General features: G+C 38.3%; 3 protein-coding genes across 18 annotated transcripts; 2 read left to right on the plus strand and 1 right to left on the minus strand.

Annotated features, from left to right (window-relative positions):
- Positions 1-12,283: 12,283 nt before the first annotated feature.
- On the plus strand, positions 12,284-265,896 carry RGS7 (regulator of G protein signaling 7; the record flags this gene model as incomplete). 13 transcript variants are annotated; one of them, XM_082305536.1, is made up of 17 exons in its annotated part: positions 12,299-12,376; positions 121,265-121,361; positions 158,387-158,437; positions 180,201-180,307; positions 192,642-192,693; positions 205,585-205,649; positions 207,446-207,522; positions 207,665-207,746; positions 221,455-221,529; positions 222,648-222,746; positions 223,491-223,552; positions 225,087-225,197; positions 225,684-225,809; positions 233,630-233,816; positions 237,108-237,197; positions 238,456-238,509; positions 248,468-248,518. In XM_082305536.1, the coding sequence occupies 17 exons, from the start codon at positions 12,299-12,301 to the stop codon at positions 248,516-248,518; spliced, it is 1,464 nt and encodes a 487-aa protein (XP_082161662.1). The 13 variants fall into 13 exon arrangements, with proteins under 13 accessions (XP_082161661.1, XP_082161662.1, XP_082161657.1 ...); XM_082305531.1 differs by lacking the exon at positions 248,468-248,518 and adding an exon at positions 239,319-239,393; XM_082305535.1 differs by lacking the exons at positions 238,456-238,509; positions 248,468-248,518 and adding an exon at positions 265,735-265,896 and having other exon boundaries at positions 12,284-12,376.
- A 21,510-nt stretch (positions 265,897-287,406) lies between these two features.
- On the plus strand, positions 287,407-325,388 carry GREM2 (gremlin 2, DAN family BMP antagonist; the record flags this gene model as incomplete). 4 transcript variants are annotated; one of them, XM_082306730.1, is made up of 2 exons in its annotated part: positions 287,407-287,429; positions 324,881-325,388. In XM_082306730.1, exon 2 carries the CDS (start codon positions 324,882-324,884, stop codon positions 325,386-325,388), a length of 507 nt encoding a protein of 168 aa, XP_082162856.1. In that variant the 5' UTR covers positions 287,407-287,429; position 324,881. The 4 variants fall into 4 exon arrangements, with proteins under 4 accessions (XP_082162856.1, XP_082162853.1, XP_082162855.1 ...); XM_082306727.1 differs by lacking the exon at positions 287,407-287,429 and adding an exon at positions 288,061-288,145; XM_082306729.1 differs by lacking the exon at positions 287,407-287,429 and adding an exon at positions 290,023-290,048.
- A 7,702-nt stretch (positions 325,389-333,090) lies between these two features.
- On the minus strand, positions 333,091-492,300 carry FMN2 (formin 2; the record flags this gene model as incomplete). Its single annotated transcript, XM_082306194.1, has 19 exons — positions 333,091-333,117; positions 334,515-334,596; positions 349,632-349,781; positions 365,910-365,961; positions 380,159-380,251; positions 391,392-391,512; positions 391,696-391,755; positions 393,645-393,791; positions 394,787-394,916; positions 395,064-395,155; positions 402,426-402,487; positions 424,046-424,133; positions 436,599-436,743; positions 437,786-439,539; positions 442,783-442,815; positions 454,307-454,368; positions 460,569-460,716; positions 472,233-472,399; positions 490,356-492,300. The coding sequence occupies 19 exons, from the start codon at positions 492,298-492,300 to the stop codon at positions 333,091-333,093; spliced, it is 5,358 nt and encodes a 1,785-aa protein (XP_082162320.1).
- Between the last annotated feature and the right edge of the window lie 49,805 nt (positions 492,301-542,105).

Consider the following 542,105-nt stretch of genomic DNA (forward strand, 5'->3'; position numbering starts at 1 on the left):
TTCCAAGTAATCTAATTTAATTTACATAAGTGAAATAGTAAACCAGTACAGTTAAAACAGATAATAACTACAAAACACAAAGCATTTGTGACTAGAGCAATATTAACCTGCATGAGAGTAATGTAAATATGTTTCTTTTAATTAAACACAATTTTAAAAATTTAAAGATCTGAAAAAAAATTAAACATGCATGTGCCACTTGTGATGCCCTAGAAAGCTCCTTTTTCCGTTCCCTTTTTTGCTGCTTCACATGTTTAATGGTAATGTTTTAGATATTGTTCCAAGAAAATTTGCGCAAAGACTTTATCAACATTAAGTGAAGCTAGTCGGACTTTACCATGTGCTCAGGTTCTCTTGTTGATAGGGGTGCTTTATCGGATTCGGACATCAGTGTTACATTTGTTTAAGTGATTATTTCTTTATTTTTAAAGGGAAGAGATATCACCTTTTAAATGGCCTATTGGCACTTTTGAAGATCATACCTGATTTCTTGCCTCTTAATTATGGTACTATTTTTTTCTGGAGATGGTTTTTGTAAGGCTGGTTTAGAGATATTTTAGAGCTACTTGACTTCCACTATGAAGATAAATTAATAATGTCTTTTTGGCAAGAGAGCTGGGCGAAGAAGGATCTTGGAATATTGCAGAAAAGATAGTATGTTGAAATAACAAAACTCCTCACTTCCTTGTGCTGATGGATGAAGCTATGACTATTTGATATCAGTAAATACTGTGACAGCATTTTCACTTTTAGGATGTAGGACAGTGGTGGTCTGAGGAGGAAGGAAGGGCCTGTGAGGTGGGCTTCTGTTAGTTTACTAAGTTTTTGCTGCCAGCTGTATCTCATTCTCTGAGATGTAGGACTGACTGACTCTTAGGATTTTTATCCTGGAATGAATACTGCAGCCTAAATTTTGCTGCTTTGACATGTGGAATCATTGCCCTAAAGCAGTCTCCTCTTGGCACCCACAGACTGCACTACTGAGTGGCAATTCTTTGCTTTTCTGCAGAGTGCAGGAAGGCGGAATCAGCATGGTGTACGAGGAGGACAAAGCACGACTTCTGTCCTGTTCATTTCCCTTCGAATTGCTGGCATGGAGAGGTTATCCAGGTAGCTTTGCCCAAGTGCTGGGTAGTGGAATGGAGAGGCCACGGTGAAGAGGACTACTGTGGATGCAGCACTAGTATCCTGTGATGACAGCATTATTACCTGGTAACGTTTAGACTTGAAATATTTTCATGTTACTGTTAACTTGCCCATCATCAGTTCAAGCTTGTGACTTTATCCTCTTCCTACTCTAATTAATGAATGCTGGCCAGGTGCCGGCACACAAATTATTGGGATATTGTGTGTACCCTCAGGGCTGAGGTTGGGAAGGATTGGAAGCTGTATTGTGACTGGCAAATCAATGTAGGCATTTATAACGTTAGCAACAATATACTGGAACATGCTTCACCAAACTAACGTGACATTTAGTTGGCTAAAAATGTGGTTAGGCAGCGATGTGTACCTACAATTCCATATCTGCAATTTGCTTCCTGGGTGTAAGTCTCATGCCTGATGAATCTTGCTGTGAAAGTCATTGTTACTTTGCAAGATGTTATCAGTCTAGATTGCAGGGTTGGTTCCATATTTCAAGGTCCTTCCTCTTAACATGTTTGCAAAGTTTGGTGATGTTTTAGGAGAATGAAAAATACTTCCACTTATGAATACTGAAATGGTAATATGGCCATAGAAATCATCTACAAACAACTCAGAAATGAAACATGAAGTTGACTGAGAAGACCTGTGGCCGAATCTGTGGGCCTAACCATTGTTCACTTCTGAACATCTGCTGCATGCCAAAGGAAGTGTCTTGATTGCTGCTTTTTCACTAGGGGAGCTTTTGGTCTAAGGTGAACTAACTGAGCTAAAGCCAGCTTTCACTTCTGTTTATTCTCCCACTATCAAATTGTTTGAAACAATCTGGGCTGATATGATACCACTGTGATGAATATGTGCTAGATATAACTGTATTATAATGACATAAAATTATCTATTGCATATATTACATAGCCACAGTCACGAATGTAGAACAAGTCGTACCATGAGGCCAAACACACAAGTTAGATAACCTTTGCATTAGCATCCTGTAGCACTATCAGATGAGCGAATGTGGCATAGGAGAGAGAGAGTGTGAAAGAAACTATGAACATCACTATGAGTTCATGACTGGAAATTTCAGTTCCCTCTGCCACATAAAAGCCATTTACTTAGATTTTTGCAGTCCCTGTTGTGGCTTTTTGTGCCTTTAGAGAAATCCCTGAAAACTATTGTGGCTTACGCTAATAAACTAGTTTTTCATATTTTGCAACCAGGCTTGTTCCTTACTAGCTAAACTTATTCCTAGATACCAAATATTCTCCCTGTCTGAAACTTGCTCAGAACTTGTTCCCTCATTATTTGTACTCAGGAAGTAGATGGTACCAATTAATTTTGAAGACTGGTTGTCCTTGCCCAGTAAGAGTGGACTCTTCTTGCTCTGCACCTGTAATGCTCTTTGCTTGTTTGTCTAGTCCCCAAGTATTTTGGTGCCCTGTGACTCCCTGAACCTTACCTTCATTCTCTTTTCTTTGTTGAGATGAAAAGCCAAGTGCATTCTTCTTTTCTGTAGTGCTCAGTTTCAGTATAGTCTTCTTTTCTATAGTGCTTCTTTTCTATAGTGCTTCTTTTCTATAGTGCTTTCTTGTATATCCTTGAATTTAGTTTTCCTTTCCTTAATTTTATCCTAATAATCTAACCAATTTGCAGAGAAAAATGGGATAAATCCTTGCTTTCTGAATTATCCTCCTTGCTCCCTCTCTCTCTCATCCTAGTCCATCCTCTTCCTTCACCATTGGCAGCTGCACAAGTTTCATTTGGCATACAGTCATTGAGATTGTGGAGTCTGATTTCAGTCTGCTTCCTTATTAAATAAGCAGTACTGTCCTCCATCACTGTGGAGAATTTTTCAGTCTGGATGTATTCGTGCTACCTTCCTGCCTTGACTGTCATGACCTCTTTATTCAGTTGTCTCCATCTCTCTCTCTTCTGTTATCCAAAGGCCTGTGACTAAATATCTTTCTCTCCTCCCATACAAGATAAGTCTTTATATTCTGTGAATCTCATGTTGGATGCCTGATTCCCTTGAATAAAATTTTAGTTCCCTATCTAGGCATACAAAGGCTCTGCTTTCTTTAGCCCCAGTTTATTTTACTGCTCCTTCTGTCTGCATTCTCCTGTAAAAAATAAGGTTTAAACCATTGCTATATTGGGGGAAAACAGTTTTTTCATGCTAAGCATTTTATCTGTCAGATATACCTTCTCAGGCTTCACTGTCTGCTTCTAGTACAGAAGTAAAAGCTAGTGACAAAGCCAACTGCATATATACTTGTCTTTAGCAGTTCTTTACATCAACTAGAGATGATACTGTGCACAGTAACAAAGATCAGACATTTTGGAAAGAGAGTTCACAAAATTAGATTCCTTTTCCTACATGTCTTATTTTAATTTCCTTCTCCTTGTTTTACCTCACTGCCTGGCTGTTTCAGGCTATGAGCTCTAGGTCAGGGTTACTTAGTTTTCCTTGCTTGCAAAATGGCTTGATATTATACTATAGTTTAAGTAAAGAAGTGTATTTTACTCACTGACTCCCAAATACTGCAAGCTGAGGAAAGTTTTACGATATCAAAGTTTTTGTAAGACTTTTCTTGACCGTCTAAACTGTTCTGGCTGACTGCTTTGAACATCTAGATTCATTGTTGTTCAAACTCTTCTTCCTAACTTCTTGTTATGATTTTCGAGACACTACAGCCAAGTTTTTTTTTTTCATAAATATAATCTGCTTTCTTAGCCAATTGTTTTGAACTATATATCTGCACTTGGGAGGTTTAAGGAAGTTTCCTTTAATATTTGAGAAATGGTATAAAAGTTAAATGTCTGCTAACAATCGTGTAGTCTGAAGGGAAAACCTTTGTGATAAGGGGTGAGTTCTGGGAAGGACTTGAGTATATACTGTGGTTTGAAAAAAACCCACACCCTTAGTTTGTGGTTCTGTTATTTTTTTTTTTTTTTTTTAATGGAAATCTTTAGCCATCATAGACACCTGCTTATTTGCATTTTGTAATTTTTAGTCCCTTGAGTTTCTGGAGAATTTGATTTAAAAAAAAGCCCTCCTTTCAGTCTGAATGCTGTGTAGTATTTTAAAAGAATGAAAACTCCATTTATTTCTGTGAGGGAATAACTATATTTATTGTGTGTACTTGGGTATAAATGGATGTAGATTGGTTCAGTTTGTGATGCACAATCAGTGAATTGGTTCTGGCTGATTTAAACCTTTAGAAAAACAAAGCAACCTTGGGGGGAAAAAAGCTGTTTGATTAGATTATCTGTGTATGTGAGGCAGGGAATTCGTGAATGATAGAGGGAACTTCAAAAAGAAAGGTGAGGGAAGGAAAGAAAAATGCCTGTTAAACTGCTGATCTCTCTTTTTCTCCAATGCATTCAGCTCAGTGAATTAATGATATTAAGTCACATCAACCCTCATTGCTGGAAGGACTGAGAAAAATGGGAAATTTCAGTAGTATCTTGCATAGCCAAGTTTGGCACTTGCAGGCTACCTATGATGGCGTGGTGCTACTGTTTGAAGCTATTCCTGACTTGATAGCTACCACAGTTTTTATTATTTTTGTGGTACATGTAAACTTTACTTGCAGTTAAAAAGGTATGTTGAAGAAAATTTTTTTAATATGAGAAAACACCTGTGACAACTGACAAAAACCTACAAAATTCAGCATGTACTCTGTATTTTTAGCATTTACCTATTTGTCAGAAGCTTCTAGAAATTCTGTCTTTGTGTAAACAGGAGGAGATCATATACACTAAGGGACAATTTTTACTTTTCAAAATTTCTCAGTTTTTCCCTAATCTCTCCTTATGAACTTAAACGCATCTGCCACTTCCCCCAAAACCATTTCAACAGCTTGCAAGAGCCGCCATCTGCTAACCGTGACCATGTCCTATGTCTCACTCTCTGCTTTCTACCATCTCTTCTGAGCCTCTTGCTTTTTCCTTGTTTTCTTCTGCTGTGTTATATTTATTTATCAGCGCAATTATTTGCCACACAGATTATTCCTCCAGCTAGTTCTCAGTGTCTCCTGTTAATTCTGTTATGATGTCTTTCAACAACTAATCTGTTCTGGTCTGTAACCATGGCATTCTCACACATGGTGCACTATTTCCCCTCCCTTTATAGGGCTTCTGAGTCCTCCTTTCTCTAGTCCTTTCATGCCAAAGGATTCTAAATCAGTGACTTATTCCTAATTAATCCTTAATAAGTGGCTTATTCTATTTTGATCTGAGCAAATGCAGTCATATGAATCAGGCCTGAGAGGTTTTCTTGAGGAATAAAGGGGAAGGGCCAGTTACTTGGTTTGTTGGAGTTGTGTGTTGTTTTAGCCACAAAAAAAAACCCAAAATGCTATGGGTCTTTTTCTTTTTTTTTTTTTTTTTTTTTTTTTTACCTGGAACTACTGTCAGGTCGAATTAAGCTAATAGCTTGGGCTAAAAGAATTGTAGCTAAATTTACAAAACCACAGTCACTGTGTTTTCTTTCCCTACTTCATATAAAGTTGCTCAGTAGCTGGACACTCCTATGTGAGGTACACATCAGAAGATGTGGATATTAACGTATAAATCTCTCATCTTTGCCTCTCAGGAGAGTGTCTTAAATACCAAGTAATAAGAGATGCTGAGAGCAATACACAATTATTTTAAATATTTTATCTGAAGCAGAGACCAAGTGTCCCATTCCCCAAACTCTAGGTTTGTTTTGTGTCTATAATGTTTTTACACAAAATGGAAAAGCCTCCCCAAGAGCTCTTTTGGGAGTTGGGAGACCAGGATTCAGAACCTTGCTTGAGTCAAGGATGTTGGTATGATAAGATCTAAATTTGACTCAAAACCTCAACTTTTTTTCTGGCGATTAGTTCTATTCCTACATGCTGGGTTGATTTCTCTAGCTGGTAACTTAGATGTAAGACCAGGAGTAATTCATCTTGAGTCTTCCAGGCAGTTTTTAAGGAATACAGTGTAATACGTCTCATTTCTGTAAATGCTCTCACTTTGTGAGGAAATGAGGGTGTATAGCTCGTTGTGGTAGTTCTTTCTGTGGAAAGAAAATGAATGTTGGTCCATACTAGTGTGTAGCAGATAGCTAATGTAACCTCCTTCTCTTTGACTGAGAAAGACTGCCCTCTTTTGGATATAATTAGAACTGGCTTAATTGTCAAGACTGACGTACAAGTACTTGAGGTTGTTCTGCTTTGTCTGTAGAAGCTGTTGAATTTCCATGGATAACTGCGGTGGGGCACCATAGTGATATCAGATTCTATGTAGCCGTGAATTTTCTATGACAGTAATAATCGACATTTTCAGTAGGGTATGAAATTAGTTGCCTTAAAGTTTTAAATATATGCAAATTGTACTGTGTGATTTGTTTGGGGCATCTCTCTCTCTCTCTCTCTCTTATGGAAATGTGGGCTTTCCTTATTTCTAATAATTTTCCATTCCTGTGAAATTATGTCTGTCCATGACTAGCTTTTTTGTTATTGTTCTATCAGTTCAGAGTGTTTCTTGTTAAATCTAGGTTGCTTTTCAGTTATCTTCTTCTTTTCTGCTTTGAGTCCTCTTTTTGTTGTTTTTTAACTCTTGCCCTAACCAACAGAGTACAAATAGCTTTGATCTTCAGCATCATAAATTGACAAACGTAATTAAAGTTTCAATGGGGTTGGCAGGTAGGTGACAAATCAAATGCCTAGGGCTTAAAAAAAGTGCCCTGAAGGAAGCAGTGGAGTCTTTAAGTCAGTCCTGGCTTCAGTTCTAGCAAATACATACTGTAACCTGTAATCATCTGAATGACATTTGAAGACCTACATTAAATGGATTGATTGTAATTCACTCCTGAAGGAGCAGGTGTTCAGATCTCATCAGAAAGGCCAAGGAATGGGCCTGGAATCACGAGCTACCAATTCAGAGCCTGGCACTGAAACGCTTGTGGTTCTGTAGGGTCACGAATGTATCAGTTCAATTAAAGTAGACAGACCGTCTCTGCGCTTAACCAGGCTAGCGGAAAAAAATCTGGGTTTTATACTCTAAGGTAGCACAGTCTTAATTCATGTTGGTGTTTAGAGCCTAGTTAACCAGAATGTTTGTGTTATTTTAGTGAATTTGAATGTGATTGTTTATAATGCTGTAATGTTTTAAAGATTTGGTCATGGAACAAGATCATGCTGTGCTAAGAGTTTGCACAGCATGTCTTTACTCCAAGGAACATTCAGTCTAGGCATAAGACAAGAGAGAAATTGATGGATATAGGCAGCATACTGACATAATGCTACAGCATCGGTCAGCAGGACAGACAACAAAATTCCTGATCTCTTTCACATCCAGATAGACTGTCATATACACCCTGACATATTATTTTGACTTAAAAATGCCTGTGTGTTATGTGTACCATGCATATATGATGTTATTGGAATACTTGAGTTGTATTGACAATGCAAACCAAACACAGAAAATGTAGTCACCACCTTGCTACATCATGTGGACTTTACTGCCTCGTTAGATAAAGCTGCCCCTTGGCAGCCTTTCCCATAATCTTTGTTTTATTAATGGGTAGTTTCGCCTTGCATTTTGAAACAGGCCATTCCTCTTCTGGCAGACTATGCTTTCTGGGGATGCTAATGCTGGTTGTGTATGAGATAAGTGATGACTCTCAACATGGGAAAGATGTGTAAGTAATTTATGAATTAAAGCCTTTTATAGGCTATTGAACAAACACATCCAACTGCATTAGAATGAGATTATCCACTTAGATATCTTTAAAGGAAATTCTTTTCTTTTTACTTGCATTTATGGAAGTAGTCCCACCCAGGGTCTCTTTCACTGCAAAATGGTGACAAAAAGGAAATTCTGTTGAGTTGTTGGTTGTTTAACTCTTTCAGGGTTTAGAGCTTCTATTTCATTTTGATAGTGGACATGCTGGTGAAGTGGAAAAATTTTTGGTGTGCTTAAGTGTAGCAAGTCTGTAGATATAAGACACTTCACTGGGATGTTTGAGTTATTCCTCTGGTTCTGAGGACAAGATTAAGGACTGCGTGTGAAATATAGTTCCTTTTGACGTTACTGGACAAACACCTATTGACTTCAGTAGGTCCAAGTCATCGCTCTGTCTGCCTGCTTGCTTCGGAACTTCATTTATGATAATGAAATTTGGTTATTTTCGAAGAAAATACATAAACCTCGCCTAATTAGTATAACATTTTGTATTTTACTTTATTTGTGAAATTAATCAGAATGGTTAAAGAAAAATTAAAGCAAATGCAAGACTGGAGGCAGCATAGCCAAAATCTAACTCAGTTGGAGATACTTCTGCCTTTAGTTTTGAAGAGATTCTCAGAAAATAAAAGCTTGGAAATGTTGCTGCCTAAATTAGTCAGCTTTGTTGGGGAGTTTTTCAAAGACACATAATCCCTGCCAAAATCCATTTGCTGAATAGCTTATAGTAAATAGGTAGATTGGAGTCATCTTGTAAACAACTTCATGCATGTAGTCCAAGAACTGCTGTACAAAAGAGTTTAATTTTCTCTGTTTGGTGTTTTTTTTTTTTTTTTTTTTTCTTCACTTGGATTAGTAACAAGATGAGGCAGAGTAAGAAAACAAATATATCACTTTATTGGAAACTTGCTAATGTTCGATTTTTATGCCCTTTAACACAATTACTATGTTAAGTGTTGGCTGGCAGAACAAATGCAAATAATGTGTATATTATCAATATTTTTAATGATTTTCCTCCTATCCCTCTTTTAGGGTAAAATTGCATTTAAAGCGTATTTTGTGCAGTTCCCATTTTTACTCTCAAAAGGAAATTTAAACACCAGTCTGATAAATAAGATTATGAGTTTATTTTGATGCCATACCACCACAAGGGTGTCACTTGTGTCCTTAACAGATCTTGAGAGGCATTTTGCTTGACTTCCAGTGCACCTGTCCGTCTTACATAGTCGAATCTGTGAGATCTGAGTGCTGCAGTGCTGCTCATTTGGGACATCTGTGTGAAAGCTAGGCAAATTATAGACTGACATCTTTATTGCTGGTACCCATTTCTCAACAGTGGACTGGACTGAATCACAGGGTCTGTTGGAAGATTAATATTTTGATTCGGATTTCATTGCTTAGCCTCATCAAGATGCTGTTGTACATCAAGTGGATTTTAATGGGAAACAAGTCTTTTCTCAGTTCTCTGTTTATTCTTTAGTTTCATAATTTTCTCTGCCCACTATTTTCACCACTGATACTTCTTCACTTTCCTCTTGTGCTGTTGAATTCTTTCACTTGTGTTGATCTCTCTTCCATCTCAAAACTCCAGATTTCTCTCGTCCGTGCCATTTTTTCCACATTGTCTTTTCCTTGTGACATACTTAATTATTCTCCTCTATAAAAGTTGAGACATACGGTGCCTGTCTGCTACAGAGCTCCTTTCCTTTGCTGCCAGTATATCTCATTGAACTGAGTTGTTGATTCTTATTCTCTCTTGTGTCATCTTGCCTTTTACTACTCTCTCTGAAGAACATTCCTATTCCTAAATTGCAGATCATCTTTCTTTACTCTGGTGTTCGTTTTATGACCATTATCAAGCTTACGTCTTCCTTTCCTCCGCTCTCCAAGAAGTCCAGATCAGCCCTGTCTTTTCTCCTTTATTTTGTTGTGGCCACTGTGACTCCCTGTTGTTGCCTTAGCTAATTTCTCACATTCTCTGTTAAAGGATCTGAAGGCCTCAGCAAAGTTCGGAAGAGCAGTTAAAAGTAGTTGCGGTAGTTGATAATGGCAAAATTCTAGCAGGATAGTGTTGATTGGAGTCTCTTTAAGATGTGAGAAAGGTAGAAAAAGTAAGAGTGGAGATGACACAGTATGTATGGAAACCTCTGTGCCTCAATTGCATGATTTACCAGTGCACACTCCACGAGGTGCAGTGCATGGTAGATGACGACTTCATTGGCAAGATCATCCTTGTAATAAGAGTTACTGTTTCCAGAAAAGACACTTTCAACTGGGAATATCCCAAAGCTTAACCACTTAAGTATCTTGTGTTCTTGTGGATGTTGAATTCTGAGCATTTCAACCCTTTTGGAAAATCAAAGCGTTCTTGTCCATATGTGGTAAGGAAGTAAGACTTACAGACTTGATCTTTTTCTTTTATCATGGCCAATGCTAGGCCTTCACAAATTAGGCAGTTGCCTGAGACATAGCAAAACAGTCCTGAGGCCGTCCTGGGGTGTCCTGAGGGCTCCTTCCTATCTGGCTGGAACGGGCTCGCTCCCTGCTCTCTCCGTTCCGCTGCGCGGAGAGGTCTGCAGTGCCGACACAGCACAAGCTCTCCCTAGCTCTCACTGAAAAAATACACATGAAGTGTCCAGCATGAGGCAGAGGAACAGGCAGATTCCCTGTTGCTGTCGGTGAAGGAGTAAGAAGGTGACACACTTTCCCCACCAGCGTCTTTCGCCACCAACGCCCCCCCCTTCCTTCCCTATCCCCTTAGCCCACATTCCCTTCCTGCCCAGCCCTCCAGTGCTGCCTAATCTCATTTACAGGGGCTGCTGCCAGATCTGCTGGCAGCTGCAGTTTCTTGGCCGCTGTTTTCGGTGAGCGAGCCGCGAGCGCCGGGGAGGAGGAGGAGAGGAGGAGGAGGCGGAGGAGGAGGCGGAGGGCTGCCGTGTGGCGGAGCGGCGGCAGCAGCGGCAGCAGCAGCAGCAGCGGCACCTTTGACGTGCCCGTCCCCCACGTGACGGCCGCTCCACTGCGGGGAGGGCGCTGCGCTGAGCGGAGCTGCCGCCGCTCCGGCAGAGCAGGGGGAGCCGCAGCCTCGGCGGCGGCGGCGGCGGCGGCACCAGCGGCAGCGGCAGCGCCTCCGCCCGCAGTGCGTGTGCGCGCCTGTGTGATGAGCGATCGCCGCGTCCCTCCGCCCGCTGCCGGCTGACACCGACCGCGCGGGGCGCGCCAGGAGCGGCAGGAGGAGGCGAGGAGCCGCGGCCACCGCGCAGTGACCTTGGCCCAGGAGGTAAAGGAGCCGCGGGGGGCGCCGCGCTCCGCGCCCCGCCGCGGTGCCGCCTCCGGGGGAGGCCGGGGCGCCGCCGCCAGCCGCCCCGGGCGGTGCCGGTGCCGCTGTCCGCGGTGCTGAAGCGGCGGGCGCCGCGCCGGGCTCCGCTCCCCGCCGGGCTCCGCTCCGCGCCCGGCGAGCCGCCGCTCCCGGCCATTTGCCGCCGAGCGGCGCGCAGGCAGGGGCGGGCGCTGCGGGGGCAGGGCCGGGGGAGCCGGCGCTGGGGCGAGGTGCGGCGGAGCCCGGACGCGGGCGGTCCGGGGGGCAGGGGAGGGCTTCGGAGGTGAGCGCGGGCAGTAGGGCTCAGCCCTCCGGGCTCTCCGCAGCCGCCGGTGTGGTCTGTAGATGGAGCGCCTTCTTACACCTGCGTGCAAAGCCGGAGCTACGGCATGATCTGAGCTCTCGCTTAGTGCGGCTCCCGTGTGACCGGGGGGAGGGCGGGGAGGAGACGGGGCTGGCGGCGGAGCCGGTGTTTTGCAGTGAAGTACGGTAAAAGTAGGTGAAAGCAAGCGGAAAGGTTTTCTGGCTTGTTTCTTCCGTTCCGCCCCCCCCCGTCACCTGCCTCCCCTGGCCTGTGTGCAGGAGCACACACGTGCCGGTGAATTAGAGAGAAGTTTAAAGCGCCTGGCTTGCTTTTCGTGCGTTTGCGGGTTGTGAAAGTTGCTGTGGCCCGAGCCGTGAGGAGAGGGCACCGCTGCATACGCAGCCGTGGGCCCAGCCACTCTTCCCAAAAGTGTGGTCGGGAAGGTGCGGAGTATCCCTTGGTGAAGCCTGTGCAGGGGAGGGAGGAGCGCTTTGTGAGGAGGCGTCTGCACGATATGGTGGTTAGTGGTATGTCAGGGAGCTATTCGGAGTGACAATTCATTAACGTCTAAATTAGATTAACATATTACATTCATTATTTACAGGCAAAAGAGAGTAATGACAGTAAATGGTGAATTAGCAGCTTTGCTCCAATGTAAATGTCTGTTGGAGTAAGAGCATACGCTGATTCTGATAACGTGTTGGTAGAAAGTCAGGTCCATTAATCATCGGGGAAGGAAGGAGACCTGAGGCCATGTCTTACTGAAGCCACTTTTACCTTTTACAGTGCAACGTTTGGAAAGCGGATCAAATTTGTGGGACATGGCACAAGGAAATAATTATGGGCAAAGCAGCAACGGGGTGGCTGATGAATCCCCAAACATGCTGGTGTACAGAAAGGTAAGCCTTTGTGTTTTTTCAAAAGCTGGGGAAGGGACTTGAGGAAATGGAGAAGTCCTGGAATCTTTTGCCTAGCAAGTGAGGCCATTATTTTTGCTGTTTCTCTCCAGTTTCATGAATAGATGCTGCTGCTGTGCTTTGCGTTGAGTGGAGCAGTCTGATTTCAGAACATGATCACCTGCCACTAATTTGGAATGTTTTGTGTCTGTTGACGTTTGTGCTGCCTAATGCACTTTAAATAGCATGTGCAAAGTAGGTCTATATCCTAGGTACAACTAGGACTCCTGTTTTGAGAAATGACTGGATCTGTTGTTTTAAATGGTAAAATACACACGCGTGTCAAGTTTGCATCATGTTCAGAAACAGTTGGTTTTCAGTTTGAAATACTTGATGTATTTCATTCACTTTCTGCATTGATACATATGATATGTGATGGTGGTGATGTGCCAGAGATGGGGACAGGTTTTGAGTTCAAGTGTTCACTTGTAAAATCTATTTGTAAAATGAATGAATATATTTTAAAGCTAAGTATTAACTGCATAATACAATATTTTGTATTTCTGTCTCTGGGCAGAGATTTTCAGAGTGCAGGGAAGTCAGAACTATTAGCTTATTTCACATGAGGGGAAAAACTGATTAAAGATATTACTTGTCTGCAATTGCCACAACTTAAAAAAACCCAAACACATACACTCCAGGGATTCTCTCTGGGAGGGATTTCTAATGTAGTTATTTTAATAGCATCAATATACAAATTTCCAGACATTGAACTCCAGTATTATTTATTTATTTATTTATTTAACCACTGTGTTTTCATTTAAGTGACAGTAAATGCTTGGGGATATTGAGATGCGTTTATACATTTATTTTTTTTTAATAAAGCTTTAATTGCATTTATCAAAAAAGAATAACAAAATAAATTCTAATAATAATGGAGAAAAATAACTTTAGTGTCACAAACTGAAATACGTAATTATGCAACTACTTGTTTATTCCTAGAACACCATGCTTTCTAGCTTCTTTGTGGTTGTTTTTATCAGGTGGAAAAAACAATCAATATTTTTACTTTGTTAGAGGCATTGACTTTTCTTTTTGCAAGTTAACTGTGACAGAAAGCATCTGATACGTACTCAGTTTAGTTTTTGAGGTGAACTGAGGTATTATCAGTAACTGTGGTAAGTGCTCTTTTCCTAGAAATTAAAAAATAGTCTCAAATTGAAGTCTGATGCACGCTTTTTTCTCTTCCTGTTTTCAAATATGTTGCTGATTTCAGTTAGTTGGTCATATTTGCTATTTTGAAAAATTAGGCTCTTCTTACATAAGTGAATGAATTTATGAGCTTAATTTTAGTTAACCATCTATGTAAGAATGCACATCTAGAAAAATATGGAGTTACTTTGCGATTAACATCACAAGTGTGTTTCAAAATGTAATTGTATGCATGAATTTATATGTGAAAATATGCTGCATATATTAAAAGCAATATACCAAAGCTTATGTGGTTCTTTATAGGTTTTTGATCTTTCTGAACGGAATCTTTCCACGTTTGTCATGTACTTCCATGCTGAGAAAGAAGTATTTTCTCAGCTTATTTAGTACACAGAGGGGGAACACAGAGGAACCGTTTCTCTTCTCCCGTGGTGACTTTGTCTGAGGAACTGGTCAAACTTGTGACCCATTATGTTTAGTGTGACCTCATGCCAAAATTTAACATTGCCCCTGAGCAGCCTCCAGACTGAAATGGAACTGCCGAGGCAAGTGACAAGAATCCTGGTGATGCAGGGGAAATTTGGAAATGGGGAGCAGGGATAGGACACAAAACCTCAGGTGTATGCTCAGCAAATCAAAACATCAAACACCTTTTCAGTTCTCTGTAAATCAGTAGCAAAGGGATGATATCAGTTTGTGTCTTCTGGTGTAGAAGTGGTCCTTCCCTTCTTGTCGTTAAAGTGCAAGTGGTGCACCGAGTATTAGACTTCCGAAGAATGTCGACCTTCTACAGCATTACCTGTCATATATATTTCTGTACATGTCAGCTTGTTTTTGTAGCATGGTGAATCAAAAAATCATTTAAGATTGTGCACACTGGTGTTAGAGTACAGAGAGAAAACTAGTCCTTCCTTTGCAGTATTCAAGGAATAGGCAACAAAATAATAGATAACATTTTTAAAAGTCACCTGCCTTTTTCTGCAGTATGATACTGCTGTAATCAAACGTGTTATAAATTCTGTGTCTAGAACATAAGAGGAGGATAGTTAGGTGGAAATCATTTCACTTCAGCATATATCATCTCTGAATACAATTCTTTAATAGCAACAACTAAATCACAGGATTCCTTCTAATACATTTGAAAACACAATACTTCTCTGTCTGTCATTGTGTTGGAAATGAAAGCACTGTGCAGAGTGAACAAAAAAGAACTAGATCTGCCAGCTTCATGAAGGACTCTTTTTTTTTTTTTTTTTTTTTTTTTTTTTTTTTTTTGGCCAACTGGAAAAGTATTAATAGTTGTTAGAAAAAAATGTAAATGTGCTATTGGCTGACTTCAGGAGGAAACTGATTTGAAAGTCTTATATTTTGAATAATGTTGCTGAAATCCACAAATGCGGAAAAGCTTTCTTCCAGTAGTTCATACAACATCCACACATGGAATAGCACACATTTTGTGATATGTGTACCTGCAAGGAATAGATGGGACATCTCTTACTACTTGTATTAACGAAGAACTAAAATTTGGCCACGCTGAGTGAAGACCGTTACTTTGGCTATAAAACACAATTTTGTAATTTGGTAATTCTGCTAGTCAGTCTAACTTTCAGATGCAATCTGAACTGAGTATGTTCTAAAGTACGTACAGTTACAGCCCTGGCTTTCCTGGATCCTGATTCTGTCAGGAGCATTTTAGAGAAAATTGTGTACAGAATGAAGTTCTGGTGTTTACAAATTCAGTAATTAAGGCCTGAATTGTTATAGAATCATTATTGCACTTTAAGTAAATTGCAAACTCTTGATGAAAAAAGGCTGGTTTTCTACTTTTTAAAAATGTGTTTGGTTTGTGATGAGTTACTTATTTGAAGAGTTGAAGAAAGAAGGATTATCAAATTGTAATCTAGAGTAATATAGTGTCAATAGCCTGTTAATCTCGTAGTAGATTGTATATTCATAGACAAAGAAGGGTTTCATTGCATTTTACTTTCAGATATTAAATATTTTTTTAAATCAGAATAGCATAATTAAATATTCAATGCATACATAACTTAGAATTACTTATTTGAATCTGTGATGGAAAAGACAGCAGCACAGATAAATAGTTCCTTATATCATTTTTACACTGCCTTTTAAGATGCTTGTGTCAGTGTTTTTATGCCTTGGGGAATACTTTTTATTTTAATAGAATGTCTGCTGCATTATTCTTTTTGGCTATCAGCCTAATTATAAAGTAATGACATGTGACACATCGTTGGTACTGACATACCTTAGAAAAAGTCCTGAATTTTTCTGCTAGTAGCCTGAGGCAAACATGAAAGATGTAAACCCCCTGCTTTTACTTCCTCTCCAACAGAGCCCATTCCAGTTAGCAATTAGAAGAGATAAGACACTAGAATCCGTAGTATTTTAACATCACAAGTTGCTCATACAGAAATCTCGGATTTCAGCAACGCTAACTTGCTGCTGCAAGCTAGGTCTTAAAGAAGAAACTTGAGATGTAATACAAGGCCCATATTGTGCAGCTTTTCTAAGTAAGTTTCAAAGCCTGACTTGTGGGTTTTTTTGGGTTTTTTTTGTTGTTTTTTTTTTTTTTAATCTCATGCATGACACAAATAATTAAAAGGTAAGAGTTGTCTTTGAGGAACTTCCGTTTTAGAGCTACTGCTGGTCCTGCTAAACCTTTGTTCATCTTTCTGGTCTGTGCTTTGCTTATTTTTTTAGTCAAGCATATCCTGCAAGGACTAGGAGTTCTGATTTGTAAGTTTAATGGTAATTGTATTGCTGTCTGAACTAGCTTCATTGGAGGGATGGTAGCTTTATTTTGTAGCAATAAGATTAGTCTTTTCTGAATAGTAATATTCTTCTGACTGAGACTTTGATTCTCTGCCTTCCTCACTGCCCCGAGCGTTAAAATAGCTTTTGTCAAAGCTGATTAGCATTACTAATAGTTGGGGCTTTCAGTGCTGTAATGAAGAGAGTGCGGTGTTTGTTCTGTTCTTGTGACAATTGTTGAAGGTCACATATGCCAGTACTCGTGTATAGCAAGGGCTGAATTTGTAATCTCAAGCTACTTCTTAGTTTACCGTGATCCGATACCCTTCATAGAAGCTATGCCTCCGAAGCGTGGTACTTGGCAAATGTTGTTGTAAAGGAGCAATAGCCATGCAGTGACAATGTTTGAGGAAACAGTGAACACCGTCTTCTAATAACCATTCTCCTCCCCTCCGCTTGTACCAGAGATGACTTCCAGTGTAGTGTGCGGATAATACTGTGTTCTCGTGTGGCTTTTATCGACTGCCCCCTTAAAAAAGATTGTTGGAAGAAAGTGGTATCACAGATAACTGTATTCCTTAGAGCCTGTGAGACTGAGGAAGGACATGGCAGGTGGGATTTTTCTAAGTGCTGTCACTCACTTCGATAAGGGAAGAATTAGTCTGATACTGTGCATTTCTGAATATGCCATCACAACCTATGGAGGCATTTTGCTCCCAGTGTAAACTACTGAGTTTCTTACTACATTGCAGATGCCAGAGTTCTCTAAGGTACTAGAGATTAAGTGGTGGGTTGGTGTTTTTTTGTTTTTAATTAAATTACAATATACCTCTACATTATGCAGTTTCTTCTTCCGAGAAGAAGAGTGGTAATGGTGCAAGTCTTAGATGCTGGTCTTGGTTTTATTCCAACACTCGTTATTCTAGAATTGATGGAGAAAGGTCCACATTTGTGAACCTCAGGATTTCCAGCTGTGGGAAGAAGAATTTACCTCCCTATCCGGTATGAATGTTATGAGGATGTTATCATAGTTCCGGAGTAGTTGGTTGATAGTGAAGTAAGCTATTACACAGGTAATATTTAGAAGGCAGGAACTTAATACTGAAGGACAGAATAGTTGCTAGATGCTGTGGAGTGCCTTTCATGTGGTGAGACTGCATGTTTCCCTGTACACTCTCACCCTCATGTTTTGTATCTACCCCCTGTGCAGTGATTCACTTTGATGCTGTATCCTCTCCTGGAATGGTTATTGTTCGTACTAGGTATAACATGTATGCTTTGGCATCATTTGTGATACGAGCAGTATAAAGGATTTGATTGTCTTCACAACTATACAGAACCACTGAAAATGCCAAGGAAACCTGATTAAAAATATGGCTATCTGAGTCTGCAGGTGGCTAGATCTGTGAGAGGGGCATCTGCCCTGTATGTCTGCTTTGGTGATTCCTGCTGGTATTTTCCACCTTTTCTGTTCTCCTCTTCCTTCCACTAGGTGTAGAAATGTATCAAGCGATATTGCAGTGAGAGGTTTACTGCTGCATACTCTTCTGAGCTTGACGTGCTCGGATCACTGGCATTACTGTCAAATGCAAAAACCCCCCAGAATTCTGTGCCACCATGTTACTTCCTTTCTCCATCCCACATGTGCCGTCTGAAAACTGTATGTGCCTGCTTTGATTGTGCATTGTCATTTTCAATTTCTCTGCTGCTTTCCTTTGAAGCAGTCTACATTTGTAGCTATGGAAACAATGATGCTATTGATAGTGACGTGCAATACGGAGTCAGAAATTGTTTGTTTTGGAGTTTTGAGTTTTGTTTTCTTTTACTTGAGACTTACAACATTCTTTGTGGACTGCAGGAATTTTTATAGTAACCTCTGTCATATGCTAACATTTGATAGATTCCCACCAAAGCTGATATGAACTATAATGAGGCCACATTAAAATACTTGCATATAAATACAACTTGTTGAAATGTGGCTATTTTCCCAATTCAGGAATCACAAACTAATTGAAGCATAGATGTAATTTTTAGTATAGGAAGCACTACACCGGCTTCTTCAAATCAGTCTGTAAAAGTTGCTAAAAGAGAAGAAATTGGGCTTATGAAGTCCATTTACAAGTCTAAATCCCGGGTCAAGCCTAGAAAGAACAGAATAAAGTCAGCAGCAGAATATATTTAATTGTTTTTTACATGCTATAAAACTTCTCAGATAAAGTGTTGGGGAAAGGTGAAGACTGTAGATATGTAATAATATAAAGTGTGAACAATAGCTGGTTTTCAACTATATCTCTAAAAAAATAAAGCTTTTGCAAAAGAGATGCATGTAATTATTCTCTGTGTTACAGGTGGTAAAGTGAGGCATGACAGTGACATGTCAGAGCAGTGGAAAAGCTAAAAATCTTTTTTTGGGTAAAATAGAGCAAACTATTTTCTACAGAAGAGGGAGCCATTAGCACTGAGCTTGCAAAATACTACCTGGAATGGCTTCCATTATTCCTTTTTTCTTTTTCTTTTTTTTCTTTTTTTTATGGAAGCAGATTGCAGTAGTAGGGGAAAGAAGCTGGAAATGTAGGAGGATACCTTTTGTCGACTTTGATCAAGGCAAGAAAAGTCTGAATTTTAATAGTGGTAACATGAACCTTACAAAAATGAGTAAGGGAAGAAAACTTTGAGGGTGGGATTAGGAGGAGGAGGAGGAGACTGACCACTTTAGAAAAATATTTTCAAATGAAACTTCGAGATGACGATGCAGTCAAGAAAATGTACACGTACAATTTTCCATGGTGAAGAGATCAGCTGAGAATTTTGATTTTTGTTCTTGATTGCCACCAGCTGTAAAAAAAAAAAAAAAGTTGGAGATAAAAAGGTTGAGCTAGTTATTAAAGTATGCGTTGGTTGTAAGAGTAACTGGAAAAGACTAAAAATGGGAATGAGGTTGTCTGGGAAGCCTCAGGGGATGTTAGTCCTTGGAGCTGAACTGTCTGAGAAGCTGAGTTGGGAACTGTAGCTTCATCTGGAGAGTGAGAACTGCCTGGGGTTAGTGCAGGAGAGCAGGCTGGCCAAGAAATGGAGCTGTACGAGCAGGTGTAGGAGCATCTCATAAAGCCATTGTAACTGTGAGTGAAGCTTTTACTAGGTATTGTACAAACTTCTTAACTGACAGGGATGGGAGCTTGGCATTTGGACTATTTTAGCCTCCTAAAATTTGGAGCGTGTTTTGTGCTCATGTGTGTATATCTATGTTCGAAAACTTCCTTTGTCAAATGCTGCTATGGATCTCAATTTGTTTATAATGCTCTGTGTATCGCTGAGAAGACAGCTTTATGGGCTGAGTTTCAGAGAAGCTGCTTTGTCTGTGAAGGTGATCAGGGCATCAAAACCCAGAGACATCACTCCTGCTTTTTCTTACTGTTGTTACCTGCTATTCCTTCAAATATACTTCTGGCTAAAAGTTGATGATTGGGTGATGACCCATTGATCATTGCTGATGAATAGGAACTGGAGAGATGACACCATAATGTATATTTTATTCATATTTTTCCAATGAAGATGCCTGGTTTTCAAGATTTTTATAATTGTGCTATTTTGTACTCAATTGAAGACATCTTTGATAGACATTAAATGAAACTTCAAGTGTATGAGATCCACAGTGTCATTCAAATGAGAAATCCTTTTGGGGAAGTCTCTAAGAATTTATCATGTTGTATTCATATCAAAGATGTGCTGGTTTAATTCTGAAAAACCTTAAGCAAGAGATGAATAGACCACAAGGACCATCCAGATAGAAATTTATCCATCACAGTGAAACCATCATTCTCCTGGTATTCGTGTACTGGTTTTACCAAAACCGAGTAAAATGGGAATTTTGAAACTTTTTGTATTAATTCTGCTGCATCGCTTCTTCTGGAGTTGTGTGTTTGCTTTCTTCTTCCTTTGACCTCTGCTGAATCCTGTTTGACTAACCTAGTGTGAAGTTCTAGGGAGGAAGGGTTGTGCCACAGAGGAAGAGACGGCAAATGCAGAGGATCTCTTCACAACGCAGTTCAGATGTACAAGGGTTATCTAGCTGGAAGTGAAAATTGCTCTCCATAACACCAAAGGATTTTTTTTTTTCTTTCTGTTCCAGTTATTCTTGATGACGTAGCTAGTTGTATAATGGGAACGTACATGTATGTACATGCATATGCACTTAAAGTATTTCAGTAGTCTAATCTAACAAACGGATTGGCAGTTAAAAAAATCCTCTCAGCAGTGCAGAGCCCTGCGGCCGTGGGACAAGCGGTGGCAGTGGGGTGGGTCTGCTTTCGTGACAGAGTCTGCGGGGTCAGGGCTCTTACTGGCATGTCGCTTGTGTGGCCGTTATGCTTTTGTGACCGTTCCTCATTGTTGATTAAATAGCAATCCACAGTAAAAAAAGAAAATATACATACAGGCCCCATGGAATTTATTTTGGAAGGAGTATTATGCTAGCCAGGCCCAATTTTATTGTAAACTGATTATTGATTCGTAACTGATCATAATTGGATAAACATGAACAAAACGTTGTATTAGAGGGCATTTAAATATATAATAGTTTTTGACAATATCTCATGTATATGATGTTACACTATTGTACTTTGTCTTCCATGTTGTAAAAATGAATTGCACTGACATACTTCAAATAGCTGTTATTTAAAAGCACCCTAAATTCTGGTGGAAAACCACAGTTTTTCTGATCTACTTTTATATCAGGATGAATAAGCAATTTACTGAATGCCTTTTGAAAGAAAGACATATTAGTGCTTCTTAACACCTGCACTTCTCTGAACTACAGACTGTAAGAGGTATTAATCTTCTGTGAGCTAGATCCTGCCCTCAGATGTAAATTCATGGCATCTCTTGGTATCAGCAGGAGCCACGCAATTGCATTTGATATAGAATCAATACCAACAAGAAGAATGAGAAAGCTTAATAATAAACTCTCAAAATTACACAAACTTGAGGCAGGTATTTTAGGATAAGAATTCTCTTTATGTTGCACGCTTTTGTCTGTACGGAGGAGAAAATGTAGAACGTTTCATGGCTGTACCACAAAATCCCTGATGTTGGCAGGTTTAGTGCTGCAGGCATATAAGTGTGATCTGAAGAATAAGTTCAAAATTGTAAAACAGGGTGGCTTCTTAGCAAATGGAAAACTTAAGTGTATGAATAATGCTATCGTACAGGGCTTTACTAAGATTTCTGCATGGCTTGAGTAGTTTATTTTAGCTGTGTCATCTGTAACATAGGTGGTCTGCAGTATAATTAAAGTCATCTTAGTGAAATTCTGTGAAGATCGACTGTTTACTTTGTGCAGAGTACCTTAAATTTGTCAAAGTACTACATCAGATGGTAAAGTACTACGGTCATAGGAATGCAGTTTTAGACAATTAGAAGACTATGAACAACAAGAGTGCTACCCAGCTGCTCACAGCATTACTAGCTTTCAAATGTCTCAGTTTTTTTAAGAGTTACTAAGCAACGATAAATCTCATTCAAGTCACTAGGAGCTAAAGGGTTTTAGTACCTTTTCATAAATCATGTCTATTACTCTGTGGAATCATCACACTACCTGAATGAAATATTTAGATTCTAGCTCCTGTGGTCTGGAGGGAACACCAGTGTCCATCAGAGTAGAAGAGCCATACTAATGCCCGGTAAAGTTAATGCATTGGTTTGGTTTCCAAGAGAGAGGAGAAATACCTTTGGCTTGTTTAAAACAGGGATAAATGATATAGTGCTTTATCTGTGCTCATATCTTAAAAACCTGTAGTACAACAATAGTAGCTCTGCTATAGGAAAATATTTTCAAAGTTTAAACAACTGTTCTGTTCTACAGACAGTTGTGGCCTGAAGCACTTAAGTTCATTTATAGTGGAAAAAAAAATACTTCTGATCTTGCTTTCTCTTTACCATCAACTTCACTTCTATAGCATTACTTTTGGATGTTGAAGTTCGTGTACAGCTGTTTACTAAACACACTGTCCTGTTCTATATATTGAAGCAGTGTTTGCATCTTGTTTTGAGGTACATTCAGAAGAAAAGTGTGCGGACATATTCTATTTATATAGTCGTGTTTTGTATTTATCTGCGTTGATGCATCTGTAGCTGTCACGCCATTAACCTTTTAACAGAAACTTTGGTACATAGTTAGTTGGGCAGGCCACAGCCAATGCTATTGCCTCTGGGATTCTTTCGGTTTACGTTTTTTTTTTTTCTGTCTAGAAATGGAGGGCTAACTTAGATTCCAGGACACTGGACTTGACAATCCTTTCTAGCTCCGTATTCCAATGTTTAGGAGCTCTCACTTTAAACTACGGAAAATAAGACATGTTGTACAGGTATAAATGTGTAACTGTGGATTGCTTCTGAAGGTTTTACCTTTCCTTCTAACTCACTGATGTCTGTTATCTAAATGAAGAGAAACACGGATGCTAGATGTCAGTTTGTGTTGTCTGGAAGGGTGTTAGCCCAGGACTTTGACTTGCCATCCTTTTTTCTTTTTTAATAATGTATTGAAGAGCTACACTACTCGCTTCTCCTTCAGACAGGAGTTCTGCCCTTCGTGTCCTGTGAAATAGTTTCTTTAGGTAGATCATTTTATGAGGCTTATTCTTGGTCACTCTTGGCAATATTAAAGGACATGGAGTAGGTTCAAGGACATAACGCTGCATGTGAGGCACTGAAAGAAAAATAATTAGCATCACATCATTCTGTCACTCGCAAGATGTTTGTCTTCACCTGAGCCGTACCACCAATTGCTCTGTCTGGCGAATACGGCAAGATAAGCAGGGCTGAACGAGACCACCAGGATGGTGCAGGTGCTTCTGGAAACGGTGCTGGAGATTCACCAGGTGGTGCTCTTCCCCCTGGGTAGTGAACAAACATCCCACAGGGATGCTGAGAGGGACTCTCTTGAGGAAGGAATGAATGCTGGTCAGTGTCTTCCATGCGAGGTGTTGATGTTGGTGTCCTGGTCAAATTGTTGATCAAGTCTTTTGATGGTGGTTTCAATTCGCTGAGGCTCGTTCTGCAGTTTTCAGGGTGGGAAGCCTCTGCTGTCACCATGTGCTCATCAGCCAGCCGAAACACTGCCGTTTGTTGCCTGCACTCGTGTTACACAAAGGAGGCTGCTGGGCTTAGTGTTCTGTTGGCAAACTGAAAAGATAATTTCTGTGCATAAAATTTACAATCTAAGTATAAAACGAGGTGGTGAAGTGATTTGGGGAGACTAGTCAGAACAGGCTGAGACTAGGTAATTTCCATTTTTTCCCTCGCTGCATGGCATGGTCTTTGCATCACCTTCAGAATAGTATTTGAGGATCACTGAAATGGAATTGAAGCTTGCTACAAATTCACAGTCGTTCACATGATTTGGTCCAAATGTCAGTGTTTTTGTTCTTTGTTACCTTGACAGGTCTTAGCAAAAGGAAATATGTTTCTGTATGTTCTCACCTTTGTCCCTTATGCCAGCTTTTTGACCTTTTCATATAATCCATATAGACATGGTAAATGGATTTTAGTCCGCAGTTGGCATGAATATATTAGCATCAATTTAAGTTTTAGCCATATTGTTGGTTACATTTAAATATTTTATCCTATATATATATATAAATAAATATATAAATATATAAATATTTATTTTTGCAAGCCATCTTGAATAGTACTTAGAAGATGGACTACCTACATGTTATGTATTAGCCAGTTAGACTTCGGAGTGTTACTAGAAACATTCAGTGTGCTGTGTTATTGCATTGTTAGCTATCCTTGGAATGGGTACTTTCTTGAGGCATGTAGTAGATGCAGTTCAGGGGGAAAATGCCTCTCTCTCTCTTTTTTTTTTTTTAAAGCTAAGCTAAGTTCTTTCCTATTTATCTTGTAGAAGTAGAGGTGAAATTTTACTTTATTTATGTGGCCCTAAGTGCAGAGTAACTGCTGTTATCACTCAGGTTATTAAGGTTAATTCCTTGAAAAGCAGTACAACATGGTTCCTGTGTCGGTGAAATGCTACAGAAGTTCTTACACGGTGGTGTCCTGGTGGTAGTGTGCTAGAGGTGTGAATTCCAGATTTCTTCCACTGAAGTAGGCTATATTGTAGAATAAATTAGATGAAACATTATGTTTTGGTTATATTTTCCATTTTCCCTTCAAAGCAAGTAAATGTAGTGATGACTTTTGAATGAATTGCCCTTCTACAAGCTAAATAAGTTTTCATAATTGACATATCAATTGTAACATTAACTATTAATGCAGTGAATGACTTCTGACAAGTGAGAATAAATGAGATAATAGTCATTAGCCAGCATAACACCTTTTTCCTGAAGAAAGAGATGTATGGTGTTTTGAGGTTATAATCTGCATTAGAACACAGTGGAAAAGCAGTGGCAGATAGCATGTTCTACTGAAATGCAACAGTAGCCATACTTTTTGCTGATGCTAGGATGATTTGTGATGAGTGGTCTGTTACATCACTCTTCTAATTTGTCAGATCTCAGCTGATTGCCTCCCTTTAAGACTGAATGTGATCAGGCAGAGGGAGAGTCTGAGCGTGAGAGAAGGAAGGTTAAGTCTAGGTTGCCCTGCTGAATGGTTTTGAGTAAATCATTCCATGTCAAGCAAGCTGAAAGGCATACAGGCACTTTGTGCTTAACTCCTTAGGATGCAGATAGGTAAGATTTAGGTATTATTTTAAATAATACATGAAACAATATTTATCTTAAAAGTAAACCCCTCCTTACTTCTCTGAGTAGGAAGATTGGAACCGCAGAAACTCGTCATTTGTGCAGTGGTGTAAAAACCGTAAATTCCTCATGGCTGGAGAATTCTTGTAATATTTGTGTAACATTACCAGAATGTGATTTGCTTGAGAGCAAGGAGAGTATCTGAAATCAAGTATTGGATTTAGAAAATTGGGCAGTGGGAACATGGATATGAATCATTGTTCTGCTGTCCTGTTTGACAAAATGGTAGTAATTTTGTGCCTCTGTTTCCCATTTGTAATTTGGAGATAATTCAGCTGGATTATGCAGAGAGATTGAGGATAAGATTAATTATATTTTTGAACAGTGTATAGTATAGTGATGGCAGTATTGCAATAATGAATATTGCCTTATTGTTCTGATACACCTTTTTTCCAGTTGTTTTTCACAATTCCACTGTGATTCATGACAGATCTAACCTTTGACTTTCTGACAAACAGATTTTGTATCCCTTTTGAGTGAGGTTTCATCAGCCTGGAGAACTTTGTCTGACTCCCAGCGGAGTGTTAAGTGGAGATACAGTGGCTAAATCTCCACGTGGTGTGCTGATAGTATACTTTCTAGAGTCATTGCCTCTGTTTCTTTACCTGCTTCAAATTCTTCAGCGAGTGATGACAGAGGGAAAGGAGATGTGCATGACCTACAGTACAGGCCCATCTGTGAAGACCAGATGGCATCTGTAACAATTTTTCCAATGATTTGGTTATTTTCCCTTCCATTTCCTGTAAATTGTCTAGGGGAAACTCATGTGCTGAAACAAGCAAGGATAATGGAAGCGCTGACCTTTATTGACGGAACGGCATTTTGTGCTTTCTAACCACAGCAGCCTAATCTCACTTCTGTAACGCCTATAAATGCTCTGTTTGAAATAATATGTAATTCTATGGAATCCAAACATGGGGTTTTTTTGTGCCACTAAAAGAACAGAGGATATCTGTAACTAAAGTGGTGTGTGGGAGCCATGTTTGTGAGATTTTGCCTTCCAGCAATTTAAAACTAGTCAGAACACTGAATAAGTATTGTGGCAAGTGTAACTAAAGGGAATTAAGCCACACTATAGTTTCCCCAAGCTTTAATTTTTGAAACAGATACAGTAATTGTTCCTCTCAGCAATATATGCTAACATTCACTATGCTGGAGCAGAAAGTGCAGTCTTTCAATCTGCATTCAAATGGATAGCATGAGTTTAATAGGAATAGTGATGATTTGAATGAACCTGTGCAGCTTCATACACAGTATTCTTGTGAAAGATGAGTAGACCTGCAAAACAACTGGCTGATCTGGTTCTTTTGCTTGGCAGCCATGTGTGTGGCCTTTTTTTTTTTTTTTTTTTTTTTTTTCTCTCGCTAGGGCTGATACTATTGGCATCCGTGCCATCACCAGCAGGATGCAATTCCCCAAACTGTGTGTGTGCCTGTGTACCTGTGTTTGCAGCTGATATTCTAGCTATGACTAAGTTTTCCCACCCAGCTTAAATAGTTCCTTGCTTTATCAGTGTGGTTCTCTCTTTTATTGTTACTTCTTATATCCATACATAGAAGTGTTTTGCCTTTGAGCAAAGGAAGAGAATCATGTAAAGGAAAAGACTATGTTATTAAAAGTGCATGTTCTCTGTAGAACTGCATCAGCAGGTTTGGGCATTTAATAACCATTATTACTTAGCTAGGTCATTTTTTCAGGTAATATTTTGTTGAAGAGATTCAAGTATATTCAAATTTCTGACAAGTGTTACTTCTGAACTAGCAACTCCCTTGTGTCCCCTCTTAAAACTGTACAGCATTTCTTTTTGGAAGTCTCTCTTCATTTACCTCTTCTACTAACAGAACTGTGTGCTCTGGAATGATTAGCTTTGCTAATGATATAAAATATTTTCCTCACTTTGGATTAGTGTCCAGTTTCTTTTCCACTTCTTGTAAACTTTTATCAAGTAACATTAGAAGCACCTTAGTATGTCACTTCTAAAATCCATGATACTAAACCAATTTATTTGTCAAAAACATATTTACCTCTCAGAAGCTGTGAGTTGTTTTGATTATAAATGGCAACTCTGGAGTTGCAGCACTAGAATCAGTATCACTTTAAATGGTTTTGTTAGAACGTTTCTGTCTGCTAATGAGGTTGACTCATGGTCCTAGACAGTGCGTGATTTTAAGTCTGAGGCTATGTTGGGTTTTGTGCGGTTTCTGGCTGTGTCCAAGAGAGGCATATGACAAATTACACTTTGAGACTGACCAAGCTTTTCCTTCTGCAATCACAAAAACTTTTTATGAGCCATCATACATTTATTTTTGCATCTTTAGTTCAATTTTCACTGCTTCAGTTCAGTATGGAAATCTAATAACAACCTTTTATTAGCCTAATTTTATTGCATTGACGTTTTTGCCAAGTTCCTTGAGCAAGGAACCAAAGTAAACACCCCGTGCGGTTTATGTGGACTAAAGAAATGCACCTTATATGCACAGCCAAGATTTTTTTCTTCATCTAATTAAAGTATTAGCAATCTAGTCAGACTTGTTATTTGTCCAGCTAGAATACTCCACACAGATAGACACTCACATCTGTATTCCTAATTATCCAGTTATTGCTAATTCCAAATATAAGGATAGTTAAAACTGATATACACAAGCTGTTTATTATCTCTTTCTTCTCTGGTGTTAGGCTTAACTTTTCTAGGCTCCGTAGGGTCCTAGGGTCAATAGTGCTGAGTTATCTTCTACAAGGATGGAGGAGGATTACATCTGCATCCTGATAGAAAGAGTATGATGTTGATATTGAGGACTTCTTCCTCGTTGCTCTTGGATCTGCTTGTCGTTATTGTTTTGTGTTTGCTAACACAGTCATCTGGCTTGCTCTTTCTTCATTGCTCCCCAAGTTCCATTTTATATCCGAGTTTTACTATATATGGTATGTTTTACCCAGCTCCCAAGGTTGTATTCCTTTACCAGGAATTTGACAATATATGATTTGTATTTTTAGCCCTGGAGCCCAGGTATCATCCCGTGCCAGTATGTCAAAAGTGTCTACTATCATCTGCTGCTGGAACTTTTGGGGGCTTCTGTTACAGACCTCTATCTTTCTTCAACAGCTTTCAAGCTTCTTTAACATAAGTAGTATTTTATTAGCACATCCTTGTCATCCCCTTATATTGGGGTCATTGAATTGTTCACTGTACAAAAACGATGATGGGAAAATCTGCATATCTACAGATACATATAATGTTTTGGTAATTACTTGCTATTAATTTTGCGGGTATGTTACCAAAATTACCTTGTAATAGTTTTCACAGTAAAAGACAAATTAGTCTGGTTGTAGTTATGAAGGACTTTAAATAAAGCTTTTGATTTTTGCCTTTTCTCTCCCTAAAATGAGAGAGCCACAAGATTTGTCTTACAATCTTACATAGTCTGCAATCTGTGGACCGCAGCATACCAGTAAAACAGAGGTAAATGTAACAGGTCAAATATGCTGAAGAAATTCTGTCCGTGGCCAGTATCCAAAAATAGTCACTTGTACAGACTGAGACTGTTGGTGAATGTAATCTAAGAGGCCCCATTAAAAACTATGACCTTTAGCAAAGAAGTGATTATTACCCCTGTCTTCCACTCAAGTCTTATAACTGATGCCTGACTTTGCAGCAGTTTGAACTTTGCAATCATCTTAAATGAATGCAGGTGAGAGACCTTATTAAATAAAAAGCAGAAGCAGAATGATTTTGGACACAATTTGAACATCCTCTTGGATTAATGACGTCTACAGTATTAATCGGAGACCCTGAAAATCACAGTTGTTGATGCCCAGAATAAATGAAGCATCTCAGCTGACACTGTTGATGCTCTTGAATTGTGATATACATGAAAGGCAGTTTATTTGCACATAACTTTTCTTGTGTTTCCAAGTGCAGTCTGTCATCACTGACTTTTTTTAAAAAAAGACTAAGAATTCCAATTCCATTGTGAGAGTGCAAAAATATATATTTTTTTTTTATATATTAATCAAGCAATATTGCTGTGATAGCTACAACTCAGTAAATCAGCTACCAATTGCAAGTGATATTTATAGAAGCTCTGTTGGAACCAAATACCATCTTAACCACTGCAACCAATGACTTCTGTTTGTTACTTTTAAGCAATAGAAATCGAAATTCTAAACAGAAAAGCTCTCTCATTTTAATAATAATCTACAAGGGCTTTTTCCAGTTTTGGCTATCCGTATTTTTTCATATCTTGAAGCGCTCAGCAGACTTTGTAGTTCAGATGAATACAGTCTTTGATTGACTGTGCTTCGCTAAGAAGGCAAGAGAAAATGCTTTTTATCTCTCAGCCTGACAAATTGATTTTTTTCTACAGAGTACTCTTGGATCTTCCAGCTTAAAAGTGGTGTGGTAATGTCCCAGATCTATTTCTGTTCACTGTTCCTCAAATGGAATTTGCTGTTTCTGAATTTTGTCTTTTTTGGAGTCTTTTTGAAAGAAAGGAGACTTTTTTTAATACATGCAAAGGTAAGAATGTTTGATACATTATTTCATTACTAACTGCAACCATACTTTCTCAAAGGAGGTGTGTTTTATTTCGCTTTTGAAGTACTTTGAGTTCCAGTTTTAAAATTGAGTTGCACTGTTACACGAAGTTTTGAGATGGTTTCTATTACTTTAGTACATTTTTTAATGTTTTTATTTAGGAGGAGATATGTGGGTGATTGAAAACTAAGCTGTACATCCTTGATTTTGCTTTGAAATACATGCTCAAATGTGGTTTTCATCAGTGCAGGTGTCCTCAAAAAATGCCATTATTTTTGCAAGCACTAATCTGGTGGATGAATCGATGGATTTCCATGTGCAGGCTAGAGCATGTCAAACAGCATGAAAAAAACTTTAATTGGCAATATTATCATATTATTTTATTATGTGAAATTATCTTGCTGGAGAAGAACATGTTTAGGGAAATAAATTACCAAAAGAGCTTTGGCTTTTGTTACGCAGATTTGAGGGATCGAATATATGAACTGGTTGTTATTCTTATTTGCAGTGCTATAAAGATCTTGACGGTTGTTCTGTTTGGGAGGCTCTTAAGTTCCAAATAATATTCTTTCTCATATGACTCTGTATAACCATTTGCAATCGCCATTTCAATCCTTGGTCATCATAAGCCTTGAAATGTAAATATTACCTGTAGGTACTTGTCGGAACAAGCATTGCTGTAACTCTGTCAGTGACTGATCACTGTAAGTACACAGGCCAAGGTATACTTGAAAGAGATCTACTATTCAAGAGTATCCCAGTTGCAAAATAAAATCAAAAGCTTTATATTTAAATAATGGCAGCTCAAAAGCACAAGATCCTGATACAGTGGTCAAGTCTTAAAACTGGTAGAAAATGTTTTGGCACTATACGTATAGGGAGTATTCTGAACTACAGTTAGTAAAAAATAAAAAAACATTTTTCTGACTGCATAGCCATGACTATCTGAAGGTTGACAAATATGAATAACATTGTATAGGTCAAAGTAAGTTAGATGATCTTTAAAGGTCCCATCCAACCTAAACTATTCTAGTATTCTATAAAGTCATGTAAAGGTGTGGGGTTTTTTTGTTTTGGTTTGGGTTTTTTTTGTTTTTTTCTTTTTTTAACAAGGCTGGGTCTCTAAGTCTTAGCAGGAGACAGACTTTTAGTGTTGCAGATCATTTCTGATGCCAAAATGGTAAGGCAGATCCATTCATTAGTAGGACTACGTGACTATGTATTTTTAGAACCTTCCTGTAATTCAGTGAAGGCAAACTGTATGTAATTTGTCTTTGATACAACAGCTAGCAGATGCAATTACCATGCTGCTGAGTTGACTTTTAGTGTGATCTGGTTTTAACCTCCTCTTGCACTGCAGAATGTTAGGCTTAGGAGCAAAATGCACAGGGCAATGTTTTCTAGATGAAGAATGCAGGCCTTAAGCTGGTGGGTACAACAGCTAAGGCTGTGGATTTGGAGATTCATTAGTTTCCTTCTGAAGTAATTTCAGCACTCAAGGAGGTGGTGAAATTGAGTGCATCAGAGGCAGAATTTTTTGGTTTGGTCTAAGAAAATACAAAGCTGTTCATGACTTGTAGTTTTTTGGGGTTTCTGGAGGAGGGGGGTTGTTTGTTTGTTTGTTTCCTCCTGGAGGGTCCATCATGTAACTGCCTAACTATAATAAAATCTCTTTCTATTTTTTCCAGCTATTAATTGTCTGTGTTTTGTTAAACTAGACGATGTAAATTTTACTCTGAATCGGTATTTTCAAATTGACTTTTTAAAGGAATTTTAATAAAATTGTGCTTTGTTTATTGGCTATAAAACCAATTTTGTTGATAGTGTTTTTCATTAATGCTGCTTTGCATATGGCAGCATTTGTCGTTTGATGACTTTCTTGGAGGTGTACTCATTGACATTAAATTAGTGGTTGATACCATTCTAATTTGTGAGTATACTGATCTTAGGCTGTGTTGTATTTATGTTTAACTACCTGCTTTACCACCGGTAAGTGTCTATTGGCTTGCCTGCTTACCTGCACATTACTCTATTGATCTCTCATCTTATCTTGCATCTTGTACTCTTGTATTTGAGTCAATTTATTCCAAGGACATAGAGTGGTTTTCAAGTCACTTAAACACACAGCAGGAAGATTATCCAGATGATAGTTTTATCATCGATTTTTATAAAAGTCTGTGAAGTACATGATTAAAATCTAGCTGCAGATAAAGACATGCATTTGAAGAGATGAGCTTTATATTTAGAGGAACAATAAACAGGTTTTATCCTCTGTTTCTGAAAACATCTCTGGGTAGCTTTTTGGGTTTTTAGGTTTTTTGGTTTTTGTTTTTTCAAGCAGCAAATGATTATGAGAATTCTTTTTGGGTACTCTTTTGGGGATATGGGGGAATGGCTAAGTTTTCTAGGTTTGTGGGTTCTTACTATGTAGTCTATTTTGTGGCATGTCAAAAAGAGGTCAAAACCCAGGCCCTTCTGAAATTAGAAGTTTCTCTTTATAGTGCTTTACCTTTACATTCAAATTTCAGAGGGCTTATGTGGAAGCTACCCTCAGCCTTTGATTTACTGTATAGTAGTTCTCATGTACTTTGTGTTGTCCAACTCCATCTGTAGCATTCTCTCACTCATACCATTGTTTCTTCAGAAGTTTGTTTTTCTGTTTCACGGTAACTTGTCCAACTGATTTACACTCTGTTCAGTCATCCAGCCATTATTTGACATGACAAAGCTGAATGATTTCCTCAAAAGCAGCTGAAAATTAATGGAAACGGAGAGCTTTTGATATCTATGTGAAGCAGGGGGTACATTGCTGGGGGACTGATGGTATCATTTTGCAAACTTGGAAATAGTCCTTCAGCAAAACTGTCTGCATTGCACCAGGAGGCAAGAGAAGGATAAAATGCTTTTTAATTAGATGATTTAATTTGCAGGCCCAGAGATAACTTACAACTCCGATTTTTGTGATGCTACTTGAAAAGTTTTGTTAGTAAAAGCTACTGGGAAGTTTCTGGGAAGTGACTACATTTTTGTCTTCTAATGACCTTCCTGTGAAATGTAAGGCATGTAAGACCTCTGGTGTCTTGGGGCGTCTTGTCATCCAAAGCATAATACTTTTGTTGTTGCCTTACCCTTCTTCCCTGTGCTTCATTTTCCTGCTTCTTTTCATCTTGCTCCGTCTTGCCATATTCCAAATAGATAACCTCTGTTCAGTAAAGAAGCCATATTTCTGAATTTCTCAGTATGTGAGTGGGGTTCTTCTAAATCAACAGGTAAATAATAATGTACTCTAAAACTCTTGGAAATAGCTTTTTGTCAGGAGTGTGTGCTCTCCTTGCGTGCATATGCAGAACTGGGAAACAGATCACCTTCTTAAAATGTGAAAGTGGCTGCAGCCACAAAGTGACTTGATAGGAATGCTGTGAGATGATATGATGTAGAGATGGCTGATTGCAACCCTATCAGTTGAAATGTGCTATTTGACATCAGTACACTAATACACGGGTGGAAGATGTTAAAAATTTCCATAGTCCTCTCCACCTGTTTCCTTTTGTTGTTGAAACCTGTTTGGAGACATATTTTGAAGAGGAGAAACAAAAGGAGACACACAACAAATAAGGAAAATATTACACTGGAAGCATCCTCTTCTCTTGAAATGAAAGCCCAGATTTATATTTAAAATACCAAAATGACTGTTTGTGTAGAAAAAGCCAATGTGACTTTTTCAGTACAGCTTTATGAAATAGAAGACCTACCCTTTCTGGATAAAGGAAAGGGCTTTGGCTTGCAGTAGTGTTCACGTTGGTCCTCCATGATATCATCTTTCTAATAGGTTGAGAATTACTCTTACTGATGTTCACTGGGATGTTCAGTGACATGATTCTGAAAAGTGATAAAACAACTGGATGAACAAGAAAAGCTTCACTGAATATCTTAGTCTTGCTTAATGGGTCTTAAGAGTTCCAAAACATTTTATTTAGTGCATTTCAGCACTTCTGCTTGTGATCATAGGATCATGAAAATATTGTTTGGAAAAAAAAAAAAAAAAAACCAACAAAAAAAAAACCACCCAAACCCAAAACCTCTGGAGAACATCTAGTCCAGTCTCCAGCTCAAGATGACTGTTGCCAACACTAAATCAGGCCAGCTGCATTTGTCACTGGTTCTTCCACGTTTGTGAGCAGCAAGGGAGAATCACAGAGGAGTTAAGAATTGTAGAAATAGAAAAGCAAGAGAAGTCGGTGTGAACAGATTTGTATGAGGTTTCTTTGTTGAAATGTTTGGGTTAATAACATTGACTTTTGTTTAAAATCTGAGATCTTTTTACTATGAGGAGTTTTAGAATTGCTTTCCTTCACAACATTTCAACTTCTAGATGCTTCAGCAGATGACGTATGTTTATTCAATCAGTGTGTTGGAATTCTATTTGGAGGCAAATGCAATATGTTAACCTGCAATGAATGAAATGAAATTTATCAGTTTAATTCAGATAGAACAATCTGTGTGTTAATACTGATTTTTATAAAACCTAATTTTAGTTATTATTGAAGAGTTTATGCGTGTATGTGTGTCTCCACATGATTGTGAATTATGTTAGTTGCAAATATGGACTGCTCTTAGTACAACTTTAATTACTCTTTCTTTCCCTGCTTAACTTTGCTTAAAGTAATCTGAAACCGGTTCTGTCTAACAGCTTCCTTTTTCTGGTTATTCATGAGAGTGGATGAAGTGACTGGTTAAGCATCTATGCCTTGCAAATCTGGTGTTCTAACAAATGGGTGTAATGGTCTTGTCTGCTTAGCGAAGTGAGATGCTCCAGCCAGTCTAAGTTCATTTTGAGCCAACAAAGCTATGTCCACATAAACTAGTGGAAGATTAATAGCAGCTTCTTTTACTAACTCTTTCCTCACCAGTTGTCCTGGGTGACACAAGAAAAAGTCTTTCAGAATTCCACAATAATTGGTTGTCCACTGTCATAACAAAAGACCGCTAGTATAGAACTTCCTCTTTTGTAAAAAATTAAGCTGTTGTCAAGAAATTCAGAGTAGCAGACCTCCTACACTCTCTCCCCAAATATACATTATATCCAAAACAGGCTAAGATGATAGGAAGAACTGTGGCCAGTTACTTTCTTAAAGAAAGAACCTATTCTGTAAATAACTCTTCTGAAACTCATAATCTATCTTCTCTTAGGGAAGGCAAACATTAATTTGTTGTCTATTTGATTAGTTATTATTCTCTTGCAGAATGTGTCATGGTTGTCTTTGGCTTGTGGAGCCTGTTTACATCTGCTCCAGCTGGTGGAACACATCCTGTGGAATACACCTTAAAGAGTGCTGCAGCACTGCAGGCGGATTATCCATGTCATTTATCTTTTGGCACATTCCCTACTTTGCACTAAAATGCTGACAAATCTTGGTTGGCTTCCTCCCCTGATGTTTTATATTGGTGACAGGATCTTTGGGAAAATTAATGCCAACTATTCCATAGGCTGAGAAACTTTCTGCTATATTCCCTGTTTTGTACAAAGAAGTATGAGGCTGCTGTGCTCTCACAGTGCTTCTGATGAGTTAGCTTCCAGCATTGCTGTTGAGAGCCATCTGTGGAAGTCAGGCGTAAGGTGTGCCAGTCACTTCTTAATCTTTGCTGTACTTAAGGAGGCTGTGTGGATGTGATGTTAAAGCACTTCACTTGGCAACACCGCCTGTGCTTTCCCTTTAGCCAATAATGGGACTGTGCCTTGCAAAACACCCCATAATAGACACTTTTTAAGTCCAAGCTTTGTATGTGGTGAAATTTTTACTATTCGAGTTCTCCCATCACCATAGTACTTTCACTTTGGAGGTACTGTTGGTGGTGAACTCTCTTATTAGCTGGTAAGATAGAAACTAACGTTCGGAATGAATATAGATATGCCATGGAGCATTGAATTAAAAAAAAGCCAGATTGTATAAACAACTCTGAAATTTAATCTCTTGGCCAAGTCATATGCAGTATACTAAATACTTATTAAGGATAAGCTGTTTCTACTTTTAGAACAAACATTAAATGGCAGATGCCCACAATTCTAATACCAGATGCCAGTGATGGAAAGGATTTGTGACCTAAATACTCCTGGACAATTTCTTCCCTAAATGCACATTCACAGTGGCACATGATTTAAGTGAGCTAGGTAACTGGAGTGGTCTTTGTTACCTCTGCTCCTGTTAGGGTAGATACATTGGCAAGGTGCCGTTAATACCATTCTGTTTAACTAGAATATGCCTTGCTCTTCTGAGAGGAAAAAAAAATATAGTAAGTATGGAGTTACTCCGTTTAGTGAAATCAGTCAAAACACTCTGACTTCAGTCTAGAAGCCTGTAAACCAATACTTTAACTAGAATCTGAAAGTACTAAAGAAAAGTATATTGCTCACCTTCCCCAAAGGGGGAACTCTTGGGTATTTTGGGTTCCTTCCTATTGTACAGTGAAAGGGGTCATGCCAGTGCTCATGTATGTAGAAAGATTAGATTCTTTAGGGGAGAGAAGGGTTTGTGAAGACAGTGGATGCAGGAGGTTTGTTTTTTCCTTTCCAAGCCAACTAGAAGTCCTAAGCTTGCTGCAGAATTAATTAGAGGAGGTTCTTTTGTACTGTCTTATGCATAAGGTTAGCTTAGACTGCCATAATGGTCTCTTGGAGCTTTGTATTAAAACAGTCAGAAATATACTCTCCTGTGAAATTCTATGACCTAAGTTATCCAAGGTAGAGAAGGTTCCTTTTGTTTCAGAATGACTTGTCAGCTTTGCCAGTACAACATCCTATTTTTTCTTCTTTTTTAAATATATGTATATATTAAGTTAAACACAGAGTAAGCAATGGCCTTGCTGTACAGTTAATGTCTGTCTGTGTATATTTTGAGGCTAAAATCGGTCCTTAAATCTAAATGTGTCTACTGTTGTCTCTCTCTCTTCCTCTCCCCCCCCCCCCCCCAATCGCTTTTTGATTTGATGTTTCTGTTGCCTCCTTTCAAGTGTTTTCATCTTTTCTGTGTTTGCTTTCTCCTTTCCCATCAATTCTGTTTGTCCCGTCCATACTGGCAGGCCATTCACTAATGATGTGTGGTAATGCTTTATTGGAAATGTTCCAATTTTGCAGATGGATTAACCTAGAAACATGAAACTGTGATGCTTTGGTTCAGGTTTGTTTACAGTGCCTTTCAACAGATAAAGTGGAAGTTTGACCTGTAATTATAATAAACCTTATCCCCTAATTCTAGTTATTTGCCAGAAGCTCATATGGAAAATTAGCAGTGATAGAGGGGGGACATTACTGATAATGAATGTTGAATCAGAGTTATAATGGAAGTTCTAACCAGATACAGAATTTTTTTAAAGAATATGAACTGTAGAAGAAAATCATAATAAATCACTAGCCCACTAGCCTTCTTGATGTTATCACTAAACATGTTCTGTACTCTTAAATTATGTGATATTTGAATTTTTGTGTCACATCTAGAGACTAGGAATGTAATGTAGATGAAACTGTAGTTGGTGGAACTTGAGAAGAAACTTCTGCCTTTATTTCTTGACAGCAAAACTAAATTACTTTCTAAAGACTTGTGAATACAGAAAAGGTACACAAACATGGCTGAAGCAAATGAATTTGAAACATCTGTTTATTTGTAGAAAGTGTTTCCTTCTTTTTGCCTTTCTCTGCATATTCCAAGCAAAACAATGCTAGTATGCCAAAGACAGCTTACCTGCTGTAGTGGAAAAAAGAAAATACTGGAAAATGTCAGTGTAAAGTAACAACAAAACATAGAATCATAGAATCGTTAAGGTTGGAAAAGACCCTTAAGATCATCGAGTCCATGGTGTTCTCATCTAGTAACAAGTTAAATGCGCTCCCTTCTCTTTGTGGCTTCTAATGGTACAAACGGGGAAAAAATACTTTAAAGCTGTAGTAAGCTGTAAAAATGGACACAGCCTGTATTGCAGTCTGTGGTCAATCAAATAATTCTGCTACTAAAACTGTAAACTAACTTCTGTGTCTCTTCATATGTGAAGAAAGAAATTCCCCTTCATCTTTGATACTAGTACATAACAGCAAATTTTGACAGCATTACTTGGAGAATATTCTTTTGAACAGGAGTACAATTAATTGACGGGACAATAAGGTTGTTTTTTTCTTTTAGGTGCGGGCAGGCGTTTATAGGAAAGCGTGTTAGAACGACAGGAGAAGTTAACTTTAACTGCTCCCAAACACATGTTTTGGGAAGGTCAGTGTCCATTGGCAATGACTCTTGTAGAGACAGTGAATCTCTGGAAAGTTTGAACCAAGATGGAAAACAAGTGTTGGAGGTATCCATTTCCTCTCTGAGATGATCACCAGTGCCAGAAATTTCCAGTATGTTTACTTTGAGTTTTAGTGAAGTAATGTCTAATAATATATCCTGAAAAACATTGCAGTGTAGCTTTTAGTTAAAATACCATTTAGAAAAAGGTCTGCATGAGAGCTGTGTCATTCAGGCACAGATAGGGACAGAGTTATAGGAAACTAGCCTGCATGATATTACACGTGAACAGCACATGTCTGTGAGGCAGAGAGTCCTTATTACACATTATGATATTCATCTTGTGTATCAGCTGCCCACCCTAGTCCCAGAATACTCTAATATACAGTAATACCTCTTTATTATGAACTGATTTTTCACAAGTTGAGGGCATAACATTTATAGAAAGATGGATCAGCAACCAGAAGTAGAGGTGTATAATGCATGCATCCTTTCAGAGCATGATTTAAGATTTTGTGTGCAGTCCTTCAGTGTATGACAGAACTGATAGAAATAGTTCATACTGATTTATAGCTGTTTAAGTGGTACTCTGCAGTATTTCAAATAGTAGAATTTTGTCTTGAAAGATAGTTTTGGCTTACACAGTATTTTTAAGAATGAGTTTAGATGGTTCATTACTTGTACCAGCTTGTGAAAGTGGTATAGGTGGAAAGATGAGAAATATGACTAGCTCACTCATTTCATTTCCAGCTAACCCAGGAGAGTATTGTCAAGACTATCCTAGACAATAGGGTATTTTTGAATAGTATTGGTTTACACTAGTGCTACAGCAGGTGAGCAAACACTGATATGGCTGGTTTTGGAGTCATAAGTACATACACAAATATTACTTTTTAAAATATATATAAAAGGCTGAGTGATGTAATAGTAGATTTGAGAAGAACACTTATGTTGCTATTATTGCAAACAATCATGCCTTGAAAGAAATGAAGAATATCTTTGGCAGAGTACATGGTGATAAGCAGGCAAATGAGTCTCTACTGACATGCACAGATGTAGATGTAGCTTCCATAACCACATGTAGGAACCCGTTCTGTTACTCTTTTGTCTATGTGAAGTACAGGTGATGGAATAAAAGCAATGAAGTCATGCGTATGGAAATTCAGCTCATACCAGTGTAGCAAATAAGGAAGAATTTAGAATTATGGCATGCTGTAAGTGACATTGCTTGTGAGAAACCGTTAAAATTTCTTGATGTTCGCTGTTAAGTATTTGTACTTATAATAACACATTTCTCTGATCCTTCCTATAATTCTCTTTTCCGGTAAGAATGAAGCTATATTTTACATTGGGGGAGGGGGGAAGCAAGCCTCTATGCTGGAAGCTTACTGTGGAATCCAGACAGATTTTAGTCAGATCCTTCTGATGGGATTTGATTCCAACCTGTACAGCCTCCTTGAGCTCAGTGGGGCTTGCAGATAGTGAAAAAGTGCTCACTTCACACAGAAGTTTTTCTCTTAAGAAAAAAACCAAAAAGTTTTCCTCTCTTCTCCAGTGATGATCACAATACTTAGCTTGGTCTCCACTTGAAGTATAAATGTTTTGTCTTTGAAGATGATAAAGGTAGAAATCTTTGTGTGTCTGCTCTGCATTCAGTGTCAAGTCACATGGATTTGTACATCATACGGATACTATTTTTTTATATAAATATGATGTAGTTTGGCCTTTTTGTTTCCTATCGTGTTCTTGATTTGACTCTGATATTCATATTTTCTTTAGAAATGTATTCTGTTTTATTCTCCTGCTGTTAGTTAACAAACTAGGAAGCTTGTTAATGAATTAAGTAATTCTCCCCTCTTTCCCCCCTTTGGAGGCTAGTGTCTGTGCAATCATGTAAGCTTCTTGAAAGGAATGTATGAATGAATGAGAATCTTAACAGCTGGCAACTTCTTGACCTAAATGATAAAGGACCCAATGAAGAGAAGTGCTCTGCTGGACCTCATACTCACAAACAAGGAGGGCCTCATTGAGAATGTGAAGGTCCATGGCAGCCTTGGGGACAGGTAACGTTGGAGCAACACACAGACACTGTTTGAACAGGCAGACACAGAGTTAGGAAAGCCAAATCCCAACTGGAATTGCATCTGGCAAGGGATGCCAAAGGCAACAAGAAGGGCTTCTGTAAGTACATAGGTAGTAAAAGGAAGACTAGTGAAACTGTGGGCCCGCTGCTGAATGGGGCAAGGGACCTGGTGACAGAAGACATAGAAAAGGCTGAGGTACTAAATTCCTTCTTTGCCTCAGTCTTTACTAGCAAAACTGGCCTTCAGGAATTCTAGGCCCCAGAGACTGCAGGGAATATCTGGAGCAAGAAAAACATACCCTTGGTGAAAGAGGATCAAGTCTCAGCAAATGGGACGTACATAAGTCCATGGGCCCTGATGGGATGCACCTACAAGTGCTGAGGGAGCTGGCTGATGTCATTGTGAGGCCACTCAATTGTCTTTGAATGATTGCAGTGATTGGGAGAGGTGCCCAAGAACTGCAGGAAAGCGAATGTCAGTGCTATCTTCACAAAGGACAAGAAGCACCCAGGGGACTAAAGGCAAGTCAACCTCCCCTTGAACTCTGGGAAAGTGATAGAACAACTAATACTGGAAAGCATTTCCAGGCACATGAAAGGCAAGAAGGTCATCAGGAGTAGTCAGCATGGATTCACCAAGGGGAAGACATGCTTGATCAACTTGATAAACTTCTATAATGAAATGACTGGCTTCCTAGACTGGGGGAGAGCAGTGGATATTGTCTACCTTGACTTCAGTAAGGCTTTTGACACTGTCTCCCATAAGATCCTTGTAGAGAAGCTGATGAAGTATGAGCTGGATGAGAAGACAGTGAGGTGGATTGAATACTGACTGAATGGCTGGGACCTGAGGGTGGTGATCAGTGGTACAAAGTCTAGTTGGAGGCCAGTAACTAGTGGTGTGCCCCAGGGATTGTTACAGAGTCCGATCCTGTTTAACAGCTTCATTAATGATCTGAATGATGGGACAGAGTGCACCCTCAGCAAGTTTGTTGATGACACAAAACTGGGAGGAGTGGCTGATACACCAGAAGGTCATGCTGCCATCCAGAGGGACCTTGACAGGCTGGAGAAATGAGCTGACAGGAACCTCATGAAGTTGTAGCTGTGAAGTTGTTCATGGGTGTTGGTGAATTTTATAACATACAAAATACAATAAAAGCACCAAAGTACTATCCAAAGGTAAGTATTGATTTATACAGATTCCTATGTACTGGTAAATAGATGGGAAACATACAAACTCATTTGTCAGTTAAAAGTCATAGACCTTATATCTCTTCTTCCACTTCCCATCCTCCTGCCAACTCTGCTTTCTTTCATGAGACTGAATATGATGTGCTATTCACTTTAAATTATTTCCTAAATAACTCTGTTGCTATGGAAGCAACTGCTGCTGCTGCTGGAATTTACATGCAAAGCACTCCAGTGAAGAGATTTACAGAAAAGTCATTGAAAATCGTCAAGTTTGTCAGCATTTTTATAGCCCACCCACAAAGCAGTTCATTATGCATCTCTCTGCTAGAAACCAGAAGATCTGTTATGACTGGCACAGCTAGCAATGTAATAGAGGAGAAAGAGAGGCCCAGGCTATCTAGTATAGCATCCTGCCTAATTTGTTTAACCCTTGCAGGATTTAATTTGCTACTGTATAGGAACAAGACCTCAGTTTGGTGTTTCTCACCATCAGATGATTAAGTGCAATATCATTTTGTGATTTTGCTTACAGAATAAAGCTGAGCTCTTTAGGAAAACAGCTTTTTTTTTTTTTTTTTAAATATGAAGACTATACTAATATACTAATTTTAAAAATATTCTAACATTGCTTTTGAAAGTACTGTAGGACTTCTAACCTTGTACCCTGAGACCTAGCTAAGGAGAAGCCCAAGCATTGCCGCATTCACTTGACTTCCAGGAGTGGTTTTGTATATAGGCCGAAGGGAGTATGACTAGCTGAAAGGGTTGGGTACCTTTTCCTCTTCCTTCTGAAACTTTGTGGTGAGATCATAATTTTTTCCTGAGTAATATTAGTGAATGTTGTAATTTTGACTCTAAGAGAAGTAAACTTGTACAAACAACAGCCATTGAAAATTCATGATGAAATGAAATGATGGATTTGAAGAACTACCATACAAATTAAAAGGTTTGTGTGGTGCCTAACAATTATTTGCCTTTTCTTTGACATTCTTCACTTCACTTTTTGGGTCTTCAATCAGTAATTGATTTAACCTTGCAGCGTATCTGAAGTGGGCATCTTTCTTTGTACCGATATGAAGCAATACATATGTCATATGGTGTATATGGCAGGTACATACATTGAAATAGTTTTTTGGTATCTACACCAGAACAGGGAAGAAAGCTGAGCTATTTTAGTCCGTTCCCTGTAACCAGAAGCTTTTCCCATCCTCCCCTCATACTGAGGCAGCATTGTTCATTCTGATTGCGTTACTCGGATAGGACAGCTTGCTGATCAGTGAGTAATTCTCTGTTCCTATAGTTCCTACAGAAACTCCATCTATAAGGATGGAGTCCAGAAGTTTAGAAGCCATGCAGCACTGGTCAAGAAGTGCCCATAGTGTGATGCTGCTTGAGCTATGGAGAAAATCGGTTTCACTCAGCAGCTGATTAAGGGTATCCATCTATCTTCTCTGCAAGGAGCTTCAATGCCTGTGATGCCCTGGCCAAAGCAAGTGTTAATGTTTTCCATTGCACTAAAACATAAGTTACCACCAGATACTTCATTTTCCCTGGTTTAAGTGGTTTATAGGCTCTTTTTGTATGGATGTACAAAATAAAAATAAAGGTCATATTCTTCAGCGAGGAAATAAACATTCCTTTATTTCTTGCTGTGATATGACTAGAGCAAATAAATGTAGATCATATCTATCCATTTTATTTATCCCTTAATCGGTCCTTTCTTTGACCAAAGGAAAATTTTAGCTATTCCACAAGCCTTGGAATAAAAAAAAACTTTAAAAGCCAACTGACTTTCTCTTGAATTTTAATTATAGGTATTACATTCGAATGATCTGAAATTCAATTTTTACTTAAATCTGAAACCCAAAGTAAATATGACAAATATCTCCTGGTTTTGTTGGACTCAGGAAAAAAAAAAAAAAATCACATAATCCAAATAGCTTTGGGAAATTGAAGATTGAAGATGCACACTGAGATTGGCACCTAGGGTTGGTATTGTCCTGAGCAGAATTATGGTGAAATCTGAGATGTCCCTCCTGACTAGCCACTCGGGAATCTTCTGATAGTGTTTTTTCCATACCTTTTGTCCTGGTGTCTGCCCACGCCTCTGTATGTATTTTTTTTTTAAAGCCTAATAAGGGTGGGGTTTTTTTAATTTTGTAAATGAATGTTTACATTGCTTCTGAGGTTTCTATTATTTCTTTTTTCTTTTTCTTTTTTCTCTGTGGGGGCAGTAGGGAAGTAGGGAAAAAGGAAGGATCTCAAAGCTGAAGCCATTTTGCCAGTGACAGCAGACCAGTTGGGCTAGAACCCCAACCAGGGTTGAAGCGGGAGCCATCCTACAAGTTAGTTTACCTTAATATTAAGGAAGCTTCTAGTGCAACATGTCAGGTTTTACACTGTGACAAAAAAAATCTCAGATCTTAAAAGTTTCTGAAAACTTGTGAATTACTGATCCTTTTGGCTGTTTGTATTCAGAGCTTGACTTTCTCTGCTTGGCAAGGAGCCTAAAAACATGGTGTGGTAATATTTAGGGTCATTCTTCACCCTTCTTTCCCTCAAAGTACCACTGTTAAAGATACTGTCTACCCCTTTTATTTTTCTTTCAGTTCAGCCAATTCTAAAGTTTGAGTCCCATATACAGTAATAATAACAAACCCCCCACTTTTCATAGGTTTTTGGTTTTGCTTCTAGTACGTGTTCTATGTACTTTTGACAAAGATTTCAAAGCCTGTTCTACTTGCTGTTCAGATTAAAAGATTTTTTAGCCATGCTGAAATGGGCTCCAAAATAAAAATTCTACTATAGGAAATAGCTGTGCTACTGGTGAAATAGTGTCCTATTTTCAGGTGTTATGCGTGGCAGGCCTTTGGACAACTTGATAATGGTATAGCACATGCTTTTTACTGTTCCTGCAGGGAACCAAAGAGATGCAGGCTTAACATTGCTGCCTTGAGTGTGGGAAGCTCTATGGAACTGGGAGTTGGCCATTGTCTCATAAAAACGTTTTGTTTTTACATGTCCAGGTTGGAAATGCAGGGGTGTGCCTCTGAAGCTAGGCTGTCAATCCAGATTGACTTCAGAGGAGACTATGCTTTTCTCCACTGCTGATAGAAGCAAGCAATGTGGGAGAGATGTTACAATTCTTAGTTAATTAAAAAAAAAAAAAAGAAGATTACAAAATAGGCTTGAAAACTAACTAGAAAACTTTGACCAGGTGCATAGATTTAGCATTTTAAATACCTTTACATGGCAAGACATGCTTTTATTAAGAAGTATTTTAATATATATGCATTCTTTAATGATTTTTAAAACTGATTTTAGAAAGAAAATAATCCTAAAAGTCATGCATGCTTTACAATAATTATGTAAAAGAGACCATTGCAGCATTTTAGACTGTAAAAAGTCCAGTGCTGCTGGTATATAGTTATGACAAAAAATATGTTTCTGGGAAGGATATATTCATTTGGGCAGGGCACAACTAGCATCCTTTTTATGTTATCAAATCATCTTGCAAATTTCAGTGAACTCTAAAGTTTCCTGCTGTACCTCACTGAAAATATAATCAAGATGATGATAGTAATTGTTGGAGAAATTTGTAGCTTACTAAGAATAATTTTTTCATTTGTAGTTTACATAGTTCAAGCCATATGAATTGGAGTCATATATAGTTCAGTTCAAGTCACTGAATGCTAATGAAATATGTTCTTTATTGAAATAAGCTTGCATTTTGTGTGTTGAAAATTAGAACACTTCATACATTCAAAATGGCAACTTGCATCAGCATTCTCATAAAACCTATTTAGCTGAATTTGGCCGACTTCAAAGGCAGCCGTTTCTGTCGATCTTTGAGAATTATGTATCCTTGAATGCTGTAAGGCAGAGCAGCTTTATGAGACAGAAGATTGGAACGAAGCCGCAGCACACCAGAGCAAATAGGCTAAATACTAAATATTTTACCGAATAATCTCGGTGCTGTTCAGCCTTCTTGTCCTTAGACAAGTATTTCTTCTTCCTCTGTAATCCATTAGGTTAATGGACATAGATGGCTTCTGTTTGTTTAGGGTTTCGGACACATGGTGTCCTTCTCATCATTAATCAGTTTAGAGTAAGCTTGCAGTGTACAAACCTCCCAGTGCCCAAAAATTTTACGCTACACTTCTGCAGTCATTATAAGTCTGGGTAACAATGTACGGCCAATTTGTCCTGAGGTTACATACAACAGCCTACATAGGAAGTAACTGATTAAAAAGAAAGATGTCTGACCTTGTCCAGAGCATGCAACATTGTGAAACTCCACATAAAAACAGATTTTTTTTTAACAGCTTTCAATGTCTGTGAAGCGTTTTTACCCACTAAGAACAGACACTAGGAAAAAAGGTGACTTGCAATTTCCGTAACATTTCACAAAATGCCAAAAAAACCCCATTTTCTTGGAAGAGATGGAAAAAGGAAAGGAAAAGGATGAGACTTTCTTAAATGGAGATTTAAGAAATCTTAAATTTCTGCCATGGAGGTAGAAATGAGTTTCTTTTCTGAAATACAAATTTCCATGCTTATCATGTAATGGTATGTTGAGGGCAAGAAAAATGGCAAACTGTTCAGAATATGATGATTATATCAGAAAAAGCTAAAGATAAGAAGTGATCCATTCCAGAAAAATATTACTTTTTATCCTAAAAGCAGAGAGAAGCTGTGATTAAACTCTTGCCTAAGCTATAGATGACCCAGTTAAAGCTTTGTTCATAACAGAAACTGTAACTCTAATCAAGCCTGACTATAAAATCTAATTATGTTTCAATGTGTATTTAAGATTGAGAATGTATTTGTGCTTAGCTGGGGGCAACAAGTTGCAACTTCCTATGTACAATTGTATTTGTGCTTGAGAATGAACATAATCATGTAGTTATGTTTGCTTTATATTTTAATTGATTACAAAATTCTTGTGTAAGTCTTCATGTATTTTACCGTGTCATAAATGGTTTTTAACATCTTCCTCTATGCACACAACTGATTTTTCTAAAGAAATGCAATCTGTAGTTTCCTGCAGCTTATTTTGGCTTTGCAGACAGGGATTTCTTATTACAGGAAAATAAATAGGAGCAAAATGAACTTTCAGAGTAAAGTGCATGAACATTGCCTTGGAGTAAAATTAGTAATGGAAAGGAAATGACTGTCACCCTGAAAAATGAAAACTATATCACTTAGGTCATTAGACTCTTAGGCCATGGTCTTGGTCGTTCCCCACTGACATTGTTAGCTTCATGGAGCAGTCTCACATATTCCTTGTATTTGCCTTCCATGGAAAGAAATGTTATGTGTCAGGTTAGAAGTAATGGGCATAACAACCATCTACTTATTGGAGATAAATGTATGAAATGGTTAAATTTCCGAATCAACCAGAAAGCTCAATCAAGTGGAGCCTCAAAACAATACACAGAAAATACTATACTCCTTCCTTTTCCATACTCCTTGTCCCCGGGGGTGTATTTTGTTTAGTGAAAATTTTGTGTATCAATGAAAGAGTCAAAGATTAAAGAAGATGAGACAGCTGGAGATAGAGGAGTTGATGCAGAAGAATAAGAGAGTGTTCTAGCTGAAGAAGTGAGCGACAAAACGGTCTTTTGTGTGTGTCTTCTTGCATTCAGAAGAATTGAATTCATTAATTCATTTTAAGCAGGACTCTAACCGTGATTTGTAGGTCTAATAATTTTCTGACCTCAAGCAATTTTTCATTGTCTCCAGTAAGCTTGAAGAGTCTTAACTTGAACTAGCTGATCAGGTGAGATGGGAGAATTAGCACACTTGTCTTTGCAAGTAAGTGCTAATTCTGGTGTAAGCATATTTCCCTCGATTTCTTTGTGTAAAAACTAGGTCATTTGGCTGGGTTTTTTTTGGTGAGGGGGAACCCTGCTATAAATGACGCTGTGCTTCTTGCATGTTCTCCAAATGACAGATATGACTGGAAAAGGAATGGGTGACTAGGGTTCTCAGTGTGTGATGGCTACTGCAAGTGTCCCTGTTGTGTATTGTGATTGGCAAAATGAAGAGGATCCTTAACTCTGTCCTGAATCATGGAAGGGTTTAAATTGTCCTGTAATACGTCTGCTGATTTGAGGAGAATAATAGGTGGCTGACATCGGCTGTTTTCCTCATCTGTAGTTATCTGAACCAAGAATCTGACCTAAATTATGCCACTGTTATCACATGGTTCAGACTTGCTTTGTTGCAGAGTGGAGAAGAGAGTTGTACTAATCATGGGGACATTCTTTAAATTAGTTGCTACGTTTATAAAAGTACTTACTTTCATCTGTGATCATGGGTAAAAAAAATGAAATATCTCCAAAGCAGTAGAGAAGAAACTAAAATTTATTTGATGTCTGTGGCCCTAGTGACTTTCCAGTGTAAATTGGATGTGCTCTTTTATTCTGACATTCTTTGTTCTAATTGAATAATGTTAAAATTGTATGAAATGCAATATCTGAAAAATCTGGAGATTTTATTGTGAGGTTGTATTAGGTTTTCAAGGATTTTTATTTTGCTTGTTGTAGCTGATTGTCAGTAGCATGACTTCCACTCTTTAGGTAAGTACCTGTGGTTAGATAAGCACAATAAGGCAATTGTTATTAACACCGCCAGCAGCAGCTCCCTCCCATAACTGGCAGAAATAACAGAATTACATTTATACAAGAATATTTGCTGGAGACAACTCACTCAAGTGACAGCTCAGAGCAGTCCACCAACCAGTAAAGATCAAACAATCTGGAAGATGCTCTCCACCTCCTAAAACTTATCAACCTCACCCCAAAGGAGGAGCAGCATAACTCTGCCTTTGGGAACACCTGAGCATGAAGGACCTCCAGGGACACCTGGGACCAAGCTTGCTCAGTTGGATCCAACATGCTTAATACCCTACTCCTCCTGACTGTTGATAACTGCTGCTCTTGTCAGCAAGGAAAGGGGAAGTAGAGGGTTAAACTTCTACAATTTTGTATGGCTTTTTATATTAGTAATAACTCACAGAGGCAATAAACATCCAAACTCTTTCACAAAGATTCATTATTGCATAGTAGCTGGTGCACAGGCTTCATTGATCCCAACTGGAACCACGACATATGGCCTATAGTCTGTCTTTTCCCTATTCTCCTCCCTCCTTGTTCCCCTTGTCCTAATATATAATATGCAAATATATAGGAAGTAGTTTAATATTCTCATCTCTGTCTTCCACAACTATAGTAGGTAGTTATTAATTGCAAAATGACAGACATAGTAGAGCTCCAACAACCCTTGCTCCAACAGCTAGAAAATTACAAGGTGTCAGTGTGGTGCTGTCTGGATAATTACATTGATATTGTAACTTAATTTTCATACTTTCAGTGAGTTTGCAGTTTGGGCTTTCCAAGGATGCCTAAAAGTCAAGCATCAGAGTTAAGGTATTGAGATTTGCCGCTCTTATTACAGCATTTAACATTGTGTATAGTAGCATTTCAAATTTTTTTTAAGCTTTACTTTTTTTTTTTTTCCTGCCAAAAAAAAAAAACCCTCAGTAATGTGATAAACAAAAGGGGCTTGCTGAATAAGCATTCATTATTTCTGTCCTTATTTGTCCTTCATATGAATATAGAGATACAGGCAGGAATGAGGTTTAAGAATTCATGTCCTTCTTCAAATACAAAATTTTCTAGTGTCTGTGCAGTTTCAAGGTTTGATGGTCCTGAAACAGATCTATGACAGAAACAGGTCCAATCTGCAGAGTGTAAATGTGAACAGAACAGAACCCCTGTCCAGCTCAGGGGCAGACATTCTGGTTTGAATTCCTAAGGATTCAGCTGCAGTTATGAACAGGAGCGCCCAATACAGCCAATTGGATTTCAGGATAAAATGGCCTGTGTAACTGGCCAAATTGCAGACCTCTACTCTAAAATGTTATAGGAATTATTTTAATATGGACAGAATATTTTTTTTCTTTACTTTTGATTCTTGAAATTCTTGCTTTTTCTGAAATATTAAAAAAAAATCTTTAGCACATGTCAGGCATTTGGTCCTTTTAGTTCATTGGTTTATTCTGTATCATTTTATGAACAACTAGAAAAAGCTTCTTGTTATGGGAAATATTCTGAATCTGAATCTGAATTCTCTCAGTGCCAGGAGGCACACAAGGCGCGAACATCGTTCTTCCACTTCGATCGGTCCGCGGCTGCGTGCTCTGGAGTCAAGGGCCACAGCGCAGTCTTCCATCGGTTTACCCCTCAGGACACGACCGATCCAGCTCCATCTCCTCCTCCTCACTTCGTTACTGATTTTCTCCATCCCTGCCATTTCTGATGCTCGTCGTTTCTGCAACTTTTTTTTTTTTTTTTTTTTTTTCCGGGAGGAGGTAGTTGGCCTCCTGCCCAACCCCCATGACTTGGAGGGCCAGTGGTTTTTCTGTCAGGGTGGCCTTCCCTTAGGCTGCGTTAGTTCGCGGCACCTTCTTCAATTTTATCCGGTGCACCCTCCAGAGAGGGATCCCCTATCCACCACCCAGGGGACGCGCCTTCTAGCCGTGCAGCCCCAGCCGAAGGTATGGGAAATATTGGTCAGTCTTAATAAGCGGTGCTCTCACCCCATCCTCTGACAGGCAGATTTTATTGTTGAACACTGTCCACCGCTGGACAGAGTGGAAATATTATCTTTCCATTTCACTAAATACATTTCCATCTCTTGTGAACCATCAAAGCTGTGGAGATTCCTTTTGTCCCCACTGTGATTCCACCACAAATTAATTTTGTCGTAATAGCCTTGGCAGACTTGATAAGCAGTGCTCTCACCCCTCTGCTCTGTTAGGCAAGTTTTACTGTAGGACACAGGCAGATAACAAGTTAAAAGAACAGAAATTGTGCCCTGAGGCCCTTTTTTTTTTTTTTTTTTGGTATCTTAATTCATTTTTTTTCTAATTTACTGATAAGTGGATATTGCTTTACAAATGTAGAGTTGTTCTGTATATCTCCAGAGCTGTGTTGTTTCCGCCTCAACACAGCTCTGGAGACAAACACTCTAGGTATACCATGATGCTCTTTTGATTGCTTCCTCCAGTCCTTCTCTCCTCCCCGTCTCCTCTTTGCAGACAGTCAACATTATTCTCCCTTATGTGGCAGAATCCTTTAAATTCCCAATATAAATGGGACAACGCCTGATAACAAGGATGCAAATCACTGGGAATTCACTGTGGCTTTCACTTTTGTTGTTAATTAGGTGAAGCTTTTCAGAACATTTGGACCTGCTTCAGGCTTCTTCTAGTACCGTTTCTAGACTTTCATCATAACAACATCTGAAGTCAGATTGCTATTTTTGGTTTTCAACATATTCTGCTAATAGTTAAGCTTCTTTATTTGGTTACCCTGTGGTTACCAAATCTTTGAAAATGCTCCTAACCTGAATCTCACCATCACTCCACCCCAGAGTTGTGTACTTGGCTTTGACACACCTTCTATGATCGAACCTTGTAATCTCTTAGAAGCAGCATTTCTGTCATAATATGTAGTGAATGGTGTAGCCCTGAAGCTGCTCTCTATTTCTCAAGGGAAAGTAAAGTTCTGTCTCTTGTCAAAGATACGAAAGTTGTTTGTCCCTAATTTGATACTACAGCAAATTCATTTTGTCATAAAAACCTATGAACTCAGGTTAGTGTTCAAGAAGTCAAAGCCTAGAGCCCCTTAGAGGTTCACCTTAGTTCATTAGATGCTGTAGAATCTTACTCTGCAGAGTGCAGAATCAGATAACTCTGGACTTCCAGAAAAATCAGTAGAACTAGTTCAGGGACTAATCTGGCTCTAAACTTCCAAGATCCATAATGTGAACTTCATATTGTGTCTAGCCCATTTGTAACTTCTGTCTAGATTTTCTGATATCTACAGGTTGTCTACTTACAGCAATTGTTAACAAAATCCTTTTTAAAGGAAGGGATCATGACTATGTAGTTGAAGAGACTTCTAGTCTTTATACTTGTTGAAGGCATTAGGAACTCTATTTGACTAAATCCTATGTTCTTTATGTTAATTATTTTTTTCAGTGGAAGTCTCCTTCAGTTTTGAGATGGCTTGCATGCATAAGGTATGCAAAATTTGTCCCTAAATCCCTAGAATGCTTAGGAGAACACAAACTGCCATTTCTGTCTTCCCACAGTTGTTCTTGTTGGCATGAGATCCAGAGACTGAGATTTTTTGCTTTAGATTTATCCTCTATACCAAGAGCCAAGTAAATAGAGAGGTATGAATGTTCCTGTTAATGCAGAGCTGAATTTAAAGCATATGTTCTGCTTTCTGGATTTTTTTTTTTTTTTTTAAATTCCTTTTAGGAACTACTTTGCTTTTTGCCATCACTGAGTTATTTGAGCAAACATGGTGTACATCTACCTTGAAAGCCTTGAAGAATAACGGCCTGATAATTTTAAACTGTAACTCAAGATCAGGTTTATGTTTGTTTGAAGATTAAATTCAAAGTGATTTGCAATGAGTACAAACGTCCAGTTCCTGCCAATTTTGCCTCAGTTCTCCAATCATTTTTAACACCAACTCCAATATGATTTAGAGTCAAAGTTATATTTGTTCTGCAATCATACTAAGATTGCATTGGGTATGTAAGGCTCTTCTGAATTTGGCCAAGACTGCTAAGCGGCTGCTGGCACCAATTTGTGAGGGATTATGGCATGTTTTTTATAGTTGTTGTGAAAATTTTGAATTGCAGTTGGGAAACAAGAAGCTTTTTTAAAATGATACATATCTGAAAAAATATACATTGTGAGAACATGCTGTGTTGAATACTGAGAACTAAGTTTTATGTATTCCGTGGAATACAGTAAGTTCTGCAGCTGGAATTTTTTTCATTGATTTCAGACTAAAATGTGACATTGAGTTCTGTACTGAAAGCTTTGAATATGAAAATGAATACTGATGTCATGTCCTTCTTGGTGATAAAGTTTTCCAAAGCAAATCTTCATAATGGTTTAGAGTTAGAAATAACTGAGGCTTATTCTATGCAAGAAGATGTAGGAGACAGATTGATTTGTCTGAAAAGCATATTTGATTAACCACGAGATAGCTAATGGTGATGCTGAAATGAAACTGCAGAATTCATAATTCGGAGCTCTTATGTCAGGCTTTCTGCAAATTCAGGCAAACGTGACTTCAACAGCTTAATTGCAGTTTATGTTTTTAGGGTTTTATTTCCTACCAAAAAGCTACACTAGAATCGTATTTTTTTTTTTTTTTTTTTATGCTACAGAATCTTGATTTTCCACAGAGATTGTGTGGCAAACTCTGCAGCTGCAGAATTTAAAAACATACAGGCTTTAGTATAGTTTGTTATTCAGTTCTGGTAGTTTACTAATTACACCTATACTCTTTTATAAAGTTTGGAACAGATTCTTCAGGAAAGTATGCATGTTTCTCTTAGCGTGTCTTGGTAGATAACAAATCATCTTTTTTCCCCCTCTGTAGTTTTTATACTATTTTTTTCAGCTGTCCTGTCCTTACCTACAGGTGTAACCATGGAAGTCTAGTTGCACAGGATGAATTCTGCCTCTCTTTATGCCCTGCCTCTCAATGTTTGTAACTGTATTTCATTAGGTCAGCTAAGTGAAGGCTGCGTACACCATGACAGATAATCAGGTGTCGTAACACAATTTTAGCATAACTTTACGTGTGTCAAATTGTTCTTATGCCTTTGATTATATGACGTGGCATATCTTCAATAACAGATCAATGCCTGTAAGCAGGGAGGACTCTTTGAAAGAGGTGAGTCTATTCATCAGAATGGTTTGTTCCATGATTTGTCTTCAAGCACCCTGAGCCAAAAACACCATATTCTTTCCACTGGGACTTGAAATGAGTGCTGTGCATGTAGGTGCTGGTCAGTCAGAGTAAACAGAAACATGAATTCAAGTTTGATAATGGAACTGGCCTTGAAGACCTGTGAAGTATGCTCAGTTTTAATTGAGACATAGTAAGGACTGGCAGCTTCTGCTCCCAAATATCACTGCCAGGTGTGGCTGTCTGTAAAGAGACAGCTAGAATTGAGTCGTAAAAATGGGATTTTTTTTTTTAAAGTTTTATCTTTAACAACACTGTGAACTTACAAGTAGAAGAATTATTGGGTGAAATTGTCCCTGAAATAGTGATAGAATCAGGCATTTTACTTCAGGCTTAGTGCTCTCCATGCAACACTATGCTGACTAACAGATAACATGTTTCCTGGAAAATGTTACTTGGCCTAGATGCTAGTGTTACGCATTATTTAGAGGGAGAAGGATTTGCTATGTCACTTTAGGGGGTTTAGCTGAGCAGAGAGGTTTGCATCACCATGAGTATTTGGCTTTGGTTTGAACCCATTTTTAATTTTTACTGATGATGGGATTAGACATAATGATCCGAGTCATCTTTGGGCCCTCTCCCACTTCTCAGAAGGTAACTGCATAGTAGGTAACTAGCTCAGATGAGCTCATGAAACAGTTCTTCCCGCACCACCAAACACATTCCAGCACTTCATAATAAACTGCATATGCTGCCAGATGGTAAAAATGCAAAGCTTCTTCAAATGTATAGTTTAAAATGTATGCTGTCTCCTTTCTCCCTTATTTTTCTCCTCCCTTCAGGTTCTTGCTCACTTCTTTCCCACACCTTCCCCCATACTTTTGTGACTTCAGTCTCCAGCACCGATTCTTCTTTTCCCACCCCTTCACCCAGCTGCTTCCATTGCTCCTCCAGCTCTTTAATTCCATTCTCTGCTGCTTTCTTTGGCTTTTTGCCACTCTCCTAATTTTAAAGCTGTAAATTCTTTCCTACATTTTTAATCTGACATTGGAACCCTTCTTCCAATTTGTCTTTATAAGCTTCTTCATGAAAAGTCAGTTTAGAGAGAAACTAGGGGGGTGCAGTTAACACTTGGCACCTTCCTCAGTTTTGTACGTGTCCAGCGGCACTTAAATCATAACAGAAATTAATCAGTTTTTGCTTTCTGCTTATGTAAGATGATGTAACACATTTATTGCTAAAAATCAAAACAGTTCTGTACCTTAATATGGATAGCAGATGTGGTTTTTAGAAAAAGATTTGAAAGGCTAAAAGACCACTCCCTTAAATGTACCTTTAACAGATCATTTGCTCTGCCTTGGTCTATTGGTACTTCCTTACCAACTAAAAGCAGTTCTAGTGGTGGGTGGTAGGGTCGATTCCAAATTCCAAGAGACCTGAAATGCATTTGCTTTGTTTTGAATGAACTTCTTAAGCTTTGATTTTCCCTGATCGTATTTTTGCAAAATAAAGCACCTCGCTCAGATCTTCAGTTTTCCCATCTCCCCACCATAAATCCTCTGTTTTTATTCATTTGATGCAGTGCATGCAAACTTTTGCCAGTCTAATGTACTCATCTCAGTCATCAGATTTGCAGATCTCCAGGCATTCTGGGGAATGTGAGTTATCCTTTAAGAAAGGAGTATTTGGAAACACAGGGGGAAAACCATTCAATTCAATAGGGAACATATCACATCCCTTTTTTTTTTAAGGGATGATTGGGCTGCAGTGAGGAATAAAATGCCTTGAAGATGATCTCTCTCCATGTTCTAGTGTTCTGTCATGCAGCCACTGTCTTTTGTGAATATTTGTTTTCAATTTCATAGACTGGCTTATATCCATTTGTTCAGTGATCTTTTACCAGTTTAGAGCATAACTTTCTTCCTCTATACTGCCATCTTCTCAGCCTCATAAATGAAGACCTAAATGTAGCTCGACTGACAGAGGCTCAGTCTCATGGAGGGAAGCACACGACAAGGGGTGCGAGCAGGAATCCTTCTGTATCTTCTCATCTCAAGATGATGGTGAATTCGGGCCTCTGCCATAGAAAGGAGTAGATACTGTAACTGAAATCTAAAGTAGCTTTAAATGCATCACTGGCCTTTGGAGTTGGATGGGTGTGTTTTGAGAATCGTTTTTCTATGGAAATTTTTAATCATCAAATATAAATTATGACAGGAAACATTGTTTCATTTCAGCTCACTCAAATAGTTGAAAATTGTTGAATAATCCAGCACGACACCTAAAAGTTACTTTGAAGTGATTTAATTTGGCTTTGACCTTTAACGATGATCTAGGTCAACCCAAAATATTTTAGGCTTTTTCCAAAATGCTTTTAGATTTCTGCATAACAGAAATGTGAAGTGGTTTTCCTCCCATTTTAGGACTGAAAAATACATTTAAAATCTTGTCTCTTTCTTCACGAGACAGGAAAAGTTTTGATCTAGCTCTAGCAGTAACTGTCTGGTTTTCTGTTTAATCTTATTGCCTGTGTAAGAGCTGGGATTTGTATGTAAACTTGAACAGGAGCTGGGGTCTTTTAGTGTGAATGAAAAGGGCTAGGTACCTGATCCTGCTTGTTTCTATCTTTATGTCTGTTGTCCCATCTCCCTCGGCCAAACGAAGGCTATGTGAAGCCTTGATTCAAACGAGATGTTCTTTTGAGCACATTGTATGTTCCAGAATTATACATTTAGGACTACTGTATTTTTGCCTGAGGAAACCTAGACAGACATGCAGATGGATCTGTTGTAGAGTACACTGTAAAAACAGTTTCTTTTGGGGATCCACCCACTATATATGCTCGGTGAATCCAGCATCTGGACTGCACTCAGTGGCCAGAATTATCCCGGATTTGCTAGAATGCTACAGATCAGGGCCAGGACTCTTCTCGGATTACTATAGGCATGCAGTTGATCTAGTCTCCTCAGAGTATCTTTACGGTCAGTGAGGATAAACAGATACTTTGTGGGATTTGATTTTTTTCCAGCCAAATGTAGATGTTCTCTTCAGAATAGGGAAATCACACCCTAGAGAAGACTGTTGGGCTAAAAAGAGAGCTCAGAAGGATTAGCTCGCAGGCAGATGTCTGCATTGCCTGATGAAGTCTATTCAGATGTCAGAAAATCCCAGATAAGTGTATTTCTTCAAGCAACCCTCATAAGAGGGGGCCGAAAGCTTCCTAGTCTTCACCCCCACTGCCTTTCCCAGGTCCAGCCTAAATCCTGTTTTGCCCTGTTGCTGTAGCTGAACTTGTTGGAGGCAAGGGACTGTGCAATAGGAGCCTGACATGAGGAGCCAGAGAATAAATCCGTTATCAGACTGAAGTGTTTTTCATATGAGATGTATTTCAAGGCTTTGAGAATCTGTAACTTCCTGAGCAAGTCTTTCGCACAGAGTCTGTTTACAGAATGAAATAAACCACATCCCTCAGTCTTTAGTTACATGGTATCAGAAATACAGAAAACATTGGGGAAAAGAAAAAAAAAAAGGCGTGAACAAAGCCACTGGAGCACCCCAGTCTAGATGGCAGCCTTGCAAAGGAGGGAAGGAAGTGCTGTCTCAGTTTTCTAGAGGTGTTTTTAAAGAAAGTTAAATTTTTCACAGTGATAGTCCTGAAAGTGTTAATGGGCTGCTAAAACAGCTTAAGGCTGACGATGAGAAGGACAGATTATTCTTCCTTTGACAGCTGAAAACATTGTCCTTCTTTTTGCAGACCTGTGGAATAATAATAAAACTAAATAACCTGATAAGAATATAGACTGAAGAATTTTAAGCTGGCATGGACTTTGTAAAGAGGAGTGGGTAATTTCACTCTTGATGAAAATCCCATTTTCCAACTGAATTTTAGCCCAGAGGTTGAAGAGTGAATTGTATCTAATAAAATGCAAACCAGATCCAGAATGGAGCTTTTTATGTCCTATCAGATGCTGTGAACTTTTATAAAGTGCATCGCTGTTGTTGTCGGCAGTATAGTCTTTGTGGTCATAACCTAACAGGATCTGCAATGCCACCTTTCCTGCTTTTGAGGAATGCCACAATACCCTGCTTCACAAGCTCTGTCATTTAAAGATACGTGGAACTGCACAGATGGTGAAAATAATCTCTACTGATAGTTTTGAGAAATGAAATGTAAATGAGCACAGTTTGTCCAAGCTTTGGCAAGGCTGGGGTTGGAACAGCAGTCTGCAACATAGAGAAAAGGTCTGTGAGGTCAGTGAAACTCAGGTAAGATGTGAACCGCAACATCATGTATAAAAAAAAGACCGTTTTCAGGGTAGGTTTATACCTGAAATGCCCTGTGCACTGTTTGTGCACGCTACCTCACTGCTTTCTATGCCAGTTCACAGGGAAAAACACTGCATTCTCTGCCTGGTTGTTACAAAGATAACCTAAACTGTAGCATTGGTTAAATCCTGAACAACCAAATGTAAAGCACCAAATTTTAATTTGTGCATAGTGACGTTCTAAAGGCTTTAAACCGTGCTCTGTTAACTTTAAGAAACGCAATTTACGCCAGTTTCCTTTTGAATGGAGAGGATTTTTTTATGCACAGATCAATGAACCTTATGCAAGAGCTGAGGCTTTTTCTGATACTGGTACACATATACGAACCATACAAAACCGCACGCTATGCAGTTCTTACAGTTTCTCAAATAAATGTTCCCCTTTGTGTTTCTTCATATCTCGTGCTTTAACTGAGGAACAGTTTGCCAGAAGGGTCAGTTTAATATTGCTACCTAAGAAAAATTTTAAAAGGTTTGTGTTTTCGAGGGTCCATCTCAACTTTTGTTACAGGTAGCTTATAGCCGGCAAAGAAAAGCTGTGTAGTTTGTTTCCTTCAGTTTCTGACTGGTTGCACAGAGATGTGTGAGAAATGAAGGTTGCCTGGGTTTGTATCTAGGAGATGATACTAACTGTGTAGTAGTAGTCTACCATATCCTTATTTTCTCATGAGGAATTGTGTTTTGCCAAGTGAAATTTTATTTTGATTTGTGCATTAGTTTTCCTTCTTCAGAGAAGGTAACTTAAAAAAGGCAGCTTTTCTAGCAAAAGGGTCATTATCAATATATCTGCTTAAAAACCTGTATTAAAGGTGTATTTTTATGGAAGTAGAAATATGGCTGGCATATTCATTATGCATTGCAGTATCAAAGCATTTTCCTAACTAAAAAGTATCAGAGCAGCCTGCAGAGTCATAAAATTGCTTTGTCACTTGTGGAAGGTGAGCTGACACTGAGCCATGCCTCAAGTTCTTATTAGCCATCCTGTCTCCTGCTGGCGTAGCGCCTAACTACATCATGCCACTTACTTTTTTATGTGGGCTGTGTCTCATAAACAGAATTCAGACATGTGTAGAAGAGTGCATTTTTCAGCTTTTCAATCCATTTTCTTATGAAATGAAAAAAAATATGTTAAATGTTTGCCTTGTTCGAGGATGCCAAGGGAAGACTCTTGCCTCTGTTGACTCCCTGTCAGTGACATTTCTGTCAGCCCTCATTAACTTAAGATTGTTAGCATAAGCTGCACAGCTAGGCATCGAGCTTTTATAAAAGCTGGTAGAATTTCATACATGAAGAACAGAATTCTTTTGCCCTTGTTTCTAAGAAATTTTTAATATCCTTGGGGATTTTCCATAATATGGAATAAAGAGGAAACTAAATCTCAAATGGAGTTTGTTTTGTAGGTGAAACTTGTCAGGGAAGCAAAGCTGCTTTGGGCAGTTTGTTTTGTGAGATTGTAAAGCAAGGTATGAGAACTGCTTGACAAGTTGGTCTTTTTTTTTAAGGGTTTCAAGGTACACGAGTCTCTTGTTTGATTATGGAGAAGTGAAATCTAAAATGCTACTGAGGGAAACTTGGTTATACTCTGACAACTGCAGATAATGGGCAGCCTGCCTGCTCATGCTGTACTTTATTTCTGACTTGTCATTGTTGTATGGGATGACATGGTGTCATTGGCAGAGTGGCCTTGGGGGCTCTGGGGCACGTCCTGGTGACTGGAAAAATAAAAGTATCCATTTTTTTAATTCAAAATACGCTTCGTGCTATGAAGGATCAGAAACAGAAAATATTCTTTCTGAGATTCTGAATGCCTGTAGCCCATTCTTTCTCAAGAATGCCACGTATATTGTGGAAGAAAATCTAAAGGAGGTAGAGGAGAAGAAAGAAATACATTATTAACTCACGTGCATTCTACATGACCTGACAGGAACAGCCATCTTCAGTACTTTAAACCACAATCTTACTCTTTTGGCACGTGGCAAAAGAATTTACTTTTGAATGACTAGATGAAGTCAAATTCTGCCTGCTGATAACTTGTTTGTAATGAAATTTGTGGTGTCATATTCATCCTTCATCGTCCTTTGAGCTTGCCTACAGTAAAAAATTGTACCACTTTGTTTATACTTGTTGTATTGGTTTTCTAAAGCTAAATAGCAACATTATCATGGGAGGACAGTTGAGACATTTTTGTAGAGCAGTCATATTTAACTAACATTCCAGGTAGTAATGCTACCACTTTTTTATAACTAATAGGTTTAGTCTAAACACTGTTTTTCTTACTATTGTAACAGTAGGAAGCCTCAAGATTCTTAAACTGCAAGTAAAACCTGAACATGTCTTCTGCTATTTACTTGAAACAGCTAGGCCATATTGCAGTGCTGTCTTGACAGTCATCTATTCTTCTAACAGTATTTATTTATTTATAATAGCATTTATTTTCCTTCTGTGGCATTAAACATAGACTGTCAAATCACTGAGTGTGAGTAAATCCTTGCAGTTCTTTTATGCATGAATTTTGTCCTGCTAGTTGCTTTTAGGGTTGTTACTACATGGATACTATCTGGAGAAGGACTTGGACTGTCTGGAAAGGTTTATTTTCTAGGGTAGGCAGTACTGGTCCCATGGGAGCACCCCCTGGGGGGTCCTTGCAGGAGTGGACGTGGAGTGCAGCTGAAACTTGATTCCACGAGACAAAATGCTTCTCTCAGCCAGGGATGATAAAAGCTTTGAGTGACTCAAGATCTCCACACAGGGTAGTAGGGGTCAATGGGAGCAGATCTGTGAAATGAAATGGCTGGTGCGGTCCACATCACACATGTTTTAGGGGCATTATTTCAGCCTACCTCTTGTCTGGTCCCATGGTGCCATTAACAGTGAGCAGCATATTTTCTGGTTTACCTTAATGTGAAAAGAATCCAGCTGATGTCCCCTGAGACCGCTCCATAATGTGAACCAAAGCACAGTTAAGTGGAAAACTTGCCTTGGAAGTGGATTCGTCATCTGAACTGACATGCTAATGTAGATGAGTTCCCAGGGAAGCTGGTCATCCTATTTGGAAATGCCACCAAGTAGCACTTCGCTCCAGATATCTAAGTCCTGGGCATGGTTCATATCACATGGAGCAGGCTCTCTACAGCTATTGATTCATTGGAGACATTGAAGGTCAGATTCTTGGCATCCTAATGTACTGTTCCAGTTTTGCTCCTACAAATTTTCAGCTAACAAATAATACTAAGTTGTATTTTGTAGCTGAATGTAATTTATTTTCAGATTTTATGGAACATTATTATATTTATGCTAGTAATGGTATTTTATTCTTCCAAAGAAGAGAAATCTTTTTCAAGTCTATAGCCTGCTTGAGCACAGTACTTGGAATTACTGAAGTATGAATAACCTCCAGATGTGAAGCTATACCCTTTAAAACCATACGTAATAAGAAGCTTTCTGCAAAAAAGAAGGTTTTCCTTTTGGGGAATGTTGAGATTCTAAGCATATCTGTTAAGGAAACTTTATCTGGCATCACTTCGAAAAAGAATAAAAAACTATGAATAACTCTAAATGGATTTAGTAAATTATTAAATTAACAATTGCAAAAGGTTCTTCGTTCAATGTATTCTTGTAACTTTTTATGATGAGTGCTGTTACTGGATAGGAAGATTCTGTGTGCATTTGATTTTCTGTTGTCTTTGTATTTTTTTGGTATTTCCTTTTTGTTACCCCACTGTAAGGTATCTTTGTGCAGTTGCAACTGTGAATTGTCTTGGCAAAGACAATTTTCATCCTGATATAAGAAAGAAGTTTTTTACAGTGAGAACAATCATTCACTGGAACAACCTCCCCAGGGACGTGGTGGAGTCCTCATCACTGGAGGTTTTCAAGATGCAGCTGGACAGAGCCTTAATCTCATTAAGGCTCCCTTTCCCACAGAAGGTTGGACCGGATGATCTTTCGAGGTCCCTTCTGACCTGGGCTGTTCTATGATTCTATGGTTCTAAAATTTACTGTCAGTCTATCTTGTTTTTGATTTAATGGAAGCTGTGTCTGTTTGTGTCTTATCTATAGTTGCTTGAGTAACAGTTTACTCAAGTTCTAAATTTTCCATCAGATTTAAATATTAGGAACCGATGCATATACAACTTATGTAGGCTTAGACAGTTTTGTACTTACAAAATGCTCATTCATTGAGCAATGGGAATATTTTTCTCAATTGTAGAGCTTAATCTCTCTGCTTCCACTGAGTAGTAGCTGTGTCCTTCCCTTGCTCCCCCATACAGCTTCATCACTCAGGATGGCTCTCTGAGCTCTGTCTCTCTGCAAGGTGAAACTTTCAAAGAGCTGTTGGTGGCTATTAACGGATTAGATGGAAAATGCTGCTCTGGGAGGCCATAATGTGTGGTGGGTTTTGACTGTCCTTTTTGGGGTTGTTTTCTGTAATAGTTTCATCTGTCTTTCAGATATATCATATTTGAAGAAAATAAGAAAGGCAAAAAGTGTTCTGTTTTGAGGGAGGTTTGGTGGAGAATAGATGTAATTTGTCTTAACTCTACATGTTAACTTCTTCCAGGTATTAATCTGCCTTCATGGGAGGTCTCTCTCAGATATCTAAAAATGCTTCTGCTACTTAGAACTGGTTTGTGCTGTTTTAAATCACGCTGAGGTAATTAGGATATAAAAGGTTGTCCCACTGTCAGCTAGACTAGGCAGTAAGAAAACAGTGTTTACTTACCATTTTTTTCTGGCAGGATAATGCATTTTTCCAGAAAGAAATGGAATTTGAGAATGAGAAAGGGCTCAAACAGGGCTACAGAAGCATTTCAGGGCTCTGTCTTCACTACAAAACCGGCATGACTTATTTTAGGAAAGCCTGGAAGCATCTTATAGATGATGTTCAAAAGGTATATTTAGTATGTGTTCTTTTCCTTGAACACACACTGATCTTAATGTGCAACTGCTCAATTCATTGTAACTATTTCGGATACTGTGGCTGCCTTTTGGGGGAAAATGGAAAGACAGTGGCTCCTTTTGCTTCTTTCTTCCTATATGTGAATGATTATCTGATCTACTGAAAGGTTAGAAAACATAGCACAAGATCTTTTCAGAAATTAAATCTCACTGCAAGTATAAGGTAAACCTGATTGGGTTTCTGAGTTTCTGCCCTGAAATGAGATGGAGGCTGATCGAAAGGACTGTCAAACCAGCAGTGAATGCATAGAGTGGACATCTAAAAAGATAATACTGTTTTCAGCACAAATCCAAAACATAGCCACATACGAGCTTCTGTGAAGAAAATTAACTTTATCTCAGCCAAAACCAGCACAGTGGGCTATGATCTTAAATAGCTAATACTATTTTTAATTACTTTCTAGCCAGAGGTGATTCTTTTCTCTTTCCCAGAAACACTGAAATGTAATGTTTCTAAATTGTGGCATTCCCCCTGTGTGCTACAGTTGCTCAGTGACATTATCAAGACAGCAGCCAAGAGTTCCTGAGGTTTTGAGTCACAGCTCTGCAACAGGGTGCCAAAATCCTTACTAGACTTCCCTAGCATGCCTGATTGCAAGCTGAGGCTCCTAGGACTTCTAGACTGCCAGCTCTGTGACAGAAATTCTGGCATAACTTTCTTTCCAGTATCTGGCAAACCTAGGGTGCTGGTGTCCTCCATTCGACACACCTGGCACACTTTTCCACAACCCACAATGTCAGTTTTGAATATCCCATGGCATGAACAGTCTGCTTGGCATCTACGCCCTACCTCTACAGACTTCTTTATTTCACCTGCAACCTTTTGTGTTTGGTGAGAATTTTGCAGAGCCCAGAATGTGTTGGAGGAAGTCTTCTGGCAGGAGAAGACTCACTTCTATGTCCTCATTCTTCTGCAGGAGACAAGAGGTTTTAGAAAGTACTCTTTTAAATTAATGTTTTTTTTCAGGATGCCAGATGCCTTTTGAATTTCACCATTAAAGCATAAAACGCTATGCCTGGAATTGTACAAGAACTTTTTCACAAAAAATATCCTAAAAAATTGGAACTGAGATGTAGATTTCCAGAAACAAAACCAGAATAAAGGACTCGTGAATATCAATTTCATGCCTGACTACCTTTTGTCTTTTGAAAAACTCCCCCTAATAAAACAATAGTATCTGATTAATATATATGTTATTAAAATATCAAATGCTAGGAAGCGAATTCATACACCTGAAGAAATTCAGAAATCTGAATAAAAAAGTTTTAGCAGAAATAAATGGGCAGTTCTAGGAAAAAAATGTTAAGAGTTTCTATTTTTGATTCACTTACATCACTCTGACAATACTTGTTCTTACATATCTAATATGATTATTATGTCTTACAAAGCAGCTACAGTTTTCATGATGTGCCAACAGGTTTTCTGAAAGCACTCACTGTTAGCTTAAGACTGCTAATAAAGATTTTTAGCATCACGAACACGGACCTTGAAGCAATAGCATTGTGTATTATGGCAGTTCCACTAGCAGGAAAGTAAAAAACTGGCTTTCATAATGACGAATCAATGAAACATGGTAGTTCAGGTAACGGAGACATTTGGATTTCATTTTTCAGTCAAGCTCATATTATTATGGAGCAGAATGTCTTGGATCTAGCATCCATCCTAGAAATTTTTCTATCCATGCACACTAGCAGTCAAAATGCATATGCTCGTCTGTATATATTTGTGGATGGAGAAGAGCTAGCAAAGGAAGTCTTCAAAGCAATGTCTGCCTTCCCTGTTTTGCTCTGGTTATACAAAAGGCCAAAATAATATTATGAGATCATCTGAGAATCTTAAACATGGAAATATGGGTTCCTGTTAGCTAACGTTTGTTGTTTATTTTCCTGTGCTCCCTTGTTGGGCTCAGGAGGGTTCTGTTTTGTAGAGGAAAATCTAAGAACCCCAGTTCCTAGGTGTTTGGTATAAGCAGCATATTTAGATTCTGTGTATTTCTAATGAAATAATGCAAGTGTGAGTTTGTGCATTTCTGTAGCTCAGTGGACCTCATTACTGTTATTTTTACTTGATTAAATAAAACATTGAGTTCTCCATAAGTTCCGCTTTTACCTAATGTTTCAGTGGGGTTTCTTGCATCTCAAGGCAGTCAGGTAATTTATGCTGGTGATGTCAAGAGCCAGACAATAACAATAACATACAGCAGGTGAATTTGATTCACGCAGTTTATTGAATTGCTAATTTGAAATGTTTAATTGTATCTGACTGCTATACTGCATCGAAATATGGAACAGGAGGAGTCTTTCAGTATGTTTGGAGAGAACCTACGGCCTTGAGAACAAACTACTTGGAACAGATGGTGCTCACCCAGGGGTGCTACAGGAACGCAAGGGGGAAATAGTTGTATTACTATGGGTGATGTGTAACTTTTCATTTAAATTTTTCTTGGCACCTAGGATTAAAGGATGGCAAATACGATGACAGTTTTTAGAAATGACTTGATGTGAAATCTAAAGAACTGCAAGCCTGTAAGTCTCTGTGCTGCATAAAGCAGTAGAAATTACTTTAGATTCGACTTTGTGAACAAGTGGATAAATATGATATGGGTATGGTAGATATACTTGGGAATACTCAGCATGGCTTTTGTGAAAGGAAGTCTTGCATAACAGTCCTTTTGGAGCTCTCTGAAGGACTTGGCACACCTCCTTGATGAGGGTGACCTGAATGAGGTGCTGTACTTGGACGTCCCAACGTCTATTGACAAAATCTCTCACCAGAGGCTTTTATGAAAACAAGGCAGCGAAGACCTAAGAGGAAACGTCTTTCCTTTGACAAGTAATTAGTGCAAAGACAAAAACTGAGGTTAGTAGTAAATTATTTGGTTCCTGATGGAGGGAAGGAGAGAAGCCTTACAGGGGTTTGGTCGGGGTTCTGAGCTATTCAGTATATTTTTAAGTGACCTGGAAAAGGGGATAGTGTAATGACACAGAAGGTTTACTGATAACCGCAAGTTATTATGGGGAAACAGGGCTATGGCCAGCTGTGAAGAATGGCAGAGGTACCACTGTCTGAATGGGCAACAAAATGGCAGGTGAAATTCTAGTAGATAAATATTAGGATTTTTTTCTTCCTTTACTTTGTATATTAAATGATGGCTTCTGAGTTGGTCCTTGCCAGGCAATAACGAGTTACTGTGTAACAAGGACAAATATCAGTCTGTCATTACAGATATAGTCATGAAAACATCAACTTAATGTTCAATAGCAGTCAAAAAAGGAAATAAAATGCTGAGAGTCATTAGGAAGAGAATGGAGAGCAAGGCAGAACATCAGTGCAGTGTTGCAGAAATCCATGGCTTGTCAGCAATCTGAATACTGTGCGTGTTTCTGCCCTTCTCAAAAACGATGAGGAAGAAATGGAGAAGATTCAAAAAGAGTAATGATAGCAACAGAACAGCTTTCTGATCAGAAAGGTGTTGCTTATGTGTTCCGTAAGATGAAACCACAATATTTCACCCAGTGTTTACTCTCTTACAGATAGGAATTTAAACTACTACTTCCAAAGTATGCCTAATTTGGTAGAAATTCCAATATGGATCCATTTAATGTTAAAATATTTTCCAATCCGTTTTTCAAGATGCAGCTGAATCAGAGCTTAATGACATCAGTTGGCCAGGTTCCCGTGAACTGCAGTGGACCTGGAATCAGGCATCCCAGAGCAAATGAGAGCCTGCTGTTAGAATTTGGTGAACATAATTGCATTGGAGCAGGACCGGAGCTGTATTTTATCAACCTTTTTCTGTACATATTCCACATACAGTTTGTGAAACATGATGTTCGGTGATGGAGTATGTCATTTTGGCTGGGCTAGGGTTTGGGTTCTTACATAACAAAGCAGCAAAAAATAAGCAGTGGGCAGTTTTGCTAAACGTCCATTGAATGCTCTCTCCCCTAAAAATAATTCTTTATGCCTGCATCATGTTTCATAAGGAACAAAAAAAAAAAAAAGCCTTTCTAAAAACTTTCACCACTCTTTAGGTTGCTTTTATTATTACCGATGTCTGGATGAGATACTGTGCACAAGAGAATGCAATGGTGAAATACGTAATAGTAAGATTGAGAAAATTTTTGCTAGTTCTTTATTTAAGAAAACATGCAGCATCTTGAAATGCAGAAGAGAGATCTATTAAACAACATTATATTGCATTAAACTGGTGTTAGCTGCAATAAATGCTTTTGCAAATCTCACCTACTCTGCAGGTTGTCATTTGCAAATAGGGTAGTTTTTCCATTTTTCTATTATTTGCAATTTAAACTTGTATTTCAATCACTGGCAGGAGAGGTTATTTTTAATAAGTATAAGCAGATGCCTTCTCTTGCTCTTGGCAACTTTAATGTGAGGAAAAAAAAAAAAAGATGATTTACTAATTAATGTTTTTGCCTGCTGAGGCTCCTTACCTTAAGTAAGCCCTGTTTGTCACAGTTGTGTGGCAAGCTTTTTGTCCTGAGGCCTAATTGGCAGGCTAGATGGACTGTGACATTCAAAAAATATGGACTAGAATTCAAGAAAATAGAATGCAGCCAGAATTTTAGACACTTCTGTGCATTTAATATGAGGTACTCTCAGTGGTTTTTCCTACTGTTTACAGCTTCTTCTGGATATTTTCTATTACAACGAATTCTGCAACTTTTTTTCTTTCTTTTTGAACTCCCCCCCCCCCGAGTAAGTATCTGATTTAAAAACAACACGTTTCTTTTGGAAATTACTCCAGATTTTTTGAGATGGTGGTGTAATGATGGAAAATCAGTTGTGGCTTCAATGTACTTGTCCTTGAAGATATGTTGTCCATTTTGAGTGGTTTTTTTTTTCCTCTTTCTTTAGTTTACTAAGATGTTTTATCATTAACTGATACAGGACTATATCAGTTTAAGAAATGCCCATTATTTTACATGGTCTTCAGAGGAACTTCTTGAGGAAACTTTACTGGGATAGTTAGATTCCACAGATCATCATGTGTTCCTGTCTAGTTTTGAGACGGTGATTTGAAGCTGACTTTATTCTTAGTCCATGTAACTGAAAGTTAGACGTGACTGGTATTATAAATAGTCTCATCCCACCGAATCCATTGTGACTACTGATGCCATTTGAAAGAATTGAAGCTTATTTGATATTTACTTAAAATTGTGCATTCCTTTTGCTCTATCCAGACTTGTCCTGGCACTCTCTCCTTCCCTCCTCCTTCACAGGTTTTATATCTTTACTGTCTCCCATGTACACTGTTTAGAATTAAAACTCATGGTTGCTTGGATTGCGACAGTGCCTGTAAACCTCAGTCAGGATCTGCACCGTTGTCCTGTGCATGACAGAAGTTTTTTCTTTTGGGTTTTTTCTTTTGGGAATCCTCTGAAGGGTGCATCCTGGAGGTTGCTTACACCAGGAGCTGTAGGTTGGACAAACATTTGACAGTTTTCCTATATACTGTAATCCTGTTATGTTTTGTGGTAGCACATTAGTGACCAAGGAAATATGACCCCAGAATACTTTGGTTTGGTTTTAAAGGTGATATTGAGATCAAGTTTAATTCTCGGTACAATAAATTTGAGTTTGGAAAAGAATTAATTTGGTGTTCTTTGTCCTGTTTAAAAAAAACAAACCAACCTGTTGTGCTAAGCATCAGCAAGCCAGGAATGAAGAAGTGATAGTTTGCTCAGTTGGGGCATGAACATTTAATCACTTATGCTGTCTCCGAATTTTGGACCTGCTCTTTTCAGAATACTTCTAGTGAATGCAGTGAAACAAATCCTCATTGACAGCATGATTGCAAGTTGATGCAGCGATTGGCATAAAACTTGCTAGGAAAAGTATAGCCATGCTTCCTGTTCGCATTTTCGGAGTCTGTCGGCATGTTTTGTTGAAGTATAATCAATCCTTTTTATACACAGATGCTAGTGCATTCAGTATTTGTAGTAATTAGAGAGCAAGTCTTTCAATTTACCTCATCAGTGTCAAATAAAATTGAGTACCTATGGAGTTTTTAACATTATATCTGTAAAGCCTGCAATTGATGTTTTTTTTAGCAAATATATGGGGTTTACTGTTTCTAAAAATTTAGTAATTTGATCCTTGCTTAGAGTCAGTTATGAATAGTTATCCGGAATGACAAATTAAAATAATATAAAACATGAATAGACCTGCCTCAGTTGAAACTGCTTGTTTGGGTTTTTTTAAATAAAATATTTACATAACATTTAAAGCATAGGTGAGATGTTGACAAGAAGGGCAAAATTTGGTGCTTAGTAAAGTGATGGTTTTTCAGTTATTAATAAATGAAATGCTGGTATAGTTAATGTGTGCAAAATTTTATTCGTGGAACTGTTATTTAACTGGCTATTATGCCTTGTTGCTTTGCAAACCAGCATCATTAACACAAGACTGCCTTATTTAGCAGGGATAACATATGTTAATCTGTATCTATGATTTCTTGAAAGAACAGGTGCATGACAGCAATAGCTTACATTAGACAGCAGTAAATTAGAAGTGGACTGAATTTGAGAAGCTTCCTTAAATTTATCTCTCCTCAAAATAGTGTTTTAAAACATTATATGAGATCCTGGCATATCTCAAATGCCTGTGTGCTTCAGCATCTGAAATACTGGTGGTTCAACAAAGCTTTTGGTCACCGTCTTTGTCTTTAATGCCCTGTGCTATGCTTACATGTCTACAAGTTCTGCATGTAGCTTTGTTTCTTAATTTCTTTTGGGCTTTACGCTACAGCATTGTCTGTAACAGAGAATGCAACTGAGGCTGCTAGAGATTTGTGGACATGTTTTTTTTAAATTTTCTTGCCTATTTAAGGTGGGCTGTTTTCCAGGATTTTGCCGTCCTTTATCATATTTTAATTTTCACGTATTTTCTTCAACCAGTTTTCAGTCTGTTCTTGCAGCACCTCAATGGAAAGATTTTGAGATATATTTTGTGAACTAATGTCACTGACTTCCAGGTTGACGTAGATGACAGATTTGTGTGCATTAACAGTAAATGAATATATTGCATATGTAATGTTTGAATTCTCCACATATTCATGGTTTTTTGTGGCATTCCTACTTACATTAATTGGGAAATATGAAAGTGTATTTATCCAAGGTGCCAAGTTCTTCTCAGACAATATTAAATTCCAAGTGTGTACATTAAAACAAAATCAACTTCATGTTTTTCTCATCTGTGGACTTCGGATTGTACACATTTTAAAATGTAATGGAACAGCAAAATCCACCATGGTCCATGGAAACACCTGTTGGCAGCTTCAGTGGCTTTTTGATCATCAAGGCTCTTGAATACTGTGTGTGAGGTATGTGGATTCCAACATGACAAACAGAAGTTGTACATCTGGCCTGTGACTGTGATGCATTTTGCTTTATCATCTTGAATGTCCATAGAAAGCATGGAGTCCAAAAAGCTGAATAGACATGGTCTTTGAGGCTTGATGTAAGTGTGTATTTAAACAGGAGTTTAACCTAGTTGGAGACAATGGGACTATTGGTAGGATTAAGAATGAATGTGTTAAAATTAATTTAAAAAACATTTAGGAATATGTCTATACACTTTACTGGATTAATGCCAAAAAGCTTTGGTTTAGGGATAAAAAAAAAAAATATCTCTGTTTTATGTGTTCTTTACTAACTACTAAAATTAGAAAGGCTTGGATTGTGGAACGTATTTTATCCATACGTTTAATTACAATTTTTAATTGATTGAAAGAAGGAGTAATATATTAGTTTATCTGTATTTGTGTTCTTGGTAGGAAACGTTTGACACTGATCCCTTCCTTCTGTTTTATCCCCTTCCTCTTTAACCCACAGTGTGTTCCCTTACGGTACGGAAGAAATGTCTTTTATTAAATTCTTCATTAACTGCTGAAGTTTAACAGGGCTGTCTTGGGTGAATTGAAGTTCGTTTCCCTCAGACACCTCCATTTTTGGGGGGAAGTTATGAAACTGAGAAAGGCTTGTACTGATCCAGAACAGGGTACGGACGAAGAAAATCCTCTGTGCAATTTTATGGGAAGACTTTATAGAAGAATGGGAAGATTATATGTCTTAAAAAATTATTCAAAAGACTGATATAGCAAACTCTTATATTCTCTCAGAGATTATCTTGAATGCTTCCGTACAGTTTCAGTATGTTCTAAATGGAGGTTATATTTAGTACTTTAGCATTTTCAGTGTCATTTAGAACATTAATAAATTTGGAAACTGTACCAGTTGCTTCCCAGAAATTGCAAAATTACTCTTTCAGTTGAGGGTTCCAAGTATATAATGTTCTGAGACTAAATATCAGTATTTACTGATAATAAACCTTGTTAAGAGGCAGCTTCAGTGGGCAAATGAGAGGAATAGTGACATGATAGTGCTAGAGCTAAATGACTTCATGAAAATAAGTTTTCAAGAACACCTTGGCACAGTTTGAAAATTTGGATTCATTCAAATAATAAAATAGTTAAATTACCGACCAGAGATGGTATCAGACTACTTTTTCTTCTGGATTATTATGCCACAGGCAGATGGCATCTGATGACTACAGTGGTAAGAGTGACTGCTTTTTTGTTTGAGACAGTTTCTTCAGAAACAATGCAGAATTTTATTTAGATTGTTTGTTTCACCTTGTTGCCAGATCTGAAATGACATGAATGGCGATTGGAATGACTTTTTGTTTTTAAACCTTTTTCTTCTGCATTCTGTGTTTACATGTGTTGAGGGTGTTTTTCCATTTGAAAAGTGTAGCACTTTGCTTTTGTCATCATTGGATACAGTGTGATTGATTTTAGGTTTTTGGTTGTTTGGTTTTTTTTTTTTTTTTGGTGTATTGGAGTTTTAATTCTGATCTTTGAAGAGCTTGCTCTGAGTTTCAAATCATCTGCAAATGCTGTGTATCTATGTTTTTTCCATCATCCTTTGAATACTGAAAATAACACTTGCTAATATAATAGAGTCCTCTGCAGGAGGATCCCAGGCAGACTTCCAGCTTGGCAAGGAATAACCCTTCCTTGCACGTTAAGCACAGTTACGTATCTTTCCTTCAGTAATTTCATCCTGATTTCCCTACTCATTTTTGAGATACTGTGGTGTCATAGAAGTGGAAACCAAAAGGGACTTCAGGAGATCTAGTCCCTCCCAAAAGTGTGGAAGCAAGATCAAATATAATCCCAGACCAACCCTGATAGATTTTGATGCTAAAACCTTCCTCTCAGAGAGGCTTTGCAGACTCTCTTGACACTCTTGTTCCAACACTTAACTGTTCTTTCCTAGCCCTTCTTATTTTTGTGCCTAGTTCATTCCTAAACTGTTACTCTCTGAAAATCAAAGCACAGTTGCATGAGCAGCGTCAAAAACTTTCTTAAGCCTGGTATCTACTATTTCCCCCTTCTTTATTAAGAGTCACCTCGTATAAAAGGAGATGAGGGAACATGGATTGTTGGCAGGGAGGAGGCGGAGGGAGGGTGTTCTCACAAACCCCATACTGAACATCACGTTATCTTGTATGTACCTCTAAAGTTGTTTAACATCACCCAATATTTTCCTGAGAGACAAAATCTGACTGTCTAGCCTGTAAGTCTGTCTATATGTTGCTCTCTCTGACTTTAAAGGAAAGTATTATGTTTGCATTTCACAAACCCTTTGGGATTTCATCGGTCTTCCTTGAAGTACCAAAGACATTGCTTTAGCTGACTCTTAAAATACTCTAGATGAATTAATCAGTCCTGCTGACTGAAATATATTTAACCTCTATAAATATATTTAGCTTCCTCATTCTGACCTGTGTTTCTGCAGACAACGGTTGTTACGTCCTTCATCAGGTGGAAGTAGTACACAGAGTTAAACAAAGGTCAGGTGCAAACTTGGAGCAGTGAAGTGCTTGGCCCTTGACCTGCAGCACACAAGCGACTGGTTAAGCTGATGTTCTTCACCCAAACTGGATATTTGTGAGATGTAACAGAATGTCTCAAAATCTTGTACTTACACATGATGGATTTAGATTCAGTAATTTGTTTTGACTGTCTCTGGAATTGTTTAACTCCCTGTGAAATATAGCAGTTATGTTTCACTGAAGTAAGACAAAATATATAGGGCAAATTTTAATCCCAATTGGTTGTGATGATATTTCTGTCTTCTAAGTATCCCTATACCATTATGAGGCCATAGTACCAGTACTCTAAAGCTCAAAATAAAGTAGTTGTAAGCCTGCCTACTCAATTTTTGTCCTGAACGCTGCTGCCACTTCAGTCCTAGAATCAGATGTTTTTTATGAAGCAATCGGCAATGAAATAGTTAATAAAGAATTGCTATTTGTTTATCTAAGTACATTGTGACACCCAGAAGATGGGGGAAAAGCATTTCACACTCCTCAGGATGTGGAGTTGTGTTTGGAGACAAAGCCTAAACCAATTTAAAGTCATACATGTAGGTTAATGAGTGTAATTCTTGAGTTTACAGTTACTCTTTCTGGATGTTCATTTTGTGACTATATGGATAGCAACATCTGTTCATGTTTTTGATAACATAGATTCTGTAGTTATTAAGACATCTAACCCTGAAACACGTCCTAAGACTGAGACTTGCAGGTGATGCCAACTCTGACATTCTGCCCGTTCATATGTTATCTATTATATGGTCTAAATTGTTATACCTTGAGATAAATCCATGGTTGGTCTAAAACATGAATATCCTCTGCAGTTTTCTTCCCTTATCTCAGAAAGGTTATATTTAGAGCTAAAAAAGGTTCAGAGATAGATGGCAAGTATGCTTAAATGTATGGAATTAATTACTTGCTATCAGCCCATTGTTAAATTCTGCCAAAGCTGTTTTCCACTTCTTCGTCATGATGAGAATTTGTGCTCATAAATTACAAAATAGCAGAGCTCATTGGTTATAGCAGGGACAGATCAAATGCTAGCATTTTGTTTCCATTGTTCAGACTGTGCTGTCAAAGTGTATGATATTAGAGGCAGTAATCTTGCCCCTGGGATAAGTCTTGACTTTCTCTTGGCTCCAGATAAGAAATAGTAGCTTTTTCATTTCCTTGTGCTGTTTAGTGTGGAAACAAAATTAACTATAAAGATAGTGTTAAAACTCTGATTTCTAGAATGCTAGTGTTAAAATAAAAATCCACTGTACCCATCTGCCTAGAATGCATCTCTTGCTTGCTTTAGAATGAGAAAGAAATTCAGAATAAGCTCTCATCTATTCCAATGCTTTCGGTTGGAAACTCACTTTACTTTCATTTACTGATTGGAATACTATGACCTGAAGCTATTAGGATTTTTCTCCTTTCTATTTAAAAAAAAAAAAAAAAAAAAACAAAACAAAAACAAACAACCAAACCCAAACGAAACCAAAATGAAAAACCAAAACAAAAGTAACCAGTTCTTACAGATTAGATGCAGGAAGTTTTTATTCATTGCTTTGCTTGAAGAACTTTACTCTTAATCTCTGTTGACTTGTAGAGAAGTACTTGCACATTTTCTTTAGTAATGTAAAACTGTAGTATATCATAGATGCATATTTTATTTTAAAATTCCATAAGTGGCAGCAGAATGAAAAATACAGTTTTTATGGGAAAGAAATAGCAGTGGAAATAACGATTTTATAGACATGATTTGAAGTAATGTGTATTTTCATGCAGGAAATACAAAGATTCAGCAGCAGTGACATGGTTCATAAGGCATTATGTAGGAGGAAAATCATGCTCTTAGAACTAAGAAAAGTGTGAAAATGCCTTGGGCTATGTTTATACTGGGGAAAATGCCACATGTAAAAATTGCAGTAGTAACCATGTTTGATCATGTGTTAAAATTGTTCTCTACTTCACGCATTACTTCAAAAATACAGTTGATTCATCTAGGGCTGCATCCATACTAAACTACTGTTTGAATGCCAACCTTTACTCAGGCTTGGAGAGTTTTGGGGGTTGTGAAGCAAGGCCCTAACATAGGCTGAAGAACAGGCCCATGAGAACATGGGCAGGGTGAGCATACCAGCTGTGGCCTTGTCCCTGCCACGTGTTCCATCTGGCCCTATGCCATCTATAGCCAACCCCTGGCTTGTCTTCTCAAGGTATAGCGTACTTGTATAGTATGTCTGTGTCTGCCTAGACGGTTCAGTCTGCTGTATTATTCCAAGGAGACCTTCAGTGTGTTCTGAGTCCATCGGCAAGTCTTTCCAGCTTGAATAAAACTGCTGTTCTAGACTTGAGCTTGTCACTGGTACAGTGACTCAGTCCTCATGATCAGAGTCTCAACACTCCTCATCATAGTGCATGGATATAACAAATAATTAATATTTGATCCTTAACAAGAATGTCTCCTTAACACATGCTTGCAGAATAGTCTAGAAGTGGTGTAAATAAGCATGCTAGTCCTTCAAACTAAGTTTCAGGTATCAAGTCTTCTAACTTTGTTTTGGTAGATCTTTCCAATCTTTCAATTTCTGACTTTCCATTTATTAATAACTTATTCCTCTAAAGAGGAGACTCTACAAAAGGAAAAGTCATTGACTTTCCAAACTTTCTTTCCATTGTTAGGTTTGCAAAGCCACCAATGAGCAGGAGGTTGTCATTCATTCTCATTGCAATTAAATGTAAATGCACATAGGGTGACTAGGAAAACCAAGGATTTTGCATTCTCCTGAACTTGCTGAAAAGCCTGCTAGTCATCTATCTTTATATTACCAGTGGTCTCTAAGGCCTTAAAGCATGTAACAGGAAATAAAAAGTAAAATGTATTTTAAGTGATTTGGTAAAAAAGTTCTAAACCAGTTATTTGATGTGATTGCAGATGTTGGAATGTGGTAGCTGTGGAAACGTTTTCCTCATGTCTTAGTGGAAGCAGTGTTCTTTTGCTGGGCTTAGTATGACTGCCTGTGTTAACTGTTAAAATTTGCGAGTACTGAAGAACTGCTTGCCGTGTAGGTGTGTCTAATGTGCTAGAGGCCGTGTACTGTGACTGTAGGTTCAGAATACTTAAAAATGGAAGCCAGGTGGTGAGAATTGCATGTCAGGTCCCTGAGGATACAGCCTGCAAATCTTACATCCCTACCTAAGATTTTTTTTTTAAGGATTAACTAAAACCTGGAAATAAAACTTCGTTGGGTCACAAATCATGTGGCAGGGAGAGGAATGTTCAAAATATTTAGCAAATTCTAGGCTGGAATTCATTTTCAAACTGGTGTTTGTACAATGAGCAAGTAAATACTTTATGGAAATTCATCAATAGAAAAGATAATTAAAATAGATAATGCAGCGGACTTTAAGAATTACCTCCATCTTCCTGATTGTAATGAGGAAAACAAAAATAAACTGTTCAGGATAGATTTAGAAAGTGTGCGAACTACTTTGGTAGAGTTTGTATTAATAGAGCCACATACATTGTCTGATATGTAAAGCTGCTTTAGAAGTAAGTGCTGTAGAAGAGTTGACCATTGATAAATTGAACTCACTTGTTCTTTAGGCAATTTAATAATGTCCCCTGTTGAATATAAGGAATTTATCTAATAACATAATCTTAAAAGATTATGTTTGAAAGGAAATATAATTTGCACACAAATACTCAACTTTCCTAACAGATGTTTAGTGGAGGAAAAAGATGTTAGCTATGTGTACAGAATAATTTGTACAATACTAATTGGAGGCTTGATTTTGCCAAAGAGACAAAAGGATGATCAGAAAATGCAGAGAAAGTTGGATCTGAGGGACAGCTGTGCTCACATGTTGTAAGAATCTTCACAGATGTGGATTTATGAAACCCAGTTTTATGGCAGCAAACCAAAGATGCTATGACTCATACAAATTGAAATCTGCTTTACTTATTCATCACTTTAACAGTTTTTTTGACATGTGCATTAGTTAACAAAGACATGGACTATATCTGGTTGCAGTGAGTTACTGCATCTTTTCCTGAAAAAATGCTGCCTATTTTGCCATAGAAATGCAATATTAGTGTGGGTTACTTAAATAAATTTTTTAAATCTGTACAATATAAGAAAGGTCTTTACAAGTAGTTACTTTTCATAATGTGTTACAAATATTTTTTCAATATCAAGCACCAGTTTGGAAAATACAATATTAGTATATACTCACACTTTCCATCTGAATATTCAGATGATCCATGATTATATAACTGGTGCATGCTACAGTCGACTTGTTCAAAAAACTCCCATAAATTTCATTATGGTTTATATATGTGTTTATTCATGCTTGCAATTACATCAAAAAGTACTTTACAATCATAGAATCATAGCAAGTTGGAAAAGACCCTTAAGATCATCAAGTCCAGCCGTTAATCTAACGCTACCAAGTCCACCACTATACCATGTCCCTAAGTGCCGCGTCTACATGTCTTTTAAATACCTCCAGGGATAGGGACTCAACCACTTCCCTGGGCAGCCTGGTTTTTTATATATATATAAAAATATATATATATATATAAATGCATATATATAAAATATATAAATATATATAATATATATATTAAAAAATATATATATATATATATATATATATAAATATATATATATAAAATGCTATATGAAAGCAAGAGTTCCTTTTACCTGAAATGATTTAGACTCTCTGGACTTCGACTTAAATTTAGGTGTTTTAATCTTAGCTTCTTTTTTCTGTTCATTTGGGTAGTCAATTCTGTAGGAAAGCTAGACATGCTATTCCCATTGGGAGTCAACAAAAGTACTTAAAATTTTGGTGCGAAAACAATTGAGCACAGAAAGAACACATCCCGTGAAATTTGAATGGCATGCAATATTGAATCAGCTATTGATATCCACAGAGACTGTGATATTAAATGAGCCTTTTTTACTAATCTTATGAACAGTATTATCTCAATAAAACTGAACTGTTTTTATTTGGCACTGGTTGAGTTCCAATAAGCATGTTAGTTGCTTTTCTGGTTCTTGACTTTTCGAATAGTAACTTTTTAATGCTTTGACTGTATTGTTTTGTGCAGAATTATTTGTGTATACCTATGTGTATAATTTACTGCCACATCTCAATCCTGTTTTATTCAGGCCGCTTGTAAGGATTACATTAAGGTTTTAGCTCTCAGAATAAGAGCTATAATTCATGTGTATATTCTCAATGACGTCAGTGGTTAAGATACTTACAAAGAGAAGCAAGCCAAGAATGTAAATCTTTCTTTTATAGTAATACATTCTTTTAATGTCCTCAAATAATTCCTTAATAGAGCCTAAAAATATATAGTCTGTATTTTAATGATGAGCAAGAAGAAGTAAGGTGAAGTCTTGTTTATTGTGACAGATTAAGGTTAGGATGAGTTCTTAGGAAATGCTTTTCATCAAATGTATGTTTAGTTGAGCTCATATTCTTAAGATTTAGGACAGAAGTATGCATATAAAATATGGGATGATAATACCATCAGAGCCATTCAGAAACGGTACACGGTTTCCAAACAGTTTGGAATAGATTGATTCCCTCCCTCCCCGCCCCAAGCTTTGAAGTCTCTTTCACTTGCTTCCTTTAAAAACAATTTTAAAAGCCTGAATCATAGTCTATGCGAATGGTGGAATTCTCTGAAAAATGGAATTTGAGTTTCTTTATTTCTCTACAGTAGATTCCTTCTATTTCAGCTTGTGGCAGGTTCACAGGGGCATAGACATTTTTTGAATGCTCAAGAGAATTCCTTCACTAGTGCTAGGAAAAATTAATGGCATCTCAGCCATTGCTTCTGAACTTAAAAGCTTAGAGATATAAATGGAAGAGGTACCATTTCAGTTCCCAAGAGCAATTTAGTATGAGAGTATAGATCATTCACTTTAATGCCGGGGATACTCTCAGGTTATAACCTCTTCTGGAGGTGACCGCACGCAGCCAGCAGTTGTCCCAGTGAGAGTTCACCTTTTTGTACCCATTCACATGGCTCCCACGCAGGCCCCTGCTGTGCAGCCGCCTGCCAGGTTTGTTGCTGTTCCTCTTGTCAGCAGCAAGCTGCTTGCCAGCCGCCTTTCTCCAGCCAGCTCTCGTTCTGCTCCCTTTACTGCCTGCTCTCTCCTTAATATGGCTTCTGACTTCATGCTAATCAGTTTCTTTCAATGGGCAGTGGTGGTCCTCAGCTGTCTCGTGGCAGAAGATTGATGCAGCACTTCGTAATAAGTTTCATTAAAAAAAAAAAAGTTATATCCGCATATTGCTGCATACAAGCATTTGTTAGAGGCCTGCACCAGACATTTTAAATATAGCTGAGCTTCACAATTGGATTGTGCATCGAGTTCCTTAGTCTTGGAATGTATTCCATTAAAGTCTGCAATCCAAATATCTTCAAACTCTAATACAGTTAGGGTTTGCATTTGATTGTGGTGCCAATAAATTCTGAAAAAACAGCTCCTATCTCATTTACATGTACTTGTATTTTAGGCAAAAGCTAAACAGTATGAGTTGCTTCTATTTTTAAAATTATTACAGTGTTCAAGATTTAATATATTACCATCCTGGCATTTTGACTAAAAGATACATACTTTAAGAATAGTATTTATTTTATTGGCTTCTCTTTGTAGAATTTTTTCCTACTAATTTTGAACTCAGACTTTTCCGATCTTCCCCTTGCCCATGCAAAAGGAACAATTCTGTTTGGTTTGTTCTTATCAGCTGTAAGGGACTGAACCTGTGTGATTTCCTAGCAGTACATATGTTTATTAATACATTCTGTTCCAACTTGGGAGCCAGAGAAAAAAACTGTAGGAACTGCCATCCTCCAGCCTTATACAACAGTGTCATCTCCATATATTAATCTTATTGACGAGAAAATTTTCTTCAATGTCTGGAGGTTCATGAGTACTGAGTGGCCAGCCCAGGGAATGAATAATAGCTAAGCTATGCCTTTTTCTCAAATGAATCTCTTCCTTTAGCTGCTGATTCTCCTAAAGTTTGCAGGAATTTAATGTTTAGGAACTTTACCATTAGGTAGAACAGGCTGAAATTGGCCCCGGGATCTAGAAACTACTAAGGCTGGATAAAAGGGCACAAAACTGTCAAATACAAGCTATTAACTTCATAAACTTGGTGCCTTTTGGAAGCCGGCTCCCACTTCTCTCCCTTGCTGTGAAAGCTGATAGACAGTAGCAGTCTGAAGCCGTTCCTCCACTCTTTCCCTCGGCCTCTGAAATGGCACTGCTGTTCTCTGCTATCAGTGAAGTCTCTAATGGTTTCCCACGGGCCGAAGTGCAGAACTGGGACATACCTTGGGCTCTAAAGCTAGCATTCGCGTCAAAAATTAAGCTGCGTTCTCGGTAATAATTGCTGTTATTTAGCTCCCATGACTAATCCTTCTTCCTTTATATGATCTTCCTTTCTTCATCGTTGTCTGTCTGCGGAGCTATAGGCCACCATTCTTGATCCCCTTCTTCAGTGATAAAGTCACAGAATAATTTTATTTGCGATACGACTTTAGCTACAATTACTATGCCAAATTGATAATCTGTTTTTCTGTTTCAAACTAAATCTTCTTCTGTCCAAACTAAATCTGTCTAACCTACATGTTCAGCTGCAAGCTTAACTAGCAAACAGATTTGTCTCCTAAACCTTTTTTTTTTTTTTCTTAGCTGCTGGAGACCTCAGGCTGACAAACACAAACACCTTCAGTTCAGAATATGAATGAATCTGGCCATGTCTTCTTGTACAATATTTCTTTTGTTTTTTTCCTCTACAGCCATTCTCTTGGGTACTATCTCAAAACTGCTATGGTTCTGTAATTCTGTCTCACCTAGGCAGTTCAGTTTGAAGTATGCGCTGAGTTTTTCTAAACAGAATGTGTTCATCATTTCGTAGTCTTTACTCCAAATACATCTTGAAAACTAGATTATCTAATGATTAATATTTCTACAAGAAGAAATGCTAATTGAGAAAGAATGTCATATCACAGGCTTTCTTGAGTAGCAGATTTAATCATTTAGCTAGAAACAGTAAGTATCACTCAAAGTATTTGGAAAAGTATTAATCTCCATGTCATGCAAGTTGGCATGGGTATATGTCCAATTATTTTCCTTTTGCTGTGACTGCTGTTGAAGCAGAAATGAAAGGCCTGGACAAGAACAGGAAGAGGTGCGTATCCACCATGGTGGATACTACGTTCTCAAAAACGCTAAGTACAGCAGATGTGCAGCTGTTGACAAGCAATAAATGTATTTTCCAAGTCAATAGCTATCATTAGACATAGAGATAACATTAAAGGTTCAGGTAAGTGTAATGAAAACATACAGGTGATTGAGTGCAACTATTGTTTGTTCCCCACAATGCCACAATGTAATTCCTGACAGTGGCTCTTTGTAGACAGGTTCCACTCCTGAAATTGTATTTAATTAAGGTAGCGTGAAGCATCTCATTCTAGAAAGAACATTGAACTTCAACAGAAAGAAAAAGAAAGAAAAGAAAGTTTATTTCTTGTCAAGAAACTGAAGAGTTCTGTAAGCACTGCAGTTCTCAGTCCTCTTACTGACAGAGAAAAAGTGAACGGCTGTATTTATTTTTAAAGCACAGTGCTACAGTACTGTAGCAGAGTTCTGTCTTTTCATTAATCACTTTTTTTTTGAAAGTCAACAAGCAGAATATTGGCAGAGCTTCACATCAAGATCTGGACTACAAAGTTGCTAGAGATGTTTGAACACCAGTTCAATTAAGCCTAAAGCAACCGACTGGCTTACTGTCTCCTTTTTTTAGGAATAAATTAGGTGTGAAAAGACAACATTGCTGTGTTTATATAAAACTGGCTTTTGTTCTTGTGCAATACTTTCATGTTCTCGGTAGCATATAAACCTCCTGGAGTTCTATTTCCCCTAATCAACTGGCAGAAATAGTTAATAATTTTTGTCATTACAGCACTAATGAAAATGGTTTCAAGAAGTTGGTGTAGAAGTTTCTTCCTTCTGCAAGTGTTGAAGGCGTTTAAGTTTGCTGAAATCCTGTACAAAGATCTGCATCATAGTAGTTACTAGTTACTGCTGGTTTTGCTTGTGGGATGTACCCTGCAAATTTATATAAGCTCTGTGTCTCATAGGAAGTGAAATTTAAGGTCTTAAAATTTTTCTGAGGATACAGCATCAGTGTGCTTTTCATAGTCAATCAATGCTTTTTTCCCTTCAGGCTTCAAGGGATTGAAAAGAAAATTTGTGTAATCACCGAAGCAACAAAGAGTTGCAGAGTTTCAAACAAACTGCAAGAAAGGAGAGCAGGAGTCTTCATTAAATAAGTAGAAAAAAAGAAACAACAGATAAATTAGCAGCATTTTGTACGCACTAAATTTTCTTAATCAGCTGGATTTCTTTTCTGTGAAGTATTTGCAGAACTGGGAGGTAAATGAATGAGTGCATCTATTTTTTCCTCCCTGTGCTTTCTTGAAGTAAATTCCAGCTTGCCTGCCTCAAGGAGTACTTCCTAACTGACATTTTACAAACTTTCTACTTGATGTCATTTTACTCTAGTTAAGTTCCTGTGGTAACATTCCTAGAGTCTTCAAGTGGAACAGCAGCAAGATTGAGCTGTCATTGAGATGGCTAAAGATATTCAGGCCATTCAACAACAGGGAAATAGCAGCATACAAAAATGTTAGTGGCATGATTTGATTTCTTTGATTTTTTTTTTTTTTTTTTTTGATGATTTGATTACCTTTATTACATAGAACCAGTGCCTTGGTTCTGGACAGGTTCTAGGCATTGGATGTGGACAGAAGAGAAAGTAAATACCAGCTATGTCAACATTTAATATCGTTTTGAAGTTTGAAGTGAGTTCAGAAAAAAAGTCTTCTTTTTATGATAAACTGCTGTGCAACAAGTAAAAAATATTTGTCTAAGTAAAAGTGTGATATTTTTTTTTTCAGTGCACCAGCTCCTACAGGCATGAAACCAAAACTATCATCTCCTGTGCATTAACATCTGTTTAATGTTTTGTTGCTTAGTGTTCATCAGTAAACATATTTTTCAGTCTACTGTGTATTTTTAGAATGTTTACCGTTGTTTAATTAGGTTTTTCTTTCATCAATGAAAAAGGTAAAAATGTAAATAATGTGTTGTACTTATGCCACAGCACATATTTCTCCCTCTAATTAAAAGCAACTCTTATTTAAACCAAGCAAAACTATTTGCTGGTTATAAAAAGTCTTAGAATTTTCTACAGGAATGTAACATTTTTAACTGTAAGTTCATGATGCTCTGGTAAATAATAACACAAACACTTGCAGGAATAACATAAGGATTTAGGCTATTAGTTTTAGACAACACCGCAGAATTTGCATTGCTGCTACTTGCAGGTGCCCTAAACTTACTGAGTAGACCACTGAGGTTTTGTAGTTCTCTGAGCTGTTGGCATTCAATTGCAATTTAATTGACCCTGTTTTGAGCAGGGCGTTGGACTGGATGATCTCCAGAGCTCCCTTCCAATCTCAGTGATGCTGATTCTGTGTCATCACCTAAGCGAGCAACAACCAAGTGAAGGTATTTGAAGGACACTCTAGAAATTTACTGGAAGTCAAGTAGGAGTTGGCATAGGAAGAATCTGTTTCCACGCTTCTTTGCAAATCTCTTCAGAGGAGGAGGAAAGGTGATTTGCAGTGCTTTAGTTTATTGGTACACCATACCTGAGGTGAACTCTTAGACTGTTTGGTTTTTTATTATTGAAACTATTCTTAAAAAATGGTCTTCTGCCACTTCAAAAGAGACCTCACCCACCCAAAGAAAAATGAAGTAGACATGAGCTGGACACTGAGCCAGGTCTAAGCCAAAAGCTCTGTGATTGACGTGTTGCTACATCATAGGATCTGAGGTAATACAAGCTGGCTGCAGAGTTGCTTCTGTCTGCTAAAACAAAGTCCTAAAATGACAGAAAGTTCCATAAAATGACAGATGTCTTCCTGCCCTTATATCTTGCCTATGGAATATACCTCAGTTAGCATAACAGGAGTAACATCATTATATTTTGGACCTATCTTCTTTGCCTTAAGTCCAACCTTGTGTTTCATAGTCATCACACTATATCTAACCTGATTCAGACTGACAGCTCATGGAGCAGAAATCTTACCTCTGAAAAGTGCTGGCTACGTAAGTAAAAATCTTACTAAAGTTAATAGGTGCTTTCTGTGAATTAGGTCCAGAGTATTGTGTTAATCACAGATATTACTTAAGACTTTCTCTTTCAATTGGTAGTTTGCTTTGCTACCTACATGTTATTTCACAAAATTCTTGGTTAATCCTTGGGAAACTAGTATTATGCAAGTGTTGCAGGTTTTTAGAAATACTTTCTAGTGAAAGCTTATAAATAAAAGAATGGAAATCTTCACACTTTAAAGTATAAAGGAAAATCTTATGAATATATAACTGGCAAGAAATAGCACATAGTTACTTTCTCCAAGGGAAGCAGAAAAAAGGTGTCTGGCCTCAAGATGATGGACTGTTAAGTTGCCTGCTCCTGTTTGATCAGAATATTGCGTATGAGTTTATTCAGAATATTAACTTTCACATTCTTTGCTGACGTGTTAAATGTGTGCAGCTGTTTGGGCATTTTGTGCATTTTTTTTCTTTCAAAAACACCTAACTTCAGTTCTTGGAGTTACCCAGCATGTGCTTTTGACCACAGTTAATTAACTAGTACTTTCAAAAGAAGAGTATATTGCCTTTGCTTTTAAAACTGTTCATGTAACTTTAATTCCTGTTATTTTTACTACTATCATTTTTCTTAAAATGACCATGGGTACTAGCATCTGAAAACTTCATTGCATTCTTTTGTGGTGTGACAAAAGAAAAAGCCACAAAGAGCTGGGGAGGGAATAGTATTTCCTTTCTTTCTAAGTAAAATGATCAGATGCAATTAGAGATCTATGTACGTTTTTTTCCCCGATTTAAACTTACTGTTTGTTTATGTTACTGAACTGCTACTGAGGAGAAAAAGGCAGGTGATTCAGAGAATTTCTTTTCAGGCCATTAAGATTCTCTCACATCAGTATTTTCTAAGCCACCCCCTCATTTGTTGTTACTTTTCCTTCGTTGTCTTGTTGCCTAGAACAGCTCATAAGTAAAGGCAAAACTGTAGCAGAGAGAACTTTTTAATGAGACTGAACAATAGATGTGTTACCTGAATCGTCTGTCATTTCTGTCCTGCTGTAATTATTTTTCTAATTTGCATCACTTCCATTAGGAGGCTGCACCTGTTAAAATTCACGAGCCACTCGGTAGTGCATAGCAAGTTTATGAGGTGTTCCATGTTGTGCATTTGAAACACCTTCTTCAGGATATCCTATTCCTCGTTATCCTGTGCTGTTTATTCCTATGCCTCATATCCCCTGCAAGACATACCAGATACCTCTCCTGTTTCAAAACGTTCTTGAATGTAAAGTTTTCCTGGCTTATTTTTGAGTTTTGCATTTGTTTGTTTAATAGAGGGGAGGATTCAGCTGTGATCTCTGTTTGGGTATTGCTATGTAATCAGCCAGCTCCAGCTTCCTAGCTGCACTGTGCTAGGGCAGGTGTTTGCGGAACGCTCCGGCAATCCGTTGTCTTCACCCCATAAAGGTGATCTGCAAAGAGGAGTGCAGAGAACATGCTTTGTTTTTTTATGAGGAGAAGAGACAGAACTTGGCTAGGGGTGGTTATTCTCATTGCTCACAAGAAAGAGTATAATGTAAGAAATAGGTTGTGAACTTCTCTGTCAGTGGGCTGTGGAGTCAACAGCAGCTTGGACTGCTCTGAGGCAGTGCTTTTGTAGTGTTTAGCTCACCAAATCCTCTTCACATGGGAGCTGCTTGTCCTTTGTGGGACATAGAATCTAGGGTCCCAAGCCTCTTTTTCTTTCTTCAAGAGTAACCACACAATTTGTTCCCAATTTATACATGAGATTAACTTAAATTCAAATATCAATTCCTGTCAGCAACACTCACTTTGTTGATAAGGGCTAATGATACCTCACTTCAGTAAAGGAGCCCCAAACCATAGTATGAGTCTCTGACAAAGGGAAAACATCACAAGAGAATGTTGGGGGCTCTAGTTTATATGTCATGAGTACATTTCTAAGCCTTGTTTATTCCTCTTGCATCATTCCTGTGTGTAAACAGAAGGAATCCATATTTCATTCTCCTTGTAGAAACAAAAGGGAGGCGAAAGGGAAAAGGTCAGCGGAAACAAATCTTATTTTCAGGGTAATGGTAAATGAACAAAACATACCCAAATCATCTATTTTATGGTGATCTTAAGAAGATCATAGTGAATTTTAAAATGCGTTGTCATGTTTTTCAATAACTCCAGAAGAATACTGTCTGAAAGTATAAACCATTTTGTCCACTTATAACAGCTGGGTTTTTTTTCAGCTATAAGCAGTTCTACATAATTATGTGAAGAAAGCTTCAGCCTTTGTATCCTGATTTCTTGATACCTGTGCACTAACGACAATGATAATTTTAACAGGCAGAATGTATTAGCAGTTTGTCGTTTCATGCAACACACCTTGTTGTGGTAGCTGTCCTGGATTTCAGCTGGAAAACAACACCCAAAATTCTCTCAGACATGCCGACATCTCAAAGTACAAATAGTAAGCTGCGCATGGTTATATATAACGTTCCATATCAACTTAATTTCATTGTGCTGATTAAACATTACATTTGCGTTGCTATTATAGAATCACAGTAGTCTCCAAGCCTGAGCTCACAAGCATCTTAAAGGATTTTGCAATGAAACAACTGTACCCTGTGAATGTCTTTGTATCACACTGAACTATAATACTTTGTAATTACCCACTCTATACAAATTACAAGTTTTTATGGCTTTATAGCCCCATCAGACCATACATTCTTTTGTATGTCAAAGGTACGTCATTACATGTGCCATCATACTTTTACTGCTTTAGTACCAATTAATATAACACTTAATTAGGTAGGTCTCCAAGGAGCCCGATTCGTTTCTATTTTTCTGTTTACAATGGCAAACAGGCAACTGCCCTCAGTCTTTAAGGAAGGCCATGCCCATTAGCAGCTGCCTGTGCATCTCCCGTCTCATGCCATTTCTGCTTTGGCAGAAGTGTGCAGGTAAGTGTTAGGTTAAGTGCTTTGGATGCACTTCTAGCTGCGGCAGCACAAGTCACCTGTTTCTCCACGGGCAGAATATCTAAAAGCTGTTACGCACAGAGAGAGCTCTTGCCATGTATCTGTACTCCGAACAGATCTGCTTTAAGCAGGTCAGCTACAAAGTTTCTCACCACCTCCTCCCTGTCTGTGTAGTGGGAGAAGAGGAAGTTTGCCTTCTACTCCACCGCTTCCACTGCCTAATCTGAAGTGACTGTTACACTAAATAATGACCGGTAGCCCGTGGAAGCTGGCAGTGTGGCTTTTCTGATGTTTGTAAGAGAGCAACCTTACTGACAGCAGTCGTTTGTTCTTTGGTGATGGGAGATGCTGCATCCACGCAGAGTTATTTATATTTTGTGTAATTTTTTTGAGCTTTCATTTGGGTTTTCTTTGAACAAATGACCACAAATAAAATTTTCTAGTAAATGACTAAGAGCTAGATAGCCTGATATGTTTAAGCATTTCAACTGAAATGATAAAGGTAATGAAATCAAGCTGAATTTTTTTCCCCTAATGCATTTTGTATTTCATAATTTATAGTAGATATGAAAAATTCGGCCATTAGCTTCATATCCAAAAGCTTCAAGAAACTTTTTGCAGGTGTTGAAACTTGCTAGATTTGTGTGCAAGACTGGATAGACTTAATTACTTTTTCTGCAGCCCTTTGTCTTCTCTAGGACATACAGAAGACTGTATTACCACATCTAGGAGTATTGCAGATTTTCTTTAATAATAACAGGAAAAAAAGAAGCAGCAGAAATTTATTTATCCTTAGGTTTATTTATGTGAACTATAATTTGTAAAAGTAGAGTTGCACCATAGCTTTTCCCATCAAAATGTTTTCCGTTCTAATAATACACTGTTATTTCATTTTGATTTATGAAATCTCTCCATTTACGCTTGTGTTGTCCAAACTTCTAAAAAGTTGACGATGCCTTTTGAATTTAAAAGTCTGTTTTGACTCTGTTTTGAAGAGCTCTCTGAAATTCATTATTTAAAAAGCGGTGTTTAACCCGAACTCCTAGATGTCCAGAGAGTGTTGGACAAAAACTCAGTACTGCCAAAAGCAGTAGAGCTGTAGGCTGCAAAAAACCTATGGAGTTGTCAGCTATGCCTCACTGTTTTCAGAGAGGCGTTCATCTTTTGAGGCAAGGGAAAAATAGTACAATGTCATGTTACTGTCTGAAAGGGCGAGCATGAGGGCAACCAGGCAGTGCTGTGCTGGCAACCGTAATTTTGGCTTTTTCTGTTTGTTTAATGATTGAATGACAGTTTACGTTATTATTGTTTACCAGTTTTTTAATATTTATGCAATGGTAATATATACAATTGCATGATACAATAATCATAAGTAGATGAAAACATAATAATAATAATAATTGCCTTGTTTGTGAAAGAAATCACAGCCCTATTATAATTTTGCACTATTCAATTTGTCTTTATACTTAGCATAGCCTAAGAGATTTTTAGATGTTAATTATTTGTATTTTAGATGTCCCTTCATCTTTTTGAAACGTGAACATGGTGTTTTTGAATCCTCAAACTGACATTAGAATTCTTCCAAAGAAATTGAAAAACAAATTGGACAATTTATAATCTTATATGTAAATATTGGTGTCTTTCAGATGGCAACATAATCTGGAAGAAATTAGATGTCATTTATTTGTTTGAAATGTGTTTTGGTAAGTGACATTTAATAATAATTCACAAAGAGAACAGTTGCTGAAGAATGATTTTTTTTACATAATAGGGATGAACATTATTGGAATATTAAGATGAGAAAATCAAGTTCTCAGTAGAATTTAAAAAGGAACTTCCAACATGGCCTTTTCAATTTCTATCGCTTTTGTGTCTGCCTAGCGATAAGGTCTGCAGTGTTTCATGCATAGTTTCTCGTTAATGGACCATGCAGAGTACATGTGTTAAGCTTAAGGTATACCTACACATAAGATAATAAGAAAAACACACTATCTGCTACTTTGTAGTGCTGAAAAACTGTAACATAACTGTGGCAGGAAAGCATTGCTCGTTGCTGGTGTTCTCAGTCATGCATTTTGAGATTTTTAAGAGGTGACAAGCATAAACTATTTACAGGTTTAACTTTTGTGAATAATACCACCATTCCAAACTTTGGCAGAACACCCTGCTTAATACTGCATCATCTGCTTGCACAGTACACACTTACACGGTCAACACATATGTGCAAGATGCTGTAAAACTCAGTGGGGAAACATTATAAATATCAAAAGCATGTGTATACTGAATTAGATAGGAATCCTTGAGATAACCCATTTAAAGGAACTAAACCATGACAAAGGCTTTCCTTCCTCAACTACATCATCTTCAGCACAAAATCTGCCACTAATCCTTTTTGTTATAAGCACAACAATTGCTGTATTCTAGTGAAGCAGTGGCTGGGTGCATTTGTTACACACCAGCCCTTGAATCTGTGATGATTTTCATAGACAAATCAAACAGTGATTAAATCACTGTTAACACACCCCCTCCCCCCAGACTACTGATATAAATGCAAACTTATTATGTCTTTTAAATATTTCATTTTGCATTCTCTTAAGATAATCTTGTATCAAAAACGTGATGATATTCTCAATTAGCTTAATTGGTGTGGGTTCAAGAAACTGTAGAGGCAAAACAATAGAAAATAGTATAAATATCTGAAGATTTGTCACAATACTCAGAATACTCATCTTTGCTTTGTCACTGAGATGATGGAATTAGTATGCAAATCACATTAAATCAAAATGCCTTCATGTGTGTTTTTCAAAAGTCAAAGTGAGATTTCTGATTCAGTTAAATATCAGAGCTGCTTTCTTGTCTAGATCAGGTCCTGCTCTGCTCTGGCCTCTGACCAAACACTGGCTCAGTCTGGCTTTATAGAAAGTCACTCTTGGGGAACCATTTGACCATAAAAAAGAAAGCAAATCAGACAACTGGAGGAGGAGGAGGAGGGTTTTTCAAATATGGTGCTGTGCTGCTGAGGCCTGTCTTTGGAGAGAAATACTTTGTGTGGATGTGAATGGTTTTCTAGACTGTTCCGACATGCAAGGGAAAGAAAGAAGGAGGGAGACAGGGCTGGATATCAGGGCTGGTCTGTTGTGAATCCCTCCTTCGAGTTTTGGTATGAGCCCTTGTTTTTATCCTGTGTCACCAACAAATCTGTGAGATGAACAAAGTAACCATTTATCACTGAAAGTGGCACAATTAGAAACATAAGTAGTTTTGCACGTGAGGTGTCCTTCATCCTCTTAAAGACAGTACTTTTTCTTCTCCTTTGACAGTTTTAGATGGATTAGCAATAACATCATAACATTAATTATGTCATTTCAAGGCCACTGAAGTGCCCCCAAACTGGTACTGTTTTCCTTTTAATGGAGCCCAGCTTTTTTTCTTTAAGGCAGTGTAAACACCCAGCAATATTCACCAGCTCTGGCTGGGGTCCTCTGTGGGCTGCTGGGGAGGCCCTGCCCTGGCGCCTGAGGCACCTCCTCCCGCCTTCTCCTCAGCTGGCCTGGGCATTCACAGGGCTGTTCCTCGCTCCTTCTTTCCTCATGCCTCTTTGCTCTTCTGGCATTTTCTGCCCTTTCCGAAATACCCTTTCCCTGAGGTGCCCACCTGTGGCTGCGGGGCCCAGCCGTGCCCTGCGGGGGGTGGCTTGGAGCCGGCTGGATCCAGCTGTGTCCAGCACCGGGCAGCCCCAGCCTCTCCTCACAGAGGCCGCCCTGCAGCTCCCCCACTGGCACCTGCGCACAGACACCTGAAGCAGAGGTCTTCTTACAGCAACTAAAACATTATATAGCTTATGTTGTATTCTGTGATTCTTCTAAAAAAAACAGCACTGAAAAAGGAGTCAGCCATTTCAGTCGTGGCAACAAATGACAGGCTGGGAACAACAGTGTTACCAGCCGAAGGTGAGGTCCCCGTACTCTCTGCTTTGGCTGCATTCCCTGCACCTGATGAGGTTTCCCTCAGGCTTTGCATCGCGCGTGTTTTAGCTGAGTGATACTGAAACACAGAAATGTTTTGAAGTTAAAACAGAGGCAGGGTGAGGAGAGCATGGGCACCGCTGCTGCAAGCTCAAGGAGGCCATCTCTCGGTGAAGGCGTGGGTCTCGGTGAGGGCTGCTTCAGGCTGTTGGCCATGGCCGGTGGGTAGTGCTGGGCTTTGAAATGTCGTCCTCGGCCTTGGCTGAGTTTAGCCTGGGCATCTACCGTGGTCAGCAGTTTTTAACACATGCATGGCTACAGTGCCAGGTAATTGTTTCTTGAGCTTGAGACAGCTTTGTAAAAGGTGAATTGATTTTTCTAACAAAATGCCACTTCTTTTTAAAATTTGTACCCCGCTGGTTACATGACCTCGGAAAGCCTTGAAGAAAGAGATTTTCATACCTACTGTTTTTGCTCTCTCTTATTTGATGGATTGACGACTCATTTATCTGTCAGCCAAACTACATCATCTTTATCTTTAAAAAAAAAAAAAATTCCGTATGAAGTGCCACGTCTGGTTATGGCAGTTACCAAGAAGCTGGTAACACCTTAGAACAATAAATGGTAGAAATATTTCCAAGTTGTAATATTAAAGCAAAGGCCATTTTCAGTTATAATTTACTGAAGTGGTAGTTATAATTTACTGAAGTGGTAGTTATAATTTACTGAAGTGGTGTACATCGTAATTTCATAAAACTTAAGATTAGACCCAAGTAGAAAGCTGTGGCCCAGTTTGAAATGGACGGGCAGCAGGACTGAGGCCTTGGCTTGAAGGGCTTCTGGTAGTGAGATAAAGACCAGGAGGGCTTGAGAAATTAGAAGATGAACATTTCCATGTGACTGGTTCTTATACATACAGCACTGGTTTTAGTTCAAGAATTACCTCTGGGTCTGGAAGAGCTGAATAAAGGTTGAGGAGAGACAAGAGATTTTGTTAAACGTAAGTCTCAGCAGGAAGTCACTTGCTCACCCATTCTCTTGTCAAAGATTTAAAAAAAAAAAAGGCATAGAGTTTCTACTGCTTAACAGTAAGTGCAAAGGCATTATGAATTATTCCCTTTGAATCAGCGTTCACCAAAACCTTGAAAAGGTTGAAAAGCACTTGTGTGCTGCAATAGCTGTGTCATTTCTTTATGCTGTCAGTATTGGTGCCTATAACTGGAGTTTCACACTCCTCCTCTCCTTCAGAACTATTAATGGCTTATCATTTCTTTTTATAATTCTTTTCTTTTGGATCTTAAATTTAGCATGCTTGCTTTCAAATAATATGTGGCTACTGTTTGCATATGGTAGGGCAATTTATGCCTTTTTTGAAAACGAGTCAGGAAAATTTTATTTTATTATTAAAATAGCTTTGCTTTGAAGCACTATTATAGCTTGGTAATTTATGCTAAAACCCTGAAATTTTTCACAAAGCTAGAGTGATTGTGAATCCTCTTTTAGAGACCCAGTGAAAAGAGATCACTGTTTATTAAAAATATTCTGAAAGCTTTCCTAACTTTCTGTAATTAGATTTGTAGAAACAGACATGCAATCTTTTAAGGATTCTGCCTTTGCCCTTGTATTTATATACACCTTGGGAAGTTTGAAAGGGAGTGCCTTGTCTTTCTACTAGTTAGTCACAGAAAAGACTTCAGATATGTGATTTTAATGCAGCAAGAATTTGTACCACATTGATAGCTTAGCAAAGAACTAAACATACTGATATTCCTGTTGCCTTTCTTCTCAGTGTTTAAAAATGTAGGAAATTCTGTGCATGGTGATAGACTACAGTAATATTAAGTATATAAGAGGAAAATCTCAAAAGTCAAGGCATTGCTAAGTTGCCCCTGCAGTATGAATAGAAACATCATTACAGGGCCTGTGGTTATGAGCTCATGTACAGTTTTTCTCACAGCAACCTGGCTCGTTCAAAATGTAGTAAATGAAGACTAAATTCAAGGTCTTGCGTACACAGATTTAGGTTTTAATCAGGATGTATAATGTGGCTCCGAAAAGAAATACATTCATATGCCGACTTTAAAACAGGTACTGGTTTTTACTTTAATACTGAAGTAAAGCAATTGTCTTTTCTTGGATTTTGGATATACTGTATTCTTTGATAGAAGCTAAGCAGTCTCTTCCTGTTTCAGTTCTTATGGGTAAACTGGGTTTAAAAGGATTGCCATATTTCAGTTATATTGTTACAATTAGTATTATAATGAATATTATAAAATACCTTAGTTATTTTTTGATGCTGTATGTAACCATGCATACACAACATATATAACCAAACCCTGGATATGGCAAATAAACTATGTCCGTATAAATCTGAATGTGTATGTAAATGAGAACAGTTAATTTTCAAATGTAATTGTAAGAATAGATGGATGACACAGTATTGCCACTGGATTACACTGGAAGTCTCTTTATCACATTGTCTCTACGACTAAACTCCTATTTATTTCAGTCTTGTTTGTGTAGAAAATGCTCGCTACCATGTAAACATAGTGGCTATGGGAATTCCAAGAAGCAGTTGTATTAGTAAGTTTCTCTTTTCATAGCCATAGCAAGGTGTTCTCTATTACCATCTGTTCTTTTGAGAGCTAGACATTGAAAGATTTATCATACATCAAATTACAAATGACACCATGCTTAGGATTTTCTTTAGTAGATTATGAAAGGACTGATAACTAGATATAGCCCTCTCTCACTGAATCTGCTTTTACTTTTGGGATTTTTCCTGGGGGTAGTAAATTGAAGATTAAAGCTGATAGTCTTATGATAGAAGAAAAATGTGTTCTGGGTGTTTTAGGTGAGTTAGAGAAATAGAGTCAATGAAAAGCCATTAAAATACAGAATTACAAACAAATGAAAGTGAAATAATACTTCTAGTCTTATTTAGAATCATAGAATCATAGAATCATTAAGGTTGGAAAAGACCCTTAAGATCATCGAGTCCAACCGTTAACCTATCGCTGCCAAGTCCACCACTAAACCATGTCCTCGAGCACCACATCTATCCGTCTTTTAAATACCTCCAGGGATGGAGACTCAACCACTTCCCTGGGCAGCCTGTTCCAATGCCTGACTACCCTTTCGGTGAAGAAGTTTTTCCTAATATCCAACCTAAACTTCCCCTGGCGCAGCTTGAGGCCATTTCCTCTTGTCCTATCGCTTGTTACTAGGGAGAAGAGACCGACCCGCACCTCGCTACAGCCTCCTTTCAGGTAGTTGTAGAGAGCAATAAGGTCTCCCCTCAGCCTCCTCTTCTCCAGGCTAAACAACCCCAGCTCCCTCAGCCGCTTCTCGTAAGACTTGTGCTCTAAAGAGAACAATGGATCCTCCAAAAGAGTAAAGTAAAGAGAACTGATGGATCCTCCTGTTACCATCAAATAACTAGCTCGGATAGAACCAATACTTTATATGGATTAGATGCTAGCACTCTGTACAATGTCTATCTATTGAGGACGCAATGTTGAATAGGAATGCAAGTTTTTGCCCCACGCGTTTTTCATGACCATCATCAGTGACTGAGCTTTCTGCCCCTGCATTAACCCGTGCATCATCAAGGTGATAGATTCGGTGCAGATAAGGATGTGAAAATCACCAGCAGTATAGAAAGGGTGGCATGAGAAGAAAGTATCTGGTTTTGAAAACCTTCTAAATAGATAAAATAATAAAAGAGTAGAAATTATCTCCATCAGTGGTAGCTCTACTATGTAGCTGTCTGATTCTTATACACTGAAGGTTTCCACCTCTTAGTTTATCTACCTGCCAAATGAGCTTCCAGTTGGTGATTTTTCATGGTTTGGAAATCTTGGAATAAAATCAGAAGTGAAATACCATTTTTCCGTCGATATCAATGGTACCTATGATGCTTACACCCACAACATTGACAACCTTATTATTCTTGTAAAGCTCTGGAGTACCTGGAGTCACCTTGTGAGACAGTGGGAGGAAGGCAGGGCGTCCTGGGTCCGTCTCTATCTGGCAGTGGAAGAGGTAGCATTCAGGTTCCTTAAAATTTGGATGGTGTCTCTTTGGAAAAATCATTAAAGAGAATTTGCAATAGTCAGGTTTTCAGTATGCAGAATTACTCACAGAGCTCATTGTTCTGCTACAGTATTTCACTTCGGTTCTGGAGACACTGTGTTGCTGCAAAAAAGTTGCAAATGACCATTGGCACATTAAGTGATTGTAGCTGGTTGAAGTTCAGAATTCCCTAATGCAATTTTACCATTACAAACCAAAATTAAACTTGAAATAAAATATTCTTCTCTCCCATTTCTCTAATTCTGAATTAAATTTAGGGAAACATATATTGTGAGTTTGTAAAGTATGTAAATTATTTAGTACTTAATATTTATATTGGGATCTAGTGATTTACTTTAAATACAGTAGCATTCAAAATTTAAAAAATCAAAATTAAAATTGAAGTTTAAAAAACCAAAAAGAAATACTTTTTCAATGGAAGGAACAGGATATGGGAAATTATTAATAAAAGCAGGTTCTCAGCTCTCGATAAGAGTTAAAATTTTCATTGAGATCCAGATTTATGAAAACTCATTGTCTGGTAGCTGCATTCTGATCTTAAGGATGGGTTTCTTTGAGATGGTGCATCATGATGCATATTTATCTTACACTAGAAAAATATTAAATTGTAAAATTTATTGAATGTCTTTGTGAGTCTGACTTTAAAATATCATATGCACTTACTGGTTTAGTCCTTTCATATGATCATATTAAGAGAGATGATCCTTCTGTAACTGAGCACAAACTGTCTGAAGATATTTTGAATATATATTTGCAGTTTTTGTGGAACGTACCAAATGAATGTTTTTTTTGTCCAGCTGTACCAACTTGCCATTTCCTCTCCCTCTCCTTTCTGCTCCTCTTTCTTTTAAAGCTAGTCTCTTTAATAATTTTGATAGAAGAAGCTGGTGGCATGGTTCAGTTGTGGAAGAAGTGAGTGGCAACAATGTCTTCAAGCATTTATAAAGAGGCCTGAATTAACACAAAGAAAATGGAAAACTTCTAGCTTGAGGCCTGAACTGAGATGATCGTTTCCTGAGTGGACTCATCACCACTACTAGTTTAATGTATTCCCTATCCCCACAATTTGTCCTCCCTGGTGTGCCATCACAATTCTCTCTGAGACTGTGCTGAAGTCTGATTTCACAATCAGCATGGCCTGCCCACACCTCTCAGGTACTGTTTCTCACAGTTCTTTGTATTTAGGAGAGAGCGAGCCCTACATTAATTTAAAAAAAAAAAAAAAAAAAATCACTAAAAGTTTTTATGCTATTTTAATCAGGCAATTTTTGTCCCTCTCATTCTGAAGCAGCACACCCTGCACTATGAGGACTCCACAGTCTTCATTAGCTGGCTCAACATCTGTCAATACAATTTTTTTTTTCAGAAACTTAAAAGAAACTGCAGAAATCAATCTACATAACTCAACTACAAAATCATAAATAATTGAGCTGGAATAGAGCTCGACCATCTGTCTACTGGTAGATTACTGAATCCCAAGATGCTGCTTCAAAGATATTTATGTGTCATTTACAAACAAGTTATTGTACTTGATTTGAGGACAGCAGTTATAGTCTGTACCTGAGCAATCAATGACACGGGGGATACTTCCCGTGTGGGAGCCTGGCAATGTCATGACCTGAATTCTGAATGGCAGAGCTGAGTTGTGCTTGCTGTTACTTCGGCTCAAAAGCACTGGGATCTTAGCTGGGTTCAAGGATGTACACCAGCAGCTAGAAGGCAGATAGGGTAATGAGGGATTGAAAGGAGAGTAGCTTATATCTGAGATGGAAAAGCAGAGAGGGACAGAGAGAAAAAATTTGCTGAAGTTGGTGCTCAGACAGATAGTGGCAGTAGACTTTTGAATAGGCACTATTGAGAAGACTAGATATTAATGGTATTAGGGTTGAATTGTGTTGAGCAAGACAAGAAATCCTGCACATATCTGATAAACCATAGCTGTGCAATATAAAATCAAAAATTTGCAAAAATTGCTGGATACTATGTTAGGAATTGATCATCTCATTTAACTTCCTAACTGAGCAATCATTCCTGTATTCCTATCACTCATGCTTGGTTCACTTACACTTAATTGATTAAAATAGTTGTTTATGAACCCAAATGAAATTCAAAAAGAAATTTCCATACCATTAGGTGAGAAGCTCTCTTGCCACATTTCCAAGTACAAAAGAATTTATGAATTTTATAACCCCTTAAATGCCCCGGGAATAATTCCTTATTATGACTGAAATAAAAATTAATTCCATGATTACATGTGCTGCAGTATAAGCAAACCATTTCTTAGTGGGTTTTATTTTATTCTTTGCAGTGTTATTTAACAATGTCAGTTGGTCATATAGCTTACTTAATGTGCTGAAGGCTGAGCCTCAAAATAAGAGGTGTAAGCTTTTTAGCTGATAACCTACAAGCATAATATATGCCTAAAAAGCAATTATTGCAATATATGCAGAAAAAAACAAAAGTCAAATTTCAAGATTCAAAGCCAGGACAAATGGTAGAAGACTTGAGCAGCAGTTACTCAAGGACGTACAGAGGAGAGTTTCACTGTCTTGCAGCTCTAAACAACAGTAAAGGAAGTCTCAGAGAGTGGACAGAAAGTAATAAAGTACAAATAATGTTGGTGGAGTTCACAGAAAGCTTCCTTGCGTAGTTTTCAGGCGAACTATTCAAGGGCATAGTTTCGTCCCTCAAATACTGTTTTACAAATAGAGTTTTAACATGGAACATCAGATAAGAGTTGATATAAACAAACAAACAAAAAATCAATTGAGAAATAGGCAAATGAAAAATAAGCAAAGGAGAATACCATCAAGTTCTGGGATCAGCTTCAAGAGGAACAGAAATATAAAGCAGACTAAATATTTCAAATTAGGCTTTGACATATATGTAATAATGCTCAATTGTCAACTAGAAAATAATTTTCCTTTAATGAGAAAATCCTTCATATGCCATTTATTTCACATGTTCTGTTGTAATGACCTGGTCTTCAGCTTGGTATGGAATGGCTTGAATGGGAATGGAATGATGGCCATGGGCAGGTGAACTTCTTATTACACTATCAGCATCTTATTTGCATTACAGTTGAAATGATCTTCATAAGTCATGAAAAGTGGTTGTAAGGGCTTAATCACAGCAACGCTGCAACCAGAATTCACAAATAAATAAATGTATTGTAGTTTTGTAACTTTGCCCACAAGTCCATGATCCTACTCATGATTAAACTACTGAGCACTTGATGGGCTGGGGCTCTTCGTTCCTGAAAATTGGGTGGCAGCTAGAATCAATTCCAACTGGAGTCCTTTTTTTATGTGACATTTGTGTGTATGTCTTGGGAGAAGGATTATTAAATTAATAAAATTTCTTTTGGCACTCAAGCTATTGAGGCTGATGTTGAAGATACCTCTTGTGCAGTTAGGAGTGGAAGAATGATGAAAAAAGTAAATAGCAGAGAAGATTCCTAAATTTTGTTTTATTTTGTGTCTTTTAAGTTATGGCAGAACTTTTTAGAATTTAAATTGATTATCTCAGTCTTTGCGGTCCTTGTGCCCTAGGCCCACCAATTACAGATTGCTTCAACATATGGTGTAAGATAATGGACACAAGTATTGACACCACAAGACAGGAAAGATGATTGACTTGATTATAGTCTATCCTTGTGAAGCGTGGATTAAATTTATTGCTTTTTTGTATTTATTTCATGACCTTTACCAAGGTCATGAAATAGCATGATATTCATTATATCACAGATATATTGTCCTTTGTAGGTGAATATACACAGATATATTGTCCTTTGTAGGTGAATGTGAGTTGGGCCCACACTGCCTGGAGTCTGCACACAGAGCACAGACCTAATCATGTGCTGAAAAAGCTGTGAGTCTGGCTGTGCCAGGTTGTTGCCTTCATGCTCATGTGGCTACCTGGCTTCTCGTTAGTGCAGAGCACAGACAGGGCCTGCTTGTATTTGCATGTGTAAGTTTGTGTAGGTACATTTTCTCTCTTCAGTGGCCTATATATAAAATCAATTTATCATTTCTCCATAAAAGGTTACTGTGAGGAAAGAGAAAGTCCACGTTATGAGGTGATCAGGTATTCTTATGTTGGCCCTGCAAATATATGAGAGACAGCATGAAAATCAAATAATATTGCTAAAGTGTATCTTGGACCCAAGAACTGTAGTGGAGAGATAGTGTCTTTACTGATAGATTATGCTGCTTCTCAGAATGCTGTCCCTTTCATATGTTGTGCCCTCACTTTTTCAGCCTTAAACTTGAAATTAAATTTATGTGAACTTTGAATCAAAGAGGCTGAGGGGAAGGGAATTTTTTTCTTTTCTTGGGGAAACTATTTTTCTCAGGAGAAAGCCCAAACTGATCAGTTATAGGTGAGGACAAAATCAGCAGTGAAAAATAAATGCATCAGTGCACTGATGAAACCCATTGTATAGCTAAGGCATCAATGAGTGAAATAAAATAGCAGCCTGAACAGATCTTTTCAGACATCATCCAGCTGGTTTTTATCATTCAATCAAATTGCCCTTTTATACTACTCCCTTTTTTTTTTTTTTTTTCCACAATTTCATCATTATACTTGAATTTTGAGACTACATAGATATGTTTCCATAGTTTATGTCTGGCTTCATATTGGCTTTGGTTTCTTGCTGGTTATTTGGGCTGAAAAAATAAAATAATATTTCCACCAGAAAGACCTTCTATTTTAGTCAAAACATTTTAAAATACTCATTAGATGAGTATTTTTAAAAAGTCTGTGCAGTGTCCAAAAAAACTACATACCTTATGTTTGTATATGAAGTATTTTCTTGCTGATTACACTAACAGAATAATCTGAATAAATTTTCCATTCCATGCATGCAAATATAATCAAAATCATTCATTAGTTGCTGAAAAGCTTTCACCTGTTAGTTGCTTGAAAGCCTTCATTTTGTCAGTAGAGAAACCAAGTAGTTAAGTGCTAAGCACCTTTATCATCTCAGGGAGATCATGAAAGATGAAGGCACTCATCGTTTTGCAGGATTTGGAGCCCACCTTTCATAAAAGCTTTTTTCCAGAACATACTAACTTCTATTCAGGCATTGTTAATCCCTTAGCTCTCATTTTATTGCTGTTCCTTGATGTGTACAGATATTTCATTCAGAAGTACCTGCTAGCAAGAAAGGGTATTGTATGTGATGCTTGAAAGTAAGAGTGTCATTCAGCTTCCTGAACCACCAGAAAAGGTTGAATGGCAGAGCTGGTTTGTATAGAATACCTTTCTACTTCCCTATAAAATATAATAAATAAGGCAGCTGCAGTTTCTCTGTTGTCTTTGGGACTGAGTTACTTTGTCATTTTGTGAAAACAAAAGAAAAGTGAGCTAAAAATTGGAGCAGTAAAATAGAAATTTTACATGTATCATTGAATCCTAGGCTATTTATGTATGTTCATGCTGGTGCGTGAGATAACCATGGGATTACTATTAAGTAGTAGCCTTATCAAATGCCTGGTGAAATCACAGAACATTTGAGGCAGGAAGAGACCTCTGGAGATCATCTAGTTCAACCACACTGCTCAAAGAGTTAACTAGGTTGCTCAGGATTGTGCCCGGTCAGGTTTTGAATATCGCCAAGGTTAAAGACTTTACAAGCAGCCTGAGCAACCTGTTCCAGTGCTCAATCATCCTTATATTAAAAAAAGTATTTTCTTTTTTTCTGCGATTCCTTTCTGGTAAAGACTGAGGCAAAGAAAGCATTGAGTACCTTGGGTTCTTGCCACCAAGTCCCTTGCCCCATCAGCAGCAGGCTCACATTTTTCCTTGTCTTCCTTTTGCTTCTGATACGCCTGTAGAAACCCTTGTTGCCCTTCACGTTCCTTACCAGATTCACTCCAGCTGGGCTTTCTAACCCTGTCCATCTGTGCATGTTCTTGTGTGCCCTGACTCTGCTTCCACCTCTTGTTTGCTTCCTTTTTACACTTGAATTTTGTCAGGAGATCCCTGTTCACCCATGAACACCACCAGCTTTCGGTCACTGCTGCCAAGGCTGCCCCCAACCAATTTTTTCTTGAGAGGATGTGAAGTTCAACAGGGCACCTGCCCTTGTCAGCTTGTCAGTCACCTCTGTCAGGAAGTTGCCATCAATGCACTCCAGAAACCAGGATTGTTTGTGCCCTGCTGTGTTGCACTTCCAGCAGATACCAGGGTGGTTAAAGCCCCCATGAGGGCTGTGAATGTGAGGCTTCTTCCAGTTGTCTGAAGAAGGCATCATCTGCTTCCTGATTGCACGGTCTGTAGCAGACACACCATAACATCACCCACATTGGTCTGCCCGCTAATCCTGACCCGTATGTTCTCCACTGGCTCCACATCCATCTAGGGCAGAGCTCCACACACTCCCACTGTTCTCTCACATAAGAGGCAAGACCTCCTCCTCCCCTTCCAGCCTGTCCTTCCCAAAGAGCCCATATCTACCCATTGCAGTTCTCCTGCTGTGTGAGCTATCCCATCAGGTCTCCAACATCCCACTAAGTTGTGGCCCTGCAACTGCAAGCAGGTCTCTGATTCCTCCTGCTTGTTCCTCTTGCTGCATGCGTTGTCGTACAGGCACTTCAGAGACGCACCCAGCCATGCTGATTTCCCAGGAGAGGTAAGAGAGGTTTCCCCACAATCCTGTCCCGTAGGCACATCCTTATGTGTGTGTGCTCGAAGTGGGCTCCTTTCAGTCCTGTGCTGTTGATTACGAGGACTCTTGTGTCTAATAAACCTGCCACACCTTTTGCTTGCCAACCACCACTTCCTCGCTTGGTCCACCACCTCCTCACTTGATTATTGCTCATCCTTTCCCTCCCCTGTTGGTCTTAGTTTAAAGCAAAGCTGCTTTTTCCCCATTTTGTCATAAATAACTTAAAATAATTGTATTGCTAAGTCTGGAAAAAATATGAACAGTGGATTTGCAACTAAAATGAATTCTGTCTGTCTTCTGTATAGTCACAAGAGGGAATGCTACTGTTGATTTTAATTTACCTTCTAGCAGTTAAATTTAAAAATCTAGAGAAGTTGAATGTTTTAAGTGCTGTTAGATTTGTAGTCAATGTAACGAAACTACTGTGAATGTTTTGAGCCTCTAAGCCTTGCTATATGTCTGAAGTTCTGCAGTAAGCTTCACGTTAAGCACCTATTAGTTATACTAATTTGATTTTTAGTTCTGGAGTCAGGGATTTGACAGCTCCTGAGATGACAGTAGGTGAGCTTTAGTGAGGTTGAGAGTGAATTATTGCTTTATGTGTGTGCTTGGAAAGGGTGCAAGAGAAACCACAGCAAGAGCAGTTTGCTGCTGCTTCAGAGTGGGAGCCCTTGGGGTACTGTGCCGTCCCAGTTGCCTACATGCGAACTGCAGAGGGACTGAGGCAGAAGCATCCTGGTGCTGAACCCTCAGTCAGGTTTCAGGGCAAGGCCAGAGAGTTAGCCTTGTGTTAACGGATTTAAAAAATGTGACTACAAGTGGGCCCTTGTCTAGATGTATCATGCTACATGAAGAATCTCACATTCTCCTGTGGTGAATTCAGGGAAACAATATGTATTTTTGGAGGTATATTGAATACCTCAGGAAATGGAACAGAAACTCCGACTTCAGTTTTAAACTTAAACTGAAACTTAAAATTGAAGGGGAAATTCACATTGTAACTGCTCAGCAGTGGTAACTGGTGAACAAGGAATGATGTGGCATGGAGGGCAAGGTGGCCCAACTGCAGAACAGGTTAAACTGGCTGGAAGCAGGGATACCAGGGGAAGAAGGACTCCCCGTGAGGGAGTGAAGTTTCCCTTGCTGTTGAGATAAGAAATGCAGCATTCATTGTCTGCAGGAAAATACTGCGTGATATGCTGCAGGAAATACTGAGTGAGCAGAAGGCCCTCTCTCTCTGGGTTTTTTTTTGAGACCTACTGTCACTCTACTATTACACAGTGTGGAATTGTGAGGACCCCAGTTCATTAGATTTGGGTTTATTGGAAGTTAGTTGTAGTACCCTGAACAAAATAGAAACTTTGAGGTGGAAAAATTATATCAAACTGCAGACAAATAATAGGAAAAGATGGAAAGGTTTTTTTTAACTACAGAGATTCCATTTTTCAATATAATTACATTTCAAAATGTTACATTAAAAGTATGCATTCAGGAAATATAATCTAAAAATGAGAAGAATAATAGTTTTAATGTAAGAAGAAATTACATAAATCATATAACTTTAAATGCACTTAATTTTTATTTTAATGTCAATAATGCACATGAAATCTTCAAAATTATTTTTAAAGTAATATGGTACTTAATGAAAATGACAGAATTCTTGAGAAATGTCAGTGTTTTTCAGAATTTCTTCTATGATCTGATCAGCTTTTAAGGAAAAATAAATTCAAGGAAGGTCTGTAGCTTTTTTCAAATGTGATTTCTAACATTATATTCTCATTTCCATATCTGTTCCCTTCTATTCACAGTTCATCTGCAAAAGTTAACTATTCTTCTGTCTGCTTCAGTGATCTCCATGTCCTTTTTAAGTTTGCCTGCATCCCCACTTAGGCATATTTATCTTCCATGTATTTACTGAACCTACTTAGGCTATTTCACTATTGCTTTTTTTTCCCCCCACTCCTGCTACATGAAAGTGCCTGCCTATATGTATCACAACTGTTCAGTAAAGCAGAAAATCTCACTGCTGTTAAATACTGAATATTAATTTCTCTTGCCAGTTGAAGTATTTACCTGATTGTACCTACAAAACATGATGGCTTTTTGAGGCGGGGATTCCTTTCTTTATGCATTATATCACTGATGATGTTCACTTTTGTATTGACTAGAATTGAACTTGTTAGCGTTGTATTAGCTAGCATTTAACAGTATTGCTCTGCTTTACCAGTATCAAGCATAACTTGCTGTGGATATGAGTGGGGTGTTTTGGTACAGTAATCTTCAGGGTTATTGGTTTGAGGGCAACAATATTCAGTAGTAAGAAACTATGGGAATTATCACATGTTCTTCTATCTGTTGGCACCTGGTTTAACTTTTAAATTTCTGTGGCTCTGAGGGCTGTCAAAGGAAACGCAATGTGCTGCTCTTAAGCTCTTGATTAGCAATTACAGTTCTATGATCTGGTTTGGAATATTTAGTCATTTGTGGTGGGTTGACCTTGGCTGGATGCCAGGTGCCAGGTGCCACCAAGCCGCTCTATCGCTCCCCTCCTCAGGAGGACAGTGCGGGGGAGAAAGTGAGATGGAAAAAACCCCTCATAGGTCAAGATAAAGGTAATTTAATAAAAGCAAAAGCCACATGCAGAAGCAAAAGTTAAACAAAGACTTATTCTCTACTTCCCATCAGCAGGAGGTGTCCAGCCACTTCCCAGGAAGCAGGGCTTCAGTATGCATAGTGATTGCTCTGGAAGACAAACGTTGTAAATAACGAATGCCCCCACTTCTTTCTCTTAGCTTTTATTGCTGAGCGGATGTCATATGGTATGGAATATCCCTTTGGTCAGTTTGGGCCAGCTGTTCTGGCTATGTCCCCTCCCAAGATCTTGCCCACCCCCAACCTGCTGGTGAGGGAGGGAAATACTGGAGAGACAGCCTGGATGCTGTGCCAGCACTGCTCAGCAGTAGCCAAAGCACTGGTGTGTTATCAACACCTTTCTAGCTACCAATGCAAAGCACAGCACTATGAGGGCTGCTCTGGGGAAAATTAACTCCATCTCAGCCAGACCCAATACATCATTAGAATGACCTGGTCCCTAGAATAAAGTCTAGACTCTGAGAGTAAAACCTGTCATTCTTGCTAGTTCCTTGGTAGTAGTAAGTCATTTTGCTGTGTATGCTGTTGAACAAATTCTGATTCACACTTTCCAGTTGGTTGTTACAACTCTTTCAGGCACTTTAGAGTACACAGAGGGGATGCTCTGACAGGATAGTAAGCCTAACTGACATAACAAAGAAAGGAAATAAAGCAAACCGTCACTGCCTCCCTTTTGGGACAAGCTGCAAATTGATCTATTTATTTCTAATGAGCCTTCTGTGTCTGGGCATTTCTTGCATGTATTTTGTTTGGAAATTACAGTTAAATGTGCAAGTGATTACTGCATGAATTCGTAAATATAACTTAGAATCTAGAATGTTAAGCAGATGGTTTCATAAGAAGTCCAAAAACAATATTTCAACATCCCCAAGCAAGCCCTTTTGCATCAGATTTTATAAGATTTTTTTTATAATACAGAATAAAAATCACACTTAGATGCATCTGTGTGTTCATATGTGTGTGTGTATATATGTATCTGTACTGTATGAAAATACTGGGATAAAGATCTATTCTGCAAAAGTAGGGCTGCAATTTGGTTCCATGAGGAAAGGTTGCACAAAATTGATGGTATGTAGAGAGCAGAATTCAGCATGAACTGTTCTGGATGGAAAATTTCAAATATGCTATCTGTGCACAAGACCTATTCCTACTGGTCCAAAAAGCAGAGTGTTTCGTGAATCCTGGTGATACATTCATTAGGATCATCAAGACAAGTCCACAGCTACTTGGGTATGGAGAATGGACTACTGCTTTGGAATGAATGTCAGAGTTGAAGTACTGTAGGTATGTATGATGTGAAAAATGATGCTACTGTTTCTATAAAATAAGTTAAGCAAAACTATTGATATAACATACTTGACCAGCTTTAAAATAATTAAAAACCAGCATGTAGTTCCAAACCTACCCACCACCCCTTATGTACGATTTAGTGCTAAGCAGGAGTGGTAAACAGTAGTAAAGCATTCTTTTGGGCAGAGACTGGGCAGTTGTACAGGAAGGGTTAAAAGCAAACTTTCCATGAAAGGGAAATAATTTACAGTTCATTGCAATTGGCCTGAAAGGTAGTTTATCAAATGCTACTTGTTGAAGAGGTAAATTTGATTTGAGAAATGGACCTTTAGTTACATTGTACCAAATTCAGTGAATTGAGTAAGAAATAAAAAGTAGATATGTCTCAGATTAATTCAATTTGGCTAATATTGCTAATAATTTCGGAACAGTCACCCAAGAATGCCCTAAAGATTGATGAGTGCAGAAAGACAAATAAGCAGCCTGTATGCTCTTTTTAATAAAATTTAAACACGTATCTTTTACTTCACTTTCAGTGATGTTTTAGAACTAATTTCTAAAGCCATGCCAAGGTTTAAGTTCGCTTCTGCAAGTTTAGAAATGCTACCAAGGGCAAAAGCAACTCAAAATGGAACCTGATGTCATTCTGGAGCAAAAGACTCTTCAATTCAGTTTGCATTAGGCTGGACTCAGGAGGTATACAGTAGGTATTAATATGTTCAAGACAGTTTTCTTGAACCAAGTGGATCATGGATGTCCTGATATCAGGACTACCTATGCAGGATAACTAGCATTCAGAGGTTATTCCAGTTAATGTTTTTTATTACTTTTACTCATTTATACTGGGTTAGAGGTCACTGCTGTCCTCAGTCTAATCTCAGCAGATTTACTCTGAATTTCCAGAGTCTCCAGCCTCCTTGGTCAGCATGTTTTTATATTGACTCTGAACTTGCAACAGTAGTTCTTACGAAAACAGATACATAAAATATTTGAGATAATAATAGAAGCACCATGGTCAGTATATGGTGGAAACTACTTCAGGGCAAGAAATGATTGAAAAGTAATGCCTGTGTTTGTCAGAATTTGTAATTTTTTGTCATAATAATCAGATGTGGGGTTTTGACAAAGAGGTCCTTGGTATTAGAAGACTTCCCTAGGTACCACTTTTAGAACTCATGTCCAAAGGGGAATTTTTTACCTTTAAATAAAGATTTATTTTAAAACAGGTTTCAAGAATACAGTGCTGTTACCTGACCTATCTAGTGTGGATGTGGAATTTGGGGAGGTGTTGCCAAATGTTACGAGACAGTGAATATTTTTGTAACTGCAGTTTTCAGTATTAGACCTCAAAGATTCTATCTAATTATCTTTAAGTAGGATTATGTACCAAGAAATAAATTCTGATAAGAATGTATATGATAACCATAAACTAAAATGCAAATCTACACAGAATGGGATTGCAGTTTTAAGTTTCCAAAGAGATAAAAACATAATGAAGACAGATCTTTCCCTTGTCCTCCTCACTATTTCCTCCTCCCTTTCTGCTTTGTCTAACACGTAAAAGCCATTTAAAGCAATTTCAGTGTATGAGTTCATCCTCATGTTTTTATTGAGACACGATGTAGTGCAACAAGATGTGATAAGGAACAAAGAGGCATACAGTAAACAAATATGTCTCTAAACATGCTCCTTGAGGTGGGTTGACCCTAGCTGGACGCCAGGTGCCCACCAAAGCCGCTCTATCACTCCCCTCCTCAGCTGGACAAGGGAGAGAAAATATAATGAAAAGCTCATGGGTTGAGATAGGGGCAGCGAGAGATCATTCAGCAATTACCGTCATGGGCAAAACAGACTCAACTTGGGGAAATTAGTTCAATTTATTATCAATCAAATCAGAGTAAGGTAATGAGAAAATAAAAACTAAATTTTAAAACACTTTCCCCCCACGCCTCCCTCCTTCCTGGGCTTAACTTTACTCCCAATTTCTCTACCTCCTCACCCCGGGCGGCGCAGGGGGACGGGGAATGGGGGTTGCAGTCAGTTCGTCACACGTTGTCTCTGCCGCTCCTTCCTCCGCATGGGGAGGACTCCTCACACTCTTCCCCTGCTCCAGCATGGGGTCCCTCCCACGGGACACAGTCCTCCATGAACTCCTCCAACGTGAGTCCTTCCCATGGGCTGCAGTTCTTCACAGACTGCTCCAGCGTGGGTCCCTTCCATGGGGTGCAGTCCTTCAGGAACAGACTGCTCCAGCGTGCATCCCCCGCGGGGTCACAACTCCTGCCAGCAAACCTGCTCCAGCGTAGGCTCCTCTCTCCACAGGTCCTGCCAGGAGCCTGCTCCAGCACGGGCTTCCCATGGGGTCACAGCCTCCTTCGGGCATCTACCTGCTCTGGTGTGGGGTCCTCCATGGGCTGCAGGTGGATATCTGCTCCACCGCTAACCTCCATGGGCTGCAGGGGGAGAGCCTGCCTCACCATGGTCTTCACCAGGGGCTGCGAGGGAATCTCTGCTCTGGCACCTGAGCACTTCCTCCCCCTCCTTCTTCACTGACCTTGGTGTCTGCAGGGTTGGTCCTCTCACATATTCTCACTCCCCTCTCTAGCTGCAGTTGCACAGGTTTTTTTTCCGCCTTCTTAAATATGTTATCCCAGAGGCATGACCACTGTTGCTGATGGGCCCAGCCTTGGCCAGCAGTGGGTCTGTCTTGGAGCCGGCTGGCATTGACTCTGTCAGACATAGGGAGAGCTTCTAGCAGCTTCTCACAGAAGCCACCCCTGTAGCCCCCCTGCTATCAAAACCTTGGCACACAAACCCAATACGTTTCACCCCTCGCCTCTGTGAAGCACATATTTAAGAGTTATCATTAAAATCCACATTCGTCACACAATCTTCACAAACTTCACTCACATCAACAAAAAAAAAAATTCCCCACACCAAAATCAAAATAACATCAATAAACCTAATACACTCCTTCAGAATAATGAACTTCTCAGTCACGTGTAATATATTAAATGCATTCAAGACATCTAACATCCTAGATGTTAAGTTAGTTGTCAGGGAGGACCATACAGAAATGATTCAGTGATGTGGATTTGTAGGTGGCACGCAGCCTCTTAATTTCTGAAACTTTATAAATAGTTCAGCTTTTGATAGGAAAAGAGGAGATATGCTGTGACAGTCATGAGTTAGTTAATATTTAGAAGCCCAGTGCCTAGAAATACTAGGATTTATTCCCAAAATGTCAAAGGAAATGCCTTCACTGACTACAGTAGGCTTTGATTCATGCCTCTGAGAGGAGATAAGGTGGAAAAAAAATGTCATGACTTTGCAGCTTTCTGGAACTGAAAGAAACTCCTGTCTGTTGAAAATCTGAATGCTTTAATTTTATCTAGCATTACAATGCTCCAACACATCAAAAGAATTTAGAAAGTCATTTAGCTAATGGTGGTTTCCTTAGTTATGTCTCAGATTTGTCAGCCACAGGAGGGTACAGAGACTTGCCAAAGGTCAGTCAGTGGCAAGGTGGAGAAGAAAACCAAGGATTCCCAAGTCCTAGTCAAGTGATTCATCTGCTAAATGCAACTTGCTCGGTTTTTCCCAAATGCCAGACGAATCTTATCACTGTTGATGTGTTTAGGTATTTTACTTTTCTCCTACCTTGTTTGAAACAGTTCATCAGAACAGAATTAAGGTTTACTATATTTTTACACATCATCTGCAGCTCCTTCATTTTGCCTGGGTAAAGACTAGTTGTGTAATGTATTTACTCTTCTCAGCCAAAAATAAGAATCTGTTTTGTTTGGGTTTTTTTTTTGGTTTTTGTTTTTTGTTTTTTTTTTTTTTCTTGGAAGGGGTAGGTGCTTGCAGACTACCTCTATTTATTATATTTTAATTTATTAATGTAGATCTCTCTTGCAGGGTAATCCCTCTGTATAGGGACATATGTTTTTTTCAGTAAGTATCCCATTTCTTCCAGCAATTATTCATCTCTAATATATTTGGAGTATGCGATGAGTCCTTCTAAATGCTTCCTAGCACAGATATAGGACTATCTAAAGTAGTGCTTTGGTTGTTACTTTCCATCCTTTAAACTGGTAAAACAGATAAACTGGTGATGGAAAAAATGTCTTCCAAAAGAGCTGGGATTTTTTGAGTGAGAAATGACTTTATTACAATCAAGCTTCTTTGTTCTGAGTATAACTTTCTATGAAACTTGTGATCTAAGGTTTCTAAGACCCACATTCAAGCTATCAGTTTGATCCAACTGGATCTAGTAGAGAGATTCTGACTCTTCCAACATTTCAAATTAACCAAGTACAGATCAGTTGAGAGATTTGAGATTTGAGATTGAGTTGAGATGTCTTGTCCAACCCTATGGCTGATAGAAAGGTGTGTATGGCATACAGAATTCCATTGTGCATTGTGTCATATATTCTGCTCACCATAATTAATACCGAGAATGAGTCTGTCCTTCTGGCAAAATAAAATTTGGCAGAAAAATACTGTTTCTCACTTAATTCTTTCATGCGGTGTTTTGCCTAAATTTTTCCAGAGTAAAAAATAATTGCACAAATGAATTGGCAGGCTTTAATCCTGATTTTTTTTTTTTTATTTTTATTTTTAACTCACTCAAATCCATTTTCAGTTTTTGGTTCTAAACTACAGTGTGTCTGATTTTAATATTATTCTTAGCTCATTGAATGGAATTAGATGCTCTAATGGAGTTTGACAGACTGGCGCTACTGCAGTTTATCAGAGATTCCTTTTAAGAAAGCTCCTGGGAAAGCCTGCTTTGATAAAAGACTATGGCTAACTTAGCTTTCATTTTTAAACCAGGAGCTTTCATTTCTGGTTTGTCTATTCATTGTGTAGAGTCAAAAACCATTATCAAAATTCTGACTGACTCTCTTCTTCCAAATAACTGCTAAAAGAAGCAATGGGCTACGTTCTGTTAATCAAGTTACTTTTGCTATGATGTTAGTAATTTTTTAGGATAATGACAGAATTTTGTGAATACCATAAAAACATTTACTCTGTCTTAGGAAAACAGGATTTTAAATTCATCTTAGAATCAGGATGATATAGCTAGAATCCTATATTGGAAGAATTCTGGAAATGTTGAGAAATTATGAATCAAATGGTGGCAATTTTGACATTCTTTCATTCAAAATACCTTTCATTGTTTTAATTACTCTTTTATTTAATTATACTCTTCAGGAATAGATGACAGAAATACTTTTTTTCAAATGAAGAAATTTGTTTGACCTGAAATATTTGTTTTCATAATTTTATTTCATAGCAAATACTCACGTTTTGGTTTTTTTCCCATTCAAATTAAAATAAATTTCAAAACTGTAAAATCCATTGCAAAAAAAGCTTTTACCTTCCACATAGGTTCCCCCCAAAAAAAGGCATGTAGAACTTCTTTTTTAATACTCCTTGCTGAATAAGAACACCTATGGCCTGTTTTTCTTAAATTTTGTCATGTTCTGATGAGAAGCTTGACTAATTTGTATAGTTAATGAGAAATGAAAAAATGTTGCTTGATGTGGAGAAGTACCTCATTTTGTCACTGAAGGGCAGGCTAATATTTGCATGCTTTTCTTGTCTTACATAAACCTGTATTTTGCACTACGGTTCCCGAATTGCTACCAGCAAGAGCTATATTAGGTAGGTTTGCTTTTTAGCATGAAAATTGCTAGTGTGTCAGTGATGTTCTCAAAAGCAATAAAAAGATGGAACTTCTGGAACTTCTACTGGCTCAAAGGAGATGATGGTAAGATTTTTAATGAGGAGGGAAAACATACTGGTGTTATTGGAATGCTGGTAGCTATATTTTTATGGAAAATGGTTTAAATGCTCTGTTTCATTTATTTCAGTACTCTTCTTGATATGGTTTTTTTTGCATATAGAATGTACCATGATTTTATTTTCTGTGGACTTTACACATTCTTTTCTGTATTGTTCACTTGGCAGATCAGTACTTCAGTAATTCATTTGTTTTCCTTTCTTTTACGTTGTTCTTAAAGTGAAAATGGGTGAATTAGACATGCTTTAAGAACCGACACAGCCAGAATATCCACGACTGTCTAGTTTCTGTCTATTCAGATTAGGTAAAATAAAATATTTGTTTTCAAATAAGTTGTGTAACAGAGGGTGAACAGACTACTGTGAAACCAATCCATCTGTCATATAATGCTACATTACGGTATTATGTCAGCAGCCCATTTTTTTAAAAATGCCAAATATAATTGATACTGAAAGCTTACCATACTGTAATACAATTATTAAGAACAACTTTTTTACAAGAGCGTAATTTAAAAGTTACTGGTAAAAATCTGTTTTGATGGTAGCAGTTATATTTCTGTATTTAATGGAGTTTAATGCCTCAGAGCAATTTAAAGGACCAAGAGAGCTAGAAATTTAGTTTTTATACAGTATCTCAGTTCCCGAGATGCTGAAATATTAGCAGAAGACCAGCTTGCCTCCTTCAGTCTTCCCCCACCACGGGGCAGAAAGCAATGCAGAAATCACCGAACTACTTAGGCTTTATCTTCTCCATATGTTGCTGAAACACTGGAACAGGTTGCCCAGAGAGGTGGTAGGTGCCCCATCCCTGGAAACATTCAAGGTCAGCTTGGACGGAGCTCTGAGCTGCGATGTGGCTTTGTAACATTCGGGATCATCTGACATGTGAGGAAAAGAGATTCCAACCAGACAAATTTAGATTTAAAACCATTAGTAACAGATGGTGCAAGAAAGCTGTACCAATTTAGAAAACATCTGTTTTTGTGGACTTTAGAATTAAATGACAATATTTTGGAGTAAATGTAAGTATTCTCCTGAGGAATGTCACTTTTTTTAGGTAGATGAATATATCATGACTCTGCTATATCCTATAGCTAATATTTTCTTGAGTGTTTTTCCTGAAGGCAAAATGCGCCATTAGCTGCCTTTCACCTCTGTATCCGAGTTAGCTACGTATAAGCTAAATTAGTCCTTGTTTTGCATCTCCTACAAAAATGTGTGCTTGTGTTTTCTTCTTTAAAATCTTAGCCTGTATACTGACCAGGGTACCAGAATCTGTTCTGGTTTTTTTCTGTTGAATTTTGACATTTTCTTTTGTTCCTCCTTGGAAAAAAAATCTAAACCTTTTGAACATTTTTTGTAATATTGTTTTGAAAAGTCCATTTGGGATCTCAGAGGTCAGGTTTCCAGTTGAGCTTGTCTGTTTCTGAAATATACAGCAGACCCCATTTTTAATGTCAAGACCATCATACCACAAACGATCAGTACAACTCTGGAAACATCTTGGCTTTGAAAGACCATATTTTAAAAATATGTATTTTGACTAAGAAACATTATTTCTATCTCTGGTAGCACAGTTTAGAAACTCAAGTCATGGCCTGACAAATTAATAAATATTATTTATGGTTTCAGCTGCTTTAAAAAATTATATTTTATTCTGAATGAAGAATTCTTACAGAAATCTCTATTAATATAAATACTCTTTCACCAAGACCTCCTTCATCAAGCTGTGTTTCCTGCTTAAGTACCCATAGTGATGCTTCCTTTTCCTCTGTCATTCTAACCAATGTTTCACACCTGTGCTGGAAATAATGATTTTACTGAAAGCAGAGATACAATTTCCAAAATTATCACTGACTTCAGTGGTTTTGAAATTTCACCATCTGGATGTGTTTTTTAACTGCTTTGGATAAGCTTTCCCTGGTTTGATTGTGCAACACTACTGTTCAAGGTTTGAGAAACTTGTGTTTCTAATTAATTGTAATTAATAATTTCTAAGTTCCAAGAAAAACAGATAAATAAACTGAAATGCTTTTCTTTATCTATCTGGAATTTAAACATGAAGACCATTCATTTAAAGAGGTAACTTTTGCATGAGTGCATAGATTTTTATATTTTCCATGTCTGATTGTGACATTTCCTGAATATAGAAAATGCTTCTTGGCTTGGGAAGGCCAGAGTAAAAATAAATGATGAAATATTAATAGTATGAAACAATTTTTAAAGAATATTTGAATTATTTTTCAAGTGGTTAATTTAAAAAATACAACCTTTGTCCTTACTTAATAAGTTTTTTTGTTGTTTGAAATTGCATTTTCATGAAGGCCAGGGAGCTGGAATTGCCACCTACCCGATTTTTCATATAGTTAGCATAGCGTTTTCTATAACCTTTTCTTGATTCCAAAGCTGAATCAGTACGATATATTCCCCCAAAGTTATATGTTTTTTCTGTAATACCAGTGGAGTAGGTTTTAGAAACTACTTCAGTCTGCTGTTCACTGTCCAACCATATAGCATTAATATATGTGCAGTGAACTGCATGTATACCCTATATATTTAGATGTAGAACTCTTAAGTGAGATAAAAATTAATCTAATTGAAAAAAATGGAAGTAATAGCCCATGCTGTATTATGGGTTTGTTGACATAGTTCTGACATGCTGAATTCTTCAAAAAATATGCTGACAGAAGCAAACTTGTACTATTTTTGTGAATTAGAATAAAGAAGCGCTTTTTTGGTGAAATGCTGTATTAATTAAATGTTTTCTGTTCAGCTTTTCCAAAGAAGGCACAGTAAGAAATAAATCAGGTGAAACTGTAGAGTCCTGGTGGAAATGGAAGCTTACTGGGAGATCTCCAGTTTACCCAGTGTATGAGGCAGAGAAAAAAGTCATATTATGTGACGTTGGTACAACAAACCACTAGCTCAACATTAGCAGTCCCTGGGAGAAAAGGGAATAACTTATTGGCATAAATCCCTATCTACAAAATGTACTATATGGTATCTTCAAGATTTTCCATTCAATATTGTACAGTTTTATGTGATGGGGATTAACATTTATCCATTCTTTATCTAGGGATCACTGACAATTTTATCTTCCAAACAGGCCACATGATTACAGGTTAATCATAGGAGTTCCAAGTATGCTTTTAAGTTATCCTTCCTCCAAAAAGTATTAAAAAGAGGTCAACTAAATTCTGTTTCAGCAAACCATTTTTTTTTTCAGCATTTTTAATTCTCAAACTGTATTTCTTCCTCAGGTACTCTCTCTTCCAAATAAAATGTAACTTCATAGAAAATTCTTTGCTAAGCAGTAATCAATATCTGAGCTGCCAATACCTTAACTGATTTTGCATATTCTATGTGATTTCAGTAAACTTTACATGAAGCTTTTGCTTTTTTCGCCTTTGAGAGAACATATCTAAGAAGGGATTTGTCTTCATCAACTTTATTATTAGGTAGTTCAGCACTACTGAAAGGTGGATACTGCTTGTTTTATAGCAGCCTAGCTGTGTCTATGTAAGTGCATGTTCATCCACTGTCCCTAGGACTCCCTGCTTCTCCAGGTATTGATATCCAGAATTTGGTATAACTGCTCAAAATGGGCAAGGCACAGGAATAAAAAGCAAGAGAACTACTTGCAGGATTTGTAATAAACTACAAGCACTTTTTAAATGAAATGCTGATTTTGTTGATTAAGCATTTTGGATGCATAAGTAACACAAGAACATGCTTAGAATTATCATTCCAAAAGCACAGTTCTAAATCAGCAAAGTGTGCAGCGTCTATCACATTCATGCAAGTTCAGTGGTGAACAGGCAGTGTTGATGGCAGGGACATGCCCAGTGGGACTGTTCATCTAATTAGAAAAAACTCAGGTCTCAATAATAATTGCACGGAACTGGCATCTATAATCTAAATTATTCTTAACAAATGACAAAAGCCCTGCACTCATTTAATGTAAGCACAGGCTGCTAGTATATATAGTACCACCCTTGTTTTACAACCAACTTGGAACATTACCTATTTGCTGTATATGGCACAGTACAGACAAAGAGGGCAAATAAATTTGAATCTTAATTAGAAATTCACAATTTGATAATTACAAATGCAGACATAAAAGTGATGACAATGCTTCAATACAGAGTTTTGTGCTACATGCAAAGCCAGAACATCTTTGGCTCTCCCCAAGTATTCTCTTTGAGGACAGAGTATGAACTATTTGCTCACACTATTAACTTCATACTGCAGAAGGAAAGCGACATGAGGCAGAAGTGTCAGTGTCATAGGTATATGTAGTAAATTAGGCTCCTCAAACTATCTATCTCCTTTGCATCCATTTAATATGATTGGCAACTTTTGTGTTGATTTGTCATTTGATTTTATGGTGTCAAATGATTACTTCAGCAAATAGAGGTTCTGAAAAGCATGAGACCAGTCATTCTTGTATTCTTTTCATTGAGTAAGTTATTCTCTAATTTAATGTTCATCAGAGAGTACTTAGGGCAGTTCCTTGTATTGGTAGACCGGAGAAGCAATATTGCTGACTTAGAGGAACTCCTGGCTGACTGTTTTTTTTCAGCAAGCTCAGATAGTTCATGCATCACTGTCATTAACAGTTTGGTTAATCTTGCATGTTTTAAGCCATCTTTCAGCATTGTATTTTAGTCAAAAATCTAAATGTACTTTTCTGGACTTGTGAATGTTTTAAACTTTGTTTTCATCCCAAGTAGGAATGAAGAGTTGAAATAACCCAGTTCTGTATTAAATGGAAGATGCTAAAATCTTTGACACAGAGATGTCAAACCATCTCATTTCTACACACTTGATTTAGAAAAAGAGTTGTCAGCACTCCTGACCTGAGATGATTTGTTTAGTTTGGTGAGCAACACTGAAATATTTTATCTGGCAATCAGCATGCCTGTATCTGTGCCTGTCAGTGCAGCCTCCCGGGGTTTGTAGTTCTTATATTTTGTGCTCTTTTCTTCTCTGTGATGCAGCTTGACTAGCTGAACGAAGCCCTCTGGTTCACTGAGTTGGGCAGCTCTCAGGTGGCACTGTGATGATTCAATTAAAGAAGGATATTGCAGTAATTGTTGGCATGTGTAGTCCAGGCAAAGAGCAGCTCACATGGGAAGACAGAGAGTCTGAAGCTCCTAAAGTGTAACTCTAATGGGGTAGTTTAGCCATTCATGTAAATACACAGATTTTTTGCCTCAATGAACCACAGCAAAATACTTTACATTTTCTGCATCCTGCAATTGCAGGCTTTTTAGCTGATGGAGGTCTCAACAGAAAATTTGTAATATAATTGGCAGTGTGTGAGACAGAGCGTATGTAGTACAATGGAGTTCCAAGAGAGGAGTACTGTTGAAAGCAAGAGCAGTTACAGGTAATTCATTATCAGTATAATGCTAACAAGATAAGAAAATATCTATCTATTCTGTATAGTTAGCATGTGTTGGAAAACAGAAAAAATAGCCATTACCTTGTAAGTAACCTTGCAGCTTTCTCCTACCCTTCTGGTTTTGTTCAGCCCGTGTTGCGTCATGTATGTCTCTGCGTGGGGGGCTGGCTAAGGAAAGCTTCCGGCAACCTGCTGGCCAGCTGCACTGATGACCTCGGGCTCTGTAACGTGTTTAAGTAGGGAGGCGAAAAAAATGTCTAGGGAAACTTGTTGCGTAGTGTAAGAAATTATTACATATTGTAACTTGTTGTACTTTGTTAACAAGTTTGGATGAGGTTTGTAGTTAGTTCCACTGGGTTATTCCACCTCTGCATTTGGGTAAAATGAAGAAGAAAGATTTTAGCAACATTACCAAAGCTGTAGTGTGGGTGGACCCCAGTACACTCAACATAAGAGCAATCCCCTGTTCTGAGGTACGATAACTGAGTACAAAATTATGCTTAGTTTCATTCTCGTATTCCTGGGTATACTTTTAATTCCCTGGCACTGAAATTTGTTTTAGTAACAAAAATCAAGTTGAGATATCTGTAAATGTATAAGTAGGTCAAGGCTTCAAGCTCTTACCATGTATCTCTTGAACTTTAGTTCGTTCCAGACCATTGCTTTCTTTTTCTTGTCTTGGAATCCTTGTATGTAGTGACCATCTTTATGTGGAGTTGATTTAGGCTTGCTTTTAAGGGGAGAAAAAACTCTTGTCCTGCACTGACAAACTTTTTGAGCTTTTGATTTTTGTTGTTGTTAAATTAATTAAAAGACCCCACTTCTTAAGAAGAAGTGATGCTGAATTATGGTGCAAGGGCATAATTTTTGAAAAATTTGTGGGTGATTAACAATGAAATTCATATTTAGATTTAGAAATTTAAGGAACCATAAATATTGTGCTCCTAGGAGTGTATTCACTTGACCTAGCTGTAAGTAGCTAAAGGATACTAGTCCTGGTTTGTTGTCAAGACTTGCCCTGTCAATAATGGAGAAAGACAGGTACCTTTGGGTGGTGACTGATGATTAAAGATAGAAGAGGTGAATCGTACCCCATATGGCAGAAAACTCTTATGATCATATCAAAGGAGAAGAGAAGCCTAATAAGTATAGTCCTTCAATGGACTTTTAGTAATGCAGACGACTGAGAACGAACACCTTCACTTCCCATTTGATAACTTGTAATCTCTCTTCCCCATGGCCAGATACTACTGACTCTGCGGGCTTGTAGGTGTTCTATGGGTTCTGTCCCTGGGCTAGGTCATGCATGTCTCCATGCCTAGCTCCCGGTGCACTTGGAGCAGAGTCAGTGGTCGTTATTAGGCAATGGCTCCTGTATCCTGCAGCCTTTCTATTCCAGGATATCGCTATCATCTTCTTTCTTTTTGCTTCATATAAGATGCATTGTCACTGTTGTCATAGAGTTAGTCTTTGAAATAGATTTCACAGAGTCCTTACCTGTCAAAATGAAGACTGCAAATTATCTTCACAAGGAGATGAGTGAAGTTTTAAATATTATTATTATAAGTTTGGTCTAAGTTGCCTATGCATCAGAAGGTTAGTGAGTTTTTGTAAGGGTTAGAATTGCCTTACTGGTAAACAAATGGCACATTTTTTGAAGTATACATTTATTTAAAAATGCTCCTGAAGAATCCTTGCTGCACTGTGAACTTCATTCTAGCTACACTTTCCATTTTAATTGTGTATAATGATGACTGAAAAGCTGAAAGATGTGCTTGTACAACTTCCTTTTCTCAAGCACATTGAGCTTCATTTGCAGAGTAATCAGGAGGCAGTTGTTGTTTGTGGATTTGTTTTCTTTGAGTTCTTTGAGAAGGCTTAGGGCTGAAAAAGATCCCATTGCATGATCAGAGCCAGTCAGGTTTAGCCAGCGAAGCACATAAGAAAAGAACTGTGAAAGCCTAATTCTGAGGTGAAGTGAATGAGCTTATATATCATTTTTGAGCATCGGGTCAGGTGACTCAGAAGCAAACAACGATACATCAGGAAGGAAAATTATTATATCAGGCAGCAGCTTGTGTTTCCCAGATTAGAATTATTGAGCAAAATCAGATGAACATTTTCTTTCATCATTCTAATTAAACTATTCTGCCCTTTTCATTGTCTTAGGTCATTGTTGATAAATGACAGAGAAGTGCCTTGAGTGCTGCTTCCCAAATATACTTAAATGTTTTTCAGTGGAAGAGATTATACATTTGCTGAATTTAAAGCAGCTAAAACAGAAATAGGGACCACATATATTGAAAGTTAAACTGTGCACCTGCATATGTTGGATTAGATGGTTTTGAATATTTAATTGAAGCTTTTTTTTTTTTTTATTTTGCCCTTCATTTTCTTGAGTTCTTATGTTTAAGATTTGAGATGACCACAAAATACACGTGAACTTTTAGATTTCTGCGCAAAAAGGGACAAGACAAATAAGAATTTTGTAGTCTAACAGATAACATACAGAATCCCAGGTCAACTGTAACTAGTTAGGAGCGTGCTGTTGTGTTGTATCTTGTTTCAGAACATTCCCACTCACTTATGCAGTAATCTTTGTACGCTGAATTAACCAGGCAGTTCACAATGATGCTGTCTGGAGTGTGAGTTGACTTTTGCACAGAGGGTGTTCGCTCCTGACACGGAAAATAATTTCAGTTAGACGTGCAGGGGAAGGTGTAATTTTGTGGTGCAGATATCCTAGAGCTCACTTTGCTAATCAAAACCAGAGAACTTCCCCAGAGCTACAGTCCCTATCAGAGTTAGGCTTTATACAGTTTAGATTAAATCTTGTCCATGAAGCAAGTTTAGGAAAGCATATGTGGATGTCAGTTAACAATTTATTCTGTATACCCTCAAAACACTGATTACTGACAGCACTAGGAATGTGAGGCATTCAACGTTTGCACTCTTGTGTGTTCCTGAGAAAGAGGTAACTGCATATCACTACCTGTAATATTATGTTCAAGGATTGTGTCCTACATTTGTAGTAATCCTTATTATAATGCAAGTATACCTTTATCATGTTGCCTTATGTATGAATTGTCTTCTAAACTTTGTCCCAGTGTAACATACATTATTATTCACTCTGCAGTTCTAGCAATATTCTTATAAGCTTATGCTGCATGTATGGAATTTATCATCAAATTTACTTCTGTTATTTTCTATAGAAGACCATGCACCTACAGCTATAATTTATTTTATTGTTTAAAGCAAAGATATTCACTTGAATTTGAGTGATTTCTTCATTTAAGGGCTCAATAAGACTGAATTTAGAAGGGGTTGAAACAAGCCTTCACTTATTATATGGATAATAAATGTAGAGACAGATTCCATTTCATAGACAACAGTTTGTCTGCTTGAGAATTTCTTCAGAACATTATTAATAGCCTTTTCTATTTAAATAATTAAATTCCATGTCAGATGAAAGTCATTATAATGAACATTGGTTCTTTTCTTCTGTTACATTTATACATTCCTTAATTCTGAGCAATAGACCCTGTCTTCCACATCTTGCTAACAGTATCTACTTCTTGTGTGTACTTTCTGTTTTGGACTATGCCACTGAATTTGTGTTCCTTGGGTTGTTAATGTATGATCCATAAGTACATGGAGCATGTGAACCTCCAGACACTCTCTATGTAAACAGGTTTTTCATGAACAGTCAAACTAATTGATTTTATTTTCATTTTTGGTATGGATTTTTGGTTTTTTCCTGTGTACAGCACTGGTGACCCCAGCTCCATTCCCCTTTCCTGGCTCTATACAACTCCCCCATTGGGCCAATTAATGCACAGCTGCAGCTAATGCTGATTTGCTGTTTGCTGATTTGGGTCATCTGACTTCAGTGGAAAAAAGGTGTATAACAGAATTTTGTCTCTTTTCTCAACACAACCCGGCCACAAACTTTTAATGAATTCTTTGGGAGCCCATTGGGGGGACAGAGGTGAGATAGAAATTTTTTTTTTTTTAAGATTTGACCAATACATTAATATAAAATGCTCCATCACACAGTTTTTCATATGGAGTATGTTGGTGTTTTAAGGAAAAAGGAAGGATAGTTGTAATTCATTTTACCACAATATCATTGAATATTTTCAGAAGAAGTTAGATATTCAAAGAAAGAAAGAAAGATGGAAGTTTTCTAATGTGTAAACTTCAGTTATGAAATGTGCAAGAATAAAAACTGGTATTGTCAGCCAATGACTCTATCTAAATATTCTTTGTGTTTTCCAGTAAAAGAGCTTGCTGTTCATAGTCCACATGAAAGTGAGCCTTTGGGTTGGGCATAATTTATAAAATGTACAGTCCAAATTAGCCTAAAAAATGGAGTTGGAAAAAATGGGCTAATGTAAAAATAAAAAAAAAATACAGCAAAGTGATTTTAAACATTTTTATAGCCACTCCATTACCTACAAAATATCTTACATTTCTTGCTCTGCTGTCTCCAGGGATGCAAAATTGCATGATGTTGTATTTTTTTCCTCTTCTCAAAAGAAAAGGAATTTTTGCTTTGAACTTAAAAGCTCTATTTTTGTTTTGAATAGCCTTTATGAGAACTGTATCTGTCCCCTAGAAGGCTCTGAGTCTATTTTGCCTTTATATGTGGTACAATACCAGTAGTATAATCAAAACACGAAGCTCTATATCCAGCAATGGCTTTTAACTACTTCTTTTAACTCCTTTTAACTAAATCTCTTTGTTCTTCATTGGTATTTCTTTCTCAAGAGATTTTGATCACATACTTTTTTTTTTAATGTTGTCCACAAATAAATTACTTGCAGTTTTTTAACCTGTTCAATAAAAATATAGAATATAAATTATAAGTTAAAAAAGAAATAACAATAGTGGACCTGTCATTCTGAGAGACTGATCTAGGATTTCTTGGAGAATTTATTTTAGGAAATAATTCTGGATTTCTTTCTTTTTGTTTCTTTCTTTTACTTTTTTTTCTCTGTGTTCAGATGGAAGACGTCATAGCCCGCATGCAAGATGAGAAAAATGGGATTCCTATTCGTACAGTCAAAAGTTTTCTTTCCAAGATCCCCAGTGTCTTTTCTGGTAAGAGTCAAAGTGAATTTCATACTGTTTAAAGTTTCCACTCTACTGTATGTAAGGGGATGCTGAAATGGAAAACACTTTTAACTGAGTGCTATGGGGAATTCACAGTCATCTGGTCTGGAGGAGACAATGACTATCCTTTGAATACTTTAATTATAGAAATTTTTGATGTGTCTCTTACATTGGAGTGGGCTTACACAGACATGTTTTTGTCATGTAAATTAAATGAAAGGAATGCTTAATTTACTACAAAAAGTCGATTATATGAAGATGGCAATATTTTTATTGCAGAGTTTCTGCATTTCAGATCTGTTTTTTAGCCTGTTTTCATGGCAAGTATGAGTTTAGCGTATAGGCCAGTACGTAAAGATAAGAACTACCATAGCAGCAGCACAAAAGGAAAATCATCACTGCACTCTGCAACTGATACTGAATTGTGGCTGTAGACATTTATTACAACAGTTATGATCTGCTTTTGTAGCTGGCTGTCTGTGTGCAAGAAGCTAAGACTGAGATGTCTGTGGTGATTTGCAAAACAGCTGTAAACTTTATAGCTAATCCAAGTCAGTATTGCCATATGCACAAAAATCGGTCCATTTATTAATTAACTAGTATAATATATGTATTCATTTATTGACATACTTTTATATCAATTTATGCATATGTATATGTGGATATGTATCTTTCTGTGCTACCAATGAGTTTGGAGTTCCTTCGAAATAGATACCATTGTTGAACCTACTTTTTCCATACTCTGGTAACAGTTGCAATTTTCGTAATGCAAAAGGTAATCCTTACATAGAAAGTATTTATAGGAGTTTGTACTGTCCAGAACAGCAAGAAGAATTCTATACGTTAATTTTCAACCTTTGGAATGTTTTAGCTAGTGAATAATTCTGGCACAAAGAAAGAAAGAGTCTTAAGAGTGAACAAAATGTCTTCATGATTTTAGAAACTACTTGCACAAAAACTAGCCTCTGGAGAATGGACCTTTATTTCCCATAAGTTAGTACAGCATGGCATCCTATTAAATGATCCATATTGTTATTCTCTGCCTTACCTTGTGTGCTATGCCTTTCAAATTAGACAGACTATGGTTATTTGTATAGCAGGAGACGTTATTTACCAAAATGGTTTTTTTTTTTTACTGGAATAGATATCATACTTTTTAAGGTTGTGTTAGAATATATGTACAGTAGTACATAGCAGTCACTGATACAACTACTTTTGTATTGAGGCATTAACTTTATCAACTGCAGGGGGAAAGAAAACGTATAGGAGAGTTCATTTTTTTCACCTTTGCAGTTTTTCTCCCTCAAATACCAGGGCAGTAATTTTTGCTAGACATGACTAAAAAACCACCAGAACAATACAACTGTCATTTTAATTCAATTAATCTACTTTCCTGTCAGTTCTCTATCCTGGATGGAATCTGAACTCTTCCAACTTTCCTGTTGAGAGTAACAGGTTTCCTTTAATGTGCTAGGAGTTTGTGTGTATGCAGCAAATGAATCTCAGCTTGAATTCAAAACTATTGATTGTTGGGAAATATGGGAGTATTGTTATCTAAAGATCATGATGATAATCATGAAAATGTATATAATAACAGCTTATACTACTGTTATTACCCACAAAAGCATCCGTATGGAAATGATCAAATCAAGAGCAGATGCTCTCCAGTTAAAAAATACATGTAATGTCTATATGCTCTCATATGTATCTCTGTACGTCCATGCATAAAAGCATGTATTATACCCAGGCATCTGTCCAGGATTATGTCCATAAAAATTGGAACTTTGCAATTGTTTGTTTGTGGGGAGATGCAAAATGGGTACGTCTACCACAGTTAAGTCATGTTCTTGCAAGCACTTAGAAAAGACCTGTAAGAGTCCTTTAAACAACTTCTAAAAATTAAGGATGTCCATAAATTGTCTGTAGGAATAGGGTCTTATGGGCTAGCATTTTAATTATGTTGTTATAAAAGCAAGAGAGGTATTTTTATTTTTGTTTACTTTTATTTCATAGTATTGCTTCTAAAAACAGCAAGTGAAAAACTAGTTGAAAGAACAGTCACTTTTTAATGCAGAATTACTGACCATATCTATTTAAGGATGACTACATTGGCAAAATCGGCCTGGGGAATGGTATCTGAATTTAACCTTTTAATAGAATGTTGTGATTATAATAAATAGAATGATGTGATTATATTACCTCATTTACTGAGTCATTCCTTAAATGTTTTTACAAGTAAAATATCCACAGAGAAACATTTAAAATACAGATAATTCTCTACAGGCCGTACACATTGTTGTGCTTCAGAAAAACACAAAGAAAATAATGCTAAGTTAAAGATTATTTCACCTTGTGAAATTTTTAAAAAATTATGAATTATATTGCTTTATATTTCATTTATTCATAGAGAGCGAATAAGTTGCTTGATGTTGATACTTCTACATTCGTTTTTGTGACCAAGCTTCTTGAATTCAAACACACCAATTTTGTTTGATTTCTTTCTTGAAATCTTTCAAAAGTAAATAATTTAGTTGTCTTTACCTGATTAAAATATGCTTAAAATGAGTTTGCAAGCTATTTGATGAAAAAGAATACAAACCCATAGATGTGTGCTAACTACTATTCATATTTGTATTCACATTTAGGAGTGTATCAGATTGACTTTATGCAGCGAATTTATCTATGGTGTAAATTCACTAGAGATGGTGAATTGCAGACTAATTTGGATAACAGTATTCCAGTCACCCGCAAAAAGGAGGTGAAATGGATTGTGGAAAGAAGAGGGGAAAAAAAAAAAACCAAAAACCAAAAAACAAAACAAAACAAAACAAAAAAACAAAACCAACAGTCCTTGACTGAGGTCCAGTATATTATATATGCCAAGATAAAAATCCCTGAAAACAAGGGGGTAAAAACAAAGCCGTTAACACCTGTTCTGATTCTATACCTCATTCCTTAGTGCCAAGAGATTTTTCCTAGCTGCTTAGCATTAGTGATGCTAATGATACTCATTTGAGTTCCTTCAGTAAAGAACTCTATATGAAATTATACCTCTTTTTATGCAAATAACTATGGTGAACAACTTAGTATATTACAAAGTCTTTAACAGAAATGATGGGGCTTATTATACATAGAAATAAACAGTTATTGGAGAGGGAAAAATGCTTCCTTGTCTAATTCCAAATGGGATTCAGCATAAAAGAATCAGTGGAAGTACAGCATTGGGAGCTGACTACTCTGACTTGTGCTGCCTGCAGACCTGCAACCTCTTGTGCTCAGCAGTGAACATCTGTGGTGTATTTTAGTATGTCGTGACAAGCAAGAATAAATATCAAACACCCCAGAATTATTCTATACTGTAGCTTGTTGGTTCTGATGAGCTAATGGATTCATTGCACTCAAAGCTTATCTTACACCAAGATCTGCATCATTCACTGTTGCAGAACAGACATTTACAGTCTCCATCCCCAGCTTTTTTTTTTTTTTTTTTTATTTCAGTCAAATAACTACTACGCGTGGCTTTTTCAGCATAATTCTATACTGACTCATCCTGACACTAGCTCACTGCCTTCTGGGGCCGTTGTAGCAGTATACTGTATGCCTGTTATGATTTCAGCCAAAAATATTTTTTGTGAAAGACCCTAGCCTTTACAGTGTCTCACTGAATTACCTCATCCAGCTAGTGCTTGTGAGGGTAAGTGCAATTAGGTCTTTGAACAGAGAGAACATACAGTGTGGTGTAGCAGATGGTCTTTGTAGTGATGGTTCACCTCAAGCTGAGTCACCCACTATCTTACTTGCAAGTAGGCTCAGACTGGATGCAACAAATAGATGAATTTGCATGGATAGCTTTACGGAAAACAGACTAATATACCTATGTACCCTGGTACACTAATGGCTGAAACCAGATTTGCTAGATTATAGTTTAGATCCTACACTGGTCACTGTTAATGGAAATTCTGCTGGAAATTTTAGTATTGCTTTAGTCTTGACTGCTTAAGCGTATAAGCAACACTATGGTGTAAACCATCATTGCTCAAGTAATAGCTTCCTGTCTTTCAGAATGGAATAATCTATTTTCATTATGAACAACATAGTCTGCTTATGCCTTTTCGCATTATAATCTTGAGTGTGAAAATCACACCAGAGGTTGTGTTTTAAAAGTTGCATTGTTCTAAAAGTGTATCCTCTAGCAGAGCCTGAACTGTCCCTGAGCTGAACTGATTATGTGTCAGTTGACTGGAAGTTTCTTGAAGGAGGGATTGAGTCAGTTTTCTCAGTACCTTTAAGTGTAGTTACACATCTGGGCATCTAAAGCTGGGCTTGAAGATGACACTGAAGCAGTTTCCTATGTGGTTCTTGGGAAATTTGACTGTTTAATGTCAACATTTTAGTTATCCCTGTCTGTGGATCTAAGTCACTTTCCGTGTTTAGTGCTGATGACCACAGTCATGGGCACTCAGTTTTCAGAAGGCACATGTTTAAAACAGTGGCTGATGGTTAACTAGACTGCAGTAATGCAGGACCCCCTGCATGCCTGCAGCGTAGTCATAATAATGTGATTCATCAGCTATATATTGTGGCTTTGATTTGAAAGTGTAAAGGCTCCTAGGAAAAAAATAGGCAGAAGACTTTTCTCTTTCTATGTGATTATGCATTTTCATGAACAAAGAAGGGCTTGCTGTTGTCTCCATGGTTTTAAAATGTTTTGGAGGAGTGAAGAAGATAGTTTATATAGACGTCTTGCCAGTCAACAATAATAATTGCATGAAGGTTGTCATGTGCATTCTTTACTAACACTGATTAGAGCATTAGGAATAAAAAGAAGACAATTTGCCTGGAACATGGTTCACCATTAGGCCTGGAAATGGATAAAAAAACTTGCCTGAAATGATGAATGTAGGGAATCTGACATATGAATCATAGGGATTAGAAGGAGCTCTAAAATATCATTTTTATTTTTACTAAGGAGACACAGCAAGTAAATGCCAAAGTTTTGCTGTTCACTTTCAAGTAGAAAGAAGCATTTAGAGTTTACAGATAAAGCACTGCAATAGTTGAGTGTTTGCTTTGAGGGTCTTTGTGGGGTGGGTGGGTGGGTTGGTCAGTATTAGTACTGAACGCTTCGTAAGCTAATCATAATGTGGATATTTCATTAAGACAGATGTAGTGATATAGTAGTGTCCTATGGTCATTACAGAATATCAGTGTGATGCTTTATAGGACTTTAAAGTGTATAATACTTGGTGATGAATAAAATCTGTGAAGAATGTGCCAATTGAGTGGTGTGTAAGCGTGAATGAGGGACACTGTTTAGCGTTTCTATTGAAGGAGTGGGGAGAACTATGAGAAATGTAAGTTCAATTAAAGAATGCACGCAGAGACAGAATAAAAAGGAAAAGCGTGTTTATACTAGTTGTTACTGCCTGTTTCTGATGCATGGCTCAATACTTTTGGAAAGTAGTCACAGCTTGAACCAACAAAAATAGGCAAAGGAGATCAGTAGAAAGGTAGTTTTTTAACATCATCTGAGTTAAAGAGAAAGTGAAAAGATTAATTTACCTTTCCCAGGAAAACATAATCCATGTGAAGTCTTTAGTTTTTTCTCATTCCTAGATATGAAGCTGATATTGTGCCTTTTCCATATAGACATTGCATTTTCACATTTTTTAGAAAGATTATTGCCATCATATGCTGTTTTTACTCAGCATTTTTCCTGATCTCAGAAAATGCTTATTTTTATTATTATTATTACCTGGGAAATTGTTAAGATAATGAGATGCTGCACTTTGATTAGCAAATGTATTCATATAATCATTAATTACCAGTCTTTATTTAAGCACTAGTAGTAGTATGCTTGGTAAAAATAGAGAATTTTTGTGTTTAAACATAAAAAAATCCTGCTGAAAAGCAGACTGGCAGACTCGGTAGCCTGGTCAGATGTAGTGAGAGACCCCAGAGGAAAGAAGTGTCATAGCAGTATGTAGCTCATCTCACCCACAAATCACAGGTGGGTGAGCCCAAGGAATGAGTCACAGGAGCTACCTGCAACAACAGGATTGCTTGTTATATAGAGGCAGGCAGCAAAAAATAAAGAGCGATACAGTGGGAATTGGATGACTCAGGGGACTAATAACAAGAGAGAGAGTGTTTCATCTGTCATTAGTTTTGATCTTTCCCAGCTGAGTAATGAGTTGTTAGCATCTGATGACTTTTCGGTGCTGCATGTGAAATGAGTTGATAGGTTTATCCACTTCAGCACTGGAGATTACCTACCTGAAATACAAGATAAAAGAGAAAGCTCTACTACTTGGATTGATGGAAAAAAACGCAAAAGCATAGCAACTCAATCATCTGGTACCTTTGAAGCAAAGTAATGTTGCATTATAGGGAAATACAAGGATTTTGGAATTTCCATTTTTTGTATCTTTACCAGAATAAATTAGCCGTGTGGGAGACGCTAAGATTCCCATCTTCCAAGCCCCTAATTGTATGGACCTTTTTTTTCCCCCTTCAGTGTCTCCAGTGCTGGGTTGATGACAGGTTCCTACTTTCTTGTTCTCTACATTCCTTCATCCCCCTTTTCTTGCATTCTCCTACGGGTATTATTTAATAGTAGAATCATTGCTGGTTTCTTTATGCCAAATCTTGTTATTTGCAAACAGAGCCTTCAGTGTTAAAAGTGCAAGCTCGCTGCCTTGATAAGCTTCCAGTCTTAGTAAAATGCTTTGATGAAAAGATCTCTGTCAGTACATGAAGGACAGAAGCTGGCTCATTCACTCTCCTGTGCTGGTGCAGCAGGGCAAATATGAGCAGGAACTTGACATCTTTCCAGTTTCACTTTTCAAAGCAGAACTTATGAGAATAAAAAGTTAATAATCCTCTATCCCCAACTGAATAGTTGGTTTGAAGTTAAAACACCAATCTCTCTTGTGTGTTGTTTCCATTCATCATTTTGTCAGTGACTGATTTGCATGCAAATGTTCATGGTCTTTTGGGAGCGGATATTTTTAAGGAGAAGGTTGGTTCTCTTATTTATTGATATCATGTTCATGATTTTTAGAGTCATGAGTAGAAGAGATTGACTAAGTGGCACCATAGGATTGGGCATACAGTCATTGCAAAGTAGTGAGATAATTAACTGATTAATGAGTGGTGCTTGGTATGCTTTACCATTTCAGTAAACCAAAGGGGATATTTGAGTGCTGTCTGCGTACCGTCACCTCCTGTTTCTGTTTGTTTGCCTTGTCTGTCTTGGCCGCATCACTGGGCTTGTAGCTAAGGCCAGAGAAGGGTGCTCTTAAACTGCTTAAAACTTGACAGAACTTTGTATCTTATGGAAAATCAGCTTAGTGACAGTGTTGCAGTTGTGAAGCTCAGAATGACTGAGTGACAAGCTGTGGTGGGCTGGGATCAAATAAGAGCTGAATGCTCTTATTCACTTGAAACGAAAAGTGAATGAAAGAAATGAAGAACTGTTTCCAATAACTTTAATGCTTCAAGATGATTATGCTCTTCATTTTAATTTTAAGGCATGTGCTAATATCAGACCTTTAATAAATCACTGTCAGAATTAAAAGCTTTTCAAAATCTGAAAGTATTTTCATTGGTTATTTTAAACAAAACAACAAATTCTTATTTAAAATTCATTGCTTCCTCCTAACCAAACAACAACAAAAAATTGTATTCATATGTTTACCTTTCAATTCAGTGGTGATTGCCATTGGGAGCATTAGTAAAAAGAAGAAAATACAGTGAGGAAAGTCTGAGGCAATTTTGCAAATTTGTTCTAGGAAACTGAAATATACTGAAAACCCATTGAATAGTCTTTTAAAGTAATCTGTGTGCAAAACAATCACCATAAATATCACTTCCCTTAAAATCAGTAGATATGGAAAGCTTATTTTCACAGACATTTGCAAAAGAAATAGGTCTAGAAGTCATGCATTGATGGGCAAAAAATCTTAATAATTGTTCCCTTGTTGTGAGATGGGAGATTGCTGGAAACATTGATCTTATTTGTGGTTCGTCCACATCAAGTGCACAGTTTGAATTAGATGATCCCCTGTTTCCCAAATGCTGTGTAAGGCCTTACAGCTCAGCATGTTTCCAGAGAAATAGCCCTGGGGCTTGTTGGTCATAGATACAAATTTGTTCCTAACGTCTCCTACGATGTTGTTTTGTCATGAAAATACTTCCCTCCCTTTTCTACACCTTCTTCTTACTAGCCTCCTGATCTGTAAGATTTTGCCAGTGTTTTTAGTGGAATGGGGTTGCACCTTTGAAGTGTTAGTACTTTTAAGAGGAGTATGGGAAAACCTACGGCCTTCACTATGGCCAAAAATTTACCTAGTTTGCCACCCTTGATGCCCAGTCTCTGGTCACTGGACGTGTAACATATATGGAAAATGTGGGGTGAATAGGGAGCCCTGAATCAGCCTCACATCAATCTGAAATTAGCAGGAATTCTGCAATCTGTCACAGCTTCATTTTAGGTAGTTTGCCATTTTTTTTTTCTGACATAACACCAGTTAATAATTGTGTTTTGTTATCCTGTTTTTATATCAGCAACAATGAGTAGTACTTACAGAAAACAGAGAAAATAACCCCCTCCAGCGCACATACACAAACATACAATAGCGTGCATATTTATGCCATATATATTTTCCCATGGAGGCAGTGCATAATATATCTGAAGTCTGTTATGTGCATAATCAAAGCCTTGTAGGAAGACAAGACTAGAATATGTCTAAGGAAGAGCAACTGTACAGAAATATCTTTGGGGGTTCTATGAAAATGGTTTTCCTTCTTGGCTATCTCTTGGAAATCTCTTAGAAAGGAGTACTGTTGATGTTGCGTAGCAAAGATTAGAACTAGTGGAATAAAGATCAGTGAGAATCTTTGAGGCACCTGTATTTCAAGTAATTGTTTTAATTAGGAAGCAGAGGAAAGTATACTACTTGACTCCATCAGTTTATGAGGTACCTCTATGACAACAAAGCTGTTTTTTTTAAATCACATAGGAATTTTTTCACAGAGCAATTTGAAGTACACAGAAGAGAAGAAAGAGGTGCTACTGTGTTTGCTGTCACTAATTTCTGAGACAGGAGGGAAATTTGCTGTTCACCTTAAGAATGAGGAGAAGAAGTGTATAGCTGAAGATAAATGAAGTGCCAGCATGAAGTCCTTGTTGAGTGTTAGTAGTGGTCTTACCACAATGTGAAATCTGTTTCATGATATGCTTGATACATAGTCTCTGGAAACTATCCCAGAAATACAAAGAACATCCACTTAAAGACAAAAGGAAAACAAACCCAATCTGGTTCCTCTAAGGTCAGGACCCTTGACTCCGAAAAGTATCCATTGTCTTGCCAAAAATCAAAACTTTGCAATAGCACCTAGGATTTGTAAGTGTGATTTTGGATGAATGTAATGTAATCCTAAAGCTGAGAATATATGTTAGTAGGTTTGGGTCTTGAATATGGTCAATTAGAATGGAACAGAATACACAGAGAATATCTGTGTACAAGGCTGTCGTTAGGCAAATACTGTAATTGGTTTATAAATAGAGACAATAGATATTACTACAACTGCATTGTGGAGTATGCATTGAAAAATATCCAACTTTTGAATTTATGTAGCATTGTACACTGTTGTCTGGTGGCATGTTTTTGGTTGACTGGTGATTATTTATTATATGCATATAGGAAGAAATGTAGGCATATAATAAGTATTACTGGTACAGATGCAAATAATATATTATTTAGAGGTATCCTGCTAGGTGTAATACAGTGTAAACATATGAATTTACTTTTCTTTTTACGATGATACAAATGTATCTGGGATAGTAGTCCCCTATTCCTCTTAAATAACGTTTAATATTGACTCATTTTGCGCCTTTTCAAGGAATGCAATTTCTTTCTGCTTCAGTTTTGCCATTTTAGTACATGAAATTGTATCTTATTGTCCTTAAATCTACCACTTTAAAGTGATTTGAAACATTTAAATGAACTGCATGCAAAGAGAAAGTGGTGCTGTATTTGCAGATTTCAATCTGCCATTTTTACAGCCAGATAAATATAGTTGGCAAGTAGTTAAAATAATCAAACTAATTAAAATCATTCCCTGGAGAATATGCCCCTTAAGCAAGCAATCAAGTTAGCAGGGTTTGCAAGATGACTTGTGATTTAGCTCCCAATTCTGTTGGTTCCAGCTATGAGGAAAAAGACTTCGTCATTGCAGTTGCATCAGAAGTCTGCAGACTTGTCTTTGCAAAAGGACAGCAAGGAATAAATTCTAGTAATTGTAATTGTGTGTCTTTCTGTTGCTGCTGAAGTTGTCCACAGACTAGTTTTGCACGGTGCTATTATCAAACAGTATATGTATACTTTATAATAACAAATGTCACTATAACATCAGGATGTTCCATGTTAGTGGGATGTCGTTTGATGACCCCCACCTCACTGTGAGTAAGCTGCACTCAGTCTAGTTTTGTTTTACTAGGAGCTAGCGTGCGTCTGGATTGTCTGGAACTTTTTTCCTGAGTAGTTGCCTGGTATGGGCCTATCTGAGTGTTTGTTTCAGCTTGGACAAGTTTATTGAAGTGATTGATCATGACACAGACTGAGCAGCTCATTATCTGTGTAGTGTATCTGCATGCATGAAATTTCTATTTGTCAAGGATGTGCTGGGTATTTGTGATGGTAAGAGAAGCATGGCAAGATCTGAGTTTTCATTTCTTAGTTGTTACTACATGTTGGGAGCTAGCTATCTGAAAAACAACAAAAAAGTTATTAAGGATTCTTGCTTTTTCTAGAGCTGGCAAGACATCCCATGCCACAAGAATTTGAAATACTAAAAACATTTTCCTTCTGACTTCAGACAAAAAGCTAAATTCTCAGCCTTCCATGAACCAAAACTGTCAGGTTTTAATTAAAAAAAAAAAAAAAAAAAAAAAAAAAAAAAAAAAAGTAATATTCCAGTGCAGAATGAAAAATGGGAAGTTTCTTTTTGGAAAACATTGAAAATGGGACAGACTTTTAAAAAATTGTAGCTGCAACAAACAGGTATTCGAAAAAGCCCACCTCTCTGACAGTGAAAAAGTCCTGAAGAAGTTCTAATATTATTTCCTGCCAGCTGTGTTTCTGACAAAAAGTAAGATACATTAAATTAGAGAGTCACCCACACAGGAAGGTAGTTCCGTGCAGCTTACTGTGATTAGCAACCTATCACTATGCAAATAAATGGACCATAGATACTAATTCATTTTCACAAATTATCAAAATAATTTCAAATGGAATAATAGGATCAAGAACAATTTGTTAACAGGAAATAAGAGCGCTCAAATGTGTGATGAGTGTTACTTACACTGCCACATGCATTTGGCAGTGCCTGTTGTAGGATGCTCCTGAGCTTCACAATAAAGGTCAGAAATTGAGTTTATTGTTTAAAAATCTGCTTTCTAGTCTTTGCAGTTGGAGAGTGAGCGTTGATGTTACAAAACAAGTATGTAAGCTGGCAGGAGTTACTCTGTTTTCCATGATCCCAGCCCCATAGACTCAGCAGTCCCCAAGGCCAGAGGATGTTGGCAGCTTTGGAGGCACAAAGCCCAGTGTTCCTGCCGTGCACCTTGCCATTTTGCTTCCCACACAGCATCCGTCTCTCTTTGCTATAGGGATGGAAGATCTCAGTGGGGATGCTCTTGGTTTACTTGTTTTCACTGTTAGGGAAGATCACTGGAGTACATGCTGCTTTCCTGTGCTGCTCCACAGAGCAAAGGTGTAGACCACAGTAGGAAATGTGCAGAGCTGTTGCAGCAGGTGCTGGGAAGTCAGAAGGTGCAGGCTGGTGAGTTTGGTGCCTGAGGAACAGAGCAGAAACCCAAGACTCTTCAGGAAGCCAGGTAGATGGCACAAAGAAATTACTTACAAGGTCCTCCCTTATTGGCAGGAAGGAGGACATAGACATTGCCAAGACTTGGGTAGTGGAGTCAAACTATTTGGAAAACATGGAGAATATAAAAAAAAAGAAAAGAAAAAAGAAAAGAGGAAAAGAAAATTAGTATTAACCTCCCCTCCCCATACACACATTTTGTAGGATAATATTTTTTTATTACAAGGCCTGGCAGTGCTTGAGTGTAGGAGCGGGCAAGTGGGATTGATGGGTATTTGATGAGTGTTTCACTGTTAGAATAATGTAATGTTTATGAAGGGTTTGAGTTGTCGCTGAGAATTTGGTTCCATTGTATCATATGGAAAACACCAGACACGGGGTATTTGCAGCAGACAATTCAACCACCTCAGCCCTTCCTGAAATATTTACCTTTTGAAGGATTTTGACAAAGTGCTTCGAAAATAAAAAAGCTGTTCTTAAATAGTATGTATTTTTTTACAGACCTACAGAAGAGTCTGTAACCTTTTGTACTACAACAGCTATGTAAGTAGTTTAGATATACAACCACTGGAAAGGTATATGCATCTCAGGTATTCAATATACCCATTTGGATCTCAATTTAGCCATCAATACATGCAAATATTCCTTTTATGCATTAAGTTGTCACAAATTGCACGAGAGTAATTCATTTAAAACTACTGCACAGCTTTCTAACTTGGGTTCTGAATATGTAACAGGCTTGTGGAAAGTATTGAGAAGGTGGTCAACGGCTAGGTTGTATTCTTCTTTCTCTTCAGAGCCAAATACCAAATTAGTATGTGCATGTGGGGGTCTCATGGATATCAGCACCCCATGTGCTTGTCTGATGCCAGAATTTTTGCCCTTTAAGCTTTTATAATCAACTGTGAGATAGCTAAAATGTGCAAATGCTTTATAGACCTCTGTAGACTCTTTACCTTTTAGTCAAGACTATCTTATTGTAAGGTTTGAACTTACTTATGGAAGGAAAGGCTTGACAGTCTTAAAAAAAATAAATATATAGTAAAATGCCCAGTTGTTGCCTGAACTACTTTGTTTCTAGAACAGGGAATATTTTATGAATAGAGAAAAGGCACTGGGCCAAACCTGCCTGTTAATGATTTGTTTACATAAATTCCACCTTCTGCTTTTCTTCCCACCCTTTTATCCTCCCCTGATTTTTCTACTTGCTTTCATCAGTAATCATTTCAAGTTTAATTCTCCTTGCTTCCATACTCTTCAGAGAAAAAAACTTCTATGTTTGTTCTCTATTCACTTGTTTTCTGAGTAGTAGTATTTTTGTGTTCCTACTATCTGAATTCTAGATGTGGGTGTTTTTAAACAATTTTATCCAGTCCTTTCATACTTATAAAGGCATCTATTCAATAGAAGAAGTCAGAATTCTTTCTTAATGAAAGGTGGAGGTGGAGTGACTCATCTCTTTTGTTTTTGTGCTTGGGGTCAAATATGGTTTACAGAAATACTTAGGCCTTGCATGTTACCTACATCTTTTCAGACTGTTGATATATCATCTAAAAAATTTCTCATGAGTTCTAAAATGACAAGCCACAAAGACATAGTTACAATAGTCAGCATTTGCAGATGGACCCCTGCTGCTCTGCTTGTGCTATGGGTTGGTTGCTCTGGACTGGAAGTAGATAGAAAATACGGCTGTGTTACAAAGAACATCATGTTGTTCAAGCAGGATTTAGGAGGCTAATCTTGATTTTGTGTCATGCTTACATGGAAGCTTCTGGCAGGTGTGGCGTCCCCAAACTCTGGAGCATTTAAAGGCCAGTAATTGAGTCTATTGCTCCAGAAAATGCGTGGAAAATTGGTCATAGTAGCAATTCACTCTTCTAGGGCAGTTGCTGAAAGTAAATAGGAGAATGCGGCTTGTCTCACTTTTTTTCTCTAGGTCTTAAAAATACATTTCTTCATGTTTAAAAAGGAAAACAAACAAAAACAAAACAAGTGGCGTGTCCATCTTTCTCTGTGTTTTGGTCATAGCTGTTTTCTCCTTTGGGCAGCCATGCAAAGGGCAGGGAGCACAGCTTCAGCAAGCAGTGGTATGCTGTTGAAGTACTGAGCAGGTACCATTCAGCAGTGGTTGTCCTGAGCTCTGTCAGACCAGCACGAAGGTAATGTATGCATGAGTTGGATGGTCTAATATGTTTAATTTCATGTGATATAGCTGAGATTTAGGACACTGCTTATAAATTACCTCTGCAATGGGGTAAATGAGTTCTGTAAATTAGTCTCAGCAAAACTCTTCTCCTTTTATTCTGAGAGATGATGTGCCATGTTTCATCCAACCAGTCATCTGATTGGTTTTGGATTTAGTCTGATATAACTACACTTTTTTGATGATGCTTCAGCCTGTTATTTCTAATCATTAATGATGGAATGTAGAACAGAAGTAGAATTTAAAAAAGCATCTGAAGAACTTTATATAGAGACAGCTATATTAAAATGGAATTGTATATTAGGCAGAAGAAAACATTATAGGGCAGTTGATGAGCTATGAAACACGCTATTGTAGCAGGCTAGATGTATACCCTTTTCAGAGAAATACTAAAACTGAGAATAACGTGAGCAGCAAATACCTTTTGAAAATGTATTTTAGTAGAGCCAAGGATAGAGTAATAAATTTAAGCTAGCATGCTAACTGAAAAGTCCCAACTGAGAAAGAGAGGACCACCTACATTTTAGGAAAGGGAAAGCGACTTGTGAGCTCTCAGTTCCAGGGAAGACCTGCCACAGACTCCTGAAGAGGAAGTGAGTTGGGAAGATGGAAGGCAGAATTAAAGCTTTTTAACGAGAGAATGAAAAGCATTACCAGGCACTACTAATTTAAAGGCTCCAAACTGCTTGAAGATACTTGCTTTTTGATCAAAGGCATTGCATGTTTTTGGAAACAGTATCTGTTTGGATTATTTGGGAACAGTGTTTACTCATTTAGGGATCAGAAAATAGGAAAAGCCTTCCTCAAAGAACATAAATTATTTAATGTGGAATGAGTGATGACTTCATGTGGAAGAAGCAGAATTTTGTAGGGAAACTGTGTTTTAACTTCTCAGTGACGTGAGTTTTGAAGGGCTTCAATGTTCTAAATTAGGCCATTTGAATTATGGCTATCCAGAACAAGGTGTGTGTCTAGACATTGTCTTCATTTTCTGTGGTACTTACTAGATCGTAAGATCGTTCTGTGATACTTACTGGATCGTAAGAATGACATAACTCCTTTAATTGCTTTGGAAAAGAATCCAACACACGCATACTGTTATCCATTTACACTCGTACTTGTGTTTTAAACTGTAATATTCTAATTAATTTCAGCTGAAAAGAAAAGCCACTGCTTGACAGCTGAAAAATTTAAAAATGGAAATTTCCTTCCAATTTTATTTTTTTAAAGTAGAACAGAAAGCGAAATAAATACCAAAGTGAGAGAGTGAAATAGCAATTTAGTCCTATATGTAATACATCTATTTTAAATCAAATCATAATTGTTCTTCTGAGAAGTGGCCCCCCGTTTAAGGGGTTTGTGTAAAATATTCTTGGATCCTTTGTTATAAAAGATGAGATAAAATCTATAATTCATTGTTTGTGGAATGTTCTTCTGGCACACCGCTAGAGTCTGGCTATTCAGTCTGCACCATCAAACTTAGACATCAATATTTGCTGAGTCTCTGTGCTCAGTTTATTACTAGTCAAGCCAAGATAGAAACTGTCTGTACTATCTGAACTCAAAAATAGACTCCTGATGTACAGGTAGATGTAGTGAGAGATATAGAAGGCTAGGAATAAGGGGAGTAAATAAAATATAATTTCATGAATGATAATTTATGATCTTCTGTACAAGACACCAGGTATAGATAATGATTTGTTTTAAAAATTGAAATGTCATTTGCGGTTTAGCAAGGGAATCACTGAATTTAAGTGCTGTTTTTTATAATGAGCTATCCAAACAGGGCATTTAATTTCAAAAAAAATGGCAAACAGAAAGAAAAAGGGAGACTGTACAGATCACAAGCAAGAGTTCTTAAGTTTTGCATTAGCTACAGCAAGCATATATACAGGTAGAATATGTAGCAAAAAGAAAAATGGAATATATTAGTTGTAATATTTGCAGTAGATGTCCTCAGTCAGCTGAAACTCTTCTCAAATCAACAGATTTGTCAAATAAAAAGGAGATTATAGCCCTGTGTCTCAGATCTAATAAAGATTTGGATCAGTATTGGAAACCTTGTTGGAACTATCTTTTCTATTATTTTGGGAAGGAAAAAGTTCTTCTTGCTGACATAATTTAAAAAATAAAATATGTTTTTCATCTGTGATTAGTATTGACTTGGAAAGAAAGAAGCAGAAACAGAGAAATCCTAAATAACAAATTTTGCCTTAAAAGTACTTTTTTTTCACTGGGCATTACTATTTCCAATACTCGATTTTTCTCCTGTGAAATGAACACTGCAATTACAGCACTAATACAAGGAACAGATTAATTTGAAAGATTTGTATACACAAAAAAACACTTAAATACCTTTTACAGGAAGAAAAACTTTAGTAAAATCCATACAGATTGAACTAGGTCTTTCTTTACTCAGAATCTAACTAAATCACTGCACTAAATATATACCTCAGCACTGATATATGAAGTATGTGTCTCAGCAGCTATTAAAAACAAATCTAGTTTTTATGATTATGGGTAAACAGTCTGAAACTATTAATTGACTACAAATGAGACAGCACCCAGCAAGGTCAGAGAAAACCGAGAAAAAAGCCACCCACCCCTGTCATCGGGTCAGGCCCTGTGCTGCTGCTGTGCCCGAGGAGATGGGAGTCCTGCGCCTTCTCCTGCTGCTGCCAGGAGCTGGGGGCCCGCAAGCGGGTGCTTAGTGGAGCTGCCACCTACTGAGGTGCAGAGTTTGGGATCCCCAAACTACTCTCATCCAGCACTGCACTGTGTGCCCTCGTATCAAAGACAGACTCCCTCTGTGGCTGTGTTAGAGGCTTTGTTAATTGTGTCTGGGATCTAACAAAATGTGTGTGCACCCACTAGGATCTGGGGCTTTGCCTTGGGTTTCCAAAGATGTTTTCCCTTTAGCTGCAAGGTTCTTCTCTACGGTTTCCAGTTGAAGGTGTTTATTAACAGTGTCAAGCCTAGCATTGAAGGGCACAAATTGTCCTTTAATGACCGTACGTAACTGCAAAATAAGCCTTTTTTTTGCAAAGCAGTTTCTGTATAATATAGCAGACTGAGTGTATTTAGCACTTTGAAAAATGGAAAGCATGTGGTAGGAATTAAAGTACAAGGAAAGAGTGATCAGTATTATATATATGCTATATTTTTCTCATGACCTTTGTATCTGACGGATACTTAGGGTAATATATGGTTATAGCACAACAAAAAGACAGAAAGCCTGAAGTTAAGCTCTTTTCATTGCTCAAGTGTTCAGTTTATATTCCCCCTCACCCGCTTAAGTAACACCACAAAAAGAAAAACCCGGCAAACGAGTACAATGACAATAACTTTTGCACAAAGTCGAATGAAAATTTTATGGATTAGGACAGTATTTGACATCAGCATGCTTAAAAATGAGTACAGAAAATGAGGACTAGTGGGTGCAAACTAGGCAGTTCTATTTCATCAACACAGGCTCTGTTTTAAATCAAAATAAGTCAAACACCGCTACTCAAAATGCTACCTTAAGAAAACAAACCCAGAAATGTACATTTTAAAAAGAGTGATACAATTATGCAGTAAGACACAAGAAAACGTGTTAGTGTGAGATAATATATAGCTCAAGGGCATTGTTACCTAGGAAGCGTGCTATCTTGCAATACCAAAACCTTTGGAGAATCTTATTGTGGTTAATAAAATGGCAACCTGCATAGAGAAAAGAATAAAGAATTAGCTACAAAAGGCAGCTACAAGCAGTCCTTAGCTGAAGCATTTGAGGCAGTACCTATTAACAGTAAAGTACTAAATTTATAAGAAGAAAATGAGTTATGGGAAAGCAGAACTTCAAATGAGTGCTATATAATATGAATATATATTCATTTGCAACACCTGTTAACTATAGAAGTAAACAATATTTAAGAAAAATGTCTTTTAAGTTGCTCTAGCAGATAACAGCAGTCAGAAAAAAAAAGTTGTCATATATATAGGCTGCAATGACAAATATCATTGCTTCTTGCTTTGTGGCACAAATGGGCAAATTTACTTGCAAATGCTTTCAAGCTACTATTTAAAAGTAAGACAGCCTAACAAGCATCTTAAAATTTCTTTCCTTTAAGAAAGACCTAGGATAAAATGTGATGGATTAAAACCAAATAGAATGCTAAGATTAATAAAAAATGCACCAACCCCAAACCCCATTTATCTTATGCCCAGCCACCAATGCAAATGATATGAAGAATTTTCATATGAAATAGAATCAAGAGCAAGCCTGACATGCTTAGAAGCCCTGCCTGAATTCAGCATGTTAAACACTGACCTTTGTCTGTGTGTTTCCTGTATCTTGCATGGCTTTTATAAATAAATAGACTGAGGCTGATTCATTATTAAAGAAGTACTTGCGATAGCCAGTTCAGCACTCTAACAATCAATCAGTTATTAAGAATAAATCTTGCCCATTTGAAGTGACATGAAAATTTGCCTGTTGTTCTTTAATTGCATTTATTTAATATTTTGAATATAGTACTCTGCTTGTAAATGCACCAAAAAAAAAAAAAAAAAAAGAAGAAAAAGAAAAGCATCTTCAGTCTTTCTAGTGTTGTCTAAGGCATATTAGCATAACCTAGGGCTCATAAGTGGGGCTTGGAATTAAGTGTCTTGGATTTTCATTATTAACTTGGCCATTCTCTCTTTGTAGCAGCAGGCTCTCCGGTGGGCCTCTCCAGTCACCACTCCCATAGCTATAAAGAGAACCATGTCTTCATCAGGGTAGTACTAGGGGAGTTAATGTTGCTGAAGTTCTTTCACACACTATTGTACAAATTGTAAATCAAATAAATTATTTTCTGTAATTCCTTGCTGGGCACTTCGTAAGTTTTATATCTTTAGGAGATAACACTCACTTTAAATGGTGTATCTTCTGGGACAAACTGAGTATCATTGCCTGTTTCCCTTGCTGAAAAGCTTTTTTGATCAGTGATCATTCTTCTGACAAATCATATCACTTGTGCCAAATATAGGTAATGAGGCCTGGAGTAGTTGACCACATCAGTCAAAACCAAGACAACAGCAGGTCCTTCAAATAGCACATCCTTCAATAGCCTGTTGTCCTACTTGTTTGTACATACCCACTTTTCTTTCTTTTTTTCCTTGTTTTCAGCACAGTCACCTAACTGGCATCTAAGACACTCCCTGTCCAATGCCGCAGAGTCCCGTCCCCTCTCGGCTTCCCTGTGCACAGGGCGGAGGGAGCACAGCTGCTACATCGTGCTGCTTTTTGTGTACGTGACTTCAGTTACAAGTACTTGTCTAGATTTCCTTGTGAAGGCATCAATTGAACTTCAAACAAAGGGGGTCGTTTTGATGAAAGGAGGGAATATCATCATATTTCTAATACCTCCAGTAAAGTAAACGTGTTTCATGTCAAAGTAGCCTGAATGCTGCTGCTTTATCATAGAATCATAGAATGCTTTGGGATGGAAGAGACCTTTAAAGGTCATCTAGTCCATCCCCCCTGCAATTGGCAGGGACATCTACAACTAGATCAGGTTGCTCAGAGCCCTATCCAGCCTGTCCTTGAATGTTTCCAAGGATGGGGCACCTACCACCTCTCTGGGCAACCTGTTCCAATGTTTCACTACCCTCATTGTAAAAAATTTCTTCCTTAGAGATGGTGAGAGTTGTGATGATGTCCGTTTTCGAGCATGGTTGCTTCAGTCCGCATAGCACAGGAAGCTGCTTGAGAAACATTCAGGACATCTTCCTGAACAATATGAAGAGTTGGAGCCTTGTTTTTGTGTATCTATTTTGGCTGTCAGGGGTAGCAAAGGTGCAATCGAGGATAAAAATGTACAGTACTGTACAGTGAAGTTCTTTTTACGTTTGAAGTAAGATACATCTAGATGATTATGGTTTCAGTACAATTTTGCATGCATACTGATCTTAGAAAGAATAAAGAAATAGACTTTAAGTTTCTTAAGAAGTTTGAATTGCAATTTGTTTGCTGTAAGTCTCAGCATGTGTCATAGTTGAGAAGAATTTGAGACATATTTCAGTATTTTGGTCAACCACTTCCTGAAACCATGTTGATTCAAAACATTTGATACATTTTTAGTGACCATAGTGGGGTTACTTTGGATTTTCCCATTGCAACTAAGACAGAGAATGGTTTTATAATAATCCCTTTGATTTCACAGTCAATAAATAGAAATTACCCTTAAGCATAGCACCAGAATGAAAAATATACCTGAAATTAAAACTTAAAAGGACATGAGTCAAAACTGCCAAAATACTAAGTTTAATCTTACACTTATTTTCAAAGAGAATATCTTTTAGAAACTAAATTCTAGAGAGTTCCCAAATGTTTTCATCCCCACTGTATATAACTCACTGTCTGGAAACCGATATAGTAGTTACAGGAGTTGTGACTTCACAAATACATTTTCCAAATGGTATTTGCTATATAAAATTGCAAAAAGTGTTAGCTTTTCAAGGCTCATCCGTTTTCTTTACTACATGGTAGGAGGAGAGATGACTCATCATCAATAGAGAGGCATGATAGAAGCTAAGCAGAGCTAACACTGCTGTGGTTGTAGTGTTTATATTGCACGACAAGAATATCTTTGAATTTAGTTTAGGTTAAAATGGAAGCAGCGTGTTATTAAAGATATACAGTGGAATAAAAATTTTGATTCTTTTTGATAATCATTGACAAGGTAACACCTTAAGAGAAAAAGGCGGATGAGATTGCCCTTTATTCCTGTTTTGTTTTGTCTCTTGTGTCTAAAGCTATCAATTGACTTTAGCTGAGTGCTCAGTGTAGCAGATCCTACGGCACTGTCCTCTGGTCTTGTCAAAGAGATGAGACCGTCATAGCATAATGAAGCACATCCATCTTAGTTCTGTTCAAGCCTTCTACATCTGCTTAATTTAGAAGAATTGTCCAGTAAGAGCCTTTCTGATGTTTTACGTGGCAAATTAGTTTTCTGCTGGGAAATGTTTTCACAGCCCCACTGCTTCATGAGAATTTTTTGACGTTGTCGTTATCTGGAAGTACTGAAATACTGCATTTTGGTTTTATTGTTTTATTGTTATACTTCTGTTAGTAGCTGTCTTATGAGTCAGAAAGATGAAGATGAAAGATTCTGTTTCTTTTATACTAAAAAAAAGGCTTTGCCCCTGTTGAATTAAACATTTTGATAGCATTAAAGGAAAATATTTTGGAATTTTTCAGTTTATGCAAAGGTTTGATGTTTGGTGTTGAGATTCCACTTCACAGCAAAATGAAGTTTGAGAGCCTCAGAATTTGCTGCAGAGTAGAAACCCCGGTGTCTCGCGAGTTCTGTTGTGATTTGTGAAGCATGCTTTTGAGGATGCGCTTTTGGCTGGGGAAGCTCAGAGAATAACAGAGAAGTCAGGGGCTATATTGAGCAACCACAGAATATGATCAATGCAGAGAACCTTCATTATCCAGTTAAATTGCCACATCAGAAATGCTGATTGTAGGGCCCTTAACAGAGGGACTCACTGTTCCAACGTGTTTGAATTGCAATTAGTATAAGATGCTTCCATACTAAAATTACTGAATGATCTCTGCACGCCAAACTGCAGAGTAGCTTCTACCTCTGCCAGATCTTCTGCTGTCCCTGAAACGCTTGGCTTGGTGATCATCATCTTTACCAAGATTAGAGTTTGGGCAGCACTAAAGGATTTCATGTAGGTATTTGCTTTATACGTAGCAAGAGTTACTTGTGGGTGCTTCACCTTAAGAATCTGTGCTCAGAACTGTAATTTTCCTCTATTTTCTCAGTGCACACGTGTTCTTGTTTGGTAAAAAAGTTGTCTGTCTTTGTTAGCTCACTTGCTAAAAAGAAGAAAACACTAACTAGCAAATACATGTCTCATAAAGCAAGCTAAATGGTGATTTTAAACATGCAATAAGGAAAAATTACTGAAATTTAAAGGTGTATTGACAATGGTGGAATCTTGTTGCTTTCTTTCCTTGAGTGACAGTCGTTTCTAGAAGCATAACTTGGGAGGGGAGCCTCATTACTATTACTAAGAAACATGAAAATCAAAGTTTTAAAATTGAATCTGTAGATCTTTTTTAATATACTCACCTATAATTAATAAACATGTTTTATAAAAAAAATCAGTAGCATATAGATATATTCCAACAGCAATTACTTAAAACCATGGAATGTCTGTGTTCCAGAAATAGTGATGGTCAAAGACGTACTCTTTGCAAAGTCAATAAAAGATGAGAGCTAGTGAATTTGAGATGAACAAAGTCTTCTGACTCCTCCTGGCTGTTTTGAATTGCAGCTTTGTTTGCTGCATGACAAATTGACTGGTCATCTCTCGTTTGAGCAGCATATTTTACTAGCTGTTAATGTGGCTAGCAAAAAAGATCCTGCTCCCCTGAGATACTGCTTTCCTGTGAGTGTATAGAAGAAATGCTGGACCTTAAACAACCATATTTCCCGGTGCCATACAGTGAGGGAAACCACGCCGTGTAAGCAGGGTCAGGCAGGCTAAGGGTGGACCTGCTGCTAGATGCTGGCGAGCTCTCAAGAGGCACAAAGCAGATGAGTGGAGGCATTTGCTATTCCAATAACTTTACAAAGGAGGATTCATACCATTGCAAATTGTTGCTGCGAATGCCATGCCATCCACAGCAGTGTGCTCCACTGAGCCTGTGGAAGGGATAAACAATGCCAGTTTGGCAGCAGTAAAGGCAGCAGCATGGCAGGTATGAGGAAACAAAGGAGGTTATGTGTAAGCAGGAGCTTGTATTCCCATCCATTGGACACGATTTGTTGAAAACAGTGCTATGGCAGGCATTTGTTTGTCTGTTGGTATTTGACCAATATCATTTGGTCATATATCATTTCTATGCAGGGTCAAATAGAATTAGGATAACAGAAAGGAGGACTAAAACAGCCTAGTGTATACTTAGTTTCTAAGTATAAACCTGCCTCATGCAAAATGAAGCAGAAATTGGAAGGGAATAATCTACCTAAGTCTTCCCTTCTAAGTGACCTATATCCATCCTCTTCTGCATCAAGAAAAACTCTTACTAGTTGTATTACCACTACTCCCTTTCCCCTGTATTTTGGAGAGGAGAGTGGCTTCGTTCCCACGCTATCAAGCTGTGGGAAGTAATCTGCCTACTGCCATCATCAGGCCGTTTGCTAGGCCAGGCACAAGTACCCTTTGCCACTCTCCATCAATTTCTTATCTGTCAATAGGGTACCAGGAGAATTATATTAATTGCTGTTGCCAGATTGAACAGGGTATAATTATTTCACGGAATTTTTTTTTTTTTTTTTTTAATTTGGGGGTTTTGTTGTCTTTTATTTCCTGTTGCAGTAGAGGCCTGCTAGCTTTATTTTTTTAATCTATTGATTAGTTCATTTTAGCTCTTTTCAGGATGTAAGAAGATTCATCAAGAACATGTTTTTCCCACACCTCTGCTTGCTCCCTCCTTCCCTCCCAACCTTGGGACCATATTGCCTTTAGACAGCACAACTCCCTAGCTGGCTGACAAATCTTTATTCTCTCCAGGGCCCCAACACAGGAGTTGTGTCTGCTTTCACCTTCCACTGGTAAACAGCAGTCCTGGTACTGGATACCTATTTGCTTTATATTTCTTTACTGTTCCTGCCTTTATTTTCCTAAGAGAGTGTATACCATCCGTTCCTGAGCCTGCAATCGATGGTTAAGGAAGAAATGGTGGCCATGAACAATTTTACATAAAATATGTACAGGTCTTAAAATATGACATGGAGACGCCAAAATACAAATAAATTATTGTGTATAGAGGCTGGGAAGAAGAGCGGCAGAACTGGTTTGGATGGGTACGTGAATGGTTGTGTATATATGTTCCCTTACTGAGGGTTTTTATACTTCTTGTTACTATGAGGGTTTTTATACTTCTTGCTACTATTTATTCTTACTCTGACAATGTAAACAGCAAAGACGCAACAGGTGCTAAAAGTAGTATTCATGTCACTGCATACTCCTAGGCAACAGGATGAACTTCATTTTTCTCTGCATCTTGTGAAAAAGGAAAAAAATAATGAGCTACAGCCTCATCCTCACAAAGAGCTTCTGTACTCACGGGTCTTAAGTTATAAAAGACCCATCCTATGTTCACAGTAAGACACCATCTGTTGTCAGCTGTTTCATCGAAATGAAATAAAACATTGAAATGTACATGGGCTGGTTTTGGCTGGGATAGAGTTAATTTTCTTCATAGTAGGTATGTTTTGGATTTGTGCTGAAAACAGTGTTGATGATACAGGGATGTTTCTGTTATTGCTGAGCAGTGCTTACACAGAGTCAAGGCCTCTTCTGCTTCTCACACCGCTCCACCAGCGAGGAGGCTGGGGGTGCACAAGAAGCTGGGAGGGGACGCAGCCAGGACAGCTGACCCCAGCTGGCCAAAGGGCTATTCCATACCATATGACGTCATGCTCAGCATATACAGCTGGGGGAAGAAGAAGGAAGGGGGAATGTTCGGAGCGATGGCGTTTGTCTTCCCAAGTAACCATTATATGTGATGGTGCCCTGCTTTCCTGGAGATGGCTGAAGACCTGCCTGCCGGTGGGAAGTAGTGAATGAATTCCTTGTTTTGCTTTGCTTGTGTGCGCGGCTTTTGCTTTACCTGTTAAAGTGTCTTTAGCTCAACCCACGAGTTTTCTCACTTTTACCATTCCGATTGTCTCCCCCATTCCACTGAGGTGAGTGAGCAAGCAGCTGTGTGGGGCTTGGTTGCCAGCTGGGGTTAAACCATGACAGTACAGTAAAATAACACGAAGAATAGAATCCAGACTCCAGGACATGTAGTTTTATTTATTACACTAATTACTAATTACACAGGTTGATCTTTTCAAAATGCTTCTCTGTTCTCTGGCCCCCAAAATCCATAGCACAGTATGGGGAACTATTATCTTTACTATAGAGATAAATACAAGCACTGTGACCTACCAAAGGTCGCATCATGGGCTAATGGTCCAGCATTGTTCAGAATAATGTCTTTTTTGTTATTCTTCTATCTGATAATAGATGGCTGAAAATTACTCTCTCCTGCTTTCTCACATAAACTTCCAAGTGCTTCCTGTGAGCCAGAGGATTAATGTATCAAATGATAGCTCTGGACATAATGAATGTGAGGGTAGGGGTGGGAGAAAATAGGATGTTTTTCCAGAGGTTGTAACTTTGTCCAGGCTCCAAGAGACATTCCTAAAATGGAGATATCAGTGATGGCTCTATGGTCATTGCTAGAAGCTGATACTAATGGAAAGCAAAATACTTTGTTTCTAAGATGCATTTGATTAATATGGTACCAAGTTATTTGTAAAGCAGAAAGGCTGCTTTTGAATTCCTGTAAAAATGTCATAGACAAAAAGCCAATACTAACTACAGGGCTGCAACTAATATCTCACAAATGCTCATGTGAATGTCCCTGGGGAAACAGCAGCAAAGGAATGAACTTGGTAAACTAAAAGGTAGAGGGATTTATTTTCTCTAAGTTTTACTTCTTGGTTTGCTAAGTTTACTGTGGTGGGAGCCAATTATTGGTGGCAGCCAATAATTTATACGATGGCTGGCATATATACTCACATATAAGAGCGTAAACTGTACTGCAATTTTCAATTTTCGATAGAAATACAGTACTTATTATGGACGGTATGATTAAGTTTATTTTAAACACAAGAGCTGTTGATTGCATATTAAAATGGTAGTTCACATCTATTTAAATTTTTGATAAATCTCCATTGATGGATAAATTGTGTTAGAGAATTTCAGTTGTCAGCACAACTTACACTTCAATGACTCTTTGGGAATTATCCTCAAGAGGTAATAGATTTTGCCTTTATTGTGACAAAGTGCTTGAGGTGCATATGTAAAGAACTACCGTGTGAAGAATCGTGAGATTTTTAGTTCTTTGAGAACAGACCCAGTCATATCTGCTTCAGACAGCCGTGCAGCACAATTATTGACATTTAGAATAAATTAATTCATAATCTCTGAAAAGTGATGAAAGACTGCAAATGAAAAATAAGCTGAATTTGGTGGAAGTATTGAGTTGGAGCAAAGATCAGTTTTATTTCTAACACAGTTCATTCCATGCTGTATGATGCAAGTGATTTTTATTACGCCAAGCAATTGAGCATAATCGTCTTGAAACAATCCCATATTTTGGTGAAAGCTGAATGGGATTAGATTTTCAGTCAGACTAATGCTGCAAAGTATAGGTACTTACAATTTGAATAACTTCATTTCTTTTCCTTTTTGAAAATGTAGCCCTGCAGCAGATCTTTGAAGTGTAAACTCTGAGACATAGCAGTATTAAAATAATCATGGATCTGGAGGAAATAGCACAAAAACATGCAGCACAGCTTAATCAAAAATAGAAATTCATTTGAACTTTCTGTGGTCTATTGAATATTAAAATATTTTGTATTTCAAATAGGAAAAAAGAAGCCTTGAGTGAAGTTCTGATCATAGTCAATGACATTTCTGGTGTAACACTTGAATGTTAGGATTAAGGATGAAAGTTTCTGCTCAGCTTCAGCAAACTTTCTTGTACCTTATATTTTGTATTTGTTGCTATTAGCTGAAAAATAGCTGGTCTGTGCTGGAGGCTGTGGAACAGTGGGACATATGTGTTAAGAAATGAAAGTGCTAAAAAACCCAGTTGACTACTTTGGCCAAGCAAAGTATTTTTATTCTGCAATTCCTTGGCATTTTGTAATGAAATTCATGTTTCAGGGCTTTCTGTTATAGCCTGTGCCCCCACGCTGGGTGGTATCTCTGCAGATAAATATTTTGTGCAACTGCCATGTTGTAGAATTTCTTTTATTGAGATGAGGTTTCCCATTGGAGATGTTTCTGTAGCTGTGAGAATGGCTGGTTAACGAGCAAATTCTTGGGGAACTTCTGGGTTCTTTATAGCCAATCCTGCCACTTTTAGCAGGAGTTTCTGCTGACCATCACATTATGCTGTTGTACTTAACATCACTATATCTTTCTGAGGGATGTGTTTTAGTCAAAATAACTAAATTAAATAGCTTGGGTTATTCAGGAAATCTGTGATGATCAAAAGGGTTTTTTTGGACATCAGTTTTCAGAGTCTTAAGCGTAGAGAACAGTAAGAGCATGAGTCACTGAAAGACTGTTTTGAAATAGCAACGGTGGAAAAACCCATTTTCAAACCAGCTGTATAAATTAACTTTTATTGTGTAGGAACACTTTGTGAGGAAGGAAGCACATTGACATTGTTGCTGGGCAAACATCAAAACTGTAAGTCACTGTGTCTCCACTGACTTTCTTCCTGGAGTCAAAATCACAAGTCAAATCATATATCATTTATATATTTATTCCTGTTACCGCTGAGTTAGGACTTCAGGATTTTCCCCTGTGAAAATCCCCCGTGAATGTGAGGTGCCTAGCGAAAATTACATTGCTGCTTCACTTCCTTCCATTGCCATCTGTGCGTGGGTGTCTTTGGGGGGCAGTATGGCAAGAATTAGAAGAACCATTTCAGAAGGAAAATATCATATTTCTTAGAGATATCGAAGTGGAAATACAAAAAAAAATACAGAATAACTTAAAGCAATAACACAGTGAAGACTTTCACAAAGCCTTTTTGTTGAACTTGGAGGCTGTTTGTTTTTACATGTTATTTTCAAACTGCTGATGTAAAAAAATGAGAAAGTAAAACTGTTTATTGTGGCAGAGATAATCTCAGGCAGCTTTTACTGTGTTGCAAAGATTATCAAAGTGCAACTTGCAGACACTTACTGATATGTGTATGAGAGAAAGAACACATTTGACTAATCGTGATATGCAATTTTGTAAAAACTAAGAGGGCAGAAGCTGCAGTATGTGATGACAATGCTACTGAAAGTTAATAAGGTTGCTTTGGATAGTGCCGCTGCTACTTTGACAAATATTTTTTTCTAGCTTAACTTTCTTTTCAAGACATTGTAGTTGTGAAATCTACAGAAACACCGTAAGTAGTATCTCCAGCTAGATAAAATGTGTATTTTTATGTTCTTAAAAAAATCCAAAATTAAAGAATCTTTTTTTATATTTTAAGCAGGTATAAAGTAAAGTAATTGAGATTTATGCAAATCATAAAATTAGATGACTTTACAATTTATGCATGGAGACCTACTATAGTTAAGAACGGGTATAAAATTATTTACAGTGGTTGCTCCTATCTACAAACACTGCATGGAATAATGTTTTCTGTTCCCCTCTGGCTCCACCCTGACACCATTTCTGCTTGGCAGCCCTTTAGCTCTGGGGTCTCACCTGTCCATGTTCCCCTGGAATACTTAGCATATGGTCTCAGTATAGTCCTAGCACAAGCTTATTATTTTTACTTGTCCAGAGGAAGAAAGCCATTCAAATGACCTAGGAAATGCCTTCATTTTGAAATTTCATCCACTGCTGAATTACTGAAGAAAGCTCCATTTCAGTAATTATATACAAATACATAAAATAAAGGAAAAAAACCCCTGTGCCTTGGTGGGTGATGCTTTCCCTTGAAGAGCCCTCCATCATGAAACTAACAATAAGTTGTTGTTCTGTTAATCTGAAACTTGCTTGCTCATTAAGAAAGAAGACTTAGGATGTGATCAGTGAAATTTTGTGCTGTTTCCTCAGTGGTGAACTCCAAAAAAATTGTGCTTATCAATCTACCTGTTTTCTATATCAAGTTTTCAGCAAGATACAGTGAAACACCTAGTAGACTTAAAAAGAAAGCCAGATGAACTATTTACGGTAAGTAGCAAATTTGACCCTCAAAAATGTGTTGTCAGTTTTCCTGAAGTAATCTTGGATGAATTTTCAAAGTGAGAGTTCAAGATAGTTAGGCAACAGTGATGTTATTTTTGCCCTTTTATATGTTATTTCAGGAACTGGAGGACACACTTGGGATAGGAGTCACATATCCATGTCCTTCTTGGCTTTTCTTGAGGGAGGCTGCTCTCACGTTCTTACACTGTTGTGTGCTGCACCAGGATGCACTTGCCAATGCTGTTCTACTTTCCATAAACCAGCCTTCACTGCAGTAGAGAGGGGACTCCAGGTGCTCAACTCCCCCACATGGCTGTCCTACAGGGTAGCAAATAATTTATTTTCTCTGTTAGATCCAAAACTATTAACACAAAAACGTTACAGCACCAGCAAAAGGAATTAACAGGGGCCCCGACCAGAAGGCCTAAGGACTGAGGTGGAGACACTCAGGTTCAAATGCCTGAAACTGCTTGTGTCTGAGCAGAAATTTGGACTAAGTTGCCTCATGCTTTAGAGAATATAATCAGCAGGCAGTAGAGACTGTTCTCGTCCACATGGAGTTTCTCATTCTTTGTATAAAGAAGTTACACCACCACTGAGAGAGACAGAAAAAATTGTTCTTTAGGCTGGTGGCTAGGCACTCACTCACAAGCTGGGCCATCGATATTGCAGAACAGCTTCATTGAGTATTGATTTACACAGTACACACTAGTGTTGCAAAGAGCATGGACGCAGTTATGCTTGGTGTTCAGAGGGTTCCTGCTCTCCACTTGGAGGTGGATCCAAAACTATTTGGAGGATGGGATTTAGCTTGAGAGTTCCCAAAGGTAATGAGGGAAGAACATGACAAGCTGCTGATTTCTTGGCTATTTCTCTCTTAATAGTACCCAAATGTGTTTGAATGTGTTTGAAGGGTGAAGAAAGGAATTGATTGAGAGGAGAACAAGGATCACTCATAATAATGAGGAAAACTGAAAGTCACTTAGCTTCTAATCTTCTTTTACCATTTTTTAAGATTTCTGATGGACAGGAAATCAAGTAGGTCTCACTGATAATCTTCTTGGGCTCCTTGCTCATCTCAGACTTTAGAAGTTTTGCTTGCAGTATACATACAGTATTAAAAATGAAGGTTTTGTTTTGTTTTTTTTTCTATTTGGAGATGAAGTTTTCTCATAAATGAAATTTCTTCAGGGCGACCTCACGATGTTCAGAATTCTACTTACATTTCCTTTTTTTCCCCACAAATACTTTCTACATAGAATAAGTTGTAAGATTTTGTTGTCAAGGTAATGTACAAAATAGTCCTTTCTTTATCCGTGTAACCTGAACTATTTCATTATAGTCAAACAAGATCACATGGCTTTACACCATTTTGAAGAAAAGCATAAAAAATCCTTTACAATAGAAAGGCTGTGCTGGGTTTTCATACCACTTAGTTTTTCTGAACAGCATCACTCTTGTCTTGCAAATGTTTAGCATGAACCAATGTTCGTCAGCAAGATGCTGAACTCTAGTGGTTGTTAGAACAGCCTTGGGATTACAGGGGTCCCATCTGTGGTTACTGGTATATTGCCAATTATGCACAGCTCGTGTCATCTGTAAAACAGTCACTTGTGGCTGTTGAAGGGATCTAAGTAGAGGATATCTTTTGAGAAGCTTTAGAGATAAATGTTGCTGGAATGAAGCAGCAGTTCCTTCTGCTGGAAAAGACGGGCCTGCGTGGATTGGCACAGATACACAGACATTGTTAGTTACTCTTTTAGTCTTTGTGCACCAGATTTCTGTTCTGAAGCTTGGTTATAAGACAGGGTGTGACTGCAGAATTAACATTACTGGAATTTGTTCGTCAGTACTGTTGAGTGATTTCATGTAGGTATGGAAGTGGAAGAGATTTTTCACATCCTGTATTAGCTCTTTTACAATATGAAAGTAGATGAATTTTCCTCTCTGAAGCAGAGATTCAGTAATTTAACAATATCAACCAACACGTTGTTCTTCACAGGGATATGCTAGCCAGAAGTACAGATCCTTTCTGCACTTCTAGGCTTGAGTATTTTTGAGGATTGCTTATAGCATAGAATGAAAGGGTCCAACTCAAAAGCAGCTGAATGATTCATTTGAGGGCTTTATTTCTGCAAATTCCTGTGTCCATCTTCACTTGAAAAAAAAAAAAAAGTACATTGCAGCTTCTATTGTTTTAAAGCTAGAAAACTGTAATTACTTTTGTGCTTGAGTAGTTTCATTAAACTATGTCATATTCTCTGTACAGTTAGTATTATTCAGATGAGATTTTTAAATGCACAATTGGGTACAAGCTTCCTTGAGGTGTAAGGGCATTCAAACACGTGTGGTCCACCTCCAGTTATAATAAGTCAACAGAGTAAGTTTATGCATTTGTTTTCATCAATAATTTTGAGATGCAAATTTCCTTAATCAAACTGCACTTTGATCAATGATGTCTTTCTTTTAAAAGTCAACCCATTTAAATAGTAAAGGTCAGTAGGTTAAATATGTAAATGCAATCAGCAATGTATTCAGATTATCACAGTTTCAGCTCTGTTGCCACTTATGGTAAATGATTATACCAGATTAGGTCTATAATTTTATTTTAAATTAATCCAGAAGAATAGAGAAAAGAAAGAGAAAACTGTTAAATAAAAATACAAGGTGGAAAGCATTTAAATTAGTATGAAATATATCCAAATTTAGTTACACAGCTTCTTTGTGTCATTTCCCTTATCTTCCCTTTTTACCATCTAAACATTTGTTACCAGCTTACTTCTGAAACTGAGAACTGGGGAATCAAAGCACCTCTGAATATATTTTCTGTTAGACTGCAGTCCAATGCAGTTTAGTACTGACTAGAGCCATAATTTATGGGGAAATAACTCCTTGTTCCTTCAAGCACTACTGCAACCCCAGCCTCAGAGAGGAGTCCCCACACCCTTCTATTTTTCACCTTTCTATGCACAGCACTCTCAAGTGATGCAAACCTTCTCTTTGCTCAGCTAAAATAGACATAGGGAAAACATAAGCTGAATAATCCAGTATGGATCCAAATATGTTTTTCCATTAAGTATACAAAAAGCTAATATAGCCATTGCTTTTCTTTCCTCTGCCCTTCTGCCCTGAAATATGTAGAATTCATACAGGAACTATGCTTCTCAGAGAAGGAAAAGAAATTGTAGAATATCTGTGCTAATATAAGAGTGACAACACATGCTATGGTTTGTGACCATGAAAATTTCAGGGAGAATGTAGATCATCTTGTCCCCTTCACCAGTGAAAGCCCTTTCTTGCAGAGTCCAGCTCTTTGTTAGAGAGCAGTTTTTGTAAGAAAACAGCTAGAGCTGAGAATCTGATAGGCCATCGACCTTTACAATCTCCCTGCTCATCTGATCCAGTTTCTGTGTTTCCAATATCTGAATCAGTGATGAGAAATGAAATTGCACATTATATTTTTTCAGACATGTATGACCAAGGATTTTGAAGTGTGTATCAGTGACTAAACTTAATTTCCTGATGTATCACCATGAAGTAGTGTGACAAAGCAGTGGTGTTGAAGACGGAAGTCAAAATGACACAATTCCCTCCTCTCCCAATGAAAAAAAATGGAATAATGGAAATGCAGTGCTCTTTCCATACTAATTTAGTAACAGTCTTGTTGTCTTAAATTTAGAGACTGGTGCTTTCTAGAGTAATATTTATTAAGTTTTCCCTTCTGTGAGTTGCCCTGCATAAAATTCTCCAGGTTCTCAAGACTGGGTGATGGTGAAGCGCTGAAGGTGACCCAGCCAACCAAGGGGCTCCCTCAAGGGAGCTCCTGGATGATCTGCTGCCGCCTTTCAGCAAACAAGCATCCACTCAACAGGCCCAGCTTCCCCGCTTTCACAGAGCAGGACAAACATTGCGATGGTTATGGTGCTCTTCAGAGTTCAGATGGCAAAAGTCTTAATGAAGATAAAGTGTTTGCCGGATTGTCAACAGCAAAACCCTCTCTCTTGGTATCAGTAATGCAGGGGAGCTTCCTGTGTCCCTGTCTCTCTTCATCATCTGTAAATACTCTGAGGTCTACAAGGAAAAAAAGAATAGATTTTAGTTACTGAACCAGGATATTCGCAGTAAAAGGGTATTTTTTTTGCAAGGTTGAACCTGTCTCCTTATGAAATAAGAAACCATTGAGTTAAGTTTCTCAGTGGTCTCATGGTTTATGATTCCGATTAATAAAATATACCTTCTTGCAACTTGAATCTTCTTCAGCTAAATGTGTTTTTGAATTTTTAAAAAGATAGAGCATTTTGAATTTTGATTTCTTTTGCAGAACTACTATCATATCTTTTTGTTGTCAGATCAAGGCTTTCATGGCTCATTGCATCTATGCATAGCAAAGAATGGATCTATAATTCCTATGAAATTTTCTATAGTTCAGAATAACACCTTTTTGAAATGCACTCTGTAAAGACTTGTTTGAAATAAGGATTTTGTTCTTGAAAACTAACCTTAGCGTTGCCCTGGCCTTTATGACTTTGACTTGGAAATTAGCACTGCAGAGTTCAGAGAGCACACTTTCCTGAAAAATATTTTCTTAAGATGCTGTAACGGCCTCAGCAACTGCTGTTTTTGGACGATTTCATGTAAAATTAATCACTTGTGGAGTTTTCAGCAAGTATATTTTACAAAGAAAACGCTTGAGTCTTTTTTGTTTGTATATGAATGTAGACATATTTTTGCCTCTTTCTTTAAAGAAGTTGAGTGTCTCTCATATTTTTGGACTTGAGTAAGATCTTGTGAATTTTATTGCTGTTATCTGGATAGGTGCTAGCATTTAAGGAATCTCACTGTTGACTCCCAGACTCTGAGTCTTAAAAAAAAAACCCAACTTTTTTGAATGTTTTCTGCTTGTGCTAGCTTTAGTTTATTATTACAAATGATCACTTTGCCTTGTCCAGTTTTATTTGCTATAGAAATCGGCATGACAATTGAGCATTCTTCTGGGATTTCAAAATTCAGTTGGCAATTTAACTTTTCTTCTGCATCTTACAGATCTAATAGGCAGCTTGCCTTTTATTTGCCTTCTGGAAGTGAGGCAGGGAGACTTGGAGAACTTAGCTTGAGAATCTACTTTGAAAATGTTATTACTGGGACTTTTGTTATTATGCATTACCAGTGATTGACACATTAAACGGTGTACAAAAACTGAGTATTTTTCTGACACAGCAAACATTTTCTGGTTTAGATTGCTGATGTTTTCCTTTTCAGGAGAGTGTAATATCAAGGTAGTGGCTTCCATAAGATTTGTGTCATCTGGCTAGCTTGTCTTTTTGATAGATTCCTGGCGATAAAACAGATTCGGGTTTTAAGGTTAAAGATGTTTTATAAGTATTAGTTCTTGTTTACAAATAATGAAGTCTATAATCTTTTTCATCCTAATTCTTGGATCATAATTCCTGTAGATGTGAAGTGTGGTGTGTGAAAAATGACATGAATTTACTGGTCACCAGATTTTCAAAGCTAGGACTCAAAGGAAATATTGTTTTCCTGTAAAGCATTCACCTGTTTTGCTGCCTTGTTCTTTTCCTGAGACAAGATATTATAGTAATGGTTTTGCTTTTAGAAACATATTTGCATAAGTAATAAACCTTAGAAAAGGGCACAGGAATGACTGAATGAAATAATTTTGTTTATTAGACACTAAAAGTAGCAGCTAAAAAAACCACAAATCAGCTATACAAGGCAATGCCTTTATTATTCTTTTTAGGACTAGAGTTGGCCACAAGATCTCCCAAAGGAATATGAACTGATAAATTTCTCATTTGTGATATGACAAATTTTTTGCAACTTTGTTTTACTTGAATGGCTTTCACACTAGAAGAAGAGTGTTCATGTTAATATTTATTCGTCTGGGCTTTTGTCATTGAAGTCATGCAGCTGAAATCACCAGAGTGTTCGAATGTGACAGCTGGCTTAAACTGCTGTTCAGGCTTTCGGGTACCAGGGGAATGGCTTCAGTGTAAAATGCGAATAGAGCAGTAATGATGTTTCAGAATCAGGTGATGCAATTGTCAAGAAATCCCATTTCACACTATTATTTATAATAAGCCAGAAGACAGTGTAACATATGGAGGTGAAATTTCTGATGTGTGGACCACGTATGCAAATGTGATGCCAGGAGCTGAGGACTGAGGAATATGGTGTGTCACTGTAGGAAAGTTTTCAAAAGAGGTAAAGAGGAAAGAGGTCTTTGAAGGTGAGATAAAAAGAATAGAATTTTTTTCCCCGTATGTACCTGAGAGATTTGAAGGAAGCCAAAGTTAAGAATCAGTCTTCAAAAATGTCCTGTTGTTTTTCTAATTATTTTTTGTCTCTGACCTTTGAGGATTTAGGAAAATATTTAGGGCTGGCCAGCTTCTCTAGTCATCTGACATAAAAATATAGCTAGGCTTGCAACTGTGTCGCTGAAGTCTATGAAGTTTTATCTTATACTAAGCTAAAATTCTTCCTTCAGTGTCAGCCTCATTAACATCCAACAGCATGCATAGGTAAATTGTCTTATTTAAGGAATAGTTCTGTGTAAATGCTATGAGAAATGGTGCCACTGGAGTTTAATATCTATCAAAATTTAGACATGTAACAGTAATGAAAACCTCTGCTCTGGACACAGTTGTAAAATCTCCACGGTTCATTGCTATGTAATCAATTTAGTAATGCATACACACATGAAAAGTTATGATATAATCAACTAGGCTTTGTAAAATACATGATAAAGTTATTCACTAAGTGTAATAAAATAAAAGCTACAAAATTATACTCTTTAAAATTAAGAAAGTAAGGAGAACTAAATTTTCTTTCTTCTCCAAAATGCTTTTTTTAAAATATCATATTCATTGCCTTAAGAAGACCAAAGGAAATTAGGCACTATGGGAAGTACAGGAAGAAATCTGAATCTAGGGAGGGACAGGGGAAATATCCTCCACATTCTAATGTTACGTATTATTGTCCATTCATGAGATTTTATTGTTTTGATTTGTTCTATATTTGTGTAGGTTGTGTAGATTTTTATTATCTTTTTAAATTTAAGGTTTATAAAAGACTTATGTTGTTATGTCTTCTGAGAAACGGATGAGCAACTTAAATATTGGTTCTATAAGGAACTATTATGTGACATGTCTCTCTGTGATATTGCTTGTCTGAACTGGAGGCATGATGCAACCATCATGAAACATGGAGAACATGCAAATAACCCCCCCTCAGTGTTTCAATATATTTTCCCCTTAAGCCAATTTGGTTATTTAAAATTGCTTAAATCATGAATGTGTTTGTCTTTTTGTCTGCAGAACTGCTTCATAATTCATTTTGTAAGTCATGCTCACAGTGGGTGAAGTCCAACTGTAGCTTTCAGTCTGAAAAACAAGACTAACTTTGGCTTGTGACTTGGCACATAGAGTGCAAAGTGTGGTAGGAAGTGGATGGCCAAGGGGAGCGGAGGGGGTTAGGAATCAGGAGCTGGGGTTGGAAGGATACTCAGTGCGAAAGACAGCAGGGAGTCTGGTATCAAAGTTGTTAGGAGGCGAGCAATAACATGGGACCTTAAAATAAGGACAGGAAATTAAACAGAAAGAAATGGATAGGCAGTAAATGAAGGGATACAGAAGAAGAGAGACCGGAGTGTTAAGGAAAGAGCTTTAGCACCAGGGGAAGAATGAATTCTGTCAAGAGCTTAGCCACGAGGTGGAGTTTGAAACATTGGTGGTACATGTTTAGGTAACTGAATATACTTTTACTGGTAGCCAGCAGAAAGGGTTGAAAGTCACTGCAGCAGAAGTGATAGTTGAAAATAATAAAATCAGAAGGCACTTTTTAATGCATTTCTGTTACGTTTATGAGTCTTGGCCTAAAGGAAGAATTGAGTGGTATGTTTCTTTGCTAAAAGAAAAATAATAATAAAAAAAAGAAACTAAAAAAATAAAATAGAATGGTAGTTTTTTTCTAGACAAAACCGAGCAAAAAATATAGATCTCTTTTACATGGTAGAACAATATCAATTGGCCTAGGGAACTGAAGAATAGGAAGAGAAAACTTACTAATCTAAAAATGCCTGTTGTTTTGTTCCTAGGTTCAGATATTGTTCAATGGTTAACGAAGAACTTATCTATAGAAGATCCAGGTAATTTCTCTTTTTTTCATGTCTGAAAATTCTGGTTTGTCTTTTTAAATGGTTGGACCTGACTTTGTCTTCTGTTGCATTGGGGGTGGCCAGGCAGCATTTGACCACTATAATAATTTCGATAGCAAAACAGAGAGCATCAAGCCTTAGAAACCTTTGCTAAGAATCTGAGGATTTTGGTTATTCATTTTATTGGAGCAGGTACCAGGAAACAAGATGATGGCCAAGAATGAAAATGATAGCTGCTTTAATTAGTAGAAAATGAGTTTAAGTTCCACTCCATGAGGAATTTAGTGTCATGCTAAATAGTTCATTAAACGTGTGCTGTTTTCTTAACAGAATTTTTCAATATCTGAAAAATAAATAGAATTAATAAAATACCCTCTTGTACTGTTACCAAATGCTGCATTTCTATTCTTAAGTTTGGTCACTCTTACGGCATCCTAAATGGAAAGTGAACTGTAAATAAAAGTTTACAGTGGTAAATAAACCACATTTTTTTGCATAAAAGTGTTGAGGAAGAACAGTTCATTGCTTGATCAGCGGGGTTGGAATGTGGAAGTAAAGCTTTGGTTCCAAGCTTTGCCACAGGTTTCTTGTGCAGCCAGCAGCAAATGCAGTTTGGTGCGTATCTGATATTTATTTCCCTGATTTACAGGAATCTTGTTACATGATCTGAAATTTCCCAGAAAGGAATGATTTCTAGTAGAAAATGCTGAATGGCAGAAATAGAATATTCTGTGGAAGTTCCTATTATCTTTTGGTTAGGGGAAAGATAATCTTCCTTCTTTAAAGCATGATCAAAAATATTATTTTTCCTCTCTCTGTTTCAGACTTTGGGAATGGAATTTATGTTTTATTTTTTTTTTATTTAAAAAGTGTGTTTTTCCTGTCATATTAGAAATGAAAGTATGATCATTGTGGAATTTCAGCAAAAAGTAAAATCAGTGTTTAAAATTGTGACTTGAATAATGAGGAACTATTATAAATACATAATTCAATTTGGAAGTAGCCAGTTCACAATTCATCAATATGTTACATGAAAGAGATCACTAATTGCTTCCAGTTTGATGTAACTTTACAGTGCCATGTATTTGCTTCCTGAAGATAAAGTGGAGGTTGCAAGAGACCTATGTGTGATATTGTATTTCTCAGGTGTCAGCTACAAAACACTCATCTATCTATATTTATCAGAGTTTGAAAGATTGCCATTCTATGTTTATTTTATATGGAAGCTTAATGTTTATTTGTCAAACCAGAACTGCAATACTGGGATAGGCTGTCATTCAGATTATCTGGTTGTTGTGAAATTTGGAATAGAAGAAACCTTAAACTAAACTGGGGTTTATCCTCTCAGATTGCATGGGTGGAAAAAACTATCTGCAATGACAAAAATGTCTTATGCATGTCAGTCCTAGTCCAAAGTCAGCTATCTGGAGCTGGCTGGATGCAAATCTTCAGAAAGCCAGTCGCCCTAAATGCTGCCTTTGGGTAGTGCTCAGAATTGCCAGATAGCAGCGAACCTGACAGATGGTGAGCTATTCACATGACAAAACTTCTGAAAATATTCTGTTTTGTAAGATCTTTTAAGTGTGTGATTTTTTGTTCCAGTTCTAGACAAGACAATCTAGAATTTCCTGTGGAAAATCCCTACATTCCTGTGAACTGTTGTCACTATAATTTGGATTTCCAGTGTCTTCTGTCCACTTTTCACTAGTGTGTCAGGGTTTTACTATGGCTGTCTTTTAAAACTCCCCCGTAGGGTCCTGTTACAAAGCTCTTGTGAAGCTATGCAGTTTTGTGATACAGAAATAAATAATGCCTGTCTTTGCACTGAAAGTTATCATCTCTGTCTAATGCTGATATCAGCAACATACCTGTAAAAGCAACATAAACTAGACCTTAGTTCACATATTTTAAGAGTATATTCTACTCTGTCCAGAAAAAATTAAGGACTATTTGCACACCTCATCTACCAGTGCTGTGAACTACTTGTGTGAGCAAGGCATGCAAATTGTTATTTAAGGGGTAGGTAGACAGATTCACAGAATCATAGAACAGCCCAGGTTAGAAGGGACTTCAAAAGATCATCTGGCCCATCCTTTCATGGGAAAGGGAGTCTAGATGCGATTATCTAACACTCTGTCCAGTTGCATCTTGAACACCTCTAGTGATGGGGACTCTACCACATCTCTGGGGAGATTGTTCCAGTGATGGATTGTTCTCACTGTAAAAAATTTCTTTCTTATCAAGATGAAACCTCTCCCTGTGCCCCTTGTCCTCTCCATGTGGCTCCTTGTGAAGAGAGCCTCATCCCCTTTGTAGCCACCCTTTAAGTACTGGAAAACTCTGATGAAGTCCCCCCTGAGCCTTCTGTTCTCCAGGGTGACCACACCTAACTCCTTCAGTCAACTTGTTCTTTAGTGAAACAAAGAACTAGTAAGAAGGAAGTGGCACTACCGTACATTAAAAAAAATAAAAAGTCACATTCTGTATTGCAGTTTTTTTCCTCTGTTTTGCATAGGGAGTACAACTCCAATACCATTTATGTGGGAATGAAGAAGGCTGCTTTATGGATAGTGGGAGAACAAAAGGCAGGAGAAGGTCTGGCAGCAACATGTGCTTTCACTGTATTAATAAGTGTAAAACTATTATCTGGAAACAGCAATTTCAAGTAAAAAATAGTTACAAGTATAAATTGCCAGTCAAAAAAACCCTGCACATTTTTCATAAATGGAAAATAATTTTCTGTGGAAGATTTGAAAGATTTTGGCTTGCTGCAGTAAATCTCCATCAAGAAAATAAACTGGAGATGATGGGTGGATTCTGCTAAATTATACCAGATTTGAAGTTATTTCAGTAGAGCAGAGTAGAACTTGTGCCCAGAATAACTGTGCGCAATGTACAGTTGCTGTTATATTGTTTGCTTTTCAATATGTATTTAAAAAATGTTTGTGTTTCAGCCTACAACTCATCTGTAAAATTTTAAGGAACAGAAATTATCTAAGTTATTTTTAATGTGGAAGTTTAATTCAGTCATAAAAATAAGCCTGATCTCAACCCGAAAAGAATCAATTAACTGAGTTTACAGAATTGTAAGTGCTTGTGGTTTGGCACTTAGACATGTGTTTGTTGAATTGACCATTACAGGGTAAGTGCTGACTCTTCACTGATGGTGCCAATTACTCTTAATGCGGAAAATCTACTTTGTTTTTCTACATTGTGTTTTTCTTTTTAAAAGTGATAATTAGTGCTGTGAAATGTACCAGACTGACCACACTAGAGAGTGAAGTCCTTTTAATCCTTAGGGAAAAAAAATAGAACAAAAAGGGTAGATGAGCTGATTTAAAGGTGTCAGCTGAAATTGCCACGGGACTAATTCTGTACTTGGTTCTTGCACTGATGCCCTTTGGGCAGACACTTGATTTCTCTATTCCCTAGCATTCCAACATGCTAGTGGTAAATCATGCTGTTGTCTCTTTAAGGAGAGAAACCAGTGTCAGTTTTCAAGTATTTTCATGATAAAATGTGTGTTATTCACAAACACGCGTTTCATCCTTAAGTCAGCCCATGAAGAATTTCTATCTAGGTTGCTCAGAAAGACCCTTTAAGAGTCGATAATATGCTTAGCCATTATCCCCTTGTTCCTTTACAGTACCTTTACTCCTGAGTGTTGCTTATTTAATTTACTCATACCTGCAAAGCCAATTGAATTTGGCTGAAGGCACTTCATTATTGGATGGTTACTCTAGCAAAGCCGCAGTACTGCAGCCAGCTCCAGAATGCGCAGCCTTTGCATTCAGATTACCTTAGTCCCGCTCATTCTGGCAGTCTGCTGCAGGAGTTTGCTACTGCTTTTGGGCATCAAGAAGTACACTAAAGTCAAATATATATGACTAAATCAAACTTTGTAAGTTACAAAACAAGACTGTACCTTGAAATAGACACCCTCCTGTGATTTTTCAACTTCAGTTCTTGCCGTTAATAGTCTTTTCACTTAACTGATGTAGCTAATTTGTAACTAGATGCCCACCAGCAACCATGTAAACTGTGGTCACTGATCCAGTGCATTAAAAAGGGAGGACTCAGTAGCACAACATCCATTTGTGTTTCTTCCACCTTTCGCTCCTTTGCTTTGTAGTAAAATCTCTCTCCAGCAGCTGCTGTATTAATAATGACCTTGATAATACACAGTACTTGCTCTAAAGAGTTAGAGGAAGAATATTAGGGTTTTTATTTGAGTTTATGAAAGTGTACTTGAAAAATTGGTCAGCTCTAAGTTATTTCTGCCCCCTTCCCCATGCATATGCAGTAAGGTAGCAGCAAAGAGCAGGAGCCAGACAAGATGTTCTAAACGATTGCCATTGGGGAGACAGCACCAGACAGCTGCAGGGAAAGGGGAGGTTCTTCCAGAGTTTGCTAATGGAGGAAAGAGCCTCTTATGAAATGGAAGAAGGAAGGGAATGGCAAGGTCATGCTTATGTTTGCAGTCTTTGCATTAATCAAAACTTGTGGAAATACAGCAAGAGTAGAATGCATCCCATTTATCAGCTTAACTAAAAAAAAAAAAAGCTCATAAAAGTAATTTACATTGCCTGCACACATACCATAACCCTCATATTAGGAACCCAGGAATGCCAAGACACTCACTTTTTTCATATGTTTAACAGAAACTTGAGCACATTTTGTTCGATGAGGCAAACCTCATGAACCTTCCTCAAGTCTAGTGTAAATAACTTTAAGTTTCTTCTACTGGGTGAATTTGATCTGAGCTTGCCAGGTCCTGTAACATTTAAATGGAATAATGACTTTAATTTCAGATGAACAGAAAGACAGTAAAACTCAAATCCTGCTTGGGAATAGAAAATGTCAAAATTTACACTCACTGCTCTAGTACCAATGGTATTAATGCTGTGATACTCAACCAAAATGAAAATGTATGGGTCAGTTTTCCTTTAGTTATGTGTAGCATGGGTGGCACTTACCTTTGTAGGGCAATCAGTGGCCTTCTAGCTGCTGCTGCTGCTGTTTCAGAACTGCAATGGTAAATGTTCATATGCAGAGGTTATTTTATTTGCCCAAAGCCTTTAGATAGATTTTGGAAATGGTGAACAGATGTGTATTGCCTGTAATTCAATTGTGACAGGATAAATCAGATTTAACGGATTTTGTGTTTTTCCACTGAAGCTTTTTCCGGTTTGGTATAATCTGTTACCTTGTGTAGACTGCATGTGTTAGGAGTGTCTCCCAAGGGCACAGAGAGCAGCAGGGCCAGCCTGGAGTGAGCTTTCATTCTACATATGTGCCGGTACTGTTTGAGCAGCCTCATTTCCATGTAGTCACTCTTGAAGATGATTAACATGTTCCTAGGTTGGCCAGTTTATTTTCTTGCTTGCAGATAGGTGGTAGGCTACATCAGTGCTCATTTCCAATTTCCTTTCAAGAAGCAGTCATTTCTTCTGATATGTTTAGTAGTGTGGCAGCTGGTTAAAAATGAACAGTTTTTTACACTTGCAGGGAAGAAACGGAGTTTGTGACTGGTAGAGATGCAAAGAGTTCATGGTATCAGCGACAAATCACTTCCTTTACATAGGCAGATAGGTCAAACTGTCACAACCTGTTTCATCATACTAAGCATGTCTAAATAAAATTTCTCCTCCCTGGTTGCCTTAAGGTGGCATTATTTTACAAGATACTATATAAAATAGTTATGTTTTTTTCATCCTAGTAATTAATACACCGTACTTGTACATAGCAGGATTTATGTATAATACAGCATCATAAACTCTGAAAATCCCTTTAGAAACCACTTAATAAACAGTGAAAGATATTATCTTAAGATGTTTATCAATATAATAGGTTATATTAGCCAGGTACAAAATAGGTCTAGTCTAAATACCTAATCCTATTTATGATTAAAATAATTTTACAAACTTTTGAATTACTATAAAGTATTAATGAATTGTATCTGTTTAATTTATAAATGAATATCCATATTGGAGTAATGGGTAAAGATCACAAGTATGGAATTTGCCACCTTCTAGCATAATTTGCTGTACAACGGTAAGAATAAAATGATATTACTGCTATTGGTATGACAAAATGTATGTGTTTTGTAATATTGTTTCTGTGACCAACCTGTTTGCTATTGTCAATAGCATACTAATTCAAAATAGATCTGTTTTGGTTCTAATTAGGCTTTGAGCAACCTGATCTAGTGGAAGGTATGCCTGCCCATGGCAGCAGGGTTGGAACTAGATGATCTTTAAGGTCCCTTCCAACCCAAACCATTCTATGATTCTATGATTCAGCTATAACTTGTGTGTCATACACATTTCCTGTGTAAAACAGAACTCTATTGATGTTTGCTTACTTTTGGTTAAAGACAAACCTTCAACTGAGTTTTTAATTTTCATTTTTCTTAATACTAGCCCTGATTCCATGGTGATGTCTTCAAAGCTATTTATTTTTAATAAGAAATAATTCGTGCCTTTAATATTAAAGTCTCCAAATTCTACTCAGAATTATTTTCAGTGGTAAGTGTAATACCTTCACATGACATCCACTTGTTCCTCCTTTGTTTTAATCATTAAAGGTGAAATTCCAACCCCACAGAAGGCTGGAGGTTTTCACATTAACTCCAAAAGAAACAAGATTTAACTAGATGCCATTTAAAATAGGATTAGGTGTAACACGGCCTTTAAGCTATATCTCAGGCTAAAATTCAAAAAACTAGTTTAAAAAAAGTGTCTGATACCCAGTTAGATTTTAAAAATTGAAACAAACCAACAATCAGCATTTTCTTTAGAATTCAGTAGGCAGTATGGGCTTTATTTCACTGAGGTCTTTGAAAGTCTTATTGAGTGAAGAGTAAGAAAGAAGTACTGAATAGAATACAAAATACTGATTAGAAAAATAAGTCTGAAGAAGCCTACTCAGATAAAAAGTTAATGCTAAAACTGTTACCAGATCCAGATAATAGAAGCTGAAAAATCGGTAAGCATTAATTTCAAGTAATTTCGTTGGAAAGAGTTTCAGATGCTCTGTTGCACCAACTGAAGGAATGTATTTCATGCTTTCTGTCAGAACAAATTAGGCTATAAGAAATCTACATTACAAAATTGAAATCTTTACCCATGAATTTACCTCGAGGTATACTGCCTCATCATAAAGCTGTATATAAGATGAGCTATTCAAAAGTGATACTGGCTTCTCCCCAATGGTTTATAAAGTCTGGAAAGCTTTATAATCAGTTTTTAGAATCAAATCCCAAACTGGGCAATTTTTGTTCCTTAGTTTTCACTGAAAATTCTCCACATTGTTCTTCTAAGGAACTGGTGTTCCTAAATTGGGTATCTCCTTTCAGGTGTTGTACCAATCTCTTTTCCTTGATGACATTGCTCAGAATATGGAACAAATATCTCAGCATAAGGCAAATATATGTAAGGCCAATATTAACTTCCTACTGATGCATCAGATTTTCAAAATAACTGGCTTTGGATACCAAATCCTGCTGACTCAAAAATGTTATCTGTTCCTCGTCTAGTCTGCCTGCATTGTAACTCTCCACACTAGTAGCTGCCACTTTTGATTATTCAGCATGGTCAGAGACTATTATGCTACTGTCTTTGTTAATAACAATAAAACATATACTTATTGACTTAGCGAAGGACAAAACTTGAACTGAAGAACTGTAGAGAAGGTATGCTCTTTTAGGGAAAACTGATAACTTTTAGAAATAAAGCTAATTAATTAATTGCATGAATTAAATTATAATGACCTTCCTAATAAAATATTTGATCTCATTTTTACTAAAGTTACTAGGAATTTTTGTGCTTTTCTTACTGTTTGACAGCCTCCTTCTGAACCTTTGGGATTGTACCAAGTTTTGGAGGTTTAAGAGGAAGAACATTTACTAATTCCCAATTCGTACTGGCATAATTAATTAAAAGCAGCTGAATAATTGTCTAGAGACTTCATTAGCTTTATGCTTCCTTGTTTCCCAGAGAACAGCGTTATATAGTAATGGAAAGTGCAAGTAGGTGGAAGTGAGATTTTAAATCTGGACAACTTAATTGAATAAAAGTAGTTGAAATCCTATTTCATCTTACCAACAGCTGCTGCAGCTATTTATAGTCAATTAAACAAAAATGTTTTGATATTTATATGTTGTATGTAGCATTTGATGGCTGGGAGGTTAATGTAAGGCCTTCTCTTGATTTTGTTACTAATTGTCCTTAAGAGGGTTTCCAGTTTTCCCACAGCAAGAGTAGGGAAATACTGCTGTCCACACAGGAGCATAGTGACGGTTCAAGATTAATTGAACTGCTGGGTGCTCTAGTTTACTATGCAAAGGACATTGCTTGCCATTTCATCTTGGACAGATTAATATTTCCTAGGTGCTCTCTCATTTTTCAATATTCCCTTCCATCTTTTTCTTCCTTTTTACCTCTCCTCTCCACTCCTCTCCTCTCCTCTCTATCTCCATGGTTCCTTCCCCAGTTTTACTGCACAGAATATCCTCTGGTTCTCATTTGCTTATGGCTGCTGGTTGGATCTAATTCACGTTCTTCTCCATTCAGATGTCCTCCCTCTAATGTTTCTCCTTTCTTCTGATTTTACCGGTTGCATTCAGTCACCTACTCAAATTTCACAAATCTTCAGGATTTTCACTGTGTGGCAGGGTGAGTAACAAGAGCCGTGTTTACTGTGGTTTTGTAGCTGCAAGACCTCATTTGGCTTTGGAACACTTGAATCCACAAAGTATAAAATATCTAGTGACAATAGAATCTAATTTTTATAGATGCTAAAAAATTACTGTTCTTGCTAAAGTTGAAGCTCAAATTAATTAAAAAAAAAAAAAAATCCAAACTATACAAAGACTTTATTCACCTCAGTTAGGCATGCAGAGATTATAACAAGTAATTTACACTGGCTTTTGAAAGTTTCCTTCTTAATTACTGTCTACTTTAAGGTAATACCTTAGATAAACTGGAAAACTTAAGCTTTCAATAGCTTTTAAGCTTATTAGAAAGGTTATGAAGAACTATAAATGTGGAATATTTGCATCTTGAAATTGTGTAATTATTTACATCTTCAAAGATAATCACTAGCATGAAATAAACAAAGCAAAAATATAATAAGCAACTGCTATATCATAGTAACTATGGGATAAATAAAGTTTAAATGTTTTGGTTAAGGTCTTTCAGAGCAATAATACATGGTTGATTCCTTCTTTATAACATAAGTGAAAACTGTTATTTCTTGAGGTAGCTTCATATATTTGTCACCTAACTTGAGCATATTTTCAAGTAGGCTGGTTTGAGAAAGTTAGGGATGGGAATTTACAGTTCTACAGCTAAACCTGACATGAATTTTAGTAATAGTGACCACCACTATAACTGCATAATAAAATTAAATGTACAGGCAACTACCTGTAGAGTTTCAACTGTAAATTCCCAGGGTTTTAAAGTTCATGTTAATGAACTTTTGCAAATAGATGCTCTGATCTATCTGAAGCGGATGAAAACTTATGCCTACAAGAAATGGATCAGAAGTAACTTAACTATCCACACTAACTTTTACCATAGTAATGACAGCTGACTGAGAATAAATTAGAAGTGAAAAGGTGTATTTAAGTTTCTGCATGGTACCTTTAAAAGGTCTTCTGACATGCCAAAATTATGTCCAGGAAGAGCAATTAACCAATAAATATATTGCAATTTCAAATTTAATATTAAAAGAGACTCTGCACACCGAGGGCATTTAAGCATAATAGTTGTTAATTTTTTTTATTTATTTTATTTTTAATTAGCAAGCCAAAAATCTTCTGTACAGCAAGAAAAAAGATAGGTAGCAATGCAAATTGGTTCTTATCTAATGCATACTCCAAAATACTAGAAATTAAGTGCATTTTGTACAGCAACATCAGTAAGAACATAAGACAGACAGAGCTGCAGTCAGACCATCTGGAGAAAGGTGGTGTAGTGGTCCCTTGCTTTGCTTGTCCAGCTCCTGATGGTCTGAACCTTAGGGAATCCCCTGACCTGCAAGTGTTTCCAGTTTCTTGTTTAATAGTTCCTGAATGACCTTTCTTCCATTGCTTTTACAACAGCCTATGACAATATGTAACACAGGTTGATCAAGTATTATAGATGTATTTTTTTGTTTTGAAGGGTCTGCCTGATAATCACATTGGTTGACTCCAAGTTCTTGGGTTCTGAAAAGTAGCAAATTATTATTCCTTATTCATTCACCTTCTTTTGGTTAGTTGTGATTTTATAGACTGCTGTAATGGCTGTCCTCCATGGTCTGCTTTCTGATTTGTGATATCTCTTGTTGTATGGAAGCCTTGATAGATCTCTTACAATCCTTATCCTCCTTCTTCCTGTGTTGTTTTTAATATATATCTATAGTTTGAGATTAAATGACCAGAACTCTGGTCGGAATTTATGATGTGGCTGTGCTATGCTGTATACTATCAATGTCTTCTGGTTTGTTTTCTATTTCTTTCCTAATAATTCATTATGTTCTGTTTGAGATTTGAGCGGACATTTTCACAGAATCATATATAGTGACTCTAGTTTTTCTTGAGATGCAGCAGCTAACTTGCAGCCAATTACTGGTCATGTGAACTTGGGGAGGGAGGGTTCATATTTGAAATGTTTAGCATTTATCAAAATTCAGTTCCATCTGCTGTTGTATTGTCTAGTGAATCAGTACCTTGAAGTTCTTCTACATCTCCTCACAACTCACTTTTTACTTACCTCAGTAATGATATACTTTCAACAAATTTTGTTGTATCATCAGTCACACCCTTCCGTAGATAATTTAGGATGATACTGAACAATTCAGGATCTACTAAACACAGCTACAGTGATTATCCCCCTTCAGTGTCATAAGTGATCTGCTGTGCCTGTCCCGTCTTTCTACCTAGTGCTTTTTCCATGACTTTCTATCCCAGATCCGCTTAATTCCTTTAGAAAACATTTGGGGGAATGATGCCAAGAGCGCCCTGGAAATCCAAGATAATATGTTAACCAGATATTCATTACCTTATATGTTCACTAATTCCACATAGGAACACTCACAATGTGAGACATTGCATCCACCAACAAAAGTAGTGCTGAGTCTTCCTTTTCTGTCGCATTTATATTTATTTTCATTCATTCTACCCTTTATTATAGTTCCTATCATGTTGTCTGTATGGGCGTCTGTTGTGTTCATCTTTTTTTCCCAGATTTCCCCTGGATGTCCTTCTAAAAACTTGAGGACACATTTTCCAGCTTTTTTTCCTTTAGTACTGAGGATGACTTCAATGATAAAGTGCACACTTTGGCTAACAGTTCAGCAATTTAATATTTGACTTGCCTTAAAACACACAGTGGCCATTATGTTGAACCAGCTAGATGCTTTTGTACATTTTATCAATTTATTTTAAAGCCTTTGATAGTTCTTGCTGCTGCTGTTGTCATCAGTGCTATCTCTTCCTTCTACATTTAGATTCTGCCATTAGAGATGAAATAGGTCATTCACTGAGACCTTCTCTTTTTGTGGGGGAAATAAAAAAAAGCCCCTGTGAAAGGGTTTTCATTGAGCTATTTTTGCTAGTTAGTATCTGTCAGTATTTCTGTATTTTTAATAGCAGAGTTTATCTGGCTGAACTGACAGTTCTCTACAATTATCTGTGTAAATCCTGTGCAACAAGGAGAAGTGAGCACTGGGAGGGGGGTTATGACAATAGAAACGTGATGGCATAAAATGGAGTTTTGCAACATCTGGGAAGTTTACTCTCTCAATCCTTCATTTTGATGTGGACAGTGAAATACATTTTACTTGCCAGTCAAAGAAATGAGTTATAAATAATGGATGAAGAGAACTCTCTAAAAGTGATCCTGTTTGTAATAGCTGCCTTGTTTTTTTATATATATGCATCCCAGATAACTGTATCTGGTCACATGGGGAATCACATTGCTATGTTATTCTCTGGAAAGCTGCCTCCACACTCTTTGTTGTTACCTTGCCTGAGCTTTGATGGTATTTTTCCCTGATGTATGCTTCAATGACACCAATTTACTTATAAAGCTTTTAACTCCTGCTGGACTTCAAAAGCACAGCATTCTTCCCATTGAAAGAAATACATTATTTGCAGTGGTTTATGCTCTCAGTTTGCTGAAGGTATGAAAATTGTTATAAAGAGGATTGTATCCTTCTTTACTGTATTGAGTGCAGTGAAAGAGGCAGTTATTTTTCTAGCTGCTGCTGCTGCATGTTCTTTGTATTATCTGTACTGCCTGGTCATAAGTGGGTGTTCTGTGATTATGATAGCAATGCATGACAATGATACAAAATTAATGGTTGATGTAGTAGCAATTGATATCAAAACAGACTTAGAGACTAAAAAAGTGTCATGATTCATCGTAACCAGCAGTAATCATAGCAAGAGTTTAGTGCTACCTATTGCTTACCCTCATCCAACTTCAGAAACTCCACATTAGATGACATCCCTCTGATTCAACAATATTATCCTCTGTAGTTCCTTCAGGAACAAGTATTTTGTGCACTGAAAAAGCCTGTGCCTGCTCTTGCTATTTCCCAGCCACAGATCCAAGTGGTGCATCAACCACACCAGTTGTTCTTATGCCCTGGATCTGCCAAGCCTTAAACACGGGTGTCCTCTTTGAAACCCCACCGCAGATGTACGCCTGGCTGTGGCAGCGCCTATTGATCATATGCTTGCAGTGTGCTGTTGCAACGGCTCCTGTGCCGGCGATGTCCAAACACAGCTGGCTGGGAGGGGAGTTGCCAGGTGGCAAGCTGTGCCTTGCCTTGAGTGTGACAAAGAAAGGGAGAAGCAGTGACGCTGTACTGTGGCCAGGCCAGCACGCTGTCATACAGGGCACCACGTCTGAGGAAACCGTGATATGAAATACATTTCCTGGCTGGCACTCGCTTGCACAAATTCTTGGGTGTCATGTGCCACGGAGAATGTATCGCATACTTCCCCACCGAACATTTGCAGCCAAACAATTTGATCACACATCTGCAGACCCAGCCACTGGAGGAGAAAAAAAGTAGGAAGATCTGGTTTGCTAGCAGCGACTGGCAAGCAGTCTACAAGAAAACCTGAAATAATAGCATAATAATTCTACTACTGAGTAGTAGTAGTCTGTGTCCAATATTTTGGGTCTTCTACAGATGCTTGAAATCGTGGAACAAGATTTCATCTGAGAGAATTTTTAAAAGTATGGTATTTGCAGTAATTTTTTTTTTTTTTTGTAAATATTTTTTATCTTGTCTTCAGCAGATTTGCTCAAAAGGGTGCATATATGACTTTATATATTAGCACAGAGTTTCATACTGCAGGGGGGAATGAGTGAAGTGTTAGGAAATATCTTATGAAGACAAGTTCAGACTGTCATTAGGGAAAACAAGACACACAGGTTTTGATTTTCTGTATTTTGCCCTGAAGAAGCATGGGAATCAAAGCTCAAACTAAAAAGTTGCTATTTCAGAGGAAGTGCCAGTGGGAAAAACAGGAAACCCATACTTCAGAGGAGTCTGGATTTCATCCTTCTGTCATTTCAATTTAAAGAGACAAGAGATATCAGTAATAGAATAGCAGAAAGTCTGTGATTTCTGCAAAATTGAAAATAGAAAAATTCAAGAGTAGTGATGGTGAAATGAGAAGAAATGTTTTATAAATGCTGACTTGGGTTGGTGGGTACAGAGCTAAATTCCACCGTTAGAAGGCCTGATTGCTGTGTGATTTTGGTAGGTATCTTTAAAAAATTGAGTAGATGACAGGGAAACTAAGGGCAATTTTAAACACATTCAGGCCACTTTTCATCACTGTGTGCTGAATGAACTGGTTATCTAGTGACCAAATTGTGCCGTGTTTTGTTTTCCCTGGTAGTTAAGTCTACTCGATGCTTGCAGCTTGGATGGATTTCTTCCACCCTGTGTAGCTGCATGTTTCCAGTATGCCAAACAAACACCCCAAACAAATATTTCAGAGGTGACGTTATAGCAATGCTTAATGCCAGCACCTCACTCCTCATTTGTCTGCCTCATGAGACCTCAAGTTGCAACTCCTCTATCTTTTTTTTTTTTTCTTTTCTGTCAACATGAAAGCTATGGTGCTCACCTCAAGTCATTACATTTTGAGGTCTCAGGGCTCTGCCCTTCAAGATACAATTTTATTAAGAGAATAAAAGCCAAGCTTTATTAGGAGGTAGCAACAGTTAATGTGTGAATCAGCTGTAATCCAGTGGGAAACAATCACATAAAAAATTTAACAGACAATACTTAAAAAGTTGTTGAGAAGAGGGTTTGTTTATTGCTAGCAGTGAGATGCAACTTCTCTTTCAAGGACTAACTTCTTTTTTTCTCCCATTTGATATCTCCTTTCTTTCTTCCCTTTTTTTTTTTTTTTTTTCCTTCTGTGAGCGAAGAAATGTCTTCTGTTTTGTTGTATTTTTTTTTTTTTTTCTTTCAAGAAACTGTAAGTCATCTTCCCCTTTCATTCAGTCTTTCATGGTGGCATGACTTCTGTTGATCTTGTCTGGATAAAATCTTTCCAGGGTTATGTCAGACATTTAGGTCAGTCCCAATTCACCCACATCCTGTGAGCACATGAGGCAAGACTGGTAGTGTGTCCCCGGTTTGCTGGATGTTTTTGTGAACAAAGTAGTCGATGTTTCAGGTATGCATCATTCTCTCTAGACTTGGCATATGTGTATAAGTGACACCCTGTGTTATAGATCAGCTCAGACAGCAAGGGTGGATGTTGCCATTCCTTGGGCAGATGAGGATTCGTGGCACATCTCTGATAGGTTTTCCTCCTTACCTGCTGAGTGATGTTCCTACCCATGCTTCTGGCCTGCCGATGGCATCAGCAGCCACTGTCTAGCACACAGCACAAGCAAAATCCTACCTGTTTAGGTAAGCTGCTGTGGTGACAGATAGCTTGGGTTTGTGATGGGTATCTTGGAATCAACATGAATCTCATTTTAACTGTGTTTGGGTAAATAGTGCCTCTTCCTTCACCGACTCTTTTGCTCTCCCTGAAATGACTCTCACTGAGTGCTGCTCCATTTGCAAATTCGATCCTTCAGATGGGACAAAAGAGAGAGGTTTATAGTGACGTGGGTGTTCAAGAACTTTTCTAGCTGTTTTATTTTCCCCTCTTTAAATGCCACAGTCAGGCCCAGAGAGTGGATCTCTCCTACGCTTTGTGTGAGCATGAGAACCAGGTTGTGTTTTATTCCTTTAACTTAAAGTTAATCCTTTGCAGCTTGCGTTCACACTGGCAATGAAATGACAGCAGGAGCGAGGTGAGAGTAAGTGATAATGTCTTGGCATTCGACACTTAAGATGAATGTGTGCTTGTGAAGTTCTGACTCATTAATTCTTTTTCCAGGCAGCCGTGTGGCTTAGCAATGCACTTCAGTACTGTGATGGATTTTAGATTAGACAAATAACCCAGAATAACAAACACTTCATTGTTTGATGGAAAGGGAGGTTTTCATTTGTTTGATATTTTTGTATCAAAAAGCATATGAAAAACTTGCAAGTTTGGGTTTTTCACTGTCACTTACATCATATAGCAATCTTAAGGACACAAAATGCCCCAAGCCACATTCCTTGTAGGAGATCTTTCTCCAGGACTGAGCCGCACAAAAGAACATAAAACAGACTCTGAAAAATGCTGTTTTAAAATGGAGCAGAATTGGGAAACACCCTGTTTTCCTTTCCTCTCTCCCTCAGAGATTACTGCAAGCCACTTCAGATGTTGTGAGACTGTAACTATAATGGTATGACACTATAAAGTGTTTTATGGACTGCAGAGTAAACAAATGTAGAGACCACATCACCTGAAGCCCTGAGGTGAATAAGAAAAGTGGAATCCACACTAATCACTGAAAACATATCCTTTAAGGGCTTTCAAAGCACAGAAACATGTTTATTCCAAAGAAAAACAAGGAACATCCATCCTTTTTAACATCCACAGGAGGGGATTATTACAAGAAACAACTTGTTCTACTGATATTACCATACCATGCAATTGAAGATGAATGAACTATCATTAATCCATACAATAGTTATTACAGTAAGGAGAAAACTGCACTATGTTTAAAAAGAAAATAAAATGAAAACTCAACAACCAGGATATATGTTTCATTCTTTAGATTTCATCAGGTTTGCATTGTCCCAAAGCGTTGAAAATGTCTGACTCTCTTGTTTAACAAAGTATATTAAAAGTGACTAGCATTTCATCCATCAAGATCACTCTCCTTGTAATGGCACAGCAGATGGCTGGGCAATATTACTTCTCACAATAAATGATTGCTAATCAATCTATGTACATGTGTTGTTCACTTCACCCACTCAGCTAAATAAAGTTCAACAGCAGAGTGAACCATGGAATTTTAAGCTTTTTCTGAGCTCTTAGCCCAGCAATAGCATACACATTAAGAATCAAAACTACACCCACAGCAACATTTTGAATTTATATAAAATATTTCATATCCTGTTGAAATGCAACAGGCTTATAAAGATGTATTTCTATCTTCACCTGAGGTGTTTCTTTTGCATTAGCTGTTATAGCTTGCAACACTGTCCTTTTTTAACTATGAAAAATTAAAACAGTGGTTTGGGTAAATTTTTTTCTTGAATATGCTGTTCCACTTTTCAGCAGTATCGCTGCTAGGAAGTATACCTGGAACCTTCGTTCAGATAACTGATGTCTCCGAAACAAGCAGTCAACAACAGAGGAAGCTGATGTCTACTCTGTTCTACCAGTTGCACCTCCATGAGCTTTGTCTCCCTCAGATTTTTTGCATGATGTGTCTGGCTGTAGTTTTTATTCATTGTATAGCAGATGACTGTGATTTGAATTATGCCTTCTCAGTGAGGCTATCTGGGCATAACTGAGAATGTAGTTTACATTGCATATTCTTACACACTGGCTGAAGATTGGGAAATAATAGTTGTGCAGATACCACATTTCTGTGTGCAACTGTGTACAGTTGCCATCTAGAAGGCCAGTATTTTCTTGCTTTTAGTCTATGTTTCTCCAATTTTTTGAATTTGTATTCTGCATACATATAAACATTACTCTTTCTACCTGGGAACCTTTATATTTAAAAGTATTTTTTCAGGCTTCTTTTTTCTTCTTAACTAATGCACTTCATAGAAGTTTTTGTTGTTCCTAATCTCCATCTACCATTCTTCCAGATGAAACATGCTTCTTTAAGTGAAAATCCCCTAACTTCACATGCAGGAATAGCTGAGGAATGCAGAAGCTGTCTGAATTGAACTTCTAGGCATTTAGGCATGTAGGACTACTCTGCTGCTGGCTACATTTTCCTTTTCAAGCTCATGGTTTTGTTGCATAAATCCTACTGTTCTACTTCGTTGGCTTCTTACAGTATTTATTTTTCAGTCTGATTTTAGCAAATTGAGATGTATATCAGTGTTGCCTTTGTTGTGTCTGTAATACACTGGACAGCTTCTTGCTTGGAGATTAGAAACCTCCTGAGAGCTGAGTTTTCTTTCTGCGCAGAAGTTCTACTGCTGCTGTGCAGAGAGCAGCAGCATTAGTCCTCCACCAGTCTGGTGTCAGGCAGGGTTACAATTTTGTGGACACTATTCACCAGTTACAATTTTGTGGATGTTGTTCACCTGTTTGAGCCGTATTTGATTTATAGGTTATTCAGTCTCTGTGCAAAGATTATTGATCATGCTTCAGTTATGCAGTTGCCCCATTGGCAGATGATACCAGCGGAGAAGATTTTAGACTTTCAAGTGAATGTCTTCATTCTTATACCATGCGTGGGTTTTTTCCTTTTTTTTTTTTTTTTTTCTTTTAATAAAGCAGATAAGGTATATTTGTGCATTTATATTTATGCAATGCTGGAATAAGTTGCTGGATTCATAGCCATAAAATATGAAAATTAATTGTCTATTAGCTGAAGGAAAAAAGAAGAGATGTGACAAGTTTATATATCCTTATTAACTCTTAATAGCTAAAGGGACAGAGAGATAACTTAACATTGAGTTAGTGTAGATTCATCCTAGCTGAATGAGATTGCCTGAGGTGAGAGTAAAACTGCCTTAGTCTCCATACATAACTGAAGAAAAGATATAGGCTCCTATTGGGAATGATTGAGATCTTAAATAACCTTAATTGGCTTCTGGAGAAGGCCGGGTCATTCTTTCAATTTTTTGCGTAGAGAACTAGCAGTGACTGTATACTTGCTTATATGACTCAGTGGCCAGTGAGCGAAATATAAGCTCTTACTCCTACTGTAACTAACTTTGCCAGGATTATAGCCTGCTCTGGCAGGAGCTTTCAAATAATTTCTTCTCCAATGGTCTCCATCCCTTTTTTCTGCTCCTTGTTCCACGTCTGCTTGACCAACCTAGGGTCAGAGTTGTAATATAATTCAGGTTGAGAGGGACCTCAGGAGGGCTTTGGTCCAACCCCTTGCTCAAAGCAGGGTCAACTGTAAGGTCAAATATGTTGCCCAAGACTTTATCCATTCAGGTCTTGAAACCCTCTGAGGATGCAGACTGCACAGCCTCTCTGGGCAGCCTCTTCTGCTGCTTGGCTGAAGTTAGAACCGTCCCTGGTTTAGTTTATTACCATTGTCTCTTTTTTTTTTTTTTTTTTCTTTCTTTTCTTTTTTTTCAATTGCCATGCAACTCCATAAATGTCTTGCCTCCCTCATTTGTTAATCTCCTTTTAGGCATTGGAAGCATGCTGCTAGGCTACCCCAAAACCTTCTCTTTTTCAGTCCGAGCAAGCCCAGCTCCCCCAGCCTCTCCTTACGGGGCGCATTCTCCAGCCCCAACCATCTTGGTGACCCTCCACTGGACTCACTCAAGTTTGTTGATGTCTTTCTTGTATTGGAGTGGACATATTATTCCCAACTGGACATAGTAGTTCAGATGTGGTCTAAAGATTGCTGGGTAAAGGGGAATAATGTGAGCTCCTTGTGCTCTTGAAAAATAGGACAATTCAGAATCCAGGAAGAACATGAAACAAATCTGGAGCCTATTTAGCTTCTGTAAAATCTGAAGAGAATGCGCTCTTGTCTGCGTCAGAGCTCTCTGGCAAGCCCTGTCACCCTTATCTAAGAAATCCTTTCTCTAAAAAATGTCAGCACATTTATTCCTTTGTTTTTCTCTCATTCCACGAAGATACATAATACCTGCAAAAATAAAGTTTTTTGAATTGGAAATAAGTTGCAGTGTGAAGAACAAAGAAAAGCTTAATAAAATTAAAAGGTAGACGAAGTGAACCAAGATGAAAAGAACCTCAGCAACTGACTCACTACAGAAAGTGTTGACTCAAAATTTTTGATCCAAGGGATAATAGAATTTAGTGGCTTGAAATAAATGAATAACAACAATATATGGACTTACATTAATTAGGATAAAGTTCAGATGGGGATTTGCAGACATCTCAAACACAAGGAGCGAAACAACTATGTTTCTTCTGTTAGGAGATTTCTTGTAGGCTTGCAACTGCGAGAAGGCTTGTTAACAGGGTTGTGGCATTTTATAGCAGGCCAGAGAGCTCACTGCCGGAGAGGGTGTGTTGGATTTTCTTAGATAATGGCTCTGCTGGAGGGGCAGGAACCAGTCTGCTAAACACAGAGATCACAAGGATTATTGGGTATCATATAAACCCTGGTATAGTTATGTGTTCTCAGTTAAGTACTGTCCAAATCCCCTTTCTTGCTCCTTTCACATGCGTGCTGGCTTTGGGTTAGCTTAAAAATGTCCCACTCCACCTCCTGTATCTCCTGTACCAATGAATGTGTCCAGGTGAGCAAAAGGGTGAAAGAGGGAATTTTCTGGGATGCTGATGAAGTACAGGTAAATTAATAAGCCTGAGTTTCCTTCTCATATCCAAAATAATAATGGGTGAAGCATAAGTGATTCCCTCTTTCTGTGTTTGTTAGCAAGAACGCAGGTATCAGGACTTGCATTTCTTTCTGCATGTTGACGCTGGTCAGATGCCGCAGTGATGTTTTAAAGAGGCAGGACAAGACAGATTCGTGCTGCAACATTTATGCCTGCCATTGCTGAAAGCTAAATTACAGGCAATAGGAACAAATTAGCTCTTTTTAGAGGATGAATGTGAATCTGTGTATGTTGTGGTGGTGTAACATGTTTTCCATAGTGCAAATATTCATCCTTACTTATTCTGCATACTTTCCGGATTCATGCTGAATTCATATTTTAGATCGAAGATCCCTCATTTTTTAGGCAGATCATGTTGTTTCTGTCTTTCTTCTCTTTGTTTTTTTCTTCCTCCCCTTTCTCACCTTCCCCTTACTTCCTAGGTGTCCAATATGGCCTTTTTATTGATCTTTTTCCTTTGCTCATCCCTGATGTTGTCCTGCAGCAGTGTTGTCCACTCTGGAACCAGCTCCTGTAACTGATGGCTTTGTCATATAACTCAGAAACCCTTGTGCTCCTTTCCAGGGCTCGTCTTTTAAAATTAGGATGCTTCAGTGCTTGTGGACTGATATTAGCAGGTTATGCTAGGAAATTTTTAATGTTACAGCATAAATTGCTGTACAGCTATTTTAGGGATATGTACTGGAGTTGTTACAAGGTTGGTAAAGAAATATGGTAAAGAGATAGTGGGACTTAAATGCTGCAACAGGAGCATGACTCTAACTAATGCTGTTCTCTTCCTACAACATTGTGTTCTTGTCAGCCAAATAATGACAATACTGAGTAAGAGACTTCAGGGACTGATACTGGGCAGCGATTCACTGAAAATACAAGAGCACATATAAACCTGACTGTTACATATTAAGGTTTTGTTCATTAGAGTGAATTGAATTCATCCTGTGTGTGTCCAGTTCTGGACTCCTCACTGTGAGAGAGACATGCACACACTGAAGAGAGTCCAACAAAGGGCCACAAAGATGATTAAGGGCCTGGAGTATCTATCCTATGAGAAAAAGATGCTGTTCAGTCTGGAGAAGAGAAATCTCAGGTGGAAGCTCATCTATGTGTATAAACATCTGGTGGGAGGGTGTAAAGAAGACAGAGCTAGGCTCTTTTCAGTGGTGCCCAGTGACAGGTCACAGGTTGCCCAGAGAGGTTGTGGAGTCTCCCTCCTTGGCGATATTCAAAAGCAATCTGGACATGGTCCTGGGCAACTGGCTCTAGGTGTCCTTGCTTGAGCATGGAGATTGGATCAGATGACCTCCAGAGGTCCCTTCCAACCTCAACCATTCTGTGATTCTGTGATCCTTTGTTATTTTCTCAGTAATGAGAAACTTTTAAGGAAATCTCTATCCTTTACTGTAGTTCTGATAAAGCTAGTGAGGAAGATATCATGCAATTGGAATCAACTATTTTAACATCATGTAATCTGAAACTGTTCTGAAGAGGAAAAGCAGGCTGCACCATCAGAGTAAAAATGATAGCTGTTTTCAGCTTCAAAACAAGTGAGCGAACATTGCAGTAGCTATCTGCTAATGCTGATGTAAGAAGTGGAACAGCAGCTAGAAATGGGACATCTAATAGCCATTTGTTAAGGAAAGTAAAGGAGTTTTTTTGGTTGCATCATTATATTACATAGAAAAAGGCAGCACTTTCATGATGGCAGGACCTTGACTGAGAGTCAAGTGGTTATCTGCAGGAGATAAGGTGAATCTGAACAAGAAAACTAAACTGCTGAAAAGAAGTTATTTAATTTTTTAAATTTATCTTTCTTTTATTCCTCAAACAGTGGAAGCTCTACATTTGGGAACACTGATGGCAGCACATGGCTATTTCTTTCCAATCTCAGACCATGTTCTAACACTAAAGGATGATGGCACCTTTTATCGATTCCAGGTAAGTGTTTTCAATATGTTCTTGACTTGCACAAATGGAGGCTCATATTAAAGGCCTTGCACAAAGGTTCATAGCAAATTTTAACCATACTTTGTCTCTTATGTAACCTAGTAAATGGTGACAATTCCCCTTAAAGTAAAAAATGGTAGAAGGTTTTTATTTAGAAATTAAGTCAGCAAAGTATTGAGATGATAGTGACCATTTTGATCCCTCGAAAAAGTGTGATAATGCTAAGTGTGGAAGTATCTCTCATGAAATAAATTAATCTAGTATTTTGGAAACGTAGTAAAGGAAATGAAATTATCTTCTTGACTCTTATTCCTAACATAGTCTTAATTTGGAGAGGGAGAAGTATTTTACTTATTAAGCCTATAGCTGAAATCTGATAAAAAATGGTGGTATATATTCACATATTCTTTCTTATGTGAGGACCTCCTTATTGGTAACAGAGTAGTATTGAAGTAGTGTGTATTCTTCAAACAAGTGCAGACACATTTCTACATTGATCTGTCAGTCTCATTGCGTATAACAAACATGCAGATGCTTCAGAACAAGATGGAAGGATGTACATGTATGTATATGCATATCTATACCTACAGGTATATTATCCAGATACCTACATAGTTGTGTTTTATTATATTAGATTTCAAACTAAGGGCTTGGGGAGCTGGAGTGTTGCTTTTCTAATAATTAGTAATAGGCTAAAGGTCTGCAGAGCAGTACCGCCTATGACTTGAAGCAAATATGGTTGCACAGTATCTGATTATGTATTCTAGAGAAGGAATCAACTTTGCTTGCCATGTGCCACCTTTGACAATGGTGGTTGTGTTCTGTATTGCTCTTCCTATTAGGTGGTCTTCTTGGTAGGTATCACCAACAGCTGCTCCAAGATCTTCCCTAGGTATTTGTTGCTTTGAAATTATATGATGATGATCACTATGAAACTGATGATATGAATACCATAGTTTGGTAATCCTGCTCCCTTAGTTCTAACTGTGTTAAATACTTACAGAAAAATAATAACTGGTAGAACAAAATGTATTGTCTTCAAGATATTTAAGTCTAAGCTTTGTCTTAAATGCTGTTTAAATAAGAAGCCATCAAGAATAAAATAAAATTGAGATTGTGGTCTTTAAAATGCAGAAGAAAACTGTGATACATTGGAGACCAATCATAGTCTCAAACATTGTATTAGATTAATTTCTGTACAATACTTTCACCAATATTTTGGCTTGAGTTTGATAGAGCCACATAAGGGAAGGGAAGAGAAATAGTATTCATAATATTTATTCATAATATTCATAATATTTGGTCTAAACCAAAATCTTAGAGTGAACATAATTAAATATGTACAGCACAGTCTGGCATGAAAGAGAATTATTATTGCATACATGCATACAATATTATCATATTTTCATATGTAGATCCTGTGGGTCATACAGTGCTTCAGCAGGACAGTAAGTTACATGGGTACATGGGTAATATAAAGAGCAGTCACTCCAAGTATCCTCCCTCAGATCCACAGTTACCTTTGATACTGGAGAGAGAATTTGAAGGAAAAGGTTTCTTTCTCATGGTGCTTCATCCTCCTCAGTGTTCACTATAAAGAAGAGAGCGATGGCACATGGGTGCAGGGACTTACTGCTGAGGGAAAGGCACTGATGTGGTTATGAGATAAGTGAAAAGTGGAAAGAAATCATGGAGTGGTTGAGGCCTCAGTTCTTGGCTTGTCTCTGCATAAGCAGCAGCCAGAAGGACAAAATATCTGAGGACTTCATTTTGCAGAGAATAGGACTTATTTATAGCAGTGCTGGTCATTGAATTCTGCACAGCTGCTGGCCTGCTTCTATCTCAAACATGGGAAATGAGCACCTCTGCTAGCATGATAATTTGACTGAAGGGAAGTATAGATTAGAATTAGCTGCACTGTGAACAACTGAGAGTAATGCAGGTACGCTGCCATGTGCTTTCCTCAGAGAGGTCTACAGCCTACATGTTTGGACATGAAGCTTCAGTGAGGGTTAGACTGTAAAATTATATCAGTGGATTTACATAAGTTAAGGATTTGGCACCTATTTGACATATGCATATGAAATAAGATAATTTCCTCAAGTGTTACGCAGAATATATCTGCAGTATTTTGGTTGCTTGCTGCTCTGTGGTACCTTTTGCATTGCTATTCCTATGCTAACAATGTTAAAACAATGTAATTTTAGCTGTTAATGTATAGCATGAGAAAAAATTCATAGTGGTGTCATACTGGTAACTGGAGTTGTAAGAGCAAAAGTTATGTCATTACAATTCCATATTCCCCACCAAAATAAGGCTAATATAAAATCTGTTACTGAAGCTGTTAAATTGGAAGATGAAGACAACATACTCAATGGGGAGGAAAGTTTGACTGCAAATGTGTGAATTTTGCACTAGAATAGTTGTTCAGGTGCTTTGGAACTAGGACCCCCTGAGTATTGGACAGGATTCACAAATTTCTGGGTATTTTAATAGAAAGAGAAAACCGTGCACCTGCCAGCACTGAAAAGTTCAGAAGCCATCCCTGCAGAGAAGTCTCTGTCTGCAATACAAAGACCTGACCTACAAAAAACAGTTTAGCTACAATAATGTTCTCTATGCACTTAATTTTTTGTTTTCCAAAGGGTGACGCATTCCCTCCTGACAGTAAAATTACTTTCAGTTTGTTTTAAACAACCTTCTGTTGTATAGAAATAGCTAAAAACAGTGGAGATTGTGCTTCATTTGTGCAAATGCCCTTTTACAGGCAAAATTATACTTTTCCAGTTATTACTCTTGGCATCAGGAGGGCTGTAAAATCGTAGCTATATCTGCTTTTTTAAATAATGTGGCCTTAGAAATTAAAAAAAAAAAAAAATCATTCTGGATCATTTCTTGACCTACTCAGGTGTAATTAGGTTAGTTTCTGTGATAACAATTTAATTCAAAGGGGATGGATCTAAATATTAATTGCCTTACTCAAAGAGGAATTTTCCTATTAGTCTCAACAAGACAAAGCAGAAAATTCAGGGATAGTGATACTTTGTGAACCATCCTGAACAGCTGCATTGCCTTTTCCTGGTAATTTAAGCCTGGGACCAAAGAAGGAGCTGAATACCTGCTAACCGCCCTCTTCTACCTGAGACCAAATAGGTATGAGGGACCCAAATAAGAAAAGCAAGGTGCACCTTAGAAAGCAGATCTTCCTGGGGCCAGGGATTACTCACTGAGACGTTTCATCTGTGTCCACATAAGCGATAATATGTCCGTCCTGGTGAGCAACACATGACTAGCCCTCTCAACTGTTAAACTTCTATAATAGTCTTCCAGGGAAAGATACGTTGATTTCTTCTACAAGTTGCACATGCATAATAAGTGTCTCAATGTTCATAGTGAAAAATAATATTTCTTAATAGCTTTTGTCTTTAAACAAACTCCTATGATATTTGAGGCTAGTGATAAACACACTCCCATTTTTTGATGAGATTAATTTGTGATTTAACATAAATTAATTTTCAGAGATGAAGTTTAGGTTCTGCTGTTGTTCTGTAACTTTTAAGATGGAAGGCATAAATAGCTGAGAAGTGTGAAAATGAGAACAGTTTCTTAGGAAAGCGTGATTCTGGTGAAGATAGCAGCAAAACTCATGGATTTTGGCAAGATGAAGATTTCACCTGTGATGTCTTCTCCTGTTCTACCAGTGGGAACACTTTCTTGACAAATGCATCTAACCTCTCTGGCCTTGTTTTCCCATGCCTAAATTGGGGATAAAAATATATAGCAATCACTGTAAGGATCTTGGAATATCTTTGCTGCAAAATGGTGTAAAGCGTGAAATGTTGTGGATCCTTGCGTCTCAGGTGGAATTACGTTGCTTCCCACATCTCTTTGAGACAGCCCTGCTCAGCTAGCTACCTCTTGGCTCAGTCCTGGGCCAGCCTCTGGCCATTCTGAATACTGAGGCTGTGGCTGAATATCACAGCTCTTCAGCTGCTCTCCACAGCCTCACTGGATCATCTACTGTGCCTTGAGGGAAGGATTTTATTGGAAGCCAGATTTTAGAAATAAAAAAAAGCAGGTTATGTTATCCAGCATTTGGCAGATTTTCTTTGGCAATTGCAGGTACAAGGACTAATTCATTGTCTCTTCAGCTCAGGCTCAGCATATACAGGTTCTGCTTAGGTTTCAAAGAGAGAAAAATAATTTCAAATCCATGTGTGTTTCTGCCCTATCAGCGCCCTTTTTTCTTTTTTAACTCCCTACTGAGACACACTTTCTCCCACACTGCTTTCCGTGCTCATCCCCTTTCCAGGTTAGGAAACAGGAGTCACAGAGCCAAAATCTTTATTGTTTCCAGTTTCCTCAACCTCTTCTTTAATAATCCTGAGCTAACCGTGGAGCAGTACTGGCTGGCATCCTTCCGCTATGGGCTTGACAGTGCTAGACCAGTGATCTTACCCTTTTCCTTTACCAGGAGGTCATTTGAGTCAACTGCAGTGAATGTAAAACTGAATGCCTGTGAATTCTGCCATCCATCATGCAAGGCATTTGAGATTGTGTACAACTATTTTTTAGCAAAGTCTTGATTTCTGCTGTTTATAAAGACTCCCTGGTGCCTGTGAGAAGAATAGCAGTAATATGCAAAGGAAGGTTTATGAGTTATTTGAATATTCCTCCCCCATCCCCGTAATTGGTTTTTAAAAGATTTCATGGAGTGGAGCAGCTTCAGAAACAACAATTCTTTTCTTATTATTATCAACAAGGGGTAGCTGAAAGATGTTTAATGATTTCCCTCCTCAGTAATACAGTTTAATGCATAGAATTAATCATGTTTTATAAAAGCTGATAGGCAACACTGATTTTTACAAGTGGCTGTTTCATTATCTCAGATATTATTATTGATTAATTTTATGGTAGGGCCAAAGCAGATCTATTTGATTTATCACAGGATTGCTCATGATGCATAGCAGCCACTGTTGCCAATTTCTTTAGTGCGGAATATGTGCTATATTACAGGATTTCGTTTCATATGGCTTTATTAACAGGAGGATTATGGATTTCTGTGGTTACGTTTACCTAATGATATTAGTCCAGAATGCAAGCGAACCAGTATGCATTTGTGTGTGCAAAACCAGTTTTCCATCAATGGCATGAAGATCCTTGTAACAGCCTGTTTTGTTCTGAACGCTTAAATGGCTCTACGATCGCATGTGCAGTGCTAGCTAAGCCTTGTTTCTCCAGCTGCTGACTTGTACTGGCTGCTTATTCAAATTACAGATACAATTAAACAAAGTGCCTTAAAAGCATACTGATAAAAACTGGCAGCATTATTTCTGCCTGGGCTGACAAACAGTACTTGACTTTCCCCAAACCGTTCTACCACCCACCTTCCTTCCGGCTATAAGTGGGATGTCATGGCAAACTGACAAATGTTCCCTGTTTAATACTTGTTCATGACAAACTGCTTCACATTTCCTTCTGAAGAAAAGTAAAATTCTTAAGTATGATAATTCCTTCAGGTTTTCTACATTTCACAAAAAACCCCTTGGTATTTCATAATCTTTGCTTTGAAAATGGTAGTGTCGAGGTACAACATGTTATACCATGTCCATAACTCTCCTGGGGAAAATCTTCACTTATGTAGGGTTTCTAGAACATGAAACAAGACACATAGATTGTATAAAGTTTGTGCTATAGGAATATGTGATATTGCAAGGGATGTTATAATTCTTCTACAGCGTACTCGGGATATGTGAGTTGTAACAAATAGTTAAACCAAGCTTTGCTTGCATAGTCCAGGTACAGAGAAGGTCATTTATGTGGGCAGAGCCTCCTTGCATTACTGTGGGAGTTTTTTAATAGAGCAGATGAGAGCAGGCAGCTTTCTCCTTTGCACACATCTCCTATTCTCATTCCTGACCTTATTCCATGAGACCAGGGATCATCTTATCGGGCTCTTCTTACTTCCTAATCTTTCCTTGTTGAACAAGACAAATCTTCCCCCAGTCTTCATGGATTACCCCTGTAGCAAATTCTTCTAAGGGATTATTAAATATCTGGACTGTGAAATTGTGTGGAGACTTTTGAAACAGAAGTGGAAGGATGTAAACTCAGCACATCTGTGACGTGTTATGTGATTAAACTATTTGAGGTCTGTAACATCTAAGGGACAAAGTAAACTGCAGACTCCATTTGTAGGAAAATCTGGTTTTTGGAGTCAAAGGTTCCAGGGATTTCTGTCCGAGACCTTGTGCAAGCTTGATGTTACATGCCCTGATTGCAGAGGTTGGGACAATAAATCTCTGCGCAGGTGGCACTGGGGCTGAGGAGGACTGCAGCCGGCGGCGGTGGGGGTGCACTCAGAGCATGTCCCTGAAGAACGGGGACAGGCAAGGGGCTGTCTGGTGCACTCAAGGGCCAGCCTGAATGGGGGGTCTTGATACACGTTTCCCCAAAATCTTAATGTATCATTCTAATAAATGAATTGTACTATCGTGGGAGCCTTGTGATGAGGTTTCTCCCTGGGTCTTTTCTCAGCCAGGAGAGACTTACTTGAGATTTACTTTTATTGCTACAATTTGTCAAGGGATATTCCAGTTTATCCAGTGTGCATGACACATGGTGAGGTAGATTAAGACCAGAACTTTATGGCTGATAATACCAATTAGGCAAGAAATGTGGAATACACCTTTAGGAAAACATCAGTCATTTTAGCTACACACAAGTTTGCTGTTGATGGATTTTTTTTCATACAATCACAGCATTGCAAAACTCCTTTAATCAAAAACTGATTTTTTTATCATGTTTCATTTTCGGTGTCTAGGTTTTTTTTAAAGATTTTTCTTGATTTTTTGGACTTTCTTTCTGTTTAAGTCTTAATCCTGTCCCTTACCACTATTTTTTGTGCGTTGTTTTAGGAGAATTTTCCTTGTCTCTGCACCCACCAATGCCATTCCCTGCTTTGAAAATGAATAATAGTTATCTACTCATTGAATACAACTTTATCAGCAGCTGTAGCTGCTTTTGAGCACATATCTTATGGTGATACCATAATTCTTTACTTGCTAGTAAGAAAGTAATGTAAGACTTTGCCTTGGTCAAAATACATAGCATCTACTGTTTATTTCTCCTCTAGTAGGGGCTTTACACTGTCAGTGACCCAATATGTTTTTGAAAAATCCCAATTTTAGTAACCTTTAGCTTTTAAGGACTCAGAAATGGATAGTATATTACAATTCTTCAATCTGGACACTAGATCTAGAAAGATTAGAATACAGGAAGTTTCAGCTCTTCCCCTTTTCTGAGAAAGGTAGATCTTCCACTTGCTGTAGTCTTCTGAGGCTTCTCTGCCTTATGAGATTTTTTTATTTTTTTTTTTTAAATAACTGCCCATGTTTCAAAGGTTACTTGAATGAATATTTTTTCCGTGTATAACTTGCCCTTCAGGTAACTTGCACCACTTTAAACATCATGCAGATAATCCAATGCTTTTGATAACTCTTGCCAGTTAGATACTAGATACTACAGAGAGTTAGAGGAGAAAGAGAAGTACCAGAGGAAAAAAAATCATCATAATATTTGCACATGCATATAACTCTCAGTGCTGGGGAACCAGGAGTCATTCTTTAGTTTGGTGAGGCTTTTTTGTTTTCTACAAATAAACACAGTTTACCCACATGAAAATACAGTAATTCCTTAAGTGTTCTGTGCTGAATTTCATCAGGCCTCTAGCCTGAACTATCTGACCTCATATAAATATTTCTCTTCCTGTTTTTTTTTTCTGTACTTTGCCCTGTAGTCTTATCTTCATTTCAAAATTAATTTCGGGCATGTTTGCAAAGCTGATTGTGGGCAGACTTCAACTTTGTTCCCACTGGGAGCCAGCTGGCTGGAGGCCAGCTCCAGCCACGTTGCAGTGCTTGAGCTGGTGAGCTGTAGTTCTTGGCAGGTCCCGTTAAATGCATTTGAGCACCGTGCAGGCAGGGTCACGGCTTGCAGTTCAGAGGCAGCTTGTGCCTGCCCAGTTCAGAGCATCAGCAAGGAGAGCTCACGCCTGCGCATCATTCCCTGGGCAGAAAGACCTTTATCTGACCACAGTTTCCCTCCTTCTGGAGACTCCAACAAGGAAGGCATTTAATAATCTTCTGTACTTCTCTGTACATTTCTTCTCTGTTAATTTGAACCCTTTTCTCATATCATAATGTTCGCCTCTTGCTGGGGTTTCTTTTTGGCTTACCCCTATCTACAAGAAGGGCTCAAGGAAGGATCCGGGTAATTATAGGGCAACAGTCTTACTTCAATCCCCGGGAAAGTCATGGAACGGATCCTCCTGGGGGCCATCACGAGTCAAATGAAGCATGTGATTGGGAAAAGCCAACACAGCTTCACAAAAGGCAGATTGTGCCTGACAAATCTGGTGGCCTTCTATGATAAAGTGACCTGCTCGGTTGACATGGGGCGAGCGGTTGACGTTGTCTACTTGGACTTCTCCAAGGCCTTTGATACAGTTCCTCACGGCCTCCTCCTGGAGAAACTGATACGTTATGGCCTGGACAAGTGGTCTGTGCAGTGGGTGAGGAATTGGCTGATGGGCCGCACCCAAAGGGTGGTGGTAAATGGCTCTTTTTCAAACTGGCAACCCATCACAATTGAGGTCCCCCAGGGATCGATATTGGGCCCAACGCTATTCAGTATCTTCATAAGTGATCTGGAGAATGGGATCAAGTGTAGCCTGATGAAGTTTGCTGATGACACCAAATTGAGTGGGGAAGTAGACACTCTGGAAGGGAGAGCCACCCTGAAGGAAGATCTGGATAGGCTGGAAGAGTGGGCTAACAAGAACCTTATGAAGTTTAGCAAAGACAAGCGTCAGGTCTTGCACCTGGGAAAACATAATCCAGGAGTGCAGCTCAGACTGGGATCCACCTGGCTGGAGAGCAGCTCTGCGGAAAGGGACCTGGGGGTCCTGGTGGCCAGGAAGCTCAACATGAGTGAACAGTGTGCTGCTGCGGCCAAGGAGGCCAACAGGATGCTGGGTTGCATCAAAAGGGGCATCACCAGCAGAGATAAAGAAGTCATTGTCCCACTCTACTCAGCGCTTGTCAGGCCACACCTGGAATACTGTGTTCAGTTCTGGTCCCCATTATACAAAAAAGATGCGGACAGGCTGGAGGGGGCCCAGAGAAGGGCCACCAAGATGATCAAGGGTCTGGGAAGCCTGCTGTATGAGGATAGGCTGAGAGAGCTGGGCTTGTTCAGCCTTGAGAAAAGGAGGCTTAGAGGTGATCTCATCACCATGTACCAGTACTTAAGGGGGAGCTACAAAGAAGATGGAGACTCCCTTTTTACAAGGAGTCCCATGGTGAGGACAAGGGGTAACGGGTTACTCCCAGGGAGATTCAGATTGGACACGAGAGGGAAATTTTTCACAATGAGAACAGTCAATCATTGGAATAATCTCCCCAGGGAAGTGGTTGACTCTGCTACGCTGAACACGTTTAAGACTCAGCTGGACATGGTGCTGGGCCATCTCGTCTAGATTGTGCTAGAAAGGTTGGACCAGATGATCCTCGAGGTCCCTTCCAACCTGGTGTTCTATGATTCTATGATTACCTTATAACACATTATTGAAACCTTTTATTATGACTTATCATGTGCTTTGCTAATTAAAACTCATGTTCTGTTTTAACTTTTCTGTTTTTATCTCCAGAGGCATGGTGGTGCAGGGAGGCTTAGACTCGTCCTTAGTAGCATATGCATTAATTTGTGCTTTTTCCATGATTTTTTTTTTCTTGTTTAGTTGATTGGAGATTGCCAGTGCAGTTACACTGGCGTGTCACTACACTTTCCCTCTGAAGGTCCTAGGACGTTTAGTACGGTCTCTTTCAATAACTGCCATCTCCCTTGAATCTCTTTGTCCCTCTGTTTATTTTCCTGAGAGACGTTCTCTGCCTGTTCTCTGAGCCTGCTGGCCCTCCTGCTGCTGTGCTCGTTTTTGCAGAATATCAGTCTCATCCTGCAGTTGCTTTCACTCCAAGCACTACACACCTACAAAGCCTTGATCGAGTATTCTCTACTGGAACAAAATCTGCTTTATCTGTTCCCTCAAAAGTTTCATTCAGCTTTGGAAAGTAAAAAGTGTGCTCAGTGCATTTTCATATTTCTCAGCATTGGCCTGAACTGATTCCCTCTGTTAGAAGCAGGTCCTGCCATCGGGACGCACCTTTTCGTCCTTCAGAAAAGCCTTGGCAACCTCTGCCTCCTAGTGAGCTAAGCTGACATTTCACAACATTGAAGACCCTGCCTCCTTTCCCATATTCAGTTTAGTGCCCGCACTCCCTCCACCACCGATGTGCAAGTCCCAATAAAAGTTTAATGTGTTATTTTAACTAATTACTGAAAACAGTAATATCAGATTTATCCTTGATTGATATAATCTCTCTGAGAGCCTCTTAGAACTATTTCTTGGAGTACTCTTGCTGGCCAGGAGTAGCTTTTCATTTATGTCTGAAACAACAGAGTCCTCCCCTTACATCATAAACATATAGTCGTGAATATATAGTATTTCCTCATAGCCTGATGTGAAATGAATGCCAAAAGCAATTTTGGGATTTGCTCAAAACCTCATGGGAGTGGCTTAAAATCAGAAGACGGAATTTATTTTTTAAATCTCGGCTGGGGTTGGGAGTATGTGTAATTTGTCAAGAGAAATCCTAAGCATGTATGAGGAGTTTTAATATGGAATTTACAGTAAGTATACCCACAATTGGGAGAATCTCTGTCTCTTGACGTCTGAAAGGGCTCTTCCCCTGCACCTTTCTCCAGCCATCCTCCACCATAACTGCTACTCCCCCCTACATAAAATCTGAGCCCCAGCCAGCTTCAGCTCAGGAGCTGCCTGAGCGGATATGGTTTCTATGTATTTAGTAACCCTCACTGCATCCTTCTTCCAGAAGCTCAGCTTGTCCCTGTAAACAGAGGTTAAAGTTACTGTTAGCAGGAAAATTATGTAGTTGTGCTTTTCTTCTTGGGCCTCTCCCGAGATACACTTCATGCCATAAGGAAGGACTGTTCTCCCTCCCCGGGTGAACTGTATATTTAAATGATGATGACTTTATGCTTTATATGATTGACATTGTCAAATTACGTTTATAGCTTCTTCCTTCTCTAGGATTTGCTGAGTGCTGCCATTCATTGTTTAAGGGTTCCTCTTCTTTCCATTTGTGCTTATACCGGTCACTTTGATTTCAGTGGCACTGAGAAGGAATAGTTGATAGGAGAATGACTTATTGCTGCTCCATTACAGAGCACAAAACAGCTTACAAGAAACACACAAAGCCTTTGAAGTTAGCTTGTGATAGTTTCGTTTTTACCATTTAACTCATTGCTGTTGCTTGATAAATAGCAAGTCCTAATCGCTCCTATTAAAATCGATGGGTCATTGTTTCAACAGAGATTTTTCACAATATATATTTAACCTGACAGTAGGTGTGAATGTGTCACCCTTCAGCCCTGTTGGTTTCCATATTAAATGTATGAGTGTATGTGTATATATATACACAAATGTGTTATGTACGAAATACTATAATCCTTGACATTTTAACAAAAAGTTACCATTTTAAAAATTAAGTTACTTGTATGAAAAATGGCTATATGGTCTTATATTCTTCATTTGGTAGAAGTGAATTATTTTAACAATTCGTTTAGCACAGTTTTAATAAGCATAGTATTGAACTAGTTATTGATACTTTAATTGGCTTTCCATTAAAAAAATAACATTTTAAATCACAATTGGTAAACAATTAGAAAAAAAAATAGACTTCAACAAATGAAAAGAACTTTGATAACTTTGTGAAAACAGGTTGTGTTTAGTGGCATTTTTAAACAAGTAACTCCTAGGAAAGAGTACTGAATATTAATATACACTAATGAAAACTCTCCAAAATCAAGAATTGAATGTACCCCAAAATGTCTTCTGTCTTTTCACCCTTTAAAACTGATTCTTCAGGACATGTGAGAGGTATGTTGCTAGGGAAGATGAAAAAGACAACCTCACTACCTAACCTGGTGGGTTTTGTTCCCTTAATTTTAAGAATAAAAAGAACACTTTGTTCTTCTTTTTCAATGCCATTCTGTCACTAGTGCAATAAACAAGCATACAAAAGTAATTTTCTGTTTTGATGCCTATTTCAAAATTCTCAAGTTAACAATATAATAGATCTACTAAAAATGCAAATTGACTCTGAAAACTCTGAAATCAGTCCAAGAACTGTATAATGCTTGCATTGTCTAACTTGTGTTCCCTACTTTTTTGTTTTGTCTACAGACACCTTATTTTTGGCCATCAAATTGTTGGGAGCCGGAAAACACAGACTATGGTCAGTGTAGAAATCTTTCTTATTTCTGTTGGGAATTATGTATTATATGAATGAACACATCATTGCAGTCTGTCTTGTTTAATCATCCCACTGTTAAAAACATAATTATATGTCATGTGATTCCTGTGCAAGAATTGCTGATATTGAAACGAGTGTTTTGTTACCTTTTTCAAAGTTTGTTAAAAGTTTATTAAAGTCAGATTTGGAGTTGAGCTGAGGAAAAAAAAAAGCCTCAAAACTCATCAAAACCTACCTTGCCATATACAGCTGTTTGCTCCAGGGAGTGCAATTATTTGCAGTGACAAAGTCTCAGTGAAGTAGAGGACACTTTACTGATGGTTGTGCAATAGTTATTCTCAGATTCAGACCCAAAGATGTGCCTAGTTTAGATCTCTTATTTTTGATATACACATTGTGGAAAATTATTTATTATGGAAACTAATATTGTTCTAATATGAACTATATTAGAAAATAACTTGTTTATTTGCCTGTTCTTTGGGTTTTTATTAATAAATTACACATTGTAATTACTGATGTGTGCTTAGATAGGAAAATCTGAAGATAATAGGTAGTAAAGTATTACAAAAAAACTCATAAAAAATTATAACCAAAATGAAGTGCCTCTGTACACCAAATAGTGACCTAATTTTTAAAGAATATGGATTATCTTTGTGCAGTCTCCTGTTCCTTCTAATCCAGACTGCAAGTACACAGCTCATCTGAAGACCAGGTCACTTATTTAGGTAACTAAGAATGTACATGAGAGCTCACCTTTCCAAAAACTCAAACTTTGAACGTCTCTATTTACAGCTTTTTGGAAATTTAGATGCATGTTCACTTGTAATATGTTCAGTCTCAGCCCTTGGGAGCTGAAGACCTCAGGGATGGATGGTTCCAATAGACGCTTCCTTCCTTTCTGCAGCAGACACAGTTTAATTTCAAATACATTGCTAAATAAAACAATTTCAGGCTGAGACTCTCAGCAGAGCTCAGTGCCTTCAAGGTAGAGTTTGAAAGTGGTGACAGTTTCCTCATCTATAGAAGGAGAAAAATGTTCATCTTTCTTTAAAATACTGAGATTTGGAGATGTCCAGCAAATAGTTATTGAAAGCTACAAAAGAGGAGTAATTCATACCACATCTGGGTGATTAGCCACTCCATATGAGGAAATCAGTTGCTGAAGGAGAAATGCTTGATTTACCACTTATTACAATGTTTTTTCCTTTCCTTGAAAGTGCTATTTGCTTTTCTCAGAGGGGCACTTCAGTATAGTCTCCTAATACGTTAAAGATCAGAAAGTAATTTACTATGGTTTTAACAGACATTGAGTTGTTCAGTTATAATGTGTTTTACATTACCAGGGGGATTTTAATAAATAAATATATGCTTAACAGGTCTGAACTTGAGATCAGGCTGAGAAAGTTTCTATTAATATCCTTTAATCTAAATTAGGAGACACTAACTTTCTAGTCACAGCTGATCACTGGATTGGGCAATGAATTGCATACCTTAGTAAATAGAAATCTTATCTAATCTGTTCAGGTTTTGCATGCCAGAAATACAGAATTAAACTTGGGATCACTTTCTTCATCATGTAGGGAGGTGCCTTTGTTGAACAGTAAACATACTCATTTGTGCGCTTTTGAGATTTAAATATAGGACCAGTAAAACATGTTCCAGTTGGTGAATTTAAGCTCTTCTGTTGCAGAGGGGTGAAGGAAGGGAAGTCCCCAACCCTGCTAACTCATTGCTCCTTCTGAGTCATGAGCCAAAGGTGCAAGCGTCTAAGAAACCCACCGGCAGCTCCTCCATGCAACAGTGTCAGAGCATTGCACTAGGTCTACCCAAGGTGGCCGTGTGTCGCCAGAATTGGCTAATGTAGAGCATTCGCAGGAAAATAAATTTTTAAGACAACTTTTCAATAGTGTTCTTATTAGGTAAGCATCTTCCCAGTCCCAGAACTTAGCATTTGCCTTGTGGCCTGAAGATTTTTTTCCGATACCTTTCTATGAATATAAAGAGAGGGCAGATAAGACGAGAACTGAATACAGCTGCCTGCAAAAAGGATCACATAACTGTTGTAAGCAGTGGTCATTAGAGGAATACAGAAAAATGGGACAGATAATGTTCAAGAATCTAAAATAAATCTAAAGTAGAATTGAAACAATTTGAGGATATTAAAGGGTAAATTCCACCTCAAATACACTCCAAAGAGGTTCTGCAGATTTTCACAGTAATTCTGTTACTTCCTAGAAAATATAAATAGAATTTATGTTATTACAGATATGCGAATGCACTTCATACTTGTCATGTAGTATGGTGCTGTGCAGTGCTTCCATTTTCATGGACTTGTCCTGAACAAGCTTGAAACTGCACCTCCTAAAACTAATGACTGTGGCAGGCATTAGGAGTCTCTCAAGGCCAGCAAGAAGTAGGCTTTCTCTGTAATCTTCCTTTATCAAAGTAATTAACAAAGCAAACCACTTCCTTTGGCATTGACCTAATTTTACAAGTCTTTGAAAACAGACTACAATTTTATTTTAATTCAAAAAGTACTCCCAACCATTTACCATTACTCACCCATAGCTGGGCTACTGTCCAGAATGTAGCATACTGTCAGGCAAATAATTAATCTTAAACTAGAAATTAAATGAGATTGAGATACTGCATGTGTTAGTTTATTACCAGAGCTAACTCAGAAACAAATAATCCTTACATCTTTGTATAATATGTTAATATCTTCTCTAAAATATAATTTCTTGTTCCACATGAGTGTGTAATATCAAATATTTTCATTGAAAAAGATTTATCTGAAGAAAATGTGAAGAAAAAAGACATGAAAACAGAATCTCCGAAATTGACCCGTTCTCATAATAAAGCTATAGTGCAGTGCTATGTCTTGGTGGCAAAAAGAGGGCTTGGATTAATTTATTGTATGTCAAAGTGAAATCGTGTAGCCTTTGGTTTTGATTGTAACCATCAAAATATTGACCAGCTGATCATTCTGAGGTTACTAAGAAACTGTTAATTTTCACAAAGTGCTGAAAATCTCCCTGCCTTTTCCTTGAAAATCATGCTATAAGAGATCTCAAAAAAGATGCCTCAAATAGCAAATAATTTTTAAACAGGCAGGTTCTTAGGTTCCATCTGTTGAAGATACCCATTTAATGCCATATGTCTTGGAGTCCACCCATGCGGGACATGTTGTTCTGTGTAGAATCCCATTGGTTTCAGTGAGATTTTATTAATGAAAAGAAGTATGCTGCATAATAATAATAATTTTAAGGCCATTGTAGTTCAAATCACTTTGCATTTCCTGTGAGTTAAGTCATGTTCTTGAATTATGATTTGGTTTTGTTACAAATAGAATTGGATCTCAGTTCAGAAAAGTGGCTCTGGAAATGAAAGCAGCTAATGGCGGAACACACGACCTACCTGTAATCATCTTCTCTTTTCTTACAGATGTAATTTGTAACTGACAGAATTTTTTTCTGGCAGATTAAAAACAATTCATGTCATTAAGAATTAATTAAATATGGAGACTTGTTAAGTCCATTGCATCTCAGAAAGGGGAAATATAATGCCACATATGAAATTGTTATTCCATATGCATTTGGCCTCAGTTGTCATGGGACCCATCAGGTTCTCTTGGAGGTTTAGTGACTCACAGCTGTTGCAAATTTGAGGAATTAATTTCCTTACTGTTCTCTTTTTTGAATGAGATAAATAAGAAATATGAAAGGTTAGGGAAAAATTCCATTCACAACAAAACAGCAATTATTTTTGTGTTTGAAAAGCTCAAGCCTAAGCCTAAGCAAACAAATGAATGTAGTTGTGACAATGTAAGAAGCTTATAAGAATTTCAGATGTGTAAGATACAAAGAAGAATTAGTAACTTTTACTCATTTTCTCTAGTGCACTTTTGTTGATGGTTAGACTCAAAAGTGTCTGTGACACACAGACCTTTTCGTACAGTTAACTGCATATTAAAAAAAGAAGTATGTTCAAAGGAGAGACAATAAAATTTGAAAGTGCCACAGTCACTTATAGTGTTGAGGTTTGGACTAATACTAGAAGATGATAGTCAACTGCATCTATATAGTTGCAAGAGGATGCTGTTTCAGCCTTGTAATTTTATGTGTGTGCATTTCTCCCAAAGGAGTTAAAAATGGAGGAGGATTGCAGAATCTCGGTAGGTTATGGAGAACACGGTAAATAACTGATAATGCAACATGAGTTTAAGAGCACATGACCATGTGAGCTGTAAATGATGCTAATTATCTATATATTCGAGAGTATTCTTCTATATATTCAAAGCAAGTTCTTAAATTCTGCTGCTGTGAAGAAGGACAAGTTTTGAAAATTTACATATTTTCAGTAGCCTTCCAGGTAAAGTCATGTGCAATGCCTGTAAAGGCAATCTTCTAGGAAATTAGAGCATTTACAGGAAGAAAAAAAAAAAGTGTTAATTACTCCCTTTAAAAGTGTAAGCTCCCTGTCTGGATAAGTGTTGCCTGTAAACTTCTGTGGCAGTTCTACAGATATTCATGACTCTGTTATCCCATCTGAGATACAGTAAAATAAGGAAGCCATCTACTTTTGCTGTGTGCAAGTTGTTGTCTCATAGCTGTTGTTCCCTAGCATTTTTATGAAAGCAAAAGTCTGTCCTTTTTAAATTTTTTTGATAATCAGCTAACAAGTCAGTCCGTACAAAGCTTCCTTCCTAATGATACCTTCTTATCGCTTAAGAGTAAACTGACAGAGACCTCTCTGTGTTCAGCCTCTGATGCTCTGCTCTGAACATGGGCCACTGCACCTGGCTCATCTGCCTCTCCTCTGCCAAACTTGCAGTCATGCTAAAGAGCACATAGTGCACAAAAAGTAATTGCAATCATATATAATGTTTTTCACATATTGAAGATTTTCATATAATTTTCTCTCTAGAGTTTGTTGCCCCCTTATTTTATGTGCCGAGCTTCACATCCCTGTATGAAAATTTGATCAATTCAGGAATTTTCTCTCTCATTCATCTTGCTGCACCCTTTTCCATGGAGTGACTGGCTAGAAGGAGAACTGTACAGAGGATGCATTCAGAGGATGCGTTATATGCTTTCTTTCCCCAAATGCTCAGGCAGGATTCCCTTGGCAACAGCTTATTAATAAGCAATTTGTGTTTGAGAAATAATAAGACCTATTGCTTACCTGAACTCTGCTGGAAAACTGCATGTGCTCAGCATCTCTGGAAATCAATCCATAAATATGAGTCAGTAGCTTGGGGCTAAACTGCCAGCAGAGTAGCATTTTCTTCAATATAAATTGTCAGATACAAATAAAAACTTATTTGTTAAAATTTATGCCATGAGAATGAGGAGAAATTAACCAATATAGTGTAAATAGATTCTGGAGAGCTCTGCATTTCTATAATCTTGAATCTTGATGCCCAGTTCCCATTTTTTCAACAGCTAGTGTCAACCAGAGTATGTCAGCAATGACTCCTACAAGCAATCCTCTTAGGTCCTTAACAGAGATCCCTCCTTTAAGGACCTGTCTCAAAGTACCTCAAAATTTGCTGGATTCCTAGGTGTAGTAAGAAACAGACTTTTTCCACCAGACTCAAGTAATAAACTCAATTGTTGATAAGACTGGGTTGTGGCTCCTTGAGTGACTTTGCTTTGAGAAACTACATATACAGAATGTATTGACTAAGATCTTGGTGGCAGTACTAAGTGAGGAGTACAGTCTATCAAGGAGAATAGTCCCTCAGGAAAATGTTGCTGGGGCCAGTGCTTGGTATGCATAAAATTTAATCTAGGCAGAACCGAATCAAGTGAGCTTTAGAAAAGAGACTTGAATTAGCAGAAAGATGGAAGAGGTGACTTACAAGATTTTTTCCACCCTGAGTTCGTATCCCATTATATTTCTCTGCAGAGCTACATAATTCACTCATTAGGAGCTATCTCTGTCATATAAATGATGAAAAGAAAGTCTCACTTCAACAAGCATGTCCTGAATTTTGTTCTGATCCTTGCTAATTCTGACATTGACAAACCACTGCAGCAAGGGCTCTGTAAGCAGGAGGCATTTCCTGAAAATGCTTTCCAGTCAGCTCACCACTTCAGAGTTTTGTACTTACCTGAATTTTTCTTTCCATGAATGTCTAACTTATTTCCATAATATGTGGAACATGGAAAACGCATTTGGCCAATGCATTTGTATGCATGTGTATGAAAAGGTAACTGACCCAAATACATGTTTTCTGCAGCATTATTTTAAAAACATTACTTTAAAACCATTGATAATCTGCATCTAGGTCCCCTATAAATGGAGATAAAACTTCTTACAAGAATAAGTTCTGAGATTTATAAACATAACTCATAATTTTCACAATTGCTTTCAAATTGCCATGTTGAGTAAATGAAATAGGTTTGTCTGTTTCATTATCAATGTGGAAATTAGACCTTTCAGGCCATGAAGGGAGAAATGACAACAAATGGTTTTCTCTGTAGTCATGTACTGTCTTGCCACTAATAGCCCTTTGCCAGGTAGGCACTGAGTAATTGCCCTCTTTGTCAAGTAATGGCCACCATCTGATGCCATCCCTGTAGCTGATTTTTGCAGTTTAGAAGAAAATACTCCATCTTCTTACATGCCCTAAGTGGTTTCTATGCAAAGTCAGTGTATTTGAATTTGTTGCACCTCCTCTTAGAAGCTTTTTAGCCAGTGCATTTGAGTCCTCCTTAAGTCTGAGAACCTTAAGAGGAGGTAGAAAGCTTTGGTTTTGGTGCTGTTGTGGTTTAACCCCAGCTGGCAACTAAGCACCACCACACAGCTGCTCACTCACTCCCCATGCAGCAGGATGGGGGAGAGAATCAGAAGAGTAAAAGTGAGAAAACTCGTGGGTTGAGCTAAAGACAGCTTAATAGGTAAAGCAAAAGCCACGCACGCAAGCAAAGCAAAACAAGGAATTCATTCACTACTTCCCACCGGCAGGCAGGTGTTCAGCCATCTCCAGGAAAGCAGGGCTCCATCACATATAATGGTTCCTTGGGAAGACAAACGCCATCGCTCCGAACGTCCCCTCTTCCTTCTTCTTCCCCCAGCTGTATATGCTGAGCATGACATCATATGGTATGGCATAGCCCTTTGGTCAGCTGGGGTCAGCTGTCCCAGCTGTGTCCCCTCCCAACGTCTTGTGCACCCCCAGCCTCCTCGCTGGTGGGGTGGTGTGAGAAGCAGAAGAGGCTTTGACTCTGTGTAAGCACTGCTCAGCAATAATGAAAACATCCCTGTATTATCAACACTGTTTTCAGCACAAATCCAAAACACAGCCCCATACCAGCTCCTGTGAAGAAAATTAACTCTGTCCCAGCCAAAACCAGCACAGGTGCCAATGCAGGGTGTTAAATTCTTGAATGAAAATTGAAAGCGTTATGATAACATCAAGAAGTATGAAATAATTCAATGGATGTAATTTTTAATTAGATTTGACAACAGAGTATTCTTTATCTGATCCCATAGTTTATGTAGCTTGGGTGACCTCTCTTCCCTACCTCTTTTTGTCACCCTGCAGGACTTTCCCAGGCCAACATCATCTGGGGACTTCTGTGTGTTGAAGATGAATTTGCCTTTTTCTAATTCTTGACCTCTCTGGTAGTTTGAATTTGGTTTCTTTCTTGCCCTTGGTTTATGTAAGAAAGTCCTCTACCCATCTAAATCTATAATCAAATTGCATTCCTTAAATGTTTCAGAAATAGTCTGATCAAAGAGTAAAAAAGTAGAGAAAGGGAAGAGTGTTTCAGAAGTTATGTTTTTGACCATTTGGCAATTTAGTGCACAGAAGCTATCATGGTCTTCCTTCTAACTTAATGTTATCAGCATTTACTAAAGAATGTAGTTCTTTTGTAGATGCATGAGGCTGATTGGTGACCCATCTGTCCACCTAAAAGTTGTCATCTTTTTTTTAAGACTAAGTGAAACTCAATAGCTGTTGCAAAGAGCAAAAATTATTTTTTTATTGAGCTATTATAATTTATTGAGCTAATATAATTGTTTTTTTAATTGATGTTTAAATATGATAGTTGATTTCATTTTCTCCATCCTGCAGTCATGTTCTGTCCTGATTGTCCCATAATTCTCCATCTGATGCAGGCTCTCACTTATGGAGGGGGAACTTCTGTCTGCCCACAGGGCACTTTGAAACCCTTAGACCTTGCAGTACTTTCTATTTTCTTTGCTCTTTAAATACTGACTAGGCATGTACACACTGACTCTGCAACCAGAATTTTGACTCACAGAGAGTATAAATTTAATCTGGCCTCAGTGGAGATAATGAGTGTTCACTGAAAGTTACGCCCACCATCTGGGGCTGAATCAAGCTGTAACACCACTGGCGCTGGGACAATTATGTAAGGAGTTTAAGTTTGTGTACGTGGTGGTGGATGTGTAGGTGGCATTATCCGTGGTCTTCAGAGGCCCAGTTGTACTTCCATTGAATTTAGCTGAGGCTTTTTCTCTGCTGTGGTGAGAGGCAAGATTTAGCCCCTGTTTAGCTAAATACCCCAGATAAACTTTTGGGTGAAAGCTCTGGGGTTTTTCTGTAAGTGTGTGTAATATAATGTGTACTCAGTCCAGTTTCTTGATTCTAGAATGAAACCTGTCATTATCACTGTGATCTTATTTAAAGAAAAAGACCTATAGAGGTTTCCTAGGAGCTTTCAAGTAGAAGTGAACAGTCAAGAATAGGAAACAAAGGTAGCTAACCATGAAAATGGGTTATTTTGGGTGTAACAGTTTAAAAACTTGCAAGAAGGAAAAGCTAGACACCCTCTTCATGCAACTCTCGCTAGAACACTTTGCAATCTCGCTTTAAGCTCTCACATTGCCCATGTTTTCTGAATGCCCGAACAGAATTTTCAAGAGCGAGTAGTCTGTATTTACTGCACAGCTACCAAAGCGTGTTTTAGTACTGGTTTGTGGTTCAAATGCCCGTTCATAAACATCACTGACCATCTTTCATTATGAAATATTGCATATTAATATTGCCTTTAAAATTATTGGCAAATCTGTTTTCTCATGATAATCAGTCACTTCTAAAGCACAAGCTGTAGCACCTAATACATAATTCACTTTAGTGGAGGCAATTATGTTGATTGCAAAATCCATCAGAATACACTGGCTCTAAAAATAAGTGTGTGTGGCATTCCGTATTTAGCAAATTGAGGTTATTAATCAGACCCTGTTCCTTGCATATCATTCATCCATATGTTGAGCATTTTTCAGCACCCTTGTCAGGGAGCGGCAAGAGCGGGCAGCTCTGCAAGGCAAGGTGAGCAAGAACTGAGGGTGGCAACAGTGCAGGCAGGAGTAGTGGGCTCACCGACAAAGTCTCAAGTGACCAGGAAGGTCCAAGGCCAAGCCAGGCAGCCAGGGCAGCGTTGGTAAGTTACAGGGCTGGTTAGAGGCGTATCTACAATGTAGCTGAAGCCGGGGCCAGGGGAAGTAGCTGGGCTTAAGCACAGCTCCTGGGTGCAGGGAGCCTCAGTGGAGACCCTGGATGGGCTGCTCAGGGCAATTACAGCTCCTTGGTGTACTGAAGGCCCTGACCAGGACCTTTGTGGGGCAGATAAATAGAGAACTATATAGAGAAATAGAGGAGCGTTTAGTTGGAGATGCTTCCTGCAGATTGTACTTCTGCATGGAGCTGTAAAAACACTGACAACTCATACAAACCATGGGATTAGAAAAGCAGACACTGTCATTCTCTGAAATGCTGAGGGCTCATGACTCTACTTTGAGAGAGGAAGTGACTGACATCCTCCCCAGATGCTCAAGGTCAGGCTACTGGACACATACAGTTACTTCACACATGTCTCGATGCAGAAAAGGAGCAGTACCTGCGAAAGGTGGGAGTATCCATATTTCAGATCTTATTGCTCTAATAAAGTCAGAAGAACAAACCCTCATTTCTCTGTGTCTTCAAATGTTCTGTCTGAAAATGAGAGTAATTTTCACATTCTTCTTGCTTTCCAATATGCTAGTGAATTTTGTTACATGCAAGCCAAAGAATATGATAACGAGAGTGTGAATTGGTGAACTCAAATTCCTGAGCTGCTGCCAGCTTCTCGTGTGACTACACGTAGCTCTTAAACAGATCCTCAAACACACACTTCTCTGATAAGGATGTAATTGTTAGCGTGTAGCAATGGCAGTAAATTGAGTCAAAGAGTAGGAATGTCCCTCAGGTCTATTTTCTTCTACACTAGTGGATATGTCATCTTTCCTAAATAACTAAATCTTCCTTGGGCATATTCTGCCTTGTCCACACTGGCACATAGAAACATTTCTGATGTAAAGAATCCAAGCCACAAGTATTATAACCTTCAGGCTTCTGAAGGGGAGGGGATCTGGATATTCCAGAGAAAAAAGGTCTGAGGGATGAACATGATTTTTTGAGTCTTGGCTAAGATATGCTCATAATGAAAAACAGGTGTTCTTATATGGACTCTTTGCTCTGGAGTTGCAGCAAAAAGGGTCATTAAAAGAACCCTGCAGGGAAAATACTGCAGCACAGGCACACAGCGAAGACGAGTTTTCTTAGACACAGTATTAGATTAATAGTGTGGCAAGCTAATTCCTCTCTCCTGCTCCCGGTGACTTGATGGTTGTTTTGCCAGGGTTGAGAACTCTGGGATCTGAAGATGCTGACAGGAAGACAGACAGTCAGCCACCTCTGCAGCAACGAGTTTTGTTGGAGGTAGCAGGAGATGCTAATCCCAAAATATACCCATAATGGGACTCAAGGAAGTGCTAAGCTGACTAAAGGTGCCTATACAGGGACCATGAGAATGTGGTTTACAAGGGCTTAATCAAGAGCAGAGAACAGGGATTTTGTTTTGTTTCTGTTCAGATGGTATTAGACGGGTTGGACTAGACAAAATTTGACCCCTGGAATTCTCAGAACTGTCTACACATTTCTATTAAATATGTATTTTATTACTAATATTTTCAAGGGGTTTCAGGATTTTTCTTCTTGTTCAATGAAATAACCGATTTTGAAGGAAAAGCGAGGAAAATGCTTCACTGTAAAAGGAGTTAAATGACAAAGACCATCTCCCTCCCCAGTATTCTCTTACCACTGTACTGATTGTGGATGCAACGTAGGTACAAAGGTTCATCCAGAATTCATCCCCTCATCTTTTTGTGACATTTCAGCATGCATGCCAATGCATTAGTGTAAGTGTATACTAATATTAAAATGCATGGAAACTGAGGCTATAGAAACTGTTTGTCTGCTATACTTGGTGTGTGACGTGGATTTGTATCTGTATTTGTAGATTTTGTAGACACAGAAATTGCTTTGGAACCAGAGGGGATATGGCAGTTCAGGGGATATGGGAGAGCAGGGAACAGAGGAAGAGACCATGGCTTCTTATGGAAGTGGAAAGTGAAAAAGTATGAAAGAAAATAGACCAGATAACACACACAAAATGAGAGGGGTAAAAAGACAAAAACTGCATTAAAATATAACTTCATTTTACATCAAGTAACACCTGTAACTGCAACTGGAGTTATTAGAAGTGCTTGTCATCAGTTCCACTGAAATAGCATCCACTGGAGTGGGTTTGCATACATTTGCAGGTGAATTGTCAGAAATAAATGCTTCCATGGAGTTGTAAAATATAACTGGTTTGACTACCTTAAAAATCAAAGCTATATTTAAGATGAGCACTTCCTTCTTTCTAGTGATTGCAGGAGTTAGGTTCCTATGTGAAGTTATTCCTCTTTGCTCCTGTAGTGGAGAAGCTGGCAGTCAGGAAGCAGGAACATTCCTAACCACAAACAGTAAATATGGGCTATTTTTGCTGATTGTAGAGACCACAGATAAGTTAAGGTTTTCTTACCTACACTGATCAAAAGATTCCTCCAACTCACACATGAGAAGGTGCTCTGAAGTAATGAAGTGGGTAAACATTGCACAATAAGGAGTTGTGCTGCACTTGTCTTACTGGTGGGGGAAGCTGCACAATATTCAGAGTTGATGTGAAGTATTTGTTGCTAAATAAAGTCTATTGGAAATGTACTTCATTCAATGTTAATGGAGTGCATAAAAAATTCCGGAGCAAGCAACGTGATGCAAACCACTGTGCTGTTTATGTAGTGTTAAGTTTCATTTTCATCCCTGCGTCCTTTCAGTATTTAGCTGTCAGTATTCCATTTTATTAGTTACGATTCTGCTCTGTCTGAATGAGGTGGAGGCAGAAGAGCTCTGATGAAGGATTTTGGATCTAGAAAATAAATGAAAGAATATTTTTTTCTCAATATATCTAATATGTGATACACTTTCTTCATTTTTTGGTCTCATTATTTTCTGTTTTAAATATTGGTTATAGCAGACTAATCTGTATGAGACTTGAATTTTATCTGGAATTAATTTTTAGCTAAAATCTTCCTAGGTTGAAATTTTGTGATTTCTAAATATAAAGTAAATAAAACCATGTATACACGTTCTTGAAAACCTATTTGACTAATATAGCAGCAGCTCCTGATAAAACTCTTACGCATTACGAGTTATACACACACAATTTTTGCCATTTTTTCTTTAATGTGCTAGTTCCCTGGCTATTAAACAACCTCACCCAAGTATCTCATGCATTTTTTATACGATGTCTGTTGCATAAAGCAGGTTTTATAATTATTTAATGAATGTGTATCTGACCCATCATTTTAGTTACAATACTGGTAGCATTGATCGTGTATTTAAAGCTTTTTAGAATAGAGGGAGAAATCAAACCAAAAAATACTAGCAGTAGAATAGAGTTGAAGCCTCTAGATTTCTGGTCTGCTGTGTTTATGAGATAGTAGCAAATTCTGTGTTATTTTATTCTGTTCCAGCCGTTTACCTCTGCAAGCGGACGATGCAAAACAAAGCAAGGCTAGAGCTAGCAGACTATGAAGCTGTAAGTACCTGGGGAAAAGTAAATTTCTCTGCTGGGCCTAATGAGCATGTGAAATAATGTTAAGCATGAGAACTGTAGGCATTATGTGTAAAAATTTATTAGTTATCCACTTTTGCCAGCATGTGGGTCTGACAGTGCTCAGTAGTCATAAATGCTGTTTGAGAGACTGTAGTGAAGGCTAGATGGGCAAAAGTTGAGATTCTGATCCATCTCTAATCTTACTCTGCTCAGATCACCATGGCAGGATCAGAAATAACTGTTCACAAATCCTAGATACACCACAAGTGTTTGAAAGGAATTGTACTCTACACTGTGTAACATTTGAATAAAGGATCTCTGGCAACATTTTCAAAAGCACTTGGTAGCTGTAGAAATATAAATCTCTTTCTTTAAAGTGATTCTGGTGCTTGAGCCCTTGTCCCATCAGTTAGATGAGAGGCAAAGAGGGTCAGACTAGAGGCACTTCCCACTCCCTGAAAGTTGTGCTGTGCCCCAGGCAAGGTAAGATAATTGGGGCCAGGAAGAGCCAGACAAAGAGGGAGTTTGATTAGCTGATGAGGATGACACTCAGGAGAGAGATGTCTTGAATTCCATCCCTATCCCTCCAAAAGCTGATAAATTTTTCATGAAAATGTCAACGTAAAATTCATGAACAGCCCTGGCTCTGCACTGAAAGCTGTCCAGCTGTGCTCCTGTGACATGATAGCAGGATAGTCAGCCAGGCCTCTCAACATGCCAAAAACTCCAGCCGCAGCACCACGCTGACACACTTTATTGCTTCTTCTGGCACAAGCTTGCTATTCAGTGTACTGCACTGTGGGGTATGCATAATTTTATACTTACATGCCTTAGAAAATCCACCTCCAGTATACAATCCATGAGAGCCTTTACTGGTATTGACAAGATCTCTAGAAAGTCTCCTCTTCACTCTCTGAAGTCTTTATTTTCAGTAAGTATGTTATAGAGATACATTTGCAATGCATAGAAATACAGTTAAAGCAACACTTCTTGTTTTGTTCTTTTATAAGAACCTCAGCCTTCTCCATGTTAACAGACTGCATACTGCTGCCATTTAAGCTGGGGGAAGACTGGAAGAGCTCTGTTACAGACAGTGAAGCTGTTCCAGCATTAATGGAGGAAACAATTTTGCTAAGATTTTGCAAACCTTCTTCCTGTTATTATTAGTAGGCTGTAGGATACATGCATTTCCTCTACAGTAGTGAAGAACTATAGTCTGCATTTTTTTAAAATGAGGACAGCTGTGGAGTCTTGGAAGATTCCTATACTACCAAAATATTGATAGCTTCTTCTTATTATATTTTAAATAAATGGATAGGCAGCCCACATTGTTCAATGCAAACCATTTGTACACATGACTGATGGGAATTGTCATGTGGATCATCCAGTATGGAAAGTACTGCTGTTATCTTTCAGTATTAGGTACTTTCAAAACGACTGTTTCTCTGTATTATTACAAAATTATTCAGCCAGCACCCAGTACATAAAAATACTTCAGATATCCCATGTTCTGCTGAAGGTTGCATCCACCCTTGTCATCAGAGTTTCAAAACTAAAATAGTCAGGACATTCAAAAGTAGATAGACCTAGTATTCCATCCCATTTAGTGTCAAGCAAAGATTGTATATTGGATAAGTAAGGTACATTTACACTGGCACAGATATCATGATTTGTATTACATCTTGCGGGGGCAAGGGGAGGAGGGAAAGATAAGCTAAAAGCTGTTAAAGAGTAAATAACTTACAACCTAACCCACTAAAATTGTGATGTATTTTCAGGAGAGTTTGGCCAGGCTACAGCGAGCATTTGCTCGGAAATGGGAGTTTATTTTTATGCAAGCTGAAGCACAAGCAAAGTAAGTTCCTTTGAAGACGAGGAGTTTTGGTGTTGCATGCTTTTTGAAGGGAGAAGGGGTGGGAAAAGTGATTGGACACTTCTTATGTTTAAAATTACCGTCATTAACATGGTTTCTTTTAAATATCCTATAACATTGACAGAGTTGACAAGAAAAGAGACAAAATAGAGAGGAAGATTCTTGACAGCCAGGAGCGAGCATTCTGGGACGTGCACCGGCCGGTGGTGAGTGCCAGTGGGGCCACCCTGCCTGTGAGCAGGGCCAGTGATAAATATCAGCCTCTGTGGAGCATTGGGGTAGCCTGGGAGAAAGTAAAAGGGCTGTAGGGCTGGGGATTGGCGCCCGCCTCCCTTTTTTGCAGGATCTATGGTTTATATCATTCTACTATTGAAGACTGCAGATGTGTGTACACTCAGTTTGGGGTTTTTGGTTAATAGATTTGTTATGTTTGATTTCTTGAATCAGAAGGTACCTGTCTTTGACTATTACTATCTCAAAGGTTTCCTGAGGTATGAGTCACACAACCAAAATTATCAGCATAGCTAAAAATACTTTTAAATAAATCTGACTTTTTTTTTAATCTCTGCTTTTTTCTTGCTAAGCCTTTCAACTTCACTCTGGTCATATTTCCAAGCTATTTTTAATGTACATAAAGGTTAGGTATTGTTGGCCTTAAGCTGTGGGAGTCATACACTGTCTAAACAAGATTTTTTGTTCTTTGAATTCCTTGTCAAAGTCCTTCTGAAACAAAATAAAAAAAAAAAAAAAAAGAAAAGGTCTTAAGTAATAAACTACCTTTGAGAGCTCAAACTTTGAGAAAGAATGTCAAATGTCACAAGATTTCCAATTAAACTGTGAGAACTCAATAATCACACTTTTTTTGCTTTACTACAAAATTATATCTATTTACCTTACCTGGAGTTAAGCCTTCGTTTTCTGTGTACAGGGTTTGGTATCATTACCAATGAAACCAAATATGGACTATATCTTCCACTGTGACACTGGGAAAAGATACTTAACTAAAGCTAATTGTTCTGGGGAAGTAAAGTTAGGTGATGATACCTGTAGAAGAGGTGAATACAGTGAGAAAGTTTTGAATAAAAACCAATACATTTAGACATGGTCAGCTTGCATTTGTGACTGTGGAATTGAAAAAGCGGTAGAAGAAATGGATTTTTTGGTAGGATTTAGAACGTCAGGTAGAGAAAATCATTTGAAATGAAAGATTCAAACCACAGGCATTACATGCAAAAAGACTGGAACATTATTGTCTAGTCACTGGCATAAAATAAGGAAGGAGGACAGAAAACAGTCTGCCATCTGATGTTGATGGGAGATATGTATAGAATAGACACAAAAGTTTCTATGGACCTGAGAACTTTGAAGGTGCAGACAGCTTTTATATTAGCTGCAGAAATGGATCTAAGGGTTTTGAATCTGGGAATGAGTTGCTATTTCCAGGTTTGGAAGAGAAGATGAATTGTTGAAGTTTCAAGTTAAGATATAGGCAGACAATAAGGAGAGAATTAGAGGGACCAGGACAAGAGGAAATATAATCTGATTAAGAGCTTTGGCTGAACTGTGGATAAATCTGCCTGGTGCAGCAGATGTTTTTAATCTGGCTGTAGACATACCTAGGAAATATCAGAGGCAAAAGACTGGCTTACAGTCAGCAATGTAGGCTCCTGACTTTAGGAGATATAAATAGAAGAATGGAGAGGTTCATACATTGGCTAAGTAGCTCCCCTCACTAGTTAGTGAAATACTCATTTTGAGAACATTGTTATGAATTTACTGACACAGTAAAAGCCAGAAGCTTCTATTAAAAAGAATAAAAAACAAGAGGAACAGACTGAAAAGAGGAAGGTGATGCTAGAGCTAATTACAATCTCTAATGGCTTTTCAAACCTCCCAAAAGCTCCCCAAAAACTCACAGAAATGTTGCTGCAACTCTGGAGAGCTAATTTTAGAAAACTAGGTAATGTTTGGATAAGAATCTGGGGTTAATCCTTGGTTTTATTTACAGTTTTTCATCTTTTGATAAAAATTCAGAGGCTAGGGGCAGTGACAATATTGTTCAAAATCCACCTCGTTTGGTTTTTTTTTTTTACTGAAAATGAATTTTGAGAACTAAATATTTCATTATTTGCTTTTTTTGTTTAGGTGGGTAAATAAATATTTTCCAGAGTTTTTTCGCAGATGTCCTGGTCCGCAGTTGCTTTGTTTCTACCTACCTGGCTACAGTGCTGGTACAGAACCTTTACATATAGAATACAATCTATGAATACTAAATCTGCATTTTATTTCAAAAAAGAGATACTTTAAGGCAATGAACGGGATAGAAGAGGGAAGCAAGCCATCAGTCGAAAAGGACAGTGCACCAGTGCACAACAGGAATGGGAGACAAAAAAAGAACAACTATATGACACTGAAGCCAGGAGAGTGTAGCTGCAGGAAAAGAGCATTATTTGGGTGTCAGAAATGTCACTGTGACTGATAAATTTAAAATAAAGGACATGAACAAAAGTTTGATGTGTAAAGAGCATTTGCCTCAAAGGCACCTCTGTTTCACAGGTCCCAAGTCAAAGTCAATCCTGCAGGTGGTTACAGAGGCCCTAGAAGATTTATGCTATAATCTGAGAGACAGACAAATGCTTGAAAGTCATCACAGCTGTTACTTTTGATCAGCTGGCTGGCTAGTGCCCACAACTTTTTCCTAGGTTATCAGGCAGATGATGCTTGGAGATGAACCCGAGAAAGTGGATTTGGAGAGGAATTTTTTCAAATAGTCACCTGTTCTTCAATTTTCTTTCGAGAGACAGTTAAGAGAACAGTTTTGATGTTTCACTGATCAGTTTCCACTCCAATATTTACTTAATTGCAGTTTCACTATGTATTTAAATTTTATTTTGGTGTATTTTAGTGTAATGTGGAGTGTAATCTCGGTCATTTCTGTAAATTCCAGTTGCTGCTTTATGTAGAAAGATTTTTGCTTGCAGCTAGAAAGAGCATGACTGAGCTTCAACTGTAGGTACTGCAGCCTTGCAGAGACATTCCTGAACAACTTGTAATCTTACCAGTTCAGATACCAATCACAGTAAAACCATGGAAATGTGTCAGGGAGAGCTGTATAAACTCCCTTGAGATCCTGAGCAGCAGAGCTAGGGTGAAGTCCGTGCCATTATTTCTAAGGTATAGCCAGTACCTAACATAGGTCTGAGATTAATATTATTCACATATAGTGACACGTTTCTCTTATTGATGACAGAGTAAACATATCTTAAAGCCTGCCTTTTCTTTCCACCTGCCTAGAAAGTGTATCATTTCATAATTTTGAAACCTCTATCGATAACAGACTATGGAACTGCGCTGGTTATGGAATTGGTTAGGAGGATTAGGGAGTTAGTCAAAAAGCAGTAACAAATCAAGCTAAATTGGGGAAGTCAGTTCCTTCCGGGCAAAAGAAATTAAGAAGCTGCTCTTGTTTGAAGAGAAATGTCATGCTCCTGATTAAAGTCTTCATAAAAGAACTCATAGATTTCCTGAATTATTATCTCGGTTTAAAACCCATAATCTTACACTTGTTAAAAAGGGACAAACAGGTACTAAACCAGTAAATCCCCTGAAACATCCTCAAACCCGCATCAAATACAGTAGGAGCAGAGTAGCTACAGCTTGCTGTAAAATTAACTCTTTTAGGTAGTGAACAAGGACAGCTGATGTCTTGACGCTACAAACAATTCACTGAGTTTCACATTAGTGTAATTTAAATGAAATGCATAATAAAGGCCTGTTGGGTACTTGTTGAGATTCAGATTAATTCAGAAGATAATGGGGGAAGTATCCTTTTCTCCTGAAAGTCATCTGTATACCCCTGAACTATAAGAAGTTGAAAAAACTTTTTATTTTCTCCAATGCCTCTGACCTTTGTCATCAGTCAGAATGTTGGTTGTATTGCAGTCATATTTAGCAGGTTTGTGTGCAGTTGTTTTTAAAAGGAAGATGGGAAATATGCAACAGCTTTCTAAGATGTGCTAGAAAACTACGCTGGTGTGTGTCCCTCTCCAAAGTCTAAACTCTGGAGATGGTTTAGTTATACTGTGATTTAATAAAGCATGAGCATGAGTCAAGGTGTGATCCAGTTCCTCCATCCTGCCATTTGGTTAAACACAATCGCAGGACTTCTGTTCCCATTGCTACCACTGGTTTGCTGAACGATGGTGATAGTTTTGCTTCTCTGTGAAAAAACTGAATAGAAAATATTGATAAGGGTTAGACTCAATGGTCTTAAAGGTCTTTTCCAACCTAAATGATTCTATGATTGTATGAAAAACAAAACCAATATTTGTGTGATTTAATACAGTAAGACAAAGTATCCAGGGTGGGTATGTCTGGTAAGAGCAGCAGCAATGTTAAGGGCAAGTGTGGGTTTAAGATAATTCACTGATGATGTAAAATTCAGAAATATGTATGATTTCTGTATTTGCGGGTTTCATGCCATTGTTTCCTAGTAGCAAACTAGGAAAACAGTAATCTCTAAATTTTTTTAAATGTTGTCACATGTCCCACACCTTTTGCTTCTCTCTCTATTTTTTTGTGAGATTCTAACTCCATTAATCTCATTTTATCTGTTTATATTTTAAAATTGTGTTTTATGTGGTCTGAATATGACCCTCAGCATCTGAGCCAGCAGGTAATATTACTGGGTGTCTAGGGTTATGCGGCGGATACTTGAGGTTATTTGTTCTGGGTTTTCTTTTCTTTCACTGCTTTTGTTTTTAATGACTTTTCCATCCTGTCCTTCAAGATCAGCCTCAAAGACTCGGCAAAGACTGAATTTAACTTGGCTAAGATGGCGCAATCCTTCATTTCACACTTTGCATGCTACAAATCCTAGACTTTTCTGGGCCTGTCACTTGTTTAGCCAGAGAACACTTCTGTCTGCTTTATCATAGTATTTTCAGAAAGTTTTTCAACATCTCCAGGAAATGAATGTGAATCTTGCCATCCAACTTCTCTAGTGATGTATCCGCACACAATTTTCATGTCTTCTTTTGCACCTGTTTCACCGTATATCCTTACAAGGGAGTTACCTCTCCAGCAGACAGGGAATGCAGCCAAAGCAGCAATTGCCAGTCTCAGATAATTGCACTTCTGGTAATGAAACAAAGCCTTATACAATGTTTTATTTCAGAAAATGGTTATAAAGTTTATGATCCATACTTGCATCTGTTTGAGGCAGATGTTTATAAACTTTATAGCTAGCCTGCTAACTAAGACGTTTATGGAAGAATTTGTACTCACATTATTTGGCATTGTTATTTTGTCTGATACTTGAGTAAGGGTGGGAGAGATGGGGAAAAAGAAGCCAGCTTTCTTGCAACAGTGCAACAAACTGAAAGTGCTCAAGTTAAAACTGACTATTATGAAGAGGTCAGAAATTGTGAAATAGTTAACTGATGAGATGGTGGAAGGACACAGAAAAATGAGATGATGTTATGGTTTTTACTAAGACCTAGTTCTGGTAGCAACTAGGAAAATAAACTGAAATAGTAAGGATAAGGAATTCTTTGAATAAGTGCAATGTTTATACATTGATTTTTGTTTCTGTGTGAATTAATTTTGCTACTTTAATCCAAAGCATTCTGTCAAGGATCTTCTTGTACGTCAAAAGGCAGATAATCAATTTCTAAATGTAACCTATATTCGCTCTCAACATTTTCGGAGACGTGTGGTCAGACTTTCCTGTTGTCGCTTCTTTTCAAGTGAATAACCTAAATTCTTCTGTATGAAATCGATAAAACAGCAGTTTCCTGCTTTTTGGGGTGAAAAAAATTGAGAAAGCAATAATGACTGTGAGTATTTAGCACAAGGGCAACAAACCAGATAAATTTAACAGGTTTCCTTATGCCACAGAGTTGCAAATACTGGAATCTTCACATACACAAAAGTCACATTAATACAGCCTTAATTAAAATGAATACTAAATTAAGAGTCATTAGAAATTAAATTAACTTTCAAAAAGAATAAACCATATAACTTCGATGCAGTAGTATATTCCTTAGTACAGCTTCTAGTTTAGTTTCACATGACTTGTCTCAAAAATTAGATTTCAACATCCTTTTCATATGCATTTTGCATATTATCTGTTTCTCTAACATACAGACCACTAAAAGAAATTTTTTTAAAAACAATATGATACAATCCTCTTCTCTTAAGGTAAAAGCCCAGCGTTGCACTAGATCTGTCCTTAAACAAGCAAGTATGTGAGAACATGAGAATCCCTGTCAAGTTTAAGATGCTCTGTCTCCTATGGAATAATTTAATGATTTAATTTACTAGTATTGTATTTCTTTAAAATCTCACTGTATCTCTTTTTCTTCTGTTTCAAGCAGGTCCTTGGTTTGCACAGCCACTGGAATTCCTTATGTGTCTGATACTACTCAGGGAAAAGATCTGAACTCTAGTTTGCGAAGGCAAATAGGTATAGACAGGAAACTGGTACAGAATAGGTTCCTTTTTTTGGAAAGATGATCCTAAGTTCCATGCTAAGTGAGACTTCCCATCTCTTAGTTTGAAAACCATCTGAGTTTTACCATGCTGCAAACATAATTAAAGCTTGATCAAATTAATTGGTCAAATGTCTTTCCTTTGTCTGATGGTCTTTGAACCTCATTTGTCTTGTCCAAACAAGAAAAACAACTCATGATTAAACTTTTATCCGTTAATAGCATCCTTGCCACGTTTTGATTAAGTCCACTGCAGAGCAACAGTGGAACTACTGCTATTTTGAGAACAGTCAGTGATCTTCAAATAAATCCTTGAACCAAGCATGTATTGGTATTACTAATTGGTCCAAATGGCAAGTTTTCTGTCCTTCACTTGGGGCTGTCCGTAGTGGGTTTAACTTTATGCTTAAATGCTTATGCCTTTCTCTGCAGTTTATCAAGAATTCATTATTTCTGCATCAATATATTTCTAGTGGATGATGCAACCAGGTTTATTGCTCATTCATTTAAATTTAATAAATAAGTCTGGAACTTAATATTATTTATCTCTGTTCTTTAATGAGTCAAAATGAAATTAGCTAATGAGGACTTGTATTGAGCATTTAAGTTCATTCTATGCTGCCTGCATAAGTCTCTACTAAAACCTTCAATAGAAGAGAACACTTAATCCTAACAAAGCTTTTCTTAATTCTTACAAATTAAGACAATCCCTTCCTTTGAAGGAAGCAGTTCAATAAGATTTGACATTGAACATTCTGTGGCCTGAAATATCAGTTCAATGAATGAATAATAAAAAATGAAAAGCTATATTTACTTAATTAAAAGCCAACAGGTTGTACATCATTATCAGCTGAAATAGACAGGTTTTAGCAGTTAAGCTGTGTATGATTAATTTGTTTCCATAATACCACTTGACTGTAGATCACTGTAGTCAGGGATATTTGCAGCATATGTATCACATGTTTTAGAAATAGATTCATATTAAGGAATATAACCAAATTTAAGGCTATTCTATTCGAGTCCAGTTCCAAGTTGTATTCGCTTATTTCAGTGTCACACTGAATCCATACGTTGTAATTATTTACCCTACCTTGCGTTCCATAAGGATAGTACTTAGTAGCATAACACATCTGTTTTAAGATACATAATGAAGAGGCTGAAGAAACTGGGGAGAATATCTAATGCTTTCGTAGCACAGGCAGGTTTTAATAATTTTTCCCTGATAATCTGCCAGATTACTGAGGCATCTGGGAATCAAATCTGAAACATGCTGCTACAGAATTTATACTTGAGAACAATCTTGGGATTTGCTTCCTAATTATTAAATATGATTTATAGGTGTTAATTGGAAGGTATAGCTGTACTTCCAAGATCAGCTAATTTCTAACTGAAGAGAGAGTCCATAGGAAAAACTAGAAAAATTGTGAGCTAATTTTAGAGAAGTTTGGTCTGGAGTTGTAGGGAGGTGAAAACTTGATAGAAACTGTATACAAAGTCATCATCAAACTTACATACTTATTACAATTTGTATATGAACTTACCATGGCCATAACAGACTGTAATCCAAATATTTGTCTTGCTGTGTTTACTTCTTACTAGAACTATAATGCAAGTGGGACCTCCATAAAAGCACTGTAACTTAATGGCAGGCATCAAAAGTCCAGTCACAGTGCTTGTGTGTCAGTCACACACCAGTTTTAGCCATTACTGACAACTTACTCAATATAGGATTTTAATGTCTCCTCTGATGCTAGAGTTTGTATGAGAAAAAATAAGCTTTCCCACAAAACCAGAGACAAACTGGGTATTCCTCCAGCTAATAACTCCTTTGTTTTTTTTCAGCTAAGTATCACTGGAATTCTTTTCTTTGCCTCATTTCCTTTTTATAATCTTTCATGCCCTTGTTCTCCCCTTGATTTTTAACTACACACAGTTCAGCTAGCTACACAGATAAACTGGAATATAAAAACTCCAAATAAAAATGAACTCAGGTATTCTACTTATAATTCACTGTCTAATTAGCTTCCTTTCCCTACTTTAGAAGTGAGTGATATGAATAGTGACTGTTGAGGGTTAGAAGACTCCTTTCCTAGAAAAATGACAGAAATAGCAACAATGACAGAAATAGCAGAATAGATTGTTGGAGAAGGCAACACTACCATTTGACACTCAAGAAATTTCAGATTTTAAGCTTACTATATTTGTGATAGTCTGCTATTACAAATAATGTAAAAGGCAGCTTTCAATCTCTGCCTTGCCTTCATGTTTGTGTGTCTGACTTTATCTGTTCCAAACGGAAGTGAAGATGTGCCATGTTTGTATCCATGTCCATGATTTAAATTTATAGTGTTTAAATTTTGAAAGCCTGGAGATCTTGAAATTTAGTATTTTGCAATTAAACTTAACAACTTAGCCCATGCTTGCAAAACAAATAAAAAGATCTATTTCATAGTGTATCGACACTGAAATGCAATGAAATTGTGTAAGGGATGTGAATCAATCTGCCTAAATATTTACTGCTTTAATGCACCATGAATTTATGGGTGTGCATATTGAAATGAGGTAATTATTTTAAATAGCACCTATGCGTTTTTAGCTAAAGAGGCTGTGAAATTACATTTCTGCTGTTGTGGGGAGGGAAAGGCAGAGTGATGAATTTCACACTACCATGAATACTTGATTGGAGTGTTCTGTAAGGTGGATTATTTGAATTTCAGTCCCTGCAGTTTGTGAAGGTCATAGGCTGTACTACAGAAATGTAGGCTGAGAGGGACCTCTGGAGGTCGTCTAGTCCAACCTTCTGCTCAAAGCTGTGCTAACTTCTAAGTTGAATAAGATTGTCCAGGCCCTTGGTTAAACAAGCTTTGAAAATCACCAAGGATGGAGATTTCACAGCCTCTCTTAAGTAACTTCTTCCTTTTATTATGAAGAATATTTCTTTATAGCTAACTGGAATTCTTTTACTGTAATTTCTGACTATTGCCTCCTGTCTTTTCACGGTGCACCTCTGCAACAGGTCTAGCTCTGCAAGCCCCCTTTAGGCAGCAGAAGACAACAGTTAGCTCTCCCCTTTTGCAAGCAGAAAAAAGTCGGTTCTTCCACTGAACTTTTACATTTTGAATATATTTCTCGTGTTGTTTATGGGGCCCAAAACTAGTCTTGGTGTTCCAGATGTATCCTCATGATGCTGAGTAGAAAGAAAATCTGCTTCCTTTGCCTGCTGGCTATGCTATTGCTAATGTGGCTGGGTATGTGGTTTGTCTGCATTGCTGCAAGGACATGCTGCTGACTCATGTTCAGCTTCTCCCTCAGATCATTTTCTACAGAGCAGCAATACAGACAGACAGTTCCCAGCCTATTGCAATGCATGAGCTTATTCCCTCCCACATACATTGGTGTATTTGCCTCAGATACAAGAAAACTTCTGGTTATTCTGGCTTAAATAGATTCACAGTTATATTGCCATATTCTTTAAGAAAGAAAAAAAGATCAAAACTTAAACTGATGTCATTATAAACATTAATTTAATTTCTGTTGAGGATTTCACACCTATTAGAATTACAAGTATATCATTGCAAAGAGATTTTTACACAAAAAGGTGTTGATAGCAATTGATTTTGGCTATGTGAGCAGGCCATAAAAAGGGCCCTTCAAGTGTGCAACTTTGTACAGCAAACAGACTATAAATATTAGGTATTCTGCACTATTTGAATGGAAATGTACCACGGCTAAAGCATCCCATTTGATGTAAACAACAAGTTCTTCCAAAGAGTTGCTACAGGTGTCAAAAAAATTAATTCACTGTTAGCACTATTACAAGGGCTTAATTAATTAATTCACTGTTGCCACAGTTATCAGGGAAAGATTATGAATATCAAGTGGATTTTTTTTAACTAAACATACTCTCAGGTCGTTGTTGTTTTCAAATGTTGGCTGTAGCCAGATCCAAGCATGTAAGTTCTTGGACCTGGAGTTCTTGGACCTCCTCTCCTTGCAGAGGAGGCTTCCTCCTTCCACTGTGTTTCTTGGCAGCATCCTATTATGCAGCCTCCTAGACAGCATCAATAGAAAGTTTTGCTGCTTGGAATTCATACTAATGTGATTATCCAATAATTGAAGCAGGGATTAAAAAATCTTCTATATGTGGGTTTTTATATTATTTATCTGCACCCATTTATCTCAGCAGTGAATTAATCGTGACTGGACTGACATGTCCTTTGCTGTAAATTAATACAATTGCATTTGTACTTTGAGAAAAGGGCATGCTAACGGATGAAAAGAAACTAAGTTTCCTTTGAATATATGACAGTTTTTCAGCCAGCTATTTGAAAACAGATGAGGGCCAAATTCTACCCTGGTTATGATCTTGCTGTATGATAATTTCAACAAGGTCACAAGACTTCCCTCACTGTGTGTGGAGGGGGAACCGTTTTCATATAGAATATTAGTCCTGAAAGAAACAAGCGTTCTATTTACACATATAGAAAAGGTTTCAAGTCTTCCAGGAAATCTGTTTGAAAACTATTTACAGTATTAGTATGCAAATTATATACTACACACTAAATGGGAATCTTGCAGCAGAGCACTCTGACAGGCATCTCACTATTTGAACTATGGTAGTCCAGTTAAAAAAGCAACACAAAAAGAAAATACAGCTGGATGTAATTGTATTCAAACACATACTTATTATGTTAGTGGGGGCATACAAATAAAATGAAATGTTGTCCAGCAAAGGTTTTCCCACAAAGACTTTGAGTTATTTTAGCAAAATGTTCAAATAATGCAAGCTTTTATGTTTGTTTTAATTGAATAGATGTTTGATATTTATTCCTAAAAATTGACAGATGAAGTGTGGCAGCACTGGAGAAGCAATCCCATCTCATATCAAGTATCATTTTAATAAATATTCTTCAGTTGAGAAGAAAACATGAATTGTGGCCCCAATTACATTAGGTACTTCCAGTGATATAATTTAAATCAAATTATGAGAACGGTATTGTATAGTGGTCGTGATACATGTCTTCAACACCTGTTGTTACCCCAGGTTGTCAGAGTAGTGATACGCCCTTTAGCTGCCTTCCCTTTTGCACTGAAGCTCCCTGATGCTTCCCAGCCTGTACCTTCCTGCTGCTGCTCTCCTGTCGGCTTCCCTTCGGCCACACCTTGGTCCGGTTTCTGCCCTCACAGCCTCTCATGAGTACCCCTGCTGAAGTACGCCACAGCAGCTTTACTTCAGCGCAAGAGGTTTTAAACAGCCAGGTGTCTGTAAGAATCCACTAGATGCTATAGAAGGTCAGGACTGGGTTGGGTCTCTTTCCAACCAGCAAAAGCTTCGCCCTTGTTTCATTCCTAAAAATCACCCAGAATTTCTCGTCGTGTCCCTTGCATCAACCTGCACAGCTCTGGCATATAAGTTACCTGGGCAAGGTGCTAGATCTGTTCATACCGATTTACTGCTGGTAGACTTGAAATCTTTGAAAATGAGAGGCTTCGGATGAGGTTTATGCCCTTTCTTTTTTTTTGCTTTTTTTTTTCCCTCTCCATTTTTAAGACATGCTTTTAACAAACCATAACTGAAAACTAAACAAATAACAGTTTGTGCCTTATGTAAGTGTGCCTGCTATTCAAATGGTTGCATTCAAGGGCTGTAGATATTATTAAAAGCCCATGTCTTCACTGCCAACTACTGCCATAATCCTAAAGTAGATGCATCAGGTTTTTTTTAACTTCATATCTCAGTATACTGCCCTGTGAAATTGCTTTCTGCCTTTAAATTGACCATCATGCAGAATTTTGTATTTTTCAACCTGTCATTGTCTTTGAGAATTACAAGTTATTCTGAGTTAAAAAACTACCATTTTTGTTCACAAGCACAAAGTGTACCTTCCCAAATCTAGCTCAATAGGCATGTCAGATGCAGTCTTGAGAATGCTAAGTGCCTGTTTTTATTCTTAGTGATGAGGAACTGTTTATACTGCAAATGTAATATGATCAAACACACATTAATGGATTACTTTAAAATAAAAACTTATTAATTTAAAAATCATACTGGATTAAATAATCAGTCTGTTAGTTAAAATATTTTCCAGAGGCAAAATACCATTGGCCTGTTTAATTAAATGTATTTGTTTCTTGGCTCTGCCTATATAAGAAACGTTTAAAATTTTTGTCTGTGAAGATTTACAGCCACATCAAGCATTTTGCATTACTATAAGAAGACAAAGCTTGTATCATTGGTGTGATAATAAGTCCAGTTTGGTTGTCTGGCAAGTAAATTCTGCATCTAGCTACTTCCAATAAAAAAACCCAACCTACTTTTCACTAAAAATCTGCTCCTGCTAGAGAGAAGATTTTGTACTTCCCACTCTTGGTGCCAAATGTAATCCCTCTAAAATCGATAGGTAAAACTCACCTGAGAGCATAACACTTACTGTTAGTTGTTTCCAGCAATGGGTAAAGAACAGGTTTCTGCAGAGAGCTCATACTTAAAGGCAAGTGTCAAACAAAGACGAATTAGGAGAAACTAGAGGACTTGTGTCTTTTGGGAAGCAACAGAGTTGTGAGAATGAATCTTTGAAGGCCAAATCAGATGTGTTGAGTCATGCTGTTTAGACTGCCAGTCTTCTGCTGAAGCCTGGGGGTTTTTTGTTGGTGTTTTTTTTTTCTTTTCTTTTCTTTTCTGAAGAAACAAGTCCCATTGTGGCATATTTTTTTAATCTTTTTTAAAAAAAGATTATCTTTTAAAAAGTGACCCAAACCCAGATGCTCCTGAAGGGAGCCTGGGGTTCACAGCTGAGGTGGCTATTGCACAATTCTATTTATTTTGTCTCATTAGGTCAACGATGCTTCTTAGAGGTATAGCTAGAATGCACATTGTATGGCTTCCTTGGCAAAACCAAAGTAGAAACATGTAATTTGTTTCTGTCATCTTGATAATTTATTTTATTTCAAATTCATGATGTCATGAGCTCTAAGCATGTGGTCTTCACTGTCTCACTCCAAAATTCCCAAGTACTCCCAATAGCAATTTAATTTGAATTAGTACCTGTCTGTGCTGCAAGTGTGTCTTATAATATGCATTTGGATATTTTCTGTTCCTCTGCACATTGCTTTTAGTAATTTCAGCATAAAGATATAAAGTAAAACTTGTCCTAAAAAACATCATAGGGTCCAGCAAACAAAGCTGAATAGCAAAAGAATCTCTCTTACAATAAACCAGACAAAATGGTACTTGAGATGCTTTCTTAGACTCTGTTATTTAGGTTTTAGGGACTGTTGCAGAAGGACATCAAGTTATTATATGCCTCTATTTATTTATTTTCTTAGCCTTACAAACTGAAGAGGAGTATCTCAATGAAAATAGTATGAAGAAGTTCCTTCGCAGATTTTATCGTTGTGCTTTACTTTCTTTTTCTTTTAATAGCCTGGATGTGTAAACACTACTGAAGTGGATATAAAAAAATCTTCAAGAATGAGAAACCCACATAAAACAAGAAAGGTAAGTACTGTTATTATATCAAAAGCAGGAGTTGGATGTAATTTATAGCATGAACTTCCATAGTTTCCTAAAAAAATTTTTTCTTACAGCTGCAAAGAACAAATATTTGAACGTACGTTATTATTTCATAAGCTCTTAAATGAATTAGTATTAACGAATTTGCTAATGCTAAGTAAATGCTATCACGTAAGAAAGGCTTTGGAGAAATACACAGAGAATATGAAAATAAAATTCATTTTTGTGTGCTTTATTCGTGTTGTTTACCAGATTGAATAAAGCATGTTAAAATGTTTCTTTTAATTAAGTAATTAAGGAAAAATAAATTAAAAATGCAGTGTAAACTATAACAGCAGTTATTCTTGTGCTGGCCTTAATGAAAAGGGTGTCTCTAGTTTATAATTATGCCCCAAATGAATCGCCAGAAATTGTGGAGGAAATTAGCTTCATCTAAATTAGGATCCAGACATGAACAGTGTAAATTCCCTAGGGATGTATAGATGGATTGGAACAACACTTTCTTTCAAATCCTTTGTATCATAATAATGTATATTGACTCCAATTTTAAAGTACTCCCTTTGAGGTATAGTTTTATATCAACCTGTGGAAAAACATGTTTTAGAAAGGAAAGTGGATTTAGAGGAAGTTTTAGCTTAGCTTATTTATGGTAGTGAAAGGTCCAGATTAGCGTAACTTACCAAGCAGTAATTGCAAATTTGGGAGTCATCCAAATAATCCATTGTGATAGTCTACCTTTCAGGATACTCTTTCTTCTTTTCCTACCAGTCGTCTCCACTTACTGTAATAGCTGCCTTTCAGTGTCATCCCCCATGTTTACTATACTACCCCCATGTTTGCTATATTACTAATATAGAGACATAATAAAAATAGATCCTGTGTTCTGGCATTATGAAATTGTGGGGTTTGGGGAGTCTTTATTTTACACCATGATATATAAGCACAATTTTATCTGAGTGCATGGCTTATTTGCAGTTACTTCAGAATAAGATGATCTTGGCTAACTTCTTGAGCACACTGTACTAAAACATCACAGTTACTATGGGTATGTGTAGAAAGCATTGTCTGAAAGCAACTATCATTGTTCCGTATTTTTTGCGTAGTCTGTCTATGGCTTACAAAACGACATTCGAAGTCACAGCCCTACCCACACACCAGTACCAGAGACTAAGCCACCCACAGAGGATGAACTACACCAAGAGGTTTGAAAAATAACTACAAACATGTACTTTTAAATGAACTTTTTAGGAAAGTAGGTATTAAACCAAAAATTATCGTAAATTATCAAAAATTATCGTATTGTTTGTTCAGAACAGATCTAGCAAACGTTTAGTAAACCTTTTCCTTGTTTCAGGGTCTATGTAGGTATGTAACTTGTATTAAAACTCATGAGACAAAACCTGACATTTTTTGTATCTTGCATTAAACAGTTAAAGGCAGTTAGCAGCAGGCCAGTTAGTGGGTTCTTTGCATACGTAAGCCCATTAGCTCCTTCAGCAATAGACAGCTCGCTCTTCCTTTCAACACTGATTCGAGGTTTGGGGGTATACTTACCTCTCCGTATATGCACACATGGGTTCACACATTTATCTACTGTTCATGCTTCATTAATCTTTCCTGAGGTGTTAGAATGGGGAGAAGGTAAATGTCTGAAGAATTAGTAGTTCTCTTCAAAAATCTAAAAAAAAGGCTAATTGGATTTTTCTTGATGAATCTTTAGGGAAAATGTTACACTGGGTCCTTTTTTGTCTCTGTATGATCTTTTGTCTTTGATGGAAAATTCCATTTATTTTAGAACTACACTGGTGAAATATTGTTTTAACTCAGATATATTTCTCTTCTGTGCCCTAGGATAAATTAAGGTTAAATTACAGCCCTAATAAAAAGTTATGGAAATAGAGTCAAGCAATGAGTTACTCATAACACTTTGCCTTCCTTTCTTGCAGATTAAGCACTGGCAAATGCAATTAGACAGACATAGATTAAAAATGTCAAAAGTTGCAGAGAGGTAAGTATATTGTCACATCTTCTGTTTTTTTCAATTAGACTGATAACTATTGGGAAAATGTCAGTATGAAATAGTTTCAAAGAAAGAGAGACAAGAGAGCTCACGTGTCAGAAATAAGTGATGAGAGTTTACTTGAAGTGGGAGGTATGAAGTTCTTTTATTGATAAAACATGGCCCAGGTATTCCATGATACATTTCTGGTAAACCCAAGAGTCACTGAAAGAGCCTCTGACCAAGTGGTCACAAGTTTCACCTTCCATTGGTAGGGAGGCTAAATGGAAATAGGTCTGGGGTTACTGTTTTGATATTTCAAAAGGGCAATCACTGACAAAGCAAGGGAACTGCTGGCAGAGCTGGCTGGGTGAGGAGCTCGGTGCTTGAACAAAGTGAGTCTGAGCTTACTTCAGGTCAGAGGATGTTACACTAGCAGGAATCTTTCTCCAAATAAGACCAAAATTTGTCAGGAAGGGGCTAGAAAGCAAATAAAATAAAAAGCCCCTCAGAAAGATTAACTACAGCTTAGGTAGAGAAGAGGTAGAGAAAAGGAATGGTTTATCTTACACATCAAATGCAGGGATAGTGAAAATTGCAGAAAACTGAGCTGCGTAAGACTTAGTAAAGGAAATTAAGCCAAATACAAATGGTTCTTCGTCTTCTCGTATATGTTGTGCATGGGTGTCTACTTATATATGTGTATGTATGCGTACACGTGCAAACATATATAAATATATATTTATAAAGAGAACAGGTTAAGAATTTGTGTTTGCTGAACAGAAAAATGGAATACAGACTAAATGTAATATAAATAGGAATGAAAAGAAAGAATATTTGCCCTCACTTATCAATACTTTTTCAATAATTATGAAGCAAAAGGAAACATGGGAAGCGGGAATAAGGGCATGGGAGATGTAAATTACCAGAATACAAGCAATTTTTTTAGTGTGTTCAGCTGGGTCAGACCAATTCATGAAAGCTGAAGAATTTGGGAAAAAAATTGGGGTTTTTTTTGGAAAGCAATAAACTTGGGAGTAGTGCCATTTGATTAGGAAATAATAAAAATATTAACTGTATTTAAAAGAGGAAAAAAGGACTCCCAGCAGCTGCAGGGCCAATAAATACGACCTGAATAGCATGCAGTGTTATAAAACAGATTTTAAAGGAACTGATAATTAAAACCGTAGGGGTATAAAACATGTTCCTTTATGAAACCAAATGTGCATGGAAGAGGTTGCTTGATTTAATTTATGAGTGCCTAAAGGAGCCCTAGGAGGAGCTATGTGGAAGTGTTAGGGAAGTTTGCTGTTTATTTTATTTCAGCTCTTGATAAGACCTGAGCCACCTCTCCTTCTTCAGGGGTCCACTTTTAAAAGGCTTGAGCAAACCTATTTTAGCCTGAGCTTGTAGCTGACTTCTGCATGTGTGCACACCTCGTTGCCATGGTTCAGTTGATGCAAGGTAACTTGTTAACTGGGGTAACCTGATCAGATTTCCTCACCTCCTGACATGACAATGTTCGATGCTTTTATTTTCCTAGTCTATTAGCTTATACAGAGCAGTATTTGGAATATGATCCTTTTCTTGTGCCCCCTGATCCCTCAAACCCTTGGATATCAGACGACACCACTTTCTGGGAACTGGAAGCAAGGTATATAATTTTATTTCTTCTTTTGGGGTAAGGGGGTATAACATTATATGTAAGATTATATAGAAGATTTCAGACAGAGGTATTGCAGGAAGATACTGAGGCAGAAGGGCAATGCAGTATCCTCTTGGTCTTTCCAGCTTTACAGTTTCATAAGATGGGAAGAGCTATGGATTATTAAATCTGCGTAAAAAGTTACAGTAACCAGTTTCCAGGGCTCCAGTGTGAGGAAAAAAGGCACCTTTTAAAATCTGGTGACATTTGCTAGTTGGAAGTCCTTATTCTTCTATGTAAATGCATGCGTATTACCTTCATCCTGTGTAAGTACTAACAGCCTGGTTGCTCATCTCTGAACGTTGCACAGATATGAGCAATCTGGAACATGAGACATCTGTGGTTGAACTTTAGGACTTAGTCTAAATTATGAACACAGAGTATTAGAATACTGACTATTGCTGATTGTAAGTTCTGTTGTTTTTACTTCTGTAGCAAAGAGCCAGGACAGCAGAGGGTGAAACGATGGGGATTTGGCATGGATGAAGCTTTGAAAGACCCTGTGGGAAGAGAGCAGTTTCTCAAATTCCTGGAGTCAGAATTCAGTTCAGAAAATTTAAGGTAAATGAGAGGGACTTTATTTTTTGATAGCTTGTAAGATACATTGGTTTGGTGTTTTTTTTTTTTTGTCTGATACCTTTCTTTTCATTTTTTGACCCGTTCAAAAATTTTCCTGTGTCTTACCTTTCAGAATCCATTCATGCAAATTGCTGCCTGCTCCCATATTCAGGCTGCGGGAAAGACTGATATAGTTAGCAGAGACTCACATGAAGCATATTTTCCCATTCATGTCCAACTTTTGGTCAAACTACCCGTGTAAGAGCTTTTCTCTCAGCTCATTAAACAGGTTTAAAACATCAACCCATTCAAAGCCCGTTCAGTATCTTTTATTAAGTCCAGTATTATGAGAACAGTAAAATTAAAAAAAAAAAAAAGCATTTCTTAAAAAATAAATAAAGGATTTAAAAGTAAAATTCACAGACTTTCACTGTTGGTCAGGTTTCTGGGGATCATTGGTCTTTTGAAAATTTCCACCAAGATTCTAGTACTTGTGGATCTGACACAACAGAGGTAGTGTGACAGCTAGCTCTCAAATTCCTTGCTAACTGCAAAATGGGATGATCCTGCTAGTGTATGAAGCTTAAATATTTTTTTTAAAAGTATATATACAGAATTACTTTTAAGTGAGGGAGAACAATTATTTGACGTTAAAAAATGATAGTCCATCCATTGGCTAATAGCATGTTTTGTTGTCACTATTCTAAGGAAGTCATATTTCGGTAAGAATTATTTCAGAGGGATTAATAACAGCCTTTCTATAGCTAAGTCAGACTGCACATAGTCCAAAAGCATGTGCAACATATTTTTCTCTTTATTCCACCTTCTTGTCAGATGTCATCTGCAGCACTTCCCATTCACCAATAGCATGAGGAGTACAAAATGCTATTTGCACACATTCTAAAACTCAGAAAAATCCTAAACTACTTTTTTTTCTATGCCAGTTCTCACTCCGAAGTGGTGCAGCATAGCCATTCATACTAGAGTTACATTTATGTAGCATCTGACGAGGCATTTAGCATTTTGTGGTGTTGGAGTGGCATTTAGCATTTTGTGGTTGTGAGTAATTACACAGACCTCCTTGTTTTTAATTTAAGTTTGTCAGCAGAATAATTGGAGATGGACTTCTCTAAGTTGTTGACCATGTTCATATTCAAACATTGAATTTTTCATCACAAATGTATATTAGATACTCTAGACCTTATGATATTTTCGAACCAGTTTGTTTGCCTTTACCCCCATGGAAATGTGGCCTGACCTGTATGTGTATGTTGATAACTCCATTAGTGACAGATACAGATTTTTTTAATTAAAAAAATCCAAGTGGTAAAATGAAATTTTCAAAATCAGAATAATACCAAGAAAAGGAAAGGTAATTTTTTTATTTAAAGAGCATCCTGGTAATTTCTTATGCAGAGCAGCTGTTCAAACATGAACCTATCCAGCCCAGTGTGTGCTGCAGTTTCTGTGCATTTCTGTGATTAATTTATCTCTCTGCCAACTAGACTGCCACCCGCATAATCCCTAGCTCTTCCTTCTAATCCTATTTACAGCACTAACCACAGGCAAACTGCAAGTGACTGATCCAGAAAAATGCCTAGCGAAATTTGTTCAGAGCTGATTCCTTGACATGCCAGCTACTCTTCTGTCTCTCTCTCTAGCTTCTTATATTGGTATTATAAAATATAGTATCTGAGCAACGGTGAATATGAGCTTAAAGGCTGTCCCTGGGAAGGATCAGGCAGGGGATCAAACTTGCACTGAAAAGGTGCTTTCTGTGATGATTAACTGAAGGAAAACTGTCTCACAAGCTCAGAATTATGTTTATGAATTCTCAAAATGGGGGGAAATCAATCCACCATTAGGCTCACACAGTAAAGTCAGGTGAGAAAGCATGAATTTGTAAAGCTTGTTGTGTATGGGAGTCAAAATGTTATAGATCTCAGTAACAGAAATTAAAAGTTTGATCGTTTCAAGCATTACTGCTGAATAAACCTTAAATATAAAAGACCACCAATTTTTTTGCTCACCTGTAAACCCCACTGTGGCAATTTGGTTGTTTGGGGTGTTTTTTTTTTGATTTGACAGCCACCGTGAGAAAAAGATTTATTTCCATCCACATCTTCCCATTGCAACAAAGTGAACTCGAGTCAGCAGCTGGCTCTCGTCCTTTAACAAATCTAATAATGATAAAATTTGCGACCAGTACCGTCAAACCTACAGTGGGATAGACAGGTGGGACCCTGGATTCAAGCTACCAAGTGCAGTACGTGGGATGCAGCAGGGGACTGCAGACACTACGGAGAGATTCAGTATTGGTTGATTAGAAGTCTTATACCACGCTTTGGTGAAAGAAATGCCAAAAATGTGAAATAACTCTACCAGATACACCATTTCTATTCAAGTGTCATTATCTTATGTAGCTAAAAGTCCCAGTGTTAATGTTTCATTAACTTGGACTGAGAGTGTCTAAGCTGGTTGAGAATCTCATTCTTAGGGGATATAGATTCTGTTTTAAGAAAGAGAACAGGGATGAAGAAACTTGAGCCATGAGTTAAAACTAAGAACTGTGCAATTATTAGGAATGCAACCTTCTCACTCTGTATCTCTGTGCTTTTTTTCTTTGCCTGCAAATTGGGATTAATAGTATTTCACTCTCTAAAGGGGTGTTGTAAAGCATAGCAAAGGAATAAAACTGTCTAAGCAGTTCTGTCAGTGCGGTAGCTTCGTTACAGTGTGACTGCAGTTTGCTAACACCCAGGCTGGATTCTGCATTCACCTAATGCAGGCTATGACTTGTAATCTCTTGTTACCATGCAGATTTTTTGGAGGGATCACTTTGCATGCTGCTCACTACACAGAACAAATAGCTAAAGAAACATATGATTTGGATAATAGATTTATAAAATTCCCACTGCCTATTACAAAAATGGTGACCATTGTTTAAAATTCACAAGACTTAAGTTTGAGCATGATCCAATACTACTGAGCTTGGTCACAAGGCTGTCCAAGCGCTGAAAAAGGACTTTTCAAAGAGAGTGAGATAGTGAAATGAATCTTACTGCAATGTGGCACCTGGAGACCTAATTTCTTTCATACCTGTAGAAAATCCCCATTCCTCTCCATATCCTTCCTTTGTCTGTAGTGCTGCAGAATTCTTTGGAAAGTTAATAATCATATTAACTACATTTGCTCCCATGTGGTTGTTTTGTAGGAATCGCAGCCTGTAAAGATCTAAATGGTTTCAGGCCTGCCAATCTCAAAGCCTGTCCAAGCCATTATGCAGTATTGTAGTGGGTATGATCTCCAAGGCAGTGCTAAGACTGCAAAAGCCTCCTAGGTTAGTGAAGGGAGAGTGGTGCCAGGACATCTTCCATGATGCACAAGAGGAAAAGCCACTGGACCCCTTGCCCCTTCCTTTGATCCTCATTTATTAGCTTCCATAATGTGTGAATAAATAGGGAAAAGGGGCTTTGAGTTCTGGTTGTCCACAAAAAGAAGAGAGGGATTGAGGAGTTTGCTAGATTTAGATGTTTTCTCTCGATAAATTTTCTCTGACCATCCCCCTGCAAGCTGAGATTTTGTGAGGTGTTTATTTTGGACTCATCCATTTAAGTTGTTGTAGAAATGTTCTGTACTGGAGATAGAGGCTTCAATTATGTCCTGTAGAAAAAATAAATAAAACCCCACATATACACTGCTAAAAATTTGCAGTGTTGCCTACAAACTGTTTCAGTCAAAGTGCTTAATTTTATGTCTAACTTACTTCAGTGGTTCTGTTATTCTTTTAATAACACCATGACAGGGCTTTTACTAGAGAAGAGGGAGAAAGGTGCAAGAGATTAAGTTTTCTTTTTAATCCAGCCTGTTTCACTTTTTTGCTCTTTATTACTGATCACCACTCTTGATGACTTTAAATGCAAGACATTTCTGTGGAGGAGTTCTGCATGTTACAAAGTATGAAGATTGATGAACTGTCCTTGATGTCTGTCCTGCAAGTGTGAACAGAAGTGTTGGTAATGACACTCTCCCACGCAGTATGAGCACTGGTAATGTTTATCCTTCACACTGTTGATTATGAGACCCTGTTTTAGATGCTAATAACTTGACCAAAATTTAGTCCTGAAGGCTGAAATCGCCTGTGCTTTATTTCTCACTCAGACTCAAGCTGACTCCAGGTCCCAGCAATGTTGCCATTTCTGCAGATTAGGTGAGAAGGAACTAGTTGCAAGATTTAATGGTTTTCTCTGTCATTTTCTTGAAGACCTTCATCACTACTATGTCTTGAAACTTGAAGTTGTACTTGACAAGAAGGTGGACTCTAGGAATCGGAGAGTAGTCTTTCCTGACCCTAGAAAAATATTAGCTTGTTTTCTCCCTGGAGTTTGTTAAGGGTTTTCTTTGCTTTTTCTGAAAATGCCGAAAGGTCTGTCGTCTGGCCTGTTGTGTCACTTGCACTGGGTGCAAAGCCCACATAATTCCCACTTCATTGTCTCCCCACTCTGCCTAAACCTCACACATTTTGTGGAGAATCACTGCAGCCTTTCTCTTTACTGTGTGTTCCTACGTGCTAAGTTTAACTGATTAGCTTGATCTGGGATCTGCTGATGGCTGCATCTGACATTTAGGTCAGTTAATGGGACAGAAGCCATGTTACAGCTGTGCTACTTATCTGGCAAGGCCACCCTTACTTTGAAAGTAATCCAGCTGGAGGACATAATCCCCAGATGTCTTGCAACATGTGTCTTACCACGTCCTGTGGCTGGATGTATGACTGTCATATGCTATACACTCTCACTCAGCTAGACATCTGACGTGTGACCCAGCATGTGGCAGCCCAAATGCTGGGACAGAAGACAGCAGCGAGGTTTACACCCAGCTACTCAGGTCTCTGTTCAAACGGTACTGAGCATCTTCTAGAGAGGACCTCCACAGCAAAAGCAAACCTTCACTGACAGGAGATACAGAGTTTCGTCTGAGGGCAGAGAGACTGAGCTCTAGTTCCTTCCATGGAGTAGCACCAAGTTTGTGTATATCATTGTCCAGAAAATGCAGTTAGGTTCCCCCTCTCCCCTCTCCTGCCCTTGCACATATTTACTGTTGCACACTGTGTGCTGTTTGCTACAGGAGTCTCCCCTTGCTCTGATCACAGCTCATGAGGCAGAGAGCCGTAAAAGGGGACAGGGAGCTCTTTTGAGGCCCTGTGCTGAGGTCTTGCAGACTCCATTTCAACTTCATCTGTGCTGTTGGTTGCCATGGGATATTTGGAAAAGTTATTTTTGAAAATGCAAGAGGTGGCAGTCTTATTTTTGGCATTTCCTAACTTTGCATATTTGACTTTAACTCTCTGTGGGAGGAGGGCAGGCATTTTTTCTTGAAAGATCAGTAAGTGGATTAAAATGTTAAAATGTGTGTTGGCTCTGAAGTAAGCACCCTAGACATAACACACCACAGAAATCAGCATTTTCTTCCCACTTTTACAGAGGTTTCTATATTTAGAACCTCACATTTTCAATAGAGTTTTTGAATGCTAATGTTAGAAGGATAAAATAAAATTAATCTATCAAAGAAATGGTGTTCAGCCTGTAAGGATGTGTCTATACAACCTGCCTATTCTATGCTGGAAGCTGAATGTTTCCTCAAAGAAGTTAAATTTATGTCCCATCTATTTCCCCGTAATTGAGTATAACCTACTATATGGAAACAGTTTACTTGCAAAAGAAAACAGCATCCTAAGGCATGTTTGTTGTGACTTCCAGAAGTATTGGCAGTGATATAATGGAACAAACAAGAATGTGACAGCTTTGAGCTAGATCCTCAGGATGTCTGCAGGGTGATAGAAAATGTGTGTTTACAAATAACATCCTTCCCTTTCATTTTTCTATTCCTTACCTGACTTCCATGCACATGAGTAATCAGTCAGTCCCAGAAGATGCATTTGAAGGGGTTAGCACTGCAGGATATACACTTTTAAATGCAAATATCTAAAGCAGCTTAACGAAACCAAAGTAGGTTGCCCAGATTTGACAGAGTGAACTGAATTAGAGTTTGTGAGCTGTGCAGTTTTTAAACTTGAGTTATGAGGCCTCTTTTCTTACTGCATTGCCATCAGATTCTCAGGATACGTTCCCCAGACTCTGTGCATATCTATGTTCAATTCACATTGCAGTTCACAGAGATAAGTGATACTACCCAGAATTTTTGAAACTGAAGTTCTTCTGTTGGCACAGATTCCCTTTGTGAGAAACCACTGTACAGTATTACATTATTAATATATTTGCAAAAGTGGGACAATATTACTTCTCTGTCTCTTGGAGAATCTTAAGGGATCAACAGACAGAAAGATTGTGCATAGGTACAATGGAAATTGAAGGGTGTCGAAATACCTGAACTAGTCATCTCAGTAGAGTGAAGCTGACCATAATGGCTTGTGAGCAATGAGCATAAGCTCCTTCCATCTGTGCTACAAAGAAGTTTCAAAACAGGACTATGAAGGACTAATTGCTTCCTGGAAGATAAATCATCTCAAGTGAAGAATGTCTTGTAGGAGAAATACTGTAAGGTTTTCTTCGCTATGCTTTACTATCCTCTCTTTAAGAGTTGTTGCAATAACTATAGTAGAATTTGGATTGAGGGTGGTATCATTTTGCTTTCTTGGAGGGTCTGAGTACAGTTCTGTTGTTCCTCTTCCCTATCCCATCCCTGTTTAACTAAGCTAAGAGAGCTCAGTTTGATCTCACAGTGTAAGCAGGGTAGAACCACATTTTAAAGGTGCACCCAAATTATTTGTCAGCCTTGTAAAATCCAACTTATTCCACAGTTAACTCACTTCAAAGTTCAGCTTATATCTTTCATAGGATCAGCTGTGTCAAAACAACAATGAAAAGCTGCGATGGTATATATTGCATATTTAACAAAGCCAAACTTTAGCTAAGCTCTCGGGGTGAGGGGAGGGGGGAACTAAGTAGTCTGCACCATGTCTAAGCATGGGTTCCTAGTTGAATTTAGAATTATTTTGTGCCATGAGAGAGTCTGAACACCCATAGAAGAAATGATAAAATAATCATAATAGCAAATGAAAAGTGATTATCAAAGCTTATAGCTAGCCAGCTGTGATCACAAAGTGCTCAAGACGATCCTGCTCCAGACTGAATACGAAGGACACAAGGAACTGGCCTGCACTGCATGCGGCTGCCTGATGTTGGTTTGCTCAGCAGCAGAAAAGAAGAGATAATGGGTAGTTCCATTCAGCATTTTAATAAAAATATGCATAGAAATACAATGCTGAAGAAAGAAATTAAATTATAGCGAGCAAAACAAATGCTTTTCCAGTTTATACATGATTTGTGGAGTAATAGTAACAAAACTATAGTTACACAGTTTATAGTTTAGCAGAACTTAGATTCATGTAGATAGCAAGAACATAAGTTCTTATTAGCTTTTGAAGGAATGCCAAAAAGCAATAGGTTTATAAGCAATATAAGCCCCTGTGGTTCAGGTTAAATGAAATCTCAGTTGAATTCCAGTTAAATTGAAACGTTCCCGTAAGCAAGTTACCCATACATAAGTAATGAAGGATTTCCCACCTGTCTCATGAAGAGGCTTGTAATAATTTGTAATAATTGCTTCTTAAGGAGGATTGATTGCCTGAGACAGTATACCAGAATGCTGATCCCAACACAAAATCACAGATTTTTCTCATTTTAGCATGTTTTAGATGAAAACTTCAGTTACTTCATTTTTTTTTAATAGCCAAGAAAAGTGTGAGCGCTTCATTAATGATTATACTGAACTGGAAGTCAAGATGCTATATTGTGCCATAGGTTCTGGTTAGCAGTAGAAGACCTGAAGAAGAGGCCTATCCGTGAAGTTCCTGCTCGCGTCCAAGAAATCTGGCAAGAATTTCTTGCTCCAGGTGCACCCAGCGCTATCAACCTAGATTCAAAAAGTTACGACAAAACCACGCAGAATGTAAAGGACCCTGGAAGATACACGTTTGAAGATGCTCAGGTCAGTCTGCAATCTTGTTAAGGGACATTTGAAATAGAATATTGGCTAGTGAAATCTATATACAAAAATAAATTATATTTGGGAATTAAATGGTAATGCTCTAAAATGCCATTTTGGCAATGCAAATGGGTAACATTCTTTCGTAAGGCCTATGAATTACTAAAGCTCTTCATGAAACTTCTGTGCCTCGTTTAGAGTCTTCAAATCAGCTTCAAATAGGGCAAAGCATATAATGCAGTGAAAATTATATTTTCATCTTCCTGTTTCCTTAATTTTCTTATGCAGTTACATTAAGAGAAAAGCTTGCCACACACACATTGATTTCTAGTTCTCAAGATCTGTCTCTGAAAGACTCAATGTCTGTTCTCTCAGTGCATGTCCAAAAGTGTTGTTATCATTTATAGGAGTCATAGGTTCCCATCATGAAAAGAATATGACCCATGTGAGAAATAACATTTTGTAACAGCTTGTGCAGAAGTATCATATTTCACGGATGTTGTATATTCTATACCTTATTAAACCATTGTTTACAGGACATTGGGCAAAGATCCTAAAGATCTGCTCTTCAATAATCAGTATTACAGCAGTGAAGAACAGTCTGTAAATGTCTTATTTGGCTTTTGGGAGTCTGATTTGGTCACAATTTGAATACCATCATCAAAAGATACTTTTGACCAGAGCTAGATTTGTGCAAATACTTATATTTTTGAGATTGAAGTAAAAGTTAAAAAAACAAAACAGTAAAATACAAATCTCAGTTTTCCTCAGAAGAAAAAAGAAGTGCTTCTGTATTGAATGCAACACTTCATGTGACTTATAACTTAATATTTCATCTTTGCAGACTTCTGAGAAAAGCAATAGAAAATAATGGGATTCATAGTAAAAGTAGTAGAACCAGTACCATCCTCCCTTTTTCATCAGCAGCCCAGTGATGAAAATTTAATTATTAATGCAAAGTGAAATGGTGTCAAAAGGAGAGATTGAGATCATATCCCTGCAGAATTTCCTAGAGCTTGATTATTAGGTCATCATCTTGGGAGTCAGGAGATGCTGCTGCAAGTCCCACAAAGGAGAGAAGGGAATTTAATTGGGGCTTTCTACTTTTTGGGAAAGTGCCTCTGCCCTAAATAGGAGGGGAATAATTCTACTACCTTTTCATTTTGCTGTTATGACAATAGCAACCTATGATGCAACAATAAAGTTTTTGTTAGACACTATATCATACCCACTGTTTTGAAGTACTCTGCATTAAGCCAAACAAACAGTTTTTGCTTGCATCTGCTGACACGGTTTAGGAATGCAGCCTATAGCAAAGACATAAGTTACACAAATAAACAATCTAGCAAGATTAAAGGTTTTAAAAAACTATGTATGTGCAGTTGAGTCAGTGAAGGACGATGAAACTCCTTGCCAGTATCCAATTTTTTTTTTAAATAGGTGTAAAACTCCAACACCATTTTACTTCCAGATCTCTCTCATATTTTTTTCCCCCTTCATTTATGAAAGATGTGAAGTATTCAGTCTTTATGCAGGCAGGACTTTTCCTCCTGTCAGACCTCTGCTTATTCGATCCAGTTCAGCATACAACTTGAACCTGGAAGCCTCCGTTTCTCTGGGAAAAGGGGGCAGACTGTACCTCCCGTGTTCTGGCTTGAAGCTTTAGGACCCTCACAGCTTGCCTCACCTGAAGTGGCAAGGTTTTGTCAGGAGTAGGGTTCTGCCTCTGCAACAGGTTCTTTATGGCCTGCCAGTTGGGAAAGAGACCACTTATAAGTCATTCTGACAGTCAGTGGGTCATTTAATTGTGGTTAAAAATGTTTTGAAAAGCATTTTTGGTCTTGAAAGATGGCACCACTGAACTCCATGTCAAATGAGAGTGATACATAAGTAAAAATAGATCAATTGTGCTAAATAACATCCAGCCTCAATTCCTGACTAATGTGTACATTAACAATACTAATACAGCCTAATTTATTCTTGCTTTTACAGGGTTGGTTTTTGCACAGAAATAATATTTTAATGCCCATCACCATTGATATGTACAACAGGAGCACAGGCCTTTCTGCTCACTGCTGGCTGCATTGGCTGCTTTCATAGAAACTGAGTGGAATAAAAACTCCCCAAATGAAAGAGCCTAGGTTCTGAATATACAACAGAATTTCTCTGCTTAGTGCAAGAAATACAATGAAAGGCACTTAGAATCATTTCTAGAGTTTCTAATACAACAAAAATTAAAAATGAGATTTAATTTTACCTTGCCATAATTTTCAAGCAAGGTGGTTTGTTGTTTTTTTTTCTATTCACTAATTTTATGCAGTATCAAACTGAGAAACAGTATTTACTTTACCGTTTATTTGCTGTTTCCTGATTGCTCTGCTACAAGTTTCCTATAGTAAAAGGTAGGGTTTGAGTAAAAAATAAAACAAAAATAGCTAACACAATTCAGGGGATTTTTTAAAAGTATTTTTGAGAGTATTTCCTATTCCAATTGCTTTTTCTACAAATCTGTTTCCTAACATTATAACTAGAACTAGAATTATAAGGTGTCCTACATCATAGATTTTTAGTTTTTTGTATTTTACAGAGATGAGAATGCTCCAAAAAGAAAAGCTCTATAAACTGCCTGTGTCATTTGTTTTCTGGATAAGGGTTTCCAAATTTTCATGTGCCTCTGGAGAATAAATATCTTGGAAATTAGATTAGCCTGGAACTGTTTTTTCAATTTGCATATGTATTTTCCTTTTTATATTGTCAGCTGGATAGCAGACCAAACATCTGTCAAAGGATGTTTTCAAGAGTAGCCAGGGGATATCCTCCCTAACTTAAGCACTTATTGTGGTGCTGAATTAGAAACCTAGTACCTTTTCCCAGCCTATGAAGTCAGAAAAACATCTCCAGAAACTAATTCAGAAAATCTGATGAGGAAGGATCCACAGCCCCTGATTTAGTCACTTAGCTAAACTGACTAATGTAACGGAGGTTTGAAACTGGGCCTTAAGCTAGGACTCAGTTGTAAATTGTTAGAAAAATAATTCCATAGTGGAAATAGGGACTATAAATTAAAGAAAGGTGTGTTGTGTTCTTTATACATAACAAATAGATGGGATTTCTGCTTTAAGAATAGAGAGCAATTCACAGCCTTAGCTTCAGAACTGCAACCTACTATCCCATAAGACTTCCTATTCAAAATAGGAAGCTGGTATGCATTCCATAACGAAAACATATATGACTGCCTCCCGTTTTATGTATGTCATCTTTTATGGGAGTAACAGCTCCTTCTTTCCCTTTCAGGAGCACATTTACAAACTGATGAAAAGTGATTCTTATCCTCGTTTTATACGATCCAGTGCCTACCAGGAGCTGCTACAGGCCAAGAAAAAGGTATTGGTCCATCTTGCCTTTGTCTTGCCACTGTGCAAAGCAGTGGTTATGTTTGCAACAATACTCAGTCTTCTCTCCCCTGTGCCAGTGCAACTGGATATCTGGTAGGTGACCAGCTTGGCGTGTTTGGAGGGTCACATACACACAGGAGTTCAATATACATATATGTGTATATATCCTGCATGCGGGCATGTTTCAATAAGTTAATCTAGCAAAACTTATTTTTATTTTTACATCCCATATTGTACTGTTTTCTCTGTTATGAAGCACCTTAAATTGCAAAGTGCTTTACAAATACATTAAAAAATAAAATAAAATCCCAGAAGAATAGTCTTTCATGTTTGCAAGTTTGCTTATGTAATAATTGTTGTTCTCTTTATTCCACCTATAAAAGCTACAGAATGTGTTTAGAAACAATCTTATTCATATGAATAACTTCTAATTTCAACTATAAATATAGGGGCTTCCTAATTGTTTCTTTCCCTATTATTACATGAATAGTTTTGAGTAGGCTAGGAATCTGGCTTGAAAGATTGATCATGTCACACTTCGGCAAACAGAGGCTCATGTCTTGGTATGTAATATATGCTTAGAAAAGTCCAGATATGGAATGAGTTCTGAATAGACACAGCCCAGAGTATGTGGAGCAGCTTGTGCAATGCAGATTTCTATAATGATAAATAATTTTATTAGTGGGCTCTAAATAGTAATCTCCTAGAATCAGCTGGGAGCCCTGTGCCTTGCAAAATCAGGGCCCTGATCGTTACTGGAACAAGGTAGTTATTAACACTGTAGCATTCTATTGTTTATAATGACAACCTAAAATTATATGAAAGTACTGTGTGATTTTGTTTTTTGTTCAAACATTGATTTCTGAAGATCCAATATAGAGAGAGATGTTGAAAATACCAGAAAGCTACAACTGTCCGTGTGAAGTCCTTAAGTTTGTGAATGTCAGTTCATTAACACAAGATGTGCACTTCATTATTTCTTTTTATTTTCAGTTTTTCTTTTAAATCAAACCAGTTTGATCCCCATGAAAAATTATTTTTGTTGAATACTATATCTGCTTTGCCCATCCCCTGTTTTGCGGAGTCCCATTACAGCTTCATACCTGTGTTTGCTTCCTGATTTATACAAGCTTTGTTTTGCAGTCCATTGTTTCATCGATCCTTCTTTTCGACTCCATTTTTTCTTGCTTTTCTTTTTCCCCCTCCTTTTTCTTTTTGTTTCTTTTTTTTTTTATTTTAAATTTAAGTTGGAAAACACTCTGGATCGTCGAACATCTTTTGAGAAATTCACACGCAATGTGGTAAGTTTGTTGCCTCGGAAGACTAGTAAACCTGATGGGACATCCTTCTCCCCTCCCCCTCACTGATCCCTGCTTTCCCTTTTTGCTTTTCTAACCTGACAGTTAAAGTGTATTCATCACAGTTTGTGAATTTTCCTAGGAATGACAGCTTTATAATGTGCTTTCATTACAACCCCTCCTTCCTAGTCCCTTTCCTACTGACCTCAATAGTCACACATGGAGGAATGGACCTTTGGGAGCCATGGTTTTTGCATTAGGAAGCATGAAATTATTCACTCCTTTTTTTTTTTTTTTTTTTAAATTGTAGAAAAGAATCTGTGAAAACCTGCTTGATGTTGTTCCTTTTTCTGGTGCCTCCCAAAATACAAAGTCTAACACAGTTTGAATTCATTGGATTTCCTTCCTGTCTCCTTTTTATTTTACTAAAAAAGAGTTTGTCCCATTTTTTTTTAATTTGGCACAGGGAAAAATAAACAGTAATAATTTCCCCATCTTCCTTAATGTCTAGCACAGCTTCTTCAGGACCAAAGAATTAATGCTGATGATGCACAAGGGTTTGATTGGGATTTCATTTTGATAATGGACTACAAGAACTGATTTTTTTAAAATATATAATTTTCAAAAGCTATTTCGTGAAGGTAAAAAAAATGAAGGCTGGTAAATTTGCTGTGGGCATTCTCTTGCCACCTGTCAAAAGATCCACTGATTTCCTGATATGTGGGATTCTTTTTACTTATCCAGTTTCTTTGGATTTTTTTTTAACATTATGAAAGTTCAAACTAAAGCATTCAACGCATTTATTTTTGTAGGGCAGAAACATCCCTATTTTCCCATGCCATAAAAACTGTACACCAACACTGAGGGCGAGCACTAACCTGTTATGAAAAGAGGTAGAAAGATCTTGGATTATACTCAAGTTTGTCTGCATTGTCTGTTGAATTGTGCAGGTGACGCTGCTGTGTGTGCGTGTGTGTCCGTGGCTTTTTCTGTGACCTGGTTAGTGGAGCTGTGTGCGTTGAAATGAAAAATATGAGAGCTTTCAGCAAAGATCATGGTTTTTGTTTTTTAGTTTCTAGGGAAGGTGAAGCAGTTCTCAGAAACTGCCTCCCGTAAAATGAGGCTCAAGAGTATTTGCTCAAGTATTTTATATATATATATATATACATACTTTCTAGTAATTAAAAAAAGAAACAAACGCAGTGAAAGAACAAAGTTTTGTGAGGCTGCGAGAATATCTCACATGTTAAAACAAAACTGTAATTCTTTAACTGCTTTCTTATAGGTAAAGTCTTCCTGTAATATGCTTTGAATCCACTGTAATCAGGAAGAAATTTGGATTCAATGGGACAAAGTCAGTAAAGGACACTAAAAAGTAAATAAACAGCCACAAAGGAAACTATCCCAATGTTTGAAACAAAAACCCCTATATTTTGCATGGTGGTGTTGCCATAGCATGTTGCAGTGTGATTTGTGTGTTGTCTAAGCAGGTTGATCTATAAAACAACATTGTACATGATAACATTATACATGATAATTCCATGGTAATTCCATAGGAAGTTCCATATTAATAAAAGAGCCTATGTTAATAAAAAAGAGTGTAGAGAGCAGGTAATACATCTGGGACCTCTGAGAGCCAGGCTTTTCCCCTGTCACAGTGCCTGGCAAGCTGCAATAGCTACGTTTATTCATGGGAGTTTAAACAGCCCACAGATCAGGAATTGGTTGTGCTAAAGAGTATGTTAAACGGGTGGCTATAAGGAGAGAAATAGCAAGCTGCAGACAGATGTGAGGAGAATACAGCACAAAAAGGGAAAAAGTAAAGACAGACTGGGAGGCACTAAGATGACTCTCCGATAATCCCTCTCAGCATTACTGATAAACCAGCAGTTCTGTGCACAAACACTGGAGCATTACGCCCTGCAGGCGTGCCCGATTTTCATTGTGCTGATCTCAGGGCAGAAGTACCAGAATAGCAGGATGCCAGAGATGCAAGGCAGGCCCAGTAAACCAGCTGTGAGCTAGAAATGGGAATGAGGATTTCTGGATGTGAAGCGTTAGTACTTCTTCAGCAGAAGAGGGCGATACTTTTTTCATGGAGCAAGCTATAAAATAAAAACTGTGGTTTTGCTTTTCCTCAAACTACTGCCTGTGAATCCGGGTGGAGTCTGTCAAGTCGGATCAGGTATGACAGTAAAACATGTCACTGCTAGATCTATATTCTTTATTAGATCGGCAGCTCTGAGGTTTGCAAATTAATCCAGAATGTCAGGATGCTCAGGTGCAAACCTTTTCTCCAAGATGACTGAATTAACATCACCCACTGCACCAGGACCCCTTGCCACCAGGCATCCTTGTTCTTCCATTCTTGTTCTTGGTTATGATAAGTCTATAATATGTAATTATCTACCTTGGTACAGTGGTTCCAACCAGCAGGGATGAGGGAAACATTTCTCAGAATATCCTATGGTGTACTGATTAACTTGTTCAACTGTGAAGTGAGGTGGTATAGATCTGTTCTTCTGATTAATACAGAAAATAGGTGTGAAACAGGTCTTCTACAACCTGGATAAATGCTGTCATCTCTGAATGATTTAGTAAGATGAAAATTACAGTTTCTCTTCTCCTCTGATGGTTTAGAAAATTTAGACTAATTTTCACTGGTTTTTTTTCTCACTTATATCAAAGTAAGTTTGTATTGAACTAAATTAGACCTCATTTTTTTCCATTTGAAGTGTTTAAAAAACCCCAGTATCCTTGGTTGTGTCTAGGGACTGAACCTGAGAAGATGACCTTGTAATTCTTAACCTGATTTGTTAAGACAGAGACTATAAGAGGCTCCTGATCCGTGATGATTGAAAGTGGGTTATATTTGCTACAGAAAGCATTTGTTAAAGCAGAAGGTTTAGAAACTTTGTAAGGGAAATCCCTCTGTACTATTCCTTGAATTAAGCGGAAATAACCTAATGTAATGAGTTGTTATTCTAGTCTGATGGGGAAAAAATAAAAGTGGAGCTATATACACAAAAAAACCCTAGGCTCAGCTCTGCATTTCTTTAACATTGGAGAGTTTTCTTTCCAGAAAACTTTCAGTAAGTTGGTGCACTCTATGGAAGCCCTAAAGTGTCACCTTAAAAACACTGGCTATTTAGCTTGCTCTGTGGATTTTATAGTGCAAAATTGCTAATGCCTTTGGCAGTCCGCAACAGACAATATGAATAGTGTTCGAAACAGGTCTGCATTCACATACAATATAGATAAAGTAAGAGCAAACTGGCATTTGCTATATGTAATATTTATTACTGACATTTTATAGTTTGCCTCTGAGTAGTAAGCACAGCTATTCTTGGTTTCCCTCACTTATTCACAGTCCCAGGTATTGTGTGAAAATGCAGTGCACATACACTTCAGCACTACCGGAGTGATGCCACTGGGTAAGTGCATTGCCTTGAAATAACACTGGCAACCACAAGTGTCACAGCTCTGACTCAGAGGCATGGGGAGTGGTGGTGACAGTGTGCTTTGTGCTCCCCCCTGGCCAGCTCAGCCGCTCAGGCGTCTCTTTGGGAATAATGAAGGTCTAGTCACCTGCAGCTTCCCAAGGAGGTGAGTAGGGAAGCTAAAGGCGTAAGTCAGGGAGCAGGAAAATCTCATTGCTCGCCACAGTAGCAGAGAGGGGGAAATCAGCTGTTTCTGAGGCATTTAAAAATTGAAATTATTTTGAGGAATTTACATGGGGAAAAAAAATCCATATTAAAAAAAAAAAATCAGGAAACTTCCTCTACCTCAAGTGCTAACATCTATATTGCAGAGAAAAAAACCAGGTGAATATGCACTGATAATGTTGATGGGAACAAAGAGGTCCTTTAAGGATGACTTTTGCCTTTAATTTCTCATGTGCATGTGGTATTTGTGACAGTGGCAGGCTGGTAGTCTGAGCGAGACACCTCCGTGAGCGCTAGCCTGGTGCTTAGCTGTGATCACCAGTCTGGAAGCCTGAAACGAAGGGATCTCATTTACAGCGGAGTGGGTTAATTTCATTTCCACCCCATGCAAATTTTCCTGTCTCATCAGGAACCAAGTTAGCAGGGCAAGAAGGTGCAGTCTCCCTCCTCAGAGCTGTCTGGGGGGAGACACTCCATCATCACTTGTTGGTGTCACGGTTTCAGGCGCCACTGTCAGTGTTAGAGTTTTATCTATTGCTGCCCAATTGCAGAGAAGGCAAAAAAAATGTGCTTGTTGCAAATCTATGATGTTTTATGGAAATACAGGCAGAACAAAACAGACCAAACTCAGTTCATATACTAAACCAGAGAGCCATCAGATGATAATTATCTTCACTCATAACCTCATAAACTAGACACCATTTAATAACTCTGAGTTTAAAACCATTATCTCTTACATTACCCATGACCTTTCCAGCTGTCTTCTCCCACTTAGCTGGAAGAACTTGCTTACCAGTGGACTTTGATATTTTCCCCCTCCAAACTAGTAACATTAGACCATTTCACGCATGAGATGAGAAATGTAAAGGCCGTTGAACACAGCACATTTTCACAGTGGCTCAGTCCAATGTCACTTAACATGACATAGCAAATTACTGTCTAGAGATGGAAATTAAAACTCTTAAAAATAGCTTCTTCAGTTCTTATAAGTGAGGGACAGCCATTCTAGATGCTTAAACCAGTGTAAGGTCTTGCCATGTTAAAATCCGTCCCTTTTTTGATAATATATCAATTTAATTTTTTAATCAAGAAATTTTTCTATGTGAACAGGCAAAACTTGTTACATACAGAATAGCTCTACTGTGCCAGACCAGAAGTACATCAAGCCCTGAAATCCCACCAAGGGCTATATTTTTCTTGAACATAGCATTATGAATGAGCTTCAGTGCAGTATCAGCTGTGGGATCTCAAGTTCAATGCACAGTCATGGAAGAAATCCTGATTATAATTTTGAAATTTACTTGCAGGTTATTCCTAAAACTTAAAACAGAAAAACAGCTAGTCAGAAAAAATCACAAAACTTCTTGTTTGACAAATACAAAAAAATAATAAAAATATAAAGTAGTTGTAGAAATGAGGGCTTTTTCCTTTGCAGGAAAGAGATGGCTTATTGATGTTTGACTAAAAAGAACTGACGAAATAATTAAAATCTTTAGTTTGGACTAGTAATTAGTCCAAAAATCTAGTTTTAGGTTTTTAAGGAATGATGCCCAGGCTAATGAGGAAAAAAGAGCATCTGTAGGACACACCAGTGAGGACTGGCCTCCTTGTGCTGTTCTGCAGTGACTGGAGCCAAGCTGCTGTGCCCTGTGCTGGAGGAGAAGAGCTGAGGAGTAGCACTTGCACAGACAGATTCATCTAAGTGAGGAGCCAGCACATACCCTTCAGGTATTAGGCCAGTGTCTGCCATTTCCCAGCTGACAAACATTTACCTGAGTCTTACGCTGTTTGCAGGAATGAGAACTGCAGAGAAGTATGGAAACCTGAGGGGTCAGGCCTAGGACAAACATACTAAAAATATTTGTCTAGTGCATTGGTGCCTTGGAAAATCTTATGTGTTACACCACACTTCAGATGGTTATTCAAGTTCAAACTACCCCATCTGGCAAGAGTTTGTAGGTTAATCACAAATGAGAGCAGCTCATCAGTAAATGTAAACATTAGTGTGAAAGGAGAAGGAAATTGGGAGTGTCATCCGATTTGGAATGAGCCAAAATAGGAATGCAGTCGCTCAGCCGCTGCCTCCTGTCTATGGACCGCTCCAGGAAATGGCATGGCCGTAATGAGAAATGAACAGAGGACTGCAAATCCCTGCGATAGGCAGAAGGATTTTCCTGCACATGCAACCACTTAGCGCTGCAGCTGTGCTGACACCTCGTGCCCCAAATTCAGTAAATGCTAACCTCCTCCCCTTCCTCACATGTCTGAACAAGAAATACACCTGCACGGGTGGCTGAGAGCAGCATCCCGTGCTGCTGTGGAAATCGAAGCAGAATCCTGACCCCCTGAGTGGTGCTAAAGCAATTCCCCTGTGCTAGAGGAGGAAGGGCTGCCTAATCTTGGAAAGGGACTTACTGTTTCTGCTCCTGTGCCTCTGCAGATGTGCTTCTGTCAGGGGCTGTTTATATACTGGCTCTGTGTGTGTGGTGCACTGCAGTGTCACTTGGGAGCTTTCCCTGCCAGTGCCGGCCGAGCTGCCGGCGTGCTGCAGGTGTGTTGCACATGAGCAGATGGGGAATGGTGAGAGCAAGGAGGGTCGATTCTCGCTCTGCATCTCATTTTGCTCACAGCAGGGTTCACGCGGTTTCTCTGTTACCCGGTCAGGTGTGCGGAATTCTCTTTTCTAGTTCTACCAGTATCGGTCCTGGGGAGTAGCATCTGCGCTGGCAATAAAGAAACATAAAAAGGGAGCCATTGAGGTTGCTTAGCAGAAAGGAAGAGAATTCATCTTCTAAAAGGAAAAGACTTAATCTTCCTCTACCATACATTTCAGCTCCGGCCCCTATATAGACTTCATATTGATTTATTATACGCCACATATGTACTGAGGTTGTTGCTGACTTGTTTGCTGGATTATTTGAGTTGCGAGTGTCATGCTGCATAAATAGGTCAGTCAGCACATTTGTATTTAGCAGCTCATAAATCTGCACATGGTTTTGTAATTTTCCCTCTAAATTCTCTAAAAGTACAGTTGGAAGGACAACTGTATGTTAAACAGTTAATACACTACAATAGGGACATAAACACTGAGGCCAATTGATTTCGTATTCTTAGATGTACTTGCTCACTCCAGCTGCTGTGCTGCCTCCTCATACTCTGACTCCCTTGTCAGGGTATGTATGTGTGGCAGTTTCATTTTGGCTTCTGTGTTATTAGTAAAATTGTTAAATAGTTTCAATTCATATGTCCAAGGTGCACCAATACAGCCAAAAATCCTAATCCTGTTTAGAATTTGGCCATATCCTTCTAAATGTTGATGACAATAATATATTGAAAATATTAAGGGTCTCCTTTTCATTCTTCAGACAAACATCTACTACTGACTTTTTTTCCAATTATTTGTTAATCTCATTAGCACAGGAAACATTTTCCTATGTGTGATGACTCATATGCTACACCTCTCAAAACTGGCCTGTTAGATGTAGTTTGCCAAGTCAAAATTTGGCTTGTGGAAATGCTATTAACATTGTATCTGAAAGAAAAATCTGGGCTCAGCTCTTAAATTATGACCCACAAGGGATGATCCTTGCATCAATTTGTAAATTGAGTAACTCTGGAAATCTCCTAGAAGTGATAATTGCGAAACCCTACTGTACAGAGCTAAAGTAAAAGTATACTCTGGAACAGAGTTTGAAAGAAATATTCTGTAAACTGGAAAATAACGAATCCCTGCATATCTGATGAAGAAGGTGGGATAATTCTGTATTTGGGGCTGCTATGGATTCTGTGTATTAAAAGCTTATTTTCCCAATCAGAGAACTAAGTATGATTCAGAATAAACACGGAAGAAGATCTCTTAAGGAGGGTGTATCTTCTAAGTTGTCACTTTTCCAACTATAAAGTAAATTAGAACTACTAATACCTGGAAAAAGAGCATACATTATTGTTGTTCAGAGGGAGACTTTGTATCTTTAAGAAGTGTAATATTCTCTGAGGTGCGGGGGGAGGTGGAGGAGAGGACCATCCAGAGACATCCTGATCACTGTAGAGCTTGGGAGAAAAAGTATCCAAAGACCAGCAATGCCCAGGGAGCAAGTGATGTAGAAGACAGAAAAAATTTGTCATGACAGCTCACTGTGCCTACAGGAGAAAATTCAAGTAACGTATAGAATCAGATTATACAAGTCAGATCAACTAACTAACAACTAGTTTTTTGACTGCTTTTAGATCAAAACTTCCTAGTTTATATGATATCACAATTCATTCCTGAGATGCTAGAATTTGGTTGTGGTTCATCTATGTAAATTCCAGATAATTTACAACTCCTAAATAATAAATTGTTGCAGATAAGAATAAAAAATTATTTCACAGATCTTATCGCACAACAAGAGCTTGCACGGCTTTCCAGCATGGTATTGAGCAAATTGTTTTAATAACTAATAGAGAGCTCCAGTTCAGTACTAAAGGGAACTCATACATATTTACAGAAAGTAGCCAGGCCAGTAGACCTGTAAAATTAAGCACAAATAACTTCATCAAAGGCAAAGATAAGTGTGTGCTCAATATTATCGTAGATTATGTCCAAGGCTGACAATCATGAATCGCCTAATAAAACACTTAATTTTGAACATGCTGTTTTAAATTGTATTCCAGTGCCACACAGCTGTTGAGACTTCTTGACTATTTAAAAAGAAAAGATGTCTTACTATAACAGCTTACCCGTTATATTAGAGGAAAACATAATTTAAGGCTTAACAAGTCTTAGGAAGCTGTGAATTTAATGTAGGTAGAAAGTGACAGAGTTAAAGCTAGACACAGGGAAGAGAGCGTGCCAGGAAGGACACTTTCCGTCTTTCAAAGAAGCGAGTCTTAATACTGTCAGGTGATATGGTGAGCCTGATGGATGAGCAGTCTAACCCAACACTGCAGATCACGAGTTCCCTCCAAAATTACATTGTAGGGGAAATATTCATCCTAATTTGTTCAACTTGCATTTCAGAGCACAAAGAGTGAAATAGTTATTCTTCCTTTTGTGAAGGCCCACTCTGATCTATTGCATTTGAGCAAATGCGTGAAACCAACTTGCAGATCCCTGTGAGCATAAATTTAATTGATAGTGACAATAGATATTAAATTGTGTAATTCCTCTGAGTTATAGTACAGCAGGTGACTTAACAACTCACTGATACGGCAGAATAAGCTCATTTACCATTTACTGCAGAAAATGTAGCATCTCTCCATAGTTACAGTATTTCTTACTGTAGTCTCCTTGAAATCAGTGTTTTTTGAGTAGCGCACTTAAAATGAACAATACAATAAATGTAAGTATTAAATATCTAACTGGAGAGTTAGAGCCACTTTCTATCCAATGCTTTATGATATATTTGTGTTACCTTATCAGGGTATGCCTGTCGTATTTTGAGGAGCGATGTAAGGTTGCTGTGCCAGCTCTGCCTCTGTTGGATCAGAGCTGCAGTAGGATGGCCCTAGGAGAGCTAACTCCTTTTATGTGGCCTTAGTAGAGCTAATTCCTGTGTTGTGGTTTCATGGCTTTTGTCTGACTCAGATTAAGCTCAAATCTGCCTGAAATATACCATGGTGACATACCCTACACCATCCTCTTCACGCTGTTGACCTAACTCTTGTGGGACAGTCGTTATACCTTATTAAAAGAACTTGCTAAAAACCTGAAACTACATCCTTGCAATGGGAGGAACGATGAGGAAAATAACAATGTGGAAATCCAAACACCCTCAAAGCAGTGTTATGCAGTTACATGTAATATACCTGACCAATGTTCCTAATAAAGAGTAAATACGGTCTCAGCAAACCGATAGCTGCGTTCATGAAAAAGCTGCTTTCCTGCCTGTATGCAACCTGCCTCTTACTTTCTTACCTTAACTTTCATGTAGCTTTTTGTCTTCTGTGACAGAGCTACCACAGTTTGCACATTCATCTTTGCAGCGCAAGGCACTCTCACTTGCAGTAGCCTTCTTCAAGTTCTGGGTATGAACAACAGCAAAAACCTCAGCATTAGTTTCTCATCAGCCAAAACCAATGTCATGCAAAAATGGCCTTTACATTTGCTGGCTTATTCTGTGAAACAATCTGGCTGGCTGGCAGTGCAGGTGTTTAAGCGTAAGGGCTTCCTGTGGTTTAAGATTTGACAGACTCCAGTTGGTACCCCTAGTTATTTGACAGTGATGTGGCAACACTAAGTGGTTGCTGATGAACAGGTTTGCAGTGATCATGCCTCTGTTTTCTGTTTTTGTTTTTTGTTTTTATCTTTTCCTCAGGGGAAATCGCTCACATCAAAGAGGTTAACCAGTCTAGTGCAGTCCTACTAAAAGGATCACCTTGTAGCATGGAAGCAGACTCAAATCATTATACATACTTTGTAGCTCACTGATTGCCTGACTCAGAGGACAGTAGAACAAGATGTTGCATGAGCAAGGACCTGACTTGTTTTCTTTTGTGTATACTAAGGCATTACAGACTCCGAGGGACTCTCTAGCCTTTCGATGCCTCCATTTCGAAAACTGTCTGCTCACTTCCTCCTTCATATCAAGCTGGATCTGTGTCTTTTTATTTTCTGCAAGCTCAAGTACAGTGAAAAAAAAGCTTCTGCTAGGCACAGTTTATTAAAAAAAATACGTCAATCAAAAACTGGAAGAAATGTAAAAAATGCATATATTAATAAATATACATATGGCATCACATTTATTGCACAATAAATTAGCACAGAAGGTTTCATTTCACTGATGTATTCACATTGAGAAAGAAAGCCTGTGTCTTTGTCTGTTGTCTGTATATTCTCTGTTAATGTTTCTTGCATTTATTTTTATACCATATTTAAAAAAGAACACCTTTTACTCCAGATGTATTAAAGTTGATCCTTTCTCTGTAAATTTGTGTATGTTTATATTGTTGTTTTATCTTTCATTAAAAGATGCAGAATCTCTTTCCTTTGGGAAGTTTGAGATTTTAATATTGAATCTGAAGATTAGTCAAGAGCAAAATCATCAACAGAAGTTACACACCTTGTGCTTTCTAAAAAGTGACATGCAATGGCATTTTCTTTCTCTCAGTGACACCTAATCAAACACACTTTATTGATAATCATTTACTTTTTATTTTGTTTTTATCAAGCTAGCAGCAGAGAGACCTTTCCAGCTTGCTCATCATCACATAAGCAAACCTTTTTTTAAGCTAGACCTGTTCTGTAATAGTGCAGCCTGCACAGCGATTCAGTTGCTACCCAAGACCAGATCGACCGAACTGCCTTTCCTTAGGGACAGACATGAACGAAGCTGGCTGAGAACACAAGTGTATACTTGCTAAATAGGAAGGACAGTGTTTCTTTCTCTTTGCTGTCGCTTGTGAAGCAATGCAACGTTTTAAGCTGAAAAGGTAGTGGTTTGGGAGTGCGAAGTATACTGTTTGTAGAGCAGACCTTGGGTAGTGATGCAGGAGGCTGGCATTTTAATTCAAGGGCTCTATTCAGGTGTGCTGTTGTATGTCTGCTGCTGAGATTGCTCACACAGAGACCTATTGACAGGTTTATGAGAGCATGTAGATGTTGCCCATGAGACAGCAGATATGGAGCTTCTGAAGCTAAACTGAGCTGGAACCAGAAATCTCAACTTGGCCTAAGAAACAGCACTTTTGACTGCTAGAGATGACGTAAGGACAGTAGGCAGAACCTCTGAGTAGGAAAGCGATGATGGGAACTAAGTCAAACGACAAAATGCTGATACCTCCACGGCATCGTAGGGTGCATAGGACGAACAAGTCTTTTTAGCAATGCACAGGATAGACTCGGGACAGCCAACTCTAGTACAATCTGTCATACTGACTTTGGTTTGATAGTGAGAAACAGGAATCTTGTTTCAAAGGGACTATCAAACCTAAAAATGCACACGCTCCCCCCCCCCCCAAAGCGGGACAGTCATAGACATAATCAGACAATAAATTTGAATATATTAATGCTAGAGTCATCTCATTTAACATCGGCTACCTCCCTGAGTTGTTGCCGCCAGGGCTCCTGCACAGAGCAGCTGTGGGCAGAAGGGAGCTGAGCTGCCTTCTGCTGGGAGCGCTTGCTTCTCCACTGGCTCTGTCAGTAGCCTGGTGCAGCCGTAGCCCTGGCTGCGGCATCTCTACAGAGGTAGTCTGAATGAACCCAGGACAAAAGGCATTATCAATCACCATGGATGGCTGTTCCCCAGGTTTTGCTCAGTTGGGGTTTCTGGAGGTTCAGGATTTTTGTTTGTTCTTTGTTTTCCTATGCCACTGTGTTTCTGGTTTCTAGCTAGGATGATAATCACTGCTTTAAAGTGTCTCAGGTTTTGTTAGCACAATTCTACTAAGCTTTTATCAGAAAACACTGGAAATGCCCCATGAGAGCTTGATTTTATCAAGAGCTCCATCTAGGTCAACCCAAAATATTCACAGTCTAGGGAGGCCAGATGAATTTTAATAAATAGCCGCATTGAACCCCAGATCTTCAACTCTTGAGATTTAATTTTCCTTTACCACAGAAATGCGAGCTCTGAGGCCTGAACTTGGGGCCAGGCAATCCACAGAAATTTGAGCTCTGTTTCACTTCTCAGTGCCAAATAGAGATATTTATTTCCAAACTCCTGCTGCCACCAATTGCATCAGCTGGTATATTGCCCGCTTTGCCTTAGGAGTTAACTAATTAGATACCAGTGTCTGCTTTGAAGAATCACTTCCTTCAAATAACTAATGTTTCAAATTTATGCATGAGGTATTTCATGCAACTTTACCCTAAGAAATATTTTTTTTTTCCAAATCACTTTGCAACACCAACTGGCCAGTGAAAAGATGTGGAGCATTTGTGTTCCTGAACCCATTTTGTATGTGTTCTAGTTCTTTCCTTTCAATAAATATGAAGTCTCTATTGAATGGCTGTCTTTCCCCGTATTTGCACAGGATTTAACACAATGTCTGTAAAGTAAAAATATGTATTACTAATAAGCATTTCAAAGTAGTCAGGGAGCTGTATTAACGTTTCATTTGAGCTTAGTTTCAAGTGATGCAACTCCACTGTTACATGAGTGAATTTGGCCCGAACAAAATCTGTCCTACAACCAGCTGATTTTTAAAGGGTTTGTCTGCAATCTTTTGATACTTCACCTGATCACTGTCATCTGCCAGTGATACAATACTGGGACTGGAAATTCCAAGTAGGCACAAACTTCCTTTTACTTCCTCATAGAGAAAAGCTAAATGCTTGTTTCCAAATTTATATGAAGATCCACTTCCAAGAATTAAGATTAACTCAGATTAAGGCATGTTTGTACAACCACCAAACAGCTGAAGTATGACTTTGGTTACACAATGATATACCCGTTAGGAATTTCAGTGAGGCCATGAGCCTGCTGAGGAAAAAAGGACCGAGAGAGAAACCCAGTCTGAAGAGACCACATTTCTTGTCTCCTGGGGAAAAGCCATCAATCAGTGCCTCCTGGCTCTGCCCAGGAAGCTGAGAACACCCTCTGTTGGGGAAAATTAATTGTAATACACATTAAAATAACCACTTGGAGCTGGGAACTTCCATCTGAGAGCTGGGGTTCATGAGACAGTCTCTTTTCTCATGCATCCTTGTGCATAAAACAGCTCTTAAGCCTACAGGGGCAAGAAGTGTTTGCTGGTGCTGCTGCACCCTTGCTTTTGTGCCCCCAGACCAGCCTGGGAAGAAACATGGCCAGTGGGAGAGACGGGAGCTTCCCTGGCACCTACCTGAGAACAGCAAAATATTCACCCATTCTTCTGCGAGGCGCAATTAAAAACTGTCCTTCAACCTTACAAAACCAAAGAGGGAGGAAAAAGGCCTTAAGCCAAAGCAGGCAACTAAAGTGAGGGAAGGCTGTTTTCTTTAAGGAACAGGAATGAGGAGTTGGGAATGACCAGTGATTTATTTGTGGCTCTTCCAATTATTTATCTTTATGCCAAGTGATTAACAGCTGTTTGAATTTAGATTTTTAAATTACCATATTTTTAATGTCCCTTCTAGCTAGAGACGTTGTGCATAGAAGTAACACTGGATTTATTAACTTAGGTGCATGAAACACAGGAATTTTACTAAAAGAAAATTAATAGCTATAGGGACCTATATAAAATAATTTTTTAATCCCAAGATGTTCAAGAGAAATTATCAACAATTTCTTTGAACATATTCTGTGTCCACAATTCATTTAAGCAAGTTGCTAAGTGGTTGTGAATAATATCAATCTGCCTTTTGATCTGACTGTGCTGAACAGATTAATGCTTTTGTCCCCTGTGAGTTGAAGACAGGCTGAAGTCCCAATATCAGAGAGGCGGAGGGGAAGAGGACCATCCCGCTGAGGCCAGGCTCCCCCTCCTCGTGCTGTTCTGGACTGTGGAGTCCTCAAGTGACATGTGTACAAATAAATGGGTTTTGTTTGTACAGACATTGGCTTGAGGGCTGCAGAGTCTCTCCAGACAGTCATTATCTCTGCCACTATGAAGTTTTTTTCCTAATATCTAAACTAAATCTTCTTTGCTTCAATTTATTCCTTTATTTTTTGACCAGGCTGCTACAATCATTATAACAAAATGTTCCCTGCCTTTTTTCTCAAATACGTAAATAGCCATTGCAACGTTACAGCCTCCGTTGGTTTTCTTACTGGTGTTTTCTGAAGTGTTGAGTGACTTCATTGCCCTCCTCCGGGCTTGGGGGTGTTACAGCTTTCTTGGAGGACAGTGCCCAGAGCAGACTGCAGGGCTCCCACCCAGGTTTTACAGGAGGAGGGCAGAGGATTACTGTTGTACTTCTGTCTGTACACACAACTATGGGGCTTGCCCTTTTTGCAGTAGATGGCCACTACTGAATTGCGCCAGCTCATGTGGCACGGTGATGCCCAGATCCTCTGCAGTAAAACGTAGACGGTTGGTCCTCTTTGTGTGTGGCTGACTCTTCTTGGGTCAGTGAGGCATCTTCAGTTGTCAGTTGAGTAGCATCCTCGTTTTTCAGACCATCTTTCTCTTTTCCCAAGGTCACTTCTCTTTTTTGATTCTAACCTGTGAAATACTTGTAGTCCTTTTACCTGCGGGTATCTTTATGTGTGGGTGAGAGTGAGGAATCTGCCCGCCTGGTTCTTTAACACAAACGCATGAATGAGAGTGAGTACCACCATCACTATTTGCCATAAGGGATCTGTGTGTGTAAACTGTTAAGAGAAATTGCCGTGACAATAAACTCTGAGAACCTGCTCAAATGCTAGATGATAGTCCTTATTTACAAGTGTGGACATGGACAGTAAATATCAAACAATATTAAGACACGATTGTAAATGTTACCTTGTTAGTGGCATTTGCACAATTTTTATTGTACTTTTTCTTTGCTCCCAAAATATATTCTGCTGCATTCACCTTCATTGGCTTTTTTTGATTTGACTAGATTTTGAAATCTCTCATTAGATTCATCACAGATGTCAGCTTTCAAAGGAGATGATACTATTTACCACCCTTCCTCTTAACCTTGCGGCTGCTTCTTCCATATGTATATCACATGAAGGAGGTATTCATATAACTTTTCTATCCACCTTTTTATTCCTTTCCCCCTTTCCTTTTTAAAAGATGTGTGACAATGGCATATTTAATGTAACTTACTTTTCTACCTTTTTGCTGAGAGGAATGTATAACCTGAAATCTATGACCTTTTTTGAGTTCATCTCTTCTGATGCACTGTTCTTTATACGACTCGTCTTTTCTTTTAGACTCTCTTTCTTCTCTCCCCCCTCCCCCTCAGTAATGTCTTTTTTAAGATTCTCCATCTTTTATGGTTCTTTTCCTTTGTTCCTCTGATCCTTGCTCCATTGATGCCTTGCGCATGTTCCTACAGTGCCCACTAATGCTCTTTACACTACCTCCCCTCTTTTATCTTTCTCGGAATTGAAAGAAATTACAAAAAAAAAAAAAAAAAAAAAAAGAGGAAGCATTAAAGCAAAGGCAGGCCAGCGCTAGGGCCGGGGCTGATGCAGGTGCAGAACGTGCCTCTGACTGTGGCCTGAGCTCAGGGGACCGTCCTGCCCCCAGGTGCCTGCCTTTCCCCTTCCCCGCCCTGCTCCCACCAGCTCTCCACTCCTCCTCCAGCTACTGCTGCCCCAAACTCCCCTCTCTTTGAGATGTGGCTGGGGATTCAGACATAACCGCATAAAGGCATCTTTAAACTCCTAAGGTACTTCCCCAAGCTCCTCTGTGCATCAGCCCCTCTCTTCATAAAATCTTTACTTTGACTGGCAGTGGGGTAAAGGTATCCATTCAAAAGCTAGTCTGGCATGCCATGCTATGGCCACAGGCCACAGGGTGGCTCTTAGTAATGCCACCATCTTTGTTAAACTGTTCTCCAAATCTTTCCATAAAGTCAGGCTCCCGCACCTCATCAGGACCCCCCTGACTTGTCTGGATGTCTGTGCAGGAGCATGTACCTGCCAAAACAGAAATGGAGACCTAGAGCATCTGACCTTTCCTTTCTTCTTCCCTCCCAAATAAACTTAGCCCCAGTGCGAACGCTAATGTTGGTAAACAGCATATAAATGCCATATGTGACCAGGGTAGGCTTACAGGGGGCAGGCAGACCACTGCTGGGGATGGCGAGAGGTGGCTGAGGAGCCGCCAGCAGAGCTCCAGGCTGATGGAGGAGGAGCCTGGGGTGATGTCCTGGGGAGGAGGGTGCCTGTGCACGGTGCCATTACACGGCGGGGACATCTCTCCTCGCCTGGCAGGGAGGTGTCGCTGGGGGCCTCAGGAGGTGGGAGGGAGGTGAGTTATCCATTAGCTTAGGTGCATTGAACGGAGACGGGCCAAAGGAAGGCTGGGTGTGTGACTCCCCTGGTGCCCGCGGCTGGGGGACGGGAGGGGGCAGGTACTCGCGTCATTCACTCCAGGCATCGCAATTCAAAATAAATGGGGAGCTGGAGTTTATTTCATGGTAACAGCGAGGTGAGGGGGTCCACAGAGTGATGCAGAGCATTTTGGTCTCTTATGAAAGAAAGTGTCTGTGGGAGGCAGGAAGGTTAAAGCCCAAGGCTAGGAAATATTTGTAAGTCCTGGTCCATACTGGCCTGGGAGGTGGCTCCAGTGAAGCCAATGAAGAGGCCTGTGGAAGCTCATGTTGTACCTAAATCCCAGATAAAGATTTTTGGGGAGGGAGCATAAATGTGGAATTTCATCAATGGATAGACTTTATTTAAAATGTTCTGGTATTTTAAAAGGAGACATTAGCAGCAAAGGAAACTGCTGAAGATACAGTGCAGACAATTAAATAGATAATGCTCAATTAATGAGGGAATTGGTTTCCAGAAGGTCGGTTTTAGGGAACAGTTAAGTTTGTAATTCCTAAGTCAGTTTGGGTTGCTCCATTTCTCCTTCCTCCACCTCACCTGAAGTACTTCTGGGTCCCTGACTAGCAAGGCCTTGCCTAATCTCTCTTCTCTTGCGTTCCTTCTCAGTCATTTTCCTCATCCTTTTCTGTCACTGTTGGAAACCCCAGGCATGAGGGAGTAACTGCAGCTGCTCTCTCACTGGTGCATTTGTGTGCAGGGAGGGATTTTCTCTTCTATCTTTATTTTCTTCCTGTAATGAGAACACTTGAAATGTCAGACTTTCATTTTGTTCCAAAAGGCTTCTTCCCAGTGCAATTCCTGTCGTATAGACCCATATCATGTACTTTTTCTGTATACTTGTGTATTATCGACATTCAGACATTTTATTGGGAAAAAAATAACAAAACCCAAACCCAAAGAAACCCCGTGGAAGATCTGAATTTTAGCTATTTCTTCTGCTGTTGGTCAGAGCTGAGTGGAACAACAGACAAATTGACCTCTCCTCTCTGCTCGAACCCCATTGCTGTGTTAAAACTGCACTTTGGGATTCCCGTCTGCAAGGAGCGCTGAGCATCTGCTGACCTTTCAGTGCCTCTGTTGGCATCTCCAACTGTTTCTTCCTGCCCGAAACTCCCAGTGTACTTCTGCTGACATCAGGGATGTGAAACCTGTAAGACTGACTTTAAAGTGTAGTTACCCTTTGCTCAGCAGGTACAGTTGTGCTTGTGAGCTGGATGACAGTTGTGGTACCTTTTGGGTACAGTAGGGTGGGGTTGGGGTTTTTTTTTGAAAGATGGTTTGGACTCCTCCTGCCCCAGACCACACCATGTGCTGGGAATGCACCTTTGTCTCTAGAAAACTTTTGAAGGCACCTTCTTTCCACCAACAGCATGGACTAGGGAGAGTAGCTTTGATCACTTTGCGTCTTTTAATGAGAAAGAAAAAAACAAGGGTTTGGAGGCCAGAAGACCTCGAGGAATCAAAGAGAGAGAAAGAGAGGGGAAGGAGTGATAAAAATAAAAAAAAAGCATAAAAATAACGCCTGGGATAGCGACATCAGGGCCCACCACCCAGCTCGCATTACGGCTATCACTTAGTTTCTGTATCCTGAGAGCACTCACGGATGGCTGCCGACCTCCTACCCTGTGTGTTTAATGCTGTGACCAGCGAAGCATCAGAAGAGGAGCGAGAGACCGCAGGACACACGTGTGTTTGGTGGCACTGCCTGACCTGGGCGTCAGCACTGGGAAATAAAAGGCTGAACATTGGAAAGACAGGAGGACTTTGATCTATGTACCCTTCAAACCATGTAGAGCCTGCTGCTTTTGTTTTTCATCTATATAAAGATTTTGAATGTGCGGCCCGGATTGCATTGTGTAAAAAAAAAAAAAAGAAGAAAGACGAGAAAGAAGAAAAAGCCTTTCCATGCCCAACGTGGTGAAGAAGTCTAATGTTGCCAGTAGAAGCCGCATCCTTTTCCAGTTCCTGAAAGCTCCTGCACCAGGATGGAGCTCATTACTCCTCATTACTGAAGCCTCGTGGTCTTGTGCGTGCAGCAGCAGCGGCAGCTGCCTACTTCTTGCTCTGCCAGAGAAAAGCTGTCTGCAGCGGTCAGCATCCGTCCTTCATGTCATGCAGAAATGGCTGCTTCTAACAGCTCTCTCTCCTGGATGCTCCTACTTTCTGTTTTATTGGTACTGACACGGCAGCACCAGCACGGCCAGTGTATCAGCACTGATCTAGTACAATGCTGCCAAAATTTTAATTTTGCTGAGGAAAAATGTGTAATCTGAATGGTACTACTTACTTTGACTTGTGTAATGCTGAATATGAAAAATATTAATTACAGAAATTTATTGGATGGGACATTTTTGGTATTCGTTATAGCCCATTATTTGAGAAATCTAAATAGAGCATAAAATCAGGAACAAAGTAAAGAAGTCAAAACAATTTTCTTTATCATAGTAAAGCAAACTAGTTTGCTGTTATCAAAAGTTCGCGCTTTTTTTTCCCCTCTCCCCCTCCCCAATAGTTCTGAAGTGATCATATGCCTCTTCTTTCTATTTGATTCCTCCCCCCCGGCTGAGTCTTGCTGATTTAGGCGCTGAGAACCGATATTCACGGGAAACAAATAAACCCGATTTTATATCCCTCCTCTAAACCCTGAGCTACGGGGATGTTAAAAGCCGCCGGGCAGCAACTGCAAGTTTTGCTTCCAACATTAGCAACCAAAAAAGTCTGCCGGATGCCTGTAGTAGAGAGGCCCCGTAGCAGCCCGCTCCCGGCTGCGGGTCCGGTTGCGGGAGCGGGGCGCGGCGGCCCGCGGCGCGCGCGGCGCGGCAGGAGTGACACCTCGTGGGGGCGCGCGGCAACCGCGGGCGGGGGTGGGGGGCGGGGGGGTCCCCCCCGTCCTCCCCCTCCCCCCTCGCGGCTCCCGTTGCTGGGGAAAGAGCGGGCTCCCAAAGATGAGAAAATGCGAAAATGGGGGGTGAGGTGAGCAGGGGCGCGGGAGCTGGGAACGAAGGGCGCGTGGCGCGGAGGGGTCGATCTGTGTGCGGGGGCTGGTGTCGAACTGCGTCGCCTCATTAAAAGTTGGCGAGACCAGCGTGTATTTTACTGGTCAGCAGCTAAAACGGAGGCACAGCACAACTGACGGTAGTTGCTATTAAAAAAAAACAAACCCAAAACAAAAAACCCCACCTTTCTTCCTATCCCTGTAAAACGAACATGGAATATTTTTGTCAGGTTACCCCAGAGGAGAGCGTCTCTGTTCAGCCGGTTCCTGGGAACCAATGTCGCTGCACTACGAGGAATTCCTTCTCAGTTGTTGGGATTGTACTAAGATACATTTGGCTTGTCTCAAATTGACTTCAGTAGCTATGGGTGCTGGTTTAAATAACAAAAAATCAGAGCGCTGTGCTGCTGAAGATAAAAGTAGCCCTGAACGGAGAAGAAACAACAGCAGCCATGGGGCAAAGGCAGTACATCAAGGTCTGATTTGACTCTGGAGGCAGGCAGAGGCTGAGGACTGGTGGAAGAAGCAGTTACACAGATTTGACTGCGAGTGCCTGGGGAGGCCTGGGCACCTCCCTGGGAAGAAACCCCGGTGGAGAGCCCCCCTCCAGCAGCCTGCCCACCAGGAAGGTGGGCTTTGAAGTCCCGGTTGTTCCCCTGGGTGCATCCAGGGCAATGGGATTTCGGTCCTATGATCTGTAAGCAAACAGGCTGGCCAGAAGGAAAACTGCTCCCCTCTAGTTCTGGTTTTAGGGGGAACCTCTTGGCGAAGGCTAAAATATCACCAGTTAACCACTGCCAAACTGCAACAGTACAGTCTTTACAGCTCTCCACACTTGCTATCTGTATCTTGGTGAAAACAACAAACCAAATCTAAAAACTGTGCTTGTATGTCACGGGCTTCCACCTGCATAGTTAAATTACATTTTGTGGGTGCTGCAAATACATGGGTTTCATTTGCATTGATTTTGGGCTGCCTTTCCCCTCTTCTCCAGAGCCCCTAGTCCATGTGATGGGATTGCTGAGAAACTCTGACTCCGTATTTCAACCTGTTCCATCTCTTTTTTTTTTGCATATCCCATTCCAGCTTTACCAGAGAACCTCTGCTCTGTCTAAGGACAACAGGCAAACCAGGGCTGTGCACCCTAATGACCTCAGATGCTGAACCATTTTGGGGAGGTTTTTCTATGGAGAATCATGTATGTAGGGAGCTACTCATCAGCTTTGAAACTCAAAGGATGAAAGAAATGGGTTTTCTCTGTTAGTAAGAGATAGGCAACTTTCAGAACATAATGTTTAATTAAAAATATATTAAGGATTTGTATGTAATATTTTTTTGTCTGGAATGGATGTTATGGAAAGCAATCATCCCAGCTTTAGAGGATGGAGAGAAAGTTTGTCTTTGCTTGGATATATAGCACTCCTCTTTGGGATGGTGTCATTTGATAATTCCTGCCACATGTTCTTATGAGTAGGATGTTTTTGTTTCCTTACTGTGTCTCCCCCCAAGTCCTGCTGGGTAATATTTCAGATGGTCACAGTCAAAAAAAGCATGTGACAACTTCCAGATGTTCAAATAATCAAAGCGATCTGCAGATCTAAGGGAGCACACCAACAAACAAATGAAGGATAACTTGAAGGGCTGCAGTCTAGGTGGGGGGTCACGTTCAGAGGTGGCGTAGCAGGCTGAAGGATAGTCTTTTAATATCTGGAGAAGTCACTGATGTCTACATCATTTGCTAAAAATGAGACAGTCTGATGATGTGGCTGGGCAGGCAGTAGAAAGTGAAAACATGGGGTCTGGTCGTGGTTTTCCCGCAGCTTGGAGCAGCACTGGCTTCCCAGGGGAGCGAGGAGGGCTGTCACGGTGTGGCGTAGCTCTGAGCTGAGCTGAGCTGGCTGCTGGGCTCCAGCTCGTGTGATGCAGCTGGGGCTAAGAAACATGACCATGCCCTGCTGCCATCCACACCACCACCGCACCGGGGGGCTGCGTCCTTGCTGAGCTGGCAGTGCCCAAGGCAGTGCTGCATTCAGCTGAGAGAGGGGAGGACACCTCTCAGAGCAGTCAAACGCCTGCTTCTGGCTTGCTCGTAGCTGGCTTGCATAGGCACCTGTTTAGGCATTAGTAACTAGTTCAAAGGTGGGGTTTGGGAGCCCTTTATCAAAACCCTTCATCATCCCAGGTGATTTTTGTTGGTCCATCCTCCCAAATTTATAGAAACAGACAAGACAATTGAAAATGTACAGTGGGACACTGTATTCCTCTTTAGGAATGTAAAAACGTTTATCATCAAGAAAAAAAAAAAGCAATCTGATATTTGTAGAGGTGAATGGGCACGGTTGTGCGGTGCAGCATGTATGGCGCGGCAAGCAGGAACAGTAGGATGGAGGCTTCACGTCGCTTACTGCTGTGGCACAGGCTGGGTGATCCTGTCTCTGGTCACAGGAGGGACAGTGTTCCCACCCCACAGCATCCTACAGCAAGTCTGCTGGTGCCTTTTCGTACGCTGGCATTTCATGTGGCAGTGCCTCTGCTGCTGGCGGCACGTTCTTCGACACAGATGCGCTCTGCATCTGCCTGCTGTGTGTTGCACTGGCACAGCTCTGCTGGAAAACTGTTTTACAAAGCCTTTCATGTGGAGCAGTGATGGGGAGGAGCAGGCATTATTATTATTATTATTATTATTATTATTATTATTATTATTATTATTATTATTTTCTACTACTACTGCTATTGCTACTACTAATTTGTGTGGAAACATCGCTGGCTCAAAACCTGGCTCAGCTGCTGATGGAGAAAGGAAGATCTGCTCACATCGAGGGAGCTGCTGGCATTCTGAACGTTACTTTGACTCCCACAGGCTGATGCTTTTGAAGTGTAACTTTTTGGGAGATTGCTACTGACTATTCTTTCCCCTTGGTAGTAAGGCTTTATGGGATTTTTCATGCAATCCTGTATGGGTCTTTTACCACTTCGGCGGTTGCATGCTAGCAAATTCAGTTCCACACTAGGAAAAGGAACAACTTTGTGACAGTTTGTCCCTCATCAAAGGTGGCTTTTGTCAGTCGGGCTCTCCATATTACATTCCCCAAGAATTTGGAGAACTTCTGGCAAGATTATTCCTTGGTTTTGTTCAAAGAATCCCTTTGCATGTCCATAGAGGGGGAAAGAGCAATACAAGGCTCACCTGGAAAATCAGACCATGATGCCCGTGTGCATGGAGGGGCTTGAGCCTGAGAAGGGCATTGGCAGCAGTGTGGGGGCCTTGGAGGAGGCACACCACGACACGGGCGAACACCCAGGAGCGAGGAGGGTGTTGCATCTCACGAGGACACTGGTTCCTGAATGTGCTGCAGGAAAGTGGTGGCAATGAAACATTAGATCTGGGCCATATAACAGATATTTATTGTGATGAGTCATCTTTGTCCTGATTCACGTCTGTAAGGCTGGGATAACAAGGTCGTCTTATGTGGTAAACCCTGAAAAGGTTTGGAGGCCTGCGTTCTGCTAGCTGGAGCATCAACAGCATGTGTTTCTATCATTTATAATGTGGTTGTCAAGACTGCAAGCTCTTTGCTGACGTCCACAGGGAAAGTTATAATAACCTATGTATGGTAAATTAAAAATGGAAACTATTCACTGCACTGGAAGCTGAAAGGGTAGATCATCAGTGGGGAGACATGATAAGGAAAATAAAGCTACTGCATTACAAACCAGAAAACTGTGGGAGAAAAACCCCAGTGGCCTCTGTCTACTATCTACCCATCAATTGGTCATCCACCCATCTCTCTACTAGCTATGTATTTGGATGTTTTTATTTAAAAACCAGGCAAGGGAGCAGTGCGGGGAGGTCTGGTTGGGGCAAGAGGAAAGCGGCTAGAGGACCTTTTCCCTGGCTGGTAAATCCATGCCTGGTCTCCCTTCAAGACTTTGTAGTTTAGAAAGAATTGCAGTTTGTTTTTCAAAAGATGTGTCAGCCTGTTATGGATTAAGAAGACAATATGCCTTCCACATTTGCTCTCCTTGCAAAGACTGATTTTTGGAGGATTTGCTAGTCACTTCATTTCATTTCTTAACATGTTTGGATTTCTTTGTGGTTAAACTTAGACTCTGTCCTTCCTGAATCCTATAAGGCTTGCTGTGCGGTGTTTGTCCTTTCATGGTCATTACTGATACATACCCGCTGCGCCCATTGTGCTCTACTAAAATCATTTTGTCAGGGTAAAAATTACAAATTAAAATATCCTCTCAGAGGGAGGAGCCCAAATATAATTTTGTAACAAAAATTCCCCGATCATTTCCAAACTGAACGTAATTGAAAATGAAAGATAAATCTTTCCCTTTACAACTACCCAGATGTGATCTTCCCAAAGCTTCAGACATGAATAATCCCTCCAAATTTTCCAACTATTTTAGTATCCCAGCCATACTGAACCCAGCCTGTGGCTCTAGCACCCATTCAGGAAACTCTGCAGGTAAGGCCAATGCCTGACATCTCTGTCCATTAAAATCAATGGTCACACATCTTTTACTTTACTTTCTCAGTTTTTGTTCCCTTCCATTGCTTGTTTGCAGCTGGACCTCCATTTTTCCCTTTTTAATGGGAACTTGGGAAGTTTCCACTACTTTCTTGTCTCTGCCTCTTCTTTAGAGTCTCTAGTCTCTTTCCCATATTTTAATAGCCATCGTTCTCTTCTGTTGACTGCAGATCTTGGCCAAATCCTGATAAAGTCAACAGAAAGGTTTTCCCTGGAATTTTAGATGCGTTTCTGTTGTGTTTTTTCTTTCCTCTCCTTATTCTTCTTGCTGCCTGGCTGGCTGATTTAAACAAATATTTTCAGAACAACTTGTCCTCAGTTGACTAAACTGGTAAATAACGGATAAATATAGTTTTGATTGGGAACAGCTTTCTGGCTAAGGATGGAGTACAGCACTAAAGAAGAATTTTTCTCACCTTGAGTCATGGGATCTCGATGGTTAAATTAAAACCATTTACTTAACCTGCCTGTACAACACACAAACACCAGAAATGTCCTTTAGCTGTACTGATATTTTGTGCTGCCTACACTACATTAGCTACAACACCTGGGTAATAATTCTATTTTGTGAAACAGAAATAGCCTGTGTTTCTTTCTTTCTTTGTATCAAAAGCAGCACAAATTTAATTTATAAATTTAAGCAAGGGCTCGGCCTTATTTTTCCCCGTCATTCTCTTTTTTTCACCATCTGGAAAGGAGATGTTGTTCTGTCATAAGCTTCAACATGTAACAATTGTATTATAAATTCCTTGGTGTCCTAAGGCTGGCTACCTACCTCTGTAACTCAGTCCTGCTGTGACAGTACTGTCTTCTTATCAAAAGGTACTTCACCGAGCCTACAAAAGGGATGTTGCTGTGTTTGTTAGGATGAAACTTTGCATATTGCCTATGAAGCATAGAGAGGACTTTTATAAATATTTTTCTATGTGCTCATTCACACGGAGGGGCTAGAAATACAAGTATTACAGTCTTCTTGATATACGTAGTAAAAATAAAAACCCAACTCGCAACAGTAATATGAATATAAGTCATTGTATTTTGAATTTTTATTGTTATAAATTATAGCAATAGTTCACACAACCCAGCTATTATCTCAGATTGTCTCTCTGCAGAATCACAAAAACAATCTGAGTCATCCTGACTTGATTCATGTTCAGTTCCTGTTTGGGAAGGCTTCCCTCGCCATCAGGCTGCTGGTAACGTTTTTTTTCTGTGAAAGCTCAGATTCTGTACAACAGTCCCACAGTCTACGGTGGGTTCTGCAGCATGAATCATGGAAAATATGCATCCCTGCTTATTTGTAGCTGGTTATTTTTGCAGAAGTCCATGTGGAAGAAGAGCTATGAGATTTTTTTCTATGTGATACATGTGTCTTTTTGGCACTCTGACGGGAACTGTTTAATAGAGACTTATCGAACATATCAAAAGATGCTCAGCATTTGAAAGAGGGAAAAGAGGTGGAGTTGACACGTAGAGGAGAGATTGGGTATGAACCAGTTTCAGAAAAAAAGAGAATGAATTTGCCTTTATGAATAATGGAAGGCACCAGAGAGTTGTTTCCCTGTTTCTCCCAGGGTCCTCTTCATGGTCTGTCACTAAATTCTTGTGAAACTTTTATTTATCTTTCTTGTGGCTTTCATTTCATCTACATATAATATGTTATTTCAATTAGTACATGCAGAATATATTATTTCAATTCGTTCATGGAGCTGATTAATTAATAAATAACTTTGGCACTCTCACCTGAAAAGCATGATAGAAGCAGAGAAAATTATTTCTATTTGCCAGCCTTCCTTACATCACTTGAGAGAGACGTCTCTGAGCTGAAAATGCAGCACAGTAACTCTATATAATATCTTAGACATGAAGTGAACAGTAATGTGTGACTTCAGGGAAATGAAGCTACCCAGAATAACGATGATACTAGCTAACATTTCTGCAGCTGAACAGTTCAGTAGTGAGCAGCTTTGTTCCTGATAGAGTCCTGCAAAAACACGGCACTAATTTTACTGTTAGTAACAGAGGTAGTACTAAGGGCCAGTAAGAGAACAAAATCATCACTTAAAACATTGGAGGATGTTACAAAGATTAGGGTTATCATATATAATGGGGATTAAAGGAACTCTAGAAGAAAAAGTCTGAAGTGCTTCGTCATGTGATGGCAGATGAGTGAGCAACAGTCATTTATCCAGTGGGCAAAAGTGAAGTCAGACACAGAGAAACAAGGTGTAGGAGCTGCACGTGCTGTTGGGAGCACCCTCCATCGGGGAGCGGTGAGCTTAAACAGGACATGCCGCGTTGTGTCCGGGGCATCAGCTGGACATAAACTCCAGGAGCAAAACGGGTCAAAAACTAACGTGACCCCTGGGAATATGCATTTTTGGCAGGGAGGCCTTCTTTCCTCTGTACGTGTGTTGAGCTCTGAAGCACAGTGCTTGCTTCAGGCACTCCTAAAGACTGCCTGAAAACCAGAGGGGGTGCAGGCAACAGCTCTGAGAGCAACCAAAGACTGGAAAGCACCTTCTAGTAGAAGTTGTAGGTACGCAGTCTTTTAAGTGTATTAAGAAAAGGTTAAAGGATTACCGGTTACATATGGTAAGTATTTACTTCGGGATTAATGCTCTTCCAATCTAGCAAATAAAAATATAGAAAGATCTGGTGGCTGGAGCTGGACAAATGCACAGGAGGAAAAGGCTACGTATTTCACCAGGGAAATACTTAGCTACTGGCGTGGATCGCAATAGGTTATTGTGGCTTTTCTACCATGAGTAATTTTTACATCGAGAATAGATGTTGTTGGGATTTTTAATCCAAAAGATGTACTCTCAAGTTTGAACTGGATCAAAATCAAGGATGTTCTGTGTCCTAAATTATGTGGTTAGGTAACCACATGGTGACTCCTGGTTTTATAATCTGAAAATCCTTTTGCTCTGACAAATAAGGCTGGAGGAGCTTTTACTGTGATTGAGAATTTGGATTCACGGATGCTCGTTGTGTTTACTGGGGTCAGCACTCACCTTTCTTCCTTCTCCTGAACCAGCTTAGCACTGACTGGTCCCGGCTGCAGAGCTGCACTAGGCAGACCTGTCTTGCCTAGCCCAAGGATGCTCCTTTTTCACTTATTTCTCTCCTCCCAGGCTGGAACCCCACATTCATTTTTCCGAGGAGCCAGGAGCCACCTTGAACCGGGGAACTTCTGTAGCGCTTTGAGAGTAACCATTCACAAAGACCTTACAGCTCTGAACTACAGCACGCATAAAGAACACTTTTTTTCTAGTGACTACAAAATGCTGCAATGAGCTTTGCTCAAATGAAACCTCTATTAGCAGTAGCGGAGCTTTGTATGTTAGCCACCAAGGATTTGACTATCAGATAATTGTGATTATACGTTCTCTTCAGAACAACTTGCATTATTTAAGAAGAAAATCAAACTCCAATCAAGCTGTTCAGAGGTTTTGAAATATTCAGATGTAGAGCTCCCAGCTTCCCTGTTTTAGCCATTGGGGTACAGTGTAAAATGCTGCTAAGCAGGCAATAGTCTCAGGATTTACTGCAGTGACTGAACTTATAAATATAGAAAGTTCACAGAAAAGCCTGCTCTCGTGAACTTTCAACCAGCATTTGCAAACTAAGCCATAGATTATTTACATAATAAATTGATGCATATCTGTCCAAATGTTTAATAAAGATAATATGTGAGAAGCACGAAACAAGTCATTTTCCTCTGCAGTAAAAATATATTTCTTCTATTGGATACAGGACAGTGGCAATAGCAGTTTAAACCTTTTGAAGCTTTTATGTTCAGAAAATGATACTCTGACAAGAAGTATACCAAAAATACAGGTCTTAGAATGGGAATTGTGAGATCAGATGAGACCAAAATTTGGTAAAGTAATGACTGAATTCGCTTTAATTGCAAGAGAGAGATATATACACACCATTTAAATAAGATCTTGATACCAAAAGGTAAACTGAACTGTGCAATATGATCCAGCAAAGTCTGTTTTTATAAATGCTCTTTGTCCCCAGGGAGACATGGGGAGAGTGGTGCTATTGATTTTAAAAGGTCAGATCACCTGTTTCTGGTTGCTTTGGCTATTGGAGTATGCCTGGCCTGAAAAGGCGAATGCTTATTTGGCCTACAGTTGCCATATACGCTACAACTGCCTGCTCCCTACACGTGCTCTCTCTCTCCCCCCCAAAGTACTGATCAAGGACACCTGAAATAAGGTGCAAGCAAATAACATGAATTACATCTAGACCATCACAATAATGGTGATTTTTATTTCCCGGGTGGTCCCAAGAGACGTGAACACAACCTCCAGCCCCAGGCTGACATTTACTGCCCTGTTGCCAGCGCAGCTGGCTCTAGGACTGGGACTCTGGTAAGATGAGTTGAAAAATACTATTTCTTCCCCATGCACTCATGTACCAGTTGCAACTCAAATATATTGAAGAATTTTTCTGTCTTTAAATATATCTCCACATATCTGCATTCCAGATTTATATTATTGCCAATTCACTTTACATTTTGCATCACACCAAGTGCCTACATTAACTGTTGATATTCGGGCTGGACAAGAAGAACAGGAGGGAAGTGAGGAGATGGGAGAGACTAAAATGATGTGTGAGTGTATTAGTAGCATTTCTAAGCTTGAGTCTGGGTCTACTGAGTCTTTGGCAGCACGTTTTCAGTCTCAAAACTGGAGTAGTGTTTGCGCATCAACACCGGGCTGTTCCCATGATGGGAGCCCGTTCTGTCCCACTGTCACTAACCACACCTGCGGCATGAGGTCTGCCACTCTGTCAGCACGGGTCTGCTCCTTTACCTTGCTTAAGTCTTTTCACTTAAGCACACACATGCACACACAAAATGCTTTTTTTGAGTCTAGCTCCTTCAGCCCAAAAGGATGCAAAGATGCCCATGCTTCTTGCTGCCAAAGGACTCCTGAAGACTTGCATTTTGGAAGAGGTAAGTAGCGGAGGAGATGGACCAGCAAAGGTGAGAAGGAGCATTCCTCAGAGCTAGGAATTATAGCACAACTCTGGTTAAGATCCCAAGCTCCAACTTTATTGATTAAAGAACCACTAGTGACACTAAACGCTGCTCTACTGCTGCTATTAATATCAGGCAAGGAGATGCTACAAGTAGTTGCAAGCTGAAGATTTCTCTCCATAGGACTTTATTAGACTAGCAGAAGGTGAAGCCAGATGATGGAAACCACATTTGTCAAGAGTGTGGTGTGACAGACATCCATTCCTGAGCTGTCATGTGCTGTAGTATCTGCTTTACATTCCTACACAGGGTTTTCAAATAGTGAGAGGAAGTGGTCAACCCTTTCAAATTTGACAAAGCGATGCTGGCATTGATTTCTGTGGCTGCAGTCATGTGTCAAGAGATTATTTGTGCTGGCACAGTGAGTTCAATACATGTCTACATCCTTGATACTTGAATCTCAAAAACATCACTAAAAGAGATGCCAGTAAACTGTTATTTTCTCTAAGCACCAGTTCTCCGTAGATATAATCATAGTAACAGCCATCACATTTGTGGTGACACTGGCCAACAAGGGCTGAAATCTTGGCCCTGTTGGAATTCTGTAAAGATTTGACTGAGAATTGCAAATATAAAAAGATGGCTGGAGAAAAACAGAGTTTTGCATAATAATGGTAAAATGGTTTTGTTTTTCAACATCCTGGATGTCAATGCCCTTAGTTTATAAAAGTTCAGGTTTGTTTGTGCTAAAATGAAAGAAAAAAAGTTCACTCCTCATTTCCATCTCTCTCTCCAAAACATAAAACCTGGCAGGACTGTGTTTTAATGCAGATGCTGGCAGAGCCACAGCCCAGCTAGGACCAGGCAGCATCATGGTGGATGATGAGGCGAGTCATATGCCAACTGCATTCCGTCTGGTGAACGCAGGGATTTGGCTCACATTCTTAAAAGCTGCTGATGCTCCGATCTGCAGCCCCAGACAGTCTTTAGAGAGTGTCCAGCCTTCAAACAGAAATATTGCTCTTTGCAGAGCTGATCTAAGAAACGCCCTGCGCTAATCAAAGCAAGTCTGCCCATGAGTGTTAATTGACTTTGGAAGCCAGCTCTGTAAAACAAATACCTGTGGCACCAAATATCTAAACCATGAAAAACACTGTGGAGCATCAGGTCCTTGACCTGTAAGCCGTATGAGATTTCTGACTAAATGTTTCTAGAAGTTGACTTGATCATAAGGAAAGAAAATTAACTGAACTCACAGACATGCCTCATCTTTTTGGTGACCATAGGAATTACTATTAGCGTGCTGTACAAAGATTCAAAAATGCTGCCAGAAATTATAGAATAAGTGGGATTTTTTCTTATAGGCTCTTTGCCTATTTCCCTTTAGAATTAGTGTTTATTTATTCATACTGCTGATTTCTTTTTAGTTGCTCCTTGCTGATGCGTTCAAAAAGGTGGGCAATGTCAAAAGCAGGAGAAACAGCAGATGGCAGCAGCGGGCTGCTTTAGCTGGGCTGTTCGCGCCAACTGGGAAAAAACACGAGCCTAGATGAACAAACGTTTCTTAGAGTTTGTTTGCTTTCACATCGCCTTCCTTTCTCCTATTCTTTTGGACCGTTTTTTTTCCCTTCTGTTTTTTCTACTCACTATTGGAAAAAAGAACAGCAGAGGAAGAAAATTGCTATGTCAGGTCATCCTGTATTGATTTAGTGGAAGATAGTAAGACCTGATGTGACCTGCTGAAAAGATGACATGAGGTTATGGCCTAGCCTACCAGCACTTCACGTCGTATTAAACACTCCACAGGGGCAACATCTGGAGGGTTAAACAACTGCTGGGTAATGCAATTTTAAATACCACTTCATCAAAGTAATAGACTCCACAGGACCCTCTTGGGGTCTGTAAACTGATGTGTTCCAGGCTTTGTGTGCTGCAGCCCTTTTGTGTAACACATTAAGGAGAGCCCGATAGCTCTGACTATTGCAAAGTGATAGAACTGAGGTTTGCAAACTCATCTACAGCACACCGCTTCGCTAGTCCCGGGATCAAATGCATGGCCTTTATGGTTTTTCTCTTCTTTTTTTGCTCAACACTTGGTAATTTGTATATCCAAAAGTACTGTGAGCTGAGGAAAAGATTTTAGAATGACAGATTTACTCTTGAGTCTATTTTAACAGCAGTGTATGAGCTTTAAAAGGAGATCGGATCCCATGCTTTCTGTTTTCCAGAGTAGTTACAGAGGAGGGAGCAAATCTTCTATGCGCTCTTCATAACCAGCCAAGCTTTCAACCTGAATAACAAGCGGATTGCTCAGGTCCTTACCAGACCTGGCTCCTCTCCTGCATTCTTCAAATACAACCCGACCATAGCTCCAGCAATACAAATCATGAAGGAAATGTGGTCTCCAGTTTGGTGGACCATGGAGGCTGGTGCCACCATCTAGCTGCAAATCAACATACCTGACAGTTAGTAGAATGGTTTGCAATTTTCTGAAATAACTCCTTCCACTATTTCAGAGCTGCTAAGCAACAATTAAGAAAAGTCCCATTAAATAATTAATCACTTTAGTCCCATTGAATAATTAATCACTTTAAAAGAGGACAGCCCAAGAACTTTTTCTATTGCCTGCTAATGCAACATTTGCTTTCTGAATCCAAATCCAGCAAAACCCTTAGCCTACACAGATCCTGGGCAGACAGAATTTGATAGCTGTCACCAACCGATCTTTGTCACTACCAGGAGCATGTGGAAGGACACTTGGTAACTCCTTTCCAGGGAGAAAAATTTAGGGTAGGGCTTGCAGCCGCATGAGCCAGCAGCATTTAGCCGAGGTCAATGGAAAGGCTTCAATTCTTTCCGAGGGAGTATCTGCCCTCACTGCTGTCCTTGCTTGCAGATCCTTCTCTCTGCTTTACTGCAATCATTTCAGATCAAAGGGCAGCGGAAAATTCCTCAATTACCTGACACAGTTTCAGTTCAGAAATGTCTCCGGGTAAGTTTTTGTGTGATGCCTTTCAAAGAGGGCTGCTGATAGTAGTCATAGAGCAGAGGGAGGTCTGAAGCTGACTATAAGCCACCATTGCAATTTTATTCTTGTTACTGGGTACTTGTAAACTCTGGGAGGTTATAGAGAGACCAGAGAAATGTGGTGTTGTATCTCTGTCTACACCAAGCCAGATAAAATAGTCAGTCTTCAGCTACCTCAGTGGCCGCAGGAGCACAGACCTGAATCATTCCTGAAGTGGATGCTGCAGCCTCGCTTGACATCCTCCATGCCATTCCTGCCCAAAATGTTTGTATCAGGCAGTCCTAGCCACAACTAATTGTATTAGGTAAACTGTTCTTTGGAAATTATAACATTTATGAATGCATATATATGAAAGATGCCCTCCCCTCACTAAACTAGTTTGTGGCCTACGCTTTAGAAACAGAACTTATTAAGACTGCAGACATATGAGCTACTGTAATTTACTTACTGGAATTATTTTCCATCCCTCGTTACTGCTGAGGACACCGCGGCTGCCCTCCATCTGTGGAGAGGTCTTCATAAGAAAATGGGGAGCAGTAGGGAAACAGCATGGATTCTCCAAAGAATGCATTAGTTTATTTATTTATTTCAAATGTCTTTCATGTCTTGGCTTTGTGCATCTTTTCCAAGAAGCAAATGCTTCACAGATGGAAAGAAGCAATTTTCAGTTGTAAAAATTCTAAACAGTTCAGGTGAAATGAAAAACAGAGCTTCCTGGAGACACGCCAGCTTTTTTTTATTATTATTTTTTTCCCCAGCCTCACTTTGATTCTGAAAATATTCACCCACCTCCAGACTTTATAGCATGAGAAATGCCCTGCCTGGGGTCTAATCCGTGCCTGAGGTATCACTGCAGGGTCGATTAGAAAGGAAGGCTCCTATTTCCACACAGACATTACACATCTGCTCTGATTTTCTGCAGGGTCCACAGTAACCCTACTGCAAAAATTGAGTCTTACATAAATGAAGCTTATACTGGCATAGCTCCTCTTTTGGAGGGAGCTCTGCTATGTTTTCATCAGGAAAAGGTCTAATTTGTCCACTGATACTCTGTTTTCTGTCAATTCATGTGGGTAGGTAGTGAAATTAGGAAAAAAATCATAGGTGATTTGTGAGAAAGAGTAATGAGCTTATTTTTAGATACCTCCTGCTGATAAAACCTTCTAGGATTTACGGCAGATCAAATTAGCAGGAGCTTTCGTAATTACCCTCAGAACCTTTGGATATCACACACTGCCTATGAGGCACTTAAATCTCCTACAGACTCCCCACGGGGAGCTTAACTCACCCTCCAGAATATCTGCCTCGGAGCCAGACACCTATAGCCAGACACCTACACATCTATGACCTGCTTTGTGTAGACTGAAGCCCAGCAGCGAACAAAACAATATCTCCTCTGCGCTGCCGGTGGCCGTGGGTGCGGAGCCGGAGTGATCCCCTTGCGGGGCAGGCATCTGCAATGGAGGGAATACACATGTGGGACCAGAGCTGCCTCCGGGGTGACAGGGAGGCCCAGATCCCTGGGCTCTGAATCATTCGGGCCACTCAGGATCAGAGACCAAGGGAAGTACAGAAGAAGGCCTGTAATTATTAGCTGCTGCCGCGTCTCCAGGAATGTAGCTCCAGAACACGCTAATGCATAATGCTCAGTCGCTGGCTCACTTCGGATGTTGCAATGGATTTTACAACGCGCATTGGACAAGCATGTCGTGCGGGGCTCTACAGGAAGAGAGAGAAACACTCAGCAGTGGGTGCTGAATCAGGGTCTAAGTGTGTAATCTAAGGTTATTTGCTATAAAGTCTAGGACATTCCCTGAAAAATGTTGAGTTGTGCAGGAAATGTCTGGTTACTTGTGTAACTGTTTGCAAGATATACAAAGTCACCAGGCTCTGACTCCTAAGTCTTATGACAATAATGCATTTTCTTCCAGACATGTTCAATTGCATATCTGATACACATACTACTCAGCCAAAATGACTTGTTAGTGATTTATTTTGAATATCCAGCCTTTAACATATGACATCACCTCCTTAACTTGATGAAAAAAAGATTTAGACTGAATTCTTCCCATTAAAAATAATGGGGCAATGGTTTCTTGATGCCAATATTTACTGATATCAAAGCAAAATATTGTCTTGGTTATTTGTCTTAATTTAGCCCAAGCAGTACACAAAGCACTGTGTACAAAAACAATATGTTCTTTCTTCTAAACCAGATCATCACTTACTAATTACTATATGATTTGAACGAAAACAGAGGCATGATTCAGTGCTCCTTTATAGAAATTATCTCACTATATTTAGAGGTTTTTTCTTATACTGATTGATAGAGGGGTCATATAAGATGACTTCCTATGTACGCCTTCATCCAAAATCTCAGAAGGATTGCCTTTTAATTGTCCATTATACAAGATACAGCAGAATGAGACCCAGATCCTTGGCTAAGACGTCTAAGAAACAGCTACATTATGTATATGTATACAGATAGTAATATACATAGTGTGTATATATGTGTGTGTGCATGCACACATGTATATAATAAATTTTTAAACTTTAATTAAAGCTTACAGCTCCCAATGGTGTTTGAACATTCCTAAAATTCGGGTGTTGCATTTGTGTTGTATTTGGATGTATTTTGCACAGACCATTTAATGTCTCTAAATCCAACACAAAATCCAACCCTGTGTTAGAGAAATTAATGTGAGAACTGATATGCCCAGAGAGGATCCTTTGGTTCTGAGCGCAAACCTGGACACAGCCAGAGATGTGCCTTACCTTCCTGTGATTTCTGTCCTATTTGGAAACTCCCATGGAAACTCAAGGGTTGCAAGCTCAGGTAAAGCATCGAAGAAAAAGTAATTTAAAGCAAGGACTGCTGCACGAATACCTAAAAAACTTTGTACAGAACTAGTCTGCTTCCAGCACACCAGGAAAACAAGATTTGATCCGAGACTTTTGACTGAGGAGTCTAGGACACATTTGATGATGAATGAGTCTGTCTCTTCCCTGTTAGATTTCTGTTGCCTAAGAAATCTTTAGCAGAAGCTATGAATGCATTTCTCTCAACCCTTTCTAACATAACACCCCTTGTTTACACACATTCAGCAGACCTTTGCTTCCATCCGCATCAGGCGCTTTCTCCTCCTGCCTTCTCTCTAACAGTTCCCATAGCAGGCTCCCATACCAAGGGTGGTGTGGTGTAATGGGCATCATGTTGTGTCAGTGGTGAACACATCAAAGCCCATTCATCGACTTTTTCTGCGCTTCACTGACTACAAACATGCCCAAACAATGCCAAGCACATCCAACACGAATTTTTAGCCATAGCTCACGCATTGTTGCTTCTGCGTGGAAGGAGGGAGGAGAATTTCTGCCCGGTTGCCACTAGATGGAGTAAAGCCAAAACTGTAGATTTAATTAGTCTTGCGATGGAAACACACCCATTTCCTATACAGTTTTTTTCTTAAATGAGTCTATTAAGCTAAAAACCAAGCCTGTCTGGCTCTAGACAGAGTGAAATAGCCCTGTTTATTTTAGTATGCCGCACTGATTTGTAACTAAGGTTCACTCAAAGGATTCATGGCACGTGGACTTTCCAGTTTGTACGTTGGAGAACTGAAGTCAAATTCTTAAAAGACTGGTTACCTTCTTTGTTTTCCAGCACCCAGTTCAGATGAGTAAATAAGGAGTCTCAACTATGGAGAGAGCCCCTGTGCTGTGACTGTGCAGGTACACAAGTTCTATCTTCACACATCTAAGGCAGATCATTAATATTTGATGGTGTCAACATCCTTGAAAGAGTTTATCAATAGCCCACCTTCCCTCTTTCTCTTTTACTCTGTTAGCATGCCTTTTGCACTTCTCCATGTGGGCATCTAAACTCCCATCCTCTGCTCAACTAATTACACACTAATAATACATGGGGAAATCACAAAATATTTCCTCTTGGGGTGTGGTGAATGATCACTTACACTGTTTTCACAGCACAGGTGGTATTCCCAGATGTGCTCAGCATTGCCCTAGTTCTGTTTCCAACTAGAGGAGTCTTACTATTGCCTTAAATGGCAGCTGACAATAAGATAACAGTTATGGCTTCTGAAAATCTACGGCATACAGATGTGTATTTTGAAAAGTACAGTGCAGTTTAAAAGGTGAGCATACACATATTAAGTTCATTACACTGTGGTTTTTGTAATTGTGACAATTCCGCTTACACCTGAAACTGTTGAACCCCTTGAAAGAAAGATGCTTTATGTACTGTTTTGCTTAGTTCATAGAATAGAATAGAATAGAATAGAATAGAATAGAATAGAATAGAATAGAACAGATCATAAGAGAACAGACTCTTTCAGTTGGAAGGGACCGACAACGATCACCTAGTCCAACTGCCTGACCAATTCAGGGCTGACCAAGTTAAAGCATGATATTAAGGGCATTGTCCAAATGCCTCTTAAACACTGACAGGCTTGGGGCATCGACCACCTCTCTAGGAAGCCTGTGCCAGTGTTTGACCACCCTCTCGGTATCTATTCCAGTCCTGAGAACCCTTACCTCCTATCACATCTTATTTGGCAAGAAAGTGAGCAATTCATTCATACTCTTCCTTGAATCTGAATTATAAGCTATTTTTTTACCTTTATTCCTTCTGAAGCAGGAAACATTTCTACTTCACAAACTTTGAAGATCTTCTGCTAACCAAATGGAAGCCTTGCAGAACTCTGCTACCACTAATACTCTTCCAGCTGAGGCTGCTTGAATGTTAATTCTTTTCCACCAAGTGAGGCTCCTTTTTACTGTACTCAGTGATGAAATGATTTAAGGCAATAGCTGGTCAGAAATCCAAATACATCTCATCAAGAGCTTTTTAAAAGAAAATGTTGGTGAGGAATGTTTCTTCTTGAAGAATAATCTTGTATTTTCTCCAGGAAGTTTTGAACAGATTTGGGAAAAAATAGAAACTTTGAAACAGAATGATGTATCTATTTAAAATGTCCTGTTGTGGTATTTTTGCAATTTTTTTTTAGAAAGCAATGAAATTACCATTTATAACAAAACAAGAAATTAAAAATGTATTTTATATTAATTGATCTTTTGACTTGAAACACCATTTTGTTTGAGATTTTAAAACTGATTAGTGGAAATTACAGGTCATCTGGACAGCAAAAAAAGTTGCCATTTCAGCACAGAGTACATCAATTTGAAGTAAAAACAATGTTTCTGCATGCAAGAATATTTCAACCTCTTCTACAGAGCTCCCCATGCCAAATGCTTACCTCTCCATGTTGTGCCCGCACACTTCAAGACTGTCAGGCTTTAATGACCAGAGATGGCTTGTGAGGTCTCAGTTGTGCAAAGCAAAGCTGATTTTGCTGCTCCAAGGCTACTGGAGCGGGGCAAGTGCCAGGCATTCCTGTCTCAGACAGGAGAGGAAGAGTGGGCAGGAACATAAGAGGGATGAAGAAAGAGCCAAGGGAAAGCATTAGCAGTTCAGGCTTTCTGCTCCTGACGCTTCCAGGGGAACAGGGAAACTGAGCCCAGCTGGGCTGCTTCCAGTCCAGGACTGTGACAACGTTCCACATCCCAGCTCTTTCTTCAGCAAAGCAGTGGAAACATCCAGGTTAGACCTCTGGCATAGGAAAAGTCTGTTTATTTCCACTATATTAAAAATGTGCTATGAAGGAGCTGATGATTATTTGTTGCTTTGATTAAACACTTTGAGTGCAGCCACTAATATCTATATACATTTCTAATCTGCATGGGTGGGGGGATCCACCACAACTACCTAACTTCAGTTTCCTAAAAATTAGGCATCAAATAGAAAGGACTTCTCCAGTTTTTTTGGTACTCGGTGGAGAGAAAGGACTTTCATAGGGCAAATAATTTCTTCTGAAGACGTGTAAGGCTATGCCATCAATAACTCTCTAGAGATATTTTTGTCTCTCTGTCAGTCAAAAGGGGACCTAGGTGACTAACTTAAAGTAGATGATAACTAATTTTTTAGAAGCTAAAGTTAGGTCAGATGAATCTCAACAGCCATGTCTTAACTTTAGCATCTAGTGAAAAAATGGGTTTATGTCAATTAAAAAGCTCTGTATCAGGAATATAGCTATGCATATGCTAATGCATATGTATTTAAACATTAATAAGTCTGTCTAAACCCCCATATAGGTATAACTGCGTTATACTAATTTGCACTAACTATGTTTATTTCAAGATAGGGTTTCTTTGTGTCTCTTTCCTTCCTGACCTACCTTTCTATCTCTTCATAGTCTGGAAGACAGCACTGCCTAAATACTTGGTATGTGATCATAGTTTTATTAACTTATTGAAGAAAAAGCATTTGGAAACATATCACTCTCTTCATTGCATATTGCTTGGCAATATTCTATAGTGCAAAAGTGGTTTTAAAATTGGGTTGCTTCCTGTTGCTCAGCTTGTAAGCCTCAAGTCTTTATACAATTTTGCAGCTGTGAAATATCATTTCATTCTAAGGCTGTGAAGAAAATTGCTTCCTTCTCTGTTGTTCAGGCAGGACCACCAAGCAAAGGGGAGAAAGGATCCTGCTAGGGGCTGTGCTGGCTGTGCCTGAGGTCAGAGCAGGGGAAAGTGAGCGGCTGCGGTTCTTGTACACACAGCATTTGTTCAGAACATGTTTGTGCCGGGGAGCACGGGAGCCAACAGCACGCGCCCGGGACAGACACAGCTCTGTCAGTGTGTCCTTGCCATTCAAACCTGTTATTCAGCCACCCCAGCACTAGGCCTGTCCTTACTCGGGAATGAAAATTATGCCAATGAAAGCGATTTTTTGATATGGAAAAACGTCAGAAGGGGCTAGGATAAGATTAGCAAAACAATTTCCATTGCTGACCAAACACAAATTTAAACCCAGGTCACCAAAGGTGAAATGTCACTACACCAAGTTATGTAGTTTTGACTTCCCAGTTAATCCTTATTTCAAGGTAATGAAACTCAACTGTCAGCGGGAATACCGTGTCCAGCCCCAGTATCCACACCTTCAAAAGGATTTTGAAAAATTGGAAAGCGTTCAGGAAACTGCTTCAGGAATGCTTTGAGAACTCTTTAATCCAGCAGACAAAGGCATAACAAGAGCCAGTATCAGAAAGCTGTGTTTTGAAATATTCAGATTAGAAATAAAGGGACTGAGAATTGCATAGGCAGGGAGGGACTTATTAGATTCTCCATCACTGCAAACTTTTGAATCTAGACTGGTTTATCTTGTAAAAAAAGATCATCCTTTGCTTAACTAGAACTATGGATTTGAGGTCAGAATTAGCAAGATTCGTCAGATTCCCCTTGGGCCTTGGTAAGCAATAAGTCAATGAAAAGTAAGGTACTTAATTTCAAGCCTTATGCCTCATGTCTTTGCTTTTTCAGTAAGCATGTAAGAGTTGGTACAATAGTCTCCTTCCCAAAGGAAAAACCAAACCAAGCTTTAGGTAAATTCTGATAATTGGTTATTTTAAACTATGTTATTAGATTCTTATAGATAAAAAAAAAAAATATTGTGTCCCTTTCTTTTTTTTTGTAGTAGAGATGTGGGTTATGATCCAAACTTATATATATGTTCAAAGAGCTGGAGAAGAGGTTATGCTGCAAAATACAACTACAGAAAACAATTTACTCTAGGACTCTTTCTTTCCGTACTTACTCAATATCCACTTGTAAATCATAAGCTCATCAGATTTGGTCAGTATTTAGAGCCATTCAGCTATATTTTCATTAAAAGAATTTGCTGTAAATATACTTCAGACCATTCATATTTTTTATATTTGATATTCTTATTGCACTGGTTACCTGGTATTGCTTATGCTGTCTGAGTGGATGAGTGGTCTAACACATCCAATGCAAATACTTGCACATTCAGATTGAAGTGTGGCATCCGGAGATGTTTGCTTGAATAAAACTTCATTACTTAACCAGAATATGAAAAAGTGCATAAGCAAAACTGAAATTATTTAAAGTCCTAAAAATATTCTCTGAGTACTTTGCACCAGTGCAATGAACATTCAGAGGAAAGTGGCATGATATATCAGAGACTTCCAATGTCCCCTTCAATTTTACACATCATTTTTCTAGGTGGTATGCTTCCCCTTTTACCTATTGCTGCTCCATCTCTTATTTCAGTGTAACTTTGTAACTGTCAAAACCTTCTGTTACCAGAGCTTTCTCAGACTTTTCCTCATGCCTGTTTTCCTCCCATCCTCCAGTTCCAGGTTATTCTACTCCAACAGACCCTAGATTTAGAAAAGTATGTTACTTGTGAAAACGAGGAGGCATATGTGCAAGTCACCTTGCTGCAGTGACACTGTGAAGTTCTGCTCATCTGAAGTGCATTTTTCCACTGCAAATGGCCAGGGCACCTGAATAAAGTATGTAGTACTTCATGTATGTAGTACTTCATTACATGAAGTAATATTGCCACTATATGTTACCCACAGCACCTCAGCTGCAGAAGTCCTAACCCTTATCTCTGAACACTAAGCCCCAGAAGCTTGTCCCTGAATTTCCTAACGGTTAGAAGGAACAGCACTAAGCCTGTCTTCTTATGTAGCATTTAAGCAGACAGTGACAGTATTGAAAGCAGACCTGAAGATGTGCTTATATATTCAGAAGTTTGTTTTTTTCTATTATGTAAGTTGGCTTAATAGGAGTCAATATTATGAACTGTACTCATCTATCACACACACCCCCCCCCCCCTTTTCAACAAGAAGGCTCAGAAGGTTGATCAATGAAAATACAGATCTAGGACAAGAAGAAAGATAGTTATAGGGGGTCTTGCCTTCTTGTTTCTAGTATGATTTTAGCAGTCTAATCTTGTTTTTTAGCATGCAAATTTCTCCTTATTCCTAACCATGCTTACTGTCATATATAAAAAAGTGGATTATTCAGATTCTATATAGCATGGCATGAAAAGAGAAATAAGTAACGCACAGCAGTACTGTCATTTTTAACTGGCTGAAGATCCTCAAGTACTTTGGAGCTGAAGGCTTTATAAATACCTGGTTGTAATCAAATACATCCCTTGGAGAAAGGACAATGCTTTTCCAAATGTAGTGTCAAGCACTCATGATACCTGCAGATCCTGTAACATAATAAATGTTCCTGCACTGCCTTGGCTGCTTTGTGTTCTGTATGGATGATTCCCTTCTTGTCGCTGCACAATTTAACATTAATTATAATATATAACATATTTTATGTATCATTGATATCAAAATGGATGTACTTAGGCTTGTGCATTCACTATGCATTTATGTGAATAGTAAAACATCTCATTATCTATAAACTGAATATTTACTAGTTGTAAGGCATAGCTACCCAAAGCACCCTGCCCTTTGATGTTTAATACTCTGGCAATAATCCCAGTCCATCACCGAGAAACTCCCTAAAAAGTTTGCTTGAATATTCATAAAGACTAGTTGCTTTTTGAGAATGGACAGACGTATGTATTAATTCAGGTTCCAGCTCAGCCGCCCATGAGGCGGCAGACCGGTTAGGTGAGCAGCGAGCAGTCCTCGTGGAAGTTGGGGCAGCAGAACCCCGGCCACTGACCAGGCTCCCCCAGACCCCTGACCTGGAGCGGGAAGACGGCACGCATTGCTCCCAGTGTTCGTGACAGAGCTGTTCAGATGCCAGATTTGCTCTTGAGATGTGTCTTATTCGGTAGTTCTGCTCTCTTATCAATTTGAACCTTATATTTGTACCTTTGGGGAAAAGGACATAGCCAGCTTAAATTCAAGAAATTCTTAGCCTCTGCAAGAAGAGGAAAAGACAAATCTTTATTTCTTTTTTTTCTTAAATTCACTGTGTGTAAATATTCTTAATGTATGTACATTATTTTCATTGCATAACACACAGTATTTGGGATCATTCTGTTATTTAAAAGAAGACTCTTCATAGTGAATCCACCCACAGCTGACAAATATCTGTTATTAACTAATAACAAAAAAGAAGAAACTGAAGGCATGAAGAAACAAAATGCTATATTACTTAAGACACATATATATATCAAAGTTTAGCTGGATAATTTAGTGGGAACTCGTCAGACATTATTGTGTGACATTAGGAGCAGAGAGAAGGAAAAAAATCCTATCATTGACATGGAGTTGATGAATGATGTATTAACTGTGTGTAAATTGTATAAAACAGGCCAGGCAGATTGACAAAACTTGGCAAAAATAATTCAATCCACAGAATCAAATTACGCAATAAAAACAAGCTGGTGCTATTCAAACTGGTACATTTCACTTAAAAAAAAGGTGGAAATATTGCTAGATTCCCAACAAATCATAGATTCCACTTGTTTTGGCCAAATCTCAGTCCCTTTCTAGTTCATGCAATACATGTAAATGTTTTCGTAGTAATACAAATTCTGTTGTGGTTCAGTTTTCCTGGTCCCTGATCACATCTATTTATTTCCTACGGTTGTAAAAAAAGCATCTTAAGAAAATAACATAAAGGGATGTAGACCAGACATTATGTTTACAAGGCTTCCTAAAGAAGAAGACTTGCAGGGACAGTCATATGTGGCAAAAGTTATAAGATATTCTGTGCTCTATCACCTCATGACCTCATTCAGTAGCAGCTTAATATTATTTCTGCATAACATTTAGCTGACATGTTCATAATGTGTTTGGAATATTGAAAGAGGATAGTATCCTTTTGTTTAAACCGACGATTTCAGTGAAATGCTTATGTATTTCCCAAAACATCCACTGTCAGTCACTATCAGTGAGATAAATTTAGGTTTAATTAAAATACCTAATTCAATTGTGCCATGTGATATTAATATACTTTTCCCTTGTGTGCTGTACATATTAAATTGTTATCATACATATTCCATCCTCAACATATCCCTTGATTCTTGTCACTCAAAATCTGCCCTGCTGTCAGAAGGAACCATCCATCATTTCATTTGTTTGCTTGGAGCATCCTCCACTGTCTGGGGTGGGGGTGGGCTCCGTTTGCTTTGGGCAACTCAAACATCTCCCACAGCCTGCTCGCTCTGTCGTAGTGAGGAAGAAAATGCTTGTTAAGTTCAAAGGAGACATGGTCTCCGTCATGGACGGCGATGGGCTGCCTCAAGAGCAGTAAGAGCGGAAAGCCTGAAGTATCCAGAGTGAAAAAGCCGGAGCTTTCCTAACGAGGTGTAACAGTGACTTAGCAGGCTGAGAATCGTCTTTTCCTCTTCTTCATAGCTGCTGTGACATGAGGTCCGCAAACAAGGACAACATGGTGCATTGGGTGAGTTTTTCCTCCTTGGGGACATGCTGCAACTAATTAGTGTTCTTTCATCCTAAGGAAGTTTTGAACGATTTTTCCTCTGAAACATCAGATTTGAAACACCTCGAACTAAAGAAAGAAGCTGGAGCGCGTTATACAAGGATACCGTATCTATGGCTGGGTTATAGACCAGGTTTTGAGAGGAAAACCACCAGGAGATTAGGAACTAAGGAGGAGCAAGGAAATGTTAGCTGATGCAGCTGGAGAAAAAATGCTCCCAAGATTTGGAAACTGTACTTTACTTTTTCTTCCTTTCCAGTTGCATGAACTTGTGCTGTTTGGGAGCAGAGGGAGATGTCACACAAAGAGCACCACTTGTAAGAATCTCACTCAACACATTTTCATGAAAGAAATTAACCAGGGACCCAGTTAATTACTCACAGTTCTTGGAAGAATCTATATTGGCTGCCTTCCTGGTTCCACATATATTGCCTTTATTAGTTGTTATATGGCAAGTGAATCATACATGACAGAGCTGGTCTGGCTCTAATATTTTGAGGTTATCTGGTCCTATTTAGTGGCGTTCCCTAGAGATCCAGATGTCCCCACAGCCCCTCATGACAGTGAAGAAGGAAGAGAACTCATCCCAAATGGACTTCTGCTCTCTGCTGCTCATGTCTCTTCTTCGGCTAGGTAGTCTCTCAATCCAAGCACAGAAACCAGAGATGGAGTGGAGGTTAACCGGTCTCCTCATTCATTCAAGTCATCTCAGATTTAGGCAGGATCATATGCTCTAAAACCACTAGAGCATCATCAAAATAGGGTAAAAAAGGAGTGTCTAAAGTTAATTTAGAGAAGGGGAATGACAGACCTCAGATAGCTTAACATTAGTTTATTCCTTTAATTGTCTTCGAAAGTAGTTCCAAGCAAAAATCCAGTTCTATGTCATAGAGCATATGAAACAGAAAATACAGGCCTGGGCATACGCAATGCTTTGGAATATGAGATCACTGCTTTCACTCTAGATGAGCAATTTTCAAAGGCTTCTGGGTGGCTCAGGTTCCTCAAACCATTTTTGAGAATGCAAGGATTTTGTAAAGGGCTCATGACTTAACAAACCACAGCTTTATAAATAGTGTTGAGAAGCACGCTTTGGGCTACCACGTTCTGAGAAAGGACCAGTGAATATCTACAGACCTATTCTGTCTTAAAAGGGAATGACAGCATTAACATTTCACACCCTCCTTCCCTCTGCTTTTTTCTGGTCTTCACTAGTTACCCCTTTTCTTACCACGGTCTCCACAAAAGCAATATGGCAGCATGTATCAGTAAGCCTTCACCAGGCTACGTAGGAATCATCCCCAGGCTGGAAAAAAATTCCAGTCAAGAAGTTTATTTCAGGCCCTGTGTGGACTCATCTTTTTTAATCTGGTAAACTGAATCTGTGAGCCTTGTGGAGAGTTTTCAAAGGCAGATGTGTGAGGAGCAATAATTTCCTCCAAGAAAACACACAAAGGAGAGACAACTTTCAAATACCTAAATTTCTGGAGCATACAGATGGGCTCAGGGCATCTGGATAGAGCTTGGCTCAAATTAAATTTTACTGGGAATGAAGTGAATGAAGATAAAGGTAGGGAAAGATGCTAGCACTTTCTTTTCCTTCTAAGGAGCACACAGATTAATTTCTGTTTGAATTCAGAATCAGGCAAGCCTGGGAAAGTTTCATTCATGTCTTCCGTGAAATACAAAGGTGGCATTTTTGACAGGAATAGTTTTTTACATGTTAATGAAGTTCATTATTGGAGGTTGGATGAAATATTTACTCATGTCCTCGGATGTGATGTTGCCCTGTCTCAGGTAGAGGCATATTTTAGAGGTTTTTTTTTTTTTTCATAACAGAGATAAAGTACTGAAAAACAGGATCCAAATTACTGCTGCTTAGAGTGTTTTTCTGGCTTCAATCCACAATGCTAGAAAGAACTCCAAATTAACAGGGCACTATGTCCAAAGACATTTAGGTGCCTAATTGTCTATGAAAACAGTATGAGCTGTTGAAGATCTTGATAAGTGTGATTAATCTTAAGGGGACGTGACATTCTCGCAGCTTCTCCTAAGCTACGACCCAATATTGCCTCTACGACCTATTCCACAGGCGGCTGAATTATCACGCAGATAAGCTATGCGCCAAACGCTCTGCGTCAGCAGTGGGATATCAGGTTTTATGATTCCCATTCAGCAAGGTGGCTTTAAACGGGAGTTCTTAAGGAGCCACAAGTGGAATACTTGCGCAAAGTGACTATAGCTGGGATGGGTCCAGCCACTAAGGCTGAGGAAACTCAAGACCAGGATTCAGTCGCTGAGGACAGACCAGCCCAAAGCATGCTCAAGAAATCAAGGGTACCCCAAACCAAAGAGTAAATGAAGAGCAAGGTCAGGAAATCAAAGAGCTTGTACTAAAAGTCTTGGATAGAGATGAGGTTGGACTAGAATGAGATAAGGCAGGTTAATCAAGAGGCAGGAACCGCGCAGAACCAAAGGGGATGCAAGGCAGTGAAAGCAGTTTGTGGGGTTGCCCCCAGTGCCTGAATCAGAAACATATGCCAGCCCTCAGACAGTCAGGCTTCTCAGGCTCCTGGCTACAGAGCCTGGCTGCTTAGCCAGGGCCTGAGAGAGGAGAGTATGTGCCTAACCTGACGCAAATGGTCAGTTTGTTCATTCAGTGTAGATATGTCAATTTACAAGCAGGGGAAATCTGTATAATGGAATCACCAGATCTCTCAGGTTTCTTCTCTTCCATCTAATGAAACTCTGTGGATCATGTCTTGGGACAGGGATGAGGCTGGGATATGTGATGGACTGTACCATCTCTCAGGCCTCCTTTGGCTCTGGAGCTGTGCTACAGCCCTTCGTGCTCTCCAGGCGCTCCTGCCAGATGTGTTCACAGATCAAGACAAGCTCTGTCTTCAGGGCTGCAAAGCAGAACAGAGTTTCTGTAATGGCAGTGACAAAGATATGGTCCTTGCTGTGAAGGAGATGGGCACCAGTTGTCTGTGTTTCGTCTCAGTGTGAGACAAAAGACGTGGATTACAGTCATTCCTGAAGTGTGGCCACATCAGAAGTAGAACGTAGTCATGAAATCTGTAGTTTAAAAGTAGGTATATGCTTCAACAGCTTGCTAAATTATGGGCTCTATAATTGCCAGGGGACGTTAAAAGATTAGTCTGTTAGTTTAAGTACCGCACACAATAGAAGTCAGGCACTCACACCGGAGGAAAGATGCAGTAATATCAATATGAATGTGCTTTGTACTGATACTGCTAGGTAACTGCTACCTGCAGCATAAAACTATTTTAGTTTTAAAAAATCAGAACAAAACCTGCACACCTAACTAAAGTATTTTTAATGGCATAAGATTCTGGTTGTAGACCAGAGCAAAGAATAAACATGCTATGTATTTTCTATGTCAGATCAACACCCTTTGCAGTTGTCATTAAACAAATTGTAAAAAAAAAAAAAAAAAAAAAAAGTTGTTTTGAATCCAAAATGTCTCAGTTAGCCTTACTACTAGATATGTGGAAGGAATATTTGTGAAAAACAAACATTGATCAAATAGAAAATGTAACATTCCTGTTTTAAAAATAAGGCGTGTAATGAGAAAATAAAAATTATTTATGAAGTCAAGCGACTTTTAAATCTTTAAATTCCCCACATGCCTTCTAGGATTATAGTAACCTATGGAAGGTCATTATAGTATAAGGGAAAAGAGTAAATAAGCACTTAAGCAGACATAAATAAAATGGACAGGTTAAAAGCTATTAAATTGAACAAGACTAGAGGGAAACCTAATCAGTGCTGTAAAGGAATCCAAACTAACGCAGAAGGAAACAAACATAATGTTGAGAACGGCTAATGGGAAGTAGCAAGTCTGGAAGTACAAAATCTTCTGAAGTCCCAAGTCATCTGTACCGCAGAAAGTTCTTGGGTTATAAGGAGGAGCACAAAGAATTTATTACAGGAAAACTTCTGTAGCGAGTTCAGAGCTTTTCCCCAAAACAACACAAAGCAGGAGATAAAATTTGTGTAGAGATAATAAGATAATATGGTTGAAAACTAGCAGCTAGAAGGAGGTCTAAGGGAACAGCCCACCACGGCGTTTGCTTCAACAACCGCTCAGCTGGAGGGCCATATCCCTTTGTCAAGGGAGAAAAATGGGAGGCCGAAAAAAGGGCTTGAAAATGGAGCACGATTCAAGAGCAAGCATTCTTCCTAGGAAAAAGTCAGGATGAAGGAAGGCACCACCTTCTGATTTAGTGAAATACTGCAAGAGGGTCAGCCAGGTATTTGGATCAGGAGCATGCGGGAAGATGCCTGCTGTAGAGGCGTCAGGGGGGTGGTGGAGATGCAGTGGCTGCTGCGCCTGTTGGGCCATGGCTAGAAATGTAGCTTGGTCTCTAAACTAGCCATTTCATTTCTCCCAGGGAAAAATAAACAGGCAAGATGTGAAGGAAAAACATATAATGAAAAAGAAACAGAATTTTTTTAGTTGCTCTTGTGTTCCAGAGGTGTAGCTCCACTGAATTCACTGAGGGATGTTTTTGCTAATAAAGCTTTTAAAATGAGGGATGGATTATACCCCAAGTATGGATATTTCTAAATATGTCTGGTTTTACATATTTCTCAATATTTCTATTTTTATTTTTCTGACTTTTGCCTGAACAAAAAAAAAAATAAACAAAAATATTTTTTTAACTAGTTCTGTATGCTCCAAAGAGACGAAAGTAGGCATGCTTTCTAGAGAACAAAAAATAGCATACAATTTTGTGGGAAAAAACCCAATTAAATACAGAATCAATTAAAAATGTTCTGGAGGTTACCATTTACAAATGTACATGCTGCTGTCATGCAAAGGTATCCCTGCAACTCCATTCTCTGTTTCAAATGCTGCAGTCTGCCAGATTTGGATAAATGTTGACTTTTAATGGCACCTGATGTACCAACACGCATAGATGCTACTTAACTCAACAGCATCAGTTAAATGCAGGTCATTGCATTAATTAAGAGTGTATCTGTTATAACTGATCATTTTGTTCTCCCTAATTTTAATAAGCAATTTTGCCAACATGTTTACTGGAAATATTACAACATCTTCCTGCGCTGAGAAAACCCAAAGGGCCTATTTATCTGGTTCAGCTATATTCATATTTAAACAGAGGGTCATACTGAAACCAGAGGATTGCCATTTTGCCCAGAAGACAGGTCTAAGATTTGACTTAAGGCTATAGCACGTCTGCAGGAGGGAGAATCCTTTTCCACAGGCCACTGAAGTCACCCTGAGCGAACAGAACACCAACATCAAAGATGCAGCAAGGAATGACAATCACAGCCGCTGTGACTGAATAACCCTAGATTCGGGAAGAGGAGGCTTAGCGTCCTGATTTTATTTTCTGTGCATGCCACGATTTGACGTGTAGTTAACCAAGACAGGGCTAGGAACCCAAACAGTGTAAGAAAAGCAAACTAAACTCAGGCAAAGACCGCTTTGTCCTACCTCAGATTTAGCCCTCAGGTGATCAGGCGCTGCATGCTTTTAATTTTACCAGCTAGGGATATTTTTTAAAACGCTCAGAGAACAAACGTGTCTGAATATTGAGCGTGACACACAATGTCATGAACGCTTAAAGTTGCAGGTCCGTCAGCCAAAGGAGGAAGATGCGAAGGGAAGGAGTGCGTTTTGTCAGACCCGGGGTGAGAATGTCCCTGCATAAACAAAAGGCTCGGGATTGGACGTCGCATTAGGGAAGGGGGCGGGGGGGGGATAGAAAAAGAACGGGGGTTAGGTCTGCCCACCAGGTTGCGAGGCCGGAGGCTGGCAGGGAGGAGCGGAGCCGCCGGCGAGCGGAGCGCCGGGGGCGGCGGAGGGGAGGCGGGCGGCGGGCGGGCGGCGGGCGGGCAGGCCGGGGTGAGCGGCGCGGCCACCGGAGCCAATCGAAAGCTGGGGCTTGATCCTCTCCTCGGGCAGCGGCTGCGCCCAGCCAGTGCCGAGCTCCCCTCCGCCGCCGGGACCCGGCCAAGCCGCCTGGCTCTCTCCGCGCACCGCTCTCCCCCACCGAGCGCCTATGGGCATCTGCGGCCGGCGAGGGCTTCGCACCACCGCCACCGGCAGCAGCGGCAGCAGCGGCAGCAGCAGGAGCGGGCGACGGCCGCCGCCCCGCTTCGTCGCCCCTTGGGATCTATAGCTGGCGGGACGGAGCGCGCTGCAGACCCTTCCCCGCCTCCGCGCAGGTATGGGGCGGCCGGGGGGCGCCCGGCGTCCGGATCCGGCACCGCTTCTCTTGCGGCCGGCTGGCTCCCTCCCTCCCCCTCCCCTGCCCTCTCACACTTCTCGCCCCTTCGCCAGGCAGCGGGGCGGCGCGCAGGGCCCGCGGGCGCGGCGGCGGTGACAGCGCGGGGCAGCCCCCGGCAGCCCCCCGCATCCCCGGCAGCCCCCCGCATCCCCGGCAGCCCCCCGCAGCCCCCCGCAGCCCTGGCAGCCCCCACAGCCCCGCCGCGCCGCAGCCCCGGTGGGCGCCCGGCCCCGCGCGGGGATCCCCCCCGGCCGCGGCGCTGGCGGCGGCGGCGGCCGCCGGTCTCGGCGGGGAGCCGCGCGTCCCGCGCCCGCGCTGCCCGCCCGTGGGGCGTTTCCAGGGGCACGTAAGTAAATTAAGGAGAGCCGGCTCCCGGCAGCGTCTGGGTCTCGGTGCTTTGCTCTGAGCGCCCTCGGAAGTTACCTGAATGGGCAAATCCCTTTGGGTTTGAAGCGTCCTGCATCGCGTCTCCACGCCCCCTCCCAAGGGGAAAAAAAAAAAAGGAAAAAAAAAAAAAAGAGGAAAAAAAAATTAATCTCGTACTTGAAACCTGTGCCCCTTTGTACCTTTCTTTCTTTGCTTTGGGTTAATGATGGCTTGTGATTATGAAACCCCACGAGGGATCAGCTCCAAGAGCGAATAGCATTACTTTAAGTCATGAGTTGGAAATATATATATGTGTATACAGACACTGCTTCTTTCCCCTTGCAAGTGAGGATTATAATAATACAAACCCACGTCTGTCTCACAAGGAGCTCCTGCTTGACTTTCTGCTAAAGCTAAGGAAATACTTGCACTTTCACAGGTCTTGCAGAATTGGAGTCACAGGTCTTATAAAAAATTGCAGTGGCATTTGGCTGAACAGCTCTTATTTTTAGCACGCTATTGTGAAAGTGGTTATATAACTTTTGGTGGATTTTTGAAGACAAAATTAGCAGCTCGTAACAAGTTAAACCTCTTTTTTCTCCGAAAGAGGAGAAATAAACTGAATGAAAGCCCAGTGAGTAGAGTCAGGTGAACTTCAGCCTGACGAATGACCACAGCAGAGATTCCCTACGGAAGAGCCCCAGGTTAAGAATCCCACAGTCCTTCCAAGAATCGCGAAGCAGCAGGTGCAAGACCAAGCAATGTCTACGCAGAGCCCCAATTAGCAAGCTGGTTATCAGGCCGCTTCAAGGCTAGCTCTTGCTAAACCAGGGAGAAATCAACATCACGTCAGAGTCTTGTCTTCCCACCAGTGCCAATACAATACAGATACTGTGTTCCCTCACGGGATTAGTTTGTTGCTTGAACTCCAAGAGGTACACGTCGCCTGAAATATTTGCTTCTAATGCCTGGTGTATTTTAACGCAGATGCTTTGCTTGCTAAACTTGGTGCTTAGTTCTCGGCTGGCCTTTCCTCATCTCTTTCCAAAAGTTAAGGAAGAATAATAGTAGCCTAAGATTTTAAAGAAGCGCCCTGAGAAAATAATTGAATAGAGGTAAAGAACAGCAACCTGCTTATTACTGAGAGCCAGGACATGAGGGTTCTGCCTCAGCATTCAGGCTCCGAGCAAGAGACCTCTCTCTCTCACTTTTGTTGCACGGTCCTCATGAACTGCCATCATCCAAGACATGCAGTGAAGTCCTAAATTCTAAACATTTGTGGGTAATTACTGTGAAGCTGAAGAGAGCCGTCTGATTTGCTAAATCTGTTGTGGGATGAGTGAGAAACCAAGCAGGTAGAATTTTGCTTTCTTGCATCTCTTGGAGCCCAGTCTTCGTGCAGAGCTCTTGTGTGTGGGGAGGAGGTACGTCTGGTAGCAGCGAGGTTTGCTCAGCCTTCCATTGCAGCATGATAAGTAAGTGAAAGATGTGTTAGTGAAAAGTATCAGTAAGACCTCTAAAAGGGTGCCACAAAAATAAATGCCATTAACCCTAGATTTTTAGCTGATTCGTTTAGCTGACCTATTTACTTCATATTTATCTTTAAAATAGACTGTGCTGTCATGAAACATGACTTTCAATGTGGAATAGAACAAAGGTATGAGAAGTTGAAGGATAAAACTCAGGAGATTTTTGTTTCTTTCTGTAGTATCAGATGAGGGTAAAAATTAGTATCAGAATCGCCAACTGAACTGTATCGATAAATCTTGTCCTTTCAAAAGTGCTTGGTTTCAGTCACCATTTGTCAATGCTTATGAAAGCGTAAATCAAGTAGATCCAGATCATCCTCTTCTATAACAGATAGTTTAGTCCTGCTGTGGTTTTGTGTGATAAACTTGGTAACCGGTAAATTCCAACTGCTCAATTTCATAGTTCTACACACACTACTACTAAATTCACATTGAAATAATTCTAACTCAAGCATCAGAACCTGGTAAACTCCAATTTGCAATTGGTAAATTGGAATTTACCAGTTCCTGATGCTTGAGTTAGAATTATTTCAATGAACAGTTCAAGTCACTGTGCAGATTTACTAACGTCCAAAGAGTGTCTTCAGGAGCAGCACAAAAAGGTCTTTCACTTCACTCTCACAGATGCTCGTGGGTGTGGTTGTGCATTTATATTAGTGTTGTGGTTCGTGTCAGGAGTGTACTTTTGATGCCAGTCTTCCAGTTGTTCCCACTTACTGTCCGTCTCTGTATACCTCATGGTGAGCCAGCTGGATTCCTTTAGGATGAATCTAAATGAGAAGATGTGCTTGAGTCATTGCTGGAAATTCAGTCTGTGGGACCAGACCAGAGCTAGCCTGAAGTAAAACCCTATGAAATGCATGTAAGTGTTGATAGAAAGTCTTCCGCGCTTAACTGTTGTGCTCTGTATGTCTGTTCTTGTTGGGCTGTGCTACCTGCTAACACAGACCTGGCCCATTTGCAGCAGGCTAGTACTGATGCACCAGGCAGTTTGAGGGCGATGCTAACCGTCGTTCCCAGGGGTGTGAGCTAGTCCCTGCTTCTTGCACCATTGCCTACACATGTGTTACCAAGAAGCTCCTTCTGGCTCAGTGGGAGAGAACAACCCTGCAACGAACTGTGGCTGCCCTGCTTGTATGTACACATACTGAGCTCTCTTCCGTGCTAAAAGAAGAAGGCTAATTTTTTTTTTTTTAATAGCCTGGCATGTGATAGCGGACTACTTTTTGAGTGGGAACTTTGGATAACGCAGCCTCGTGCTCAGCTGGTGAATGTGAACACAGCAGTTGCGTTTAGGCAAGGACAACTGGTGCTTCTTCATGTTTGTTTGCCTGTCACTGGCTGTAGCCCTTCTGCATATAAAGGTTCACAAGGCTGTGTTTATGTTCCTCATTGTATTTGGGAGTGGTGAGGAACATTGGCCTGAAACTTAAAAACTGTCATTTAGAAATGCTGTGCTGTGTTTTGTGGGTGCAGCATCTTGGCTGACTACATTTCCCATAACGCACCAGAAGTGTTGCTTTGGAGGAAGAAGGTGCCACCTGTGGTGGCAGTTCTGGGTCCCAGCACATGATGGGAAACATGCGCTGGCCCTGGAGTCCAGTTGCTGCAGGCAGGTGGGAATGTGCGGTGCCCAGGAAGGTGTTTAGAAACGTCCACTTAAAATGTAAAGCTTCTAATGAAAAAATGTTAAAACACTGTTTTCTGCAGTTTTCACTCTAAAGCAGAAAACTTTTCAGTTCTCTGGTGTTTGGTGATTTGGCTGGCTTTTGGCAGTTTCATGTTTGTCTTTAGTTTACTTCTTTGGGGAAAATTATTTTAAATAGAAAAAATACTCTGTTAATTATAAATGGTTATCTTTTGTATGAAAGCATTTCTAACTAGAAAATATATTATTGGAGCAATTAGAGTTCAGATTGTACTTACAGAAGGTGGTCGTCGTTGCTGCAAAAATTGGGCTTCTTACCGACTCTTCAGTTTTACACACATTTTCACGGGATCATGATGGAAATCATAGAGTTGCGTGTGTATAGCATGAATGATACAAAAATCCTCCTTGTTCTGGATCATTGTGACTGCTCCAAGACTGCTTTTAGATGCAGAAAATGTTGTGCTATTTGGAACAATAGGAACTGAAAAACAAGAGAGCTTTTCCTTCTCAGATGACTGTATTTCTATTGCTAGAGGCTGTCTACTCCAAACCTTATTCCAATGCATAGCTGCTCTGTGGGATGAAGTGCAGATTTTGACATGAGTTGCGTAGGTTATGGATACGTCACTTGAAACGATGGTATTTCTTGTTCTCAGTGCATTAAGTCGTTTATCTTTTTTTTAAGAAGGTTTTTGAAGCCTGTTTCGGAAAGGGAAACAGACCATGAGAATCTGTCTTGCTCCAGGATGTTAAAACAGAGGGCAATCTGTCTTTCAATATCCTGCGTGATACAATCATGGCAACTTCAGTTGTAACCTGTCTTTGTCAAAAAGTTGTCTTACAGCATCTACTTTTCACATTCATTTTTTTCTTCTGGGCATAACCATGCTTATTTATGAGATTCTGTATATTTTTTTTTCTGTTGTTGCTGTGTACATAGTATCTGTAAGAGTTACAGCGGCATATTTTAGATTAGTCATAAGACTAAGGGGGATTTATCAAGGTCAGTTTTTTGTAGAGGTTACACTGCCATATAGAATTAGTTATACTGTAAATGTATGTTGTATATAGAAATATGTACGCTACTGTCTTTACTACAAGCTTCTTTATAGAAGGAAAAAGGTGAATTTATCTCTCATTCCAGACAGTTTTAAAGTCATTATTGTTTAGGAAGTGAGTATTTTAAGAAACCATAATTTGTAATGAAACTAAGAGGAAATTAAAACTGTGATACATTCAAATAGAAAAAGTCGCATAAAGATTTCATTTCTGCCTATTTTGTGTTAAGGAAGTGGGAGAAGTAAAGTACACTGGGAAAGGAAAATATATTATTTACCCTCCAAATTTCATTTTGGAACCAGCTTTTATTGAGTGTGATGGGCAATGCACAAATACAACATCAGACTGTGGATTTAACAGCAATAAATCTTAAAAATTTCCTGAATTTTTAACTTCTCTTAAAACTTGGAAACAGCATTTGTATAGCTCATGCAGAACGCGTTGTTGACCTTGTCTTGTACAAACACTTGCTAGAGTTAGAAAACTGTATTGAGCTGGTGCTACAAGTGAACTAGCTGGCCTTCTTCATTTGTGTGCAGTTTCGTTGTGGAGTCCAGCCATGTCTAGTCTATCCTATTACTCTGCTTAAGTGCCATTATGATAATGCTAAATAGCCTGATATTCTACAGTAGTGCTAACAAAAAAATAGACAGCATTGTAAAAATTCTGCATGTCCATTTCTGGCATGAAACTACACGTTTTTTCCTGGTGCAAATCTCAGGCCTAATCTCATTTCCAGTGAGGCCAAAACACTAGTTTGGCTTAGAGTTAAGTGGGATCCTGCCCATAAATCTGGCCAGTCTCCATACAGATAACATCTGGAAAGTTGTCATTTAAAAATATGTGGGAGAGCTTGGGACAGGGGTGTAAATAGTGGGTCAGAGCTTCTATCCAAAATGAAAACATCCCAGCTCTCAGATGTCAGACATCCTTGCTCTAGGCATGTTTTTTGTTATCATCCATCTATTGTTTGTCAGTTCCTGTTCCGTCAACATAATTTGGAGCTCAGTGTCCTTTGCGAGGAAGAAGAGGAAGTTGACAGGCAAAGATGATGGGGAATATGTGAACATGTTGCATGACTTAATGGTACATCCAGTAAAGTCTCCTAATAAAGAGAGAGATGGCTATCTCTCGTGTTTCGATTTCATTTGTTCTCTGGCTGACACCTTTCAGATTACTACACACAATGGCTTTATACTAAACGTGTTTGTTGACTTTGGTCTATATTCTTCATTAACGAAGCCCATGGAAACTTTGCCTGATGCTTCAGTGAGAACAGCTTTTGCTGAAATATTCTTAAGAGTGAATACTTGCAAACTGAAACAAATTATAAGTACCTTGGATTCTGTGTAGGCAGGGAAAGATTGTTGATCTGCCTCTTTAATATTTCCATTCCTGACTGAAGCTGAGCCTTAAGTAAAGTCGTAGCCCAGAACTTGTGACTTCTTAAGGGTATCTGAAGCTGAAGATTCAAATGTCACATAAACTGATTATTAGGCAAATTTATCGGTTTATTCAAAAATCACAGAAGATATGTGAAAATTGCACCATTGTATGCTATTTTTGTTATATGTAATAACCCTTTTCCTATAGGAACCCTGAAGCGAGCAAGACAAAAGCACACAGCTGGAAACTGAGCTAGTTTCTGTCACCTGAAACTGTCTTGCTTTCAGGTTCCCAAAGTCCCTTCAGTCACTTACATGAAGTTATTCAACACCTCAATCTAGGTTATTTTTTTTTTAAGTGTAAGACAAATCCCACCTTTGTCTACCATAAAATCCTCCCAAATGAACAGAAGCTTTAAATACGAATTGTACCATAATAAATCCCATTTGGTTTCCTTTATCCGCCTTTTTTTTTAAAGTCATCTGCACTTGATGTTCTTTCTTCTTGGAGTACTGAAAAAGCTCCTTCATAAGCTACAGTCTACTATTTTGTGAATTCTACATGCAAAATGCCAGTTGCTTTATCCTGCAGCTCAGGTAGACTGCTTCCAACTAGGAAAATATTTTTATGTTGGTGTTTCAATAGCTGACTTTAAAAGTATGATGCATGCAAACACTATTTTGAGTATCTATCAGAAATTGCCAATCTTCTCTTTATAAAAATAGTCTTAGGTTTTTTTCAGTATAAAATCTAATATTTTATAAACCTTAAGTTTCTTTGGAAACAAGTTTATTGTGTCATTCCAAGTTGAGCCTAGTTCTTTTCTGGACATCTCTAGGGTTTCTTTAAAAGAAGGGTATGATATTACAGGAAGAACGTTACTCTTGTTTGCCAGAGAGCTGTACTATGTTCACTATAATAAGATTAAAGGAAATTTGAAAGTCAATGCTAGCTCAGTGGGAAACTGATAAACACACGTTGTACTTGCAGGAACATTTTGCCCAGTAGTATTAGGAAATTTATCACTATTTATTTAGCAGTTCAGACTTTATCCGACAAACAAATTTGTTGTCCATTTAAAACTATGCCAGACGTTGAAAGACTTAACAATATGGATGTGATTTGTGGAATCTGAACTATTATCCTGGCACAGCCATCTCATGTGGCTTAGGACTGGGACTCTCATACCATAGACTCTCAAAATAAGGAGTCTGTAGCTTATGGATCCCGTTGCTTTCCAAAGTCTGTGGTTTGATTCCTGGCACTTCTGGTTAGGTCAGCTATTATAGCCACAGTCATAAACAGTGATTTTTCAGAATCTGAGCAAGCTAGACGAGGGTGTAGCTCCTTGGAAAAGTTATTCTGGAAGAGGCAAACCCGGCAATGTCTCTGGATCCATATCTGGTATTGGCAGGCTCTACTGTTGAGAAGCAATGGCACTCCAGTCTCATATTTACTAATGTTTGTTTATTTGTGCCTTGGCCAAAGTTTCAACTAGAGAGTGAATTTTGGAGAAAGAAAAGGCCACAGGGATGACTTTTCATTCCTAAGTACATGTTAAGAGGTCATTTTTACATGGACACAAATGCTGCTTACAAATCAGTAAAACAGAATGAAGTAATTTTGCTATGAAATGCATACAGGGAATTTTTTTTTGAAATATCAAGAGTAGAGGGGAATGCATAATCACAGTGTGATATGTCACATGATATGGCCATAGTACAGTCCAGCATGTTGTGGAGTCTCTAAGACTGCCAGCAACCATGAGACTTTTCACTTTGGTTTTAGGTGGTCCATTCAGACAGTGGAACTGCAAATGCATGGGTGAGAAGTCCATGCAAAGGGTTTCCTGTCTCAAGGGAGACTGTGGTGTATCTAACTCCACTGACAGTCCAGGCTTCAGGTCATGGGCGGCGCTGAGTTCTTGTGCAGATCTCTCCTGGGCAACTTCACCTGCAGACTGAAGACATCTCTATCTTGCTTTATTGTTAATCAAAAGAGAATATTGCCTATTTGAACTCTTCTGCTTAGCTTCATTCACATGGATAGAATACAATCAGAGCACTTGCAGTTTGCTCCATTATATACAAATTGTAACTCAAGGCTGCGGCAAGTTGCCAGTTCATCTCCCCACTCGGACGCCAGCTTCATTTACTCATATAAATAACTGGATAGCAGTCAAACGTGATTGACTTAAGCTGTTACTTTTTCTGAATTTGTAAAATATAGGGAGCTTGAGGTTCTAGTGCTGTGCTTCTTGCTTTTTTTTCCCCACACTGAAGTTTAGGTGTATTTGTTGAGAATATTGAAATGTATTTGTCATTGTATTTATCATCGGTTTAGATTTATCTTTACTGTCAGGACAATGCAAAATTAGTTGTTTTTTATTGTCATATTAGAATATGCATGGTTAGATTTATATTAATTAGAGAGGCATAGTTTCTCAATAAAAATGAACTGTAATTTAAGATACTTGTGTTATGGAGAGCTCCAAATTAGATTTTTTTCCCCCGAAGATAATTATTATTCCTTTAAAAACATTTGAAAACTGACTTTTTTTACCATGATTAAGGCTGATGCCTTAGTTTGGGCATCAAATGCTCTACAACTTTTGAACTTCTAGATTCATGATGTGAACTGCTAACATATATAGCAGGTAGTCAGATAGCAATGCTGGTGGAATTTTTTGGATGAGAGTCATGCTTCAGTTTTGCTTACTGTCTTCTTGCTAATTGTCAGCCTTTTCTGAAGCTTCTGTGATGGCCTTTTGCTTTCATTGCATGACCAATTTCTTTGAGGTGGCAGAATCTAATAGTCTCTTAAAAGTGTTTAACGGTCCAGTGATATTCCTGCTTTGTTATGCTGCCTATGGCTATGCCTGTGCTGTCACTTTAGCTAGGCATAGGTCTAAACTTGTGCTGAAAGGGTCATCCTGCCCTTGGCTTTGCTCCTGGCCACTAGGTTGTGTCTTAATTCTGTTACAGACTTTCTTTGTGCCATCTAGCATGTCTAAAATGGTACACTCAACATCTATGGGAAACTGGCTCAGAAATTGTGCTGTAAATGTTGATGCAAGTGTTCAAAACACTATATGTCCTCTAGCTGAGAGTGTTCATAGGTGCAGACTCCTTGCATGGTGTCTTGAAAACCCTGTTAGTACTGGGTGGCCTTAGTAGTCTAGATAGACAGGCTCAGTTGCTAAGTGTGGAAGATCTTTGAATAAGGTTGCTATTTAAGAAACAGCCCAAAGACCAGCATTCCCAAGTTTTCTGAACAATGACACAGGCTAATTATGGTGGTGAGACACTGGAACAGGTTGCTCAGAGAAGCTGTGTATGTCCCATCACTGGAAGTGTTCAAGGTCAGGCTGGACGGGACTTTGAGCAACCTGATCTATTGAAAGATGTCCCTGCCCATGGCACGAGGGTTGGACTGGATGATCTTTAAAGGTCCCTTCCAACCCAAACCATTCTATGATTCTATGATTGTATAATGCTGTCATTGTTTGAACAGAGCCTCATGGGTCGCTTTACAGGCTATAAAAACTGTTACTGTCACTGAACACTTTAAAAAAAAAAGTATTAATGGCTAAAATGCTTCTATGATAAACTGGTTATTACAGTGTGATATATATGCATGTAAGCAAATATGAATAATCTATAAAAGAGGTAGCCGTGATCTTATGTGTAGATGCAAAACAATTTGACATTTTGCTTTACTGCAGAGCCTATAAGGATGTGAATTCTAATGCAGGTTTGCTCATGCTGGATTAAATTAATTCCTGCACAGAGGCGTAGAACAGCATATTACTTCAAGACAATGCAAAAATACTTTTATACTTGAAAAAACCAGCCCTGTTAACCATGCCTTCTATATAGTGGGAATTACTGTCCATTGTATATTGCTCTGCTACCTTCATTATTTAATATTTCTGACCTGGGGCATCCAAAGCTTTTGTTTATGGTTTACACAAGGTCATCCATACCTGTAAAATATATTTTTACTGTAGTAAAGGAGACAACTACAGCTAATTGCCCTTGCACTTTTCTCTTTTGAAGCAGCATATCTAAACCCAAATACTGTGAAGTAAGGAAGAGAGGATTTGCTTCTGATGAACCGAGTTATTCCATACATAGATTGATCTGGAACATTTCGGTTATACTTTTTACTCTATATGATTTTGGGGGTGGTTCCGAGTTAACATCATATTTAAATGGTAACTTTCAAAACAGCTATGTAAATACTTAGGTTTTATGATAAAACTCATATAATTTAATTCTGGAATTAATTCAATCAGGTTTTCTGACTTTCATATATTGTAAAGGTCAAAATTAATTTAAAATTTGAGCCTAGGTACTTGGAGATATGGAATTACCCTATCAAAGGTATGTCCACTAAAGAGTTGACATTAACACTTCTGAACTTCGTTCTTTAAGAGTCACCTTATTTATAGCAAGATAAATGCACTTTCAGCTCTAATTGCACAGAGCAGCAAAAACATTCTTTGGATAGCCTAAGTAATCTAAAATATATCTTATCTGGGAAACCTCAGAGGATCTATTTATTCAAGAAGTTAGGAAAATTTAAGGGATGTATACTTACAGCCTGGATTTCAGAATATACAACTGCTGCTTGCACATTTTAGGAGGACTCTTAATTTCTTTTAATTAAATAGAATGTTTTAAACATCATAAGCTATGTTTTCACAGAGTTTATAGGACAGATGTCATGCCATGCTAGAAATATATATGAGAACTTGAAAGATCTATTCAAGAAGAAAATCCAAACAGATTAATGCTTTTATATAACTGAAAAAAAGAAAAATGCAAATAGTGACAGAAGTGAAAAGTGAGTTAAGCTTTTTAGTGCTCTGTCAGCTTTAACTACCAGTTAAATTCCAAACTGTTTATGGCTTCAGAATGGGGAAGGCATTCAACAAGTGTTTTGTTTTTTTTAACCACCTTTAGGGTTTTTCTAATTCATTATAAACTATTCCCCTCACTCATTCACTGTTTTTTTAAAATGTTTTTAAATGGAAATTTAGCACATTTCCTAAGAAATACTTATGAAGTGCATCTTTAAGATATCTGGCTGTAAGCTGACAATCTTTTAGGATATAATCCTTTTCTAGGAGTTTATACATGCAACTTGCTGTTGTTAAGGCTTTTCAACAAGAAGTCAAATGGGATCTATTCCTCCACAGGCTTCCTTGGTTAGCATATGTGAGGGAACTCATGTCTAACTGCTAGTAGATTTTATGTTGTGTAACCTTTGCAAGTATTCATTGCATGTTAACTCTTGACAGATAAAATTACTTATTCACTATTGACTTATCTTTGAGGGATGATTTACTTTGTCACTATTTAGTCATCTTCATGCTATGTTGAGACAGCAGCCTCTCTCCAAATCATCTTGTGGCATGCAACTATTTCCCTAATACAAAATCGTAGTTAGAGGTCTGCAGAAGGAATGTGCAGGGGAAAAGCGAGAAAGAGAAATGTTGGCATGTTTTTGAATCTGCGCTTAAGACAGCAATCATTGGTGTCTGCGAAGAGGAGGGGTATACATTTGTAGCTTTTGCTTGCTTCTCTTTATTGGGCTGCTCTCCAGGACATACTTGGGGTGTGGGGTGAGAAAGGCTAAGTATTTAACCATTTTTTCTTTCACTCTTTTTGCTGATAGGATTGTGTTATTTTGCCCCACTAAAAAAATTACGAATCAAGAACCACTGTGACATTGCCACTCTGTCTGGGTCACCTTCTCATATCAGCTTACCCTTTACTTAAAATATGCCTGTTAGCCCAACCTTGCATATATATATGACTTGCAATAAAACCTTGACAGATGCATAAGTTAATGAAAGGAGCATTTTGCTTTTATTCTAGATATTTCAGCACAGTCTCTGAGTAACTTAAGAAGAATCTAAATGCATCTGGCTCCTCTGGCACTGCTTAGATATGTGGAGGGTAAAAGTAGCCTTTGCCTTCTTTCCTTCCACCTATTTTCGCTATGCAGAAGACTGGCCTATTATGAAGGTCAAATGAATTCTACAAATAACAATGCCTAGTGTGCTAGTTTGGGAACATGGAGCCACAAACTTTTTGTTTAATGTTCAGCAACTCACCTTAAACCTGTATCTTAGAGTGCTTAGACTTTCCTCTGCTTAGCGTTACGAAGACCAAGAATTTTGCAGGGTCCTCACTCAGTATGTGAAGCTGTGAAGACAGATTAAGCTGACAGAGTCTGGACTCGATAAGCCTTGAAGAGAATCAGCAGAGTAATAGCTAAGGTAAACTCTTTTGTGGTAACCTGCCTAGGTGGCTGCCACACAAATCAAAGTGCCCTGTGAACTGAGCTGCAAAGTGTTACGGAAGTGCAAGTCTTGATTTTCCAAACTGCTGCTTTTGAATGTGGAACTGAGCAACCTAAACAATTCAGTAGAGGCATCACCATAAAGACTGTTGAAGAACATAAAAGTTAGATGACTGGCATCAGGAATTCCCATAGATGAGGCAGACAAGTGTCTTCTTTGCGCTGTCAATAGGGAGAGTTTAGGGATTAGGCTTATGGTGTACATAAGACAGTGTGCCGAGGTGAGGAATCATTAAACTTCAGATAATATTGAAGAAATGAGTGTTTCCAAAACCCTGCCACTCATGAGTGGAGGCTCCCACAGAAGTGCTGGGGAAAAAGGGTGGAAAAAAAAGATTAAGAAATGCTGCAAAATGCTTCTTAATGCACCCATCTTTGGATGTATCTGCTGAGCTTTTTCCCTCTGTAAGGAAAACGGTGCAACTGAAGGCTGGGGAGGATCACTATGAGGGTTGAATGCATAGGTTAAATTACACTCTGGAACTAAAGGTGATAAAATCCTTGGAGCTATAAGAAGATGCAATTAGATCCAAAGTACAGCTAGACATATTTTACCCCCTCCCCTCTACTGTCAAAGCCTTACATAAGGAATGGCCCCTGGTGCCAGTAGGCAGAATGTCACAGTTCAGAGCTGGTGAGCCTTTCAGAGGCCGTTGGGATTTCCTAGATGCTTTTGAGGATCACTGAACATGATTTTACTTCAAGGTGAAAAAGTCCTGTATAACAACCAATTTTACAAGTCCAAAGTTCAGTTGGGAGCTATGCACGCAAAGCAACACAGATACTGAATTCTTCATTGATACTGTATTAGCATTGCATGAGGAGAGATTAGGATCAGCCCTTCTTTGCTTGAATGATTTGCCTGGTACAGCCAACTGGCAGTGACTAGGTCCTTCCAGCCAGGAAACTGTACCAAACAAGACACTTGTGTTATGAAGCCTACAATTAATGCACACGTTGTGGGAAAGTTACCATTAGCTTCAGAAAAACAGTTATTTGTCACCATTGCCGAAACTGAACCTAATGACTTACTTCAGATGGCCTGGTATCTCTGAAGTAAACCTTAATCAGATCTTAATTTGGCTCAAGCCAGGAGTGTAAATCAATGAGGCATGGGGTGATTCGAATAACACTTCTGTATTTCTTGCTTTGAATATATGGCAGTCATGCAATGAAAAAGTCCTCATTTCTTCACATTTTTCCCCTGCAAAAAGTTGTATTACAGCTCTTTCTTCCTCTTCCCTTACCTCAGTACTTTACTCACAATGGTCTTCCATTAACTTCTTACTAGATCCCAATACCTAAGGCTGTGAAAAAGGAGAACAGTAGGAGCTAATTAACTGTGGCATGTTGATATTTAATTATTGTAGGCTCAAACTTCTTAGAAAGGCATGTAATGGGAGACTCAGCCATTCTTGGATGTCCCATGTGGGCCTGCTGGACAGCTCTGCTAAATCGCAAAAGCAAGAAAAAGCAGAAAGCAGAAAAGTTGGGCCTACCATTGGCTTACAGAATTTTGCTGGCCTGGATGTCTTTAAAAAGAGGGGAATTGTTCAGCCTTACAGACACTTTTGGGGGATACCTTTTTAGCCATAGTTTGTAGAACCTGTTCAGATACTGGTGCTCTTGTGAAGCCAAGGGCTCCTGTAGCCTAGATTAGGACTAACTAGGCTAGATTTATTTGGTGTGTCACACTACACAGAAAACAGACATTTGTGGAGTTTTCCCTCATCCTTTTTTTCCCTTTTATAGCCAGATGTCGTTTAATTAATAAAAAGTAAAATACAATTTGAAATATGTAAAATAACTAAAGAAGCAGCATGATACTAAGTAGAAATGAAAAATAATTTATATTAGAATTACCAGATATTCGAAGAACATAAATGTTGTTAATCTATTGTTTTAAATTACTTCCTGGTAATGGTTGGACTCGATGATCTCAGAGGTCTTTTCCAACCTTAATGATTCTATGATTCTGTGATTCCTGGTAAACATTTTTGGTGTGGTTGTTTTTTTTTTTTTTCATCTGTCAGGTGTCAACGATAATTTATTTGTAAGCATTTGCTGATTACTTCAAACTGATTGAGTATTTTTAATGGCAGTAGTTTTTTTTGTCCACCTGAACTGTGTGAAATATCAGTGAGTCTACCTGAAGACAGATCCTTGCCTGGTCTAAATGTTTGTATATTTTAAACCTCAAGGATTCTGTATTGATATTCCCACAGAGAAAATTATTGGCTCCATTGAATTAAAATATTATTTTTTTCCTATTCACTTTAGTGAAGTCAATATTTGTCAGATGAATCCTCTGAAATAATTTTAAAATACATATTTGCAGAGAATCCTCCCTCTCTATGTATTATTTTCTCCCCTGAGCTTACTGGACACAGTGAGAAGGTATATTGGGCTTCTTGTTGGTAGAAAACACTGCAGTATTGCCTAGTGCATGAAGCCTTGCAGCTTCTTCTCATCCTCTGCTGTACTAATCTGTTTCAGGATTCTGTCTTGTATTAAATTTCCTTTTGTTTCAATCCTACGGTGATTCCTTGGCAATGAGTGATGTACTTTTTATTAGAATCTGAACATATGTATATCCACTTGATCATTGCTTTGCATTGGGTTACAAGAGAGTATAAACGTAGCATTGGTTTCAAAAACATACCAGAGCAACTGGCTTCTCTCAGGAATAGCAGTACTAAGAGGAATAGTATAATCGTTACTAAATAACAGTAAATAAATAATAGTAAGAGTAAATAACAATAAACAAATAACCAATATTGGTGTTGTAAGTTGCTCTTAGGTGAATGACTCTTTCCTGGCTTTTAGGAAACCACACACTGCAATATTATCCCACCTCTTTAATGTAATCAGAAATATTAGACTGTATCTGTGCAGGAGAGCTGTTCCTCACAGGGAAAATGTTGAGGAGATGCCTTTACTCTGTAGGCTAATTTTAGGGAATTAGCAACAGTAAGTAAATCAAATTGCAAAACTTATCTCAATTTTGGGAGGATAAAGAAGGCAGATGGGAAACTGGAATTTTATTCCAGTGTGTGTTCAGTTTCTGTTTGAGGGCAATTTCATTTATTTATTTGTTGTGCTTTGTGGGAAAGGGAGGGTTGGACAGTGGATACATCTTCACAAGGTATTGCTTGTAGGACAGATACCATAGCTTTACGATGACAGCTGTTGACAAACTATTCTACACCTGTTAATTACAGGTATGATGACTAGAGAAGTATTTGGGTGTTTGCTGTCACGAGGACAATACAGATGTTTTGGTCTGTGCAAATCTGTGTGGTTTGCCTCAGATCTTCGAGGACGTGGTTGTTTCTGGGCCTGTTCTGCTGTCCTGAGGCCTCCAGATGGGAAGCCACTCAGCTGCCCCATTCAGCTGCTGGTTGTGGACTTTGATTGCTCCACCAGCTGGTGCAGCAGCACTGTCGCCTACCGTTCAATGTGTCTGTCACTCTTGCTCCGAAGGGGCCAGGAGAAAAAAGCATGATATGGCACGATTTTGGCATGATATCGTCTACCCACACAAGCTAATTAAGCAGTTTTGACTTCTCTGCCTTGAAATCAGTCCTCAAAGATGGTTTAAAACCATGCCCAAATTAGCCTTATGTGGAAAATTATGTGTGTGTCTTTTATGGGTATTTAAATATGCTTTAGGATTCTAACTTATTTTCTAATGATTTATAAATGACATTCATCTTCTTCAACAAATAAACTAGGCAATGTTTCCTCTAAATAACTTACATTTTTGAAAACCCAAGACATTCTGCAGAATCTTGTGTTTTGGCCTCTTTTGCCAACAGAGGAGCATTAAACAAATGTTAGGTATTCTACCTACATCAAAAGAAATCAAACTGAGTCTTTAATTCTGAAAGCATCTGATAGTATCTGAGTTATAAACCTGGTAGGTTCACAATTAGCAGATTGCAGTGTGCTAAACATAAGGCTGGGTTTGAGTAGCGGTTTAGTGACCCCATAGCAAATGTACCTTAAGCTGTACTGCAAAAAGAATGATGATTTCTTTCTGTGATAGTTAGCACAAAACATAAAAGCCTAGAAAGATAAGAAGAGAAGAGAGATGACAGAAAACTAGGCAAAAATCTATTAAAAAGATGGTTCTTTGGAGGACAATAATTGTTCTATATAATATATATATGTCTATTTACTTCAAAGGGAATTAAAGGGACTTTGAGGAGGCATCTGGCTCGTCTTCTGCTTGTTAGAATCCATTTTATCTAACATAATCTGTGGCAGATGTGATTTTTTTTTTCCTTTTGCATCACTTTCTCCTTAATAATTCTGATGATGAGTCTACAAACTTAGGCAAATCAATTCCAATGCCTCACTATCTGCATCATGGTGCTTGCTAATAGGAATATTGTCTGAAATCTTATTTGCTGACATTATTGCATTTGCATCCATGAAGAGTAAAGACATGTTTTTTCACTCTTTGCAATAGCCTTTTATGCATTTGAAAGCTATTAACATCACTCCTCTGGTCTTTGCTTCTTTGTATTAAAGATCCCTGATTTCTGCAATCTTGCCACATTGAGTTATAGTTTCTGTGTATATAAATGTTCTTGTTTTTCTTCCTTGCTTCCCCTCTAGAAATCTTCATGGCTTCCCTGAAGCACGGTGCCCAGAACTGGCTCATAAGCTACTACTTTCCATTCTGTGTTTGTGCAGCCATGTTTTCAAGTCCAAAAATAGAATTTTGATTTGTCCTTAATGTCCTCAGCATGCCATCAACAAAGTGTGGTGAGCATAGATCTGATTTTTTTTTTTTATGTATTTGCATAAAAGTTGTGTTAGCTTATGCTTTTGGATTTTTTAAAATTTCCAGGTGCTGAGGAGTTTCTTGTTCTACTGTGGGACATGTTGGGACAGACAGGTTACTGTGACGACCATTGTGAGAGACATCAATGCATATAGAAACAATATAAAATTTGGGGGGGGGAGGGGGAGGGGTGTATGGAAGCTGGCTTAAAAAGCTGTCGGTGAAATACAGAGCCTAAGGCTTCTATTAAGAGGAATAAATATTACTTGAGGCAGTTGAGCTATACATTTGAGATGGCAGACAGCTTTCCCTGTTTAAATGCCATCTGATCCAAACTGCAAACTTATCCAACCTTGATACCATTTCCATCTGAATTTTAATTACAAGTGGGTAGGGTGTGTTTCCTGATGCTTTTGACTTGCTGGTGTGTAGGGTATGTTACCACGCTTTTCTTCTAAGGTCTGGGAACTTCAACAGGCTTTTGGACCTGAATACAGGAAGCCAATTGTTTGCTTAACGTCTACAATGTTAGTTTAAAGCTGTCCTCTCTTAATCAGAGTCCTAATTACTAAAATGGTGTGAACTCATACCTGTATGAGAGCTTAGCCATGTGTGTTGACCCTTAAGTATATTATATTTATGCATGCATGCAGCTGTAGGTAACTGGAAAACCTTAGCCTATGTGGTACTCAAAATCATCTGGGTATTTGGAGAATGAAGATGCCCTCATTCAGGAACAAGGGAGAAGCTTAATGCACAGGTTCTGTGCATAAGCCTGTGCCCTTTGGATGGCTAGTCACTGTGGTGTTTGTACCCTTTGACCAGGTGGCAGAGATACAAGCTGGTGCTCTTCGGCATTGAAGGCTTCACCTTAGACCCTGACTGATCAGATGCTGTTTCAGCCTTCTGCTGAATGAATGCTCCTGAAAACTTGTCTCCTGTTTTCCTCGTTCGTGTATTAGCATCATCACTCCATTTCTTACCATGTCATGTGCTTTTGCCTAATGAGGGCAAAAATCCATGGGAATTCAATAGCCAGAACAAGTGACCAGCTTTTGTTATGGTTCCGGTGCTCTATTCTGAAAGGGTGGTTGGGCAAATACTTGCATTCAAATTGTGTTATAACTTCTGATAGATTTTTTTTTTCAGGTTATTAACCAGAAGGCTGGTTCTGTCTCATGAGCATTTTTGGCTCATCTGCTACCTGGAAAGAGAACAGAAAACTACATCCTCCAACTTCTTTCACCAAACAACATTACTTGTTTGTTTGTTTGTCCTTAAATTCAGGTTTTCCTAATTTTGCAATACACTAATTGCATGGATACGTAGCGTCTTCACACAAAGGAAGAAGAGCCTTCTTGCCATAATCTTCAGTGCTAGATTCTCGATCAGGTGTGGAGAATCCCGCAAGGGTAGGTGTTAGGGCAGGGGGGTAGGGGAAGCATATGACTAATGGAAAAAGAGTGAAGCAGAAGGCATCAGTGCTTCATATATCATGTAGATTATTCCTATGCAATCTAACCAGCAGTTGTGTTTAATCACTTAAAACCCCAAAGCCTTGGCGAAAGAAACCTTTGCACTTACAAGGCAAGACACTCAAAAGTCAGACAGTAGGATGCTGCAGTTAAAGTACATTTTCATGCTTCTTTTTCCATGTTTAATATTTAGTTTTGCACTACAGTTGCAGAGCACGTTTTCAAGATAAGATAAAAGATCCTCTTTTTAAGTACCCCATATCCATTGAGGACTTGAGGTAAATGGTGCATACCTCTTTTGGAAATCTAGTCATAAGTAAGAGCTGTAATGTTTAAGACACTTGCAACAAATGAGTCCTTGTGTCTTTAGAGCAGAATGAGGTTCTGGCGGAGCATTGGTTGCCTCAGTAGATGTGCCTGGTGCCTGTTTGAATACCCCACATCTCTCACCTGGCTTCCAATGGCTACTGTGGAGGAGTATGTATCTCCCAGAGGATCTATCTATGATGTGCCAGCCTATACAAACATCTTGGATGCCCTAGGGCATCTGAAATGGTACTACTCATCACATTCTATTATTATTTTATTTCTTCTCACTGCTGTGGTACAGACTGTAGTCCTAACACCAAGCCATTTAGATACAAGGACCATAGATCTCATATAGGAAGGAAAAGCATGCAGTTCTGTCAGTCAACGCCACCTTTATCAGCCACACCCTTCCAGTTACGTTAGCCTCCTCCACCCTGAAACAGGTAAGTTGGGTGACAGCGTTCCCAGGCCCCAGTTTGGAAGGAGTATCAGGGTGTGGCTTTGCAGCTGGTTGAAGCAGCCTGCCTGTAGGCTGGTACTGGCAGGGCAGAGCAGCCCAACACTGGCATGGGGGCCCCAGCGGCACTACTGATCCTGCAGGCAGCTGGAAAGCCAGCCGGCAAAACAAAAAATACCTTTTTGGCTGGATCAGCAAACTCGTCTTGCTGACTGTGTGGCTGCATGGTTGTTAGTACTGGCACAGAGTGACCGAGGAGAGAGAGAGAGAGAGAGTGTATCTGTGTCTGTGTGTGTGTGTGTGTGTGTGTCGGGTGTGTGTGTGTGTGTGTGTGTGTCAGGGGTGTGTGTGTGTGTGTCGGTGTGTGCACACACTGTTGTGTGCTGGGTGGGGGAAAGGTGGTGCCAGTGGGGGCCAGGAGCAGGGAGACTATGGCTCACAGTTTAAATGAATCAAACTGCACCCTGGACTGGGTGACAGCATGAGATGATTTAAGATTTATCTCAGAGGGGCATGGGTTGCTATTAGAAATATATCCAGCTGACATTAATTGCTGTTTTGGTTATTTCTCAAGGTCAGATACAGGGTTTTCTCTGTGCCATTACTTTACCTGAAAGCGGAGTTGCATTATTCTACAGTGAGAATATATAATTGGAACATACATTTGAGCACACATACTGCAGTATTCTTATCAGAATGTAAAATTGAGAGAAAAAGGCATAGGTTTTAATTCTTTTGGTCTGTGATTATTTTCATTACGATTCAAAAACCTAGAACAAATGACCTTCTTAATGTGTTGGGGAGGATGATAAAATTCAGGGAGCTTAAATCAGGACCTCATCCTCCATATCACAAAGCCTATTCACAGGAAAATAGTCTTGGGTATGGTACTGTAATTCACTTTAGGTCCAGGGATTTTATGTTTATTCCCTACCTAATAACCCAGCTTTAATAGAAAGTATGGGTAATTCCTCTTTGTGCTTTCTGGTTTCCCACTAGCCTTTTCTGCAGTTTTTAGAGGGTTTTTTTTTGCAGTGTCGGGGAATGTGAGTCGAATTATCTCCAGTCCATGTGGGTACTGAAACTCTGAGCTTATATGCGTAAATGGGGAAGATCTTGGTGCAAAACTGGTTATGAGAAAGATAAGTAGCGTGCCCCATTGGCTAAATTTTTGGATGACTGGTAGTAGTTAATGCTGTGCATCTTCTGCTCAGTGGTGTTGGTTGGGTGTACGTGAAACACACGTGACAAAGCAGGACAGTTGGGGAGCTGCTGAGTGGCTCCCAAGCTTTGTCTGCCTTCTGTGTGAATGGCAGCAGACAGCATTACCACCTACCCAGTCGTACGTCTGGGTGCCCTACAAAGGCACCGGTGTATAGCCACGTAAGCAATGTCACAGCCCAAAATGAAACTCTAGGCTTTGTAGGTGTGGGAACAGGAGCTTTCTGGCTTGCTCACATTGATTCAAGTGACATGTATGTCCCTGTTACCTATTTCTAAAGTGTCTCTAAATCTCATCTCTGGTTTCTGTTAGATGCTTTGCCATGGATTTGGCAAGCAGCTTTAAACAAATAATATTTTTTTTGAGGGGGGTGGAGAATAGTCATAGAGAGGACCTTGTTAAAATCATGGTATCTAGATGAGCTCTTTGTGTCTTCTGTACAGTTATGCTGTAAATCCACTCAGTAGCTTGCCTTCTTAGGTCTGTTTCTATTAATCCAAATGCGCCTCTCTTGCTTCCTTTCCTGTTCAAGTCTGCAGTGCCATTGCGTATTCTGCTTAAACCATACAGTTTAATGATTTAACTCTCACTCCTTTTTTTCTTTTTAGATAAGCTTAAGAGTCCTCCCCTTCAGCCATATAACAAATATGTAGATATGAAATTGTGCACTTGCTCTGATGTAGCCTTTTATGTCATTCGTGTTGTTTTTTGGGGGCGGGAAGGAAGGAAAAAAACCCACAAATGTGCCCTGTGTTTTTAATGAGCAGAGTTTTGCCAAGTGGCAATTAGGATTCCTCAGTCTTTGTGCTAATTAGGAGCTTCTTAGGGTCCTCTAAGAAAAATGCATTTTGCCAAGTTAGCAGATTTTCAGACAGGTGAGCTACTTTTAGCTTTGTCTTTGTTAGGTGCATTTTTGGTAGTGTTTTTCCTAATTGCTATTCCATTTCTCTTTGATGCTCTGACGTTCTCCATGTTCTTATGCTGCCCAAAGCACTGGTCTGATCTGTATGGAGCTTCTCTACAATTTTGGGCTGGAGAAAAATTACAGAAGCTGAAATAATCACTCAAAGCAAAAACTGTTGTTCTGAAACTAAGTAAGGGAAGAGAGGAAGCGTAGTCGTGTTTTGCTAAGCCAAATTCTTTACTGAGCCTCTTTTCAAAATACAAGCATAAAAAACCCCATGGGGCTGTGGTTATCCTTGGCCCATTGAGGACCATCATACTACATGAATTGTGGTAGCTGGCCCCAAGGGTTCAGAGGTGAAACTTTTTTCTTGTCTCTCCACACAGTGGGAATGAAAGTTATCAGGAGAAGTGTTGATCAAAACTCTTTTTTCAAAGTTGCTTTTTCACAGGAAGAGATACCAGCATCTTTAGACTGAAAACACCTGAAGGTCCTAGTTCAGTTTATGTGCATTTTTTAGGGCTTTCCCATTACTGAGACAAAAAGGTGTTTCATGTTAACTCTGCGAAATGGCTTCTTGGATTTTGAGGGTTTAATAATTTTACATTGAAAGCGTCTTAAAACCAACTTTTGCTCACTTCACCTCCTTCTTCAAAAGGAAAATAAGGAAGAATTCAGAATCTAATAGTTCAGCTTATCTGAAGTGAAAACGTAGGCCAATGGTCAGGACTTAGTTTTTCCTGCAGTTTGGAGATGAAGCTTTCAATATGTCTAGTTTCCATGGTGTCAAAAAATATTTTCCGTCTAGCCTTATTTGAGATACCAGTCCTCTTAATCCCATAGTACACATAATCTTAAGTAAGTAATAAGTCTACTGTTTAGCCAAGACATAGGAAAATGTCTAGAAAGAGCCGTGTTTATGGGTGCATAATGTTGTTTGTACCTGGGATCTAAGTCACTTATAAAGGAGTATGTGCGTTTTATGTATTATTACTCACTAGGAACCAGAGCAAAGCTATGGATCAGAGCATTTTCCTTGGGATGATCTTATTTGGCCTAATCAACTACAGTGGGCCTTAGCAAGTGGTGCAGATGGCATTCGGTTGCTAGGCCAACTGAATGGTTTATAGGGTGGTATATACAAGTTTAAACTGCTTGTAATGGTTCTCCTAGCACCAACAGAAAGCTGTGTTGATGCTAGGAGAACCATTACAAGTAATTCACCAAACCCTTCAGCTGATTGATCTCTCTTGCTGCTTCAGCAAGATATATATAAATGCTTGAAACAGCACTAAGTGGTAGGATTAGTAAAATGGTGTAAACTGTAATGCATGACATGTTCTCTGACTACTTTGTAACAAGAGAAAAAAAAAACAACAAAAAAAACCTGAATGAGCAAGCTTCTGATCACCCATTCCTCCTCTTCACAGTCAATCTTGTATTTACTGGTCACGTATGGAAATGTTAGCTAGTATCTAACATCGTAGTCAGGTCAAAAGGGAAGCTGTCTTGGCCACTTCACTTGGACAATCCATTACTCTCAATCTAATCGAACACTGACATGAAATGGAGTCTCGGTATCTTTGTCCTTCTGTGTAGTAACATGAGGTCATCAAAGATTACCAGAAGTGTCATCTTTGTCCTCTAGATTCAAGGAAGTGCTGGCTAAGTTAGAGCTGGGTAAGAGGCCTTGAATAGACCTGGAAGAGAAATGGAGCTTGCCATCTCACACTGAAATTTATAGCTAGATGTTGGCTTTCCGAGATACCTCCCTGACCTTTATGGGAATAGCTTACTGAAAGAGCCAAACAGAAGAATCTTTAGATTTCCTTTTACTCATTGTCTACTTCTACTAAGCTTGAAAGCGTGAGTAATGGAAAAATATTTAAACCTTAACTGTGGTGACACAGTATGAATGGCTTATGGCCAAACACTGTAAAAAACAAGGTCACATTAAGTTAATAAAGAGCCTCTAGGTGCTGTTTATCTTCTGCTTGTGTTTATGTAAAGAGGGTCCCCAGTTACTATCAGCCAAAAAAAAATCCCTGAGCCAGTAAGTCCCAAAGTTGGAATCCTTCCCCTCTTTGATGCTGCAAAATGATAAATGCAACTGAGGTTACAAGGCTAGAAATGATCCTGAAATTCCCTACAGAAGGGGAGCTCTGGCACTTTTCTGTGGGTTTGTGAGCGGAAGAGGTTGGTGATTGCCTCTGTAGGCTTCCTCCCTTCTTCTTCGTCTTCTTCTGTCATAGGGGAAGATCTTCCCTTCCATTATTAAGAAACATGTGGACTCATTCCGCTCCACAATGCACCTATATGATGTGCGATTCCTTGTCACTTTTCTTTCTGGGCATTAAAACTGGATCTGCCCGTCTGACTCAGAAGGCTGAACTTCCAAATCCTAGTTGGTTCATCTGTTTATCATGCATCACTCCATTTCCCAAGTCCTGTATTTGACTGACAGCTCAGTTCTGAGACTCTGTTCAGCTCCACAGTTTCAATCATTGTCAAAACTGCCGAATGAAGATCTCGCCTTCCAAATAGTGAGGGGTTACTTCTTTGACTCCCATTACTAGCTTTGCCTCTGATTTACTAGTCCAGTGGCACGCTGAATCTCCTTTCATTCTGTGAAGGGAATCTGAAGAAACCAGCTTGTGTGTGTTTTTAATTACATGTTTGTTCAGCCCTCTGAGGATGTCAGGAGCTGTGAATGGTGAATGCCAAGTGATTGCCAGGAAGAAAGCCTCTGACTGCAGTGCATCGTAGACAGAACCCTTCTGTGTAACTGCCACTGCCTTGCCATGCACATACCGACGATATCTGATTTTGATTACAGTCTCTCCTCTGATGATAGTGCTGTCTCGGGTTCTCCTGGAGACGAAGTCTTGGTCAAGTGAAAACATAAGCAATGGTGTAGTCAAGGACAAAGTCAGTCTCCCCCAGATTCCAGTCTATTGACTCTTCTTTCTTCCTCATTTGGAGTGAACTAAAAGGCTAACGATCCTCCTTTAAATGAGCATAACTTGCTGTATTATGTTAGTCTAGACAAAGGAAATCAAATTAATTAACAGAAAGACTTCAAATGTGCTGTGTAGGAGGACCTGTCATTAGAGTACCTCATCCAGGCTCCTGTGGCTTGGTGTGTATTCAGAATGATAGCTCTGGTCTTCCTCTCAGCAGAAGAGAAATAAAATAATACTAGGCTTCAATTAGAGACAGAACTATAATTCAGTCATGGGCAAGGAGAGGGGGAGGTGAGTAGGAAGACGGCTGCTCTGCAAAGCCTAAGTCGTAAAACATAAAATCCCCATTTATGCATGGCAACAGACCCTTCTATGATTGAATTACAGCCTTCATATTCAATAATGGGCCAAGACTGTAAACCAGAATACAGACAGAACAAATATTTACATTCTTTGGGCAATGACGGAGGGAGAATCACTGAGCAGAGCATGAATCAAAGCCACAAGAACATAGATGTGGGACAGCCACGTGTTGCCATCAGTGTGAAGTGGGAGGGATGGAATAAGTTTCCAGTATTTGTATGTAAAATTTCCTGTAGTACAGGTCATCCTTCAGCATTTCACTGAAAATTCATCTTTTAGTTAAGTGATGCCCGCTGCCAATAACAGTGAGTAAACTGTAGTTTGTCCATTCATTCTGTGTGCTATACATTTTCCAGTATATCTAGAAAGGGATATTGAAGTGGTTAAGTTTTTAGCAATGTTTATATTGATATTGCATATCTAATTACAATTTTATTTGTATTCTGACTTTATAGCACCTTGTAAGTTCTGTACTTTTGACAGTCGTTGAGCATCAGCTGCTGTGATTTATTTTGGTCCATCTGACAGCTATGACAGTCATAAACATTACTGTCAATTTGGAAATATCAATAGGCATGTAATGAAATAGATGAAAATTCCTTTTGTTATCTTACAAAACAACTTGAAAATATGGGTCAGGTTAGTTCCAAAATGAAGAACTTGCATCAAGACATCACTTGATGCATGTACTAGGGTAGTCAAGAAGCCATATAACTCTGAAGGTTTTGAACTCCAAATGTCATCTTTGTTTATAGGCTTGCAAATGCACATATACAACCACCCACCAGAGCATGCAGTTGCTGTGCTTCTCAGCCCTCACAGGTTTGAATTGCATTTCAGTTGCATACCTGAATTTTCTCATAGGAGACCTTGAGTGAACAGGCTTCCTTTCAGAGCAAAGCCCACAGCTGAGTTAAACATTTGAAACAAAAGTAATTAAATGGGGATTCTAATGGACCATTAGTTAATCCTCAAAAAGTAACTGCAAAAGTAAGCCAAGCAGAAGCCTGGTGTTCTTAGGGAAAGAAGAAAACATCTTGTAACTCTGCAAGTAAGTTTGGGAACATAAGGGGATACAAACTATTACAGGATCAACCCAAGGGTAATACCGTGCATGGTGTGCAGCAGTGACTCGTTACTGCCTGGCTTCCATGTGCACCTAGTGCAAATAAGCTTTTTAACTGTTGGGCCAGCTTACACCCCGAGCAAGAGAATGTATTAAAAACTTTGAGGTGACCCACTGTTGTTTCAAGGTGTCTTATATTACACATGAACATAAGAGCTCATGAACTCTGATTTTCTATGGATGTGTTCGGTGTGGCAGTCCACCACAGTAACCCTAAACGTCCTCTTTACTACTCATGCCTCCTGTGGTACCAAACTGTGATATCCTTGACTTGTTCCCCCCCACACGCTTCCCCTTCCCTGAAATACTTTTCATGCCTTCCTGTCTACCCTCAGAGAAAACACACTTAGTGTAATGCAATAAGAGTTTCAAAACTGCCTTGCTATCCAACTTGTTTGAAATTTGGTCAGTGGATTAAAAAAATGTAATTGTGAGGAACTGTCAGATGTGTAATTGCACATTGCTTATTAACCAAAGAAAAGGCAAAACAGGATGAGAGGATTCCCTAGATTTAGCTTCACTGAGGAGAAAACTGCTTTTCTGTCAAACTAATAGTTATGGTAAGGCGCTTAGTTACATGTTTGCGTGGCATAGATCTGGTTGCAGCTAACAGGCTGAATGGGCTTAATACTGGTTTTATTTGCTCATTAGCATAGGTCTTCTGCACTCGGTCCCCAGAACTGCTGTAAGTTTTAGCCAGCAGGACTGATGCTTTGTCAGGCACATGTAAACAGAGATAAATGTAAATGAAAAACTCTTGAAGCAATATATCTGTGCCATTTTTTAGAACTTTACGAAAATAGAGATGCAATGGTTCTTGCAAGTGGCATATTGGAAAATAGTGGGATACATAGCTGATATTTTGTGTGTATGGGAATTTGCATACTACCTAATAGAAAGACTAGACTGTAGGATACTGAGATAAGAGCAATTCTTATTTGAACTGTCTGTTGTTTCAGCCCTATAAATAGGATACTGGTTTACAAAAATTCATAATTTTTGAATTGATGGTGACCATCAATAACATTTTAGATTTTTCAAACAGGATCATGACTACTTAAGAGTCACAATGTAGTAACTGAGGATAGCATCTTGAATAGAGAGCCTGAAAGCATACAAATATCTGAATCTACCAGAAAATCTGGAAAATTTAAATGTTACTGTTGATTAATCTAGTGTTTCTCATATACAAGATTACATGCCACTTACTGATACTTAGAAGTAATTGCATTTTTCTGACCATTAAGAGAAGCAAGCAGAAATTCTTTTGAGCACTTTTATGATGCTTTAATATACAGACCTCAGTTTTCTTCTAGAACAGATTTCATCCAAATGCCCTCTTGTGGGAATGGTGCAAGTACAGTAATGCATGTATATTGAAGACTAATGGTCTTCCTTATTGTGAGCTAGGAAATGAGCTGTGTGCTCTGGAACTAGTGCGTTGTTTGAAGCTACAAAGCAATAAAGCTCCTAACTCCACCTCTGTTCTATCAAAACTCAGGGAAACTATGTTGGAAATTTTCATACAGAACCATTTTCATATGTAAAAGTACAATGTTTCTGAAGAAGAGCTTGCGTAAGGGCAACAAATCTGGATTGATCAGCAAAAAGAAGAGCATTGGTGCCATGTGGTGCAATTGAAAGATTTTGGAAATGGTCCATTCTCGGTTAATTTCTGACCTCCAGTAACTCACTTCCCCTCTGTGCTCAGTACTGGTCCCACCATGTGTTGCTCACCAAGTTAGTCTACAAACATTTGAAGTTGTGTTGCTTAGTCAGGCACTGGTCTTGGATGAGATTTCTATGTTCTGTTGTAATGCAAACAACAAAAATATAATGGAGACTACTCATTGCAAAATAGTCTTTTGTAGTATCGATTCTCCAGTGAGGAAGCAATGAAATGAGCTATTGTATTTAAATGCTGAACTTTCCCCATCCTTGTGTTGACTGTCCTCCTTTCCAACAGGCTGAGAGATGGTCACAAATGAAGACATTTGCTCAAGCCACCGCTTCCCTTCTGATTTAGTTTTTAGTTTCCCAAGGGCAGGAGTCTGCTGTTTTCTCCTGAATGAAATGCTGCCAAATGGGAGTGTACCAGCTGCCTTCTGCACAGAAGAATAAAGTTAAATGTAGGCTATTATTGCTTGCTGGACAAAATGTTCATGTGCAAACAGAACTGACTTGCCTGTTTGGGGCTCTTTATCTTGTGCTGAAAAGCTGAGTAACGCTGAGAAGGAGAATCTTTTCAACCTGGTTCACTCTTGCAAAGAGACATTTTTTAGATTCATAGAACTAACTTTCAGTCCTTTCCAAAAAGCTATTCTCCTTGTATCCAAGGAGTTTTCTTTTAATTATTCCTCCCACCCCCTGACTATAGCATTCTCCAAAGCCAGGTTGGGAGAAAGAAAATTAACCTCATGGACAGCAAGCAGAAATCTGGTTTTATTTTGTGGGTTTTTCCCTCCTCCCACTCCCCCTTTTTTCCCCAGTGTTGCATGTGCTGCCAGTACTGATGACTACCCAGACACTTCTGAGTAGGACATCTCACTCTGCTTGGGACAATTCACATGTGCTCACCAGGCAGATATTTGTCTGTGGTTGGCTTGAAAACCACAAGTTCCTGAAGCTGAAATTGCAACAAAATTTAGGAGTTTTAATCATAACAATATTGCAAAAAGCCTTTGTCCAGTTACCTGTTAGTATTCAATCAGAGTTCTGTGTATTCATGTTTCCCTAAAAATGGCACTGCTGCATTACCAGAGCTACTGTAGGATGACTTAGCTCTTACATTTTTTGCAGCATTTCTACCTTCTCTTTGTTTTACTTTTCCTGTGATAAATGCTGACACTGTTGTGGAATTTAAATCTTTGCTACTGATAAATACAGGGCAGTATGAAGTTGATGATAGTGTCTTGCTTCACTGTATTACGTGGCTAACATTTAGCCTTAAAAAAAAAAAAAAAAGCCATGGAGCATGGTTTTCTTCACTATTTTCTTTTAGTTGGGTGATTGCCGTAGTAATTGCATTTATTATATACGTATGTGTTTTCTGGGAGGCATTGGTATTTATCATGGATGTAAGTGTTAGTGAATGTATCTCAAAGAAAAATACGAGGGCTGGCTTCACCAATACTTCCCTCCCCGCCGCCCTTCTCGACAGTCTTCTGGAACTCTAGTTCATATCTTGATATAATAGATAAAACCTGATATCTCAGCTAATGAAATCTTCCATGACTTTCCTCGCCAACTCCTTGTCCTGGCTTTAAAAAATGAGAAACTTTTCTCAATTCCTCTAATAGTAATACTACTTAAAAAAATAAAGTGAAGCACAGGTTTAGAAGCTATGCAAGATAAGAAGGATTCAGCCTGTGGAGAGCCTAATACCATAAGATCAGTAATACAATATTTAAATCAATATACTTCCTGGCAGGATGTCAGTGCAAAGAGGAGCGCTGGAGTAATGTGATCTCTTAACTCTGATGAAGTGAGCAGCTGCATTCAAACCTGTTTCAAATGAGCTTGTCTGAAGTTCCTGAAAAAAGGAATGGTTCAATGGTTATAAACATGAATTTCTGGAGGTGGTAAAGGTAGATAGGAAAGATAGAGGACAAAATATGAAGGAAAACCCCATCCTCTGAGCTGGTTGGGTTTAGTGCCAAGGGTGAGTTTACCCTCAAGCTTTCTTCATAATTGCTCCTGCCCTAAAAATAACATATCTGACACATTACACATTGCTGAATATGACAGGAGTAACTGTTGAGTCCTTGAGTCCTCTTATATTTGTGTGCACGGACCAGGAGTTCTTCTAAACTCCCAGCCTCTTCAGAAAAAAAATCAAGATAAAGCTCTTGGTTGTAGAAAATTTATGGTGAGAGCTGAAATTAGTATGAAGCAACATCCTCTGAGTTGCTTTCAACTAGCTTTGTCTTAGCATAGACTGTCCCCACCAGTGTCTTTGTTCTACGTACTTTGGTTTTGTCTGTGATGTACTCTATTTTTCAATATTTTAAATTGAGTGTCTTCAGGAAGTCTTGACAAGGAGAATTTCTAAGTTCTGGCATTATGGGGGAAATGCTGTCCTCTCCTGAGGAATGCGGGATGGCATCAGCGAAACCCAACCCCACCTTCCCCTTTCAAAAACAGAACAACAGCCTGGACAGGACAGTATGATTTCTGAGGCATCCAACCTGCAGCCAGACCTTTCCTGTTTCCTTCACAGCTTCGTGGTGTTCCCTGCGGCCATGCTTGGGCCTCTTTTGGGGAGAGGTGTTGGTGCAAAGGACAGCGAAGGATGGATCTCCTTGGTGGGAGGGAGAGGGAAGGAGGGAGAGGAGGAAGGATCTCCATCCAAGCCAGCCAGCGAGGGTACAAGGAGTTTATTAAGTCTGAACAAAATGTTTTCTCCCTCTACCACCTACTGCTAGAGCTGTGATGCAATGAAATAGCTTTCTCTCAAATCACTATAGAAGGTTCTTAGAGGGCAAGAATGGAAAAACTTCTGCTTGTAATGGCATTAATTACTGTTTTTTAAAATTATTCCCTTTGGTGTTGCATGCGGTGGTTTTAAAAAGTGATGCTTAGTATTCCTAGTACATGGTAACTCTTCTTTACCGCTAAAATGCAGTGATTTTGTATGTGAATATCTGAATAACACATTCTAGCTGCAGTACTGCGTTTTCTGAGTTGCTTTTTTTTAAGTTTGGTCCCCCCAGCCTCCTACATGTTTTGTTGTTGTGCCTGGCCTCAGTCTTGGCAATTTGATCATGAGAATCTATTAATAATGGAATGATTTACTAAGAGGCCCATGGCTCTGCGAAAAGAAACATATAGTACAGTGTTCAGCTATTGCTGACGTTGTTGAGAAACAAGAGCAATAGTTTCCAAAGGATATTTAAAAGGGAGAAGTTAGCACCAAATGCCTCCTTTGCACAAAGATGCCTGATTTGTATAGTCTTTATTTGAACATTGTACCATTAGAATAAAGCCTAACCATTAATAAATTAAATAAACAGCATTTTTGGCTTCCTGGTAGAGAATCTGATATTTCCTGGCTTCCCGCATCTGTTGCTAAAGCCAAGTTTTAGTTCTTTGAAAATTTGTTATTGCCTGGCTTGTCTTCAAGGAACACGTCTTGTGTCCCATCATAAATGCTGAGAACTGACCATGTACACTGTGTTCTTACATTAATATACATATGGCTGGTTTATACAGATTCTTCTTTGACTAGGTCTCATATGAAAGTAAGCGGGGAGTAGAAAATTTTTTGGTAACAGGGATTCCCACAATCATCAGTTGAATAGGTGATCCCAAAGGAGAGCTCTTGTGTCTCTGAAGTTTGCAGCAGGATGGAAACTGTAAAAGAGTGATGCAGGTGGTCAAATGTAACCGTGTATGTACCATGCCACAGAACCATACCTGATTTAACCTAGCCTATAATTCCAGCCTTTTGCTGGTATTTGAAGAGAAACCATTTTCCAAGGCAAACTCTTTAGCTGTTAATTAAATTCAAAATTTTCAAAAGGTAAAGTATCTCTGAATTTGTTTATCAATCTTCTCAGTCATTGGCTCTTATGCTGCTTTTGGTGGGTGTAGGATAGGTTTATAGTACTAAATCTTCCACATGTATTTACAAGCTGAATCCATCCTGTGACTAAGCTAAACAGGTTGGCTCTCAAGTTCCATGGTAAGACAGGTTTCGCAGATTTTTTTTTTTTTAAACTATTAGCTGTGGCTTTTTTTCTGAACCACTCCCAGGAAAGCTTGGTGAAGAGGTGATGATTGTGTGACATATCTGTATCAGAGAGTTGGATGCTTCCAGGAACCCTGATAATGCTGAGTGCTTTGTAGGTGTTGAATGCTAAAACAAACAAATGGGTCTCACACCTGCTGATTTCCTGAGCAGCTAACATAAAGTATCACAGCAATCTTCCAGTTACATCCCTCTCTCTTTCTGTCCAGCTGCAACCCTGAAGTAGGCTGATCTACAAAACTGGAATTCCTAGTCAGAGACTGCACCCTGAGCTTAGAGACTGAAGTCATGCCTTTGAAACCCAGAGGAGACGGCGGAGCAGTCGCTCGGCACAGAGGGGCGCTGCTGTTGCCTCCTGCCCTGTCTTTCAGACCATAGCACCCACTTCTGCGCTGGGGGATTTCTCCAAATATGATGAATTGGGACATCAAATCCAATACTCCAATTACCACAGAAGTGCCCCAACCACAAAACTATAGGCTATTTTGGGGGTTACACTGCTGCCTGTCCTGCTCCGGAGCTGGATTGCTTTCAAGAATGCGTGAGTTATAGGGCCAGAAGGTCAGTATGCAAGAGGGAGCCTGCCTTGGTAGATATTTTATGTTACACAGTAATTGGATACAAACAAGAAATAAAGCTAAGGGCAGACACAGTGATCCTGGGTCTTCCCCTCCTAGCTAAGTGCCCTAACCTCTCTGGATTACAGAGCTGGATCTTGGCATTCTTGCCTCCTTGGCCAAGGATTTTTTACACTCCTGGGTACCTGATAGCCCAGCTTCAGCATGATGGGTTTGATGAGTTTATGAACTCATACTAGATGTTGATGTTCTTATGTCAAAGAGATGATAAAAACTTAGCATGTGAAATGCAAATGCAACTAGGCCTTGTTTGGTGTCTGATCTAAGGTTAAGTTATTTTCTGCACCAGCTCACGCGCTGGAAAAAAGGGGTGGGGGGAACTGGCAGCAGCTGGCAATGATGCTTGAAGAAGCTGGAAACTGCCACATGGGAGCTTCCACCAGCTCTGCCATGGGGACCCCCCAGTGCAGCGGGAATGGTGAGCCCAAGCTGGCATTTGTGCAAGTCTTAGAGGCGTTGGTCTGTTGAGGCAGTTCTCGCTTGCCTGGTCTCAGCCACATGCTGTTCAATTCTGTGACATCTAAGTAGGACAGAACTGCTCTGTTCTTGCCAGAAGCCAGATTCTTCTCCAGTACGTTTTGTGTTTCTTCTCATCCTACTCTGTCTGCAGACAGACAGCATTCACCATGTTGCTTTGCATTCAGACTGAGTTTACCAAAATGTTCTGTTTCTCTGAGAATACTAGGGTTTCTCTTCTCTTTGCATGTGAGCACGGAAAATATATGTAGTCCTTGGCATGTTGCTGACACCAGGTGACCTTGTTTGCACCCTTACTTGCTTGAATAGGGGGGTTGTGTGCCAGGGCTTAGAAAGAGGTGATTTGCAGGCTAGTAAGGGGCAACCCTGTGATTAGAAATTCCACGATCTGACAGGATGCACATTTGACCTGCTAGTGTAAAATAGATTATTATTCTATTATGTAAACATTTTAAGGTACAGGTTTGATAAGGATCAATGACAGAAATAGGTGGTGCATTCCTACCTGTCTGTAGAAGTACTTGCTAACATGTACTGTAGCGTTTGGTTTATAACCTTACAATAGTGGCTTTGATTAATAATGCTTTATTAGTTATAAACATAGACTTACTGAATAAATCCTACTTACTCTGTTGAATGGCTCTCCATGCCTACATAAAACTATTATTTCAGTAATTAGAAAGCTACTATAATATTTCTCTATATTGTAGAGTTTGAGTTGTTAGCTCTCTGTCAGCTTTCCTGAATTCCTACGTAGGATTTTTACTTGACCCCATCCTTGACACGAAAGGGAAACAGTTTCAACTTGCATTTTGTGATGAGAAAGGGCGGGTGTGGTAAGACAGGCTTTCCCAAAGAAAAGAGGAAGGGATGGGGGAAAGAATGTGTCTCTCCTGATGTGCCTCTGGACCTGTACCACCCTCTTCCCCACCAGGATCAGAGAAATGAGACCGGAGAGGCAATATCGCTGCTGAAAAGGACCAAATTCCCTCCCTGAAGGACAGTAGAATTACCACAATTGCTTTGTGGGCTTGCATTTCAAGAGAAAAGCAGAAGAGTATGCCTGAGGAGAGCTGGCATAAGGCATCTTGTGGAGAGCTCACCTATGTCTTTTTCTAGAAGATGTAGGCTTGTAACTCCTGGGGTTTTTCCTCCCCTTTCTATGTAAAACACAAAGCAGTGCAGATCAATTGGTTTATCGACTACTGAAATGCAGCCATCAGTGCAGAATAACATGAGAACAGTTTGAAAGGAAGCGTGGAACACTATATTCAACTGAAACTAATTACCTGATTAGGTTTTGGCCTGGCTGTGTGGGTTGACATCCAATGGTCTTGGCGACAATACCTGCAAGCAAAGCCAAGTCTAGTCTTGCTTCATTTAAAGACTCTGGACAAAACTTCTGGACTCATGTGCTGAATGCTAAGCAGTGTGAAAATAGGCCACTGATTTAAGGTACCCATTGCTATAGTGGGTGTCAGTGGGTAGCTGGCGTGGTTGCAGATGAATGAGTTTATCTGGGTTTTAGAAATACTGGTTTCTATTTAAAGGTGGTTCTGTTTCAAGCACACAATCTGGTGAAATTTAACTCTGCATCAGAACATCCTCCATTCATAGCTATAGGATTAGCACTTTCCTTTCCTTCAGCACTTCTGTCCTGGTTTCAGCTGGGATGGAGTTAATTTTCTTCCTGGTAGCTGGTATAGTGCTGTGTTTTGGATTTAGTATGAGAATAATGTTGATAACACACTGATGTTTTAGTTGTTGCTAAGTAGTGCTTACACCAGTCAAGGACTTTTCAGCTTCTTGTGCTCTACCGGCTGAGAAAGCTGGAGATGCACAAAAAGCTGTGGGGGGGCACAGCCAGGACAGCTGACGCCAACTGGCCAAAGGGCTATTCCATACCATATGGCAGCATCATGCTCAGTATATAAACTATGGAAAAGTTGGCCAGGGGACCACTGCTCTGGGACTGGCTGGGCATCGGTCAGCAGGTGAGCAATTGCATTGTGCATCACTTGCTTTGTATATTCTATTACTATTATTATTATTATTGTTATTATTAATTATTTTCTTTCAATTATTAAACTGTTCTTATCTCAACCCGTGAGTTTTTTCATTTTTACCCTTCCAATTCTCTCCCCCATCTTACCGGGGGGAGTGAGTAAGCAGCTGTGTGGTACATAGGTGCTGGCTGGGGTTAAACCACGACAACTTTAAACTTCTCCCCTTAGAAATTTAGTCGAAGTCTGACACTGATATCTCATAAACTTAGAAAATCACCTAAAAGGATGTTATCTCACCTAGTCTGCTACAGTAGTTCCTTTTCTTTATCTCCATAGGGGTTAAATACTTTAGGTCTGCTTTGTTAGGTGAGAAGTATTTGTAATTGCTGTTGTTGTCTTCTCTTGCACATTTGCTGCAAACACTTCTTTGATCTGTTGGTGTCTTTGTTTGGAAAATGGCATGTTTTCATGTTAGGAGTAGCTATGCAACATCTCAAGTGTCTATAGTGTTAGACATATCTATGTTTACCAGTGTGATGGTATTTTTTTTGTCTTGGCATCACTCTAAAGGAAAAAACAATCATTACGTGGAGGGATTTGAAGCTTTACTGGGAAGAGAGGGATGAGTCTTTCATCTGTACGCTCTTATAAAAATACAGTCCATTAAGAACAAAGGTGAGCAGAGCACTTTTAGAAAGACTTGAAGTGTCCTTGCCTCCGAACGGGAAGCTTCTGTGCTGCACGCACTTCTGGCACCCTAGAGACCCTCTGTTCTCCCTTCCCAGGGAGAACGATGTAAAATGAACTGTCAAATGAGTTGTGGCAGTTCACTGGTGAGCATTGACTTTATGAGGAAATTTAGTACGTCTATTCTGATATCCTGGAAGTGCATCGAGACACATTACTAAAACAAATTGGACAAGTGGTTGATGAAAATCCAAGAACTGGTAAGAGATGCTCCACAGAACAAGAAATCCTAATAGACAACCATAGGAAAAAATATTTTTGCCAACTGGCTGACTATTTTAACTTAGCAACTGGCTTATGCTCTACCCTATTCCTTAACATCTAAAATAAATATTGAATTCTCTCCTGTTTACAAACCTTCTTAAACCATTTGACTAGGAGGCATTGCAGTAATGAAGTCCTCAAAGTTGCGTTTAAGCATTTCCTCTTACTGCAAGAATAAATCCATCAAGTTTTCGGCCTCCCACAAAGACAACAAATGCAAGCCTGTAAGTAAGTGCCATAAAAACCCCAAGAAACTTCAGAAGCAATTTAAAATAATAAAAATACACTTTTTGACACCTCTCGCTACTTCTGTGTGCAACGAGGCTGCGCAGGGACTCAGGGGCTGGAGAGGCAGATGGGAGTTCACCTTGTGTAACCTGGTATTCCCTTCCCCTTGCCCCACCGTCCCCAAATCAGCTGTCACAGTATTGGCAGGAGTTTCCTGAGCCTTCACGAGCCAGGAGTTTGCCCAGCTGTTTGGCCCAGGATTTCAGAGAAGGAAGAAACATTTCTGGCTGAAGCTTCTGTAAAATCACTGCTTCAGCGATCAAAGGAGGAGTGTCCCTGTGGGGGGAAAAAAGAGTAGTTGGAGAGCTTTGAGGGGGGGGGGATGGGGGAGCGATGTGATTTTCCACAGGGCCTGGCCTCTTCATGATAAATAATCACCCTAGAGTAGAGCTAATCTCCTAGGAAAAGTGTTGGGATTACAAAGGTGGTAAGATCTCCACTTCTAAAAGCATGCGTAAAGTTCAACTCCATTACAATTCTGTGGTTTGAAAATGTGTCTCTCTTAACATCTACTTGTGTTGCCGTTGCAGGATGATTTGGAAATTTGCCTTGTCCGTTTTTCTGATGGCAGCGCTGGTTCGAGTAACAGACACCAGGAAAAACCGTCCTGCAGGCGCCATTCCCTCCCCTTACAAAGACAGCAGCAGCAACCACTCGGAGCGGAGGCAGCAGCTGAATAAGGAGGTGCTGGCCTCCAGCCAGGAGGCCCTTGTGGTCACCGAAAGGAAGTACCTCAAGAGCGACTGGTGCAAGACGCAGCCCCTGCGGCAGACTGTCAGTGAGGAAGGCTGCATAAGCCGCACCATCATCAACCGCTTTTGCTATGGGCAGTGCAACTCCTTCTACATACCACGGCACGTGAAAAAGGAGGAGGAGTCCTTCCAGTCCTGTGCTTTCTGCAAGCCACACAAGGTCACCTCTTCGACCGTGCAGCTGGAGTGCCCTGAGCTGGACCCACCTTTCCGACTCAAGAAAATTCAGAAGGTCAAGCAGTGCCGGTGCATGTCTGTGAATCTTAACAACTCGGGCAAACTGTGAGAGCAGGCATGTAGCTACTGCTTGGTGTTGCCCCCATTAGATTTACTGCTGCCTCTCCTCTCCCACTGAGCAGACTGTCCATTTTGTTGGTTTGTTTCTTCTTTTCCTTTTTTTTGTGTTTCGTTTTCTTTCAGGAGGCATCTCTCCAGCAAGGAAAGGCTCCTTGTCGCTTGCCTACTGGAATAATGCTTTTTAATGGGCTGTGTTAGGCACTTCACCATAAAGTTTCATTGTATTTCCAATATCATCTGGTGGTTGAATCTTCTGGAGTGGAGCAGGCTCACAGAAGTTGGGATTGATTATCTAAGTGACCCGTTGGCTGGAACCAGCATTAAATGTTTCCACTGTGTGGAGTAAAGCCCTCTGCCCTACACTCCAGTCCCCTCTGCAAGACGAGAGTGCCTTCCCCGTGCTTTGGGCCAGAGTTTGTGGGTCCCACTGGGAAGTGCTGGGGTGCTGCCCAGGACCGGGGGACGCAGACGAGGGAGAGTAATGAGGAGTAACGTGTGAAAAGCAAGCGAGACTCTCCGATGAGGCTCGTCTCCTTAAGACAACTTGGATTGTGCAATGACAAACGGTTCTGGGCTTGTTTTCTGAACGGCAGATAAGAAGCGAGGGGGAGAGGGCGAGGCGCTGGGTCAGCCACCGTGACCACAGAGGAGACTGAGGATGGGTTCTGATGCTGTTGTGGTTAGAGTATATCGAACACGTGGTCTCCGCAGCAGTGTTTATTTTGTAACCTAGCTATAGTAAACAGCTGTTTAAAGTATTATAGACCTAGCCATGTATATTTTTCTTGTGGCAGAATATGCCAGAGATTAAAATATGTTGAGTAAGAAAGAGACTCGGTTGCTAGGTCAGCTGCCTGGCTTAAAATGGACATGGTTTAACTAGGCTTTTGGTAGGTTTTTGTGTGTTAGATACGTGCGTGTTTCTTACTCCAAAAAGGACAACATCCATTCATGACCTTATATTTATGCCTGCTCAGACCGGGGAAGGTGGGAGGGTAGTGGCAGGGAAGCTGAGAACACTTAAGGGAACGATGTTTCCCCTAAGGTATAAAAGCACTGTCACACAAAGGACAAAATCTGGTCGTTGCGGGACTGAATACAAAAGCTGCATCAGTGTTATCAGGTTTTGGGAGTGGTGTCTCTCCCATGATTGGAAACCATGTTAATGTGTTAGTGTTAAAGGACAATCCCATCAGTCAGTGCCGCTGGAATGAGTCACAGCTGTAGGAGCAGGGAGAGAGTAAGTCATAACTGCCACAGTACTGGTGGTCCACTCAGTTTTTGAGTTCTACATAATCAGTGTTGGTGAACACTTGCAGTTCATTTTAAACCATACTATGTTGTTATTCAGTTGATGGAGTTTAGCATGTCCTGTATATCCCATTTGTTACAGTTCTGATCTGTATTAGTCCCAGCTGCATTAAAATCCTGTGTCTCAAAACAAACCAGCCCCTTCCCCCAAACCAAAGCCGGTGCCTGCTTAATTGTCTGAAGCTTGCAAATTAAAAATGACACGCCGACTCCCTGATGCATGTTTCACAGGTCCGCATCTGCATCTAGTGAAACCAGCTTGCTGTGGGAGCCCTTTCCCACCAGACTCTTCACACGCAGCCACTTCAAGGGGTTAATGTGTTTAGCACTCTCGCCAGCCAGGGGTTCAGTGCCACAGGTCTCTATTATGTGAGACAGGCTGCTCTAAGAGGCTTTCAGGACTGAGCTCCATGAGAGCTCACCAAGCGGTTTATGGGGATTGGCACGGGCAGGATGAGGTTGGTCAGGTCTGTTAGCCCTATTACGTGAACGGCCATGGCTTTTTGGCCGCGATCTTTCAGCATGTCAGACGTGCACAGGGTGACTCCTCGCGTGGGGATTGCTTTAGAGGCTGTCGCTGCTGCGTTGCCAGCGTCGTGCCAGCCACCGAACGGGCACCATTCAGTCTTGGCTTGAGAGCGTTGCGGGGGGGGAAGGTGGCAATAGCTGTAGTCTATTAAGACTCCAGGGATCTCAGTCTCCACTTGAAAGAAATGAACTGAAAGTCAGGCATTTTGGACTAGAGAGAGAAAAGCACACTAGTAACTTCACTTAAGAAAAATGTGCAAGAATCTTTAAGCTATGCCCTGCCTGGGTTTTTCACCAGTTTGCAATATGAATATGCTGCAGCTTAAAGCTCCTTCTAGGAGCTGTGTTTATGTAAAAACTGAGTTGAGCTTGTAATGGTTAAAACTGTATTTAATTCTTGTTTTATAAATGAAAACAAAAAATGAAGAAATGCTTTAAGTATAATGTAATTATTTTATAGGTCTACTATTAAATTATAGATTAAATAATAAAGCTACTCTAGGGTTATATGGCATCCAGGTGTATGAGATTTGCTTCAACACCTTGTGTCCAACTGCTCTCTAATCAGTATATTCTCCGGCTTACATTTGACCCTACCAGATACAGGTAAATGTTGGCTCACCCTGACAGCTTGGAAAAACCTAGCTACTTCTTCCCTTGTCCCCAACCCCCCTCAAAAGTACCTGCAAGGCAAGAGGGAAAAATAAATTGCACTAACCCTAGATTCTGGAGTTGATTCTGCAGGCACAAATTCCGGTTTTTTGGTTAACTGACAAGATGACAACCAAAGCTCCACTGCTGGCTGAACTGCTGGCATCATTTGCGGTAAGAGAAGTAACTATTACCCTGACCTAAGTGGTTTTGCTTAAAATATAGCTAAATCCTTGTGTAACGGGCACCAAACTACGCATAGGAGAAAAAAAAAAAAAAGTATCTCTTAAGATATAGGTGACCTTTAATGGTTGCTATCAGCTCTTGAATGAGTACGCTGGATGTCTCTCCAAAGGTAGGATAGTGTTTTGGTTTTTTTCTTTTTTTTCTTTCCAACCCAGAGAAAAGACAGTTGCAAAATAATCTTGAAGGAATACTTCAATGAGGAAAGGGAGTTCTCACACTGAGGAATGAGCCTTCATGTGACCAGAAGAGATGCCTGTCATGGGTCTTGAAAGAAGCAGGAGCACCAAGACCGCAGCTAGCAGGGGAAGGCTGTGTCCTTCGTGGCACTGTAACTGACACCTGCAGGAACCCTTTGCTCTCTTCCCTTCTCCGTGTTTTGCCGAAGTCCTCTCACAGTTAAGCAATTTAATGGGTTTGGGGACTTTTTTTTTTTCTTGGCTAGCTGTTAATTTTGAGAATTACTGTTTTGCTGTGCTTCAGCTACCTAAGCTTGGTCTCGGCCCTCGGCTCAGAACTCACAAGTGCCTCTGTCAGTTGGCTCAAAAGGAGCCCAGGCAGCCATCATCTCCTCCAATGCCCCCCTCTCATCCCCACCTGTCTCTTAGCCACTCTCCTGCTTTGCAGGTAGCCCAGCACCCACCTGAACCTCTACTCTCTGTGGTAGAGCCCAGACTCCACCTCCGGCTCTCCCAGCCTCCTGCTGCCCGAGTGCTGAACCACCGTACCGGAGGCACCATACTGGAGGCGTACGCTGTAATCCAAAAAACTCCCCCTCGTGGAAGCAATCCAAGAGCAAGGCCAGTCTCCCAGGGTAGCTGAAAAAAAGCTTTAGGTCAGATAGATCCAGTATTATTTCCTAGAGTAGAGTGGTGTTCTGGGACAGGGGATGGAGGGGGACAGTAAATGTTAAGCTCTACCACCATGGAACCACTGTGTTGGCAGGGCCCCAGTTTGGGGTGAGTGACAAATGAAGTTTCTAAGAGCTTAAATTTGAGCTGCAGCTGGGAATAAATGAGAAAACAGTGCTGATTCAACAGGGACCCTTTGTCTTCAGAAAGACACCATCTTTTCGAGGCAATGGACTTACTTACCATTGGATGCCTTTACAAGTAGGTTGGATGAACATCAGGTACAGATAGGTCTGTCACAAGCAACAGAATGGCTTGGAAAACCTGTTCTGTAACATGAATCCCATTTGACTGATGGTTGGCAGGCCATGTGCGGGACATGGTTTTCTATCTCCTCCCTTTGCTGACCTGTTCACACTACCTTCACAAAAACTCAGCTCCATCAGTTTTCACTTATTCTGTCCATAGCAGTTTAAAATTGATGTAACTTAAGTAACTGATATAATGGACTTGGCACAAACTCGGCTTTGCTTATTAGCCTAGAGTATGCAACAAAATAATTGCAATGCAAAGACTTGCTATATCTTCTCTCAAAGGAATTAATAACTGCTTCCAGCTTTTTAAGCTGATCACTGAAAAACTGGGCAAGAAAAAAACATCAGTCTGTGGAAGATGTCACTAATTGTATTCCCACTGCCACTGTTGGTTAATACTCAACTAAGTTTTGGAAGTGCTTTGGGATGATGAAAGATGCTACAAAAAAGCTAACCACTACTGTGTCATGACACGTGACAAAGTGCCATGCTTCTGAAAGGCTTTAATTTGCAAGCCAAACAACACGAATCTTCTTAGCTCCTCATAAAAAAAAAAAAAAAAAAAAAAAAAAAAAGACGGTTATTCTCCGGCAGTCACATGTGCTGCTCAGGTATGAAAGTCCTTATTTAGCTGCTGCATTTGTTTAAGTAATGGTGAGCGATACCTGGTGTTGGTGGTCAACAAAGGCTCAAAATTTTGTCTGTGAGAACTCTTGTACGACTACAGCCAACTCAAAGTGTAGTATGCTTAATGTTGCAGTAAATGGGGGGAGAGGGGACCAGTGGGGTGTTCAGCCTCCTTAACAAGAGGTTCAACACCCAAACAAACAAAATAATACTAGTGGAGAATCCTGTAAAAAGCTGAGTGTGCCACTGAAAGAGAGAGCAGCGTGCTGGGAATCCACTCTGGGAGTGCTGTGGGTCAACTTTGGTGCCGCACATAGTGGGCTACTTTACTTTGTATGGAAGTTTGAAAACAGTCTGGAGAGAAGCTGTATAAAAGAGAGACACGTTCAACCAAATAGGTTGGGCCTGAGTAAAAGGAAAGAGGAAAATCTGCGTAGCAGCACGTATCTTAAGATCTTAACATGATACCGCCAGCTGCAGTCAGCCTTTGACACTGTTCTTCAGAGACAGAGGTTTGCAAATAACTTTTAGCATCCCTGCTGCAGATCCAGTGAAAAGGGTAGTATGTATGTATGTATGTGACAGTCCTACCGGGTTGCTGGACAACACTTTAATGATATAAAACATATCTATATCTATCTATATATATATACACACACAAAGACATTCTAATAGGCTGATAATACTTTTTAATGCATGTTTTTGCCCTAATAGCAATTTCTTGAGACTGTTATGTAGGCAGTGTTGGTAGGAACAGGTTACAAACCTGAGCCAAACGCACTACTGGAAGACATGCAGAAGCCAGAGAAGCCAGTGATATGTAGTCTGATCGGGTAAAGGACTCTGAAGCATCTCACTACCACCACCTGGGGAAAAGGGAATATATCCACATGACTGGGAATTACTGTTGCTCTGCTTCCAAAAGGTGAGGAAAGAGAAGCCGCCTTTCCACCTATCCCTTCACAAAGGCTTTTCCTTGATCACAGGAGCCTGAACGGGATGTGGTGCTTAGGGAGCAAATGGTTGCTAGCAAGCCACAGCATAGCCTGACAGTGAAGCGAGGAGGCAGTTATTTCATTATTATTCCTTTTATTTTCATATAAATTAACATTCTAAAAAAATTGAAATAGAAACACTAAATACAGTATTGCACATAGTGATCTTTGTTAGATGATCTATTATTTCATTTACTCTAGTAATATACATACTGTAGGTACTGAAGGAAACAGGAAGGCTACAAATGAAAACATGCTACTGTATCCTTGCACTTAGGAGCAAAGTTAAGAGGAAAAGACTTTTGTTTACATAAATACAAACATGGATTTGAATCAGTGCCATTAAAATAGCTTTATTTTTTAAAGTTTTTTCCATAAGTTAGTCGTAACAGCAAATAATCTCTTCTTTTCACTTCCCCAAATAGTAATGTTACTCCCATCAACACAAAATTTTAGAACTCCATTCTTGGTAATTTATATCCCTGCCAGAAAGTATTACAAGTACAGATTTTCACATAGGTTTGTCAGCAACAGGAGACTTGCTTTTCACATAGTGAAAAAAACATCTTTTCTAGTGCTTGGTATACATGAAGAATAACAGATTCCTGAGGTCATATTTCGCACTTCCTTTTATGAGACCCTGTAGGATATACTAGCCTCTGGACAGCTAGGAATGTCTCTTGATGTGCTAGATTAGACAGGGAATAACCCAACCCAGCAGGTGAGAGCTCATTTGCCTTACCCCAGTGTCTTCCAGGCTCCAAGGTTGTGAGCACGTGTGTCCAATTTGGTTGCACACACAGTCTGCTTTCAGGAAAAGTGCGCTTTGAAAGAAAAATGTTATCAATCAGGCTGATTGGTTTGGGGCTCTTAAATTAGGACTGGAGGAAGGGGTTGTTATCGGTTGATCAGATCAAAACTGATACAGTAAATTCTGGATTGCAAATAGGAATTAAGCATGTGGTCTAAAATGGAAGCCCTAAGTCATAGATTTTAATCATTAACCTCCCAGTCAGGGACACTGAAAGCCTGGAGGAAAAGTCTGCAATTCTGTTAAGTGTGAAATTGATGTCAATTAGTTGGTAGTCTATGTTCTGTCACTAGAATTGGCTACTGTTTTCCATAAATGTCAATCCCCATGTGCATCTTTTAATGGCTCTCTAAAGGAGTTTTAAATTAACTGTAAAGCTAATTCCAAAAGGGAAGTCACGTACATGTGGCCAAAAGCCTGGCTGACTTAAGTGATCAGCAGTTAAAACTATACTATACCTTCTAAAGTTCATGTAAAAGTATTAGCTGCTTTATATATTAACAAACTATAATAGCCAAATCTCTCTCATACTCTCTATCATACTTCTGTGCTTTTCTGTATTTTCCTGCTTTTCACTCTTTTTTTTTTTCCTTTTGTTTCTTTTTTTTTTTTTTTTTTTTTTTTAAATGCTGGATTTCTGACCCCCATACTACCTGGCATTCACTATCTGGCAAAAGATGAAGTAAAAGTATGCTGCCTTATTGATTTTAAAGATAGTTACAGTAAACATCTTGTTCCACAAATATTTAGTCATGGAGGGCAACCAAACAAGTTGGGAAAGCATTGATTATACTGTATAAACAGCACTTAACGATTCAAAATACAAACTACAAATGCCAACATGAAACGGATACAAACAATTCACTAGGAGTAACATTTCTTTCCCTAATCTAAGTGCAGTGCCATGAAGTATTTGTGTTAGACAGATGTTGCCAGTAGGAATGGAAATGTTTTACTGTATCGAGTAGCATTCTTATGAAGTTCAACTTAATGCAATTTTCAGCATGTTCAGAACTGATACAGATGCCACTTTTTATGCATGCTGACTTGGCCTATTTGTAATATACCATACACTTTACAAAATATCATTTCTGAGTGGCAAAGGAGATACAGAGTCCAGGGAAGGTGTTTCAAGTCCATACCTAGTCTATTGCTGGGCACTCCATTAAAGTGATTACGTTCGTGAATGAATGTACAATAACACATCAATTGGTGGAAAACTCCAGAGAACAAAAAGCGAATTCAAAAAGGTCAAGAAAGCAAATGATCAGGATGATGTAGTTTCCTTCCCCCTCACTCCCCACCCACAGGCATGTTGAGTTTTGGTAACCAGGTAACAATGGCTTTTGCTTTTCTTCTCTCAGATTTTCATACTTATCTTTGCTTTCTGAAAATAAATTAAAAAAGCAGAAAAATGAGTGTACATAAAACCACCTCACACAAATATGAAAAGCACAGAAATACATAGGCTAATGTTCAGTTATACTTACTGTAGAATTGACTTCACAAATAAATTTCCTTTGAAGCTAGAACTGAAGTAGACTGCAGCTACACACTGCTTGTGAAATATTTTTGTTTACTTTCCTTTCATTCTATCAAATTTTCAGTAATACGGAAAGTCCCAGTTCCAGTGCAAATAATAATGATACAGGAATAATTAAGTCTATAGTTATTTCTTTAAAAAAAAAAAAAAAATCTCTCAGTGTCTTTACATATGGCAAGATATAGGTGAGATGGAGAAATCCAAATCAATGTTTGTTTTTTGGGGATCTTTTTGAAATAATATCTTGATCTGGTTTCAAATAAAATTAATAAAATAAAATCTAGTTTATCATTCCTAACCAAGCTTTTACTTCATTTACATTTCTTGTGGCACTAGCCACAGCCAGCGCCCCCTAAATATTCAGAATAAGAAACAATAAATGCAATATTATTTCTTCCTGTGTCAGATTATGTTAGCTAGAATATAGTAAATTCCCACCTGCTTCATTTCAAGGATGTGTCACAGTAACATAGCCATGACTACAAAGCACAAAAGAATTAAATCACGCCTGAGGGGGGATGGACAGGGACATGGACACATGAAAAAATCTTCTGTTACAATATTTTACAGGTATAATAGATGTCCAGTTGCTACAGGTGAAAATTTTAGTGTAAGGTGCCAGATTAATTTTTCACTACAGGAATATTCATTTTCTGTAAAATCAGTCATGAACCTAGCAATGCTTAGGCAATCATAGCGGAAAAGTTTCACTGAATGACTAGAATTACTCCTCTACTATCATTAAAGTTATTTATCTGTTTTCAGAAGAATGGTGAGAACAGTGTTATCTTATTCTAGGGTTTCTATTCCAAACAAATCCAGATCAGTGGAACAGAAGCTACTAGTATTTCATACAGGGAACCAATTTGAAAAATGTGTACCTATCACAGTTCTCCCTTACATTTTGCAACTGTAGAAACGAGAGTGAATACAGACTGAATAAGCTTGAAGACTGGAACTGGTTTTGTGCCTTCTAGGTGCATCCCACATCAAGACTGAGATGCAGACAGATTGGCAGGGTGGAGCAACAATACGCTGCTCTTGCTTGTGCTACAACTATTTCGTGGAGTAATATTCATAGGCAGCATTCAAGTTTGTTAATCTAGCCCCTTTTACAAAAATGTTAAACATTAAAAAAATAAAACAAAAATGTACATCAAGAATAACATACCTATAAAATGCAAAGAGAAAAAGGTAGAACGAGTGATGGGAACAGAAGTATTGCTACAATTTTTACTTACAATTCCGGAGTCGTGTTTTGGTCTTATATTGTAAAGCGACTTCCCCTTTTTCTGCCTGCAGACTTCCTCTGCTTCTTTAACTCTGAAGAGAGACAAAAATTATAAATATTCCTGTAGACCAAAACCATTTCCAAAGGCAGTGCAGTATATAACTTACAAATTTAGGCCTGAGGACACAAGTGAATAACTTTATTCCCCATATTTTCTTTAGCACACTCCACAAAATAGCATTAGCACTCTGTGGCTGTTGTTGCCATACCATCAGACTCTGACACTTGCAAGGACAGGCATAATCAATTCTAATTACAAAAGCAATCAGTACTTACTGTAGTTGAAGATGCAAATGTATCAGGATTTAAACTACACTGGGTGGCATGAAGTTTACCTTTCAGAGCATTCATACTTTGCTAAGAAAGCTCCTTTTCTTTTTATGACTAAAAATCATTCTTCATCCATTCCCAACCTCAGTACTTCAACTACAGTTTAAACAAAGTTTCTCACCAAGCTATCTTCCCTTTCAGCCAATTTTGTTTGTGTTTAAAATGGGAAAATATCTTAACCTAAATTTCCAGTCTTCACGCTCTAACTTAAAACAAAAAATGGCAAATTGCCTTGGGACATGATGTTTACAACCAAGGTGGTGCACGTCACTGCACGCATCTCTGTCTTTCCAAAGCTGAGCGCGAGCAGCAAGGCTTACAGGCCCACTGGGGATGAATGCACTCGGGCTGCTTGGATGTAAAGAGAGGAGCAGGTTCCAGAAGCGAGGGTCCACTTCTCAGTGCTTCCTGACTTGGCAAACAGTACCAAATTAGGGCCTTGTGAAATGCCACCAAATGCCACATTTTTGATGAGATAAACGTCTTTTTTGTCACACAGATAGGAAACAAGCTGTGAAAGGCAGAGGGCTATACTCAGACTGGGAGCCTGCCAGAATCAGTCTGGTGGGTTCGATGGTGCACTGTAAAATGTTTCTTTACCATTTTTACTCATTTTGTAGATCAACCTTACAAACACACATGGTTATTGAAACACTGATAATCCAGGTTTAAGTTAAGAATTCTCTAAGCTTCAAAGACTTACATAAACCCTTTCTATATGATGGCATTAAATGGTGTGAGATGCATAATTTTTTATGATAGATGAGAATATTATTTATAAATAAGGAAGTAGAAAATAAAAATGTAAATCCTATATTGGCTTGCTCTTGCCAACAACGTAGACTTTAGATAGCACTTACTCTGCCTTTTCATCAGTATCCAACAGTGAAAAAAAGCAACAACAGTAAAATGGTATTGAAGAAGTTATATATCCTTGGCTGGTTCCTTGCAGTTCATCTCCAGACCGCTTGCATGTCTGTGATTTCACTGAGGCTACACAGGGCAATGTGAGAATCAGATTTTGTGTTACTATTATTTTTAAATATTTCTTGTGTGTGTGGTAGGGGCCAGATTTTGAAAGTAAGACTCCAGCTGGGTCTGCTAAGCACATTAAAAAAACCCGCTTTCGCATTCATCTCTCCTTTATCCAACTTCACCAGACACACCTCGTTCTTTTCATAAGTTTCAAATTTATACTTTCAAAAATTAATTTAAACGTCAGTTCTTTTCCAGCACTTCCAACAAGCTGCTCTCTTCATTTGATGGCCTTCTATTTTATTAATGTAGGAAGACCTTTATGTGCACAGGTGGGGGAAAAAAAGGCTTTGAAACCTATTATTTTCAAGCTGTAACACTTTCTATCTGACTGCAAATTAGATAGATTGCTGCAGCATAATGTAGAACAAAAATGTCAAACAGCCAAGTAATTCATCTTTAAAAATGTATTTAAATAGATTCAGTAAAAGTGGCAGACAAAATGTGGTGATAGCTTTAAATAGAATCTTATGGGAATGATACAGAATGCAGTAAAATTCAAAGACATTTTCTTTTTCCTAAAATGCCACTCTTTCTTCTGCTTCATATCTGCTTACATCTGAAGGAGGAAAAGTATCTGTGACATTGATCTTCCCATGATCTTTTCCAAACAGTCAGACACATTCCAACCTATCAAAAGCCACTCTTACAAAGTCAGATATAAAATAGCACATCTATCATATAAATTTCCTTTTTTTTCCAATACAACTATAGCTGTCTCCCTTCACTGGTAGACATCATTTAAATAAGAAAATGAAATGTTACTTGGGAGTAAATTAGTATCAAATCCCGGGGACCGTACAAGTACTATTGAGGTTATCAAAATGACTGTTTTATAGAAGCAATGTAATATATGCAGGTATTCAGACTACTCATCATGCAAATGACAGCATACGTAACATACAAAAATATTTACCAAACCAGTTCACACAGATCCAGATGTTATTCTCAGGAAATGTCAGGGAATCTTTAGTTCCAGTCTTTGTCTCATCTAAAAATCCCCCTTCTAGGATAGATCACCCACTGCTTGCCTAACATACCAGGTCATAAGACAGCACAGCCCTCTGTGCGTCTCACGTTAATTCAAAACAAAAATCCTCATACGGAATGGAACCATTGATAACATAGTGATAGGGGTTACTTTTTAAAAAGCAGGTCCCGTTAAGGGTTGCTTTCAGTGTAACAGCTCTAAATGTTCTGCTTCTTAGAGAAATAGCTATTTAGAGAAAGGCTGTCTCCACTTGAAACAGCAAAATGCTAATAACAACGCCACTCTGTGAGGGAGGAAGTCAGAACTTCTGTGCCCCTTAGACTGGGCTTGAAAATATGATCCACAGCCTCCGGACTGATAAATGACAACCTTAAGCTTGTGCTACCCATTTTTCTAGGATTATGTAAGAGGGTCTGGTCTCACTAGTATGGTTGCCATCCTCAAGTTTTTGGGAGCTTTTGTGAAATTCCTTGGAGTTTGAGCCTATTTATTCATACTGACGGGAATGCAGAAGATGAGAAGCATTACTCCCTAATGCACTTAAGACAAAGCTGAGAGCTAGCAGCCGCTCAGTTCCAGTTCCAACCATATCACTGACTCACTGTGTGGGTTTGGGACAGCTCGCTGTATCTTGGCCCCCATCCTGCTCTCTGTGCAGGAAGATTCAAGTGGTTGGACAGAGCCTCACTGAAGCCAATACGACCTATGCGTATGCTTCTTCAGCAAGAAATGTCCTTAGAAATGTAAAGATGGTACACCAAAGGCTCATCGTTAGGAGGCTTAGTTTATGACCATGTTAAAACTGGAAGCACAGAGAACTGTATAAACCTACAGCTGTATCTATAAAAGAAAAGTCAGCAGACTGGTAAAACATAGAGACAAAGGCAAACATTAGCCTTCCACAGTGCTAAATCATAAACCAGCGAAACTGGTATCAATTTCTACAGTATGCAAGTGTATTTTCTGAAGACTGATCATTCAACTAAATTAGGATTTTATTAAATGTAAAATTAAAACCTAAAATTAACCTAATCCTTCTGGAAGAACAAAAGGATGTGTTTTGATATGAATATCAGTACCATTTAACCTGAAAGATCTAGAAAAGCAGATAAAAGTTTACCTTTGAAGTAAGGGCAATAGTCTTAATTCAGTTGGAAAATAGCTTTTAATTGCCACTGGCAATTTTTTGTCAACTTCTTAGTTTTTCTCCACTGGCCCTGAATGATTCTTCATCTTCCCATCCATGAAACTACCAAGATTTAGGCAAAACCACCTTGCTTCTGTCAACTCATGCCCAGTTCAAGTCATATTTCTCATGGTGGCAAATACCTGCGTACCCTCCTCTTGCTCAGGCTTTTCCTGTACTACTTCGCACTGACTAAAGTGAGACCCTGATCAGCATGAAGGTACAAGATAATAACCTAAGACCAAAAGGTGCAAAAATTGTATGAACGCTAGTGGTTGTATCAGGAAGACTGGGTTAACTATTCAACTATGGTGAGTTGTTAGAGCTTCATGAAGAAATTAATAGATCTAATTCAGTACTGGGAGGAAGGAAGAGGATATTTGGAGAAAACAACACAAAAGCTATGAATCTGTGAGCCTCCCAACAGTCACAAAAGTGGAAGCAATTACAGACAATGACATACTTCCAGGCTCCAGGCCAAGGTGACACTGCTACTCTGCCAATGCAGAGCACAAAGAACTCAAAGAGCATGAAACAGTTAAAAAGATGTTCCTAGGAAAGGAGTGGGGATTCAATTGTCAGGCCCTGTGTGGAAAGATAGGCTGCCATTGGGGGAGGCTGTGGAAAAAGAGTCTAACGAAGGCGGGTGTTTCCCAGTTCCTGAGAATTATGACCCTTAGGCAAAGACAGGCATGTGTATAGATTGATTTATTGTTCTGAAGATCTGTTTTTACTTAAACTATTTAGTTCTACACTGCTAATACTTTCTGTTATAGAGGCTGTTCGGTCCCTTTATAGAGCCATTGCTCTCAAGTGCAACAAAATAGAAGAAGGACAGATGCTCAAGGCATGGTCTGAGAGGGGGTGTGTAAGATGGAGGTGACAAGGGACATGGTGCGCTCTTGAAGAAGCCAGGTGGTACAGTTAACTTGGTAAGTGTGATGGGAATAATTTGCAATCTTACAGTGTGCTAAGCTGCTTTGCTAGACTGATGCTCAAACTATCTCACTTCATACTTTTCAACTGCTTCTCAAACTCACTTTCTTTCAGTAAACTGACTTTGCTTCGTTTGCTATCAACCCCTGTCCCATCTCATGTCAATTTAGGCTTAAAAATGAGCATATCAGTTTGACAGGAAAGATAACATCAGCTGCATTACGTTTAGTAATTTTTGCCTGTTACTTCTTTTCCCAAATAATTTCTTTATTTTGTCTTAATGAGAACATAATCCTACAAAAACTAGTCTTCTCAGCCTAGACAACCAGAGAGTTGCTTAACTCTCAGTGTAGTAATCTGAAGAGCAGAGGTATTAACAGCAGTGGACCCAACATCAGGCCCAGGGCAGATTCTATAAATACTTAATAAGAGTGTTCATAACTCAAATCTAGACAAACATACTCCTTAAATATTAAATTTAGCTAAAGCATTGCTTGCATTATTTCAGAAAGGATACACTTCCAAACAGCCCCAACAGTAAGAAAACATGTAGGGAACATATAACCAAAAACCTGCAAGTGAATGAGCAGCTAGAGCCCAAAAATTAAAGTCTCGAAATCTGCTTAGTAAGATTCAGAGAGTCTAATAATTGTCACCCATAACAAAGGATGTAGTTTCTTATTTCCATCATAATAAAAACTCTTCTCCAGCACTTTCACCTCCTTCTACCTCCTATTTATTGTGAGACAAACATGTACAAACTATGTTTAAGTTTAAAGACAGTCTGTAAGATGAATAAGCAAGTTACACTTTGGCACGCACACAGGAAAAAGAAACCAGACATCCTTACAAACCCAAAAGACAGAGTATCTTTATCTACCTTCTAGACCAAAAGCCGGCCTGGCCACAACCTTATCAAGGCTTAGAGACTTTCTGTCATCATTCAATCCATTGAGGGGGGGAGCCACTTTCCTGCCACTAAACATTAATAATTTTGTCTGAAGTATCTGTGGCAGACAGATTCATTTCCTACTGGCTCCATCTAGGCTTGGTAGACTTATACTTCACTAGCGAGCACTATGACATGACAAATGTAAGCACAGCGAGAAGACTGGGAGGTTATATGCCTTAGATAGTAGAGCTGCTCACAAAAACTTCCACGATAAACTCAGACAGACATTACTTTTACAGTTTGACAGTATAGTTCATGAAACCCAAAAGACATTTTTCTGCAGATATTCTGTATTTTTTAACATAAAACAAAGCTGAGGCCAATAGTCTTTATACTAATAAGTGCTTATTATCAGATAAATAAAATGGGTGTTGCCAAAGTATTTTATGTAGGTTTGTCTGGGTTGGAGATAACTAGTTTATAATAATAATAGTACCTTTAAAAATAAAAATGAATAAAAAAATTCTCAGCAAAAACATCAAGTGCCAGATGTCTTTAAGACTTCAAGAGCAGAAAACTTTAAAACTCTTTCTTTGAAAACTCTTCCAGAGCAATGTGCCTATATTTTATTCTTTGACCCAGTTACTAAAATATTGAAATGATTTTTTGTTAAGGAGTTTCTCTTTAGTGAAAAAACAGAAAGGAAAATTATGATTCCCAACATAAAAGTAGAGTAAAAAATGTAGAGCTTTTACGTTCACGCCAATAGGGTTGAAGTGATGACACAGATATGATTCAGCAACTGACTGCAAAGACTTTATACAGATAAGAAGTACATTGTAATGTAGCTGGTCCCATCAAACTGACTGATGAAACCTAACCTCTGCCTACCAACAAAGAGATTATGTATTAGACTATCTTGACATCCCTGCCAGCTCCTTGCATGGTTACTTGAAGGACCATGAGGCAGACAATGGCTGGCTGAAAGATGCAGTGATTAATCATACTTTGGCTTGGAGGACCAAGGACAAATAGATTAAAATGTTTTAATCTGGCCACTTAACACAGAGAATAACCTGTAGCAGGACCCTGAATAAGACCCCTCTTCTGTCAACAGTGTAGAGTAGACTTTGGGGAATACATTTCAGATTTTCTTCAGTGTGCATCATGTCAAACGGGGCTAAAATAAGGCTTTGAGGCCAACTGAAATGAAGAGAGACCTTCCCATTTGCAGAGTCTTACTGTAATCCACTGCACGCTTCAACATATTCTGAAAGAATTTCAATTCAGAAGTATTCAGTTTCACTCAGTTCTATCTGGCAATCATATTCTTGGTGATCTAGGGATTCTGCTCTTATCTGTGCAGAGATACACAGATGTGCATAAATACAAAAAAGGATACCGTGCTGAAACATGTTTTAAACATGATAACTTCAGCATTAAAGAAAATTTCACCTAGAAAATATAGTGACGTAAAAAATTAAACTGCTGAGGATGGCTATGATTCTAATAAAATGCAAATGTGCATATACCCACTTAAATACATTTCCTGACTTCTGCCATCAAATTCATATTTTTTTTTTCCTTTTCAAAGTGGCCAGTATTTCAGGCTATACCTGGCTACCTTCAGGCAAGATTGAAATCACTTTCCTACAGATTTTACATAAGAAAATTGAGGTTTCTCTAAGAAAAGATAGTCATCACCTTCCATTGTTTTTCTTGGGACTGAAGCCAGGTTGCTCTCAAAGAAGCTGGCTGCATTCTGGGCTATTTGGTTAGGAAATTCAACAGGAAATGATAAGGGAAGGGAACATGACTGGAGGTGAGGTAAAACTGGTAACATAATCAGAAAGCAAAAGAAAGGAAACTCATGAGTGAACGGAAATATGAAACTATGTGTTTGCTGTAAAACATTTTTAAGGACCAGATGGGGTAAAAGAAGGAAAAAATGCAATGTGTAAAAAAGAATGAGAAAAGGCTCTGTGAACAGACTATGTGGAGAAGGAGACTATCTTAAAGACAATATGGAGACATACCCTGGACAGATGAGTTCCTACATTAGGTATACTGGGGCTACTACATTGGGTAATTGATAGCTACAAGATTGGCAGTACAAGCAAAGATGAGAATTGAGTGCATAGAAGAGATCACTAGAAAGAAAAGAAAAAAAAGTAGAAGTCAGCTAGAGAGCCACAGAATTAGAGCTCTCCAGTGCAGGAGATGGGAAAATAAGAGGCCTCCAACTTTGCTGCATCAGGTAAAAATAATCATATCAAAAGGTGCCCATTCATAATTATATAATGACTCAAAACAACTGCAGACACAGCGAGGTTCTTCCCAAAAACGTAAAAAACCAACCCTGATATTAGACTATTCCCTGTACTTATACCATAAAACATGCACACAGCCATGCACTTAACACTTAATGGATGTTGTCATTATTATGCCAACTCCATGCCCTGGTTTGGCAAACTCTCAGTAACAAAGTAATCTAACATCTTTAGTAGTTCAGGATCAGTCTGGGTTACAGTAGATTTAAAGTCTTTGTGAGCATCTCAAACTTTTGGGGACTAATATTTTAATGACAAATGTTGCTCATTTGTAAAACATTACAATATTTTATTGCACCTCAAATGCCAAAGTAATCACTTTGCCTGGGAATGGAAACATTTTGCAAGTATAGAAGGGGTAGCACCTCTTGTCAAAAATTCTGTTTAAAATTTTTAGTGGTGTCATTTTTTTCATGAATATCAAATATCTATCGAGTATGTTAGGCTGATTTTTATCATAGGAAAATATTTTTTTTTCAAGAAGTGGTGAACAGAAAAGGTTTAAAAAACCTGAAAAGATCACTATACAGTACGAATCATGGTATCCCATCTCATTATGCCCTAAACTGTCACACCCAGTCTGACATTACAGCCATGAAAACAGGCTGCAAACTTCGTTATGAGATAACGATTAGTATCTATCTCCTTTTATGCACAACACACATACTAGGATGCAATGCAACATGCCAGCATGATACAACACCATCACCAGGTAAGTACAGAAGAGACTGCTGAAAAGCCCTTCTGCTGTTCATGTCAGGGCATTCTGGAATCTGGCCTCATGCAAGTCATAAAAAATAGGAAAGATCACAGATTTGGGATTAGTTTTTTACTAGATCCTTCACTTTGTTCAAGTTTACTATTTGTATGCACCAGCTGGCTTGCAGTTGCAAATAGAAATATTTGTTCCTGCCTTACAAAACACAATACTAAAAAATGTTAAACTAAGGTATTTAAAAGTAGTTTCCACCAAAGATCCAGATTGAGAAACTTATCTCCAAATGCTTTTATTTTTCACAAACTTTTCCCTCAAAAACAATGCTAAAAATGAAAGTTACTGCTCTCCTCCCCTAACCAAAAAATGACGGTGTTTTCATTGAAAAAAGGACTAATTGCTGAAAGTGCACAAGGAAGGAAAAAAAAGTACTGAAATGTTGAGCAACCTCTCTCAGCTAGACAGCAAATTGTCTCTTTGTGAGGCACTGCCTCAAAGGTCTGTTCCTAGCTTCCGACTTTTTGGTGTGTTTGGGCTTCTTTTAAATAGATTTTCCAATGCCTGTAACAGCATTTTCTGATCAGAAAGCTATTTTATTTAAGTTAAAATTTTTAAATACTCTCAAAAACTGAAGATCCTTTTAATTATTCAATTCAAAGTCACATAAGCTGGATTCTGTTTTGAAATGTCATTAGAACTATGAGTTGTAAACCCAAGCCTACCAGCATGCAGCTCAGTTGATTAGAGAGCAATAAAGACATTGAGATTACAGTTCCCAAGGCAGAAAATGTATCTACCCATAACTACTTACTAATATAATGCTTGGAGCTTTTAGTTGGCATTACAACAGCATGCCAAGCAAAATGTGACCCCACTAAACATACTCTACATTTTCATCATTTCCCTCTCATATTGCCACTCCGTATACATTTTTCTTCTCTTTCCTTCCATCTCCGCATTTCTTTGCAAGTGCGTATTCCCATGTCCCCCGATTTCTCACTCTCAAGTCTGACTCACTGGTTCCTATTATAAGCATTAACAAAATATCCCTTAAATTACTCTGAGAGGACATTGCTCGTGCTATGGGATTTAATGCCCTCCTCTGCAAGCAGAAGTGGCAGCTTACCAATATGCTTCTCACTGTGCAACGTACAGATATCCAATGCCAGACTTTAAATTGCTCAACAGCAAGTTTTAAATCATCCTGCCGAGGAGTCTGTAGGGAGACATACCAGTCTTTCTGCAGAGGGAGATCAATGAGCTGTGGAGACATGCTGGCCAGGAATCTCCCTTTCATCTAGATATACACAGTGTGACACACCAGGTGCCAGCTTAACTGCTATTCTTACGGGAATGGGCAACTTTTACATTTGAGAGAGGAGTGCATTTTTTTGAGTTTATAGATTATTTTTAATGTGTCAAAGATTTATCGTGGGAGTTAAAGGGTTGAATAAAGTCAGCCAAAAGAAATTCTCAAGCTTAGTGTGATGCAAGATATCAGGGATTTACAGAATTTTACCATCATGTTGATCCTGCTTATGAACTCTCTTCTGCTGGCATCCCTAACACAGTCAGTCTCTGTTCAGTGACATGCCTCTTCATAAAGACAAGGGCCAGACTGAGCTTATGAGCAGTATATACCTTATGTACACACTTACAGGGCACCTATATCTGTCCCCTTCTCTCTCTCTCCCCCTCCCCCCCCACCCCCATCTAGAAACACAACTTTCTTTCCCCTGTTTAGGGTAAATCTTTGCAAGGTTGCGCAGGCCCCCTGGAACAGGAAACAATCTGAAGAAACAGAAACATGTCCAGAGCTGGAGTGGACAGACGAGTGTCAGTACCTCACTTGTACCCAGAGAAGGGGAAGGTGGAACTGTGGCCCTACAAACATGTTTCTGCCTTATTATTGACCTGTTTCTAGTAAGATCTGAACTGGCATCTAAGGCCTAATGATATTGACCTTTGACAGCAATGGAACTTTTCTTTAAAACATAGAAGTTCTTAAAGGACTGACTGCTTTTTGTTACTATAATGAGCCAGGGTGTATTTCAGGCCTGTAAAGAAAAGATGAAGTTGTAGTCCTAAAGATGGATCATTGCTGTCCACACCAATATGAGATTTCCTGATAAATAATTCCATATTTGACTGCCGTACCCGGCTGTTGCTTAACATTTTTTTTTTTTTTTTTTTTTTTAGAATTGATCATATGTTTTCAAGACTTCCCTTTGTAGGGTTATATCAGGTGTTGCCTCATGAGATCTTTTATCTTTTCATTAGCCTAGGACAGGCTATCTTCCTGGTTCCTAGGAAAGTGGTAGGGTCTGGGCAACAGTCCTGTAGGCCTTTGCTGGATGTCAAGAAAAATTAAAATACTTCTTGCTCTCATAGACGTGCTAGACTGGAATAGTGCACTTAACGTTGAATATCTCTACCTCAGAAATATAAAGAAACCAGGGTGGGAGTGAAATAAAGACAGAGATCAATGAGAAAAGAATTAATATATTTATAAGTCAGTTTGTACGAGACGCTCTCACTACAGGAGGAAAAAAAGGCATTTGAAGATTGGTGGTGTGATCCCCTAAGAGTTTTCCCAAGAAGGTGGGACTTTTGCATAGCTGTCGCTGTAGCTGTGCATTATCTGACAATATGTATGCAGAGAGCAGCATGCATCTCAGGGTATGCAGCAACTGAAATACATGTATAGATAATGAGGATGCTTAACAGGAAGCTTGCAAAGTTGAAAATCATATTCTTTTCTTCAAACAACATCAAAAAAGTATTAGGGAAAATATGTCAGCTCTTCTTGGCTTTCTTGCTGATCACATGTAAAGTGCAAGCTATACTGACCGTTACCTTTTAAGAGTTTTCAAAGTATAAATGCAAAGCAGACTACCAATGACACATTAAATATATAATGAAAGGACAATGATAACAACAACGTTTAAAAACTCAAAACATGCCCCATTAAGTTTGGTTGTGGTTTTCCTTTTGGTTTTTGGTGTTTGTTTGGGTTTTTTTTTGTGGGTTTGTTTGTTTGTTGGTTTGTTGGTTGGTTGTTTGTTGTTTTTTTTATGTTGCTTAATCAGAAATAAGTTATATTACTTTGAAAATTTTCACTTAAAAGGATACAGTTTTAGGATAGACATAGCATCAGAAATTTCAACCTCCTCCAAATATTTTTGAGAACTTTATAAATAACCCAGATAATTTCTATTGGAATGCTCTAGTTAGCCTTGACTGCAGTGTGACCACAAATAAAATAGCACTGTTCAGAAAACCTTTTGGCAGACCTATGCTTTCACTGTAATTTTCAGGTGCATTTTTCTTTTTATTGCTACTGTATTTAACAGTTTATCATGCATAATTTTCTCTACAGCTGGTATTTTCCAGTTCTGCTTTATTTCAAGTGAGAGAACTGAGTGAAAGCAGTAGAAAACTTCAGAAAAATCAATTTGTTTTTAACCTTGCACCATTTTTCTTCTTTTTTTTTTTTCCTGATCTTCTTGTAAGGAAATACGAAGTCTGACACGTCAATGTTTACCTTTTGCATATAAATGCCTGGCAAACCAATATACAAGTTGGAATGCCAAGTGAAAAGTGTTTAAAATAAGAACTGGCTGACTGCTTTCTTTAGAACATACACTTTTAATCTATCGGTAACAAAAAGTAGTATCACCTCTAGAAAATACCATCTATGAAAAGCCTTTGGGTAAATTATTGTAAAACAGTGTGACTCATATTTGCGAGACTAGGTAAGGAACAGCCTCTATTAACAGTCCATATGGAAACTGGGATATAAAATATTCTAGAAACATTGCCCACAGCATAAAAGTTTATTAAACTGAACACTAAAGTGGAGAGAGAAGAGGCAAAATAACCCCCCAAACCAACCAGGGGATGAGAAAAAAAGATGATCAAACTAAAAAAAAAGGGGGGGAATAAAGGTATAAATTTTATAAAAAATTATAATAATTAAAGTATGCTTCATGAGGCAGCAACCTGGTAAATAATTTACCAAAGGTGGCATACTGCAATGCCTTAAAAAGAAAAGTCTCACCGTATCTGTCATTTGATTTTGCTACCAATGAAAAACTACAGAAAGTTACTTTGACCATTAATGTTCTAGCCTGCTCTTCGACTTTAACAGCAGAAAAACTTTCGAGAACATCAACTAAAGAGAAAAATCTAGTTTCCTGAAATAATAATTTTTATTTTGGTGGCAATAGGCAGATTTCACCTTTCTGTCACCTACATTTCTGCCGATCTAGGCTGAGATTTTGAAAACCATCATGTTGTACATTCTTACACCTTTGGGCAACACTTATTTTTCTATCAAGATTTTTCTCCTTTGATTTCTCAATACCAAGACACCTTCACATCACAGCATCTTGTCTTTCACTAAGAAAAGTGGAAATGTAAAATCAACAAAAGAAGCCTAAAGGACAACTTCAAATATCAGGTTGAACTATGATTGGAGGCAAAATATTTTCCACGTAAAGGCTTTGATAAGACAGTTGTTTTACCAAAGAAGATTCTTCATTTTTGGGAAAATAATTTGTCTTACTTGGAAAATTGTTACTCTTACTGCCAATTTGGCCAAAATATTTTAATTCCTAAAAGGCAATGAAGAGAGCTTGACTTTGCCAGACCTGAAACAGCACCATGCCAAACTTTGCTGAGAGGTGAGCACAAACAAAGACATGGAAGGTTTTCAAAGTCTAAACCCTGCCTCAGCTGAACAAACAAAATCTATAGAAAAGAAGATTTAAACTTGATGAGACAAGTAAAAATTAAAATTCAAAACAAAAATCTACCTGTGATTTTCAGGATGGATCATTTTCAGTCTTAATCTCAGTGACTTCCTGGACTGCAGTTACACAGTCCTGTCTGTCCCTCTGGGAAAGTCTCCTTCAGCCCATCAGCTCCAAGTCTGGGTTTGGTCTCTTTGCTGTTCTTCCTAGGGATCTCCCAGTCTCCCTTCCCACTGCAGGTCCTTTCTCACTGTCCTTTCCCTTCCCTTTCACATCCTGCATCTAGAGCCATTTTGTAGGTTATACATATTCAGTTCCTTTCAGGCTAAACACACCCTTGGCCTAGAATGGACCAGCTGACAGCCACTTTTTTTGTCTGCTGCTTCAACACATCTTCTTAGCATACACATACATTGAACTGAAAGAGAGTTAAATGATTGTATCGCAATGCCATTCTTCTCTTAAGCTTTAGATGTATAAGAAAAATAGGAGGAAGAGGTTTTGTGTTTATTTAGTTAATGTCTTTTAAAGAAAAATATTTTGCAGCAAGAACCCTCTGGAGGATTTTTGTTTGTTCGTTTTTAGAAAAATAGCCTAGTATTTTGCAAATGAAAGGACATTTTTCTTAAATCCTGTTCTATAAAAAGTACAAGATTAAATTAACCTGTATTAAGTTGGCAGCTAAATCCCTGCATAGGAAACCAAAGATAGTATTTAACTGTCAACTCAATTTCAAAGAGATATACTTAATTACATAAAATTAAGTCAGACAGTCAGTAAAATGGAATAGATCCCTGGAGAGCTGCTGTACTGTGCTAACATTTGCACCACACTCTTGCAATCGGAGCAGAATTCAGTTTTCTTAACTATGAGACTGCTCGTTCCAAAATGTATCCACTTAAACTAAATATATATGGTATACATAACATTGATCATATAGGTGCCTAAGAAAAGTTTTCAATAACTTCCTAACCATCAGTAATCTGATGACAATTACATAGGGTGAATAATCTTGAAAAAGAGGTCTGTTCCTGTCAATTTACCTAAAAATGGAATATCAATCATTGAATGAACATAAAGCTTCAATCCTGTTAATGTTAAGGCTCAGAAGTAGCTTCATTATCTGTATACCAAGGTCACTCAAGTTGCTAATAGATGTAGGATTGTATAACAGTGTTTACAGTTTTCATGTTTGTATTTGTTTAATTTGTCCTTATACGGCATTTATTACTTTTTAAACAACCCATTAATTCTTGGCATAATTTTTATAAACAAAGGGTGCCCACAATGCAATATCTGCATGCAGATGAAAGCAAACTTCATAGCTCTTCTAATACATGGACCAGACAGTGTGGCTAATTTTTCAAAACTACTGTCTCATTTCTTTATGCCATATATATCACACATGCTCATGTCCGTGGGCTGTGATTTGCGATATGGTTCAGTCTGTGTCTTTTCTTAACGCACGGTCAATTGACTTTTTCCTTCTGCCTTCTTGCTTCCCTGCCTTTTTCCCAACTTCATTGGATAAATATTTACAATATGTCATGTCTTGATGCCTTGACTTGTTTTCACTAAATATGCTGATGGGAAATCTTTAATCAACTTTCAGACCTGAAAAAAGTCTCCCATTCCTTGGATTCATAGTGGCATAGTAGTTACATGCTCTGCCAAAAATGTTGTTCGGGTAATGGACCCGAAAAACTTTAGCACAAATTGATATTAATGTCCCATTCCAAAATTATGATGATGGCAGGGCGGGGGGGGGGGAGGACTGAGAAAACTCCAAAAAGCGTTCAATAGGTTGTGCGCTAAGGAAATGAGGCTGACTGGTTTCTGTGCAATTGCTCCCAATAACATTCTTTGAGTAAAGCCTTTGAACAAACAAACAAATGTACCTTTCTTGAAGAATAAGTTTGTTTTCCTTCTTCCAGAAGTCTTTGAAGTCAGAACTGAATTCATGCCAAATACTGAAGAAAGAATGTGGGGACACCTCTTTCTCTCCCATTTTTGGTTTCATACAGAAATAGGCTGCAGTTTCCAAAAAGCTGTCAAAGAAAGCAAAACCAGCAAACGTTTCAGTACCCACTGATGCAAAAAAATTTTTTTTTCTTAACACTGACATAGTATTTCATTATTCTTGGTAGCAGATCTAAAATAAAAGAATATAAAAAACATAACAGTTCTGAGCTCTTCGTATACAGATAGACACACAATATAAGATGATTCTTCAGCAAAGTTGGGATCTGGTATTTGTCATAGGTTCTGTTTTTGACCAAAGTATTTTCCATTTCAAAAGCTAAAATGAACACCCTGTCCACAGCCCTGCAAATCCAGACATCCACACCTGCCCATATACTGCTTTTCTGTTGTGTTTAAAGCTGTTTTCAAAACAGAGTCAAAGCCTATAAAGGACTGTAATCAAAGTTCTTCAAGTTCTATTAGATCTATACTACGACACAATAGGGTAGATAGCTTAGATTGAAGCCTACACAGAAATACAAAAACTCAAACCTGTGCAACAGAAATTTGGGCCAGAAGAAACTGTGCTAGAAAACAGGTGCCCATCGTGACTCTACCAGAACAATTCAACAACCCCCTCTGAGCACAGTAAAAGTAGTGTATTAAACACAGAAGCTACACCTCAAGTAAGAACTACTGCTGAAATGCAAAGGTCATATTTCCAACACTGAGTGAGGACTGTGACTGCAATTAAATTTAACAAATTTCTGAGTTTGAATTGCTTCTATTTTATTTCAAATTTAAAAAGAATGTTATAGGAAGCTACGGAAAAATTCTTTCAAAAATTAATTGCTTAATTAACTATTATTCCATTTTATTTTTTGACTTAATGCTTTGTAAATACTGGAGCTTTTAAGAACATTTTTCTCATCTGAAGCTCAACACAGAAGCCTCTGGAGAATAGGTTATTTTATGAAAAATTCTATGGAAACCTGTCTCTTGAAATATAACTGTAGATGCTTTGCTCACTGATCTATTATTACTCATCAAATCCTATGATAATTTTCTATGAAATACACATCACAGTTTCAATCACTTTAATTATGGGGAAAAAAATGCAATTCCAGTTAAATGGATGGAAATGTCATTTTAGTCACAGAAGCTATATCTTTATTCATGGACTATTGTAACTGGAGATAGAATGCTTTGATAGTTGTTATAATTTAAAGTATTTAATGATAACAATAATATACAAAGATTCAACCATTCAGAATGGTCAGTCTCACAAATTCTTTGTGAAACTGTCCTAGTTCTCAAAAGTCAATACTCCAGTTGTTTTCCCCAACATGAAAAATAAATGTCTACATAAATTATCCTATTTCTGAATAAAAAAGCCTACATCTTAAGAATTTATCATCGGTTTACCAATCAAATTCTACACACTTTTTCCTCTTAATTTGTAAGTCATTTTTCCATCTGCTGAAGCAAAATGAAGCTGTTGAACAACAACGATGCAGCACAGAAAAATATAAAAGACAAAAACATCCTCACTTTTTAACCCATTGCATTGATACTCAAATACCACCTTACCTGAGCGTACCATTTCTTCAGCTCTCTGTTAGCCTACCATTGCACTCTGTTCTGTAAGTCAGCACTTGGTTAATAAACAGAATGTCTTTTTTTGTGGCTGGGTTTTGTTGTGTTTTTTCAAATGGTTTATAGATGAGTAGTAGTACTGATTAAACTAAAATATTCCATTTTACTCACTTATTTACTTTTTTCCCCACAGTTTTATACTGAGGAAAATATTTATCATCTATCCTGTGGTCCCACAAAATCACTCAAAGAGTATACCCCTGACATTTGTCAGTCAGCTGCAGTATATTTTTAACTTTTTGCCTACTTTCACATATTTTCAACTTTTTGCAAGACTGCAAACTTACCAGGGAGATCTTTTGGTTTTCCTCCCAGCCCCTTCCCCCTTCCTCTGGAGCTGGCTAGCGGGGAAGTCATAAAAAGCTCATTTGATTTTTCAGAATGAACTGGCAACATTTTTGAAGGAACATGAGGAATACAGGATAAGAGAGAAATTTGGAGGCATCGGCTGAGTCAATGGTTTATTTTTAAGGAAGCTCTTTGAATGAAGGCCATTATCGATTTACAGAACACAGGAATATCAGAAGTTCAAATAAGAAGCATTGTTCTGAGAAACATGTCTTCAAGCCATTCTGCAAATGACAATAATGTGAAAAGAATTTGACAATGAATGGCCTTCCTAAGCGATGTTATTAAATTTGAGGTAACAAGCTAGAATTCCCTCACAGAAAAACATCCCAAGAAACAGGAAGCCAAAACAAAATGGAATTCATACTGTGCAGGAGAATGCTCCAAAAAAATTGATAAACAGCACTAACATTTATTGGAGATGCAAAGGCTTCTAATATTCTTCAATTATTCCAACTATCCTCTGGGAGCAGAAGGGGATAGCCAATGTTTTTTTCTCTGGTGACTGAAAATCTTCCTGAGGACCACTTGTATAACCGGTACAGCCATACACATGCATACAGATGTGTCTAACACCTATAACTTGATTTCTAGGTTTATAGAGAGAAAAGAAATGCTCGGCCAGGTTGCTTGCCTCCCTGGCAGTTACTTTGGGAGGTAAGGGAAATAAGCTGTTTGTGAAATGTGAAACAGCAGCAGCGTAGCAGGTTGTCATTGTTAATACATCACACCTTTCTAAAGCCTGGTAACAATGCACAAGACATCAGCTGCAACACAGTAACACTTCAGGGCACAAATCTCTATGAATCAAATATTTTTTCCTGTATATGCAGATCAAAGAGTCAAGACAGTTGCTATATTTTTTCCAACCAGAGAGGTCTACCCTTATTTAGCAGTTAAGTCTCTTAGAGTACATTTAGAAGACATATGGAAACCTGCTTGCTATCCATTCGATGCTGTCATTTTTGTAGTACAAGACAAAGTGGCATAATTCACACATGAAAGACAAAGCAAATAAAGTGAATCCAAATGCATCAAATAATAAAACATGCACAGCAATAAATCCTCTATATTACCACGCTCTTTAAATATCTGATTTGGAAATGTTTACATATGTCAAACCAGACATATCTCAAAGCTAATTCCAGGAGGGGACATGCATTTCAAATACAAAGAGTAATTTGGATGACATCGCCATAACCCCAAGACTAGATATCATCCTTTCAAACTTCAGCCAGGCAGCAAATACCTTTTCTCTGGTGCTTTTCAGTAAGGCAGCCCATTCAAGTTTTCCTGTTGGTCCTTCAGCAGATTTCAAAACAAAACATCTGCAAATATCATTGATACTGTTCCTGACTATATGTGCAGGCACATAAACATTTGAATCAAATAAAGGACTAGAGTTCAGAAGGCTTTTTTTTTTTCCTATGCCCAAATTAATTTCTGCATCATACAGCCTTGGGAAACTGATCTGACCTCTCTGGGTTTCATTTCACCTATCTGCAAAATGAAACATTTATTACCAAACAGGTATCACAAAGTTTGTTTAGTGTCCATTTCTCAAGTGAAAGGGTTCTTACTTTTCCATAGTCTTAGAGAGTGTCTTAAAAGAAAAGAATGTGCATTAGAGAAGAGATAGCAGTCATGGAAGAGGGAAGGAAGGGCATGCAAGTTATTTTCAGGGATTAAAAGAGGTAAAGGAGATCACTGTCTTTGCTTCAAACAACCTGACTTTTCAAGCATGATTAAAAATAAGGCAGTGATGTTCACACCACTGTCTTATCCTGACATGGCAAAAGCCAGAATTCTTCAAACAGATTTCAGGCTTGGTTTCATATCCCTCATGCTGGCCCTGAAGGGGAATTAAATAACTAACTCTCTCAAAACAATGGAGGAATTGCTCATCCCTGACAAGTAAAGAAGAAAATCAGATCAAGAAAGATGGTTAGTTCCTTTTCTCCTTTTCTCGTCTTCTAATTTCCTCAGTTCATGTGTTTGTGTAATTCAGAAAAACCACTGCAGATTGAGATGACTGAACTCACTGCTTATTCAAATGTGGAAATTTCATGAATGAATCACTGGTCTTCTCTGTGTGCTCCCTTGTGTACAGCTATGAGACTATGTAAATGATTTTTCTATTTGGAGGGAAGGAAGGAATGGATGCGCTAACAGCCAAACCAAATTTAATTATGTGAGAAAGAAAAGAAGCCATTCACATTGCAAATGGCTCGTTGACAGCATTTCTAGCTAATAGATCTGATCCATTAGGAATATTTTAAGAGCAGCTATGGATTATTCAGGTTTTCCATTCCATTCTGAAGCAAGTCAGCAAGCAGTTGCAGATAATGATTCAGATTCAAGTCTGCTGTGTGCAATGAATTGGCCAGTTTATAAATATGTACAACATATGTTTGTACACATGCATGTATGTATATGAATGTATGCAGCAGGTCAAGTAAAAGGAGAGTGAGAGGAGAGAGAGCAGCTAGCAACTACAAAAATCTTTCTTTTGCTTAAAAAAAAAAAAAAAAAGCAATATGGAAACAAATCAACAATGCTAAGCAATGGACAGCAGTAGTTTCATCTCAGCATCATTTGATCAGGCTTCTGTGGCCAAACAAATAGCAAAGTAACCACAGGTACAGACATGCCCTGACTGACCTTTCTGAGAAATGGTGAACACACGCGCAAACACACATACATCTGGTTTCCCCATACAGCAAACTAAATCACCTGCAAGAGCAAAGATTTGTTTCAATGTGGATTTAAAAGCAGACCAAATGTTTCTACAATTCTGCAAGAGAGATTCTATACTGTTTAACAGATTACGTATTTTGGTTGAAGTTCAAACCTGGATATTCTTGAATACTCGTGTCTGGCTTTATAAGTTGTTAAGCATCATTTATGTACATTTGAGATTAAGAACAGGTTGTCTTAGTGGTGGTACTATGTTAGTTTTGTGAAGCAGTTGTGTTTCAGAAGCAGTTCTGAGTCAGGCAGGAGCTGCTAAGGTACATTTTAGTTTGATTAAAGTCACAAGTAAAATGTGGAACTAAGCATAGTCTTATCAAAAGAAAGAAGGTAAAAAAGGGAGAAAAGACTGTATGTGCCTCTTACTACTTTAAATCTGACATCAGTTATATTTAAAGCCAAGCTGAGTTGGCAGGCATATAAGCCTCTTCAGAGTGCTGATCCTGAATTGGTGACTACATAGGGAAGATGAGTACAGTATACAGGAAACAATAATTGCTTCCTGGAAAAGCTAATAATCTGAATTGTCATATTAATATTTGGGTTTTTTTTATAAAGAGGAAAAGGCTTTTTACATATTTTCTTTGTGTTTTGAACATCTGAAAGCATTAATAAGAGCTAGTCTTAAGACAGAATACCAAGCAATTCAACAAGGTCACACAAAATTGCATAAAATGAAACAGAACCAGCATCCTGGTTATTGAGGTAGCACAAGGCTGTGAGGAAACTTAATATGCACAGCATCCTAAGAAGCCTCTCAATTTCTATTGACATATTTTGTTGAGGGTCCTCTCTGCACTATAACTTTACAACACTTTCTTCACTTTTTTTTTTTTTTTTTTTTTTAAAGTATCATTGCCTCTCCTCAGTGGTCTCCCTTGTCCTGCATAATTACAAGTGAGAAATTATAAAAATAAACATAGGTTCATTCAAAATATCTAGTACCTAAATGTTGGTAAGAAATTTCTTGGGGGTCCCCTCTCCCTTTTTTTTTAAAGAAGAAAAGTATCTTTCGTATATTAAAAATTTGAGATAATATGCCAGCTTAAGTCAGCTGCCAGAATCATTAATCTCTTCTTTCATTTGCCAATTTATATTGTGTAACTATGGATTTTGTAATATTGTTCCTTAGAAAACAAAGGTCTCAAGAGATTTTTCCTTTCCTCTAAAAAAAACCTGCCAAACATTTGCAATGTTTTGAATCCTAAGTCATCTCCCTCATCCCTAGTCCCTTGCGTCCTATGAATTCATATTAAACAGAAAAGTGTTTTATTGCTCCAACTAGATGAAAATTAACAGCTTCAGCAACAAGAACAGCAAAAATCCCTCTAACTTTGAGGTACCTTTGTTCCCCACAGCAAAAGCCCAACAAAAAGCATCCAATGTGAAGAACAGGAAATTATGTTTTGACAGGCCAGTCTGCCTTGCTCATGAGAATTTTGATTCCCCCCCCCCCAATACTAGGAATGCTTTACAGCTTTAGTATTCATCAACAATGATCAATATTATCAGTTGCACACATTGATTAGTAGCACAAATGCACAACTTACATACTTCATACTTTATGCCATACACCGAAGGCAGCAGACCCAGTAACTGAAGCAAAGCATATACTATGACACAGACTGTTAAATTCAAGAGGTATTACAAATATAACCTTGCAGTTAAAACAAATATTTTAGGAAAACTAAAATTTTCAGAGGACTGATGAACTCATTGAGTTAGCAATGAATAAAGCCTTCACATATCAGATTGCCATTTCAACCTCAGTTCAAACTGTTATTCTAGGCCCTTATATTTACGTCATTCAATGGGTGGATATTTCTTTAGTCCTGTCTTTCAGGAACAAAGTCCCTCATAATAGGGCTAGCTAAGTAGCAAAATAATATGGCCATGGCTAATTTAAATTATAGTTTTGTTGGAAGGTGAATTTGAACACTGAGATTTTCACAATCTGTTTATTTTAGAAATTAATTTTATCAGGTCCATATTAAGGTATATCGGTTAGGCATGAGGAAGAAATTTGCCAAATCACTTCTTGTTGCTTGTATCTTCTGGAAACATTAGGTGATCAGGGACGACAGTTAACACTACATCTTAAAAGTATTCCTCAAGACTTTCCTTTTCTACTTTTATTATTTATTTTTTCTTCCTATTTTTATTCTCATTCTTACTCTAAAACACTAGACTACAACCTGGTCCCTCTATATGTTTTGTTTGTTTGTTTGTTTTATTTTTTTATTTTATTACTCTGATGTAAGCAAATGCTCCACTGATGTAGCTATGCCATCTTTTATTCCAGGTGGCACAGGATTAGGTGCTAAATTACGTCACAAGCAGGATGGAGCAATCTTGGCAGACAGAACTTTTCTGATGACAAAAAAAAAAAAAAAAAAATACAGTGTTTAAAAAGCCATTCTGCACAGACTGAGTCAGCCTCCAGACATTTGAAAATCAAAGGTCAGGAAATGTAGGTTAGAGGTATTTTTCGTACCTTTACTATATCATATACAAAGTATTTGTCAGCCACAGGTCACCCAGTAATTGGGGTTTACGTGAACCCAAATTCTGTTACGCATATTTAAAGGTTACGTCTCTGTTCAAGAATACTATTCAGGTTAAAATATGAATTGGGATAATACATTAGAAACAGAGCTAACCTTGGGTTCTTTTTTGAGTCTGACAATTGTATTCTAACAGGCCACTCAGGGAAAAAAGCAAACATTTTTTATCATGACTCTTCTAACGCATTTTTAATTTGCATGTGCTTTCTCCTGTAATTTTAAAATTACAATTTTAAACAGGTTTGAATTTTCTTTCAAAAACTTGGCTTGAGGTATTTTCAGTTTCCTAGATGCATTGGTGTTAGCTGCAATCCACCGTAATCTGCATAGTTTGCATGAACGTGTAGTTCTCTTTCTCAGAGTTTAATGCCTTTAGTTTTACGTTAGTGTGAATATCATGCTCATGCATGCCAGCTAAGCTGTCATGTAGACGCATGGATAGCTCTGTGCTAAACTGGGCATATAAAATATGACCATGTGTAAATCAATGTCATGCAATTGTGTGCACTGGAAAGTCAGGCCCAGTAACATATCCAAGAGAAAACTATTTTTCTCTCTTAAAAAGGCTAACATATGAGCTTCAGACATATTAAATAATCCTTGACCAGTTGAACTTGAAGAAATAATAAGGTGCCAGTAGACACAGAATACAGTGGTAGAATGAAATTCAACAGCAGCAATCTGACACACAAGCTGCTACCCTCAGAGCGGTAAGAAACAGCTAAATGCCTCACGTTAAAGCCCAACTTGCCTCCAGATGTTTCTATTAACACACCTCATCTTCACTGTCTAATGCAATGGAGGTCGTCTGAGCAATCATTACTTAACGAGATTATAATTACATATGGAGGTAGTGTAACCGTTGTGTACTAAATATTGTGTTAAAAGTTTTATTCTGTTTTTTCAATTTATTGATGTCAACCTCGGCCTTGTAATCTGCCTGCTCCCATGGTATGGCTCACTTTTGTAACTGAAATTCACGCAGGGTCAAGGTCAGAGTTATCTAACAAAATAAGAAGTAATTTGCCTTAAACCTAGAGCGGATTATTTAGATATCTAGACAGAAACCACACAGATGCTTTACCAGATTTCATGTACATATAATATTAACACATGGTCTAAGAATATAATCCAGCACAGATGAAATTTTATACATGTGCATTTACAAAAACACACTCTAAAAGTAACAAGTGAAATGAATCTACAGGTCTGATTGGGAGTATTTTCATGCACTCTTTCTATTTTGGTCCTCAAGTGAAACTTAGGTTTCAGCTTCTATTCTTTGAAAAGCATAGAATAAAAATGCTCTGAATTACTTCGGTATTATAGAACCTCCTAGCATTTAAAACATTTTGTGATGCATCATCTTAACCCTTCAGTGTTGCTCTGAACAGCGTTCTTACTTAATTCAGTGTACAAGAGCTCTCTCCTTAACACGCATGAACACAGGATTCCCTAATATCATTAAAGGCAGCACAACTATGAATGGAAGAAATCCAGCCTTGGAGAAGACAGAAATGTTCACAGGGGCTTTCATATTCTTAGAGTCAACTACAACAAAATCCCATGAAAGTAAATTGAAAGACTTGAAAATTTGGGTTGATGAAGTGTCAGATTGAAAAGGTCTTTGCATGCATTTTTCAAATGTTAGGCATTTATGACTTAACTCCTGACTTATCCCAATACATTCTCTTCAGAGTAGTGACAGTATCTTTGTTTAGATGTACAGAGAAAAATGGGTAGCATTTTTTATATGGATCAAGTTTAAATGAAAAGGTGGCAGCCATTGGAATTGATGGAAAGATTGTAATAAATAACCGTATCACTCTGGATATGCGAATCATTGATATTCACACATCCAAGCAAAGCTAAATAAACCATACTCCTTTGGCCTAAGAACACTCTCATGTCTGGAGGAGCTGTTCCCATCCCTTCCAAGGATTACACGAAGGCTTCATGGTGTTTCTCTTCTGGGGTAACCATTGCCCTAGTTTCTTCCTTTGGGGTGAAGAAGGAACTTTTACCTCCTTAACAGACTAATTAAGGTAGAACCATCTTTCAGGCAGCAGTTCAGAAAAGAAGCAGATGCAACTTATCCCATAAGAAGTGTTCATTTAAGACACAGTGCAGAAGGGATCTGGTTCCCTAAGGCTGTTTCTGAATCTAGCTTGTTAAGGAAGACAAGAAACAAGGCAACAAGGCCAAGGAACAAACCGAGGAAGAGTAAAGAGGCAACGCTTTTTTTCCCAGTCACTTAACCTCCGTATATGAGAAGCACGGTGGAGTTTCAGCAGTAGGCCGAGGCAAGCCCTATACTGTGGAGGGGCCGATGGCTGATGGCAGCCTTCCATCAGCTGGAAATTATTACAGAAGGAATGGCCTATATTGTGTAAGTTATGACTGGATAGTTCCCAGATGAGTTAATACAACTGTGACCTAATTAAACCACATCCCTGACGTTCTACTTTTCTATTTGCATATACATGAAAACAGCAATATAATATAATAACCCTTAAAGTAAATCTTAAAATACAGCAAGGAAGAAAGCAACAACTGTAGTGGCAAATCAACATAAAAGGGTAAAAGCAGAATTGTTATCCACATTGAAGTCACAGTCATTGCAAATGCAAACACTATACTGTGAAGGCCTTAGGAAACAATGTAACTAAACAGCTCAGGTAGACAGTATGATGAAAGAAAAAACCTACTGAACATAATCAGAAGCTGATGCACAATGGAGAGGCACTGGAGCTAATTACACGTACACACACGCACACAAGCGTTTTACTTCAGCTGTAACAGCTCAAGAGGAATATCTTGAATTTTTGAGGACTACTCAGTGAAACCACCTGCTAGACATAAACTGGAGGTCAAAAGGTTCCACATTTAACGATTTTAATTTCTGTATTTTTTTCATTAATTTTATTAGCTACGTGATTCTTCGCTTAGTTTTTTTAATCCTGAATTTAATGCTATAGCAGTAGTTTGGGGTATGATCAGACCCCAGTTATTTTAACTATACTGTTAACAATACAGCTAAGCAACACCCTGATAACAATGCCACTTAGCTGTGTAACTGTATTTGCACCTTAAACTAATATCCTTTATCTTTTACTGTAAGATCTAAGAATAGGTCCTCTACATAAACTGTAGAACAAATTGCATAAAGATGAGTTTACATTGCAGAATATTATATCTCTGAAATGTACCCCAGTCTTCTAAAAGTTATATTACCATTTGTTCATACTAGTGCTGAATGCCATTAAATGCTAACTAATTTAAAACCAATAAAATAAAATGATGGTTTTTTTAAGCAAGCAGCCCAACATCTTTAAAACAAAAGATAATGCTCTTACATGCAAAAATCAATTGTGCAAATGGTTAAAGACTTGCAGTCATTTGGCAAATATTTTCAGAAAAGGACAAAGACGTCATCTTTCAGGGAAAGATCAATTACCCATATTTCAGAAGAGACTTTCTGACATAACTAAACTGCCATCTAAGTTTCCATTACTGCATATTTACAGGCCCTTATATTTTGTCAGAGACAGGATACTAAACTAGAATGATCCAATCTGTTTAACAGTGTGTAAGCTTCTTCTATACACATTTCCTTTGCTCACCAAGTATTTACTTTTTGCTGATGCAACTAATGTATACCTACAGTCTGAAATGTATTACCATGAGCAATTCAAGTCTGCATGCTGGGAGCCACACAGCGAGAAAGAGACCTAACAGTAAAGGAACCAACAAAGGATGAATGGCCAAAGAGTACTGAAAGATGGAGTCCAACAGCATATTCTTGCCTTTCAGTTAAAAGCGTTGTGCTGTTGGTTTTGTTTTGTTTTGTTTTTTTAAGCTACATACCTCTCTCCATTCTGAGCTTTTCACCACTTTATTTCAATCATTAACTCAATTTTCACTTTAACTTTACAGTTCACTTTTGGAAACAATCCAAATCATTGTGTGGAGGGTAGTGAGGTGGGAGGAACATTTACTGTTTTAAAGGATTACCAGACTTAGGTGCTACATTTCTAGGTGTTGCTTTTCAGCAGTGCCATTGTACCATACTGTCTGCTATTTCTCCAAGTGTCATCAACTTGTCAGCTCATAAGCAAGTGTAAGGCTTTGTTCCTCCCCAAGTCTCATGTTCAGTGAAGCCAATGGAAGTCTGCAAAGAGCGTTGTGTCAGGAGAACTTTTTTTGCAGGGAATTTAAAGGTAAACATTTCTCTTCAAAATTAATGTCATTTGTTGCTACGGCAAAGAAAGCAACAACAAATTGCTAAATGGATTATTAAAAGTCCTGAAAACAGAAGAGGTGCCTGGGAGGCTGCACTCAGGAAGCACTTAAAAGCCTAAAAATCGCTGGAATGTGCAAGTAATGGGAGCAAATTATAAAATAAACCAAATAAAAATATCCTGACATAAGAAGATGAGTGTTCCGTACCCAGCCACACACATCCTAAATTCTCCAGTTGATACTTATGTCAGAAGGCAGAAAGTCCTCTGTTTGATTTTTTATAAAACAAATATATATTCTCCTAATGCATTGAGATTTACTAAAGAACAGATTAAATTCTCAGATTTGTTAAAATCAGTGATGTACACAAAGCCATGATAGTGAGCAGCATTTCTGTCTATCCAGCCTTCATTAGGCATCCCAGCAGGAAAAACGGGTGAACAGTTTCACCTCAAATCAAGCCACCATTGTATGGGACTGTTGTCTTCGTAACCTATGTTATCACTTCAAGCAGGGTTATACTATCTGAAATATTAGAAATAAAAGGATCTGTAGTGTTCTTAAGAGATTCTCAGCATACATAGCCTCTTATATGAGTGCAGTATGAGTAAACATAAACTGAGCAATTTTCAGTGCTACTGCACTGAATTTAGAATCCAATGCTTCATTGTTTGATTGAGTGATAGCAGGAAGACTTGAAGATCATCTGACTGTGTCTCAGGTCTAAAACAAACACCTCCTGTTCAATTTGTGAATGATTCCCAAAGTTATTCCAAGAAGAGACGAATCATTGCAGGTAGAGGGAAAGAAAAAGAAAAAGATCATCTTAACTATTTCAGTGGAAGAGAGATCAGTGTTACAGTCTGGATTTATTTTCTTGAAAAAAAGACCCTAACCTGGAAGCCTTCCAAGGAGATCAGAACTCAATACTGGGTAAGGTATTATAAGAAAGTAATAAAGCTATATGCTATTCCTTCATAGCTATTCAGCTGAATAGAGGTAGCAAGGCAGAGAATTAGGATCTTCTGCTTCACTGAATGCTGTTTCTGGTAATTCTAGTCAGGTTGTTTAGCTGTTGCTTCTTCAGGAATGAAGTGCAAGAAGAGGAGCAACTAGATCATTTCCGATTATAAACCAGCAAGATTATATTGCTGCTGTTGCTATTGCCTTATATCCTAGCACGGTAAACAAGACATCAGCTATCATATTACTTTTGACAATAATAATAAGTTTGATGCAAGCTTAGTTCCTACTTACTGTGGATACTGTGATCAAACTCTGTCCCATTCTAAAATTGTATTAGGCATATGTGGAAAAAATAGTACTTCTATTTTTTCTCCCTGCTTAAAGAAAATCACATCTTGAAAGATTAGAGGTATTTAAAGCTATGTAAATTAAAATACAGAAGACAGAGAAGGTATTTGTTGCTTGGTGGAAATCGCGCTGTATCTCCCAATTTTCAAAGAAAGATGCTAAATTTTAAAGTTGTTTAAATGATACATACAGCGGTGTGAATTGTGCATATAGCTATGCATCTTGGGACAGAGGACATACTCTGAAATTTAAAAAAGAAGTGCCAAATTGTGAAGTCCTAAAACATAGAAACATCTCCTTCCCTCCTCCTCCTCCTCCTCTCCCTCTCCTGTTTTACTTCTTTCCCCTCCCCCCAAAACATTGGTTTTTACTTTAGCTTGTCAAGTATTTCACAGTTTCTCAAGTATTTAGCAATGAGGATCTAATTGGAAAGTGCCAGGTTCTTTTTTATTACACTTTATCAATATTGTTAAGGGAATGATGTAATTGTTTGGGGTTTGGTGAAGACATTCCATGTCACTTCAGTGTTAATACCAGGCTGGAGCCTTCCTTGTCTGCCTGCGTAAGCTAGATAAACACAGACCTGTGTGCTTTCTTCTCATCTCAGGATACTTACTCAGAGAGATCTTGGAACATATGCCTATTGCGAGCTAAACATTTCACTTTTCATTTTATCCATGTGCCAGAAATCCATTCCTTGGATAAACACTTTACATACTGACACTCTTAAAGTCACTAAACACGATAAATAAAGAGAGAATACATCATTTCAAAACCGATTAAACATTTTCTCACTTGTGACAAATGAACAGCTATACACTGTATGGAGTCCCTGGAGCAGACATTCCATTTTCCTTGTCTTTATTTTGTGTGGAAGATTAACTTTCCATTTCAGCTCATCTATTGCACAATTGAGCTTTTCTAAAATACACATTGCTGCATTTTCCCCAAATCATTATTCATTTTAGAAACATTTTTGTTGTTATTGCTGTAAGAGCTTTTCTTTTAGACTTTTGCATTTTTATGGAGATACCAGCTTTAATATTTTGTGCCCAAACTAACAACAACAAAAGAAACTTCATAGTTTTCACTGAAAACTAAAAAAATTCTATTGTGGGGTAGACCTGAACTTACACATGGGCTGAAGTTATCCACTTCAGAAAGGAAAATCCAAGTACATTAATCACATTAATTTTGCTCCATCTAATCCATCACTTTTCCTTGCACTACTTGCTTGTCTAGCCATCCTATGCATTGCTGTTCTACCTATGATTAGCCAAATGTAACTAATCTTTTATTTTGCTTTTTAAGCTCTCATCTTCTTTTTCACTCAGCCCCTGCCAAAAAAGATCCCAAGCATTTTATTTCTAAGCCCAATTAAAGATCTTAGTGAAATAAATACATATAATACCAAAGCTATACTATGAAGCTGTCCTCAACATTTTAACAAATATCACTAATCTGATTAAGAATTTCAGTGGGAAGGTGGAAGGAAGGAAGGAAGAGAAATGTAGCATAGATACCAGTAAAAAATATCTTCGCCCTAATGTTGTCCTAGCATAATTCCTCATGTGTTCCACAAAAGGCTTTGCACGTGATGTTATCCTTGCTAGATATTCATAGTAAAGAGAAACAATGAAGCGAAATCTTCTTTTTGACAAACTACTGCGTAAAAGGAGCTGCTGCACTCAACACAGGGGGAGAAGAAAGAATTCGGACAAGTCGGAAGGAGCAGACGAAGCTGAATGAGAATCCAGGGAGCAGTTTGCTTTCTTCCCCCATATTGTGGATGCTAGATATACCAATCGGAATTTTTTGATATGATGGTTCCAGTGCAGTCAGGGAAAAAAATAAGAATGGAGAGTGAATTAGACACCAGAAGACAGTGATAAGTCACAAGATTTCTGAACAGATTGCAGATTCCCCTTGTCCTTAGATATCTATCAGCTTTCAACATGTTGTGTAATCCATTTTCTACAGGAGAAACAGTTTCCTTAAAAGAGCAGTCAGAGATCACAAAAATCTCTTCTCCTAACAGCAGTTTCTTCTCTCAAAGTTTTATTGTGAAGGAGATTTTTAAGGATAAGAATTATGTAACTCAGCAGTTAAACAAACCTGAGAAATGTCAGGAATGCCTTTCATATACTTGAAAGCCAAAGCAATACTCCCTTTGTTCCATTTTTGCCATCATGATCCTGCATGACTGATGTACCACTCAAGGACCTACCATCTCCTTACAAGTAAGTAGCAGGCTTCTTGTGGCAGAGGAATATCCACTCTCCCCTTGGCTTCCTTTTCAGGTACTATCTTTGGTGCATGGCCCAAGGCAATAGAGAGAAAATGTGGTGCTCTACCAGGAAAGATTTCAACTGCACTGTGGCATTACAGAAGGTGGCCAATTTAGGCATCAGGACCATAGAATGGCTAACAAACCATAGTAAAAACTAGAACCTTTTATAATGGTATATTTTACTGGAATCCTATTGAGAGACTTCCCAGCTCTGGGAATATATAATGAATATATTCATTAGCATATATTCAGTGTCAGTTGTAGCTCATACAAAAAGAGGATGCTATTTTTAGTGAAAGAAAAACAAATGCAAGCTCAGTTTCACTAAATCTGGACTATAAATGGTGTGTGTCATATTTTGGTCTTTTTCTGGGACAGATAAAAATCTGTCCCATTTAAACACTGCTTCTGGAGAACTTCTGGAGAACACTGCCAAAAAATCAGAAGAAACCACAAGTTGTGCAATTCAGTGAAGTTCCCAATTTTGAAAACTCTCTCAACTGCACACATCTGTAATGAAATGTAATGAGGTATTTTGCTTTTTGCCACAAAAAACTATTTGAAGGTTTATTCACAATTCTACAAAGGAAGTCACATTTAATTATACATATTATTAGTATATTAAAAAACAGATTTCCATTCTTTATTCTAAAGCAGACATTTTATAAGCACAGGAAGTAGTATCTAATGAATAATAGTTGTCTGGGGAATGCTATGTGTCTGTCAAATCACGATGATTCTGGTGTAGTACGAACAATTTTCTCTCAGTCCAAACGGTATATTCTGAATTTATTTTTACATAAGATACATGCATTTTCTGAAAGACAGAAGTCATGTACAACCTTTCTCTAAAGGTAGGCTGCGTGTCTATATTCCTTCAATTTTTTTCTTAATTGTCAAATTCAAATTGACAATAAATAAATATCACTTAGTTTTCTGAGTGCATTTCTTTCACTATTCAAAAATATGATAAAGCTGGCTACCAATACAGCAACTTCTACCAAAACATATTTTTCAAAGGAAGGTTTTACTGCATTGTTCTTTCTTACCTTTTATGTGCTTCTGCCAGCGACTTCTCTTCATTTTCTTGGTCTATTTTAGCTGTAAAAATACAATCAAAGAATTAGGTACAAGGTGAAAGATAAAGATGTTGTTTCAGGATAATGTTCATTGTAAAGATGTCATACATAAAATGTATAGAAACCACCTGAGGATATACTCATGTACATCAATTCTGAAAGAAAATAAAAAAAACAAAAAAATCCTCACATAAATAAAACTACATGAATTTTGATATCCCTATTAAAACACACCCACAAAAACCACAAACAAAAAGAAAAACGCGAAGCAAGTTTTGAAAATTAAAAAAAAAAAAAAAAATCTTGCAGTAATATAAACAACAACCAAGACATGAAAGTGACTTAAAAACATATCTTAAAGAATGATTCTGAAAACTTAAGAAATATGGGAACTGGTCTACCAAGAGGAGGAAAAGTTGAGTGAAGAGCAGGAAGGACTCAGCCTTATAGTTTTTCTAAAAGTTGCTTGATAAAAGCTCCCTTCCCTCTCCCTGCACACATCATGTCCCTGTACACACTTCAATTAGTGAAGTACTAGAGCCATAGCAGGCCCATATTGAAAACGACTGTTTTTATATGAAGAGAATAATAATTTGGTGATCATGTGATGGAAATTAAAAATACAAAACTGTCATTGCCACACATTGGTGAAAAAGCTATCTATTTTCCATGTGTTCTCTCATATTTTATTTTGTACCCATTTCACTTAATTTACATGGGTATTCTCATACACAAAATCTACAAGAACATGCGTATTAACTTAGGCATCCCCAATGTGCAAAGCAACAGTACGAACTGCTCTGTGCATGTGTGCTTAGGCGTGATTTATACCTATATAGTGATTCAGATAGCACAATTTAAATCCCATTTAAGATCTGCATGCTTTAGCCAAAAGCTTTTTAGTTTGAAACTTGATTCCCCTTTTCAGTCTGCTGGACTACTGGCCTGCTAATTTGCAAGGAGAATTTTAAGGTTCCCAAGAATTAGTGGGTTTGGGGACATGAAGAGGCTCTGAACTGTCCTGGAAACAAATGTCAATGTTACAGAATTCATATAGAAATCTAAAAAAGAAGAATAAACCTTTAAGCTATTTTTCATTCCACTTTCCCTACATAGCTCTACAACAATAATCCAATAAAATTATTTTTCTACATTGTATACACACCGCCTTTGAAAAAGGAAATCCTGATTTTAAATTTGGCAAAAACGAGAAAGGCAATGGAATTATTAGGGAACAAAGATAACCACTATTTTTCTGTTACAATGTTTCAGTCAATAGCACTTTATAAACATACACTAACACTAAAATAGACCCCTGAAATCTGTAGCAAAGACACACAAATTGAGTTTACCTATTCTTCCCCAGTCAGAACAAGGATCAGAGCTATGTCTGAAGCTGCAAATGCTTTTTATTAGTAGTAATGTAGTTTGCTGAGCAGGGTGAGTGGTGCCTGGATGTTTGCAGCAACAAACATTTTATTTAGTAATTATTACTTGAAGACTTGGGCTCCATCATTGTTTTGCTGAAAGTGAAAAAAATCCCAGCAAACCACAGAAAACTTGAGGGAGAGCTGGGTAAATGTTCTCAAGGAAATTCAAGAGCACGTGAAGCCTGCCTGATTACAGGTTTCAATACCGACTTGAAACTCAGCCCAGATTCTTCAAAAGGTTTTTGAGGGCTCACAACCCTTTTGAGTGAACTTGGGCCCAGTGTTGAGTGAATCTGGGCTCACTTAGAGTTTTTCTTGAAAGCCTTGCCTTGCTTTGGATATGAAACCAGGTGAAACCTGGCAGCTTTGACAGAATTTCATTAATTTTTTTTTTTTCTCTTCAAGGTATGACTTGTAAAACCATATGGCGCAAGAGAGAAAAAACTGCACACAAACTCCCTGGATGAAGGGAGATCCAATATCTAATTCTGCATTAACACTTTCACTAAGTATCTGCAGATACACCTTTTAAAATAAATAATTCTATTACTGAAAAATGTAACTTGGACTCCTCAGTTAAACAACGCTTGGAAATGGAGGCTAGCATGTTCCAGTCCAGGACAGTCTTTTAGTACATACATCATATTCATAGGTTATAACTCTCTTTATAATTTCCAGGATTGATGGGATATAACATCCTCTGAGCCGTCTACTTTTGGTTTTTTTCTTCCCTATTTCAACTGTTCTGCACATGTCTATGCTTATCAAAGCATGTCAGAATGTCCCCATTCTGGAGCAAGTTTTGTTTCAATTAAAAAGGAAAGTTACTATGGTCCAGAGAGGAAGAAAAAAAAAAAATACTTCAGGTATCTGTACTTTTAATCATTTCATAGAAAATGGGTATTACACAATGAAAAGAATCTTGAGAATCCCTGAATGATGCAGGTGCGTGTAATAGATTTTTTTTTTTTTAAAAAAGTAATAAGTACATATGCATAAGGCAGCTACTATACCCACAGAGAGAGATTTCATCCTGCATCAGATCACCTCTTGGCATTAAACGGAGTCTTGCAAGGAAAGAATTTTCTCTAAAAGAGAATTTCCTTGTAGTCTGTTCCAAATATGTGATGACACTTCTAAACCTTTTGCAGGTTATCAAAAGGATATTATTCAAGTGTAAATCTGACTTGCAATCCATTTGCTTTCTCATTTTTCTAGACATAAAAAGTTAAGGACCGTATGAAAGCAATTCTCCTTCCACAAGACAACAGGTGGCACCAGTGAAAGAGAAGAAAATATGGTATGTACACTCAGGGGTCTGACCCTTCCCAAAGAAAATATTCAGGTGACTGCTTTTGCACTAGTATACAGTAAACATCTGAAACCTGTGGACAATGGCTCGTCATAGGCATGCATTGAGATTTAAGCAGCAAGGGAAGAAAGCCTCCTATCATCAGAAATACAAAAGTCTTGCTATCACCTGGATACAATGGAATAACTATTAGATGTTAAAGCAGCTAGAGATTCCTATAACTGCTGGAACTGGCCACTAATACGATCACCCAATATTAGTGGTTACTGGTATTTTGCTCTGTACTAATCGCCCCATTGGTAAGCTGCTTTCAACTCATTTTTCCTGTTTGAGTAGGGGAGGAAAAAAATTCAGTTATGACAGCTTCAGTTAAGTGTCCCAGAGTGCATTAAACTTTACCATTTCATTCAATATAACGCATCTTTACTGTCACTTCTTCCTCCAAAGCAGTTCATCACTACTGTAAAGAGAGCGCCTGCAAGGCACTAGTTTGGCATTCTTCCTTCTTGGCAGCCTATATCAATTAAGAGCTAAGTACCAGCTGCAAGGTGCCCACCTCGGGAGAATACTTTTGGGATAAAAGTGTATTTCCTTCTACAAAAGAGAACTCCTCCACCAGGTGAAGTAAAAAGGAGAAAATCCCTACCCTCTCCACAGTAATCCTACCATAGCAATGGCTGATACAGGAAAATTGGTCATTTCCAGGGATACCATGGCAGCTGAGCACATCTGAGCACTCCATTCTGCCACTAAAATTTTTCTCTATCTATATCCTCAAGAAGCAAGATTACTTCAGAAAGTCTTATTGATTTTCTTTGAAAAACATTAAAAGAAGTCTTGTAGCCATCCAGTAGCCGTATCTGCTTTCATACATATTAGCAATCCGTCAGCTGACCACAGCAGCAACCGCTTGCAGGCTTTTCTGACAGATGTAGGACTTGCCACTCTCGGGTCAGTTATCTTTCCCAAATGAAAAGATTTCATGTTTTATTGACTCATCATCTTTTCTCCAACTCCCTGCTAAGAGTAGTTTTCTTGATCCTTGATACTAACTTACTAAACCACCTCCAAATACACTGTTCCAAATCTATTAAAGACTATATCATACCAGGAAATACTACCCATTATATTTCATGTAATACATCAGTAAGCAGAGGTAAAACTTAGTTTTATATCTCTGCCTGCATACACTCAATATATTGTAGCGCTTTATATGCAGGTCTTGTAATCCTGAAGGCATATATATTCTGTAAAATCTACTTAAAAGGATATAGTTGAAAAATAATCTCAGGTCGTATTGAAAAACATTGCCATATCAAAAAAAAGAACATTTTAGAGTGAAAGTGATCCCTCATGGAGCAAAGCTGCTTTATCTACTATTTACAACATATACTGAATTAGTTATCTTTTCACTTTTTCTTTTGAAAGCATCATTAATGCCTTCTTGTTGGATGATGTTCCACTGTTTGCCTGCTTTTTCCATTAAGATACCTTCAGATTATTTAAAGATGGTCTCCCTTTACAGCAAGGTCTACACTTCCTAAATACTTTACATATTTGGTCACAATTCAAGTACATTCCTTCCTCCTTATGTCATTCCTTAGCAAGCATGAGGACTGTACTATATCCAAGACTCGTCAATCAATTCTTTTAACTACAGGGTCTACGTATTTCTTCAAAATATACTCACATCAGATGTTCTAATTTCTCTCATCACGTTTTGCATTTGCTTAAATTTACTGCTTGATGTTTTATAATTGGAGCATAAACCTTGATTTCATGCAATTCAAAATGAGCTTTCCAACAAGGCCTCTCAAATAAAGTCTAATTAATTTAATTCACAAAAGCTCTGTTGTTATCAGCATATACCCACATTCCAGAATGATACATGCCGTTATTCGTGTGTTTGCTCTTCCAGTTCTTTTAGATTAGAGTCCTGCAAAGATTACGTATAAACTTCTGCAAAGGCACATATATGAATAGCCATACTAAAGTAACCTATGCATGTACGAAAATCCGAAGCATCTCACAAAACTGAGTGTGAGAAGTTTACACAGACATTCTAGAAAATAATGGTCTTTAGCAGAACAGTATAATTCACTTTTCTGCAAATAGTCCTTTTTTTTTTTTTTTCTTTAAGAAGCTTAGAAGATTAAATTAAGTGAAGAGTGGTTCAAAGGTAAGGACATAAAAGCCATTTTTTGACCACAAATTGTCCCTTCTGACCTCAATGGCAAGTGACGTTTTGGACCTATTATGCTAAAATCTCTGCAGGAATCAAGCCACTGTGTGAACTAAGAACATTGCCAAGTATCTTCTCATTTTCAGTCCAATAAACTTTCTACATTAGTCTCCTCCAAATTTAACTGTTATACTTTCTGCATTAAATCTGATTTTTAAAAAAGTTATTTACATGAATATATCTACTTTCTGTATGTACAGACTATTTTCTGTATGGACAGATATTGCATATAACATCGTTGTCTCCATCATCAGTTGTTGCAATTTCTTGTTTGAAAGTGCAACATTTTACTCTTTATCTTCTCTTCCAGAGGACTTAAAAATCTTAAGAAACACTTGACCTAAGACTAACTGGGAAGCCAGAGACTTACAATGACTGTTTTAAACTGGAACTATTTTGCCCCTGTGCTATATACATATTATTCAAAAGCAGTGCAATTTTTAGAAATCCTTTTTCCTGAAAAAAAAAAAAAAGGAAAACTATTTCTAACACTTTTACAAACCCTTGCTGCAGATTTACCAGGATCTTTAAAGATGACAATTTTTTTTTCCTCAGCAGTGCTGAGTGAATAGTAGCTGGGACTTTGAAAATATACCAGAGATCTCCTCTGGCAGAGCCACAAACTCCCCAAAAATCCCAACAAAACAAAACTAAAAACAAAACTGAGGGACACACTTCCTTAAAAAGCGTATGGAATGTCAGGCAGTTCTGTCACTGCTGATCCAGCTCCACTAAGATCTGAGGACCTGAGGTGCCTGACAGAGGCCATGAGGATACCTTCTGTAGGTATCTCACGCGCATGACTAGGACAGAAAGAAAGTGAAGACAGAGAGAGAAAATACTGGAGGAACAACCACCAGGACAGAAAGAAAGTGAAGACAGAGAGAGAAAATACTGGAGGAACAACCACCACAAGCAAGGGCATGTACTTACACTGGTATTATTAGGGTCTAAGGTTCAAGTTTGTAAGACCTGCCAGAGCTCCTAAGAGAGCTCCTCGATTCTCCTTGGTAGTACATGAACTCTTAAATGCCCCCAGAAAACACCAAAATAATACAGCTATTCTATTTGGCAATCAGCATACTATTCAACACTGTATTTTGAAATACTTTGAAATACCAAAGCAGAATAGCAAAGATGTCAGGATCAGTAGAAAGCTCTTGAGAAAACCCTCTTTCTTCCCCCTTTTAGACTTCTGAATGTATTTTGCCTCAATTTTTAGATTTTTGTTGTTGTCTATTCTCTTTGCATGTTTTATTTAATAAGACTAATGTGGTTGGGGACATGAGTTACACTGGGAAGATCTAAGTAGCCATTTTAGATGGAAACTATCAAAAAGGAAGTGGGTTTTGGGGAAGATTGAAAAGAAAAGTTGGATGATCATTAAGTTTTAAATGATGACATGGGCTCGTGCTTAGTGGCTTTGTAAAATAATAAAAAAAAAGGCATTAAAACTTAAGCTTAAAAATGAATATGCAATAATACCAGGAATTCAATGACAAAAATAGACTCAAAGCTAACAGTTAATAAGAATTATCGGTGTCCTTTATGTGCAAATGTACTAGATAAGCATAGTCACAAAATAAACTGACCCTTTGGTTCCGATTCAGAAATTATTCCCAGTAGACCTTGTAGGTCTACTCAAACAGCATTCAAATGCCCTCTCAGAGCTTTTGTTCCACCAGAACATTTTGTTGTTGGTTTGTGGTATGATCTTGACCCAGTGATTACTGTCTGTAGTCACCGTCTGGCCCCAAACCCTGTTGCAATTTAAGCTATTTCTGCTGAACAAGTTTCAAAGGGCTATGAGTAAGAAGATGCACGAAACTGCCATCCCTTCTGATCTCCTGATCTCTCTTAAGGGAATATCACATCTTCTCAGGTAATTGAATACAGGAATGCATCTGAGTAATCTCAGATGGAAGGCAACAAGAATCCTTTCATCTGCTTGTCTATGTCCTAAATCTTCTTGCTTTTTTCCTCTCTTTTTATTTAAAGTGTTAACTAGTATTTGTTTATAATTAGCTATGAATGTGCTTTCCAGTAACTTTCAAGTGGAGCCAGTTTTGGGTTTTTGTTGGTTTTTTGTTGTTGGTTTTTTTTGTTGTTGTTGTTTTTGACAGATATAATGCCTTTTCAATGAGTCATTAGAGCTACATTGCTATAGTTTTCTATTTACACTGAACAAAGATCCAAGTACATTTGGATGGTTTATTATCGGGTACATTCATGCTAAGAAAGCTTTGCAAGAGAAGAAAGGAATATTTTTTCTGGGAATCCTAGCAAGAGTCTTGCAGCCTTCTGTGTTCCTGTGACAAATTCAAAGAAGTTTGTGAGCATGAATACCCACTCCCTCTACCTCATTTTCTAAGGTTTTCATACATACATGAAAAAGAACATTTAAATACTTTATTCAGACCCCAGTTTCTTGAAGATAACTGGGGATAGGGGATCTAATATGCTGACATTTTCCTAATTATGTTGTTCCAGTTTTTTCAACACCTATGATAAACACATAAACATTTATATTGATTCCAACCAACTGCACTTCACAATGACCTTACAATCTCACACAACAGAAACAACTCAAATTATGTGCTAGCCCCACAGATTATGACCAAGATCTATGAAACCACATTTAAACTCTCAGTGAATATGTGAGCACTGAAAGTTGATCTTTGAAAGTTAAAATAGTTTAAACTTAACAACAGACTCTACAAAAGGAGACTGACTTTTCAAATTAATAACTATATTAATTAATAATAACAACAAAAAAACCTCAGCACAAGTCCTATCTACCCCTCATACATGCTGTGTTTCAAGATGTGAACTCTCTCCACATTTTGCTATTCGTGTCCTCTTTTAATTCATCTCAGGCAGCAGTCTGGTAAGAAGATAGGTTATTTGCCACCCTTTGAAAGATGGCATCTGCTGTCAGCTGAATGGAGGGAGAAGTGGGACCCAGATCCAACACTTAAAAATCACTCCGTCATACTTAGTTATGTGCATTCAGCGACTACTCACTATAATGTTGTCATATGTCACATTCACAGAAGTAAAATATGTTGTACTTCATCTGCAGCTTTGAGCTCCTCACCCCATGTTCCTTGCTACTGGTTCTAGAATCCTACACTGCTCAAAGGTCTCAGTCCGGTTAGGACTAGGCACTAAACAGATGTGCAGTTAGCTAGCAATACCAAGGACTAAATACATGTTATTAGTTACAGTAAAGATACTGCAAGAGATTTCAGGCCTGATTTAAAAGGAAAGCTGTTCAGCTGTGAGCCTGGACGCTGCAGTGCTGAAGAACATGTCATGCCATAGTGATTAGGGCTAATGAAGAAGCTAAGTACTCTTAAGCTTTAATGTCTTCTTTATTTTTCCTTCTCTATCCCAAGCACTATGTGGTAAAATCAATGTTATTTGAACACATTTTGGATTTTACTGGAGAAGAGATTTAAAATGTTAATTAATTCTCCCCTCCCTCCCCCCAAACTATCCACAAAGTTTTTGGTAATTTCACTAATCTGCTGCATTTATTCAGAATATTTTGGGGTGGATGACTTGTATCATGCTATTGTGACACTCATGCATTGATCTGTTCCCAAGTGACGCCGAAATACCTTTTTTACTCTACCAGACCTGTGCTGTCTGCAATCATTGTATTGATGCCTACAAAAACGATCAAATGAGGTCCTGTGCCAAAGGCACAAACAGCTGCCAGCCCCTGTCTAAAGGTCTGGCCTTTCATGGACTTTGAGGCAAGGTGAGGCTAACTCAGTGAAGCCTGTTTAGTGCTGCAAATACAACACAATCTGAATTAGGATTATTATGTAATAATGCACACCAGTGGAGGTGCTGACATCTGAGGTAGGGACAAGTTTATACACTACTGACATTAAACTATTTATTAGCATTAAGATGTCAGTGTGAGATTAAAAAAATACTTTCAGCACTCAAAGAACAAGTTTTAAAAGCTCTTTCAATAATCCAACAAAAAGAATACTAACATAAAAATGTAAACATTTGTGGAATTAAATTGTTTAAGTGTGAATTCCTGCATCTTTTGTTCTAATGACTTTATGTTGCTCACTCTTCAAACTCTCCAACATTTTCTTCCAAAATTAAAAAAATTTGGTTTTTAATCTTCGTAATGAGTATATTTTGATAATAATAATATTTAAAGTGAATGTCTCCACATAAATCTACCAATATCCAACCTCTTAATGTTCTGTACATTTTTTAAAAAAGAAAAACAAAAACATTTATTAGTGTATATTCATAATGGTGTTTTAGTCATATTTTCTCAAATTATTTTTAGAAAAATTATGAAGTAGTGCTATGTTCTCCTCTTATATTAATCAAACTATAAAAGCAACATTTAAAGAAAATGGAATCTGCAAAATCAATCATTCTGGGTTAGAAAATGCCAGAATTAAGATTACCCTAGCAGCATTCATTTCGCAATCATCTACAGTACTTCTGGAGCCAGGAACAGAACCCAGCTATCCAAGATTCAGTCTGATGCTTTAGTCTCATTCACAATCCATCATTTGATGATGCACAGCCTTTTGCTGCTTGACCTAAAAGAACAAGTCACAGCCAACTATCTGGTTGCAGCTACAGCGATAAATACAACACACTGTGATTTATACTTTCATTTACTAACGGTTTGGAAACTGGATTCCTGAATGCTCTTCCTGGAAAAAGAGGGAGATGGTTACGGACAGTTTTCCCAAGAGGACAATTTTAGCATCTTTATTCTGCAAGATCTTGAGGATGTGGCTAGAATTTGGGTCTAAAGAAGAGTCTGTATTCTTGGATCCAGCAGAATGAAACCTGGGGCTAGCATTCACTAACAAGAGCAGAACTGCAGAATTTTGCAAAATAAGACTAGAAGGAACCGAAGGTTGAATGGTTACCTTGTACTCCCAAGCTTACAATCATACTGGAATTATTCCCACTGTTTTTAGATGAACTAGCTAAACATCAGGAAATTATGGTTTTACTTCTTCTACAAACAATGCATTCTAGTGCTTGAATTTCCTACACTATAATGCTTTTTCTTAAGTCTACAGTCTAAAACTAACTATACTGGTTTGGCTTCTGAATATGATATCAGATGACTTGCTCAGATTTGAAGTCTGCGACATTTGCACAATTTATAGAATCTCAGTGGAAAAGCTGTGATTCCAACATATTACCTCTTCCCAGTTCCCAAAGCAGACTGACTTTTCTGAGGTTGTTGCCTCCTATCATAAGTTTCCTGCCCTATCAGGCTGACAAGAATGCACAGCCTAGCTGGAGTCCCAACAGCAAACACCCAAAGACTGCTTTTCACTGCAAAGCTAACCACAGTTAAAACCTGGGGACTGAGACTCATTTGTGGTTCATGCACACACAATTCTTTCAACATGAGCTGGCTATCCTATCAAGTGGGGACAAGGTTAAAGGATTACTAACTGCTAATGAAATTCCTCTACAAATTGCATGATGATTAGCGCCCTCAGTATTTCCCCACTGTCCTGTGTGTCAGACACATTTTCCCCAGGAAAAGAAGTGATTTCTGAAGCTTTCTAAACTGGTGGATGCGATCTCTGATGCTTTTGTGTCCCTATCTATCCACAACTACATACAGAACAAAGGAGACAAGGTTCCCAAATAGTGTTTTCCTTTGCAATCTCTCTTATTTAAATTGTGATAACTTGTGGGGAGTAACTCAAGGACAGAAAACTTCAGTGAATGTATACCCTATACTGGGGAGATGCAAATAGTACTTTTTCAGTTCCTACAGTTTGGTCTGAATAACTTTCCACTGGAAAAGGACCGCTGTTCTACTAAATTTCACACATATTTTATATTACTCAAATATTAGAAAACCTTAAAGAATGATTATAAACATGTAACAAACAAAAAAGTCTTGTATTTTCTGACAATTTTTTTCCAGTCTCCTTTTTTGAAGTAGCTCTTTTTTTTTTTTTTCCTTTTTTCCTTTTCCCTTTTTAAACCCTGTGGCTATAGAGAATTTCAGGAAAAAATTATTAACATTTGTGAAAACAAAACAACCACATTATATACTTTATGATTGAGGATTTACAGCACGTGGACCCAAAACGAGGACAGAAAACATGGGAGAACAGAGAGGATTGCCTTGGAGGTTTTGAGACACACAGGCCCCCAGAAATCAAATGCACAGGATAAAGCATGCTTGCAAATATCCACTAAGCCAGTGTAGAGAGGACAGGACAGGTAGTTTGATCTTCTGTTAAGCAGAATGATCATTTTAAGAATGACCCTGAAGTCCATCAGAAAAAGGACTGGCATCCTTTCACTAATTTGCATATTTTAGTGAATATGCTGATTATTTAGCCTACTGATTAGGCTGGCAAGGCAAACGCTGAACAGTCTCAATCATATATACCACTGGCATTTTCATCTAAAACATTATGACTCTGAAGACATTCTTGCCTGTTTCCCTTATCTTTCAAATGAAATAATCTTTACAAGTAAGCTAGTAATAGACAACCTTTCTTTTGTCTCTCATGAATCTAATAAAATTGTTAATGTTAAAAAAGATGGTTTTATTCATATGTCAGTAGTAACAAACAGCTAGACTAGCTACAGTAACTTAATTCAAAGTTATATATCTGTGCCAGACAGTAACTATTCTTATAAGGCAGCGCCTTTCTAACCCCTTGCCAAGGATATTTAATTTGATGTCCAAGTTTTCTTGCCTATGGCAAAACCATTTTCCATTTTAGCTGCTAGCAACAAGTATAAGTGAATATGCTGTAAATAACTAGCTACTTTGAACTTTTGGGTCCCATTATGCACACAAGTTATCTACTCTGAAAAGGCATCATATAAACATGCCAAATTATTCAACTCTATGAAAAATGCTTTTCATCTGAATTATAAGTTAAAACTTTTTCTGACTTTAGAGAAACTGGAACTTGAAAAGATAAAAACTTAAAGCTTGATTTTTCTTTGCCCAGAGCATATGTTATATAAACACGAATCCCCAAAAGGTGCCAAGAATTGTCCCTCTGTTTTTCTAAATGATCATGTGTGCAGTCTAGCTGAAAAGACTCATCGATTATGTCTACATAAACAACAAAAGCCCTTAGAAAAAATATCTAGATCAAAAGCCTGTCAAACACTGAACAGGAAAGAGAAATCCTGCTTTAAACATGGCCTCTTTCAAGTCTGAATTCAATCCCATGAAGTAAAAACAAAGGATTTAATAATGAAAGGTATTTAAAATTACTTTATTTTTGGAACTTAACCAGAGATTCTTTTTTCTTACATGTTAACCTTTGTCTTTCTTACATTGGGACAGAATTCTGCAAAATGTGCCTTACAGTTTTAAATAAATGTAGAAATTGTTTAGTCACAGTCCACTGTGTTCACAATACACATTTCCAATTATTTTCATTAAAATGCGACAATGATATTTTTACTGACATTATGGGTTTTTGCTTTTGTCAACCACCCGACAATATCCCTGTTAACATGGGAACACAGCAAAGTTCTTAATGGATGAGATGCATTTCTTTTTCTTTTTTTTTTTCCCCCTCCTCTTTTTCCACACTTTCCTAAAATACAGACGCAGAATCAAGAAAGGAAATTGCGTGTTCTTGCAAAACCAGTACAGATTACTATATAGCTTATATATAATTATGCTCTGGAAGTCATAGTCAGAAATCATAAAGTAAGCTAAAGTATAGAGTCAGATACTTCTAAAAGTATGGTTTCTAAAAGAAGTGAAAGAAATTTAACATATATGTCTGATGAAATAGAATCCTCATGTTTGATTTCCTACTCTGTTATTAAGGTTAATATGCAAACATATGGCATGATCTACAGTATATCATTAGTGATCTCTTTCAGACCAACTTGTGATTTGATTGTCCCCTATCCATATATATAAATAATAATATAAACCTAATGTAAAACACTTGCTACTTGTTTAATCATGCCACTAATGAAACATTTATATGTCGTGTACATAATCAGAATCCAGTTTTAAAGCAGTTCATACCTACTGTTGCTGGAGACAACATCCTGTTTGCCAGGTTTGGCTAATAGACATTTGCCTTAGAAAACATCAGTTCACATTTGATGGTTCAAAATGGTGGTTTTGCTCTATTCATTCACTGTAATTGAGAGTCCTATAGCATGGATCAGTATATACTAAACATACGCACTCCACTTCTTATAATGTTCAGATAGATGGTCATCTTGGATATTCTAACCAAGAAGAGATGAATGCGTACCTGACTGGCCTCTCAAACATAATGCATTTTCAGTTAATAATGATTTCGATATATGACAGCTCATTAACACAGCTCTAGGCCAAGAAATTACTGACAGCTCCATTGAATCAGCACTAGAATCTGAATTTTCATATAACTTACCTGTTCCAGAGGTAACAGGTCTGTCTTCTATTATAAAGTGCAATATTAAAGCAGGAGCACCAAAGTGGTCAAGAAAGTTACAATTACATTGGTATACTCATCAGGCCATTGTCACCCTGATGCACTGAATTTTAACTTGTATCAAAAAGTGAATTGGTCAATACAGAGTATACTTTTTCAGTGCAGTATTTCAAGAGATGCTCTGATATACTGCTAGTCAAAAATTAAAGTTATCCATACCTCCTGTAGTCTTGCAAAGGAAGGGTCTAGGAAAGCAGTGAAAGCATAGTCTATTCATTGTTTTCCTTCTAGCACTCAGGATGCCAGTTCATCATGCATATTTCTAATATATTTTCTCTTGCAGTGTTTTCCACTAATCACATCCAAGTATTTCATATGGATTTGCCTTATATCTGGAAAACCTTTAACTACTTTTGCTATGCTTACTCCATGTTTTTGGCACATACAAAAGAATTATCTCTTTGGAAAGAAGTTAATGAAACAGATCCAGCTTCAATAATTTTTCAAGGAACAAAGGTTGTAAAATTGTTTTCTACTGGAATGTTGAACTTATCAGAAGATCACACACTCAAGCCAATAGCATTTGTCTTTGCTGTCATGCAAAAGAGAGTGAGTCAACTACAGAACAACAGAATCATTTTGCAAATCTTTTAGAACTGTGTGGCATCTGATTAAACTAATCCACATCTTTCTATGATGCCAAAATAAACAGTCCCTTTCCCACAATGTATAAACATTGTTCCCATAACTTTCCTTTGAAATGTCATGAAAAGGTTAAGTGACGTTTCATTATTTACCTTGACTAATGAATTGTTCCATGCTGTCTTTGAAAGGCTGGAGGTGCTCTTCTAGTGATAGCTGATAAACTTTTGCTGCTTCTGTCTCACATACTGAAATTGAAGTAACAGATTAGTTTAGGATGAGACATCATAGTATGGATCTGCATACTGTAATAAAAGACACACTTAAATTAATGCATAGCCAGTGAAACTGCTGGAATATGTGCCTCAAACACACTACTTTAAGTACAAACACTATGATAATATATTCAGGAACAGTTACGTTCCCAGTCAAATGTTTTTGACCAAAATACGCAGATAACTTGTGGCCAGTGAGTTAGTTTAAATGAGCAGTAGCAAAAATTAACAAAAGTATTCAATTGTTTTGAAGGAGAAAGACAAATTTAAGGAGCTGAAATGTATGGGAACAGAATTACAAACTCGGATCCCAGGTCGTGTTGATATACCTGGCCCCAGGTGACAGTGACTGGATCAACACAAAGTTCAGCTGCAAAACCTGCACCAAATAGTAGGAAGGACCTTAATTTAGTGAGTAAAGCCAAATGAGGGCTTGATACCTGACAAAACCACAGACATAGTGAAGTGCCTTGCATTGTTTAAAAGTAATAGTGCAAAATTATTAAAGTGAAAGATTATAAGAGTATAGTTATCATGGCTTGAACTCTCTGAGAGGTCTTGGAGGAGGACAGCTTGGTTCTTATTGCACTAGAGGCCAGGACAGAGAAGCTGGAGCCTGAAGCAGAGCTGACCCAGATTATTCATTGGTGAGGTGGTACCATCATGCTTCCACCAACTATCCAAGCTAATTTAGTTTGGGATAACAGAAGACTTGACACCACTGCTACTTCAGGAGAATGTTAAGGTCTGATTTATTATAGGGGAAATCTCTTTAGGCTGTGATAAGTTCCCATCATTCAATAGAAATCAATCCTGCTTGATTCCGCCTCAAAATTTCCAGTAAAAGTGCACACATTCAAAAAAATGTATTTACTTGTTTACTCTCTAGGGTTTCTTTCAGCAAAACAGGATTATTACTATGTCTTTAAATACAGAAGACTGGTTAGACATTTATAAGAAGATTTTGAAGCATCAGAATGTACTATCATAATTATATCCTTTAAATACAAATGATGTCTAGAATTGCATCAATCCAAATATCTACAGATGAGAATTGTAGTCTGCTTTTGAAGACTGGAAAAAACAGGTAGTAGCCCTACATGTATCACCATTATATGCTCTAAAATTGTAGTTCTATAATATTTGAAAGGGTCTCAGGGGGAAGGAAAAAAAAAAAACAAAACACAGTTGTCATCTTGTTCTTACTTCAGCAAGCATGAATTTATAATCTGGTAAATAATACCAGTCTCTAGTTTACAGCAAGAAACTAATGACATATCCAAAAGCGTACGGTAGAGCAATTGAAGATAACATAACTAAAGACAAAGATCCAAAGATTCATTAATTTTGGCAAATGCTAGTCAATGAATCCACTACAGATCTGTACATAGTAATTCAAGCTAGAGCACCAAGAAGGTAAATATATATGATGGTAGTCACATCACTCTTCGTATTCTGTTAGTTGTATAAATTGCTTCACCTTTACTGTACTACTCATGTGGTCTGCCATACCTGGGGCAAATCTTTGGAGAATGTAGCTTTAGATCTCATAGACACTGGTTAATCATTTTTTTCTCATAGTTGTGAATATACCAAAGACAATTAGAGATATCAATTTTTAAAATGCACATATACAGAATGGCAAACTGGCTCAAATAATTGGTAACTCCACACAAGTGGAGTAAAGCCAGGGTGACAATAACAATTTCAAATATTTTCTTTTTTTTTTTTTTTTTTTTTTTTTTAAGTTTAGAGCAAAATAGAAATAAATACCAGAAAATTTTTAGGGAAAAAAATAACAAATATATTTAATTAAACAGGTAACCCTGCTAATGAAGCAATACTTAAAAAAAAAAAAAAATCCCACAAACCCCACAAACATAGTCACATGGACAAGCCTGTAATTTTTAAACAAATGTTAGTCAACACATCTGAAATAGGGGAGTGGCTCCAAATGCCCATGAATTTTCTTACAGCATATGATAGACAAAGAAATAGAGAAGTTGTATTCTATTCTGCAAAGGAAGACATTCTGATGGTGACATATAGAATTTCTATTGTTGTTTTCTCCTACTCAGAAATAAGTGGCAGAGCTGAAAGGTGCTACAGAACCTACCATAACATTTAACATCACCAAAATTCCATACCTTTTTCCAGAATATGGATTACATATTCTTCACTAAAGTACAACATTATACTCTCTTGAATTAATGTCTGCAGCTCACAATGAACTCCCGATCTCTCAGCTGATTTGACAGAAGTATAGATCTTATGAAGATATATACCCACCAAAAATCTTAGCCTATACCCATGCCAATAGCCTCAAGTGGTTCCTTTGCAAAGTCTATAAGGAAATGCAGGGATATACTATCCTTTATATTCAACTTGCTATGGAAAAGAAAAACATGTAATATTGTCAGAATGAAATGTCTGTTCTTTAACCATTCAGATACTGGAAGCTCTTCCATGGTTGATTTTTTTGTGCATGTATGGGACGGTGAAGGGAGTGCAGTTAATGACAGCTTTGTTTCTCCAGTTTTTGGTGCAGGTTTTTTTGTTTGTTTGTTTCCCACCTCCTCCTGTTAAAAGACTAAAATCAGTGATGTTCAGAAGATTAACAGTTCAGGTCCATTCTTTACCCTATTCCTGAATTGCAAATGATGTCTAAGACATTTAAAATCCAAAAGAAAACAGGAAAAAAAACCCTTTTTCTTGCTTTATAGAAAGATATCGTATGTAGCATCCAATCTTTAAAAATAGGACAAATTCTGTCATTATTACCATACTAATATCAGTTTTAGGATGCTTAAAACAAGCTAGTTCATTGGATGTTTTCTTCATTAAAGAATTAACAGGCCTGTAAGCTCTTCCTAAGTTTCCCAGTTCTCCAGAGCACCAAGACCAGAATCGTGGTCTCCCTGCACAACCTGTTGGATATAGCACTCATTTATCATGTTCTGCAATGTGTCACCAGAATATAAAACCCTGTTATTTGGATGAGATATTGTTATTACTCACTGTAACTGAAGAAATTAAAGTGCTGATCATATGAAAGGAACATAAACCACTAGACAGTTACCAGTATTTCTGCCCAAGTGAAGGAATAAGATACTGAAAAAATGTTTGTGTCAGAAGAGTATTTAATAACTTCTAAGCAACATGGAGGTGAAACATGCGGGGGGGGGGGGGGGTGGAAGTATGTGACAAGACTAACAGTCTTCTATATTTGATTTTTTTTTTCCCCTCAGCTTCATACTCAAACATATTTCTCTCCATGAAACAGCCCAGCTAAACATCCCAGATATCAAAAGAATAGGTTGGCAAAGGGTTTCTGCTGTGACAAGTTTGTAAAAGTTTTGTCTGAAACAAAAGCTTGTCTCTTTTTTGATAACAGACTCAAAACTCACTCTGTTACCATCCCTATTCTCACAGGTTCAGTTATTCTCTCATCTTGGGAGATGTGTACACAACTGAAAAACTTAGACAAAGCTAGCGCATTCCTAATCTCAGCTTACTTTAAGCAGATTTAAAATTTTCTTATGATGAAACAATTGAAAGGTATTCAAGGCACCACAAATGAGAGTCATGTAGGCAGTCGCAAAAGCCAAGAACTAGGCAGAAGCTTATCTCACAACATGGAATTGCCCAGACAGAAATAAAGAAAGATAAGAATTTCTTCATATTGCTTTGCAGCAAGGTGAAGGTTTCAGTTCCTGTAGTCCCAAATACCCAGTTCCCATGCACTGATCTTATACCTTCCAAAAATCTCAGATCCTAAGCAGAAGTTGGCGTGGGCAGACACACCAGTTCTCCAACCTTCTAAATCAATTTTAACATATAAGCAATAGCTCAACAATGGAAAAGACCAATAGTCCATCTAATTTCATCTCCTCTCTAACATCATACACTGCAGAGGACTGTAGGTGGTTTTCCAGAGAAGCAATACAAATGGATTCTCGTGGGAGTACCTTTTAAAATTTTGGGCAATTCAAACTGGTAGCTTTTTGCCCATACATACACAGATCTCTCAAATGCTCCTGATCTGGAAATTGATGTGAAAATCTGTGTTCAAAACCAGTTTAGAGGTTTAAAAAAATTGCAACTCCAGCTGCATCCAGTATCTCAAGAATCTCATATCATTCTCTATCTCTATGTTAAAGTATAATTAATTGCCACTTTTCAAGCTACTGTGTTAGCCTGCTCATCGCATTTTTTTTTATTTTAAGTCAATACACTAAAACTATATAATGTTTCACAATAGTCAATATTGATTAACAAACATCTATACAGAAAAGGAAAAGAAGAGTCACAAAACATTCTGTGCATTGTACTAACATTTTCAGTATGCGATTCTGGTAAGTGATCTAAAATGCACCCAATCTCATCATCAAAAACAGTTGGTTTACTTTTTTAAAAAGGAGAAAAAAATGTTTTCAAGATTTAGAATATCTTTTTAATGCATGTTTTCCATCTAGTTCTGTTGGATACTAAATTTTAGTCCTTGGAAGCACAAATCTCTTCTAATCCTAAAATATGTCTTTTTGAACAAAATGTGCGAGCAGATGATCAGCTGCTCCTTGGACTTACTGTATTGTCTTTGGTCAGGATAATAATAGGCAGCATGATTTTTCTTTCAACACCCTCAAAACATAAAAACAAAAGGCAAAAAAAAAAAACCCAAGCAAAACCAATAACAACAACAACAAACCAACCCACCAAAAAACACAATAAAAAAGCAAGCAGAACTGTGAATTATCTTGGATGAATAATTAACAGGTCCATTAGGCTGTTTTGGTTAACCACTTCTGAAACAACATACATATCTATATAAGTCCTATGGAATACAGGTGGATTTTAAAGACTGTTTAAGGTACTTGAGAGCACAAGTTGCACTGAGATTTGATAGACTATTTAAGTCTTTAAGGAAGTTTTGAAATTATGTCCTTAATTTTCAGAGGTTTTGAGTACTCAGACTCCCACAGGAGATGTGCCTGTGTCCTACTTGCCTGAAAAGTATATAACAGCATAACCACTGTTTTCACAACTTCCTCAGTGTTTTCTGGATTCCTTACAACTACAACCTGTGACTTGAAAAGAAAGCTTAGACTTTAGCTAAAGGAAACAATACTGGCCTCATCAAAAGACAAACTCTGATGAACTCAGCCACAAATAAAGAAAGAGCTCTTAATTTTCTTTTATTTATTTTTTTTTGGAATTGTAAAGACTTACACTAAGAACTGCTGAATCTTCAAGGGCTTCCATAGACAGCTCCTTGTTTGGAGTTTTAAGGACAGTAAAATATGACTCACAGATTGACTGAAAGCCTGACTTTAGTTTACATCTGGTTTAGGTTTAAGAGTCTGCATGCTGCATAGCTGCAGCAATTAACCCTTTCAGTGACAGCTGAACAAACAGCTAGAATTTGTGGATGCACAGCTGTTAATGAGTAGGCAAAAGTAAAAATTTAATTTGGTTAAAACAATAGCTGCTTCTGTAAAGGTAGACCATATAGATAACTAGGATTGACCAAAACCACTAATGTTGCTATATTATTTTGTTAATAGTTACCTTGAGAGATTTGGCATTTTATTATAAAGGACTGAAGGCATCAGAATATGGATCTATGGAACGTATAAGAAAAATAAAAGATCTATTTCTTGTGAAAAATCTTCATTCCCATTTATATCAGAACTATTGACAGAGAATAACAGAAACACAGACACTTCAAAGTATCTTAAAACAGAAAGTTTTTGATGAGGTAATGAATTCAAACTCTCCAAGAATACACTTTTTCTCTGTTTCAGTTCTCTCTCCTCCAGCTCCCTGCCTTCTTCTCTTGAAACAACTTGGAATACCAGTGTAGAAGCACATTAAAAAAAATATTAGGTTTTTGGGAAATGTCTTAGGATGGACTTCATTTCATCAAACTTTAGCTATTTAAAAAATGGATCGCCAGACTAGATTCAAGACCTTTCCTTAGCAGTCAATTTTAGTAGAGGAAAATCAATTTTAGGAAAGCAATCCCTTCCTTTTCTGTCATCTGTAGTGGGACCCTAAATGGCTTGGGCTGCTTAACTTTGTTAATTGAAGTTGAAATTAATACTGCTCCTGTTTCTGATCAAGAAGTGGCATGGAAATGTTGCCAAAGTCTTAACCCCATAATCAGAACTGTGATGGAAATGGATCTTCTTGTGCATATGAAAAGATAGGATACGTGTGTGTGTGAGAGAAGGGATGACGTGCAAATAGAATGGTGCATTTTTTTTTTTTTTTATTTTAGCCTGCAAACGTTAATATTACCTGTGAAATAACTAACAGTGGATGCAGTCTTATTTTGCAAAGTAATCCATGCATCCCAGACACAGAGTTGGCCATGAAGTGGAAAATTCCATCTCAAACTACAGCTTGACTCTGCTCTTCGGGTTGGGGCCTCTTTCTAGGTGTTAGTGGTAACCATTACTGAGGCAAGAGGAATGATTTGTCAAAAGCTAAACAGTTATGAGATAACTATGTGAGAAAAAAATGGTAAGGGGTCAAAGCATAACATGCCTACTACTCTCAGTCCCACATTGACATCACCCCAAATACAACTTTTAAAAGTCTTTCTATTGCACAATACGGTACTTCCAATGCTCTGATTTACACAGCAGGTATTAAACCCGAGAGCACATACCAGCTCTACAACTAGCAGATCCAACCTGAACAGGTAATTTTAGGCAACTGTAAGAAGCACAGAAAAAATAAGGAACATGTATTTTTCCAAGTTACTGTGGGGTTTTTCTTGGAACATACTTTTTAAAATACAAAGTGTTCTGCAAATGCTTAACACTTTATAAACATTCTCAGTCACATTTATTCCAAATCAGAGAGATGTACTGGGCCACACAGCCTAGCTTCTTATCGATGGAGACTTTTCAATGAGTTGTAAACAGTCACAGCAGGAAAAGAAAGCATCACTACCAAAATAATATTTAATTATCATAATTATTACTTGTAATCAGTTTTCAATCAAAGATATTAAATATGACAACATTATGACATATAAACAAATACTGACTTCAACTCGATTTTTAGCAGTCTGCATTATATGGTATTATTCATCTCTTCAAAATTCTACTAGTCAGATTTATTTTCTGCCTGACATTGTTTCTAATTCCCTTTTAGCTGAGCTTCACTGAAAGTTTTGCAATAAGTGACAACTGATGAATTAATTTTTGATTTGCAAGAATAAACTTTTTATTATAAAGCTAAAATGTTAATGTGCAGCCAAAGAACAGCTTCTAAACAGTTTTAACTTGCCATAAGTGCTTCATAAATACTGTAACTCTCTCTGCCATTTTAGTGTCCGAGCTCTTTCCTAAACTAAATATATGTCTTGAAGAATTTCACGGGCCACAAATCCAGTATTTTCCTAAACCACAATTGTACCTCCAGAGAGTGTCAGAGCAGAGAGGATTAAAACATTAATTGATTCAATACATGTTTTCCACATCTTCCTGCCCCACCTCTAGCATTCTGAAGTGTCTAGAAAAAAATATACTGATAATAATAGATATACAACACAGGTCCTAACCAGCGAGAGTCACGCACTGCTCTTGTGACCCTGGATGCCCAATTTTCTTTACATGGTGAGTTGATTTAAGTCATGTGGCAAGTGCTAAAGTTTCTTCTGTGGAATGACATAGGAACAGAAGTCATTGCTTGGCATGACTGCATCAAGGAACGTTGCTGACAGCCAGGAGAGATCAAAAGCAGATCAAGTTGCTTACCAAACTATATGTCACTGAAGTCAAAAAGGCTAAAGTGAGAATCCTGGAGAGCTGTGAAATCTGGGAGCAACAGATGGAGCCAAACTCACTTGGTTTGTTAGTAAAAGGATCTACCTGTTCTTTGGTCTCCTATCTTTAAAAAAATAAAAAAAAATAAATCTAGTATATAAACTTTATCCCTGGGGTCTATAGTATTTTTTAAAAACAAAACTGAACAATTTGCAAGTTCGATATTACATGGTTAGTGTAGCTTCCACTATAATCTTAGTAATTATAATAATAATAATCTTATAATCTTAAATCTTTTCAATTAAAAAAAAAATTGTAAATTTCTGTCTTATTAATCTTGGAACAGGCACACAGCATGCTTTCCGAAAGTCTTTTGGACTCACACTTTTAATCTGAAATCTTAGAAGAGACTTTCTTTTCTAACATTTACAAACTGCAAGGCATACAGTTCATAAAAACTTAATAATGGACAAGAGCCTCCAGAGTCAAAAGGGAAGAAAGCATACAAGTTTGAACATCATGAGTGCTTTTCCTTTTTAAGCAATCAATATAGCAACTCCTTTAATACAAACATAAGCCCAAGCTCAGAACTGTGAAAAGAGCATGACAACGAAACTATTTTACAGAACCATAAAGATTATTTATATCTGCACATCTCTGTGTATGCTACTGACATATTTAGATGGAAAAATACAGCATTGCTAGAATGAACTCCTATTGTTATGGTTACAAAACATTTTAGTTTTTTTATTTTTATAATAACCTTCCACTACTTTGTGGGGGTTTTTTGTTGTTTTTCTTAAGTGGCCCCATAATTTTATGAAAGGATCCTTCTGGGATGAAGTTTACGTTTGAATAATGCTCATGGAAAGTTTTTTTTAAGACAGAAACATAGTATCTTCAGAAGCTTTTGTGGCTGGGTGAACCAATACCCCCTTCCCCCACAGGGGGCGTGATCTCACTGTGCATGGTTTCCAGGGTATTTGAAACAACATGGACAGAATACCCTTAAACTGGTGATACTGCCTGCATCAATGTTATGTGCAATTTTTAGTTTTTCAGTGACAAAGAACAAAGCAAACACCCTCCCTATAAATGGTAAAATCCTCTCATGAAATCTTCCATCTAATTACTCATGATAATAGGTCCAAGGTTACAGTCCGCATCTCAGTATAAAACTGGAATGCATTCATGGGTATCTATTTCTATGGCTTTAAAAGTCAGTATTTCTCAGAAATACTCAATACTCATTTACTCTCACTGACTTCAAAAGGAGACAACCATATTTAGGATTTTGTCAGAATTTGCTCAGCATCTTACATCCCTCTTCCTGCTCAGTCATTTAATGAAGCACTTGCTAGCTCTAGTAAGGTTCCAGATGCGCATTAGCAAATCTGGTAGTATACTTCAACTAAATGCAGAGGAAAACTGCTTTGAAGTCATTTTATCCATTCAGCTAAAACTTGTACTCTATTTAAAAAAGACTGTCATTAAACTTGGCTATTCTGTATCACTGAAAGTATTACAACAATTAAGCTATTCGTCTACCCAGAATTTTTAGTGAATGCTCTTGCAGTCATAAAATTTTTTAACACAAATTATTTTTAATTTAGGGTGACACTTTTCTTTGGAAAAGAGAGCCAACACAAAGTATTCTGCATCACTCTAGGCTGATAAGAAGTCATGAATGAGATTGCAGAGTGGTATTGAAATAGTTGCTTCATATCCAGGAGAGAATGCAGAAGGGGGCTGATGCTGTCCCCAAAAAAGTTTGTACTGAAGGGAAAAAGGACAGAGCGATGGTGTCTGCAGTTATTCTTCAGTTTCATTAACTACAGAACAGACTGACAACAGAGTCTCCAGCCTAAGGGCTGGATTGGAAGCACAGAAAGAATTCAACTGCAGTCCAATGGCAGAGCAAAGCATGTAATTTCAATTTTTGCAGAACCCCTGCTTTGATCACTGCACAGTGTGGATTTATTCCATGAGAGATTTATGCCTGTGTGCAAATTTCAACCTTGATCTAAAAACATTTAACACAAAATGTTAACTAACATGTCTACATAAAAACATTTTTGGTGAACTTGCGAGGTATAATGTCTGCCCCCATGAATGTTTGTAAACATGTGCCTGAATTCAAGTACCGTTTTTCAATCAATCAGACCTAAGCATCTTTCTTCTTTATGTGCAAGCCTGGGCATCAGCCCTCAGATTATGTGAAAGTTGCAACAAGTATAGAAATAAGTTTTAATGGCTGAACTGTGAGATTTTTGCCCCCTAGATTGTTCAGGGCAGCAAATGGATGGTGCTGCAGTTCGCTCCTCAGTATCACACTAAGTGACCTTGATACAACTATAAATATTACCTTTAAATGTTTAAAATAAATTTTAAAACATCCGAACAGAAAGCTTGATAGGGGCAAGAAGGGAAGGTCAGATATCATTTGGTAACCATGTTATGTTTTTCTTTTAATAGAGAACCTTCCATTCTAGGTTGTTCAGAGACTAATGGTTTACCAAACCATTCCTTAGTCTCTAGATGCATGGCATTCAAAATCAGCAAGGCAATGGAAACATAAAGATCATTTCACTCCTTGATTTGAATCCTTCTCTTTGAGATTTAGCATAATGGTACATAACTGGCTGGCCTAGCAGAGACTTTTAGCAAAAATATTGAAGATAATGGATATTAGCCATCATTTGTGCAAACCACTCTTGCTTAACTTAAACTTAGTGCTTAGATCTCAATGTTACTAGAAAATGTATTATATGTGATACATGTTCTTTATTAAAGGCTAGCAAACACACCATATTTTAAGCTTGTTGAGTTCATTTAAAGAAATCATTCCACAAGCAGAAGAAAAAATACTTCCTTTGCATATTATTTTTTAGTAAAGTCAAGTTATTTCAACTGTCTTTAACAACATGCCATATATATTTTATCTGCTAGATACTATTTGGATCTGATTAGCAACCTTTTTTTTTTTTTGTCATGGACATGGTCCAACACTTTGCAATTCTTTTTATGGTGAAAGACTTGTTGAAATCATTTGGGGAAAAAATTTTTTTTTTTTGTTCTGGTTTTGAAAGGAAAGATTTAACCTAACTGGTTTGATGTTATTTATTTTAATAACCTCGTCCAGGTTATCTACAGAAAATTACGAATTATTGCTTAAATGGTCACGAAAAAGCAAATTAAAGAAACAAAATAGTAATTGAGGAGTTAAAAATACACAACTATTTTTATGCTATCATATAATTTCTCAAAATTATACGAACAACAACAGCAGGGATATGTTGGTAAGATAAAGTTAGCACTTAATCTAGGTTCAGTACCTCGCAGATCTTTCTTCATTTTGCGGAGATCTTTTTGAAAGTCTTCAAACTTCATTTGCGAAGCCTGGAAGAGATCTTGTGGGTCTGGAAGAGGAAAGATGCATTGTTCTTTTCCAGCATCCTGACAAAAACACAAATGAACGGTTACATAGTGCTCATTACTTTTTTTATATACTAAAACATGCAACTGAAAGCACAAAGAATATTTGTGTACATTTCCTCATCTCAGCCAGCAGCAGAGCAAATTTAGTAAGTTGATTTTTTTTAACTTGAATTTAAAAAAGCAAAGTTAATTCTCACTCACCTCATCAAAATTACGCAAATAGTATGAGACAATGTAAGATAGAAGACTTCTGCTGTTGTCCTGTATAGAAGAGAATAAAATTTGCTGTGTTACTGAAACTCACTGAAAAAAACAAATTCAGAAATGATAATTCAAGTAAATGAAATATTTAGTGTCAAGTACAGTAAAATACTTTGCTGACTTGGTGCCTTCACTAAAAAAAAAAACAAAAAAAAAACCCAAAAAACCCCAAAAAACCCTAAACTCAATACCCTGAAATACCATTTAATCATTAAAGAAAAAATAGAAAGATATAACACTTGTGTAAGCCACTCCTGATTTTTTTAAATTTACCTGATTATAAATTGAACCCTTACATTTTGAAATTTCCCAAGAAGGAAAAGAGAAATTCTTTCTGGGTTGATGTATGCAACTTGTTTCACAAAATTCAGATCTTTTTATTAATCTATAATTATAACCAAAACGAAGTTAAATTAAACAAAGTAAGTTATTTTTCTAAATGAAATTTTGGCACTTTTGGGGGTCTTTGGGGGAACTTTCTCATTGATTCCCCTCTGTTATCTCTGTAATGAAACTTCAGCAGAAAATCTTTGATTTGAAGACAATTTTTGACAGAACGTTGTCAGATCATTTCAGAAAACTATTTTGTAAGAACTTTTCTGACTGATCAGTAGCAAATAAACTGCAGATGTATCTTGCAATTGCAAGGTCACCGGTCATAATATTTCCAGCAAATTATGTACTAAAGACCTGAGTCACCAACCCAAATTTAGTGTGCCTAAACGTTCTACTGAGCTGAGTTCTAAAACTGGTGATGTATCTAGAGTCAAGCAGAAGGTTCAGCTAAAGTAAGCTGCCCTAAACACATTTTACTAAGGCTTCATTCATATCATCATTCCCTTGGCTTACCAAACAAAACCAGCATGCCAGAATGAAGTTCCTCCACCCCTTTAAAGGCTAAATGGCTGACATGGTCTCTCAACTCAGGGTAAACAACAGTTTGCTTGCACTACCTAATCCAGCAGCTAAAGCACGTATATTTAGTGAGTGACCAAGCAGGGAAACAAACTCCTCTTTTTCTGCCACTTTCAGAATAGCAGATCTTGACAATGACTCACTAGATACATGTAGGGGCCAATTTAAAGTCTCAAGAATTACTGCTATAACCTTTCTCATATCACTGCCCACATTCAGATGAGTCTTTTCATCCTAGCCATAGAGACTCAAAGGTTATTGTTTCCTTGTAAACAAAAGCAGATATTTGAATACAACTCCAATCTGAATAACCAAAAAAGTGCTGGTAACACACAAGCTCTGGTTTAGCGCTGAGCAAGAAACAAGACTACTTATGGTTCTCTTTACTCAGATGATGATACCAGACACATCTTAAATCAACAAGTACTGGCTGTGATTACTCTTTACTCAGGTGGTTCCATGGTCCAATGGGAAATGCACACTCTGTAATCATGATGTATATAAAGGATGAATTTTGGGTTATCCCAAATGCTCAGGTGCCTATTCAATCATTTTCAGGAGCGACATTTTTTTTTCTTTTCCTCACAAATATTTTGACTTGGCATCGAATCACAATTAACTTTTCTTTTACAATTGTTTTCACTTCTGTAATAAAGCTTTTAAGTATAAGGACCATAGTATTGCTTCTGAATACAGGAAAAGTTGGAAACCAAAAGTCAAACACATCAGATTAGGAACTAAGACATAATTTAATGCATTTTTGTTTGTACAGTAATGAAAAAGAGATGGTTAATTTTCATATTTCTACAGAAATACATCCAACTAGAGAAGTGTGATTAGGTAAGTATAGTAACAAAAGAATTCCCTTTGACGTGCTTTCATAAGTTTCACACCATTTACTCAGCAATGGAGACAAAGTAATTTTCTGATAATTTAACACTCTCAGGCCTACAGGAAGTCTAGAATCAACTTACACTGCTCTTGACATCTTTCAGTTTTGGCAGGATATCTAGTCCAAACCCATCAGCCTGTCCTCTTGTCCTGTTTCCACCATTCATGTAATTTCCAAAGGCAAGAACCAAACCCAGGACCTGCATCACTCCTGACCCATTTTTCAATGTCTACAAAACAGAAAGAGAAACAATTCTCTGTTCAAACTCACAATAATATTTACAGTTAACAGTATTACTGACAAGCAGATTTGTTGATACTGCGTTTAGAAATAATACTTATATAAAGGCTCAAATATAGGGAATTAACAACCTTCTACTGCAACATGTAGAAGTAGAATAATATCAATATCTAATTTGTTGTAACTGAAGAATGTTATCTCCAAAATGGATACTTAGAAAAAAATAATAGGAAATTTATACAATATTATCAGAGATGACCTGTTCAGAAAAGAAAAAAAAAAAAAAACAAAAAAAACAAACACAAACAAAAAAACCAACAGTAATTCCTTAACTGATGCTGATATTGTGAATGGTATGTTTAATTTAGGAGAGAATTCTGCAAGAAGTTAATAAAAAACCCACATGAAACAATTAAAACATTTAATCAATCAAATTAAAAAAAATCTATTGAAGGGTAAAACAATTAAATAAAATACTTCAAATTGTTTTCGGTTATGAAAATACTGATGAAATCTGCATTTTAAAGCCATGTATTTGTTTTGCATGGGACCATACATTTCCAGTAACCTCTTCTAGCTAGAGACAACATGGCTATCTCTGATTTTAGATATCAGAGATATTACCAAGTTGCACACTTCCAAAATCCAAGCAAATGTAAGGTGAACTGAATGGCATTCATTTGGAAAGGAGTGATACAGTCACTATGAAGATGGAAGATTTTGCTTTAACAAAAGGAGAAGATAGACTATTTTCCAGAGATTGATACATATTGATAGCAAAAACATGATATAGTTCGGTACCAAAAGCTAATCTTAAAATTTGCTTTGATGTTGAAGTGCAATCATAAAACGTTCTATTCTGCTATCCTTCAGATTTAATGAGTACTTAAAGTAAATAAAGCGAAAACTTTTGAAATATGAGTACAACTTAACAAGATTAAATATCAGAAATTTAGCTGTACCTTTTCATAGAGCACAACCTACCTCACACAGTTTCTGTAACAATTCAAGTTTGCGACGGATTGAACAAATGCTTTCTGAAAATGTTGATTGGAACAGGATGCAAAATACACGTTCTGAAAAGTTGGGAATCAGTGAGAGTTCATAGAGGAACCTGTAGGAGTGATTAAAGAAAATTATATGAGTGACTGTCAGTAGATACAGTATTTTTTTTTCTTTTATAACATCTCTAGGTAGTTTACTATAGCAGGGAAAGTTTTCTGAAGCAAGCAAAACTGTTTTTTCATAAGTATGTTCTTACTGTTCCGGCTTATCCAAAGACTTGGCATTTTCTTTTTCCTTGGATGCCTTGCTATGCTTTTCTATTTTTTCTAATTCATCTGATTGTGCTCTCTGGAATAAAGGAAACAAAGTAATTAAAAAGTGTTAGTCAAAAACCTGGTCAAACGACACAGAGAGAGATGCCCTTGTAACAAATCATGTTCATAGATTTTTCTTTTCCTTCTAGCATCTGCTTATGGTAAAACTACTTAGTCCACAGAGTGATTTTAAGTATAAATACATCTGATGGAAAACAGAACATCTTCCAAATAATATTATTGACTACTAGTAATCTGCAAAAGATTTATTCATTCAATCATTCAGTAAGACAATAATCTTCATTTCCAATCCCTTTTCTTTGGCTGTTTATAAAGTCTTTGGATCAAAGAAATCTCTTTGCGAGTTGTATTTCTCTTTCCAAATCTGTTGGGTTGCATTTGAATGCAATCTGTTCTTTAAATATATATTTAAATAATATCTTTTTTTTTAACTAAATGAAAATAGGTTTGTATTGTTTACTGCAATTTAAATTTTATTTGGTATTTGGAAAACACTATGGAACAACAAAAAATAGTTGATTTATAATGGAACTATCATACATAGCATAATACATGAGAACTGCTGCATACCTCTTTGGAGTAAAACGATTTTCATTTTTATCTTAATAAGCCAAAACAATTACATGTAAACTGCCTAGGTTCTTGGAGAACCCTGTGCACATTGTGCAGTCTTTTCTTCAATATTCCAATCAAAAGAAACAGAGCCTCACTTCTTTCTGTGCTCCATGCTAGAGCGAAATTATTTTTTCCAACTGCAGTACTGGAAAATGGAATGGTATGGAAAAGTGGAATGGAAATTTCTCCTTCTGACCCTTCTTTCGACATCCACGGTGGTTTTCAAAACAGATTCAAAACATGAATCTGTGCAAGGGTGAAAAAAAGAAGTAAATATATCTGCCTTTATTCCTTTAAGAAAACATTACACACATTTTTTAACTTACTCCACCACAGAACTTGAAGACAACAGTGGAAAATTATATTCTAACTACTTAAATAATGGCAAAGCAAAAGATAGGCTGCATCTGCATTCTTTCTTGCATGCTCTTGCATGATTAGCAGAAGAGGTATGGAACTATCTCAAATCATACTGCCACAGCTCCATCGGCAATCTGAAACCAGAAAGTCAGGTTTGGACAGTTCTTCTGAGGTTGTTGAATATCTTTCCATGTGAAAAGGGAGGAAAACACCGATGTGAAACAGAAAGATGAAGAGATTGAAGAGTTACTCAGAACAAAAGCACTTCAGAGTTTCTCCAATTACTTCAAGAAGTCTGGAAATGACTGCAAGGCCATCTGTCTTGAATAGTACACATCCTAATATTTAGCCAGCATTTCTGTGGATGTTCTTCAAGGGTCATCTTCTCTAAAGTAGTCTGATCTTACCTATTAAGTACTCCAACAGATAGGAAATATTGCAAACAACAACTTTTTTTTTTTTCTCCCAGCAATAAACTTTGTTCTCAACACTAAGAAATTATAATGGTGGTAGTACCTGTGTCACAGATTAATAGAATAGCTGAGGTTTGAAGGTACCTCTGGAGATCATCTAGTCGAACCCTCTGGCACAAAGCAGGGGCAGCTAGAGCAGGTCGCTCAGTATCATGTCCAGCCAGGTTTTGAGTATCTCCAAGGATGGAGACCTCATGACCTCTCTAGGCAGCCTGTTCCAGTGTTTGGACACCCTTGCAGTAAAAAAAGGTGTTTCTATTTTAAAATGGTATTTCCAGTATATCAGTTTCAAGAGGCCCACTACCTCTTGTCTTTACATTGGACATCACTGATCCTAGCTCTGTGTTCTTGACTCCCCTTCTCCAATCAGGTATTTGTACATACTGATAAGATCTCCCTGAGCTCTCTCTTTTCCAGGCTGAACAACCCCAGCTCTCTCAGCTTCTCCTTGTATGATACATTCTCCAAGCCTTTGATCATCATTGTGGCCCTTCACTAGACTTGCTCCGATATGTCCATGTCTCTTGCATTGGGGAGGCCAGAACTGGACACAGCACCCTAGATGTGGTCTCACCAGTGCTGAGAAAAGGAGAATAATCACTTCCCTTGATTCACTTGATCCTTCCTTGATCTGTGTATACTGTATCATCCTTTTCTCTGTTAACAAGGGCTAGGCTGAGACTAATTTACCAGTTTGTAATTTTAGTATACTGGCATTGGCCTATCCATAACACCTAGTTTACTGAATTCCCTACCCCAGTATCACTTCAGTGTGAGAAAACAAACTTGGGGATTCAGCCTCCAAAGGTACTTTTCTACATAAAGTTTCTGTCAAGGCAGGCATAGGACATACGAATAAAATTACAGTAGTAAATTTTGCTTGTATAAGTCTATCCTGAGGAGAAGGAAATTTTCAAGATATTAAGATCAGAAAATTGTATCAATTTTTAATCTTAGAAGACTCATCCGGACACAGGGTGAGGACTAGGAACGATCCAACTAACTTCAGAAGTTCCCACTTAAGTATTGCAGATGCTGTTGAGGAGAAAGACCTGCTTTTGGTTTTGCGTTAGGGAGCAGGTGTAAATGGGACATTTCTTCACTTCATCTAGAACATTCTTACCCAATGGAGAGTTAAAAGAAAAAGAAAGCTTCCATTTCTTTTCAAATCAGTAAAAACTCTCTTGCCAATGGATGAAATCTATAATTTTAGAAATCAGAAGGATGCCAGGAGAGGTAGCATTGTTTCAGTGGTCATGTCATCAGAGCCATGGATGTCTAGGTATGCAAATAACATGACCCTGTAGGAAGATCTATTTTATTTATTCAACTTAAACTTCAAAAAACTCATATATTCAATCTACATTTGGAAATTGTAAACCTTTCTTTGTAAAAGTAAACAAGTTCTCGTACTAATAGATTTTAAATTAAGTTCTATTAGATCTGGCCAATCTGTAAAGTATATTTTCTTCTGTTAAACTGAAAGGAAATCACTTGAAAATTTTTCATGATAGTTAAAGAGGAGAAAATAGTTTAGCAAGAAGCATAAAGCTAAATGGTTATTTGCAAATTCTTTAGAATAAATAGCGAGAGTACTCTCTCTTCTGGCTTTCTACACATAGTGAAGTATTAGAGTGCTTATCACAGCAATCTATCATATATATGCACGTTCAAGCTGTTAATGTTTCTCCACCAAATCCCATGGGCAAAGGTTAGGTAGAGTCACTATTCCTTATTTAAGCCATTATTCTCAGATTGTGTACGCAAAGAAATAACAACTGGCAAAGGTACAAAGGTCCACTCACAGGTAGGCCTGAGCAAAACTCAAGACATATGGCCTACACTCTTCATCAAAGTCAAGAGGACCAAGTATATGGTGCAAGTTCAGAATCAAACCTGAATTTTAAGTCGCTAATTTTGGCTCTGGTAACCAGAATTCTGATTTATGTGTATTTTAAATTACGATAGAAAAGGAATAAAGCTGACATACCTTCTGCACAGGTATTTTTGAAGATTACTTCTCAGAATTCTTATCAGTTAGTTTTACAGTTAATGTTTCTCTAATTTGCAGATAGATAATAAAAAAAAGCTTTTATATTCCCCTCCATTTGTGTCGAGAGAACACATTCAATAGATACTTCTCATAAAAGTCACTGATCTGATTGCGTTAGCACCTCTTTGAATGTTATTGCTATTTATTTCCTTGATTTTTAGCTATTATATAGCATCATAAATGGAACAAAATAGTATAATATAGCAGAATTTTATATTAACTATTTCTAAAAATCAGACAGCATAAATCTGATAGAAATTATTGCAAAAAAATACACTGCTTTAGTTTAACTCTTTTCCCACTTTTGCCAGAGTATAAACTTACCCTGTATTTGGTCTTACCAAAGTTTCTAAGGGCCATTTTTCCGTTTCACAACATAAAACTTACATTTGCTGGTTATTTTTTTTTCCTTGCAACAGAACCTTAGCTCTGAGTTTAGACCAGTTTAAATGTGCATAGGTTTTTTAATTTTGGGGTGGATTTTTTTTTTTTTCATCAACTTGATTTTCAAAGTTAATGTTACATATTTCAAAAGCATCAAGTGACTTGTGTAAAGAATATTGTCAAAAGTAACTGAAACAAGAAGGATATACCAAGATACCCAGGTTAATAACAACTATCATATTCCTTTGAAGCTGGGTCATGTATCAGAAGTCAGGTACAATCTATAGTCTTTGCAGAAAAATGTTAAGACATCACATTGTAATTGCCAGTTTTCAAAGAAAATCACATGAAATAATTGAGAAGGTCTGAATCTCAGTGGCAGAGTGGAGGCATGCACTTTAGACTTTCGGGTGCCTTTCGCTCTTGCAAATGGCATTCTGAGGTTTTTGAAACCATCGACTTAAGTCTTTTAAAGATAGAGACAGGGTGGACAATTTACCAGGAGTCAAATTAAGAAAGTATACATGTTTCGTTTTGTGATGTAAAGAGATTTGAAAAGGGCAAATCCATAGATCAAAAATAATCCTTTGATACAATTTTTAATCCATTTTGTATACACTTATTTTCAAAATATAGTGAAGACATAAGCAGGAGCAGGCTTATCTTGTTTCAAACAGTGATATTTTAGCTACAGTCTCAGCTGCTAAGAGGCTACCTGTTTTCAAAGTAAACAATCACTTATTTGCAAATAAGTACATTTCTCATCACTACCAATATGGCCTAACCCCATACAGCAAATTGACAACTCCCACTGAATTTTATCTACCTTCTCCCTCTCTCATTGTAGCTGCCACCTGAAAGCATTGCTATCAGGGAGTCTGTAAAAGCACATTAAAGTAACTGTTCCACATGTAGTTTTATCTAGTAAGACTCTCTTATAAAAGTAGTCTAGATCTTAAAACATAGCTGGTTATCAACACATATTTAAACAACTTTTTATAAAGCAGGCTACACAACCATTTGTGAGAATTATGTGACTATATCATACAGTGCTGCAGTAACAAAGTCCTTCTCACTTGATGCAATACCACTTAATAATATTAAATAAATTATTGAGGGCTTGGGTCTTTGGTGGGGTGTGGGTTTCTTCGTTTATAAAAAGTCACTAAGATGTATACAGTAACTTTGTGGTTTAACAAGACTTTAATTTCTCAGTAAACAGGAATTGAGCCCTCGGGACTGTGGCTTTTGAAATTAGGGTGTGTTTAGGTTTGGAGACTGCCCAAATTTCATTCACATTTAAGAAGGGAAAGCACCATGCCAGACATATGCAATTAGAAAAAAATGATTACATTCTGAGGGAAGACTGTAAAACAAATGCTCCCATATGTTCCATAAAGATCAAATAGAAAGGCTGAGAACTAGTACAGTGGTATTTAAATATCCAGCAAAAAAATACCAGTCCAATAAATAAACCCTAAGAACTAAAAATTAAGTTAATGGCTACGAAGTAGCTGAATGAGGCAACGTTATCCCCACTTACAATACAGGATGAGGCTGAGAAATAAGGGAGGAGTCAAACATGCCAGGCTCTCTTGTACCACCCATTGCTTACACTTTTTTATTGAACAATACTGTTATAATTAGTGAAGCTACCAAGGGAAGCAAATGCAAGGTCTGATGTGTTTTGACCAAAGACTGAGAGTAAAAACAGAAAATTCAATTTAAAAAAAATGCTTCTTTCAAGATATAGCTTTATCAAACAGAGGATCCAGGATTAAAATTCAGTTCCCCTTATGAAGCTCTCTCCAAATAAACTGGGGGGTTTTTGCTCTTTGTTTTTTTGGTTGGTGTTTGGTTTTTGGTGTGTTTTTTTTCTTTTTTTTTTTTTCTGTCTTGTACCCACGCAAATATAACGATAAAGTTGGGCTGATCTGTATTCTATTCAAAGCAAAGAAATATATTATAGTCATTCCAACTTTTTGAGTCTTGCCTGAGATTAACAGATGATATTTTCCTCAGTCAGGACAGTATTTCCTAGAGATTTTCTGTAATTAGTGAATTAGAATGGGATATAGCTGTGCTGTGTAAGGGAGCAGATTAAAAATAATGTAAAATAAAAATAGCACACCAGAAATGCTGTGGCATAAGGATGAGAAGTGCTTAAAGTATAAAGATTTGGGGGTAGTTAGAATAGGTTTCCCATTTGACCATTATCTTCCTGAGCAATGTTGAGCAAGTTAATTCTTCAGGGATGAAATAAGAGTAGAAGTTCTTCCTAGTTCTTGCCAGATTTTTGTTTTTCATTTTGTTTATCTTTCTGGTTTTTCTATAAAGCAGACTAGAGCTTAGTATCTCTCTCTTCAGGCCCCAAAGTGGGTTATTTATGAGAAATTTCATAAATCAACAAACCATTCCAAAGTAGGCCATAAAAAGCTGGAGTCTAAAAACAAAAAAACTGAAAGGTGTGAAAGTAATTAACATATTATCAAAACTGTAACATGAGGGAAATAAAAAAATCCAATACAATAGCATACATTGGCCTTCAACGTCATTCTGTGGCTTACAGCTTTATGTTTCATATTTTCAGGTTCTTTGGAGGGTAAATAGAAAGCCTTTTTGCTCTTTCCAGAGATGCCTAGCCAGACCTCTATGTATTCAGGCAGTGTGCTTGGAGAAGGGGGTAATGCTCACTGGCCTCAGTTGAAGACAGAAACGTGCTTCTTAGACCCACTTTTTTGAATTTTGCACATGACTGGCTTTGTAAAGTTTTAGAACATGCCTGAGTATATTCTGAATCCCTGATTTTGCATACCTGCTGGTCATACACTCTGATGATTAGTACCAGACATTTATGAAGCCACTGACAGTTTATACTGCTTTTTATTACATTAACTTAGAGCAATCCTTTTCCTTTCAAAGAGTTAAAATTATTTTGGAGGAATCCCTGAAATAATAATAATTAAAAGCTACAGTTCCACATATGGAATGATTGCTGTTATTAAAACAATCCTTTTTATTCAACAACATTGTTATATTAGTGAAGTTATGAAGTGAAACCAAAGACCTGGAGTGCAAGGTCTGATACCTACTGACCAAAGACTGCCCCACCCAAGGAAAAAAAAAAAAAAAAAAAAAAAAAGAGGCAAACCCAATTTCTGTTTAGTCATTTAGAAGTTGATTATGTTACTTATATAAAAAGGTATATAGTATATAAAACACACAATGGCAATTAATACAATTTAAATGCTTATTCTTTTCATTACTTTGGGAAAAAAAGTCACTTCAAAATAGGACATGTTCTACAAGATTTCTGAATATTACTGATGCAAACCAAAAATACCTTCACATGGACCTACAGTATTCCTACATTAGATGGACTTCCTCCAATTACTCACATTCTCATACAGGGCTTGAAGGGTCTCCAGGTCAACCACAGAGTTGTCCAAGTTCACAACAGCTATAAAAAAGACAAAAGAAAAAAGAATTAGTTGTCAGGATGATAATCCAGCTGTGAAAGAAAGACTGAGCACAATACCCAGCAATAGTTTTTATGACCTACTGGTCATACAGCTTAAGGGTTTTAACTTTATTAATGCCTTGAATAGTGCCGTTCCTAAGACTATGGGCTAGAAACCTGGTAGAGCCAGGTGTCAAGTGTTAAAGAATTCATCTCCCTCCCCCCAAACACACAAACACGATCCCACGAGTATGGCCATAGCCAGAGATCAGAGATAAGCTTTACATCAGACTTTCACGGTCCGACTGAAAGCATTATAAAAATTTGTAAATCTGCACCACAGACACACACACACACTCACACAACAAAGCTCATTCCTGTCACTGGTTGGCTTCAGTCTTAAACTGATTAATCCGTAAGTCAGCCAGTTAACTTCAAAACACCTGACAAGGGTCAAGTCTTCTATGCACTAAGCCGACACGTCTAGTACAGATACAAAATATGCCTTTCCTGTTCCCAACCAATTCTGGCGCCACACACATACTGTATTTTTTCAGCATTAAAAAGCCAGTTCAACAGCACAGAGAGAGTGATTACCATCTACTGAACCTGTGCAAAAAAAAAAAAATATCAGTAAGAGGGGCATACTTTTGGAACACGACCCTGACTCCTCACTTGCATTAGGAACATTTCATGAGGCAAGGCAAATGTTTGTGCAAACTAGTGAAGAATTATTCTCAGCTAATACAAAGAATGATTTTTAAAATAGTACTTTTCAGTATTCGTTTTACATATTTTTTTGCAAGCACACTGACCATTCATTTAAAACCCAGATAAATCTAACTTTCCTCATCCAGATTTTAAATCTTGAAAGCAATTTAGAACGTTGCATTAGAACATATGTGATGGTAATGAATAATTTTTTCACACTATACCAGTCTTTTTTCTATTTAGCACTTCATTAATTTGTACCCTTTTTTGTAATGGGCTCTGCATGTGTGCACTTGTACAATAAGTAGAATAAACCCCTAGGCAAGATTAATCTGGAAATTACAACACTGATCAGCAATAGAAACCCAGCACTAGGTTACCTTATGTCCTATAAATCCATGTCCTTAACTGTCACAGAGAAATTCTGTGTATACACCTAAAGATTACAGACAATATAATTCAAGCTCATGTGTTTCCGATTGCTCTAAAGCATTTAGAGATACCACTCTGAGTCTGGGACTCATCACGTTTCCCCTTTCCAGGCCTGAGACATAGTTTTAGTTACAGTATAAGAAAACTATAAACAAAGAAGTGTTGATCTTGATTAAACTAAGCAGGCTACACTGTATCTCTAAGCAAGGCACAAAGCTAACTTTTAGGACTGAAGCAAAAAATAATTAGGAATTTCTTCAATTTTCAGAAATAATATTACAAAAATTTTTTTTTTCCATTTTTCCTTTACCAGAAAGCAAGAGAATCTGAAAGATAATGGCAATGTAACAGTTAACAGTTCAGGAAGCAACATGGTTTTTGTTTTGTTTTGGGGGAGGGGCATATGCAAAAATCTGCTACTAATTATTTGGGATATTTTAAAACTCCTTTTCCCTCTGCACCCCCCCCCCCCCCAAGTGTAATACTTCTTGCAATAGAGACTTAAAGATGCCCTCTCAACAAGGTACTGTAGTATATGTTGTTTTTAATAACCCCTGATGCTCAATAGGACTATCTGCATGCTTAAAAACATGCCAAATTTGTCTTGTAGAACTGAAGACTAAAATTAACATGCAAATAGAAACTGGGTCTAGATTGGTTTGAGAGCTCCACTTTAAGAAAACACATATGTCAAAACCTATATACAAACAGCTTTATTAAAACCAGGATATATTATTAAACTCAGTTTGTATTATCCCTACGTTTCAGCACTCTTACACTTATGCGTACATTTTCATATATGAACGCACTCACAACCCCTCAACTATTTATTTTGAGTTGTGGCTGTCTTCTCCCTGCTCCACCCCCCTCCCCTTCCTTCCAGAGACTGTCTACTCCTGCACTAAGAAATATGACATAAGTTCCTGCTCTGACTTTTGCTCAATGTTAAGATCACCCACGGATTACTCAGGGAGCAATAGAACACTTTTGTTTGAATGCTTGCAGGAGATAAGAGAACGGCTGGCAAACACAATGGTGCCAGGTCTGTGTACTTTCAACAAAACAGGTATGCAGAAGAGTGCACATACTTCAGGGAGCTGCTTAAAACAAATCAGTCTGAGACAACTTGGAGAAATTAGATCCTAGTATATATGTTTCAAATCCCCCCCTCCCAAGACTAATATATTTCTATACATTTCATCTAAAGACGTATATGTTCATAAATAGCACTCTAGCATCCCACTAGGATTTTTCAGTGTTTGCCATAGATTTGCTCCCCTCGCTCCAAGGAATCAGGAGATGAGCTTCTGTTCCTTGGCAGTACTGCAGCACTGTCATGCAGAACATGATAGCTGGCAAAATAAATCACAACTGTTGCATATTTAATTCCATTATCTAGACAATCTGAACTGATAAAAAACAATGACATTTCCTTACGCAGCCAAGCTTACTAGCTAAACATGCCCCCTCCTTACAATCAGGATGACTACACAAGTATCTAACCGAAGGATTCCACATCTGGTGGCAAAATAAAGATGAAAAATATAGAAAAACATTAATTTCTTCATATGAAAATATTCTGAGCTATGCTACAATTCCAGTATACTTTGATGCAAACATCTGGAGAAGGGTTTATAACATCCAGCGACTGCAAGACTATTTTCACCCATGTCACTATTTTAGAAAGTGATTTTTTTTGTTTTGAAGTTGACATTGCCATTTCCTGGTCTTGACTACTATGAAATGATCTTTAATAGCCATCACACCCTCCAGCCTTTCTGATACATTCATAAGACAGCAATGAAGAATATCTGTTGGCTTTTACTCTAATAGAAACAACTTTCTTTTAATCACATCAGACTCAGGCATTTAGTTCTTACCTTCAAGATTTCATAGTTCTATTTTCTTGCATTCCTGTCGCCACTGCTGCCAATAAAGCCAGCAAGCCCACACCAGTTTCAAGCCCTAATACTGTAAAATTATTCGATGTACATATATATAATTGTGCATTTATACACACATATATAGATATGATTAAATCAAATCTGAACCAAGTATATCCAGATACGCACACAAATATGCACAGGTAAAAATAAAAGGAACTACAAACCAACAACTTTTTTTTTTTTTTTTTTTTTCTTCAAGCAAGCACTGGTCAACAGACGATTACAGAAAATCCACGCAGTAAAAAGAGGGGTTGAAGAGCAATCGCAAAGGGTTGCTTGACACTATAAAGGACAGAGGAGGAGAAAGAGATTTCAAAGGATTTGTAGCCAAAATAAAGGCTTCAGGAATCTCTTGTCAGTCTTAAACTTTCCTGATATTCTCATTGTTTTTGTCACAATCTACATGGAAATTTTAACTGGTATCTTTGGGACAGAAATTACCTCTTTCTCATGCAACTGCAGAATATAGAAGTTTTAGCAGAATGGAAGAGTTTCCATTCCATTCTGTATTTCTACAATATAAATTGAATCAAAAAATAAATTACGCAAACTCACAATAACAAAGCCAACTTAGGCACTAGTTTCAAACTGGAAGGACAATAAAATATATGCAGAGAGACAAAGACTTACTATTCTTAGTAATATCAATTAATTTGCAAGTCTGGCTAGGCACCTTAGAAGATACTTCACCTGACAGGAGGATAATATTGCTGCTAAAAAAAGTGAGATTAGTGTAAAGCACACAACTATATTCAGAGGCGTACTTGAACTCTGAGAACAGACGGACCTTCTCCCATACACACGGAAGCCAATTTAGAACACAGACACAATTAAAAAAAAAAAAAAAAAAACAACACAAAAAAAATAAACCCACCACAATGAATAATCACCACCCACATGTCTTCAGGGGAACACAGTATGTAACCAAGCCACCAACGAGATCAAAGTTTTTGCCAGCAAATACAATCCTGAAGAAGAAATGCATGAGAAAACACCAGCAGGAAGTTGGAGGATGCACAGTGTATTCTCAGGAAGACTATAGAAGGAAGAAGCTGTAATTTTTTATATTGTAAGACAGATCATTACTGTTGATTACTCATCTAACTAGGAGCATGTGAACTACCAGCTACCAGTAAAACAGAATTGATACGCGATATAGACACAGCAAACCTACACTTGCCTGAGGCTATGATTCTAAATCCACCAATAGTACCACTTATGTAAACCGTTAGAGAAAGAGACATCTTCCTACAGCTACCCAGTGCTTGGAAACTCTATTCTGTATGCAAGTTCAAAACTCTGGAATTTCTTTTTAAAATTAAAAGGACAAAATTTCCCCACTGAGTAGAATTTCAGGATGAAGAAAAAGAATTATCAACCCAATCATTCGGATCCAACTTTTATGTCATAAAACTCTCATTAGCACAATCTCACTTATGGGTGACTTTCAGAACACTGGTATTCAGTCCAAATCTTGGTCTTATGTCTTCCCTTTACTCAAATCACACTCCATTTCTCTGGCCTTTCCAAGTATGCTTCCTAAGCTTTTCTGTCTCTGGACTCCGTCCACAAGTGAATGTCCTCTTCTTGAGACCTCCTAGAAGCACTGCTGTCTCCCCAGAAACTGACTGAGCAATTTCCAAAGACTACTTGACTGATAACAGATTACAGGTTAACTCCTCAGAGAGAAGCAGTAGTTGAAGCAAAACCACCTCAAATTTGCAAAAGGAATTCTGAACCAATCCTGCTATACTCAGATCCATGCTTCCTGGAGACAAACAAGAAACCACCCACCCGAGTTCATGCTGATTTCCACCACAATTAACTTCTCCATGACTCTCCGAAAAACAAGCAGTACCACTCCTTTTTTCCTCCTGCACGTCTTTGCCTCTTCTCTTTCTCCAGAAGAGCACCAAGACTCTTTGCAAGACTTCCCATGACTGTCAAATGGCAGCGACTGTCACTTCAGCAAATTACAAAGGCAGACTGATTCTTCTTTACTGAACGAAGGACCTCCTGCTTCTACAGCAGATAATCACAGTACTCTTATCATGCAGTTCTGTGTGGGACACAGATTTGGGGGTTTCACAGCTGTTCTGCCCACCGTGTGACTCTAACATGCAAGACTACATGATACTGAGAGGTTACAACTTCCACGGTACTTTTCCCTAACTTCCATTCCCAGATAATTCTGCTCCATGTTAACAATTAAACCATCTATACCCCAGGAACGTTACTCCAAACTGAAGACTGAAAGAAACAGAAAAGGCATCAACCAGTCTTACAACAAAAATGGACTTTGTTGTTATTAAGAACCTGCATCTATATTATATAGGAACCATAAGCTGTACATAAATAGAGTCTCAAAATTACTACATAATTTTGAAGCAGAACTGTAGCATTAAAAGTCATTCAACCTTCTCAAATGTTTTCAAGTAATTGTACTTGAAAATTTGATGAGACATATTCATTTGCAAATATCTAAAAAGGCTATTTGGAAGGCAAAAAAGGCATACGAGTAGATGAGTAGGTCAAATGTGTCATATTGTATGATCTTCCTTGAATTATTATTTCTGAGCTAATTAAAAAAAATACCTGCTCCAAGAGTAATGTACGGGTAGTAAACTTCAAATGGTCAAACACCAACATCATTAGAAAATTAACACACTGGCAAAACCTTAAGCAATGGAAAATTCTGACACAAGAAAGACAAGTCAGACAGTGTATAGCCTGATCAACTTATGAAGTGTTTCTGACGACAAATTAGAGAAAAAGAACAAACTTGTTTGTTTGTTCACTGAAGGCAGAATGGAAGCCTTCACTGACAGATGTCTTTGGAAGAAAACGCAAGAACACCACACATGCAAATACAATCAAACCAGAAAAAAAAGGTCTCGATGAAGACAATTTCATCAAGTTCCTTGGAATGACTGACAGCTGAACTGCTCAATTCAGAAGAAGAAGAAAAAAACATCTGCCTCAACGTTCTCATCAACAAAAGAGCCAAGAGAGCCTTAGAAGATGAAAGTGCAGTGGCTTCCTTTGCTGCTATAAAGATCATGGTGTGATGCAATATCAAGCTACTTGCAAAGTAAACCCAGATTTAAAACCAACTTAATATTTATACTTAAAAATCAATTAAATTGCAAAATTTGCAGTCTTTTATTGGTTACACAGTAAACCCACAACTTCAAAAATGGCTATTCCTTGCTTTTTTTTTTTTTTTTTTTTTTCTTTCCATGTGAGCTTATGGGCATCATTCATCTAACACAGGCCTACTGCACCAGGTCATGTTTTTTTCTGTGATACTTCCAACAACTTGACAACTACTACTGTTCTTTTGGGATTCTTCTTTATCTCAAATAATAGAAATGTGAATCTCCTAGTGCAGGAAGTTAAATCCCAAATGGGCCCCTTTGCAATAAACATTATGTTTACATAAATAAGGAAAATACAGCAGTAAAACCAAATGTCCCTGTGCTAATAGGAGCTGCAGCAAAACACACGAGGATCATGGCTGTGTAATTTTTAAAGATTCTCAGAAAACAAGGGAAATAAAAGAATTTTTAAATAGGAGTACCTGGACTTGAACAACTTGCAGAAAAAGCCCTGTTGATAATGGGTAGGTAGGGGATGGCTGCACTGCGTAGAGTTAGCATAAATGAAAACAATTTCATATTACCACCTACCTGCTTGCCCTCAGTACCTTTGTGATATGTTTATCTATTAGCAAATACTCTAACCTTCTCAAAATGAAAACTTTAAGTGCACAAAGCACAATGGAGATTGGGTCTTCAACACAAGTACATACAGCATGGATCAGAGGCAAGAAACAGCACTTAGAACTGCTTGCACACCGTTTTACTGTGGCAGTAATTCACCTTGATCTAAAGCTTGTGTAAGAAACCAGAGCAGTATACAAAATTTCCAAGCAGAAGCCATGGATTAAGCTTACCTGTTGCTTCAGATTGTTTTTAAAGGACTTAAAATTTTTAAATACCTTCCAGAACATATACTCACATTTCTGGGAAGCAATAAAACAAGAATCAATTAAGTAAGAATATGCATTTGCAAAATTTGAAGTAACAGAAGTAGGGGACTTCATCAAAAAGAGTGAATCTTTAGTATCACTTTTTGCACTGATTCTTCTCTTATAAACACAATTCAATTTTTAGACATTTGTCCTTAGCATTCCTATTCCCTAATGTTGTATCCCTAATATATAGCAATAAAATTGTATCGCTAGAGCTTTTTTACATACATATAAATATATATACACATATACAACAAAATATATAACTATATTTTATATATAGCTACACATAGTTAATATAAACAGTTACATTACATACATTTCAAACAATTGCCTGCTATGTTAAGGACAGCAGTTACTGATTATGTGAAGTCTAACTCCATACACCTATACAGTCTGTTTATAAAAAGTGTGCAAGTTCAGTTCTTAGAGAACAAATATATTTTGTTTGACTCAGTATGTCGCCTTCTTGTCTAGGCAGGAAAAAAAATGGAGACCAATGCTGTAATCCTTTCAGAATAAAATGTTTAAATACAAACATGATTGCCATTGTAGACTGTTTAATTTAGAGAGATTGTATTTCAGTTCTGGTTTTGAGAGGTTTGCTGATTTGACTATAGAGAGTACTTCAGTGCTTATCTTAATTGTTTAGATAAGATTTGTTTGAATTTGGCAGGTGAAAAAAACATGGGTGTGGGATATAGGAAGGTTGAGAAAAGACTGGCATTTTACCAGATTATGCTTCTTTTAAACTATAGTGCGTAGAGGAGCAAACAGTTTCAATGAACCTGCCAGGGGCTGGTCTTTGGGGAGCGAATTTGAAGCGCAAGATTGACTGGCAGGATTCAAGATTTTCAATAAACTGGAAAGGATTACCATGATAACTCCCAAAACGCTACTTAAGGTTTAGCATAGTACACAAATGCAAATGATATGACACATTTAAATAAGTTAAAAAAAAAAAAAAGTGCTTTACGCTTATAGTAGGGGCTTGTTGTTCTCTAGGCAAACTTTCTGTCCCTTAAATGTATTTTTAAAGTTTTTCCAAGAACATGATTTTAATATAAAATTAATCATTGGCATATGGATATATTTTACATGTAAGAAATTCTGTTACAGAAAATGAAATTACTGCTGTAAAAACCCAATGCTATTGGCTTTTACTTCAATAACAGCTTGTGCTAAGCTTTTTCACTTTCTGATTAAGGTAGTATAGCATGCCACAGGCGTTCTATTTAGCAGTTCTCAAAAGGAACCTTGTCATACCTATCAACTATATCACTTTTGGTGGGGAAACTACTAGAACAGGATATCTGAGGAATATATTTTTGGGATGTTTACGTGACAGTATGTATTTACAGTGCACATTATAAAAACAAACTGCACAAACACATCAGCTGTAAGGCACATATGCAGTAGATCTGACATTGTTTATCAATCTGTCTGCAGATAGATGATTTATAGCTTTGTATTTATGAGTCAAGTGAAATAAAATTTGTGTTTCCTGTGTGTTAGTGTTTGACTTTTCTTTTAGATCCATATAGGCTTTAATGCTTTTCAGTCTCTATTTCAATGACACTATGTCTGTGAGTTCTGCAGGCTAATATAAGTGGTGTAAGTACCAGCGATGGGGTAACTGTGACAGTCAAAGGACGTATGCAAGTCAAACTTTGCAGAACAAGGTAGCATGTCTTAGTGCAGCTGGGAGAAGTTAGCAAGACTTGTCTAGAATACAAACAAACCTTCAGGCTTCAAACTAATTGAGACTTTTAATTACATGTGGATTTTTTCAGAATTCAAATTTGCTGGCTTTTGGTTTAATTCCACCTTATCTATTTTCATTAGAGTAGCTCAAAGTAAACAAAGCCATGGCTAACTTTGAGAAGTCCAGTCCATAAGCAGAGAGACAAGTTTTTTCTTTAATGCTTTAGGGAGCTCATTCTAAATGATAAAGATAAACAAAATGCAGGAGGAGCAGGAAGAGACTTATTTGGAATCTTCTAGTAGTTCACTGGCAAAGATGAAACCTAGGTTTAAAGTAGTGCAAAGTCGAGAATAAATTTAAGTTAAAATTATTGCAACTACTGGAATAATCATTTATTGCTTATTCTAACATCATAATCACTAGAAGGACACTAACTTTTTCATATGGGATCTCTGAACAATTTGCCTTACTCTGTGACCCTGAGCAGCTCTGAACAGTCCCCCGTCTTTCCATGTTCCTTATACACATTCCACTCTTTAATCATTCTTCTAATCCACCCTTGAACCTCTTAATTTTTTTGCTATTATATTTGTTTGAGATGAAGTGACCACAATTCATCCCTCATGGCAAGGATATACCAGTTTTCTACAGCTACATAGCACTCTGCATATTTATTTGATAAAGTTAGCAGGGTAGATACCAAACATACTTTTTTTCCAAAAAATATATTCTCTACATTAAGCACCTAACGTAGGATCTTACCTTTTGTGCTCTCAATTTACCCAGAGCTAGTATACAGTTAATGGAGCTCCAGGTGTGCCCAGTTGGCAATTTATAACACTTATATTAAATTACTTAAGTGACAACACTAAATGAGTTACAAACTGCCTAACTCATAGATCTGAAAATTTAATGGCTTATGAAACACTACCAGAAAGGAGAGTATCTTAGGCTTCCATAGAAATCTGCTCTCAGCTTACTGCAACTAAATATATCTTTATGAACACTGAAAAGAAAGATATTAAAAATAATTATTAATCCTCAGTGAGGTCCTTGTGGCAATGCCAATGGGAGAGCTGCTCTTTCCTGAGCAGACTCAAACTCACCCAAAGAACTGTATTGATTATACTCTTAGTAATCACAATCAATGACTAATATAAGACTCCTTATCTCTCAAGGATTGACTAGAAGTCAAAACAATCTTTGCACTAGACCTATAGCTGGTGGAATATCAAAGCGACCAACAAAGGAAATAGAAGAATAACCTCAAGAACTTGTCTTTCTGTTGAATTGCTTGATCTATTTAGCTTATACGGAAGGAGGTTAAGAGGCAACCTGATTACAGTTCTTACACATGCCTGCATGAGAAGATATCTGAAAGTAGATGGCTCCATAATTTTGCAGACCAAAAGTAGGAGAGAATGAAGGATGTCTGTAAATTAATCTGACAAATTGACTACAGAAAGACTATTTTAAGTGGTAAAAGTGAGGGAAAGTAACCTTGTGAACAACGTTTCATGGGATACATTGGCTTCTCCATCACCTAAAGCATTTGTACGAAATCCTAGACTCGCCAAAGTCAATGGCAAAACTATCAGTGACTTCAAAGAAAGCCAAAGGTTGAAGGGTCAGAATTTCAGCTGGAACTCAGGATCATTTATACTGCTAAAATGTTCATATTTATACAGACTAACGGCTTGAGGTAGAAATTAGCAGGCAATATTACATGACTTGCCGTATTCAGCAGCCAGACTAAATGCTTAGGATGCTCTTTCAAAAAATCTGGAGCTAAGCTGGGTGTTTGCCCTTTGCTAGGTCCCTCTGAAGTTCTCTACTAGTCTTCCCTAACATCAACAAGCCTAAATCATTTTACCCAGACTACACAAAATGTTGCTACCTATTGATGACTTACAACAGAAAGTAGTCCATGTTCTAAGTATGGTAGGATTATGAAAATAATGCAAAAAGATTTTTGGCTAGGTAGATGACAGATGACACAGCTTTACTAATTCAAGTCACAATACTGTGATAACTGAGGGCAGAAGGATGCATGTTTAAGTTCCATCTTTTTTCACACTCCGAAGTGTTTCTCAAAAGCTGGTATTAATAACTCAAGGAAATAAGGGCTGGGATTGCAACAAAACCAAATGCCCGGATATGTGGAAAACCAAAATATATACACCCTAAGAAAAAAAAAATACTCAAATGTTATTTGGAATCACCTGTGTGTATTTATTTCAGTAACATGACTGGATTCGGCCTACTGAGGTCTTTAAGAGTACCAGAGGCGCTCTATATTGCTTCAGTTCAATGGGATTGAGTTATATTTTGTGTCCAGGTAGCTAAAGCAATCACAGCTTCACTACAAACAAAACACACTACACTGAAATAGAATCTAACACATACTGCGTGCGGAGGTTTCCCGTGAAACAGCAGAACAACCTTGATCTTTCATTGTCTAGGAATCACGACAGAACAAGACAAAGAAGAGAAAAAGTAGGAGAAACCCAGGTACCTCATAAAGTGACAGGTACAGGAACGCTGACGCAATGGCTCCAGCATGAGAAACAGCGGGCTCTCGGACTAGGCATTTCACAATATTTGCAGTAGAAAACCACAATTTCCCCTGCACCGTTTCTTACCCTACCTACCACGGATGATGGATGGATACAGCAAACAAATCACTCCCCCATCTTTGCATCATCCTTTCTCTTCCTGACCCCCAGAACTACGTTTTCGAAGAGGATACCCACTGGGTGAGAAGTGCGCCGAGAAGCAGCGCCTCAGTCAAAGCCGGAGAGCGGGGCCAAGCCACAAGGTCGAGCACCTCGCCCGACACAGCCCGCGGGGCGGGGCGGCGGGCTCCGCTCCGCCGCCAGCCGGGCCGCCGGCTCCGGGGCCGGGGGCGCGGCGCTCCCCGCCGGCGGCGGCAGCGCGGGCCGCGGTTGCCACCTGCTGCCGGAAGCGGGGACGCGGGGCCGGGCGGCCGCCGCGGGCTCGGCCGGGGGAGCCGGGGCCGCCGCGGGGGGGCGCCGGCAGCCGCGGGGGGCGATGCGCCCGAGCCGGCGGCGAGGGCGGCCGCAGGGGCCGGCCTGCGGCAGAGGTGTGCGGCAGCGGCCGGCGCGGCCCCTCACCGGGCAGCGGGGAGAGGAAGGTGGCGTGGCGGGGAGGGGGGAAGTCCAGGTGTAAACCGGGGGAGACGAGCCACAGAAATGACCCAGATAAGCAGAGCTCCATAGACAAAGTCCAAGCTGTGCGTATGGTGTGTTTCCATGTAGTTTCCAGGCATCTAACCTTTGCAGTGGGCAAATTTATATTTACTGGTGGATTTCACGGCTGTTCCAAGGGTAACCGAAGGAAGATAATCAGTGTGACACTGATAATGCAAGGTTGTATATGGTGCCGTAATTGGTCACTGCAGAAGAGAGGCAACCAACACCGAAGGAAGCCCGAGTCAGCTAAGACAAAGCGACCCATCGCGACAGACCTACCGCGTTCCCTACGGAGGGCGGTCCTGCCGAAACAGAGAGCGCACAGTTTGCACCCGATTGCAGATCACTCAACGAGCATGTTAATAATGACTTGTAAATAGAAAACGCTGTAAGATAATACGAAACATAGAAAACAGAATAGCAGAAGGTTTAATCTGTTAAGTATATTTTTGAGACATCATGCAGAGTCTAAATTTTAGGGTATTACAATTATTACCCAAAGCAACTAAGCAGAAATACCAAAAGAGGTGATGCAACACTTGATTTACTTCTGAATAGTGTACAAAACAGTTGGAGACACCAAGAGACTTAAATGAAATTTCTTTATAGAACAGAGGAAAAAGATTTTTAAAAATAAGACCATAAAATTAGACTTTACAAGGAGGAATTAACTGGCTTCTCATTTCATGTAAAAGGGTAAAAAAAAGCTTGGAAGTCAGAAGGAAGCTTACAGACACTACGTTAGAGGTTCAGAGAAAAAAAAAAAAATCATCTACTGAAAAATTCAAAAGCACTCTTTTTTACCCTAGTCTTTTCACATCCCCAGTATTTCTACTCCTCAAAACCACACACATGATTAAACATAAGAGCACAGGGGACACCTATCAATAAAAGATACTCCTCAAAAAGTGGAAATCAGCCAAAGAAAACAGAAAAGCAAAGTCTCGTAAGTTCAATGTAAATTGGACAAGAACAAAAAGGTCTAAACCCAACTTGCCAAATGCATAAAGCTAGTAATAAAACTGCTTTCAAACACATCAGATGTACGAAGCCTGACAGGAAACAGTGCGGCATGCAGATAATCTGGCTGTAAAAAGAGCACAAAAGAAACAGAATCAGAAAAGGTTAAACAAAGTATTTGTGTTAGGATTCACAACCACAGAAAAGGTCAAAGACGTTCTCGGACAAGTTCTATACTTCTTGAGTGATACGTTTTGGGCACCGTCTCAAATTGAACAAGTTTCAGAACATACAAATGCAAATTTTAAGAGGATTCCTGAGATGGTGCTGGAAACTACAAACCAGGCGGTCTGACTTCTGCGCCTGGAAAATGTCTATGTATTACATGGAAGAACATCTTTTTTAAAGAACATACAGATAAACCAATGTAGTGAGAAAGAGAGGTAGCATGCCATCTTGTAGCAGAAACTCATGAGCAACACATTAAATAGTACTGCTTTAATGGAGTCAACAAAAGCACAGGTAAGAGTGATCAGACCAATACCGGATTTGCAAAAGGCTCCTCACAATACTTAACCTCAAGCTTCAGAAAAAATTATGCTGTCGTGGGATAAGAGGAAAGGTCTACTCTGATTAAAAATAAAGACCGCTCAAAAAAATAGGAAATCAATTACAAAAATGAATGATCAGTTTTCAAAGTATGGCATTGTAGCAGTGGAACCTTACTAGGTTCTTTGCAGGTTTCTGTGCTGTTTAATGAACATGAGGTGGTACTGTTGGCAGATAATAAAAGCTAGACACTTTAAAGCTGACCGCAAACATGTACAAAAGGATGTCTCCAAGTATTCAGTGTCAATACATGCAAAGTAGATGGAAAAAAAAGAGCCCAAACTGTAAAAACAGTGATGAATACAAAATTAGCAACTACTGCCCCAAAAAAGACACTCTGATTTTTTTCATATTTCTCTGAAAACAAAAGCTCAATAATTAGCAACAGTTAAAGGGCAAAGAGAATGTCAGTAACAATGCAGAAAAAATGGAGCCTGAAATAGAAGATGATGCGATACCATGGCATAGGCATATGGTGCACATAAGTCTTGAAAACAGTGTACAGAGTTAGTCACCTCATTGGCAAAGAAACAGAACTATGGATCGTAGACTGGTGACAAGGAAAAAAATCAAAAGAACAGACAACGTGTATGAAAGTTGTTCCAAACAAACTTTTCAATTTGGAAAAAGATGACTACTGCAAAAAGATAAAATAGAGATCTATAAAAATTACATAGTGAGCAGTCAGTGCCACTCTTTTTTTTTTTTTTTTTCCTCTGGTTACCCACACAGGAGATCAGGTACTAAGTTAGACAGATCTCCATTTGATCAAATATAGCATATATTTTTAATTGCTTCCTTAAAAGAGGAATGATAAGAAAAATACAGTAAAAATAGGTACACTGAATGTTAAAAAAAAAAAAAAAAAAAGGATTCACCTTGCAAGTTTTACTAAATCCTCATTTTAACTACCTTGTATTTAAATTAGATTTTAATGGCTATATACATGTAAGTGGCGTTAACTTTTTTATATAAATCTTTTGTGTGTACAAACGCATTCAAATCTAACAAACACAAGAACAAATCACAAACAGATTGTTGTGGCAAAGATCCTTTTCTTCTAAACCTTTCAAATTAATGAAAAAATGTATGACTGCTATTGGAAGGTCTTAGTCAATTAATAAGCCTTTCTTAATTTTCATAATGCTAAAATCTCTGTGTAGTTCAGCAACGTATAAAAGTACGACCAGCGGAAAACATTTCTGCTATGGAAAGGAGACCAGGTGCTCTTTTTCTCCCTCCCTCCCCCCAATTTCTGCACGGTGCTAATGCTAATAGCATACATTTTGTTGCTTTTATGCTTAGAATTTTGTAATCATCGCTCTTATGAGTGACTACAGTATGCACAAATGAGAAATAACTGTACTGCTTTTTTTCTTTTGGGAGAACAGAACTGTCTGAAACTCTTCTCTCAAAGTTTCAAAGTTAATCAGACTTCCAAGAAAAAAAAATAAACTGTTTCAACTGAAACAACAGACAAACAATGCAATTACAGTTTCTTACAAAACTTCTCCATTAAATTACATTCATATGTTCTTGACAACAACAAAAATCTTTAATTATCCAAACTATCCAATGTGGCAGTAATTAGTCTCTGATGATTCAAATATTGTGAAAAAACTCAATATAATTTTCCTCATTTAAAAAAAAAAAACCTAACTTCTTTAAACTGTATTTTGCATTATAGAAAACTTGTTTAATTCTATAAATTTATTTTGAATTGTAAATTCCAAAAGGAGGTATCACATAAAACATTCAGTTCCTTTCTTGGTGATATGAATATTTCTGTCCTTCATTATCTTGGCATGTCGCATGCATACTTAAAGAAAACGATAACTGAGATGATTGTATTTTTTCCCTAACAACTGCTGCTATTGCTTAATTGGCCTCTGGTCACTGTGAACTAAGCTTCAGAAAATCTCAGAGGATAGAAAGAGGACTTGAGGCCTGCTTTCACTACTCAGGACTGGTTTTCAGGGCTTTCACCCACAGCTCGGGTGTTTATGTCACATCCATTAGAAACTCCACCTGTCTCCAGGACCTTTGTTGTCCCTCCTCACTAGTTGCCTCTGCCAAGAGTGGCCAGACAAGGGCTCCAGAGTTGCTTTCAGCTCCTCAGTACAGAACACTGTGGGCATGCTAACAGCATTGAAGCAATAGGAACACTTGCAGCAATACATATGTGTGGCACTCTAATTTAACTCTAGTCTGTCTTCTATAGAAGTCATTTGGGGTATTCCATTGTTTTCCTTTCCAATAATTTCACAATAGGAGCTTGTAAAGTAATTATAAGCAAATAAAATGTATAAGCTTGCAATCTAACAGCAGGCATAATGTAATGAACATGGTAGGATAAAGCTAAGAAGAAATAGAGGAAGAAGACTGAGGATTATGGTGTGAAGATTCGAGGAAGTGCTAGTTCACAGGACAGAAAAATGCTGAACCTACCAGTCTTTCCTTGGTGGTGTCTCAGAAGGATCTAAACACATGTTGGAACAACTATCAGAGGGGAAGCTTAAGCCATAACCTTTTAAGCTTTTAGGTGACTGAATGCACACTATTTAAGAAAAAAATAATGTTTAAAGGATTTCAATTTTCAATTAATAAGCCAGAAATAACAGGTAAAGCTTCAAACTTTGTAATTAACCTGCACTGACTGCAATCACTTTATGGATCATTCCTTTAATAAAGAAATACAGACTTGCCACCTGACAGAAAAAATGTTCTATATATCTTCTTACATCCAGGATTTTTTTCATAACTTAAATGGACAGAAGTAATACTTTGGGGCAGCTGGTTTACCTTCCACTATACCAGTGTCCAAAGAACTTGATCCAATCGTATTGTTTTGTCCTCATAATTTGTGTAAACAGCAAAATGTCTTTTGGGAAGATACGCATTCTTCACAAATATTTCAGTATTGTGAGTTTCAAATGATCATGCTTATACACATACATTGTTATTAGGATAAATAATGCTCAGATCACCTCTGGATCTTCCATAAGATAAACTGAGTCTTATTTTCCAGATGTTGAGTCATTCTTTCCTGATTGCTTTCCATTCAGAGCATCTCTTGCATCTATGACCACTGAGACTATGTGATACTTCAATGAGTGAAGAATTCCTGCACAGAACATTTAAATAATGCAGCGTAAGAGACATTTTATCCTCCTCCTCCAGTGAAATTCAGTTAACCTTTGATAAAGTTTCTCCTAGCTCATCATTTCTAAGTGTCAATGTGAGCAGTCAAGTAAGAAAACAAAACCAAGATTTTCTCATGTTCCTTTGTCACTAATAGCCAAATACGAAAGAATAAACATTTATTCTGCCTGCTAACATTTAAAGTACATTCACTTCCTGCACATCTGCCTTGAATTCAGGGCAGAAGATGTATCTGTTGTACAAAGTTGTACTTCTGTTAGCAGAGCAAGCTCTGCCGCAAGCACAACTTTCAGTAAAATAATCTCAAATCCAGATTAAAAGGTCGGGCTTTACCAGCTGTTACATGAAGCTGCCTGCCCCTTCCATAACTATTTTTCCTACTACATTTTTTTATATAACCTCCTTTCCTAGTATCACTGACCAACAATGAGTTGAGGTTTGTAACAAAGAAGAGCCTTGGTCTTCCATATATATATATGTGTGTGTGTGTGTATATATATATATATATATATTTTTTTTTTTTTTTTAATTATCAGAGCAGGACAGGTAGCTCCATCAAATTCTGTAGACTACCAGGGTCTCAGAGAGGGGGGAAAAATGACTTATTGGATGAGGATATGAGAAAAGTGGTCCAAAACTCAGAGTGAAAAATCTTCAAACTATTTCCAGAGCCAGGACAACCACGAGGTGCTACGCAAAACCTTACAGAAATATAGTTCGAATATTGCGTCCATGCCAGAGGTAACACAGTGCCTGAAATGATAAACCCTGTTAAGAGAAACTTACTGAATTGGAAAAGACTACAGACAACTTCAAGAGACAGAGGACTGCATACACCATTTTTGCCAGACTTCTACTTTCAACATTTACAAGGCATGCTCAGACTAAGATGATTTTATTGAACAAAAGATTAATTTCCATTTTGGAAATAAATACTAGATATAAATCTGACTGTGTAGTAAATGTAATATTTATCTGCATGAAATATAAAATTTGTTTTTCTTCTGGCTGACATCTTCAGTTTAATTTTTTCCTTCTATTTGTACACACACACAGAATTTTTTGCTATTCTTACTGCACTTGTTAACAGCCATAAAAGCTTAAACATGGAAGAGGATACATTGTATCTTTATAAGCAAGGGGATTGGGGAAGGCACTGACAACCCTTATTCTCTGCAACATAGTTACAATGTGAAACATTTGTTGCATTTCGTGTGATGACAGACAACTTTTTAACAACGAGAGATCTTATTCAAGAGACATGGTCCCTAAATGCAGACACAGGCTTAACATGCAATTATATCTTAATACATAGGGTGTTCATTACTATATGCAGTTTACTGGAATCTTGTTGGATCTCTAATTTAAGCACACATTGCATCTCTGAAATGTTAAGAAAAAACCCAAAAGACTAATGTTAAAACCAAAGTCTTTTCTCTAGGAAGAAAATCCGAGCTATAAAGGAAAAATATGTAAGAAGTTCTTGTTTGGCATTCCTCAAGCTTTGGTTGTATCATTCAGCCAAATACAGCTGTATTTCCAGTGGGAACATAACACTGGATAAAGGATATTTGCAGTATAGCGAAAATAAAAAAGCAAGCAAAATGCCTGGATAAAGTGTTTTGCATAGTTGATAGATGATTGTAAAAAACAGGCGTCAGTAAAACCTTGTGTGAAACCAGAGAAACCATGAGAAGAGGACTCATTTTTGTACTAATAACATAGAGAAATGGCACTGTGACTAAAGAGACCAACATTTCTTACAGTTCTAGCCTAGACTGCGTAAAATAGCTGGGAGTTCTGTTAGCAATTAGAATCTACTAAAAAAAAAAAAAAAAAACCCCAAAAACATAACAACAACAAAAAAATCAACCTACCCTACTTTAAAGCACTACTAGAAAGACGTACTAGAGCTCAGTACAAATGTGCTCTGACTATCACAACTGCTCCTTCCACACTGTAAAAATATTTTAAAAGCAGCCAGGGTTTAGGAGTTTGTCTTGCTAAACTCATTTCAAAGTCGGGAGCAGACAAATGCAATTCTACAAGCAGACACTTAACAAGGATATCCTTATCATCAAAGAAAGCTCTTTAGCATATATTAAAATATTCTGAGATCTTCCATTAAACGCCATCTGATCACATATGCATAAAAAGTAGCTAAGTGCTCAAGATTAATTAATAAAATATCATAAATGATTCAAACTTTCAAGTTTCCAAAACAATCTTTCATCAAGGATTGTTTCTTGCAGACAATATTTCACCATTGTTTTGTATCTTAAAAAGCCAACAAAAATACACCGGAAGACCCCAACCAAACAAAAAAAAATTTACAAGACATTAAATATAACATTTATCCAGGTTTGAAGTAATTTTAAGCTCTTCAATTAAACACAATATGAATTAAAACTTGAAATCCTAAATTTATTAGGTGAATTAATACCCAGCAAAACTGTTTTCCCTTCTGTTCCTGTAACACTTTGAAATTTGTCTCAAGCATTAGAAAAATAAAACACAATAGCATGCAAACCAATAAATGGACTGCATTGAAAGTTTTTCTCTTTTTCTGGGTGCTTTCCTATGGCCAGTAAAAAAAAAAGAAATAATAAAAAAAATTACAATTCTTCTGCAATTTGCATAAACACTGCATCCCACAGACATGCTTTATATGTAATATAGGAATTATTTACAAGAAAGCTTATAAAAAAAGTTACCTAGTACCACAAATTGTTGGGGGGGCGGGAAGTTTCATTTGACTGCCTTTCAAATTTATGAAAAAGCATTGCTTGTGTTGTACTGAGTGAGATATGATTAAATGTACATGTCACTGTATATTAAACATGGCAAAAACTCAAGACCACCACTAAAACCCTGGGCCAGGGGACAAAGAACATTGATCATGTTTTTTGCTGTAGTTATTGTCATACATCTTAAATCTTAATGTATAAAGGTGCAAATATATCAACTGCTTATTTTGCCAATGCAGGCACTCTTTAACATTATTTTAATTTTTTATAGTACCATCTCATTTGTATATTCAAATTGCAGCAGATAAATCAGTAAGCTATAAAACTAGAAAATATGTAAAACTCTTACTTTTTAACAAGCAAGTAAAAATAGTGCATACGTAAAGGTGAAGCTAAATACTTGGGCTTGTGATTTTATAATTTCTCCACAGGCTCTATAGTTAGATCACTCAGAGAACTCTGCATGGAGTGACTGATGCCAGAAATACTTCCTGGTGAGATGTCTCCTCTATTTTCCCTGCCCCCACCATCCAAATTTCTTTCCTGCTCCTCACCACTTTTCCTCCACGCCTATTTAATATTCTTAAAAAAACAAAACAAAACCAAAAAACACACAAACATTTTTACCACCAGGATCTTCCAACCATTTCCACAAATTCCCCCATCAGACAAAAGTTCTCTCATGTTTGTTCAATCACTTCTGCACAGCAAGGGAATAAGAGCACTACTAAATCCCCCTTTGCAAAGACTTTTGGTTTTAGAAAACAGCTATTGAAAGACGAATATACAAAAATCTGCACACAGCTCTTAGATGATCATATGTGCTTAATATTGTAATAGGATAAAGGTTAAGCATAATATTGTTTGACCCCTTCAACTACTGACATTCATGCCATGTTATTGTTAGTGTTGCATGTTAAGCAAGCAAATTTTCAATGAACTTGTGTTGGCTTTACCACAGACACAGATGTTAGGCGGACTCCTTTGTTCATAAGGTTCTTATTATTAACTGAAACCAAGTTGAATATTTGACTGAAGGAAAGGACCATATCATTGTTTTCAGATTTTGCTCTATGACTTAACTGAACTACATCTGCCAGCTTTGGAAATACCAAGTTGTTCTTGGCGCCAGTACTGGCGCCTTGCTCTATGACTACCATCTTAAGTGCTTCAGCTTAAGGAAGTCTAGTAACCATCAAAACAGTTTAATAAAAAAAACTTAAAACTGTGATTAAGAGTTACTCACTAGCTGATGGAGTGCTCTGAAATTTGTTCTATTTATGAATAATTTCACAAAATAAGTGAATTATAGTAAAGTGAATGTACGGCTGTAAATATGTAGCCTGGAAAGTTCACAAGATGTTTGTGATTGTGATTTATGACGCCTGTGTTATACTTGAAACCACATTTATTTAATAGGTAGGCCTTCACTTCACAGGATGAATCAATCTGCTTCAAATCTATCCAAAGCCTTTGGGAAACATAAAGGGATGCTCTGAAAATAAACGCAATTCCACTTTTCACCTTTTTGCACTACTGTCTCTTAGCATAAATGTGAAAAGTATCACACTCCCCCAAAAGATCTCCCTTTATAAAAAATGCTGTTGAAGATGAAAGAATTCCATAGTTTGCGCTAACCCAAATATAGGAGCTATTTTATGTAGAAATCAATTAAATGTTATAATTCACTTTTCTGGATATGTCCTGAGGCTATCTGAATTAAAATAAACAACACATGATACTTTCCTCCTCAGAAAGACCAAAATCAAAGTGTCTATATTTTACACCACTTAGATAATTGATGCCAAAAACTATAGATGGCAATTCTGCAAATAAGCAGTTTTATTTTCTATACAGGACAAGGGAATATGTTACTAGAAAGGGGAAAATAAATGCCAGAACAAGCTATTTTCAGAAAAATAGAGTGTAAAAAAAGCCTCTTATTAATTTATTTTACATACTAAAAGATAGAAATAATTAACATTTCCAGATTATTAATGATGTGATCTGAGCTAGAATCAACGATACTTATTTCACTTACCATGCTGAATGTCCCTCATGTCTAAATGAAGGCTAGACATTAATATTCCAACAGCTTGAGATCTTTTGTTACTTAACAACTTGACAACCTGCCAAAAGAAACCCAACTATTAGCATTAATCTGCAGGAAAATGTACAAGATATTTTGCATTACTAATGACAAATTCAAGAAATAGTACCTCGTAGTCCATATACACACCTAAAAATGAGTAATTTTATTACTTGTTAAGTTTGCTTCTGCTGCATAAATCCACAACATGTAAGCAACTATGTCACCTAGTTGAATCTTAAACCTAAAAGAGTCACTATAAAAGTTCTCCCAGACTTCCTCCTTCATTAGGATGCACACTTTCAACTTCACACTGATGTTACTAAGTGTATAAAACAGGCTGTCATATAAAAAAAAATTCCAACTGTGTCTATCTTGGAATTGCTTTGGTTTCCAAAACCACACAATGATTTCCATCTTTGATGTAAGCTAAAACTGTGAGAATTTGTATTTTATTTGAATGTTTGACGTAGTAGGCGCCAATATGAATTTTATTTAAAAAGCAAAATAACCACGTACATATTGGGATTTTCTTTGATCACTTTTAGGGAATATAAAAGGTCTCAAAGCTTTTTTGTTTTTAAAATTAAAAAAAAAAAACAAGCCATCAAAACATCTTGCTTTAGGGGGTTAAAATTAGCCATTAAAATACACTTTCGTACATATTTGCTTTGCAAGCATAAAAGCAACAAGTAATTCACAAACTGTCTTCCACAGGGCTCTAAGCTGTTTGAATTCAACTTACTGTAAATTTTATATCATTGGTATGAGAAGCAAGCAATGCCAGGAAAGGACGCTTATCTGTAAAACAACGTCATTCTAGATGAAGTACTTTTCAATGCAGGGTTGCAACCATTACATAGATGGAAGAGGTTAATGTTTAATCTACTCGGGTTGCCGAGTTTTACATTGTACTAAACACACTGATGAAAACCTTTGTGAATCACTTGGAAGAAAGAAGAAAAGCCAGATAATTAGAACTGTAAGTTCAAGTTCTTTTTACATTGCAGTCAGGAAGAATATACATATTTTTTTCAAGTTACACAGTTCCTATCTTAGCACCAAGGTGATGCATCATCTACAGCCCCACTGGCAAAATTATTTAGAAATGAATTAGCAGAAATGAGATTAGAAAAGGTAGAATTAACTCAGCCAGAGTAAAGAATGTCATGATTCAATTTGCATCTTAAAAAAACATAAAAGTACCCACAAGATGTTTGCCCTGTGGCCAACTTTGATTCACTTAAGTTTTCAAACACAGGTTTGAACGTTGATGTTTGAGCAGTAGCTGAAGGGAAGAAGTAAAAGCCTGATCCAGAACTCTGCCACTGGGACTGCTTAGGAAAGGAAACTTGAGAAACTCACGGTGCTTGCAGCACAGTATTCTGAGGATGTGGTTGGCTGGCCAATTGTTTTAATTTTTTTTTTTTTTTTCACCCTTAAACCTTCATAGCCATCAATTATGAAGGTATTTCATCCTCCTTTCCTCATAGATACCTAACTAGTTACAGTAAAGTGAAAATACACCATTCTGCTCATGAAATGAAAATTTTAACATTAGAAACCAAGTATGTCTTGTCAACTATAGTTCACAAGGTTTAAGACCTAAATTCAAGGCATAGCTATCGATGTCACCTGTCAGAAATTAGCAAGAAATTCCTATGCAATTGTCTAATCCATGCAATATATTGTTAGGAATTTAAAACTGAAGTCAAATGGACTAAAATAGGATATGATAGTCAGATTTTCTGAATTTAAAGGGAAAACTAACATAATTCAGAAAAATATAATTAGGATGTCCCACGCTATCCTTCTAATAGGCTATAATCACTCTAAATGTTTTTTAAAGAGAACAGAAATCTCATGTAAGCCTGGAACTGAGACAAAGTTGGGACAAATAATATGAGATTTTCTTGTTGTAAAAAGAAGCTATTTATTTATTTTGCAGCTACGAAAGGTTTACAAAACAAAATAGATCTTGGGTAGCAAGGTATGGATCACGTCTTTCTAATAACTACGTTGCAATGTACATCTCTAATAACAACCAAACAAGTACCTTGCATTCTATCAGAAAAAAAAAAAAAGTGGGTACAAAACTTCAGAAAGAACAGAAACTCTTTAACTCGTATTACTACCAAACCATATTTCCAGAAAAGGCAGAGCAACAGAAAGAGACAATGTGGTATGTTATGTAACAAAAGTTCAAAAGCTTCTCCTTAAAGCTGTCCACTCCAACAACACTGACAAGACTGAATTCAGTACGGAAGATGTTGGGGAAAGTGTTGATTCCAGCCCCCACCATTATTGCTTTTTGCTCAAGTCTGAAACATCTCACAATAATAGAATAACTTAAGCTTGCTGCTGTCATCAATGTATAGAGGGAGTCCTTTGTTGCCTTTATTTTGAACAAGAAAACTATCCCAAAGCTGACAAAAAATGGGAATTAAAAAAATGAATGCAAACCCACTCCAAAAGTCCTATAAGGAAACAACGATAATCACACAAAGTGGCAAGAGCTCATCTGGAGTAAGTGTGTACATTTCTTGTCACTCATATTCTGCAAAAATGAAGTAGAAATGGAACTGATCCAGGCTACTGTGTTGGCCAGGAGTAAAACAAAACAAAAGAAGAAAACAGAGTAAAACAGTTTTGCTATGTGGTCTTCCCCAAAACAACGTTACAACTGCATTCAGGTGGGAAGGTACCTAGGACCAAGGAAGGGTCCACAACTCGACCTTTCCAAAGGAAGCAGAACTACACTGTTCTCTCTTGGAGGCCCAAAGAGCAAGGATGAGCTGGAGCCTGTTCTTGGGATCCTCCCACTTCTACTGGTGTCAGCACCCATATACTACTATATTCACTTCAAATTGTGAAATTGCTGTTGCTATCACCCATCAGCAATCTAAAGCTCAGAGAGCTAGAGAGATCAGGTCTACGAATACAGCAAGGGGACCAACACTAGAGAAAAAAAGAACCAAATAAATTAACTATGTTGTTATGATGCAGGCTAGAACATGATTTCTTAGGGGGCATGGTTCCCATCAATGCTATAGGACCAGACTTAGTGGCGTAGTAAATCCATTCAAGTCTGTGCTTTAAAAGGAAACGGGTCTAAAAGTTAGCAGGAAAAAGAAGTTGCTTTTTATGAAAGCAACCTGATGGACAGGAGAATACTTATTTACTGAGTGCCACATTTTGGCAGTGATCAGAGAGAAAAAAATAAAGCACTATCCCCGTGAAGAATAGGTTGTCTTTGCTGCCAAAATTCTGAACCACAACAACATCGAAAGAGTACCAAAGAGCAGGACTGTCAGGTGAATGGGTGCACAACAGAAACAGATAAAGCATTTTTATGTAGCAGCTACCAGTTTTGTCTGGCTTTATTTAAAATGTAGGTTTTATGTCAACTTTTATACTAATCTCTATTACGCATTTCATTCCCATTTCAGTCAATTGCATGAATACTATAGTTTCCTCCAATAAAATGGCTGTAACAATACAAAACTAATTCAGAAAATATGAATATTAGCATAAATGCCTAAAGCAATTCCCACATTTAAAAATAAAACAATAAAATAAATCAGCTGCATAGTCTGGACCTACAGGCTACAGACGAGTGACGCCATTTAAAGGCGGAACAACAGAAGTTTGATAAATCCAATCTCTACAAGATCTAAAGCCTCAGACACAATACACAGCTCCTTTTTAGCTTGGATTCTGGAACTCTGCTTTAAACAACTTTAAAAAAAAATAAATAAAAAGGAAGCTAGAGATATTATCTGCAGGCTGAAGTCTAGGACAAACTTTCTAATTGTTGAGTGGTCCTCATTGTTAAGCAGTAAACAAACTACATGCCAAATTTGTTCCTGATTGTTTAACACAAGCAAAAAGAGTCAAAGAGATATTTAGTGAAAGGTAATGCAAGACACATGTTTGATGAGAACCCTGAAGCAAAAATACGAAGATTCCCTTTCCCCAAAATAATATTTAGTTAACGCATGGAATTTTGCAATGATTCTTGTTCTCTGGTTCTCATTTTGACCACCAGCATTAAGCAAAACTATCCCAAGGCTCTCACTGGTTAAGAAAAACTACTGTACGTTACAAAAAGTCACATGCAGAAAATTCCACTGTACAAAGGCCTATAGCTTGTAACTGTTGCAGAGAGGATGCAGAAACCCCAAAGTTCCAAACAAGATGCTAAGAGACAGGGCCAGGGCAATAATGCAGCCACCTTCTCTCTAGGCGTTGTGACAACGGATCTTTTCTGTGGATTCAAGTGTATTCCAAATGTAAAACTGGCAATCATCGCAGAACTGAACCCATCATATCTTTCACATACCTGTATATCCTTGTCTTCTTACAGATATAACAGAATAATATTATGCTCTTATGAGTGGGGGTTTGTGTGTGCGTTTTGTTTTTGGTTTTGGGGTTTTTTTTAAAGGTAAATCCAAAAGTGACTTCTGGCTAGTAATGGCAATTGTGAGAGTCACAATTGAGAGTAGTGAGGTCATTTTGGTACAATAGGAGATCAACCATTTCTACTTAATACTTACAAAAAGAAAACCAAACCCCCAAAACTCAACTTTTACCACAGAACATCAGTCATAAAGCGTAACTTTGAGCACACCTCTGTCTCCTACCATAATCAAACCTGGAATCCCCTCTGCAAACTAACTGGTTACCTTCCCCACTGAAGAATCTCATAATCTATAAGGAGATACCTAATGTTTCAAAATTCTCTTTGTCATATACTTCTAGATGCAAGTTGTTGACATGTCATGCAAATTAGTGCAGCGAAGCAGCCACATCTGCCAGTTTGTAGACACTGTAACTTTATGCTTGAGGGTAAAGATTAAACATAATATTTACTTTTCATTCATTTTATCTATTACCCTACTGTGCTTTCATAAGTAAAGCTTTTAACAATATGGATGAGAAACAGTTCATGCTCTTTCATGCTGTTTTATCACTAAAATAGCATTGTTTGAAATTAATATCATAAAACTATTACTGTAGAAGTAATCTTTGACTAAGAGATTACTACTCCAGTTAATATTCCTCACTTATGACTTTAGATTAAAAAATACTTATATTGCTTAGATTCAGATATACAGTAGTAAGTTAGATAAGCATTATGTTCCTCAACAGGAGGCTGAACAAGAGTAAAATGCCCCTTAATAAAAAATAACAACAATATTCTAACTTTAAGGACTGGAGTAGCAGATGGAGATAAATAGCAAAGTTTAAATTCTTTAGTCTAAAAATAAGTCACAAGGATTTTATTTTTCCACACCTAAAGCTCCTCTTTGAGAGTTTAGCTCATTGTTATGTACCACAATTATAGTTCTTCCTTCTTTCATCAGTGAAAGGACCAGGGTTCCTCAAGTTTAGTTTCTATATTTTCATATCTTATGTTTGTAACTGTCAAAATGTCTCTGTGGGTTAGTAATGCAAATGCATGTTCAGACGCTACAATATAAACTCTTAAAAAAAAAATAAAACCCAAAAAGCTAAAATTTCCTTAGAAACTCTGTATAAAAGCCAGAATTTTCATGCATGGTTTGCAATGCACTCAGCAGGTGTTTTTTGCAGGTGACCAGCCCAACTGCTATGAACAATCTTGTCACTGTGTACTCAAATTAGGCATGCAATTACACACATTTTTTGCAAACTCTTGCAAAACATATTGCATGCCCAAATACATTTGAAATTATGTCTTAATTATTTTATAAGAAGTTAGCACATCAAGTCAGGGAGACAGATATAGAAGAAGGGGGGGCTTAGGAACTGGTAAAGAATGAAAAAAACCACCCCAAAACCAAAAAACTCCCAAAGAAAGGTGAGAACTCACTGTGATATCTAGTAGGAGATATCAACAACAAACAAATAAAAACCCCATGCTGTAAAAGCTTTAGTGTTCCCACTTTTAAAGGGGAACATACAGTTACAGTCAATACTATGACATTATTCACTGTACCTACTCCAAATGAATATACCAACTTTTTTGTTCTGGCTGTTTGTACTGAAATCAGCACTAAGTAACAAAATATAGCCATGAGGAAAAATCTGAAAAATCAATACTTCTATACAAATAAAAAAAAAAAAAACTTAATCTTAAAACTTTGATTTTCATGCTGACAGTAAAAATCTGTTTAACTTGTAAGTCAGTTAGGATCTGATAATAATACAGACAAGTACATTCACACTTAAGTTAGACAGTGAGTTTTTTACTAAATCATCATGACCACTGTATTAAACTCTAATTTCTAGGTGAAACACATTTAATCCATATGCACATCTAATTCTGAAGCAATCTGAGTTTTCTTCATCCAATTTAAAAACTACTGTACTAAAAAACGTTGCTTCTTGCCTCCTTAGCAAAATCAATGCGGACAGAGAGACAGGAGAAGAAATGCGTATTGCTATCTCCATATTTTCTTCCTTTCTTCTTCCCTTGATGTCATCTAACACTACAACGTCCACTGCACTGAGCCCTTGCACTGAGAGAGTCAGAAGCACCACGGAGAGATGGAGAAGAAAGTATTTGAAAGGTGTAGAACTGCTGGCTACGGAAATGCGAGATCACCAGCCTCCCTGGAAAGATGGCTGTAACTAAGATGCCTCTACTTGACCGTGTCAGGTACAGCAAAAATTGTACACAGCCCAGGGTGGCAGCTATCTTTCTGCTGGGATTCAAGATCTGGGTTATGCTTTTTAGATATGCAGCTTTCAGTCTCACAGAACAGCTGCAGCTCACTCATTCCAACCCAAAGGCTATTTTTCTCTTTATTTGAACAAACTTTCAGTAAGACCTTCCCCTGCAGAGGTCTTCCAGAGCATAGAGAAACACAATGAGGCCATTGTCAGACACTCTACATGGCTCCTCGGTTACGAAATGAACATAACCTTTCTCACCCATACAGAATCTGTAAGCAGCAGCATCTAAAACAGACCGTTGCATCAGCAGAAGCTTTCGGTGCTAGTGAGGATACATGAACAAATACAGAAACCCACAGAGCTCTTAGGTTATAAGATGAGTTTGCAAGATTGTCAGATGCCAAGTTCATATGTTTGTTTTTAAACTTGCAAATATATGATCCAAAGAAAAGAAAGGAAGGAATCAAGGAGAAATGCATGTGGTTAATAGAGGACACCAACCTGGGAAGCCTGAACAGGTAGAGGTATTTGATACATAGATGCAGTCAGGTAAAACTGTGTTTGCAACAGACAACTTTGTAGATACAGTTACAAAACAAATCATATAATAACAAAATATGCAATAAGCCATATAAAGAAGAGAATGAGAGGTAAAAACAGAGATCACATTCATACAGCATCTCATAAAAGAAATTATTCTTACAAGCCAAATAAGTGAGCTATTATTTAATTTCATAAATAAACTTAATGACATGATTTATTATTTGCTTGTATAAAAATAAAAATGATGCATCAGTCAAGTCCTCTAAAACTCCTGTCTGGGCGGGCAGCAGAACCACAACTGTATCTCTGGAGAGTACATAAAATTGCAGCAAATGGTTGTGCCATTGGCACAGGTAATAGATCAATAAGTGTGGATACAGAAAGCTCCTTAAGACAGTGCTTCCACTGTTTGCAGAGGGAATAAACCCTCCTTTTCAGAAAATTATTTTTCCCTTTATGTCATTCCTTGTTAATGAATAAACATGTTAACTCAATATGGCATTTACCTTATTTACCAATTTATACTTATTTTATGTGGCATTTTATTTCTAGGGGTATTCTATTACCAGAGCTTCTTTATGTTCAACTTAAAAATTAAAAAATGCTGAGATCATTAACTGAACAGTTTTATTGATACATCTTGTTTGCATCTAAGGCTTTTGAAACAGAACGAAACTTTAGTAACCTATTATTTATTTTCTGGGATGGAAGGGGGAGATTAAAATCTTAATGTCAATAGATTAATAGCGGACTTTCCATATGAGAATATCTCTAACATTTTTATTTCATTTACATGAGAGATTATAAACACGTGGTCTGCTCTTGAAAAGCTCATTGCAGTTACATGTATATTATTTTCCAAAAATACAGGTAGAGAATTATCAGTAAGGCTTATGACTGTTCAAAAGTTAGGAAGGCAATCTATGCAAGTCAGCTCAGCCCCTTCTGTATACTTATTATGCTGACAGTGATATCAAGATTTTCCGATTATGTATCATTTTTCCAGTGAACCCATTCAGTGCACATTGGCCAACATTCACTATGTAAGTAAATTTTTAATATTGCATTTATCATCATTCTTGAGTATGTGGCCTTAATCATGAGACTATCCTTTTTCTTCCTACTTCACTAATTACATGTTTTTTAAGTGCTGCAACAACCGATAAAAGCATTTTTTCCCCTCAGGTAACAGCTTCATTTCCTCAGTAATCATTATGAACTGTGCTCATTCCACACGGTCCACGCTAGCTACGGAAAGGGTCCTATGAAAAATACTATTCAGCCATGTAACCAAAACTAGTATTGTAACTACATGTCATGGTTGAACAAGACACTCCAAGAACGAGTTTTCACCCTTTGCTAGGGTCAAACACCATAGATTTGATGAGATCCACTATGTGCTGAAAGGAACATCCAGGTCAAGAATACCCCAGACTCACAACAAGTTTCTGAGAGAAATTACTTTAGACAGAGTGAGAGATGACAAGAAATCAGACCTATTATGCTCTATATTTCCACCTGTGAGATCTCCTCAGTGCTTCACTCCCTCCCCAGTTACTCATCTTAATTTTCCTTTGCCTCTCTCGGCCCCTGTTTTCCAACCTGCCAGTACAAGGTTAGGAAAAATCTTCAGAATTATACGTGAAGTCTCTCAACTGAATTATACGTGAAGTCTCTCAACTGAATTATACGTGAAGTCTCTCAACTGAGATATAGCCTGTAGAGTGGCAAAATTTAAGAAACCCTTTACACAACTAACAAGCCGTATCTGATAAAATTTTTCTGTATTTTCAGTCTATGAAACTATGTGGACATGAGCAAACCCAGACTTTGTTTTCTTTCTTAACATTGGCAAAATGAAGGAGACACCCAATGGGGGGGAGGGAGGGGGGTGGGAACCCAACCCAAAAAAACTTGCAGTCTAAAGACCTAAATTTTGGCAAAGTTATAACAATAGGGACTTATAATGAAAGCCAGACCACTTTAATAGGTAGCAATGGCAGCCCCACCTATAATATAGCCCATAAAGGACTTTCTTTGAAGATTTAGTAGGCATTCTCATTGAGTGAGCCTGCACATGTTTACAGCAGCTGAGAATTTGACATATATGTAGTAACAGAGCAAAATAAATCACAGCTTTTGCCATAGCACCAAATGAGAGACAGTAAGAATAAAACCAGCTGCATTCACAAATAAATATTAACACTTCATTTTTCCTCTTTCTTTAAAGTTCTGGAATGGATTTTAATGTGGCCTTCATTCAATGCTAGATGTAATATTTATTTTTTTAAAGCATTATTGATTTATATTTAATTTATTTGCAGATGATCATGCCAAAGAAAAAACAATTAGAACCAATACTTGGGTAGGATGAAATTAACTCAATCTTTAACTCAAAAAAACCCAAGACGACCCACAACAATATAGATAATTTTACCACTTAGAAAAGGGTCACCATTTAGAAATAATTATATCATGCGTATCTAGCATCATACACAAGCAAACATATGCATATACTCTATGGCATACAGCATCAGTAGCTCTGTATGCAGAAGAGCAGTGTACTCCAAAATAATTAATCTTTCACCCACTAAAACATCCCTAAACTATCAAATCTTTCTTCAGATTAGCTAGAATTCCATCCCCCCCCACCATGTGGCCTCCTCTGTAAATATATTTTTATTTCAGCTTACAATAAAAACATTGTTTTATTAAAATCAGATGTTTACATACAGTACCAAGTATTTTATGCATTTCAAAGTTATCTGGGCATTTTTTCCTTACTACTATTTCCAGTATTTCAAATGCAATCCGTCCAAGCAATACATCCGCTCAGCACACCCGCATATCAATGCAAGGAGGAAAACCAACTGCCAGACTAAAGCATTTCTGGAAAGCAGCAGAGTAAGCTTTGCAGGTCCTGGTTCTGTTCCGTACAACGCTCCTCTGCAGCTCAACAGGTGACAGAACACATCTGCTTTGCATAACACGTCCCTGTAAAAATCACTACAGAAACACCATTTGTAAGATCTTTACAACACCCGTAACTATCATAGAAGCCATGTAAGTCAGTAACCACTTAAACAGCACTTGGTGTTCCTATAAAAACATACTTGTGGAATTACAGCCATGCTTTCCCCAAATAACTGTTTCTTCTGCTAAACATGGATGGACTTCATTATCCAACTGTTTACTGCGGTATAAATTAAGAGAATTTTAAAAATGAAGACCTGCATTCCAAACTGCTGAGGTACATAGAATATATTTGTGAAGCTGTTCTACTTCAGTTGTCTCATGTCAATACTATGAAAAGCCCAAACTGGGTTTGCACACATGAACATTTAACTTTGACATCTGCAATAAATGATAGCTCTAACTGTAGGTCTAAAAAAGCCTGTGATTATCTGTTTGGTTGATCTTTTCCCCCCAGATACTACAGTTCAACAAATCAGGCTTCTCCATTAGGCAATTTCTCTCTCTTTTGGAGAGCAGTACATTCATTTGATCACCAGAGGAAGAAAAACACACAGGGGATTCTCTTCGGTCAAATTAGGTGACCCACAGGAATGTTCTTTCTAGATGACGGCACCTACTTAGATTGCCTTAAACTTCTTTGTGGAAATTTCTGTCATAAACAGCTTGTTCTTTTCAAAGAAGTTAAGAACAATCAGTCATTTTCACTTAGTTTTATCTGCATTTTATTTATTTACTGACAACATACCTAAATTTTTGTCCTTGCGAGAACAATAAATACTCAGTATTAAAATCCATATCTAATGTTTATTCATAATCGCTGTCTGTCTTTAACCACTGTTTATGTTACAGAATTAAAGTCGTCATTTCTACTCTGTTTAGAGATTTGCATCACCAAATCTCATGAAATGCGAGTGGACCAACAGTTCATAGGCAAAGCATCAGGTATACCTTTGCACTCCTTTTTTTACTTAAAGAGCTGTCATACTAATTCAGTTAAGAATGACCATTAAAAGGGCCTTTTTCTAGAAGCAGGGAAGAAGAGCAAAGGTCTTACACTTTGGAGATTTATTGCAGGACAGCAAGGTAGCAGCAGCACCATTACCTTTCCTCACATCCCAGTTAGTACAGCCTAGTGCAGCACACAGGCATGTGATGAACAGCCATACGAGTGTGGTTGAACTATCCTTCCCATCCGTCCAGAAAAAGGTTTTATTCAATGTCTTGGGATAATTGTCCGAACTTCACTACCAGTTCTGTTGCCTACCGCAGGCTGTCAGCACAGTAAAGAGCGCCTGCACATTTATATTGCTGACCAAAGTGTGTCTGTGGGGGCAAAATCCCCAGAACTACTAGGTGGAGAAGTCATATTCAAACATAAGATGTACTGCATGGAGATTTTTGAAGAGTCTCACTGTACATTCAATGTGGAAAAAAAAAATCTTGTATAGCATTAACCTGTATGTTAAAAGATGAATGGAAAGAACAGCGGAGTCTTGAATTGAGTACAGGAATGTGAAGACAAGATAAAACAAGAACTTTAACTGCTGTTTAAGATTCTACATAAGAACATTCTCCTCTATAGCCTGAAATTTTAATTGAAAATTAATTATCATACAACCACAATTCAATTTTCACAGAGATACCAAGAAGATTACAGCTCTCTAGTCATGTAAATATTCAGATTCAGTTCTCTTACCCCAGGTTTTAAAATTCTACATTTAAAATATGTTTCCTATGTTTATTTTATTGTACACCATTCCATTTCAAGAAACCAGTTTGATTAATGTTGGATTTTCCCAACTGTGCTCGTCCTTTATTGTATGCATAAACTTCCTATTCACTATATATATAAACATAACACAAACTTAGAACTGTTATGATTGGTATAACATTAGGACTTAGATTCTTAAACATAATTTTTCTCTGAAGTCATGGTAATTCATATGCAACTCATTATTTAATTTATAAAATTAACCAGGATAATTTATATACAACTTATTGCACAAGTGCAGTCAATTTCAAAGCATCATATGTGCACCTAATTATTTTATTTTGTTATTTTTTAAGTGGTAAAGCAAAGATTTTTTTTTTTTTAAAAATACATACTTGAAAAGTAATTTATAAAAAAAGGAATCTTCGGTCTTTAACACATATAGCTTTGAAACCCATCCTACATTCTCTCCTTTTCTTATGTTTCTACAGTGTGTATATATATATATGGTAACAATTTCACACCAGGCAAAATCCGTCTCAGCTGCATGCAAAAATCTGTCTTTATGTAAAAACCAGCCTAGAAAAGATCTGAAATTAAATGAGTACTCACTTGTTTAGTCTTTGTTTTTGTAATGGTGTCCGAAATGGGTTTCTTCCTCTCTTTAACAGCTGTTTTAGAAAACAGTTCTTCAAACTCATGATAATCTATGGAAGGCTCTTCAATTTTTTCCCACACAAGTGAAGCACTAGAATCTCTAAAGTTAAGCAAAAGACCTATGTAGGGCAACGTCAAACTAAATAAGGTCATAAATGGAGGAATGAAGAAAATAAAATAGCAGCAATTTAAAAGCTGTTGCCTAACTTCTACTAACAGCATTTTGATAAGATATACTGTTGATTCTCCCCCATACTTCTTTGTTTGCTTCTTTGTTCACACACAATAATGGTCAGGCTCATTTATATTCACCCACTTTACGTACACAGGAATATAAATAGGCTATATATAGGCTATAAAACATACAGACATGGACACAAAGAGAAGTAGAAATAGACAGTTATCTGCAGACCACCTGTGTGACAGTGGCAAGAACGTGAAAAAGAAAGAAATTAATCATTAAATAACAGCAGAAGGGTTTTACAATCAGTACGCAGAAACATAAAGAAAAGATTAATAAGGAACTTCTTTTCATGACCAGGAATGATATCTTATAAACAAACAAAAAGCATCAACAACCAAAAACAAGTATATCAAAGTAAGGGCTACCAGAATAGCTTTATGCTGCCATGCAAATAAATTGCCTACTGAATGTACAAGATGAAAAAAAGGATTTCTAGGTCACTGGAGAAAGGAAAGAGGAGGATACAATGCGTTCAAGCATACATTCTAGAGGGAAGACACAACCAAAACTTGCAAGCTGCTCCAGAGAGAGACCAACGCTATCTTGAAAATTGAGGGGAGGCACAAATACGACATTTTAAACACCATCTCACAGAACGCTTAGTGGCACACAGTCACCCCCGGATCTCTGATCAATGTGTGGTACGTAGCCCCAAAGGACAGCTGAAAACGCTACTATAAAAGAGCTTCCATGTGCAAACAACGTTACTCAGAGTTTGTGTACTCAAAATAAAATGGGTACCCATTTATATAGCCAACTACAAATAAACTCCTGTTTGCACTGAGGTTCTCTCAAAGACCTGCCTAGCAGTAAATAAAGACTTTTGCTCATAACATACGACACTGTCAGGACAGCCATAAAGTGAAAACACCACTCTCCTCACAACTCTACAACTTACCTTTTACTGTGGAGCTGAATTCTTGTCCAGTAAAGAGGTTTCATTGGCCGAGAAGGCTCTATCACATGTTTCCTGCTCCCTTTCTCCTGATTCATCCCCATTGCAAATAAACCAGATGGTAACGGAGGAGGAAGAAACCCGCAGACCTGTGGGGCTGCTGGGTAGGTGCTGCCCTGGGCTGGCACTGGAATGGGTGGCGCTTCTCCAGGCAAAGGTGGTGGGGCTGGAGGTGGCATCCCCAATCCAGGCAAAGGAGGGGGTGGAGGAGGGATACCAGCACCAGGCAGAGGCGGTGGAGGGGGGACACCAGCACCAGGCAGAGGCGGTGGAGGAGGTGGAGGGGGGACACCAGCACCAGGCAGAGGCGGTGGAGGAGGCGGAGGGGGGACACCTGCACCAGGCAGAGGCGGTGGAGGAGGCGGAGGGGGGACACCTGCACCAGGCAGAGGCGGTGGAGGAGGCGGAGGGGGGACACCTGCACCAGGCAGAGGCGGTGGAGGAGGAGGCGGAGGGGGGACACCTGCACCAGGCAGAGGCGGTGGAGGAGGAGGCGGAGGGGGGACACCTGCACCAGGCAGAGGCGGTGGAGGAGGAGGCGGAGGGGGGACACCTGCACCAGGCAGAGGCGGTGGAGGAGGAGGAGGGGGCGGGATGCCCCCTCCAGGCAGAGGTGGGGGAGGTGGTGACAGTCCTGCTCCAGGCAGAGGTGGTGCTGGGGGTGGGGGTGGCATTCCCAGGCTAGGTAGAGGAGGAGGTAGGGGAGGGACACCAGCCCCAGGTAAAGCTGGTGGTGCAGGCGGAGGAGGGATGCCCCAACCGGGCAGAGGGGGTGGGACTCCTGCTCCGGGCAAAGGTGGTGGCAGACGTGGTGGTGGGACTCCAGCACATGGGAAAGGAGGGGCTGGAGGCAGCATCGGTGTCTCCCCACTCGGCAAAGGTGGAGGAGGAGGAGGGGGTGGTGGCATGCCCGGCAAAGAGTGGTCCAGGTGTGGCGCTGCAGAAGGAGGGAGTCCTGAGCCGGGCAAGCATGGTGGGGCTGGTACTCCTGCCATGGACATGGGAGTGGCAAGGGAAGGGCCATGTGGTCCAGGCAGAGGAGCAGCCGCTTCGGTGGCTGGCAGTGATGGGGGAATGCTACATGTAGGCTCTGGGGGCAAAGGAGGAGGATGTTCACTACAAGTCACATCTACAGTACTTAGAGGCTGATGGCAAGCTGGCATTTCTGTCTCTCCTTCAAATGTACGGGACAAGTTAACTTTGGGTCCTGGAAGAGGTGACTGTGGTGTACTCTGTACTGATTGGCTTGCATCCAGTGGCACCGAGATTAGCTTCGGCGACAGAATTAAAGAGATTTCAGAACAAAATGTGGGCTGTAGTTCTAGAGCTGGCAATTTCTGAGTTGGCCCTTCACTTTTGCCCCCTTCTAAGTGTGGGGGGGGGGGTGGCTGTGGCAGTGCATTGGCTGAAGGCATTGTGTGTGTTAAATAATCCTCCGTTGGTGATGTTTGTACAGATCTTGCTTGTGACACAGTCCTGGGTACGGTCTCCTTTCCATTTGTTTGAAGAGTCACACTGCTGAGTTCCCCACAAACTGTGTGCATGTGCTCATTTTCCTGCTCCCTCCTAGCAGTCTGTACCTCTGCAGCAGGGAACTGTTTCTCTAGTTCTGCAATTTTGGTCCTCAGATCCTCAATAGTTTGTTCAAGTTGTTGGATGACACTGGCACGCTCCTCAGACTTCACCTCAACATCATCCTTTGAAAGAAAATACATATATAATCAGCACAAAAGAGAGAACATTCATCACTATATAAAAAAATAAAATTCAGATCAAGAATACTGCTATTCCAGATGTTCAGAAATAAGCCAGTTGTGACAAGCCTTTAAAAACAGAGGTATCATTTTGGCTAGCTGCATCTTACAGTGGAAGAAGATAGCTTAGGAAAATTACTTGCTTCAGTATGAAACTACCTTCATCAGTATGAGTGTCTTTTAGACTGAGATTATATTTGGCAAAACCAAAAATCAGCAGCAACACCTTCCTCCCCCCACATACGCTGACCAAGAAAACAACCAACCACTGAGCATAAGTACTGCAAGCATTTGTATACACATGGATACGCAGACATGGCAGTGGGAAGGGCACTTCATTACTTTAATTCTGTTAACTGAAAAATATGTCAAGTGTTTCTTCAACGGGATGCACTGTGCATAACAGACTCAACACACTACTGACCGCCGGGTTTCAGTATACACCTTAATGACACAATACAGATTAGGAATGCAGAACATAACTGATGTGCACTTCTCAAAAAAAGCTCAGAACAGAGTAATTATGCTTTTCTCCAGCCAGCATGCTTGGGAAGGAAAAGAAGTAAGGCAAAACTAAGGGAGAACTTTCCTCCCACCCAAAATTTGAAAATCCTCTGCCAAGTGACAGACTGTGAGTAACATTAGAAAAGCTTCCTGTCTGGAATGGTTATTCTGTATTTGACAGCTTCCACATTTTCTATATCTTTCTCTGAAGCATCTGATTCTGCCTGCTATAGACTGAGTAGAGGAACCATTAACCTTAAATGGCACAGTAATTCCTACATTTTTAAATAAACACCAGTGACAAACTGTAATAAATTTAATGGGTATGTGCTTTTATCAAAAGGTACCAAAAGAAGCAACCTAGTCCAAAAATAGGCATTTGTGCTTATTCAGGAAAGCTGAACAGGAGATAGAACAGACAAGACTTTACAACACAAAATCTTTTAGTAAAGAACTTATTATTTTCTAGTTGCATGAACATACTTTTTAGTACTTTATTTCCTTTAAATTTGGAATATTGGCCAGCACTTCAAGCGTTTCGTTGAATTAAGTTTGTCATGCAACAGGTTTCCCAAGTGGTTACAGCAAAATAGTTTAGTGCCTTTTAGTTCCCTTTCATAAAATCATAAGCTTAATGGATGAGACTGCAGGCTTACTTCATAGAAAATCTTTCAAATATTCAGATTTTACAGGTCTTGTAAAGAAGCCTACAAATAAACATACAATACCTGATATACTAATTGCCTTGATTTGTTTCAGGAAGATGATGTTTTTCATCTCATCCTTTGACACATGAAACATTTAAAAGGCATTTTTCTTTCTGGAAAATGAAGTTGTAACTTCCAGCTGAGGACTATTAATAAAATACATGTTCATTAATACTTAAAAAAGTTGTTTCTGCACAGAATGGTTTTCAAACATAAAATTTCAATTTTGTGTTTATCTTAGAGTTTCTCAGCTGTCCTAAAGCAATCCCAGAAGTAAAACAGCAACTACTACATTTAAACCAAATGTTCTTTGATTTTGAAGGACCTTTATCAAAACTTCTAATCCCTTACATTGTTTTACATTTATCTTCAAAGTTTAGTAGGGAGACCTAGTTGTAATCTGTAACTTTCTGTTCAAACTGCTATTCAAACAAAGAACATCAAAAAAGTTTTCCAATGAATAGTGAAGGAATGAACACAGCAGACATATTAACAAATAGTATTATAACAAGGAAAAAAAGGCTGAAAAACAGATTTCCATTACAGACTACTCATGGCACTTCAATCCACTCAGTTTCCTTTAATAACTCAATACTTCATAGCAGCAACAGTTTTGTTGAAGAACTTCATTATAAAGGAGAAAGAGAATATTCTATTACTCCTTTTTTTCATCTGCTCTTATCCCCCTACCAGTCATCTGCAAATACAATAACAAGGCCTATCAGTTCTTCCAAAAGCAACATTATCAAAGGAAATGTGTTCCTAGGATTATTAAGGCCACACACCAGTTTTCAGTTATTTGAGAACAAATCCATTTTCCCCAGACTGTAACTCTTCTAAGCTCACATTTTACACTGTAAGAACACTCCACCAAGGGTTTTATGACAGATACAGCTTCCCAATTCTATCTGAATTGGAAAATTCATTCCTGCCACAAACAAATGGAAGCCAACAGGATTAGACACAATATTATATGGTTTTGAAGAGATTTGCCTTAATGATGGCTGATCTCAGAATAGGTCACTGTTTTAAAAACTCCTTTACTCAGGAGATTGGATTCAACTTTTCACAAGAAGAGGTAATCCTTGAATCCTGAAATTCTACTGGAACTACAGGAAAGACCTAGAATTCACTGTTTTACAAGAGAATTTACCCTGCAGACCATGAAATTTCTTTCAAGAGAAGAAGTATTTTTTAAAGTTAAAAAAATTGGGCAATTAAGTGAGATGATTAAGCAATTCAGACAAGAAACAAAAATGTATTGATGAATTAAAGTGACTTTTAACCCTGTGCCCTAAGAAACAATTTTTCTGCTGTCCTTCAGACATGACATTTCAGACAATCTGGTGATTTGCTATTTGTTATTACCTAGGAATCACCAGTATATCCAGGTTTTCACAGAAACAGCGTATTATGAACAAACAAGACTTTGCTGCGAATGCAGAGATATTTAACCAGAGGAAGTTACATACTTTAAATTTATTTGGTTTAAAAAACAAACAAACCAAAACCAAATCAAAGCCCCGGTATTTATATGCTTCAGTAATTATTTTAGATAGAGATATTTTTCATTTTGACTTTTAAGATGCCTTCAGACTTGTTTAATTAGATTTCTGCCTTTCCTCTAGCAACAAGTTTAAAGTCTTCCTCTAGATCAGAAAGGGCTGTATCAAACAAACATAATCCATAGCAAGTTTCCACTATCCTCAGAAAGGAAGGAAATTTAAAATATATATAAGTCTAATCAGAAATGAAAATTAGACAGTTTTCTTAAAAGAATAAGCAAGGGAAGACTTAATTTTTCACACATGTAAAAGACGGTCAAAAGGTGTTGACAAGAACCAGAAGACCCAGATAAAAAAAATACACATAATGAAAAGAAGGTTCATTTTTAATCCAAAGGACAATTCTACAGGAGAAACCTACAGGGTTTAAAAAAGATATGAGGGAACTCTGTCTTGCCTAGAGTTCTTACCCAGGACCCAGGTACTGTGGAACAGTCTTCTTTCTGTAAAGAAAGAAAGAAAGGTGGAAGCTTAAGCCTTGCTTTATCCAGGTGACTTGAGTGTGAAAGACGTGAGCAGGAAAAAAATCCAGAGCTGTATGGCTATAGAATGGTGGCCAGCATTTCTCAAACAGGTTGTACATGTTCCATGCACAGTGAGTTGGATGCTCAATCTGGGACTGCTGGACTGACTATGTTTGTGTTGCACTGATAGGCTTGTATGTGTACAATATCCAACTGATCTGGGAATACTGGCCTTACTGTATAAAGGTTGTACACCTGGATCTGCACGTGTACCAAAAGCCCATACATTACATTCAATTCATTCCAATCTTGCCATATTTTCCACATGTGCATATCAGATGTCCAGCATGAAGCTGATCTATGGAGATAGAACATGCCCAGGATCTTCAAACATGTAAAAGCTCAGATTACGGCTACCTTCTCTACTGAGTCTGACATCCTAGTTACTCAGATGAGTGACTGAAACCTACAGACCCTTCTATAACTAAATTTCAAGGCAGAAAAAAACCCACACATCTGTGAAATTTAGCCCTAGTCTATATGTACCTACACACACACACACGTGTCTATATTATACATTTATCTAATGCTAGCTATCTCAACTTGCATTCACTTACATACTTTATGAACAGACATAATGTGTCTTCTTCTTCTGAAAACATACATAATGGCAGTTCTTAATGGTAATTTTGGAATATTTGAAAAATAAAGACACATTACAGTTTAGTTTTAGAAGTTAATGCCTTATACTATTACAAGCCAACAAGTTGCATCACCAGTTTGATAGTTTTCAGCAGTTTGTCACTTAGTATCACGAAATTTCCTCTCTGGGTAGAATTCATATTTAGGTGATAGGATTATACCTCTTTGGTTTTTTCCAAAACGTTAACCTTTTAACTTCTCTAAATCAGAATTTATGATTCAGAGTCCATGCTGCTACGTGATTGCAAGCACACACAGGGAATAGAAGCATACAGTTAAACAGGATTAAGATGGCAAAATAAAGGACCTCTCAGGTCTTCCAATAAGTCAATGCCTGGTGGTATTAGCAGCATCCAATTACTTGGAAGGATGCTCTTTCCAACTGGCTCTGTTAATAAATGCCTCTTTACTATGTGAAGTGAAAAATTTTTGAGCGTGCATGCTCACCAAATGGCAAAAAGTAGTGCCACAGTAAGGATTTAATTCAGAGAAATGTGATCTCTATCCAGGTTTCTCTTTTTAAAGCTGTCTCATTTTCAAAGCTGCTTCCTGCAACTGCAGATCAACCTTAAGAAAAGGAGACACAACATCTTAACAGGCATCTTCAGTGCTACAGTGATTGTCAAATAAGTACTGATGGACAGTTGATTTGCATTCAAACAAAATAGCATCCATCTAATTAATTCTCAAATCTTTTTTGAGAAGCTTTTATTATATTGAAGGTGCATGTATGGGGACAAAGGAGATACGTTTTCACAATAGTTTAAGCTACGCTCCATGTTTCTTCCTACAACCACAAGGAAACATGATACACAGGTCTCCAAGATAGCACTGAAAAAGCAAGCCCTGGAATAGAAACGCTGTAATGCACTGCCCTGCCTGAAGTGATAAACTTTCTTTAGTGGACATGAGCTAATCTCCCACACAGTGACACAGTGCAACAGATGGATTACACCAGGCTGCATTGTGCTGGCATTGGGACTATTTAGCTGTTCCTAAACTAAAGAGCTAGGACGTGTCTAATCAACCAAGAGGTTTTGCCATTTGGGTGACCAAAAAAAAAAAAAAAAAATTACATGCAGAAATCAATAATTATTGCAATTCAAATAGTTCAAATAAACAAACATAGGATCAGCAGGGAGCATGGACCTTTGAAGAAAGATGCTGGCTTTTAAAGCTGGAAGTCAGAAGAAAACAGTTTTCTTCAGATTCAGTTTCCTGAAGCTTCTGTTCCTGAACAGTTTCAATTCCTTATCCCTGGGCTAAGTGCATTGCAGAAGATAAGATCCCGTTTCTTTGCAGTTCCCATTTTAGTAAGTAATAAAAAACAAAAGCCAAAAACCAACTTTAGATGCATCAAAGATTGAAAGAGTTTTCTCTCTGTAAATCATAAGACTCTTAACTGAGCTGAAATATAACCTTAGGTTATCTGCAAGTTCTGCTACAATAGGAACCTCAAAAGAATTTCGTAGACTACAGACAAGACAAGATAAAAAAAATACATCTCACAGAACCACTGACCACCACTGAATTAGCTGCAATCGGGTCTTTCAGCAGATGAAAAGATAACTAAAACCTAGCCACCTATGCCAGCAATCCAATAAGCAACAGGTACCTTAAGAGTCACAGATTTCCTTAAAAGTTGGGATAAAAACTGTTCTGGATTTATTTTCTGCTCAATATTTAGGCTGTTTATTGAAATGACTATCACATGATGAATCACTTCCTTTCTCCTATTGCCTGAAGTTGTCCTGAAGTGTTTTAACTATAAGTCTAAAAGGTTTGAGTAGTTTTCCTATGTACCCAGGCCAGGGTAACCATCCATCTCATTCTGTTAAAACACAAAATAAAATCTGGCATACCTTGAACATTACTACATTGGCATACTAGAAAAAAGAGTTGAACGTTTTCACACCAGGCCTTTCTTGATTTTTCCATTCAACTTGAGATTGACCGGCAACCTGGGAAGTAGTCACTGTGTAAACTACCTCATTCTATTATTATTTCTGTATTCTTTATATACAGAAACTATACTAGCTTTTATGCTAGAAATAACAGTAAGGATTTCACTGCCCAAAATGTGAACATTAATAATCTAAATTTGAAGGACTCAGAACGCCTTTAATTTCTTCCCCTGATGGTCCAGTACTGGAGATCAAAAAAGGTAACGATTTTCCAGGTGAACTTTTCCACATTCTGATAAGCAACTGTCCAGAGTATGATACTTCTACACAGTAGAAGTATCCCTTTTATCCTAGAGTTTTATCCAAGCCTTTTTATCCAAGAGTTCAGCCAGACCACAAAATGGGAGGTTCACATGCTGCTTTTGTTTCAGGCTTCCAGCAGCGAATAAGCAGCAAAAAATATCCACAGTAAGAATAAATCTTTGTAGAAAGGGATGAATAGTCTTCACTACCCTGAAATATGAGCCTACGACAGAAAAAGTTTGGAGAAATGGAATCAGAGTCTTCACAAGTGTATCCACAAACATGCTGAAGGAAAGGGGCTGGAGGTCAGTCAGCTTCTCTAACTCTTTGAAAGTGTGAAGGCTGTATTAAAAGTAAGGTTGTATCATTTTGGGTGAGAGAACAATAAATAAAATCAATCACAATCAAATCATCAAAGACGAGCTTTACATTTTGAGAGATTAAGTAAAAAGTTTTGGTATCATGGACATTAGAAAAAAATCATTTGTCGTCAGAAAAGTTGAATATTGAAAACAAAGTAATTAAACATCGAGGAACATGCAAGTTAAGTTTTATCAGTAGTTTTGGGCTTTGAATATACCTATCAGCATATTCTCTTTACTCTTAAGTTCTCATTCAAGTATGGCAATATGCCATGGTTATGGTTGTTGTTTGTTGGGGTTTTTTTGTTTGTTTGTTTGTTTGTTTAAGAATTTGGGATATTTCTAAGTTAAAGAAATATTCATTTTTACTAAGAAAAACATTTCATTCTCATCTGAAATAGAATTTCAGTTTTAGAGAATTTAAGAAAAGAAATTTGTATTTTAATAAGTACAAATCTGCTATATATTTTGCTCTGACCAGCAATGCATAGATGGAATGAACACTCTCAATTTACCTGTTTTCACGAGTAAAAGGAGTGAGGAGTCAGCAGAGAAAATAGAACACAATTTAAAACTGCATTTTCAAGAAGTATACGCCTATCATGCATTTCTATTCACTGCTCCCTCAGAGAAGTGACAGTGCTCTGCTAGTATTTTACAAGCAGCTCACTATAAAAGGCAGGAGAAAACCACAGTAGTGCTCAGAATCACACACAGAGAGAAAAGAGGTAATTCATCCTATCCAAGCCCTATCCCATACAATAAATCATCTCTTGAACAAGAAGAAAGTCTATCACATTATAGCCAAGGATTTTAAGTACCATCAAGTAATTCTGGTTAAAATAAACAAGTTTCTCAGTTTTATTCTCATTTCTCCTTGTTTTCGCGTCAATGACAGAAGAAAGGGAAGTGTCTGTAAATCCTAAGTCAACTTCCATTGGATAGAATTTGCAAGCACACTGTTCAGGCATTATTATTGCCTGAAACTTAAGGTTGGTGCTACTTTTCAAAGAAGTTGTACCTAAAATGACAAAAAAGTCTGTCTGGTTGTGCCTAAGTATAAAGCATAGACAAAATGGAAAATTCAGAATGCCCATTATAATTACTAGATGCTGTAAGTACACAGTATTTGAATTAAGAGTAACTCACGGGAAATATATGTGCTTTTAGAGCACAGAACAACACATCAGAAACATAGCAAGACTGATCATTTTACCACTGACTAGGCAAAGCAGGAAGCACATATTAGCACTACCACATCGCCATCCTTGGAGATGAGCAAAATCCCGAGAAAAACAACCGAACGTCTAAGCTAGCCTTGCTTGAGAGAGGATGCTGGTGAGGAAGGGATTGGACAGCATGATGTCCTAATGCCTATTCAGCCCTAAATTATCCTATAATTTTTATGTTATTTCAGAGCTATAATTGAGGTAGCATGCCATGTATCAAAGACGGAAAACAATAAAGAGCCTTTCAAATTTAAATGAGCATATAAGTAAAACTTCATCTTGACATTAACATCAAGAACACAGATTAGAACAGAACAAATTTTAGTCTCACCATGGCCAGGAGGAACAGCGCAAAAATTTGCTATTGTCACTCCATTGAAAATTATACCAATGTATTGTTCCTTTTAAAGAAGCAAACACTGCCTTCAAGCAAAACAACAGAAGTCAATCCAAGTATTGTGAAGTCTGGATATAATACAAAATACTAACATTTGTTCTGAGAATTAACTGCTTTTATTTTTCTACCACACAGGCTTGACATATTATACTCCTTTATTTATTTTTATTTAAATATGGAGTCTATGATTTATATTCTATGTCAATTAATTGATAAAAATTATGTCAGATGCACTTTTATCCTTTTTTTTTTATTTTTTATTATTATTATTTTTTTTAATTATTATTTAATCTCTCCCTCATCAGACCTAAATGGAAAAGATTCAGGATTACGGTTGAAGAAATGAATTTCATATCCAACAGAAAATTGACCTCTTTATTTAAATGATGGTAATTCACTAGTAAAACTTTTAAATTATCACTACAAAGACAATCATTCAGAAGTCTTGTAGACCAAATTAAATGTGTTCCCTTCACTGGTTTAAAAACAAACAAACAAACTTAACAGTGACAGAACAGAACTTTCTAAATATTTAATGTTTCCAGATTTTTGTTACTATTTTTAGGATGCAATTCTATTATCTTTGAGAGATGCTCCAATTACTAAACCTTGGTCAGATTACACATAGTAAATCCGCGTACTTTTTAAAGGCTAACTTATTAACCACCAGAAAGCCACCACTTTCTGACTGGAAAAAAAAAAAAGAAAAAAAAAATTCTCACTGTAGAGTATCTGCAGGACCCCCCAGGAATTACTTAAAAGTGCCTTGCACAGTCTGTTCAAAAATGTTTAACTGCCACCTAGTGGCTCAGTAGGCCGACTTCTTATGATGTCTTTCAGGCTCTGTAATAAAACATTTCTTCCCTCTTTTCTAATATTTCTACTTGCGTTCTCATCCTTCCTTCACAGCCTAAGAAATCCCGACATTATCCGAAGACATTGTTTTAATCAGTAAGTTCAGCTACTAGTCATATAGGAAGGAGAACAGACTGGAACAGACAATCTCTGTTTAAATTATATTGAGGTCTCAACTCAGAGATCCTCACTTCATGTTTTAAAAAGTTTAATTAATTAATCTACTACAGCTGTAGAGCATGAAAAATCTATTCGTGCTTATTAGGCTTTCTAAAAACAAACCAAATAGAAACTTGAAAACTGCAGCACATTTAAACTGAAGAGTAAGTTCTAATATTAAGAATCAAGCACAGAGTTCCACCAATAAAACTGGAAACTTCTGCATAAGAACTATATTTCATGAACATAAAAGACAGAGTATACCTGATTTGCACTTATCACGTCCTGGAGTGAAATTTGACAGAGGTTAGACTCCCCTTTACTGCCTGAGCAAAATGCTCTGCACTTCAGCAGTTCCTATGACCTCAGCAGTAAAGTCTTCTGCCAGGTTTCTATCATGTCTTGTTTCATACAAACTTTGTTTCCTTTCTGTGCATTTTTGATAGAGCATAATTTATTCTCAAGGCTAACAAGAAAACATTATCTGCCTACATATGCTTCCTAATATTCACCTGCTTTAAGCTAAGGTATCCCAATTCTAACATTACCATTGAACATACAGTTAGAAGATAAGTTCCTGTGCACCACATATTGCATATCTGGCTTTATTTTTTGCAAAATAAGAACAAAACAGATTTACACCTCTGAATTTTTTTAGCTTTTTGTTTTCTGAGATTGGGGTATGCTAGCATGATGTTGCAGGAAGTTTACATTGATACAGTTCTCCTTAAAACAATATATCCAATTCTGTTTGTCAGGACAGAGATCAATCAGTTAGCTATAGTATTTACTTTGAAAAATGCAATAGGTACAGACTTCATTATCATTTGATTCATATGGAAAACTTCCAAAAAATTTGCTGCTTTCATACTCCTTTCTTTCCTCAATGAGACAACTGAATCTAGTAGATCCTTGTGAATATGTTACATATTTTTGCTGTTTTTTGTTGTTATTGTTGTGGGTTTTTTTGTTGGTTTTTTTGTTGTTTTTTTTTTTACCCAAATATGTACCTTTTTTTCCCCACTGCTGAAATCTAAGACTTTAGCAATCATACTTTTGTAGGAAAAGAATTGTCTTAGAAGAACTGTTCATTGCCTCCCCAAGCCTTCTCTTCCTCCTTACAAAAAGTAACCCAGCAAGTAGTGAAGGGACAGAAGAGGAGTGGCACATGCTCCCAGGATCACTGGGTTCTTCTGAACAAATATCTCAAGAAAGAACATGCAAAATGAAGCAGCGTAAAAAGAGCCACAGCTACAGAATGGTTTGGGAGCTCATAAAGGAAGAGTTCCCAGTTTTCCTTCAATTACTGTTGAACACAATTGTTAACCAGTCTCATCTGCAGTTTGCCTCTACCCTGATGAAAGCCATGTAATACCAAAATAAAACAGGTTTTAAAAATTTCCCTTTTTTATTTTATTCTTTTTGTACGTGTAGTAGAATCATTTCACCATTTCAGACAAATCTTACATTTACATTCTTTTTCTTACCTTCACCTGTAAAGAATCGTCTTTCTGAAATTTCATTTAAGAGAGAGTTTTGAGCAGCATGCATGTTTCCAAGACAAAGTCTAGTTGTGACATTTTATAATAATGAAAAGTAAATCCCAATCCCGCCAATGTTTTATATTTTCTAAATAGACTGATTATGTATTTATCTTAAAGGATTTCACAACCTTTTTTCTTGTATTACTAAGTGTCAAAATCGGAACATTTCAAATGTCACTAAGTTATTACCCTAAGGAGTTATAATAATTTGTAGTTACAGACTAGAGTAAGAAAACAGGTCCCCGCTGAAAGGCTGAGAGAGGGGTTTCCAGCAAAGTATAGTAGTTAGGAATAGTCTAAAGAGACACTCCAAGAGTCAGACTTATAAAGTTTTCGAAGTGGAAAGTATATTCAACATGGCAAAACATGTCCTGTAATTTAAGGTTTTTAAGGCTAGAATTGTTTCCCTATGATATTGTTGGAAAGTGCACCAATAGATCATGCAGCATAAATCTGTCTTCAGTGCCTGAGAACTGCCAAAATTTGTCTGGTTGTTACTACCAGTTGAAGTACGTGGCGTTCCAAGAAGGCATATAATTTTGGTTGAGGGATTATTTGTTGGTTTAAATGGAGTGAACCAAACCAAAGTGAACAACTGAGCAGGAAACATTACAGGCATAAGAATTTTTTGATGGCAAGATTTTTCCACTGTAAATATAGTTTAAACACTCCGTGTAAACTATCTCATAACCAAACTGCTAGAAATTGGAACAGTCTGGCAAAACCTCATCTTCTGAGACAGGACTACAGAGATCAGTCATCGTCAATGGCATGAAGAAGAATTCATTACATCTGGATGCTGAACTTTAAATAAACGTAATGAGGGCTTTCTTTTTAAATGTGTGATACTCAGAATAGGCACTCATCACAAACAATCAAAAAAAGAAGAAATCTAAAATATTTTGATAATAAGGCATGTAAGAGAACAAGGAATTTAGGTGACTTCCAAACAGCTTTAGGTTTTTGGTTCTGCAATGTCCCACTACTAACCAAAGCCCAGTTTTCATGTACTCATTTTACAATTATAAGATGCAATGCCTTTTTTTTTTTTTTTTTTTTATACTTTCTGCTAAGACTCTGTTTTTACCTACCATGTAAACAAAATAAAGCAAATCTGAAAACTGAGTTAAAATGTAGGGAAAATTGCAAGGCTACCACAAAAGATCAGGGGTGTGAAACAGAAAGGAAATTTCTTACACAAAAATACAGCTGTCAAATCTAAACATCAGGTTTGAAGCTGGAGTTTCTAAATTAGGATATTCAATTTTTCTCTTCTTCCTTCACTAAAGGAGTTAGGCCTAACAAAGCTTTCTCTGTTTGTACTGGGAAGACTAAGCAGACATTGTTGCTCCTCTTCGGCATTTCAAAACCAGGACCTGAAATGGCTGCCAATTTTTCTTATTTTTCTTCTGCTTACCAATTCCTGCACTAAAAACAAGCACACCTCCAGGCCTTTTTTTTTTTTTTTTTTTAACTGCAATTTTTAGAAATTAGCTATTTTGGACTCAAAAGAGCAGTCTTAAAAACTTTAGGAAATTATGCTGCAAAATATGAAGGTTATGTCTAACATTGTAAAGGTAAGGAAATGGAGAAAATATATAAAAAAGCCCCTTCCAGTGGCAAGAAAGTGTAGAATCGAGGCTCTGTTTGTGTGTTAATTGTGATTTTAATTTAGTATTATTCTGAATCTTTTAGTTAACTTTATCATAAGTGACATAAATTACCAGCATCATGTTACATTTGCGTTTGTTTCTATGTCAATATAGACAATCTCCAATTATTTCAATAGCATGTGGAAAATGTCTTTTCCCAGGAAAGGGAGAGGGAAGAAGCCTGTAAGTAGACTTAGTTGATCAGCTTCAAATTTTACACTAGGGCTCTCTTCCTTTTTCATGTATTGAAAGAAAAGAGAAAAATCACCTGCTTTGCTAACTTCAGCCAATGCTTGCTTTCTTCAGAAAGAAAAAAACTATGGACAAGCTAGACAAAGACTAAAAGAGGCTAGATCTCTAACAGAAACATTTCATAGTATTTCATCACTTTAAAAAAGCACAAGTAACACCAAGAATGATCTGATTGCAGTAAAGGATTTATATAGATAGATACTGATATATAGGTAGAATACACTCAGCTGTTCAGGACTGTATAGAAATAGTTTGAACACATGAAAACATTTTATCCACATACAGTTCCTCAAATAGAAACAACTTCCTCTCTGATTTTCAAAACAAACCAGAATGATGATGACATAATATAGCAAAACTTGAGATGATTTTCTGCAAGTGAGGTGATCACAAATTCAAAACAGTTATTTCTGCTCTTCACTGATGAATAATAGTACAGAATGGAAGAAGTTCACATTACTGTCATAAGAGATCAACACTGAGCAAGAGGGACGGGGACCTCTAACAACACTAACAAATGCAATTCCATAATTGTAATACAACATAATAGGCTAGTTTTAAAAATAATAAAAAAAAACCCAACCTGAAGTAAATGTTATTTGTTCAAGCAATCAAACAGTGCTCTAGTGCTGCTGGTTAAATGTCATTCTCATAGCAAGAACCAGTTTCTTGCAGGTAAAGTACTTAAGCATTCATGAACCTATTTTCATTAATTACATTTCCAACAAAAAAGTATTTTTATATAGGTTGTTTCTTGTAATAAATTAAAATCCTAGAGACAGATTAAATATGCTCCTTACATGCAATACCTTTCTGAAGTATAGGAAAAAGTTCTTTTTCACAAGAAATACTAGAAAGCATTGCTACTGGAGCCTGGGTGACTGAAATATAAAAATAGCATGGGACAAATATGTTAGTTTAAACCTACAATATTGCAATGGAGAATAATTTTGTGATATTATTTTAACTAATGGGCTCTAGTTCTTAAATGTTCTCAATTATGGAGGTAGAAGGAATTAGGTAACTGACTAGAAGAACTCCTTTAGTGTTGTTTGACAAGGCAAAAGCCATAAAGGTAATATATCTACTCTCCCCACACATGCTCATAAAATACTTGATTGAACCTGGATTAAATTTGCAGGTCTAGTGATCAGTAGCATGCATTTCACCTCAAAAGCAAATCACTGATAATCTTCACAAATGCTGCTCAATGCAGTGATGCTTGAACCATCCAGTCATTTACAAAAAAAGGAAAAAAAAAAAACCACCCAACACCAAACAAAAAATAAAGAAAATCCACAAAAAACAAACCCCACCAATGGAAAAAAAAAAAAGAAAGAAAAAAAGAAGAGAGACATCAAGAGCTTTTGGGCACTCCTTGCTCCAAACCAAGATTTAAGGAAACCAGAACTTTGCCTTCCTCTTCATGACTTCCAGAACAATTGAGTAGTCTTATTCACTAGTGAGATAAGTCTGGTACCTGTGATCAGAGAGCTGTCACAGAAAATAAGCAAGTCTTTTGAGGAAACAAAATTTGAAGTTCCTCAACTCCATCAAACTGCACCGCATTTAAAGAAGAATACAACATGAATGGTGACATGGTAAAAAAAGATTTAGACTGTGTTTATGTTGAACAAGTCCAATCCAGACTAAGTCTTCACTGTAGCAGTAATACTTTAGCTCCTTTTGAACTCCAGCATGGCACTCTAAATCTGTTTGCCTATTATCTATAATCTTCAGTGGAGAAACAGGAAAAAAAAAAAAAAGTCTTTGCTACTGTTATTCACATGAACTTTTGTAGATTAGCTAATATAACCAGGTCTTTTATTGCTATTCCTTAGTAACGCCATCAGACCTCCAGAACCAAGTGTTAACTTACTTCTGAGTGAACAATAGAATCACCTTAGGCAGGCAGGAACGTTGAATCTCTGTACCTAGATACACTATGGAGCATGCAAGTATTTTGAAATAAAAATTCAGAATCAAAACCACACATCTGAATGTTTGCATTCAGAATATTCAGTACAAAAAACTATTACAAAATGTCTGAAGTATTGCTTCTCCAGTCTTTTTACAAAATGATAGACAAAACACTTCTGTTAGAATCTTACCTGTACCCGCTGAACATCTTCTATGCATTGTATCTGTGTTTCTAGGACAGTAGATTTCGACTCTGAATTTGAAAAGAAGATACAGATTTTAAAATTTCTATATAAAAAAAAAATCATTGATCTTTTGAAATACATATTAAGAATTTCATGAAAAGAGGATAGAATTAAAAAGAAAACAGTGTTAACTGTCTCACTTTCCAAATTATCCATCTAAAATTAAATGAACAGGTTGTATGCATAAATAAAGCTAGTCTGATCTCAATTTGCAATGTATTTATTGTGACTCAACGTAAGTGCTATAATCTTAAATGTGTAGCATATAAAACTTGAAAGAAGTCCATTTTGATTTTCAAAATCTCTGATTCAAAGAAAAATAGTTACTTATGGCTCTATTATATACATTCCATAGAAGGTCAAGGAAAAGTTCTCATGCTTGTTCTGCCCACGCATTCTCATCAAGAAGTATTTCTGTCCTTAAAGGTCTGAAGATTGTGTCTGTTCACAAAAGGCCAAAAGAACCCATGAGTAGGTTGATGACTGTTGGCAGCTACGTTGTCTTTTTCATATCCTCCTCTGGCCCTCCTCTGCCCTACTGTCAAAATTTGAGATCTCCACAATAGAATAGATAGTGATACAGATCTAAACTCACAGTTTAAAAGTGTGCTTGAATGCAATGGGCCTCACTATTGCAAATACATTTTGAGAAATCTCAATTTCACCCCAGCTTTATTATTCACTGTCTACAGCACCTCAGACTTACAAAGGGGTGGTTTGGGACTGTACACTTATTGTGTAAGTGTACAGTCAGAGCTTCCCAGAACTGGGGACATTCAAGCTGAGGATACAAAACTAATTCTTCACCTTTGTACTGAATTCCACACCCTCTCTTTTGGGCAGACGAACCAGCATTAATTTGACTTTTTGAATTTGACCACATTACTCATTTACATTGAAAAATGAAACAGCAATACTTCATTCTAGTAATATCTTCTTCAATTATTTTATACTTTGGAGTAACTAATGAGAATTCTAATGAATATCTAAGCATTCCTTCACTTAGTTACTGTCTTTAAATGAAGAAAAAATTATTTGTCCCAGAATGACAGTTTTAAATGAACTACAGGTCTCCAGCTATCACTGTGACAATGAAGAATAAAATAGCAGTGAGACCAAGAGCTTTTATCTGTGCATTTTTACACGGAAAAATGGGAAAATACCTCCCCCCCCAACTGGATTCCCTTTCTTATTTTAAAACCTGGATAACAATTATTCTATCTACAAATACTAGTCTTTGAGATCTCCGTTTTCATAACATCATTTCAATTTAAATCAAACCTAAATACAAAAGAAATTACATGAAAACCTTGATTATGCTAATATTTATTTCAGTGAGACATGTACTGTACATTCCTGCATTGTTTCTACAGTGCTGTATTTTGATTGCCTGCTGGATAAAAGAAATAACAGATTTTGTGCTGGAAATGACACAAGCATGTAACAACCTAATACAAGTTCAGGATCCTCAAGTCTTTCAGTAAGCCATTGCAGAGAATAACAAAGACTTATTTTTAATGTTTTTATGGAAGAGAGTCTTGTAGTTAAAGCATAGGGCTTGAACTAAAAGCTCTGGTTTCCATTCTGACCTTTCTACAGATGTCTTCTCTGACCTTAAAGAAACTCTCTGTGCCTCAGTTTCCTTGCCTGACAGGAGATAACTAGAAAAAAGAAACAAAAAATAAAAAAAAAAAAACAGCAGCTACATGGTGCAAAGATCTCTAACCAGCTTAGTAGCTACTGCTAATGATGCCTCTTTAAATGGTCATAGCCTAATTTTGTACACAGGACAAGAATAGAAATATTTTTCTTATACCTGACCAGAGAACATGTGCATCTCACCTCCTTCTTATATCTTTTAAGGGTACCACTATACAGCAGGCAAATCTGTTGACCGTTTGCAGGAAGAGTGAAGCAGTTGTGGTCCAGAACCTCTGGACTCATAATTCCTAGACATTTGGCCTCCTCACAGCTTTCTGACAATCCCAGATGCTGGGAGGCGAGATGTACAAGGGGGAAGTTTCTTTGCCCATGGCAGTTATGCTGCGAGGCTACCCCTTGAAAATTAACAATACTCAACCTTTTTTACTTTTTTGATTATTTACTAAAACAGCATTTCAAGTCTCATCTGACAGAATTGTTCCCAGTCATAAAAAGCTGGATGAGGATAGGCTGTCATTAACAGGAAGTAACTCATCATCTCTCACTCTGACAAGTTTTTAGTATGGATAAATCATGCCTTGTTGTTGCATTTCAGAAAAGTCCATTTACTGAAGAAAATTCAGGATGCTACTAATGAATTGGATACTCACTCCTCATTACAACCAAAAGAAACCCACCAAAACCAGTGAATGATTTTTTTCTGGTAAAAGCTATTAATGTCTCTTCCGAAAGAAGGAAAGAGTATTAACATTTTTAAACTAAGCAATTGTGAGATATTTGTCTTACAAATTATCTGGAAGAGAACTTTCTTGGCTAACCCCACCAGAACTGATTTGCAAAACCAGGAAAACTTCACTAGTATTTGGGTATTGGTGATCTCACCAGGGCCTGTGGATGTGATTTTAGATTTCTGTACGGTTGAGAGAAACTTTAAGATGAATTTGATCTTTGCTCACACCAGGTTTTATTCTTTGCCAATGTTGTAGTATAGACAAGACATACACACACAACTTAGAAAGTAATGTCTTCTGTTATACAAATTGGCACAAACTACCTCCCTTACTCAAAAGTTCTTAAAAAAAATAGGGACAGGCTGCTCCTTTATATTTGTCAATATTTAACAATTTGACAGAATTGTCTAGCTTATTTTTAGCTCAGACAGGTTTTGTTCTTAAAAGGGTTCTAAATATAAGCTGAGTTCCTGGTGATACGAGTGGTTAATTTTAAGGTTAGTTTGCCAAAATTCACCAAATATAATCTATTTGCAGCAAACTAACAGGGTTTTATCTTCAGTTAAACAAAACTAAAAAAACCCCCAAAACCCAAAAACAAACGACCACAAGAAAAAAAAGAAGTTAAGAGAAGGAAAAAAGTGCTGTACGATGAATGAAACCTTCCCTTTAACCCAAACCAAGCATTATTTTTCTTCCTCATTTTTCATAAAAGCAAAGGAAATACATGGCTGCACAAGCCTAGTTTTTTTTTAAAGAGACTAACTTCGATTTCAGGGTGTAAACTCACACAGAAATTTAGTGGTGGGACTGTGTCATTTTGCAGGAGAAGGTGTATAATCTTTGAGTCTCTGCCCAGGTGGTTAGGACAGTCATATGTGAGGCAGGTTGACTGGGCTTTAGTGCCTGCATACTTGCCTTTTCCTATATGTTAAGTGAAATAGTGTCATCAGCAAAGACTGAAATAATTGAATTTCAAATACCCTGTTGTGTTCAGATTCAGGCAATGTGCTGGGGCGTGGGAGTGATAGAGTCAAATACCATAAGCAGCAACAGAAACAGATTTTGGGTATTCAGATGGAAAATTAGTGGCATACACATTGGTCTTATTGGTGATATTGACTCATTTTGTCCAAAAACTTTTCTGAATCCAGAACTGAAAAATGTTTTTGGCATAAGTACCTGCTGACTTGAACCCAAATTCACATTAGGTATTTCCAAACTTCAGTTTTTTAATAAATAGCCAACCTAAAAAACAAACAAACAAACAAACAAAAAAACCACCCAACCATCCTGACCAAAACCCAAAAAAAACCCCTCAACCATCCTGACCAAAAAAACAAAAGAACCTCTGACCACTCTAGTAGCCATTTCCTTACACCCAACAACACTCCACATGACACAGAGGACACAGCAAAACTATTTAATATATACTATATTAAACAGATGATTAACTACTTTGCCAATTTAGGAACAGATTACCTAAGACCTTGCAGAATTTTCTCTTGGCTTACTTAAAGCTTGAAGGCCTAGTATTGTCCTCATGCTAAAATGTGAATAATAAAAATAAAGACTCTACATATAAAAATATCCTGTTACATTCCTCTCCAGATCAATACTTTCGTCTAAAATGGACTTTTTTTATAAACTGTCTCTAATATTAATATTGTATCTGTTTAATCCATACAGCAATAACTACATATAATGCCAAATACAGCTGCTCTGAACACAGTAATTTAAACCCTTTAAATATGCTTGCCCCATCCACCTTTCAAAGGCACATATACATAAAATACAGTTTAGCTATAAATCTTGGGGAAGGTGTTTATTCTTCAGGCTTCAAACATCACTCACCTCCAGGTTCTTCCACATGGCAAGCATGCAAACAATCAAAAAAAAAAAAGTTAAATTATTTATCTACCTGAATTGTATTCAGAACAATTACATTTTTTTCCTTTTCCCTCCATTCCCTACACTGCAAATTCACATCAAAAACCAAAATTACAATAATATTTTTAAGTGTCATCACCTCGAGTAAATTTTGAGAACTATTTATGTTCCATTTAGAAATAATCACAATACACAATCTTCCGTTTTACTTCTATTTTCTTAATATTTTTGCAGTTTTTGAGAGGGCAGTGGCTGAGATAAGAAACAGAAAAGTACTGTACACATTACATCCATGTAGTAGGTATAATGTTAAATAGAACAACATAGGATGGAAACCAGCCATGTATAAAATGAATACATTTAAAAATTATTAGTATTATCCTCTTGGTGGAAATACTTTTTGAAATTGGTAAAAATAGTAAAAATCTTTATGTTTCAAAATATTTAATGTAATCGACGTTCTTCTAGATTTTAGAGCAAAAAATCTGTTGTTAACTTGCACCAGCCTCTGCTAGGCTAAAACCTCAAAGTAAAATAATAAAATATTTGACCTTTTGTTTTTCCAGTGCAGAGTACATTCATAAATACTCTGATCACATGTCCATTAGCTAAGTCTCCAAGTTGAGAAAGTCCTCTCAGAGTACACGGCAATGAATTCTACTACCACATATGACAGCACTTGCATTGAATACAGCATAAAGCAGCAGATCATTAGTCAAAAACTGAACCAGCCCAACAGTCCAGTACTGCAGCGTTCCACACTCAGCATTGCATGAGTGAGATGGATGCAGAAATGTTTCCTTGACCACTAATAGAGCTGCTTTGGTAAAAGCCACAGCATAAACGATAACATAGCAGTACTGCATTTTTGCTGGCATCACTTATTTTGCTTGTGAACACTGCAATAAGTGATAGCAGTTAAAGTGAAGTGTTGCCATGATAAATGCCGTCCATGCAAGGAATACTTTGCTCATGTTCCAGAGGAAGTGGTAGAGAAGTCCCAAAAAGAAGCAAATCTGAAATTAACTCCACCCAAAGCCTACAAGCAATACAAAGAGATCTGTTGAAATGATGACTTAATTCTTCAAATCTGAGCAATGAAAAAAAAGGAATGGTAGGAAATGGAAAATTTGAGACTACCCAGTGGCTCTCCATGGAGGTCGTGGGGATAAATGCAGTCTAAAAGTGTTGAGAGCTGTTGAATACTAACTAATGCAAAGCTAAGCCTCCAAGAACCTGTGGTATTTGCCCATCAACACTACTAACAGAAAACAGGTTTGAAATTCTCTTCTGAATTTCTTTGTCAGCTACAATAGGTTTTATCTTGTTTTGCTTTAATTCTCAGCTTAAACAAAACTTTTAATGAGTATGCAGAAGATTTCATACTTTTAATGAGTATGCAGAAAATTTCAGAAATTTGGCTAGTAAAGTAACCTCACAAATTTTAAGATAAACTGACTTTGTAAACAAGACCTCAATTTATTTTTCAGATACACTTTTCCTACCTCTCTGTCAGCAGGGGACTGCTGAATCCACAAAGGAATACCTTACACCACTCTAATAACTTTCAGTATACCACCAGTGGGCTTCTGAAGTTTTCCATATTTTTAAGAAGAGAAAAGTACCCATATTTCATGGCTCTGAAGGTATGTAAACTGGAAAAGAGCAAAGGTCAGAACACCTGGTAAAATCCATTAGTCAGCAGATGCCAGGTGCACATCTTGGTTGTTAACAAAAAGCATGCATTTTTGCTGAATATTTTCTATTAGATTCATACTAGCTAACATTATTTCTGATGCTAATCCAAGATCTTAAAATCAGGTATTTGTTAGAAGTTAAGATATTAAGTTTATATCTTGGATTCTAAAAGACAGCAGCTCCCCTCCATGCCATACATATATCTTGTCTGTATCCAAGAACTATACCTTCTTCTGTAATTTTGAGTCTTTGTTCTTCATCTGGAGGTTTGGGTGGGGGCCACACAGATGGAATTCTCCTTGGAAAGCTTCCTTCAATGTAATCTGATGAATGTGTGGGTTGGCTAACTGCAGCCCAAGTATAAAGCTGGTCTTGCTGTGGTTATTAAAAAAAAAAAAAAAAAAAAGTTGAAAAGTTCATATAGAAAGACAAGCTCAAAATATCAAAGCCTTTGTTTCCAACACAAACAGCTCAATATCCACCCCTGTAGCAAGACAGACTTTCTGATGAAAACTAGGGCAAACTTACTCTTTAAGCCAACAGAAAGATTTTAGCTGACCACAATTCAAGTAGTTATGCATCAACATGCACACCTTGTGATTAAATCTTTGTAATACTGTAAACTCTATAGAGATCAATCACAGCAACTGCATAAGTATCCTAGTAAGTGATCCGGAAGTATGCAAATACTGTAGCACAAAACTGGAAAAAAAAAAGATCAAGTCACAGGATGAAATTAGTCATATCACACAGTACTATCTTCTTAAAGATCATGTTCATTACACTTCATTCACACTATTGCCTGAATAAAACACTGGTAATACCTATTTGTCCTGCTGCATATTTCATTTTTAGATTAAAACCTTTTTTTTTTTTTTTAATTAATTTTCAACAGATACTAAACATTGAAGAGACATGCAGGGGGAAGAAAAAATAAAAAATCGCTATTCCGTGTGACTAAGCTTCTACTTGTCTAAAAATAAGTTGTGGTAAGAGCGATAACATTCTATTGAGAGCAACTCACTTAGAACAGACAAAAGCTGGCTATAAAGTAAAAAGTTTTGGTTTACAGAGGGTGCCTCAAACAGTAAGGGTCAAAGCAATCTCGTTTGATCTTTCCAGCATGAAAAACATTGCAAAAATCTAGCCACATACACAGACCTCAGATAAAGGTAAAAATAAATGGATAAAAAGCTTAATACAAAATCACATCAGGTTCTTTACATAGCCCTGGACTCTATGTTCCTTGAAGAGCTTATCCTTTTCCCATTACTATGCTACTGTGTTTGAATATCCAAACAAGCTTGATTAATGCAATTCTTTCAGTAAATTAGTACTTTCCATTTGTCTAATTCCAGCTTTTTAGAGGATATGTATTTTTGCATTTCTGCCTAATTTCCAGTACTGTACATACTATGTAAAGAAAAAGAAAAGGTGCTGGATTTTGCTATTTATCTTGTTTCTGCACCATCCAAATCTCAAAAACACAGAGGAAAATAAGATTCAAAAAAAGTCATCGAGGCAAACGAGAACAGAGTTTTTTTGCCCACTCTACCACCTTACACAGTTCAGGGAACAGAGGGAAGAACAAGCTCTACAGAGGGTTAGCTGGGTAAGCTGTTGACTTTCAACGGCATTACATGTAGGGTTACAGGGCAATAAAAGAGAACACAACAGACTGTAGATAATATTGACATAGCATGAATGAGGAAGACAAACAGTTAAACTGTTCCTGGACATGATATTTCACTACACCAGTTCTTGAAAGATACAGTACAATCATTCAACAACAAATTTTTGAAGTATGATTAGTCTACATGAATTAAGAAGCATTAAAAAAAATATGGTATGTCTCAGAATTATTGCACAGATGGGATACATTATGAGGGTAATAAAATATGAAGTACCTATGTTCTTGCTGACAGAATTTATAGCATATAAACTATGAAGAGTTATAAATTAAGACATCACACAACTCCATAACCGACTCCTAACCTAGCATGGGAGATTTGTTTGTGAGTCTAAAAGACAGTATCTTTTGGTTTGTGTTGTTTTTTGTTTTGGGATTCTTTTCATTCACTATTCAACATAGAAAAGGATGCTGGAATAGACTCATCATGTAATAGAAATCTACAGAGGTAAATGTAAATTTGCAAAGATGCTTTGAAGGGATTTGCACTACAACCAAAATGTATCCATGTTCACCATATAAACAAGGTATTTAACAACAGCTACATTCAGATTACTTGCAAACTTAGAAACATAATTTAAAATATGAAAAACCCTCATGACAGAAAGGTAGTCTGAAGGTCTGGACTTCAAGTTGATAGTCGATAAACTACACTTAAAATGGGAAAAGATTAACCCTGTCTCCACTTTCGTGCCCTTCAAAAGAGATGAATCATTTGAATGTCCTAATTCCTACTCACTCAAGATACTGTGCAAAATCTAATCCTTTTTACCTCTTGTCTTTAGCTCCTTGTCAGTTAATATACTAACCCATCTCATTTCACCTTTTCCAACTCTGATAATGCCAAAAACTTGCATGATTATTAGAACATTTTGAACAAAGATTTATGCAGCTAATTCTATGATGCTGAAGTACTATTCAAGCAAAAGAAACAACACAGTCCAAATAAAAAAATCCAGATTTGCTTTTATCATTAATAATTGTAATACAAGCATTCACGAACCTGGATTTCTACATCCAACTTTTTCTCCTTTAATCTTTCCATTTCAGAGGCAATTTTTACTAGATATCATTGTAAGTACAGCCAGTGAATACTCTTACCGTGATCAACCTTTGAATACACCTGGAATTTCCACTTCATCTTGCTCAGACTCCACTATTTAGTCTTTAAAGTACTTCTTTTAGGGAAAAAAAAAAAAAAAATATATATATCCTTTTAATGAATGATCCCAGTCTTATTTATTCAGACTCATTTCTGGGCGGACATTGAAAGCTTAAAGCTGTCTGAGTCCAGTGCACTAAACGTGATGTCAAGAAGAGTTCTCGTTTCCACACATCCTTACACAGCACTTTCCACTGGTACTTAAAACTGCAGAGCATTCGCACATGGGCAAGGCAAACTGCCTGCAGGATCTGATGGTACCTAATCAATAGACATTTTACCACTTATAGATGCTAGCATTTAGAATAGAGTCACAGAGAGTCAGGTCTGTAGTTTAACTCACTCTCTTCCCAGCCAACTCTCAGTAGGCACAAAGAATGGCTTTTTGTAACAAATTTTCATTCTCAAATGTACCACTGTGGTACATTTCAGGTACATAATGTATTAAATATTAATTATGTTCCTTCACGGCTTGAGCTAAAGATATGCTTTCCTGCTAATCTTTAAAGATGGAAGCCAATGCTGTAAGCTACTCAAAGTAAGGGCCTCCAGCAAATGACACAAAGAGGCTGGTGGACCCAGAACTAGGGCCATGAGCTAGACCTGCAGCCAACATCAGAAGGCATACTGGTGGACCCTGAGCTTTCAGAAAAGGGGTCACACATTTTTCACACTGAGACACCAGGTTTGTTTCCCAGGCCACAGATTGAATTAGAGATTACTATATCCCCCACTGTAGGAATATAATGTGCAACCTTGAACCTATGCTTTTGGCAGCTGTATTGCTCCTGGAGATATGCAGGTAATATGACCCTTTGTTCAACACCACTTCAGTTTTTAATCAACTGTTTATCTGCTTCTAGTTCAAAGGACAAAGATAGCCATTGTGAGAAATACTTAAAAGAGGTACAAGAGATGGAGTTGAAACAGCAATAAATGTATACGTCCATCCAAACTGGTTGCAAAAGCATGAATTAGCAATGCGAAAATCAAGGCGGGGGGAATCTGACCAGAAGTATTTTGACAATTCTCAAGGACAAAGAAAAAAAAAAAAGCGCAGTCAGATCATGAGCAGTGAGATGGGAAAGGTGGAGCAGTACAGAGGCACACTGCTGTCAGGAGTAGCCTCTGCTCTTCAGCTCAGCACAGCAGTAGATGGGGGAAACGCATTAGCAGTACTTCTAAACTTTCTTAGACTACAGTGAATTGCTACTAACTTCCCTGATGGTTCCTGTGTTAAGCCATGATGGAATCATGCCCTATCTTGCAGGGCATTTGTTTTCAAATGCTAAACTTGAACAATTTTTCACTAGAACCCCAAACATTCAAAGTTATCCTGAAGAGGGGAGGACAGAAGGGTTGGCATGTCCGCAGACAGGTATAAATGGACCAGGAGCAAACACAGAGCGGTAGTTACAAGAAGATTCCAACTCATGACATCAGTCTGGATGTGGACAGCCTTCCAGTGGGAAGAGCTGGAAGAGTGGGGAGAGGAAAAAGTATAACTGCATTTAAGATGAAACTAGATAAACTCAGTGGAATTACATTACACAGAAGGTGTTTTCCAGGCTAAGAGCTCCAAAGAGCTTGTTCCACACTTGTATACAACTGCTTTGTCATTTAGACTGTTTCAAGTGCATGGAAGGAATTTTTTTTTTTCCATTCACTAAGTTTAATCTTTCTAATGTACTAGGTATACACCTCTAAAATGAAAGAAAGCCAATTGCACATTCCCACTGCATATAAATAGTTAATTGGACAAGTAAGGTTTTAGTTCAAGAAATTAGAGACAGACTACCTCAAAATGCTCTTATCAGCAGGAGACTATTTTAAAAGCTGCTTAAAATAAAGCAAAGAAATCAATACTATCAAGAATGGGGAAAGTGGTTTACTTTTTGAGGAGAGGTTCAGCAATAAAGCTCTGTCTGACCACTGACAGAACGAGAGCAGTGATTAAACATGGCTGTACTAGTAAGCATAGCTGCCTTCCAAGGCTGAAAAACAGCAAGTCAGTCATAATACTGTAACATATGGCTGAAGTAGCACTTTATCCTCATGAACTAAATTTGATGCATGAGCATTTTACTTGAGTGATTTCTTTCTTTTCAGAAAACTGATGTGCCTCATTAATTTGTTTAAAAACACTTCAAGTGTCAAAAAACCATGAAACATTTCTTTCCCATGAAATGACTTCAACCTCCTCAACAAAACAAAACAAACTTGCTTGATCCCATCAAACTTTGTTCCGGATTCAACATCATATCCTGGGGCTATGAGATGCCAACAGAGCCAATAGCCCTGTAGTTAGGGCGCTCATGGGGAAAGGAAATCAGGAAATTAAATTCCAGATTTCCACATCTATTCTCATTCAGTTCCAGAGTTATTGTCTTGGTCTTCCTATTTCCCAATAACTTCTACATTTAATATAGCTGGATAGGCTGAACTGGTGAGCTTACAACAAAATTGCTTTAGAAGAGGGAAGTGGCTAGCCTTCTATGAAACAGAAGAACCTCAAGATCTAGCCTCTTTACACATCTGACAAACTCCAGCTTGGAAGACCACATCCCAAGACCTGTTACTTTGATCATCTGGCAGTGTGTCTTTCTCATTTACTCTCTCCTGAAATTCTAAGGTGAGGCGAGAAGCCTCTCCATCAGGAGTTGTTTTCACTTACACTACACAGTTCTGCAATAAGTTTGGATTCCGACAAATTTGAATTTTCCAAAGAAATCTGTTTCATTAGAAAATTCCTTTCACCTCTATTCCATTTGAAAAGGTGATAATTACTACTGTAAAAACTTCCTCTTGAAAGCAGAGACACACAGTAATCAACTCTCACTGTATTCTCAATTCCAAGCTAGAACTAACATACAGAACTAATGTATCAGTGTATTAGTGAACAGTGAACTAATATACAGAAAGTCATAAAATATAAAGATCTCTTGAGGTGACAGGGTGACCATCACCTTCACCCAATGCATAATGATTTTGAAAATATTAAACAGGTGGTGTAAACTTAACATCCAGTATGTGCCTCTTGAAACTGTTCTTCAGAATAACAAGCAGGTAAGCAATGTTCTCTGCAAAAAGCAGCATGGAAACCTAGCAACATCCTACATATAAAATACCTCAGTTGAAAGTATATACAGTAGCATCACCACAAGTAACTGGAAAGGAGAAAGAAAAAGAAAAAGAAAGAGAAAGAAAAAGAAAAAAGAAAAAGAGAAGGCTAGAAGGCTGCAAGGCCAGATGTAACAATTATAAAATAAATATGCAATTAAAATGAAAAAAAAAAAAAAAAAAAAGGAAGCAGGGAAACAGCATAAAAGGAACACTTCAGCCCAGTGATCATCCAACTGTTTCCATTTTACTACTCTCAGGAATATTCAGAGTTGCTCACCACAAAAGACAAAGTGTCACAAAGTGTGATTGGGCAATGGAAAAGGAAGAGGAGACATGAGGGCTTTGATTTAGCCAAACTCAACTGCCATGGTAACCTACATGACAAACAATGATTAAGACAGCAGATTAACAATCTGTTTTCTCTGCTTTATTCCACAATTTTCACTCGTTAACTTTTAAAGTCTTATTTGCTACTGACCCCCAATATACTGCTGTGACAAATTTCATAAAATGGGACTACATTCAGTTTTACGCATTTTATTCCCAAGCATTGAAAGTATGCTTGAAGAAATGTTGCATTGTTGCCAGCTTTGTGCTGCAGTTTGGAAGAGAAGTTCTCCTAGCTGAAGTCAGTTCTTGGGGAAGTTGCTCTTTGGAAAATGATCACTGGTATTTTGGCTCTCTGACTTCTGAGAAAGGAGTCTGCCTGCAATCTGTTTAACTACTAATTTTCTGACTGGCCTAAACAGTGCAAATAAGTTAAAATTAAGTAAAGTCTTCATGTCACTAACTCCTCTTCCAGCTAACCTGCAAAGTCCAACCATCTGCTACTACTCAGAAAAATGGAAGCGGTGTCTTTATTTCCTGAAAAAGCATTTGCATCACCACAGGTGGCCAGGAGATAATAGGAAAACAGCCATTTTTATAGCATTTCCCATTTATATTGTCTGGCACTCTGCATCCTTGTGGAAGTGCTATTTCAGAAACAGATGACAACCTACTCAGGCATCATAACTATGAATCGCGCAAGGCGCAGTCCCTATCCCAAACTGTCAAACATGCCTATGTATAAGTCACATCATAACATAGTAAAGACAGACACCATCCAGATGATGTCCATTTAGCTCTTTCATTATAGAATACGCTGAAATAATATATAAATCAAGGAGGCATTAACAGCAGCACTCAACACAGTAACAGAATTCAATAAAAGCACTGAAAAAGATGTAGGGAGTGCTAGTCCAATCAAAATGTCACCAGAACTAAGGAAAGATGAAAGAGCTTAGTGTGCATTTCAGACACATATGGAAGAAGATATTGCGGATTAGTGCCACGTGAAAAAAAGTAGTTGTTGGATCCTTCAGTGCGCAATAGAGATTAAGTTCCCAAACAAGGAGTATAGTATAGATACAAAGGCATGCTCAGTTTTCTTCTCGAAAGCACTTACAAAATGATAATAGAAAGCCTCTATCACAAAAGCATTTAAGTTTTCACTGAGAATTTAAGTGTTTTAAACCTAATGTTCAGAAACAACACACAAAACTACTTGTTTTGTCATATTTTTTAATGGCACAGTGAAGCTAAATAAAGTTGCCTTGGAAATAGGACAGTGTCAGCTTTTTTTATTGGTGTATGAACAGTTTAAATTCTAATGCAAATGTCTATAATTTATACACATTACTCATGGCTCTCCAAAGACAGATATCTATCTCTCCAAAGATAATTCCAAGCTTCTAGCTTCTGTGATACATCATTAACAAAGGAGCTAAGCAGGAGACGAGATCTCTACTTGTTGAAAATTGTGATCCTCCAACAGGTGGCTCCAAAACTTGCCTGTGGTTACATTCTTGCCAAAGATGCACTGTTTAGCCAGCTCAGTCTTGTGTTTATTTTACTCTAATAGGATAATATAATGAGGTAACATGCTAAAAAGCTTAGGACTACACTTGCACTACAGAAATACGATTATTTAATAACATGACACAGTCATTTGGGACTGACTAGAGTTTTTCACAAAGCATTAACATTCTTTGAATAGGCTTTTGCTAATCTATCTTTCTACAAGTTGTGCATTTACTTACTTGGCTATTTTTTAAAAAAATTATTTTTATAAACTCTTTTTTTTCTTTTATAAAATATTAGCAGAAGAATGAAAGACTGTAAAGATAGCCTGACAAGTAAGAAGTCATAACATCCATGAGGCAATAATTAGCAGCCTCTCCAGGAGACAGGAAACTAGCAAAAAGAGCATCATATTTCTAGACAGCGAATCTGCCATTGTACATTTACTTACTCTAAGATACTCTTTACATTATAAGAAGAGTAGGCAGGAAGAGTTATAGTGAAAGCTTCCACTGCTTCTCAACAGCAAACATCTTAAAAATCTCAACCCTGTCTACTTCTGTAACTTTTAAGGCTTTGTTCAACTTTTATTTTTCAGACTAATCTTTTATTTTGGGCATCTGCCAAAATCTGTTTCAAAAGAAATAATTGATAAAATGGGCCCAGATAGAACATGAAAGTTTTCTCTTAAGTTCTTAAAACAGTTTTAAAGTTTCTATCCTTTGGACTATGACTTAAAATTTGGCAAAAATGTCAGAGACTTCAAGAACATGCCATTTCCAATCATCATTAAAATCTATCCAAAATCTGACCAAGTTATAAGCCTCTGAAAACTGGGCACCATCCTCAGCATAAATGTGATGACAGCCGCTAGTTCTCTGAAGATTTATGCTTTCATTAGGTATTTGTTGGTCCTTCATGTTTGTCATATACTAACAAAGGGGTAAGCATCATGCCCGCAAAGCGTAACCTACACCAGTAACACAAGTGCTAAGAATTTGATTTAAACTGGCTTCCAGGAGCCATTATAATACTAGTCCAAGAAACTAAGAGCTGCAAAAGTTGTCTATACTCTTAATGCATTGCCTAATTGCAGTCAGACAGCGTGGAAGATAAAGAAATAGGATCCAATGAGAAAAGTAAAAGAGGTTGTGTACAATTATTTAATGGGGTGAGGCAGAGGCCCACGCTGAAGCCTGGAATGTCTTGGGAGACAGAAAAAAGCAGATCTCATGTGTGTTACTGAGAAAACAGACACAAGATTTGGATACGCAGTTGTAAGACAGGGAGAACTAGAGGTGACCACCGGGCAAGAGTATAAAGAAGATGAGAATATAATCAGAGTGCGCAATTGCAAACATTTCAAGACAGCACAGAGTTCAGCATTAGCCATGTTAAATTAAATTCGCTGGAGGACGTCCAGAAAAGGAGATCAGAGTGAGAGAATAGGACTTTTAAATAATCTGTTTATATTCATCTCAAGCCACGAGCAATAGATCACAGAGTAAACAAAACTCACCGAATTATTTTCATAAACTGTAACCTAACATCTTCAAAAAACAAAGTCTGTGGGACCACGCTTAAGCAAAAGGGGAATCATGGATTTTATTCAACATAAAAAAATAGTAAGTGAAAGCTCCGAAATACATGGGATCAGTCACAAAAGGAGAAAAGGAGGGATTCAAGGAAGGATTTCAGTGGAAAAAAGGTTGGCAATTCTGAAAAAAAACAAGCTAAAGGAGTGACCTAAGAGACTTTATAAGAACCAGACTAAGACAAAAATCAAAACAGCCAAATGAGTAACATTGAGGAACAAGCAATCACCAGAGCTGGATGTAGCAGGGAGGAAGGACGAGGTGGCGGACGAACCTGTCTGGGACCAGCACAGGGTGACAGGAGCTTTTTTGATGACAGTTTCAGCTGAGTGAAAAGGACACCAGCCAAACTGGAGGCAGTCCAAGATGGAACTGGAGGGACATCTGATGAACTTAGAGATGAAGGAAGAATATGGGACTGGCTGTCCTCCCAATTTTGGAGTAAGGTCAAATATCTCCTAATTCTAGATGGGTGAAATATAAGTATTACTTAAGGCTACTCTAATTCTTCTGTCTTTGAAATGAATGGTTAGATCAGCATTAAAAAGAAAAAAAAAAAAACTAAATAAGAAAAAAGCAAAGTACAGAAATGGAGAGAGATGCAAGAGGGGACATGAGTCACAGATCTTACATGTCCTTCTAAGTAATACACAGCAACACTGTAAGTTTTTCACACTAACTGCTAATTGTTTCATTTCCTCACATAACTCTCAGGATTTATTTTCTGTAAGATATTTTATTTACTCTCTCTGAGAAGCAAAATGAGCTAGAAGAAGCCCAGTTCTGAAGTTCTCAGCCACTAGAGTTTATACTGCAAGTTCTAAATATTTTCACCCTTGTAGGGCAGGTAATGAATAAACAGGTAGGTGTTCCTGTACTGTGGTCACCAAGGCTGAAGCAGAAACATATTCCCAAACTCAATAGCAGCAGCTCTCACCTTTGTGCCATGTGAAATTCAGTTGTTGAGATCCTAGTGTTCAAGACAGACATACGGTCCTTTGAAGTAGGATGCACTGCTAGTTGCATACACATACACAGCGCTTTACACCACTTCTGACACTGTTTTACAGGAGCATGATCTATTTAGGGGACTTATACACAAAAATAGCAACAGAGCATTTGTGGCTTACTGATAGCCCAATTCAAATTAAGATCACTGCTAAGCCAGCAACATATTAAATCACTGACTTTGACACACTGTTCACATGGCACTAGGCTAGGCTACTGTTTCTTTTCAGAAAGTCCGTCCTGCTCGATACAGTCAATGAAAGATAAATAGAATAATTCTCTTCCTCAGACAAACCATGGTATACCAGTTAACAAAAGAGCCTCTTCTGCTTCTTTCCAAACAAAATCTGTTTATAAGTGAGGAGAAACTTTTAAAAAGAGAATATTGTATTCAATACTCTAAAGAAGAGGAGATTAGCTGAACATATGGTAAAACCAGGAGAACTGAAAACATTGCTAGACTGTTTTAAACAACCTGAAAAATAAGAAACATATATTTTCCAGTAACTTTATTGAGTATATTTAACCATAAACACTTTCAGATGGTATATGATTTTAAGTTGCCTGAACAACCTCAGTTTTACAGTCACACTCCATTTTTCAATTAATTTCAAAAAACAGTTTGAACAATGTTTAAAACATTGTTAAAACAAACCAAACCAAACAAAAAAAACCCAACCAAACCAAAACAAAAAAAAACCCAAACCACAAGGTTTAATATTGTTAGAGGGACCATGGAATGATTTTGTAGATAAGCTAGGTTATCTAGGAAAGCTTGTTTCTTTTAAGAATTCATCAGACAAATTTATTCTACCCATTTTCCTCTTCACCAGTTGTGTTAAACTATTCTTCAGGAGAGATGAGAAAGATTTAAAGAGTTCAAAAGACCCATGTTCTCTCATACTTACGCCAATCATTTTTTGAGTATTTCTAACCAAGTTCAGCTTAATGTGTCGAATAGGGATGATCTTAACTATACCAGTAAGGTATTTAGATTAGTTAATATTTGTACATTATTTTGAAGTTAATTAGTGAAGAGAAAAATCATCAGTCACATGAACCAGTACAAAGCAGTGTCAAAGATAAAATTTAAGGCAAGGATCATAAAAGTAAGTTCACTGTAAAACTTCATGGGTTGTACAGTACCATACAATAGAAAGACATTCTAATGTTGAATTCATTATCCAAGAGGAAGGAAAAGTATGTTAGGTGACGAAAACAACAGGTACAGAACAGTATAGCACACTAAGATATGAATTAAAAAGTTAAGAAATCAAGTTATGGGAGAACCTTTTAAAACTTAACGTTTACCTGGATACAAAAGTGCACACACCTGAGCTCAGAAAAATAGCTGGCCACTCTCATAAGGGCAATTTTCATTAAAAGGACTTACTCTCTCAAGGCTGATGAGCCATTGATAAATCATGTCCCACTGGGCAAACAGACAAAAGATAACTTTTTCAGTACTTACATCAAACGTGGGTGTGCTTTGCTGGGCACTCTGATTACATGGTTCTCTGAAGCAGTCAGTGAATGGAAGCAGAAGACCCATTGCAATAATGCGAGAACATAGTTTTTCTGCTTCTTCTTGTGGTGCATTTTCCTGCTGGCTGAAGAGCTTTTCCAGCAGAGTTCGTCCTGCCAAGGTGATGACACAGATTAACAAGAAATTGTAGCTATCTATGGGACACAAAGATTAAGGCATTACAACGTGTATTGAAAATATCAACTACTAGAAGTAAAAATATGAAATAAAAGAAGAATTCTTCAGAAAAGTACTTGATAATAAGTCTTTAATATAAAATATTGCTATATAATAATTTAAACTGATCTGTAGCCTGATTAATTAGGATATTCAAGAAAATACACATTGTGTTGGCTGCACTGTGGAACAGGAACAAAAGCCATGAGATGTAGCATCAATTTCCTATTTATTTATATTATACAATTGTCCTGATGAGAAAATCAAGATATTACCAAGAAATGAACTAACTTTTTCCAAGGGTGTCACACAGTTATTATAGAATCAAGTCTCCCAACTCTTGGAATGAGCCTTTGTTTTTTGAATCATAAAATGATCACAGTCTTTAAGAAATTGTGCTCTATTTCTTTAGAGAAACTCTCAATAAAAGAATAACAACAAAAAAACCCTGATAACTGTACTATTTAAAATTGTATTTAATATAGCTCCAGAGCAGTAGAGTGCTCCAAATTCAAATGCAGTGCCACAAGCAGCAGTTCAGAGAAGTAAAACTTTCGAAGAGTGAGAAAAGAGACTTATTCCTATTACAGGGCCAGATTTAACGATCAAAGTGTTTTCTTTGTTATCTCACCAGAGCATGAAAGGAGGGCATATGTTAAAGTATATTACAGGAGACAATGCTAGAAGTTTGAAAGACCTTTGTACTCTGTGCAGTTAGCCAGAAAGAGACTAAAAAAATTAGTTATATATGCAGGCTGTAGTAAAATCTACATTGCAAGAATATTAAATTGCTTGATTAAGCTCTAAAATGTCAAAAGATGCCAAAGTTCAGATTTACAGGATATAACTAAAGATATGAAATAGATCTACTGGAAGAGAAAAGGCAGATGGAGTAATAAAGTTAATTTCATGTTTTAGTACGAATTAGCTGTGAATACAATTTGTACCTAAATCAGTTTCTATAGTCTGTTTTTTCCACTCACTCACTGGAAGCCAAAGGTATTTTCCCAAAAAAAAAATACTGCATTAAGAAAGCATTTTAGTGTCACTTAAAGTAGTAATAATAACAATAATAATACTACTAATACTGTTTTTTACATACAAATGCAAGATTTCTGTGTGAATGTTGATTTTATTCAAAATGGAAAATTTCCCAGACTTTTTGAATATAACAAAAAGTTGTTTTTTTTTTTTTTTTTTTTTTTAAAACATCTGGAGGCAATTTAAAAAGGATATTGTAAGCGACATTTGGCCCAAAGTTTCTGCATTATTTTAACTTCATATGGCAATACAGGCTAAAATAAACAATACATTAAAACGTTAGAAGTTATTTCTAAGATTTTCCTCTCCACATCTAAAGATTTGATAATTCTGAATTATTAGTCCAAGTTTCCTAGCCTTTTATTAGATACAATACAGTACATTCAAGGGGGTAAGCCAGGGGATAAACTTGTAAGATACACAAATTTTGTTACATTTGCTGATTAGTTTGCCTTCTCTCCTTGTTTTCACCACTTATAAGGTGATGATAACATAATTGCTTATTCAACATATCCCTCTATTTATCTAAAGATACAGTTCTGTTATTAAATCTTCAAAGTCATTAATTAATTGAAGATGGGCTTTCTTATTGACCGAAATTTTTTAACAACAATTTACCCACAGTTGCAGCAATCCCCTACATGAAGAAAGGCAACAGTATGAAACCATGGAAACGAAGCGCAAATAGGGAGCTATCTGCCAACAGACTTTTTTGTGATTTGTTTCACTAAGTTTTCTTTGGGGTTGTAGTTGCCAAGGCTTAGTAGTGCTGTAAAAGACCACTAAAAAAACCTCCTAGCTACTGCCCTCTTACTGCAATAAATGGATTCTCCTAGTTATAAATACTGAGGTTTAGCTATATAAGCAAGTTTTAGAAAAAAAAAAAAAAAAAAGAGTACAAGCTTGGCATCACACTGACACCAGAGCACCAATAGGTAGCATTTCTGCTAGCATTTCTGGAGCAAAGCACATCATATTACCATAGTATCACCTTATATCACTGAGTAAAGTTCAACAACATGGAAAGTTGTCTAGTGAAATGATTGACTGCAAGCAATGAGTCTGAATGGGGAATTAAATACTTTACATTTATCTAAAATGCACAGAAGAAAAAATAACAACAAGAAAATACACCAGAGGAAGAGCACTCTGTGCGCACACACACACAATTAGGACTATGCAAGAAAACTACACATTTCTTCATGCTATATTAAATATTCAAATGTTACCCATGACTTTTGAATGTCAGGCTTGATATATCTTTTTTTTTTTTTTCTCCTCTGGATGTTTCAACTTGTAAATAATCTTATCATGTTTAGGGAGTCTTCTCCTGGACATCCAGAAGCAGAATAGCCCCGTGCCTCCCCCTTGCCTTTTGCTTTAACCATTAACAGGAATAATACCCGTAAAGGACAGAACAGTAAGTGAGGCCTTTTTTTCCTTAATCTACCTATTCGTTTGCTAATTTTTGTAGCACTTCTTAACAGTCTTGCTCAAGAGCAAATACTTTGTTCAGAATCTTAGTTGCCATTCAGGTGCAGTTTAATTTATATAGTGGTTATTAACTATTGTTGCTCAGTGATTATCAATTACTGTCTAAACACACTTCAGCATTCAGACAATACACAATAAGTAAACAAGTAATCTGTAAACAAGTCATTAGTGAACTTAATTTCTCTTACTGTACTCTGCATTTCTTATGTCATTTTGTCCATCTGAGCCTGAACTGTTCTCTCCAGTGTATTATCAGTCTTGGAATAAATATGGTAGTAAAAATTACTTAATGATATTAGCTAGTACTTTTTAACCTAAAAGAATCAATCATTTAACTCAAGGTAACTTCAGTACAATTAAGCTGTCCTTTGCATCAAACATAAGTTGGGTCAAAAAAATAAAGGTTCTCAATACAAAGGCAATAATGTTCAGATAAAGCTGTGCTCTAACACAGCTTGTGTGTTCCTTACAATTGCTATGGAGACCTGAGGACAGACACAGAAATTTGAATTGCAGAAATACATTTTAGTTCAGTTAACACATTTTACCAAATGCAAGCTGAAAGAAGTTCAACTTTCAATGCATACAGAAATAGCTTCACTGTGAACAGCTGTGAAAAAAATCTCTGTATCAACAATAAATGGGTTATATGTTTAAAGCACTTACTGGGCAATATATTTAGAACAGACTTAAGCCACTGAAGTTTTGTACCTAACCAGCTAGGGCTTATCATCAAATTGAACAGTTGTTACAAGTGTCAGAACTACTCACTCCTCATCAAACATAAAAACCAACTAAAGTTATAAAAAGGACAATACATATTTTCCTTAAAAGGAAGTGAGGAAGTAAACCCTACCAAAAGAAAGGGTGTCAATACTTGAGAATGTCACTCATTTCCTCGAGGCAACACCACGCCACGCTGCACTGCCCACCGATGGAGCCGCTGTGGCACTGTAGTTCCAGACAGGGCTAAGGCTATTTTACATGGGAGAACATTTGAAAGCCACCGCTTACTAAGAAGTAGTTCCTCCTTTGTTAAAGTTATCTGATATTTCTCTTTCACCCACTTTCAGGTAAAACCCAGTTCTAACTACAGCAGAAGCAATCCAGCTCCAAAGCCCTCTGCGGCTCGGGGAGGCTGGTGTCAAATCTGCCCCTGCCTCGCAGCCCTCTGACCCTACCTGCACCTGCACTGATATCAAAGCAAGAGATTTCGTTCCTCTCATCAGGAATCACATTTCTGATTTTGATTCAGGGCAAGAAGAAGGTTATATTTTTGTTTAGGTATAGCAAAATACCTCTTTAACACTGGACTCCACAGGCTTTTAACTACTTTTGTTTGGAATCAGAAATGGTTTGCCAGCACCCCATCTATCTGCATTACACATGCTTGGAATTAATTCCAATTAAAATAACTTTGTGTCTATGCGTGAAATTGACTGTACAATATTAATCCCTGAATCTATTCCTTAAACAGCAAAATCAAAGTCACAGCCATATTTAATGCATAGGCCAAATTCCAGTCAACTTCAACTGCAAGATTTTGAGCTACAAGTTTTCATCTTTGGTTTATAAATAAAATGCAGCAATGAATGAAATCATTAATCACCTCATATTCATAGCTTACATGAGGTAATACCTGAATATGTTCCCAATAGGTGAAGATGGTTGCAAGTGACCTGGAATAATTAAATGATTAATGATTTCATAATTATTATATGATCAGATGATTTCTGTTACAGGGATTTAAATGCAATGGTAAAGCATTTTTTCTTGGTTGCCTTTACATGCCATGAAAATAGTAAAGAACAAAGATCTCTCAGTTCTTTTTTTTTTTTTTCCCTAAAAGTTTAAAAATGTTCCCTTTTTTAATATTTTAAACAACTTTTCTTCCCAGAAATCCCAGGTCATGAAGTTCCTGGACCCTATTCTTGCCTTTCCTCTAAGTTTTAGTTTGGTGGGGGATGGGAGGTGTATCAAGTTTTGAACTAGAGAAGAACTGCAGTTAAGTTTCAGCCTTAGATCAAATCAGTATTCTGAGGATCTTGCCAAAACCCTCCAGCAAATGAGATGACTATAAACTAATAAGTTATTTTTTAGGAGCTTAGAATGACTTATTAAATCCCAGTAAGGGATAAAAAGACTTCTTTTTTTCTTTTCTTACAAAGCATTACACAATTAATTAACTAAAAGAATGGGAACATAAAATTAAGTTTGGAAGTATCATGTATTCTGGCCTTCTATGCATATTTTGCGATACTTTTGCTGCCATCGCTCAGCCTTGGTCTTCTGGCTCAGCGTCCAAATTCCATGTTCTCTACCTCCATGTTATCTGCTGCTTTCTCCCATTCTCATTAAGATGAAGCACTATGATCTTACAATCTCCTGTATGACATTATAGGTCTTCACCCTATCACTGTGACCAAGACTTGGGTAACATTGTTCATCAAAACCACCTCTGGCAACAATTGTAGAACATGTAAGCTATTCATCACAGAATTAAAATTCACAAGTCCCAGTATGGTTTTCATTCATACTCTCTTTCTTTTTGAAAAACGCAGGTAATTGTATTCTCGAATGATCATTTTCAACTTTAGATTTACTGCAACTATATTTACTCAAATGCAAGGTGGAGGGAGAAAGGAGGCCTACCTCACCAAAAGTCATTCTACAAACATTATTTCATATAAGAATGAAACACTGTAAAATATTAACTATAATATATATTGTATAAAATGCGTATAATAATTTAATAGAATAATGCCACTCAGTACTGGCCTGACACAGCCACAGATTCTCCCTTGGCCTGGAGAGTTGTCTGCATGTATGTATTGCGCCTCCTTCCATATGGCAGCAACTGCTAGAGACCTTGGCCACCAGTACTGATAATCTGAACCACCTTGTCCGTCATGACCTGGACTATAAGTCACTTTTGATGGGAGAGGTTGCCTATTTTAGAAGGAAGCACATTTGGTCTTTCTATTACAGTTACCTTATATTCCAGGGCAGACTTTTTTTCTCCTCAAGCAGACACTAAAAATAAGGATCTACACTCTTCTGAAATGCAGTTTTGCCTTACACTTGATTGTCTATGGAATTATTGAATGTTGAAAGGCGGTTCAGTACTGTTCACAGAGAAATACAGGCAAACCCCAACTCAGTGAATTCGCATGATAGCTTTTTTCCTGTCCAATCTGCTTAGAAGACCAACCTTTCAAAGAGGAACAAGGTGAGCAATACAATCCTTAAGGACTAGCAATACCATCAGCATGTTGTTGTTGGCTTTGGATTTGCTTAATTATTGAGGGGAGGGAGAGGGACAAATGGAAGAGAGAAACAGGAGAAAACTACAGTAGTCACAGACACACGTGCATGCACTGAGACCCTGCACTACAGCAGAACTTGCGATAATGCTTCACTGAGGATTGTGCTGTTATAACCTCACATTTATCTTTAAAGATAGGTCTCATATCCTCCTTACGCTGCATTTGCAAAAGCCCGGGAGCACAGCTGTCAGTGAGCACAAGCTGAGACTAATGATCCAAATGAGCTATACTCCAAAAGCTTCCCCTTCTGCTGGTCTCCCATGATTCTCTCTTCTAACAACCAGACCGCTACACCACACTTTCACCAGTAGCACAGAAGCTGCATCAGCACGTCTTAACCTATACAGACTGGAGACAGACTTACAGTTTTAATTTTTCCCAATGCAGAGTGAATGGCTTCAGTGTAATACCAGTCCTGAATGCCCTACTCAGAGTCACGTCAAGGGTTAACAGTGACTCATGCACGTACTGCTTACATCTTCAAAAACTGAAATCAGCTTGCCCTCTTTTTCCCAGTTTACTCTTTCCCCCCACTTCAGTGAGCTCATAAATGCTCACACAGCAAAGATTTCATAAGCTTTGAAGCCAGAAGTGCTATAGGCAATGGTCTATTTTTGGGAGTTAGGACAGGAAAAAAGGGAAAGGAAGAAGAGATGGACAAAGTAATGTATTTCCATTTAGAATATGTTTTCTATTAGTCTTATGAAATATAAAGAGGCAATTGCAGTCTTATTATGGTTTTTCAATTCACAAAGGATTACAATTGTGAACATGGTTATACAATTTTTTTTTTAAAAAAGAGCAGAAAATGTGGAAAAAGAAAAGCTGATTTCTACGGCCTTCAAGAATTAGGAAATACTACAATTCAGATATCTGCTGCTGCATATATCCCTAAAACATTCCTTTCTTCCAATTTTTCTCGTCTCCTTTTCTACATATACTATGATCAAGGTCACAGCTAAATCAAACTTAAACCCTTTGGCAAAGCACCTGAACTGTGCAGCACCAAACGTTCCACAGAATGTTGGAAGAGAGCAAACATGTCCAAAAGACAGAAATACAGCAAAGACTTCCATATATGCTTACTTGTAGATGAACTAGTAATTGCAACTACATGCCATTTCTTAAATACTTTACAGTACAAGTTTTATTCATTCATCGTATTTCCCCAAACTACACAGCAAAAGCTTGCTGAGCCATTTCCTAGGGGCAAATGAATCACACTTCATTTTCACCTTTCTACTGTTTAATGTACTTTCCTAGGTCTCAAATAAACAAAGTGACTACTATTTCACATATAAAATTAATATTTCAAGGATCAAAAGTATTACTTAATATTTTCTGTTCATTTCATAATCTTTTCAAATTTCAAGTTTTTCAGCTAACCTCTACTAGTCAGCTTAAATATAGTATGCAATACATGACTGCTGAGAAAGAAATGGTTTTCAAAGGTGCCCTTCGAACCTCGGGAATGAAACAGAACTGGAAATCGGTACTCTAGCCATCTCCTCTTCAAATAACAAGCCCAAGTCCTGCATAAACACATACTAAATATACATTTGCACTAAAAAAATAACAAATTAATTTAGTCTCTTGCTTGCGTGAAGCCTGACCTGGGAGATTGCACCCAATGTTCCAGGATTAGAGACTTCATTTATTGTTCTTTTTCACTGCAGAGTTTCTAATCCTCTGCTGATTTAGATAGGGAAACTGTTCCAACTCTCATCCTGTGAGGTTGTTTTGGCTGGTTTTTTTTTGTGTTTTTTTTTTTGTTTGTTTGTTTGTTTGTTTTTTGTTTTGTTTTTTTGTTTTTTTTTTTAAAAGGGATTGAATTTTCCTTGACAGATACTTTCCTAAAACCACATGACAGTTTTCTCACAGCTTGGTTACATAAAACATGGAAAACCCACCAAGCAACAGGCCTGGTTTCACAATAAAAAGAAAAAAAAAAATAATTAATTGAATCCTTCCACTATGAATAAACACAAAAGTAAAGTATGTCATAAGTCTAATTTCCAGGCAATGTAAACCTTAAAAATGACAAAACTTGTCAAGGTCTAGGGTTATGGTACAAATTTCTATAATACTGTCATAAAGATATTTCCTTTTGTTTTTATTATCAGTATAATAACTAATATCTGCATTCACTGCTCGTACACATACATACATTTCTAAGGGGAAAAACCCCAGAGGTTACATATTAATTTCTTTATATATTTATATTATCATATTAATTTATTTTTTTATATATATATATATATTTATATCTTATATTTTAGTATTTAGAACACTACTAAGTTTAGGGATGTGTGGAAATGCCTGAGAGGATTGTCCTTTCTTCTCTGATGTTCTGTCTCCAGATTTCCTGGCTCTGTTCACATGGATGGCATGAACTAAACTGACATATCATCTCAAATTCAGAAGTCAAAAGCAGAAAGTCTAAGAACGAGAATTAAGAAAAAGACATACATCGACACCATCTCCCCCTGCACCCCTGGTTTTCTATGCCTGCCTACACACAGTTCAATGTAATTTCAAAGTCAGAAATATATATTTATTAAAGTCCAGTGAAGAATGTATTGATTGATGGATTGATTACATTCATAGACTCTTCAAACAACCAGAATAAGACTATCAGTTATCAATTTCACATCCGTCAGTCCTGTATCGGATTATCACAGTAAAAACCACGCTTTACTTTTGCCAAGCTGTCTGAATCTCTTGGCATCTCAGTCTCCCTGCCTTTATACCATCCCATCGTTTAGTACCCTCTTGACTGTTAAAAATTTTCCATGAAAACTCTTGGCTAGCCTTAAGTTAGAGCTGCAATATATCAATCCCTGTGCAACTCAAGCAAGTAATTTTTTTTTCCCTTATTTTAGCCCTACAATTATCACTAATCATTTAAACAGATTCTGGATTGTGCAAGAGAGCTTGAATAAATATCACTGAGGTTTCAACTCAGCTAGAACAAGCAGCGCACTACGCAGTTACAGAAAGAGAATCACATAATGCCAACAGTTTGAAATGTTCGAGACATTCCAAAAAAAGCCAAGGAACACACGTGTGTGTGCTCCCTTTTGGAAGCAAGGGCACAAGTCGCCACTGGCAAGAGAATCCTGCTGCTGCCCCCGGGGCCACCACTGTGCATGCAGGGCAAAAATGGCACCTCATACAAATGCCACTGAAATTCTTCCAGTAATGCCCTCATGGAAAAAAGCAGAGGTCTGGAAAAAATTTGAAAATCGGATTCCCCAAAAATAAAGATGACAAGGAAAGGCCTCAGATTTAATGAAGTAAAAAGCCACCCCAGAAAGGATGTTGCAAGCAAACAGTTTTCAAAAAAACCCATCTCACTCGTTATCCATAGTGTCCCATGATCAACCAAGCAGCTGTATTTTTAAAATAGCTTGGTCCACTTGTGCTGGCTATGAGACATTGCAACAACACCAGTTTCAGCATACCTCCAATGGTCTGTTAAAAGATTACTTAACCATATGCCATACTTGCACAAATCATGCAGGAAAAAGTGAAGCAGTCAGGTCAAAAACTGATTAATGCAAACTTTGATCCTGAGGAATGAACTCACAATCCTGCCTGGTTTCTGTATTATAATACAAATTTTGAAATTAGGAAGACAAAATTTTACTGAAAATTTCACTTGGTGATGAAAAGATCGAGTCCTGCAAACACTAAGGTCAGGACAAATGTCAGGGCCCAGCTCTACTCTTGCATTAATTATGCAATAAACTTCCACAGCCTGACCAAGCCTGTCACAACACTAGGTAGAAGTAGACCAAAATTACGCTGTTCCTCTTTGGTGGAAGAGAAGTAACATGACGGTGTCCCTTATCAAAACCACCAGTAATTTTCTTCTTCAGGTAAGTGATTTGCGGTGTTGCCATTTTATACGGAAACCCAGATGAATTCCTTCCTACCACTCTTGCTTTGTCTAGAAAGCAGCTGTACATAAAAAGCTATCAATGCAGCCTTATTGATCTTTGCTAAAACCATGCTGCATTTTGTTCCATTTTTCTTTACCCTTTTACAATAAACACAATAACTAATTATATCTTAAAATTTCCTCCTTCAAGATTCGTTCCAAAGCCCTGCTTGTTGCTGCAGTCAAAATAAGATGACTAGAAATGCCTGGATCATTTGCAATAACAATATAACACTTTTTCTAAAAAGCAGATATTCTAACTTTGCTATCACCAGAGCTTCAGAATATATTAAAATGTTTGTGATGGCTTGTGACAGTGCTTTCAGAATTCTTGTAGATTAGCAAGTCTCTTAAACATTCTGTCTCTCTAACTTGAGCATTAAGCTCCTTAAAATTTTGCTTTCACAGTGACTAAGATTTTACACCTTTCCCCCACACTGAATTTTCTGATATATGGCATGCAGGACAAGCTGAGATGAAATATTAAGCTATGCTTTTATCCTTACCTTTCACTATATGTATCATATATATAGCAAAAGGTAAGAATATATTTTATATGTCACTAAATAGCTTTCAGAAGATGAAGTTTTTAAACATCAAACAATTCCCCAACTATGATACAGCAGTGGTACACAGTATAAAATACCTTCCTAAAAATAGAAACAAGATGCACACTCCCACACATTATATGTCATGTCTCCTTTCACCTTGATTTCTCTTCAGGTTCGAATGCAGTATTATTGCGGATTACAGAAGTATATTGCTAAAGCTTTCCTAATTAGATTGGTTTATGATAAAAGAGAATCTATATGCGTCTGTCTACCAAATCTTTTAGGCACCATATGCATCTTTGGCAACTTGCATATTGTGTTTTCCAGGTGCTCAGGTTCCTCTCAGCAAGTATTTAATTCTGCCCATCTTTACCCTTTCAGTTTCTGTGGTGATTTGCGATGTGAAGGCGGTATTCTCTGCCAGGTTCTCACAGACTGCTGGAAAGCCAGAATTCTTTCTCTCTAGCTCTTTAAAGAAAGAAGCTCCTCTGATGTCTTTTTGGGCAGCTATTACTAACAGCGTCTTTGTCAGTCCAAACTGATACACACTGTTCTTTATAACCAATTTTGTAAAACTTCTTTATTCCCAATGGTTCTACATTTAATTTGACATTTAATGAAGTCTGGCCCATCTCTACATTAGAAGTAAATCCAAGTATTTGCTCAAGCAGCCACAGGTCACAAAACACAACTGAACTGAACTAGCAAGCCTCTGAAGAGGGACACAAGTAACAAATTTCTTTCAACCTACTCATTAGAGCCCCAGTGTGCCTTAGCTTTCTTTCCTCTCCAGGACCTGTGCACCCAAAGTCTGACAATCTCCTCCAACTTTAATGACTGCTGACTTTTTAATATTTATTACAATGTACAAAACCTTTTCTTCTTTGTATCCATAAACAAAAACTGGTAAGATGAAGAAAGGGGAAAAGCAGAAAATGAGAAACACATTCCATGAAAAAGAAACATATACATGCATGCCTATATATTTGTGCAGATATGTTCTTCTAGACTTCATCGGAATAAAACCTAAGCCTGCCTCCCTTGCTGTAACTGGACCTTCACGTTCTTTCATTGATGTAATCAAGTATTTCCCTCAACTATTTCTCAGCATACTGTACTGTCTTCACTCTTTGCATGACAAAATAGTGTTTAGATACACACCCTCTGTTATGGAGGCAATGTTTTGTTTCTGGTGGTTTTTTTTTTTCTTTTTTTTTTTTTTTTTTTTAAATGAAAACCACCTTTTCTTCCATGACTGTTAGCAGATGTTAATGTAGCTAATTACAGCGTTACTGCTGCATTGACTTCTTTTGTACAGTGATTTTTTTCCTAATCAGTGCAAGGAGAGGAAAGGATATGAGTACATACTACCCCCCTGGTACATACTACCTATTATACATCTTCAAGGGACGTCTGAGCCAGATCTCAGCATCAAATAAACTCTAGAGGGAAAGCTACCTCCTGTAATTAGTTCCACAGTAAAGTTATCTATGCTTCCTCTTGATTCAAATTCACACCAGGTTCAGAGCTCTGGCGCTCCTGATAAATTTCACATCGATCCTGAGACCAAACAATTCATACTTTTACTGACAAATAAGAATGTCTCAATGATAAATCTCATTTGTGACTAGGCTTTCCTGACACTATTTAGCTGCATACGTCGAGACACCAAAAAGATAAGTTTTCAAGCATTTTATACTTCTGTATTTATATATTTCCATTTAATTTTATGTATATTAGGATTTACTTTTACAACTGTGATGTTGTTTACATGCATGTACACACAATCTCATAACCACTGCTTCTTACTGTTGCAAAACTGCCAACTGACTTAATGGGTCCTACCATCTATGCATCTACAGATGAAAGAAGTCACGTTCTGTATTTATCTGACAATAAAGCAAGGTTTTTAATCAGAAAACACTTCCTATTCATGGTCAGAAAGCCTAGTTATTTCCATCAATGTGAAGGAAATTTATTCTGGGCAGCAGCAATATGGAAATAAAATGAGGAACAGTCATTTTGTACTCAAGGTAACACAGACCATCTCATTGTCCCTAACTTCCTTTACATGAACTGCAACGCAGAATACAGGAAGTTGCTTCTGTGTAAAGGAAATAATAGTGTGACACAGCTCCTGAACCCACTTTGCTGCCTCTTCTAAAGCACTTAATGAAGTGCAACTGGCCTTGTATTATCATATGAAGAGGCAGGAATGAGGTGATGCAATGTAAAGTCCTCACATCCTTCCCTTCCCTTCCTTTCACAGATTCTCACTGCTTTTGCTCTGTTCCCCTTGTATCAACTCACTTCGTCCCCAAAAAAGATAAATTGTATGCATAAAAGTAAGTTTCTAGAAACCGTTGTATTCCACCTAGCCACTACAAAATGATGCTTTTAAATGTACCTAAAAATAATCAAAGCCGCAGTCACAGAAACGCCTACACATATATGCTTCATCACCGCTATTCCTTATGTAAGTTCAAATTTTGGCAGGAGCAGTTTACAAGGAATACACTTGGCCGTATCCTGAGCTTGGTTAAAGTACAGCACAAGCAAAATACCTTGGCTAATTAGTATTTTTGCATTTTCTATCACCACGATTCACATTAGAACTTGATCCCTCATATATAGGCAGCCTAAAATATTCTTGGAGATGTTTTTCAATTCCAAGTTTATTTTTCTTTAGACACCACAGCATGGAGAAAAAGGTGAGGCCTGCTTCAAGGAAAAGGGTTTTTTCTGCAAAGAAGAGGCTTGCACACAGTTGTTGCACACAGACAAACCACCCCCACAAGATAATAGACAATTTATAACTACTTTAAAAAATAATAAAGCACAATTAGATCCAAGAAATATATTCAAACTTAAATTCCATATAACTATTCCCACTGCAATAATCCACTGCTCTTTTCACAGAAATGAAATCACTGAAGCACGCTATGTCCTGTAATGACCAGTTCTAGCCAGGTCCCATGTGTGATGGATATTATACTGGTACTATGCCTCAGATCCAAGCAGAGGAGCATGGACCTCCAGCTATAAACTGTCACTTTTCCTTTCTCCCTTTGCACCCCAAAAGAGACCAGCAGGCAACCAAGACAGTACATTTCTACGCCAGACACGGAGTCAGGCTGCCAGTCAGACCTCAGAACAGGGTTGCTGCTCAAAAAGAGGTTGTCAAGAGATGCAGCCACTCAACGTCATGATCAAAACCTGCTACTCCCAACGAAGTTCTAGATAAAGATCAAAGCATTAATCATGAGATCCCATCAAAACAACCCTGTGGCAGCACTGCATTCCAGTGACATTACTCATGTTGCTCCGATTCCCATATTGCAGTGCTGGCACGGTAACATTAAAGCAACTTATCAGCACTCAGCAGTCTTTCAATAACATTGCAGCCCATTTTCAAACACATTTTGCTGTAATTGGAGTGCAGTATTGCAGCTCTTCCCCCCCTCATCCCGGCCCCGGTCTGGGTTTACTAGGCAAAAAGAGGAGGATCTTTCCCTTCAGATGCTTACGAGCAACACTCAGTGTAGAGCATGATCCCGTGTCACATGAAGGGTTGCTGTTGGGCAGCTGGCTTAGTTAGAGGAGGCTGCACTGCCCCATATCTGATAAAAGAAATATTTGTATTGCTGCTAACAAACATCATCAGTGAAACAGTAAACCATAAGTAGTCTTAAATAACAGTTGCGTGATAAAGAGTCTCCTCAGGATGCAAATAGATACAAATACATATTGCGTGCATCATCACATGAACCAGAATGAAAAAAAAACAACTTGAAAAAGTATCTAAAAAGATCTATTTTATGTCTCGGAAACAAACTTTCATCGTGTTTTTTCAAGTTTTCACATACTTATCTATACTAAGACCTTTGTATATGCCTGCAGACACTGCACTGGAACTGCAAGTGGGTGCAGATGACATAAGCGCACAGTGAGATAAAGTGGCCTTTGTGAGAAGCAGGCCAGCAGGCCATGGAAATCAGAAAGCCGCCATGAGCACACAAGCACAGGATTGACATCAGGTTTTGTTTTATGGTAACCAGGATTTTTTGTTTGTTTGTCTCCTGTTTACAGCTAAAGCAGGACAAATATAAATCTCTGAAGAGAAATTTAAAGATAAATGATCTGTTTGAAAGAGATTCATGCACCACGTGTGTTACAGCCAGCCAACAGAGATTAGAAAGAGCATGGGTTTGTCTGGGTCGAGTTTAATTACCATCTGGGGCAGCTGATTGGACTCTTACATTCAGTTTATGTAACAGACACCCTTACTAGCTCCTCTGCAATCACTGCACCTCAAATTAATGCTAGAATAAACTCCTTTTTTGTTAAATTAATCTATTATCTCTTCCGTTTCAGTTATGTTAATGTTTGGAAACATCAACTTCATTTTCCCACCAAGACACTCTCTTCATGTGAGTGCAAATCATTCATTGCCACATACCAAAGCGAGAGAGCCAACCCTATTCATTCAGGTTCAGCTCTTGTCCTCCTGGGACCACAACATGAAAGCCATGGCTCCATTGTGCATCAGGTAATCTAGAACTTGTAATTATGGTCACTGCAATTTCAAATACAGCTGCCCTCGTCATAAAAGAAATAGATCCGATGCTTGAATTACAAAATGCCTGTAAATTTGCCCACACCACATTCTTAGCCAATGCATCAAATTCGAAATACCATGCTTTACTTATTTCTTATATAAAGCAAATTAAAACATGCAAAGTCTCTACCATTCCAGTTGTTGGCTTCCATCTACATTTTACATTACAACAGCCTTAGAAGAGTTCATACGGATCGTTGTGAAAACCCAACGGCACACAGCCAAACCACAACATAGTGCAAAAGTAGGCCAGTCATCTACATAGAAACTGCTGTCATTAAAATCGATGACTAAAGTGTTGTGGAATATTTTACTTGATTCTAGTTAGAAATGCAGAACAACACTGCAGTCACTGTACAGCAAGATGGGATTTAATGCTCTAGGCAAGAAGCTGATTTTTTTTTTTTAAAGATAAAAATGAGCCACTATAAAGAATGTTATTTCTAAAACCCTGATGGTAATCTCCGAATTGATGCATCTGATGCATGCAATTAAAATACAACATTTTTCAAAAGCAGTATGCAAATTACAAGGAAATTATTTCTATAATTGTTGCTGTGCAGCCTGGTTTAAATAAAGAGGCTTTTCTGCTCTTACAGCAATAACAGCCAGTCTGTGGGAATACTAAGGTTAAGTTTAATTTCCCTTTTTCACATACACAAGTTGTTATTTTGATATTCTTGATAATTTTCAGCTTGTAAATATATTTTAAAAAATAAGAAGAATGATCAAAGAGATGAAGTGTTATCATGTCATTTTCAGTTCCCTCATTTCAAGCTTTTCTGCATGAACTGAAAGGTATAATTGTCCTCTGCCTGTAAAGACAGCTGGTATGTACATGCAAATGAGGGTCACCATAATTTCCATAAGAGACAGAACTACTACTGCATTGACCATTGGTCCCTTCACAATAACAGTCTAAAGTGTTGGTGGGAAAAAACAATAAAACAAAAATTAATAAGTAAATCAAAACCTTTTGAGGAAATGTGAAGTCTGTTTTCTGGAAAACAGGTCTCTAAAAACTAATTCCATGTTCTTGAAGTTTGCCACATAAAATTTATGTCCACTGTAGCACCACCATAAAGAAGAAAATCTAATTACTGATGATGCAATTTAAAGCTTTGTTCTCCGAGTTGTTTATAAGCTGTCAAATGTTGATAGCAAAAAAATGTTTTTTATATGCTATAGATCTGAAAGTAGTGATCACTTCAAATTATAAAACTTTAGATAGAGATGTCTGAAATTAAATGTAAGAAAACAGGTGGAAGGGATTTAAAACACACAAAAAAAAGATTCAGTTCACTTCAGAGGGGGCTGGTCCCCTTCAGAGGGGCTGGCTTTTTTTGTGTTAAAAACTTGAATTCTAATTTTCAAGACTGAAATTGGGGATTTCTGTTCAAGGCTACTGAAGAATGAAAGTATTCTTGTGATTTGAATCTGGAAAATATTGTTAATGATTTACTTGTCTATTTCAAACTCCCGGAGTTGGCTGCTGTGCAAAAAAGCCACTAATTTTAATTTCTGTTTCCAGACAGGTTCATTCACCAGTATTACTGTGATGTCAAGCAGAGTAGAAAGTGCACAAAGAAAGCAACTATGAATGCAAATTATTACATGTTATATAATTCTTAAAAATCTACAGTATAAAGCAAGACAGTCTTTTTATGCAAAACAGTTGTGAGTAGCTTAACTGTTTTCTTACATGTGATTTTTACATCATGTCATTGCTCCCTTCATAAATCATACTATTTTGTTTAGTTTTCATAAAAGTACAAAAAATTCTCACTGCATTTTTTTGCAAATAGCTCAGTACGTATGTGGTTACTGTGCTCATGCATCTAGAACAGACTTCCATTCAAAACAAACCTGATTATAGATTCAACTGTTCTAATCTTGTAACAGAGACTTGTAGGGCATATTCTCTGTATTCTCTTAGTTCTACAGTTTTCTTAAGTGAAAAATAAATGGAATATGTTGCTGAGTTTCTGTTGCTCTGTATACATACCTCCTATGTGGCAGAGGCCTTCTCTATTTGTGAATACATTAACTTTATATAGAAACTTCAGATGGGGGGAAGAGAAAGGGGAAAAAAAACCCTAAAAGCGCAGGAAAATATACCCATCTATTCACACTATTTCATTTGTAAACTCTATATTCCTATGCCTTTGTGAGAGGATGCAAGCTCGCTAACAGGCAAGGTAAAAGAATGCTTTCCTGAGTTAGTCACCTCATGTAGCCTGAGCAGCAGCCTGCCACAGCTACCAAATTGTACTACCCACAGTTTCCCTTCTCTTCTCCATTTTATGCTGCCTTTTCAAGTCATTGACATTTTTTTCTCTTCCTCTTCTCCCCCTCTGAAGGGGAAATTGGTTCCTTTCTGTAGTGCTGTCCATCTGTGCTTGCATGGCTTTTTCCTTTTTGTACTAAGCAAATCCTCATCGCTGCCTCAGTCTACTACCAGGTGCAGCTCTCAAATATTTACAGTACATCAGAACAGTGCCTAGCACAAGAAAACCCCAAACAGGATCCCAGTTACAGAAAGCTTTGCATCTGAAAGATTTATTTATGCAGAGAGCTGGTCTGCCTACCACAGTGCAGCTCTTAGCATTTTTCAACAGGAATAATTTAAGGCATCCAGCCTTCTCCTACAGGATTTAGACAAAGGAGAAAAGCAGAAAGAAAAACTTCAAAGAGTTATGCACTTCCTTTACTGGCAGTACTGCCAGGCTGACACTGAATAAAGAAACTATTCTCATTAATGAAATGCGACTGTGTTTGTAAGGTCAGGTCTTTGATTATAAAACTGTCAGCACAAGTAAAGACAATAGTACATGCGAAGGACTGAATTCAAGTATTTTAAATGTCTTTTCAAAGACTCTCTGGAAAAAAAAAAAAAACAACTTAATACATGTCACTCACCTGAAAAGACATTGGGAAATGTCTCTGTAGAAGCCTGCACCCCTGAGGACTTTCTTGAATGAGTCAAAGGCACTCTTTCAGTTTGAAATTTCTCTCTAAACCCCTTGTGCTCCAAGTAGCCTGCAGAGCCCACCTTCTGCGTTATCTCGCATTTGTGATTAGACACCTCCTCTGTCCAGTCTGCGGAACGACTAAATAAACCTGCCAAACTAGCAGACCTCTGCTTCTTGACTGAGACTTTTTCTTTTTTGTGGAAGGACTCCTGCCTCCTTGTAAAAAGTGGGCTCTGAGATGGGGAGGGAGATGGTGAATGGTTGGGAGAACTCAGTTGCCTAGTTGTGGTTTTGATGTAACAAGGATTAATTAAATAGGGCTTAAAGCATCGGGAACCAAGCATTGGACTGCCTGCTGTCCCCTCGGAGGACAAAATGCCATTTTTCATTTCTGTGGATAAACCATTATGCAGGTCCTCTTGACTGGCTGACAGAGTGCGTTTCCCTTCCTGAGTCTCAGCAGCATGATCACGGCCTGCATCTGAAATACCATCCTCTGTTACTGAGTCCTGCAAATCAACAGCCTGCACTTCAGCAATTTTAGTCTCAGCATCTGCTACCGAGGTTGGAAAAGGTCGTGTGGAGCTGTGTGTCTGAGACCCGTTTTCTGCCGCAGTTCTATTTAAATCATCTTCTCGTTCACTAGCTACAGCATCCACTCCAGCAACGAGCTGTTTCTGTTCCTCAATCAATAGCTTACGTTCTTGTGTTTCAAGCAAGCCGTTACCAGGAGAGCCTGTGCCATTTACCGCTTCTTTCAGTTCACGTTCAGTTGCACAGGAGACAGGAATGTTTTCCGCAATTTCAGATATCGCTGGAAAATCCCCCTCAGTGTCTGGGCTCCTCTCTTTGTCCCTGGTTGTTACTGAAAGAAACCGTTCAAAATCTAAGGGGGCTGCTTGCGAATTAGCCATGTGTCGGCCCATTGTTTTGGTGACAAGGTCCTCAGTTCCAATGTTAATTGCCCCCTGCTGCTGCTGCTGCAGTCTAATAGCTTGCTGGATATCAGAAAGCAAATCCTCTTGTTCTGTGGCTGAATGGAAACTGTATATATCCGTATCAGAGCCAGAGCTGGTCCTTTGTCCATCCTGTGTCTCTGCAGCAGCTGGGACAGTTTCATTTCTGATTTCAAAATGTTCCACATCTGTGTCTGAGAGACCCCCTTCATCTGCAGAGATGCTTATATCTGGAGTTTTGGTTACAATTGAATGAGTACTGTCCAGCTCTCCAGCCGGCAAGGCCTGGCTTTCCAAAACATCCTCCCGTGAACTACTATTCCCATCTTTAGCCTTGGACAGATTTTTTCTGATCCTCAGATTTGAAAACACCGAGGCCCTCGAGTCCGACTTACCCTTCTTCTTACCAGATTCACTTCCTTTTGCATGCTTCCCCAGTCCCCTTCTGCTTCCCGATACCTTCTTTGTGCCATCTGTATCCTTGGGCCCAGAGGCATCCTCTCCTCCTTCATGCACATCACCTGTATTTTTCTTTAGCTTCCCATCTTGATTCCCCATGATTTTTCGCAGTGCAACACCTTCGGCAATCAAGCCATGCTCCTGGATTTCATTGCTTTGGCCTGCTGGTGAGATCCCCTCTAGCGATCCAGGTTTGTTTTCAAGCAGTGGTGATGCAAGTGAAGAAAATGCTTGCTGTGCCTCTCTCCCATCTGCTAGAGCTGCCTTTTTGCATAATGTGCTGCTTGCGCTGGGCTCCGCTGGGACATGCTCAGTACAGCACTGAGAGCTGCAGACAGCTCCTTCCAATGGCTGCTGCTCACCGATCTGCCTGCTCTCCGGGCTTCTGCTGCACTCTTGTTTCTTTAGGAAGGATTCTGTGAAAAGTGTTTCCTTTATAAAAGTAACTTCTTTTTCCACGGTTTTTATTGCCTGCATTGCAAGCTCAGATAGTCACCAAATCATTTATAATTTCAGGACTTCAATGTTCAAGTTCCTGGAGGGAAACAGAAGAAAAAAAAAAAGTTAAAACAAGGTACTTTAATTACTCTGCAATTGTTTAAATGAATAAACTAATAACCTTGGAAAGAGAAATATTATTATTATTTAATAGTTTATAAGGTGCTTAAGCATATGCTACTTTGACAGATTACACAGTACCTCTAGTGATTTACATGTTTACTTTTTAAAGGCCACCAAAACATGATACATAGGTTTAAAAGGAGAGTCACTGAAAGTAGATGGAAGAAAGATAATAAACAAAACATTTTTTCCACCGTTTTAAAAAGTTGCACTTAAAATTAAATGCATTATGGTAATTACACTATAAAAAGCCTCCCACAATTTGTATTCTGAGAAGGTAGATATACTATTATTCCCAGGAGAATCAACTCATCAATATTAAAACACACCACCATTGTTTTCCCTGATAAGAACATCTGGCATGAAACAAGGCAAAACAAACAAGAAAAACAGCACTATTCAAATGCTACTAAGGAAAAAAGGATACAGTAAAGCATTCCTCTATTTCACCCTATATATTTAGTAATTGATTTAAACACTGCCACTTGCTAATGATTTTGGAAGCTTGTGCAACAGTTGTAATCAGTTGCTTCTTCTCCATTTTTGGTTTAGATGTATAAGCATCCATATTTCATAAATACATTTCCTGAACTTCCAGACAGGTACTCCCTTCCATCTTTAAAATTTAGATTTAAAATAACTGGAATAGAAACAAAATGGTATAAGAATGCCAAATTGCTAAGTTGGATCAGTTCAGCAGTTCAATATCTTGGTTCAACACCAGCCAAGAAGTAATTAGATAGATTTCCATTTATGATTTATCATCTCTAAACTGTCTGGTCTATTAGGTTCAGTTTCTGTGAAAGACTTGACATATTCCTCACACCTCTAAGCTTCTTTATTAGCAATTTCTCTTTCACCAGACATTGCTTAAAACAATACATCATTCCAGGCAAATGCATCCTATTGGTTTATGTAACTCTTAGTTTTGGTATCATTCTCTTCCTACCAGAGGTTTCACTTGCTTTCCTTTGCCTTAATACACATTAAATAAGAAAAAGAGTATTATTCACACTTTAAAAACTATGCAGGCACACCCCCCACCCCATTTTTTTTTCAAGGGATGCCAAATACCTTTACAAATCCGGGCTATGGTCATTATTAAACAATTACTGTTAATTCAGTTTGGAAAGAATAGCACTGCCAATAATACATGCAAGTAAATTATTGTGAACTATCATAATTTTTTCCTTGTGCTTCTTGGTCACTTACTGCTCTGATGAGCCTGTGGCTCAGGCACAAGAAGCCTTCTGTCTACAAGAACTCAATTGTTTTAAGTCGATCAGATGACTTTGTACACTCACTGTTTTTGTTTTTTTAGTTTTCACTTACCTAATGAAGTGATTTTTTTTTTTTCATTTTTAGCACTCAGCATTCATAAATATAATAGCAAGAGCTAGTATAGCAAAACCTGCAAGAGTATGTTAAGTGATTTTGCTTTTTGACTCTACTCCTGCTTTTGATTTCTGTTATACTACTTAGTTTCTAATTTGTTGCAGTATTTTACCTTTTACAGCATTATTACATACTTGCAAAAGGCTTCTGAAAGTTCAGGTAATTTCAGTCCATCTGAAGATACACAGTAAGAATTACTCAAGGCACAGTTTGAGGGAACCATAGTAGTAGAATACTACCTTGATTGGTATTTTCACTGACTAGAACCGACAAGGATCTAACCCTTGATTACAACTGGAGTACTTGTAGCTTCTAACCCCATTTACAGGCTCTTCTCCCACTAAAATCTGCCAGCAATTAACATAGTGCAGCAGTAATATATAGATACTGCGGACCGAATGCGTAAGGGAAATGTAGAATTAGTGCAAAGTTCTGAAACATTCCCTTTCCTTTCTTCTATGTAAACTTGCATTACAAACTCAACACACTCCCATTACAACTAATGATAATCCACCAGCAGTAATTACACCGCAAATTATGCTGCAAAATCAAGCCATCGACAAAACTGGGGTTATAACACAGTCAAGTTAAAGACTAATTTTCATTTTTTAATTAGAAACTAGAAACTTATAATGGTTTAAATCATGTATCTGCACTATTTCGTAGACATCCTGGTAAGTAAGTTCTTCAAAAAAACACATAAATGTATAGCCATAGATATTACCTGAGTTTAAATATATTACACTAAAAATTATTCAGTTTTTTCAATCTGTGGCTGTAATCCTAAAAGCAAAGAACTATAAGAAAAAAAAAAAAAAAACCACAACATTTTCTAGATAGTCCTTCTGAATGTGGTATCCTAACCAAGCAGGGATTCTGACTAGGATTTCTGGTCTATGTGGGGAAAGAGCATCACCAAAACAGGCATACTTATGTGAACAGAGCTATGCATGTGAACGTCAAAGAATTTGCTCTCGTTATTCCACATATGGCACAGAAAATATGTTAAAAAAAAAGGGGGGGGGGGGCAGAACACAAATTACCCCAAAATGGCAGTGATAGATACAACTCTCAATCAGCATTTGTGGGAAGTACAAAAGGTTAACATTAGCCAAACATAAAACCAAATGTTAATACTTTGGAGTTTGTTTATTCTCAGGAGTCTTTTAGCTTCTGAACAAAAACATGTTATTACAAGTCAGCAAGAAACCAGAACATTTTGGCATCAGTATAAGCTACGTTTTAAAAGCTAAGAATGTATTCAATATTCTACACCAAAAAAGAGACTTTCAACAGAAAGTAAATGGGGAAAAGAGGGAGTTTTAGGTGTTCAAGAAGGATAATTCATTTTTAAGAGTAACTATAACTTGTTCTTAGCTTGCTATAAATCGTAACAAACAACTGAGGCTAGTCCATGAGCCTGCCTGCCTACCTCATTCAATATTTGCCAGTGGTCAGTCAAATATTCAAGGGGCGAGATCACATGCATAGGCCTGAGATCGTCCTCACCTCTCATTCTCTTCCAAAGCTCAGGAGACACAAATGGCAACACACAAAGGAGATTCAAAACTTACAGCTCAAGATGCATTGTCCTTGTGCTCCTAGAGACTTCCATATAAACACACTCCTGTTAGAAAAGTAAGCCCCTGTTACAAAATTGTGATTATTTTCAACAAGGCAGTTACCATTTGCTGCAGCCTCTCTGGAAAGGTGGCCAGATCCCACCAGCACTGCCTGCCTGCCCACCTGCCCTGCTGGGAGGGGAATGGCTGCTGGCAGCACCGATTGCCCACACCTGGGTGCAGGCCTCGGCCTCCTGGAGCACAGCCAAGGCAGAGCAATTCCCCCCAGGCGGAGCTGGGGCTGTAGTGGGAACGTTCCCCCCCCAGATTCCTCACAAAAAGGCTGGGAGACCAGTTGACATCGTGGTATTTTGGGCCTGTCACAAATATAGGCTGCCTAGGGGGAGAGAGGGGCGCCTAGGGGAGCCTGCCCTGAGGAGACACAGCTTTCTTGGGGTGGACGAGTTTTCACTGTGATTTATTTACTATGATATTTCATTCTGCTCTCAGTAGTAGTCATCGAGCAAGTCCCTCTAGAGTGAAGATAATAATGCCCCATTGCTGCCTCTGACAGGCACAGCGCTGCCGTGGGCCATGCCTGCTGGGGGATGAGTCTTTGGGGCAAGGTTAGGCTTCACCAGTACGATCCCAGGGAAGGGTTTAAACCACGGGAGTGCTGGCAACACACAAAGTACCCAAAACAGCACCCCGGCAGTAACGCTGTGGCTACCAGCACAGAAGAACCATCACCGCTGTGCAGTAAGGATGCAGCGGGCACAGCAAATGCACCCCCAGGATGAGCCTCGCCACAGGCCCTGCACGTACCCCCATATCACCCTGCACAGACGTGTGCTCACGGCCAGCTCTTCCAGGAACCCAAAGCAGCTGGCCAGGCTACATATATGTGTATTCGTGGGCTCTGTGCTCCCCTTCCCTGCTGGGGACACTCAGCAGCCAAGGTATGGGGAGGCTGCTGCAGCCCAGGGCAGGTGCTCTCCTGGGGGTAAGCCACAACATGGGTCCCAGGGTGGAGGCCTGCTGGAAGAGGCTCAACCTCATTCTCCAAGGCCGCAGGGAAGGCCTGGGCTGCCACGAGCAGGCCCTCTGCCTCACCTCCACACAGAGGAGGGCTGAGGGTGAGGTGGCAGCAGTGTGAGAGTTGCAGCAGGGCCCAGGTGCCATGGCAGTGCTCTGGGAGCTGGGCTCTGCTCCCCCCAGCACTGTGGCTCCTCTGGCCTCCCTTCACTCCACTCCCTCAGCGGACAGGGCTACTGCTCGGAGAGGGAGAGTAGGGAGAGCCCAGGGGATCCTCACCTCTGCCATACACACTCTGCAGAGATTCATTGTTTAATTAGTGGCTCAATGTACACAGGTTTGGGTTGGAGATAAAGGCACATAGATTAACAGAATTGTTTTAAAGTACTCTGGTGTCACATTACTGACTGAGATATGGTAATGCAGATGATATGAAGAAAGGTTTGTCCAAGCAGACCAGACTATTCCCAGCCATCTGTACCTTACTAAAACTTTAATTTTCGTAAGCAAACAGAGGGCTCATTCTCGTTCAGTCCAGTGCCGGAGCCAGGTCCCTGTTCCTGCTGTTCTGTGGCAGCAGGAAGCCTCCCTCGGCTGCCACTCTGAGCGTGCTGGAAAAGTTTTCTCCCCAGAAGGTATCAACTACCATTAAATACTCCCTTATACTGCCAAAGCCGTGCTCTGAGCAGTTGCAAATCACTTCTTGCCCCCACAGCCCCCATCTTTTTCAGCTGTGGGGAGAATTGTCTTTTATGACTTGACAAGCTCTAGCAGACTCGCTTCCCCTCTCCAGCTGGCAAGGGTCAAGTCAGGAGATCAGAAAATGTAACGTGGATTAGGAGACCGTCGTGGCTAGGGATGAAGTTGGTCCTGACATTGCCTCATTTAGTTCCTAGTAGATATGAGATTCTGCTTTTTGTTTTAATACTCATCTGAGCAGTATGAAATCATGCCTCATGCATTGTATTTATATTAAGTTGAGGTGATCCAGCTAATGAGAAACCTGTTTTAACTACTGAAAGGTTTCTTTTATAAGGAACTTGAATCTAGCAAGCAATGATCCTAGGCGAGTGTTTAGCTTGCCTAGGAGCTTTTATTAAGTGCATGAGAAAATGATGACTGGGATTTTCAAATGCCTGCTACATAGTGCTGAACTTTCTCCCGCATAATTTTTAGCCAGTGAGAACTAACGTTTAAAATTAACATATCTGAAGAAGTAGGGTCTCCAGCCATGCAATGTTTGCCAACTGCTATGCTGCAGAATGCCCACTGGTTAGGAGCCAAAATCTTTGTGAAGCGTTTAACCACCTGGATTTCTCACCTAAATGCAATAATACATTTACGCATTGTGAAACAGAGCTTTTTTGTTTAAAAATATGATCAGCTCAACATAGCAAAACCCATACACATTCCAATAAGCCATTTTATTGTTTTCCCCTAACATTTTCATATTCTTAGTGCTGTTTTATTGTAAAATATACTTTTCAGTTTAAAAGCTATACAGAATCTTTCATAGTTACTTATATAGGAGGAGTTGGCTGAGCAGCTGCACACAAAACCCTGCCAGCATTCCAGAGATGTATGCATTGCAGGTCAGGGTCAGGTCACAGAAACCGTCTCTGAAAATCCAGGCCTCTGCAGATACTGCAGCCAGGGACTCCTGTATTTGGAGCACAAGATGCTACACTAATATTGTCAGCAAACCCGAGCAATAGGGAAGCATGAAGGTCTGTTTTATTCCCTATCACAGACTGAAAAGTGAGCTATCTTGTGGCACAGCTCCCACTTTTCCTTGCATAAAGTTCATTTCAGACAAATTTTTTTTCAAATGCAGATAGCCAGCAGTTGTTCGGTAATATATGCTAAGCAAATTCAATGCAACACAGTGTAGGCTGCATCATGAAAAAAAATAATTAGCAAAATATCTGCTGACCAGGCTATGAAAGAAGCACAAAGAAGACAGTTTCTACCATTTAAACCACTGTAAAGTACAGTCAAAAGTCAGAATAAGAGTCTAAGTTATAAATTTTATTTTCTAAGGGAGTGAAATTTGTGCAATAAGAGTGTTTCTTCAGACCTCATAATAGCTTTTGAACACAGCAAGAAACGTCAGCCAAGCTTTTAAGATAAAGATCATTAAACCTCTGCAAAATGCACACACATACAGAATCAGTATTTGGGTAGAGGAGGTGAAAGATAAGCAGAACTGACTATGTCAGTCAGTCAAACAGGATTCACATAGTTTAGGAATACCCACCACAAGCAAGCATTTCATGGGGGAAAATGAGAGAAGAGATTTATTGTACTAGAGGACAGAGAAAGGACCAAAGAATACAAATCTGTAGGAAACTGGGCCTCCTCATTTTCATTCCTTAGAGAAGAACATATTCTGTTAAATCAAGCAGAAAATTACGTATTGTCTTTGGTTTTCTTGGACAGCTCCCAGAGTACTTAATGACAGGGTGGACCTTCTTGCCTGCAGAGAGCCCAAAGCGCCATGAAACAATGGCAGATTTTTGAGCCTAGTCCTTTTCTGTAGGAGACAAGGGATTAACTTAAGTACTTAGGGCTCTAATTTTATCTTTTCTACTGCAACAAGTATCTACTAGTCTGAAGGAAAAGTTGACAAAGATCAGGTTTTTCCTAAGATTCTTCTCAGTTTTTGAAGATCTTAACCAGTGAAATGGTTTGTTTTTAAAAATACGTGGAGAGGAAAAAAAAAATCATAATTTTTTACCCTTTTCCTTTAGGCATCAGTTTCTGTTCTATTGCAGACATTCATACCCACGTGGATGTGCAAAGTCTGGGTCAAATAAAAAAGCAAGCTATTGATCAGCTTTCAGTTCTTTTTAAAACAGCAAGCATCCTCCTATCAGTTGCCATAAATATGTTCCCCCTGGAGAGATCAACCCTAGGGCAAGCTCACTTTGTAAACCACCTGCGGAAGTTTACAAAATGGGATGGTTTTGAAGATAAGCCATTTTTGTACAAATTTGTTGCATTGGCTTAAATACATTTAGTAATTAGAATGTATTTTTTAATAGTATTTCCATAATCAGATTTGGGATTAAACAAATCCAACCTGGCAAGATAGGGAAGACTATCTCTTTCCTAGCCTTTGGTTTATTTCAGCATAGAACATTAGCAAGGTGAACACTACCTATACTAATGAACAAATGTGAATGCCCTCATCTGTTTAAGAGTTCGTAGGATGAAGGCCTTTGTAGCTGGAGTGAATAAAGTGTTCTGAAACTAAAATTATAAACCAGCACCCAATGCAGAGAAAGACAAGCACTAAGATGCCAGAAAAGAAAGGAGCTCTGAGGAAACCAAAGGAAAGCTGAAGTACCACTTAAACAATATTAGTGTCTCATGGTCTTACTTCCTCTTACTGTTGTCACATGATGATCATCAAGAATCATCCATACGGGCATTCATAACTGCTGTCTTCAGATTTCTGCCTTTATTTATCTCCACATTACAGCTCAAACTGAAATTGCTGTAGCAATTACAACAATTCAAGTTCATGCCTTAAGTAGAGATCAGGGGAAGCTAATGCAGTGAATAATCTGGATAGATGCAGTCTCTGGCATATATACTGCTACGAGCTGCTGACGCACAGGGAATAGTATTCTCCACTTGACGGAGCGGTTGGTTGAGTTGTGGCCCCTCTTTAGTAAAATCCTTGTCTTGTCTATACATATGCAGCCTTAGCTGGCCCAATACTTTTGTTTTAGGGCTTTATATATTTTCATAATAGAGGAAAGAGAGATGAGGAAAGTGAGAGGAATTTATGAAACCCAATTCAAGGCCTTGAGATCTATTCTTTCTGAGCTTCTTATCTAGAAAAAAGGCTAGCTGTAGAACTATTTAGCTCACCTAAGTTTACTTTCCTGAATGGAATAATTTCTACAGAATACTAGTTCTTTCCACTAAGTTTCCATACAAAGGACATGAGCAGATCAGCTTTATGAATATCCCTCAAAGTACCCCAGAAATGGATGTTGTTATTGGTGTAATTAATTTGATCTGTATTAAAGTATTTTGTCATTTGCCTGTTCTGTTAACTCTGCAGTGTAGTAAAGCAGCTGGCTTGGGGAACAGCAAGAGTTAATCAGCCACAGCATCGCAGGACATCGGCTGGGCTACAAATCCAGCTAAATACAGTACTTGCTAATGTCCAAGCAGTCCTGGCTACCTGAGTAGGCCGAACTAGCTTACGTAGGACTTACCTGCACTAAAACAGGTGCAACTATGTACAGTGGGCTCAATCCATAACTTATCTTTTATGTCCTTGGCTAGGCCTTAGCATGAGGGACCCAAAGCCTAATTAGCACAGTGAATTCCTGCTGGTTTTGTAGTTAAAATGGCTTTCCTTTTGTCAGCTGAATAGTTATCATAATAAGCTGAGTTCTGGTGCTGATTGTCTTTATAAAGCAAATACATTGCAGATGAACAGCTGGCAATCTATTCGACTAGAGTAAGACAAAAGAATCATGGTGCAGCTGAATAACCCAGATGCCCAGATAAAGGTCAGGAAATTCAATTAGGAGGATGGTGTTTTCATATCAAAAGGATTATGCCATGCATAGAGGCCACCATTGAACTACAGCTTTTGTAGGGCTAAATACATAGGGCAACTAGTGTGATTCAGTTTGGGAATGAAAAGTCCCTCCCATGAGCAATGGCAAGTTAAAATTTTGCCAGATCACTGTTTCTGCTCGCTATAGACATTCCTAGTCTTTCATATCCTTATGCCTTTCTTCCTCACCTTCAACATCTTCATCTGACCAGGTATCTAATATCAACTGTCCTACTGAATTTCTTGTCCTGAGCAACTCTCCTTTGACTTGATCTCCACCGCTATATCCAAGAACTTTTTGTGTGATGTCTCATCTTGTTGCATGATTTCTCCAAGGTCATCCACAGACCAAGAATGTTTCAATATGGTGGGTGACCTGATTCTAGCTACAAAATGGCATCTCTTCTCCTGTATTTGTTTATCTTCATTCTTTGTCTGCAATTGTTGATTACTTCAAAGACCTACATTAGTTTGCCAGTTTCTAATGCACCTTCCCTTGCAGTGCCATTCTCTCCTGTGTGTGTTAACTGTTCTGTCCTTAAATAGTGTATCATCACATCACTCCCTTTTTATCTTTTAATCCAAGATCTTCTTCACTATACCTAGATTCACATCTATGGCTATGATGGAAGGAGTTACTTCCATGTCTTGATAGATAGCCAGTAATGAGTGGAAGCACGTAGGACTAAACATTGCTTTCTTTCACGCATTACTGTGTGTAAGAAGTACAATGAAATTATCTCACAGGTTTACAGCTCGGATATTATCATTGCTTTTACTTTCCCCTCCCATATCCATATTAAACGTTAATGCCCATGTCTTTCAAATATTGTCAAGACATGACTGACCATATAAAGGACATTCTGTATTCATCATCTATTTTATCTGTAATTCTTATACAATTTCCTTTAGCTTTATGCAGCAGATTTATTTCACCTTTGTGGGAACCCTGAGTTGGGTTTCATTCTTCTGTGTCACAATCCAAACAGAGCTGGTCAGAAACAGAAAGGAAAGAATATTTGCCTCCCCATCTTTTTATAGACAGTTTCCACTGAGAAAACATGTAGAAAAGAGATTAAGAACAATTACATTTAAATTCTACAAGCTTCAATTCTGAGAAAGAATGGCAAACAGTGTGGAGAGTTGTAATTCAGACAATACTTGCATCACGTCTCAAGGTCTTAATTTCTCCTAAAACATTTTAGTTTAAAATGTCACAGCCTAGAGTGCTTTAGGAAATTGGTTATGGAACCTGAATTAATACAAAAGCATTGATTTATGCAATAGTTGGCACGAAAAATTTCCAGAAAATGTTTTATTATGCTCTGTTCCCACCCTTGCCAATGTCATCATGTTAAGAGCTTACATAAAACTATTTAGAAAATAGAGTCCTTCCTAACATCCAAGCTGGTCAGCCTCACTCATCAAATGACATGAGATATATCATTCCCATTTCACTTATGTTCAGGGAAGATGTTCAAGTAAACAAGATTGAAATGCTCAGCAGCAGTCCTAAATTTAACTTAAAGAGACTTTGTGTGAACTATCAATATAGCAGCTCATCTTTTTGTATATGCATACAATAAGGAGGATGAATTACACATTAAGAGGGGTTATCTTTTTATTTTTTACATAATGTACTCAGCACTGAGGAAAAAAAAACACCACCTGGGGAAAAATTAAATTAACAAAATTCTGATGGTCTTTTCCGAGCCAGCTTATTTTTACCTGGAGCATTATTACAGGAAGTGTTTTCTTTACTAAAGTAGGGTTTAGGCTGCTTCAGTGTAGCCTGAAGAAAGAGAAGAAAAAAAAAAACAACGCATGAGACAACTCATGACTTTTAAATAGGGTATTCATGTTGTCATCTGGCACTTTATTTATTTGCCTTTGCGCCAGAAATCTTCCGAATATCCACAGATACTGAAATATTTCAGGATATATCATCTTAAAAAAATAAAAAAATAGGATTTGGACCGATGGTACATCTGGTTCAACATCTGGTTCAACATCATGCCTCTAGCAGTGGTCAGTACGGACAACGTTGCAGGAAACGCCTTAGAGGCAAGCAATGGGAAGTTTTACTCCCCAAGTCTATCACCCACGTTAATGTAAGTCCTTAGACAAGGGGGTTTGTTTGTTTTAATTGAGTCTTACAACTCCAAACAATCTTGTGCTGTAATTCAGGGTGTGCTCGCTATCATGTTAGCTGCATTTTGCACTCACAGACATGTCAGTCAAAGCTGGGACCAGTTGTGCCAAACACTAAGCAAAACGCTGCAAGCGTGCTGTTCCTACCCTAGAAAGCTTACAGTGTACTTAGACTCACATGGATAACCTCATTAACTCAGTTACATTTGTTTGCTTCCCCCTGCCTTTCACTGCTTTTCTTTTTGCACCACAGTGCAGTGAAGAGGCATTTGATGGACAAATAATCAGTAGCCTTCCAGAAATTATGAACTTGAGAAAGATTTTTGATGTGGAAAGGATAGACATCCTGGCTTAGTAAAATTAAGTGGTCATTTCATGTGTACAGCACCACACAAGTACATATAAAGGTGGAAAAGGAAAGAGTACTAAATCTGTCAGCACTTTCAAAGCAAAGGGCAATAATCTACAGAAAGGCTGAGGACAGTACAGAGCATACATGTCACTGACATGGGATGAATATGACATGAAAAACTCAATCACAATGTAGTATTATAAGGAAGTGAAGGAACATAAAGGAAGAATTGGAGAAGGAAAAATGAAGACAAATGGAAGATCAGTCTTACCTGTAATACATCATAAGCGAGCATTGCCTTGAACTCTCCGATTCCTGAGTGACTCAACTGTGAGCCTAGACATTAGCGTCATGTTTTCATTTCATCCAGACACACGAATTCTCAAGCACTGAAAGAGCAAAGACCTTTGCTGCTTCACAGGTACCAGAGTGCTGGACTTTTCCTGCCCTATAGCAGGAACACATAACTACTCATGTTGACATACTAAGCTTTATTTTCAACCCTTACTGTTACCATTGCTGCTTTTGTGGCAATATACTGTAACCAAATGTGAGTATTCAAAAGTGAAAGCAACTCTTGTCACAGGATCCATATTGACATTAAGCCCTAATCTAGATCAAGGGCTCACTGTGCACTAAGCACTCTGTAAGCATAGCAGAAGACAAGGCTTGGGGTTTTGGGGGGTTTGGTTTGTGGTTTTGGTTTTTTTTTTTTGTTTTATTTTTATCCAGGGCATAGGAAGATTACAGCTGAAGAGTAATGAGCAATATTAGAAAATACACTTGTGTTCATCTTGTCAGATAAGTATCTTGCATCAGTCTAAGAAACAAGAAGGAAAGAGTTTGACAGAATATATGCAGACAATTCATCCTGCTTTTTTGTGTTCCACTCCACTGAATTTACTGTTATTCACTCCCATTATGGACTATTTATGATGCTATTGTTTTTCTTCCAGCATCATGTCAATATCTGATTAGACAGAAATAAGCTTGTTCTGTCCCCTCTAACTCAATACTAATTTAAAATATCTCAAGTGCCATAACAGGGTTCTAAGCAGTCCAACATTTCTGTGTTAAATTTTGCATTATTGGCAGCCTGACATTTCTCCCTCTGATGTGAAAGTCCAGCTGTGTCCCAGAGAGGAAGTCAGATGGCTTTGCGCTAAACCACAGTTCTCAAGGTTGTCCATACAGGCAGGAATTAGTCAATTGGAAATAGATGTGAATAAACATCTGTTTAGTAGTATGCAGGATCTAGGATTTTTTCCTGAAAATAGAAGTCAAACAATTTCCATATATATTTATAAATTTTTTTAAAAAGATATATTTTTAGTTCAACTCCTATAGTCCTCAGCACAGTGACAGTTCCTTAAACTGGCATCAGCCCAAATCATTTATTAATAAGGCTGCTTTTGTTGCCAACTAAAGCCCTAACTGCATGGAAAATTTCAGAGAGACCTTAAGGCAAAATCCCCACAAAATTCTTCTTTATTTATAAATATACAGGTATCTTGACAGAGCTGCCTTGTTCCCTCAATTAGGGTCTGCTCCAGCTGTGTCATAGAACCCTTGATACTCCAGTTGGTGTAGCTTGAAGTGAATAGATCCTGCCTGCTGATTTCTGAGGAAGGCATACAGAGAAAAGACAAAAATACCTTGTCCATGACCTAGAAAACTATTCCTTACACAAATATTAACATGTAGTGTAGCTTATGTTTCAAAGAGAGAGAATGTCAAGTTACTTAAAAATTCCTTTAATTATAGCGTCTGCTGTGAGCTATTCATATTCTTTGTTGATGATATTTCATTCCACATTCTCTTCTGGTTCTATTATGAAAAGAAATGCAGAGAAGAGTGCCTTGAAATATTTATAATGAGTATACGTAAAGGCAGCTTTAGAGAACGTAACTTAAACTTGCCATTAAAAAGCTAGCCTGTATGTAAACTGCTGTGCTACAGAGTAGAACATTGAAGAAATAGTCATACAGTTCTGATGGAAAACATAGTAAAGGCCCAGGCTATCGCATGAAGCAGAGAAACCTCCAGATCAGAATGTAATGATTAAAGTATTGGAAAGAAATTTATTCAACACAATGAAACTGAGTTTTCTTATGTTTAGATGTGAAGACATCACCATAGGGAATTTAGCATCAGTAAGGATTAAGATTTTTAACATACAAACATTTGTTGACTTCAGATGGAATAAAGAATTCTCTTCTTATGCTGCAAAATGCAGGAAAAAAAAAGGTTTGATCCAGGTCAGGGGGTGTATACATGTAAACTGCAAAAACCATTGTATATGTTCAGTATGATGAACTTTGAAAACTGCTGGTTTTTTGAGTGTTTTTGACTTGTTGTTATCTGATGACTAAGACTGAGATACATTACAGACATTATGTAGACACCAAGAATTTCAATAACTGGAATTGATTACAAGACTATTTCAGAGTTATCTGAACTAAGTTCTCACTACTTAAATGTCTTTTTTACCTAGCACATCTTGATTTTTGTTTTATAGAACCATTTGTCTAACGACTACATGAAAGTGCATTCAACCTCACATTCTTCTGTTAAAACAATTTCTTAGTAAAACCTGAAATATAAGATGCTTCTGAATTCTTCTACATTCTTGAGCACAACTGGTTTCTAGAGGCACACAGATGTAACTATGTGGTATTAGTTATCTCAACAGTTTGGGGCTTTTGCACATATTTCGGACTGTTTCTGCTGCTAGAAGAAATATCCACAGAAACTGGGTTTATATTGTTACCTCATTTGTCATCCCAAACCAGATAAAATGGGTCTAATGAACTAAGCCACCTACTTGGTTGGTTATTTTTAAACACCAAGGGTATAGCTTCTTGTCTTTCATAAGATTACCCCCCGACACCTCTAGACAACTCATAACTTTGTATCAGTTAGAAATGATAAGGATCCAGCTTAGGGAGATCAGTTGCAGACCTTGGAAGATTGAACATGAGCTGCTGTAACACCTCATTATCTGCTATTTATTTATTTAACGCACTCGTCATGTTTTTCTTGGAGGATTTCTGTTTAAATCAAAATCCACATCCAGCATAGATAGGGTGAGTACAAGTTGTTTGACACTACACCAAGGCTATTTTGGAAACATGATATAAGCCTCCTTTGTCAAATTAATTGAGCACCTATTTTTCTTAGTTTACCCCTACCATGTCCCCTCTTGAGGGCACGCAGGAAAGAAAAGATGAAAGAAAAGAATGGATGGATTGGTTTTTTCCAAGCAGGTAGCCTGGGTCCTGTGAATAGAAGTTAGTCAAGTGTTACGTGGGCAGCCTGATGGCCCTGCCCTGTAGTTACACAGGAACACAGGTGTGCTGCCGAAGCAGCAAACCTCCTGTGACGACAGTGGAGGTACGCCATACTACTTCTCTGTCCTGTCCTCTCTCCAACATAAGCACATACTGTAAGCAGGCTACAGGAGAAAGAGAAGGGAAACAAAGTACAAAGGACAACAGCTGTTATATTCTGTAGCTACTGCTTGCTTTGAGAGGTCTTCCCGTGGCATTAAGACTCAAAGCCACCATGGAGGAGAGGGAGGAGGGTGTGCAGCCACAGACATTTCTTCCACATAGCCAGCAGCATGCAAACAGCATTGGGTAACAATAAGTGAAGGCAGCTGGAGGCTGGGGAGCAGGAGCTTATTACTTTTCCCTATTCTTTTCTTTCAGTAAAGTAGTATCTTAACAATACATGCGCCCTAACTACCTGCCATGGGCCATCCAGTCCTTGGTCTTAAAAAAGGCTTATTCCTAAAGAACAGATGAAGTTTAGAGTACTCATCTGAGCCTGTAAGTATGATCAACTTTTTTACAACAACAACAAAGCTTTTCTTTTCTGGACTGGGAGCTTGATAGGCAGTTAGGGATTCAGTTACATATTTTCTGCTATGTTTTTAGACCTTCCAATTTCTCTGAAAGTATATGCATATGTCAATGTGTTATGCCTGAAATATATTTAGCTACACTAACACCTTTGGAGGTAAAATGCAAGTGTATGCCTGCAGCTGCTCCCAGTCCAGCCATCTCTGACTGGCACGCTTTTCTGTCTTTGATGCCACCCATGCGACACTCCAAATAAGTCTCATTCACATGTGCCTAGAGTTCAATTCAACTCTTTCATTCTTCATCGCTATAAATGCCCTTCACCCTTATGCACAGCTGGTTACTGCATGGCATTCCTTCTACTTAGAGGGTGGAAAACCTCTTAAGAACATAAGGCTGTTCAGAACTGCTCCCTGGGGTGGCTATAAGCTAAAACCCCAAATTCAGCCTTCTTTCCTGTGAGATAATGCCGATACAATCCCAGGAGAGTTCCAGACACTGCCAGTAACGTGTGAGCCAGTTAGTCTTTGTCCAGCCAGAATCCTTATTTAGAAGCTCATCCTGTTTTTCCTCAGCTCCTAGACCATTTCTAAAACATACCTTTAATAAAAGTAATAACGATAATAAAGTGGTCATAATGCAATCTTACCTTATTTCCTGACAAAATGTATTCTGATGTGGATTCGGCAACATCTACTTGTGTTCAGTAGTAACATTTCCACACAGACTATACTTATACAAGAGTCAGTGTCTGGCTTTTTTGCTCTGGGCACCATTTCCAGTCACATGAACTGGGAACTGCTTGATTCAGATGTTAACAGCCACTGACATTTACAAGAATGCTGTTTAAAAAAAAAAAAAAAATCATAAATGCCTTGAGAAATTTCACTGCTTAAAAGGCTTATTACAAAAGTTATTGAAAATACAGTATGCATGCTATTTGTGAGGAACTGTAGCATAATATCAGTGTTCATGGTGACATGACACGTAGCTATATAGTATGTTAAGGAGCAAGCCATATTGAATAAAGTTCTGTCCTGACTTTCATGTCTTTACAAGCTCAGTGAAGTAGGACTTATGTGCAAACCAGGGAAGGATCTGACACTTGGATTTTAAATGGATGTTAGGGTTTGAGAAGTTAAATGGGATGAATTCCACCTCTGGATGACAAAAGTGATGAATTAGAATAAATCTGTGATTGGCACCTAAGCTTCCAGTAAACTTCCTTCCCTCTCTTCATTTATTTTAAAAACATTTTTCAATTTTGTAGAGGGATTTATTTTTATTGTTTTAGATTTGAAGGAGCTCTCCATCAGGTTGGCAACATTGAGGCAGGGGGAAAGATGACAGATTTGTGGTTTACATTTCACAGGACTGCAGCAGTGGAGACACTCAGAGTTTAGCTCTCGTTTGTTGCAATTCATTTCACTCTCCAAGGAAGTTTCATGTTCAGAAGGTGGCCTCAAGGGGCATAGCTATGTCCCTGAATCATTGTATTACAGGATAAGAGGTAGCTGGGTCCAAGCATTTGACAGGCTCTTGTTCCTCTCTGTGTAAATGGAAGTTACATGGATTATTTTAAGCCTGCCTTCCTCCCACCCAGGATGCTTCCTTTCTGCACTCTGTGGACTTTTAAAGTGAACCAAAAAAACTGAAGACCTCATGAAGCCTGCAAAGAGCATCCAAAAGTGTTAAAATCTTTTGTGTCTCGAGATCAGTGAGAGAGGAAAAAATAACTCAAACCCAGTTGTACGTAGACAGATTAAAGCAATACATGCACATTGTCCCTTTATAACCTTTGCATGGTTCTGGGAACAGAATACTGGTATTTTTCTAAGGGGAGAGAGAAAAAAGGAAGTCATATAGTTCTTTCCTCATCAGCTCTTGCACCTTCAGCCAAAGAAGTGACCAAACTACTGGCAAACCAAGTTTCCATGGTATGTACCGGAGGGAAAAGAAATTGATAGGTACGCAGCGGTGCAGAGCAGTTGCTCCAACACAGCTAATAAATACCTGCTGTCTAGTGCATGCTTTGCAGGGAAAGCCTATACACATTTTGTGGATGTCAGACTTCCTAACTACACGCAGATCACCTGTATCATACTTGTACATTAAGTCCGTCCAACATTTGTCAGAAAAGGGCTGATTTTTTATGTTTGGTATGGGCAATCAAAGGAAAGACGCAAAGCTGTTTACTAAGGGATACTCTTAGCTGGATTTTTTTTGTTCAGAAACTAGTAGCAATCTAATTTAGTGATCATGTCCCTCAAAAATGAATTAATGTCAGGAAACTCCCCCTTTGTATGCATTTCGGATACAATAACTATGTTACACTGAATGAGCATGAGCTACAGAACCAGTGGTTGTGTTCTGCAGAAATGGCTGGGGTATGCAGTAGGTAGTGTTTCAGTACGAGTTACTATCCATGTGGTGTAGCATCCACACTGGCAGATCTGTCTGATGCCTGCAAATAATTGAGAATAGATGTAATCTTGTCATTTGCTTTGAAAATTCTCCTGAAATATAGGTGAGAAGAAGGTGATTCTTGGGAAAAACTAGATTCATCATAACCCTGTATATACATCCCAAAAGCTAGAGATAATGAGGCAGTGAGTAGAACAGTTGTTTCATTTAGTCTGAAAGCATTAGAAGATGTTACTGTTTCTTTGTCATATTTTCAGTCTAGATTACAGTTAAATAATTAAGCGTTCCTCTGAAAAAATGAATAGTTTTAGCCAAAAGGTGTGAAATTTCCATACTCCAGAAGGAAGAATCCCATCAGCCTTCAAACACAGCCATGGGAACATTGCAGTATTCCTGCTTCGTGAGATTTCTTCCTCAACCCAAGATTTAAAGGAATAGACCTAAAGGAGATTAGGTAGCTCACTATTTTCTCTTCCCCCACATTGACTGCATCATCATTATTAAGACACTGAATTAGACAGAACAAAGACATCATAACCATCTGAAAACTCCACAGTCCAAAAGAGGGTGATTTACCCTGCCTGAGTGGGTTAGCAAGATTATCATGAAGACATTATTTGAGATTATTTCCTGAAGTCAGCTCATAAAGTAACAAATGATGTAAAGATATTTGGAGGAAGGAAGATAGTGCAAGCAAGATAAGCTATGGGAGTGTCAGAAAATACCTTTTGGTTAAAAAAACAAAACAAAACAAAAACCCCCAAAACCCCCAGAAAACAAACACAGCCTGGTAAGATTGCTTTAAAAAACTGAATGGGAAAACTTCCCTTTGAATTAATTTTGTCTGCAGAACAGTCACAGCAGTAACTGAAACAGAGACTGAACATGCTCCAGCTCACCAGTCTACAGAGCTCCCTCCACTTCAGTTGTCAGACTGTGTGGGATCCCCTGAACTTATGATCCAGGTTTCACTCCCCCAAGGAGGGCTATGCACTGATCATTTACTGAGTCACACATGTGGGTGGATTTTGTGTCTTTAGCACTACATGAGCTAATTTAACTGCAGGTGCAAGTCAGAGAAATTGCTCCTGAACCTGTTTTCCTCCAATTGTCAAATCATTCTATCTTAATGTTAAGACAAGGTTGATCAAAACTGATGCCCTACAAGGGAAGCACCCATATGGATGTGTTTTGCTACAACACATCTCCCAAGGTTCCAGTCAGTCAAGAAGGGAAAGCGGATTTTAATTTGTTGTTTCTACCCTGTCAGGAAAAAATTATAGTGAAGTTGCCATATTTAGTATCAGTGTCTAGGAAACTACAATGATGGAAGAGCCAGAGGACATGGGTTTTGCTTGTGGTTTTTTTGTTGCTGTTGTTGTTTTTTTTGTGCAGGGCACAAATACAAACCTAGCTTTGGTGAAATATAAGTAGCAGATAGTATGCATTAAAATCATTGTCCTGCCAAAAGTCATGCCTAGGATAGAAATGGAAGGCTTTTTCCACTGTCCAAAGTAGTATCCAGAATGATATGAAGTGAGAGTAGTTGCTTTCCCCCCCCCACAAGCAGTTGAAGGCAAGCTAGAAATGTTATTTTTTGAAAATTGAGTCACCAGGTACAAAAGCTTTTGTGAAGAAGGATCTTGCAGAGGTTCTCAATATTACAAAGTCAGAATTCTGCTTTCTTTATGTAACACAGCCTCCTCAGAGGAGGTGATAGTTACAGCTAAGTACCCTGTAATAGCCTTGCCACTGGCCCTCCATATGCTGGAAATTAGAAGTTACATTAGATTTTGAAGGAACCATTAAGTGCCCACCAAGTTCTAATCCTACTCTCATTACCAAAATGGTGCTTTAGGACTGAAAGCCACACAACATGAAACTTAAGAACTGTAAGTCAGAGCACGTCACTGTTGCAGAAATGCAATGCAGCAAACGGAATAGTTTTAATACAAGAAAATATGTTCAGTAAGTATACTTTCCTTTGCTCAGAGGTTCAGCACAAAGCAAGCTCTTTCACTGCTTTCAAATCCTGTGATACAGTATTTAATCTGATTTCTCGGTTCTGAAGTGTGATGTGCCAGTGTTTGTGATGATCCAGACACTGAAATTCTTGCATGTAGAAAAATTAAGCATTTTAAACTGAGTTGCTGATCAAGGTAGAAGAGGATCACACCTCAGTGGAGGCACTCAAAGGACATGGGAAAAAGCCAAATTATGGAGCAACATGAAGGTCTGTGCTTCCATCATTACTGCTCAGAGGTGTATCTTACTTTACACATACAGGGAGAGAAAAAGAAAATCTCCTAATAGCCTTTCTTTTTGTGGCCATTTTGTCAGGTGAATAATCTCTCTGGCACAGAAGCCCATAGAAAATCAAGTAATAAATCTCTATAAATTTGTCTTTAGTTTTTAGCCTTTATTTTACCTTCTGGTCATTATTTCAAACCCACTTATTGAAATATTGGTGAACATACTGCTTCACCAAAGCTCCTGCAAAGTGGTGCACAGAGTAAGTTAAGGTAGATATTTTGCATAAGCAGGGTTTTTATATGATATAAAGCATCCTCAGAATGCCAGATGAATATTATTAAATTTTATGGTATCCTGTACAGAGATAGCATTCATTTTATGGAGACAGAGAGAGTCATAAAGCAATTAGAGTATCAACTTGGCCTTTATATCATATTCTACATTTCAAAGGCTAAGGCAGAATTCCCAGAAAAGTCCTACATTTTTGGGACAGACAGGACTACTGTTGAAAGGATATGTTATCACCTTAAAAAAAAAAAATCCCATCAGCCAGCAGAAATGGCCAGAAATAGTACAGAATATGTCTACAATAACTATACTACTGGGAAACATGCAATTCTTACTATCAGCCCGCAACAGCAGCTTCATTGCTCTGCTAACTGCTGTCAGCTTCAGGAAAAAGCACCAGGCAGGATTTCCTCTGGCTTTTCCATGTATGTGGGCCTGAGGACAATCATAATCCCAGTATTTGGGATATACTATATTACGTCAGAAATTAGGTGCATGTCAGTGAATATACTCCCAGTTTTAACACTCTGCCTACTGGGTCTATCATGCAGCACCTGAAAGAGAAGACTCTGTGTGATGAGAGAAAGAGAGCAAGAAGATGAAGAGAAGATAAAAGCTAGACTGATCATTAAGAAAATAAAGTTGTTGACTTTGTTTATAGGAAACCATAGAGTTGTTTTCTAACAATTGCAAGGATTGGGAAAGTGTTTCACAGTTCAAATTGAAAATTATTTCTAGCATCTGTCATCATTTTCTGAGCAGACCCTGGGTAATTCACACAGCTGAACTTGTAAGTAGTGCTTTGCATGCTCAGCAAACACATGAATCAGGAGGGGTCCAGCAACAGCAGCAGCAATCTCACAGATGTCTCAGTACTGTTGTGTCCCTTTTACAAGCATGGAAGCACAGACAGGCAATGTATGTTGCCAAAAGCTGTCCAGCTATTAGGCGACAGAACTGCCTCGAGACCAAGGCTTGTGCCCACGTCACAGAAGACTGCAGCCCTTGAAAGAAGTCCATCACTTTTTAACTAAAGTTGTGTTCCTGTTTTGGGGTCCCCAGCTGGTCCTTCACTTCTCAGGAAGATCTAAAGCTGTACCTGCTTGGTAGTGCAAGTTGCACTGAATAAAAGAGATGCTCTGTTTAAGGACAAAGAGTGGAAGATTTGGCTGCAGATACGACTATCTCCTTTTAACCATTCCTCGGGTGAGAGATGGAAAAGAAACTCTGCATGTGAGTGGCTACCTAGAGATATATTTTCTAACATTTGTTACAAAAACATATCCTGCCCAAAGCTGAAGCTACAAGTGTTGTGACAGATTTTCTCACATTACCTTTCAAACCAACCCACCAACCTGGTTTGCTACTGAGAAAAGCACGTTGTTTTGATGTACAGTTTGTATGCTTTATATGTCACTCCCTGCCTATTCAGTTCTTTTTCTTCATTCAGTGCTCAATTTCTTGTTGAAAAAACCCAAATCTTCTTGTGAACATTTTCCTCCCTCCACAGCAACCTATGGATATTTTAAGATATATGCATGAATGGAATTTTTCCATAATATTCCTATTCTTGAACTTGGAACCTTTCTGTGGTTTAGTTTGAAATAAAGCAAGTTACATTTTTCTTCCAGTTAAAAGGTTCCTACCCTAAAGATGTAAATCATTAGCTGTGTAAAAAACATGGTTAAAAAAAGCCCAACATAATTACTTCTCCTTGTAGAAGTCTTCTTGCAAGACATCTTTATGGTATAAATATAACTTGTAACAGAAACAATACTGGCTAAAAATTATAAAAATACAAAAATAAAACCCCCAAACATTTAAACAATTCTGATTTAAATGAATATATAAAGATACATTTCTTAAGACAATGTCTGAAGACCCAGTAGAAGTCTGAGGAATTCACTAAAATGGCAGAAGACTTACCTTCAGAAGAATCAGCATGGAGGCTCTTGTTTCTTTTTTACCTCGTACTTGATCAAATGCTTGTAGCAAGACTTAACGCGGGCTCCCTCCACCTCTGTAGTGGTCAAAAAAAATTATAGCCAAAATCTAAGCACTGCTATAGGTTTGGCAAACTGAAGAGCAGTAACATCTGGCTTTTTGCCTGAAATTAATTGGAGAAATGTATTACAGGCTGTGCTCTTATCGTCATCTGCCAAGAAGCATTTAGAAAATACTTCTTTACAAGAGGAAAAAGGAAGATTTTTCTTTTTCTTTCCAGAGAAATGCATATATCAGACAACAATGTCAAGCAGATAACAATAAAGAACTGACTAGCGAATATGAGAGAAAAAAAAAGTTATACCATTTAGATTTTCTTTTAAAAAAATGTAATATCAGATGTGGAGGGAGACAATTACCTTTTGCTATGGATTTCAGTGTGAAGAACCTAGTTGATAAACAAAGTTTCAGCTTTAAGATGCCTTGCGTAGGTATCGTTTGAGCACTGAAATTCAGACCTTATTTTTCCTCTTTATATAGATCATCAATCAGTAGAAATTAACATTTCTGCAGGACTGTGAAATGACACCTGTGACTCTTTACCATCCCTCCTGGCTCTGCCACAGGTGTCCCAGTGCCTGTGTCAGTGCTGCATTAATGCTGGCAGCAAAGGATTTACATATATCCTTCTCTGTGGGCGGTGCTAAGACTCTACAGGGAGGAACCAGAAAACAATAAGGACTTAAAAATATGGGAAAAAGGGAAAAGAAAAAGCTCCCTGAAGAGCATAAGTTGGAAGCCTCTATTCTGCTAACGGCTATTAGCATAACAACTTACATGGTGCACAGGCATCAGGGTAATCTCTGTTTATACCCTTAAGTGAATCTTACATTTGGGTGAAGGTGGGTGAATGTTGTGGCAGAGAACAGAATAGCACAAAGAAGAAAACAGCAGAAACAAAATAAGGTGAAAATGAGGATAAGCAGGCAAGAGAGAACTAGAATAGGATACAAAAAGAGATTAGGTAGAAAGAATATGGCACAAACTTTTTTTTCCCCCCTTACTTCTTGCATCACATCATGTGGCAGGAAAGGCCTGGAGTGGCAGGCATTCACTAAGAGCATGACCATCAGCCTGGCTCCCTGGAGAGGAGGGTCCCAGCGGGCCACTTTAGGCAACAGCGGCAGGAGCTTCTCCCCAGCCCTGGACCAGCCATGTGTCTGCTGTGGCGGGTGGGGGATCAGGGCTTAGCCTGGCCAACAGGGCTGTGCAGCAGGAGAGATGCCTCAGCACACTGCTAAAACAAGGGTCTGTGGGGAACAACCACGCTCTTTCAAGCAGGAGTGAGCCGTTGAATGCCTTCCCGAAAGACTGACAGTCCTGCTGGCAGAGCAGAACGGTTTCTTGCCTCCTCACTGGTAGCAGATCCTCTCTGCTCTGCCTGCCTGGTGACACATGAAACTGTGAGGGCTGGCACTGAATTCTTCTGGACCTGTTTTAGGCAGAGCAGATGTAACATGGCTTTGCAGTCCACAGCCGTATGCTGTAGGCTGGCAAGCCAACTAGGATGGTAGCTGTATGATCCCCAGTCTTTCAGCATTAACGTTGATAAGCGACACCAGTTTTCCCAGTGCATACAGTCTTTTAAATCATCACTGCAGAATTTACCTTGGGCTGGTCTGGCTCCACGGGGCTGATAAAAGCTTGTCTTGTACAGAATAACGTCTGCTGCATGATCTGCAGCACTAGAGCTACGCTGGGTGCGGTTCAGTAAACTCACAGCTGTGAACCAGAGGAGGTGCTGCCCAGGTAGAAAGCTGGATGCAGGCAGAGTAATGAAGACAGGAGACACCTGTGGCACAGCACAGTAATTAGAGCTTAAATTAAGATTAATCCCCAGGAAAATCTTTCTATTTAGGCACTGACAAATACTTCGTTTCAATCAAAAGCAGTGCCACAGAACGTTCAAATATACCTAAGTTCATTTTGGGGAACATTTTATTGTACCATGGATCTAGTAATGTGAGATTTTTGTCCCAAACTGTGATATAAATGAGCACAGGCATAGCAGGCTTTTCCACCTGCACAAATTCCATTTTCATATCAGTTAAACAAACTATTTAACTCAGCCATGAGAATAAGAGTTATGGCCCCAGTATGAGAATATATATCAACTCCTAGATTTATCTTTTAATCAAATACAGTTTAAGCATTTGTATAAAGGTGAGCATGTGGATGGTTGGTTGAACAGAAAAAAAGCTGTAGGTTGTATACCGCTGGTTATGTCTCTATCAATCAGCTACACTCTCATAAGGAAAGAATTATAGTTAAGCTGTGAAGAACTTTGTGAAGGTTTGTGCAATTTTGATCATAAAATGAAAACTTGTTTTGTTTTCACATGTATCTGTTAGGCTTTTCTGCACAGTTTGATTGGCAAAATGGCATCTTGGGAAAATAAACAGTCCACTGGCATGGGTTTTCATTCACATTTATTGACAGAGCAAACTAATTAAGTGGAGCTAGGCTTATATGCCAAATTAAAAATCTAATGCTGAAATTGGGAATCAATCTCCCTGTTAGTATTGCCAGTGACGTCAGCAGGACGGCACTTATGAAGGTTCACATGGGTGTATGGGCCTGCTTTACTGTTCAGCATTGTATTCTTTCTTCTGCATCTAAATAAATAAGTATGGCTAATATAGCAATTTCTTTAGAATAGTTACTGTTATTCAAATACACCTTAAAGATTTTGAATCAAGTTTTTCTCCCCTAAACCATACAAACATGAAACTGCATATAACCATCCAACACCAGAAAGGGGAGCATTAAGAAAAACAGCAAAAAGTAGCACTAAACCCACAGAAGCTGTCAGTGCTGCAGCTTTTAAAATCAGCATATTTCTCTTCCTGTTCCCAAGTTTTCCCTTCCTAGGCTCCTTCTCTGATCACTCTTTTTGTATACCTTGAAACTGCTCTCTTTCCCCAAGCCCCAGTTATTTGTTCTTCCACCTCTTGGCTCTCGCTTTTACTTTTTAAAAACTTGTCTTTTTCTGTTAAAATGTTATGAAACAATGCATACCTGGAAATGAATGTGTGGAAATGAATCAAACCCCAGGGTATGATGGTGGGAGTGCTGAGAAGTTATAGTGTGTTCATCTGTCATTTGGATTTAACAGGGGAAGACGACTGAAAAAATGACGATCCTTTACTGCCGGGGCAGAAGGAAACAGATTATACAGGCTAGAGGCTATTAGTTTTTGGATGAGTGGAACCTGAAGGACAGCAATTTATTAAGATAAGTATTTTTGAAATCAAAGCATTTCTACTAGGGGAAAAAACCACAGCTTTCTTGATGTCAGTGGCCCACATAAATGATGCAAAGCCTTAGCAGCCCCAAGCCCAGCCATGTGTTTCAGGGAACCCAATTCAGTTACACAAAGAGCCCGCGGTAAGGTGAAGGCTCCTGCAAATGGTAACTCCTTGTCCTTTAATGTTGAATTAAACCTGCCTGCATCCAACAAGCAGAAAACCCAAAGCTTGTGGTAATATCTGAACGGTTTCCAGTTTCTGAGATAGGAGTACCCATGTACTTGGGATTCTCAGTATCACCTTCTCCACCCAGAGGGCAGCTTTCTAACCAAGGAGGGCATGCCCTGGTGTAAACACAAGAGCTAGCAGTGGTACAGTGCTTTTGCAGAGCAGGAAGCGATTAAAGATGTAGGAAACCTGGTGGGGGTCCAACTCCCAGTCACTGGGGCCAGAAAGTCTCTGGCCCCCAGCTAGAGAAGGGCATGAGCCGGGGAAGATGGGAGGCAGCCCCTGCCCGCTTGCTGAGCCTGGGGCATGGCCCAGTCGGCGCTGCAAGGTGCACAGGATGGGAAGGAAAGCTGGCACAGGGGACTTGAACTCGCTAAGTGGCATGGCTGCAAAGGTAAACCTTGCCTTCCAGTCCTTGCTTCCAGCAGTCTGTATGCACATTGGTTGATGTGGTCCTTGGACAGGGAGACACTCTGTGGAGCAGGTATTCAGACATCGCCCGCCTCAGGTGCATGCCTTGACTATTTGCCTGCATGGGTGCCCCGAGAGTTAGCAATATGGTGTAGGAGGATGTAATAAGATGAATGTATTTTCTTAGAGTGAAAACCCCTGAGATGATACTGACCACTCCTGATTAGCTCCTAGATGTTCTGCCTTTGAAGAAAACACCAGAGGAGCAATCTTAAGTAGCTGTGTTACAGGTTTTCTTTTTCCTTGTGACATGTAATGTTCAGTTACACGCCAAGAACCGTGATCCAAGAACCATGATCAAGAACTATTGTACCGAAGATATGCTTTCTTGGTTTTTGCTTGTCCAGGAATTAGAATTTAGGAATAAATACCATTTAACATCATGTATGCTTTTATTTTATTCAGATGGTGTGCATGGTGTAGGTATATATATAATTTATAGATGCAGATACTCATATAGCTATATATTTAAAGACTACAAGTAAATTTAACAGGAGAACATATTTAATCCATTGTTAACAATCTAAATTTAAAAAAAATGAGATATCAACTATCTTGATATATTTTAATACTTTCTTATAACATTTTTTTGTGGCGAGACTGCCTCTGCCATCAGCCCGAGGACTGGAGAGCGCTTGCTGCTCAGGGAGTTGTGAGGGTGTCCGGGGAGGGAGCGCAGCTCTGCATGGCAGGCTGCAGTCTCTCGAACGATCGTGCAGTGCCACCTACTTGTTGCTGCTGAGGTTTGCAGAAAAACAGTTACTACGGTTAAAACCAACTGCTCCTTTAACAGGTTATTAGAGAAGTGATTCTCTTGGTTTGTTGGGAGGGAGGGGAGCATGTTTTTCCCTCGCCCCCAACAAGATGTCATTCCAACATCATCCGCTTATAGAATATTTCAGAATTTAACTATTTTATTTCAAATTTAGAAGGCTCACATTTATTACTATGGCATACAAAAAGTTTACCTGAACAACATACAAAGCTACCAAGCTTCTAACAGGCAATTAAGAAGCGATGCTCGAGAAGAGCAGTTACGACAAATGTAATTAACTAGATAAAAAGATTTTCCCTCTACACATGACAAGATCTTATGGAAATAAGAGCAAGAGCTAGCTTACATTGCAGCCCCAGGAAAATATAAGAATGTAAGCATGCCGATGCGAGCCTGCAGCAGTAACACAGCGCTATCCATCGGGGCTGCTCCCACCATTAACAGAGGGACACCCTTCACTTCAGAACCAGCTTGCAGAACAAGGATAGCAGTATGGTCAGCCTCAGTGTAACTACGCAGGTATAATGTAACCATAAAAGTAACTTGCATGGTTGCTTTTTGATTCTTAAAATTACGGTGTGGCTTCTCACAGTTGTATGAAAAGTTTTCTGTCTTTCCTAGATCTGTATCTCAGGTACTTATGTGGTTATCTGCGCTTTCACATAATCAAACCAAAGCCAAACTGAACAAAAATAAATAGGATTCTAGCCCTTACAGCTACAGAACACTATTTGAAAACACAAACATTAAAGGCTTAAACCAAGTATTAATTAAATAATCCCTCCTACCTCCTGGCTTCCTTTAAAAATAAGTAAATATGTAAATAAACAAACAGCCCTAATTCTGGGAGTACTAATGCATGACCTTTCCATTTGTAGTGTGGAAACTGATTTTATATCCTGGATCAAAACACTTTCCCTTCAGGGAATGTGTGTCTGTGTGTGTTTACAGCCTTTGGCAGAGGAGTGGTTTTGTACAGGTCTATATAGGGCCTCTGTGTGCCCTTGATAGCATAAAATAGGTTGAAACAGTGATACATGACATCAGCACAAATTCAGGTCCTTTGGTAATGAATAAGGGTTAATATTTTATAACCAGGATCTTCAATTCCATCTGATCTTTAGATTTTTCTTTGGCATTGGAATTTTTGGCTAGTGAGGATGAGAAGGTGTCTAACTAATACAAGTCAACTTCCTGCAAAAGGAAAGAAATTCCTCTCCAGATGTGAGGATCAAAATCCATTAAACACCCCACCAGACTACGAAATAGATTTTTTTTCTATATTATTTATTGGTCTGTTCAAAAGGATTCTGTTCTCTTAAGCAAGCAACATAAAGGCATCCTTAAAAATGCTTTCAGGATCACCTGTTGTGTTAGAACATCTTGAAGAATATCTGTGTGAAAACATACAAAAATCAGCGGATGGCACTGTTGGCTCGCAAGTGGAGAATCATCTCCTAAATTATAAAATATACATGGATTTTAGAGTTAGCTGTATATTGATTTATGTTTGCCTAGAACTTGGCAGAATTTGTTGTATTTAAGCAAATCTACCTTTCTTAAGCAAAGTCTATTTCCATGCTGAAATCATCAAAACTGATGGTTATTTAATTCTGACATTCCATAGCTCACTTGCAATAGAAAGTGTTTGGACACAAATATTAGACTGAAAAAAATCATCCCTACAATCACTGTGAGGAACATACTAGGTCTTGAAACACTGACAAATGTCTGATTTCACCTCTTTAGTCCATAAGCACATAGCATGAAGACTTGGTTTACTGAAATCCTGTACAAATGACACATTTTTCCATCCATCAGGTACTTTAGAGACTTACTCTCTCATTCAGGCTCTGACAACTTTGTCTCAGCTGATCACAAGTTCCCTGAGAGCCCTTGAACACTCCGTGCATCTTTGAAACAAGATAAGACAGAGAAAACAACATTGCTGGAAAAGCATAATGTGGTCGGGTACGCAGAGAGGTAAAGCAAACCCAATGACAAGGCAATCGTCTTCACTGGAGCACAGCGCGCCGAGCTATTTTAACGTTTGGCAGCATTTATTCTGCGCTGCAGCTCAAGCACTACACACAGTAGGAAGGGTGGATCCCACAATTCTTTCTTCTGCAGATCGTATGCTTGCGCATAGGGATAAGGAATTGCCAGTTGTATTTGCCGTAGGTATACAGGCTGAGGCCATAATATAACCATGGAGTTAATTAATTCAAAATAAGTACACTTTAAAGTCATTTTGAACACAAATCAAAACCCAGTCTCAATGTCAAATTTAATTTGAACCTATAGTGTGGATACACTCTTGCAGGTTCTGTTTGTAAGCTTGCTCAAAAGGGAAAGATGAAGACTCTCATCTCTGTGTGATGGATGGACCAGGCACATGGTACATGGACATATATCATGGCTACGCCGTGGGCTTTACAGCATGATTTGCAATCAATGAAGGGATCCTCTCCTGGGTGGGATCCCACGTAATGTAGCGATGGCATCAGAAGTTTGTAAGTAAACCAAAATTTACCTCATCGTTCTGGCAGTGGGCACTTACCTGCAGGCATCCTAGCCCAATGTACACGTGAGGCCACGTGGAGCTACATCAGGAAGCCTGATGAGGTTTCCAGGAACCTGGAAAACTTTAGTATGCTGCCTGCATTATGATTCTGGGTATAAGGGAAATACAGCCTGAGGGTCTGAACCAGTACGCACTGACTACAAGGGAAAGATTCCCACTGAAGGTGATGGGGTGCCTTTGTCCTCCATCCTAAATTCCAGCTGGGATGGAAGGGGAACGAAGTCCCTGAATACCTGGCTATGGGCAGAGGGAAAAGATCGACCTTGCTTCCTTCCTTCCTCCCTTTCTTCACATTAACATTTCTGCAAAGACATTCATGTTGTTACATTTTATTGAAACTGAAATTTTAAAAATATTTGTCATTTTAAGATAGAAGGAAAAAACCCACCGATTTTATTGTTTAAACTGAGCGCTGTAACTCTAATATACTAGTCAAGGTCCTAGAAAGTGGAATAAAGACAGGGATTGAGTAAAGGTGGGTTTTTTTGGTTGGTTGGTTTTTTTTTTTTTTCATTCACTTGCCTTGCCAAGGAGGTCACCCTGCCTCTCTTGCATTAAAAATAATATGAGTTAAAATACCCTCTAAGGGACTTTGGTATTGTGACTCAGAGATCTTGAAGCAATCTTTTATCCTGGCAGATAATGTATTTCTGGCATGTCTGTTGCGTCTCCACACTTTTCTTCTAGGCACCCGCTGTTGTCATGGCTACAGTAGCCATACTCTGAAAAATAATGAATAAATAAATAAATAACCCCCTCTTTCAGAGTAAAGGAAAACCATATTTGATCTGTATGCAAAAAGTGGGTTTCTGTGCCAGACATATTTTAATATTACAAACAACTTTAAATTACTAGAATTATGTTTAAAAGTCCAGTTTTATTCCCACAAATTTTAAGCTGGAATATACTGAGTCTGTCTCATCAACAGCCGAGCTCATGGCTGGACACTGCTGGCATAATAAGCAGCACTGAAACCTGAAATATGTCACGAATCAGCATCTCCTCACTACCCTGTGAAGGGAAATCTCCCCCAGAAAATTGGTGAGATTCCTTAATCCATGAAGATCAAATATTGCAAGACGCAGGTAGCAAAAGATTTCTTTAATGCAAGTAACATGAGCAGTGAGGACAGAGTCCGTGGTGAAACTCCATTACATGTGGACAGATCCAGCTTCAGGAATACAATTAAAATGATATGTTTCTAAATGTGACCTCCAAATAATCATGCTAACCAGTAGATGACTCTGCTTTGAGCCAACTCTTCTAGCCTCAGGGACTGAAAATAAATAGCACAGATTTTTAATTCTCTCACTACTGAGATCTATAAAGCTAGTACAGCTATAGATCGAGAAGAGTATTATTTTTATTTGTTTACATAAGGCATCGTGCCTTATCACACAAGGCAGACAGTCCCCACTGCCTCACTCACAGCTGCTGGGAAGCTTTTGCGAAGCCCTGCGTGCTTTCCGTGTGACGCCGTCCTTCCCCCATCGCTGCTTACAGAGGTCTTAGCTCGAGTCCCGCAGCCAAATTCTCATCTCAGTTGCGCTGTCACTAAAACAAATACCTTCACTGTGGTGCGCGAGCACAACTACATGTAGGGTGTGCAATTTGCACAGCTTTCTGTCACTTGTTGCCTTTCTTCCCCAAAATGTTCAGAGGAAGCCTGCTTATGTTACTGCATAGCAGAGTGTTTCTATACGGTCAAACCTTGGCTTCCACGATGCTTGCGTAAATTCCTTCCTTTTGGAAATGCAATAGCTCCTCTGCCTGGTCACGTATAAACACTGGTGCTCTGGATATTGTCTTAGGTCTCTGACTCTGAAAGAGATTTAATTTCTTTTTGGCAATAGCAAACCTACTTGCTAATACAATTTAGTGGAGTTTTAATCAGTGCCACCAGGCTGCTCACAGAGGAGCTCCCGGACATCTGCCATACATTTCCCACATCTGACAGGACTTTTCCCAAGGTGCATGCCATTTATCAAGGAAGGCACGCGATGTTGCCTGTTACCAAAACCTGTTCTCTTAATGTATGTGTCATGAGGTGGCTAATGCTTTGTGAGTAGGAGTGCCTAGCCTTAATAGCCAGAGATATGCACTAAATGTTACCATAGGCTTTTCATTCATCCTGCACAAAAAATGCATATATGTTTGCATACAATAATATTTTTTCAAATATGATTAGAAATTAAATATAAGATTTTTCTTTTAATTTTTACTTTGCAGCTCTGTTAATCAGAGGAAAAACAAAACAGAAAAATGCAATGTCTATAACTGTTGGGGTAATCTTAACACTGAGAAGTCCACAATACCTAAGCCCAAAGGACTCTTTATAACTGAACATTATAAAGCTGAAAATAAACCTTTATGGAGAGAATGGAATTGTTAGAAGTGATGTATAAATTCAGGGGAAAGACTGTGCTGATCTGCCTGGTAGCCTTTCTGATCTCAATACTACAGACAGTACTTCTAACTGATTTATGATTTTTGTTTGTTCCGGGCAAACTATAAGTTCTTGCCTTCTGGTATAAGCAAGAGTCCAAGACCCATAGCTTTTTTTTAAAGGCAGTCTTTCACCTTCCCTGTTATAACCAATATATATTCTCCCTTGCTATCTTTTTTCTTAGAAGGTCAAAGCACTTTCTTCGCCTTTGCTGTGCAGCATTTCAGCAGCTGAAGCTGCTGTTGGGAGCACACCATCCTCCAGGTCCAGAAGCCCAGGCTGCAGGGCACTGCCTTCTCTGGTCGCACAGCTACCAGCTCTCTTTCTCCAGAACTACGCCCTTTGACTTCCTCCTTCTTTCTGGGGTTTTCCTATAGCTATTCACTACAGACTGCTTGGTACAGACCGCTACGCCCCTGCGCAGTGATTTAGTAACAGGAACCCCCAAATAGTTTTGCGCAGTATGTCTCTTACTGGGAAAACCTCCTCATCCCTACACGTTTGTCCCCAGCAAAGGCCAGGCTCTCTCATTTCTTCCTTCACAAAACGCCTATCGTACAACCCCCGAAGAGCTGCAGCGTGTGCCTCTGGATTCCAGCTGGCCTGGCGTGCAGGGCTACAGCCACCTGCTTGGTTTATGACTCTGGGCAAGCCACTTCACTTCTGTGAGATGTCATCTATTAAACTGCACTGGTCTTTGAGACCAAGTAACCCTGTGGCACCCCCCGCCTAAGAACTACTGCTTCAGCATTTAACTGAGCTGTATGTTTACGGGATTAAAGGATCTGGTTTCTCTTACTAGGTCAGTTTACGCTGTAGTAATTAGCCTTATCCTCATCTTACAATTAGTCTCACACCAAAGCCCCAGAGCTTGTTATGGCTTGAAATTTGGAAACATTCAGATCTGTATCCCACTGGTGTACTTGTAAACATAGTTTGTAAACTTGTACAACTCTGTATGCTCTACTTACATGTATACAAAACACTTAAAACTAGTAATTTAAGCTTGAACATATGCGTTTCTCCTAACACAAGGATGCTGAATGTGACAGGGGAGTTTCCAGAGAAACGTATGTGAAGCACTACAACAGGGGAGCACACAGCGCAGTCCCAGCAAACCCAAGATGCACGTATACTTCAAACATGCCAGTGAATGCTTGACTAAATAAGTGACTTGAAACTGGAGCTATTTACACGTATTCTAAAGAATTCCCTTATCACATAGCGATTTCTGGCATTTCCATTTAACCCCATCAGTAAAATTATTGTTGAGCATATATTAGAAAGAGTGAAAAATATCTTTCTCTGCTTAAGAAATATGTTGACACTTTTAATGACTATTCCACCAGGAGTTGCTTAAAAGAAGGCCAAAATTAATTATTTTCATGAACCAATCCCTTCTTCACTAAAATGTTAGAAGTCAAGCAGACAATTACTTCTAATAGGTTTAAGTTGAATAGTTTAAGCATTTACTTTATTTTTTCCCATAATATCTCTACGTAGCTCTTGAATTTATAGATTATGACAGTCACTGCTAGTAGACAAATACATAAATTAGATATAAACTTAGATATTTAGTATATTTGTATTTTATATTATGCAGATAAATTAGCAAGTTGCATGTGATTTTACTTCAGAAGCAGTCATCTGAGTTTCAAGGCGCTGTGAGAAAGAACAGAGGCCCGCAATATATGTTAAGTGAAATTGTTAAACACTTTCGTAATAAGAAACACATATTATTCTCAGTGATATAAACATAGGAAAATATGAGATTAAACAGAGTTATAACCTAGCAATTTGGAGGATCCTGTGAGATCATAGCCCAGATGGGATGCATCTGCTCATCTCTCCGGAAAATTGGTCCAGTATATTTCTGAGAATGATTGTGGGCATTTGAGCACTGTTGGTGTAGCAGAGAATGGACCCAGCATTAATAAGCATGTATCACCTTCAGTCATGCATTTGAAATTACGAATCCTCATGTCCCACAATTGACTTTGATTCTTTCCCTAATACAGAAAAAGCTTCCTCCTTTTTGTTTGTTTGTTTTATTCCCTTCCCCCCTCCCTCCACATTAGTCTGATGAGTTCAGAGCTACCTAGATCTGGTAATCTGGTAGAATCAGATAAACTAGATTACGGCACAGTGAGAGCACTATTATTAGTCTATACAGGTAAATTAGGACTAAGAACACCTGCAAGCAAGGGAATTTCCAAACATAGGCTAAGACTTTATGAAGTGTGTTATTAAATAGAAATTTTTATCATAGAATTTCATTACTAAACTGACGTTTCAGCTTCCCTTGTCTAACAGCATCATGTGTATTCACCTCTAGTTTTTCAGTAGTCTGTGCTATTTTTCCTTAGGAGGTTCCTGTGCTCATCACCACCTCTGCCTGGTATGTGCAGGGTGCACCACTGCTGAATGACCTACCTTCTCTTTAGCTAACGCAAGCTGGCTAGATGGGAGCCAGGTCTGATTTAAAAGCAAGTATGTCATCAGGAAGGCTTATGGATTTGCTCAAGCACACCAATACCTTAATGAAGCCATCTAGCTTTCAAACTAGAGCTTGCCTGGAGCGAGCAACCGCTGACCTGCCTACTGCAGAGTGCCAGGCTTATTTGTGTCTGTGGAGTATTGGCTACCGCAATCTGAGAACACAAACTGATGGGAAAATACTCCTGTTTTGTGTATGTGGTGATTTTCCCCCCCAACAACAACAGATGGTGAGATGGATCCTGACTTTTAACTTGAAATATCTGCAACAGAGATATTAATCGGAGCCAGTTGTAGAGATGCCTCTTACAGTCAATTGAGACAAATAGCTTCTTTCATGAGGGCCTCTATTAGATGTCCACAATAGATGAGTCATTCTGCAACAATCCAGATGAAGCTCACCTAAAGCATAAAACAACTTCTACTTTTATCACCAAATACATAACGCATCACTGAATATCACATCACATACTCAGTGCTTTGAACATCCTAGTGTATTTTAGTTGGAATTGGCTGGCGTGCACTCAGTGGAATCAAAGGTTACATCATAATCCCAAACAGCATCTTCTGCACTGCCAGCTAAGCTGTTTGATTCTGTGATCTTCAAGCTTTACTCACTGGTAACAGAAGAAATCGATGCTACCAACACCCGTTGCTACAGATGCTCTCTACAACATCAGCTGGAGCTCTACAACACTTGCCGCAATCCTTAAGATTGTCTTGAATGATTTATTGCATAGCCCCTCTCTTTGGATAATTCTTGACTCTGGTATTACATCTCCCCCAGAAGTTAAACAAGAAGCAACAAGCTGTTTACTGGTGATAATCCTTCTAGAGCATGCAAGAAGAATTGCAACTGCTGTGCTACAGTGAACAAGGGGGTGCTAATATGGTGTGCTCTGTTGCCAGGAGTTGCGCAGAGTTACCAGACATGATGTTACCTCTGCAAGTATTGTGCCTTATGACAGAATAATAGCCTGTGTAGTCTACATACATACATAGTTAGAGACGACCTCTTATTGTGTCTAATCCTCTTCCAATATGATAACTTTGCTGCTGACATGAACAAATTCCAACCTAATCCAGTCCCCTCCTCATGAGGGAACGGGTGCAGCAGAAGATCCAGGTCTTTGTGCACTGTGTGCCACCTGAGCTGGCAGGTGTCCCCGCGTAGCAAAGCATCACACCTTCTGATTCTTCAGCTTTAATTTTACCTTGCCATTTGGAGCCACTGTTCTAGCTGGAAAGAAGCTTCATATTCTATCAAGAGTCTCCCCAGGCATCTTCAGAAAGCAAGAAAGAAGTCAAAACTTTTCAGGATTAATCCATTTCAGTGAAGTTTCATTCCCCCCTCTCCCTGCCATTTGACTGTCCTGCTTTTGGCTCAGTCAGGTCATAACATCCCAGGTGTATAAAAGACTTCTGTACTGTTTCTCTTACTTCATAAAAGTAGTAGATGAACTGATAGCAAATTTACCCTGCCCATAATTTTTCTAATCCATTGGTTTATCCATGCTATGGCCAGTATAGGGCTGTTGTGTAATAGCTACCATAGCTGGAAGCCAGTTTGGTGGGTTTTTTGTTTGGTTGGTTGGGTTTTTTTTGTTGTTTTTTTGTTTTTTTTTGTTTGTTTTGGTTTTTTTTTTTTTTTTTTAAATTTTATTAAAATGATGAACAACTGCAATACAAAGGAATTCTTGAAGAAAGATCACATGCAGGTTAGATTAGATGATCTGTCAGTCAGGTAACTCTAAGTCTTTTGGTATTAACAACCAGTTACTGCTAGTTAACTGTTGTTAGACCTAGTCACTGAGCCTGGGTGGTTTTCTAGGCACTACTCAGCCGCAGCTGAGAAATTGGCTTATGAAGACCTGTTCTCTGCAGGGAGGAAGGCATAGCTGTCTGATGGCTTTTGCAGCTCCTTTCTTCTTTGGTCTACTCTGGAAAAAGGCATTCACAACAAGATTAACATCACCCTGTATTGATAGATAGAGAATTCAAACCATTCAAATAGAAAATTATGAGGAAGTTCAGAAAACTGCTGGCAAGATGTTACTCTCTCTTGCTTTCTGTAACAGTGTTAGACCAATCTCTATGTATGCTTCATATATTTTTGCAGCCTTCTTTGCAGTTCATTTTTATTACAATTTAATAGTTCTTACCATTGGAGACACTATCTCACCTAACCATCTAGTGATTCTTCTTATTTTCCTACAAACAACATACAGGGGACGGGCTGTACATTCTACATGTCCTAGTACAGTTGCAAATCACTCAAGCAAAATACATCCCTGTCCAGGAGAGAGATCAGATTTATGCTTGATAATTAGGACAACTTAGTTTCATTACACACCAAGTCAAAGAACAGCTGCTGAATCTGATGCTAATTCTTAAAATGAAATATGTGGAAATCCCAGATTATTTGCTTCCATGCACAGTTCTTTCTTCTTTACACCCTCCCCCTCATTTCAACAAAATACCAATATTTATTCTCAGAAGGGAAGACATTGACAAAAAGCACGTAGCTTCCAAATCCAGGCAGTGTGCTCAGTCGCATTTGTGTATTACATATCCACAATAATTATGAATATCCATAATAAAGCTACAATTATGCATAAACCCGTAGTTGCTCCACATCATCCTTCTCTGCACTCAGTAGATCTCTCCTGCTAACAGTTATATCTGCCTCTCATTTTCTCCCATCTTTCCACTGCTAAGTTTCTACAGGGAATACTGCTGTGGTCAGAACTGTGTACAAAGTTTTTTGCCTGTACAGATCAGATTTGTGTCCAGGAGCTCCTGTCCTGCCCTCCGTCCCCACATATGTCAAGAGGAAAAGATATTTGGCAAAGAACTCCACAACCTTCATAGCCTGGCAGTCACAAACACACAAAAAAAAAGAGACACACACACACACCCCCCCCCCAGTTGTTTCCACCCTTTTATTGTTACAGGCAGGAGAAGCAAGAGGCAAATATTTCCTCATTTATAAGATCTGTTGATAACATAATTAACAAATTCAAGGGACTTTTGCAACTGTTCTCATACTCTGTTAAAATAATCCAAAAGCAAGATGCATTCATTCTGTGCAAGATCCCTCCTGGTTTGTTTTGTGTGGAACCAACAGCTTTAAGGTAATTATCCTTCAGACTGGCTACAACTGGGATGATAAATCCTTAAAACTGCAAAAAGCACCTAAAGTAAAGTTGAGGTTGTTGATTGCATCATATTAATTGGAGACTTTGATGCTGCTCTTGCTCTGTATCCCTGATGCACATTTTGGAGAAAAAAATCCCATCTTTTCTTTCTCTGAGATCATAGAATCATAGAGTAGTTTGGGTTCGAAGGGATCTTTAAAGGCCATCTAGTCCAACCCCCTGCAACTGGCAGGGACATCTTCAACTAGAAGAGGTTGCTCAGAGTCCCATCCAACCTGACCCTGAATGTTTCCAGGGATGGGCCATCTACCACCCGTTCCAGTGTTTCACCACCCTCATTGTAAAAAATGTCTCCCTTATATCCAGTCTAAATCTACCCTCTTTTAGTTTAAAACCATTACCCCTTGTCCTATCGTAACAGGCCCTGCTAAAAAGTTTGTCCCCATCTTTCTTATAGGCCCCCTTTAACTCTATCCCAGCTGAAACCAGGACAGTACTGAAAGGTCTCCCCGCAACCTTCTCTTCTCCAGGCTGAACAACCCCAACTCTCTCAGCCTTTCCTCACAGCAGAGGTGTTCCAGCCCTCTGATCATTTTTGTGGCCCTCCTCTGGACCTGCTTCAACAGGTCCATGTCCTTCCTGTGCTGGACACAGCACTGCAGATGGGGTCTCACCAGAGTAGAGTAGAGGGGCAGAATCACCTCCCTCGACCTGCTGGCCACGCTTCTTTTGATGTGGCCCAGGATACGGTTGGCTTTCTGGGCTGCAAGCACACATTGCCAGCTCATGTCCAGCTTATCATCCACCAGTATCCCCAAGTCTTTCTCTGCAGGGCTGCTCTCAATCCCTTCATCCCCCTGCCAAATAGCCATACTTCATAGCTACAAAAAGATACTTATACACCATATTTCAGAGACACAGGTCTGTATATTGAAGTGATAGTGCAAATCCTTGCTGAAGTAACTGCAAGAAAGTGGGTGGAAGCTTTGAGGAAGAAGCATTAGGAACTGCATTACTTCTTTTACCCCAACTGAATGGAAGAAACACAAAAATTGCTGGGAAACATTTTCAGTAGTCAACAATTTCCCGTGCTTCCCCACTGACTTGCTACTTCACAGCAGAGTAAACAGCTTCAGAGGAGATAGAAACAGCTCACTGGAATCCACATCTAGCTGCATTCAGTAGCACACCCAAAAAGCAGTGAAGGGTTGTGTCAGCTGGCTAACAGAAATACTGAGAAACACAGCATACAGATATTTGTACAATGAAGCAGAAGTAAATTCCCATTTTGAAAGCCTCGTCAGGAAACAGCTTGCTGGCTGGAGAAAAGGATCTGTGCTTTTATGTTTTCTTCTTGTATCAGGCAGATGTATTTAGCTGCTTAAGTGGCAGACATTATTCTGGTTGCAAGTCATGGGGATAGCTTATTGTTTTATTTAATAAAGCAGTCTGAATTATATTTATAAAGAGTGCAGCACAGAGCCATCTGCATTAAGGAAAAGGCTGAGGGTTTTCAGAGAATTAGGAATGCATAGTTTTTAAGAAATTATTAGGGCTTCTGAACTGAAGCTGGACTATGCAGTTTGGAAGTGCCTGCGTCAGGAATTTGCTTTAGTCCCAATCCAGAGTTACTTTAAGATTGCTTAAAAGCATCTTTAAAACCTCAATCCAGGATTTTAATCTCTAGCTATTACTGCCTAGCCTTACTCAAAGCAACTGATGTTTGAATGGAGCACCAATAACTCTCAAGAGTTTTCAAGACATAGGGCTTTTGCTGCTGGCGTCCAAATAACCAGACCTTGGTCAAGACTATGCTGCACACTTGGGCCAAGCAAACCTCCCAGCCCATTTCAGCCACACAAGCTGCTGTGAGAGGGTCCCAGACTCACCAGAAACAGCAACCAGCAGCAGCCTCCACCTCTCAGCTGGCATTTCAGTTAGCTGTACCAGTCTTACTTTCCCCCCCTGCCCTTTCCTTTTCTCTCTAAATCATCGACTAGGTTAGTTTATATCAGCTGAGAAGGCATTCCTAATCCGGGTGGAGGGTTATTGCTTTCAGGTGACCAGCAGTAATTGCTAGCCTGTGTTGGCTCCCTCCTGAGCCTGGCCCAAGCAGATCAGTGTAGGTCAGCCAGCCGGGGCTGGAGGAGTGGCACCCTCAGCCGCTCACTGCATCCAGCTGTGCTCCAGCTGCTTGAGCTACTCTGTGATCCACAGTTCGCATTTATTCCTGAAAGGCTGACAATGACAATAAAACTATTCCATCCTGGAATAAAAGGAAGGAAGATGGACAGGTGAAGTTTGATAGCGATCAAAAAGAAAGGCTCATGACACAAGCAGATAACAAAGGACATCCAGCAAGAAAATAGTCCACCTTTGCAGTAACTATACAAAGTAAACAAACCCACTTCACAACATACATTTGGTTTCCTTTGATATTATGTGCGGTCAATGTCCAGGGTCTTCCGTTTGTTTTTTAGTATTTTGTGTATTTCTTCTAGTACTTTAATGCAGAGACTATCGTATAAAGCAAAACTTATTTTTTCTAGCTCCCTTTACTATCAATATTATATTTACATTTGTGTTCAGCAGATCAGCAAGGAGGAAAAGAAATTGAATCACTGTAGGAAACTCCTTCAGTTATGCCCATTGCTCACATGCCTTCTGCTTTACAGTGGCTGTAGATATGACACTCGGAAGTCTGTAGATGATTGCATTTCCTAGCAACAAGGGCTCCTTGATGTATGGCAAATATATTTGGCCTCTGTTACACACCTAGCCTTTGGTTGGACCAAGGGAAAAGCTGGACATGTGCAAGCACTCCATATGGCCAGGAATTTGCTGGTGCCTCCCATCATGCAGAAGGGGTGGGAAGGACTTCAGCCCCCCATGGTTTGTGCCTGTGGAGGCAGGCTTTAAGGCATTTCCTGCAAGATAGAGGGAAATTGGAGAAAAGCTTTTTTACTGAATCAAATCTCAATATCAGAACTGATTTTCTAAGGTACTCTGTAACTTCTACTCATGCTCATTTTCATAAGAGGTCTGAATGCCCAGCACTTTACAGAGCCTGAAAGGACTCGTGGTATGATGTGGAAACCTTTCAATTAACAAGCAAATCCAAAACGGGTAGGGAAAGAGAAAGAGTTTCAACTTTTTGTTCCCATTCACTTTCTGATGTCCTCTTGGGGTGAGGCACTGAAGTGGTAATCTCTTCCTAGGGCTTCTGCACAATGTATCCCCAAATTCTCATAGCTGCACAGGCAAGAAGAGCCCATGTATTGACTGAACACTGGAAGACATACAGTTAAAAACTCAGTATGCGATCTCTTTTAGTAAGGAACAGAATTCAAAGCATTGAAATAAAGTCAAAAAATATACTGGACATAAATGACTGCTGTGACAGGAAAATGAGAACAACTTTCATGTTTTTATTGCTGCCTTAGAAGCAATTGATAAACAGTACACTTCATATATAAATGAGCATGTGTCAAGATATGACAACAAAAATAAATTACAGTGACATAGTATTTAACTTTACAAGGTTGTACAAAATTTCCAAATATGAATAGATTTCAACTTAAAAATTTGAAATAAGTTAAAACTTCAACTATTCTGAAGACTTGAAAAATATACATACAATTTCACTCAATCACATCATTTACAGTATGATTTTTTAAGCTGTTTAGTCTTATACACCCATATATTTTTGACTGTATTAGTGGACTATATCCTGCTATATGCAGTTTTACTGCACTGGGATAGTGAAAGGGGTTCCCTGAGGGCACAGAACAGGCTTTGAGTGTTTATATTTTAAGTAATTTGATTACATTTATTAACTAGAAATACAAAACCAAAGCATTATTTATCTGTCCTATAAAGAGAGAGTGATTTATCTGCTCTTGCTAGAATTTCCATTGATGCTAATGAGAATTTTGAAGAAGGCTTAACAGCAGGATTGAGCTAAAATAAGTCTGTTCAGCCAGGATGATTTAGGTCACATCATTTAATGTAATATTTGAGGAATATCTGTTTTGTATTAGGCTACGTAGCTAGTCATGGCTATGCACTGAGATATTTGCTTCCACAACTAATAGGAAAATATATTTGACATGGTACTTTAAAGTACTAGGATGCATTATGGACTGGTGTTTTTAACACCTCAATTATATGCACTTGATTATTTTATTAGATTTTATGAAGATTAAAAGCACTAGACAAACCCCCTTGTCTGTGAGCGTGTGATAATTGAGAATGCTGAGGGTCTAATTCAAGCTGTAAAATAAGGTAAGGTAGAGGAGATTCATACCACAGCTGCGTTGCTCCCGATACCCAAGATAACATAGTTAATCTAAAGCTGGTGCAAACAGACTCTGTGCACCGTCAAAAGGGCAAAAGCTCGCTAATTCAGAAAACATCAGTAAGAAAACAGACAAAGGAAGAAACTGGAACAAACTGGCACATGTGAGAAAATTGCTCAGTCATCAAAAACAGAGGAAGACGCTCGTGCAGCCAGAGGTGAGTCTTAAACTGTCTGCAATGAATTTGGGAAGAAAGGAAAAAGAAATCCAAGATGTCTATTTGTGCAACTGAATTTTCTCTTCTCTAAATATGATAAAATATCTATCAGAATGCTGCATCAGTAACCTGCAATCTTTCCTCCAAACAAATAAATATTATACATACATCATTTAAATGAGAAAGAAAAAAAGAAGTCATAAGCGAGCCAGAGATGAGCAATTCCTCATTTCCGTTTTTCTCTAATGCTATTGGGAATAAAGGCCACTGCAGTTTTACAATGAGGCTGGAAATGATTTTAGAAGCCGCCGTTTTTGTTGTGTGACTGTGCTGTCAGGAGGAAGGGAACTGGAAGGAGATACACGGCTGCTGATGGCTCGCTGTGCTTGCTCCGTGTTCTCCCAGAGAATTTCTTTGCAGGCTCGTGCCCAGTGAGAGGAGGGTACGGGATGCGCGGGCGGAGGTTTGGGAGGCAGAGGGGAGGCCACACAGCACAGCCCCATGCCGTGGCGCAGGGGCCTGGCCGCCTCCTGCCCGGCTGGGGGGAAAATGTGCATTTCAGAAGCACAGCGGGAATCTTTCCATCAGCTGGAGCTGGGCTTGGAGCAGCCTCCAGAAAAGGCTGGCGTTCGCAGACGCTAAGAGAGCACAGAGCAATTTCACCGAGCAACCGACTGTGTCACCAAGTGAATTAATAGCAGCCACAGAATATTGTGGCATATGAACAGAGTCAAAATTTCCTCCTACAAATCTACGACTGCAAAGAGAGTACTCCCAGACTGAGGGGAATGACAATTTCCCCAAAGGAAAGGATCTACGTGATGAAGACTTCCAAACACTTTCTCTAGATTGTTTACCCTTCTTGCAACTTCTAATCTCAAATTAGTTTAATCAAAACAATTACATTTTTCTTAATTGCTTGTTCTGTGTTCTGCCCCTGCGTTGGGTTCAGAGAGGAAAAAAGAACATGGAAATGCATTTCAAAAGTTCAAGCAACGTCTAGCGGTTATGTAAACCTTACCTCACCAACTGCTTGGCACACAGTGTATTATTGTACAATCAGATATGACTTTTATATCACATCATTTACTTTTTATCTTAACTAGCAAGCCACTCTATGAGCAGCAACTAAAGAAATGAGTTTATCAGCTTATATTAATGCAATTGTTATCAGGGGCATACAGGGTAAAAGTCATTTGTAGATTACAATAATATATTTGCAAGGAAAGTTCCCCACGGGAAGGTGCCACCTGATTAGGTTTATGTGGAGGGTTAAAAAAAAAAAAAAAAAAAAAAGATGTTAAAGCATCTTGGCAGGAGACAATCTCTTAAGAGCACAATGTTCCACCGTGATAGTCCAGTGGGAGCCAAGTTTTGACAGCATATTTTGGGCTGATACCCGTGCAGTGAAAGGAGAATTGTGAGAGCTCATAGGACACCTGACCTGGGCCAACGTGTTTATTTTTCTACCAACACATGGCCATCCACCTTCTGCCCCTTCTGCAGCACTGGCGGTCATTCCAGAGGGGAGGACGCCTACAAAAGCATTTGACTCTGTCTCAGTACCTCTTTTCTTACTCTTGTTTTTATTAGCTGGATAAGAAAAGGTTCCTCTGAAACATTGCTACCAAGGAAAACAATCACTCTCCATCGTTATCCATCTCTACTCTTCCAATTAACGTGCTAGTGTTTTGCAAACCACCGTCAATATGAGCTCGGACTGATTATTCTTTCTGAGAGTTTACCAAGACACAGAATTTAATTAGTCAGCAGAAGTAAGGCAGCTGTTAGCAAAAAAAGAGCACCTTGGCCAATAATTTTAAAAAAGCTAATATTTTGTATAATGTCTAAATGGATGGCTATGACTAGATCAATAGATAGCAGACTTTGAGTGAATGCTCAAGCACTGTCTTTTTATGTAGCAGAAGGTGAGGGGCTCCTTTCTACTGCTTCCTAATTATTTAATCAGTTTGCAGTACGTTCAGCTCCACTGGTTTTGGCTGAAGAAAATCAGTGTTTGATAAGGAGTTAAACTACAAATCCCTTTTTATGAAAGTGATTTCTGGGCCGCTTAACTACTGCATGTAATTTGCCTGTATACTTCAAAATCAGAAAGAACCAGGAAAATGTCAATTTATTTAAAATATTCAAGCCTTAAAAATATATATTCAGATATTGTCTCTGGAACTTGTTTTGCTCCATAATCAGAAGAATGGCACAGAAAGCTTTCAAGTAATAGGAACAGGAAAGCATATCAGGAAACACATAAAATATGTTCATCAGATTCCTGTAATGTTATCACTATTTGTATCACAAAAATACCCGCTATGTCCAAATAGAAGCAGGAAGCTTATGACTCCTTCTTGTAACAACTTGTCTTGACTGGCGTGGCCCACACCCTTCCCCCCGCGGGGTGGCAGGGGCCCGAGCTCCCTGCCAGCGTGGCGCTAGGCAGGAGTCCCGCGACTGGCGGTGCAGGGCTCCGGAGTGGAAGAGGGGCAAAAATCCTGCGATCAACGCTGAGGCAGGAAGAACCGGGGGAAGAGTCACCTGGGTGAGGGGACACCTCTGGAAACCCAGGGATAATTTGTGGGAAAAGAACTACGTCTCCTTCAGTGACCTCTTCTAATGTCTATGGCTTACAGCTGCAAAACTTCACTTTATATTTAGCGTTTTCATAATTGTTTCAGAAAGCAATGAATGGTAATTCATGCTTTTTTAGGCTTTAACTTTTGATTAGGCACTTTTGTGCACTGAGTATACTGATTTCAATGATTCTTCCCTATGCAGCTTGCTTCTGAGAGCAGACGTGAATCTGTAGTCTTACTCTGTATTTCACCTCTAACGATGGATACTGCATCAGTAAATGCGCACTGTACGGAGTACAAATAAAAAGGGCACTCATGCTTATTAGTATAAGTTTCTCTTGCATTCAGTGGTGTGGTAGTTACTCATACTGATAATTCCAGTCTCACAGCAGGGAGCAAAACTCCGGAGCTTGTCTCCTCAGGCAGTACCAATAACTGCGGGGAAATGCGCAACTACTTCTGTAGCTATACTATTTTGAAAACAAGTCTGAAAGGGCCCTCCATCATATTCAGCGAAGCATGTGGGCAGAGCAGGAGACGAAGTCTCTTCTGTCCTTACACACAGAAGTGTTTGTTCAGATTAGCCTATGGTCAAGAAACCATGCTCATTTTGAATAAAGGAGCCAAATATTTACTCAGAGATTCTTCCACAGTCTGAACAGTGGAAAGGCTTTGTCCTAATAACAATCAGTTGTAAACTAAAGACCATAAATGAAGATATGAAGCAAGCAAATGAATCTATTTCTGAATCAGAAAAAAATCACACCACTGGAGGAAAAAAGCTGCTGAACTCTAGCTACATCTGATTTAATATAATTTTGCAGGTGCTAAAAAATGGCATAATTCTATACTGATGGAAGAGGGAATTGGACAGGTATATTCAATGCGTATGTCTTGAATAGGTATATTCAATATGTTCATTCAATAGGTGTATTCAATAGGACGGTACTGAATCCACATGAAAAGTAAAAATGAGTGGAGAAAAGCACCGAGCATCAGGATACACTGCACACATCTGTTTCTTGTGATGTATCTGCACAACAGAGTGCAGCACCGTGCAGGGTTCAAAGTCAATTGGGTTACATCTTTTACCCTCACGGTGTTAACTGGTCTGTGCCACAACGATAGTCATTCTTAAAGTGGACTCATTAAGCACAAATTCATGAAGGCCATTCCCTCATCCCTTTGACATCTCTAGACTGGGTAGTATTTGAGGAGTGACTACAGTTGCTTTGCTACCCAAAGATTTCAATCCAGAAGAAAAATAGTCTCAAGAGGACTGGGTATTTTGAAGCCACAGAAGGAATCAGATTCTTGTCCAGAGACTTTATTTCCATGATAGTGTAAAGGTTTTCAGATCTTTTGAGTATTTTAAGCAAATTAGCTATGCTCCTATGAATGAGCTGAAAAATAAATTTAAGTTCTCTCTATGCAGTAATGTCCTGTACTTTTCTGATTATTAGCCATGGCCAAGTAATGATTACCAGAGCATTTCAAGCGTTCTTTCATTCCAGCTACTGCACTAGATAACTTTTGTCCTGGAGAGAGTAATAATTTCCCATCAAATTCCTGGAAAATGCATACATGTGCATGCACATACATCCAGACAAACAAATCCTGCTTTCATATGAATGCCTAATTATTTAGTCCTAAATAATTAGGTGTCAGGCTGCTATGCCAACAGAGTGACGTGTGCTTTTGGCTTAGAGAGTCATTCATATGCTGAACTTTTTTGGGCACTGTTTACATGTGTTTATTCCCCCTTATGCAGGGAGGATGTTCACATCTATAAAAACTTGAAATGTCTCGTGCTTTTTTCCATGCTTTCTGCCAAGTTAAATAAATTGTATAGCTTCACTAGCTTGGCAAAAAGGTAGCTCTCCTCACCACAGTTGAGCTCAATGGTTTTATCACCATTTTCGGCAGACCTTCCCTGAGGCCAGCATCATATGTCCCAGTTAAAATCAGGCAAAGTTTTATTGTTCACAAGAACAGAAAAGGGTGAGTGATCCGGGTATACCGTGCATTCCTCAGTCCTACCAGGCAAATGAGGTTTTTAAAGCTTGCACAATTCCACCTGTGGGACTGGCAAATGAAAAGTATTATTCCATGCAACAGAAAGGGCAGAGCAACAGGATGGGGTGAGGGAGGCTGATAATTTTTTCCTCGCATTTCTAATGGGAGGAGTGTTGTTCTTGTTACCTTAAATAATTTGCAGTGGTGACTTGCTTTATTTTGCCCTTATGCATTTGTGACATTTGCCTCAAACTGTTTTAATAGGGGCTGGATTCCTGTACCCATGTTGAGAAACTGACAGTGACGTTCACATGAACATAGGAGTTTCTCTTACGTGAACTTAGAATATACTGCTAGAAAGAGAGGCCTTTATTTCCCTATTTGGCAAAGCCAGAGTGATTTTGGTTAAGCTAATGGAGTTAAACCTAGTGCAGTATTGATGCAATAGCTCAATAAGTGAAACCTGGTCATGCATTTCTAAATTTTGGGTATTGTCTGAAGAGCCAGCACAACACACTGAAAACACCACATTCGGAAATAAAGACAATGCAATTGGAAAAATATGCAGTAAGGAAAGATGTGGAAACTTTTCTTGCAGCTAAGCAGAGTAGACTTAAACACAGTTCCACTGTCCAGTTACAACTGATGAGGCATCAACGGCAATGTTTACCATGGCTGACAATTTCAGCATAAGTTTGTATATACATCCATATACATTGCTCTAGATGTGTGTGCATCTCTCTATATGCACATACACAGTACTATGTCATACATATGTTATCCTTCTGAGATATACGTAATGCATAGAGATGTATAGGTACAATATGCATACCACATGATACATGTTGGAATAAGCCACAAAATAAGTAGCACTTACCTTAATGTTTTCATGTGTTACCTGTACTCCTTCCATTAAACAATCTCTGTCAGGGCTAACTGAAACTGCCCTGAGGCATTTTAATATTTAAAATTAAGCAAAAAATCCTCAAGCACATCTAGGAGAGTATCTGAAATAACTACAACAATCTTTCTTGAGAAAAAAATTTACAATGTATGTTATATTTTGAATGTGCAGTGTGGGTGGTGAAAAGTAGTCAAAGTCCTGAATGCCAGTGTGGCACATTTAATGAGTTTGCCAACTGAGACGGTGAAGACCTGTCAGTGACACCAAATACCGTGATGGGCAATCTCAGCCAGTTGTGGTGCCACAGCGTATGAAACGGAATAAACACAGTGTGGAGTTCCAAACACCCCTACTCATAGCCAACTTTCTGCAACAAACAGCATGATTGAATTAGCTACCCCCGTCTGCTTCCCTTAAAAGCTGAAGTACAAAAATGCCCAAGTAACAGATATTACAAATTAGTATTTTCCCCAATATCTGTCTGGCAGCTCCTAAAGGGAGAAGTAGAAAAGTGCAGAACCTACAAATGATCTATGCCTGATATGAGGAAAATCCTAATTAAATAAGGTTTTAAATTCTATGAAAACCTGAATGTTGTACATGCTTTAGCTAAACTTCAGAATAGAAGTGCTTGGGTGTCATGGGAGTCCCGTTCATGAGACAGAAAAGACAGCCATCATTATGAACACTTCAACTCCACCAGACATCTGTACATATCCTTTGGGTTAACAAGAAGCAATCTACAAATATGTATCACTTTGACCTACTCCCAGAAGCAAGTGCAGTGGTATTCGCATGGGTAAATACATAAACGATAAAAAGAATACATAAAATAGAAAATCATAGAAGCTGGAAGCAAGTTGTGAAAAGGGACAGTAGATTTACACGGGCCAAAGAATATTCAGTTACCACAATGAATACATATGTTTTTAGAAATTTTCAAATGCATTACAACACGTGATGATTCATGAACTGGATGAAGTTCAAGCTAGTGGGGGTTTGGGAGAACATCCTTAGGGGCAGCTCATCCCCAAATGCTGCAAGAAGGTCAGGCTTGGTGAAGAGCCAGCTTGTGGTGCAGATCATTTCTGCTGATAAGGACCTGGAATATGTGGATCCTGCTCCAGTTCTTTTTGGTAAGTCTTACACATCCTTAGAAAAGAAAGTATCAGACCTCAACACTACAACTGCTGGAGCTAGTAACGTGCCTTCTCATAGTCTAAGAGTGGCCTAACTTTGCATAGGAATATTTTGTAAGGAAAGAAAAAGCTTGATACCAAGACAGGCTTGTAGAGCACATTTTATGAAAAGAATCTGGAAGCCTTTTGGATGAGATTGAGGGTTTGGAATCTCAAATATAAATTTGAATAGGGATGCAAAAATAGTCAGATGGTCAAGGGGGCAAGTGAAATGCAGTTTATAAACAGCTTAGCATGATACTCCATGACTATCCCTTCTGTATATATGGTAGTATGATGATAACCATATATTCAAAATTACTGATGCTGCTGTTCAGGGAAAAAAGATAAAAATTTCCTTTTGCTTTGATGTTTGCATTCTGTAGAGGCAAACCGAGTGTACTTTGGGACTTGTATTCACTTCTTATACATACAAGGTTGATAATGAGCCAAGACTTTTTAGAATATTCTTGCAGAAGAAGTAAGGAAACATAATAAAGACAACAAAATAACAAAGTGAAGTTGTACATAATTGAGAAAGGTCACCAACTGCCTCAGAACGTCTGTGTGGGTATCCTCACAAAACTGGCAGATTCCTTTAGGTCATTTATTGTTCTGGATATATAGATCCACAGGTTTAGATCGTGGGAGCTGCTCAGGCCCTTCCTATATCTGTCTAGCTTTAGAACAGTGCCACACTGATCTGCCGTTTACATTTGTAGGAAGTGTGTTATGCTGGGGTAGGATAAAGTGCTTCATGCACCCTGACACCTGTCCCTGGATCTTTGGATCAGACATTTCTCACAGCCTCTACTGGTACAGAAGCAATAAACTTCTATCACAATTTTACATCAAGAAAGCCAAGCATATATTATAAAGCATTTTGTTGTCTTAGAGCTGTCCAGTGGCTGACAGTGATCGGGGTCTACTCTACAAAGCTTTCTCCAGACAACCCAATGGCTCCTGTCTGGCTATCGCCTCTGATTTTTTGATACTCTTCATATGGAGTCTAATCTTGTATTATTGCAATTAATAGGGATGATGCCTGGTCTCTGAAAAATGAGCTTTCTGTTTGAGGAGTGTTAATGGGACTGAGCTGTTTGTCTGCCCTCGGAATGATGCTTTCTGTCATGTTTCTGCCTTAA

The sequence above is a fragment of the Platalea leucorodia genome (genome assembly GCF_965183815.1).
Source record: "Platalea leucorodia genome assembly, chromosome: 3".
Lineage (NCBI taxonomy): Eukaryota > Metazoa > Chordata > Aves > Pelecaniformes > Threskiornithidae > Platalea > Platalea leucorodia.